Here is a 524037-nt window from a genome sequence, read left to right as displayed (position 1 = left end):
ACTAATCCTCACAGGAAGCCAAGCAACTGTGACGTTGAAGCACACAATCTGTATTCAAAAACAGTCACTGTAGAGGTGGAGTTTATTATGTTCTAAATTCTACAGCAAGGGGAACTAAATTATGTGTATCATCTAAAAAGAACATGAAGATGATTCTTCTCTGGTGTTACAATAATCCGGGACAGACGTTCACACAGGAAGTTACTGTTTTCGTCGCTGGCAGTTGCTGTAATTCAGATATTTTGCCACAACACAGAGATGAGGGGCTCTACTTCTTCACTTATTTCACAGCTCTACAAGCATATCCATGTGCTACTCACAAGATATTTATATTATCTTATGCAATACAAATAGTCATAGTTTTTTTTGTATAATAAACATTTCAAGTAACTAACGAATGGTGAAACGTACTTTCAACCATCGGAAAAACATGATGTAAGATGAGAGGAGGTTCCTTTGAACTAAGCCCCTGATTTTATTTTACACTTTTGGACTCTACAGATCGTATCATCATAAAGACAGATATATAAGGTTAATTCAGTTTAAATGCGTTTGTTCTTTTTCCTTCCTGTTTTCTTCTTTGACCTGATGGGGGTCTGATTGCGGGTGAACCCTTGTCTTTTTTAGTGGTTTGTACAATCTTTGATTTGATGCAGTGTTACTACAGCCAGACCAACTGAATGTCATATAAGCTGTAAATATATTAAATACATGTATATTCTCACACTTTATACCTATTACTTTAGGCCCCTGACACAGAGAGAAGAAGAGGCCTGACAGAGTCTGCATGGCCTCGCAGAAAATGAGGAGAGAAGCTGAGTTACCAAATAAAATTGTATCCTTAAAATTCACTTCAGTCAGATTTACACACTTTGGTGGTGAATATGTGTGTGTTCAAGTATAACTGGATTGCAACGAGGTAGGTTTTTACTGACTTTTGGAATCTGATGGATAGGCACATCTCTCTTCCCACAGGTAGGGCAAGTAAATCCTTTTGGCACATCTGCACACTCATCTTAACCTTTACCATATAAGGCCACTGAGCTGCGTCCCACAGGCAGATGAGTTAAAAATGTGGACAGGTTTGTTCTCCATATAAGGGTGTCATGTGCCGCACCCACCCATGACTGGCTCAAGATCACCTGGGCTTTTAAAACCTCAAAAGGAAGGCGTCTACAATACTGAACTCAAGCAGATGGAAACGCAGACAAATAAAAAAAGAAGCTTGCCCTGTTTAGCAGCGCATATATTTTCTGTGATTTAACACGCCGATGGTGACTGCAATGAGACTAAATGTACAGAGTTTGCTGAGGTTTGCAAGCAGTTGAAACTGTCACACCTGGGAAGAGGCCGGGCAAACTTTTGGAGGTGTGCTCATTTACCACAGCCCCTCCCCCATGAGTCAACCTGCTCTCTCTACTTATGATCCTTCTGCATTGAGGCTGCTGCTGCCATTTTTTGTCTGCTGCCTGCTCCTTCACACATCTGAAGCAAAATGGTGAGTAGCTTCCTCAAAGCATTTCACTGGACTGACTTTCACTGTGTCAGTGAATAACTTTTTTCTCTCTGATGTGTGTGCATCACTGGACACATGTAATGTAGAGGTGACACTCTGAAATGCCATATCTTCATTTTAATGAAATCTGACAATGAAAAGATTAACTCAGACATTATGTCTGAGTATAAGATTTACATTTGATGTTATTTGAGGTGGAAAAAAGCTTTGCAAGTGAACAGAGAGTTTGGAGTTTGACTTGTTCAAGGTGTGGTTTTGCCTCCAAAATGGAGGGAGCTTTGTTTGTGCTTGAAACTTGTTCTGAGAGAATCCTCCGGGGCGGTCTTTCTTGTACTAACTTGTTCCACAATGACTGGAATGTGACAGAGCCGAGGCCTTGAAGATTCACAGGGAAGCTAAGCTCATGGCACGTTACTGAAAGAAAGCTGACACGATAAAGCTGACACAATATTTATAAAGCGTCTAAATGGAGTGAACACTATTCGACAAAGTCTAGTTTTAAAGAACTTCCTGTTTCTTCATTTTTCACTTCTGCTTTCGGTCTCAAAACCAAAGCACAACTGCACATCTGCTCGATTATGAGCCAATCCTCCGCAAGTGTTTAAACTGTTTTCCGTCTGGGAGCTTTAATTCATACACCTAACAGAGAAGTGCGAAGTTACTTAATCCCATATTCAAAATGATGAGGAAATAGAACTTTTTGAATGATATTAATGAGATTGAACCATTTGCACTTTTTAGACAGTTATATATAACAATTATAGCTGCATTTGTCTTATGATCTGCCCTCAAGCTTTAGTATGTCAATCATTATACATTTGGCTTGATTATACACAAATCAAGCCCTGACAACATCGTTGATCGTCTTTTTAAATATTTTGTACCAATGCTGACTTGAAACGTTTTGTGTTTTTCTCAACAGGCGTCAGGGATCAAGGCTTCCGATGAAGTCATGACCATCTACAATGAGATGAGACTGGTGAAAAATGATGCAAATCAACTGGAACGCATCAGAATTGTAGTGTTTGAGATCAAAGACAGCCAGATCCAGCCGACCAAAACTTTCAGGCAAAAGGATCTGACCGACGTGGAGAATGTCTACAAGGTTTTCCTGGAGCAGATGCCCTCGGGAGAATGCTGCTACCTCCTGTACGACTGCCACTTTGAAACCAAGGACTCACCCAAAGAAGAACTCGTACTTGTGATGTGGTAGGTCCTTGTACTGCAATGGAAGCATAAGAAACTATTGTTAAATTATTGTCTCCAACTGCGCCCTAAACCTGTAGTCATAGAGTCAACAAGCAATTGACTCTATGGTCAATTGCTTGTTGACCATAGTGACATGGCGAGTGTCGACTAAGTGAATAAGAGATGACCTAATGTTTTAAATTTTATAAGCAAGATTGTTTTTATTTCACAGTTTCACATAACTGGTTTAGTGAGATTCTTGGTCCGTCTCGGATGCGCTGCTCTCTTTTCGACGGCCTTTAGGTTGCCTTGTTTAGGTGATGATGCAGGAAATGCTTTCTCCTGATACCTCCCCCATGTAGTTTGTATTTGTGTAGGTGTGGCTATGCAGTAGAACAGTGCACCACCACTCCAGTCTGCTAAAACCTCCTGTAGGTCTTCTGTAGTCAAACGCAGGCTCTGATTTTCCTCTAGCAGTTTACTCAGAAACCTTTCTTGTTCTTCCCATCCTCGACTTGGCCTCCTCTGTTCCTATTGCCTGTCATATTCATAGATAATTTCTTTGCTAGTGTAATGGAAAATTATACCATTATACCACACCAGGGCCGGGTCTAGACAGGCATGTATGAGGGGGCAGCCACAAATCTTGAGGGGGCATTGTGCCTAACCCTAACCCTATTTAGTTTGAGGGGGCACAACATTTATTTGAGGGGGCCAGGCCCCCTCTTGCCCCTGCCTAGACCCGGCCCTGTACCACACTATATATTATCTCTGCTTATGCATACTATTTCTGCTTGTGTCACTGCCAAGATGACATCAGAGCCACAAATCTGAGACTGTGCTCGTCTCCCCCCACTACGACCTCGAAGAGGCCTTCAGCCTATGTCTTATCTCGTGGTATTTTACCTTTTACTCAGTTCACATGCACACATATTTCACCTCTTCACTAAATCTGCATGAAAGAGCACACCTGGGAATGTTTCTTTGTCAATCCCTCTGCAGAATGCTCCTCACATGCTGTATCTGACCTTCCTTGCAAGGAATAATGTTTACCTAAAAGACTATTACTCTCAGATAAGTCTCACCAGGTCAAATTTCCATCACACTATTTTCCTAAATTCATCTTCCTACAGCCTTTCCTTGTGTCGTGGGCATCTGTTATTTAAATTTCCATGTTTCACGCTTTGACATTTTCATCACCGTGCTTTTCTTATGATTGTAAACAAGCCATAGCTTTAACAAACCAAGAGGTAATTTTAGCTAAGAATGGTGTAATTTTGGCTTTACACTAAAACATTTAAAATTAAATGTCATCTATCACCAATCGAATAATGTCATCTTAAACTTTATAAGATAAAGATTTGGTCGTCTTCCCGCCACCTGTTAACAGTAACCGAAATTTCAAGCAAACCCTTCCATGCCACTGTGATCCTTGTGACAAGTCACATTTTATACTGAGGTGACACTTTCCTGTTTATGTACGTGAATAATTATGTTAATGGTGATTTCTCTTCCTATCAGGACTCCTGACACATCAAAATGCAAAGATAAAATGGTCTACGCCAGCTCAAAGCAATACATTAGGAATGCCATGCAAGGTAAATGTTTTTCCACTTCTTTCAATAGTTTTTTTTTTAGTTTTTTAACTAATTCTGGTAGAAGCTTAGAGCTCACGTTGCATTGGGGCTTTGTCTGTAACACCCTGTTCGTGTCTTCCACAGGTATCAAGCACGAGATGGAGTTCAATGACGCTTCAGACTACGAGATCGAAACCTTTGCAGAAAAACTTGGGAAAAACATTTCGAAGATTGAGGGCCACTCTTTTGGAGGCAGAAAGTAATAAACAAAGCATAAAAGGTCAAGTAAAGGGGATTTGAGATGAGGACACCAGGGCTTCTAAATTAACCTCCGTTTCAAGGATTGGGTCGTCACAGTTTAAAGGGAGGGGTTAGACATGGGGTTAGATTCCTGTTACACAACAGCTAAGGTCTGTGCTCTACTACACGTTCTAGTCACACCAGCTTGTTGACATAATATAATTAATGATTGGAGGTATTCGTACATTGATACTATTGTCTGTCACTTGACTCTTGGTAACAACTCCAAGTGATGGCTGTTATGTACAAACAGTACATACATGATGTTAGAACCATTTCTATTCCATCAGCCTTGCTTTAGGGATTGGTTAATAACTTCTCTGCATACAGCTATATCTTACACACCCTGTTAGGTTTAAAGGTCAAAATAGCCGGTCTAAAACTCTGATATCTGTTTTTCTAGACTGTTACACTTTAATGAATTCAAAATAGTTCGACTTTTACAAAGAAAAATAATTTCAATGGAAATGCAGGAGTCTTTGCATTGAGTATTGTCAAATAAATTTGATGGAATCAATTAAGTGTGTGTGTGTGTGTGTGTGTGTTCTATACCTGATTACATTACATGTCATTTAGCTGACGCTTTTGTCCAAAGCGACTTACATTTTTAGCACACTCGGCATTTATGAGGGGCTAATTAGGGGTTCAGTATCTTGCCAAGGACACTTCGGCATGCAGATGGGGAAAAGTGGGGTTTGAACCAGCAACCTTCATGTTGGAGAACACCCGCTCTACCCCCTTGGCCACACCTGATGGTTTAATGTTTCAGTCTTCTGCCCTTTGATCAGCCCTCCTGAGATTATTTTTGAAAGTCGTCCTTTAACATTACAACCCGCTGTAATTACGATTGGTGCCTCGTTATTGGGCGAAAATGGAGCCTATAATTAACAGATGGCTGCAGGGGAGAGGGTGTTGGCACAAGGATTCTGCCTCCCTTCACACAACCTTAGGCCTTTTGGTGTTATACTTTCAGGTTCTATATAGAGGGTATCCCAAATGACGGCAGGTTTTAAATTATAACGTGTGTGTGTGTCCGTCTGTCGGTTCCTACCTGTCCCTGTGGGAAGACCGCCATTTTGAGGAAGTCTAATAAAAAAGCAAGCAAAGTATGCTGACCTGGAAGCTAAGTGCAGGAGGAATGGATGGAACGCTTGCAGTGAGCCGGTGGAAGTGGGATGTCTGCTTTGCAGGCCAGGCTCAGCTACATCTGGTCCTGAGGTACCAGAGTATCTGTGGGCTGGACGAGAGTCATTAGAACATTTACAGAAGCTTCATAGAGGTCTTCCTGTTTATTTATTTGTAAGACACAATAACCAGAGCCAGAGGTATCTATATAAGGAAATTTTCATCGGTTGTCCCTAGCCAGTATGCTAAGCTATGCTAACTCAGCTTCAAACCAGTCCAGCCCTTTCCCTGTATTCAAAATTAGTGGCTCCAGTTTCATATCTATTAAAGACGTGAGTGGCGTCAATTTCATTTGACACAACAGGAAATGAAAATAATTCCCGGTTTTCAGCCAATTTTGTTTCTTATATTGTTTAATTTCAAATATTCAAATAGTTGACTGTTGAAGATATTACCTTCAGAGTTTCATCTGCCTGGAATTCATTTGCAAATCTGCATGGACACAGCACCTCCTCCTTTCAGCGTCAGACCTGCACGCTCACACCCTATGTCACCTCTGCTTACAGTTGCTCAACATGCTTAGTTTGGAAGTGACCACAATGATATGTGGTTCAGGGGAAACAGGTTTTAAAGCCTTCGTAAACTAACTGGGTTAAAGCTAGGGGTAGCTAACCGTGGAAAAGTTAGCAAGGGCAGTCATCCCACCATCTCCTATCAAAACACATTGACGACTTTTCTGTGACTCGTTTCTTAACACCTGGCTATTGTCTCTTCCTCAGCCAGGTATGTTTCCACCTTAGGGCTGCGTCACTGATCTGCGTCAGCGGAGCTACAATATGAGATCTCTTGCAAGCCCAACTCTAGACTAAACCCAACACTGAAGATTATTTTTATTGATACAGTTTCAGTTAATTTCAAAAACAAGTTTGCTTTAGCAAGTGGACAAGCTGTGAAGGCCTGGAGACATGGCTTGGTTGTTTTAGTTTTCCAACAGCACCTAAACCCCCCTTGGGACCAGAGTGTGAGTGGGTGTTTTTGTGTGTGAGTGAGTGTGTGTATGTCTGTCTATAGTTATGAGGGCCAATTTTGGTTGAATACCATCATTTTGAGGACATTTTGGCTGGTCCTCAAAATTTCAAAGGCTTGTTCGTGAGTTAAGACTTGGTTTTCTAGGAATTAGGTTAGGCTTTAAGTTGTATTGGTTAAAGTAAGGTGCTGGGGAATACGTTATGTCAATGAGTGTCTTCACAACTATAGAGAGACTTGTAAGTGAGTGATTGAGTGAGCAGTCCGCCTAGCTCCAGGAGAGAAGAGATCCACCCTAAGGACTCACCATTTGCTAAAATGCAAAAAAAAAAAACGCCCAACGTCCAACCAGCAATTCAGGAAATGCTGACTGGCGGATGAAATAAACTTGAAGGGCAAATACAAATGGCACAGAATAAAATACTCAATAAATGTACTCAACTAAATGCCAAGGCACTTTAGTAGCTCTGCATCTTACGGTCCAGAAATAGTAACCAAAACTTTGTTAAAGCTAATGAATAGATTCAGTCAAGTTCTTTTACCTTGAAATGGGCACAGGAAGGGGTTTGTGACAGTCGACAGATCTAAAAATTGAAACTGTGGTGACAGATAATTTTCAGTAAATTTTGCGGTGAACCTCACACGGAGAAACTCCGCGAGACCCTGACTCTCTGGAAGAACACACAGGCAGTGTGGCTTCTCTAATGAGATAACATGGGTGCCAAAATGAAAAGCAACATTTTCCGTGATACACATGCGACACTGATGTACCCAGTGTGGCCTGTGCATTATAGTACTGTGAGTTACTGAGACTTATTTTCCTTTTTTTCCAGACAACTTTATTTGTTGATAAAAATCCCGACTTGAAGAGGATTTTGACAAATACTATAAAACGTGTTTCACAAACAACTCAGCAACCCTTTAACTTTCGAGCAAGTGGCAGATGTTTTGTGCGACAACTTTCAGACGGTTTGATTCATTCCAGATCTCAAAGTGTGTCAAAATAAAAGGGTGCAGGTATTTTTGTCTCGCCTCACTGTTGGCTCATTACAACAACAAAGACACAGGACAGGAATGACAGGTGACACTGTAGTTTATTCATTCATACAAATTTGATGTGTTATTGGCTGCAAGCTACAGAGGACAGCAGGCCCTAAAAGGTACTGCATCACTGAACCATAAAATGTTCCCATCATTCGACCACATAGAAAAGACATACAAAGTAATTGCACAGGTTGATGTACGTTTGACGTACAATCGGTTTCCCTTTTAACACTGAACTATGGGGAATTGTTTGGAATATAAGGCAGGGGGATAAATAACTTCTGACATAGCCAGAATGGTTGATGGAATGTGTGTTTCAGGAAAGACTGCAGCAGGACTCCCTCCTCCAATCTTACTTTGAAAAGTTCATATTATATCAAACATGATTCCTACAGTTGCAAAAAATGCAAGTAACTACAGTAAGAGAAATAAATTGTTTTGGAATGCATAACTATGGTAATCATAAGGCATATTTGGCAGTTTTGTGTAGTGTCTGCAGTATACTTCTGTCAGACGGACGTTCCTTCCTTCAGTTCCACATATTCACCCTTCAAAGTGGAAAGAAAAAGATCAGAGTCAATAAACAAGCTGTCTAAAATCACTTAATCTAGAAACGTGTATTTGAAGTATTGCCAGTTTTAAGCCCTGAGTCCTCTACTGGCCGTTGTAAAATAGGTATAAGTTGTTTCACCTTGCCCTCCAGGTGCTCCTGTAGTGTTTTCACTGTGTCTCTCTCTTTGGTCAGCTGCTCCTGTGTTGCTTTGAGAAGCTGCTGGAGCTTGGTGGCCGCCTGGCCCAGGTCTTTGGACAGCTTCTTCTCCTTGTCTAGGCGCTCCTGTGAGGACAGCAGCAGAAAGTTACTTCAAAGCTAAAATTTACACTGAACATATGGAGACCCAACGTTTTTAATAGTCAAGTTCCTCTCCTGCATTGACCAACTCCATGAAAAAATCTCTTATAGGACTTCAAATCACTTTGTAACTCTCAGACCTCGGGTTCATTTGGTATTTTCAGATCTCTAAATATGTAAATTAGCCAACCCTATCTACCCATACCTGCAGCTGAGGCGAAGCGTGAAGAACATCAAACACATGACCCTCTGCTTATTTCCTGTTTAGGTAGGTAATATAAAATGTTTGAAACATAAGGAAATAATTGGCATGGATCTACTAGCTTTGACTAAGCTACCATAGCTAACTGAGCTTGCAAAATACTGTCAATTTGCTTCTCTTGGCTTCTTCGCTGATGCCCCTTGTAATAGCAGAGTCGGCTGTCACCATGAAATACAATGGTGAGAGATTAAAAACTGCATTCAATCAACCTGCTATTGTAAATTTAAGTGAGGCAATAATGATAGTAAAATGCTGAGTCGATTGTTTTATCCATGCTCAATAAATTATTTATTTTATACCCAATTTAATACTGAACTTGGATCTCCATTAAACCAAGTGAGGTTGTGTGCTTTATTTTTGTTAAATAAAAAAAAATCAACACACCTTGACTTGAGCAACATCCTCTGAGTCAGTTTGTGGTGACTCTGCAGAAACCTTCAGAAGATCCAGCTGAGCTTGAAAGTCTGTTATAGTTTTCTGGGCCTGAAAGTTTGACAGCACACAATGATGTTATCCAATGAGAGTGTATTCAAACTACAACTTTCCGGTGTGACAAGACTAGAAACGAAAAAAAGTGCATCGTCGATGGCTGCTACCTGCTCAAACTCCTCTGAGAGCTGCTGCCCCCGAGCCTCCTCCTCATGCAGGTTCTCAGTTGTCTGACTCAACTCATTCTGCACCTGATGGTAGACAAGCACACAATAAATATATACACTGAAAAACGATTAACGCATCATGTGTGTACGCAAGCATTCTCATTCCAAAGCAGCAACAATGCACTCACGCACACAGAAGCTGTTCTGCCAGTGTGCCAAGTTAGTTTCCTTACACACTATTTCAGGTGCAAAGCTCAAGACTAATGTTACATTTCTGTTGTTGTTAAGAATCCTACTGAAACATTGAAAAAACTAAAAGGAGGAGAGATGTGCATGCCAGAAAAGGTAAGAAAGAGCAGTGTTAGAGTTATATTCACTCAGTCAATGCAAATAATGGTTAGCACAAACAGTTGCTGTGTCTTGGGAGAACTGGACGGACTGGAAAAACAGCTTTATCATCCGTTGCCTAGTATCGGTGTATTGTGACCACATCCTTGATTTAGGACTTTGTGGTGTCTGTATGACACAGATCACCCAAAACCTGTCTAACAAAGTGTGGAATGGTAAGTCAATAAAATGTGCCTCTGATTTTCTATCAAATTGGACCAAGCTGAATTAAGAAACTAAAAACAGAAGTGTCCGAGTCCCTGTCCAGTGCTCTCTGACAGGAAGTTAAGGGTGCCCTGTGACGTTTGCACCCTGACCTGACTGGGTTGAGTCTCGGCTGGGCCATTCTGTTCGCTCTGAGCCCTCATCGTGACCTCGCCCAGTTGCTCTCTGACCTGAAACAGGAAGCCGTCGCTCGTCACTGGTTACATAACCTCCATGGATCCCCTTTGTGTTACATGTCACTGAAACCTTACTGAGCTGGATGTGCATCAAAGCACTGGATTTTACACAAATTCCTTGGCATGTTACATTTCAGGAAAATGTCTCCATCTGACCTCAGTTACACTGGTGTATGAATAAGTAAAAACGTTGTAGATTATAGGAAAGCAACTTAAGTCAGTAAATGTCACCTGTGCAAGCTCCTCCTTCTGTGCCTGGGATTCCTTCTGGGCCAAATCCAGCTGGCTCTGACACTCCGACAGCTGCAGCTGCAGCTGAACATAAGAGCACAGCAGAGGAATGAACAGATGTCAGACAGATACTGTTCTACATGCACCACATGAGGCTGAACCTTAGAAAGAATACCACAAATTACAACATTTAATTTATTAAACACAAAATCTTCGGAATGTTTATGCCCTCATGTATATCAACGATTTACAAATTCCCTATGATCCTGCAAGCCATCTTAGATCATCCGATAGTGGCCTTCTGGTAGTTCAGAATGACAACCTGCTACAATAATGCTGCTCCTATTTCCGCTTTTAAATCCCTTCTTAAAATATTCTTAAAAATGCTTTTAGCTGTGTGAATTTTAATTTATGTTATTTAGTCATATTCCTTTTTATCGTTTTGTGACACTTTGTAACTTTGTTAAGAAAAGTGCTATACAAATAAAGCATATTATTATCATATTATTATTAATGCCTCAAACTACCCACATATCCAACAGTAACAGGTTTATACAGTATTATTAAGTCCAACACACAACTACTCATTGTTTGTAATGCTGAAATATTGTTTCTGATATGAATAAATATGGAAAATAATCTAAATGATTGACTGTTCTTCTAGAACCTACATCTCTGTGTTGCTGAAGAACATATTTCTTTATCTTTAGTTTTTATTTGAGTTAAAAGGTCTTTTTGGAATACAGTTCCAACATTTTTTAAATATACAAGTTGACCTCCTTAACAGGTGAAGTTGCACATAAAAATTCAACAAATTGTAATATCAGCATTGCCCGTTTCAGTGACGCTGCTGTAATCTGTAGATTTAATTTTCTCATGTACCTGCTCCATCTCCTCTGAGGTTCCCTGGTTGTCTGACTGCTTCTCCAGCTGAGCTTCCAGAAGCATCATCTGCTCCTTCAACTGCACAGAAGAAGAAGAAGAAAAAAAAAACATTTAGAGACTGTTACCTCAAGTGGCCATTTAAACTTGTGTGGGTGTGAAAAAAAGTTCCACCTTATCTACACTTTGATCTTCAGCCTCCAGCTCGCTGACTTTCTCCAAAGCCTGGTAGTGCAAAGACGGACATCAGTTTAAAGAAATAATTTAGGTGGACCAACAAGTGGTGAAGAAACATTTTAAAGAAGAAGTGAGTTCAAAGAGATATAACTTACCACCCTCAGCTGTTCCTCTGAGTCAGCCATCTTGGATTTCCATACCAGCTCTTCCTCTTCTACGCTCTTCTGCAGATCTTTCAGCATTCCTTCCTAAAGTAGACAGCACCAGGATTAAATGAGCTGCATAGATCTTCTCCATAAGAGGTGTAAAGCAATCTTTTCATCCTGACATATTTTATTTTCGTTAAGTTCAGTTGTGTTTGAACGTCATCAACATGCCCAATCATTAGCCGTGATCATTTCCTGCTGTATTCTCACATGGGCTCACTCCAACAATTTCCAGACATTCTACAATTGGGCTGCCAGGAAAGGATGCGGAAATATATGGATCATCTGACTCCAGCCCAATTCATGCTTCTGCGTCAAACTACGCTATCAGTACGCATGTAGCCTACGCACGGGCCGAGCATAACTTTTTCTTTAAGAACTGTAATGAAGAAAATAAATTTGTCGTTCCTGCTCCTCCTTCATCTCGAAAATGGCAGCTAGGCTACCGGAAATGGGATGCGACCAATCACAGATGTAAATGTCTGCGTCACCTCGACACGCAGGTAAATTTGTGCAAGTCATGAAAGCATTAATAGGCCTTCAGACATCTGCATTCTCACAATCAGCCCCTAGGGAAAACTTCAGGAAAAATGTCCGCACTTATGTGCATGTCTGAAAGCAGCCTTGTTCTAACACCCAACTGAGAGACAGTTTGTTTTATATCATTAACATCATGATGTCAGTCACGTACTGTTTCAGCCAGAACTGTCCTGTACTGTTCACACTCAGCCTGAAGGGAGCTATGGCTCTCTTCAGCCTCCTTCAGTTTTGCAAGTAATGCCTGAAAAAAGAAAAAGAGAAAAAAAAAACATTCTGAATTTTGCAAGGTAAATTCAAACCAGTCAAGGTAACAGCAACAATTTTTTAAAGACAACTTACTGGCAACTCTGTGCTCGAATCTACCTCCTGGCTCTGCTGGTTCAGAACCTCCTGAGCTTTCTGTGTAAATTCTTGCAACCAGTTTGACTTAAGTAGAAAAACAGATAGAAATATATCATTTGATCTATTTTCAGTAGAATAATGAATAAATTAGAGATTGAAGATTATTCAGAAAAACAATCCTTTTCTTACCTGCTCTAACTCTAAAGGTATTTGTGGGAAGAGTGTCTGGAGACTTTCTTTGGTTTCGCTTTGAAGAGCAGTCAGCTGTGCCGTGATGTCCTGGTTCTGCTAAAATAATGAATGATAAATCAATAATCATTAAGTTAATTTAGCGCAAAGCAGTCTTTGATAGATAAGTCACGAGTGTGTGCAAACTTACTCCATCAGTGGTCATCTGTTCTCTTATTTCTCTCAGTTGCTCTTCTAATGAGGTGACGAGAACGTCCTTCTCACTCAGACTAGTGGCAGAACCAAAACAGAGGCAGAAATTGTTTAACAACAGACCCAACAACAGCGTGTCATGGATCTCTACGCGTGTTCACTGTTGTTTACCTGTCCTGTAGTTGAGTGAGTTCTTCGGCAGAGCCATCTGACTGCTGAAACAGAGACAAGAAGCAAATTAGATATTCATTGTTCTGCAGTGAACCTCAAGGAGGAGAATCCTGTGACATAGCCGGAGGTAAACTTACTGCTGAGTTCTTAACTTGCTCCAGCTCTTCTTTAAGGCTTGAAAGTTCCCCCTGTAGCGACGTGACAACACTGCCATCCTCACTGAAATCACATTCAAATTATATACAGCGATAGAGAGTATAGTGGTAGTGAGATGGAGAGAAATATGGAGATACAGAGATGGGTAGATATAGAGAGAGATGGTGCGGAGTGATAGAGATATAGTGAAAGATAGAGATATGGAAACATAGAGTGATATGGGTCGGCAGAGATGTAGAGACATGAAGATAGATAAAGGTGGAGAGAAAGATCGATACAGAGATAAAGAGATGGAGATTGAGAGATAGATTGAGGTGGATAGAGACAGAGAGAGAGAGAGAGAGAGATATTGATAGAGGGATCGAGATACACGTTTAGAGAAAAAAGATGGAGAAGAACAGAAATAGACAGGGATATAAAGACGATATATAGAAAGGTAGCTACAGCTAGAGAGATAAGAGATAGAGGGGGATAAAACAGTAACCTACCTCTGGTTTCTTTGTTCAAGCTCAGCTATAGTGTTCTCCTATAAGAAGATAAGATTGTTTGTGATTAGCATCGACAATTTTCACATCTTTGTATGAATAAAAAAAATCGGCCAAACTAATAAATAAGTGATTTGATCAAAAGATATTTGTATCACTTACGGCAGCTTCCTGCTTTGTCTGCAATTGCTTCAGTTCCTCGTGAAGCGTGCTCAGCTGGCCGTCTTTTTCCTGGAGGCTGCAGAGGGGGCACAGAATCTAAAGTCAACGGAACAGCTCTGGATCTGAAGTCAACTCTGATAAAATGAGGAGGATCAGACCCTTACCTGAGCTTAAGCAGTTCCAGTTCTGCAGCATTCACCTGCGGCATCATAAATGACAAAAAGCCTTAGATGTGACTATGTCGGGTCAGCCGTCTGGCCATTAAAAAAAAAAGTACAATTGACACAGTATGTTTTACCTGATTGTCCTCGTCCTCCTTTTTGTTCTGACTGGCTTCCAGCAGTGAGTTGATGGAGTCCACCTGCTGTACGAGCTGGCTTTTCTCTGCCTGGGTCTCCTCCAGCTGAGCAGTAAGGGCTTCCACCTGAGCAGAGTGCTCCCTGACGTCAGCCTCCAATCTCGCTGTACGCTCTTGGAAATCTGCAGGGAGAACACACATCACTTAAGATTTATGATGCAGCCACTGATCACAGAAAAATACCCTAAATGTCTATAATGTATTATTTGTTCTACTTATTGCTGTCATTTAACTAAAAAGAAATTAAAACAACGATTTTCTTCCATACAAGTGTTTAAGCTCCAGAACAGTAATAATTCCTGTGAATGACAGACTCTGACCTGAGATTGTGCTGCTTTCCTGCTGAGCCTTGTCCAAAGTGGCCTGCAGGCTGCTGCTTCTACTTTGTGTGGTTCTGAGCTCTTCGCACACTTCCTCCAGCTTCCTCTGTAATGCCTGCTCGCTCTCTGCATGGGCAGCCTGAAATAAAATGAGCAATATAAGTCAAACTGCAGAGGGCAGCAAAGAGTCGCTGAATCAAACTTTATAAATTATCACTTCACAGTATCAGTGCTTGTATTCCTATTTCCACACACTTAAAGATAAAGATAATAGCATATTCACAGATTTTCCAACAAAGGGGCAACCAAAAAAAGTTGAGGCAAAATAAATAACATGACAAAATATATTTTAACAGCATGTTTGGATTTCTTTCAAGGAAGTGGTTTTTATTTATTTAAGGAAGTGTTTTGTATGAAGTGCTTTGAAGATTTTAAGATAATTAGTCTGCATCAATCTCTGCAACCAATTCAAATCCACAAATTGTTGACAATTGATCACAGACTGATGGCCTGAGCGATTGCATAACGCGATTGCATTAACCTGGCAGGTTAAAGACATTTACCTGCCAGAAGGGATGATGGTAAATGACTAAACCAAATGAGGACTGACTGTCAGGAAGTGTTGACTCACTTACGCCACATAACTCGTGACCAACGGCAGTCATTACTCTGAGATTGTGTAAAAACGAGAACAGTGAATGAACAGATACTGTAAGACAGGGATGCACTTCACGTCTTGAAGTCATCTGTAAGACAAGTTGTAAATGGCTTCACACTGTTCTTGTGCTTTTACGGCCCGTTAGAGCGGGCGGGTGAGGAGAGATGCTTGGACATGCACGCATTCCAGCTGGTGCTGTGAAGCATTTTCCCTGCAGGCCCATTATTGTATGGCTGCATTCCAGCCAAGCCCTGAGCTATGTGATTACAAGGCAATTAAATTTACCATAACATTAGAGGGGTGGGGGATAGGTGGGAAAAAACTATGCTTGCATTTTTTGGAGACTACAACTGACTGGCCACTCAATGAGAAAAAGGCATTCGAAAAACTAGATTAAGTTGTGGAAACTTGATCACGTCCAAAGTAATTTATAAAGGAGATGATGTGGTATTCCCACAGCACAGGCCAACCTGCAGCAGGGAGAGTTGCTTTTCAGCAGCGGAGGCCTTGGCCTCCAGCCCTTTCCTGATGTGCTCATCAGCAAGCAGACTTTCCGTCTTCTCTCCGAGATCCTTGGTTAGCTTTGTACATTCCTGACGCAGCTTGGCCAACTCTGCATTTTGTCTGCAACAGACAAAAAAGAGAGATACGGAGTCAGCGAGTCAGAAGACATGACTGACTACCATAGAGGCCAACTACTCCAAACATGACTCAGAATCTGTACATACTGTAATACATTTTCAAGTATTACTGATATCAATAGGAAGAGCTACACGCATGTCATTCAGCACTGTTCATCATTCGTTATTGTGACAGGGAGAGACTCACTTGCTCTCTGCTTGACTGGTGGCTTGGTTGAGGGCATCACGGAGAATGGAGTTCTCCTGCTGAAGACGGGCAAGTTGGGCATTGGGGCCTTTTTCCAGCTGGTCCTGCAGGCTGATGACCTGGAAAAGTTAAAAAAAAAAGTTTTTTAAACAACTGGAAATATGGGACTTGCGTTCCTTAGGCGGCTGCTAGGCATTAAATCTATATCAAGAACAAAAGAGTAAAAACCCTTAATAATAAGTCAGATTATGAAGAAGGCAACAGAAAAAATATAATAGTACTAACCTTTGCATTGAGCATCTGAGTCTGGGCCACATGGTCCTGGTAACTGGCCTGCATGCGAGCTTGGAGTGCGATCATTTCCTGCTCCCTCTTACTCAGCTGGGAACTCAGTCTCGTCTCAACGCCGGCAACCTTGGACTTCTCACCAGACAGCTCCTGATAAACAGACAGCAGATTCAGACTCACCGTAATATATCTGTGGCTACAGAGCCAGTATTTCATGAAGTGACATGTCTCTACAACTATTTGGTTTATAGTAGAGGAATGTATCACTCCTCTGAAGAGAATTTTAAAGTTTGATGAGGACGATGTAGCTTCTGTCGAGACTAATGTTCTCACTTTTCACTATTCAGGACAAGACCACATGATATAATAAAGAATGGGTAAAATCTGATTTTTTTCTTTAATATAAACAGTAATCACCTGTCCTTACATCGAGCACCAACCGTGTTTATGTACAATATCTTAAAATATACACGACAAGATGCTCTTGTGATAAACCGTGACCTCTCCTCTACTGCCACCTATAGGCTGACATATATATTGCATGAGATATGTTACATCTTATCTAATGAGTGGGTTACAGTGAAATTGAGTGAGCTTACGGTGCTCTATGATAATCGTGTTTGTTTTAGTGACTATCAGGACAAAAGATAACAACAAATGTCCATACACTTTCATGCTCAACTCAGACTTAACCCTTTACAATTTTGGAACAAATATGTATTTTTCTCCGCTGCCACCTTTAAGTCAAACTACACTTTGACTTACTGGCAGAAAGGATCAAAGAACAGAAGATATTTGCATCCATCTGACAGTAGGGGAATCTCACAGGGCTGCCAGTATGGCCGTACACCAGATGTGTATATTGGCTGGAATTTGGCACCATGTGTGACACTTTGAATTCTTACCTTGGTGAGTTCTCTAAGACGGTTCTTTGCTGCAGAAGCTTCCTCCTGTTCTGCTGCCAGCTGTTTCTCCCGCTCCTCCAGTTGTTTCTTCAGCAAGGCCACTGGGTCTCCTTTCTGGGTGGCCTGAAAATGGGAATGTACAGAAAGTTAGAGAGAAAAATGAACTCAGTGAGTTATATGTGCTGTGCACCCTAACCAGGTCTTGTGGTTGTATTTTTCCTCATCACAGCAGTTTCTTATACCTTGTGCCAGGTGTCCTGAATGATGCCAACTTTCTCGGACAGGATCTCGATGAGCCTATGTGCCTCCCCCTCACTGAACACCATGCTACTGATAGTGGACACCAGAGCTTTGTAGGGAAGGTACAGCGGAGCATCAGTAGAATCCACAGCTGCCACTAAAGTGACAAAAACAAATATTCAAATTTTAATTAAACTTTGAAACTACTGAGGCAGGTAGTTTTAGAGGCGATAGGCAGTCACAGTTAAATCTAAATTCCCACATGGTGTCAGGAAAAGGACAAGGTTGTGACCTGTCCTATGGGTCTGGGAACCCGTGCAGCTTCGTAGAGCAAAATGATGGGGCACTGTGGCACCAGGCAGAGCCAAGCCTCGGGCAAGTGAGATCTCCAACCCCCCCTTCCCTTCTTACCCATTGTCAGGACACTGAGAGCCTTTGTCAGCAAACAAAACAGGGCAGCGATGTTTGGACAAGCAGGCTTGCTCTATGCCCTCTAGAACTGAGTGCCAGACATTACCCACTACTGCCATTGGCACAACTTTCCATGGGTACGGGCCTAGAAGTTCATCAGTACTGACAGGGTATTACTGCCTTAGATTGAGTGTGTGAGCGTGTGTGTTATGTGTGTGTGTGTAAGAAAGTAACTCAACTGTGCAGACGTGCCCCCATTCTAGCTCTAAACATTCAAGTCTGACTACTATCACTAGTGTTATGGCTAATGTAGTTCCTGCCTTGAGAACCATTTCCATCAATTCAAGGGAGACGGCTAATTTTAACAATGCTGGTTCTAATCTAAGCCTTGTTGTATGGAGAACGGTATCTGTAACTGTAGTTTGCAGTGACTTGCAGAGGGTCCCAGCTGAATGTGACAAGTAATAGCAGTCCTGTGCATCAAAAAGAAACAATGAAATAGAACAGGGGAGGATATCTGGCAGCAGCATTAGCAACAATATTTTTGCTGTGAAATTATTGGTCTTAAAAGCCTCATAAATGAGTAAGAATACTTATACTAAAAATGATAAGGAGAAAGTTATAAAGCACTTAGAAATAGTGTAGAGCTGGGATTTTGACATATTGGTGCTGAAGGAAGTGGCAAGTTATGTAATGACATACTGTTACTGATTTGTCTCTAAAATTGTAGGTGACATCTCTACAACATCAGCTTACCAGGCTCACTCTTTTTCTTAGAGGACTTCTTCTTGGGCTCCTGTGCTTTTGCTTCAACAGCAGGAGCCTGCTGCGATCCCACAGGGGGCACTGCCATCACTGGGACCTCTTTGGTAACAGCCTCCAGCACTGGGGCAGTCTTGGCTGGTTCTGCTGCGGCCTTCGCTTGTGCAGGAGCAGATTTGGCTGGAGCAGATTTGGCTGGGGCAGATGCAGACTTGGCTGGGGCAGATGCAGACTTAGCTGCAGGCGCAGACTTGGCTGGGGCAGACACAGGGGCCTTGGTTGATGGAGGGACTGCAGAGGACTTGACTGCTGCGGGAGCAGACACTGGGGCAGGGGCAGCTACTTGGGTTGAGGCAGGCTCAACCTTGGCGACCTTCTTCTTCTTTTTCTCTTTGGGAGAGGGTGCAGGTGAAGGCTCAGCAGCAGGAATTGGTTCAGCGGCAGGTATTGGCTCAGGTTCTACTGGTGCTGGGGCAGCAGCTGGCTTAACCTCGACAGCAGGGACAGGCTCTGGGACAGGTTCAGGAGCAGCAGCTACAACTGGGGCAACAACGGGCTCAATGACTTCTTCAGCATCAGTAGTGTCTTCTGTTTTTTCTTGCTCTGGGATCTTTCCATTGGGCTTGTCTTCTTTCTTCTTTCCACGGCTTTTCTTCTCAGACACTTTGTCCTTCTTCTTTTTGTCTGAGCGACCAGACTGTATCTTACCTAACTCTCTACGTTGTTTAGCGAGGGCCTCCTCATAAGAGGTCTCTTTCATGGAAAAGGTGGAGACGAGGGCAATCCCGACAGCCGAGATCACCATGAATCCACCAAACACCATTATCCCAAGGGTTTGGGGGTCGTAGATATCCATTGTTCAATTTCAGTAAACCTAAAAATAGAGTGGTAGACTTGTTAACATATTTGCAAAGGTTAAAAAAAAAAAAATGTGAACAACTTGAGGAAGAAGTTCATATAAGTTATTCAACATTCCTCTGTGCCTAGACAAAATGAAAACTGACAGCTGCTGTATTAAGAGCAGCTGGTGAGAGAGATTTGTGATGAATTCTGCACATCTAGACTTTACCCTCAACCGCCTCAAGGTGTCTCTCTTACCCCATTAACTTTTGCCTTGAGGCAGGCTACATAATGCAGAACAGCTTATCTTATCAGAAAACAGTGCAAAGCCCCTTGTCGTATGGCCTCTTATCAATGGTAAAACATGTGCTAATACAGCTGGAAAAAAAAATAAAAATCACTCAATGTTCCATCTCTTACACAGCTTCATTTTAAAGTCCAACACTGAGCCCTCTGGCGCAGCACAAGCACTGAAAACCAACTGAGCCAAAGTAAACACTCATATATAACAGCCCCAGGCGGAAAAAAAAACATTCCCGAAACGCATAATGTTGACGATCATTTAGGAAACGTGTCATAAAAATGGTCTACAACTTCAAACATGTAATTCTCAGTATTTGTTTATCAGTGTTTTGCTTAACAGAATGATTGAAGTTATTTGCACTTTCGTATTGGGGTTAGGGTTGTAGGGTTATGGTTTATTATTATTTTATCATCGTGCAAAATAAAATAGAATACAGTGGTTTGGTATGAAAAATTTATTTTACAAATCAAGGCCCCATTTTTTCATAGAGCCTCTGTGGGCAAATTGCCAAAGCAAACATTGCTGAAAAATTACTTTAAATCATGGAATCACATTTAATAAAAAGGAAAAAAGTATCAGAGCTATAATAGTTTGGTGCATGAGTGAAACGCTGAAATGAACTTACGGCAGAGAAAGAAACCCAAACCATGGAGGCAAAAAATATTTAAAGACCAAAAGTACATAAAGTTACCAACCACTTGGGGGTTAATGCTAATTTCCTGCCCTGCAAAAAAAAAAAAAAACGTAGCTTAAAGGGTCTTTCAACTATCACGTTAAAACTCTTAAAGGCTCCAGTCACAAAACATAACACTATTAGTTATATCTTTGTTTTTATTTCAAATGAGGGACAAGTGCAAAAAAAGGGGAAATGGGGGGCTTAGCAAAAAGGCAGCATTGTGACGTGGTATAGTAGAGAACTACTGAGCTGCTTAAAGTGTGATCGAAACATGAGTCCAGAGTCCCTGTTCACAGCAGGGTCTAAAAGCCACGTACAGAGAGTACTACCTCCTAATCTGTGATGGCACACGTCACTGTATCTCCACTCAGACTGAACTTGCCAAGATGATTTCAAGAAAAACTGAATTATAGGGTGACTCTCTGCATATGATAATGGATCTCAAGGCTCATAAGAGGCAGGACTATACAATGGAACTTACTATAGAGCCACTTTTAAACTATAGATCCGTCAAAACTACAATATCTGGCTTTCATTAGTGTGCAGTGACCAGCTACACGCGAGGCATTGGACATAAAGTTCTAATAAAATAAAATGAAAATATCAACTTTACTCACGGAGTTAAAACTCAGAGGAATGCCTGCGGTATTTGATTTTCCTTTTTCGGGTGATACACATGTTTCATTATGCGTTGTGTTAGACGGTAAGAGTAAGAAATGTTCGTACAAAACCACACACTTTTTATTCCAAACTTTAATACAACAGCAATGACTTCCAACAACTTGCATGACAGTTTGTTCAAAATGAAGCTAACATAAAATGAATAAAACCGAGACCACAGCTAGAAAAGGCCTCGACTCTTACTGAGACACGGAGGACACCTCACATCTTAATCCTTTTTCAGACGTGCATTAACACTCGTGTGTAAATGTGTAAATGTGCCATTACTTGTATGTTAATGCTTTTAGTGGTCTAGCATTTTAAGCTAACACTGTGAATCAATGAACTTGGCTCACGTCCTGCACGTTATGGTTTATAGTGTCGGGTTACGTTACAAAAGATGAACTACAAACGCTCCAATAAAAACGGAGAGCAAACATTTAGCACGGAAATGCTGTGGAATAATTTTCCACAATAACTTTATTCCGCTGCTTTTCCATCCCCTGGTAGTTAGCAGGAGTTAGCTTCCCGGGCTAGCTAAAGGTGGATCAATGAATAAGAAGGAAAAATCCGGGATTCCCACACTTACCTCGCCGGTGATGGAGCTGCGCGAAGGGAAGGAGAGCGGGCAGAGAGCTGCGTGCTGAGGACGAAGGGACTTATGTGCGAAGCTGCCTGCTGTTCCAGCTGTGTGGCTCAGTTGCCTTTTCTTTCTTCCACTGGTCTCCCCCTCGCTCCGCTGGAGAATCCGTGCTCCGCTGTGAAGTCGTGGCACTTCGAGCTGGCTAGACGCGCTGGCCCCGTGGCCCACACAGCGACCAGCGACCGACGGCGCCTGTGATTGGCTGGGGCACGCTGGATCCGGAAGTGAGCACGCCGGGAACTGTAGTCGTCTACGTCGACGAAAAGCAAACTCTCTGAGTCAGAGAGTTTTCAAACAAAGGTGGTTTGTTTGATCTGGGAAGTAACGGAGCAAAGTTACTGGAATAAAGTGCTGCAGTAAATCTGTTTACTGGGCCCACCGACCCCTCTTTATTGTTTTTAACCAGGTACATTTCACAGTTTACACAGTTACAGGAGCAGTTTAGTCGTTTAAATCATATACGACTAAAAACATTCTGTCTCAAATAGGTTTTATTTACCCAAGGACAATTACACATAAATTGTGATCATGGTTCCCACAATGCCAAATAAATGAATTTAAACATATGTCAAAATGTAATAATGATAGTACTTATGAACAAGGTGTGTACATTATAGAGGTAATAGGCTTGTACTCAGTATATATACTTTGAAAATGAATGTAAGTGAATAACTATTCAAAGAAAATAGTAACAAAAATAGTAACAGAATAACATAACAATAGTAAAAACTATTTCTGTCTGTTTTTATATTCAATATTAAGCTCTGTTCCAGCACAGAGAGAAATATAAAATATCATATTAGTACACACTTTCTGACCAATTATATTTAATTTAGCTATAAGGCCAATAACACATTCAAACACATTAAACAAATGCATGGGAGAGGAATAATACATATTTCTTGAAGGCAAGACTTTTATTCACTATTTCCTAGTAGACTGTCATTACGTTTTTTCCCCTACCGGATCAGATAATTAACATCATTGCATCCTCAAATAATGGCTTTACAAGCAAGGCAACAGGCCTTTCAGAGCTTGTCATCACCTGCCACACCTGAAAGGTCCGGCTGCAGGATGTGATTGTTAGCATTAGTGACGTCTGAAGCTCTGACAGTACATCTTGAAAAGCTTGTTAACCACACCCTCCTTTATTTTAACGCCCCAAAAAAGTACCACTGGGGAATAATAATGAAATTCTATAAATGCAATTAAGTAGCACAATGAGCATCTTTGTGATGGATTATTAAAATATGATGCATGGAAGTTTTCAGTGGAATGCGGAGGTCGGACACACTTATAATGGAACACTTTTCTGTCCACACCCTAGGTCATGTGTATATTAATAGATATTCTTTACACAAGCTTTCCTTGAGCACTTGTCGCTATTGTCACAAATGTTCTCGTAAAACTTGTACAAATTGCACCGTAAAAAAACACCTAGGAAAAAAACTTCTAAATAGTCTCTTGTGTTACATCTACTCATTTCCATCAGCTTTCAAATATAACAAGATCATTTTTATTTTTCATCATGTCTTTCCTGTACATACAAATAAGCCTCATTGACAGTATGATTAGCCAAGTGTTCTGCCAAAACGATTGGAGCGTTTTTCATCTTCTGATAGTAAAAAACCAGTGGGTGATTTTGAATTCCTTATGCATTGCTGCTGTACATGGACATGTGACGTGTTCAGCTCCTGTTTGCTCTTTTGCTCATATTTGTACAGTGTGACAATCAGGATGATAATTAGCCTTTTACTTATATGACACAGGATCAAACAACTATATTTGTGTTGGTTGCACCAGAAAAAACAACTGAGCAGGGCAAGTTGCCCTGACCTGGGGAAAGTTTGGCCACATTTCGTTGTTTTAGCGAGGAGAGACGATATTTGGCCATGACGCTGTGTAAATCAATGATATTCCAGAAAAGAATCCGTGAACCCACTAATTTTTATGTTGAGTCTCACATGTGCCAATATGAGTGAGCTTGTTTGCTTATTACGGAAACTGTCAATAGGGGTTTCGATCAGGGAATATAATAGCTTTTATTTGTTTTTAAATTTGAACCTGCATTCTGCAACATTTCACACCAGAGAAAAACAACACTGTAAGAAACTGTCATGATATCTGCCTCTTTGAAGGTGGGCTGTATTAGCCCATGGCCTTGGTGGCTGTGTTATTCAGTATGTTTATGTATATACGTTTTCAGCCTCTCCACTTTAAAAACTAGCATTGGAATCCATTTTTAGCAATGTCAACTTTATTTAAATTTGTCTTCCAATTCTTCGTTTTCAATTGCTGGAGAAAACTTCTCTCAGCAACCACAGTAGTGCAAATAGAAGTACACACTAAGTTTCAACATAATTCAGGGACCTCTAAAACCTGCGAGTTGCTATTTTAAGACCATCCATAACCTCGCTCCTCCATACCTTTCGGCCCTCCTCCATATCAATGCCCCTACCCGGTCGCTCAGGTCTGCTTCCACCATCAGCCTGACCGTCCCCCGAGTCCATCTGTCCACCATGGGATCTAGAGCCTTCAGCCACTCTGCCCCTCACCTCTGGAACTCCCTCCCCCCTGACATCAGGAACATTAACCCAAATTCAATCACTCTTTTTAAATCTTGCATTAAAACCCACCTGTTTAGGCAGGCATATAACTTTTAATGTTCCTGTCCGCTGAAGCTGTTGTTCTGCTGCTGCTCTGCTTTGTGCATTTTAAAATTTTGAATTAACTGTATTGTTGACTGTTGTACGGCGACCTTGAGTATCCTGAAAGGCGCCTTATAAATAAAATGTATTATTATTATTATTATTATTATTTTAACTCAGACGGCAAAAGCAAAAGATTAAAAAGGTATATACATTTGCAGATTGGTGCGCATTTTAACTAATGAGCACCAAGAAGTAGCCTCCTGCTCTGTTTCACTAAGGAAGAGGTGACATTTCAGTTTCACCAAAGTGCAGGTGCGCTTTTCTATAGCGAGTCCCTGCAGAGGACACAGTTCCTGTTTGAGGCAGCCTTCATGCTTTATGGCTCCAGTCATTCGCCTCTAGCACTGACTGCACTTATCATGATGTTTCAGCTGAACAGTGATAGAGCTGTGGGACATTACGCAGGTGTTCAGGGTCAGTCAGCAGAAATAACATGTTGGCTCTTTGCAGTTCGCCTGTCCATGACCAAAGTGGTTTCATACTTAAATAAACACTTATATCATGACATGACACAGCAGAAGAAGAAACTACGAGGACTGATGTGTGTTTGGTGGATGGTTTTGACATTGTATCATAAAGGCCAAAGTTGATGAGCCATCAGTGATAATGCCTTAAAAAGATTCAAATATGAAAAAATCTCCACTTCTGCATTTAAAGCCTGTAAAATCGGAGTGTGCTTAGAGGAGATAAGGATATTCATAAAATCTGCAGTGTCATTCTTTGAAGCCAGCAGATTTCATGCAACAGACAAATTTAACACAGAATATCACTGCCTCAGAAGTTTCTGAGATTAGCGTAAAAACTGACTTCTTTATCAGTGTAAGATCAGCTGCACAAAAGACTGAAGTTGTGAGAGACATTTATGTTTGACACAGATACTGATCAGATTAGTTGTTGGACAGCATGTACTCTATAAGTAAACACTGAAAGAGCGTGTCACTTTCAAACTGACACGTCAGGCTAAACTCTGACCCTTTTACTTTACACTCCTCTTCACAAGTGTTCAGTTGCAGAATTACTGAGGAAGCCTCCTGGATGTGAGGTGAAACATCTTTAGTATCTGCAATTAAGTCCAGTTGCCCTTGATTCAGCTCTGACCTGACAGAAATCCCCTCAGCCCTGAATTAATGAATCAAACAATCTGATCACTGTGTCTGCAGGACTGGTGACGTAAACATTGAAACATGTATCCATTATGGACAATTATATATAATGTGCATGATGGACATAAACAACACTACCTTCCTTCTCCATGTCTAATTCAAGTTCCTTTCTCTATTGTATGTGTGGAATTGTATAACTGTTTTAATATGATCTTTGTATGAATATTAGAGTTAAGAATACAGTGAATAAAATGCTACCACGAGCAGAAAGTGTTTGATTAATAACGCAGAATGACAAAACATTTTTTTCCCCATGGGCTACAATGTTTTGCAACAGATCATTTATTTGGGTCACATTGGTTAGCACTGGTCAGAGTAAGACATGAAATGTGCATTTTGGTTGTGCGGTGCTGATTCCCATGAGCAGTCTGGCATTTCCTCAAAGCTTACCTAATACTCCTCACTGTCCCATCCCAGGACGTACTGTGGTCAATCGATTTAACACAAACATGTGTACAGCTGTGTTTAAATTCATGGGCCCACACACTGAAGCCTGGTGGAAACAGAATATAGTTAGTGGATAGATGGATTCTGCCACCTAGTGGTATGATGGGTGGCTCAAAGACAAACCCGTATGTCACACAAAAAACAGAATGGCAAAAGATCAAACTTGGGAAAAACAGGATTTATTTAATGTAATAATTACAAATTTATAAAATGCTGTTCTGTAGGAAAAGCATCATGTAAAGGTATTCACACAGTTGGAATCCAATAGAAATACATTCAATTTTGTATAAAACTATAATGTATTTTAACTCGCCACTGAGCCTGGCCAGGCTTGTAAAGTCTCTTTTTTTTCTCCATTTTTTGTTAAGTGCATCTTTTTCGGTTTGAAATAAACCAAGTGTTTAGAAGATCTGGTAAAATATATCAGGTCCAATACATGAGAGCCTGTAATTAACAATTTAGGGCAAAATAAAGAAGAACAATAATTACAAACGGGAAAATAGGGAAGCGTGAATAAACCGAGTTGGCCAGGGTGAAAAAGCAGCTGAGGATATAATACACGTGGTACAGGGGTATTGTAGGTGCCCTGTGCAATGTTGTTGCTGATTGTTTCATTTATTCTTCTACCAGTCTCTATGATTCATCCATATGTACGTCGTTGATTTCTGTGGGATCTGACGCCACTTCTTACAAATGTGGATGAATTCCTGAGGTGAAGTGCAGCTATTTTTAAACACTTGATGATCAGTCTTGTCTTCTAACAGCGTGGTTTGAATGCACTCTAGTCTCAGAGGCCAGGAATGCAAAGTATGAGGATATTTTTTCCAGGCACTAGTTTTACATCAGTCTTTAGCAAAGAAAAAAGCCCCGAAAGATTAAGCATATGGCCTGTAAAATGTAGGTATTGGCTTTGCAAAAGATATTCTCTAACCTTTTTGTAAAAGGGTATTTACATGAGGGAGGAGGTTAGAGTTCAAATTCATGGAGGCAGAAACGTAATGAAAAAGGCAAGATTTATACTATGTGCATGATGTAAAAAGGAGAAATTAAGAAATTACCACAAAAAAAAAAACAGAAGTCATCTCTGTTAGCGAAATATGGAAGACCTTAATGGTGACGGCCTCATTCTCGAAAGGCATTACATTGATTTTGACTTCCATAAATAATGGAAAAAGGATGGACCACAGACCAGAGGACAGTAAACATGGACACATTCGTCTTACGAGACACTGGTGTTTCTCGTGCAGGGTTTTAAAGTGGCATCAGACCCCAGGGTGGGAGCAGAAAGAGGTCTTGGATTCGTGTCCATGCAGGGGCCTTGGGGACGCCAGGTTATACTGGTGATGGTATGGACAGGACCACTTGAAAACACGTCAGTTGCTCTTGAGCAGTTCAATGCATCCCTGCAATAGAGTCGCATTGTTCTGTGGAGACAAGAGGAAACAAGTTTTTCAAGAAAGTATCCATTTAATGTGGTTGCAGACCCCGGATCAGGGAGGAGATCCAGAAGTACTTTCTACACGTTCTTTAGCATTGTGAGCATTTCTCACATTTCTTGAATAATTCATGGGACTTGATGAAAACAATCAGGCAATTAGGGTGCTTATATTTATTAGTATGTGCAATTTGGTGCAGACCCAAATACAAGTCTGGATCTAGTGAATTTAAATGTGGCTTCATAAAAGGGCTGTTGAACCTTGGTCAAGGTATGCATTCTACTGAGTGACATCCGAATTACTGTATCTGCTTTTAATCTAGTTTTCTCTCCGTTTAAAAAAAACAAACGAAAAAAAACAAACTAGTGTTTGCTTTACAACATTTATATACACACATGTATCCGTTATTATTAGCTTTTTATGATATTGTGTTTGCATGTGTATACAACATATGTTACGTATGGAAACCTGAAAAAATCATTATCTGGATTTTGTGAAACTTGAATATGTCAGATGGGTCGTTCTGAAAACAAACTGTGATCCTATAGTATGTAAACACCACCACAGTTCTGAAATCCTATGTATACTCACCAATATGTTTACTAGGAACACTTGCTACTGTTACAGGTCAGGACGCTTCAGTGTTAACAACAAACCGTGATCTTAGCGATTGTTGGTGCCAGACAGGCTGCGGAGTATTTGATAGTATTCAACTGTTGTTTTGCTAAGAACAAAAACAACCATTCAGTTAAGCACCAACTCTGCAGAAACTCCGTGTTGCTGAGAGGTAAGAGGAAAATTGACAGACTGGCTTGTTACTCAAATAACTGGTCTTAACTGAGGTGAGGAGTAAAGCATTTTAGAATGTATGACATTAAGATGAGTGGGCTAAAACAGCAGATGATTGTGTCGAGTTCCACTCATGTCAGACAAGAAGTGATTTCTGAGGGGAAAGTAGGCAGAGGCTCACCACGACAGCACAAACAAATGAGAGTATTCTCATTAGTTCAATACTACTAGACAATATTACAAAGTAGACATGTATCTAGGGGGTCTATTATGCTTCTCACCTTGGCATGTTTTATTTCGAGCTCAGCCATCTCTATGAGGTTCTTCCTGAAGGCCACAACACGCCTCCCCTTGAAACCGGTGAGCTCTAGGAGGAAAACATTGAGCAGATTAAGGGCTCACATAGCGTATTCCATCTTATACACAAGTACAAAAATCTGTCTGATTCTATCAGGATTGACAAACCTTTCTTTCCAGAATTTGAAAGCTTGTCAAATTTCTGCAGGCACTGCTGCTGGTGCTCCTCTGCCTGGGGAATGTCCTTGCTTTTCAGTCGAGCTTTATCTAAAGCCTTGTTAGAGTTCTCGTAGTCAGCTAACGCCCGGGCTCGCCTGTATAAAAGGTCCTAACAGACATGATCCACACAGATGAACATAAGAAATGAACTAATTCAAAGTTTTAAAGAAATACTTAAAGAGAACCTTCACTTGAAGCGCATTCAAAATATCAATGGAGCACAGAATCCGATAAGTCAATATTTAATTTTATGTTTTCGAAAGACTGATACAAAAAAATGCGTTATTATTATAATAATAATAATGATACAGAAATATATGTGCTTCTGTTTTATGTATCAAGGTTTTATATGGCTCCTTCAAATCCTTTTTTCCTAAATTACAATAGATAATAATTTGGTCTTGAGCTGAATATAACAAAAGTTTTAATTTCCAATATAACTTACAATGCCTGGCTTGTTGCTCGATCGAATGCAGATTATTTTTTCAATCTTTCAACTTTCCTTGTGGTAAATAGCAGAGCATTACTAACTGCATGTTGGCGTTTTGCCTGCTTGTGATATGCATCACGACCAGACACCATTTTAATCTGTGGACCTTGTATGAAAGCACGCGGTAAACATGTCTCACCTTCGCAGCCTGAATGTCTCTCATGTAGTATCTTAGCAGTTCAGTCAGTTTCAGCTCCTGGTCAGATGCGACTCTTCCCTCCACTTTCTGCATTCAGAGGCAAAGTCACAGAGTAGCATCCACAGTGTACTAATCAGGATGAATGTTTTTTACAAAGTCACAGTTTTGAGACATGAGGTTCAACTTACTCTGAGTTTCTCAAACAGATCTGACAATTTCTCCAGGTGTCTGACAAAATAAGTATAACAGTGAAAACTCTGCAATTACATATTTGATTAACATGTCAATACATTAAGCATGAAATTTAAGTCACAACTCAACATGTTGAAAATGAAATGACACTCACTTCTTATTTGCTGTACTATCATCAGCTGAGAGACTGTTCAATGTGGCAGAGATGTGAATATAATCATCCGCAATATCTGAAATAACAGAAATAATCTATCAAAACAACAAACAAAAAAAATCCCAAATAGAAATAAATGAATTGCAGGAAAGGTCCCCTCAAGTTAATAATGATCTTATACTTTTGTGTGCGCGGGTCATTTTTTCTGCTTTGGCAGTGGAATCTTTTATCTTGCTGTAGTAGTCGAGAAGGAATGTCTTCTCTTGCTCAAAAAAATCATCGACTTCCTGTGTAGGAGACAAACAAACTAAGGTAAGTTGGGAAGTGGTGACAACACTGAATCTGTAAGACTGTCGTACAAACACTGTAGGCAGATCATGCAGACACCCCACCTTCACTCCTGAGATAAGGACCTCATCAGCTGACTTCACCATGTTTTTAAAGAATCCTCCAAACATTTCCTTGGCATTCTTCCTTCTCACAGTCAGCTAAAATGACAGAATTAAGAAAGAAGAATTTTCAAATCTCTAAGAGGAATATGACTTATTTGTTGTGTAATGGAACAAAGTAAGATCTGAAATAACATTTGTGCTTGTACCAATAGTTCATTGTTTTTGTGTCATTATGCATCAGAGTGTGATCCACACGTACATGTAGCCGGTGCTCTTTTATCAAACTGCTACCTAAATATATAAAGCTTGTTCTGCAAACAAACGTTAGAGCGACTGACAAAGACAACACAGATCTGCATAACTGCTGATCACAGCAGGATGTAAGCCATGTGTCACAAGTGTCCAGTACACTCTACTTCCTCTCTTTCCAACAGACAATTTGGAAAAGGAAGTCAGCATTATGAGGAACTCACATCCTGGTCATACTCTAAGAAAATCTGGAAGTTTCTGTCTTTGTTTAAAATGGGGTGAGAGGACACTCGCTGCAGGAAGATTTCGTGCACTTGGACAGTCTTCTTGAACACAGCCAGGTATTCACTGAATAGAAAGAAAAACAAACACCACAGATTATACAAATAAAAGAGTTTTTAAAGGACATGATGCTGCATAAAGGACACATACAATACAATACGTTTATATTTTGACTGAGAGTCACACTCACGCCTCCAGCTCCTGCTTCATTTTAGCGTACTCTTCTTTGGTCATAGTGGCTTCACCTTCCCCCAGTTTGTGCATCTTCTCTCTTGGGCTCTCAAAGTCAGGCTTTGGGGGCGCTGGAGGAATCTATGACGGATAAAGTCATGGCAGGATATCATTTACTTTATTTCATTCATTCATGACTGGATAAATGTTCTTATTTGTAACATACTCATGAAGTTTTGGGGAAATATTTTCTCAAAAGGATTACTACTTGATTTGTTAAAGACTTGAAATACAGCAAAGCAAACATATATCTGAACTTACCCTTTTGTCATTTAGTACATAGAGCTCAAAGAGAAATTATGATATTACATTGTCTGAGTATGTGGATCATGTGTGCAGGTCGACCAACTCACTATCAGGCCAGCGTAGTCCTCGGTCTCCACCAGGGTGTCATGTAGCCAGATGAAGTCTTCATGCTGCCTGGGGACAGAGAACTCTGGCTTCTGGAAAGCGCTAAGGGTGGTCTGGGAACAAAGTTACATTAATATAATATGTTAAAGGAAAACTGTCAACTAATTAGAAAATAGTATTACTGAATATGCTTAAGATTAGGAGTAAGGTTTTTGTTCGTGCACACACTATTTTCTACCTTTGTATGGACAGTAAACTTGACTTTGTCCCGTTCACAGAGTGCGTCAGGAATGTCAATGAGTAGAGAAGCATCGTTGTTCAGATCCACAGAAACAGAGCGCATCTAAGGAGAGAGAATAATTCAGGGTTATCCAAAAATTGTAGCTGACTGATCTTATGTGTGAAGACAAAAATATATTTTGGTTTGCTTTTAAACACTTTTTAATTGTAATTATGGGTCAACGGTATCAGGTAAATCTCAGCCAATGAGGCCACACTACAAATCCTCAGAGACTGGAGTCTTCCCAGGCTTGACCATATGCAAACAGATAAGAGGAATGTGCAAATAACATCTACAACATCCTGAATCCAGTCCAATTCCCATCATGACTGGCTGAAACTTCACGATGGGGTCAAACTGGGGTTAGAATTTAGAAAAACCAAAAGGAAACAATCTCTCAATCTCTGCAGCTCAGAGTCAATCCAAAGAGTTCATCTGTATGACCAAACATGCAAAGAAACTATAGCAATCCAAATCATCCAGGGGTGTAGAGCTGTGAGCCTGTCGGTGCAGCTGGATAGTGAAGGCAGTAAAGTTTGGGATCCAACAGTAAACACAGAATCCAGTCCTTTGGTTTAGGATTCCGCTCCACACCCTTGTTGATCTGTTATACTACGAGATAGAGAACAAACGGACTTGTCTATTTACTGTTGTGCTGGTTAGAGAACAAATCGTACACCCAGCTGCCAGTGTAAAGAGCACACCCGTCAGAAAGAAGGTCTCAGAGACAGAAGCAGCTGCATTAAAAAGTAGGTCAGGGTAAAGATATCGTAGTGTATTTTGACACTTGTCACAATGCTAGTCATTTTAGCTCAGTACACTGAGTTATAACAGGCCAGTGTGCTGCACAGTTAGTGGAGTAAAGACGTAGCTATGAGCAATTAGCGTAAACTGGGCTAGTTTGAATAAGTTGACCAAGTTAGTTAACATGAACGAACGACAGTTTTCTCAGTCTACAGGCAAACTGACTTTACTCGTGAAGGTTTTACAGACTTCCCGAAAGCTTTACCCATGACTCGATAGCTAGCTTTAGCTGGAGGCTAGCGTTGTGTGGGCAGGAAAAGTTAGCGGCAATAACTTGCCACAAAGCAAGATTCAAACTCCCGAGGCTGAGTTTTAATGGGGCTCACATGCCAGGAGCCCTTCGCCTCACCTTTTCCTTGCTGTTTTCGTCTAGGGAGGATGTCATGGTGAGACTGAAATTGACGGAATGGCAAGAACAGGCCAACCAACCGAATAACAAAACTAGAAGCAGGAAGCCCTCCCTCCGCTCACTGACGAGCTGTCAAACCCTTTTCTGCGCCCACTTCCTGGTGATGAGAGATAAACCCCGCCTTACACAGAATTTGATTCGACGGTGTCAAATACACGGAAGGTACGACTGGTGTTTAACCCAATCAGAACGGCGGTCAAGCCAGCCGACACTCGCGTCTCTGTGGTCAAATCAGCCAACACAGAAATACTACTGCGCGCATGTAATGATATTTATGGTAAACGCATCCAAAGCGTACTGAAAACAAAGAAATGGAAAATATCGCTGTTGGACAGTTACAGATTCCAAGAAACATGACTAGTCATAGGAGTGACTAGTCATGTCTAATAAGCTCATTCTGAACTTATTGAGCAAAGTTTTTTTATAGAACTTTGAAATATCCAGAAATGAAGTGAATTGATCCATTCCACAGTGAAAATGTTGGATTTTACTTTGAAAAATCTCTTAATCTATACAGTAAAAAAGGTTTAATATTCAGTATGTAGGTAGTCAGAGAGGTCCTGAACACAGGCATATCAGTTTATCGCTGAACTTATTGAGCAAAGTGCATCTATAGTACTTTGAAATATCCATAGTGAACTGATTTGATTGTACACATGTTGGACTTTACTTTGAAAAATCTCTTAATCTATACAGTAAAAATGTTTGATCTTCAGTATGTAGGTAGTCAGATAGGACCTGGACATAGGCATACCAGTCTCTCTCTGAATTTATTGAGCAAAGTGTTATTACAGTACTTTGAAGTAATTACCTACTTGAAGCTAAAAATGTGTGACTTATTTAGTAAAATCTCATAATTGATACTGTCAAAATTCTATTCATAAAAATGAAACCGGTAAGACGATATATACTTCTTGTGGATTTAATCCAAGAAATATTTGTTCAAGTTTGCATTTTGTATATGCTCCATGTCAATAGTTTATTTTGAAAACCGGACGTATGCCCACATGTGTTCTTCCTCTAACTTCAAGTACTCCGTTGCCGTCCCCTGTCTGGGCGGTTTGGATGGTTTGGATGCGTTTACCATAAGTGTCAGTACATGAGTGCAGTAGAATTTCTGTGTCGGCTGATTTGACCATAGAGATGCGAGTGTCGGCTGGCTTGACTGCAGTCAATCAGACATGTTGCATTTGTGAACGAGTTTTTATCGCATTTGGTTTCTGATGCGGTCTTTTTAAACATTAATGTAAACAGTTGTTTGTCGTTAATGGAAACATGGAGTGGAACAAAAGTAAACGAAACTCTAGTACCTCTGCGGAGCAGATGGCTACACGGATGTATTTCGAGGATGCACCGCGTATTATGGGTAACATAGTTTTGCGCCTTATGGGTAACGTAGTTTTTTATTGTTACAAAAGCATCAATGAAAATGTAATCAGAACTTCAATTCCCATAGGCGGAAATTTGTGCAACTGAAAAGACGCGTCGTGTGGAAACAGTTTTGTTTGTGTGGAGCGGTAACTTTGGAACATGTATGGGCAAGTACGTGACCGTGAAATATACCGGAAAGCCTCGAAAACACCGTGGTTTTGTGTAGTTGGAAGCCTCTAAGTAGACAATAAGTCATTGTTTTCAGGTTGTTTGTGTGGAAGTTGTCAGAATGTTCATTGTTAAACGTGTGGTGTGTGTTGGAGGCATCATGCTCATCCAGTGCACCTCCCGCCCTGTGAGGAACTTCTCAGCCTGTCACTGCCTGAGCTCCCCTAAAAGACGCAGCTCCTACAGTTTAGCGGTCAGTGAGCGCTACTCCTCTCTTGTGAAGTCCGTCATGTCCTCCAGGGTCAGTTCCCAAACCCCAGACACCCTCCAGGCGGAAGACGAGCACATCTATGGACCTGTTGTCAAAGCTCAACCGCCCTCATCTAAACCAGAGAAGAGGGAGCCTAAGACTCTTCATCCCTTCTTAATATCAGAGAAGACTCTAGAGACAGAGGAGACAGAGTCCGGACCGCCAGTTCGGATTCTGTTGAAAAGGGGCCAAGGAGGGTCCTCAGCACCGAGTGTGACCCGCATCCTTCAGCAGACCCTCTCCCCAGAGCAGAGATTCTACCTGGAGAGGTGGAAGAGGAGGATGATCGAAGAGCTTGGGGAAGATGGCTTCAAAGAATACTCTCAGAGTAAGTACGTATAACATACAGTGTTTGTCTGTGTTAAATTCAGATTGTTATTTGTGACATCTGTGGTCAGAAGTGAGATACTCATGTGATCCGAAATTTGTTTTCAATCAGATTTATTCAGGCAAGGCAAGCTTTTCCATTCCACTTTGGATGACATCATGGAGTCGGGTGCAGAACAGGAGAAGAAGGCTCCTGCAGAGTCACCAGAATATCCAGCTGAGGTTCAGGGATACCTGGAGAGCATCTCTCACATCCTGGAAGACGTCAGTGCAGTGAGAGCGATTGAAAGCACTGTACATCACGACAGCCTGGACTATCTGGGAATTGTTGATTGTGTTGCTCGCTACAGGTACATATGGTCAATTTGCAGACACAGGTACGGTGTACTCTTCCCAAAGCAAAGTGGACATTTCACACTCAGCCTTCTTTATTTGCAGAGGTGTTCTATGTCTTATTGACTGGAAGACTTCGGAGAAGCCCAAGCCATTCCTGAGCAACACATACGACAACCCTATTCAAGTGGCAGCCTATGCTGGGGCTTTGAACAATGACGGAAACTACAAATACCAGGTGTTTTATAGACATAAATGCTGTTTCTCTGATTATAATTCAGATTATTTATGATTTCTTACTACCACAGTGTTACACACCTTCAAAACCTCATACACCACTGATCCCTTCTCACTGCAGGTTGATCATGGACTCATTGTAGTGGCTTATAAGGACGGCTCGCCTGCCCACGCCCACCAGCTCAGCTCAGAGCAGATGCTACAGTACTGGAGGACGTGGTTGCTGCGACTTGAAAAGTTCACAGAACAGAGGTGAAGAAGTCAGATTCATTACATTCAAAATTATTTCAGTTTTTAATGCAGGATCGATTTTAGTCAGAAATAAATGTAATTATAAAAATGCCAATGTCATTAAACAGGCATATATACAGATGTTTTTGACATTACGATTCCTTCTTTTCATTCCAGATCCAGTCATACGTCAATGGATTTTTCAGAAAAGAAATGAGGTGTTTGAAGAGAGATATGCGAGTGCATTTCCATGAAGCAGGTTTTTCAGTTTAAGGCAACTTAACTTCTAACAATTGCTGTAGGACAAAACCATCAGCTTTTAAACGACTTGTTTACCTGCCTTTTCTGTGCTCAATGTGCAAATGAATTAGCTGAACTTAATTTGTTTCTCTAAAGTCCATCAGTTATTTAGAATATATAATATTTGTATTTGTTACCATCCACTGAGCTGTTCATTAAATGCCACCCAGGCCTGCCTGTATGTGGGATCTTCAGTAAAGCCCATGGTTTTAAAAAGCCTGTAGGAGACCAGGTTCTCCTCCTCTATGAAGCAGTAGACTGGATATTCCTGAGTGTGGAGCCTCTTTGCCATGGTGCTGATGAGGACTTTGGCGTAGCCCTTGCCCCTGTGCTCTGGCAGAGTGTGCAGCATTCCCATGGCACACGAGGCATAGGTCAGGATCCAGGACACTGGCCTACGTTGTGCATCCAGCACGCAGCAGGAGGGGAAGTTTGTGATCATGTTGCGGATCATCCCCACAGCCTCGTCATCATTTGCAAACTTCCACGTCTGACTCACGCAGCAAACGTGGGATTCATCCAGAGAGCCGAGGGACATTCCTGAGCTGAACACAACAGAAAGCAGAATTATGAATAGCCTATGAGACCTGTGATGAACATGACCCGTCTTCAGAATTAAGATGTAATTGCTTTGATAGGCCCTACCTGTCTACAGAGGGAAGCTTGGATATATCCTCTAATATCATCATGTGACACACTGCCAGTTTTTTGCTGGACACGTGTTTTTCTGATGCCACTGCATTGAATGTCTCCAGGTGCCGATGGCTGATTGCTTGGACAAAAGAAAATAAGTTTATTTATTGTATTATTAAAACAAGATTACGGATTCCAGTGTCAGAAATGATATCCACCTTGATTTGAAACTTATTCTGCAAATGTTGGTATATTTAGAAGACAGACAGATCAATCATTGATTTGATGTTCATTTCTTGTTTGAGCGTTGGTTTTAACGAAGCTACTGATCTTTGACCTCATCAACTTTTGAGGTGTCAGATTATGAAAGAAATGTTATCATATCTTTCTCAGATCATTAAATGATATGCCACCAACAGTGGGAAGACTTTGACGGTAATGAAGGAGAAGCAAAGTTCAAAACACAGCTACAATTAAACCTTAATGGCAGCAATGTAACAGAAATCCGAGTTTTGGAACTTATTTGTTATTGATCTGTCTTCATATGTCATTTAATGGGACCTGCTTTCATTAAAAATGCAAAGATCACTGCATTATAATTTCATGATAGAATTTCAGTCACTACATGGATTGCTAAATAGGTCTGCTAAATTTAATGTGCTAAAAAGTGACAGAATAAATTAGAAAAAAATATATATATATATTTTACCAAGACAAAGAAACCTGGTCCAATCAAGGATAGAGGACTTTCGTAATGTTTCCTCCATAAGAGCTTCATCCATTGCAAAAAACAGTATATCTTTGAAGAGATCACCTTTCTGGAAGAAAAATATTGTTCGCAGAAATATACAAAAACAGTCTTTCTGTGTGTGTGTGTGTGTGTGTGTGTGTTTGTGTGTGTGTGTGTGTGTTTGTGTGTGTTACCTGCACATGCGTTGGTCTGCAGACAATCACAGTGAAGTGTGGCCATGTGTCCACCAACACCTGGACAGGGTCTGAGCTGACTCTGTTTAACAGGACCAAATTACCGTACACCTTGAAAACAACGCAAACAGCTCAATCATAATCCAGATAATTAAATACAGTCAGTTATTGTTACTGAGATGGTGATACGATTACACTATACGAGACCGACACGAATCAACGAGTTACGATCTGACAGTTCAATCTGACGTTACAAACCAGTAGTGACCGTGGTAGATGTCTTCTCAGCTGGGTCTCTGCGTCTTTCAGCTGCTCTCCGGTCAGCTCCATTGTAAATGTTGGTGATAGTCTCTGAACTGCAAAGACATGTAACCTGCTGCAGTAAACGAGTTTATATGTTTATGGTTCTGAGAGATCGGCTGTGCTGTAGATACAGGCTAACGTAGTGATTGATTATCGATTCGCACTTTCGACACGAAGATCGAGAGCGAGTTTGAACAGCGGGAATCCCTAAAATCTGGTTTATCGTAGTTTACCGCGTATCGATCAAGTCTTAGTATTTTTAAATCCTTCTACAGATTTATGGAAGCCATTTTCCTCATTGTCGCCATGCTCAGATTAGACAGTTTGATTTGTGGTCCAATTTGTTTCTTATCCATTTGCTAGTTTGTTCTCTATAGACATTCCACACAAATACTGATGAACACATGTTATCTGCTAATAGGATTCATTTATCTTCCACTCCCCTGCACATGGTGTGATCCACATGATTCATGTTTACCAAGAAATCACGTGTTATGGTCATTATACTATTACTTCTGCATTGCTCTGCACACACCAACTATTCAGTTAGCAGCTTGGAGTTCAACAAAAATTTGTAATAGTAGAGTAATGGGTAACACAAGGCTTCTAGACTGATGCACCAACTTTTTCATGAAATATCTAGTAAGATGAGATGAGATCGAATGGATGGATAGATCACTTTTATTTGACAAATCTGCTGTAAAAAGGAAATAATGTTATTTACAGTATGTCCCTCATTATTATTATTATTAAAATCCACATCTGGATGCATAGCTTTGGAGAAACCGTAAAAGTTTACATAAACTTGAAGATTATAATTATTTCAAGAATCTTTAAAAAGCACAAAATGCAACAGCATTGACAGCAAGTGTTTTTAAACAACTTCCTTATTTTACCATTACAATCCATTCCTGTTTTATCATACAGATACAAGTTCCTGTGACAGTGTATCAGCTAAACATTCATAACTTTTGAAATCAAATGTTGATGTCAAACCATTGCGCCCTGTATGAAGGATCTTCAGTAAAGCCCAGGTTTTTAAAAAGCCTGTAGGAGACCACGCTCTCCTCCTCTATGAAGCAGTAGACTGGATGGCCTTCATCATGGAGTCTCTTGGCCATGGTGCTGACAAGGATTTTTGCATATCCTTTCCCCCTGTGCTCTGGAAGAGTGTACAACATGCCCATCGCGCAGTAATCATACACCAGGATCCAGCACACAGGCCGACCCTGTCTGTCGGTGATGCAGCATGTCGGAAAGTTGCCAATGTAGTATTTAATCGTGTTGTAACCTTGCTCGGTTCCTCCAAATTTCCAGGTTTTATTCACCAAGTCAACGTGGGAAAGGTTTAGAGATGAGATCCTTGATTCAAGCTCACTGTATGGAAAAAATATTATGATAACCTCAGATCTGAGAGGAGAGAAACATAAGATAAAGGGCTTTTAATGATCTGAGCGTGTACCTGCCGACTGTTGGTGTGAGAAGATGGCTGCTGTCTGCCAAATACAGAAGATGCACCAATGTAAAGGGTCTGATGGAAACTTGTCTGATAGAAGACACCTCCATGAGTGTGGACTCATTGGATTTGTTGAGTCCTTAAAGGAGAACAAATATTTAAGTTTTTACAATTGGGCTATTTGTCTTTACAAGTGGCGGGGGTAAGTATTTACATCCCTAACTCAGGAAAAATAAGAAAACCGTGCACGAATAACTAGTAAAATATTATATAAGCAAAGTGTCTTGACAAAACAATGGTCAAAGCAGGAGATCCCTGCAGTAAATTCACAGATGAGAATTATAATGGACTTCTACAAAAGAGAGAATGAAAGAGCAAGTATAGATTTTGACAATGCTTCAGACCTGATTTAGTCTTTTCATGTTAATAAATATGTTGTGTGGAGAAGATCACTTTTCTTTTGTCTCCTTGAGCTTCTTCTTTGTCTGGATACCTCTGATAAGCATTACTTGGAGATCTATATATGAACAGTGTACATTTGGCTATATGTTGTGTTATATAGATTATTATTACTGATGATTCATGTATAATTATTACATTTTCTGTGATAATAATGGATCATATTTCATAAAGTACCAAATTGTCGAATCCAAACTACAATAACTAGCAACGTAAAAAGGCACAATATTTACCTTGGAGCTGTGTAGGAATATAAAGTGGCATGAAACAGAAATCAACAGGCTACAATAACGTGGAACTAGGAATCTGTGCTGTCTTGTACTTGCCTGACTGAACAAGAAAGTACTTGTTGTCTGCAGTGCTCTGACCTCACCTCCAACCGTGAAATCTGTACTCCAGTCAAGTACATTCTCCTCTGTAAACGATTCCTTTAAAACCTGTGCATCCGTGCTGAAGCATGACACCTTTTTCCTGAGCTGCAGTGCAAGCTTGACCTGGAAAACAAATACAAAATCAAACAACCATGTGGCAGCATACCCAACGGATACCCAAGGTCCAAGGAGATGAACTCACCTTGGGATCAGGTCTGCAAATGATGACCTTAAAATCAGGCCATGAATCAACAATCACCTCCAGTGTACTTGGTTTGTTCCTGTTAATACCATAGAGGAAGCCATAGACCTTAAAATGGGGGAGGAAAATGAATCGCCTCAGTTGTTTACAGGTGCACTGCGATTAAAAGGTGACATGTTGAGGATTAAATACCTTGTAACTTTTTGGTAGGTGTTTGAACAGAGCTCCTTCAGCAACTTTTAGTTCATCTTTGTTCAGGACCTTCATGTTTGGCTGGTGGATATGCAGTTCGATCTGCCTGCCAGCTTGAACTCATCTGTTCCAGTAAAAAACGGTTTCAGAGTCCAGTAACTGTTAAATCATTTACAGTCTGTCATCAGCTTCACACACTTTATATCTGGTGCCACCTGTGCTTCTAAGGCCCGAGCCTAAGTCAGTAAGCGGTCTCCTGACTTAATTCACAAGGAATACTTTCAGAGGACTACATGCTGTTCTTTAGACTTTCAAGGTAGCTTCTGTATTCAGCAGAAAATGTCATCAATGGAAGGAAACAAACTGGTTATCCTCTGTAGCTGCTCCTTTAGTATTACTCAATACAGGTTATATTGTTCTAGACTTCAGAATACAAATAACAGAAAGATGGCAAATGTATGAAATAAGATTTTTTTTGTTTTTACAAAAAGCTCTGGTAATTATTATTTTATCAATTCCTGCCTGTATTTAAACCTTCAATCATCCCACATTTACTTTGTATGGTATGCCAGATAACAATAGAAAAGTAAAATTGACATTTGAACAACAAATGATGCAGTAATACCTGATTGGATTTACCAGTGGTAAATCTGCAAAATCAAACTCAATACGAACACAATCATTCGAGTTCAGGTGCAGCTTTAATCATCATTTCTTTATTAGGTATTTAGGAAACAACAAAGTAGTTCAACACACATTATTTGCAGTTTGCTTGATCTAATGATTATGCATAACTAAGTGCACTATAATACTGCATAGTTTGTTCTGTAATTTGACACAATACAACTGTCAGGTGTCAGTCAATCTAACATACAGTGAAAAAGCAAAGGAAAGTGGAAATGTTAATACATTTGCTGGTTGTCTAGTACAAAGTATTGCTTTTGCATCAAGGTTAATTTTGCAAACGTTGCCGACGCTGAAGGTTTCCCTCGCAGTTCTCCGTCTAGCATTTCTCACCCACCAACTGGATGTCATTAAGCCATGGGCGGCTCCACACGCTGAATGTGCACACGTAAGGCTGCAGGGAAACAGGTCAGAACACACACCAGAAGTCACATTTAAATATTTAATTAAAATATGTACTGTACAAAGCATTTCAATTACTAACCAAAGAACTAAAGTTCAATTATTTGATAAAACATCTCATCTAGTTAAAAACAACTATTGTGTGACATCTTTAGGTTTAACAGTGTGAGTGACACATTGTTATGTTCCGCTAAGGTATTATTGATGCAGGTTGAAGCCAATTCCCTTAACACCACTCTACTTTTTCTAGTTCCTACTTCTCTCTATGGCAACAGCAACAAAGCTCAATGGATCAAAAGGGCGAAATATGCAGTTGATTTGCAATCTGATGAAGAACATGATCTATTGTTTAAGTGTTAAAGGTTTAAAGTAAATTGATTAACATCCAACCCGTGTGTCTAAAACCTCTCCGTTTAAATAATGAATGAAAGCTGCAGTTACCCGAGCAGAGGCTGGGTCTTGGTAGATGGCGCACACATCATTTGCAGCATCGTTCTTCCTGCAGGGGGTCTTGGCCATTTGCACGGTGATGATGTACTTGTAGCCAGCGACCACCTGGAGGAAGACATGGGTGAGGAAAACCGCAATTTTTCATTTTAAAACCCTTAATAACAAAACACTGAAGCATTAACACAGAGCACATTTCAGAACTTAAATGAACACAAAACACTCATTATCAGCCTTTGTCAGTCGAAGACCAGGGAATGAGCTGATGCAGCTCCACGCAGTTGCCTCAACACATTATAACTTAAGTTAAGATAAGATACAATAAGATAATGGTAGAATATGATATGATTAGGTAGGGCACAATAAGATATGATAATATTTGATCTTACGGTACAATACAATGAGAAAAGATAAGAAAAAATAAGATATGAGATATCATACAATAAGACATGGTAATGTCCGATACAATAATGTTTATTTGTCCCGCTAAGGGGAAATTTGAAGAATAACATGGCAAGAGGGAAAGTGAAAAAACACTTAAAAGCAATAAAGAAGTAAAAAATAAAATGTATAAGCTAAGGGATATATAAACAGTGTATGCTGTGTAACAGAAATGTATGAAGTGTATGATAAACAAGAAAAAGCGGATTGGACTGGTGAATGTGTTGGGAAAGAGAGAACGGGGTGTGACAGGATTATGGTGTTTACGTCGAGGCCTATGTGATTATCTTTAGGAATAGAGGAACACATGAACAGTCAGTGTGGACCGGAAGGTTTGGGTACAGGCCTACTGGCACTGAGGCCTAAACACACACTGGATTACCGTAATTCCCTCGGGCAGACATCCTGGGAGACAATAATCAGCCACTGACCTGTCTCTGGACCTTGATCACTTTAGCCACCTGGCTCTGGAACAAGTCGTTGGAACCTCTGTTATGTTTGATGACGGCGAAGTCGAGGGCGTCCTGCGCTTCGCTGATATCGATGTCTTGGGGCCCCCCCACCAAACTGCCCAAGCCCACGGCGAACAGAGCCGCGAGGACGGGAAAGACGAGCTGGTTCATGGTGTTTCTGTCGATGGAAACACGGAGCCTGGCAGAAGAGGAACTAAACAACAACACCGGTCTGTAACCTACCTCTTTATGTAAACAGCGACGTCACGGCGGAGGGAGTGACGTCTCTCCACAGCCAATCAAAAAGCTCTGTAAAAAGCTCTGCAGCCCAAACGCGCACTGATATTTTCCGCGGGAGGGCGGAGTTAGACCCTCCAGCGCCGCCCTGCAGGTCGAGTCAGGGCGTCTCATGAAGTATGATGAATGTACTGGTCAAAATGGCATTCAGTCACAAGTGTTAAACTAAAATAACCTAAAAGACTCATTCACCTCTCATGACAAACCTAATACGTTTGATTCTATATGGTCTGTGATTGCTTCACCTTGTAATAGTTCCACTACCGCTAACAATATTACTTACATTCTATTTTATATTTATCTACAGTTATATATTTTACTATAATTAATATTTTATTTTACTATTTTGTTTTTATTTTATATATTTAATTTTGGTTTTGATATTCTATTCTTTTTTGCTTGTGTGGTTTATTCCCTAAATATTTTCGGGCTTCTTTTAAATACCATCTAAAAGACCTCTTTCTTTCTTTCTTTCTTTCTTTCTTTCTCTATATTTACACAGTTTTGTTTTTGTTATTTTTACAGCTTCATCTCTAATGTTGGAAACGTCCTTATGGTAAAATGCCTCGTTCTGGTTTAAAACATTTTGGTGAGTTGACCGGGGCTCCTACATCACCTCGTTGTTTTTGTTTCAGAGGTTAGGGTTAAGTTTTTGCAGAGAACAAAGTGCACCGATGACCAAAGGACTAAAGGATTTAAATGATGACCTTGACTATAAAAAAAAGGGGCCCTCATGATTGGTCCTAATCTACTCTCTTAATTCAATTTCCTTGAGAAGAATATCTGGGACGTCCTGAGGGAATAAGGCTACCACTCAGGCCACTAAACCAGACACTGCAGGTGGGGATATAAACCGAGAGATAATCTCACCAATACTGATGATCATATTGACAGCGTTGATGGATTAAGCACAATCTCTTGTTGTTTTCTCCAGAAAATTCCTGAGAAAATAAACTGAAACAATTCAAATGTCACCAATATTTTGTAAATTCATTATTCTGTTAGTTCAGATTTTATCATAGAGTAGTTTTAATAGTGTTTATTGGATGTGGAGAGAATGATCCTCAATTTGTTTGTGGTCAGAATAGAAATTACATTATGACAGACTGCTTGCTGTCATCATGAATAACTCTGTGCTGGAAACACAGCATGCGACCAAGCTCTCACATGTCAAAACTGTAGTTTTTTAATCAGCTATCTGACCTTTACAAACCTTGAGACCCAAACTTCTCTTACATTTTATTCAGAGCAGGGATATCTGTGGCCACTGGATTGAGCGTGTTCCCTCTGGACATGTTTCGATGTCAAAAATGCGGCTTTTTGTGAAGCCAAAGTATGGAGCCAAATCCAAGCCAATAGTTTTGAACATTTGACAAAAAAATTAAAAGGAAGTTTTGATCTGGAAAAACACAACACTATATTAAAAAGCTTTGGTGGGTTAAATATAATTTTGATTCAATTCTGGAATAGTTTTGAATAAAATATTTTTATCAGTTTCAGATCTTTTTTCACTTTCAGATCGTATTTTTTCAGTATTAGATTTCAAATGATTAAACCTATGGCCTGGATTTGGCTCCATTCAGCAGTTGCTGGTTCCTATAACCAGTTTTGTTTTCTGGACCACTTAATGACCTCTCAGACCAGTGTTATGTTTTATGTCTTTTTAATGATGGAACACAAACAAATCTCTGTGTCTATGATCCCTCCCACACAACACATCCAATTCTTAACGTGTCCACAAAATTGCAACACTGCTGAAATCATATGAAGGTTTAGATAAATGTAAACATGTACACATATGATACTGGCAATCCAATGTGTCTACAGATTGTATTAAATAAAGCAATATAATGTGTTAAACCTCTCATGTTAAGTACGTTAGAATGATATTGCATCAGCATTATGCTTGTTGGTTTGTGTTTAAAGGGATAGTTCACTGGACAATTTAAATTCACTCATTATCTACTCACCACTAAGCCGATGGAGGGGTGGATTAAGTGTTTGAGTCCACAAAACACTTCTCGAGTTTCAGAGCTAATTTTTTTTTTACGTCAATGGTGACCTGGACTTCAGATATAATAAAACTGAAAAAACATAACATGCCATATTGCTCGTGTTGTGTCATTCAAGTGCCTGCATACCCCGACATTCATTTTCAACTGAAAACAGCGTCACTTGCACCATGTTTTAAGCCTGAATGTCCGCTGATATCTATACATTGTTTAGCTACGTCTACTAGCATTGCACCTTACGGGAGTTGACTTTTAGGCTTGTTTTATTACATCTGAAGTCTAGTGCACCATTGACGTAATCTGTATTGGACCCTGCTGCAACAAAATTGATTTCTGAGACACCAGAAGTGTTACAGCCACCCTTCCATCGACTTAGTGGTGAGTAGATAATGAGTGAATTTTCATATTTCAGCCAACTATCCCTTTAATGTCTTTACAAATTAGTGATACAAAACATGTAAAACATTCTTAATAAATATATAAAAATAAAATATTCCCCAACTGATTAGATCAAATGCAAACAAAGCATCTTGAGAACAAATTTTCTAAATATTTCAGAAGACAGTTAGAGAAAAGTTTGTGTCAATACACCCACTGTAGTTTGGGTTAACATACTTTTAATCACCAGTAGAGAAGACTTATCTCATAATTCAATAAAACATGTACAGCTCAATTCAAAATTAGCTTTAACCACCATTAAAATGTAATATAAGGTATAAGAAAGGGAGCTTTAATCTATTTGCTCCCCGTCTTGGTTGAGTTGCTGAAGCCCTTGATCATCATTGGAGCCTGAAACCACACATAATCCTGCCAGTCTGACCCCTCTGCCCCTGTGTCCTTGCTGGGATCAGTGGAAAGAGCAATAATTTGGTTCCTTACACGAGTTGGCACTTTAAATTGTAGTTTAGGGCGGAACCAGCCTACACCGCAATCCCTGTGAGCGAGCACTAAGACTGTGGTGGGCATTAAACGAACAGGTCTGGTGTCAGACAAAAGGTCCGCCACGAAAAGCGTGCGGAAGAGTTGCCTTAAGCACGAGGACACCCGCAGACTGTGATCCCCACCAGCCAACACCAGCCCCTCCAGGTTGATCTCATACAGCTCTTTGGGCAGGATGAGGGAGCCACCCATTAGGAGCAGCACACGGGGCACCCTGCTCAGGGAAAAAAGCACCTCCAGCTGCTGCAGCAACTCCTCCAGATCCTGAAGGGTTTGCTGACACTTGCGCCCGTCCATGTCCGCTGTCTGCACTGGTCTGCGAATCACTGTGTCTTTATCCTGAAAAGCCAAACATTTATTTAAAACCTTTAATTGAATAACCAACCTGCCAAAGTGCTTGCTCGTTCTGAAGACTGTTGGGTTTCTCTAAGGTCTCGACCTCAATATGTTATGATCCGGGGCTTAAAAATGAATGGAATATGCCCCTAATAACGCGAACCATCTGTCGTTTTAATTTGTTTTTATTGCCATGTATTTTGTGAAGCACTTTGTAACCTTGTTTAGATAAGTGCTATACAAATAAAGTTATTATTATTACAACATTTCTTAATCACTTATCCCAAGGAGGTTACCTGTACATTTGTTTGTTGGTTGATTTGTATGCTTGTTTGATTGTCAGCAAGATTACAGAGAACAATTGAACGGATTTCCATGAAATTTGGTGGACGTATGCAGTGTGGGTAGGGGAAAATCTATTGTGTTTCAACATTTTCACCCAAAGAATAATTCCTGGATCTCAAGCTTTAAAAAAATCTGACAAATCAAGGGAACTGATCTATGAGTGTGTGACAGGGGTAAACGCTATACCGAGTGCAATTACGGTATTTTTAATTTTCACTTTCATATTTTTGATGTGCAAGAAGATAATGTTTCCTGCTCACCTGCATTGAGGCTTGTTGCTTCTTCTGGGAATAAACCAGCTGGTCATAAGTCATGGGGAGTTGCTGTCTCTGATAGAGAATGCACTTGAGGATCTCGCTGACAAAGCGGCAGCAGCCATCCTGAGTCACAGTGCCAGGAAAGACGACGCTCACATAGCCTTGCTCCCGCGCTCTTCTCGCCACCTCAGCATCGTTGTGCTCTGTGTGACTGTGTTTACTGGCAGTCACACTGGAATCATTCAAACCTTTCTGACCAGACGTGTTTTCCTCTTCTTCCTGAGCAATATCTGTACAAATAGAGACAATGAATAATGTCATTTGAGTGAGTAATGGACTCATCTAGGTCAATTTCAACTAGTCAAATTAAATGTTAAGGAAATCTAGCAGAGCCAGTTTTCAAATGAAGCCATTGTCCCCATTTCCCTAAAAAGTATGCAAGACTACACAAGTAGTATCAGAGATATGTACTCAATGCATCAAAATAAGATTACTTATGATTCTGAATTGTTCTTTTCACCGTTATATATTGTGCTTCAAGGGGTGAAACGGTTGCTGGTAACATGGTATACCATAGTACAATTCCCAACACTTAGTTGCACAGTATTAATGTTTAATTACCATGATTATCATGGTGATTTGACAATCCCCTGTCACCAATTGCGTTTAACAAACACTATTCATTTGTCCTGACTTTCAAATGTCTCCTCTGCTTGGAGAGAAACTCAATGATGTGAATGATGTAAAATAATGGGTAAAATAAATTGAAATGAAACAAACAATATTGAGCATTATTAGGATATTCTAAAGTGAACCAATATTATTAAACTTTTGGAAAACATTAGCACATTCTATTAACTTATTAGTTGAGTTCATTTCAACCTGCATTATGGGAAGTTTCTTTATTAACTAAAACCTTATTCCAATTTTCTCATTTCATATGGTTTTGATTGTAGTATTATTATTATCATATTACTAATGAAACAATGATAACAATAAACCCAGAAAAGCTGCCTGCAAACCATCAAATTTAAGAAACTGGAATCTGAACTACTGCTGTTAAGTAAATCCAAATTATATGTCACAAAGTTAAAGATATTCTGAGAAGTGGTACAAGTCATTATTTTGAGAACGTTTCTTATTTTCATGATTTGCAGGATGCGGAAATGTGTTTCTACAATGAAGCAACAAACACTGAAATCAATCTTCCTGAAAGGAAACCAGAGATACACTATAAAAGTGAGTGACGGAGCCATGAAGACACACACAAACACACACACACACACTCTACCTGCTGCGACGTTCTCCTTCTCCTCCGTGTTGTTTACACGTGGCTCATTTGAATTTAATCTGTTTTCACTGGAGACGTCTTTCAATTCTCTTTCGTGATCCGAGTGTAAAGGTGTGTGTGGGGCCTCGGCTGAGAGCTGTTCGGCTGTTTCCGCAGACGCTCGGTATGAATGGGAGTCTTCGGGAACACGGTGCAAAGTTGGTACTTCACTCGTCGTGTCGTGCTCCTGAGTTGAGCTCGTATCTTCATCTGGAGAAAACCTCAGACGTGTCTTTATCCCATTGTCCCCGCTGCTAACGATGGACCCGTCCTCTGTGTCCTCACAGCGTAAAGTTGGTTTAGATACATCCGACTCTTCTGCCATAGTTTTGAATGTCTCCGCCGGGTCTGTACCGCGCTGCATCATGGGAGACGTGGACTTCAATGACCCTTCGGAAAATCGACTTCCCTTTGTGAAATCGTGGTTAATCCATCGACTGTAATATAATTGTATTCTATTCAATTGTATTCTAAATTACAATAATAATAGTAATAATAATAATAATAATAATAATAATAATAATACATTTATTTGTATATCACTGATCTAAATAAGGTTAAATAGCGCTTCACATAAAAAAAATGTTTGTTCGAACAAAAAATAACATATTGTTTCTGTACTTCTTTACTAAAAAAAACCCACAGGGGCGGCTCCTGGTACAGGCGACATAGGCGGTTGCCTAGGGCGCAAAATGCCGAGAGGGCGGCACAAGAGACTGATTTATCATGATGTGACACATGCATGTAAAACAATACAGTAACGTCACACCATCATCCTCTAACCCCGGGACGCACCGGAGGAAGAGGCGCGGTTAAAAGCTGTCCGCCTCCTTTCCTCGCCAATGTTGAATACTTGGGCTGTTCGCAGCGTAGTGCCGGGAAGAACCGGGAAGCGCCGCAGCCACACACACACACACAAGTACATAATCTCGTACATAATGCGGGGGGGGTGGCGGCTACAGGCTTGCTTGTCAGTCACCTGTGAAGACCAGTATCATTTACCCCTGAACCAGCGCGGAGAAATGATGATGAAAAATTAAATATAAAAAAATTAAATATAAAATTATATTAAAAAAATTTAATTAGATGAAAAAAAAAATGCGCACGCACATCCTGCGCAGAAGCCCATTGCGCACATCCTGCGCAGAAGCCCAATGCGCACATCCTGCGCAGAACCGAACTGCGCACATCCTGCGCAGAAGCCCATTGCGCACATACTGCGCAGAAACCCATTGCAGGAATTGGCAGTTTTTTTTAAATTAATTTATTTACATTTATTTAAATTTTTACCTGTTTTTATTTTTAGTTAATTCCAATTTATATAGTGTAAGATATTCTTAAATTAATACAGTGTGTTTTTAAGAGTTAAGTATATTGCCGGCACGAAGATGGCAATCGAACCTAGGACCTTCTTGTTGGAGTTGACTTTACTGACTAGGCCTGCTGATTCCCATGGGTAACTAAGCACAATAAGAAGATGGACAAATTATCGTGTGTGTGATATACACTTCAGAGAAAATATTTTCTACTTTTCTACATATATTTGATAGCCTTACTTAAAAGTTACTTTTATATATTTGGATTTTAGATACTGGATGATTTAACATGCTTTAAAAGCCTATTGTTATAGAATAAACCAGTAGTTCACAACCTTATCTTGACGCCTTTCAAGAATCACAGTCTGCTGCTGCTTTTGGTTTCCATGTGATGTCTTGAGGCTGCCCCCTGCTGGCTGCTGGGTTGCTCTGCACTCCAGCTGTTGTCTTGAATGAGCTTTGCTAATGGAAGAATACTGCATAGTCACAGGCAGTATGCGTTGAGAGCACAGCATCCTGGTTTAAATGTTACTATCAACACATCTCCTTTGTTACTCTGTGTGCAACAAGCATACTGTGTCAGGGTGAAAATTTAAATTAATTTCACTGCATACAGTACAAACGACACAAAAGATTTGTACTGACAGGAGAAAACTTCCTTCAAAGTTGTACACAACTCAATATGGATGATGGGTACACAGTTGTAGCTATGGTAGATAGTTGTGTATTCAAAACAAATGAGCTGTTAAAAGACCTACCTCGTACATAACTTACCGTCAAGTAAACTACAGGTCTATTAGAAGAATGTACATAAACCATTAATAATAGAAGAAGAGAATTTACTTCTCAAACAGAGAAACTGTCTCTGTTTACACCTTGATCCTAATATAACTTAAAAAGCAAAAGCAAAGAATTAAATCATTTCAACATGCATCAGTAGACATTCATTTATCTGAAATACTTTTAATAAAACATGCACTTGTCAAAGTGTAGGTGTGCTACGTCTTGAAAAACAGCTTCTGGTTCCTATCACTTGTGTTTACACATGTACTAACTTTCTGGAGGCCAAGTATGAATTACGAAATGTGAGAATGGGTTAAAAAAATAACTGTACTTGTGTAACAGTGTATTATATATAGGTGCATCTTTGTCAGCTGTAAAGCCAGTTACAGTTTATAAGTGGGTCGCATCGAAAAGTCATTTCACGTCAAATTGATTTTTTTTTACCGGGGCTCTGATCTGCTGAGAGCTGGAATTGTATGTTTCAACACCTGTGTGTTGGCCTATGGCTAAACAGGCTCAGGAAAATCTTACACCATGATGGGTCACACCCAGGCAATGTCAGCTTTATCTGCACTAGAAGGTTAAAGTGGCAACTTGCCCTGTAGCAATCTTATGAACATTATCAGGTTATTGCCTCTGCCAAGGATGTTTTGTTGTCACCCTTGTCCATTTGTTTCTTGTTGATTTGTTTGTTTGTAAGCAGGATCAAGAAATCTACTCAATTTCCCAGGGGGCAGATTCAGGGATTTTGTATCCACTCTCTGTAACACTGCAAAATAGGAACATTTTCAACACAGTTTCATAGAGAACAATTCATCGGTCTTGACTAAAAAAAAAATTTGGCACAAAAAGGGAACTGATATCATAGCAGTGTCTCAATTCAGGGGATGCATCCTTCGGAGTACGCGGTCTACCCGGCTAACGAAGGTGGTGGTCTTCATGGATCGGCCAAGCCCCTGAAGGGCAATGAATCCTGGGATAGGTTGAGCCAGGATGGATCCACCTGTTGGAGACTTCACTTCTCTGGGATGGAAAGGCACTTTTGTTGGCCTGGAGGGGCCAGTCGCACCGCTGTGAGGCAATCAGTCTTCAAATGCAGCCTCCAAATGATGTGGCCCCTGAAATGAGACACACCTTATGAGTGGGTGAACTGTGGTGCGACTTGATTTAATTTAAGTGGACTGTTGGGCCTTGGTCAAGCTGTAAACGCTCTTTCTGCTGTTCTATTTTCCACCTTGAATCTCAACTGTGGCCTTGAGGTTATAGCCCTTCAAACACCAGGGATCATCATGCAAGGAGTCCGAAATATTCCAAGCATTGAGGTTGCATCATAGCTCTAAAACAACGTGCACAAGCAGCGACTCCTCCACACCACATTAGAAACGGACTAATGACAGCCTCATCAGACCTCCCTCCCCTTCTCTCCATTTATCTCAATGTGTTCTCCCCGCTAATCACAAAATGTGATGAGGGCAGCAACCCATAGCTTTTCTCTCCTCACCTTGCACAGCCATGGAAATTTCACATTACCCAATGAGGTTTCCTGATTGTCTACCAGGAGGCTTGTGCAAGGTCATCAGCGGTGCTGCTGTCAACATCGCAGATAATTATATATGCCTCTTTATGCTCACTATCTGTTACTTTGTAATTAAAACAAGAGGGCGTGCAGATCCGATTGGAATTGCTTTATGCTTCAGTAATTCCATATCAGATGAGTGGTTGTTTGTGTTGTTCAGTAGTCTTTACATGTGCTGAGTAGTGTTCAGAGCCTCGCACACAACACTAAAATTAGGAGAATATAATGGGAGCAAAATTAAATTTTCATGAAAAAGTGAACTATTTGTAACACTATCGTTTTGTGATAAGAGTTCTAATTGTGACATTTTCTGCTTTTTGATGTGTCAGGGAGATGAAGGTTTAATCCCACGGATCTGCGAAGGCTTGTTCCGGCAGATATCTCATAGAAGCCAGAGTGATGCAATGTCGTTCGGTACAGAGGTCAGGTAACCATACACACAGCAAATATTTATTTTTTATCTTTAAATCACGGTGCAGGACTGTTACAGATTTACAGATTTAATTAAGTGTTAAACCTGTCAAACACTCAAAGCTTTTTTTTGGTACAGAGCATATAGAGCTGGTGTGGTCCAGTAACACTGCTGAATCCAAAGCTATTGCTTTACACAGAGTTATTAACTGATCTAAGATTAAATATAAAAATAGCATAGTCTTGCCATACTTGAATTACTAAACCAAATATGAATAATGCTAAAGGATATAGCAGCTAACAGAGATGATGCCTCATCACCATGGTGGAGGTTTGTCTCATGCTATTGTACAACTGCCCGAAAGCAATGTTGCAAATATATGTAAGAAACAAGTAGAAGTCTTATTTTCATTATTATGAAATTACTCAGTGAGGCACAGCACCTTTTCCTAAGTTCAACCAAAGGCTATGTGACTTACCAAATGGAATGCACATGTGGAATAAACCAGCACACACTGCTCTTTCCACTCCCTTCATCTAATGGTGATAACAGAAATAAAAACAATAAGGCAGTTCTCCGTTAGTGCTTTGTTCTGTTTTTCGTTATAACCTAACTGTAACACGGCCCTTTTTAAAGGCAGCAAAACATTAAGGATCGATTTCTATCAAAGTCTACAATGATACAGTCTCATTACAATATCTCTTTCAAGTCTCAGCTCCGCTCTTATATGATTATTGTTCGCAGATAAAAATTGAGGATTTGAATCTTGTCAGACTACTGTGAAAACATTATTGAGCCATTTGGTTTCATCTGTGCTGCTGGCACATTATTTGGGTTTAATTCAACTCCGGAATTGGGTTTTTATCTGCCAGGCCCTGCCAGGCCCCGCTTCAGAAGATTTTGAATAGCTCGAAAATGAGTGAGGGATGGCAAGTTTGACAAGTAACACAGTTGAATTGTAATTTTTTAGGATTCAGTGTGGCTCATACATCAGTCTCCGAATAGATTGTCTACGTGTTGTCATCAGGTAAATTAATGTTAGTGTTATCAGCATCAGGTAGACAGGTTATACTAATTATTAAAAACTATTTAACAATCCCGTTGCACCCAACATAGATTATGGTTTCATAGAGTGCAGTTTCCTTCATTACTTAATTTCTCATTTCTCTGTCATGGCTCCACTCCTCACTGGAAAGACATTTAGTAATTTAGTTTTGCTTTCTTCTGAAACCTTTTAGTGTGTTTTGTCTTTGTGCCATTTAATTCCATCGCTGTTAAACCCCATCATGCATTTTTTATTCTGTAATAAAGAATATAATAGAAGAATCATAAGTTTAACGAATGTAATAATGGCAGCTATGCCTCTAGTCATTTAGAAACCATCTAATATCACAAGAGGTCTGAGTTGTCATCAATGCCAGAAAACGACCTGTGTGGCTACATCCAGAGGATATGGTTCCTGCCATTTCATTATTGTCACACATTCCTAAAGCCTTATTATTTCATGCTTTGCATTATTTTCAAATCAGCGACTCAGATTGGTCCTTTGGTGAGTGCAAGCACCCGCCACAGTATTGATTGAGGTGCTCTGTTGTTTGTTTATTCTAAGCCATGCAAGCAGAATGCAGGCACATTTTTGGCCGTAAACTCACGGCTTCTATTTTCCTGTTAAGTAGTAAATAGCAACTTGTTTTGTTCTCACCTGGTGCTGTGCCATTCACATATCTGCATTCAGACACTTTATTCATTTGTTCTTTTGTGGCCTTGGTGCAATCTTGGATGAGATTTTTGCATCTGTGTTTCTGTCTCGGCACCAGCTCTTTAGAGATCTATAATGAACGTGTGCAGCACCTCCTCAAGCAGAGAGCTACACCTACAGATGGTGGAGGTCAGACTGAGTGAGCACCCAAGAGATGCCCCCTATGTTCAGAGTAAGTATTCGGTTATACTCCACGACCACTGCAGCTGAGCTTAAATAAATCGATATGATCTCATACAGGAAACTACATCTTGTGTGTAGATCTGTCCAAGCACTTGTTGCATAACCGCAGTGACGTGGAGGACCTGATATCTCTCGGCGACGCCAGGCGCACCACAGCCAGCGTGGGCATGAATGACCTCAGTAGCCACTCCCGCGCCATCTTAACCATTAGCTTCACACATCAGCTTCAGTCTGCCATGTCTCATGTTCTCAGTTTGATTTGGGGTGGTCCACTGTTAGTAAAGGCCATTCCTCCTGAGCTCTAATTAGCATCAAGTATCCATTTTGTGAAGTGATCACTTTCAACTTGTCTTCATCTTCAAAGTATTTCTCTTTTTTTCGTCCTTAAAAGTCACTTTTTGTGGTGATGCTGCTTCCTCTGTGAAGTTGCCTTCCTCTGAACTAAACAGTGATTGCTGAAAAATGTTTTTTTCCTGTCACGGGCGTGGTTAGATTTGGAGTTGCTGCATGAGACGTTAAGTAATATCAGCAGTGAGAGAGCCGACGCCACATGCGCCACAGGCTGAGCCCGGCTGCAGTAAGGTGCCAACATCAAGGAATCCCTGGTCACCCTGGGGAGCGTCATCACAGCTTTGGGTAAATGGCTGTTTACAGTTACTGACACAACTCACACCATGTCTTAATCTAGTACTGAAATCGGTGAAGCTGCTCTCAGATCTGCACTGAATTCCGAACTGTCTCCTGAAATTACGCAGAGGAGCTGTCAGCTAGAACACAAATGTTCAAGTCAACTGGTCTGAACTTCTTTTTCCTTCCAGCCCCCTAGAACAAACTCCAGAGAATTGCTCAGCAGAATTTACTGTGAGGGGTGTGAAAAAACTGAAACAAAACAAAAACAATACAAATATCTCAGAAAAAAAGAGGTGCCACCATACAAGTAGAGAGCTGTTGGTTATAAGGGCCAATACCAATGTGTTGTAAACAAATGTGATTTCTACAGTGAGATTTATCATCATGTTCTGCCTCCTGCATGCTCTATCCAGATGCCATTCCTCACCTTCTCTAGTGAACACGTTTATTCAAGACTATCTTATGCTGCGTTCTTCACATGTGCAAAGCAAAGTCCAGAGAATGTCCAGACTCTATTGCACGGACATTGTCCAGATCTATATCACGACACAGCTACATAGATTGGAATATGATTGTATTCAATGTGGGTACCATGATGTTTGCTGTGTAGTCACTCCAACTATTTAAAATGTTTCCCTGCACTTTGCTGCACTTGATTTTGCGATAGGTCTCGCAATCAGATATTTGTTTCAAATCCAAATTGGTTTTTCATCATTTGAAGGAAAAAAAAGTCTGATCTGATTGGAAAACACATGACTGTAACGAAACTCTGTATTGAATTTAATTCAGGATCTTAACAAGCTCAAAGTCTTAGTGCAAACCAATAACATATTTTGAGGATGAATATTTCTTGGTGACACTTTTGCTCTAACCGTGGATTTACAGAGCTGGATGTAACATTTATTACAGGGAATATTTCTGAGTCAGTGTTTTCGTTCTGTGTGACTCCCCAGCTGACCTCAGCGTGGGTGGACTGTTGACAAAGAAGAAGAAGAAGCAGACCTTCATTCCGTACAGAGACTCGTTGCTGACACGGCTACTTAAAGAGAGCCTGGGTGGAAACTCTGTGACTACCAAAATGTATGTATGTACTTTATAGATGTGCTGTTCATAATTTTTTTTTACCCTTATCTGTTCTTAGGAAAAAAGTGTATGTGTTTGTTAACCACATAATCCTTTTTTTTTGTTTTCGTAATACGTCCTCCCACCTCTTGTAATCAATATGTGCATATTTCTCCCTGGTGACCTGTAATGGCAGCCATTTCTCCTGCTGATGTGAACCACGATGAAACCCTGAGCACTTTGTGCTATGCCAGTCAAGCTAGAAACATAGTGAACTCTCCCACAGAGAATGAAACAGCAGTGTGAAGGTTATCAGAGAGCTGCAGGCAGAGGTAGCCAGGCTCCAAAGGCTGCTGGAAGACGCCAATCAGGTCCTGCATATGTTCAAGCTCACCTAAAAGGCCAACAAGTACACAAAACTATATATGTTGACGGTCTTTTATTCAAAGGTTATATTGTCTGTTGGACTGTCTTTCACTACTCCAGGTCTCCCGTGGGGAGCTGTCTTCCTCTGTGCTAGTAGAAGAGGAGCTGCATCAGAATGAGGCAAAGGTGACTCATACTCTGTGTGAATGGAGCACAGGGGTGTTTTGGTGTCTTACTCTGTAAATAATGCACCTGTTGCTCCACCAGGTTCTTGTACTGACCAAGGAATGGACCAGCAAGTGGAATGAGACTCAGAGTATCCTGCAGGTACAACAATTATTATTTCATGTATTTAATTAACAGGACAAATGCACAGTGGCTGCACAATCTGTGACATCAGTCATGCTTTCCTTATCCCTAACGGGAATAAGTGAGCACAGCAAGTGCCTGTGGCCTCATCCAGACCAGCAATAGGAGCTGGTTTACCAGTTATTCTGACAAAGGCCACATGAGCTTTTGTGTAAATATTCTGGAGTCAGTTTAAAATGGGTTAGATTGAAGAGGCTGTATCTTTAACATTTTGGACATGATGTAGAATATAAAGAAGCACTGGTTCAATTTTTCAAAACTGCTGCTTGTAGTAAGGACATCCTACCAGATGGTGTCACTGCAGGTCTTGTGAACAGCTGCAGCCACTTCAAGGACTGGAAATGGTAATATGAGTAGAGTCAACCTGGCATTTAATTGAATTTTCCGTCCATTTAGATTTAAAATAGATTCAAAAGCCCTGTTTGCGTAATGATGGGGAAGTTAGTGTTTGACAGTGTTTGGGGAAAGTGACAAGAAAGAAAACAGGGGCGCTTTCCCCTACTACCCAATGGTTTCTCTGAGGCCAGGACAGGATGGCGGCATTCACGCAAGAGCTCCAGCTGCAACCACACAGTTTACACTGAACACTTTTCCTCTGTTGAATTTGTGCCCAACCTCCCAAATAACACCAAATGTCATCTGTTTGGGGCTCATCGTGTTCAGCCAAGTGGCCTGTTGCATTATGCATCGAGCCGTGAAGCGTGCCAGTCATGACGAGCACGGAGTTACTTCTTGTCTCTATCATACGTGCCAGCAGTGCATTCTGTCTCTCCGAGTATTTGCATGGGTTTAAAGTATTGTGTTGATGTGGCCTTTGAGAGATGACGATGAATAGATTTGTGTATTCCTGGCTTGTAGCACTCAGTAGTGATCCTGTAGGTCAGGAGATGAGTAATAGAAGGCAGATTGCTTTTATGAAACCATACGTTTAAGAGGACGACGTGTACGAATTTTAAATGCTCTATACATGAATGTTGGTTATATATGTGCATGGTGGGCAATTAACATTCTACTCTGTATGGTGGTTAGGTGACATTTAGTGGCTCGACAGCCCTTTATTCATTACAGTGTATTGAAACTCATTAGCAGCTGTCACTGCTCCTAATTAAGAGGTCTTGATTATTGACATATGGCACTTTTGTTTCTGACTGTCTGGCATATTAATTAAAGACTCTGTATTGTAAATCTGTTTGCATGGTCAAGCGGCGATGACTTTACGCTCTGAGGCATCGTCCATCTCTGCTGGCAGAGCTGAAAAATAGGCCTTATTTAGATCTGCACCCATCCATAAATGCCCCTGATACGAGGCATGATATGTCGTGACACCCAGGAAAAAAGGTCACTGTACTGGTGACCGGCAGACACACTGATATTTCCAAACCTGAAGTGTTTGATGAATGAATTTATGGATTTGACATTTGTCTTCATGTGCATTTGCATTCTGGCCAGGTGAAAAATGATAAGTGGGATTCCTGCATGGAAATCTGCAGAGACAATAGAGGTCATGTTTTTACCTGGTTCAGTACAGAATTGGCCATTTTTTTAAAAATGGCATTCAATGTTTTTTATCAAAAGGAATGATCCTTACAGTGTTATCCATATTGCATGTTCTCCATCTCCAGCACATGCTTTCTAAATTGAAAGCAGTCTTCTCCAACTCTTCGTATCTCTATATATTTTGTGTTTAATTCATTTGATTCTTTTGCTGAGAGCGAGATGAAATGTTCTGCTTGGGCTGTAAAGAGACAAGTACGAAGACGAGCTGACCAAGAGCGGTGTAAACAGAATTCTGAATTCTGTATTCAAAGCAGATTTAGAATGCAAAGTTATTCATCGTCAGCTTCCCAGATTGGTTACAGGGCATGTGGGGAAGAGAAAGTAATTAATATGAGATGGATTCCAGAGCAGCCTCTTACCAGTCAGAGGCGGAAACAGATTGAGGAAAACAAAATAAGGCAAGAAGAGGGTAAAGTGAAATGTTGTACTGCAGGGTTATTTATATAAATATATATATAAACAGACACAAAGATGTGTGCATTCACGTGTGGAGTTGCTTTCTCCCTCCAACAAACCATGCGGGGAGAAACCTCCATTTCACTAAGATAAAATGAACTACAGTGGTTCTTTGATCCTGGTCGTCTTTGTATTTCCCAAACCCGGTACAAATCGGCACAAAGGCACAACTTAAGTTCTGAATGCTCTGAGGCTTGTTCTGTTTAATGTCAGTGTCAGCAGTTGCATAAATCATAATCAGTGTGTGTACGATGTCAGGACTTCTACATGTTCTTATCTTCAGGTTGCCTTTGATTATTCCCATAACAGGAAATCTTGGCTCCAAAACATATGAACTTGATTTTCTTCATTAAATTCTCGAAAATTAGTGATTGCTCAGCGTTGTTTGAAACACACATGGGGAACACATGTTGAAGATGTCGTGTTAATGCAAGGACTGAAATCGACTTGCTCCAGCCTTAAAATCGAATGGTAGACACAAGTTATAGAAATATTTGGAAGTTCAGGATATATTGTCCGAGCGTGCAAAATGACAACTATCATGGGACGTGTAGCAGATAAGCTCAAGTTGCATTTAAATGCTTATGGCTGAAGCATCAAGCTGATTACACAGCACATTCATATTAGAATACCAGAATACAACAACCTTATCTTGGCTGTTTTCACGTGCAGCATGTGCAAATGACAAAGTTCAGCAAATTAAAGTAATGAATATATAGAATATAACCAATCATTGCAAACAAAAGCCTGAAAACTGGGCATGTAATTCCCTTTCACCTTTTTATGCATTATTCACTCAACCTTCCCCTTTTTCTAAACAGTACCAGTGTGGGATATAAGTGCAGCTCTTTCAAGGATATTAACCTTTAAATTTGGAACAGAGGAATTCACACGCTGAAGTTTTTTATCTTGTTCTAAATTCTACCTGTTCATCTTTCCTGTTGGTAAGTTACTCCACTTGGCAAGGCTGGTGGGCTGTCGAGGAGAGAATCAATGGCTGGCCTTGTATGTCAGTGTTTTGAAATGCATATTAACCAAGTCGGGAACCTGTGCTGTCAAAGTGTGCTGAAAAACCCATTAAAAAATTCTGCCCAACCACAGATGATGGCTTTTAATGGAAGCCCAAATGGTATGAGCTTGGCTGCCGGTCTAGGCCGCAGTTAATTACAGTATGTCCACCAGCTGCCTCAATCTGCACGCAGATTTTTTTTTGTTCTCATCTCACAGACACACACACACACACGCACACACACACACACGCACACACAGACTGAATGACTAACTGTGTGGGTGTGGTGAGGATCAACTTTCTTTGGTATGTGTGTGAGTGAATATGAGGAGAAAATAAGAGGATCCCATCTTTTCCTGGTGTCTGAGGAAAGTGACACAGTGCATTATCTGCCCGGCTGCTCCTCACCTCTAATGAAGTCTGTGAAGAATCCCTTTTAATTAAGTACAGGGGCTGGGGTCGATGCCTCTCCTCCTTTATGAGAAAAAAAAAAAAAAAGAATGTCTCCCATCTCGCAGTGAGCAAGGTGCTGCTGCTGGTGGACACATCTCTCACTCCAGTCCAATATGAAACCGAGCAGGAGGCGGTTGAAATAGTTCATGCAGAGTGTTGGTTGTGAAGCCCCGTACAGTATATGACATTTTCTACTCTGCCTCATGGGGCGGTACTTAAGATAATCCGTGGCAATGTGAAGCATTAGTCCACCAGCTTAGCAGAAGAATACTTCTGATGGGGCCTCTCATACTCGAGGAGACTCTCGGTTATTGAACCTCAGACGGTGCCCGAGGAGGGAAAGGTTACCAGCCTTTACCACTTGCCTCGGGAGTTGGGCTTCTCTTCATGGCGTGTTTCAGTGTGTCTTTTTGAACTTTGCAGGTCATCCCAGGCAAAGTGTTTCATTTGTTGCTGAATAATTTGAGTTTATACTGCAAAAAAAACAAAATCATTTCGTCTGTAGCCTTTCTGGCCTTTTCCTAAGCTTCACTCATATTTCTAGTCTGGAAGGAAATAATACTAAAATGACATTTCACACAAAGTTGAATCAATATCACCTCCAGACGGACACACGACTGGGTGGTGTGACTCATGCTTAATATTTCCTCAGCAACAATTGTTGGAGGCAGTGAAGCATTTTATGGAGCAGATCAGAGGTTTAAGTGGAACTGTCCTGTGCTTTAGAAATGGCTTTCAAAGATTAAATCAATTTCTCCACTTCTTATCGCATTTCTGCGGCGGTGCTGTGAAACCGTTGAATACATATTTAGTAGGGATACCTGGACAAGCGGAATTTAAACATTAATTTCTGACAGACCTTTGAGCTGTGATTCAGCTGTAGTGTTTCTCAAGGTGTTTTCAGACAGTAACTCTGGAGAATGATACTCTGCTCGGACGCGTTCACAGCAACACAAGTCTCCAGAGCGTTTGGGTGAGGGGTGGTGTCGAAGAAGGACATAACATATTAATTTCGCCTCAGAAATAACACATTAGTTTGCGACACATCAACACTGTTGTCGGCTCTCATCACTAAAAGCTCTCTGGACATCTTCGTTTGTGTCACCTACGTGTACGGCACCACTTTTTCATCCTGAGATATTTCTTTTTTCTTTTTCCTCATTTTCTTTTTGCATCTGTCTGCAGATTTTTTACTAGAGGACTAGCCGGAGGGACTTTGGAGAATGTCCGGAGCATCTCCCTTCGAAATTTGCTTTCTCACATACAGCCCCTCCGGATAATGTCAGGAGATTACACGGAGTTCAGTGCATGTCTGAAAGCAACTTTAATGTTACACTTAAGTACAGTATGAATCAATAGCTGAAGTTTTTTTTTTTGTATGTTTGAAACAGACTTATGATGATTCATTTTTCAAGTTATTAACTTTCCTCATCTAATAGCAGCGTTATTTCTGGGGGAAAAGCATCTGTACATCTGTGTTTAAGCTGTGGCATTTCCACATTTAAGGCACCGGATCTCACTTTAGTTTGACCTCATACTCTCTCACACGCAGACACTCAGCCACTCAGTCACATTGTGAATGACATGGAACTCGCTGAAGTTTGTTCATATTCTTTGAAGCTGACACACTTCACAAACTGGGGAGTGTTTTTATTGCAACACACAACGTTGATAGCTATGTATCAATAAAGGCAATGGCGCATGGTTTATAACCCACCTGTGAGTGTGTGTGTGGGTGGTGGCACTGCGTCTGTTTCACTCGCTGAACACAATGTACAGTTTGACTCTCATCACGATGATCTGAATGATTTATGGTGCCTCTCTAGCCGTTAGCCACTCTGCTGCTTCATGGCGACACATGGTTGGAACGCCACTATTCTATGTGGCCTTCAGGGAAGGAAGAGCAGTCATAAAGAATTCAGTTTTCTGCTGGTTGCCATTAAATGTCTGTCAGCATTTTTGTTTTTTATTGTGTGCAATTTCAACTACATTCTTTTTTGTTTTTTTACCCACTAACTGTATATTCTCATGTGTCCTTTAGGCGGAGGCTCTGAGGAAACAGGGGAGTGGAGTGGTCCTGGAAATTTGCACTTAATATAATTCACATATTTACCTCCACCAAGGAGGTTTTGTTTTCATCTGCATTTGTTTGCTAGTAGGATAACGCAGAACCGACTAAGCCAAGATTTTGTGGAGGGGTGATACAAGGAGGAACCGGTTAATATTTGCTGTGACTCTGGATCAAGGGGGGGATCCAGGATAATTTTTTCATTGTCTTTATCATTGCGAGATTCTGCTTTTTAGAATAATGGATCTTTGTAAAATGTTTAGGGGAGTGATATTTATGAGTGTGTGCATTTTGCAAATCCAAATAAAAAATCTGGATCTAGTAATTTTAAATGGCGTTTCATAAGGAGACTGTGGGCGTTTGTGGAGGTATACAGTCTGATTGTTGTTCAAGATATCAATGCTTTTCTCACATAATTTTCAACTTTGTCAACTGGGTTAGGGTTAGGGTTGTGACCTCTGAACCTTCAATGGAGGAAGGGATAAACCCGGTCGGGAGTGACACAGCATCATGCAGTCAGGATATTGATGAGTCAAGGTTACTATGACATATCCCCAGCTGCTGTGTTTTCCACTGGGCTGAAAATAAGCAGCATTTCCTTGTATGCTTTCATATTTAATTGCATTGCAGTGCTTCAAGGGCTTGGGCTCCTCAGTGAACACTGTGTGCTTGATAACTGTGCTGGGTCTGTGACTCTGATCCCTCAGGATGGTACACTGTGTTCAGTCAATGGCTCTGTGGTCACCGGTCCCTGCCAGCTCACTCAGGGTAAGCATTTCTGCAAAGATTATATGCTTTTGATATTCTTATAATGAACGTAGGGGGGAGTCATATCTGCAATAATGAAGATTTCTCTCCCTCTTATTCACAATTATTTCGTCAGTGGGAGGCAATAACACTTCCATCCATTTGGAATGCAGTTATATGAGATCACTGCATCGCATCTGCAAATGAAATCCACTTTATGTCCCTGGCTCCCCCACGGCAGCGCTCTCAGGACATGAGTGGATTGTGAACACAGCCCTCCACAGGGCAGATGCCATTTCTCTTACTAAACATTTTGAAGGGCGAGAGGCCCCAGACAAAGCTCCAGACAAAGCCCCAGGCCCTCCATTTAATTGGCAGATGGAGTTGATAGGGCCGACAGGTTTGAAGTGGGCCAGATCATTAACCTTTCAAAGGACAGAGCCAAGCCGAGCTGAAACTCCTGCACCCCTGAGCCGACCCTGCTTACCGGGGCTGGGAGCTTTTACTTCTTTCTGCTTCCTCATCCACGCTGCTTTGCTTTCCAAAGATAAAAACTGCACTCAGAGCCAGGCAGCGCAGGGCCCGGGCACGCTAGTCTCTTTATAATCATTTCAATTTATCCAATATCCCCTTCAGAAATGGCTGCATCTGAAGCCATTTTCCTGAACAAACGATAGTAATTTTCGGTCCAAAAGCAGCTGGAATCCATCACAGACTGTCTTCTCAGGTGCTTTGTCACTCGTCAGAAGTCATTAGTAGCAGGAAGATTAGTATTTGCTGTGGTGAGAGAGGGGGTGGAGAATGAAGACGAGACCTCGGGAAAATCGGTGGATATGGCGATATGAAAGGGAGTCTGATATATAAAACCTAATATCACTTCAGTTCTATAGCCTTACAAGACTTCTAAAGTTTCCTTGGACCATTTTCTCCGGGTAAATCATCCCTCTGGTCCGGATCCCAAACAATCTCACTGGAGATTGTCTTCCTCACGGTAATTCATTCACTTTATCTCAGCAGTGGAGGATATTGTAGAACTTTAGAGCCATTTCTTAAGTTTTCACAAGTTTGCTGCAATCCCACAATGACGGAGACATTCCTGTGGCCATAGCATTTTGCTCCACACTTCTGTATGCACTATAAACACTGGGCCACGCCGACAATGGTAAACTCTGTCCCTTTACTATCACTTTCATCCATCTAGAAAAATACATTTTACCTTTACCTTTGTTTGCGGGTTATGTTTTTAAACTTTATACAAAACATTGCCAACTTCCACCTCCCCACTCCATATCTCCAGTTCGCTGCCTTCTAAATTATTAAAGGAGAATTGATTGAATCTGTGAAGTAGGCTCACAGCTATATAATTCCAGTGCCGTCTGTTTATCTCATACACAGGCTCAAGTTGTAGCTTTTCTCATAGCACCACTAGCTGCTGTTACCAGAACAAATAATAATATCTTTAAAAGCAAATCCCTTTAACCTACATCATCACAAACCAAGGGCTAATGCAGATCCTTTATTAGGTGACTTTTGCTCCTCTCAAGATTTAAAGGACCATTTTTGTCGAGGACTAGAACGCACTGTGAAACCAGCCCCTTAGATTAAATTTACGCCTCTCATTTACCCTGTTTGAGAGAATGAGAGAATAAACGTGATAATGAAAGCACAGCACAGGGAGGCTGGATGAAAAGAGAGATCATTACACGGAGCGATGCGTCCTGGAATTTAAAAATAATTATAACCACAGTCTGACTTACTGGAACTGAAACCAACACAAAGTAGTCTGTACAGCAAAGGCACAAGTCTGCTCCCCTTAATTGAATAATGGGGATGCAGTTGCTCCACTTGCTTCATTGCTCAGGTGCCTCTACTCGCTGTGTGATGCATAATTCAGTAGTTGTTGCAGTTTTATACTAAATAGAACCTTTTTTTCATGCTTTAGTCTCTTTGGTTTGCTCCAGGTAGCATCATACAACTCAGAACTTGTACCAGGTTTAACTACCTGACCGAAGCTGCCCACCTCCGAGAGAGAGAGACGCCAGGTACAGACAGAACTTCACACTGAGGTAATGTCTTTCAGCCACTGCCGCATTGTCTGATTTTAATTTTGCACAAGCAAGTCAGCATCACACACTTTGTTTCCATAACTACCGACTGTACTACCAGCCTCCTTTGGCAAACACTGCTCGGGTTGAGCTCTGGTTCACACTCCACAAAACACAACCAGGGCAGATTTATCATCATGAAAATAAGTCTCATCGTCGCTCTCTGCTGCTATGGCTTGTTTTTGCCTGTTGAGCATGAAACTCTGATTAACTGGCTCACGAAAAAGCATCAGACCAGCACATCATGAATGGTGTCTACACATCGTTGTACAGTGTTCGACCTCAGAGAGAAGGCCAGGTGCAGCGGCTTTCAAAACCAGAAGCTTTTCATCCATCTTGCAGCAGCTCCCTACTGGCCCTCATTCACTTTTATGTGTTTTTAAAGATCCATTGTGTGAATGCACACTTGCTCCTGAAGATATCACAAATGTTTCTCTCCAATAGGTCGTCTGGAAATTTGTGCTGCCAAGCCTGAGTGGATCTGAGAAAAATGTTTTTCTGCTGGCAAAAATGAATTAAATCATTTAAAATTGGCAATTAATGCTTAAAATGTCCATCCCTGGAAAACATGGTAACTTGAAAATGACAAGTTTAGTGCAGTTTTACATACAATTCCTTTTCCTGTCTTGTCATACAGCGATATGGAGAAATTAATTTAAAATGCATCTCAATAATGAAAGTCTAGAGTGCCTATAAAAAGTATAAACTTATTTTATACCATCAAATCACAGATGTAATTAGGATTGTTTTGACATGGATCAACAGAAAAATTCCAACTTTTACAATAGAAGCTGAAGGTTAACATTTTGGATAACTTTATCAAAAGTTGATGTTTTAAAACCTCTGTTGATGAGGTGACTATGATATGCTGATATACATGACTTCAACTACCATACTACTCTTTGTATTTTCAAATGAAGTTCTGGTCTCATACATTTTCAGTGAGCTAAATATAAATAATTTCAGCATGTGAAAGAAAAGGACTTGGTTAGAGAATAGACAAACTATAGAATGGACATTTCTTCCTGTGCTTCATAAGATTTTATGCTGTAAAATGGATTCACACACCATTGTATAGTTCATAGCTCTACTTCTGCAGCTTCCTGCTCTCCATTATTAAAAATGGCTGTTACAGCGGAGTGAAGTACATATGGCCCTGCTATGTCTGAGGAGAGTCTCTGCTGTTAATTTTTAACATCTATTACAAATGAGACACTTCCACATTGGCTCAGTTTGAATATGTGCTAGCACACCCAGACTAGAGTGATGTCTGAAAAGTGGCTATTAAAAGTCAATTTCAGTAGTATCCAATTCTATGACATTCCCCTCTTGTATTGTAGAGATACTATTTTACAAAGACTTTAAAAACTCCGCCAGAATGGACCAGACTGTGTTACTGCTGCTCTCCTGCCAGCCAGCATGAATGACCCTTTCATTTTAGGGACATATAATAGTTTCATGCTGCTGATCCTCATTTTCTGAAAAGGCTTTGACCGTTCCAGATATGAGATTTTGATAATTCTCCAAATGTGGTTTAAGTCCTTCAGTGTCCCCTTTTATGGTCTGCGAAAAACTGTCATGAATGCTGATGACATACAGACTATACTATAATTAAACCATTGTAATTGCAAATCTACCATAGGCAGCTGTCACTCATTACTGTAACATCCATCAGACTTTCATTTCACAGTGCTGTCTCATTCTGTCGTCTGCAGAGTGGGCCGCTGTGTGTCTTGAGCCTGCCCCTGACTGACATGTCCAAGTCCACAGAGAATCTGTCTAAACTCGATGCTGCAGAAGCCAGGGTGAGACTTACACAGACATGTGTGTCCGTCCACCCCCATCTCCATAATACGCCTGCTTGTTGAGCATCGTTTATCGGCTGCGTGGACCAAATCAAAGCCATAAATCACGGCAGCATTTCTGTGTGGAGAGGTGCGAACATGCAAAAAGCCATTCTGAACTGTTTAATGCTGAGCCAGTGGAAATCACAGCAGGCATTTCTCCTTTAATGTCCCCAAATGGCCTCTAGTTGAGTAGGTAGTAAACTGCCCAATGTCCCATCTCCAAAATCACTGCAGTGCACCTGAAGTTCAGCTTCATGGAAAATTTCCAGCATTCTTTAAAAAAAATAAGCACTGATTGGAAGAGAGGGAATTTATTGTGTGATGTTAAATTTCACATCATGAGGTTTACAACTGTGCCTGTTGATCACAAGTCATAACATGGTTGAAAGCTCTGGAAAAAATCGAGTTATATGAATTTTGAGTTGAGTTTATTGGTCACCCAACAGCAGTTATCCACAAATATGGAGACATGTAGCCTACTGTGTACGTAGAAAGGCCTTTCACAACCGGCAGACATTGCGTCTCCAGATAAAATTAGAAAGGAGTGGAGAATGCATACCTCTGACCAGTCCGATCTGAAAAGTGTTTACTCCAAAATGAACTGGACCAGTTACTCCTCCAGGGGTCATTCCCCACCCTGACACAAAAAATTATTGAAATCAGCCCAATAAGTTTTGTGTAATCCTGCTAAAAGACAATGAAAGCAATTATTTGGATAAATGATGTTGTTTAGATCAGTTGTACAATACTGGTAATGAATGGACTGATAGAGAAAAACAGACCTCACCAGTTTGCACCTGGTTTGTCTGGTTCCTCTCTAAAAATGTACCAGCAGGATAAATTAAAAGACACTGTGCACTATGGCCAAACTGTGGGAGCCATATGCTAATGTGACATCTTTATTCTCTGCCACTGCCTTGGAACTGTGTGACAGGTCATTGATTTGTTAGTGTCCCAGTCTTCATTGAATCAGTGCCCAAATTCCAATTGACTCCCTGGTGATTCACTATCCACTGAAGAAGTGGTGAGCAATTTGAGACACGCCTAATATCTCTAATGAAAGGAAACGCCTGATGTTTTACGTCATGTGGAGCTGTCTGACCTGTAATTTCCCCTCACAGTACTGTATCCCTCAGAAAAGCAGTGCTTCCAGTCAGGTAGTTCACACTGCTTCCCTAACATTGTTTTAAAGATTAAACTGTGAATCGAGGTGTGTGTACAGGATTAATACAAGACTGTTATAAGAAGCTCTACGTGGAATGGGTGAAAGATGGAGAAGGGATGTCCGAGAGAGTCAGTGTCGGAGAAAGAGTTTGACTCGAGCCTATAGACATTAATGGCAGATCAGTAGCAGCACTGTCAGTCTACAAAAAGTACATTGAAATATACAGAGGTGAATATGCACAGCACACTGCTAAATTAGCTCTATTGCATTTTTTCCTGAAAAATGTTAAATGAAACTCTAGTAGCAGTCAGGTGAGTGCATACTCCTGCTAAGGCCCCATAATCCCCTTAAATTCAATCGATCTGCACCAATTTTGACACATTCATCAGTTCCATTAATGTTTCAGATTTATTACATTTTTCATCCAGATCTATGAATGATTCCCTGGGAAGTCAGTCAATATATCACAATGTTAAAAATTCCTGGATCCACCCCCTGATCCAGGTCTGTACCAAAAGCAGGTTTTCATAGACCACACCCTTCCAACAATCTTGCGGTAATCCATCCATTAGTTTTAGCATCATCATATTCAAAAACAAACAAACAGAGAACATAACCTTCTTGGCCGAGGTCATTTATTGTGCCATTCAACTGATATGTACAGTTTTTTTAGCCTCCAACTTTGCACCATCATCTCTTCAGTAACTCGTGTTAGACACGGGGGGTAGATATGTATTTTACCAGTGTTCTTCATGTCCCTTGCTGCATAATTGATTTTATGGTTTGCCTATCATCTTGGAAATAGCGCTCAGTAGTAAACAGGAGCAAATTGAATTAAAACGGAAGCTGTGAATATCCGTTCAGCTGTGGGAGTGACACAATATCAGGGACCTGACCTCCAGCAAATTGAGGGGCTGCTCCATAGCAACAGAAGGAACCTACCCATTATCGGCTACATCAGCTAGACCACAACGTTTATGACTAGAGAGTTTTGACAGAGAGAGACTAACTGCATTGACTAAAAGTCTGACCTGAACTTAGGGCATGAGACATCTTGAATGCAGAATATTCACCTGGCCTTGCAACAAGTCCCCATTCTGTTGCAATAGTTCAAATTCCAAGTACATTCACATTGTTAAATGGAGGATTTTGCTCCTCGGTTAAGATGTGTTTAATCTAGAAATACAAACTTGAGTGGTTGCGTGTTAGAGAAAGGTAATATAGCTTGGTCACTGAGTGTGGCATTTATAAATATGCTGGTTTGCAGATAATGTCAATGGACAATTCCCCTTTGACTTTATAGAATGGTTTAAGGTGAAAACCATTTTGGGGAAACATTAAATTATTCTCATATTCTGAGCTTTTAGTTTGGCAACTTTTATGCTGAAAACTCCCGGCAGGGGCAAGAATTGACCTTTTGTCTATAATGGCAGGGTCCTCTGCTCGTGTATTGTGTATTCATGACTGTCTATAAGACCCGCTGGACCCAAGGCAAGTCGGGACACTAAGAGCTTCCAGAGCTAGAGTGGACCAGCTGGTATTTGTTCCATGCTGCTTTTAATGGTCTCCTTGGCTCCGAGAGCCCCTAATCTGAAATCCCTCACAGTATCTTCCATCTCTGGCCAGAAAGCCAGTGAAAACTCCACAATTTGCCTTCTCTGACCGCCAACAGGCTGCTGTTTGGTACTTACATCTCTTAAAACTGCTTTTTTTTTAACACTGCTTAACGTTCATCACTCGAGGAACTCATGCGACAGCTGCCACCTCCTGCCACAAGTCATAGTGCAGTCAGACAGCTTAAAGTGACAAAGAAAAAAAAATCGAACATACTTCAGAGTTCGATATCTTTGTAAGTTATATATGTCTCTTTTTCTCAGTCGTCATTCTCTCAAACATTTTAGCTAGACTTTCGGAAATGTTGGAAAGTATAGTACTCATGTGTTATAACAGGTATGAAACACTGTATGACTTCTTTGTGTGTACATGGTACGATGACTCGGGCGAAGATGGAAGAGGAGCTCAGCCAACAGGAGGTAGCGCAGCAGCAGGTCCAAGAAAGTCTAAACAGACGTAACCAGGACATGAAAAGACTTCCAGAGGAAAGCAGTAGGGTTCCACATCAACAGAGAGCAGAAAAGAGGAAAAAAGGAGCAAGGATGGAAGAATCTGGTAATGGGTAGATTGAGGGAGACAAACTGTGCTCCCTGTGGTGACGTTAATGAACATCAGTTATTCCACAACAAGAACACTGTAAACCTCTATGTGATTGATGTATGCAACGGAAAAACGGTATAAAGAAAATCTGGTCAGCATCTTACAGTAGGAATACTTGCTGTTAACTTAATGCACAAGATGGCTGCTTTGCATATATCCTTTGTCTGTTTGGTGTGTGGGTTGTGCACGTCCTCAGAAATTACCCTGACACGTACACAAGATTCCACATAAAGGTTGGGGCAGTAGCGAGTCCTTGACAGGGTCAGTGTGCACGTCATCAGGGACATGTCATCATTGACAATAATGACGGAGAGTTTTGATTGTTACTTGTTAATCTCCTCGAGTGTCACCAATCCTGAAGTGCCAGGAAGATCGTTTTGATTCAAAGATTATAGAGCAGAGGGTTTATAAACTACAGTCTAAGTTCTGTGGCGTGACGTCTACTGGAATCCTCCAGTAATATGCATAGTAAGCAAGTATGAGAACAATACATTTCACGATGCAGGCGGTTGCCTATGGATACGTGTGGTTATCATCGGCCTTTTGCTGACAAGTGTAGGAAATCCTTTCAATTGATCCTCAGGATCTGCAAAAATCCCTTAAAGCATCACTAGGACCTGAACTGTGTCCCTCTTGTAGTTGTCAGTTTACTGTCAGAAATGATTTTGAAGAGTATATTTGATTTTTGCTCCCCTTCCAGAGTGCAGCGTGTTGTATGTAAATCCCCCAATCAACATGCACAGATTATATTTAATTTCACAGCTAGTAGAGTGGCTCTGATCCCAAGCAGCCAGTTGGACTGTTTGCTTTTCAAATCTAATGGATGGCTTCTGTGAAGGAGGGGGTTGGGGGCTGTTGCAGTCTAGTATTTTGCTGGCAAACTGTTTGAAGTCTCCAGTGTCACTTCACAGTAAATAATTAAATCTGCTTCTGAAAACAAAGAGTCTGGCAGCATGTGCAGGCAAATAACCACGACTGTATTGTGCACATGCCTCCTCTTATTAAGATGCAGTTTTTATTTCCTGAATATGAAATGTATTATTTCCTTCTTGTCTCTTCACTGTGTGTTTCAGTCTGATGGATAAGCTGGATGCAGGCACGGCAGAGCCCAAAGTGCCAAGAACCTTTCTTACATCCACCTCAACAGAGAATCTCCCAACTACAGTATGATTTCACATTTTTTGTAGCATTAATAATAGCCCTTTAATAAACTCCTACAATAAAATATAGCTTTTGATGTGTTTCTAGAAATAAAGGATGTTGCAACACAGTTTGCATATAGTGACACTTTATTCTACAGTTTTTCTTCAAGACCCTATATAAGTTGTGGTGTTAAAAAACAGAATAATTGTCAATACCTAGAACAGCCCCCCCCCCCCCCCCCGCCCCTCCAGCCAGGCTCAATACACGTTTTTATGAGGCATGAAATACTTTTTTCCCTTTGATTGTTTGTTTTGTTTATTATGCACACATTTAAACCTATTATACTTTCCTGTAGGGGTTTCGAAGAAATGACACTTATTTTTTGAAAGCATATTACAATGAGAGCACTTTTGAAATGCCTCTGTTTTCACATGTACCTTTTTGTTCCTCTCTACATTTCATGCATGCACGTGAAAATAACAAATTAATACATAAACAAACTCGTGTTTTTAAAGGGAGCTGGTTGAAGAAGTTATTTTAGCGACTTGGCAGTGACCTAAATTAGTATATAGTATACTTCCATTCCAACAGGATTTTTAAATTATGCTTTCTACTCATTGTGTCTCCTTTGCTCATCCTACTACACAATGTAAACTAGGCCATACCTGGATAATATCCTGTCCATCACACTTGTTTTGAGTTGGATGGAGACACACTTCAGAGTGGGGTAAGCACCAGGGATGGCCATGACCAGGAGAGGGAGGTTTGTCATAAATCAAGGCCAGAGCTGATGTCTGAGAGGCCGTGGAGAGAAGCTCAGACTGGGGCTGGAGCTTCAACTTGTAAGGGAGAGGAGTTTTGGCCAGGGGATGCCAGCCTCCAGCAGACAAGTGTCCTGGGCCCGGGTGATGGATGTGCCACGAAGCCAGAGGGGAATGCTAATGAGATCCAAGGTGTTGTGGCTGACTGCTACAAGGGGAGACCCGGTTCTAGTGGGAGCTCATTAGGCAGCACGTCCCACCTGCAGAGCAGCACAGGAAGCAGCTCCATGTCTGTCCTACCCCAGACCAGCACTCAATCTCCAATCGACAAAAAGCCTCTTAGCAGTCAGGCGCCCTGCCATCCACCCGAGCAAACAGTCTTCGAGGGCCAGTTTCGCTGTGGAGAGATGGATGAATCTGGACATTGGGCGGGGATCTCGGGAGTGTGTGCAACTGAGACTGCAGCAGCCATAGCACTAAGCTCAGGACTGGGCTTCGTGGATGGTCCAAGATGCAGGGCGGCTCCTTTGGAGCTCTCATGCAGTATTGCAGCAGGTCAGGGAAGAGGGCCTTGCGCACTTCAGCCTGCCATGTTGTCTCTCTGGCCAGGGACAGTAATGTTGTGTCTGTGGTGAAGGACAGCCAGGTCTTTTCAATGGTGAAAGGGAGCTTTGTCTTCTCTTTGTTCAAGCATAGTCTCATTCCTTCCACAGTTGGATGGCTACCACGTATACCACACATTCAGATGGAGATAACACAACAATTTGAGACTGATGAGGCAGCTGAGATTATTAACCCTGACACCACACACAACTACCAGTCCTGACACCAGCACAAACCATTAGCAAAACAGAAGAATTTCCAGATGATGCATCGCTAATCCTAGACGATATCCGGACAAAGAATGAGAGCATTGGGAATCTGCCTAAAGATATGGCTGATACAAACCTTGGAGATAAACGGAACACAGAGCTGCTGCGAGTGAAACATATCAGTCAGCTTGAGGTTACCTCTGCATCTGAATACGAAGAGAACTTCAGGTCTGTGCCGAACAAAACGGATTTCCAAATTTTCAGTCAAAGGTTGACTGAATTTCGTGATACCCTTTCGAATCTGCGAACCCTTCCTCTGCTAGAAATGATGCATGTTTTACATTCTTTAATTTCCACACCAGTGATCACCTGCCAGAAGATTGTAGCACTCTCTTGACTCAGTGTGGCTAAACGAGCCAACCTGAGCCCTGTCCTGATCCTGGCAGAAACTGGCCTCTACACACTGACTATAGATTCTGGGCCCCTGGTTTTGTTCCATCACTTCCCCTTAAGATTAAGATTAAGATGCATTTATTTGTCCCAAACACATGCACAGGCACACTCATGCAGGTAGGGAAATTTAACCTCTGCTTTTGACCCATCTGGTGCAGGTGACACAGAGCAGTGAGCGACCATGTACGGCGCCCGGGGAGCATATGTTGTGGGAGTAAGTTGCTTTGCTCAGGGGCACTAGACAGGGTAAGGAGAATCCTCTTGGATTTTTGGATAGATCAATCCAGGTTCGTCTTTTTGTTGTTTCTCCGTGGAGTCGAACCAGAGACGAACCAGAGACCTTTTCTGCCCATAGTCCAAGTTTCTGCCACTAGTCCACCGCCTCTGTTTCAGCTGAAGCAGGTACACATAGGTTTAGCAGGCCAGAGTCTGCGTTTAATGGGCTCTACAGAAGAGAGCATCTTGGGGGTCTAAACTCGCAGCCAGAAGCTGACCAGGGACCTATGCTGGGCCACACTTTGTGCCATCTGCCCTGTTGGGACAGCAGGGTCTCTCAGCACTTCTCCACAGAGACTTGATGAGGATGTATCTGGAATGGCAGTCTTATGTACCTGACCTGCGGATGGAGGCTCGAGTTTGCTGCTCTTGTTTACCTTCTTCATTTCAACATGGGTCAAGATATGGTCCCTCTAGGAGAAATACAGTGTACGGGTGTGCATTCGCCCCAGTCCCTGCACTGAGCCCCTTGCCCAGCTTTTACTGACTGATACCCACCTTGGTCTGGTACAAGAAGATGCTGTCTTTCACCCGACTCCAAGCTCTGTCACCGTGCAGCCCTGCCGTCCCCTATTCCACCACCTAACTCTTCGTCAGCGCTCTGATGTGCGCTGCGTGCTGGTGCATGATGAAGACAAGCGTGGAGCTGTCTGGCTGGATGTAATCCTAGCAAATGTGAGGGGCAAGGGTCACCCTGAAAGCGTGACTGAGGCAAAACCCCGCCTGCACAAGCTTCAAATTCATCTCTGCATGCAGAAGTGTGGAAATTAACTTTCAGTTGCTCCACTGAGGCTGCCTGCCTGATTAATCACTTGTCAAATGTCTGATCAAGGACTGAACAGCCTGTAATGAACAGCCCAGCTTGAAAACTCACTCAGAGGGAGCAATGGCAAAAGTACATCCCTACAGACAGTTGAAAGAACAACTTCACTGTTAGAAAAAAAGTGGAAACTATGACCCACTTTGAAGTTTCTGCATGATTTGTTTCTCTATAAGTTTTGGTAATTTTAACATCAGCATACATGGCTTAAGTACTTAAATATATTGTCTTTTAAACACTTGAATTTATTTGTTCGTGCATGGGGTTTGTTCTTCACTCACTCCCTCCCCATTACTTTGTCAAAGAGGTTCAATATCTAATATTTTAAATAACAGGGGCTGAATACTTTTAAAGGATTTTAGACCAAACAATCTCACTGTCATTATTACGTTAAAGGTATGTCAAGTTGTTGCACATTTTAAATATTTTATACCAAGAACTTGAAATGGATATGTTTAAATGTGTTAAATAAATAAAAGGAAGGTAAATCCACTGCGGCTCTGGAGTTTTGTTTACCACTGAGGATGAAGATAAGCTCTGATAGGTGAGCTTTTAACTTGGGAAAACAAAGGATTCAGAGTCTGATGCATTTCACTGCTTTCTCTAATGTCTAATATTTTGTTTTCCTATCATCTCTGTCAGGCTTTCTCTATCTCCCCCCTCCTCTCTGATGTTAGCTTTGAATAGACTCCTTTTTCCTCTCAGCCTCTTCCTCACTGTCTAGGATGCTACGTTGAATGTATACATATTGTACTCATTATTACTGAGCTGCCTAAAGATGTATTATTGTCTGAGGTTAAGCTAAACCTCCACTACACAGTTACTGTCTGTGTAATGGCTTAATAGATTTACTCCTGCCAGTCAGCATTGTCCTCTCTAACAGGAGCGGCTCTAAATTGTGGAGAGGTTCATCTGAGCTGCATCTGAGAACGAACCTGAGGTTGATTCACAACTCGAGAGTTGAAGCTAAAGAGTGTTTGCTCCGTGTCTTGACTGAGTGACCCCATCCAGCATGGCAAATTACAGGGGCAATGTAATGCAATCAGACCTCTTGTCTGCTCCAGCATGAAGGATGGAGATTTGGCCTTGAATGGAGAGACACATCACACTTTGGAGCTGTGAGGTTTGAGACGGGGGTGAAAGCTCAGGGATGTGAAAGAGTTGTTTTTCTCCCTTTCTGCTTTAGACAGTTAATTACCATTCAAGCCTTCCACTGTGTATCATGCCTTCCTGTGGATAAAACACAAAAGGCAGACAAGCCGCAGCCCGATACTGTATATTAAAAGGAAGATGGCAGTCTGGTGTGCAGGAAAAAAGATTAGAGCTGTGCATTTAAAATTCCATGAGTTGATTTACACAGTTTCTAGATTACATCAATGCCAATGGATCACAAATTTATTAGAGGTTATAAAGGATGAAATGTTAACGACAAAATGAGAGCCTGCAAGTGTCCTGCAGATAAGTCCATACATTTTGTCAGCATTTGGAAACAGTTAGTGTGGTTTCATCCGCTTATCCTTGGAGGGTAAGCAAGAGGGACATACCACAGGACCAACATATAGAGACCATTCAAAACTCACCCCTACAGGCAATGTAGAGTCTACAAATGACCTTAGGTACCTGTCTTTGGACTTTGGCTGGAGAAGCCGGAGTACCCAGAGAAAAGACACGAGAAGAATGTAAACTCCACGCAGAAATACTGGACAAGGATTTGAACCTTTTTGCTCGGATGTGACAGTGCTACCCACTGCACCACCGTGCTGCTCCAGTTTGGTTGCAGTTAGCTTTTAACTATCCTTTCAGAAAGTCTGTGGCAACTGTCAGACTAATACAACCCCAGAAAAGATGTTACAATTAAAGACAGACACTACTAACACTGCTCAAGGATTATGAACAAGTGCCACTGACACACGCCTCATATATGATTTTCTGGTCTAAAACATCTCTGAGGAGTGGAGGTCCACCTCCGTCTGTGCCTTACACTTTCCCCACCATTCACGACTCGAAGCACTGTCATCAGAATCAGAAGCAGGATGTATTTATTGCCAAGTACGTTAACACCTACATGGAATTTGCTCTGGTTGTTGGTACAACCAATGAACATAAAAACATAAAAACACAATAAAAACTACACACTTAAGAAAAAAAACTATTTAAAATAAAAATATATAAAAAATGAAAGATATAAAAAGTAAAGTAAAAAGTAGAGCAATGGCAATTTGCAATATACAATGTAACGTGATGTAATATAATATTTGTAAATGTAAAACTTCCTTAAGGATCCTTTATTGTGTTGTTCACCCACAATCTTGCTAGACAGAGTAACTATCATACTAAGTTTGTACTTATTCACTGCACAAAGTGAAAGAGTCTGTCCACTCCAACTATTGAAGCGTACACAAGAAAAATATAACCCTTTCCTGTAAATGACTTGGTTTGAGTCCCATTTATCCTATTCCTATATATTGATATTCCTTTATACCTTCAGTACAATCACAGTAGCTATCAAAGCTACTTGTTGGTGTGTTGTCCGGCTTGCTCTCAATAACTGACAGTGATCATTTCTAGCTATACGAGCCCATGACTTATTGTTGACTAACATCTAAATAATATTATTCTTATTATAAATCCCTTCACTTTGTTGTTTTTCTATCAGGTCATCTATTGGCAATGCAAATTATGGGGTAGTAAGAAATCGTTGACACCAGTGATTACATCTCAACCAATGAAAAAGTTAATTTATGGAAGTAAATCTGACTTATTGCAACTTGTGTTTCTGTTGAAAAACTGCTGATTCTCATATTGAGTGCACTGACACAAGCTCCTGTCGGACACAGCCTGGTAAAAGGGAAGAGCTTACTCTCAGAGTGCAGATATAAATGCCCCCTGGCAGGCTCTGAATCTATAATCATTATTCTGTGTGATTTCCCACTGGGTTCTTCAGGCCTTATACGCAAAGACATTGACAGGATATAACAGGATAATTTGTTTACCATCTCCTTTGGAAGCATGTGAACGTGGCCTGGCCATGTCTCTAAATGCTTAGCTGCTTTTTTTCCTTTTGTATGTCAATCTTTATCATTCTGGTAGCCCACAGTGTCACAAAGATTCTCTGATTCACTTGTGTTTTCTTTTCAAGGCAAATCCACAATGCAATGCATAAGATCGAATCCGTCCTGATTATGTTTATTTAATGTTTCGTAAACTCATATTACAAGGTCTTTGGAAAAGAGGGCAGAAGATCAGCACATGATTTATTTATCGTCATAAAATGATAAAATCTACATCTTTCTGTAAATACATGCTTCATAATCCATAATTATCATGCATCACCATGCTTTAAGACATTTTAGCAAATAAATTGAGACCATTGTACAATTAAAATTATTTTTCAAGGGAAAATACCCAATATCTTCTCGTTAATTAATCAGGTATGATTATTGAGCCTCCTGGGGAAGCATCTGCATCTGTTTGTTAAAGTAATTTATTCAAACTTTTCCGTCTCTGTCACCTTTCTGGGTGTAGTCAAAATTTGTCCTCATTGTTATGTTAGTCCACTGTATTCTCATGACATGTGCGAGCTATCCGTCATGCACACACACTACATCTTGGTTTGGTGTATTCCTGTGCTTCAGTTCTCTGCACAGCCTGCAAATAATATTCAAACCTCCTGTTAGAATGAGCAGGTTTCAACAGCAGTCTTGTTGGACAGCTGTGTAGAGGAGGTTTGTTTGTTACCCGCACTGCAGCTGCTCCAGATGATGCTGTTCCTCAAATCACCTGCTGACTGGACTTCCACTGGCCACTACAGGAAATCACAAGTGGGATTGATGACATCACTGGTAGCTCAGATCAATTAGGAGCGAGTTATGCTACTGAGTCTGTAGCTAAATGGAAATAAGTTTGATAGTGATATTATTGATACATAGTTAATAATGAATTATTGAAGACAGTTTTTCTTGCTTAAACATGTCAGATATGTTTTTTTCAAATATACAGCAGATGAAGAGGAATTACTAACATCAAACACTGTACTCAAGTAAAAGTAACCTCTCTACTTTAGTAAAAAATAGGTAAGTTCTTTCTTTTAAATATACTCAAAGTATTAAAAGTTAAAGTACTTACTGAGTACTATTCTTCAATGCAAAGGTCTACTTCTTCATCACAGCCTCGGTGGTGGCTTCCCTCAGGTGGTTCTTCTTCACCAGTGATGCTGCAGGAGGTCTGACGTTACCTGCTCACTTTGATTGGATCAGAGGATTAGTTCCTCTCTCGTTAATGATTATTTAAAAAATGTAACACAATGCATTTTAAAAATGCAGTGGAGTGGTAGGTATGGATAATTGCTGATATAGGAGGAGGAGTATAAGTGAAAAGTACCTGAAAATGAATATACTTAAGTAATGTTCTGCATTACAGCTGACCATTGACAATCTTTGCCACTTGGGGGCACTTGCTGTAAACTCCTGCGCATTGACAAATAATATAATTTAAAAGCTCACTAACAATGTGTGATTGCTGCTGAGTGTGTTATTGCTGCCTGCACATTAGCTTATGGACAGTATTATGGTGTGTGCTGATGGCCAGTTTGTATTTAGCTAGCTATGTGCAATATTGGTAATGATATTAATTGTGAATTACTGTAGCAGCAGAGCTCATTTCTCCTGGTTGTTGGGCATGTAAATTACGATGCTCTTTTGCTCTCGAATTGAAATGTGTGCACTCATGAACGAGTATAATGGTCTTTTGAACTGGTTTGGTGACTCATTGTTTTCCGTCTGAAGGTTGCTGCTGATTTGAGGGTTTTCAAAGCTGGGATCTAAACACTGTCGTCTTGCTGACACGCCATTGACATAATTATGTCCCTGTACTCATAGGATGAAGGCGAGAAGTCATCAAGGCTTTAGTCACACACCATTATATTCACATTTTCTCCACGTTCCTCTGTTAAATCTAAACTGCTGCCCTCCTGTTCTATGATCCATGCTGCTGCTACACTCAGCTGCACCAATTACCAGTTTAAGCTCATATACCCATGTACTGATGGTTATCTGTATATCACGCAACATGAAGTTTCACAAGAGGAGATAATTTATCCCGGTCTATTAATTTCATATTTTGGTATGTGTAAGTAAATACTGGATGTACCTGCTTCTGTGCCTCTGCATATCAGGGAGAGTGTTTGGTTTAGGTTGATCCATCGTAACCTCAGTGATTGGAGGAGAGGACTAAAAGCAGATTACTCACAATATTTGTTATTGTCTCTTGCTAAGAGTCTCTCGCTCTCCTGTGCCAAGGAAGGTGTTTCTGGATGGAGTATGAACAATGCAGATGGAGAATCTGCTGTGTTCACGGCTCCTATCACCAGAAACTCTCCTGACATCTTCGTCTGTGTCTTCTACGTGTACGGCAACACTTTTTCATCCTGACATATTTGTTTTCTTTTTCTATTTTTTTCAGTTTTTGGTCCATCAACCACGTCACTCAATGGGTTTGTCACAGAGTGTCATTTTTAAATTGGACTCCATCTCTCTCCATTCACCCCTGCTCAGTTTTGGACCTCACATGAGCTTCATTAGCATTTGCAGGAACTGAGAGACATTTACCACCATGGATAGTGACAGATTTCACGAGCTCAATTTTACTGTTGCCCTGGGCGGGGAGGGGGGGGGGGGGGGGGCAGTGCTCACCATCTGCTGATTGTGACTGTACCCGGCACTTTCATAAGGGGGCCGCCTTCCTGCCATTGCTGACAGTCCCATGCCAATCCTGGTATCTGTACAAGAGATGCATATTTTATCTGATATATGTCCTTCCTAGAATTGGAAGTAAAAAGGTTACTGTATTTTTGTTTTAATCTAATTATGTGTTTTGTGGATATGAAGGACGGTACAAAGTTATTTAGATGTCAGGCCTCTTTGTTTTTTTTCAGATTCAAGCTTTAATCTCCAGATTAGCTCCAGTCCTCAATGCATTGTTTAAACTTTGTTGGTAAAGCTTCTCTTTCAAGTTGCACTCCAGAACTTTCTTTATGTTAAGTTCAGAAAATTGGCAGCTGAGTGAAGACATTTAATTTCAAATGGATTTCAGTGAAGTAGCCGTTAAAGTTGTTTATCGATGTGTATGGAGGGAAGATTGAGACTGATTACTGGGTTAAACGTATTTAATCTGTTCACCACATAAATGCCCAAGGCTTGGTCGTCACTGCTCTGATTGTCATTGGGCGTTGGTTAAGATTGAGATGATAAATGATTGGCTGCTGAGGGTAGCAGGAGTGACAATTTGCAGCTTATTTGATTTGACGATATGAAGATGTTGTCCCCTTGAATCCTGATGAGCTAACAGAGAGATAATAAAATGTATAGAAGTGTCTAACGAAAGAGCTCAGGAGCAAAGATACAAGAGTCGCTTTAACTCAGTTTAGTTAAGATATTCAACTGTCTTGTTTGTTTCATTTTTGCTCAGGGATCTGGGTCCTTTACCTTTGTTTGTTTGTTTCGGAGACATTTTCTGCTAATTAGTTTTCAACTAAATGACTCACCTGGCTGCCTTTGTGTTATTCTTTTATTCATGAACTGAGTGTGCAGCGCTCAATCTAACACCTTCAAACAGCAGCCCAGTTCACACTTTGGCTGCTGTCAGGCTGCTACAGTCCTGTGATCCCTCCAGTATTGCTGATTGCACTCTACAAAAAACGGATAGAGACGCTGTGCAGCAGGTCGCTCACACGAGAGGCTGCTGCTCGAGACTCCCATAAAAGTTGGAGAAATGGATGCAACTTCAAATATTCATGAGCTGCGCTGATGGGGAAGAGCTTTCGCAATGTTCTGCAAAATAAACTTGTAAAGGAACTAAAGGCTGCACATTCCACTAACAAGAACCATGCAGGGTTTTGTTGAATTATATTAGTTTACAACAATCAGGAAATGCTTTTGAAGTGTTAATGTGTTTGACTTGTTTTTTTTAAATAGCCTTTTTTGGGGTTGGAATATAATGTGAGCATTTTGTATCTGTGCCCTGCCTTTGTTAAACCTCTGTCTCCTGACTGTTGTTTATGAGCCTCTAGTCCAAAAGTCTGCTCATTATAAATAGGTCTGGGGAAAAGTGAATGATAATTATGGCCGAAAGTCAAATGTTGTTGCTGCTTGATGCTAAATGCAGCCCATGTGGGCGCGGTTCATCGAGAACACACTTGTCTGGCACCCTTTTATTTTAGGAGCAGCTGGGTTTAAACGTCTGCAATGATTAATACTCAATCTGGCCTCAGGTCAGTGGAGCGCTGTTAAGTTGGATCAGTAAATTGTCCATAAGAATAGTCAGAGTTTGTCTCTTTTCAATACCAATTAGAGGCCTCCTCACATACTGAACTGTACTTTACTACGTTACATCTGAGGGTGGAAGCATGAAGATGTTTGTGGGACCTGATGAATATTAAGTGGGATCGCAATGCAACATGTACAAGATTCACATCAGCAGATGAGCACATATTTACAAAGTAGAATTATTGTCCTGTAATTTCATGCCCTCATTATTATTTCAAGATGAATATGAAGTTACAACGATCTTTGTCCGGTTAAATACAATCCTTTGAAGCAAGGGTTGGTGATCCTGGAAAAGCAATAAGAGCAGGCTACATTTTGAAGATATGCAATCGATGCCTCCCGCCCCCTCCCGTCGGCCCTCATGTCAAAGCTACGCCCCTGAAACACATGAACGAGCGCTGCCTGACAACTGCTAGAAGACTTTTCCATGACTCGCTCACTAACTCCTGACCATCGTCTCTGCTTCAGCGCTGTATGTCTCCCTGGTTGAGGACTCCAGTCATGCACAGATAGAGCATGGGCAGGGTGCGAGCAGTTAGGCAGGTCGGTTAGAGACGGACAGGTACGCCAGCCAATCACAGTCCTTCAAGGACCAAGGCACTGACAACTTCATTTATCGATGGGATGTGAAGAGGATTTCAACAAATGAGATAAAGACGTGTCTCAGAAACCCCTCACCAACCTTACCTCTTTGAATCCAATTGACAACTGGCCACAATTCGAAGGAATTCTTGAAAGGCACACTGGGGAAATCATGTTCAAAACGATAAAAACAAGTTTTGAGAGGCCACCAAGATCTTGATCTTTGACCTCTGACAACCGGAATCTTATGAGTTCATCTTTGAGTCCAAGTGAATGGTGTTCTTGAGATCTCCTGTTCACAGGAATGGGACGGACGTACAATCTAAAAACATAATGCCTCTGGACACTGGCCGGGGAATAGAAATTAAAAGTAATTAATGCTTAAAAATCACACGCCAGAACATTGAAACAGCACAGGTAAAGGTCTGCAACAAATTACAAAAGCTTTTACTTCAAACAAAGCCATGTATTCACAATAGATATGAGTCAGGTACTTTGAGGAATAGCAATAGAATATATATTGTAATACTGCTACTTTGTCATTAAGTTTGAATATACACTGTGATGCTGAGTGTAGCAAGGTCCTCCATCACTGAGCAGGTGAATAAGTGTGATTTTTCGTTGACAGAAAGGAGCAAGGAGTGACTTATGAAAGCCTGAAATCCCAGAGCCCAATGTAATCATTCATAATTGCTATTGATCAACAAACTTATCAGAGCATTGTTGATGCAGCATGGTAATAAAAAAAAAAAAAGACAGAAAAAAACTGTCACAGAGGCTGCAAGTAAACAATTATCACCTTGCGACACAACAAATTAGCACTATATCTGAAACACTCCTGTGCACTAAGTGTGACTGGCACCAGCAGAGTAAATGCTGTGGTGGTGATGAGGGCTATCACCAAAGCTCCCTCCTCTGGGGCCTGAGGAGCCCGATATTTAAGCCCCCTGACAAACAGGACCAGGCTGTTTCCAAACCTGCTGCATTTTACTTTTACGGCACGCAGGTGAGAGCGGTGACAGGCGGAGCAGGTCCGGACTGCTGATGCTGCCGATGTGAGCTCCTTCTCCACACCTCCTATTTCTAGGCTTCCAGCGGGCTGTCATTAATCAAGCTCCAGAAGTTAAGTGTTACTGGAGGCATTGCTGTGTTATAAATTGCATGGGAAATGCATAATTAGTCTGCAACAAATCTATTTTACAGTCATGCAGTATTCAGCTGGGGATGCATTTTGTTCCAATTGCCTGTCTGCAGGGACAATAATCGCTGCTTTGGATCAGGAGTGGTGCTGGCTCACCTGATGCGAGTGGGAAAGTTCAGGACGCCTTGCGGGAGACACCGAAAGTGGAGAAATGGAAGAACACGTTGTTGACTGTCCAGCGTCCCTTTGCCCTCTCAGGTATCCTCTGTGTGCAAGTGACTGCATCATGTAGAACAGGAGGGAGGTTTGCAGTCTGTGAACCCGTCTCGGCAGGATGCTGTAGGAATGTCTGCTGCTTCTCTCCTCTTCAGTGTCACAAGGCCACACTCAACTGACTCCGAGCCAACAAAAGCAATTTTCCTCAGGTCTCTCTTTTTCCCACACGCACACACTTGATAACCTGACTCCCTTTATAACTTTTCAAGCTATGTCCAGTGTCCCAAAGTTTTCTTTTCCAGTTCATGAAGTTCTGTGCTCCATTTTTTCATCTGAGCCCTTTAAATGCCTGTTCTGCTTCAAGGAAAAAAGACGGAAATGAACAGTTTTCGCTCATTATTCCCGCACGTCTTTTGCCCATCCTCGGGACCTTAACCCAGACAGGGACTATTTCCATGTAATTGGTGCTCATGTCGCTCCTATTTCCATTTAGTATTTTTGATATGGCCGTGCTTTCCGAACAAAGGGAGCAGGGTGCAAAATGTCCCTCACTACAGGCGGCAAATTACTCCTCAGAACTCCACTAACACCCCTGTGCGGCACAGAGCTGCCGTAAAGGCAAAACAATTTGTCCGACATGAATAGGCTCCCTGGAGACTGTCTTAAGAGTTAAATGACCTGGGTGAACCCAATACTAATCCACGGCTGGTGTTATTCAGGCTTGGATTGCCAGCACTTCTACCCTCAGCACAGCCATTTGAAGACTGTTTATGCAAATTCAAGGTGATCTGCTTTTCTCATGGCTTAGTTTACTGTCTCTCTCAGCCCCCTGGAGACTCCCGCATTCACTCCAATCTTTCTAACTCCCCGCTATGCAGATACGTCGCTGCGAGTGGGCATAAATATTCTGCAGTACAGGTGTTTTACATACAATTAACAGTAATGGTGTGAAACAAATCTGCAGGGATTTATTGACATTTAAAAACTCAATAAAAATGTCAACCAGGTTGCTGCAGGATGTAGACTGAACAAACACAAGTAAGTACTGCTGTTACTGTGCATATTCTCTGGATGAGTAAGTATGGCACTCACACACAAAAACCTAGACACTTCAATCAAATCAAACTTGAGACCTGAGGTTGTAAGAAAAGATTAAGAATCAAACTTTTTTTGTCCCTGACCGCATTAAAGCATCTTTGAGGATAAACTAGTGTCGTGCATCCTGTGTAGTGTGCTTCCATGAATACAACAGGGGGCAGCAGTGAGCCGTGGGTCGAGCATCAGGTCTGACTTGCTACCTTTCTCCTACCCCCTCGCTCTTCTCTCATAAACAGGATTGTGGTGTGCCCTCCAGACATCTGTTCGGTTGTAAATGGAATGAATAAATAAAAACAAAGGCCCTATGAATGACACTCCGAGAATTTATGTCCCATGCAAACATATATTCTGTTCCAATATTATAATCCTTATTGGTACATTTATTGTTTGTGTCAGCGTTTATGTTGAAGTGCATCAGTGTTGTGTTATGGGTAAACTGAGGAGAGGACGCACGAGGAGAGGACTCAGGAGGGCGAGGACGGAGGGAAGTTGGGGAAAGAAAGTATGGTGTGACAGCCAGTCACTGTACAATAGAGAGAACAGATCATTAATTAATGCTGCCGCGAGTGTGAAGTGAATCGATTTGGCCCCTGAGCACGACACGCACTAACACCCTCGTCTAACTGGCATGGCGGGGGCTACGGCTGGAGTGGTGGCTTCTGAATCCACACCCCCCTTGTCAGTCCACCTCCGCTTTAATCACTTCTAATTGTTTCCATTGGCGCGCAGCAAATATCCAATGGGAGTATCCAGTGAGTGCGAGACCCTCACACCCCCTCGATCATCTCATCAGGGCCCTTTCTGTCTCTCACGCGTTTTGTTTTTTGTTCCATTCAGTTCGCTCGCTCACCGAGTGCCGGATGGCTTGATTAAAGTAGATGTTTCATGAGTGTCTCTTTTGTTGTGCCTCTGTTTTGGTGTGTTGACTGAGTCAGGAATGTGTGTGTGTGTGTGTGTGTGCTGTTGTCAGGGGTTGACAGCTGGCTCTCTCTGCCCCCTGTCACAATGAAGCTGTGACTGCTGGAGTGTGACCAGCCTCTCGCCCGCATGCCCGTCCCCCCCAACCAACTCCTCCACCCCTGCAGCCTGGCCTGCCCTGCAACTTTTGCTTGTGGCCCCCTCTCTCTCTCTCTCTCTCTCTCTCTCTCTCTCTCTTTAGATCCACGCTGCATATGGGTCTGGTCAGCCATGGAAACCTGCTCAGCCCAATTAGAAGCAGCCGCCAGCTGGGCTTCCCTTCCATTCTTCCATCCCTCCTCTCCGGCCCTGCCACGTCCCCCTCTATTCCTCTCCGGTGGCTTCACGCTCCAGCATCTCACAATCAGAGGCTCTCTCCCGCCCATAATCATGCCAAGCCGATGGGCACGCTGTCCCCGGCGTGTGGGATGGAAGCAGCGATTTGTGACACGTCCTCTCTCTGCGGACACCAGACGTGCACATCCACGCCATTGCATCCACACGTACCAAAAGAGACGAACACAAGCACGATGCGGTGAGGAGACCCACATTCTCCCCTGCCAGATGCTGTGTTTTGCCTCTCCAGCTGGTTTGGACCAATAGGCTGGAGAAAATAAAGCAGCCTGTTATTGAATTCACATCTCAGCGGCTCGACTGTAGTGTGGACGACTCTGCGTCAGTCTCACCCCCTCAAAGCACATTCTGGCTTCAGAGACAAGGTGGCAGGGAGGGATTCAACATGATTCAAACTGTCTGGAGCAATTAGAGCTCATGCTGTAACAGAGGAATTAGGCTATTCTCTCTTTCAATATGGATTTATTCTTCTATTATTGACATAGTTTAGCATTCTCGCTTCAAATTCACTCACTTAGAGTTTAACATCACTCACGGGAGTTCGATACTAAAAAGTATTTTAGTAAACAGTGACAGCCGAAGGTCATTTCATGAGTTTGAGGGATAATTTTCAATAAGAAAGATTGGTGATTTGAAGTAACCTCCTCTCTCTCTCTCTCTAATGGCTTCATAAAGCTTCAAAGGGCTCGCACGGCCTCAGCTGCCTCACCTACAACTCAGGGACTTTCGGAGACATGAGGATTTAAGAAACACGGAGCTGACAAGTAAGTCACTCGTGAGACTTTCTGTGTTGTGTGAAAAAGCACCTTCCTACTGACAAAATAAAGCATCAAACTTTTCTTGAGAAGTCTGACTATATGTCATTACCACTGAAATGCATAAGAATGATGTGCTATCAAAAAGAGTAACGGCTTCAGTGTTGACAGATAATCATTGTCACTGCACGTGCACTGTAGCTTGAATCATTAAGCATGATTAGTCATGTGAGGAAGGCTCATTCACGCAGAATACATCGAAGCAGACTGATTTCTCTCTTTCTAGTGTTTTATTCTTCCTTATACCTCTAACACACTACTTTATTATCTCAGTCACTTGTTTCAATCACAGAAAGTTTCGATCGGCCATCGTGCCATTATGGATCCTGAAGTGTATGAGCTTTGTAAAGGTTACTACTCAAAATGGCTTCACTTTTCTGCCATAGCCATTTCTCTGCTGTCTTCCCTCATATTTCACTTTGTGGTCATCAATCACTGATGTGGGACAGATTGCACATGAAGTTGCTGGAACCCATTTTGAGGTGTGACAGGGGCCTATTTTGTGCTGGTGGCAGTGACGGCTGCGTGTCAGAGCTCGTGACAGGACGCTCCCCGCCCTGTCTCCAGAGGTTTGGGAGTTTTGAGGGACCACCGGCCCCTTTTGTCCTCCCTTTTGAGGCCAGTCTTTGACACGGGTTGTTTTAGGCAGAGGCAAAAGCAGTAATTGATTTCTCTCTGTGGCTCTCAGGCACTGGCTGCATCTCACCTCCAGAAAAAGAAAAGCAGATGAATAAAAGGACAGCATGTGAAGTTTATAGCCAACAGTCCCAGCACTGACAGATGGTCAAACCTCACATTATCAGGCCCTGATAGAAGTCCGGAATGTGGTGGTTAGCTTCTGAATTGGCTTCTGAAAGGATTGGTCATATATATTAGAGCAGAGAGTATTGAGCCGTGAAGAGCTGGAGAGAAGGGAGATATTGAGGTGCTGAGACGCTGAAGGTGAGAAGGACCTAAGCTCAGATCTGACAGGCTACATTAACAGATCGCTGAGCTGATAGATGCACAGCGGAATGGTGCGATGAATAAAGTGACTCGGCCTCCGAAATTGAATTTTTTTAAATTCCTGTTGCAACAGCCGGAGGAAAAAGTTGCTGCGATGTTCGAGCATCGCGACCGAGGTTCATCCAAGTGAATCTCACAGGAATGAATTTCAAAATCCACTCCGAGCAGTCAGTATTATCCCATGCTGACTGACCAGTCTAATTATTACGAGCTCAACAAAAGTAAATTACAGTCTTTCTCCTAAGCCTCCGTGATATCAAAAGAATCAAAAGAGCATTCATCATAATTGTGACCTTGTGTCTTCCTGTCAGCAAGACGGACTTAATCAATTGCAGGGGCTGACGGCTGTGGCAAGAGGTGTTTAGCCTGGAGACGAGGGAGACGTGGACTATCTGCAGACGCTCCAGCCTCTCTCCATTAATGTCAGAGTCTGTTCCAATCCACAAAACTCGCCTCAGACATCCTCCAAAACTTTGTTAGTTAAGTTTAAGCTCAACAAAGCTCCTTTTTCCCCTCTCACACTCGCACGCAGGAATAAATGAGCCAATTAAAAGTGAATGCGAAAGTGTCCCTGAATCCTGTGTTTTGTGACTTGCATCTTGCTGAGACGCTGTGGCATTCTGTGACAGGAAGGACCCAAAAGTGTTTCTGGTGTCATTTTAATCATCTCTATCTGCTCGTTTTGAATTGTTAACACCTCTCTAGGAGGCTCAGGCAATTTGGTAATGATGCTAAATGAATCATGTCTTCTAATGGAGTTCATGCAGCCATGTATCAGCGACGTAATTCAACATAGATATTAGGAATTCTCAACTGTTTTCCAATTACTGTCATAGTAAACACAAGTGGAAATTCTCAGTTTTAATGGCTTGTGAGGAATATATTGAATTATTCATCTTAATGAGAGTGAAGGGGATGACGAGGATGAAGCAGGGGACAGTCGAAGAAATCCCCACACATGTTGTCCTCTACCCTCCGCTTGTCCTGCGGTGGCTTGCAGAGACAAGCGTGTCTGTCTGCACCCATCCACACTTCATCGCTGAATGATTGGTTGTGAAATGGCACATTTAAATTCCATGCTGTGTTGAAGTGATTTTCCTGCCTACCTTGATGCCTATTTTGTTATGGAAATTCATGACACATTAACATAACCAGCGGGAGGTCGGCACAGAAAATAATGAATCCCGGTGAGAAGGAGCGGCGCTCCGTAGCCTTATCTGGGAATCAATAAATACACATACAGCCGGCCCCTGGGGGTCACACCATGTTCACCCCAGTATATACTTGATTGCCGGTTGCTCATTGTTAACGGATGGCTTTCCTGACACACAAAGGAATGTTTTGGCCCATGTGTAATTGATGGCCGTGGTCTTTCGGGAGAGGATTCTGAAAGGAGCGTGTCACCTCAACCATCCGATGGTCTCATGTCCCTGCTCTGCCTTGTAAAGTAGTATAGGTATAAATACCACCAGCCAGCAGCTGTCATTACCGGGATCAGGAGCAGAGACTCAACAGCACCACAGCTCACCTGGGAAATCTGATTTGTTATTGTTGTTCACGTAACTAACCATAACTTGACCTCAGATGTTTTCCTGGCAAACGCTCAACTAAATTGGAAAACGGTGAAGTGGACACTAGTCAGGAGAATCCATTCCCTCCACTCTGCTCAATGGATAAATTCCTTTCACCTGATTGTGAATGCAAACAGGGCTTCACTTAGTACAGCCTGTTGCTACGGCAACGGTTCTCCAAAGCACTGGAGGACCCCGAAGGCTCCGACAGGCAAGATGCTGAAATGCAAAAGCAATCAGGCTCTCTCTCTCCTCTCGTGAAGATCTCAAATAAAAGAATCAGGTATATGTAATTCTTCACACTGTCGATTCACAAACATCAACATCAGAAATCTGCAGATTGTTATGACTCGATATCTGCGTTGAATTCAGCGCGTCTGCTGCTTCGGGTTCGCGGGAACTTTGTTTGGCAGCGGCTTCCTCCAGTCTCTGTTCATCACACTCGTAGAAGTTGGTGCCAGGATTCATTTGAATACTTCTTCAGACTTTCTTGATTAGTGCTGTGAGTTTGTTTCCCCAGTCACAAAACTCATAATAACACTTTAACCACACAGACAGTCAGACGAGTGATGCTGCTTCACTCTTTTGGACAAGGTAGTTCAACATAACCACGTCATCAGGGGCTCTACCTCATGCAGTCCATATGTAAAACACAATGATTCCTTTGGCAAACATTAATTTGATTAAAATACTCACAGAGCTGATGATATGAGCACTTCCCTGAAGGTTCCTGGAGCTTTGGCAAATATATGATCAACTCACTTGTAACAGTTGAAAAACACTAAGTGGAATATATGTTGCCAAATTGGAGGCATTAAAATCCCCGATGCTTTGGGCACTTATTGACTATTTTTTGACTTGCCAAAAAGCAAACCTGAAATTAAGCGCACAAAAATAATAGCGTATGTGCTGCAACTCTCAGATGACCATGGATGACAATCAAAGACTCGACTATATCGCAGGATAAATCTTGAAGTTTGACAATGATACAGACGGGGACGGACTCCTGGAGTTTCTCACAAAGACCAGCCATACTACCCCCCCCCCCCTCCTTTCAGCTCCCCCCTTCCCCTTTTTGTTGGAATATTTGTCCACTTTCCTCAGTCAATGTAACCTAGAGAGATAAACTTTCACAACTTCTACTCCAAGCGCATCAGTGGAACCCTAATCCATATCCATTCGTATGACATCAGCCCAGAATGAGAAGAGCTGTGTCCTCCCATGTATCGGTGTGGGCTGCTGCACAATCCAAATGATGCTCCAGAGGCCCACAGAGCGAGCGGCCCTCCTGATGGCCAGTCCAACTATGGATTCAGGTCTGGAGCCCTCTAGCTGCCTCATTCTAGAGCCTTAAAGCCAGCACAGATTTGCTAAAGGCCCCTACATAACAAAGTGGAACTGTTACAGTGATTTTTAGCTTCAATACATTATTTTTATACATTTGGATAAAAGTCTTGCAGTATATCTATGTTTATCCCTGAGAAAGGAAGGTCAAACTCTCCCTAAAGAGAAGGTGTAAAGATCGGAAAGCACAGTAAACAGAGATATTTCTCAACGAGGCCTTAAAGGGTAAATAAGCTGATAGTTACATATTCTGTCACTACTACGAGTAGCTGAAGGCAAAGAGTGGTGTTACTGCTGCCATTTGACAGACATGACATGACATGACATGACATCTCACAGGAGGCAGAGATGAGTGATGTCGAAAGCTCCGCTCACACTCAGGTATTAATGTGGTTAGCTTGTGCCTTGTGTTTTGATCAGTTTGATTTATCATAGCTGTCACTTAAACTAAACTGAACTGTTCACTGCGACTCATGAGAGATGTGCAAAATAAAGCATTAAACATGAGTTCCTCTCTTGGATAAGTCATTAATAAGATTGTTAAATTACATCTTACTTCAACTGGGAACTGCAAACACCAGTAGGTCAGATTCAGGGATTAATAATGATATAGTTGAGCACTTGCATGTTGATGTATGTTTAGAAAGGTTCAGGAGTTGCACCGTTAAACTCAAGTTAAAGTTGAATGCTTTTTTCCAAAAACATATTCTGGTCTTTATCTTTAAACCTGTCATTCATTTAAAAAGAGTCTCCTACTGATTTTTTAAAAACCTGTGGAGGGAAAAACTTCTTTTTTAAACAATTGACTCCAGCTTCCCCACGGCTCCGCCAGTGTTCAGTGTTAGTAGTAAAGTGCATTCACTTCAGATGGATGCAGTGAAAAGCAGCAGGGCTTCAGGAGAAACCTTGCACTCCCCACAGCTCCTCTTGTAAGTCCTTGATCTCTAAATGCATCGCTGATTCATCCCCAGACAAACCTGGGAACCAAAGGCCCAGGTGACATTTCATTTTGCTCTAATGATTTAGAGAACATCAGCCAAAATAACCATAACGCTCCCAAAGTCACAGCTAAATAAGACTAATGCATTTATTAACGTCCAATTTGATTACCGAGCGTTTTCGACACGTTGCTCTTCACTTTCTTTCATTAGGCTTTCCGGGTAATTTCTCCTGTTGGAGGAAAATAAAAAACATGGAGAAACTTTAATGACTTCTAAAGTAAATGTATTAAAAAGGGGAAAAGCATCTTTCCATTCCTTCCCCATTCCTTCCCCAACCGCACTCAGTTTATTAGTGTTACATAAAGAGATGTTATCATTTAAATCTCCTGTTCCGTTTTATCTCTCCCCAAAAAAGGCACATTGCACGCACGCACACGCACACACACACACACACACACACACACTGCATGCATTTATTTATTTAGACGAAATCCAAATGGAAGCCTGTTCGCTCACATAAAAGCTTTGACCTGTAATAATAAATAACAAGGACAGTCGCAGCTAATGATGCCAATTTCTCTGAGGTTTATCAACAGATAACGTTGATGGGTCTCTAATTAAAATAAATACAGGAGTGTATATTGGTCCCAGCAGCTCCTGGTTTTTCTTGGTGCTGGGGAAGTTTAACCCAATAAAATACAGCCGCTGCAACCACATCAGTTTCAAAATCCAGCAAAATGTCTTATTTTATAGGAAGCTGTTTCTGTTTTGTTTTGAAGCCAGCAGTGAAATCAGGTGTGGATGTCACTCATGTGAATTATTGCCAAGTTGTTATTCTGAGAAAATGGATGGAAAAAGCCATTAGCGAACTGCTCTCCTCAGCCCTCATTCACTGCCAGGTGATTAACAGCAGAAAATGTACAAAACTTTGATAACTGTAAACTGTATGTCTGAGACTTAACAGCCTCCATCCGGCCTTATCTGTACCATAGCTGCCATAATGGAGAGAATTTGCCGTATCACCTTAATAAGCACATTATCAAGTTGATAATTAGAGCAACAACAGAGAGCGATAGAGTGAGTTTATTAATCCTCTTTCTCCTCAGTTCTCTTGTCATGAGGGGCCGTCAGCACGAGACAAACATGCTTTTCCAGTCAGACAACAAATGTAATCTTCATAACCGTCTTGTGCCGGCGGAGTTTAATCGACGCGGTCTCACTTCTTCAAAGCAAACCGGCAACGCTGCAAGTCAATTTCCTTTCAACATTTCAGTGGCTCTCGCTGCTTTGAAGACAGGCATCCATAATGAATGGCGTCAATTTTCATCCCAATTAGAGTGTTTATCTCGGCTTAGTTCACCTATAGTGTTGCCTTCGCCTCTTGTGGGGGAGATGAACTTTTATGAAGGGCAAACACTGTACCTCAGATAAAAACAGCTTATCTAGCGCTGGGATTTAAGGCTTTAGAGCTGGAATTATTTTTCTCCAATTTGTTTGTGCTGTGTTAACAGCTTGTGTGGCGCCGGGTCTCACTAGCATGGCGGGGGATGGGGGGGGGGGGCAGTGGGAGGAGTTAGGAGTAGGCGAGTGGTGGGAAAGGAAGGAGCGAGGGAGCATGGTGACGCATGTTTATATAGGAAGACGTCCACAGGGCTTTCATCTGGAAAATGGAATAAACGGAGCAGAGCGCATCATATCAGCCCACAGCTGCTTGATAAGGCCTGTCAGATAGGAAGTGACGATCACACAGGTCAATCATCACCACTGTCACATACATAAATACTCTGTCATGTGTTTCTCTGCAATTTGCACATGCAGATGGAGTGTCTGTGTGATGTTGTGCAGTGCTGCCGAGGATGTGAGTGAACAGTTTCAGCCTGAGAACTCTGATCTAAGCCAGAAACTCCAGCATCGTTAGGCGTACACGAGGATGGCGGGTTGTTTTCTGTGGAGTAGGCGGTTTGTTATTTTTGCACTGAAGTGGCTTTGTATGCCGAGCAGCATAGCAGCGAGTTGTTTACCCTGACACTACCTACCGCTCAAGTTCAGGGAACCCATCGCTCTGACACGCAACATTCAAATGAAGTCATTAAAAACGTAACCGTCTCCGTTCCAGGGACAATCACTGCTGACATCTGCTTGGCATGCGACACGTTAATGGAATGTAAACTCTGCTGCTAAAGTGACGGGGACCTTGTTCTCCATTGGCTTTTCACATCGACACATGGGAAACCTGTTGATGTGGGGATTTTTGCCATTATGAAAAATGGCTTCATGACCAACTATCAACGACTCTGTTGAAATGACAAAATTTAAAACAGCATGTTCTCTATTTGTCGTTTCACTGGTGAAGAGATCCTTTTAGATAACGAGCAGACACATGTTTAGAATAATATCTCTTGTCTAGTGATATGAATGATAAAATCTGACATACTGCCCAATGTTCAGCCCATTGTATTAGAATATAGGACGACATGTTGAATGTCCCTTGTACGTTTTTAAGGTCTTCTGCACAATTTAAGTTACCAACTACCAGTGGATGTTGGCAGGTGTTAGTGGCCACCAGCAGATGTGAGGGACATAACTTCCCTTATCACCATAGCGTCATCAGGTTTGTTGGCCTTGTAATCAGTGATCCAGTTCGAACTTTAGGGTACGCTGAGGCTGAAGGTAAATCTGATTGGCTAATGGTTTGTATGGCATTATTATGAAATGTGGCCGGCTCAGTAGATCAGACTCACTGTTCACGAGACACTAAAGATTCTTAGGAGTAGTGAGACTTAATTAGATCTTTCGTTGATGGTGCAAAAAGTTCTCATATAGAATATAAACACTGATGGAAAAGTTTTTGTTTGTTGAGCGATGAGACAGACTTGGTGTAGGCTGTTGTTTGTGCCACCAGGGGCTCCGAAGTTACGCTTGTCAAATTCTACACAGAGGCTTTAATTGTTTTAATCAAAGTTGGAAGGTGTGTGGGGGTATGTGGCGGGGCCGGGAACCCATTAACTTTTAGAGTGGGTTTGACTAACGGGGCTGATCAACATTTTGTTTAAACTTTCTTTAAAATTGAGTTATTTTTGATTTAACTCAAGAAACAATACAGAGATCTCGATGTAGGTCAGGAAGAGGACTGACATCGAGGAATTTGGGGCAGCTTGATTGGATTTGAGGGGCCTGTTGGGTCCTATACTCTCCTACTGAGCATCATTCTAGTTACTTTATACATTAGTCGATGATTTGAATCCCAGTAAATGCTCTTATATTTAAAGTATAACTTCAGTTACCACCACAACAGACTTCAAACAACACTCAACGCAAAATACAAAATATGCATAAGCCCATGGAGTTTCCAACCTGACCTCTTCAGTGTATTACATGGTGGTAGGATTATTAAGCAAAGAAATACATTAACATTACTGTTTAAGACATTAGAATGAACATAATATATATATATATAAACTTTGCATAGAGCCTGAACTTTGCTAAGGATGCGAGAAGGGATATGGAGATTATGATTTTCTTCAGTGCTGCTCTGGTGCATCTCCCCACTCTGTCAGTATTTCACCCAGTGGATAACGATATGAATCCAGTCTGCTTTTTATGCGTTGGTGGGCTTTCACTTTCAATTTCGTCAAACTGCTCGTTGAATCTCTGGCACATTTTATAACTTGTTCACAGAGCGCACTCTTTACATCTTCATTAACTCTTTTTGATTATTTCCATGCAGAGATGTTGGAAGACGTGGAGTTGTATAAAGTTGGCAAAGTAAAGCCCCTTTACTACGGACAAAAAGCCCACTAACACCCACCTACCCCCGGGGGTACAATCTGCAGCTCTCATAGGCAGTAATGGAAGTAAGACAGCTCTGAATTAAGTTTGAAAAACACACTCTCACTGACTGACGTGTCTCATATGGAGGATTAGACTCTGATACAAGCGCCAACCTGTGGATGAGAGGCAGCCGATCGATTTCACTAGTCTACATGGCAGATAGAGCAGCTCAATCTCAGTCCCTGTTGTAATGCAGCAAAACTTTCATTTACAACTTTTCAGAAAGTAATTTAAATTTTTTTTTGTTGTCCACTCTAACCTGTCGGACAATCGAATCCCATCAGAAATAATTGGAAAGTTCAACTTCTTTTGCAAACTCATGTATTGGAAATAAGTCATTTGCCTTTTTAATTAAGTTTATACTGGGGAACTTTTAGGTAATGAATCAATGCTCACTGTGTAAACCACGTGGGAGGATGTACCAGTCTTACATTTCTTACATAAATGACGTATTACAGTAGGAATTGAGGATATGGAATGTTCTCGTATGTATCAGCCTCTTTGGTTTACACCTGAAATCAAACTTTTCTCTGTATCCTGTTATTATATTTCTTGGGCAAGGGGAATCAGTTTGGGAGTGGATTCCAGGGAATGTGGTTTGTGATTAAACAAAGTTCTACTCGTGTTAGTTGTGAGTAATGAACAGAAGTAAACATTTACCTACTAAGATTTAAAACATTGCAGAGCTAACCTTTTCCTCAGTGATAAGGGAGGTGGCAGAGAGAGGTTCTGCTCTGCAGCCTTGCTGAGGCTCTGATAACAAACTCCTTGTGAGGTCTCGCGAGGCCATTAGTGGGTTTGTCAGAGGGAGCGGTGCCTCCGAGGGGAAGAGGGTCTGCCAGACATCTCCTCTCTGCTCATACAGGATGGAGCCTGAGGGCCAGAGAGGCAGCATGCCACTGATCACAGCACACACTTAATTGTTTCTGTCGACCCAGACACACGTGACTGATCGCTCTGCTACAGTTGTTCCATTTCACACGTATGAAGTGAGGGGACATGAAGTGTGCCGGCTGCTGCTGAAATGAAATCAAACATTGACTGCTGCGACGACGCGAGTAAAAAACAAGACACACGACGAGACACATTTAAAGCTGAGACATGGATTCCAACTTAAACTTTATTAGTTGTTTCTGTTATAGCTTAGCAAAGCAAACATCAAAGTATGAAGGCATCATTCCATAGAAGTTTAAATCCATCTCATCTGTTGTATGGCACCACTGAAAATAATTCATGAATTATACCGACATTGAAAAGAACCCAAAAACTATTTTCTTTTTAAATCAACTGAAGGAATAAACGATAAAAGCAACAACAAGTATTAGCCATTACATGACGAACTTAAAATTACAAATCATCAGCAAGCAATGCACAACCAAGAATTCCTACTCTGACCACCTCTTTAGGTCTGTGATTGTGATTTTGTCGCTCGATATGAGATAAGGCAAATTCCTTCGATACAATTATAGACAATCTGGTAAGGAGACAAGCGAAAGCGAAGAGGACAGTAAATCCTGTTTATGTTGGGGAAGTTCAAAGCAATTTTCTGGCATGCACCGCAAATGGCTCAGAGAGAGAGAGGGGGAGGGCGGGGGGGGGGGGGCGTAATCGATTTGTTAAAAGACACTCACATCCTCTTAAGTGTGCGTGGGCGCGCTGATGAAGAGTTTCCTGGTAAAAACGAGTTAAGCCACAGTTACAGCAGCGGTGGAGATAAGACGTTGTCGGAGATGTTGGAAGATGAAAGGCCCGGGAAGCGGCACGTCGCCTCATGGAACAAAGGAATCGGCCGATTTGACTAAACAATGGTGCTGGACGTGCAGGAGCGCGTGGGGAGACACGGCAGGTGTCAGTGTGTCGCACTATGAAGGGACTCGCGAGAGGCAGGTGTCACCTTTGGGTGTCATAGGGACAGTGTAAGAACAAAAAGGGGGGGGGGGGATGTTAAGCATCACCCAGCCTGGAGTGTGGACAGGTAGGAGCTGTGTCTGTTGTCCTCTGACAGCTTCGCCATGCTCTCACAGTGGGTTTACATTTAAAGAAATGGAAAATGAAGAGAAGTTAACCCAGTTTGTCTCACCACACCCAGCCTTGGAAATAAAGTATGACTATTACACACAGTGAGGTATGGCTCATCTCTCTGGTTGATATGTTCTAGTTGTTATAGTAAGGTTTTTTTCATACATACATACATATACATACAGTACAGACATACTTCAGGGGTGAGTAGTTTCTTAAAGAAGGGGGGGGGGAAGCTAAATCAAGTTGGGAATTTGAGCATCTTGTGAGTGACTGGTTGCCCTGGGGCCAGTGTCAGAGCCGCCCCTGACATGGGCCGGTCTGACACCAGAGTGGTTGGCCTCCGCACAGTTTGCTGGCTGTCAGATGAGGTTGATTGTCCGTCCTCAGCTGGTCATTCCTTCTTCTCAACAGTGTCTGGGTGGGAAACAAAATCCAGGGTGTAGAATTTAAATTCGGAAGAATAATCATATCACGCAGAGAACACAAAAACACATCTGCTATATCACTGCGTGTCATTTCTCTGAGTTCTGCGGAGGAAATGAGTGTGAAATGAAGATTGTGCACTTTCATTTGGATCAACCGCTGCTCGGCTGAGATGATCATTGCGCCCACGAAATGAAGAGGCTGGAGATTTGCCGCTTTTCCCGGTCATGTGTGATCGTAAACTGAATATCTGAATGGTTTGGACTGATTGGGAGACATGAAGTGCAGTGGGATGACACCGCCTTCGGCTTTATGACATTTTAATAAAACATATTTTGAACTATTTTCTGATATGTTATGGACCAAAGGACTATTCAAGGCAACAACATTTAGCTGCAGTCCAACATGTATATTCTCAGTAACAGGGAAATGGAGAGGTTCTCCGAATGTTGGCTTCAGAGAATGACGGTGGTCATTAATCAAAATGGACTTTTTCTCTGTTGGTTTCATAAATCTGGTCAGGACTTTTCAGAGTAATCACCCATTGAATATGAAATGTGTATAAAATGCACTGTTGCCATTTTGGCCTGAAGATGGCGCAGATAAATAAATATCTGTGATGATGGCAGTATAGAAAAGCTCAGCTCTGAGGATCATTAACATTATCAATATCTACAACAAATGTCATTGATTTTGTTTTTCCATTTCATCAAGGGCAGTGAAATGAATTATGAGGAATTTTACTTGGCACGAGGAGTAAAAGGATCTGAGCACTGAGGCTGAAGAAGGAGATAAAGGTAAATAGATAAAATAACCCACCATCTTTGTTCAGGTCTGTTGTGATAACCCTACATCGTGAGTTCTTATATAGGAATTAATTTATAAAGGCACACTATGTGCTACCCGGCTTTCCACGAACAGATCCCAACTACAGATGTGATGAGAATCACTATTTCCTGACTTCGGAGAACGTGATGTTTTTTCTACAGCACTGTATGGGCTGAAGGGAAGAAGAAGAAGATGATGATGATGAAGAAGGAAGGCACGTTAGTAAGGGTTGTGTTCGGATATATTTAGCGGTTTCAGGAGGATCATTACAGAAAGATTATAGACGACCAAAGGCCATTGTGGAAACAGCACAACTCGCGGGATTGGATGTGACTTCTGAAGGAAAACCAAACTGGAGAAAGACCGATGTTGTGTGTTCTGCTTCACAGTGGAAAAAAAAACAAAAAACTATTGAAGAAATCATGGCTGAGAAAGCGCGTTCATTTTGCAGTACGAGCTGAATGCTGAAGTGCCCTTGAGCAAGATGACGATCCCCAAATTGACCTTGACGGATCTGCCGAGGCTGGAAAGTGATTTAAGTGGTTAAGACGATACAAACCATATATAAATACAGTCCCTTTACCATTAAGAGCAATTTACATCAAAATATAACACCGACTTTTAAATCAGCATCTATGTCACTCAATTGAAACTACTGCTTGACGATGATTATGTGGAGGTGTGTGTATGTGTGTGTGTGTGTGTGTGTGTGTGTGTGTGTGTGGGCAGCAGCCTCTTTTGTTTGCTACATTTTGCTTTGGTATAGAGAATCATGTAATTTGGTATTGTACAAACTACCAGAGTTAGTGGGGCATCTCTAAATTTAACCCTGAGCCACACAGTGTTCATGCTTTATCTGGCTTTATTCCCAAGTTATTTGTTATTTATTCAACCCAGACAGTCTGTCTACTACAGTTGCTTAATTAATTTTTCTACATGAAATCTGTATGATGAAATAATCAGAGTCTCATTCTTTTGTCTAACAGCTCTACAGAGCCACACATGGAACAAATTCAGAAACAGAAAATCACAGCACACTCCGCTGATGTCTACTTTTCAAATTGCGTGCGGCCTTATTACTCCAAGTCTCAATGGAGACCTGTGAAACAACAGTGTGGGGTATCCTTATCAAACATGATTTATTGGCATGATTATTGCCCTCACACAGTCCGTGTTGGCTGCATGTTAGAATAATATGCATTGCACACTTGATTTATGAAAAGTCTGATAGTTCAGTTTGCGGGTAATTCATCACACTCAATCTCCAAAGACGTGCTGACACGTTTAAACCAAAAATATCAGGGTCATAGCTGCAGACCTGAAATGGGGAGAGAGGATTTTACAAATGCATTTGGCCCTGGAGGAGCTGGTGCCTGCGACCTGCCCCTACAGAGACAAGGAGACGGAAAGAGACGGGGGAGAGAGCTGAGACGAAGCGGGTGAGGCTGGGTAACAGTCGGCTGCACAGCGCTGAGGATCCTCCGGTTGGAATGAATTTTAAATCAGCAGCTGTGACTACTAATAAGAATCTGCTTATAAATAGGGATGAGTGCGGGATGAGTGCGCGGCATGAGTGCCTTCTCCATGCCCTTACCTTTGGACTGATTGCTGTCAGTTGGAATTGAATCGGGTTCTTCTGAGCTCTCGACGGGATCTTTCATCCCCTCTAGACAAGTGGAGGGTGGGAAGAGAGAGAAGAATAGAGAAGGAAAAGAGGGGGAACATATGAAGAGGGGCAGCGATAATCAAGCAGTCTGTTCTGTTGTCCTGTGTAGAAAAGCATCAATTTGCCTAAACAATCTCTGTGTCCTGCCAAGCCTGAGAAACTGAATAAAGCCCTTAGAGAGAGAGAGGCTGAGTGGGTTTATAAATATAATGCAGTTAACAAGAACTCTCTGACATCAGGAGTGAACTGGCTGTGAACATCTGAACGTCTAATAATAGTCCTTCTTTAAAAACCCCAGTAAGAATCTGCACTGCCGCTCTGATTACTGGAGCTGAAACCACCGAAGTTTAAATCTATTCAACACATAATTAGAAGTGTTAGCAAGTGCTGTGATATTTCATGAACGTGGGCAGGTGTGTTGATGAAATATCCCCCGGTGAGTAGCAGGAGCATGAAGCAAGAAATGGAGGAAAGGATGAGGGCAGCAGACGGAGGGGGGGGTCTTGCGAGTTCACATGTGCAAGAACGTGCTCTTCACTCACCTCCGTTGCTGGTGCCAGTGTCATTGATCCCAGGGCCATCTGTAATGTGGAGCACATAAAGATATAGACATGTTACTAAGCTCTTATGGTCAAAGAGGTTGATAAAGGCTTACTTATTAGTGAAAGTGATCATTTCTGCAAAATGATTCTGCTTTGTTTGATCTTAAAAAGTATCTTCCCCAAACACGTCCAAGAATTTAAGCAAATTCATTCTCATGGCCTCTCATTTACATTCCGTCTCCCGTGCCTAGAACAATCCAGCGCCTTCCTAAAGAGCTCCGCTTAAAAAAAGAAAGAAGAAGAAACAAAACAAATGCAAGAAGGGAGAGATTCATACAAAATTAATTACCGACTCCTGCCTGTGAGGCAGCCTGACACCCCTCGCCAGCGAGCGCTCCCACAACTCTTTCTTCGTCACTCGCTGAGAGAAGCCCCGTGCTTCACCCTTCACAACAACAATCATCCAAACAAAGCACATCATAAAAATAACCGCTCTCCCCAGGCAGTCCGGCAGTGATGTAAACAAATACAACTGCTTAGGCGAGTGTGGAATATTTACATCCACACGTCTGCGGTCAAAGTCATTCAATCTATTATTGAAAGGCAGGACCCCTGGTACTAATAGCAGGTTTGGATACACATGTCAGGTCGGAGACAGGTCTTGAAGCTAATAGATGGATTGGACGCAGGGGCGTTTCTAGGTTTGAAAGAAAGGGGGGGCTTAGCCCCTAAGGATGCTGAATGTTTGCGCCCGCAAAAATTCAGCATCCTTAGGGGCTAAAAGAAGTAGGAGTTCAATCTCGCCTTCAATTTTTCTTCCACAGATGGCAACATAATTCTGAAGACCCAAGCCTCCCCTGTGTTTACGGGTGACGATGTCACCTTGTGTTATCAGCATCAGAGCGGCAAACACAAACAAACCAGCTTCTTTAAAAACGGAGCATTGATTGACTCTAACAGTTCGTCCGGTTCAGACCGAGTCGTAAAGATGACTCTTAAGAATGTGACACGGGAAGATGAAGGCTTCTACAGGTGTGCGTCAGACAGCTGCAGAGTCCAGAGAGCTGGTTATCAGTGAGACCGGACAGAGGTCAGCTGAACATCATCACTCTGCTGTGTGTTCTATAGAAGTGGATCAGTGTCACATATCAACTGTTGTTTCTTTTAGGAAACTTCACATCAGAGGAGACTCCAGCCTCCACTGTTATTTTTCTTATTCATATACATCTACTTGTTTTGGAGGAAATACTCAATATTAATCAACACATTTTCCATTATTGAGTGAGGCCTTTTGGTTGTCTGGTTCTCCTCCTGCTCTGTCTTTTCATCAAGGTCTAATTTCATCAGGAAGATCCCTCAGGATCTAATGAGATGAAAGAAACTACAATGGGACTCAGTAGAGCGCATATTCAACAAGGCCCAGCAGTCCCCTTAAATACAATCAAGCTGCACCAAATTTCACACACTCATAGATATCAGTCCTCTACATACGGCAGATTTTTTTCATTAAGGTCCAAGAATTATTCCCTGGGAAAACGTTTTAAAAGCACAATGTTAAAGAAAGAGTTAAAAAATGACTGGATCGGCTTAATACCAAAATACAGTGGGCCCTTTCTTGACACTTACTACATCTGTCTGCCAAGTTGATTGGAAATCCAATTGTTGTTGTTATTATAACCATTTTATTTATTTAAACAAGTATTATGTCGTCTTGATCAGGTTCCTGGAAATGGATCATTGCTTCATGTGGGGTTCTACTTCTGATCGTCATTCCTTTGACTGTTTGGCTCGTTTGTCACTACAGGTTATTATTTATAAAATCTTCATCCGTCTTGACTTCCTACTTTCTACTGCATGAACGACAAGCCCAACAGGTGGTGAAGTAAATGATTCACTGCCTGTTGTATTTTCCTGAAGGTACCAGAAGTTCTGCACTTGGAGCTTCTGGCCAGTTTCCAAACAGGAAGTTCCAGCAGATGTGCTTCCTGCCACCAAGTTGGATGTGACGGAGGTGCAGTGGGACCTGTCCTGGATGGAGATGTCCAAACTGTTGGAAAAGGATTCTTATTGTGGCACTTAAAGGGAAACTCTCTTCTGAAGCCCAGAGACTTAACTATTGGGTCAAACCTATGAGAAAGCTCAGTCAGTGCTGCAATTTGTAGTATTTGATGGTCACATGTCAAAATAGTGCTGCCTGATATATTTTTGAATTGAATTAAATGAGATGTTTAGGATTTATAAGGATGACTACGTTTGCTGATGGTGCAGATTTGATAGCTTCCAATACAAATGTTATTGTTTCAGTTGTCACATTTGTCAATGTCAATACTCTTGCACATTTAAACGTCTCTCCTTTGAGTACATTTTGAAACTAAGAATCGTATTTGTTATATCTTATTATCTAATCATTAATATAATTGACTGTTCTAAATCATTTTACATGTATCATTTCTCCTGTGTTTGTTCGAGGTTCCATGTTGTTTGCTCCCTTTGAATCGTTATTTGCTATTTCTTGTCGTCTGAAGTTATAAAAGTCAAATCGTCGTGCTTGTTTTATATCTTTTAAGGCAGAACAAACAACTACCAAGAAACTAGAAATAACTATAAAGATTAACCAAACAAATGAAGTTCATATATTCCAACAGCCTCTATAGCGGTCAAACCAGTTAGGCCTCATTGATAGACCATGTTAGCTACCAATTTGTTGCATTTTGCATTAATAGATCACTACAAACAGTACACGTCTTCTTAAATAGACCTAAAATCAACTTTAGACAGAAAGATGTTAAGAATCTCCAGTACTAAGAATCTAAAACAGTAAAAATTAACTCTGAGATGTTTTTGAAATCCGACCTTCAAAATCATACTCTCATGCTGTGTGTAAGGTAGGGCAGTCGTTGGATGAACAGAATGTGTGTCCATTCATCGTTGAGGAAGATATCAGGAAGTCCTACTGACAAACATTGTTGTGCATTTTAAAGAACAAAGTATTTTCATGTGAGAGAACAAGCATTTCAATGAAAACTAGGGCTGCGCAAAATGATCAAAATGTCATATCCTCTTGTAGAAGTCATTTCATATCCAGTTAGTCATATGTATTGTAATTGGTCATCCGTCTCCGTGATTCTTTAGGTTTTGTTTGAGCTCTGAGTTGTATTACTCTCATCCATAGACACCTATGAAGGTATTTTCTGCTGCAAAACACTTGTGCAATGGAATTTGTGGTTGTAGAAAATCGTCTTATCTTAAATATTCTCCATACAGTGTGACATGAACCTCTTGGTAAAATAAATTTAAACTATTTAAGTCTGAATTTTGTTTGGAAATATCCTGGGTTGTATAATGTTCACATGTTCGTTTGTGATGAAATACTGCGGCTAAGAGTTACACGACGAAATGAACAACAATGTATTTTGTTTCATTTATTACATGCATATGTTAATGTATATAAACATATATGTAAATATATATTGTATATATATAATATATATAATATGTATATATATATATAAATACTAAGACAAGAAGGTGATAAGACAGGAGCCATTAAAAAAATTAAAGATCAGATGCTGCAAGAATGACGCAATTAAAAGTCCACCAAAATGAAACGTCCTGTTTTTATTTACAGAAATAAATTATCTTAAAACTTCCTCATCAGTAGGTGGTTATATCACCATAGCAACAAGATGCTAAGATTTGAAATAGAAGATGTTTTTGATTGACAGGGACACTCTCTCAATACCTCCTTTGATGCTTTGATGAACAGCATCAAAGTTGGTATTTTGATAGGAGACCTCTGATTGGCTGTTGATTGCTTTAAATACTGTTCAATTTTAAGACAGCTGCTATTGCACTCTGACCTTGACTGAGGTAAGTCATGTCTCACCCTCTCTCTGTATTTACCCAGCATGCTAACCAATATAATTCAGGCTCATTATTCAAGTTTGAAATTAAACCACTGTATAATATGAAGCTTCTGCTGTTACATGTTGATAATGTGCGGTTTTCTGTTGCTTTTATGACAAATGTGAAAATATTGTTGCTGGCTTCTTTTGTGTTTTCTGCTGCTTATCTTAATGAGTGATATGTGTTAACGTGATGCTAAGTAGCGTTAGGTCGCCGAGGCCAGGCAGAGCGAGGCATTGTGGACAAAACACCTGTAGCACCAGGAAATTCTCCCATTTCACATCTTATTCTACCAAACAATGTGTTTTGTAACATTGGGAAGATTAACCTTGGTGTTTAACTTTAGTATTTAAGATAAAGTAAAAAAAACAACAGTTTCCATCACTGCCAATCAAATTCAGATTCAAATTCAAATCAAAGGGGCTTGGTGCCATGGTGATTGATGAGGGAAGTTTTATTTCCCCAAAAAATTTACTGGTGATTTTTTGGTTAATGTGTAGTTTGAATGTGTTGAAGAACAAGTTGACGGAAGCTTAAGTTAATGCTAGGAGCACATTACATGAGGTGTGTAGCTCCTTTAAGGAAAAAAACAATCCCTCTCTATTGGGTCTAATGTTATTTCAGAGAAAACTTTTCTGGAAGGAGCATCAACTTGCATAACTTGCTCACACGGTCCCATTTTTTTACTCTCACAAATTTCAAATATATCTGTGTGTCCGGCAAAGTCTTGGAATTCTCCCGATGTCTTTATTTCACAGATAGGACTTATAGTTTCTGAATTATAGTTGTTTGAGTGGTGCACTCAGAGTTTAGATTTCTCTCTTGTCCCAGTGAGGAGAGAGCAGTTGCATTCAGTTGAGTTTCCATGGCAACCATATACACAAGTAGCAGAAGGGGAGTCTCTCTCTCTCTCTCTCTCTCTCTCTCTCTCTCTCTCTCTCTCTCTCTCTCTCTCTCTCTCTCTCTCTCTCTCTCTCTCTCTCTCTCTCTCTCTCTCTCTCTCTCTCTCTCTCTCTCTCTCTCTCTCTCTCTCTCTCTCTCTCTCTCTCTCTCTCTCTCTCTCTCTCAAACCAGCCAGTCTGTCTCTCTCTCTCTCTCTCATTCTCTCTGCGTGTGTCTCTCTATCTGTGTCAATTGTTTTATATTGAATGTTTGATTGATCAAATTCACCTAAATCTTACACACTATTTCATCCTGTCACCTGCAGACATAAAGCCTTTTGACTTCAAGTTCCAGACAAGAGCAGAAACTTCTTCGGAAAATAGTGCATCAACTCATCCAACAGCTTCTTCAAAAGATAGATCTACTCTCTGTGGTGAACCATGGAGAAACCAGATATTCTGAAGATCCTCAATGACGAACTCCTCACAGCCTACAGGAAGATCAATGCTCTTAAGGAGGAGGTGTGGCAGCTGCAAGACCAGCTTCAAGACAGAGATGAGTTCATAAAGATGGCGGTGGAGAAGGAGAAGGAGAAGGAGAAAGAGAAGGAGAAAGAGAAGGAGAAGGAGAAGAGGAAGGAGATTGAGACCGAGACCGAGACCGAGAAGGAGAATGAGATCCAGGCCCTGACGGAGAAGGTGGAGCAGCTGGAAAACCAGCTGAAAGAGAAAGATGTTGTCATAGCGAAGGAGGTGAAGAAACGGCGCGCTCGCCTCAGGGCCTATCTGGACTGCCTTGCTAAGCTAACTGACTGTCAGGCCAAGGTTAAGCTGATGGAAGCAAGGCTGCACCAGGAGCCACCCCAGCCTGATACAGGATGTAGCAGTGAGGTGGAGGTGGAGAAGGAGAAGGAGAAGGAGAAAGAGAAAGAGAAAGAGAAAGAGAAAGAGAAAGAGAAGGAGGAGGAGAAGGAGAAGGAGAAAGAGAAAGAGAAGGAGAAAGAGAAGGAGAAGGAGAAAGAGAAGGAGAAAGAGAAGGAGAAGTACAAGGACAAGGAGAAGGACAAGGAGAAGGAGAAACTTGTGACGATCTACAATGTCGAAATCCTCCGAGCTACAGAAAGGAGGAGGCCGAGATGAGCTGGAGGAGAGAGAAGAGGTGGAGAAGCCCCCGCCCTCACCCTTTTTCTACTCCTCAAAACAAACCCCTCCCCTGTCCCCCTTTGTACATATTTGAAATGATCTAATGATGTGTTGTAAATATGTTAAACTTTTTGAATAAAAATAACTAGTATAGTAACATCTACCTCTGTCTTTCTGAATATACACACAGGATTCATTGATCAATTAACACAGTGTTGGAGTGAAACAAATCAGTGTGATTCATTTAGTTTGCTACTATTCATATGAACACAGCAGAGCATAGACAAACAATGTTTCTTAACTTTTTTAAACAATAGTTTAATTAAAAAAAAAAAAAATCACAATAATTATTTTGGGGGGCTGAAGCATATTTTAGGGGGGCTTCAGCCCCCCTAAAACAGGCCTAACGACGCCCCTGATTGGACGTTACATTTTGACTCCTTCACTGGCCTGTAGGCTGCAGCCACCAATGGAGAACACACTGGATATTTCACTGCTGCTTCAACATGAAACTGATTGAATTTGTTGCAACATTTCGGAAGGAGATTTCCACTTCCTGAGACACCGCTGGGACCCACGAACTGCAGGAAGGATGAAGCAACAGCAATCTCACCCTCATTTCTTGTTATTTTTCACTTTGTATCTGAGGCGTGGAACTGTCCAGGGGTTTAAAATACATTATTTATTCATGCAAAACTATTTAAAGGAACATTCAAAACTCGTATTTGATTTGATAGTTGATTTCTATCAATAATAGTCAACAGTGATAATCAGTCAGCTCACTGCTGAGATCTAGTGAAGAAACATAACTTGGTTCAGTTTTGTATTTTCTTTGTGTGATGAATAATTCTCAACAACTTTGCTGACTTTTGGATTCACCTGAAAACCTTATCAGTTTAAAGGAGTTTTCACAGCTGTAAGTTTAGACCAAGATTCAGGTCTTTTCTACAGTGTTTACATATGATCTGGTTAGTTTAGATTTCACTTTGCAATATAGGAAATACATCTAAGAATTTTGTGTGACTTACAGCTGTGTCTACTGTGTACTTGACATTGATCGATGTGTAGACAGGCGTGAATCTGGTGTCTGCATCTTGTCAATTTGGTGGTTTGTAATCATTCCATTTAAAATGAGTGAACCGGTTAATTTTGCTTCATTCTCATCATTATGGTTTTTACCATCAGTATCACCAACTGCAGGCGCATAATTTGTCACTAGTTCAATTGTGCCAAATTAACGTCACTAATGTTTTCACACTGCAAATGAACCAAACTACGGTTCAGTTTGATCCAGACCAAGTCCACCTTATTTGGTCAGATCGAATTTTGTTCCATTGGTCCAGACTTTGGTCTGCGGAACCTTTCACACCTGTTATTTTGGTCCGGGCTGAGGGTCCACACCAAACAAGGGTAGGTGTGAAAGCCCCCTCAATAATAAGATTTATACCTTCTCATACCTTTATCAGCCTGTTACCATAACCAATTGAAATGGTGAAAACCATGAGAATATTACTAAGTTGTAATAATCTTACATTATCCTTTAATGACTCATGCTTTATTATAAATTAATTACAAGAAACCGATTTACCACCTTATTCAGTTGCAGACTGTAATGGAATAAATTGTCAGGAAACACATAAACACAGATTGCACCACACATGAGCAAGAGGCGGGCGTATGTTTTCAATAGTGATACAATAAATTATTCATAGCCATGAAATGATATGCCATGCATTAACACTTTTCCACATAATTACATTATGGATATTGAGGCTGATGGCAGGACTCGTGAAATGTGCCTGATGTTACGACTCATGTCGAAACTGAGCCTTTATCATGTCTGCCTTTTTATCCGAGCTAGCATAGCAGCAGGAGCTCACTGAAGCACTGGACTCCTTCCAGTTGCTCCTTTCTTCCTCTCTCTCAGGTAATAACAACCCCGTCCTGGAGTAGCATCCTCTTCCTCCACTACATCGCACTGATCAAAACAAAGCCAAAAGCTCAGAATTTCAATTGATCGCTGCCCCGGCCTCCCTGGCCGGTCTGAAGCTCGGAGGGTGCAGCAACATTTGTCTGTCTCGCTCACTAATTTGACTCCTGTGTGCTGACAGCAGAGGGGCTATCATTTAGGGGAGGATGTGAGTGTGCCGTGGCAAACACATAAACAAGACGGGGCAGAGAGAAAAACAGGCTTCTCTCTCAAGGTTCTGGTGAAGGAGAGAAAGAGTCCACAGAGAGCTGATAAGGAAAAGAGGAGAAAAACAGTGGCAGGAACTGACTCCCTCAGCAGGAAACTAGACAGCTTACACCAGTGGTTCTTAGAGCCGGGACCCAAGACCCTGAGGGGTCCTTAACAGTGTCTACCACCCTGTATTTTGGTATGTAATTTACTATTAGGCATGGTAAAAGAATTTGTGTACAACTTGGGTTATAGAGAAAGAGGGAATAAACTGGTTTACACTAAAACATCCACAAAGGTGCTGTTTATGTATGAAACTCTAACTTCTTAGCATTTCTCAACGAACATCAGCAAAGGTGACTGGATGTCAGAGTTTCGGACGGACATTTATATCAAATTTGCATTTGAGGGTTTTAATCTGTTTGGTCAACTTTTAGTGAAGGTTTCGCATCAAATTAATTTACAAATGAAGAGAGGCCACCCAGGAGATCAAAAACATTTCAAACATTTGTCAAACCTTCTCATTCTTTATCTTTTCCCATCTCGTCTGCATTGAAAGCATTGCAGAGAGATAACCTATCACTGGGGAGGATGAGAGATGAGCGCTCACATTTGCACACATAAGAGAGAAGAGAGAGAGGAAGAGAGTTCGGCATAAGTCAACCCTGTATGCAGACAAGCAGAAAATTACATCCCCCCCGACCCTCCATTCATTTATTAGACACGGGGTAGTTAGCGTTTTGTTGGTCAGCAGTAGTGTACTGCAGCACAATATTCAGCCTTAATATAAAAGGTGTTGCAATGACAATTTCAGATTTGAAACATCAAATAGTTTAAAAGACATTTGTTGTAGCACCCCCGCCCCCCCCATTTCTTTAGCCATGACTATTGAACAGTGTTTGTGACAATGGGCAGCAGTTCTGCTTCTGCACCACTTTTAATGTTCCTTTTATTGTTTTAACGTCATTTTATCTCAGTCAGCCCAAGGGGGAGCTGGTCCCTGTGGGTCATCCACATGGCAGCATGGGAACCGGAGCTGCTTAATGTTCCAGACAGGAGCCTTAAGCAGAACAGGAGGTTCCTTTTGTCCCTCAGCCACAGGACATCTCACTGTCTTTTATTCAACTCCTCTTTCTCTTCAGCAAGTGGAAGAATAAAAATCGATGGACGCGTGGAGGTGGGGAAGTATCTGGCCCTACAGTTTCAACTTCCCTGGGAGAATTTCTACAGTTCATTTGATCCCCAAACCGTAGCATGGCGAGCTGCTCCGCTGTGTGTGACCAGGTCCTGGAGCTTTGATCCCACTCCGCTCACACAGGTTTCCAGATGTTCCCTTCAAACAATGGACGTGACCTATCAGAGTTTCTGTCCAGCTGCTGAAAACACTGAAAACCCTGTTTGAATTCCCAACAGGTCCACAGACCCACTAATACTAGTAAGTAGGCCCAGATGAGATCAATCACAACTAAAAAACATTCACTGACTGCATCTGTTTTTTTTGTTTTGCTAGAGTTGATCAAAGATCTGACCGAGGTCTGTTAGTTTCTAGGAAAGGTTTCGATGAAGCAGACAAAGCCAGTACTCGCTCAATAGCATTTCATCTTGGGAAAACAAAAAGTTAGGAAAATGTCAAGGTCAGTATGAGAACACTGACAAGCTCCATTTCCTTTCAGAAGATGGGAGCAGAATTAATTTCAGCAGAGTACTTACTGGGTGGCCTGTGAGGGACTTGAGCCTGGTCCGCGTTGGGCCATGTATATTAAACAAGTATCAAACAGCCCCTCATTGAACTTTGCATGGACTAATAGCTTTGAGCCTGATATGCCTACTGCAAAGATAATTACAGACATCTCCCTGCTCAGGCAAAACAAGAGCGTGTAGACCTCAACAAGTGCCCGACCAAAATAACTAATGAGCTGGTAAATGTGGAAAACAGTCCATTTTCATATGTTAATGTTGGCTTTGTAGAGCAGGCTTGTGGAAATAGTTAAACTGCATGAGCTGCCACTCTAAAAAACATGGGGGGGAAAAAGGAGAAAAAAGAAAAAAGAAAGGGGGTTCAGTCTTTGATAGCCGGAGTTTTCTTTGCAATGAGATGGAACACTGTCTGACAATCTGAGCCAATTACCGAGCACTGAGCTGTGACCCGCGGGTTAGGGAGACGAAAACAAGCCTGCTCAGTAAACACTATGACCGCCCCTTTCTAGTGCTATCCCCCTTAAAAGCCAAGAGTCTTCATTAATATTCCGCCTTTCTTCTTCCTAAAAAAAAGGGCTGAGGGGTTGTGGACACTAAGTAGCATTGTGCTCCCCTGCGGGGTCCGGGTAACCTTGCAGCGTCGGATGTGGAGGGGCGGCTCAGAGTTGGGTCAGGGTCTTCTAAACAGTCTGAAAAGGCCCAAGCTCATTACACAGGCCTGGGCCACGCTTGACGAGACGGAAAAAAAAACACAAAGTACTCCGACTGACTGAAAAGACAACAGGACACCATCTGCTTTGGGGTTAAGCGACAGCTCACAGAAAGTGAAGATGATAAGAAGGCAGGAAGAGATGGCAAGAGAAAAGAGAGGGCACAGCTGACAACATGTTAAAGGAAAATGACCACTTGCAAACCTTTGAAAAGACACAGGGTCTAGGAAAAACAAGTAAAATGCGTCTAAACCACTGACGACGTCTCTCAGTCGCTATCTCTCTTTTTCATCTTTTTTCATTAGCCTACTTTGTCTAGGTAGCGTGGGACAGTCGCAGTGGTCTGTCAGAAGAAAAGAGCACGAACACCGAGATACATGGAGATGAAAGAAGTAAATGAATAACTGATTGAGATAAGAAGTGAGAGAAGGAGCCAACATAAAAATAGACATGGAAGGGAGAAAATGCAAAAGAGGCCTCCCCCTGTGTGACCTACATACCTGCTAAAGCAGCTGTCAGTGATGGCCTGCTCCTCTCTCTCGTCACTCGCTGAATTACTTTACATAATCTTTAGACGCTCCCTCAGTACCTTGCTTCCTCATTACCTATTGTGATTTACTATATCAAGGCCCAGGCACACGGAACGATGGACATGCAGGGGACTGGTGGGTCTGACACAAAGCGATTTGGAAAACCCTAAAATGGGAAAGGCCACCGCCGAGGGAGACGTGGAAGCAGAGGCCTGGATGTTTGCGAGCCCCCGAGGACACGGCTCGGGCCAGCGGACTGATCAACAGTTGAAGTGATGCCTCTTTTAGGCAGCTTAAGGTTTTCCGCAGGAGGTCGTGGATCAGACCAGTCAATACAATCAAAAGAGCTCGTCTAGACTGCAGTGAAAACCAGGAGCCCGGGCCGAGGAGCGGTCTATAATTTAAAGGTCAGCTATGGAGCAGGTTGATTGGTGGAATTCAGTAGCAGCTTTGTGTGTGTGTGTCAGCAGCACAGCTTTAGGACTAATGGAGACATACTGTAACTGCACGGAATAAGCTGTTGTATCAGATACTCCGATCATGACTGATTGCTGATTTTATGCTGTGTTGTCCAATGCAGTGTTTTCTCTGATGACTTGTTCTGTTGTATTACTTTCTAATCACAGCATAGACAAATCCTGACACAATAGTCTGGATTAATTCATATTGTTAGACGTACAGTTTAACTAATCATCCAACCATCCATTATCTATACCGCTTATATTTTGGAGGTCACAGAAGGAGCTGGGAAAATAGCACAACACACAGAGAACAACAAATGTTTACTTTAACCTTCACCTACGATCAATATGAGTCTTCAGTTAACCTGACCCCAGTCTGCATGTCTTGGGACGGCGGGAAGAAGCCGCAGAAAAGGGGAGAACATGAAAACACAAGATTCAAACTTGCGACAGTGCTTACTACTGCGCCACCAAGAACAGTTAATTGAACCAGTCAACAAAACATCAAGCTGGAACTATGAGGCAATTGTCATTTAAAACTGGAATTAGAGTCTCCTGTTTGTACGGCCAACCAGTTGAGTTGAAATTTACTTCCATGATTCACTCAACTAACGTGAAACAGGTAGTGAAAGGACTTCTTCAATTATGAATATGATAATGCATAAATTATTGAGTAAAGGCAAAAAACATGACCTTTGGCTAAGAAAACCAAATCCGTTCATCCTTGAGTTGTAAAAAACATTCCCTCAAGGTGTTTCAGAGATATCTTGTAGAAAGGGAGGTTTCCTACAGGCAAACATAAGTATGTGCGAACGGCCAATCCCAAAACATAAGAAACGGACAAACAGTATCCTTATGAAAACACATTTCATTTCAAAAGATCCTGATTTTCATTAGGATCTGCACCAAATTGCACACACTGATCATTATAAGCCCCTAGAACATGCCATTTTTTTAATCCAGGCCCATGGATTTTGATAAAAAATCCAGAATTATTCTCAAGAAATCCAGGAAATTATTGAAAAACATCCCATCTCGCAATGTTTAACAAAATAAAAAAATATTCCTGATTCCATCCTAAAATTGAATGAGCTCTTCCCTGGGCCATCATCCACTCCTCCACAACACTTCATGGAAATGGGTTGAGTATTTAATCGTGCAAACTAACAAACGCAAACAGAAACTCAAGTGGCCGATCCATTTCTGCTTTATTTTTATTATAGCACCCACAGTACCCTCTGTGGGTTCCGAGTGAATCTGCAGAGATAAGAGAAGGGACTGAACAATACCAGGGAGTTAAGTGCAGAATACATTTGCAGTCAGAAGGGTTAAAGTCGTGAAGTCCCAGTTGCCATGTCATCTTCTCAAAGACTGTTGTTGTCAGTATCTCGTCTTCTGTTTCTGAGTGAAGTGCCGCTACCATCAAGTCGTCCTCGCTGCCTCCAGGAGACAGACAAGCCATGCAGTGATCACTCATCACTACAACAGTGCCTTGTATCTGTGGGTTTTTAAAGAATGTGTGTGAGTGTGTGGATGTGTGCGCATCATGGAGCCTAACATATTTTAGCGAGCTTGTGTGGGAATAAAAGACTTGGAGAAGAGACTTTTTCTCTTAACACTTGACTTGTATCTCAAACATATCTCACTTGCAAGCAAGCAAGTTTAATAAACTTATGCACAATCATTTTCCACATGAACAGTGACTGGACCCCATCACACCTCCCAGTTGTGGTGGTTGCATTTCTCAATAATCTCAACTAACTTAAAACTATCCCAACAAACCACATAAACATTAAAATACAGCACATGAACCAAGTCAGAACATTAACACAAAACAACTTCAGATCAACAGAACTCTTAACAGTCCCATGAGCCTTTGCAACATGCTGTCCAATAAGGCGACAGGCTCACGATCTCTACAATATGTTAGAGACTTTTCAAACACACGGTTGTTCTACGCAACTCCGCTGGCTGATGAACCCTCATTCATTTGGTGTTTTTGTGAAGCAAACAGAGGGGTGGGGACGGCATGAAAGAGCTGATCAAAAGAGGAACTTCAAAGAAGGACAGAAAAATGTGTCCCCTTATAGCCTGTTAGATGAGGCCCCCTCTTTGAAGCCGGCTGCTGGGCCAGAGGTGACCAACATAATGGACATTGTGCACACTGTCTGTCGATTCTCCATCTCCAGCTAAATGAGCCTGGGTTTCTCATTAGAAGGAAGACATCACCAAATGACGGAGGTTGCCCTCGTGCTGAGGAACGTTGGCAAAGAATCAGATTCAGTCAAGAGATCATCGGACTGAAAAAATAATATTATTTAAAAAAAGTGAAACTTTTTCATATTAAAAAGGACTGGAAACAGACTGGACTTGTTATCCAGTGACCTCAAATTAACTAAGCAAGTCAAAACAATGAGTCAAGCTCAGAATAAGAATGAGAAGCAAAGCCAGAAGATATTCCATGATAAAAGCTGCATTAAAGGTCCAGTGTGTACGATTTAAGTGAAAGGGATCTATTGGCAAAAACAGTACACAAAATAATCGTAGTGATGTTTTCACTGGTGTGTAATCAACTAGGCTTGTTTTCATCAGCCTAGAATGGAACCTTTATATTTAAATAATTTATATTGACATCGGGAGCAGATGCTCTCTACAGACGCCACCATGTTTTTTAGTAGTCCAAACTGGACATACTAAACACTGTTTGAGTTTTAATGACAACTGAAGGCTACCACAGGTTCTCTTTCATATTTGAAACTAGAGGTTGAGGTGAGGGGTATTAAGCTGCAATATGCAACTTCACCTCCAGATGTCACTAAATTCCACTAACGGAACCTTGTAATACAAATTACTGCAGGATGTCTCTTCATGGCATTCACCCACAATAGCTCAGCAGGGCTGTGATTAGTGGAGCTGCTGTTCCTGGACTATAGTCTGAAGCTATAAAACACAAGCATGGCAAAATGGCTTCAGCCAGTGGCAGCTTTCTCCCCGAGGAGCCACTCAATGCTACAGTGTACAATGTTATTCCAAAAGTTAATTGTGTTCTGACAACTCACAGCCACAGGAAAGAGCGCATTGCTCTCCGGACTGAGATTTACATCGCCAGTATTCCATAGTTCACAAAAACCAAGACACAAAAGGGCACAAAACAGCCAATTAAACAAAGCTTCAAATCCTCACTATCACAAATGAAAGAATATAAATGCAAAGCGAACTTCAACAACAATTCTGAGAAGAATATACCAATGAATTCTGGGATAAATTATTCAGCTGCTTAAAAGAGGAATACAAAAATCCTTTGATTTGCAATGGATAATACGTGATTTCACTCTGTGCTTGATGCTTTCACAAAGCACTGGTTTTGTGTGGACCTTCACATTGCCAATGGCAATTCTGCTGAATCTCACAGGAGCCATTTGTATCGCTGCTTGTCTGGTGTACACCAGCTGTACCACTGGGACATTAAAATACATAGAAATCTATAAAATCCACTAAATAACACTTGCAAACAAGAGAATAAAAACAACTCTGATGACAGTTGTTAGAGAGGGATTCGTCGTGCCTTCATTTTAATATATTTATTTTAATGGTGATGGATTTTAAAAAGGGAGAAGCCGATACATGATGTTCATGTGGCTTTTTTTCTGCACCATATGGCACTTGTGGATGCAGTTTGGCTTTCTGCTTAGGGCCTCACATACGCTGAGCTGTGAGCGGCTGTGGCAGAGTCACAGTGCTAAATAAAGCAGTTGGAGCCAACAATACTTTTTCCAACACGGTAAATAAAACATTTGGGGATAAAAAGTCGTGAAATTTAAGACAATCCCTTAAACAAGTGAAAACTCATGGATAATGAGGGTGAAGTGGAGTTTACTTGAGTTGCTGTGATGTTGTTTTCACCACAGGTCTAAAGAGAGGAAAGGAAACAGGGGAAACCTGAGCAGTGAGGACGTTGGCTCCGGTAGCCTCTGGGCTGATGTAATGGTGGCTTGTCGCTCTGCTGTGTTGAGACTGAGATTGTTGTGATGGCCTGCTGGGTCTGTCTGTCTGTCTCTCCATCCGCTCGCTCTCCCTCTCCCCTGGAGGGTCCCTCCTGCCTGGCTTAGTATGCTATTGCAGTCCTACTTGTCTGTCGGTCTGCACCCAGCCACACTCAGGTAGAGGCCAACCCTCTAAAGTATCTCTGTAGCGCCCTTTCCCTATAGTCAAGGAGCTGCTTTCCTCCCACAGTCAGCCTCTAGCAGAGGTCAGCTTTATCATATGCTTTATTATGTCAGATGTACTAAATTGAAGGTGCTTCGTACTTTATATTCAGGCTCACAGGAGCAGAATTAGAGAAGCAGGACTGTGTTTAGGACACGTTATAAAAGAAGGCTGCCTGGATAATAGAAACATACTAAACCGAGAGGCAGTGGAATAAGATCTATCACAGAACACCCTGTTCTATCACGGAACACTCGTGCACATCAGAAACCTGACTCAGGTTTGTGTGGGTGCACTGCACGACATGACAAACAGCCCAAACTTGCTCCCAGTTTGATTGGAACGCAGGAAGAGCTGCTGTTTGCTCAATGGCATTGAACGTGTGCAGCCGTTAAATCTTACCTTTGGAACCAAGACAATAGCTATCGACTCCTGTAGGAGAATCACGCTGCATGAAGGAAAAACAATTTCTGTTCACAACTCAGATTTATTTATTCCTAGCTTTAGGCAAAGACAGTCTCATTTTAATTTATGGGTGTTCCGCGAGCTTGCTGAAGCGCGGGCCCTTTCTCACAAGTTACCAGAACAAGGCTGGTGGACTGATATTTCAAATGCATTAACAATAAACTGTCGCCTTCATTTCCATTTTAAAGCATGTTATGAATATTCATAAATGAAGGCTGCTTGGATTCCTATTTCAATTCGAGGAGCCTTTATAACTTCCCATATCAGAGTGGGAATCTCATTGCCTGTGCAGGGAGATATCTAATACATTGATATATATTTGTATGGTGGAGGCGCAGCCTGATTTAAAATACAAAATCTTTCCTCTGCCTATACCTCCACACATATCTCTTCTCCACACTGATACCCCGGAGAGCCAAATAAAATCCCCACAATATTATACAACTGTTCATGTAGCTCTTGATTGCTTTTTATCTTACATTAAATTAGAGTCAGTTGTAAAACAAAGAACAAGAGGAGTAAAAGCTTAAACATAAGCATATTTATATGAGCATACCTGCACTGTAAACAACAGATGGTAAAGCTGGGTAATGTATATACTATACACACAATATAAGGGGAATGTGTGTTGACTGTATAAATTATTACTGTTACAATTTATAATGATGATAGGGAAAATGAATACAACAGAACGCCGCTTTCTTTAGCTTTGTGTTATTCCAAGTGGGAATAAGTGGGATTAAGATGCTCGGCTGTGAAACACACTTCCTTACGTGCAACATGGAGGTATGTGAGAACAGCAGGGTGTCGACAGACTTCGCCGACAACTGGGAGCACACGGATGTCAACGTGCAAATGCGAAGGATGAAGCGTTAAAACACTGCAGAGACACCTCCAGCGGTGTGCGGTGGCTAATACGTACAGTGGGGCTCGTTGATTATGAGGTTAATCAGTGGAGCCTCGCGCTATGACAGTGCTCAGAGGACCAGAGGGGGATCGAGCCGGTAATTTAGAAATCAAATGCATCAGCAACCACAGGTGGTTTGATGTTTATGACAGTTCTGTAAATACTGTTCAGAGGGGACTGAATACACGGCTGATCAATTAATCAAATAACAACTTAGGAATCTAACAGGGTTTACTGTACGATACAAGATCACAGTATCAGCCTCATCTCTCAGTTGGACCTGTGTTAGCTGGTGATTGACTACAATTAGCTCCTTTCTAAAGTGACTATGTTGGAGGTAAGTTGCCTTGACAAAGAGGAAAATGTAATTCACCATTTCAAAAATAATTTAAACTAAATTTGAAAGATTTTAAGAAAACGTTTTATTATTATATATTTTGGGGGGGAATCAGATTCAGCGTCTTTTCTGTATCCATAAAACAACATCAGAGGCTATGAAGAGTAGAAAATCAGAATGAATGCTAAAAAATTTCACCATCTCTCGCTTTAAAATTATGCTGCGACAACGTCAAGAACTAGTAAAACAAACACACACCAACACTCTGACTGTGTGTGTTTGTGTCCTCGGATTGTTTGATTCTTCTCATCATTATGAGCCATTTTATTACTCCTTTCAGTGGAGCAGATTTAACCTCTATGGCACATGGGCAGGCAGCCTGATTACAGTTATTATTTTTAATAAAAGGGTATTGGCTCTGGAATCATTTGGTCTTGTCCTGCGAATGACTGGTTATGCACGTCTAAGCCGGGCTGTGTTGGCGTGCATGAGGTTCAATATCCAAGACAGTCTGGATGCATGCTCTGTCCCAGGCCCTGCTCCTCTAAACAAAATGCAATCTGCCAGCGATCTGGAATGACACCAGTTTACTGGTTGACAGTGGCACCACATAGCACAGAGCCCCTGGTGAACTCAAGACAGTGACAGGCACTGACGGGCACAGGCGAGACACAATCAACAGACTGTTGTGGAGCTTTCTGGTGATGGAAGGGATTTTCCAGTGGCTTTTCACCGGAGGATGGAGGGGATCTATCTTAGATTGATCTATCTGGAACTCTCACTCTCACCCTAAATTAATTGAATGCCAGGCAAAGAGGACACGAAACTGAAGTAAAAGAGAGACTCAGACCTTTGTGTTTTTCTGCCTCGGGAGAGGCTGAGTTTTTCAAATTTAACACCTGACCTCTCCAGAGAATAACCTTAACCAACCACCAGGTGACGCACAGAGGAGAGGGGATGAATAATGTCAGGTTATTCAATGAAAACACAACAACTCAGCAAGGGCAGAGGATGGATTGTAACAAAATGTCCGCTTTCCTTGTCAAGTTCAGCTGGAGAGTGACTTCACAGGCAAAAAAATTGTGTCAATTGTGTCAAATTGTGTCAATTTCATATTCTTTACAAAAAATTGATGATAATCCAATCCACCCACTATATTAAGTTCTTGTGAAATATAGGTGCACTTAGGAGTAACCCCACATTAGGCGACTTTGGCTCAGCAGGAAGAGCGGGTCATCCACTAACCTGAGGGTCGGTGGTTCGATCCCCTTGACAGCTGTGGCGACAGCAAGTGAGTGATGTGTGATAGCAAAAGTGCTGGACATATGCACTGTATGAATGTGTGTGTAAATGGGTGAAGGGCATAACTGTACCGTGGACCGCTGTGAGTGGTCATCAAGACTCTATACAAATACAGACTATATACCAGTAACAGATTTGTATATGAGAGAAATAGCTACATAGGTACACTATAGCCTATTTGGGTTAAAAGGTACAAGCATGACAGGTAAGGAGAACTGGACACAACAAAAAGCTTCCCCTCTTAATCCTATGGGGAACATATGCCACCTCTGTTATGGATTCCAGGATGTGTTCGCCCACATGCACAAGGACTCCCTGTACGCACTGAAGCTGATTCCAGGGAAAAAACAATTTGACAAACGTCAGAACACAAAAACAACTCTGACCACAGTAATTCAATACACAAGGATACAAATACACCAAACAAGACAAGACAATCACAGTGATACAAAGCCAGTCAGTCAGACTCTCAATCAGGTCAAATCAAATCAAATCAGAACTTGCCTTCCATATCCACAGTGGACTTGGCTGTGTCGCCATCTTCCATCTTTGCAGCAGGTTGCTCTTCCTCTGCAAGAAAACAAAGGAAGCAAAGCTGTTATTCTCGTTGCAACTTAACATGACATCAGTGCCTTAGTGTGTTTGTGTGTGTGTGTGTGTGGACAGCGAGACTCTGGCGATAGAACACAATTCCAATCTGTACAACTGCACCCAATCTTCCTCTCTTGGTTCAGCCTATTCTGCGCTAAGAAATAAATTTGCAAAGACTCGGACACTGACAGGAAAAAATAAATAACACTCAACTGCGGAAACCCTTTGTCTGGAATAGGCTGTGCCCTCCCCCTTTCTCCATGTGTTTTCATTTTTCATTTCATTCTCCCTTACCCAACTGGGGTCTGTTCCATCCCTTATGTGTATTTGTGTGTGTGTGCTGGGGCGTGTCTATCCGCTTCCCTTACCAATCCACCTGAACAACTGCTAGTGGTCACCTTATCAGCCCTACAATCAATTGCAGGATATAAGCCCCAACTCTTCCCTCCAATCTTCTCCACATCGTTTCATCTACCACAGTGGTGCAAACAATACAGCTCACTTCCTGGTTCCATCTGTGTGCTCCTTTGTAATCGATTTGCTTCATGCTAACCCTATCGAAGCCGCCTCCGAATTTGTACTTTCATCTGTAAGACTTGCCCAACCTATCCCAGGATTCATTGAAACAAACGTCTAGTGCTTGAGTATCAAGCTTTACACCTGTTAAAAAGGCAAAGGGGCATTAAAACCTTTCTCGGTGTGTCCAAGTTAGAATCTGTCATTAGGAAACAGCAATAAGGGCGGGACGAGCTGGTGAAGCTGATCACGCCTCTGTAGATCTGACCGTCTCATTTCTCTTTGGTCTTCACAGTCTGCGCGGCCCATGAAGGAGGCGGCCTTCCCTGTCTGGGTAGACCACGTCCTCGGAAAGGATGCAGCCCCTGAATTGAGACACAGCTCCAGTCTGCCCGATATTCCAGCTTTGACTCTCCAGCTCTCCATGCATGTCCCTCTTAATCAGACCAGGCGCTCTGTGTTCCAGACGAGCCAACTCCTGCCCTTTCATTCCCTCCTGCACAAGTTTGCATTAAAACCACCCTTAAACCACCACCTGGCGCACTCTGGTCTGAGTTCTGCATTTCACGTCCAAACCTGAACTGAATATAACACCCTTATTGTGCATTTATAGTGTTCCATCTCCCAACCGTGTAATTTAGGAACTCTGGTAAACCACATTTTTATACTCCTATGCTGTCATTAAGTCAACCATGATGGTTTCCTGCATCACACTGACTTCTATCTGTCTCCCTCTGCGCCCACATGCACATTCTGTGAGAAAATACAAGGGAATCACAAACTGAATCTTTTGGGCTTTAATATCTGTGACTGTGTATTTCAAAGTTTTTGATGAAACCTGAAAACACTTGTTCCTCATGTGAATACCTTTGTCTCCTTTTTCTTTCTCGATGCCTTTGTCTTCAGCTTTGTTGCTGTGAATGTCCACAACCTCCTTCTCTTGGGTTTCAATTTTCTCTGCGGTCTTCTCTTGATTTTCCTCCTCGTTTCCTAAATCTTCGTCTGTAGGCACACACATAGGGAAATATGAAAAAGTAAAACCTTGACATGTAATTCGTGATTATTGCTGAGAGATATCTCATATACATGTTAACAACAACAACAATTATTACACTTACAATAGTAAAGTATAATATATTATAATATAGTGTAGTATTAGTGATTAGGGAAAGTACAAAGCAGAATGTGAAGGAGCAGTATACAAAACGACTGTGCACAAAGGTTAGATTTGACAAAATAACCAAGACCACATAATTAAATATTCTACATCTGTGGTCTCTGTGGCGTGCTTGGCTGAATTAGCCTTCAGTTGTTGTTTTTAAACAGTATATCTTTGCTCCTCCTAGGTCCTACAACGCTGTTTGTGTCTCATGAGAAAGCAATTATGTTTCTCAGGTCTTGGATAGCAACCAAGGGCTGCATTTGCTATAACTCTCGCCCAGAATATATCTATAAAATTCATGTTCAGAGACGCTCTATCTGTCAAATATTTTTCAATGGGATGGGATTTGAATAAAACAAAAACAGAAGAGAGGCGAGGCGCTGCTCACTGCCAGTATGCAAATGCTGAATCTTATACACCAGCAGTATGGAGGATATTCACAGAGAGAGAAATTGTTATAGCTCAAAGGTAATGGTTGCCCCTTTACACAACACACACCCGAACACACACAATCTCGCAAAACAAAACACACCATAGTCTTCGTATCTGTTATACAGATGCATTTAGAGCTTTGTATGTGAGTTACTCCTCTGCTGCTAACGAGACTGATCCGGGTACATCAATAAGCTGAAGTGAAAACCAGATCAGTGAGCTGCATGTCACTCAGCTCTGACTTTTTCTTTCTCCTCTAGAGATGAGAGTCAGATTAACGTGCACCCCCGTCCCTCTCAGTGAGTTATGTGTAGAGTATTGTGGCATCCACTCCGCAGAGCGTATTGTACCTGGATTCTGACTCGCCATCTCTACGTCCTCCTTTCCTTCATCATCTAGAAAAACAGAGGAAAAACATTGGAGTTTACATCATTAAATCAAACTCTGAGCTGATGTGAAAACCAGAGCAGTGAGCTACATGTCAGCTGGGACTATTTCTTTCTCCTCTAGAGATGAGAGTCAGATCAATCCGCACCCCCCGTCCCTCTCAGTGAGATACTGTATGTTTAGAGTATTATGGCATCGCACTGTACCTGGATTTTGACTCGCCATCTCTACGTCTTCTTTTCCTGCAGCAGCTAGAAAACAAGAGGAGGAACTCAAACGAGAGGAAAACATTGGAGTTTAGTGCTAGACCCTGGAGTTGAAATGACTTGGCTTCTGATATCACCTCAAACAGCCTTTTCATTCCATCTCTGTGTGTAGCTTTGTCTTTGTACTGCAGTGTGAGCGCAATGGAACCACAAAGACATGCATAAATTAAGTGGCAGAAAAGAAGGGGAAAAGAATGTCACTTCTAAAGCCATACATAATTGAGGGATTTCTTTGTTCCAAGCTTCTGTGATAAGAAAACTTTTTTTTGTTGGAGTAGTGGCACACAGGATGGAAAGACTGAACCAGAGCAAATAGAAAATTCAATTTTTGGAGACGAATGATATCAAGAAGCACTGGTAGAGCTGAGAGGCTCAGAACATGTGTTAATGGTCCGTGGAGCTACATTACCATTGTCCCCCTCTTCTTCATCACCTGGTTCCACAATACCTGAAAAGGGAAGAAAAGGAATCATCAGCCAAATGCAAGCATGCATGGGAATAATGCCAGTCATTCATTCTGAGGAACAAAGCTACCAGTCATACTAATGATCACAACGGCTCATAGGTAAAATATTTGTCTTGTGAGAGCTGGAAACACGTTCTGAAGACAGTGATTTCAAGAACCGGTTTTACTGTAGCTTCCCTTTCAAATGTGTTTTTACAGAGGGTTATTTCATTCATCTGAAAACTCAGACACGATAACAGGTTTCTATCATGACATCCGGACAAATCCTAATAACATCTGGATTAAACCTAGTTTAAAATGTCACTGTTAATTTGTTAGTCATTAACATGTAAGCTTCAGTTGTTTGAGGCTCATAAACTCATTATTGCTGCAATGTTACAATATACCATGTATAGTACATGCTGTAATCATTATAATATATTTATGGGTTTTATATTTAGTATTGGATATAGATTAGCTATAGTGGTACTATTGAAGCTCTGTTATAGGCATAGAGATGCTTTGAGCTAAATGCTAAGAAATCTAACATGCATTCAATTTAAAGGTAGCATCATAGTGTGTAAGATGTCCATCATTGTAGTTTGGAGAGCTAGCAAGTTTAATGTAGCATAAATCAAAGAATTGGAGAAATAGAAATTGTAACATCATGGCATACTATAAGACTGACTTGTGATTGAAGTATAGAAATGTAGTTTATCTGAGAAGTATCACGATTCTAATGTTAAATATGATACTGAAATTTCATATTTTGTCTTTTTAAGAGAAAACGTGGATATTATTATTATACATAATAATACATAATTAAGTAGAAACCATGTACTTTGGTATATTGGTGTCTACAGATACCCATGAAGAATAACCATACTCTACAAACAGACATTATACCTGTTACTAAAACTTACATTTAGAGTCATGTGAGCATTTGCAGCCACAACGATGTACCCACTTGACAACACCACAGAAAATGTGTGATGCACACGCAAAAACACAGATTTTAGCAGTGACAATGAGACATCTGTAATCCCTGCATCATATCAATTACCCCCACCCTCCTCAACCCCGCTCTCGCTCTTACACATTCTTATGCACACACACACACACACAAACCAATGACATTTGGGACAAATTGAGTAAATGAAAGCCATGACACCAATAAGAGAACATGCTCTACAATGGCTATTGTGCAGCTTCCATAATTGCTTTTTTAACAAGCTGCAGAGAGAAACCATTTTTTCATATCTATGCAATTTTGCCCTGCACTCAGAACAATAAAAATGCCAGCCTCTATTAAATGGGAAAAAGGCCAGTTGTACCAGTGCTGCATGTTTGTCTCGAGTGCCCCTGTCCATCACGCAGAATGCTGGTGACACACAGTAGATGGCAATCCTTTCTATTAATCATGACTGGCATTTTGAGATGGAGCCACGGACAGGGGGCTGAAAAGAATACTTCATTGGGAAAACAGGTTAAGATGGATGCCTCGCTGACTATGAGGTCACCCAAAACCTTTCTTCTGCATTTAAAAATTATACGAGGCGGTTGTATCCGTCTAAAGTGATCCCAAACAACAATATATCAGATACGACAAAAGGCTGAATGCAATTTCCCTTCCTATTATTTGATCATTCGTATTTTGCTTATTGAATAGAACAGTATTCAATTTGTGATAAAGGATGCCAGGGGACCGATGGTGGGTAAACACACACATATATGCACAGAGCAGACAACAGAAGATTCTATGTGAGGCAGATGAGATTTATAATGGCTTCAAGTTAAGTTCCATTACAAGAGCGTCTCTCCTCAAAGTAAAGACCCAGCCAGCATCTCTGGTCACTTATGATCCAAACAGCAGGGGGCAGCATTGTCCCAGCTTACCTAACCAAGTATCCTACTCCCTGTACTAAACTGTCTTCACCATGAATCAGGGTCTGACACTCTTCACACAGAGGGGCTCCAGCCAGCGTCCACACCTCGACACTGTTTGTGTCAAATCTCCACCGAGTTCCTCTCTCAGAAATACGGAAGCAAAAAAGGACACTTCTCGTCCTTTTTGTCACAATGTGCACTTGAGCTGCACTTGAGTGGAATGAATGGCAGCGTTGTGGTGTTTTGTTGAATAAAATGTAACACACTTAAATTATTGATGTCAGCATCGGATTCAGGGGTACAGTATCACAAGGTCATAAACAATTTAGAGGCTGATATACAACCTTCCTGGTGTGTCCTACTTGCATGACCGTTGAGTAAACATCAGCTACACATGATATTTTGTAGGACGTAAAAAGCTGAATTTTATATTCAGGGACGAACAGAGATGTGATCAAGTTTACTCACACACACACACTCTAGGTACACTCTAACTCCCTGCCCAGCTTTGTCTTGCCTCCTTCTTCCATTAAAGCAAACTGAAGCAAATGACAAATAAGAAAGGAAAAGTGGGAACATGAAAAATTAATGAAACATGTGTAAAGGAAAAAGGGCTCTGAGATAAGCAACGGCTATCACTCAAAGACCTTTTGCATGTGAAGTGTGTCTATGTAAGTGCATGTGTGTTTGTGAGTGATGCTTGACAGGGTGCCACGTTGTGAACGATGGCCGGCATGGAGAAGCTCTCTGTCTGTCCACACGTAGCGTTATTAATCTAGATATCCATCCATCTCTCACTATCGCACCCTCTCTCTCTAAGGTCTTTCCCAGAAAACGTCCAGCTTGCCAGACACAGACCCAGCCAGGCATTGATTTCTGGCTCAATGTTCACATTTTACTGTGCCCTGTGACATCCACTAATCTCAATAATACCAATCTGATACCAAATAATAGACAGTGTGCGGCTGCTTGCCAACTCAGGTGTGCTCTAAAGAGGCTGCGCTTCGCCCTGGACCTCTGCACCAGCATTCACCTCCGTGTCTCACCCACCCTCTCCCTCTCCCTCTCTCTTTTAATCTTTCTTTTTATGGCTCGCAGCATCTGCATGCTGTGCTTCTGTTTCATGTGGATTACATCACAGCAGAGCTCATCTCAAACACACACAAACACACACACACACGCACACGCACGCACACGCACACGCACACGCACACAGTTAATCTGTGACCCTTTTTTTGCAAACACACTTCAGGGTTATTTGTAGTTGAGCGAGGATTTTGGTTTGCTTCTGTTGAAGAAGAGTTGAAATGATTTTTTTTTTTTTTTTTTATCTGAATAACTCCCTCCTTAACCAGTTGCTTTGGTCTTCAAGTGAATACAAGTCTTTATTTAAAAAAACAACAACTTTGTATAACTTTTTAACATTCCACACAACAACACAAACATGAGTATGACATACGTTTGAGTGTGAGTATAAGGATGAGTATGAGTGGGATTATCAGAATGAGTATGAATATGAGTATGAGAATGAATAAGGGATGGGGATGAGTTTGAGTATGAGTATGAGCATGAGATGAGTATGAGAGGAGAAAGTAGGGAGATTAGTGTGAATATGAGTATGAAAATGAAATTAGTATAAAATGAGTATTAGTATGACATGACAATGAGTTCAGCATGACATGAGAATAAGTATGGGATAAGAATTAGTATGAGATAAGTGTAAAATTAGTATGAGAGGAGGAAATATGAAAATGAGATTAGTAAGAGTATTATTATAAGTGTGAAAGAGAGATGAGCGTGAGATGGGTTTTGATGTTAAGTGATGTCCAAACGACGACAAAAACTGTGTTACATCACAGGTTATGCAATCTCGGGCGTTTGTGCTAATTTGTGCTTTTTGCTATTTCCCTCCTTCAGCCCACAGGGGCTGACGAAGCATTGTGCTCGAGTGGTGACAAAACAACTGTAAATGGTAGCAGTTGTTATGTGAAGGACAGAGGAGCTCTATAATTAGCTTCACTCCACTAAGTGTGTTTATCATGGCACAAAAGAAAGCCTTAATGTTTTCTCTTCATCAGTGTCGTGGCTAAAAGCCCCTCATGCCTGACCCGTGCACTGGGGAGAGTGAATCCCCCGAGGAGTGTGATGGATTGTGATGGATCATACTGAGGCATATTGACAGACACACTCCACCAACTCTGCTGCAGAGTGTAATTTATTTGAAAAGTGCTCCACATATTGATTATCCCAAATAGATGACCTGCTTTGCTGACTCTATAGACACGCTGGTGACATATGGTGTGTTTTTAATGCAGGCAGATCTTACACAGGTAAACAAATGTGGTGTGAGAGTCTCGATCTTCTTCTAGTGTCTGTCTGACGTCGCTGGCAGTCTGTTTTCGCAGCTTGAGTATCCTCCGCTCCATGCTATCTTGACATCAGAGTGTTTTATATGATTAATCCGTTTTATGTGCTACATCGAACCAGACCTAACCTTTACAGTGCAGGCAGTACAAAATAATTTTGTTCTCTTCCTGTGAGAGAGGTTGTCTCAAGGACTGAGTGTTCCCATGCTACAAAGCTGTGCCAAGGCCTTTTGTGAATGGATTAGTTACTATTAAGCTGCCAGGCCTGATAAATTAGGATTTATAAAGATTATTACAAAATACTTATGCCCTCCTAATGCTGGTGATTGAATTTGTGAATCATATTGAATTACTGCTGTGGATTATGGAAAGGTACGTTGAATAGGGTTGGAGAAATGACGTCTGGCGCTTTGTTTAACAACACAGAACGTATTGACGCCCTTGAAGTGACTGCGCTATCTAGTCCAGCCTCATACAATCGGCTAGAGGAACCGTTTCCCTAAAGAAAACAACCATGACTGCTATCTTCAAAGATTCCCTGCAACCTTAAGGCTTGAAGACAAATGGATGGTGTACGATTTTAATTGCCTAGTAACACCCTCCAGTGTAAGAATCTAATTATCTTTGGTCCATCGTATCGGGGAAGCCTATAATTGTTTCAATATTACACATCCAAAGGGGCTGAAACTGCAGAGTAGCCAGATAATGGCTTCTTAAACAAGTTTGCCTCTAAGAAAACATTCTTTTAAAAAAGACCAAGCTTCATCTTCTATTCATTTCCCCAAAGAGAAGGTTGGCAACGGAGAGCAAAAGACTATTGACCGAGAACACACTTTATTCATACACTAAACAACATTCTCTGTACACACATATCAATGTTTCCTCTGCCAGTAATGGTATGTTCTAACAAGCTGTCATTATTAACTAAAAACGACACACACACACACACACAAACAGACAGACACACACACAGGATGCACGGCCATCCTTATTAGGAGTTTGAAGAGGTAATAAAAACCTGTATACACACACAGACATGCACATACACACACCCGCGGCCGCAGACGTACCTCTGTTTCCCTCCTCACTTTCCTCCTTGGTCACAGATTTTGCAGACGGTGGTGTGGCATCTGTGAATAAACATTCAAATAAACGGTGGTTTAGAGATGTAGCAGTGACATCTTTAATCCCCCTAACATCATCAGGATGCAACTGTTACACAACACATGAGAAGTCAAACTCATCGTAACAGTGATACTTCTAACTTTCGCTGACTATGCTACCAGAGTGTTTAGTTGTTGGATTTTAAACCTGACTGAGAGGAAAAAAAAGAAAAAGACTCCTTTGAGAGACAAATATGAGGTTTTGAGACCAACTCCAGAGCACAGTCTGGGACAAAAGCACTATTCCATGTGAGAATAGCAGTCAATTGAACCTTTGAATAGGCTCCAGGCTGCGCTGATTCAAACTCTGGCTGATGGAGCAGAATAAAGGCCAGTCCTTGGCACTGGTGCAGAGTCCCATCAAACAAGGCCAAACTGGACCAGGGCACGGCTGGCAAGATGATGCAACAGAGCTAGGAATTATCAGGGGTTATTTCTGTTGGCTTGATATGGTCTGGTGCTGTGTTATTATACTGTATGCAGTGTGAAATAGCGACAGAAAAACAACATAGTCGCTCAGGCGCTAACAATAGGACAAACTCTCTAATGCACTTCCTCTCAGCCAAGTCTTTATGATGGAGCCATTACGCGCACATTGTTTCACTCTGGAATATCACATTTTACAGTGCACTTATAAAACAGCCCTTTTATGTTCACCTAAAATAGAATCTCATTGAAAACACAGATGCGTGTAATTGGCAAATCATAGGGGTGACTTTGGGAGGGAAAACATTTTGATAGCACCCTGGGTTCTACATCTATGGTAATCTGAACTCTTCCTTCGACTGACAGTAAAACTAACATTTTCCTCTGCTTAGTTGGTTGCATGTGTACTGTAACGTCTGCGAGGGAAGCAGTTAGACCTGGAGAGCCCCTGCTCCGAATCTCCATGCAAACAGAAAGAAAAACTTGCCACCAAGTGTTTGCTAAGATCAACTGAACCTTGGAGGAAACTGCTCGAGGCAAAACATTTCAGAAAAATGAATTTTCCAGTGTCCAGTGAGTCTAAAAAAGTAACTGCTGCTAAACTCCATTGGATGAATTATTCCCGCTAGTCAACCGACACACACACTCCCATGAGCCTTCCTGTTCGCGTCATTGCTTATTCAGGACATCACTGCACAGACAAATGTCAATAGTTTATCCCGATAAGCAGTATCTGGGAGTTTCAGGCTGTGTGCCAAGATGGTGCAATGATAAAAGCATTATACGCTGACAGTTGTGTTTGTGATATCGCCTGGCACACACTGCGGAGGGATGTTTCCCCGCTGTTTCTTTGTCAGTTGCTTTAGGTGGTCCGAAGCCACTGGGGCCGTGAGCTGGGTGAAGAGAATGGGTTGTTGTGGAACGGTGCTGTGGCCATAAGCTCTTGTACAGCAATGTACCTGACATGAGAGTATTTTTTAACTGCAAAGGCCCGGGATTTAACTCGTCACCAAATGAATAAACATTCAATTTCATGTGCCGTGTAGAACGTCGCGAATCACTGTCACGAGCCGAAGCTACGCCACTCACTCAGCCTCTGTGCGCTTTAATGGAAGTGTTAAGGTGAAAAAGCAACCATGAAATAATCTGTCACTCACCTCCCTGCAGCTGCTCCTCTGGAACCTCCATGTCATTGTCTGGCAGAGGGCGAGAAAGACAGCGTGTCAAACTGTGCTGTTTCATAATGTATGATACAACCGGTTATCACCTCTCTGATTATAACGTAAGGGCGCAGGTTGTCTGTTTAAACCAGTCAACAGTGACGCTAGAATCTGAAGGGTTTGCTCAGAGTTGAAATGAAATATGACTTGGTTTTCTTTTGATACGAAAAGAAGAAAAAATCGTATTTACATGACTGCTGGAAGCCTTTCACCTCCTCCCTCCTCATCACACCAGCTGCCGTCCTCCCAAATCAAACCAACAACCCTTCACAGCCTCCCTCCATTACCCCACCCAGACGGCCTTGGATCTAGTGAGTTATTACGCCGATTGACTGTCTATGTGGGTGTACGTTTCATGAGACATTCTTTTTCAATTAAAGCTGTACTGGTATGCTCAGCATAAATGACACCAAACCTCCCAATTCCTCAAATTACAAGGACCGCGGGCTGCCGTGGACAACCGCGCCTTGAAGAGGAAAAAACGCTTTGATTTTCTCCATCGCTCTATTGTGTGAGACAGACTGAGTGAACTGGAGGTGTTTCTGGGTGGATGGGTTGAGTTGCACAGTGGGAGATAAGACGGAAGCTTTGAATGCTGCTTCGGGAGGCACCGCAGAGCGAGAGGCGAGCAGGGGGGAACTGAGGATGCCTGCTCAACGCGCCCATCATACAAACACACACTCAGATCTCCACAGCTCAGCATACCTCGAGATGCTCCGAGTCATGCCAGAATATATACCATGCTATTTAATCTGCGCGGTTCACACGGCATGAGTCGAATGCTCAGTATGAGCGCGGGCACACGTATGATTTACAGAATGTGTGTGTATGGCGGCGTGTGAGACTGAGCAATGATTGCACTGTGGTTAACAAGCAAAGGCAGGCGTTAGCTTGATGAAAGGCTGTTGTCATCTGAGCTGTGGAATTGTAACCATCAGAGCTCCCTGTGGATCCAGCGACAGGCTTTTCTTTTGTATTACACTGAATAAAAGGGTGCAGTGCATTAATCTAACCCTGCTCGGGGAAACAAAGAAAGGCCCACTGATACAGTGTAACAATAGCACAAGAATGGAACACGGAGATTCTCTGCTGCTGCCACATCCTATAACATTATTACCACTCCTCAACACTCCTGTCAACAAAGGGAATTTATGTGACTTAGTCAAGAGTAACAATGTGTGACACCTCTCTTTTATGTCTTCTCTCTGTCAGGGTGAAGACAACCCAATCGCACAGTTGCATTAACGCAAAAGGATGCTTCATAATGTATGATGAGAAATGATCAGCTGTTGGATGACATTTGGGGAAATATGCTCATTTTCTTTCTGAGGTTTAGATGAGAGGATCTCTTCTGCACTCATGTCTGCACGCTAAGTATAGGAGATAGTTAGCATAGTTATGTATACAAACTGGATCCATCTACAGCCCATTATCAACCTCTTAGTCTTCTCTACCAAATGAAGAAAACTCCCATAAACAACTGTCAAATCTTTGTTTGGGGATTTGTATGTATAAAATAAACACTTTGAGTTTATAAAGCTGCTTTCCGACATACACTGAACTCTGGGTAATCTCCTGAAAATATTTCCAGCAAGTTCCCTAATAAAAAACCCAGGTACTGTCCAAGTGAGCTCTCGTGAGATTACAGTAGAATTATGTCTGCAGAGTTCACGGTGCGTGAGTGGGCATGTTGATGACATTTCTAATATATTATGAAAGAGGTGCAGAAGAAGATGTCAACTTGGAGAGAATATGAATGATATTTTGGTGTTAAGAGCGATGACAGTGTGGTGTAAACAAAAACTCTGGGATGTCAGATGCCACCCTTCATCTGAACGCTCCAGAGTGTTTCCTGTTGTTGTGAACGAGGCTGCACCACAGAATCTCTGGCTGTGTTCTTCACACGTGAAGGACAAAGTCCAGAGACAGCCCGGACCAAATCAAGACATTTTCTCGAGTTCGTGTCTAAAAACGGAATAAGTGAACTTTCAAAGTGCTGCTTTTCAGACTTTTAAATTAAATTAAATGAATCTTTTTATATGACTCTTGAGAAGAATGACTGATCTGTTCATCAATTTCTTGACTAAAAAGTGAAAGAACTATTCCTTTTAGAGGCCTTTTTCTCTCACATGTTGTTGCTTCCTATTGTGGGACGGTGTCGTTGAAACAGTGTGATATGAAATTGTGAACTCAAGTGCCAAACAGCCAGGAAATTCTTGCACCTCTAAATTTTCAAAATATAATATGTTTGGCCGATACTGTACATGTGGATAAGCAGGAAGTCAGGGTGTGTTTGCACATTTTCTACACATCTATGATTCACGCACAAACTTGTGAACATTTTCACATTTCTCAAGCTAAAGTTGATCTTAATGTCATCTAAAGCCGACTGAGTCTGAGCCCCGGTGCTTTCAGGCAATCACACCACTAACACACCGTGGTCTCCTCATTTCCCTGCCTGGAGGGATAGCCTCACCAAACCGACAGACTTCATTTTCACCCCTCACAGACTTCCTGTAGCCTCTCATATCCTCAACAAATGGCACGTGTGCGATAGAAGCGGTGGTACCACAGCTCTACTTCTTCCACAGCAGTCGGGGGTTCAGGGGATACTTCTTTTTGGGGGTAGGTGTGTGTGGGGAGTGGGAGTGGGAGTATGGAGTGTATTAAGGGCCATGTAAATAAATGTCAATTGGAAAGTCAGTGAAACAGTTGGAGAGAATGCAGCAGCCGTTGCAGATCTGTGGGCTGTGTTAATATTGTCAGCACTGTGGCTGATTGAGGAGAAGAAGAGATGGAGCCCAGCTTGTGGGCAGCCACCCGGATCATATTAGTGGAGGAGTGTACCCAGAATCAATTTCAACATGCTTTTACTCTCCACAACCGCAGCAGCCTGACTGCTTCCATGCCTCCAAATATTTCGTGCCAAGGCAAGCATGTGGTCAATCATGATCTATGAACCAATGTGAACACTTAATTGAAACATGTCGTATGATTAACTGCATTGATTAGGCTCCATACTTTAATCAATTAATGCATTTACTTACTTTACATTTCTAAAAATAAAACCAGGGGTCCTTTGATTGGAATTTCTCGGTTCCTATGGGAGTGAGTTCACACACAACGCTGCTGGTCTTCTCAAGAGGACAGCAACACTGTCATCACACCTCTGAGATGTTTACAGTATATGAGTTTTTAAATTGATTAATATCGATATTGATTATATACAATATCAATATTAATCACTTTAATATAAACATATGTGTGTAAATAAATACAATATATGAATAGAAACATCTGTAGAGCTCCTTGAGCCGCTAACACATAAAAATACCATCGTCTGTCTTTGAGAATGTCATCATTACTCATCACACAGCTGCTCTTTTCGTTCGTCCTTTTGAACATTGCGGCAGATACCATTTGTCTACTACTGATGTTTCATTGTAGGGTCACACAATGAAACACAAGGCCACATTGGACGCATAAGCGGCACATCAGAACATTTTGCAGTTCATTGCGGTGCCCATGTTATCGGGGCATCTGTCGAATATGTCACAGCATAAATATGTGCAACTCTTCCTCTAGCTGTTTCAAAGTAAAAGCACTGAAAGCTTTCTGATGACGGAAATCATTCATTGGTTTTGCCTTGGTTTTTATTGTTATTAATGCAGAATCAGGATATGCACAGCTTCACACCATTACTATTTTTATTTGAGGATATACACTAGTCATACCAGAAAGATCACATTCTAACTTGCTGTAGGTACGCAGCAGACACGCTCCCTGTGTGAACAACAGACGGTTGCGAGACGCACCTGATCAGTGACGCAGCCGTCGCATGCTGCACACGGACCCAGTTACATGCATGTTTTTGTGTGTGGTGTGCCTGTTGAAAGGTGTGCGTGGGTATACATGTCAGCAAAGACCATTTTTCAGTTCCCTCCTCCTGCAGAGGTGTAACCATACTTGGGGCTGCCTAATAGTGACAGCACGTGTAATAAAGCAATTTCCTGTATGCAAATGTACTGTTTACCCGTTCCTGCTCCAGTCATCGTAACTTGACAGATTGCTTGAATATGAGCAACTATATGATGAAATATGAGAACAATAAGCCTCCAATAAAGAACCTTTTGCGCCTCTTCTCAGCTCTACACGTGTTTGAAACAGATGTCACTGAGTTTTACTTGACCACACACACACACACACACGCAGACACACACACACACACACACACACACACACACACACACACACGCATCTCAGAAAGATCAAGGCAGCTATACACAACAACTGCATAAGAGCCTGCCGAGACAGGAGGTGATGGAGAAGCTCTTACGTGATAGGATGAGGAAGAGTTACAGAGAGTGGAGGGATGAGGTAATTGGCGGCATGGAAACAAGGAGAGGTGTAAGTGAGAATAAGTGGGGAGGAGAGGGGGAGAGAATGGGGAGGGGCGGTGTGACAGAGGGTTTTTGAAAGCGAGAGAATGTTGCAGAAGACAGAATGGGCCTGCGCCTCTGTGTGAGGCTCTCAGTGTTGCCGCAAGATCTACCTGCCTCTTCGTCTCTGGCGGTGAGGATGATGAGATGCTCTGAAAGCGCTGGCGCACACCTGCCGAGCTAATTCACAGCCTCTGATTCACTCCCACGATTCCGGGGAGGCAAAATGCAAGTTTTTGCACAACATGAGGTTTTGCATTCCCCTCATGGTGAAATCATTCCAATCAATGTGTCTTTCTTTAAAGCACATCTATCAACCGCTGTTAAAAACCCTTCTACGTGGCGCAGTGTGGCGATAAAACACATGAATCCACTCCCTGGCTTGGGCGTCTAGTCGACAATCACAGCACCAGTAATTATGTCATCTTTGAAATCCTCCTCGTGGAACAAAATAGAACATTATTTTTATAGAGAGTGTGGTAAATGCTTTGAAAAAACCCCTTGCCTCACTCCAGACAACAACCCCGAGTGGGAATGTCACACTTATTAAACCGCTTCTTCTATAATGGAGCTAATATTCTCAAGCCCACTCATAGTCACAGAACAGTGATAAAAGCGGCCCTGGCTCTAAAGGTCAAATGTGACTTGGCAGACGAGACACCGTGTTGTGGAGAAGCACCTGGGACGACATCATTAAACCAAAAACTGACCTCTGGCTTCCTCACTAGCAACCCATTGTCATGTCGACAATGGGTAAACAGCATTTTTTTTAAAGAGTTGTCTTCTTATAACGCGACTCTGAAAACTTTTCTTCTTCCTATTCCTACAGCGCACAGAGCCTGTTGTTTAGTTTCCTCCCTGCTCCCAGTCATGGAGCGATGTAGGGCATTTATCCACTGACAGCACTTGTAAATGGCGAGAGTGATAACTGGAGAACAACAGCCCTAGATTCTCATCTCAGAGCACTAATATGATGAGACGGGCGCTGGGTGCACGAGGGCAGGCAATATAATTAAGGTCTCTCCCCAGAATGTAATCTTTCAGGGAAGAGCCTGGGCGGGGAGCGGGACAGATGACAGGAGCGCGCGGGGAAACAAAACACTCTCCATCTGGGAGCAGCGAGATGTAGGCCGGAGAGCCCGTATTCCATTGGGGAGGTGGGGAGGAAAAAGTGAGGTAAATGGAGGTAATGCTAGGATGGTGAAGCCAGCCAGCCTCTTTCAGCTTCCCGGCTATTCAACTCAATCCTCGGCGGAGCCCCCATCAGAGCCGGTGACCGCTCCTGGCCCGCGGAGAAAAGATGATGGCATGAAAGGGGGGAGGGAATTGAGAGAGGGACAGAAAAGAGAGTGGGAGCGGAAGATAATGGATGTTTGTTTATTTTGCAAACAGAATCGAGGAGCAGTAACCAAGGATAGATGGTGGTTGCTATGCGTCCATGAATTTTTGGGGCGCTTGCAGAAGTCAGTCACTCCTGAGGGCCGGTATTACAGTCAATCAAAACATGGCATTAAAGTCTCATCAGAATATCAGCAGTTGTGTAAAATATCAGCTCGCTACTTCACTGACAAGAAGGCTGACTATTCCAATCCTATTAAGGCAATCCATAGAGGGCCTGACACTTGTTTTACCAGCTGTCATCATAAATTCTCACTGTTAATCTCCCAAATGGTTTTGCGGGTGCACTGAATTGTCTTTACATTTGGAGGTGTCACGGGGTCCTGACAGGTCGTCATGCTGCTGCTTCCAGAGGCAAGACACATGTATCTCATCCTGCAGATGTTGTCTAGGGATACACAAGTCAAAGCTGCCTCGCTCTATTTACACATGGTCAGTTAAGTGACTGGTGACAATACAAACAATCCTTGAAGTGATGAATCTTGAATCTGACCATAAGCAGAGGATATGCAATGATTAATTTGGTTGTAAGATGATTTTTAGTTTTAAAAACGATGTGGAATCTTTGAACATTTATCAATTAAGCATGTTAAATTAATATTGCTTTATTTTTAAGAATATTTTGAAATCATAAATGATGAGCAAAACAATTATTGGGAACAATGAGAGTAGTTTATTGAAGCTGTCGGCTAAAATGAATGTTTATTAAACCTGAAAAGAAATCAATTATTTTCTTTCTTTACTAATAACCCAACGAAATTACTCGATATATCTGTTTATTCATTTATTTATTTTTTGTTCCCCTTTGTTACTCGATGATGTCGTTAGGCCAATTGATCAGATTGTGATAATAAATGTATTGGTCTGATTCAGTATATGTGATATGTGGCATAAGTCATTTGTGAGTAAACACACTCACCTTGGAACATGACAGACATTTTCTTCTTGTAGATGTTGAAGTCGGTCTCGAGGAAGACACAGAAAATGATCTGTGTAATCTGAAAAGGTAAAAAAAAAAAGAGATGGGAAAGCTATTAGTGGACAGGCTCATTCCACTATAGTGAGGGAGAGGACAGACAAACGAACAGGACACGTTTAGACCTGACGGCGGGACACATAGACATTCAGAAATCTAAAAAAATCGAATGAGTTACCCTCTATGTTGAAGACCACCCCAACGATTCCCTCTGAGACAAGCTTTTAGAAGAATATTGCAGCACGTTACATCAGTGTAGAGGCATTACTGAACGGGCTCTTTGGTTAGAACAGAGAAAAAAGCCCTGAGAATCAGGAAAGAAACGCAACGACATGAAAGTGCGACATTAAAGATGAGCAATACAAATTCAAATTGAAAATTACAAGAGAAAAATGGAAAACAAGTGATTTCAACGCAACGCTAAGTGTAATAAAAGCCAGAGTTAGATCCTGGAAAGAATGGAAAAAAAGCCCCAATAGAGTTTGTGAATAAGAAATTAGCAGAAACTACCATTAGCGGCATTTCATTGATGACCTTATATTACATCTACCTTTCATTTCTGTTTAGCAGAATTACAATACGTTATGTCAGTGACAGTCAGTGAATTGTATTGGGATAATGCAAATGCTTTGAAGATTGGATGGCTGCCATGGTAATCTCAGCGGTAGTTTCCTGCGTCACAGCCCTCACCTCAACAGAGAACAGTGACTCGCTGCCACGTGACAGGCTTGCGAGTTTCGACAGCGCTAACAAGATGTCAAAGAAAGTGACGCGTCTGGAATTACCCTCCAAATGCTGAGTGCCAGACAGGCCACAGGAAACTGGCACATCACACAGGCCCTCGCATACTAAACTGAACACTGCAACGATTTTGACCCAAGAGGATGATGAAGCTGGACAGCATCGTGGTCTCGAGTGACAGTCCCCCAGACACAGCCAAATAATCAAACTTATAAATGATGTTTTAAAATGTTACCATTCGTGAAGGTGAACTTTCCATACTGAAATCAGGTGTCTGAAAGGAGTCACCCACCGAGCTGGTGAAAGATTCAAGAGAAAGAGGTCACCTCCTTCACTTTCACTCTTCTCCAGTGGCGTCTTAGATGTGCAGACATCAGTCACAGTCACAGAGTTGCATTACACACCACGGCAGCACATAATCGCTTGACTGAATAATGGCAATTTTACACAAAAGCCTTAATGCTGGCTATCTGCCCAGTGTCCTCCTCCGTTCAGGAGGATGTTATGGGGGAATAAAGGGAGCTCGCCAGGTTTAGCCTCGTTCCTGACCCTGCCCAGCACAAAGATCTGATTCAAAGAGGCACCCCTCTGGTGCTCATAGACATATATCTATTAATAGTTTATGATCTATGCTTTGGAGTAAATGTTAGGAGCTGCAACCAGGACGGTAACATTTTTAATTCACTCGATGTCTTGGGGGGGGGGGGGGGTTCATAAAATGTAGACTCACTCTCTCAACCCCTCAACCCCCGACAGAAAATGAAAGCAAGCTATAAGTCTCCTTTGAGGTCGTGGGCTTGCTGACAACAGATTGTGTGAAAAGTGATAATACTCCAAGATAGTGTGTACCACTGGGTGCTGGAAGGCCACAGGACAGCCGCTTCCCAGGAATTTCCATTACTCTTTTATGGAGCTCCACTCTGAAACTGACTGCCCACTGTGAATCAGGATGAATCATGAATTCATTAATAGTGCTGAAAAACACAGAGAGTGCACATGTGCATGCACACACACGGACACCACTCATGTTGATGGCTTTCCCTAGCGTGGCATTGGCTAGTTCAACCAAGCCAATGCATTTCCCGGCAAAGCTGAAGGATTTCTCTGAGTTAACTGACAACTGGTGCAAAACAAAACCGAATAGAATTCTTAGTATCCACGTCATGTCGACTCGTCTCTCTGGCTCCCTTTCTCTCTCTGTCAATCTCTTCGTCCAGATTCTGTTGCAGCATCCCTGGATTCTGCAGACGACTCGGGCAACTGCTTTTCTTCTACAGATAAGAAACCCGTGGTATGATCTTTGGCAGATATCATCCCGACCAGGATGCCAAATGAAACCAGATACCAGCAGAGAACATCGACGTTCTGTCTGTATCCCAACAAACACTGTTGGCCGAGGCTTCACAAACGCTGGGAAGTAAATCAAAGACAACAGAGAAGGTGATCTGCCACTTTTCCTTGTAAAAGTAAATTCCACTGGTCTTCACTTAAAACAGCTTGTTCTTTCAGTGTCAACCAGAGACAGCTTATCTCCTGAATGCACACAAACACCCATGTTGTTACAGAAGGATCCACAAGAGTTTGTTTCCTTGAATCGTCTGAACCCAGATCGCATGCACCAGTCATTTCTAATAATAAACACTTTCACATAAACCTAGTTAACATATGATGACGTATAAAAAACACACATTTCACACCTGCTTTACACTGATGTCTACTTGCAAGATTACACAAACAAAACAAAAGGAAAGATGCTACACAGAATGGCATTACAATGTATGTGTGTAATCATACTTAAAGGTGCAAGATATTAATTAAGACACAGGGAGAGATATATAAACGGAACGAAACGCACCTGTCTTGCCCAATAAGTGGACCAAACTCAGCACGGCAGAGTCGAAAATGTTACTAAATACTTAATTCTGGATTTTTATGATTTTGGACACGAGGCCAAATAAATTGGTCTGAGGCTGTGAGGTACGTGTGTGTGTGTGTGTGTGCGCACGTGTGCTCTGAGCGTGCACCCTGCAGTCGCCAAGGTTGAACAAGTTAATGGAAGACTAATTAGAAAGCTGGGATCACTGCATGCTAGCCTGCCTAGTCATTACTCATCCCTGATTGGAGGCCCTCTGCCAAAGGGGTGAGGACAATATGATTGGGTCCCCTGGTTGCACTTAGGGAACCTGGTCGTTTTTGACAGAGACGTGTTCTGCACAATAAGATGTGAGACTGTGTAGCTGTCGTGACCTGTCACACTTTGATCTGTATTTGGTGGGATTCCAACTCGAGGGGGGGGAAGCTTAGAGCTCAGTTGACTCAAAGGTTTTTGACAGGAACAGTGTGTTTCCGTGAAAAAAGGAATATTAAAATGCATTAGACATTGTGTTGGAGCTTTGATTTTATATGCATTCATCAAAGAGAAATTTCAAAAATGTGCCCATGAATTCATTTCATTCTTGATGAGTGCTGATCCACTCGCTCCATTTGAGTTTCAGTATTGTGACGAGGGAAAACTTTATTTTCCATTAAACTGTAAAGGCTTTCTTTAACCGCACCACTATTTGTCAACACTGATGCTTTACTATGAAATATGGAATGATGCAGGTTAAAGATCTGATTTCAATTATTTCTTTTAAACCCTCCGCACAACACTTTGCACATCGTCTAATCATTCAAAACCAATGCCTCTTAGTTGTAATTGAGTTCTGAATATATGATGAGATCAGACTAATTAAAATGATAATGCCAGGGGTTCAGCCCACGCCTTTGTAACTCATTTGCAGGAGACTCAAAGTGCAGGAGAACAGGATTTGGCAGTGGCTAGCTCTGTCAGTTTGCGGTGGAAGCACGTGCCAGTGTTAATGAGCAGCATTAAAAGATATGAAAGTGCCCTTTGCTCACATCCCTTGTTCCAGTGAAATACTGTATGTGATTTTTAATTTGTGTGTATCTGTGGCTCATCATTCTAGTGCAAGGCTCACCAGGTGCCCCAGACTTCCGCTGGCTGACTAACAGATGAGCTGTCATGGCTGGCCACCCATGCCCATAATTACATTGGGGGCACTGCCAGCAGAATCTGACGTGCAAGCACAACACACACACACACTTTTTTATACTTGCATTTCCTTCTTGATTCTGTCACAAACAATAATAGGGACAGGTTGCCCTAACATGTCTGCTCCAGCTGGAGCCTGAACCCATGGGAGACGTGTGCCTATGTGTCCTGCGCTGCCTCGTTACCGAGCCACCGGCTGATGCAGAATCCTGAGCGAATGAATCCAGATGGACGACAGCGACAGAAACAATATTAACACTGTATGAAATGATTCATTCATTTGCTCATGTTCAGTGTCGTCGTGAGACAACACCAGTGGTGGACGAAGGGTTCCTGAACAAGTCACCAACCCATCACAGTGGCTGAGCATAATGAACTGTATAAATCATACACACAGACACACACGCACACACACACTGGACAATAAGGTAAATTGTTTGTTTTGTTTCGGATCCTTTCATCCCAGACACGACATGTTGTATTTGACATATGAGTGCTGTGTCTGCAGCATACACGGGTAGCACATGTCATTGTCCGAGACGGATTGAATAATTCCAGCGAATTATTCCCGAGCCAGAAATATCCCCCCCCCCATAAAACACAGCCTCCGAGCTGAATCATCAAAGCCATAATCAGCGAGTGCCCATCTCCTTTGTTGTCAGCGGTGCAGGATTGGATGGAGGGTTCACTTTGAGGCAGGTGGACCATAGCCAGGCCTTATTACTGATGTAATTACACACACCTGCGTCTCCCTCACCACTACACGGAGCCCGAAACTCGGGGTGGGAGCGGTGAAAACCTCAGCTCGGCTCTGACAGGTATAGGGAGAGCTGCGTAAACCCTCACACACACACACACACACACACTATAGTCCATCCTTCATGGCCACGACAGCACAACTACTCAGCCCACGATCTGCTGCTTAAAACGTGCTCGTCACCGTGACATCCCTGGTGACCACGCTCTCTACCAGAGGCAGAGATTATGTTGGCGGCGGAGCTGACAGCGGCGGCCAGGCTCCTGGCAGCGACTGAAGCCCGTGGAAGCAGCGAGCAGCTCCTCCATTTGACTTTGATTGACCCTGTCTGCCTGAGAGAGCTGCAGCTCCACCTGCAGCAGGCTGCTGAATTATCATTTCAAAGAAGGGCCCAGAAAAGGTTATTCCTTTGAACGAAACGCCTCCATCCATACATCAAAAGAGAAGCCTGACATTGTGCTCTGAAGAGGCTGGTTCCAACCAAAGCCTGCGAGAAAATGCTGAGCTCAAATTCTTACTTTCCAAGGCTGTAGATCATGATAAGAGCGATATAATAATAGCAAGTGGAGTCAGCTTAATATTGGCAGTTTTAGCAAATGGTCATGAACATGATTATGTATGAGTGCTCGGCACAGTGGGACTGGATAGAAGAGAAACCAGTAAACTACCTGTTTATTTCATTAGTGTAAAACATCCCCTTGCTGCTTGTGAGGCACATCCAGTGCAGAATATGAAACATTTTGTCAGGAAAACGCTGACTTTGTAAAAATCAAAAAGATAATATATCAGCAATTTGTATGTTAATTCAACAATTGATTCACGTGACTCACATTTTTTTACACATTAGAACTGAATAAATACAGTTTAACTACAGCCTCAAAGGTGCATACCAAAAACTGCGGTGCGTCATACTTGGGGCATCGAGCATTTTAGCACACATTTACAAAAAATCTAAAACTCAGTATTTGACTGTCACAGGCTTTGAGTCGTCTGTGCCAGCTTCCCCTTGCCAGCAGCTGAACAACTGCGCCATCTCATTTCTTTCATAAACACAGACACAATTTCAGCATGAAAAAGCCACAATTCATCCCTTGTCTTTTGTATTGTTTTGATATTTATTCTTTATAAAGAGAGGGGCTTTATGGACTCGAAAATATCCAGTAAATTCGGGCAATATGAACACAAAACACAGCAGCATTATTTTACCACAGTAATTTCTCCAAGAGCGTCAGCAAGAGACAGCAGCTGAAAATATTCAGAGGTGTTTTAGCACAGTAAATTCTAAAAACACTATGTGACATCACCTTACAGCAGCTAAATGTTTTGTAGCACATTAACAGTTAGAAAAGTGGAAATCTTTCCTCACCAACCAGAGTGTCAGCCTCTTAGAGGAGCTCTAGTGGAGATGTCAGTGCCACCGGTGTCACTGGAGGTTTGAGGCTCACATTGCAACACCATCTTTTTAGTGTTGGATCAATGACGCAACAGACTCCACTGACAAATGTATCAATTATTATGGACAGTCAAATAATTATACTGATTGAATACTTGTGTGGAGTCTATTGGGAATATGTGTGAAAGAGAAAGATCGGGTCATTTTCCTATCATAAAGATGAGAGGTAGTACAGCTGCGGACGAGGTCAGAGGGGAATGACTAAGGAAAGACTAATATGAGGGCTGTATCTATGATCCATGGCCACACTGGAAATTATCTGACCTCTTGACAGCCCCCTGGTCTATAACAACCTCTGCTGATGAGGCAAAAGTATGTGTGAATGGATGTCTGCGTGTGCATATAGATGTGTGTGTGTGTGTGCGCGTGAAGGGTTAAAACTTGTTCAATTATACATATAAGAAATGTGAGTTCCAACCCTGAGTGAGTCGGGCTGTTAAATACAGAGCTATATTAAAGGTGGTGTTGATAAATTGTTTCTTAGAGACTTTTATATGTTCTTCGTTGAAATCTTCTTCATTTTCCCAACAGCCATCAATAAAAAAGATAAAAGGTGGTGATGTGTTTGGGGGGCGTAGCTTTAACCCAACCCAACAGGTCAGTTCACCTCCTCTCCAATATTTGCAGAGAAACGTAATAGTGTGTGCCTCTTACCTTTACTAGATCAAATATCACTCAGCTGAGCTATGATATTCAGGCTTATGTTTACTTTCATACTGCATGCAGAGCCGTGGAAATGTCAACACTGAGCTTGTCTGCCTTTACTTAAAATAATCCTGTGGAGATTCCGGGAGCTTTTTGTTTACATTTGACATTTCTCACTGAAATTAACCGTTTATCTCTTTATGGGCATAAATGACTGCATTTTCAGCTTTAAACCTTTTTTTCGATGATCTGAAAGCGATCAATCCTTTTCTTCCTTTTTTATTGGTTTACTGGTAGCTTTTATGGCCAGTACCAACAATTAATATGCATTGTGTCCCTCTGCATTGGCAGAGATGTTAGCCCCATAGACTGAATGAAAAACATGTCACTCTGTGCTCAGGGTGCGTGTGTGTGTGTGTGTGTGTGTCCCCTCTTGCCTGCTCCTGACGACACAAGCAATTTGGGGGCCCCCGTATCAAAAGCAGTTCTCAGGAATCAAATTTATATCTACATTACTTCCCATATATTTGGAGAGACATTTTCTTTTTTATTAAAAAAAAACTCCATTGCCAAATCTTTCCTTTTAGAAAATATCTGGGTCCAGATGAGAACGATAAAAAAACTACTAATACTCATACGAGTATGCTTTGCCAGTAGGTGGCGATACAGTCTACATCAACGATCCCTTAAAGGGGACATATTATGCCCATTTCACCACAGTTGATATGGTTCCTTAGGGTCTTAATGAAATATCTGTAACATATTTTGGTCAAAATACCACAAGGATCATTTGAAACAGCACCCTTTTTACCCTGTCTAAAACAGCCTTCCTCAGATTTGCCTGTTTTGAGTGCCCCGCCCCCCTCACCCCCGGTGAGCCTGGCTGCGAGAGCCCCAGCTCCCCAGCGCAGCCCCGCAGTGGGAACTTGAGCTGGCGCAGCAGCATCACCCTTCCACACTGTTGAGTCAACGTTTAGAGGTGTCCCGGGGGGTCCCTTGTTTATGCGGTTTATGCGTCTGACGGGTAGCAGCAGCAAGTTAACGCTAGCCAGGGAGCCGGGCTCGCGAGACTCCCTACGTGGGCATGGTGTGACTATGACGTTTATTTCGGTCGTAATCCCATTTTGTTTTTTTCCAGAGTTGTTTTTTTCCAGAGTTTTTGGGACGGTAGACATGCCAGATACCCAAATTAATGTGTAGAAGAACTACAAAAGTGGAATTTTCATAATATGTCCCCTTTAAATACCGGAGAAGAACGATGTGGTCCAAGTAATATTGAGCGATCCTGATGTTTAAGACTGTGCAGCCATGCTAAATTTTGCTGCAAACTTGTAATTAAACCAAGCAGTGCTAACCAAATGTAAAGAAACCAGTATAGAGTCACCATTGTGGTTGTTTCTGGCACATGCTCATTACAGAAAATAAGTTGGTAGGCTGTGATGTCCTCAATTTCCAAATCCTCACCTTTACAAACAAACAGAAACTGGATAGAAGTGTCTGTGTTATTGACATAAAAAGCCATTTGAATGTGGAAAACAGCGTCAAAAAACGGAGCAAAAGTTTGTTTTGCAATATATCTGCATTGGTGTGGACAGGGTGTAAGTCTACTTTAACTCACTGTGTATCATTAAATAAACAAACCAGATATGTTGCTGCCTCACAATGTTTCCTGATGCACGGTATTGTGTATTCTGAGCATCCGATATGTCGATGAAGGTGAAGTTGATGCTGAAGGAAGAATTCTCTGCTTTTCAGGCGTCAAACGCACAATATATATAGAGGTTGCCTACGCCCATGACAACGTCCCACATCCCATGATTGAGAGGTGCATGACTGCATGTGTCTGAGCGTATAACATTTAAATGAAATGATGAATTCATAAGGACATGCCTCGTGCTTAATAGACAAAAACCCATGTTCTATACTCATCCATTAACAGGTCAGAGATCATTCCTTAGGGGATAGAACTAAAGAGAAATGAATGGAAGAATTACTGAGAATCTGAAGATGGGGGCCACATGCTTAAACATGTGATTCTGGTTCATACCCAGGTTAAAGGAATCGATTAACAGAATATACTACACAGGATCCCACAGTCTACATAAGCATGAGTTCATCCCCTCCTGTTGAGTCCCTTTAATGCAGTCACTGACCTCTGACATGTTGGCTGCACTCCCAATTCCCTTATTGACCGCCAATATGCAGTATTACATGTCAAACTGACGGATCGGTGCTTCGTGCTGAAGTGTCAGGCTCTGTGTCTGCTCATCTGCTCCCTAGGATCATGCCGGGGTTATCCTGCTTGGTTGTCAAATCCACTAATATTGTCCTCTTTCTGTTTAGTCAATACCTGCCCAGACTCTGGGTGCAGGCCAACCCAGCCCTCTCTGAGGAGGGCCAGTGGTGTGCAGCCAGTTATAGACATCCTTTAAACTGAACCTGTTAAGGCCAGCACATGTTGATGAAGTCATTACACAACGTGTGCTGTCAGATAGGAACAGTGTTCACTCTACAGCTGCAAGTTTGCCCTGTCTGGGGCTGAGTTGGTTCTTGGGGAAGGTTTACTGGAAGGAAATATGTGATGTGATCCAGCCAGATCCTCTCCAGTTTGAGTATTACACTGAAGATGCCAGGCGGATGGAAAATCCAATCCCAGCTTCTCATGGTGAAGTTACCTAAAGTGCATACAAAGCCTGGATGAAGCTGCCATGTAATAAAAGAGCACATGGAGAGACAGAGAGGAGACCTGCGATTCAACATACCCACTAACCTGCCCACATTTCTTCAGAACGGATGTGCTACAGTCGCTGTGATTTCTTATTATCCATGATCTCCAGCCTCGCAACCCAGTCACCACTTGAGCAAGATAATGCAGATGAGATAGGAAGTGTGTGGGCGGTGCTATCCCTTACAGAAATGGTAATAGCTTTGTCAGTTCTCTATGTTTTTAGGTACTTCTGGTGAGTGTTTTTATCCTGTGAAGCTTAATGCCATAAGGTCAAGAGGAACACTCATTAGAAAGTACTCGGCTTTACATCCACTTTTCTCCAACTAACGCTATTACCCCTTTGTTACTTTTATAACAGGGTCCATACAAGATCGCAACGCAATGTTCAGGCAGAAATGCTATTTTTTTTCTTTTCTTACTGCTCATGCACCGTCTGCTTTAGAGCTGGAGCCAAATCCTTGAGGAAAAGGTTCATTAAAGCCCTGTTTTGCTTTGAAATCCAAACAGTGACACAATCAACTGAGCAGTACTCATTATTTCATCTCAAGTTTAAAGGAGACTTCTTTTTTTTCTGCCATGCAGAGACACACTCTCATTATATTCATAAAACCACCCTGTGATGCCGTGAGTAGATTCTAGGTGCATAAAGGCATCTTACAGGGTAATACACATAAGAGGATAAAGAAACAGCCCTTTAACTAAGATAACTATCAATGAACATGTGTTACAGGCAAAAAGGTGAGCCTCTTCACATTAAACTGTCACAATAGCCACTGCGAGGGTTATGGCAGATTTACACACTGATGAATATAGCACAGGGTGAGTGTAATGGCAGGAAATAAAAAACAGAAAATCTGATCCTGAGAGCGATACCATATGGCTTTGTGGGCGACATCAAACAGGGAGGCAGGCCTCAAAGCAGAGGTGCTGTTTGACATAACTTACAGAGTGGAATGAAGATCTGGTCTGGACTCTCTCAGATGTACCGAGCTAATTCACGGTCTCTCGTCCCACGTGAATTGCAGAGTGTGTCGGGCTATTTATTTACCCTGACAGGACAGCAGAAGGCAAAATGCTCTTCGAGGGGCCAGTGGATTAGGATTACCACAAAAACAGAGAATATAGTAAAACATAACATCCTACATAAGTCATTACTACAGAGAGACAATATAAGTGAATGTTTGCTGGAAACCAAAACATGTTTAATGGCAGCTTCACTACGCAGTTGAAAAGTAAATGCTGCAAAAAAACAAAACCGAAAAGCACAGACGTTGATGTGGTACCTGGATTGAAAATAAAACTCTAAAAGTGTCTGGTTTTAGTTTCCTCTTTAATGGACTAACTAGCAGCAGCCGACTAATAGGAGGTGCCTGAGGTGTGTTTGCTCAGGAGATGGGAAGCTGATTGTGCACGTGAGGGGCTCACATGGTTTATAGCAAGTTAATCAACTAAAGGAGGGTTAAACAATGGAGATTTGTGTAAATGAGTGTCACCCACACAAGTATTTTTTCTGTTCTGTTGATAACAAGCATCTGTGGAATAGTAGAGCGAGTCAAACACACAGTTATGGCCTGTTATATTATCATGACCCAGTTGTTACATTAACAGCTGGGCTCACACACATCACATCGGAACGTCTGGAGTCCATTTATTGTAAATCTGATGCAACATTTATATACAAGCACACACTCTGAAATCTGATTCTTAGTATGTGTTGTTTGTATGCGGTTATAATAAAAAAAATCCTCTTTCCATTTGTGTGTTTGTTTGTAAGATTACACACAAATAACACAACGGATTTCCATGAAACTTGGGGGAAAGACATAGTGTGCGTCAGGAAAGAACCCATTACATTTTGGTGCCGATCCCGATGAGGGAGCAGTTTGTGTTTCCACTTTATTTAACATTGCAAAATTGGCTGTTTTTGTTTCTCACTATTTCCCCATGGGAATCTGATATCTATGAGTGTATACAATTTGGTGCGGCTTTATTTTGTTTAAAATGACCGTTGGGCATTGGCATAGGTATTCTAGTTTCTTATGTCGTTTTTGCTGTCTCCCTTTCAGCATGTACCGTATCTCTATGAGCCTTCAATAGTAACATTACGGCCCACGCTACCTGCCCCCTGCTAGAATTTACATGTGAAAGCTTAATGTTCACATAGATGCTAATATGATGAATATATTGTCATTTGGAGGCTCCTGTGAATGCAACCAAATGTGTCTCTGGCAGCCTCCAGATCAACCTTCATCTCGTTCACAGATTAGCTGCATCTTTGCTCTACCCAAATATAATCTGATTAACCGTTTTGGTTTCGAGGTGCAACAAGGATCAAAAACACATGTATGGGAGAGATCATCTAAATAAGGATTAGCGTTTGTGTAGAAAGACTTCTAATTAGCTAAGTGCTGTCAAGCTCAGGTTCTAACTAACAAACAAAACATGCCACTGTACTACAAAGGCTTAGAGTTGGCCGGCTTTAAGAGAAAATTCAATATTTAGAAAGACTGTTGGAAATAATCAATCACTAAATGTATGAAAGTGAAATGAAGGAAAGATTTTGTCATCATCTCCAGCCTATAGCATCATCGCCTAGAGAGAGGTAATTCTCCCCGGGTCGCCCTGATTGATGATGATGCTGAAAGAGACTGTCATATATCATTATTAGTATCAGTGTTTGCTGTGCGGCACCTGGGGCTCGAGCTAGATGCTGCTAAGGCCCAGTGAAAGCCAATCGAGGGTCTTTCAGGTTATTCATGTTAGGTACACAATGTAGTCAAGGCCGATCAGAGTGCTCATAAGTGTGGTGTGTTTCTAAAACAGGCAGCGCTGCGCTTTTCAAACCGCAATCGACAAGAACAAAAAAAAAGAAAAACATTCAAAAGAGCCCCTCGAGTAACAATAAAACCGTTAAAGCGGGTCTAATTAGCATGGTTAGTGGAAGAAAGCTCTGTGCTCGACTCTTGAATATGAATCAAACTGTTCCACTTGTTGGCAGATCAAATACAAACATCAAAAATGTAAAAATATCAATGACTTGTTGACTTTAGTGGGAGAACTGTGGGCTAATATGTAATAGACAGGAGAGAATAGAGGACGTGAGCTGCTGTAGATATGTGCAGAGAGTAAATTATTCAGTATTACTGGACATGATGTGATTATTGTTATGTTGGGAGACGCAGCAGGTCATGCTTGAGAGACACAATGACCTTATGAAAAAAAATAAAAATAATCATCTACATGAATTATAGCAAAGTGGTTTTGCTGGAGGGTAAAGAGCCATTAAACAGAAGACGGTTTATTTCTGTGCAGCAACCACGAGGTGCTGAGGTCGTCTGTGACCTGCATTACAGACAGTCATTTACCACACAGCTCCACAGGCGACAGCGTTTCTCCAAATTATTCAACTCTCGTCAAGGACTGCATCCCAACAAAGACTCCAAACAATACAGTATCTGTTTGAGTCTAGCCGTCGTTTAAAAATCATTGTCCTCCCCATTTCTATCACTGTTTTTTACTCGGTACGCTTTCTTGAACCTGCAGTGGTACCCTCCCAATCCAACATTGTTAGTTGACCCACACAGTTAAATTGATTCATTGCATGTGCCCTGAGCTATAGAAAACCAAGCAGTGAATGTAACTGTTTTTTTGTGCCACACCGAGCAAATTGTCCTCAGTGACTATCTACTAAAAGATTGTTAATGTGACATTTGTGTAACATGGGCCGCAGAGTGCTGAGGTAATTAATAATGCTAATCCAACATCACTTTATATGTGCTGTTAGAAAAAGACAAACAAGGATAAACAGGAGAAGACAACACTGCAGAAAGGATGTGATGAATGAGCAGGCCCACTAAGAGACCGGGGATAAGAGGGAGTATTTCCCCCCTGCTGTTAATACGTTAATAAACAAGGACATCTACTATTTTCAAAGTAATATATCCAGTCTAGGTACTAATTAATGTTACTGATAAATACGGGCCGTTAAAGACGTGTCAAGGGACTAATTAGATCAGTGGAAGAAGAGTCGCTAAGCATGCAGTGGTATCACACGGGACTGTCGAGTAAAGAGGCAGAGCACCCACTCTGTCATGCGTTGGAGACCCAGCTGGCTCCGTCTAAAGGAAATCCTCCCTGCTCCATCAAGAGGAAACCAAGGGCTAATATAATACCTTGAGATCCATAAGTAACAACCAGTGGGAAAAAAGAAAAAAAAGAGATGCGAAATAATGAACTGTGATACGTCTTTACGTGGCAAACGGCCACTTAAAACAGCGTCTGAGCCGTGAAGAGGAGCAGGGACAGGGCCTTGGAGGGAGTGAAGCAAAACATCGGGCTGGTGTGTTGGGACACGCCAGCCCCCAGTAAGCCTGTCTTCACCGCACCTCTAACCAGGTCCAGGTGGACACTCTCATTCTCTCTTCAGTGCCAGATCCTAAGAAGTGGGTCAGCAAACGGGAGAGAGGGGGGGGAAAGAGTTCTCAAGGAGACACACAGGATAATGCAGTTGAGAAAGATCCTGTTAGGTTCGTTAGGGTTTAACTCAGTGTTGGCCAACGCTGCTAAAAATCTATCTTACATACTCCATGAAGCCATCTCTGCAGAAGGAGACGAACCGGGAGGAATGAAACCCACTTTGACCCTGCGACCCCGAGAAGCGCACTCCTATATTATCATTCCACGTGCCTGTGCGTTGACCTTTTCAAAGCCCTCTTTAAAGGTTGCCCGTTGCAGAGTCTGTGGGCTGCGCAGGCTCCGCAGGAACAGCCGGCCGAGGGAGCGAGCGCACCTCGCCTCTTCACGGACTGACCTACAAAGCTTTTGTATTAAAAGAACTGTATTTATCATTGCTCTCCACACCACTCTGTTCTACTCGCTGCGCGAACCCTTCCTCAAGCTGAAGCGCTCCACCGCTCAGGACTTTGAAAAGCTTTCTATGCTTGGTAGGAGGGAATCTCTAAGAAGGAAACCTGTCGCTCTGTGAGAGGTGAAAAAGTTATTCAGCAGCACATGAAGGTTTAATCAGTATGTGACATGCGGTATGTGCGGGGGCCATCTGAAACACAGGGCTGAGGAGAATAGGCCACAATTAGATCACTGATTACAATAGAGATGTGTGCTTTTGTCTTCGTTCGTTAATTACATTTGCATTTGTAATAATCTCTGACCAATATAAATGTAGATTCTTTCAAACTGATAATTATTTATGAGGGAAAATCTCGATGGGAAAAGCTTGATCTGGTAAATCTGAAACCTCCTGACGCTTGAAGTACACATCTTAACACCTGGCTTAAAGAAATACTGCTGCTCAAGCCAGAAGTAAGGCCTGAGGATAAAGGGCTAACCCGAGGGTCTAAACATAGAGCAGCCGGAAGGTTTCTTCTTTTTTCTTTGTAGATTATGAATAAAGCTGTCAGGATGTCAGGTAGTGAGGGCATTTTGAATAACAGGGTTTCAAGCAGAGGCAACAAAGAATATTGAACCTTTCAGACCAGAAATATACAGTGTAATCATCTGTGTTGTAGCACCTTCACTGCCAATATCCTTGTGCTCTGTACAAATATGACAGCTAATTGTGGTTCACATTCTATGTAACTTCCATCGAAAATTGGGGTTTTTATATCTAAGAAAATAAAACGGCTGAAATTGAAAATATCTTTCCGAGCTACAGCTGACCACAGAGGAGCCCATATCATATCAGACAGCTCTGATTTGGTAACATAACAAAACAATTAACTGGAAACACTCTGTAACCCAGAGTAAATAGCCCAAGGCAGACGGAGCCACAAGTTTCCCACAATTCCTCCAATAATCTAATTAAGACACTAACTGGAACCATGGCGAGCTAATGAGAGGACTACGACACATTTGTAGTCGAGACACAGTCTCGTTTTATCTCCCCGCGCTGGGAAAATGGAATTATTTCCACAAATGCATCTCGAGTCTGATATCTGCTCTCTCCTGGAATGGTTTTGTTTTGCTTGCCGTATCTCATCTACTTATCTCCACTCCGATCTCATTGTTAATTCTTCCAAGACGGGAACACAATGCAATTCCGCTTTAACGGTTAAAAATAGGTATCTAGAAAACTTAAGTAGGTTAAACAAACAGCGGAACTCTGATGGGCATGAAATGACTGCAGCACGTCTCTTAATCAGATATTTATAGCTCTGAGTAGCGGTGGCGTGTTGTGATGCTTCTCTCTCCACGGGGATGTGGCTGTGGCTCTGTTCTGACACACGCTGTATCAGTGTCCCACTGTCTTCGCGACCTAAACATACAGAGGCGCATGTTAACAATGGTGCGCACACAGCAGAAACACGGTGTCCGGTGTGCATCCTGTCCTGTGTGCTGCGACTAAATCTTTAATTCATGTGCTGCGTCTGTGCCGGGGCCTCGCCTTGTTTGGGCCAACGGCTGCCTGTCTGACGCAACAGGGGGGGGGGGGGGAGGGGGTTGATATGGAGGCATGGGATGGTTTGGTGGGGTTATAGTCGCATTTAAAAAATCAAAGCAGATGTGAGACTTTCGAGAGGGCCTCACTTCCTTCTTCGCGCAGACTGCAGGTCGGCGGGGTCAACGGACAGCTTTGAGATTACAGCCACAGGAAGAGAGCGGGTGACTCTTTTATCACCAAGACATATTGAGAGAGCAGCTGAGGAAAGATCACAGCGGCACAAGGGGAATACAGACCCGGAGGTATATCGCCCCTGCTTTCACCCACTCCCAGATAAGGCACTGAGCCTGACAGCGCTTTCATTTCTGCCACTTGCTTATTTCATTTGATTGAGCTTTAATCGGATTTTGTGGAAAACGTCCTTTTTGTTTTTTCCACTGTACCTTTTTCTAATTAAGATTCAGAATGACATGTTGATGCTCTCGTGCTTTTGTGGCTGCAGTCTCCTGCAAAAATGGAGCTTTCGTGAACAGGGGAGCAACCATCAAGAAGGGATTTAGTTTCCCGCTAATCTCTGAAACTAGAAACACCGTGTCTGACTCCTGCCTCCGTGCTGCTCGACAGGGATTCAAAAACCCTTGTTTCCCCCGGAATATTCACTTTGAAGAAGTAAAACACCTATAAGCCATAGAAAACTGAAAAAAAATGGCTGTGGTGGGATCTGTAGAAACAAAAAAGGGAATAGACTTCTGCTCTGTGACATGCAGTTGGCCCTGTCGGGGGCCGCGTTTGTGATTTGGACATTGAGGGAGAGCAAAACTTGTCTACTGTAAGTCATGAATATGTAAAGGCAGTGGCGCTGAAGCAGTAGAAATCGTCACTAGCCAGAATGATAACACAAATCTACATTTATTTTAAACTTATTGAAATTCATCTTCCCTCAATGGTATGCTTTAATTGGCACAGTTTAGTAATCTATGGCGACTGCAGGAATATGAATATGAATGCTCAAAGCCACCATAGGATAAACTATATTTCAAATCAGCAGGCACATCTATCGTTCAGCTCTTCGCAATTAAATTTGACATTCTGCACGAGGCAGCTTTAAGCAGTCAGTGGCGTGTGTTTATGAATATGGATTTCTTTTACCGTGTCAATTAAGCATTGGATAAACGTCCATGATATGCTTTTCAAGAGCTTAAGTGTAGTCAAACTAATTCTGATTAGATGGTTTATACGAGAGGCCCAGATTATGTGCAAGGAGCTGTGGATGTCCCACCGGCACAAGCCTACCAGCCCATATGTGGGACCGTGTGCGTTTTGTAGGAATAATAAATTGTCTCCCGTGTTTTACACTTCAGAGTCGTTCAGCAGCAGCGCTTCGTGGATTCCCTTGCCAACATTCCTGAAAAAAAAAAAAAATTCAGACATCTGTAAGGCATTTCCTAAGTTGATGGTTGATGTGCTTCGGACAGTGTCATTATAGAATCCCTGGTTACGGCCTGTTAAAATAATACCCAGCTCTCCAGGTGTCAGGAGACATTCACTGGCCTCCCAGGGGCTTTGTGACGGAAAAGAGGATTTGGAAATTTCATGAATAGACAAGGAAATGTGTAGGAAAACCTCTCTACCCCCAAAACTGCCGGAAAGCTTCCAGAATGAGGATTACGGTTCACCTTCCATCTGTGTGATGGACAGACGAGTACTTAGCAGACAATTATAATCCGCTGAAAGCTAATAAAAGCACCAACATGCTGCTTCATCGCGAGGTGAGCCAGGCGAAGACTAACGCCGGCTGTCTCCCTCTGATTGGCTTTCTGCTGATGAGAGGCAGACATCCTATCTCCAGCCCCCAGTCCCCACAGCGACCTCAGACTTAGGGGGTCAGAAATCAGGCCAGGGATCACATCACTCACATGTCTGCTCTGTGAAAGCTACATGGATTAATTTAGCACTTAATTCTTCCAGGATGGGCTTCTGCCTCATATCAGTTGATGTGCCTCATGGATGTAACACCAGTCTTTACTGCTCTGTTGAGGAGAGAGCGACTCCCGCGTGGCTGCTTCAGCAACCCGCCGCAGTAGGCACGAGATCAAAATGGTGCGGCTTTTTGAAGTTTCTCTTCAAAATGAGAGAGAAAAATACTAATAAGCTGCACATCCAGACATGCTGCACAAAAATAACACTCACACTTTCATTGGCCATCCGAGTTCGGGTGTTCGATGCTACCGCAGCACAACCTGAGGTGTCGCCACTTTCATGTGTTTGGACACATGCACGTCGGGGAACTCATTAGGACGCCAGGCTTTCAAGCCAAACGCATCCTTGTTTTCCAGTCAAGGAAACATCTGTGTGATTCCCTCCCATCCCTCCCGCCCCGCCCTACAACCTAGGTTACAAGGCTAATTGGTTTCCATGACAGTCTAATCATACGGCGGTGACGTCTAACGATATGAATTGATTCACTGAAGTGATGCGGCAAGTGGCCCGTTTTGTAATATCCTGCTCGTTCTGTAATTCAACGGAGCAGTGATGATCTCAGAAGAGAGCAGAAAAATACAGTATCTAACCGAAAAGGTTTGATTCTCAGATAAAAGCATGTGGCTCTCAAGCTGGTCGGCACAGACTTATTGAGGATGCACTGGGAGAAAAACGACAAAAAACCTCCATAACCATGAATAATGCTGAGAGGTAAATGGAAATGAGTCATCATATCACTCTCTTCCTCTAAGGAGAGGTGGTAAAAGGCTATAGTGAGTCAAAGGTTCGGGGTTGCATTCAGAATGTGCCACGCAAGTTTGTTTATTATCAGTTTCCATCTGATTCCCTTTTTAAACCTATCACAAAGGTTAGGCCTTTATCTTTGTTTGGATATTCATGTGAGCCCGGAGGATGGGAATATTTACTCTTGTGCTAACACTGGATAATCGTCTGTAACCTTGAACCAATGGGCTCGCAGGGGAAGGGGTACAAAGACACACATTTGGAGATGAATCAATGCTGATGATAGCTGGAGCTGGATGCAGTGAATCAGCTCAGACCAGGGTTTTGTGACCTGTCACGTTCAGACATAAAGCAGCGGCCCCAGTGATTAAGGGGAGATTCTGGCTCGGTCTCTGTTCTTGGCCTGCTCCTGAAATGTTTAAGTCGAGCTTTAGATCCCCCCTGTACGCCACGAATCACAAGCCCCGTTCCCTGAGAGATGCCCGTGAGCACAGTCCTTAGAAGTGGATTGCGGGGGGAAACCTGATGTAAATATGTGCAGCTGCCAGTTCATGTGGTTTTGTTCATTCTGTGCAGCCTTGCACGGTACAGTATGGATTCCTATGAAAATAAAACCTTCCCCTTACTGTTTTTCTACAGCTGAGTTTTGCGAGCTAACCTCTGGAGAAGTGCATTTGCCATCTGAAAAACATTTACCCAAGTGCTCTCTGTATGAACTCTCATAAGTGCTCTTCGACAAAATGAAGTGACTGAAATGGTGCCGGGTGTCACCGCACAAAACCCTGAATAATTACAACCTATGTGTGGTTTTCTCAATGTAGCAGTTAATCCCATGCGACAGGTCACACTGTATCTGACAATCTAAACCACTCGAAGACTGATTGACATTCCTGACACCGCGCACACATTTACAAATACTCCACGGTGTAAAATGTGGCTGCTGCAGTTGAAAAGAATAGACACCTTTTTTCTTTTTTTTCCTGCTTCTTCTTTTTCATGGAAACTGAATCTATGGTCTCTCCAGGTTAAAGCAACCGTGCCAATTTAAAAATAACAAATACAGACACGAAGCCTTCGGGGACCCAAATCTTTTACTGTAAGCTGTAGCAGCCCTAGCAGGGATGTCACGCCGCCGATAGATACTTCTAAATAAGATATGAGACATGGGATCTCTTGTGTGTTACCTTTTAACCTTTCAATTATATATCCTCATAACATTTCAACTTTTATTGTCAGACATGATGTTGATAAATGTCACATAAACTGCAAAGAACATAATGGCTACATTCTCTGCAGGCTCCGCTGAAACAACAGAAACTCCCAGAGGGTGCCACAGGACAAACCGGAGCATATTGCTCCATGCATTTTTGCAATACCACAGTTTAGATACAAATATACAGTGCCTTGCATAAGTATTCACCCCCTTTCGACTTTTCTACATTTTGTCATGGTATAACCACAGATTAAAATTTATTTCATCGTGAGTTTATGTAATGGACCAACACAAAATAGTGCATCATTTGGAATTGGGGGGAAATATTACATGGATTTCACAATTATTTACAAATAAAAATCTGAAAAGTGTTGAGTGCATATGTATTCACCCCCTTTACTGTGAAACCCCTAACAAAGATCTGGTGCGACCAATTGCATTCACAAGTCACATTTGCAAGTCACATATTTAGTAAATAGGGTCCACCTGTCTGCAATTTAATCTCAGTATAAATACACCTGTTCTGTGACGGACTCAGAGTTTGTTGGAGATCATTACTGAACAAACAGCATCATGAAGACCAAGGAGCTCACCAAACAGGTCAGGGATAAAGTTGTGGAGAAATATGAAGCAGGGTTAGGTTATAAAAAAATATCCAGAGCTTTGAACATCTCTCTGAGCACCATAAAATCCATCATAAGAAAATGGAAAGAATATGGCACAACCGCAAACCTACCAAGAGGAGGCCGTCCACCCAAACTGAAGAGTCGGACAAGGAGAAAATTAATCAGAGAAGCAACCAGGAGGCCCATGGTTACTCTGGAGGAGTTGCAGAGATCCACAGCTGAGGTAGGAGAATCTGTCCACAGGACAACTATTAGTCGTCTACTCCACAAATCTGGCCTTTATGGAAGAGTGGCAAGAAGAAAGCCATTGTTGAAAGGGATCCATAAAAAATCCCGTTTGGAGTTTGCCAGAAGCCATGTGGGAGACACAGCAAACATGTGGAAGAAGGTGCTCTGGTCAGATGAGACCAAAATTGAACTTTTTGGCCTCAATGCAAAACGCTATGTGTGGCGAAAACCCAACACTGCCCATCACCCTGAGCACACCATCCCAACAGTGAAACATGGTGGTGGTAGCATCATGCTGTGGGGATGCTTCTTTTCAGCAGGTACAGGGAAACTGGTCAGAATAGAGGGAAAGATGGATGGAGCCAAATACAGGGAAATCCTTGAAGAAAATCTGATGCAGTCTGCAAAAGACTTGAGACTGGGGCGGAGGTTCATCTTCCAGCAGGACAATGACCCTAAACATACAGCCAGAGCTACAAAGGAATGGTTTGGATTAAAGAATGTTAATGTCTTAAAATGGCCCAGTCAAAGCCCAAACCTCAATCCAATAGAGAATCTATGGCAAGACTTGAAGATTGCGGTTCACAGACGGTCTCCATCCAATCTGACTGAGCTTCATCTTTTTTGCCAAGAAGAATGGACAAACCTTTCCATCTCTAGATGTTGGTAGAGACATACCCCAAAAGACTTGCAGCTGTAATTGCAGCGAAAGGGGGTTCTACCAAGTATTGACACAGGGGGGTGAATACTTATGCACCCAACAGATGTCAACTTTTTTGTTCTCATTATTGTTTGTGTCACAATAAAATTTATTTTGCACCTCCAAAGTACTATGCATGTTTTGTTGATCAAACGGGAAAAAGTTTATTTAAGTCTATTTGAATTCCAGTTAGTAACAGTAGATAATGGGAAAAAGTCCAAGGGGGGTGAATACTTATGCAAGGCACTGTATATATATATATATATTTGAATAATTATATGCTTTTTTCTTTATAAATTATACATGGAGCAAATGCTATGGAGTTCACACTAGTTTGAGTCATTGATGCTCCTTTTCCATCAGATTCCAGTGTGGGATAGTCAGTTCCGGAGATGAACTCTAATGAGTAAGACACTTACATCAAGGCCATTCCGTACACTTTGCACTCTTGAAACTACATTAACCTTTTTAGACAAGATGTTCAAAGGATTCTGAAAGTATTGCATCCCTAATTGACTGCTTAGTGGAGGAAATGTACTGGAAAATGACAAGATTATTAGATAGAAAGGGAGAGTGTAATGGCCAGAGAAAGGGGCCTTGGAAATGAAACCTTAAAAATGCAGACAAATAACAGGAACACTGTAGTGGAAAGCTACTTCTGTGTGAGAGGGAAAAACACACTTCACTAACACCTAATGTTGTGTGTTCAGACAAGTGCACAACTCAACAAGGTGAGTCCCATTTTCCATGAAAACGTGAATGAAGACGACCATCTCAGGGGCGCCGCTAAATCCACACTCACACAAGCTCCTACCTTAAACATGTAAAATTCAATAAAAGCCTGATGCCATTTTAATAAGAGGAAAGGCTCACAGCTTAAATAGCTCTGCTTTTCTTCCACAGAGTCCCTCATATCACATTTCTCAATTTCAGGCTTTTTCTAATATCCCCCCATCCCCTGAAGGAGAACTCGCGTGTTTCAGTCAGTGTTCAGCAAACTGCACGGGTTCACCCCTATAACTCGTACCACATGTGCACAGACTGCAGCGGCACCGCGCTCCACATAAACCCCTCTGAACAACACAGCCGTGCTTATCTCCGCCCATTCAAGTCTCCCAATTATCACTAAATAAAGGATCAATCCAAACAGCATTACTGACATGCTGTACGGCAGGCTTAACACAACACACTCTCACAGCTCTGAAGCGAATTCTAAATCGATTTAGATGAAGTAATGATAAGCGCTGGTTTGGGGGGGAAGAGGTGACTGATACACAGAGGGCATAGGGAAGTGTCACAGTGGATGATGAAGGAGGAAAGTTTCTCATCTTCTGACACAAAGGAAGATATGAGAATCAGGATGGCCGCAGTCAGACAGAAAGATCTAAATGTTCATTAAGAAAGAAATTCATTATTTGTATCTAGGGGATCTGGTTCATGTGAGATTTCCACACATCTATTCAACGCTTTCCCATTTTTATTCACAAAAAATGCTTCATTTGAATAAAAATTACTTGGTCACGTCCTAACCTGAAGATGTTTGTGGTAATTCAATTTTCATTAACTTCATATATTAAATATAACAAAAGTCGCCCCAAATGTTACACAGTAAAACAACAAGGAATCAGTGTAATTACAACTGCTCACAGCTCCGGCACTATTGTTTTACATGGAACACAACACAAAGGGCGAATGCTTCAAACGCAGGACAAACACTGCTGCAGGTGTAGATCCGCTTGAATATTTAAAGATGCACTAATTCTGAAATGGGCCATGAAATACACAGGAATAGATTATTGCTGGTCACAGAGAGGAGCTAATCAGCTCGCCAAATGAATGATGAGGAGAGCTGAGGATCGGACTCCCCCCCCCCCCCCCCCCCCCCTCCCCTCCTCTCTCCCCATTATCTGGCGGCGTGCAGAGAGGCGGCCTGGTGTGAGCACACAGACTTCATGCCGGTGCAGTGGGCAGTGGCTCACGCTGGGCGTCCCGCATGCATCAGATAATTGGTAGCGCACCAACACATGAAGTGGCGTGCCAAGGGAACGGCGTGCAGAGAAAAACACACAACTTCAGCAGATGGTTCGTCTGATGAGCAAACAGCATGGGGACGTGGAGAGGAAGAGAGAAGCGAGAGCATCCTCGTAATATACAGAAAACGGCAGCGTCAGAGAGAGGAGGCACAAACGTGTGTTTCTGTGTGCGTCTTTGTCTGCACACATCCAGACTGACAGGCAATACAGCACGAGCAGAGAGATCTAACGCTAACTGACAGCGGATTCGTTCATTATCACACGACACCGGCTCCTATCAGTATTTCCTAACAATCCCAGGTGTCAGAAAATCAAAAGGCAGTTGAGCATCCACGCAGGGAGGAGAGAATCAAATATGTCACCGTGAAACCAAAACAGCAGATATTGGGCTTCTGACACTATAAACAAGCACGCTTCGCAAAACAGACTTCAGAGACTGCAAAAACAGTGAAAACAGGATATTACTGCAGCCCCTCGGTCGCTTTATTCCACAGCATGGGTCAGGAGAGACGAGCTAACAGCTGAATCAATGTGACAGGGTTAATGACTGTTTCTGTCTTCTCAACTCCAGCTGTGGAGCAGCTGGGCCGCGGGGACACCAGGTGACATTTAGACTTTCTGTCATATCCACCCGGTCACACTCCATTTCTTCACCTCGCTTCACCACCGTGATGCCATGACGCCTCCCCCCCCCCCGATATCCGCACTCAACCACGGCACCTAAGCTTCTCACCTGCAGGCCTCAAAGCACCTCGGCATACTTCAGTCAAAACTGTTCTTTAATATTTACACCCGTGTCACGGTGAGAGACAACCAGGCCTGGTTGAAACAGCAGGCATGATGCATCTCTGTGATTCAGACTTCATCAATAAACATTCTAGATTTAATGAACATACCTATTTTACTGCTTGTATATATCTTTTAATTGATGTTCTTTCCTTTATATTCATTTATTTTTTCAAATTCTTAGTATTCTCTTATTCTAATGAATATAATAATACATTGTCATTCAAGCACTAGCGGTTACCCACCATTAATATTCTTATTGATTTGAATATAGTAAATAACCTAACCTAAAGATTTAATTTAAATCTTAAAAATGAATGTCTACCTGCCAACTATTAATATAGAATATTTTTGACATTAGGTGCATGTTTTTATAAATTTTGTATTTGTCCCACTACATTTCAAACGTCAATAGTTCTGGTCTCATATGTGAATTTCCTTTCATCTTTTCAAAATGAAAGATTTCATTCTTGGCACAATCTTGACGATGAGAACTAGAAAGTCAAAGGCTTGTGGAAGGTTGTGCGTCCACAGGGACATGCATGTGTTTATTTGGGGTTCTCTTGATATGTATATGGCTGAGCTTGGCGTTTGGAGAATAAAGTGAAAGTAGGTTATAGGGTGTGAATTAACTCCATGTGTGATCATATGTCATAAAAAATGCTGATTTAGAGCAAAAGGCCATCTGTGCCATTTCCCCTGACCTTGAAGGGGATATGACTCTGACAGGAAACTATTCCATCTCTATAGGACGGCTGTTTTTTTAATAAACACTACCAGTCAAAGTTTTAGATTAACCCCATTTATCCTGTTCAGACCAGAGAATAAACTATAGCGGGACAAAGGTAAACAGGAAACAAACCCCATGAAAAATCATGTACAATACATAGAAAACTTTTTTCTTATCTATTCTTGTGCAGGAATAAAGTGTGCAGCTGAACCCTCTGATGCAATATCAAGACAATACTGCAGGAAGGACAACTGTTTATTAGACAGTTTTTCTTTGTTTTAAACAATGACAGTAAAGAGCTATTCTTCCCTGTATATTTGTAACGATGAGAGAAAGACACAAAGCAAAGAAGGATGGACCGGTTTGTCCTCAGCTCCTTCTGCAGCAAAACAATGACCCAAAACCTCAGAGCAAAATAGACTGTGGCTTCTCATGATGGAAGAGCCGGACTAAAACCTCAAGGAGCCTGTTTGAGATGAACTGAACAGAAGGTGAAAGCAAAGATTTGTGGGAACTTCTGCAGCCGTGTTGGAACCAAGCTTCTGAATGGGGTTTCATTTCAAACATAGAAAGAATGTCACGTGTGCTAGAGTAAAACAAACCTCATCATTTATTTGTTTAATTTCAGACTATACACTAAGCCATAGGAGTATATGTGCCTTAGTACTTGTACCTATTTGAGTCTATGTGATAGACATATAGGATCAATATGACTCAACACATTGTTTCATTGAGGATTGTTTGATTTTCTATTCCTCTCCGGTCTCTGATCTTTAATCCACTTTCTACTCAAATCCAGCCAAACATAAATTCAATATATAGAAGAAATTTATCTTACAATTGTGTGAATCAAACCCCCTCCCCCCAAACAAATCTGGCTCCTCAGAGTGTGTTCCACCCACTAGGCAATGGTCTAGTGTCCCCTCACAGTGAGGGTGACCTCCTGATTTACTCCCTCTTGCCCTGGTCACAGCACTTTGTCAATAAAGCTTTAACCATGTCAGGAACAGCTTCCACCACATCAACACCGGAGCACAGTCCAACGGCCTGGCTGGTCAGCCTGAACAAAATCCAAACAAATAACCTTCCCCGCTGTCACAGATTTACAACCCTCCGACAGGACTGCTCACCAGAGGACGACACCATCCCAGCACGACGGGGATGAATCACCCCCACCTTTTTCTCCCCGCCTCTGAATTGGTGGAGTGGCTCACAGGGCATGAGCCAGAGGAGGTCAGTATAATTTCACAGAGCTGTATTGAATAACTGCCATTGTATACCTTCAGTTCGTCTTATTGTCCAGCACGGAGACGCTGAGGTTCCCTCTGCAGGGGAGGATAAAAATGAGTAGGGAGTGTGGCTCTTGAAGATGTGACCAAATTGCCCCAGTTTCTACCACATGCTCCACAGGGCTCGTCCTGCCTGCGGAGCCCCTGTCCCTCTCCGCCTCTCTCTTCCCTCTCTGAGGGTGAGGGCAGTGCCAGCCACTCGAGGGGATGGTCCAGGGGATGGTGGGCAGCCTCCCAGCTGAGCTGCTGCCGCTGAAGGGGCTGTCATCACTGCCACGTTGCCCCGGGCATCGCAGCAGGACCAAGTTGCTGGTCCCTTGATCACGTTGACTGCGCTGGAGCCAAAGAGGCTCCTCATTCCTAACTGTTAATATGGAGGCGAGCCAGGGAAGACTGAGTTTAACTCTGATACCAGCCGGTAGAAAATCATTTTTTAAACATCGGATCATTAATAAGCCTTTTATAATGAAGCATATTAGTTCAGGCAGATGTCTGCAGTGTTGTGGTGTGGCCTGCTCGGTTGTGACAGCGAGTGGCATTATGAATAACTGCATAATTTATATTTGTATGCAAATAAATCCCTCTTCGTAGAGCATCCCAAACAAAACCACAAACATTTAGAGAAACCGACAACACCGAGCAACATGTTCACATCTCAACTTTGTGTGATTGCTACAATATTAGATTTGAACTGGAGCCACTGTTTGCTTGTAAATGTCTTGTAGCTGTGGGGGGCTGGAGAGTCACTGCTCTGTATTAGCTGCAAAGAGACGAAATACAGCTGGAGGTACATGACGGTTCTCAGTTACACAGCTATTAGGATTAATATCGCATCTGACATTTCTATAGTTTCTGTAAGTAGAGCAAACACTAAACAGAGTTTATGTTATTGTTTATTTTTGTAGCCAGTTGAAGTAGCTCTGTTTTATACTCCATTCGGGTTTAGCAGTCAAAGTTGTCAAGCAACATTTGCAAAAGAGTTTTTCCAAATATCCCTTCCCCTTTTTTTCTCCATGAGCACAACTCCACATAACAACTGTTTCTGGAAAAGTCCCCAAATTCAAATAAATAACATTAACTTATTTAGATGTTTTATTGAATGATTTATTGTATGTTTATTAAAGGTTATTTCAGCATCGTTGTGCATTGGGTGTGCCGAGGATACAGCTGGTGAAAAACTCTGCTCCTCTGAAATGTCAATAAGAACAACATTTTTTTTTTGTGACTGATTTTTAGCACCTTTAGTCTGCGTTTCAAGGGTGGAAAGGGGAAATAACTGTATCCCATTCAAAACAGCAGATGTTGTTATTTCAGATGTTCTACAGCTCCAAAGGGGGTAAAGACTAAGAAGTCGTTTGTAATTCTGCCTCAGATTTTTGCTGTGATTTAACAGCAGCTCTTGTGGCTCTGATACAGTTTGCAGCAGAGATGCTGGAAGCTCAGGAACCAATGCGCTGGCTGATTGAGTGGCTCGGCTCCCAAGGCAGTTGAACTAACACACTCTGTGCCAGGGCACGGAGAGTGGCAGCGGGGAAAACAACAACACGGCAAAATTAATCTCTTCGGTCAAATCACACGGCGCAAAAGGCAAACTTTGGAAATGCAATGACATTCACACGAAAAGAGCTTTTACTATGACGATGGCAGGAGGTGTCACCTCAGCTCAGTGACGGATGTATGTATGTACTGTATCACCATTTTTGGATGATTGAAAGAAGGAGTTTTGACCAAATGCGCTAGCAAATCCAATTCGTCATCAACTCTTTCTAATAAGTGTTGAACAAATATTGGTATACGGAATTAAAACTGTGAAAAGACAAAGAACATTTTCTCATGGTCCTTGTTGAATACACAGTTAATCGCATCATAAAGTGCATTCATCTTTTTCTCTTTTATTTTAGATCTAGACAAAGAATCCATATGTAGAAAATAATCTAGAATTAGTAAAGTTATCTTAAAAAAGTAAGTGGTTAATGTTAGAAACTAGAACGGCACTGGTAGGGCCAATACCTCCACCTAGGCTGATTAGCCACTTTATCACCATATTACATATAGAGATCAGATACAAAAACCATAGAGAGAAAAAGTTTCTGCAAACAGTAAATGCCGGCAAAACATCAATTCTCCGACTAGTGTTGAAAGGGATATTTTTCACCGCACATTCACAAGTTCCAGATCATTATCCAGATCTGCAAAAAAGTTTGTTGATATATTAGCACTCTTTAGATGTCAGATTTTTCTCTCTGCATTATTTCTTGAGAAATTCACAAAAATCTTTAAAAAAGGCTGCAGTGTTAAGAAAAGCGGGGGGTAAAAAAATCCTCGATTTGCCCACTGACTGTAATCTGTCCACAAGTTTTAACGTGATGGCTCTGATGTATACCTCTGCCAAGGCCAAACAGTCCCCTTATGAAACCATATAAAAATCCAATAGATCCACCATCTGCACCAAATTGCAGACACTCATATGTATCTATATGTCTCATAATTTCAAGAACCATGATTTATTCTTAGAAAATAAAACCTACAATGCAATCTTACAGACAATGGAAGAAAAATTCCTGGATGTGCCCCCTTCTCCAGATTCGCACCACAATGTACAGGTAGTTTCTTGGGTCACCACCCACCCTTCCATAAAATATCATATAAATCAACTGTGTGGTTTTTTACGTTATCCAGAAGACTGACTAAACAAATACAGACAGAAACATAAACTCCTTGAAGGCACAAAAGCAAAAAGGCCAGATGAGGTGAGGAGGATTTACAACGTTTTTAAATGCAAGAAGTGGAAGCAGCAGGTATGGGGAGGGAGGTGTAGTTCGGGCTTGTTGTATTCTGCAGCTAACAGTTTTCAGGAAGCATTATCCTGTACTCTCTGTGGGAGACAGTATGAGTAACAGTAAAAGACAAGAGCAGGCCTGCAGGTCCTGCTGTCGCGGCAGCCATTCTCTCTTTATCTCCGTCTCACCTGTGTCCTGGGCAGTTTAATCCATCCAGCTCCTTGTGGCTTTCCACACTGACATTCGATTAGTGGTCCAATTAGAAACAGCATCGCTTTAAGGCCTCGATTTAGCTTTTGTGTCAGGGTGAGAGACCAAGATGTAGATGGAGGAAGTTCTTGTGAAAGCCAGGGAAAAGGCAACAACAAACTACAATGCCAGGCTCCTGATGGGGCCGCAGGTTGGGTTCCCTCCTCTTTCAAAATTAATCCTGTCCGGTTGAATAAAGGCTAAATTGTGGATTATGGTGGAAAGTGATTGTGGTGGGCGGATTCTGAAAATTGACTTTTATTTACGATAATTATTCACTTGTATTAAAAATGCCTACTCACATATTCTACCAATACAGACAATAACTCCTACATTCATTTGTCATTGGCTCCATTCATCTTGATCAGGCATTTTTTTATTTCTTATGTACAAATACTTTAAACATTTTCCCCCTGATAATAGTTTATTTTGCAGTTTCTCCTTACTCTTCTTGAGGGTTAAGAGAAGAGGATGTCGCATCTTGTTAAGCCTTATTATACAAAGTAGGATTTGTGAATAGGGGCTATACAAATTAAATTACTTTGATTGATTGATCGATTGAATGAATGCCAAGAATATATATCAAAAATAAAGAATCAACGATGCCAAAGCCAGGTTGATGTATTGAAGTAACTGTAGAAATATGAGGACGACCTTGGGTAGCTCCTAATGTTTGTCTAGATACACACCAGTAGACGTCGTGGGATATGTTTTACACTGAGCATGAGTTCAGAAGAATCCGTGATAAATGAATCATTAGCAGCTGCTTCGAGTCCTTGGAGAATCTATACACAGATGCTTCTGCTAAAACACCAAGGAGGGGGGGGGGGAGGGGGGGAGGGGGGGGAGAGCTGATGCCAGACTATTGATGAAAGACATGTTTGTCTGAACCTATTTCCTCTGATAGTTTTATAGATTTTCTTCAAAGAGGGGTTAATGCTTATGGTGGCTGGATCCTTGCCTTTGAACAATGCAATTAGCAAGGCAAAGGTAACAAATCACTGCCATTTACCCTAATTGATTTCTAGTTGTTGTAATTATGACTATCAATTGTGATTCACATCAAGGAGGCCAGCGCACCTCGGTTACAGTTTTAATTCAGTCACGCTGAGTAGGTGAGCGTCATGTGGAAAGGGGACCAGACCAAGATCTCTCTCTCTCTCTCTCCAAGACACACACATGCAAACACACACACGCCTCCTGATTGGTTCCGTTTCTCACCGAATTTGCAGGGATGTAATTTGGCATATGTTTCCGCCACAGCCAAGTGTGTGTGAACAGGTGGAGCAGAAGATGGTGTCAGTGGCTCGACTCGCAGTGAGGTAGAGGCAGCACCTTCTGTCACAATCTCGGGATTAACTCGGGTCTGATCAGCCCCAGGGCCACTCCTGACATCTGGGTCATGTTGATAAGAGGCTGCATTGGTTAATCACACAAGTTTCTCCGACAGCGTGAGCTCTGCCGGTTGTTCTTCTGTCACCGCTTTGTCTTTTGAGGTGAAACTCTAGGAACGGAAAGGCTGCTAATATCATGCTAATGCAGCGATTCAACTGGAAAAGACAGACTGGTTCATGCCAGCACGGTGCCTTTTCATGATCTTTTTTTCTTTGAGAAGACATCCTCAATTGTGATGTGATAAAACAATTGCCCTTTGCAGCTAGCTTCATTTCGTGTGTTAACGGGCCCTGTGAGCAAGTGGCAATCACTTCATATTATGAGGGAAAATAGAATTTAAAGCAGCACTGAGGATTCGTCCAAGCCTACTCTCCTCCATCCGGCCTTTCAGTGACATGGAGAAGCACCTGTAAGAAGCAGGGGAATTGATCTTTCCCTTCCACAAGCAACAGTAGTCATCTCTAATTGTCTACCAGAGCAGAGCTGGCCTTGGTGGAGGCTCTGCATACGGAGCCCACAGTGCACCATGGGAGTGCACCTGAGGTCCTCATGGAGTGACAGGAGCTAACACACACTTATGCGGCAAGCTCTGAATAATGCAAATCGTGTCAGCTCTCACACAACTCCACCTAACAAGACTCTGGTGGTTTCACACAGCATCATCTGTAACGGTGATAAATCCCAGCGTGATGGAAATTAAAACAGTGTATGAGATTATTTGCTCTGTAGTGTACTTCCTCCGTGAGTTACGAACCAATTAATTGAGCTTAATACAAATGGCTCAGAGCTACTGTACTGATACAGTTGAAGCTCCGTCAGACGCCAGGGAATAGGACTGTTGGGCTAATAGCAAACACTACCGGACATTCTCTGATGTACCATCACACGGTAGACATCCTGATTTTCGAATTTACAAATGCAGATATACACTCACACAGATATGTGTGTCATACATCTATAGCCTGGTCCCAGAATCCCTGCAGCAGGTCCAGAGTGGCGGCCTGGTCTTGGTCACTACTGAGGCCTGGGCCCTCAGGCCTCATCCATCACAGCTGCTTCTGTCTGGAGCTCTGGATCAGAGCAGGCCTTTTTTTCTTCTGCGGACTCTGCATTTTCAGTTGCCCACAGGGAGGGGACGCGATGATGGACACACCAGATAGGGCATCTGCAGCAAACACTACCAGCGATCCAGTCAGAGTTTGTCTCTGTGACAGAACCACTTTGACACACAAACTCTGATGAACACATAGTACCCATCTGGCTGTAGTCAGTGCCAGAGGGGCCAGACACACTTCTGTCCCGAGACTGATATATGTGCACCTCTGGTATTGTTCCTGCGGGAGACACAGATTGGCTTGGCCAAAGACTGTCAAATAAATATCTGAGTGTAATTCCATCTTGTACAGAAAAAAGAACTCCTTGCCATAAATTCCTGGGCCGTGACAGATATGTCCAAGACTCCCCCATTACACTCCTGACTGTGAGGCTTGCTCCAATCCTAAACCATATGGGCTAGTTGAGGGCGATAGGTAAACATAACAAGACGATGTATTGTGTTGGACAGTAATTCGAGTTCCTCTCTGTTTCCCCTGGGGCAAATGGGAAGTCTCTGCCTCGCCGCTGTGTCTCACTCAGGGCCATTTTTACACCTCGACACCTTGGCCTGATGAGACAGTCCATGCATGATAATTACGTGTGACTCAACAAGCTGCAGGGACACTGCTAAATAAGCATGGCGCTTCCGCATGCATGTTGATATATCCGTGTTGATGCGTCTGTCATTACTCAATTCACATTAAGCTGGCTGGTGCCATCTCTGACCCCTGAAATAGGCATAGCAATGACAAACTGGGTGGCAACGGTATTAATAAAGTATGAAAAAGGCGGCATTTGAATCTAATTATTAGTCTAATGCATTAGATGAGATCACACACGCTCTCCAGTGATGGGGAAATAATCTCCTGAAAGTCTCCACACTGATAATTACAATAACATTAACCTTTGCCTTGTTAATTCAGACACTATTCAGACACGCTATCCATCTGAGCTCGGAGACCTCTTGGAACATTTCCTGCCGGTGCTGCAGTCGGTCTTAACACAGATGGGATGTGGAAAGAAATCGAGCTGTAACAAGCTCAGAGGAAACAAAAGGAAGAGCACCGTATGTGTTGCCTGCAGGAGCACATTTACTGGTTAACCTGTCAGTAGTTTTGAATGAGGACGGGGTTTTAAACTGTCACAATAATGCAAATACCTGTGGCAATGAAAAATGACTCATTAATCCGTTAATTCAGGTCTCGCACTTAATTATAGACTTTTCTGATTTTGTGTTGTGCTATTTCCAAGCTTCTAGTAATTTGTGTGTTGTGAGCATACAGAACTTGATATGACAACTAGACAGACACACACACACCAGCACACACACAGACACAAACACACCAGCACACACACACACACACACACACAAACAGGCTCCTGCACCTTGTCTCCTGCCACACACGTTCAAATGAGCTGCAATATCGGCTTCCAAAAATTAATATGGATAAGGCTGACAGTAAACACTTGATAAGGCAGACAAACAAATAGAAATATAAAAATGCACACACACACACACCGAAACACACACACACATAAATACAAACACACTGAAACACACACATACACACACACACACACATACACACACCATAGAAGAAATAGATCACACAATAAACTTTTCAGGTAGCACAGCGCCTATATTGGACTGTGAACACTGTAGAGGTTTCATAGGTTCCACGTTTCTACTCCCCCGATGCATTATTAGATCATGGGCAGGGCGAATCAATTACTTCTCTTTATTAGAAGATTCGCTTTCATGCAAAATGGAGAAAGAATCAAATTAAAGTTTTAAACCAGCTGACGCAAGCTTCCGGAGATTGACCGCCAAAACGGCCATGTTCCATATCGCTGTAAGCAGTCTCCCATCGACATGTGTATGGTCAGCAGTTTCCAGGTTTTCCTCTGATGTGGAAGCTATAAGCGCAGCTGTCGCTTCGCAGCTTTGCATGTTATGCTGTACGGAAATTGAAAAGGCATATGTTCTCATGTAAGGAAAACACATAGAAATTAAGCTGGTGTTTGAGAGCTGGTACGTACAGTACAGTTTAGCATGACGAGTGTCTTATCATCCGTTTGGCAGGCGGAATATTCTCTGGGTGAAAGAGTAAAAAAAAAAAAAAAAAGATTCACTTGTCAAACTAATCATTCCCGTTTGGGTTTGACATGACTGCGTGTTTTGGCGTGTTTGGTTATTACACTTCAGTCACACTTGGCTGCTCGGTAGATCGTGCTCATTCTTCAGCCCACTGCACAATGTGGGATCTAGAAAAAAACGATGATGTGAGCTTTTCACGAAGCAAAACCATCCACATGTCATCATGTGTACATTACATCTTCCTACACACACCTGTTTTACAGTATGTGAGCCCTCAGTGTCGCACCAGTATCAACAAGATGGCTGAAGCTGATACTGCTCTACCATTGAATGTTACCAAATGATTTCACGAGTATACAGAAAATATGTAGGTAATATAAATGAAAGTGTGAACTACCATTACCTTCTCTTGACAGAAATATCATGGTATTTTTGTTAGAGTAACATGCGCAGGTGCTGCATCGCTGTATTTGTTTATTGTTTAAAGATGTACACTTTGTTGGCTCCTTGCTCAAGCTAAAGCCGTCTAATAAAACAGCTCTACTGTAAATCCTCAGTCATAATGTTCTGTTTTGCTGATTCAACTTTATGGCTGTTTTGGAAGATGAAGTTTGCAGGGCTGCTGAATTGTGATGCTTTAAACAGGTGTGTTTACCATTTACTCCACACTACTTAGGGTATATAGTGCCTTGCATAAGTATTCACCCCCTTTGGACTTTTCTACATTTTGTCATGGTATAACCACAGATTAAAATTTATTTCATCGTGAGTTTATGTAATGGACCAACACAAAATAGTGCATCATTTGGAAGTGGGGGGAAATATTACATGGATTTCACAATTATTTACAAATAAAAATCTGAAAAGTGTTGAGTGCATATGTATTCACCCCCTTTACTGTGAAACCCCTAACAAAGATCTGGTGCGACCAATTGCATTCACAAGTCACATTTGCAAGTCACATAATTAGTAAATAGGGTCCACCTGTCTGCAATTTAATCTCAGTATAAATACACCTGTTCTGTGACGGACTCAGAGTTTGTTGGAGATCATTACTGAACAAACAGCATCATGAAGACCAAGGAGCTCACCAAACAGGTCAGGGATAAAGTTGTGGAGAAATATGAAGCAGGGTTAGATTATAAAAAAATATCCAGAGCTTTGAACATCTCTCTGAGCACCATAAAATCCATCATAAGAAAATGGAAAGAATATGGCACAACCGCAAACCTACCAAGAGGAGGCCGTCCACCCAAACTGAAGAGTCGGACAAGGAGAAAATTAATCAGAGAAGCAACCAGGAGGCCCATGGTTACTCTGGAGGAGTTGCAGAGATCCACAGCTGAGGTGGGAGAATCTGTCCACAGGACAACTATTAGTCGTCTACTCCACAAATCTGGCCTTTATGGAAGAGTGGCAAGAAGAAAGCCATTGTTGAAAGGGATCCATAAAAAATCCCGTTTGGAGTTTGCCAGAAGCCATGTGGGAGACACAGCAAACATGTGGAAGAAGGTGCTCTGGTCAGATGAGACCAAAATTGAACTTTTTGGCCTCAATGCAAAACGCTATGTGTGGCGAAAACCCAACACTGCCCATCACCCTGAGCACACCATCCCAACAGTGAAACATGGTGGTGGTAGCATCATGCTGTGGGGATGCTTCTCTTCAGCAGGTACAGGGAAACTGGTCAGAATAGAGGGAAAGATGGATGGAGCCAAATACAGGGAAATCCTTGAAGAAAATCTGATGCAGTCTGCAAAAGACTTGAGACTGGGGCGGAGGTTCATCTTCCAGCAGGACAATGACCCTAAACATACAGCCAGAGCTACAAAGGAATGGTTTGGATTAAAGAATGTTAATGTCTTAAAATGGCCCAGTCAAAGCCCAGACCTCAATCCAATAGAGAATCTATGGCAAGACTTGAAGATTGCGGTTCACAGACGGTCTCCATCCAATCTGACTGAGCTTCATCTTTTTTGCCAAGAAGAATGGACAAACCTTTCCATCTCTAGATGTGCAAAGCTGGTAGAGACATACCCCAAAAGACTTGCAGCTGTAATTGCAGCGAAAGGGGGTTCTACCAAGTATTGACACAGGGGGGTGAATACTTATGCACCCAACAGATGTCAACTTTTTTGTTCTCATTATTGTTTGTGTCACAATAAAATTTATTTTGCACCTCCAAAGTACTATGCATGTTTTGTTGATCAAACGGGGAAAAGTTTATTTAAGTCTATTTGAATTCCAGTTAGTAACAGTACATAATGGGAAAAAGTCCAAGGGGGGTGAATACTTATGCAAGGCACTGTACACTGGGTGGGGTGGGGGTAGGGTCAACAAACAGATATATATATATATATATATATATATCTGTATATATATATATATATCTGTTTATTTCTAGACAGTTAAATGGCACTACAAACTACAGCCTCCAAAAAGATCATTAAGTTGAATCAACACATCTGAAACCGTTCTATCAAAGATGGAATATTACAGATATCCAGAAGGGAACATTTATTGTTAAGCTGTTGTATTAGATGACCTCATTTGTAACTATAAACGGCCCACTTGCTGTTTGTACTCTGTACAGAGATGTGTTTTGACATTGACCAACTTAATCCGCAACTTTTTCCCATACAGGCCACATGATTTGTCGCCATTAGCAGAACCAGATGAGGAACAAAATCACAGTTGACTGTAATAATATAAACAGTAATGGGTCTGTGGGTGGGAAACCCCTTGAAACCTAGAAAATGACTGAGAGAATTTTTTAATGAAGGCTGCTTAACATGGAAATGGGCGAGAAAAAATAGAGCATTAACATAAAAAAGTAATCACATTAACATTGGCAATTTACATTAAATCCCAATCAGCGTTATCATTGTGTAATCTCTTGACATTAAGTTAAATGGGATACGAGTGCATCTGTGTGCATGAGGCCATGTGCATGTTGTATTTGTGTGCGTTTGCAGCAGAAATTAAAAAATGATGCATCCTTGGATGGTAAGATTTGATATGCATATAGCACAGTTTGCCCTCTGACTTCCCATGATTTGCATCTAGATAGCTTTAATTATGAATAAAAGTCAAGTCACCCGATTGGATGGGATAGTGGAGAATCGATTGGGAAGCGTGAATAATGACAGACGGCGCAGCACCACTTCTTATCACAGCTTGGAAAGCATATCAATCTCAATATGTGCCACAGTAAATAAGCACTCGGGTTGCACCACATGCTTCCACACTGAACATGTGATTACTTTTTAAACATTTGTAGCAATTTAATGGTCTCGTCAAATGCAGACGATCATAGATAATTTCTCAAGCTATAAATAAATCTACCCATGTAATGTGGTCCGAAGTCATTTTCCTCATCAGGACAAAGAGTTGGAGCAGTAACTATGAATTGATAAAGTCAGAGGGTGAAATATGTGTGACTGAAAGACCTACTACTATTCTGCTCCTCTCTGGAACATTTGAAAAGATTTGTGAACTTTCGAGCTGTTTCGAGAACTTCTGGTTTCTTTTTATGGATCTTTTTGTTTGACTCGTTGTTGTTATTGTGGACTTTGGCCTTGTTGTTGTCCTCGGGTTTTGGTTCTTGGATTTGTGTCTCAGTTGTTTGCACTTTGAGTTTATTATCTCCTGTTTTATTTTGTTCTCAGCTCTATCTCTCGTTTCAGAGCCCTTCTGTTTTTAGATACATCTGGCTGATATATCCACCTGTTTGTTTTACCAGTGAGTTAGATATAGGACTGTGTCTGCATGTGGCTCAAACTCTGTGGTCCTGACACCTACGCTCTGTTACCTTTGAAATGTTTCACACACATTTTTGCACTCAAGGAGTTGACATATGTTGGGTAACAACTCCTCAAAAACGATAAGTCTATTTTAATATCCAAATCTTAATTTTTTTATTTAGTATAAAAAAATGTTTCTTGAAAGTCTCTAAACAAAGATAATATTCAACAGTTGCAGTTGTTGCTTCGGGTCACCAGAAAACTAAATTCAAGCAAAATTCACAGTGTAAAGATGCAGATTTAGCCTACAACTAAATTTAAATTGTGTAATAATCAATAATGTACAATATTATTATTATTTCTGAAAAAAATCTGTTCATATTCTACTAATGCGATACATGAACACATTTGTTTTTCTACATGGGAGCTTGCAATAGAAAAGCAGATTTGTGTAAGTGAGCAATTAGGAGGTCTTAGCACAATGAACACATTTATTGTTATAAAGAAAGAGGAATCCATGTGGTTATAATTCTTGTTTTCTGCCTCTTTCTACAGAAATAATCTAAAAAGCTGTGTAAAAGTTAAGAAAGTCAAAGAGGCTCTCCAGAGCAGAAAATATTTAACCATCACCACAAAGTGTTGAAGTCCAGAGATCTAAACATAGTTGGCAGGTCAGAGAAAATTAAATGGAATTAAATTAAATGTTTCTCTCCTATAGCCTGGACTGGAAGTTCTTCATTTATAGATCAGTCTACTTCTTTCAGCTCTAGTTTAGTTCATGGTCAAACCAAAAGCAGGCATATAAACAATTAACTCCGGCAGGGTTATGTATTACACACATGCATTTACACACTCAGTCAGTAAAGTAGCAGCTGGAGGTTCATGAGGTGAGAACACTTCTTTTGAGTCATCACTGCCTTCTTTGTTTTGTCTTGTATGACCTTAATAAAATAAAGCATTTGTTGTTATTAAACACCTCCGTAATTGTTTCAGCCCTGACACTGAAGAGGAGCAGATGCGAGTCCCCGCTCACGCCTCCAAAAAACGCCTCATCAAAAGCCTTCTGAAGTTCGCCGCACTTATCTATTAAAATCAGAGCAGGGATTCAAACATATTGAATGCAAATCCAAAAGCACGACGCAACAAAGACAATTCTCTCACAGGCAATCTGCTGACACAAGGGATGAATGAATAAAACAGAAGATGTGTTTAGCTTTTGATAGTGCAGGTGGTCAGCTGTGTGCCGGCCCACACAGCAGCACAGAGCTCCAGGAAGGAGGGAGGGGGGGAGACAAAAGAGATCAGACCATGCACTGAGGTGGGGATGTTGAAAAGGACCGTACACCTACAAATGCTGGAGTCGGGGATGTCTCCACTAAAATTAATGTGAATTTTATTTTTTGTTATGAAATGAACTAAATGCTACATTTAAAATTTCATGGAGTGTTAAAAAGATTATGCCCTCACATTCAAGTGGAAACAGCAGCCAATGATCTCCCTTTCTGTCCTTCAGCTGTATCTCTGCTCTGTTCATGACACACTAAACTATTTTTATACAGTTGGGAAATATTTGCACTGGCGGCAACGTTTAGCCGGACTTTCTCTTTGTGCTTCTAAACCAATGTCTTGTAGTCGTGTCTCTTCTACTCACTGAGATGATTCAACACGGCCTCTCTAACTCTGACAATCTTCCAGTAACGACATCGTAATGATGCAAACAACTTGACATCGATGCCTCTGAGACCGCGCCTCCTCTCACAGGCAGAGGAACTCCATGGAGTTTTCTTAGCAGGCTATTTATTTATCTTGCCCCGGCTGCGGTCTGTCCGGCCTCCCTGAAGCAACACAGGGCATTTCTTGTGTCATTTTTATCCCCATCTCTAACTGGGCCGTGGTGACATCGCGGCGGCCTGATTGTACTCTGATTGTTTCCAGCCCACTTCATACGCGCACTGCCGCTGCTGGTGGACTGAATCAGGACATATAATGGGTTCATTAAAAATCAAGACTGCTGGCATTGGGAGGAATGATTAGTGAGATAAGCAGGGGATATGAGCTTAATGGAACAAGAGGTGGCTCACCAAGATTAAAAGCCTTTTCCACATCACTGCCATTTTCTCTCCAATTCAGCAAATTACCTAATTGAAATTCTTTCAATTTTCTTTTTTAATTTTCTCCTCAAAACCTCTCCCGGAATTGCAATCCCGAGATGAATGGTAGACTGAGGTATGACTATGAGACAGTTTATTAGTCTTAAGCCATTTGCTGGGCCATCATAGAGCCCTATTTATAACACCATTATTAATGGAATATTAAACATTTCAACAAATCCAATGTTTTGTGTGAAATATTGAACTTTAATTGGCATATTGAGCAATTTATAGTGGATTAACACACATAAAATTATACAGTATGACTCTGGTGCAGCAAAAGACTGCAATAATATAACTTTTTCTGAGCTGTAAAGTTAACGCTAAAAGATAAATTAGAGAGAAATATCCCCTGCTGATTTAAAGAGTTATTAAGAAGTTCACAAGCACAGAGTGAAGCATTAGTCCCCACTATTTCCAGACTCATCATAAAACCATAACATCTCTACATCAAACGTGTCAAGAACCTGCTAAGACCCAGATTTCATGGCGGCAGTAACATGGAAATTGGAGGTTGGCTGCTGCCAGTCAAAAACGAGTGCGGGGGCTTTGTAGTCTTACACCCTGTCAAGAGCCGTGCAGTCTCGGTGGTTTGTAGCACAGACCTTCAGAGAGGCTGCGAAGAGGATGAGAGACATAAATAAGTCTGCTCTGTCAGAAGAAACCACAAAGCTGTCGGATGACGCAGCTCTCTCAGGCCGGGGAACACAAGGCCCGGCGTGCACCCGGAGAGAAACGGTTTGTTTGGAGTAACTCAAACCGACTCCGCGCTAGCTTGAAACAATTTAGGATCGACTCCAACTGCAGATGGGGATCGATAAGTGCCATATAATGTGATACAGCAGTATCCTGATGTGCTGTACATAAACAGGCACACACACACACATACACACTGTACATGCATCTACAATCTATACTTATCCCCAGCCTTGGAAGATGTCTTTGTGTTCTCCATTAAGGAATCTTCTCTCTGCTGGAGCCGGACCACTGAGCACTCCGTCAGTGGCTTGTCCAGACAGAAGCACATATGAAGTCCCCGCCATGATGTGACAGGCTGAATCTGGTTATTGTCCAACCCCCGGTCGGCTGATCAAGGGAGCGAGGATGAATGGGGTCTTGTCAGGTCGTGTTGAGAGAACTCAAATGGCGACAAAGCTTGTAGCCTTCCAGAGATCTCCCTCAATCTGTCAGTCGGACGAGGATGAAAGTCACAATGCTGATGCTACCCGGTGGTCATACTTTAATGCCGTGTGCATTGACAGTGGCACACACAAAGCGGGTGTTCATTTTGCATTGTAGTTTTTGTTGTTTTTGTTTTTTTGAAGGCGTATATGAATTGTTCCTCTAAAGTCTGGAGCCAGTATAACATAAACCGCAGGCTCTGAAAAACCCTCTGGGGATAGTGGATTTACCAGACACGGAGAGAAAAACTCTCGGTATTTGGAGAGTGAGTCGAGCTCAAGTGGACTCTGAAGGTCACCGCTCAGACAGTCTGTCCATCTTCATTATATCCCATCTTGTTTTATGATATACAGGACAACATCTCCGACCAAGAGCTCGGCTGTGAGTGTGAGAGGCCGGCTGACAGTATATTTAATAATTGTTACGCTTTGAACTTTAGCACAGGCTGCGTTCAGCCTCCCTGCCAGAAGCCAGAATAAGCTAAACCTGTTACAATATTTCATCACTTTGCACTAACAGGCCAGGAGAGCAGGAGTCTCACAAACAGCAGCACAGCATGCAGTCACAGGGACCTTCACTATACCTCAATAACAGTATATGACACTGACTTGTGAGTGATTACACTTCTCTCCATTGACGTCAGCCCCATTATAATGCTGCGCTAATGCAGTAACTACTGGCATTACTCCACCTGATGACCACAGCCTTGCTAATGAATTGATATTTCAATTCTCAGTATGATCATCAGTATATCTAGGATAACTCATTGGGGCTCAGCAGAGTACATTTACTTCAACTACTTCATCATTGATATACTTCAATATAATACATACGATATTGCTGCAGTACACTGCAAGTACTCTGAACTTTTAGTCCAAGGACCTTTCTATTCGGGGAACTAAAAGGTTTCAGCAGACCAGCGTTCCTGTGTGTTTCCACTGCAGCTCAAAGACCAGGACAGATAAGACAACTTATCCTTCTGACACATGAACAACTGACATTTACAAAGAGAAGTTATACTCCAGTCCACCAGGCAGCAGTGATGTAGAAGACTATACCATAACATTGCTATGTAAACAGAGCAACACTGCGACAACAGTGAACATGTAGGAGATTCAGATTGTGCTGCTGTTGTTTGTGATTTGCCAAATGGTTTTGTTGCCAAAACGCTGGATATGAGACAAGCACTGGTACCATATCGAATTCAAAATGCCCGAAATGCTCATTTAAAAAAAATAAAAATTCATCGTAAGACGCTGAAATATCTTGCAAACGAAAACTGCTGAGAAAAGATAATGTAGACTGCATCAACTTATTTTGGCAGTTGTTGTGAGTCGTGTTTTACCTCCCATCTGGGCACACAATAGAGCAGCGGCGTGGTTCCAACTATCACCCACTGCAACAAATGTAATTTTTAGTGGTTATCTTTAATAACAATAAGACATCAAAGCAGAATATGCAAGGAGTCTCTTTAGGAAAACTGATGGGACATATTAAATATTCAAAGATCATTAAAAGCCTTTACAATGCATTTAATAGAATAGGTGTTCCTTGAAGACAGCTATTTTCATGAAGGTTGTGATTTTAAATGGTTCTTTCAAATGGAGCTGAGCATTGAAAAACTTGTTTATATTAGTTTTTTGTGATACTTCCAGAAATGTATGAGACAAGTTGAAAAAATACATATTAAGAGGAAAAGGTAATAAAGGTACAACTAACATGAACTTCAGGGTTTCATAAGTTAGGACAAAAACATGACAGAAATCTCTTGTATGAAAGTGAAGAAAAATCCCATTGTGAGACAGACATGTGAGATAATCAATAGCGTTCCCACTGGAGGCTGAGTCTCTGCAGTGCAACCTCGCTCTTTGTCTGTTCAGTTTGAGGTTTGCCCTCCTCAGATGAAAAAGCTGAATTACTCTGCATCAAAGACAGGAAATCATACCAGATTTGCCAGAATATTTTGGCTCTGTATCCTTCAGATTTGATTTGATGTCCATCAAAGCTTTTAGGGAAAATCTCTATCTGTGATGTTCGCATGACAGAGTGCTTTTCATCACATGGCTGCAAACAAATCTATTCCGATGACTCCCTGAAGGGGTAGGTTTTAATTTTAGAATTCAGCAGAGAATAGATGTTTTTTCAGTTGAAAGAAAGTTATGTGTGTACTAAGATATTTTGGTTTTTAATCATGCATTTCCACCAAGCTGAAGCTTCTGATAATATTTTGATAAGGATGCTGTCTCCCAGTTGACTGTACTTCACTATACTCTAGTCCACGTTTTGCTCAGCCAAGAGAAAGTCAGAGGACGAGAATACAAATAAAAGTTCATAGCAGCCCTGCTTCAGTTATGCTGGGCGAGCAGGGACAGGCTCTGGTGTACTGTCAAAGTTCAGCACATAAATAGTGATTCAGTGCTCCAGGCTAGGAGAACACAGGAGTGTACTGGGGACCACTCTGCAGGACAACAGCTTCTTAGCGGCCCCACTGAAAAAAAAATTGAAAAAAACCCCAGCAGAGAATACAAAGTGATAGGAAAAGGCTGCACGCTTTAATATGTCTGGGATAAGGAGGAAGAAACCTTTGTCAGCCTATTCAATGAGAAAGAGGAATTTAGGCAGATACAGTTCGAAGAACCTTCAGCCATGCACTGCAGTTTGCCTATAATGTACAGGAATTTATGCAGGCCCATTTATCGATTTAAAAATAGTAATACAGTTTATTACCCCATTAAAGTATTTCACGTTGAAATACAGGGAATAATGAATGAAAAAAAATGTGGCATTTATGTCGCTTTTAGTTTAAAAGAAATTCTGGGGAGGAAGTCCTCACTCTCAAATAACTGATATCGTAATGGTCAAGTTCGCGTAGATTCCCCTCTGATTGGAGCCCAGACAGGGAAACCCAGCAAACTGGAATGCACCAGTGCAAACAGACTGAAATAAACAGCATTACTGAGGAGCAGGGAGGCAATATCAGAGATTGCCCAGAGAGAGTGTAATGGAAAAGGACTTGTTCTGTCACAGCCTCTCATGGTGATAGAATGCCACATGGTCCCCTCTGACAGTGTGATATTGGCCTGGCACGAGCTTGATGAATGTATCAGCCATAAGTCAGACAAACCCCTGCCCTTCCTGGAACAGCACCTCCTAAGATGTTTATGCCGGGGTATGGAGACAGACATTGTGTAATAGGAATGGGACCATTGTCTGAAATAGGTTTATGGAAAGCGGGCAGGCCCAATTCCAAATCTAGCTATTATTCCAAATGGAAAGTTATTACTCTTTGAGTTTAGATGCATTGCTGCTTGGGAAATAAGAGGGGCGTTTGGCCGGGGTGACTTTGCTGCATCCCTTCAGAGAATGGACAGCAACTTCCTGGTATTTTGGTTGTGGCAGAAGGTGGGAGTTGGTTGAAGGAGGCTGGGCCATCAGAGGTTGAGGGGCAAACTTTCCCCAGGCAAGTGAAGACCCATCCCAGACCACCTGGCGTCCTGCCAGGGTCAAGCAATTAATGCTGCCCTCCTTTGATTACTTCAGACAGCCTGGGGGAAACGGCACACGGCCTCTGATCTGGGAACAGCGCACAAGGCGAAGGGGAGACAGCTCGGATGACGGTTCATGCTTGGGTCACGCTGTTTACACAAACAGCTACTACAAACATCCGAAAAAGTAGAGCCGCTTTGCTTAATTATTTTCTGCATTTGCATAGTAATGCGGCGTAAACACACTTGGTTGTCTATAAGCCTTGTCACCCCTGCCTTTAGCAATACCAGTTTTCCAAATTGTATCCCTACAGCTTTCACACTGCAGCAGGCGCCTCCTGTTATATCAATCTGTTCTAGCTTGTAGCTGACCCAGGGTCCTGTAGAGTTACAACCTGTACCGCTCCTACTGGACGAGCCTCGCTTGACACTCTCGTCAGTCAGCACCGTGAAGATGATTAGTAAAGAAAAAGATTAACAATGACCTAATTTTAGGGCTTGTTAGACGCAGGGGAGGTAAGGTTAGAGCTGCGAGAGAGCGTCATGCTGTGTGTTTATAATCACACATGGTAATGACACGCACTGACCCACAGCTTTAAACATCTCTACTCCTGCAGCTCGATAGAAAGCTCTCTCAGGTTAAGCAAACTGCGAGGGGGATTGGCTCTTCAGAACTCAGCTTGACTCCAGCTGACCCACAGCTCTAACCTTTCATCACAACTTTGAAGAGCATTCACACCCTTTTATGGTTCACTGACTCAACTGGGCATCACTAGAAATATGGTTCCTTTTGTCCCATTTTAAACAACTCTCTGTACATTTCTCTGACTATGACCCGACTTTACCCGAGTTTAATAGCTCACATGGTTTAATGTAGATGTAAAATGGATTCTCATGGAAAAGGCAAGTAACTACAGGGTCATTTATGTGCAACATTAGATATGGATGAAGCCTGCTGTCTGTACTCCATATTTGTGCACATCTTGTGCTTACGGACACGTTTGAACAGACAAAACAGAGCAGTACCACCAGATATCATGGGGTGGCAGTGCAGGCAATATTTTCAGTGAGATGACCATAAGACATGAGGAAGACATTTTTAACAAAGACTTAACTATTTGAAGAAAACTTGGTAAGTTAGACCCCCTTTGTTTACAATGCTGCCATCTTTTACTCTTTATAAAGCAGCATATTTTCACAACCTCATCCACCGTCACCATGTTCGTTGTTCGGAATATATTGGAAACTCTTGCCTCTGCACTGCCCTCTATTGGATGTTTTGCTTACAACCGTACCAACTTAAAAGACACAAGGGCAAAGACATTTTCATTATCTTAAATGCACATATTTCCTCACGTATGTAAATGCAGAATAAATGAGCCTAGAGAACACAGGCAAACTATTTGTGACAGAATTTTTTTAATATTCGATGGAAACCTGATACCCTAATGCAGTGATTTTCAACCATTGTGCCGCGGCACACTAGTGTGCCGTGAGAGATCGTCAGGTGTGCCGTGGGAAATTATCTAATATCTAGTGTTGCACCGAAGTATCGTCCGAACATCGGTAGCGGCAGATATTTGCCTCGTTTACCGACATCTGCACATCGGTAATAAACTTGACTTTCACCGATATCATTGGTATTTGTGGTTAAACCGCTGGGCAGGTGCCGCGGCTAGGGGAGCAGTCGCCCTCCTCTCCACGCCGCCGGAGACTCGGCGTGCGGTACGCCTCGAAGTTTTTTTGGTGGGGGAGGTCCTATTCCGCTGAGCTTCACGGCGTCAGTGGTGCGGGGTGCTTTCTTTCTAATGGACCGTGGGGCGGTGTCCGTCGCCGGTGCGGAAGGCGGGCCGTTGGAGGGGACCGGGTACGGCGGTCGGCGGCAGCGACTCTGGACGCATGTCGGGCCCTTCTCGCGGATCACCTCAGCTACGGCGCCCGCTGGGGGAACCCTCCGTTGGCGCGGGGGGCCCCTTCCGGCGATGCGCCTCGGCTGGCGCCTAGCAGCCAGAGCTGGTGCGGACCAGGGGAATCCGACTGTTTGATTAAAACAAAGCATCGCGAAGGCCCACGGTGGGTGTTGACGCGATGTGATTTCTGCCCAGTGCTCTGAATGTCAAAGTGAAGAAATTCAATGAAGCGCGGGTAAACGGCGGGAGTAACTATTGGCACTCAAAACAGGTCAATCTGTTTTAGACAGGGTTAAAAGGTCCTGTTTTAAATGATCCTTGTGGTATTTTGACCAAAATATGTTACAGACATTTCAATAAGACCCCAAGGAACCATATCAAATGTGATAAAATGGGTATAATATGTCTCTGTTAAATAAAGTTTAGTTAAATCAAAGATTGTTTCATAAATCTGATTCAATTTGTGCTCATTAAAAGGTAAGAGTAATAAAGGGCTGAAATAATTTAAAATAGTCCTCCTTTAATACATTTAGAAGTTATATTACTAACTATATGTATTATATGTACTGTGTTAGTCCATAGAGTGTCATTTTGGTTGGTGGTGTGCCCTAGGATTTTGTAAATGTAAAAAATGTGCCGCGGCTCAAAAAAGGTTGAAATTCACTGCCCTAATGAACCAAATGGGGACATGGGCAACATGTCATATGCAAACATGAGACGTTCTACCCTCTAACTGTGACAGCCCTTACTTCTGAATACAACCTTGGGCGAAAATGTGCCCTGATCAAGTAATTTATGCTTAGAAATAAAAGATTGACTTTCAAATGCATCACCGCCTGAAGCCAGGCTTTGAGGCTGATTTGATCCCACTTTGAGATGGTGAGAGATACGTCCCATTCCCCCTAATCACATGCCAGAGACTGTGCAATCACACAGCAACAGCTAAAGTAATCACTTTGGTGGTCTCCACCCCTCCTCCCAGGACCAGGCCACAATCCTGCAACATGGGTAGCACTGGGAGATCCTGCATATGTGCTCCCCATACAAAAACAGGCACATTGTAGCCTGTAGCACTGAGCCCTATATTCACAGTGTAAGCAAGTGTGTTGATGAGAAGGGCACCACTAACCAACTGAATGGGGGAAAGGGAAGCTGCAACTATATGACAGTGACTTGAGGCAGGTACAAATATTTGAACATGAAGGTTAAACATTTATTGGCTTTTATTATGTAACAGTCTATTGCCCGTATGTCGCTCTAACGGTGGATGTAGCCAACTTTACTTTTGAAATATTTGTGTTTTTGACTTTCCAGATAAAATGTTTCAAATGAAAAAAAGAAAGCTGGGACTGTTCACCCCTCATTTATTTTGCAGGTCTAGAAAACATGAACTGGTAATAAAACAAGAAATTGTAGGAGCTACGGTAAAAACTGTTTCACATTCAAGCTCACCAACTACCCATAACCCATCGTTTTCTGGTCAAAAAGCTGTACGTTTAAATTTACTTCTGATTATTGGGTAATCATGCTGCTTATTGAGTGAATGCAACATAAAAAGCCAAGGCTTAACATGTTTTACCTATTAATATTCTCCAAAACGTTTCTCCTGTTAATGTAGTTGAATTATTTCTCTGTGGGCAATACAACAACTCAGCACTAAATGAACCTTGAATGGCAAACTCCCGCCAAAGCTCAACAGTCACCTTAAATTCAATCAAGCTGCAAGGACTGGCACCCACTCACAGATGTCAGTCCTCTGACTGATTTCATCAAGATCTGTGCATTATTTCTTGAAAAACACACAAAAATGTGTGTTTTTCAAAATTTTAAAGAAGGCCTAAAAAATCTGTTAATAAGATTAAAAAAAATCTAAACATGTGTCAATAAGGTATTCAAATAGAGCTGGTGATTATGATTAAATACTGGTTACGGATGTTATAAAATATCAATGCGAGCCAATTCAATCCTTTTATAGGAAATAAAATGAACTGTACATATTAATTTCATAAATGACTGCTTTTCTTTGTGCCTAGTCATCAATAAGCAGCTCATTACAGTCTAAATAGTAACCAAGGTTATTTGAGTGTCCCAGACTTTATGGCTTAATGTCAGCACAAGTGAGTGAGAGGACAGTGGAGTAGTCATAATGTTTTTCATCACTATCTGTTTCTGCAGGCCATAGATAGACTCCATAATTAATGGCTGTGATGAATGTTCTCGTGTCAACACAGCAGAGGATTTTGTGTATGTGTGTGATGTCTATGTGTGTCTGTGGGTATATGTGTGTGTGTTTGTCTGTGGGCGTTTGTGTGTGTGTGTGTGTGTGTCTGTGTTGTCTGAACTTGTGGCAGTCTTAAAATGAGCTTACTGGGTCATGTACTGTACTTACAAGAGCATATACCAAACAGTCTGAACACACAAACACTATAAACAGACAAAACACCTTCACGGTAAAGGTCTCCATGCTCCAGCCCGGGGTGTGACACTGTAAAATTGAGCTAAAGTAGAGGCGAATAGAACAAGGTGGTAGTTTGATGAGTCTCCTGTCCTCTTCAGAAACACTATAGCTAAAGCCACTCTTGCTTTATCACGTTGTGCCAGCCCGGCGCTATCTGTGCTACACTAAATCAATTAGCATGTCATTAAGATAGCTTGTTCCAGCACTGTAAGCATGGAGGTGGGACAATAGTGTGTGTGCCAACAGAGAGACCTCAACTCAGAGGGCATCATATCTCACTGTCCAGGTGTTAGAGTGCAGCACAGTGGCTGCACTGAGTGCATGGGCACAAGCGCACCTGGAAAGGCAGCAAGATCAGATTCTAAACATCAGGGTATTCTCACCATGAAGAAAGTCCTATATTGTCTCAAGAAAGCACCAGAATTATGTATTATAAAGACAAAATATGCATTTTTTTATAGTGTTTGGTGCGTGTCTGGTAACTCTGGAATAACAGCCACAATGATAACATTCAAAGCTTTATATTTTAGTACTCTACCACAACAGAGCATTCAATGTTCAGAACTGAGGACTTCAAAGTCACCTTACATCAGAGAATAAGGTGATCATTCCACAATTGCCAGGAGTAAAGCAGCACCAGTTGTTGGAGAAGATAAGGAGATGATAGACTTAATCCCTATTCATGCAGAGGATTCCACTGAAGAGGTCGGACAAAATTATCAAGTTAAACATTGAAAATACTGTAGCATCTGCTGCTCATTATAAAAAACATCTTTATTGTTGACAGTCAATCAAAACTGCTTTTCCTTCTGCAGATAACATTAATCGCTAATAGCAGAATATTTAATATTCAAGAAATACCTTCCGCTAGTCAGTCTTAAGATAATAGATCCCAATCATCTTAAATCTTAAACACTGAGACTAGTAGTATTTAACTCCACCCACCTGGGATTAAAGGAATCAAAGAGCACGCATCGCATTACCCAGAGTGAGCCAGATAATAAAATCCTCAGATCATAAAAGTCATAAAATCCCCATTTTGCTGCCTTGGGCCAAATGGCTGCAACTAATGTATTAGACTACATGGCATGCATTGGTGCCAGATAAGTAATTCTCTGACAGAGAAAAACTAATAAAGCATTTAAACCCGCTTTTCTATGGCCACATCAGCAGGTGTCTGACAGAGTCTGAAGAGAAAACACAGATCTCTAGGGTCGAACTGTGTCTCTCCATTGACACCAGACAATACAGTTTGTGCATTGTAGAGCCAAGTATTTAGTCATGCTCTCAGCTCCTGATCCGGCCATATCTCCCTGATGCCCTCAGTCACAGCAAACGATTCAAAGGGGCTAGACACTGACTTCAAAAGACGAGTGGTGGCTTTGAACACCGAGCCAGTTGCACAAACCATCAGCGGCACATCAGCATCCTTGAGGCATGCGCGGAGCAAATTTGCGCCTCTCCCGGCTGCAGATGCAACACTTGGCAAAGTCTTTGCATTGGATACTAGACAACAAAAACACCATGAAGAGGCAACGCAGCAACAGCAAGCTGAAGTGCCGCCCCACTTAGTGTTAACTTCTGTTCCAATAGCTCTCGGTTTGCCAATAGAGGACTTCTTTCATCACTTTAAGCTGAATTTACTAAGGTTTCAGTTCACACTCTAATCTAATTGTGTATTTGGACATGTGTGATGTGCGTGTACTATTATCTAGACCATATGCTATGACCATATGCCTCCCTTTTCTCTTGAACATATTTGAGTGGTTGCTACACCTTGATTGTCTTGAGTCCACCTGCATTAAAGGTTTCCAAACCACTGTGGCCTCCATGGTGCTAGAATGGAGAATGCACTCTGTGGCACGGTCACGTTCACTGCAGTGAAAAGAAGTACTGAAGATATTATAGAAGATATTATTAAAAACTATTAATGACTCGGCTCTGTAACTCCACTGTTAAATAGAATATGAACGTAATTTGCTGTTAGTTGTTTTATATATTTTTTAATTAAAAGGCTCGGGTAGAGCAGATATGTCGAGCGAGCAAAACTAAGATGTTGGTTTTAATGTAAATGATGAAGTGGATCAATAATCTGCTTCAATTCAACACCTCGTGTCTGCATCACCACTTTCCCGTCTCCAAAACGCTCGTACCCATGGGTCAGAGTTTGCTTAGAAATACGAAAATTTTCCCGTCAAGTTCGTTTTTATAAATCCCAACGTTGGCGTGAGCAGTGGCATACGCACGTTTCAGGGCCTGTTTTGTGCGTACACAACGGTTATAAATCCGACCCCTGGATGGTGAGAAACAAGTTTTCTCTCATCTAAATAAATCAAGATGGCTATGTTTTGTCTTAGGTATCAGCATTGTGTGTCTGGTTTCCCCACAGATATGATACTTCAACATCCTTCAGCGCTAAAGCAGAATCCTCAAGTGGAATAGTATTTGTTCATGTTTGCAGTAAGTGTAATCAAGAAATCTGTATTCTGAATGTAATCAAGGGACTGAACAGACATTTTCTGGTGCAAGGCAATAGAACAAGTGCTTTAAACATGCACATCAAACATTTATTCAATAACAACTTCCACGGGCTGCTGCTAAAAGCCCACGAGAGAAGTACTTAACCAGTAACCAAATGGTCACTTGGTTGTAATTAGGACATGTGCATTATTACAATATTTTTGGGGGTTTCAGACTTTTCAGAGGACCAGTAAAATAAACATCCCACTGAAAAACACAGCATCTGGACGAGGCGACTGGAACGGACACTAGCTTGAAAAAGCGGGGGGGACTTTGAATCTGTTTTCTCTTTGTGGTCCCTGAGGTAATTCATCATCATTTTAACCACCATGTATAGTACTGTAGGTGATAAACAAGCTCAGGGAGCACATGCGTAGTTCACTGTTTGCTTGTCATGCTTGTGAGATAGAGCTGGTCACAATAGATGCAATCCACGTTTTCTTTAGGTGAGCTGCACAATATAGCCTTGATAGCGGCGCACATCCATCTTATTCAGCTGAATGACGATGAATGCCTCAATGTTGTCACGATGCAGCTGCCAAAACCCGGCCTCGTAAACAGATTTCCATCCACATAGAAAAACAAGCATAAAAAAACACACACACACCATACTGTATTCATTCCTAATAGTCACTTGACATTTGTCACATATCACTGTTAAGTCTCCAGACTTGGCTTGAGATAGAATTTATTATCCGGCGTCTTAAATGACAAATGCCACGAAGGTAAACAGATCATTCACAGAACAGCGAAAGGGATGTAAACACCTGTTTTGGGAGTTTCATCGGCACGCCGCAGTGCTTAATAGTAAAGCCCAGACCAGAGAGATGTTGAAAGGTGAAATCTCGACACATCAATTTTGTCCGAGGGGCGCAGTGCAGCAGAGCTTATTACAGACTCCCAATCTGTCTCAAGTGTTCAGTCTGTGTCAGTAATGCTGGGCTCCCTGGCCCTCGAAGCGCTTCATTAAAAAGCCTGGCCATCCAGAGCACATCCGTGGCAGCCAAATAAAGTGTCACACCACATTTTTCATCTGCAGATTAAACCTATGTAAGTCAGAATTAAACAAATTAGATCGGAAAATGAGAAATAAACCAAAGCCAGATGAGTGGAGGGGCGAGTATCCTGTGACCAGGAGGCGACTGCTGCAACACCATATGGTGGGCTGGTTGTATGTGGGGCTGTCACAGGCTCTGTGTCTGCAAGCCCTTATACATTTTTAGAAAAACATTAGAGCCTCCTGGTCTGTTGTTTACACCTGCCCACATATTCTTTTCCTTTTGTTCGTGCAGAGGATAAAGGGAAGCAGAGGTTGACCCCCCTTATTCTTTCATCTGTTGTGATCTGACGGATGAATCCTGTGCTCGAGTCTCTCTAGATTAAAGGATCCGTTCTCCCTGACCGAGGCCAGGCTGATTTTTTTCTTCCACAATGGAAGTCTAGGTGCTTTTAGGGGTAAATTTCACGTGGGCACTGGGGCCCTTTATGCGCTGGTGAGTGCATCAGGGCCACAATGTGCTGGCCTGGGAGATAAATTCACTGCCAATCAATCACAGTGTCCTCTTCCCTTTTCTCTCCCTTCCTCTCTCCCTCCATCTTTCTCACACTCACACAAACACACCGTGCCAGTGTCCGAAGACCTCGGACCCTCCTGTGAACACATTTCAATCAGCGGACAACTACAGTCCAATCGCTTTGTGTGCTACCACAACCTGCCAGATGCACATGTATCTCAACTGGGTGCCACACGTGCACGGACATTAACAGATGGACATGCGCGGACAATGCTATCATGTCAGTGAGTGTGTGTCTCCGGGGTGGGCGGGGTTGTGGTGGCCTGTTCTCTGCCACCCCAGTGTGCGTTAGATCAACAGCCAGCCCATTGTGCTGAAATTCAGCCACAATAGCACAGTATCTTCCCCAAAGCAGAGCCCTTATCATGGCCCTGAAATGACTCGCCTCTGTGGACGCCCACAACACTGGCTCCTCGGGGCCAAGAGCAAAGAGCTGGAGGTGAGCGAGCGGAGCAATCTAGTCCTATTGTTGCTTGCATGATAAACTGGGCCTCAAACCTCTCATTCTGCCTCTATCTTTGGAAAGCTGTGTGCAAAATGGGATATGAGCTGCTGCAGCCACACTGAAATTTTGCAAGCCATGGTTTAAAACAACAGCTTGCACGTCACCGTACGGGCAAGCCGGCCTTTCTGGATTTTTTTTATTGACTCTAAGCTCCTGGTGAGACCAGAACACGCAGTAAACAATTGTCGGCTGATAAATTTGACACCGAGTTGACGCAGCCTGAAACAGAAACGTGTCGGTTATTAATCATGTCGACACGGGATGTGTCAATTGAGTTAACGCTGAAGTGATAAATTGGATTTCTGAACATATCAAACAAAGCAGCGGGCATTCATCTTAACATTTAGCATGCAGCAAAACGCTAACGTAACTGACAGAGAAGGCATCACTCTGCTCCTTCAGGCATTATGGAATGATACCAGACGTTCATCTAAATCCTCCTTAAATTCCATATTTCGTTCTGATAAGAACTGAACTGACATATTTTTTAAGCATCGTGAATCATTATTTTTTTTTTATAAATCTGTTTCGGAATTCACCAGAGGTAAATAAGCACTAAGCAACGGTAAATTAACTGAAAATTAGAGCGAGGACCTTCTGCTTCAGTTTGCTGTTCTGTTGTTTGATTGGAAGGTTTTTGCCAATGTACAGGAAATATCGCTGTGCCTCTGGGCCGAATGTACCACTTTATTCTCTTTGATCATGTTAAGAGCTTTCTCACTCCTGGTCAAGTTAGAGCTGAGGATGAACTGCTTGTGCTGCCACAGCTTTGCCAAACAGTGCTCAGGGAAGCCTCCACAGACGTCTACCCTACACCATGAATTGTAATGCGTTCCACTTGATCTACCCCCACCAGGGTTAGCTATCACTCAGCGCATCGCAAAATTGTCTCTAATGTGCGACAGTGCAGCCTCTCTATGGTAAGTAGCAATCTTGGATGTGAAACAACACAACCACAAAAGTCAGCTTTACACATTAGCTCGTTATTTACAGTCAGCAATAAGCTATATAAATCCTTCTTCACGCCAGAGTGTTGATGGATTCCCCAAGTGCATGTTACAGCAATAAGCAGGCGGAGAGCGAGTGTGGCAAGAACACAGCGCATCCACTGCAAAGTCATCCGGCAGCTCGGAATCATTTGGCTGGCTGTTCACAGCGTCCATAACACCAGCTGAGGGATGTTGCAGCACTTCAAGCTGTGAGCTTTAGAAACCCTCAATCCAGGGTGACGGATATAAACAGTGGCACAGTAAACAGAGGTGACCCCTGAAGGTAACCATCAAGAAAAAGGACTCGCAAACAGCAAGCCTTAAACAGCCTCCTGACGACTGGGCAAACCTCTTTCATTATAAACGGTAAATGAAAACATATAAAGGTGATAAATACCCATTTTAAAGCATATTACAGATCTGTATAGGGTTTTAATGTTGTGTAGGATAATCATGCTGCGGTAAAAGCTTTGTGTACTTCATAACTGATTCAAATTAGCCCTAGCTCTAATTTGGTCATGATAACAGTTTAATGATGGGTTTAACCTGTTTAGTTATTGTTCAGACATGATAAGAATGTATATACCTCCATCAAAGCCCAGTGGTCCCTGTTAAATTCAATCAAGCTGCACTAAATCATTACACACACTCATAGATATCAGTTACATAAACATGCTGGAATTGTTTTTTTTTATGTAGAACCATGAAAATAATCCCTGGGGAAATGGTATCGCAATGTTAAAGAAAGTGATTGTGGAATCTTTCCTGGTTTTGCCCCCTGATCTGGATCTGCACCAAAATGGTATGGTTCATTTCCTTGACCTATACCACATATTTCCACTAGGTTGGTTTTTAAATCGCGCACCACTGTTGTATATTTTCTGGATAAAAAGACATTGATGTTGCCTTCTTTGTGGTAAAGGCTCTTCCAGCATCATGCAGCCTAATCTTCTGAAAAAAAGCGGCTTTGAAATTAGTATGTTCACGTCTCACATCTCACTTTCCCCACACAGGAGATGGAAGAATCTCGTCTCTTTGTGACGGTTATTTCAAATAGTGACTCCGTGGCAAATCACCTGATAACTAACATTTACGATGATTGTCTATTTGTCAGATTCCATGAACTCTCCTGCTGTTCACTTGATTGTGTTTATGCATGCTTCTCGCAAAGTAAATTGTGTGGGCACAACGCATCACCAAGCATGATGACTGGATATTACTAGGCTATTTGAGCTTTTTAGCCTTCAGAGGGCACGATTACAATTTTTCGTATACAAAAAACAATTTCAGACTTTTCAACTGATTTGTATATGTTCTTCTGGGTTTAATAGCTCACCTCAGCATTGGCCAATTAAATAGTCAACAGACCATTTAAGGCCTGATTAGTCTCAGACTGGCTTTTAATTTGATATGCATGCAGACCACAAACTAAATGGTTGATCAAGCGAGGCAGGTCTGATACGGAGATGCATGGGGAATTAGTGTTCTGTGTTTCTGCTGTGGTCCAATAATCCCCCATTTACTTCAAATCAACAAAAGTATTAGCTGCACGGAGGCTGCACAAATGCATAGTTTCCGACAGTTGTTTGTTTTGAACACGCATGATCCTGGTATGTCTTACCTTATCAGGATTCTCTTCAATCCAGCTTTTTACTGTGTTCAGAGCGATTTCAGCTGCCGGCTCGTTGGGAAATCCTATACAAAGAAAGAAAGAAAGAAAGAAAAAAACTGTCAATACCAGTTGTATACAGCAGGCAGCTGCAAGAGGGAGACAAACACGAACAGGCAAACAAACAGACAAACCGATTTCTCCACAGGTAACAGTATTTTTCCTAAATCAATGAAAAGCAACACAAGCTGCTTGTGTCTTGCAAATGAGACCAGCTGTCTGATAAACCGCTGTCGACGTGAGCTACCAGAGGCACAGTGTGTGCACCCTTCATATATAAATATACACATGTAATTACACCTTGTTCATCAGAATTGTATATTTGTTACCTTAACAAGGAAATTTACACTGGATGTTTGATCTTTCACACTGTCCAATTGAATCAAGTTAGCCAAAGCTAAAATGTAGTGAAGCTAGTGTGGCTACGAAGCGGTGTGGCTAATGACCGTATTAATCACAACAGCTGCGGCAGTCCGGGAACCCGAACACTGCTCCAACACGAGGTATCGATCGCAAACACACAGATTGTGACGTGATACATTTTTAATAAGGCCAACTAAGGAGAGATGGCTGGATGCTGATGTCGAGATCATTTGCAGCCATAGTGGTGAACTTCCAAAGCCCCAACACTTAGAGTGAGCTATTGACTATAAAAGCCCTGAGGCTAGCCTTGCTACAGTCGGGAGTAATATGCCATTACCAAAAGCGCTGACAATCTGCTACTCTGTCACAAAGTAGTGTTTCACTTGTTTCATTTCAAAGTAATTATGGTTGCGTCTGGTCCTCTGTGCCTCTCACAAAACTTGATGACAGCAGTTTAGTCTAAAGCCTCTGAATAAATCCGGGGGCAAGTTTGAAGCTGCCTTACCAGTACATCCATAAGACTGCATGTCCTATGCAAACACGCCAGCACACAAACACGGCCCGTTTTTTTTCCAGTCATGACTGAACTAGTTCAGGATCTTAAAGTATACGCGCTTCCATTTTATAACCTTTGATCTCCACGAGCAACCGCCGGTTACAGCAAAAACAGTCCTCCTCTAACGAACGGAGGTCGAGACCTCAATTTCAACCCACATCAACTGATCCAAGGGCCATGCCTCAGTTGTAACCTGTTGGTTATTGCATTCTCAAATATTTTTCTTTTTCTGGGTCATTGCCACAACTGTAACATTCTATGACCTATGAAACAGGCTTACAAGTACTGCAACGACCTCTCCCCTTTGAGTCGGATGTAAAGAAAAATAAGAGCCACAGGATCGAGCCTTACATTTCCAGATTTTCTGCCAAAGCCTCCCAATAACTATTGCCTGGGTAGTCAAGATAAACAGTATCTACCCTCTTCCCTTCCTGTGTTGATGTCTCTCTCTTTCTTTTTTTCTTCTCCTCCCCCTTGTGGCTAAGTTACACTAAGAAGAGGAGAGCGGCTGAGCTGAGCTCCTGTTCAAGCTCTGGTTGAAGCGAGATGTGAGCCGCGTACCAGCCGCTGGTGACAGCCAGTCTGCTCCTACGGCTCTGTTAGGCAGTACCTGCAGACAGTGCGCGGTCAGTTCACGGCCCCTGCCCTTCAAAAGCTGCCCTGAGAGCTGCGTGCTCAGAACCTAATCCCGCATGCCAAATCAGTTTGCAGGTCACCTGACTCCTCTTGTCTCCCAAACACACTTAGCCTTTGCAGTGATATCACTTTCTGTCTGGTGATGTTTCCTTTTAAAATCTGTTTGCACACATATGCAGCTGTAGCGACACTTCAGCTCACACATCAGGTAACGTAGACAAACAGATGTGTGGAAGATGAAGAGGAGGCGAAAACTAGATCCGTGGAGACTAGGGCCAGCTGCTAAGGAAGAGAATGTATAATGTGAGAGGTGTCAGTGAAGTAAGCACATTGACAAATAGAATAAATTAGTAAATTGTTAAAGAAGCAAGGACCGGAATTTGTTCTCTTAGAAGCCTCATTCATTTTCGAAGATAAGGACAGACCTTATTCATAATAATATGGTACCAGCAGTGCTTAGACCTCATTGAATGCGTTTAATCTATTCAGTGTGGAGTTTCTACAAATGCTCTATTGATTTGAGAACTATGCCTATTAATCATAGCTGGTCTGAAAAGGAAAGAGGTGAAAAGAGGTGAGCTAGAGAGGCAGTGAAAAAGATAACAGGCAAGTAGAATGATAGATACAAACAAAAGAAAGGGAGTCGGATGGAAAGCTGGGAAAAGGGGGTCAGTGCGGCTGGGGGCTGCCTGCCAGAAGAACTCTGCTCAGCAGCATCATCATTGGCCCAAGGTCAACAGCAGCAGCTCAAGTGCATCGGCAGTTCTCTCTCATCGTTTGTCTCCTTGACGGTTTCCTCTACCTTTACCTCCCCTAACGTCTCCTCTTAGCGCCGCTCTGTCCCTGTCAACTCCACCAAGTAGCTTTAGATCCTGAGAAACAGAAACAGATACTGCCACCTCTTCCATTGGCCACGGTTGTTACAGCACCATTAGCACCGATAACGCAATCCACTTACATGTGTTCACAAAATAATCTTTAGTGAAGAGCCGAGTGAGCTGACTGTTTTATATGTTAAATTACGCATGCAGTGAAAATGTTCAGTGTTTTACTTTGACTATCTTCTGCCCCCAACGCCGCCTCTTCTTTCTGTTTTGCTCCGTTCTCTGTGTGGAGGGCTCAGTGAAAGCTAATCTTTCAGGAGGTGGAGACCCTCCAGGGTCCCCGCACTGCTGGGCTTGACTCTGTTATGCTGGGAATATGGATGGCTGAGGGAGATTTGTCTTAGTGAGGCGCACTGATGGGATGTGTGCAGCGCAGTGCCACTGATGAGGACTCAGGTGGTGCAGTGTTATTTCTGCTGATGGCTCCTCTACTTCATCACCAGGCAGAACACAGCAGCCATTGGGGAGGGGAGAGCTTTTGGCATGTATTTTTTGAACAAAGGGTTAAGATGGCACAATGTGTTTAACTACCATTTGCATACTGTCAAGATGATAGAATAGCAGTTATAGATTCATCTCAACAAATTTGTTTCTTGCGAGAATCTATTGAAGAAGATAATCACTAAATCTGACCCGGGAAGACATCATCATTTCATCCCTTTAACACATTTTAAGTCAAAATCAAAAATAACAATTTAATTACACAAGAATAATTGACATATTCAAAAATTATGTAATTTCCTTTTAAATGAAAGCTACTTTTTCATCTAAGTTTCCTCGTCAGCATAGTGAGTTAAGACAAAGGGAAGCTCCATCTTAAAACAGAATTCACATATTCTATTCCTATGATCTCGGGCATGTAGGACCTTTGTTAATAGGAAGAAAAAGAGAGCCCTCTCTAATCTCTGACGCAACCTGGAGACAGAGTCTCTGGCCCGTCTCTCAGACGTTAGCTAAACACCTTTATCGACCCTTGTACATGAAACCTGGCGTCTTTTATAAATATGATTTTATGGGTTTGATATGGAACTAGAAACCAGAGCTGCTTTGGATGTTCTGGATGTGAAAGCCTCAAATATACATAGTTTACTCCGTTCATAATGAATCAGCTCCAAGTCTACATCACAGACAACTCTGTCGTGACTCCCTGCAAGTTGGAGAGAGAAGACTGTGTTCAAAAATATCCACTGAACTGGAGCGCAGGAAAAATAATATAAATGTGCTCTCTGCCTTAGGGGGATTTTTTGCTTTGAGAACAAGCAAGCCCATTGCTCTGCCTTTTGCCAACATGGCAACTATTTCCTATCCTAACTTTCACAACAAACTTGTGTAGCTAAGGTGTTTTTGCTCTGCTTGGAAGGAGTGAGAAGTAGCTGCACCTGATAAAGCAAGTAGAAGTGTGTCAACAAGTTGAAAACATGTCTTTGCGCTATGATACATTCCCGTTGTTTGTCTGCAAATGTATGGGTAAGCAGATACTGCACACCACACCACTTTAGTTTCTCCTGAGTGGGCTTATAGTGTGAGGAGGATACCACTGCTGCTATTTAGGGCTTTTTCACTCCCCCAGTTTTCTTTCTTGAACAAATAAATATTTTTTTATGTGGCCCAGGTCTGACAAACATGTGCTGACTGAATACTTGAAAAAAAAAAAAAGTACAGCTTTTTATTCCCCTGAGGCTGGAATCATATTAATGGTCCTACTCCTCTTCCCCTCAGTCGGTCAAGTTCGCGTCGCAACACTCGTCACTCATTTTGATGAGCTGTCTACCTCCAAGTAGTGAATAGCCCGGGGCTGCGCTATCTGACACTTGTAAATTCCCCACAGGTGTTGAAATAGCACGATAAACATTGGAAATCTGCCGTAGGAAAAAAAACTAAGCGAAACACAACATAAAAATGAAACTGCGGCAGATTTTTTGTGTACAGAATGTCTTTAAGTAATTTTTGTAAGTAAATGTATAATATATAGTATTTTATTTTTGTGTTGCCCTCCACACAAATATCAAAACAGACCGGCAGTGTGGAATCATTTAAATACATTATATCACAAAGTAGATAATTGTGGTTTAGGCAGCAGGGGGAAGTCATTAAGTGCAGAACAGTTGAGCTGCTCTATTTGAGGGCAGCCCTGCGAGGTGTTCATCTGCAAAGGGAGGCGAGGGAGGGGGAAGAAGGTTGTCACCCTATTAGGGCCCAGAGGAGAGGTGAGGTGACCCGGGGTGGAGGACACAGTTGTGCCCCAGGACTCTTGATGCCAAAGCGTGGGTGTCAAATTGCCTGGAGCTCCTCTCTACACTAACACTGGGACATGGCAGGGCTGTGACCATGACCGACTTTGCAGCCCACAGAAGGAGACAGAGACAAAGAGGGATGGGAGGGTGCTGGGTGAGGAAGACAAGCAGAAAAAGAGGTAGGAAGAAAGAGAGCAGCCTCCGTGGCACCACAGATGATGACCTTCCTTGGAAGCATTCCATGTAGGTGACGCCACGATTTGTCCTACATGCTAAAATTAACACCTGACATTTCACTTTTTAAAAGCATTTGCGAAGAGTGTGTGGTATACAACAGTTTAATGCTCAACCAATTTTCTCAAAGGCCTAAATCTATCGTCCTGTGGGTGGGAAGTATTTTTACATTTGGTTTTTCATCCATGAAAATGGTAGAGCAAGGGTAGTGTTGAGTACAATGCACAGTGTGTGACTTAGTTAAATGGGCTACGAAGCTCCTGGTCCCTCTGAGCACACACTCTGCTGCCCACTGATACAGCATGCTGCCACTATGTACCTTGAAATACCCGACCCAGCTGGGCTAAGCTCCCAGTGGTAAACCCTAGCTTTTAAGAGACGGGGAGTGGGGCTTGCCTACAGGCCATCTCTGGCAAGCTCGCAGGAAGCCATCACCGTCGTGAGATAAGGCACCATGAATGTTTCCAACCTTCCTAATCCCAGACAGGGATGAGGAGAGGCCGAGCATGATGCTGGCTGAAGAGAAATATCCGAGCTCTTTGACACCCTTGATCTGGACAATACAGTAGAATGGCAGTGTGGACAAACCAGTAGAGCTTGGGTGGATTACATCCGTATATCTCCCATAGCCACCAGTCAGTGGCAAAACTCCTCTGTCAACAATCCTCAGATCCGTCACAGAGACAGATGAGTCAAAGGTGCATCGTGAGAAGGAAACAGAGAGATATTTGTCCTGAGCAGCAGCATTGCTGTGTGAGAGCCTCGGATTGTTTCGATAGGGTTAAAATGCACGCCATATAAATGGCATCAGTCAGGTAAATGTTAGCGCGTGTCCTTGCTTGTGCTTCGTGCCAGTGAGCCCTCTGCTCCCTGTTAAAGATTGATCTCTGCGGACGCCTCCTAAACTGTACAGTTCATTACAATGCTGCAGCAAAGTGCTCTTTCAGCGCTGGCTAAGATGTGATCTCCACAGGGCTAAACTTTCCACAATGCATCATGAAATGGGATTATCTTTTACCTATGTGGCTCTGCACAAGTATCTCTGCCTTTGTGTCAGCATGCATGTTTGTGTCGCAGTGTGAGAAAGACGTACGATGGAGAAAAAAGGACTAAAAGAGACGAGAGAAAGTCTGGGAGGAAAGACAGGAGAGAGAGAGGGATACAAAGAGAATGTGACCTCTCTAAGTTGAGGTAGTTGGACTCTTGGCACTGATCTTGTGAGACATTGAGAGGTGTCTCCTTCTCGGAAGGAATAATCCATTTATACCTGGGTTGCATAGCTGTGATTGATGTGCAAACAGGGGCAGCACTTAATAACCTCTATCATGCTAGGTGACCCCACGGCCCTCGGTGGGCACCAGTTTGTTTATGGGTGGTACCTCCGACACACGCTCCGTGCAGAAATTCTGTTGTGGCTAATGGGCCGGACTGAGGGATTGGACTGTCAGCGCAGCGTGAGCCCTCATTTTTCTTTCCACGCGTCTCAGGTACCCCCTGCGCACCCCTGCTACACTCAACCTCCCCGCTCTCCCATCATCTGTCAATAGTGACTGAGTCTCCTGGAATATGAAGGCGTGAGAGAGAGTGTCAATTAGCATTAGCTGTGCTGACAAATCTGTTTTTTCCCGGACAAAGGTCTCGGATAACTTGTTCCTGATTCTCCTCTGTCAGAATGTTTGGGGCGCTGGAGTTTTTTTCCCCCAACTGCACTATGAGAGTGTAAATGGGTCAAACACACATGTGTGAGTCTAGCACCTGGGTGAATGACTATGTCCACATACATGAAGCTATGGGTGTATTCTACAGAGACGCACAGAACGAGAGATAGAGAGCCGGCCAGATCGGGAAGATGTGCCTTTCACAATAAAAAGCTTTTGTTTACATAGCTGAAATGAAAGCTGACCTTAAAGGTTATCTGGAATGTACAGAAAATGTCAAAACACCTGCCAGGAGAGCCGGGCCCCTTTCAGAACATGGCTGTACTCAGGGGGCACGAGGGAGAACTCGTCGAGAATAACATCACAGCGCTGCACTTTACCGTAGCTCCTTTGAAAGTCCCTCCTCTATTTGCCCTCTGCTGTGCGAAGATCTTCAGTCTTAATCATCCGTATTGTTCTGTGGAGATGCAGTTATGGGGAGCGCTAAGCTGTTTATTTATTGAACAGGCTGTTAAATTCCCCCCCTTCTGCTGCACGCTTGGTTCCGTACAGCCTCACGCTTTGAAGTGAGGGGCTGCCGGGTGGAGCGCTGTGTCGGGCTCCCACTGGCAACGTGGCCCACGGCACCACAGTGAACAGCAACAAGCAGTGCCCTCATCAGCATCTTACAAGCAGAGACCCCCAACCCCCATTCACTCACTTGGGCTAGCTTTGTGTCGCTACAGTAGAGCTGCTTCACTCCGAAACACCACACATCAGTTTTGAAATAGATCTATTCATATTATTTCTTTTACTCAACCATTTAAAAACAAGAAAAGTGTACTTTTTACATGAATTTTCGTCTTTTTTTTAAAAACATTTTTCAAACTGTCCGTCATAGTTAGTGGAGTTCCTGAGGATTTACAACAGTTTTTAAGTCACTAATGAGGCAGGGACTAACACAAATAGTGAGGATCTGCAGCCGTTTCCAGGCACTAATGAGTAACTAACGAGTTTTCATAATTACCGCCGGGCTGCACCAAAGTTTTCTGTTGGCAAAATAACACAAAAATGGTAAGGCCACATAATACACGTTCTAATTCCAGCACAATGTGCTGAAGGAATTTTCCTACTCAGGAGAGGGAAATATGAGACGAGGCAATTCATTTTACAGAATGATTTTGCAGGCAAATAACCAGTAAGGTGGAAGGAGAGATTGAGAGGGGGAAAAAAGATAGGAAAGTAGAACAATTCCAGCCCTTCTTGTCATTGACACTTTGAGACCCCATTTCGTAGAAGGCTGGTATAGACAGACAACACTTCAGAGAGGCGGTGAGAGGTAATGGTGAGCTGCTGTGCGGTAAACTGTGCGAATCACAAAGAAATGATGGCTGGAAAATGTTCAATATCCCAGGAGGGAAGTGTTCTATCCAGCACAGAGTGTACAATTATAAACACTGAGTGATTTATAAGCATAAAGGCTCGTTTTACTGCACGCACTGGGCCTCACTACAAAGTAGATGATATGTTGTATATTAGGATTCTTGGCCGCTTGGACTATATTGTATCCATTTGCGTGCAAGGAAGTTTAACTCGGCTGAGGGAAGAATTTGCATGAAGACCTGCAGCTGTGTGGTTTTCACATTCTGTTGAATAAACAGACAGCTTGTTGAACTTCTAACTATCTGAAGCGTCTCTGTCATAGGTCGGGGTCGAAGGCACAAAAAAAGGCTTGTGGGAGGCAATTGAAAACATTTCACCTCTTATCGGAAAAGCCTTTGAGGTGAGAGGTGAAATGTTTGCATGAATCTGGAGTGATTTTCCTTGGTATAGTACCTTCTACTCCTAACTATAGGGCACCATAATTGGATATTAATTTAATATTAATAATAGGTATTAATATTTAATTCAGTGAGATTGTCAGAGGAAAATCTTCTCTCGATCAGAGATCATATCAGCACCCTGGATTTTAATGAGGCGGTGTATACTTTTTGTCCAGAATGTGGTGAGTGAATAAAAAACTATAGTGGGAAGGCAATCACTGCTGGTGCTTGTTTAAAGCTCTTCTAATGAGCACAGCAACAGTTTGCCAGGCTCTATAATCAGTGCATTCTAATCAGTAACATTATGTTTAATATTTCAGCATGCAACTTGCTGACAGCTGCCAGTTAGTCATAATAAAGGCTGCAGAAAGGAGGCAGAGTGATGTCTTAGGATGGAAATTACCTCACTTTGTTGGTACTTTTCAGAGGGCAGATGGAAGCTTGCTAATAACTCACATGTGTGCTGCATTTTTTTTTTTTTTATGTTTCCATGTGGCTGATAAATTGCGGCTTTTTTTAAAAAATATTCTGCTTACCCGGTTAACAAATCAATAAAAATCAACCCTATATACATAACACAATGAACTTTTACAGCAGACATATAGTACATGGTGTATTATGTACGTTCCATTTGTTCCATCTGCACATTCCCAGTCTGAAACCCACGTTGAACTTCCTTCTTGTTGGATGAGGAGAGCGTTATTCCATTTCCAGAATATGCTTATTAGTTTTCCCAATCAATGTCTTATGTTAAGCTGTAGCGCACGTGCAGTAAGACACTGTGTGCACATTCAGGTGAAATGCACAACTACCACTGAGTTTTACCTTTATCTTTTAACAAAAACAAGCTGATGTTTTTTGTTTGACTAAGGGGATGTGACTGGCTCCATCCCCGATATAAGGTATGGTACTATTTTCCTGCCAGAAGGACTAATACAATTCTAGGCTCCCATGCATTGTGATTGTGAAGTCAAACGAAGACTCCATCATGGTCGATGTTTCACATGCAATTTGCAATTCAGCAGGAGAGCCTGGCGTCAGGTCTTAATTAGCAGCGGTGCATTTAAATAACTCAGCTGTGGCTGCATTAATTTACACCATCGTCGCACGGAGGTACCAAGTTAAATTGAAGGCCTGTTGGAGTCCACTAATGATAGGAGGGATTTGAATTGTCTAGCATGTGTACAGAAGTAGGGTTCCATTATCACATGTTTTTTAAAGAGCTAATTTTCATTATCTTCCCCGAAGGAAATTCGGCAGCTCTTTCAGTGTTGCTGGAAACTAGGTGAAGATTTAATGTTAATTGCTAGTCACTGTGCACAGGGACACTCATTATTGTTATAATCAGAAGCTGTCAGCCATTATTGACTGAGGAGAGAACTTCTACACATATTCACTGGCTGATAGCTGCTAGCCTCCCTGCTGCTTATTGCTCAATTTCAAGGGATGATGTATTTCTGCCCAAGTAGTTGTCAACATTTCAACATGAGTTCAATGTGGTCACATTGTGTCCCTGACCACCTCGGGGGCTGGTTTGGCCTGAGGATCACAATCTGTCCTCAACACGTCTAAAGCACCTTTATATCTGTGATTTATTTCCTATTGCAATTCAATCACCCAGAATGCATTTTAACTGTTTGCACCATAAGCACCTTGTCTTGTAAAATGGTATTCATTTAATTGGCTGTTAAAAGCAATCAGAGCAGCTAATGACTCCGATGAGATGAGTTTGTTTTCAATGTGACTTTGTTTAACTCTAATAAGTGTATCGCCTCTTGTTTTGTTGTCTTGTTGAATTTCAGGCCTGGTCCCATAAGAGAGCACGAGCATTGTTCAGGGTCTAGGTTTTGTTCACCTTGCACAAGGTTGTGTCTTTATGCAACATGGTTCAAGGTGAACTGGTTGGCATGTTTCTTCACACTGCTCTTCTTCAAAGTCAAAGCCTTGCAAATATAGAAGCTAAATTAGTGTTGTGTAGCCCCTGCTCTTGATGGCAAGATTTTCAACATATAGCCACTAGTTGTAACACACAAGCATTATCCAGTGATAATGTGTACAGATCATAAAACATGTGAACGGTGAGAGGAGAAAAAAGTAGAAAAGAGATTAATCTTACCATAGATGCCTGTGGATATACACGGGAAGGCCTGTACAAAAAAAGACAAAGATAACAGTCAAAGCATGATCACATATAAAAATGTGACAAATCAAATCCTGTTTTAACCTTTTCACAATAAGACAAACATATATATATATGTATATATATATATATATTTATACTTAGAGCACCCAGTAGATAGAGGGTCAACAACAAAGACCAGGGATTCACAGAACTCCTGAGACAAGTTCGAAAATGCCAGTCAACAACAATATTGGCTTAATGAGAGAGTGCACCTTCCACCAAGAAGGTCAAGGGTATGAAAGTAGAAGGAGAACTACTTTCTTTCTTGACCAATATCTTATTTCTGAGTCTTGGAGACGAGCTAAATAAACCACAAACACAATCTTTTCAACCATGTTGTTGAAATTGAATCATTGTATTTCTCTTCATTTACAAACACTCGACTTATGATTCAAGTCCACAGCAGAGAAGTGAAAAAGTCAATGACTCTCTGTAAATATTTCATTACTTCCTATAGTGGATCTGCATTCACCAATAGCCACTGTATGACACATACTTGTTACATATGTACTTGTTGTTTACCTCGACTGCTTCACTTGTTCCCTCCCTAGAGGAGCAATTTACTGAAATCCCTGCAATGCTAATAATGCACAGCTGTACTGTTACTCTCACGCACAATTCAGAAGCACAAACACACACTTACACTGTGTACTTAACTGCTGCCTTCCCGCAACAAATTAAATGCATCCTAGACTCGAACACTCCTTCTTACACACATTAGATGGATCATCAAGATCACGCTTGCTGTGTTAAAGAGGCTGCTGGACAATTTTCTATCTCATAGTTGCCCAAATGAACAAGATGGCATATTAGTACTTAATACTCATACTTGATGCCCATAACACTCATAGTTTGCATATGTTGCCTGAGGGCACAGTGGATTCGATTCATGTGAATTCATAGGTGCATGTAGAGCTCGCTGCTTAATAGCCTTCTACACATGAATATCCAAATGAGGTTGATTGATCCTGTCTGTAGCCTACAGCCCAATCTCACACACAGACCTCCTCTGCCACAGACGAGTATGGATCCTACCCAAAGGCTGAGGCTGTCCCACTGATCGAATTTTTGCTCCAGCCTTCTGATGCTCGTCTTTAATTTAATGAGTGTTTTCAGAGATAAACAGATTCAACTCTGTATAAAGTTGATGCAAACTGCCGACAGTGTGTCTCAATAACAATGAGAGCATCGCAGCGGGGGGGCTTTTCAGTACATCTGATTCCAATGATGAGAAAACCAAACACAAAATCAAAGCCATTGCTCCCGCATTTCGATCAATACCAGGAATCAATGATTTCCCACCAATCACCAACAAGTGCAAGGCCACACATACCAGAACAGAGAGAGAATCTGAATAAATATCATAAATGCTTTTTATGGAGTAAAGAGCAAAAAAAAGCGTACATGTATTTATGGCTGTCTTTTCCCAAAACATTATAAAAAGTAACCACCTTGTAATAGTTCTTGCTTTGTAGCACTTTGAAGCAGATATATTATACAAGCATGACTTTATAGCTGAAAATAGTTTCATTATTCTTTACTCCTGTGAGCAAATATATTATGATACATCGACCGGGCTGTAAGCGTCCCTATTTCACATTCATCTTTTTAAGCATATTAATAAACAGTAAAGAGAAAGGATTTGTTCAAAGGTCCCATTTGTCCTGGAAAGCAGCTGAATACGTGCTTTAGTTCCTACATTCATCAACAGGCGTGGCCCCAACATTAATATCATAAGACGGATTTATTTTCTTTTAAAGAAGGAAAACATTTTCAGTAGCGCCTCACATCTGGGTGAATATAGAACAACAAAAGCACCACAAAGATTCATCAAAGAATAACACCCATATGTCAGTTTCTCCCAGAGCCGCAACTGAGCCCAACTGTTTGTGTTGCCATATTGACCCTGTCAAGTTGCATTTAGAAACATGCTGTTACTAGCAGCTGTGCCAAGATCACTTCATTTTAGAACTGAAAACACAATTAATAGATCTGAATGAAAGAAAATATGTCACCTCATATAAACATACAAATAAGTAGTCAGGGTTCTAATCCTCTGTGGCTCTGTCTATCTTCAACTGACAAAATAGATAATAGAAAAAGGTGCACGTAGATGAAAGTAAATGATTAATGTATCGAAATATATATATAAAATACTTTTTCTTCTCTAATGCATCACAACCTATGACACCCGCTTTGAAATCCAATGGTCAGTTTGTCCTTGGTTTAAAGAAAGAGGAACGACTCTCTGTTTGTTTTCTTATTTACCAGTTTTTCAGGTTCCACCTGTCAAGCGGAATATTTCTTCTGAGGGGTGATTTAAATCTTTTACCGGAGCTCTGACCTTTCCAGATGACTGTCTGCGTCTGACACAAACCGCAGATGATGAAGCGTGGAGAAGCACGGCCATTTTTAGTCCGGTGACAAGCTCAGTCCATGGCACACACGGAGGTATGAAATGACAAAATGGTCGGATATCAAAGATCGATAAGATTAATAAGATAAATGATAACCTCAAGACTTTCAGGTAAAAAATAAAAGAGTCGGAAATTATGCGGAACTCGGATTCCATGGATTTGGCTCATTTTCTGTGAAGAACACAGGATAGAACAGACGTGATTTTCAAAGAGAGAGAAGCTTTGGAAGACGATAAAGAGGAAGAGTGTTTCAGAATATGAGGATCACCTCTCTCTCAATTCAGACGCTGACAGTGAGCTTGAAGAAGAGGAAGAGATTGATCAGCCAGCTCCAAAAAACAGCAGCCAGCCACAGGCACAGCCCCACAGCAGCCAGTAAGTGGAGAAATATGGATGTAAAAGCTTGTGAAATTGAATGCTCTTTTTGCCTCAGGAATGAGCCGGCCCGCATGGCTGCCAATGTGATAAGGATGCAACCAGGGCCGTCACGGATGGAGGTCACTCATGTGCAAGACATCAACTCTTCTTTTGAACTTTTCATCCAGAATGCCTTCCAGAAAATCCTTCTGGATTGCACTAATTCGGAGGGGCCAGTGTGTTTTTGGAGAGAGGTGGAAGGAAATGGACCAAACCAGCAACAAAATGAAAGGCTGCGATGTGTGTGGACCCAAGATGGACAGGAAGACACAGGGTACATGCATCAAGTGCAAAAAATACATATGTAAAAATATAGACAAAGTAAAACTGGTTTGTATAGGCTGGCATGAATTGTCTGTGTTCAAAGGGGCTGATGTGTTGTGCAAACAGAAATGAGGGTGTTCAATTTGTAATTAAGTTCAAGGTAATAAAATTAAATAATGATGTCAATTTTTTTATTTCATATTTGGTTTCTTTATTTCATATCTTGATTGTAATTGATTATTTTTATTGCATTTGATCACAAAAACACATTCATAAATGTGATCTAACAAAAACTTGAACACCACACAAGGGTTAAAGAAGTGCAATACAATAATGCAGTGCTTCATACACTGTATGTGCACCTATACTCAATTGACTCATCTGGAGCTGCTCGACTTTTAGATGAGTAAAATCTCAAAACTTTCAGAGTCTCTCTCAATCAGTTTACACTTGTTAACAGTCAATATAAATAGGAATAAAAACCTCCTCATCAAGAGGAATATATTCAAAGCTGTGTAATAATAATAATAATAATAAGGCAAATTAATTGGAACAGCCACATTATTTTCTGGTCCTGAGCGAGAAGCCTTGTTATCCTCTCTCCGCTCAGAGGCCACGATGTCAGCTGTCTTCAAGTTGAACTTCTGCAATTAAACCTCAAGACATCAGAGGCCATCAGCATCAGCATAATCAATTAGAATTTTTTTTTATTTGTTCCCAGGCTGATCCATTAGGGGGTATCGACCTCTTCGGGTGGGGAAAACGCATCAGGTAATCACTTAACGGGACGCTGTAAAGATCTGACACCTCTGTGGCACATGCAAATGTTTAAAGGACAGTTATTGCCAAAAGGAAAGAGAGGAAAACATCCAATAAAACAGTGAAGCCTGAAGAGTTTCTTGGCTTACACGTCTCCTCTTTGCTCATAAATCAGCTACAAATCAAGCAATAAATTACTTGAAGGTGTGAACAAAGTTAAACCTTACGTCTAATCGATGTCTGTGAATATCAACAAGCTCAATATTAGTCACAAGCTTCGAGTTGACTGAAAGCTTTAGATGTATAATATGCAACGTTGTCTGATGTAAAGGTGAACACAGGTAGAATTACCAGTTTACTCTAGCAGTAGATAAGCAGTGATGGTCGGTCACTGTTCATTTAAGACACAAAAAACACATGATGTCCAGTATCCTATACTGTGTTAGGAGGAAATCTCAAAGTTAATACAGTAAACCAGCAACATTTCATAAGTAGCTGCAGCACAGACCAGTGTAAGCCCAGTAAACCTGTAGTTCTTGTTCTCCCCCCAACACTGAGCCATCAAAGAAGCTATTTTGATAGTTGTTAGTATAAATACCTGTGCATCGACTTACATCGTATAAGGTCTAGTGTTAATTAGGACAGTCAGTCGGTATATTTGCAGTCATGACCTATGATTTTGGGTTTAGGTTATTATTTCTATCTCTGGCTGCTCATTAGAAGTGATTCCACATGTCCAGCCGGCGCCCTGCGTCTGACATGTTGGCTTGTTGCTGATTTTCTTTGCTTAGGGAGTGTTCAGAAATTGGTCACCAGGGAAATTATTCTGTTGCTGGTGCTCCTCCCTAATCTATCACACAGCTTTAAAGTGGAGCACCTTTCCTCTCGGCATCGCTGCAGACTTATTCAGCCCAGAGTGTATTAAACACAGCACAGAGGCCACGGTGTTTATCGTTTGAATTATTTTTATACTTTTGCTACATTCACGCTGCTTTTTAATGAACGTGACGTTTATTGTAATTCACTGGAACATGTATTCTTTTTTTTTTTTTAAAGACGGCTTATTAATGGAATGATTTATTGACTTCAAAGTGTGACTAGAGTTTTGCAAAGACAGTAGCTCATAAAACTAATTCCCTGTTATTCCACTGAGAGCACGATGGCCCGCAGCTTTCAGTCATTTGTTAAGCAGCAGGAAATGACACAGTCAAGATGGCTCAACCTGTGGCAAAACGAGCCCGTCCTGCTGTAGCTGTCACCCTCCCATGTTGCAGCCAATGCAGGGCAGCCTGGAGAAGTCAGGTACAGGCAAGAAAAGCACGCACGGGCACGGTGACAGCGGGATCCTGCTGGGGGAGCGCCTCGTCTCGGCTGGCTGAGTAAATAGCACTGAACCTGGGGTGCTACCCCCGTAGCTTGAAGCCTCCTAGCCTGTTTGCAGATGGAAGCTATGCTTATAAATCAGAGCAGCGAGGGGAGACCTTGTGCTAATGCGACCAGACGTACGCTCCTATTCGCCACTGTCGCCACAGTGTGGGCTTAGGAACCTGAATCCAAGACAATCCCCTTTGTTGACTGCTGTAATTCTTTAAGCACGTAGGTCATGCCTGTCGGAAGCGGCTACCTGCTGCCGCTGGAAGAGCATGTCGTGGTTACACATCAGCGTATTCAAATATGACACGTTTACACCCTTTTATTCTGCATAATGCCACACTCCATATTCTAATGTGAGCGCTGATTGTTTGAGTGTCGTTATGCTAAATGGAGGATGGAGAAATGCAGAGGGCGAGAAACCTGAAACCTAATTGCCCGAATCCCACCAGCTGCTTTTATATCTGCCGCCATGATGACATGAAACCATTATCACAATAATATCTGAGTGTCCATTAAGGAGTCGGCATCACTGGCTGTGTTTACATGCGGAGTCACTTACACAACACTGTGGAAAACAGCTTATTTATGTTAAGCTGTTTGCTTACACCTTTGCTACCCAATGCTGGAGAATCCTTGTTGTTATGAATAAACCCCGAACAGAACATTCCTGTTCTCCTCTGGGCTCTTTTCCGTAATAAAGTATGAAAATACGCTGCAACAAGTAAATCCTTCCCTAAGCAACACAAAGTCACGTCTACTGGAAGAGAGATAAATCACAATCCAGACTTAAAAATTGTAAATAGTGCTTACTACGATGTTTTTGTTGACATCAACAAATATCTATTGTGCTGAGTGAGCGTGTAGCAGTAATGAAAACAAACTGAGGAGGGGGTATGATGTTCCTATCTCTGTAAAATATTAGATATCGAAGAATGCAAGTCATCTTAACCTTGGCTTTTATAATTACAGTGTTAGGTTTACCTACTTATTGTAATCCATGTACAACATAATGTCAAAATGTGACATTTCAAAGAGAGTTCTCTGTGCATGTAGACAAACTTGGCAAGATAATTGCAATGTGCAAAACATGAAGTAATATGAAACTTTTTTAGATTAAATATTTTAATGGATGTGCTAAGACGTGGTGATGTAAAGTGTTTGTTAGTTCAACTGTTTCTGTCATCCTGTTATTAATGTTAGCAATACCTTCACTAATAGGTTATGTTTTCATCAGTGACACAAACAAAAGGACGGAGTACAACAAAACTGGTCAGGCAGGAATCAGGTGGATCCAGGAATTATTTCCACTTTCTTCAAAATTGCAAGATGTTACAACATTTTTGTTGATTTCTCAGTGAATACTTCATAGATCTTATTCATCAATGTGTTCAATTTGGTGCAGATACAAATAAACTTCAATTCAGTGAATATATTTATTGCTTCGTAATGGGACTGTTGGGAACTGTTGTTCTCTCCAAACAGGGCCCATAAGCACATGGCCACTTCTACAGAGGGACAAGCCCGGGACCTTACTGACTTAGTTAGAAAGGCAAACTTTGTAAGTCCATAAGATCAAAGCGAATTAGCTCTCTTTGTGTACACTGAAGCTCGGGATGCTCTGTGGTTTCCTTCGCTCCCAGCCAGATCCACAGCACTCATTCCTTCTGTGCATGCTGTGGATGCACAGAAGGAATGAGTGCAGCATGACATGGGGTGAGATGAATGGGCAGGAAAAAAAAAGGTGTAAATGCCGCAGCCTGTGGGTAGGGCAGAGCAGTGGAGCAAATACAAGCAGATACTGGACTGATGGCTGCTTGATTCACTGGTCCATGACCAGCCGTATGGTTGATCAAGCTGAGGCCCACAGCTGCAGTGCCCAGGTAAAACATAGACGCTTCTTTTGAATAAAATATGGTGAATTTTTATTGGGAACTTGAATTGAACTTTTAAAACTTTAAAGCTCTAACATAGTAATGTGTGATGCTTGCAAGAACATCCATTTCTGGGTTCAAATTGTTCTCTTTTATTATTCCAACAGAGGTCCGCTGGTGACACCGGCTCCCTCAGTGTTAAAGACGGAGCATTTAGACCGGCACGAAAATGACAATACTCTGAACCGAGGGCACATGCAACCAGACGTCTGCTCATATTTATGTATGAGGGGCTCCTGCCCTGGGATCAGTTGAAATTATATCACTGACCACTGTGCAAGAGTGAGGCAAAGACGAAAGAAAGAAATTCACAGTGGTGAGACAAACTGTCTGACCTCCACACAACCTGCACATGATTGACAGAATTCAAATGAGAGGGCGAGGAACATGCCAGGTAAACTCAATAACAAAATAGATTCCTGCAACTCAACCACTTCTCTACGGCCGCGAAAAGACTTGGAGTCAGATATTTTCTGTTTAAAAAAAAAAAAAACAAGACTTATTGATTAGATTAGCAAGCCAGTGGCAGATGAAATCAAGACTGCTCTGTGGGGCTGAGGTGAGGCTGTGGAGCTGAGACAGCCTCAGACTGACAGTGAGGATAACAGACCTGTGGGTACGTTTTCTGATCAGGAATCATTGTGAAATGTAATATAGAGACTGGGGCTTTTATTTACCTCAACTGAACACACAACCAGGGCTTTATTTGAGAGGTGGTTATTAGACATGAACTCTATACCCGTTTGATGTTGGTATTTGATGTGAATGAAAAGACTTATTAAGCGCCAAAACATTTTCAGTTAAAATGAACCACTTAAACAACAGCATGGGATGACTTTGTTGTTGTTCTGCTGAAAAACGATGGGCTCTACGATCAAGAGCTCACAACATAATTTCAGGAATTCCCCCCCCCATTAATTGACGACAAAATTTAATTTGTTCCACAGGCCACCAGCCTTAACTATTTATGGAATACAAGCATTTTATGTGACAATTTATGGCATCCAACATCCGCTTCCTTTAAGGCCTTGAACTTTACTTTGATTAAGATCCTCAGCCTGACATGATTATAAAAGGTCTTGTGAACATTTTATTGTATTTATCACAAGAGCCGTGACATTATAAACTGTGGGAGGCATTTTGATTGAAATCCCAAAATGGAAGCAAGAAAGATGCAAATGAAAGGTATCTGTGGTAATTCCGAGCAAACTGTTTAATTTGAAATTTCGTAACCTCAGCGCTCAGCGGTGTAGAAGACATCATTCAATTTGCCCCAGGGCCTCTAAAGCCTGTGATTATTCCAAAGAATGCTTAAGAAGGAGCATGTGTGCATAGCGTGCAGCATTAGAAACCATTTGCATTTTGGAGGCCTAAATTACAGGCCGGCATTAAGAAAATGATCAAAGCAGCGAATATGAGGATTCTGTCTGAATCTATCAAACTTAAGTCTCATAAGGTAACTCAAAGTGAGAACGCCTCTGAAATGCAGGAGACAAAATGGAGAAAAAGAGACAAGCCAAATATCCTTCTGTGGAAGGTAAAACCAGGGCAAATATGGATTTTTTAAGATCCATAGCCCATGTCAAACTGTCTCTGAAGAGATTTACCAGCATACGCAATGGGGAGGTTAGAATTATCAGTAATCCTAAAATATAGCCCATGTTTCGTACCATAAGAGCAGCAGATACCCGCATGTTCGAAACGAGAGTAAAATAATAATTACAAAGCTTTTTTTTCAAGACATTTACTTAAATTTCCATTCATAAATCAATTTCAACAGCACATTTAATCAGATAACGGAAGATAAGGGGTTTCGGGTCATGCAATGTGAAAGCCTATGGTATCCTTCCAGTCCAGCATTACTAATTAAACTTTCTTTTGGTTGCTTTCAAGGCGTCCTTCAACACTTCAAAAGCACTGTATCAAAGGGGCTTCAAAGTCAAAAGCTCAGTCTGAATTTTGACGTGACAGTGCAGCTAAACGACAAGTGACTTGCTGGATGGCTACTATCTTCGGCCTTCTTCATACCCGGCACCAATATGAATGATCTGATAAGAAGTGGACAGTTGTAGGTACCAGCTAATACGTGGCATTATAACGTATCAGCCCTGCACACAAGAGTATGGAGGCCAACTTATTTTTTTCTTACACTACATGCCTGTAATCTAGGAAAACAAGGGGATCTGGTCGGGCCTGGCAAATTTTCTCTCGGCCGCCATTGGGTTTGGACAGAGAATTGCAGCCCGAGCTGCTCTCGACCCCACATGTGTTCTGAAGGGCCAAAGAGATTGGATCTCACTTCCTTGATCAAAATGTAAATAAACACGTGCAATGTTTATGTTCCCTAAGAGCAAATGTTACCATGACGGACAGATCTGTTTCTCTGTGTTTGTGTGTGTGAGAGAGAGAGAGAGAGAGAGAGAGAGAGAGAGAGAGAGAGAGAGAGAGAGAGAGAGAGTAAATAGAAGGCACTGCGAGAAATAACATTGACTAAGAATTGTTAACGAATATTTCGAGCTGGTCAGAAGAATAGGTGGCCCTTCAGTGTTGCCCAGGACACAAATGCATATTCAACAACTAAAATAATGTCTTCATATGCATCTCAGGGCCCCTCTAAATGTTGCTTTGCTCAGCAGATCTCAAATGCCTTCTCATCTTTGGTGTACTTGTACTGTGTACTAAGAGCTTTGGTGTACTTTTCTGTGTACTTAGAGATGTCCCCTAGTGATCCGATCACCGGCCCTCATGGCAGGTCGGATGTGAGACAACACTCATGCTGCATAGTAACACCTGCCACTGATAAACAAATTAAAATAAAGAAAAGGCCTGGCCATACTAAGGCTGCTACTAAGGAACCACAGATGCTATTAAAAGAGAGTGTGGGTAATAAATGATTTAAATCACCATAGTTTGTTGCCCAGTGTTAGTTAGAGCAGTAAAGGTTTATGGATAAGTGTGGCTAGGGGGTTTTGCTAATATTTCGATTGGAGCTGTAGTGGGCTGAGGGCCGTTGAGCCGTTGTTACTGTGGAATCAGTGAACAGAGAAAAGACATGTCTTCAGCAGGGCAGCAGGAATTAATGTGGTTGATGTGAAAGTGGAAATTATTCTTAGCTGGAGTCCTGTCGTCACCCAGAACAGAGGAGGGTCTTCACTGAGGGGTACTCCTCACCGGCACCAAGACTTTGAATATGAAGATACATATTTAGACTCTTACAGCTGTATACAGCCTTTATCTGATGACTGATTGTGTGGGAATCTTTTGATATATAACCTTGATTCATTATGCAGACACCTCCATCCAAAGCGACTCTCACCTGAGTGACAACACTAAAGCTTTAGTTCATTAAGAGACTTTGAAGTAAGTGCTACAAACAGTGAATGAAACAGTAATAAGATAAGATTGTATAAATAAAAATGATTCTCTGTAATGATACAAAGTTGCACACTTAACACTAGAGCCGATAAGTTACGGGACTCCATAACTTATTTTTTGGGTACTTCTTAATTCCTGTCTAATTGTACAAAACGGAAAAAATAAAAGTGAAATATGACCCACATGAATGTGGATAACAGATCTCCAAAGAATCATAAGAAAAGGATAAACTAGGACATAACCACATTTCCCAAAGCACCACATACAAAATAAAAACTAATGTTGGTTGAGAGTCCCGAGCTCATTAACTGCAAATCGAATCGAGCGCTCTGTACGGGTGCAACGGTGACCCCATGGAAGCGTGGTAAGTACATCATTATTATTGAATCATTGGGATACATTTTCCAATTAGAAGGGTGAATGTTTGTGTTTTTCCTGCATACTGTACAACACAACATGCAACGTGGCATCGGTTGAATCTATTTCTTCCGATTTTTTCATCAGCGTCATGTTTTAGGAATAAGTATTCTGAGACTCGAAGCCCGGGAATGTTTTGGTCAAGTGGGAATTTAACGCAGTTAATGAACTCTCTTTGTTAACGGAAGCTCAGGGTGCTCTGTGATTGCTTTCATCGCACCCGGTTCCACAACGCTGGTGATAGCTCGTCCCATTTGCACAACTCCTGTGAAACGTAGCCTGCCTGAGCTCCTGTGATTCAGTGCTACAGGGGAATAGGAGGCGGACCGCCACTCGTCTGTGAGATGAGTGGCCGCCAGAAGAAAGTGCGGAGCTATGTAGACAAATAACTACAACCGGGAAGGGATTTTCTTTTAAACCCGTGTTGGAGGCTGGATATTTCCCTATGCTGCCTAAGTTTGTGTAGGGTTGGCTGGTCACATAACTGATCTATCTCCGTAGAGAGATCTATCTCCGTGCATGGAAAAAACTAATGCTCAGTAAAGTAATCACAAAATATCAGAATATCTCTACAAAGGGTGAATAAATTACCACATATATGAACTTAAATATATAGGGAACTAATAATATAAAATACTACCATACCTAAAGAAAAATCTTGTTTCCTTGTTTGAGAACTACACCGTAGATATATTTCTGTGTCACACAGCACAAACATCTGCAGTTAAAAAATAAATGTGTACACTTTGGTTTGATTATGAAAGGCTGTTTATCCGTGTAGCTCTGTGGGCAGAGCAGGCCCCAGCAGAACACTTTCACTTTAAACCCCCACACAGCATAAAGCCATAAATCTGAGCTTGCCCAGAGGTAAGAGCAACCAACACTAATTAACAGGAGCAGGATGAGAGGTCAAGGCCTTTGTCGTATTAGCTTGAGAAAACACTATTTTTCAATTTACTCTATATACAGTACACTGGCCGGGTGCATCTTAAGTGATGCAAATTCAAGCTTGCAGTAAACCATGGGCCTGAGTACAGAATGCATTTACTGTACACACAATGTTTCCAATTTCAGTTCATTTCAGCTGCATGCATGAACATAAGGGGCTTTTCAAATGAGATGACTAAATTGGCACTATGGATGCGGTGGAGGCTTCAGGGAATGTACACAAAGCAACATCTCTGATCATCTCTGATGAAAGTAAAGCTGAATTTAGGCATACTGCACAGAATCGGGGTTTCAATGAATATGTCTACCTCTTAAAAAGGACTTTGGTCCAAGGACATAGTAAGCTCTGAGGAGGTCAGCCCCCCCACTGTGTGAACCTGTGGGCCACTCTCTCCCACTTTGATCTGAGCTGTGATGATGCTGTGGCAGGCACAGACTCGGGAGTGGAGGGATTAGGGACATAAGGGACAGAAGGGACACAGGGAGTGACAGCTTCCTTTGTATTCACTCTATCCTCATTTCGGGCCGAACGGCAGACGCCATGCAAACCAGTCGCTCCTCTAAGGTGTTTCTTTTTTTTGCTGTAAAAAAACCTCAACTCTCCAAAAGAGAGATCAGCAGGGGCAGCGGTCTCATTGATAACTGTATAATGTCTCATTTTAAGAGAACAGGCGTTTTGCTGAGATGTGTGCGTGGTTCAAACTGCAGGCTATTAGTCATGCTGTCGGCTTATTTCCATATGTGTTTTATTGTCTCTTGGGCAAAGGCTACTGCACCTACTCACATTAATTGCACTCACGGCAGATCTAATGATATTCACACCTACGGCAAAAAACAAAGGGCCTTGTTCCTTCCTGTCTTCATATGGAAAGACTCTTGAAAGGTGACAGTGTCAACGCACATTCCACGTTTGTGCGTCTCTCTTTGATGGGTGTTTTGTCTCGCTGGTCTAGGAATGTACAAATCTACATGAGAGCACAACTGTCTCAAAAATCATCATCATTGCAGACAGAATGTGAATTCGGTAAGGGAGGCATGTTTGATGTGAGTTGACGAGGTATGTCACCAGAATAAACACTCTAATGTAAAACAGCATGATTGTGTGGGTGCATTTTCAGAGAATCAGCAGCAGCGACGCACGCTGCACCTCAGCTACTTTGAAGTTGATTATTAAGCTAATCATCAGAGTTCAACGCAATTTGTTTGACATGCCTGGTTAGCTGCTGTTGTATAAATTGAATGTACATGTGGAGGCAGCTACCTTGCCACTAGGCCTGTGGGCTGTGCCTTTAATTAATCACTGTTAGCTTTAGTTGTTAGCCATGATGGTGACGTAAATGTGAAAAATATAATATTAGTCCTAGCCCCATATTGTATAAGCCATGTTCCAAAATTTGCTGTTGTGTGTAAGACAAACATGTCAAATAATAATAGGTTACCATGGAGGGTTTTATTACGTTTTCCGTGAAAGCCCACAGCACAGGTTACTGAGTATTTGTTAAGGCCGTGGTGTGTCTCTGAGTGCTTACAGTTTAATTGTACCATTGAAATGTGTATCTGTCCCCCACCTGCTCTTAATCCAGCCTGTTTGAGAATCAGGAGCACACAGACTCCCGGTGGTCACTGGACGTAAACACTGTATGGAGGTAATTACGATGGGATAAACACACAGAACCCTGTGACAGCTATCTGAACCTCATGGTGTCCTCTTGCCAAGCTCGAGGGGAGAGCACAGAATACAGCTTCCTAGTCACATCGCAGACTACCTGCATTCATAGCAGGTACAGGCCTTTGTGGGATCAACAGATGTGAAGGTGTTTGTAGGCGTGCTCCCCCAGGGCTTGTCGCCATCTTCAAGCAGTCCTGTCACTTTTATACTACAGATATGGATATAAAGTACAAGGCTGTAACAGTAGTGTTTTGAAACATTGGGGCGTCAGTGGATTTACTGAGTGTAATAGCCCTCTGAAGGGATTGCCTGGTCAAAGTACCCACCTTTAAATCCAACAGCAGATTTATTTCACTACCAGTCCAGATCTAATCAAATTCTCTCCTTAGACACAAGTCAGATTCCTTTGTTGGAGGATGGTGGCACAGAGAAAACATTCTGATCCACTCGGATACAGTCACCACTGAAAATATCCACAGGGATATGGAGAAGTGTGGGTCTGCCGTGTGAGTACATGAAGCTGTGGTCATCATTAAAGTGCTTAATAGACCGTGTCGCCTCTAGGACCTGACAGGAAAACTGGGCAGAGTGCTGGATCCAGAGAGAGGGTCACCTTCATGTAGCGACAGCACTGTCACACCGGGTCCTTGAAGGGAACCACTCTGCTACTGTGGCCCGGCCCAGACCATACATGTCTAGAGTCAGTCGAGCAGAACAACGAATCCCCCCCCCCCCACCCTGCTCTAGCCGTAAACAAAACACAAACAATTGAACGGACTCAGAGAGTGTTTACAGACATTAGGTGATATTTCCAAGCAGCGCAGGGATGTGGTTCATCTAGCTTCAAAATAACAATTATCTTTTTTCTTTCTACAAATAAATCTTATATATATATATAAAAAAAAAAAATAACAATTATCATTAGAAATAATGATAAAATAATGCAAGGCTTATTCTTCTTAAACGCAATGACGTTGTTTATATTTGAAAAATCTAGAGCAAAAACGTCAGGCAGTTAATGAAAACAGAGACGCTGGGGAAATCGCAAAGATGTGCAGGTGCTGTCTTTTTAATCTTTTTCTTAAACACTGTTAATATGCAGCACAAGGCAGAGGTAACATAAAGAGGAGCGTTCAGCCTGCCTGCTTCTAGCTGTGTATGCACGGCTTTTGTCCAGCGTAGTCAAATCCCTGAGCTGTATTTTGAAAGTGTTGTTATCTTGGTCCGAGCACAGGTGCGACTCTAAATGAGGAGGGAGGCAGGACGGACCCAAAGCCCACCAGCATCTCGATTGGAAAGAGAGGGGACATGTCACTCAAGGTCACGGTGACTTGCGGCAGCAGTGGCACTGCAGATTGATTGGGTGGACAGGAAGCAGCTGGCAGAGAGGAAACAGGAAGGTGACTGAGGGAATCGCCAGGTGGCTCCTGTGAATTATGACACTGTCTCTCCGGCTCTTTCTATCTCGCCTCAAGACTAAAGCCTGGTTTATACTTCTGTGAAGGAACGGTGTCATTACCGATGTCATCTACACTTGTGTGCTGTGTCGGCCGCAGACTGTTCATAAAGATGGACAACAGGACAGCTCTCCAGAAGTGAAGCCAAAGCGACTCCATCATCCCCTGATGGTTGCTGCAGTACGGGGTCATAAAAAATGTCTCCTCCATTTTAGCAGATGGGATCTGGAGCAAACCAAAAACTCAAAGTACACATCGATTACATTTTTCTCAACAATGATTTCTGTCATTGCTGTTATTATCACACTGATGTATATTCAAGTGTTCATTTGTTGTCATGATTGACAGCTGAGACATGACTCCAGATTGTGCCAAATGACGTTTGCCAATAACATCTTTAGAGAAAGATGGTTTGTACCTGGGACATTTGGGCTTCATATCTGGACGAGCCATCCATCTTTATAATACAGTCTGAGGTGCTGCAGTGCAATCACATGGCCAAAACACTAGTTGCTGCTCTTACCATGCTGCTGTTTGTACTTCAAACAATGGTGACTGAAACTGCCACGTCCGTGATGGCGATGGAGGTTATTCATGTTGAACAACTGTTACTTTAACTGAAACTGGGGAATAGTGTATGACCACTGAATTAAAGCAGAGGACATTTTGACACATAGACCAGATGACCAATCACAGTTGTCGTGGTCTGCGTCATGTAGTTACTAAGAAGGTGCGTGTCAGGCGCTGGATTTAACTGGTCCTGTCATGCTGCCTAATTCTGAATTAATATCTGATTTCCATGCTCCTTACAGCCGAGGACAGTGATTGGTCCGAATCTGAAGTTGTTGCTGTGGTTTGATTTGAACTATATGGGTAACTTTTCACAAATGGCCAGAGGATAATATAGCTAATTACAGCTTTCTAAATGTGGAGTTCATCATGAATATTGATAAAGCATTAATTAGTTACTAAAACTGGAAAACCATTTTCTCTGCACCAAATACATCACGTGTTTTTGGAGCAAAAATGTACTGCATCACTTCACAGCATAAAGGATTCTGCCACTCAGGAAATTACTGTTCTTAGGAAAAAACTAATATGAAAATGAAACACTGGAGCCAAATGTGGTATAATTTCCAGTAACATGTCTCTATCAATAATTTAATACAAGCAATACACAGCTGATAAATGTTTAGTGTGGCTCATGTTGACGGTAAGAGACCAGAGATGTAGGTCATTATCAATATGCCTAACAGAGCTCTATGCCTATGCCAAAGATACATACGCGCACGCACGCACACGCACACACACACACACACACACACACACACACACACACACACGCACACTTCCTTTGAATGGAGACGTTGTTTAGTTAAACTCTATGTGGCACGGGGGTGCACCTTGTGATGGGGGGTGCACCTTGTGATGTACATGTAGTTTTTTATTTTCTTCTCCTCTTTCTGAAAAAAGTTAAAGGTTTCTTGCAAGACCCTGGATTTGCTGAAGTAGGAGCAGGTTGGGTTCTTGTGTTAGGTTTCTAAAGCCCTGATGGCCTTGATTAAGCCAAAGCGATCAGATCACTTATCTCAATTCACTTTGCTCCAATTTCATAAGAGACTCTTCACTGCTTCGCAGAATGGGAAATTCTGTAGTGTGCTTATTCTTTAATTGCTCAGTGCTGAGTCCAGATAAAAAAAAGAAAACTTCCTGTAAGGGGAAATTATGAGATAAAGTGCTTTCTCAATATCCAAATTGATTGGCGTCCTCTGGCTTAACTCCAGAAAGTTCGGAACTCCCTCTATGTCCAGCTCTCTGCTACACATACTGTACACACATATGGAAAGAAAAAAAAAAAAATACATGCATAACCTTCACGAACATTATTAGATTATGGGAATTTCAGATGCGGTTCTTTCACACGTGATGGATTAAATCTCTTCAACATTTGTTATTGGCATTCTACTAGATATATCTCAATGTGAGTGTATGCACATGTTCTCCATCTCACACTCTTTGCTTTCCTGTGAGGAGGCAAGGACCCACAGAGCCCCAGACTTCATTCCATGCATATTGTCATTACCAGGGGTTTATGGATGTGACATTAGATAATACACCGGGTGAGATTTGGAGGTTATCTGGTATTCCAAGCCGCGTGTGAAAAGTCAAACCATGAAACAGGATTCATGGCTGTGTTCCCTCTGGCAGGTACTTCATTCAGCACAAGGCATGGTGACTAAATCTTTGGGCTTTTCAGAGTCATCTGTATGTTAAATGAAAAAGGTAGATACAGTAACGGCTGATTTAAATTTAAATCCAATCTTTGGTCCCAGTCACAGTCGTGACATCATTCATAAAAGGCGCGAGTGACATTTATGATATTAAGGTCACTGGTTGACAATGAAAGAAATGTTTAATCTGCAAAATTACCCCATGAAATGATTACTTCATTACTTCATTATGATGTACTGCTAGCATGTTGTATAATTTTTAATTAACTCAGAACAGGAGAAAATCTGGGTTAGGGGGTGTAACTCAAGGACTAGCTGCGCATTCAAAATCAGGTGTCAGACATTCAGCTGCTAGTGGTTCCTCTATTGCAAAATATATCACAATTTTTTTTTTTTTTTATAATAATAACCCTAGAATAATACAGTCCCACAGATATACTGCCTGTTACTTGCACACATTATTCAGGTAAGTGTCAGGCATAGGGCCAACAGTGACGCCACAATACCAATAACCAGTAAAGTTATCTTGTGAATGAATTTTAATTCTCAATCTCAACAAAACAGTCACTGCCACTACATGGGATTTAAGATTTGCTGGGCCAGAAAGAAGCATCTAACACCTCAGTGGCACTCCCGGGCATCAAAGCAAGACAGCCCAGCTGTGTGAGGGCTCATAAACCGGCACAAGGCGCAGCACCGCCTCCTGAATTGCTGAGTAGGCTTAGATTGAGCCAGTTTAAAAGTGTGAGTCAATCAGCTCGGGCCAGGCACAGTACGTCAGCCCTCGTTAGCTGTGACCTTGGGAGATAATAATAGCACTAAACTGGGTGTATGTGTGGGGTAATAGCACCATGATTAAAGAATTATGGGGGAGCGCACACATACACTGGCATGACTGCCAATGCACACAGTTCTTCCCCTGAGCCTGTGGGAAGAAAGCTGCTGTTTTGATAACAAAATGATGAGGGTGCAAGGAGCGGAGTGTACATTTGCAAAAGTTTGCATTTACACATTAAGTCTTCATGTTTTAAGTCTCACAACTGCCCTGATATGTACATATATAGTCAACACTGCTTTCACTGTTCCCAGTTGGCTGTCATCAGACCTCACAATGACGATCACAAATGACACGAAGCAGATGGGGATGGTGGTAAATATTAATCTCTGAATTTATACATATCCTGGATTTAGACAGGCAATGGAGCACTTCTGAACCACCACACAGATCCTAACAAATGTTCCCAAGGCTCCGAATACCTGTCAGCGCTCTTCCTTATGCATTCTCTTTGGTAAAACACACAGGAACCCATGCATTAACAAAACACAGGGAAGCCTTGTGCTCTGTGTTTGTGTAGGAAAAGGCTTGCTATGAAAAATCTGAGGAAAACATGCAGTGGTAAACTGTAAATAATCTCAGAGCAGGGACAAGAAGCTAGTGTACGTGTCAGGAGGCATAATAAGAAAGTAAAGCTAGAGTAAAAATGAGGAAGAACAAAATACAGTTATAGGAGATTGAATCATATTTAGGGTAATATGAGTCAATTAAATTACTTCATAATTTGAAGAATTACGCCTGCCACTGGTATTTGCATATGAGATGTATTTTCAGCAGGGACAAGAAACCAACAGGGTCCTTTAGGTTGGCAGGACTTGTTGCAAAATATAATTTCTATAAATGTGTAAACACATAAATTACTTATTACTGGAAAGATATAGCATTTAACATTAATAATGGACTATACTTAAGTAATAAGGCCCGAAGAGGCTATGATATACACTCATTTTATAAGAGTTAACATTTTCCAAAATCATAGTTACTATGAAACTGGCAAGGTATCATTATATAAACTCCAGGCAGCAAAAACGGCAAAAAATTTAGGAATAACAAATAATAAATCCTTTTCTAAGCACCGTAGTTTTCGACAACACTTAATATTTATCTGGATATCCCCATTACTTGTGCAAATGTCAGAATATTAGTATTCAATTATGTTAGCACGTCAACCCCTGCAGGAGTGCTTGACTCTGGACAGGTGCCTTTTAATTGCGTGGCGCCAGCAGCAAGGATAACATCATCTGTTCCGATAGGCCAGCATCACACGGTTTGCACAGGGCGGATTTTGGAGCAGTGTAGATTGTCTCAGTGCTGGATGCTTTGCAAATATGTTGCCGGCACTATCAAACTATCAGATCAAAATAAAAGCTTACTTTCAGAGGTGCCCTGGTAGCTTATCATTTAAATCGGACAAACCCCAGTCAAGGTGAAACTGCGGTGACCAAATTAAGCCTAGGACCTTTATTTCACTGTCATCCCCTTTCTCTCCCTCCTGCTGAACCTGTCACTCTGTTGTCTCGGTCAAAATAAATTTTGAAAAAATATGTGACAGTTTGAAACGATATGATCGGTTCAGTAATTACGATGTAATGAGGTCACAGGAGTGTTAACAGAGTATTTGACCATGGCTCAGCCAATCAAAATCTATGACAGGAATGATCGGTCTTATTCAAATAATTGATAGAGCAGCTTTTATCAAATAAAACATGAGGAGACAAGATCAACATTTTTAAAGAGAGAGCAAACCTTTTCACAGCGTGACAGATTTTCTAATTTATATTTCTGGAGGTGCTAATGTCATCCACTCTGTTTACATGAACATAATTGCTGTTTATTCAGACCAGAAGATACAAATAACCCGATAAATAACTCTTGGGGTGACATTCATCTTAATCTGAGCCGGCATCTGATTTCTTCCTCTGAAAGGATTTCATGTGTACAGCCAGAGAGACAATGTCTCCTGTGTATCAAAGTGTGATGGAGAGACCTTGTACTCCGACCGAACACATCTGTAAGACCGGGGAACTATGATTGAAGGATAATTGGGTGCAAGCTTGTTGAAATGGAAACCTGCGATGGACCGGAAAAATCCAGTCTCATGGACACAGGCCTGTCAAGGTCAACACTGGGTTCAAACACCTGGGTTCATAAAAGCGACAACTAAAAAAAGAGGAAGGAGCTGTGAAGCCAAAGAACCAGATTCAACACTGGTGCAAAGCTAGGATTCACACCTGTGGTGGAGCTGCTAATGCAAATACCAGAGAAGTGCAGATACTGTACATCCCATATTCATAATAACTGCATGTTGCTCCCGTGATGCTAAATTATTATCATGTTAAATGCCATGCCTTGCAACTTTAATTGCATTAACCGGAATGTGCAGAGTTGTCATCACTATTCATTCTGTAATAATTAAAATATCCATCTGCGGGAGGTAGATTGAAAGTGTTGCCAGGCGAATCACAATCGCAGCAAAATGTGTCACTGAGATTTGTGGACCTGTCGGACATAGAAGACGAGTGGATGATTTGTACATGACTGGAACACGAGGGTTTCCTTCGTTTGGATATAGTCCCACACACAGGCAGAGACTCTGAGGAATCACGAGACCGACCAAACACACCGGAGCAGCACGACTTGTTACACTGCGGACAGTGCTGCAATGGTAATGAGATGACTGAGAGTGTGACAGCTCTGTCTGGCTTCATTGATACACATACACACACGTACACACACACACACACAGAGTCACACACACAAGCACACACACACACACACACACGCACACATACACACACACACACAGAGTCACACACACGCACACACACACAAGCACTGTCGGCTGGACTGAATCTGCATGGTAATTAAACATAATGATGTAAACAAGAACTCATTCCGTGAAGGGCCGCTGCCGATAAGCAGCAATCTGTTACAGTATCTGGGAGATTGCTGAGATTTAGTCGGCTGGAGAGCAACCGTCGAGCTATGAGAGAGGCCCGCTTCGAATCTAATGTATTTCACGTCCTCCGCTCGTGCTCGGCTCCTTCGATCAAAGCCGAAGCGTTTTTTTTTTTTTCAGGTGGTGCCGGAAACGTTTGATGACACTGGTGTTTCAGACTCGAACACCGCGAGATGGGAGAGTACGCTACAGGAAAAACAAGCTTTCAGGTACACGGCGAGGACAAGGTTATGTTTGTTGACGTTTTGTATGTACAGGTTTAACTGAGGAGGCTTCAAAGCAAACAAGACCCCACTGTCCATGCGCTGTCTCTCGCTTGAGTTCCTCTCCCGTTTGAAGCGGCGTTGTTCAGAAGTAGCTTCCCTCAGGCAAGAGGACCTCCTTCAAAAATCGGCATTATTGCAAATGACTCATTCCGACGATGCAGTTTATCTCAAGGAGATGTTGGTAATCAGACGTGATTGTCACAACAATTATTTTCCTTTTGTGTGGATCCCCCGAGCCTATCTCCTGTCCACCGCACCCTCCCTTAGTCAAACCGTGTGGGGGGGGGGGGATGAGTCACTTTCCTGGTTCCTGAAGCAGAGACGATGCCAGACAGGAATTCCTTCTGATTTGCCCACAATCTTCAGGTATGTCTAAATAATGCATGGTTGTTGCGGCGCACTTGTCTCATGGCGAATGGCAGGAAAGACATCTGTTTAATCAACAACTTCCTCTGACAGTCCCTCAGTTGGGTGTGACTGTCGCTTCTATTCTCAGATGGTACCGCAGAGGGATATGAGCCTCGTAGAAATTCGGGAGGCTGTCTCCAGGACTGCCAGGTAGAGCAGCAGAAAGAAAAAAAACAAAAACAGGGGCCTACGTGTCGAGCCCGGGTCTTGTACTGCTTGGCTGTTCTTTGGTGCTTAAATTATTTGAAGAGCCCTTTTTATTGTCAGAGCACATTAATCTAGAACGAAACCGCTGCCATCTCCCTCACAGAACATCTAGGTGCAGTAGCCTTTTGTGGAACACGCGGTTTAGCCTCTGGTTATTGCTACGGGCTACCTGTGCTTGTAATCAAAGAGCTAGCATGCTCACATCAGCCCACTCCACCCAGACACTCTGGAGATTACCTCTTCAATCCCCATCAAATGTGATTACCCCTCTCGAGGTGTGTGGAAATGTCACATTTTACATATCCTAATATTTCACCTCACATAAAGCTCTGCATTCTTCTCGGCAGCGGGGGGGGGGGGGGGGGGGGGGGATGTCAGGGGAAGGTGACGCGGCAGGAAGGTCCAGTTTAACCCACAATCTCCGGCCCCTCCTGCTGTGGATGCTTCCCCCTGAATCAGGGCGCTGGGGTAATTGGGGCTCCACTGGTCATTAACTTGGACTGGGTGGCAGACCACCACAACCACTATCAGTGTAATTGGGTCTAATTGGCCCAGCGTTGCCAATGATTCGGATCAGACAAATAGCAATGAGTAATTTAAATGGCTGCATGACCTTTCAAAAGCTTCAGTCTAATTAACCTTTGTCGATGCGTGCAGGTACTGTATGAGGAAGTGGGCCATGAGCAACAACCGGCCACAGGGAGGGCTGGGTTATAATCACATATTGCAGGTAATCACTGGTTCTGGACTGACCCCAGGTCAAATCCTCTGCGGAACATGGTGTACTAGATTTTTTCCAGCTAAGTGTGCGGTTCTACCTCAGAGCTTCCCACTAACTTTTTGTTATTTCCCTTCCACAGTTTGTGCTTTTCTCTCTCTATCTCTATCTCTCTCTCTCTCTCTCTCTCTTGTAATTATTATTATTAGTAGTACTTTTAGTATTAGTATCATTCATCTATAATTATCACTGTTCCCTGATTAGTATCTCTCTTTCTCTCCTCTCCCTCTCCTTTTTCAACCAACCTCTCACTCTTTCTCTTTTTCTGTGCTCCCACCCAACCGGTCAAGGCAGGTGCTTGACCACAATGACTTTGAGGTGTCTTCCTGTTAAAAAGGGATTTTTTTTTTGTCTCTGTAATTTCTGAGTTTTGGTCTTGATGGGAACGGTTGTGTTTCTCAACAATTTTGCATGTAAATAATAGATGTCTTGAAATATAGAAATTCAAATCAAAGCTTAAATTATCATTCTTTTGGATTAGATCACTCGAATGCCCTATATCTTACTAAATGGAACAAACCTCAGAAGAAAGGCATTATGTTGCACAGGTAAAAATCATATCTATAAATAAACTAGATCTTTAGAATGCGTTAGAATGCATTGCAAATATCCCCACTCTTAGATGCGAGGCAAAAGAGAAACATATTCACCTGACATCAGAAGCAAAAGCGTTTTGAGTTTTCTGTCACAGCATTTAGCCATTGTACTCCTCTGTGACATATGGTGCTTTATCTTTATAAAGCACAGCTGCATGCAGCTTAGCGCCGCAGTCAAAGGTATAAGGTAGAAGAGTACAGGCTGGTGAAAAATGGCATTAAAATCTGGATGCACTGCGGGGAGCATCAGTCAAATCCCATTTTCCCTTCACTTTACCCCACAATTGGAAAGGTCTTTGAATGTAAGTTCACCAAATTATGTAATAAAGAAAAACTGTCTCGGATTCTGTTTCTATTACAAAGGATTTCAAAGTATGAACTAAATTTAATGCTGTGGGATACAAAAAAAAAAATAATGTTGCGTGAACCTCTCATCCCTCTACCCCAATTAATGGCACAGTTTACTTTTCTGTGATCAGAAGCCAAGTACACACACAATTAAGCCTCTATACTTCTTTAAGCCATTATAGAATTAAATATGGAGTCGCTCGCAACCGCGGACAATAATTTACGAGAAAAGGGGCAGAGAAGCGGATAGAGGCAAAGTTTGAACACGATCTATTTGGTGCATAAATGAAAATTAATTTATCACCCGAGGAGTCGGCACGCCAAAGTGGAAGAGGGTGGGGTACAAAGTCATTAAGTTTGATACGGTAGTATTTGGCAATATAAATAATGAGAGAGATCCTCCAGTGCACTTAGATACAGCAGTAAAAAACACATTTTCAAATATCACCAGCGACCTACATTAATAAAGGTGGAATCGTAAAAGTTATTTACAGCTTAGTTTATATTATTCCTGAGAACAGAGGAGATGCTTTTAAACCTGGTCGGCCAAAACACAATGAAAGATGAGGTTAAAGTCAACTTGGCGGCCCGCACCATCAGTGTGTAGTCTGTCTCAAAGACACCTCGGGGGCACGGGCACTTATCTCTATCCTACAGTGATTGTTTGTTCTTCACTTGCTGTCCCTGTCAAGTCAAGCAGCCGATCGTGTAGGGACTATCAGCTGTCAACTTCAAGCGACGCTCGCATGCTGATGTTTCACCGTAAGATATTGCTTTTGTGGGAATGCTTTTTGGGAACAGGCTCGGGCAGAGGGAAGGTAATTCTCCTAGCAGCCTTGGAATGGGCCCACAGAGAAGGGTGGCTAATCCTATCATTCTACACCATTCATCTCCAATCCACTTGGCTTTCAGCGTTTTTCTCAACGGGCAATTTGTGGCTTCCCTGTTGGATCTCCTCGAAGCCAGCATGTTATGACTACAAAACACTTCCAGGGCTGCCTGGGAGTCAGAGAGGAGGCCACTAAACGCAGTCTGCCACCCCGTCACTGTCCACAATGACAGCTGCCAACCCACTGCACACTGCCAGGAAAAGCTTAATGACAGATACTCTTGGAAAACATCAAATTGTGGCCTGTCAGCGTCAAATTAGGAGCAAAAATGAGGCTCGGTTGCACACAAGATCATTAGTCAACAACTCAAACGCTCATTGTGTGTGGATGTCACTTCCCCTCGAGACAAAAGGCCGGCGCATGCTTCTGCAACTGCGTCTGCGGCGTTTCACGCAGCTGTGTCGCAGGACTCTTTGTCATTCATGCTTCCCCAACCTTCCCCAAGCGCTGCGCGTCTTATACAGCAATTCCCCGCCAGAACACTAGGCGGAGTAATGTTTTTTGTCGAAGACGACCTTAGAGACGCCTTCTTTCTTCTTCGTCGATTGTTTATTTACATAGCCACTGCGGCTCCTCGTCAGTGACGGGTTATACAAGCGATCATACTACCGGATCTCTTCTGCCAAGTGCTCTTCTATTTGGTCCATATTCGTTCTTCTAAATCTTCCGTGATTTCCGCGTATTGTGGGACATGAAACCGAAAACTAGACTCCGGACGGGATGTAGTAGGCAGACCAATCACAAGCCTTGCGGGCTGCGTGAGGCTCGCGTCGCTTTGTCGTATAGTTAGAAAAATTGGGCGACGCACGTAAGCACGTAAGAAGAGATACATAAGCACGTAAGGGGCCCGGAAGGGCTCTTGTGCTTGCGGGCCCGTGAAAACGCAAAAGCATGCGCCGGCCTTAAGATCCTTGTTATTTTGTCTCAACAGATTCCTCCCCAAAGACTCGAAAGACAGGCTAAATTAAATTAAACAATAATGATGTTTTGGGTAAACATGGGTTTTCTATTATTCCAAAGGTCACAGTCTAAGGGTTGTTTAATATGGTCTCTAAAATGAAACAGGGTCTAAGGCTGAATGGATTCCAGATGGTGGCGTCCCCCTCCACACATGGAGTCTGTGGGGTTCTGCCTGACAGATGCTGTACTGGCTTCCAGGGAAGAATCTGAGCAGCCTTCCATGCCTAACCAAGACAGGGGACCTGCATTAACAGTCTCCTCAGTCCCATGTACTGTATAGTTTTCAGCTCTTTGGAGAGGAGGTCCCCCGGGGTCTGCCTGTACACAAATACAGTGTACAAACACACCAATGAGTGCATTGGTAAAACACACATACACACAGGGGGATACTTTGTATTTCACTACTTGATAAAAAAAAAAAAAATATATATATATATATATATATATATATATATATATATATGTATTTATTTATTCTTTCAGTGACCAGATAATGTGATATGCAGGTCTAAGTCAGTGGTTAATTTGCACCGTACAAACCCTAACACACAAATAAACTATCAACAATCTTCTGTTGTGTGTTGTCTTGTGAAAACTCTGTCCGTGTAATCTTGTGCGGATGCTGAACAGCAGTTTCCCCCAACAAGCTCTGCTGTTTCCAGATAGAATGTAATAACATGGCACGCTCCATATATCACGGCAAACATAATGAGACCTATTTAACATGTCCCGGCTCCAGCAAATAGCCTGCTGAAGCATCTTCACTCGTATCGACCCGCAAGGCAATGTTATTATCACATTCCTCTCGACAATCGATCCATCAAAAATCCATATTTCTGCCTCTATTTACTTTTTTCTTTGGGCCCCTCACCTGAGCCTCCCCTCGGAAGCAGACAACATAGTGTAGTGTAACAAGCAGTGAGCAGAGGATGGGGCTGTTTGACAGTGTGCTGCTCATCAGGCCAGAGCTGCAGCTCCACTCACAGGCTGCACAGCTCCCACGGCTCCCCTGTGTGATGTTGCAAGGCCCAGCCGGCGATGCTGGCATTCTGGTTGTGGGCTGTGGTCAGTCAGAGCCCAGGGAGCTGTGACAGCCTGCCGCTCTTTCAACCGCAGCAAAAAAGCAAAAAAAAAAATAAAGCACTGAAGCATAAGAGACCTCTAGGCGGAGAAGAAATGAGCAAAGAACATTGCACCAACACGGGCACAATCACATATTTCCAAGGAAGATACACAGAGAAAGACAGAGTATGTATGCACGTGGGCACAAATGCACACTATCACTTTCCAGTACGCACTGACTGCAGCCAAATGATTTGGAAAACACCGCTCAATAGGCCATCCGGCCATCTGATATCTATCCAGCGACGGAGACAGAGTGAGGCTGTTACAGCCTGGGCTGTTCCAGATTGCTCTCAACTTCAGTGTGGGGGTTAAACGGCAGGTTTCTTGGCTCAGGTTGATCGTCATTTTTCATCTGAAGGCCATCCCTCAGTCAGGCTCAGAACTGCATCGTATACTTGCAGTTTGCCCTGCGGGGCCAGGGGGTTGTCATATAAACAATTTGAGCACATCTACCTTGACATTTCAGCCGATAGGGGCTTGGCAAAGTATCCAGCATGAGTTTAACAACTTCAGACTGAAAAAAATATATACGTCAACAATTTAGTGTTGATATTTTTTTTTTAATGCAGCCTTTAATGCCATCAGAAGTAGGCTATTATCTCTAAAAAAAATACATCAATAAAAAAAAAATGTTGTCTGGGATTGTTTATATAACTTTTGCAAATAAACTCAATTATTTCTGAAGACTGAAGCAAAGAAACAAGAGTCTAATCCTGTGCCCTCATGATCTGCTGTCTCAGCTGCCTCACGAGGAAGATTTTATGACTTTATAGACTTATGACTATTTATTCAAGTTGTTATTTCCAAATGACTTATTTTATGGTAATGGTTAGGACGAAACTCAGTAGCCTTCCCTTAACTGAGCCAGGAATGGCCTCAGGTTGTCTAAAAGTAACATTTTCCATCTTCCCAAGTTCTGTCCCAGTAGAGCTGTAAATCAGCATACCATCACTTAGGGACAGGAAAAACTCTTCTATCGAATGTCTGACTTCTGGGGATAACAGCAAATGTTCAGTCCTGCATGCTGAGCTGCCCTAAAGTTAAGGAAAAGCATTTCAGAGCTGTAAACTGGCTCTCTTGACATGCTGCAGTCAGAAGAAGATTGGGACTGTGGCCGCTGCACTGTTTCCTGGCCTAAAGGACGGCTTTGAGCTCTCAAAACCAGGGATTAACTATCCGGCTGAAGTTCTTTTTAATCTCTCATGCTCAAGTTTATTTTGTATTAGGCTTTGTTTTGACTCCTACTCCTTTATAATGCCCTGGAATCCCCATTAGGGAGCTGGCTGTCTCGGATTCCTTAATGTAGCCCCCCCGCCATTTGCCCACTTTGTAGACCCACTTGGCGGGATGCCCGTCTTCTGTGGGATCTCTTGTTTCTCCAACACAGCGAAGCTCAGAGTGGAGTCAGATGAGTCAAAATGAGTTTGGTGAAAACTCCGAAATGTTGACTCTATGTGCTCTGCGCCAAGGGACTGCGAGTCTGTCCTTAAAAAAAAAGAATTAGGACCAGATAACCCTCAGAGCTTCTCGACAACCCACTCAAATATCAAGGCAAAGTAAAATAAATAAAGGCCACATCCGTGCTAGGAGAAAGAAACTGCTGCTTCCCGTTTGCTTTCGCTTCCGTTGTCCTCGCAGCAGGAAGAGACAGAACTGTGTCTATCACATCATGTAATGACTGCGCTCATCCGCCAAGGCCAGTCAATCACAGAACACCACTGTTTTCACTGAAGGCCTCCTCAACACAGAGCAGCTGTATAAGTACATTAGACAGGATCCGGCCTGCTCCCAGTGAAAACAGAAACTCTGTTTCTCATAAATATATGGACTATTGGATCAATAAATCACATGATAGGCCTAAACTAAATAAATCCTTGTAATGTGCCAGACACAAAGGAAGGATCAGGGCGCTTGTGGAAGAGCAGGCGAGCTGGTGGTGTGCGCCTTCACCAAGGCCGGAGGGGCGCGGTGCTCTCTGGTGTTCCCTCAGCCCATGAAGCCTCAAACCCACCAGCTTGTTATTCTGTTGTGCAAATGACATTTAAATGTAATCATCATATCTTAATAGATGCAACTGTTATTAGGGAAGTTTAAAGATCGGCAGGCATGCTGCTGATTTTCATATGACTTCAAAACACTTACAAGAACTACTTAAGTCATTTGGCTTCAGAATCCATTTAATTGCTACCCAGAGGAGTGTGTTGCCCTCACAAAAAGTCATCATCGGCGCAGGAATGTGTCATCTTTAATGAAGTTGGTGCTTATCTACGTTTCCTCTCGCTGTTGGAAAGTGCTTGCATTGATTGGCTTCTGATGAGGCCGCAGGACAGTATAGGTTGTTGCAGAAAATGTGATTTGTGGCTATTTGGTGTGATACTGATTTGTTTACCCTCTGCTGGCAGGGCCGATCCATATATCATGTGAAGCAGACTGAAGCATAAGGTCCAGAGCAGTCTTGAGGCTGGGACAGAGTGTGAATGATCGGCTGCTGCCAGCTGTGGACCCTGTGGTTATTGTCTCATCTCATTCTCTTACGTTTCAGCCCTGTTCACTAAACCTTGAGCTCTTCCAGTGTTTTTAAGATGAAAGTAAGGCACACATGCTTTTCGATGTTGGACATTTAACTTAAAAAAAACAAACAAGTAACAACACAGATCACAGCAATTTTTTTTTACCTAAAAATGTTTTGCCCAGCAACAGAAGAAAAACTGCTGTCAGCGAGCCAAGATGTGGAGTCGGATACAAAGACACCCCTTACATTTAATAATACAAAACAGAGTAGTCTACATGAAGAAGCCAAACATGGAACGTTACCATTCTGTTGTGTTCTCTGTTGTTATTGTTGTTTAAACAAAGAAAATTAAGGCTTTTCAAAACTGTATCTAAAATGAAAGATGCTAAATCCGTTTGTTCTTGTACTTTTTCCCAATTCCCTACAAATGTTCAAACGTAGCTCCTCACTGAAGGCTTACTCACTGTCGCACTAAAACACAATAACACATATAATTTGTTTCTTTCAAGCGGCACATGAGAGAGAAACATTTCTCCGGAGATGAGTGCGAGTGTGGTGGCGTTTACTGTACTCACCACAGTTCTCAGGCCATGCTCTTTCATCAGCCTCAGGGAGTTCTGGTAGCAGGAGGTGAGGTCATTGGTCTCGGATGGGCCCACATGACCTCTGGCCACCGGGCCCACAGTGTGGATCACATCTGTCAGACAGGGACAAATACACAGAGCTCCGTTCAGCACAGCATACTTCCAGCAAGGTTAAATAAGTTGGCACTATTTTTAATAGTGTCAGAATTTATAAGTACAAAGCTGGAGAACATTTTAGCCGCTTTGGCTGCCATGCCGCGGAGCACTGGAGCCAAAGTTTCTACAATCTGCAAAATCATCATCAAACACAAAATATGATAAAGTTGCTCGTCACAATGAGACAATGGGGACAGCAATAACAGCCCAGTAGCCGAAATGAATGGATTTATTCAGTAAATGAAACAGCAGCTTAGATAGAAAATCAATTACAAGATTCTTTTATGCCCTCTATTCAAATATTCATATCTCTCCCTGTACTCTCTTCCCCTTCGCATAGTAATGTCTTCACCTGTCAATCACTGGCCTCCTTGTCTGGCCTGGCTGGACTGAGGAATGCAGCATCTTAATTAAATCATAGGAGTGATGACAGGGAAATAAGGGAATGTAAGCAGTGACTTGACAGAAACAGAAATCTTCTGCTTTTCAGCCCGACTGCCCTTGGCCTTCTCAATGTTGGACAGGACGGGTCAAAGTCAATATGCAACCGGGTCTGCATCACCCACAGAGCATTAGAGAGCGGCTCATCACGTGTGTTGCATGAGGCAAACTAACCACAAGGATCTCAGTGACTAGGTTAAAAGTAACTTTAGTAAAACACAACTTCTCTCGTATGTGTGTGATTTTATTATCATGTATGCCTGTTCATTCATCAAACAGGTTATTAAGGCTTGGGTGTAATATCCTGATATGGTGAACAATAATTCATGAAGCAGTGATTGATGAATGTTTTTCTGAAGCAGACTGTGTCAGAGGCCGGAATAACCCTCTCTAACTTGATTCAGCAGTGGTTGCTGGTAAATCTCAATTCATGGCCCATTAAATATAGATCAACTATGACTAACACATTTGTAATTTAACGCTTCAAGTCTGCATTTCTGCCCAGTGAAATATTAAAGCTCGTTGACGTATGAGAGCCGAGGATTCCGACCTGGTTCAGGTGAGGGCAACCGGGGACAACACAACAGCCTGTGATTTAAAATGCAGTAACCCTCGTGTGTTTTCTTACATCTTACCTCACTTCTACTTTTAATATAAAACACTTAGCCTCACATTCACACGGTAATAATAAATGTAAGCTATATCACAACGCTGCTTTAACATCAATAATTTATGGATTAAATTTAGTTCTGAGTTGTGTGTCTGGGTGCATAATGGTCAGGATGATCGAAGGCACGCAGACCTGCAGTAATCAAGTGGTGTTCAGCGGTATTGCTTAAGGGCTGTGGTTTTGTGTTTCAGGAAAAGTAAGAAACAAGGGGCGTGAGTGATCCTTAGCTATAGGCTGAGGTTGGGCTGTAATGAGAATGGAGCTGTCCCAAGTCTTTTTCCAGAATAGCGGGCCGAAAATTGCATAGCACAATGTGGTTATAATGGGACACGTGGTGAGTTGTTTTCTGTGCATAATTCATGAAGTTTTTCACTACAAGAACTGCAACATGCCAATTAGAGTGTGGGTAAGTGCCAAAAACCCAGACTACTGGTGAATTCATGAAATGTTAAACAGCGCCTCTCTCACCAGCATCAGTACAGGTCTCCGCTCGCTTCCTCAACACATCCACATCAAATAAATATTCATACAGCTGTGGTTCTGTAAGGTGAAAGACACATCCACTTTGTAACCATGGAGGGATATTACAGAGAGGACAGTTGGTTGCTGGAGTGCTACGAAACACTTCAACAGCTGCCTCAGCATCCTCCACAAACCTAAACAAAAACGACCCCCCCCCCCCGCCCTTGGACGTGGAGGAACTGAGGTTACTTATTTTGTTCAGGGAGAAAAGGCTCAGCCATTTTCTAAATCCAACAAAATCCAATCCATTTTTAAAGTCTAGTGAGCATGTCCTGAAACAAATCCAGTCCAGCTGAGATACTCAAATCTAAATAATTAGATCCGCAATGATTACAAATACTAAATAATTGTCAGCATAGTGCTTCAGTTAATGACACTTTGACCTTGAATACACTCTTTCCTTAAGGTTAAGACTCCCTCTTACTTTATTCCTCAATGTGTTTAAAGACTTTTTATTTATTTATGATTATTTATGGTTGCTCTGTTTTTCAATACATAAATTATACAAAGATGCTCTTTGCAATAAGAGTTTGAAAACCTCTGGCAGATAATCCATCCAATGTGCGTCTTTATCACCCCTGTTCTTTTTCTCCAGGTGGAGCCAAGCGCCTCAGCTTTTATCATTATTTGCATCCATTACCTGACAAACACATTTCAGTGTATCAGTATTTTTTATTTATTTATTTTTCCTCACAGAGAGGCATATACCGGCACATATATATCATTATCTGAATGCAGCCCTCATACCAGAGGCACATAAATCTCAATCTTAGATTGGCTGAGATGATTACTAGCGGTCCTCGAGCAATGCGGGGTTGGGCTTAATTGCAGGGATGATAAAAAATGCAGAAAATGTCCTGATGAAATAGAGTCCATTAAATGGAAGCTCTTGTTTAGTATGTTGAGAGGAGATTAATCAGTCAATACCACAAAAGTGGGGAAGAAGGAGGAATTCATTTGTTGAAAATAAAGACGGAATTTCTGAATTACCTTGTAAAGTTAGAACAGCGCAGGACTACAGAGGCTAAATTATAAGACACACCACAGCCTATGGTTTGCTTTCGGAATATGAAATAAGTCATTAAGGGTTTTAACGAAACTCACACTCTATCACACATAACACAATACCCCGGCTGCATCCACTTCCTCCAAGTCCCTCACCTTGCTAATTCCACCAGTATTTAATTAGCTCTATTCCCAGCCATGTTTTTCAGCACTTTTCAACCACTATATCTGCACCAAATTTGTTTATTGTGGTCTCTTGCTTGGGGCTGCAAGGTCAGTTACACAATTGAACCTGAGAAGAATGATGGTTTCCATTCAAGGCAGGCTTTTCTTTCCCTGTGAGTCCATATAGGCTCTGCAATGGAACAAAAAAAAGTGGTGCGAGGAGCCCATTAAATGCCATAAGCAGACTGATATTGACTGACATCGTCTATTGTGGTGTGACGATGCTATTTTTTTTAACAATGTAAGTGCATTTTGCAGCATAACGACAGAGGAAGAAGGTCCATCTGCCGGGCGCCTGGTTCAACAGGGCTTTGCTTAGTCTCTTAGTTTATCATGGGTGTATTTGGGGTAAAACATGCAGTAAACCAATCAATGTTCAATCTCCCGTTCCCTTTAAAAGCCAAGTTAACATGCACCTTGGCTACAATGGCGGATTATCCAGTTAGTTGGAGGGAACACTTTCCTGCAGAAGAAACAGATCTACATGTTTACGAAGGGAAAGTGTGCGAGCAGACCCTTAGTGTGTGTAACAAGCAGAGTGTGCAGGAAGCAAACAACCTCACCTTTTCTTATTCTTATTCTACGACTACTCAGCAGGAGCTGATCTCTGCAACCTTCGACTCTTAACACGCGCACAGTAAAGTCTTGCAGTTGTTTGGTGAATATTTGTTTCAAGGCCATGGACGAGCTGTGCCATTGCATTCTTCAGCCTGTTTCAGTTTTCTAATGTGCCGTGATTAGCTGTCAGTGCTTGAAGACCGATACAATATGGTGAAGCATGTATCAGGCTGCACAATTAAAAGTCATGTTTTGGTTTGATCCTTTTTTCAAATGGTGTATACCAAGAAATTATGTGTTTGCATTTGCCCCATCCCATAACAGAAAAAAACTGCTTTATGCAGCGTGTATATTGACCCTTCTTGTGTTTCTGCTATTGTTTGAGCTCAATCATCCTTGAAAGAAATCACAGGATAAACACATTCCTGGTTAAAGGAAAGTGCTCACAGCCTTTGTCTGAACACCCTCATCCCCAGTGTGGGACTTGTCTTTTCCCTCAGTTGGTATGGGAGAGCGTGAGGCTTCTGGACCCTAGAGAGTAATGAGGCAAACACTGTATGAAGGCGAAGATGCTCCTTAATATTTACCCATCAGGTACAGGGGCGCTTTAATCACAACAGAAGTGCAAAAACAGAACTCCCACAACCCCTCCTCCAGTCACACTGATGATAAGCTTTATGTATACCAGAAATAAATTGAATTCTGGGTGTGAGAGTGTTGTTCTACAAATTCTAGCATTGTGAACTACTTGACTACTGTTGTAAAAAACACAACTGGTGGCAGCATCATTTGTAGCACATCGACACATTACATCGCACAATTTTAACACAAGGCATTGTGACAAGAGGTTTTGTTCAGTGAGCCATACATCAATACATTATTCCACAGTTGTATCACCAGTATCTGCAGTGGAACTGATCCATTTCACATGATGGTAACATGCCAGTGTACAGTATTTGTATTAGCGCTGATAAAAGAATATTCAAACACATTTAAATTATTCATATATTATATAAATTTTAGGGATTTTCCATTATTATCCATGACCAAAAAACATGTGCACTACTGCCTGATCAGAGATTGCGGGTTTGGTTTCGTCTCAGCCAGCGTTTGACCTCCTAATTGAATGTTTTCAGATCAGTTTGTGTTCTCTGGAGTTGGAGAATTTCAAAAATGTGCTCCTATTATTGAAAAACACGACTGACCTAAAGTTGTTTTGCGCTTGGCCACCCTGCAATTACCAATCACCACTCTCCTGCTTGAGACTCTACTGACGTTTGTCTGATGAAGGGAGGATGTCCATTTGTTCAAACTAGTTCCAGATTGAAACAAATCTTATCCACAAAAATATATATAAAAACCATCATCCAAACTCGACAGGACACCATTCACTGTAACGCTGCATTACATAAGGACATATAAATAACGGATAAGTACTCAATAGCAAAAAATAAAGATAAAAGCATAAACAATTGAATTAATTCTAGATGCAAGTGATTATTGATACGTCTGGGCTGCTCTGGATGGACTTGCCACACTGTGACCCCTTAATATACCGAGTGTAGAGCAAGCGTGTGAACATCTTAGATTAGCCTACTAAAATATTACTCATCTTGGGGAGAGCTGCCGGGGAATAACTATCAAGGGGGACATGCTCACTTCAAAGCCGCCACTTTCTCAGCAACCAAAAAAAAAATCTTTTGAAATATGTCGACTTCATTCAGGAGCACTTCACAGTCTAATCAATGTTTCATCCTGACTTGCCTCCGCTGACTTTGAGGCTCTTTTAACAGTCCACGTAATAACAATCCCAATAAGACCTGTACACATTTACTACGGTGCGGCTGCTCCTGAATGCTCCCATTCTCACCAACAACCCTGGAAGTGCATGTATCAACACAATGAGTACCAAAGACATGGGTGTAGTTATAGGAGCCTCATCCAGGTCCATTATTATTCACAAGAGCCAGCATACAATGATCTAACCAGTTTTGTGCCGCCCATGGCAATTATCTTCAGAATCAACAAAGCACTTAATGATTTACAGACCATTAGGAAATTCAACCAGAATTGAATTTAAATACAGTCACTGTTTTGTTTTTTTTGTCAAGCCTGCTCTTGTATGGAGAGTGGACTGCAGGTTTATGAGTGTGTGAGAGCAGTGCTCATGAAGCAATAAAGTTGTTATGACTGATGCTGGAAACCAGTGACTGCATTTGATGCACAGCACTCTGGGTTTCACTGTGGAGGCTCAGTCACCATCTAAGTCTAATTGTTAGGACTCGATTAGTACAAGGGAAAGGCTGGAGTCATTTAAATATATTGTTATATATATAGTCCCCTGATTATGAGGGAAAAGTTCCTTGAATAGCAATATCTGTGAAAGCGACATGGAGAGTGAATCACAGCTGGGTGTAGCATTAAACCCTGGGATTTGCTTTTTTAATCAATTATAAGATGTTTGCTTTTTCTTTATAACTTTACTTATGAATCAGAGAAAATTATAACCAAAACAATAAACAGAGAGAAATCTGTTGTTACACTGCTGTGCATGGGTTAAAACGTTTTCAATACCATTTGAATTCCAGCTTCATCTGTCAACAGCAGCAGTGTTCTTTTAGTTCACATACAAAATACACACTCCTACACTGCATGTTATGATAATAATAATAATTATCATCTTCTACACTGTTTATCCTTTCAGTGCCGCGGGGGTGCCGCAGTCAATCCCAGCTGACATTGATTGAGAGATGGGGTCCACTCTGGACAGGTCGCCAGCGTATTACAGGAACAGCATCCAGAGACAAACAACCATTCACACTGACATTTACGCCTTCTGTCAATTTAGAGTCGTCCATTAACATAACACCCAATCTGCATGTCTTTGGGCCGTGGGAGGAAGCTGGAGAACATGGAGAAAAACCCACAAAGACATGTGGAGAACATGCAAACTCCAAACAGAGAGAGCCCCAGTCCAACCGAGATTCAAAACTAGAACCTTCTTAAAAAAAAACACTGTGCCAGAGAATTGTCGTCGTTATTATTACTAATGACTGCTTCCACACATGACAGAAAATAAGTGTCAGTCATTGTGAACAGAAGGGGCATGTGTGCCTTTTGTAAATCATGAATCTGACTCTTCAAAGTGTTCAATGGACCATGAAAGAAAATAAGAGAAAGAGACAGAAAAGGGAGACAAAAAGAATGAGAAAGAATGAGAGAGAGAGAGAGAGAGAGAGAGAGAGAGAGAGAGAGAGAGAGAGAGAGAGAGAGAGATGGCATCTTCCTTCAAAGGGTTCTCCTGCATTTCCCGTCCCTTCATCTCTACATGTAAATCACTGTCAGATGTCAGAGAGGTACAGGGCATGTTACTGAGTTTGACAGGTGAGGTTCCGCCTGTGTAAACACATACATAGCAGTTTAGATTTCCAGAGCAACCGTGCACCCGGTTTTTCTTCCGCTACAGTGCAATGTAAAAATACAGTATAGTGTATCAGAGCTGTGTCATGCATGTGCTCCAACATTAACTAAAGATGTATGAATGTGTGTACACATACTGACTGTGAGTGGGGGAGATGGCTGCGTCCAGGCTTGTCACGGTAGTCTATGCTACACGGTGTGCAGGCACACGATGATTGCATAACTTGCCAACTGGCCCCAATGTCTTTTTTCATTATATTAATAGACATGAAACCTGTTTGGTTCATTTTCATGTGTCAGAGCTAGTGCCCACGTTTCTCAAATAAAAAAAATAAAATAAAAAAAATCTGACACTGCAATTATAAACTGGAAGTGGCTCCTGCTCACGGTAGCAGAGCTGCGTGGCCTCACAGAGTAGTGGAGTCTTATCACATGATGAGAGGAGAACAATGGGACATTGGTGGAGGGTTTGATGTCAAAGTGAAAAAGCAATGCCAAAAGGACACCTGATAACACTGAAGCCTAATTCATGCTTCTGCGTTGAAGCTACGCCGTAGCCTGCGCACAGGGGCCAAGCATTCATAGGTGTGTGTGTGATTTGCGCTGCAGTTACAACGCCAAAACACTAGTTGAGTCTTACGGTTTCAGGTCCGCCTATTCAAAAATTCTCTGGCGTCTCTGTTTACTTCAGAACAATAGCGAGGGTTACTAAGTGGATCCTGTCGGAGATGGAGCTGATGGATTTTTAAGGGAAAATTACTTTTTCTCAATGAGCAACTTAGCAACAAAGAAAAGCAAGCTGTCGTCTGCGTATGGTCCTTCAACTCAATTAAAAAATGGTGGCGAGTCTGAGAGAAATGCGATCCTACCAAGCGGACCAATCACAGCTCGTCTCATCTCGATGGGTCTAGCTAAATTTTTTGGGGAGATGGACGTCAGGGTGCGGTGTAGGGCTCTTTGTATGGTACACGTCTACTCGTAGGCTATGGCATCGCTTCCACACACAAGCATGAATTGGGCAGTATGAGGCAATCTGCAAACTTTGATGAAGGTGACCGCACTTTTAGTCCACACACACAGAAACACACACACACACACACACTCCTTCAAGGACATTGGTAGGAGAATTTGTCTCATTCAAAAAACTAGGGAGGGCTGAAAAGTTAAGGATCAAAGTAAGAGCTCTACAGGTGTTGAGGTGAGATGCGTTGCTTTTTTTCTAAAACATCTGATGTAACCAGTAACATCAGTGCTGTCATGTGACTATGAGCCGATGGGAAAGTGACCACAGTGTAGCCTCCCTAACTGAGTTTCAGCATGAATAATGTGTATATATTTATGTGTTTCAGGCACCGAGGGCCGGTTGACAAGGCTCTGTTGTGGCTGTTTGATTGCTTAATCAGGTGAGTGTGTCCATACAATTAGGAATCAATAGAACTCCATAGAAAAAGCTCTTATAAAATGGTATGTGCTGTATAGTATAGTAAAACCTATGCCACTCAAATTCTAATTCCAGTAATTAAGTGTATTTCAGTGTGATTGCTGGACCGGACTCCCTCAGCATGCACACAGCTGTTCCCTTGTCGGTCGCCGAGGATTACTAAATGAAGTGTGCACACCCACTCGGACACGGAACTGGTGTTGTCATGGTGACAGAGAGTGCAGAGTGATCCCCCACTGCTCGGTGAAGCTCCAGTCGGAGAGAGAGGGGCTCTTTGCAGACCTGGAATCATCTGCCTCATGCCGAGCAGATACAGTTGTTAGTGCATTAATATTCCCTTCTTTAAAAATGGATTACGGGCGTCTTACTGATTATTCATAGGCCTGGCTTTCAAAGAGCTTTTCCATTGTGAGTGTCACCGAGATACTGTCACACTTAAACAGGCTAAGGGGTAAAGAGCAGGAGAGGCGCGGGCACAGAGGATGACGACAGAGCGGCGTGCACATGTGCAATATCACAGGAATGTGGTTGTTGATTGTGAGTGATAATTGTTTCAATACAGGAGTTCGCACAGAAGCAGAAAAAGCTCATGTTACATAAATCAATCCCTATTGACGGGCAGGCTGCTGAGCCCCCTTCAGAACCACTTTGCCACCGTTAGAGTGGGTGATCCTTGGAGTGACTCAGAAGCATGACATTTTCATAAAACCCCCGATCACTGTTTCCCCGAGCTGTCAATCACTACAGCCAGCAGTACACACACACACACACACACACACACACACACACACACACACACACACACACACACACACACACACACACACACACACACACACACACACACACACACACACACACACACACACACACACACACACACACACACACACAGGCAAGTACAATACAAGCCACGCTGCCTTAAAATGTCAACAAGCTCTTTCAGTGAATGAAAGGATTGAAAGCCATCTCTCAGCCTTCTGGCAGACATTTCCACTGCTTTACTGTGCTGAGCAGAGGGTGTGTGCCTGCATGTGTGTGTGTGTGTGTGTGTGTGTGTGTGTGTGCCACCGTATGCATTTGTCCCACTCCGAACTGAAGGACAGGCACAGTGGGGGGGCGATGATAGTTTTGTTGTACACATGCTGCAAGAATGGCCCCTGCTAGTGTCTACAGGGACGACAGGCCCAGAGTAAAGACAGAGGGAGAAAGTCATTGAGCAGCACCGCCAGCTGTTTCCACTGCTCTGGGCTTTCTATAACATTCCTCTAAGCTTGAATGAGCTGCCAGGTGACACTGCTCTCAAAAGAGCTCGCTACTCCTGGCGCTCTGCTCTTTTCCTTCTGTTTTTTTCCCCCCCACAGGTTCTCAGAGTATTCTCTCAATTCTTTTTAATAAAGTGTGAATATGAGAGTGGCTTTGCCATGCCTGTGCCCGAGGTGAAGCTGCGGATGCACAAAACAAGTCCCCCACCCACCATTTGTAGACTCAAAGAGAACACCGAGGCAACACGGTGCATAACACAGCAACGCACACAGGTGTCAAGGGAATATAGAGCATACTGTTTTATATTGTACCAGTCAGTGGGGTCAGAAGTATGAATGTGAAAGGAAACACAAACATGCATTATGTGCTTTACAGAAAACAAATCTACCCACAGACACAGAGAGAACATGACCTATACAGTAGAACAACATTGTTATAGAGCAGGACTTCTATTCCAGCAACAGAAACATCCTCAGAGCTCAGGCCGAGGGAACTGGGAGTGAACAGCGAACAAGCGAACCGGAGGCCATTTCAGCTCAACTGTCACATGAACTGCATCCACAGCATCTCACACACTCCGCGTCCACTGGTCTGTATTTGGCTGCAGTGTCTCTGCAGGTGTGTCGCGGCCACATACCTGATGTTGCCCAGAACCAGCGTGTGGTGACATTGTTGTGTGTCAGTGGAAGCAGGCTCGCTGGGCGCCATCACCTCGGTTCACGTTGTGAAGAAAATACCCGTTTATTGTACAACATGGACCCCCCCCCCCCCCCCCCCCCCCTCATGGAAACATCTGATGAGGAATCTGATGGGGCTTGTGAATGACAAACAGGTTGCCCACATTTGAATTCCACAGGCAGGTGTGTAATCTACACAGTACTATATATATATATATATATACAGGAAAAGTATACAGGAAAAGTACAGGAAAGTATTTATATATAAATACTTTCCTGTTCAGCTGCAGCAAGGTGCCCTGTTACGGCAGAGCTTTAAAAACAGCTGTTTGTTTTGTAGTATATGTAAAAACAATCAAACCACATACAGCTTCAATATGGCCTCCTGTGTCTGCAGGTGAACATGAGACTGCAATGTTGTTACCTGACTTCAACTGCATCTCATCATTTCTCTGATTAGGGCACCAAACAGCCAGGGCAGTACATCATAATTCTACAGGGGTTTGTGCAGGCAGGTCCTTGAACTGGGGAGTTGAGCCTCATGAATCTTTCAAATGTCACACACACACCCACAGACACACACACACACACACACATCTGAACACATTCATACACCAAGTTGTGGAGGCGCAGCTGCCGGGAAGACGGAAAAGCGATGTGGCCTTCACAGATGCTATTACCCGTCATTTCAATTCGCCCGACGTGGATGTGATGGAGAAAGACACTGCGGGTGGAGAGATTAGGCACGCTCTCATTCCAGCAACTTGTGCCACACGCTTCCCAAATTATCCTAATGGCGGTAATTACAAAGGCACATTCACGTCTGTGTTTGGGTAAGTAAGGGTTAGGAAATGGGAATAAATAGTATTGTGTGGCAATTATGTATGTTACACTCACAAATAGACAATCAGGCTGCGAGTCGTGCTTATTCGTTAAGAAGATTTGCTCTAATCCTGGATTCTCCTATACATAAAGGAGGTATTTTAAAACCAAAGTCAGTGTATAGTTACACACACACACACACACACACACACACACACATACACACATAATTCAAAAGTTATGAACAGCCTTTTTACTTGATTTTTCAATATTGTGCTGATTAATACACTGAGGATCATTGCTGCTCGAAAAAAAAGTATTGATAAGATGTTATGCGATGTGGCAAAAACAAATATTGAATACATACAACTAAAACAGGTGATGGAATAATAATGACGACAGCCAGGTAATAAAAGCCCATGCTGTGAAATCATAATCCAACATCTCATTTACAGGGAATTAAAGCTGGTTCTTTCTGTCTCTTTCAGCAGAAACATCACAAATCTGCTCAGGACAAGAAAACATATTTTATATGACTGCTAATAAGCAATGAATAAAGTTAACCCATGGACCTACTGTATATTATTCAATGTTTGACACTTAAATGAAAGACAACTAGGCAAGTTTTAGCGTGTGTGTGTGCGTGTGTGTCTACTGATAATGACCCTGTGTAGTTTTCTACAACTTTGTTGGTTTATAAATATAAAACAGATGGAAACTGTCAAAAATAATCCACTGGATTGTCTTGTTTTCATTGTGCTTTCTGTGTTGTTGACTTCCCTGCTTGCACTTGCTTCTAAAAAGTGATAAGCTTTATATAATAGCCTGGAGCAAATAACTATTTTGGTTAATCAGTTAACCACTTTTGACCTTGTCCCTGTTCAAATGGATGAGGACGTCTACAATCTCGGCAAGCGTTGACCCAAGTGTGGCCCTGGAGCACTGAAAAGGGGGACGTGTTTTTCTGCCTCTTATATTTGGAAATAAAAGTAATATGATAATGCTGAGAGGCCTTTGAAAATCTTGTAGCTACATATGAAAAGGAAAAGAAAACCTGTCAGACAGCTGCTAACATGCTGACATTCACAAGGCTGCAATAAAGGAAAGAACTGTGGGACGCTGCATCATCTCATGCTGAAGGAGCTGCTCTCTCCCTGGGGCTGGACTGAGGCCTGTCTTCATGAGAATTTGAAATGGTTATTTAATCTGGCCGTGTTCGGAAAGTACACGAGCGTCCTCTCTGTATAAATAATAACGCTGGTTAGACTTGTGAGGATTGTGTGACTCAGCAGGGAAAGGAGAGGGACACATTTCAAATATGTTTGCTCAGTTTTAGAAGGTGCACTATTAATTCACTGCTACATTATTGTTATGGAAACATAAAACTCTAGTGGACCAGTCGTTTTTTCACCCTTGCCACGCAGAGGGTTCTTTGTTCGATTCCCGCTCCGGCCAGGGGTGATTGTTTGTGGAGTTTTTTATGTCCTGACCGTGTCTGTGTGGGTTTTCTTCAGCTACACCGGCTTCATCCCACAGTCCAATGACATGCAGATTTGGTTAAAATGGAGACTCTTAATTGTGTGGATGGTTTGTTTGCCTCTGTATGCTGGGCCTGTGAGACGCTGGCAAACTGTAGCACGGTGTGCATCACCACTAGCCCAATGTCAGCTGGGATTGGCTCCAGCTCCCACTGCGACCCTAAAACGACAATTGGTGAATAAGGGACTGAAAATCGACGCATTCGGTAAAGTGTGTCAATTACACAATAATAATACACAGTAACATGTGTATGACAAAGGAAGTAGTGGGCAGTGACCTTCAGGAACAACTTTTCTTTCCCAAAAAAAGATGGTCAACCTTTTCCCCCTGCACTCTGTCTGCCAGGAGCGGGTGACACTTCTCGCCACCAAACAGACAGCCCACTTATCACCTCCTTTCACATCCAGTGTGCCACTCATTACTCATGTATTCATAGCCACTGCAGTTTAATTACGAGACTAATCACAACAAACTATCTCCTTCATGACGGAACCAGCTGTGGCCCTGAGGGATTGGATGCAGCTAATCAATTTCCATGTTTGTTGTTTTCTTCTGGGTTGCCGCTATACAGATGCGTGGGCTTCGAATCTATGCATTATCTAATATTGACAAACAATGTCACGAGGCAGTAGAGGAGCAAAAAGCACTCCAGCTAATTTATATGTGCAGCAGGCAGAAATAAAACCTTCCTGCTGTAATAATCAACTGTCCTTTTTGCAGCATGGGTCAGTTTACAGGAAAACAACAAGAGCTACATGACACCAATGCAAACAGTGACATTTAAAAACTCACTATTTTTACGACTAGGGGTCCTGGGATCTCGAAGCAATGCAGCTCACCTCAAAACTAGCATTCGTAAAGTTCTTCTATCTCTTTCTGCATCACCTGTGGGCACTTTGCTAGTTCCGAGGACGACCTCCCTGAGATGACTACGGCGAGGCATTTCGCTGAGAGACTTCAGTCAGTGAAACTGGGCTATGGCCCCATTACGGCTCCATCTGTGAGGGCCACCGGAGCACGGCTCTTATCTGCTCCTGTTTCAGGTGCGTCCACTGAAGAAGCTGTGACAAGGGCCGATCCAGCCGCTGCTGCCTCCCAGGACAAAAGGTACATCCCTCCACAAGCTCACACACACACACACACACACACACACACACACACACAAAGACGGATTATCTCCAACGGATCCACAACTTGCCTGACAACTTTTGTTAGAGGGCCCCATCGAAATAAATAGAGGTCATTTTCGCACTCCTCGTTCGCCTCTCGGCCCTCCTCGCCCCCCCCCCCCCCCCTCCCTCCAAACACCCACGGAGACAGTTTCAGGGCCCCATGTGGATGAAGAAGAACCGCGGCCAAGCTCCTCGGGGAGAAAAAAAAAAAAAAAGACTGCACCAACTAGCAGCGGTACACCTGCCACATAATACTTCAAAGGGCAGGGAACACACAAACACCGCGCGCTGAACGCTTGTGCAACACAACCGCGAGGTATAAGAAACATGCTCTCATGGGAATACACCTCTCACAGTATAACACATGGCCACATGGCACGGTGCAGATCAAACATGCGGGGAAGCAGTTGAAGTTACCGCACGGTGAGTGCAAATGCACCGGGTGCTGATGCTTTGGATTGATGGTATAGTAGAATCTCATTAGGTGTTGGATCCCGGCCCAGCACTCTCTCTCTCTCTCCTCTTCAATCCTCCCTCCTTTTCCACTTTTTGTCTTTGCCTCTGCCAATCTCTCTCTCTCTCTCTCTCCCACTGATTCCTCCTCTATATCTCGGCCTGTCTGTCTCTCAGCAGTGTCGTAAATGAAATCTGTTGACCTGCTGAATTTAGCAAAGGTTTATTTCAAGAAAACGCAAGGTCACGCGTAGCATCGGGCCGGCTCCCCACCTGCTTCACTGCAATTCGTTTCCCGCGTGTATTTATCACACATGCAGCCATTTGTGCAGCGAGGGCCGTGCCACGCTGTGCATATGCTCACTTTGTTACCCCCGACAGAAATGCCTCACCAGGGAGAAGCCTTTAGTAGAGCACATATAAACCCTTTCCTTTTAGTGGCATGGGAAACGCTGGAATATACACATTCATGGGGTCTGTTTCTGAGCACCACGCTAAGCTCAGGGTTTGACCTCGCCTCTGTTTTACTCACGCTCATCCAAAATGCTGAAGTGACAATTTCTAACAATGGATAATTCATTTTCTTTTCTCTTTCCTGTGAGGGGCTTAGATATCTGCTCATGTCATCAGACAGGCTACATTGTGGAATATTGTATAATAGATAGAAAAACTCTTATATAATATAATTTTTTTTTAGTTCAGGTGTAAAGTGTATATGTAAAATAGAAACATTTGCTGGAGCTGTCTGATCTTCGTTTAAGAGGGGGGGGCAGCAGCAACTCACCTGCCTTTCAGCTGCACCATCAGATAAGGGAGGCAAACAGGAGATAACAGAGTGCTGCTACATCTCTCAGCAGGCCTGCATTAATGGTGCTAATGGCAGAGTGCACTTCAGGGTGAGCTTTTGATGACACAGGCAGCTGGGTGATGTTTCCATATGTTCAACAAACACGGGAGGCCCCCGCGTATCTGGTTCAGACACGAGTGCTGTGAGCACCGAGTGCAGCAGCGTGATGGACGGGAGGCTGTCCCCGCTGCGCACCCCCCAGCCCCCACATAATTCAAAGCAGTCCGGGCCTTTTGCACAACGGTGTCTTGTTCTCCGGAGAAGTTTGGCAATCAGAGCCACATGCTGCAGGGACATTTATCTTACTTACGCAAAAATGTGGGATCAGTGAGGTAATTTGGGGGTACGCTGCAAGATTGACGTGGCCGAAGAGCTTTAATGTGTGGTCTCTACAACAAGAGTGCAGGTCAGCTGTATGGGAACCTGTTAGTCGGGCACACTACGTGGCGAAGGCTGGCTCTTTTAGCTGATGCACACTCCGGCGAGCAAGATATATGATCATGGGAGCTTAGTGGTGGATGGAAGACACACCAGTGCATTAGGCAGAATGTATTTTTTTTTTTTTTTTACCTCCAGGTTGCACAAGGTGAGCTGAGCGATCAGCCATCGGTTTCAGTGCAGCTACGAGAAATCATTTAGCCCACAGCCTGAAAGCAGAGAAGAAGGTCTCCCATTTCCGCCAGATCCAGCAGATGCTTACTACTACCATGGTGACCTTTAAAATATGCCTCACCATCTGATTTCAGTTTTAAGCCCGAACATAAAGAGACACCAAATAAAGTACAGGGAAATGGAAGGAGAGAGATAAAAAATGATAGATACAAGAAAAAAAAAGAGAAGGAAATCTGGTTATTGAGTTCTACATAACCGTCGCTGCTTTTACTATCCAGGGATAATCAACTGAGATGCATGTTATCAAAAGCTTTTCCTTCCAAACAGTAGCAGCTTATTAACACAGTTATTCGTCAGGTATCAGGATGAGCTGCTGTTCTTACACGCAGGTACGACCATAAGGAACAGAAGGCTTGCAAAAACCTAGAAGATTGTCTGTTAGCAGAGAAGCAACAAAAATAAAATCCTAAATCCACCCCAAAGCAGCCGAAAAACACACACACACACACATCAGCCAGATAGCACTTCTTCATAGCCAACCCGCTCTGGATATGAAATGAAATGATGAAGAGCAGGTGAAAAACATTGCACACATCAGTGGTGCCGCTCAGACAGAGCTGAAAATAGTTCTCCACACCTGACTGGAGAGACAGAGAGACTCTAAAGGTTGGACTGCAAATGTCGGCCTGCCTGTACACTTCAGGATAAATGATGGATACAGACGGCTTTTACACTCCAGAGCCCTGCAGCTCGCAATTATATGACTCGGCACAGGTGAGGTAAAGATGATGCAAGCAATAAGGCACGGATACGTTTACAACTTCATTAAACTGGGAGAGATACAGGCGATATAAATTGTGTGAATCCGGAGCTCGGCCTGTCAGAGCGCCCGTCTACCTGCAGCATGAGCAACGGCTGGCGTTTTCTCGACCACGTGTTTCACTCACTATCTTCACTTTATCGTGTTTTATTGCTTGGTACGAAAAAACCAACCCATAAATTAAATGTTTTTGCTTTGTTGTCATGAGGGATGAGGACTCACTGCGACTAGAATTCAGGGGAAGCACAATATTTGCCTTTGCATCTCCGAAGGGACGCGCAGACGCTGAACCACATGCTCCACTGGAATACAGGGAAGATTCGTCCAGGACACGTTGATGGTTAAACTCAATACGAGTGCATTGCCTTTTAAAAAAGAGAAATAAATAAAGAAATGCAGCATAAACAATGAAGATAAATCCACAGGCTGGAGGCAGCCGTCAAGCCGTCAGCACGGAGGAGCAGGGAGAAGCTGTTTTCTCTTTATTACATCCATCACGGCAATTACAATTAATAAGGCAGCTGTGTACATGTACACATCAAAATAAATGTAACGTGTCAACATATACCTGTTTAGCATTGCATCGCACAATCCATCCCGCACTGATTACCATGTTGTCATAGAAACAGCGGCCATAGAAATCACTGTCTGCCGACACACAACCAAGAAATAGGATTCACACCTCATGTGGGCTGCTGCACAACACACAGTGGATTGTTTCGATCTGCATGAAGCAACTGCACATATGTCGTCATGTGTGTCTAGCGCATGAGCACAAATTGTACTGTACGTTCAGCACTCGCAGGCTGAGCCGCGACAATAATCATTTGTATTGTTATGCAGTGGCTGATAAAGTATACAATAATAAATGAGGTATTAGGGCCCTGTGCGGATCTTATCTTATTGGCTGTTTACAAAGTGCCGTTCCTCTGAGACACTTGATCAAAGCCGACTGCCTCTGCACTGACAGTGACATCATGTGTAAACAGGGAGCGCTGCAGCGTGTGTGTGTGTGTGTGTGTGTGTGTGTGTGTGAGTCTCTGGAAAAGAAAAGACTGGAGGCAGGGGCCTTCTCCCATGTTGAGACTTGGATGAAATTTTTGTGCTAATACAGCAAAAAGCCCATGACAGCATGCTTAATTATTTTTGGCTGTATAGCAGGCCCTGCCACTGCCTGGTGGCGCCCAGCGGTGCCTTCCTCTCAGGGGGGCAGAGACATGCCGCCATCTGGGGGCGTGTCTACCCCGGCCTTGTTAGCATAAACCTAACTACAGTTTCGTGGAATTACCTCAGAGACATCTTCAAAATACACACAGATCTGTGGCTATTGTAAATACATCGGCCTCGCTGCAGATCTTATAAATAAACAGACAACACACCGGGTTCACTTTGCGGCATCGGCAGTGGGAAAGCAAACGGAGAGGTAACCTCTGTGGACGTGAGAATGAAATATGAGAGTGTGAAATGGGGGTAAATGCGCTTGCTGGTGTTTTCTTTAAGCATCTGCTAAGGTGGGGTGTGACATTGCTGAGGCAGGCTAGTGGAAGGGCACGACGTCTCCCCGGTGACTCGAGGGGGAAGTTTCTCTCACACGTCGCTCTCCACACGAGTGGAAAACAGCGGGAAACGATACATTTCCTACAACTTTCAGCACCTCTCGAGATGTGTCTCAAGACAAAAGTTGTTTTCCAAACTCTGCTCTGAACCGTGAAGCACAAACCCACAGGAAGAACAAAAAGGGAGAACAGAGCTGCTAAGTTTTCTTGCCGTGCACTAAGCCCGACCCCCTTTTCTTCTCCCTCTCCTCTGCCGGCCTCCACCTGTGCCCGAGGAAGAAGCAGGTTGCCTGATGATGACAGGCACCCACCAGTGACCCGGGAAATAAATCCTTTAACAGGTGGCCAGCATGGAGGGGAAGGGCTAAATCAGCAGCACACCTTCCTGCTGCCGGTGGGGCTGGCTGTTTTATGTGCCTTAATTACACGGCCCTCCAAAACCTTCACCCCCCCCATCCCCTCTTCCCCTGCACCCTCTGCCCTTCATTCACCCTCCGACTCGGAGAAGCAACACACACACACACACAAACACATAATTGGGCACGTGCTAGGGTTTTACACCATGTAATCACCTCAATTCAAACGTCAGGTGTTGCCTTGTGTAACACGGGGATGTGAGAGATAAGTGGCTTTCCGACTACAGTGAATATCCGACGTGGGATTTCACAGAGCGTCGCACATTGTGACATCTCTTCCTGTGCGCCTCCATTCATCGATCCACTTTCTGAATGATACCTCCGATTTTTGGCCCTCGACTCCATAGGGACATCCGCCATGTGTAGTTGTGTTAGTGTCTGTAGCTAAGCAACTGAACATTACAGTGGAAGAGAGCAGCGCTTGCAGCGGTTGCTAGGGAACTGCTCGAGAGTGTTACCACTTGTGAGCGGCGCTTCGATATATCAGCCTCTAATGGTTCGGGTCTGATGGAGCTTCGCCTAGAAGGAGATGAGGGATTGGCAAGCAGGCAGCATGCTCCATCTCACCAGCCATACCATATGTCACAGTCGACAAGTCTCCGGAGTCCCACGCATCAGCACACATAACAACCAGATGAAAATGATTGCGGGTTTTTTCCTCAATAGGAAACCATTTGCATAGAAGTGGAGACTGAATAATTGAGAGGTGTGGGAGAGAGCAGGGTGGCTGAATTGGGATGAAGGGATGTATGCCTGCCAGCCAAATCCATTAGCCAGGCCTAGCTCGGCCGAGACAGGCAGCTGATGGGAAGGCTCTGTTATCGGACACTAAAGGACACTGGGGCTGGCCATCACCACGCCTGCCCTCTCTATTCTTTGCTGTGTGGGGGGGGGGGGAGAGAGAGAGAGAGAGAGAGAGAGAGGGAGACAGAGGGGAGCGAAAGGGGAACAGGGACAAAAAGAGAAACTGAGGGAGGGACAAGAGAGAGTCAATAACAGAAAGACTGAAGAGGTGTTGCCCCGTTACAGCTTTATAATTGGTCTGCAAGGGCGGTCAAATGGGAAGCTACTTATCGCACATAACAGTTCCACAAGAATACTTGTCCATCCCTTTAGCTGGAGTCTATTTAAAAGATCATTAGGACAAATGAAGCGTTGAAAAAGAGGACTTCATCTCTCTATTTAAGTCAGGATAAAAATACAGTGTTGAACAATTGTATGCTATGCAAAAACTGTCTTTTGGGTTCTGGTGGGGCTTCATTGCCCCGGGGAGTATAGTGGACAAGTCGAGAGTCGTTTTCATAGAGGACGTCTCTGTGAAACTAAACCTGTTCACTCTGCACAATCAGGGTTTTAAAGATTTATACAGACTATTAAGTATTTCAGATAGATAGATAGATAGATAGATAGATTACTTTATTCATCCCCGAAGGGAAATTAAGTCGTCATAGCAGCCGGTATATTTGAATACAATTAGATACAATACAATAAAGTAAAATAAAAAATATTGAGGTAGAAAGAATAAAAATAGAAACACAAGATAAATAGGTAGATAAGGTGCAGTGGCAAGATGATGGTAATAGTACTGATTATATGATGGTAATGTTATTGTTAGACAGTATATAAAAATAGTACAGTATATATATAGTATATAATATAACATAATATATATTTATATATATTGGTAATTTGTGATAAGAGAGGAAGAGAGATACAAAATCTGAAATTAAAAATCAATGAGCTGTCATCTATATTGATACAGATCTGTAAAAAATATATATTCCCATACAAAAAACATTAAATATTGAGATTCCAGTTTTGAATACTAGATTAGACATCATTTGACATGACAGTAAAAAGGCTGAACACCATTTGTCATGATAGTAATAACAGCTCAATAAAAGCTTTGTTGTGTTTTTCACTTTCTAGTGGTCAGAGTCACTTAATACAACTCTTGAAAGAACTCACTACCAGCCACAGCATGGCAGAATTAATGCTTATAGTTTGAGCTGAGCTGCCTGAGTGTCTGCCTCGTCTCACGCTGAGGAAAAAGGCTCACCGAAAAGTTAAGATCCAATATTTGACTACAGTGAGCGGATCAACCCCCTTTCAAAAGAATCCCCACCAATTCCATCATCCCACTTCATCTCACATTTGCCATTTCCAATGTGTCTCTCTTTAGCAGTTTGCACTTAGTATCTCTGCATGAGAGAAAAACACATTGCGGCAGCGATGCTTTGCCAATCAGATTTATGCTGCACAGTCTGGTGATCCTGCAGGGAGACATCCGAACCGAGATAACCAGAGAAAGAGAGGAACGCTTCCCTAAGACTGAAGCTGCTTGTACAGAATCCAGTGCAGCATGACAAAGTCCTGGCTTTGAATAAACACAAAGAAACACAGCTCGGAATAATGAGCATGACAATAACCATCGACGGGACATTTTAATACAAGACATTGATTTGTTCGTGTCTAGTCTTTGCTCCTGCAGCACAATGGACTCAAGGAGAAACAAAACGTACTTCAGAATAAAAGAAAGCCAAAACATAGACTAATCATATTCAGCCTCCACCACAATGGTGGTATATAAAATATGTTTCCCCCTCAGCCAAAAACGGGAAGAGGGGCTGGAGCAGAGAGAGGGTGAGGCACAGAGAAAACTGTGGAGCACAACTAATAATTGCTGTTCGAGCCCTGAGTTTCATTGCCCCTTATCATGACAGAAATACATGATAGCTTACACACATAAAAGAAGAGGGGACAGCCACAGGGCCTACGCTTTAAGAGGATGTATGTGTTTACCAAAGCTTCGGTCTCCAAAAGCTGTCTCTCTCTCTCTCTCTCTCTCTCTTGCTCTCCCACTCTTTCTCTCCAACACACTTTGAGAATCAAGCATGAACAGATATGCACAATTAAATTAGCTCCGAGCTCTGTTCAACCATCTGCCAAATGAAAAGCACAAAGAGAAAACAACCTGTACATCTTCAACTTAACATCCATCCTGTGCCCAAAAGATCACTGAATAGAAGATAATATTCAATGACTTGTTATTTAAATGTGAGTAATGGCATTATATGAGTTACATGAAGATATATTTGTTATATAACTGTGTGGAAGCCTACAATGGGCCTATACTGACATTAAGGCTGCTGTCAGACATGCACTGAACTCCGGTTAATCTCCAGACAGTCTCCAGAGAGGAATGTGAGAACGCACATTTCCTAGAGACTCCAGACGGCCAGTGCCCTAGAGAAACCTCAAGAGAATTTCTTGGCTGAATTCACTGCGAGCAAGTTGATGATGTTTTCTGACACGAGACAAATGCAAAACTGAAGTATACAAAAACAACACGTACATCTCAAAATGATAAAAAGAGGTGCCATTTGGCTTCCTGTAAACAACAACATGTGATCTCTGCAGTAGTATATATACGTTACGTCCTGCCTGCTGTTCCAACCTGATCTGAACGCTCCAGAAGAATAGTTAAATCCTGAGACAGTCCGGACCCAATTGTGCGGACATCCTCCCGAGATCATGTTTGAAAACGGCTCAACAAACATGCAATCTGCTGCTTTATTACACTGAGAGTGAATCAACACATGCGCGCAGGAATCGAATTGCTGACCAATTGTGTACTACTTTTATGTTAGAGTATAAGTTAAATACATGCTGGCCCCTTACCGCAGTAAACACAAAATCAAAACCTGCTTCTTTGAGCTCAAATAAAATCCCATGTACGTTTTCAAAGTGTTATCTCAGTTTAAACCTTTACCTTTTTGAGGCCCCACAGCGTGTTAGTGGCCTTGAAATCTCAGTCCATCTTGAAATGGGTATTTTACAAGAATAAATACAATCCATCACATCCTAGTGGCGCTGCATCCCAATGAGCTTGTTATTGCAGTGCTACAGGTTGCACACCCCTGCGAAGTGTTGAAGCCTCATTTGCATGTTTTCATATTTAATTCCGGACGGCAGAGACAGGTCTTGATGTGGCCTAATGTGATGCCTGACATTGCCTAAGCCCTGTAATTATTTCCCTGACCGGCCCAACAATCATCTTTCCTCTAGTTAATTGCTAACATAAACAAATCCTCAGGTGGTCCGAGTTCTTAGGGAGTGCTTTGCATGCACATCGGCTGCCTCGTAGTGAAAAGACTGAACGGCCGTCAGGACCCATCGCGACTCGTTTCATTCCTGCTTCATGAAGTGCTAAATTACAGCTTCTCTCCAACAGCGTGACTGAAAGACGGAACGATAATGATAATTGTTGGGGAATACGATGCGATGGCAAATGCATGATCCTTCTCAAGTAGAAACAGAAAGTACTTTAAAAGAAAGAAATTACCAATAAGTTCATAATTAATATTTAATATATTTCTGAATTGTATTATCAAGCTTAGTGAGCTATGGAAGCCATTGTTTCTGGCTTTTCAATATTTCACAAAGTCGTGGGAATGAGGTGAAAGTCTCTTTCCTTATCTATGACTTTATGTTCAGTTCACTTTATTGTGGTTCTTCCGTGCCTTGTCGGTGTGCGCTTAATGTTCGGTGTGTTGTCGCTGCGAGTGAATATTTAATGAAGCCGTGGCGAGCTCTCCACTGCTGTTCATCTGGGCATCGAGTCAGCGGAAAAACTCTCTGGTTCTGCCATCTGTTGGAATCAATAAGGGGGGCTTGAAGCCCCCAGCCGCCGTTCAGGGCTCCAGCATGTTGACGATTAAAGCTAACCCCTCTCTCTGTTCCTGCAAGTCCTGCTCACCACCAGCAAGGTTAAATGGCAGGTGCTGAAAGAAGTATATTATGCCCTGCACAGTAATGCTAATCCCTCAATTAAATTATAGCTCCTAAGCAGACAGGCCTTTCCTGGGGCTGCAGCTCGGGAAAGCAAAGCCCTGCGACATGTTTGCACACGACAGTCTGCACTTCATGCTGGGGCTTGGGATGGATTTATGGAGGGACTGATACTCCACAGAAAGACAACAGTACACAGTGTGTTTGCCCAGCGTAACTAGACATTAAAAGCTTTGGAGACGTGTTTGTTTAGCATGACAGAAGTACTACACAACCCGAAACACTCAAAAACCCTCTCTGTCCTGTTTGCCCTGTGTGATGTGTACAGTATGTGGCTGTCATGAGTGTCTGTCTGCAGCAGATGGGGAAAAAAAGACTGGAGCAGTATCCCTCTACATCAGCCCAGAGGGGGGCTCCTCATCTAATGGGGAAAAATAAGGTTGTTTAATTGTAGTTTATTTCAGAGGCTGATTGCTTTTATTGAGCTCCATTATTCTTGTTAATGAGCCTGTAATGTGAATGCTGATAATGTGAGAGAGAATGTGAAAGTGTTTTCCTCACAATGTGAGATCCATGCAGTGTTTTCCGGCCACTAAATCCCGGGCTACTTTTTTCTTTTTCAGCCAAACATCTGTTTGCTGCTCCCTGCGTTGCTGTTATTGACCCGGCAATCAGTCAGGAGTGAAACTTTATGTCCCACAGTTAACATTTCTTACCTGGGAACTGCCCCAGATGTGGGCGCCAAACTGATTCACATCAAAGAATACATGCACATAAATTATAGTGTGTAACACAAATTCACATGTGTACAGATTTTTTACTCCAACTTTTTTATTGTTTTTCTCCCATCTACAGCATAAGGAGTGCACGGGCACCAACACACACACACACACAGACACAAACACACATGCACATAGACACAAACACACATGGACACACACACACACACACACACATTAATGTTACGAATAGCAATCTCTTTTGCTAGAAAGCAACATTTGGACTGGTATTAAATCGGGTTATGCGGTGACAAGTGTGCTAAAATGTTGTTGGCATTGGGAACAGGGCGAGGGCATTAGCATTACACAAAGAGTGCATTATGAGTGAATAATGCACCGTGCTACCAGTTTGGACATGCTGCAAAGTGAATGTCAAAACTCATTGCAACACACATTCTTCAGCCCACGCAGCTGAATATCACACTTAAGCAAGGCTACAAGGAGTCCCATCTTCTGCTCGTTCCTTCATTAGGGTAACGGGAAAAGCTGCAGCAGCGGAGGGAGATGCTGTCGGCAGAGATGCAGATTTGGATGATAGCAGTCAGTGCAGCTGCAGCTCGATCATCGTGGATCATGGGAGGACTGGAGCTCACCTCAGCAGGAGTTATGTAAAAAAAAAAAGGCATGAACACACGCTGTCCATCATGTCGGTGCACAGACGACCTCACACTCAACTCTGGAGACAACGTGGTGTTCACTTCCTCTGACCCTCAAGGCTTTAGACGCCTCATCAAAAGGATCAAAGCCAGATTCCCCAAAAATAAAAATCCACCACTTTCTTGCTGCAGTCGCCAAAATATACAACAATCCTGATACACACTAAACTAGAATGGTACTCACAGAGCAACAGTCCCCTTATGAAACCACATTTAAATTCACGAGATCAAGATTTTTTTTATGAAGTGCATGATTGTTTTTACTATCAACTACAATTTTTAAACGCAATGTTAAACAAAGTACACCAATGTAATGGGCTCTTCTTTGCAACATGCCCCACTCTTCCACACAATTTCCTGGAAATCGGTCAGGTGGTGCTTGTGTAATCCTTCTAACTAACACTGAATCAATCAAACAAACATTACCATATTGGCAGGGTTAACACATTTCTTTTGTTTGCACAAGAAGCTTCTACTCCCAGTTAACAGACGCATTGACTTATTAAGTTCCTGCAGAAGGAAAATTGCTTTAAGGATCACTAACATCATCAGTAAAGACACTGCTGGCAGCATGTGATCCTTATGCTCCGGTCCGACGAGGACAGCACTTATCCATGCAGTTCGGTGAGGTAATGGCTCCCACACTGTGTCCCAGAATGCACAGCACTGCTGGGTGGAACACTGTGTGGCAGAGTAGTGGATCATCTCACTGGACAGTTGATTGTCTAGGAAACCTGCCAGCTGATAATGACTCAGTAATGTAATTACAGTCCTAGTAGGGCACTTATTTCACAGACTTATGAGAACACATTTTTGCTTTGAAAAGAGCAGGTCTGAATCTGAATGAGCCATTAAACAGGTCCTGGACTGTCAGAGCCGCCGAGCTTACTTCCTTGAAATGATGATGATTAACGTGTCCTTGCAACTATCAGGAAAAAAACATTTATTTTGCAATGCTACATTTAGAGGAAACAACAGATTGACTATTATTAAAAAGCGAAAGAATTAAGATGCACTTTTTTAAAACTTATATTTAAGCCCAATCTTTTCATGTTGCTTCTCCATCACCTGTTGTGGAGACCCAGACGGCCCAATAGCACCCCGACAGACACACTCAGTGCCTGCAGAAGAGAGACACTCTCCTTTGTGCGAAGGGCCTCTACGACATCTGAGAAAATGTAATAGCTGATATTATCTCCCATTGCCTCTGTAGTGCGAAATAATGGGGTCCGCTCCATTAAAAAGACCACATCCAAATGCAACAGCATGTCTTCTTAATGTATGTTTTACAAACACATGAGAGGGGGGGGGGGGGGGGGGGGGGGGGGGCAATCAGCGGCGCCGCACGAGAGCGCTCTGAAGCCGAGCCTTTTCTCCTCTGATCCTGCCACCCCCACATTATCAGTTTCCCCAACCAACTAAACTGTGTTCCCTTTCACAGTGGAGTTTATCAGTGGTGACATGCTGTGTACTCATGTTGACAGAAAAAGAGGGCTGTTGCTCTGCATGAGGCCAGAGCGGGTACTTCTGAGCCCAGGAGAGAACATTTCTCTTTCCCTTTTCTAACCCCTGTCCTCACTCCGTCTCTCAACCGTACATGTTTAATGAGCTGGCATCTTTTCTTTCAGTGTTTATATAACTCTCCCAGTCTTTCTTCTCCTCCTCCACCTCCCGCCTTCACTCCATATACTTTCCCTACTTGCCCGAGCTCGCATTTTGTTGCTTCTCTTTTTCTTCCTCATCCAATGTTCTTCTGGCATTCACAATGCTCCAGAAGGGACTGAGGAACACTTCCATCCCGAACTATCAAGACATGTTTTGCGTTCTTGGTGCTCACGTTCGCTGTCCCACATTTGCTGCCAAGGTTATGAGGTATGCAAGAAAAAAAAGAAAAATACGTCATTTTAATGGGAGTAACAATGGAGTGAATAGAAGCTTAAGAACTTTGCAGAAGTTGCGATTCAGATATGTAAAAAAATATAATCATTTAAAATGGCATATCCTGCATTTTTATTCAAGAGCAAGAATGGTTCTAATCAGGGACCATCACCGTTTTAATGCTGAAAAAAACCCTCAAATGAATTCTTTGTGTTGGAGGATTGTAAGGCAGCCGCAGAAAGAGACATTAATAAAATAATAAAAAGCCCATCTCTCCTGCACGATTGGGTTTTTCCATTTTGCTTCTTCCTGTCAAAATCATCACTTCATAAAAAAGGGACAAATGAGATTCCATGAATAGATGAATGGTTTCTTCATACATGTTCAATCTAAATCCATCATTAATGAGTTAATTTGTCGGGGGGATAGGATGAAGCTTCATCACACAGACCACAAGGACTCCATTTCTGTGACAGCGAGCGCAGACTTCGGGGGACGGCTGACTGACTGCCTCTTCGTGAGTGTAAGAGGGTCCTGCAGCTTCAGTGTCTGAGAACCGCATGTGTAGCACTTCAGGAGACAAACTGACACGGGGACTGTGAACCTCCTGCAGTAATTAACTGCACACTGCTTTCTTTGCTGAGGCCGAAACGGAGATTTTAAAGACACTTCTTAGTCTCATTTCTGGCCTCATAGAGATCACACAAAAACCCCTGCAGATTATCTCCACATTTGTTTAAGCAAAGCATGTGCAAATGTTTGAATTAAAGAATGAGAGCTTGCTTAAAAGTCCCGGCCATTTAATCCGCCTCTTGCAGCAGAGCCGCTTGCAGGACAAACAAGGAGTGCAAAGCAAAACATATAACAAAACAAAGATAATACGATAACAAATCCTTTTAAGTACAGAAGAGTTTAATCATGTTCTGTAGGAAAATAAAATATTTCACAGTCAGAGGGAGGAGAGGAGATAAATAGCGGCGGTGGAAAATGAATGAAAGTTGTTGGAGAGAAGGAGCTGATTTATCTCCAATGGTTCATATATGAACAGCGGAGGAGGCCAAAATATTCCGACAGGCTGGGGCTGTCTGTGGAGGCCTTGGACAGTGATTTATGGCTCAGTGTTGGATGTGTTAATGGACTGGGCCTATGGAGCATATCCATTCCAGGTATGGCGGCCCATACCTGGTACGGAAAAGCTCCATGGCCGTCTGTCAGAGCGGCACAGCACATCATCGCACAGACTGACGGCGTTTGGGATGTATATAAACACAGAGCCCGGTGTCAGACTCTGTCAAAGGATGAATAGGCCACTGGTGACACACAAACAGCACAGTGGGGGAACGGGCGGATGAGGAAAGGTTAAGAACAGCATGTGCATTTTCACTGTTTTATTCCAAAAACAGACATAGCAACTCTGACACATTGATTAATAGTGCAGCATTCAAACTCTCCCTTACAATAGCTAGCAGGGGGACAAGGCTTGATAAATATTAATCTTATTTAGATTTTTTTCCAAATAAAGAGGGTTGGATTGACTTCTTCATATAGCCTACTGCCTCCCTAACCACCTCACGGCTCGAATAAATCAGGAGAGTTGCCATGAATAGCCTAAAAAGTTAGGTCAGTGAGAATTGATCAGTCCTGGACTTTCAGTGGAGGTTAAACTGCCTGAGAGCAGGGGTCATCAAGGTAGAACCGACACTGACTGGAGCAGTGTGAGCAGCTCGGACTCAAAGGAAGTGACATTAGATTGAACAAAGCCTGGAGGCATGAAGACGATCGGATTTTAGAGCAGGATTGTTCTGCCTAAGGATATAAGGACCTCAGAAGATATTTAAATTGGAGAGAGTTTTTTTTTTTTACATTTTATTTGTCAGTCACAGTGCCCTTCACTTTCACAGCAGTGTGTTCCTGGTTTTCTTCCACATAACTATGTAACTGACGATGCTGTTATTTTTCTGTTTGTCTCACATCGGTTTGACTTTGGTGACTCACATTTGCTCAGTTGTGAGACAGTATTAGAAAATGCACAGCCAATAAGTGATTAGTGATGTAGAGTGTCAAATTAACACTTTAGACTGCATTAATATTTAATACAAAAATAATCAATGATCGTGGAAAATCTATTTTTTTCCCTCACTCTGCACCTGAAACCTGGAATAAGATTCAGAGCAATCTAAAGCCTAACTCGTGTTTTATCCTCAGGGCATTTTAAATGTTTGATTTCATCTTATTTCACATCCAGCTGTTCTTGTTGTAGCTGTTACATTTGCTTTACATTTTATATTACTTCATGTATTCCTTGGGTTTTACTTATTCATTTAAATTGCCATTTTTTACTTTTAACCTCCATTCTTTTGTCTCATGGTCCCTTGAATTTTCTTTTAAACAGACATGATACAATTAAATAAATAGCACTTACTCACAATATTCCTCTGTGTATGCTAACTGTTTCTTTTTAATAACTGAGTTAACACAGTAAGACAAGTATATTCATATTTTTCACAAATGTAAAGAAATAAAATCCCTCTTCAAAATTAGGTACTTAAGATGTTAACTACTTTTTAAATAAAGTTGAAATAGATTACAATAGATGAAGGTGATGGCCTTCCTTGATTTTTTATTTTTATTTTACCTTCTATAACATATTACACAACACAAATAAGCAGAGAAAAAGGTATTATACCAAATAATTACTACCTTCTAAATACAACAGATCACAAAATGTAGAAATCTGAGGGGAGACTGAACCCAATGTTACAAGGACATAACACTCCTCCGTGGACAATAAATGAGAACGAATGGTACAGGAAGATATTTTCATTCATGGCACTCCCATCCACGCCGTGCTGCAGCTTCCCCTTCTTGCTCTTCTCTGGCAAACTCTGCTCAATATGCGAATAATTGCTACATTACTATATTTTATCAAGGCATAAACCAGCTTTGAAGAAACCTGCTCAGCAGCACCGGCACCTCTGACAGAGAGCCTGCATTAATCCAAACCTTGTAAACACCATTAAGACATCAGGGCCTATAAAACACTTTTATGAAGTAAAGAGGGAAAGTTCAGGGGATTTGGACGATGACGTGTCTATTGCAGCAACCTCCGTTGGAACCAGGGACGGAGAACAGCACAGTTTCACAGAAATATGTTCATAGTGGAGAATGTTAGATACCTTAACATTCATTAATGATCACATGTTGTAAGTGTGCATGCATGTGGTAATGATGATTTATGTGTATCGATGTCCACAAACAAAAAGCTCTTCCCTGGATCAGGGCACACTGCTTGTAGTTACCGTTCCCTGAGAGTCATCCCGGTTTAACAGTGTCTCTGCACTCAATATTTTTCTGTGATAACTGTGGAGGAGTTTTTGCCTGGTGGCGCAGAGGGTCACTGTTTACACTTCAGTCATGCTGTAACAGGCTCTCCAACAGTAGCACATTTGTAAAAGACCGATCACATGAGGCGAGCGTCCTCCCCCCCACCCCTCTTCTCCTGTCCCTCCTTTACGGTAGCCTGCTAATCAGATTGGGCCAAAATGGCCCCAATTTCAGATGGTGTATAAATAAAAAAAGGAGGTAAATCACTTACACTGTATTTTGGAGCCAACATTCATCATTGTCAGCGGGCATATACAGTTCATATGCCCCTAACACGTCCCATTTCCCAACCAGCAGCCATCATGGTGTTTGATAGGACAGCGCACTCGCTCATTTATAGCAGAGCCTGTCAGTTTTGTGCTATTTACTCATGTAAATGTCCCCTGGATTAAGTCATCGTCGGGCAAACAGTGCGTCTGACAGAAAAACAAGCCAGCGGGTCCACTTAAAGTCATATTTGTGTCCATGCTGCATAGATTTGAATACTTGCTCTGAGAAAGCATGTGAAGGTCATGGCGACCTCCACACGATGTATGTTTAAAATGCTTCGTTTACCACATGAGAGAAGCTGCTTTACAAAGTGGGGGTGGAGCGGCAGCACGACGGGCTTAATGGTGGAGAAGTCCAGGAGCACTGAGGCCTTTTTACAGACTACTGTACGAAACCGGTAAAGTCAAAGTGAAGTCTAACATTTCAATCCAGACTAATGTAATAAGCCGAGTTAGGGGGAATGTGCTTGTGTTTCCTTCCAAGTTTTAAACTCTGCAGACTGAAAATTGTGCCGTATACATAAGCTATAACAACATTTGCTTAGCAACAACAGTGTAATGGTTTACATATACAAACAGAGGAGCGATCCAGCAGCATATGGAGCGCAGAAGAAGAACTGACTGGTGATCCAAGCTGCTGAGGTTACCGCCCGAATCCCCACAGAGGGACGACTTTACTTTTGTTTACAATGATTTTCTCTAAAAGACGTCCTATCCGCTGCCTATCTATTGAGTTACAGGACAAATGAATTACCAGGCGTTTAGTATGGCAGACAGCGGCGGCTCGAAAAGCCGGGTGGATTGCAGGACTGAGCCGGAGAGGAATGCCACTGCTGAGATCCATTTGCTGCGACGTAGGAGGGGAACTAAACAGTCCTCTTCCCCTCTCCTGCTCTTTCAATTTATTCTCTGTTTGAATGCTCGCTGTGGTCGGCCCACTTGTTTGTGGAGCTGATAATCGGCTCAGGAAAATTAGCTTATCTACATTTAGCATTCAGGAAGACAGAGGAGTCTCATGAACTGAAATAAATACTGCACTGAACAATGCCAGTCTCTCTCTCTCTCTCTTGCTCTGTGTGTGTGTGTGTGTGTGTGTGTTTGTGTTTGTGTTTGTGTGCATGCATATTCGACAGCAAACAGGAAACAGGGCAGCCATATATATTTGTTTTATACTGGGGATCTTTAAATTGCATGATTGACATGCGTTCCTCTTTATGGGGGAGCAGCCTGGTCCCAGGACAGGGAAGCTCGCTGTGGTTTCCAGTGTTCAGTGAACTGCCCCCGGTTTATTCTGTCTGTACTTCAACATCCTCTTGTCTGCCTGTCAGTCAAAGGTCTGACGTCATGGAGAGGACCTGGCTGCCTGCTGAGCCTGTGCAGGTGAATTGCAGGGTGGCTGTAGCACTACCAGGGCATGCACCCGCTAATAAAAGCCTGCTATAGTGACCCATGCAGTTAAAGCCAGAGGCTCTGTTTAGGAACGTGTTTCCTTTAGTTTGATTGGCAGGGTGTTGGAAGAGGCCAGATGCAGTAAAACCTATTCCAGTGTAACAGCCTTCAACAACATCTTACTACGGAGCATTAAGGCCATTCAAATGGAAACATATCTGAGATTTATAGAATAAAGACACTATTACAAGAATTAAGTTGTTATTTCAGGCTGCGTGTTATTTTAGAGGGGGGGTATCAGAAGATCAGCCTGTTGCTTTGTTACAATGGGGAATGTGGAGCACATTATTCAGTAATACTTAAGTTCAGGTCTTGCAAATAAGGAAACACTTAATATTTTGTCATAACACCACTTTGAAAACATTATGCAATAAACTGTGTCTCTACTGAAGAAAGAACCACATGGAAATTGCCTCTTTTGTGGTGGAAGTGGTTGACTCAAGTTATTGTTGGTTACATCTGTATGCTATTCAACGGGATTTTATAGTTTCTCAAGAAACAATGATATTTGTAATCCAGACTTTGGAACCAATTTTTGTTTTCTTTGTTCTCATGATATGATGTTTCTCTTTTCTTTAAAAAAAAAAAAAATCCTTCATTCGACTAACATTCTGACTTGAGTCTTGTAATATTACAAAGTTGTTCCCCAAATCTCTGAATGTATTCTCTTCTCACCTGCCTTCATATTAGGTCCCCGAACTAGAAAGTGAGGGTCACATCGCGTTCAGGACAGAGGAGCATCTGACAAAAGAAGCCGCTGGTGCTACAATAAAGAGAAGCACGAGCAGTCAGCAGACCCTGCAACCCCCCAAGGCCAAATCACCATTGTGTACAGAGACAGACCCGAGCTGTCACAACTAATACGATGCTTTCATGACAACAAACAGTATCGGCCCAACCCTGTCTGCGGAAAGGCGACAGGACTGCTCAGACACAGGGAATAAACAAGAGAGATAGGGGGGGCATGGACGAGTGAGGGATTTCCATGTTGAGTGTTATCTCAACTCTTGCAGGCGGCTGTCTTATAAGACAGAATAACCCCTTTGGTTAAAACTGTGTTGACCATCCCCATCAAATACCAACTGCTTAATTCCCTCGTGATTGGTAATGAACAAAATCCATTTAAGCAATTTCCACAGCAGGTAGATGAATTCCACTGACATCATGACAGGCGATAATCTCCGATGAGCTCTTAAACAAACACAGTTTAATGTTGCCAGGCGAAACACCACCTGATTGCTGAGCTAAGTCAACGCACCAAGTGCATGACTGAAATTTATTCTGCCTTGCCAGGTACAGCACGCAACACTGATGCTCTTAACTTCTACTTTGTACCTCACACCTTCCATGTCCACCTAACACTCCAGGGGTTGGTTTATGAAACTTGTCGAGAGGTGCTATTAAAACCACGGGCTTGACAGCAGGAAGGAAGGTTTAAGAGGGGGGCCTTGAGGGGCTATTACCGCAACTATGGGTGATATCTCAATAAGAAGCATGTCCTCCACAAAAGACAGGGGTACATTGGTGTCTTGACCTATAACAGCTTCTTGACATGGACTAAGACCTGTGCAGTGAATCAACACAGCAACTCCAGATCATTTCCATCCTTAAAAAAATGTATCAAGGAGAGGTCACCCTGTACCATGTCAGGCAGTGGGGGTGCAAACACAAAGAGCGATTCTTCTAGATGTGTGAAACAAGCCGTATTCACTTTTCAGTGAATGTCTTCAATTATAACAATTCAGTGACATGGCAAATTCTGTTTATGATTAAATTAGTAATAGAACAATCACGTGATATCAGGTTTGATAGCCAAAGCTTTTTGCATACGCACCATACCCACGGCAGCTCCGGCTGGAGTGAGGACTGAAGGCACTGAAGTGTGATATAGTGGCTAATGCCGTTATCTACAGCAGGTGAGAGATCCTGATGGAATAGAAGATTGAAATGAGATCGCCTCAGTTTACCAAGCTGACAAAATTGTAAATTGAATTGAATTTCCAACACTCACACTGTGCCATCGGATACTTCTCGATTAAACAGATACACAATTACACCCTCTGAATACAACTTGAGGAGAATATTTGTGTTAATCTCCACTGTGGTGGCTGCAATTTCACAGTGTTTATAATAAGTGAGTATGTCAAAAGGATTCTTTAACATTAATATATTACATTAGAACAGTGACTTAACATTTTGCAAGTGCAAGTTTAAATAGAAACACAATGCTCACATTATTCCTGATTGATGATGTTTCCACAATGTATCAAAATGTCTCACTCAACTTTGTCTGTGAACAAAAACGATGGCAAAGCTTAAATAATATTATCTATCCAGACTACAGCCTCATACTTCTGCACTATTACACTTCATCAGTGGCCACCACCTTCATAGTAGGGTCTCCTGGATTACAGTGCATTCAGATCATTAAACAAATTAGGGATTGCATGACATGTTATTGCTTTCCCGACTGAGAACCAATAGATTGCAATGGCTAGACGTCTTTGGTGCAGAAGGAGAAGCAGGTAGAGACAGAATGGGAAGGGGGAGATGTCATGAGTGGGTTAAGGTGAGGTTGATCTGTGTTAAGACAGCTGTGACACGCACAAGCTTCACATTTGACAGCTCTGATCCTTCACCCTGGACCGAAGCTCGAGAGGAGTGAGGAGCACTCTGGTGAGGAGCTGTCTGCCTCCGAGTTCACCGTCTCAGCAGCTCTTCACTCCAGGACACAAGGGTGCCCAAGCGCCTGCATCTCTTCTGACTAAGACTGAGGAGTGATGCAACGAGAGCGGCTCAGCTCATTTAGCCGATGGTAGCTTTGTAAAAGGGTTTGTGTGGTCCATAATACTGTGGATCAAGCAATTCAGAAGTTGCGTGTTTGTGTGTGTGTTCATTTTTTCTTGCATGTTTGAAAATCGGGGGCCTCTAAAGAGATTTGCACCCGGCCTACAAATGAGCAGATACTTTACAAAACAAACTTTTCCCTCTGTGTTTGGGCCTCTTCTCCACATGCAAACAGCTTTGTGTTCTCGTCTGAATGGGAATATTTTGTTAAATGAACTGTGGACAGCGATTAACGAAATAATGAAGGGGGAAATGGCCATTTTAATATATCCAAAGTGGTGGAGACAAGGCATAAGACATTTTTAGCTACTGAGCACTCACACACACTCTTTAACCTTCAGTTTGATAATAGACATGTTATATATATATATATAATAACTTTCCTGCCTTATTTGGATAAAAAAACTTAAATTCTGTTCAGCAAGTATCTTGGAAATAACTTTAGGAAGCCGATATGTCTTCCACTGAATAGTTTTTTGTGGAACTTGTCCAACTCTCCTCACAGCGTAGTGGGAAAAGGCAGTAAAAATGAAAGCATAAGTCGGTTTGAATAAACAGGCAGAGACAGAGAGAGAGAGAGCAATTTATGCTTCTTTGGTGCTTTTGTTGCACAGGCCAATTATAAGGAGATGTGTGTTACAGTCACAGAGTGAAAACTCTTTAGAGGTATCAAAATACATTGCAGTTCAAACTGGACCCATTTTAATCTGGTAAAATGTTGTTTTCCTTGTTTGAAACACTTTGCTAGCAAGCATCTGACAATCAGCCATTACCTCGGTAGTTTCCAAGCAGACAATACAAATAACCCCATGAGGTATATGATTGCTACGTGTTTCAAAGACGTAAGGGTGTCTTAGAGCCTTTTTTTTCCTTTCACATATAAAGGAATAAAAAATTTAAAAAAGTCAGACCCTGTAATAAGGGAGAGTAAGGCTTCAAACATATGAAGGACATATGATATAGATATGGTTCAATATATGCAGCAAAAACAGCTGGGGCACATTTTGGCCAGAAAAAACACATCAAAGTCCTCCTCCAGTGTGTATGTGGTACAGGAATAACAGCGGGAACCAGTTGAGTCCCAAAAGGGAGAGAAATCCTGTCCCTGGCTGGATTCTTAACGTCCCAGAAACCGTCTCTAATTAGTGACAAGGCTGCTCCCAGGGAGCTGATGAGAAATATTTGTATTTGATTATTTTGGCATGGAAATTAATGGCAGGAGAAAGAAAAAAAGAAGAAGAAGAAAGATTAAATGTGACTTGAAAACCAAGACGGACGTATCCACGCGGGCAAGCAAGGAAGGGATAGGGAGAGTTTTTGTAGAGACCACTGAGCATTCCTCCCACTCTTTCTGTCATCTTTATATTGCTTTTGGAATGAATTCTGGTTTCTCAGGCCAAACTAGAAGAACACCTACCAGTGAAGGGAATTAACAGATGCTGATCCTGACTAAGCAGTTCCTCACACCCTTGTATTTAAATTATAAAGTTATGAAAAAAAAAAAAAAGGATCCTATTCTCCCTTTAAAACCATTCTGTTGTTGGATTGCATATCATTAAACCTTTTATTTCTTTTCATTTCTCTTTTCTTCTGTTGACAGCTAGTTGTCATAAACTGCCACCAAACCCCCACAAGGCCCCCTGGTGCAGTCAGACGGCGTGCAACGCAATCATATCTGCTGATTAAAGCTCTATTGCACTCTGCTGCACAGGGATGGGCCCTGCATCATTAATGAAGAGCAGATATTATATCCTGTTTACAGCGGGAAGGGAGACAGCTCGTATTAGCATTAGCGTTCCCCTTACAATACTTCAACTCGCATGGCTAAGCACTGACCTGCAGACTCTGGTCACAGTGGGCTGTGTGTGTGTGTGTGTGTGTGTGTGGGCGGGGGGGGGGGGGGGGAGTCTGCACCTTGTTTAACTCAAAATGTCTGCGTCTGACTGTGCATTCGTCTGCATAGTTTTGCAGGTATGAACTTTTGGAGAGGTTAGCCGCAAAGTTATCCTCCTTCACTGAGGTCAGGGTCTGCTTTCATCTGCTTCTGTATTATTTGCTCTCTCTCTCTCTCCCTTCTCGGACTATCTTGGCCTCAGCCCAGTGGATGTAGGGCCAAGTGGTCAGTCTCTGAGGAGGGACACCCGCTCGGCGTGGTGTTCGGGACAAACACAGCCGCAGCGTTTCCTCTGCTCTACCCATCTGTTGGTTTTGGCCCACTCCTCTGGACCACAGCGCCGATCTGGCCGGGCTTTAGCAAACACGCCTGTACAGCAGCCAGACCACTTTACACAAGACTTTTCTGTGAGTACTGTCGGCAGCAATTAAATGTGGGAACGGGACTGGAATTCTGGACGGCGGGTCGGTTAGAACACTGAGAAAAGGTCATTCCCACGATATTTACAACCCATAAACCCTATTTCTGAACTTCCCCTGGAGCATTGTGCGTCTGATGCTCCTCTGTCAAAATGAAATGAGCATGGATGTACAAGTAAGGATATTTATTGAGGATACACGATGGAATAAAAGTTGACGCTCTTCCACAATCCTTTCAAGTGACAGAAATGTTTTGAGTCCCACTGGCAATCAATTTGAGAATTGGAGTGCCATTGTGACAGCAAGTGATTAATATACAGTCAGTTAATCATTATTGGATAGTCTAATTGGATTATCTTCTAAGAACATAAAAAGGAGTAATTATTCATCAAAGAGCACTCTTGTGTAAACACTGTTTATTTTTCTCTGATTTGCAACTTCCCCTAAGCCTTTCTTACCTCCTGAGCCACAACACTGTCACGTCAACACCGTCAAAGTCAAGTAAACACTGATAACGGAATCATGAGACACATCATTTGAGTCATCTGCATTTAAACCTGTCGCAAACCCACGAGCATGATGACAATCTAATTACACAACCTCAGTGGAGCAGAAAACAGGAGAGGAGAGGAAGAAGAGGAGAGGAGAAAGAGAGGAGAGGAAGAAGAGGAGATGTCAGGAGAGGACAAAGAGAGGAGAGGAAAGGAGAGGAGAGGAGATTAGAGAAGAGGAGAGGAGGAAGATAGGAGAGGAGAAAGAGAGGAGATGAGAGAAGAGGAGACGAGACGAGGAAGAGAGGAGAGGAGATGAGAGAAGATGAGATGAGACGAGAGGAGGAAGAGAGGAGGAGAGGAGAGGAGTCTCTGTTTCCCCTGCAATTACATTCCTTTGAAATGATGCAACTTTTTCTTTTTTCTGCCTCCTCTATCACAGGTAGCTGTTTCACGTCCGCTCCATCGACATGGCAACCAAAGTGATTCCATCAACCTAATAAATGTGGCTCGTAAATATGAGCTGTTCCCCCAGATAATTATCATGTGAAATGAAAAAAAACCACCAGTAACAAACATCAACACTGCAGCTAGTGCACAACTTGAAAGGTTTGATGCCAAATAAGAGTCGACTGGGCCGACTGGATGAAGGGAAAAGAGAAGGACGATTGAGGACAGGGTTTTTCTCCGGATGTGGCCCTTCGTCGTCTCTGTGGTAACGACTGTATAAAGCCAGGAAATGTGGGCTCTGAGTGGTTACAAGGAGAATATGTGAATCATTAAAAACTTTAGAGCAGCGATATAAATAAGCTCCAGAGGAATTTATTTCAGTATTTGCAGTACAGGTTAATTTCCTAGGACATGAATGAGCAGGGTGCTGAATGATCGTCCACATTCCAGCCCCAATTTGGTCCAAACCCTTCTGGAAATTGGCACCAGATGCCTGAGGGTAAGAAAAACAAATCCCTAAATGGCTCTTTCTGATTGAGTACCATCTACCCCACAGTGTCTGGCCTGAACAGACACTGAGATCAACGTCCACCCTGATAAGCGAGAAACTCAACACAGATGGAGGAATCATCAAAATACTTGTCCTCAATTTCCAAGCTTCCTGTTACTTGATACCGGGCTAGTTTGAAGGGACTTATTCTAAATGCACACTTATTTCTCTGTGTAATCATTTGAAACACAAATAACCATGATCAATATGTGCAGTCAATGATAAATAAACAGTACAGAAAGTAGAACAAACTGTGGAAATGGTTTATGGTGATGACGTTTAAAGTGACCAACTCCTTGGTTAAAAAAGCTTTTAAAAAAATAGTCCTTTGCGATCGCTTAAATATATTGCTAAGTAGTTCTCTTCGTTTTTTTTTACAGGCTATGTGAGCACATATGGAAAATCCAGTGGCTTTAGTTTTGGCTGAACTGTGCATGTGTATGCAAATTCAACTAAAATATCAACTTTCCCCCCCATATAGACGTAACGTTGACATGGTCGTAGCTCATCTGAAATCCAACCGCACCACAGTGTCTCTCCTGCCGGGGTTGATGACAGCCTTGTCAGCTGGTGTTAACTCAGAAGAAGTAGATTTGGCTTTAGCTGCGTGTGTCCCTGAAACGGCCAAGCAGGCAGAACTCTGCAAACACCTGATATAATAAAAGGCCTTCCTAAAATAATCTACCATGTTTTCGGTGGTTCTCACAGGGACAAGAGAGATGAATTCATTCTGCGGGCGGACTCCAGACTCGAACAGGAATGGCGTGTCTTTTGTTTATTTAGCTCTCCCTCCTGGAAACACACAAGAACAGAGACCGTACCAAGAAGACAGGTGTGAGCTACCCCTCAGCCCTGGCCAAGGGCAAGTTTTGTTCTCCTAGGATGTAGTGGTTATGCTTTGGAATGGATTAGGACAACGTGATCCAAGACTACAGTGGAGCTCGGAGGCATCTTTTCTCAAGAGTGTGGTCTCACAGCCTGAGGAGAGGTAGATACTGTTGCCTGTGATGAAGTATGGTTGATGCACATATTGTAACTGGATTAGGCCCTCTGGCCACACAGTATTCTCCAGTGATCAGCATGCAGGGAACTCATTGTCACAGAAATATGAGTCAGAGCTGTGAAATGCTGGCATCATACTGCCAAGGCTGGTGTACACCTTCAAAGAAAACTTCTGAGGGGTGGCGATTAGAAAGTTGTGTAGTAATTATTTTAATTCATATCCTCCGGTTCCTGGTTAAACAGATGAGGCTTAGAAACACATGCAAATGCTTGAATCACCGATTAACACAGACACTCAATTATTAAAGTCTTGACTTTGTCAAACAATATGGTCACTATTAACAGCTACTAATAATTAACATCCAGGTAGCAACGCATGCTAATATAGATGCTAACTGGGTCCTATTAGTATTTAAAAGGTCCAGTTTGTAAGATTTAGGTGAAAGGGATCTATTGGCAGGAATTGAATATAAAATAAACCTAGTGATGTTTTCATTCTGTTTCATCTAAATTGTATACATTTTTATTTTATTTATCTTTTAATATTTAAATACTTTATATTTAAAAATAAAAGGAGGCACTCCCCTCATATATTTGTTACAGTAGCCCAGACGAGACAAACCAAACAAGTTTTATGTTTTTATGACAACTGAATGTTACCACAGGTTATCTCTTTCATGATTTGAACGGGACGGTAAGTTGAGGGGTATTCAGCTGCAACTTGCAACTCCACCACTAGATGTCAATAAATTCTACATACTGAGCCTTTAAATTACAGCTATTGCATTGAAGAATGTTTTCTGTATGTGTTCTTTGCGGTCTTATCCATATCAGAAGTTTTGGGGTATAGTAGCTTTGTTGACCAGGTTATATGGACGAAATGTGCAGTGGTGAATAGTTCCATGTGGTTAATCCGGAGAGAGAAGTAGCATTAGAGCCTCCACCACAGCAGAGTAACTGAACAGCAGGACTTAACCTAGGTCTGCTGGACAATACGTAAGTCTCCTGCTGCTGGTTCCACAGTGGAAAGGCTGATTACATGACACTATCCACCTGCTTCCATACAAATACAATCTTGATTGGATATCGAGCTCCCCGTGGATCATCCTGGATTTTTTCTCCGTCCGAAAGACCACACACAACTCATCAATTTTCCATTAAAGGGATTTAAAAAATATCTGAAATGTGGAAGAAACCTCACGTTCAAACCAGGAATAACAATTATTATAGACGTTGTTTTCCTTTTTCAAACTGGAAACACGTAGGACTGACACTAGTCCTGAGATCCTGCAGGCGAAAAACAGCACACGTGCTCCTAGTTGGTTGGGATGAATCTATTCTTTCTAATGACCATGCAGGCAGTAGCTCAGGAGATGCAAGCCCTGTCCATTCCTGGGAGAGATACTGAAACGCCAGAGGTAATTAACAGCAGCGGAGGTGCTGAAGGGCTGCATGACATCCAGCACCAGATAGTATGTTCCTCTCCTCTGTCTTTTGTTAATTAGGAGCATTAAACTAATCCCAGCCCCACGCTTTCTTCTCCACCATCAAAGTCCACCAGGGCCAAGGCACAGCGAACCGGAGCAGGCTAAAATGAGGAACTGTTACAATACCAATTTGCCACAGCTCCGAACACTGCAGCATTTCCTAAATACATGAACTTGCATTTGTTTAAGCCTGAGTGCTGCAGGGTAGAGGTTTGGAGTGAAATAAAAAAGAGATCACAGACAGCGGCAGTTTGCTACACAGGTGTGTGTCTGGATCAGCACTGGTGTTTTTGTAGCCCCGTGTGAGGGACGCCGCAGACTGCTTTGTGGTTTATTAGCCTGCACAGAGAGCATGGGAATACCAGATGCCACTAATGCAGAATATAGTTGTCTAATAATAGCCTTTCAAGAGGCTTTCTGCAACACTCAAACAAACCAACAGTGTGTTTATTAAATCTACACATCAGAAGTAATTAGTCACATAATGGAGATGTTTTGCGTCACAGGACATCGTTGCGTTTCCACAGCGCCTCTCGCGTCGTGACACTTCTGTGGCACGTCGCTTCGCTTGAAGAAACTGTGAAGATATGAAAGCTTCTCCCTGACAGACATGCCAACTCGCCCAATCAATTCAAAAGTCCAGAGATTCCACGGGGACTGCGTGTGGGAAAAACAAAAACACAAAGTCTGTGGGTCGGTGAAATAATTCTCAGCCCTGGTGTCTCTCAGACGCGAGCAGCAGTAAGAAGCCTGCCCGCAGCTCCAACCGTGTCTTCCGATGTATGCGGGAGCCGTGACCCTTTCCTCCCCGACCAGTTAAATTATTTACAGGTGCTCTCCTCCTGACAAACCTCTTACTATCCTCACCTCCTGACACAGAGGCACTCAAACACTCTGCTGAATATAAAGCACCAGCATGCGAGAGCTACATGGACAGACAGGATTCAGGCCGGACGACGTGTTAAAGCAAGAGTGTGGCACTTACATTTATATCATTTGATTGAGAGCAAAGGGAAGTCGTCTGTGCTGCTCCAGTTAAATAAGTACATCATTATTTGTATTAATATTGTTATGTTTACTGTATTATAGAATATCCTAGATTAGAAAAAAACATTCTGTGCCACTACTTTCATATATTTCCTTTTTCCCCCACACTCTGGCAGATGAGAGAAAAACCAGAGGCTTTGTGATGAAAAGTGAACTTGCTCTGACCAGAGAGAGAGTGCACTTGCACTCGCTCACAAAGAGAAAGGATGGTTGAAAAAAAAAAAAAGAACACGGGGAAAAATCGCTACCTTATCTATTCCCAACCTCTGTGTTTTATGCTTTGAATCCCACTTCAAAGCTTTGTGGGTCTGAAAGTCACCCTGTTGTGTGGGCGGGAAGCCTTTTACTTTCTTTGTTGGTAGCACTGCAGTATGCTGCACACCTGTTAGAGCAAGACAAACATGCTAATCAGACGGAGCATGGTGGCTCTTGTTGTGTAATTTAACAAAGCGTCAGGGGCACAAACATCTGTAAATACAGATAAACACTGAAGGCGTAAATGATACGGGTGACGTGAGGTTCCTTGTTGACAGCGGCATGGAGTGTGTGTAAAGCAAAATGTAATTGTCAAGGCGTCACTGATGTTTTTTCTGAATTACTTTGATTGTATCTGAAACCTAATCAATCCCTGTTTGACATGTATGTCACAGTTGATCTGTGACTGACCCGACCGCTGCAATGGGCCACAAAACAAGGCGTGTTCCTCCAAAAGGCAAATGTAAATCAGCTATTTTATCAGGCAGAGCTTTTCTGATAAATGGCACATTTGCAGACGTGCATGAGTTTGGGGTGTTTCATGTCACTGTCAAACCACAATGTTTGCTTTATTGATCTTCCTGTCTGATCTCATTGCAGCTTCAGATAAAGGGAAGCAGGGCGGACACATCACAAAGAAAACATCAGAAAAAGTTATGCAATATTGGAATTGTTGAGGTTCAACAGAAGCTGTTCAGTCGGTGTCTAGAGTGGGATGATTGCTTTATAAAGCTCTCTTTCCTTGTCAGTTCTGCCAGTATGTTAATGAAGGTGCTGCAGCAGTAGGAGGAAGCGTCGGCTGGCATCTGCCTGAAAAGCAGCCTCCCTTTGGGACTCACATCTCCCTCCACCAGGACATGTGGTGGGAGACTGGGAGAGGGGGGGGGCTGCTTGTGAGCTCCAGTGGGTGCCAGAAAGATCACAGTGACCTGCTCCAGGGGCGAGCGTCCCACTGACAGAGCTCCTGGAGCCGAACTCGACTCTTCAATCAGCCTCTGTAGTGGACTGCGGGCGATGTCATTACTATCACCAGTCTTGTAGCTTCCTCAAAAGAAAACCACATCAAAAGTGCATCTTGTATGTGCCTCGCAGGAAGCACAGGAGTCCTCTGATGAATCGTACCTCCATTACACTGACTCTGACTGCACACTGCCACAGATACTGACCTTCAGAACATATGAAGGCTACTCTGCATGATCTCTGATGATGAAAGAAAAGTCAAAAAACAAGAAGAGTGCTAAACAGGCAACCATAGAGCGGAATGAGCAGAATGGTAATAGAGCCAGATTACAAATCTAAATTCATATTGGAAAAAACTAAAACAAAGTGCTCCTCTGTTCCCTCTGTGTACTCCATGATAAAAAGTTATCGTGCAAGGTTCTCATAAAGTAGCTTTGTAAAGGATTGTGATATTTATTCAGTATCATTACTCTTTTTAACCACTACCCTATGTACTCTCTGTACTATATATTATCGGAACACAGCATTAACACAAAGTTTCAGTCTTAACTAGGAGCGTATATTATCGCAGTTATTAACAAATGCAACAAAATATTTGGCAAGCCGCTTAGTATTCTGCTTTGGAGCAACATTTTCATTGAAATATAAATTTCTAATGATTTTAATTTCCCATCAATGCTTGGTGACTTAATTCCACAAGCTCTTAAGTTTTGCAATTAAACCCCCCAAACAAATGAGCATGAAAGAATGAGGCCCATTGCTGAACTTATTACCAAGAATATGACATTTAATGCTGCAGAATTCTCAGAAAGGCAAAATCATTGTTCCACCACAACAGCAGAATTATTCAAGTCGAAAAAAAAACATTCTTGGAAGTTAAAAGACGTGTAACTGTAAATGACTCCATCCCCTGGTATTCAGCTCTGCTCCGATGTTAACAGTTACTCAATTTGAGCGAAAGCTTTTAAAGCTTACTTTATAAAATGCATTTCTCTTCTCGTAGTCTTTTCAAAGCACAACTCTAATGTGAGGGAACTATATGAGGAGCCTCAGTACACTTTGGTGATTTGAATATTAAAAATTAAACTTTGGATCAGAGCTGCAGGGCTCAATTAGTCCACAAAGGTTTTTTGACAAGATTTACAATAATTGGAAGCTTTTGATCCTAGAGCGCAAACTGCCATGGACAGGAGTGAATAACTAATGCATGACAGTGTGTATGCAACAATGTTAGCAACACGGAAATAGTCTCAATAAAACACTGTAGAGGAAGAAAGCAAAACTTTTTCTTCTCCACCGTATCTTCCTTCCTGCACAGCAGTTCCTTTTTCATGTGGACGGGAGCCTCTTTTTCACCTTAATGCAGCTCCATCAGCAAATATGATTAATATGTGAGCCAGAACCTGGCACAGGCAGATAATTGAGTTCTAATGTTCACACTGTGGTGATATCATTAACTAACTCCCCCCCACAGCTCCATAAAGAGGCAGAAACCAATTGACAGTTTGGTGGGCATAGGTGCAAAAGCCACATTAAAATGAGACCTGGGAAAGGCAGTTTTTATTGCTATTGCCTAAATCGATACAGGCTATTAGGTCCAAGTCCCAGAGGCTCATCTGACAGAATTTAGGCCAGGGTAAGACTAAAGAGGCCGAAAAAAAGTGTCCAGGTAATTCATCCAGAGTCAACAATGGATAAATATCCTTTTCTTATTGCTACCATCGAGCTACCTTCTCCATAGTAACAGTCAGTCACAGTGCGGGTTTGTCTTTATCCTAAAATAGTGATCGACTGATGGCAGCTTAACATGCAAAGGTATATTGGGATGAAATTGTAATATTATTTTAGAACAAAGACAAGCAAAACTTGTCGATAGGCCTTAAAAGCTCTACTTTTTTCATATCCATCACATCGTTCTGGACGCACGAGGCTGTGATGTGGCGAGCACCGCTAAACATCTATCACGCTATTTATAAATCCTGTCAAATCACGTATTCTGATCACAGGTATCCCTATAATCAGCTGTCTCATCTGCACCTCACTCCTCAGCTGTCTCACCATCACACAGTGATTTGTTTCACAGTGGTTCAAGATTGACAACTTCCTAATGTTGACAGCAAATCCCAACAGCATTGGCCGGCTGCAAAACAAGGCCGCTTCAATCCCTGAGCCTATTTTATGCCTTTTCTACTCTACTTTATTCACATCGCTGGGACAAACACGTCCACATATACATGATTAAGTGATAGTAATCAATGAATACAGTACCAAGGCTAATTTTAGACACATAGCAAGTCCATGAAATACATTCAAATATAAGTCATATCGCAGAAAGATCCAAATGTAATCTGCAATCTTAGTCAGTCCTCAGGCAACTCTCTGTGCTTTTGGCTACTATAGGAATACACACACACACACACACACACACACACACACACACACACACACACACACACACACACACACACACACACACACACACACACACCAGAGAACGTATATGAAAAGATTACGAAACACATTATAAAATACCTCGTTGGTTCAAGCAAATCGAGTTGACACATGGCGCTCATAAACATTTATCTGTTACGTTTGCTCTAAGCGGAGCCAGGTGTTCGCCTGTGCAACTTGTCAAACTACCTTTTAAACAGAACAGGAACTTCAATTAAGCGTCCAACTACACTTAATGAAGTGCTGATTGTGGGAACAGAACAGTGTCCAGAAACGTAATGAAGTCATCAATGCTAATTTATACAAAGTCTAACATTTGAGCCCTTTGTTTATTTGTGAGGAGCCAGAATACATCCTATGGGTTCATTATGCTCTTGGGAACCACCGGTTGTTGTGTGTTGGACACGGGGGTCAGGACGGGCACGCAATCAGCCGAGTGCCTCATCTCGCGTATGCAGAGCCATTCCTGGTCTATGCTAATGTCATCTCGGTGGGCAGAAATGAGAAAGTAGTGATGCAAGATAATTACCGGGGCACACCAGAGACAGGTGGTGCCCTAACTGTGGTGATTTAGCATTTTGAATCCCTCATTCTCATTAGGCCTGTGCTATTCCTCCGTCAGGAAGTAAACTTTGTTGCACCAGACACTAAATCTCCACACGGAGCCTCCGAGGGCTGACAGGCCACTCCCGAATGTCTTCAGAACATGCTAATGGTTGTGGCTATTACAAGAAGTCTCAAACAACCCTGCTGTTTACCTGCAGTCAAGGTCAGCTTGCAGGTTATCAGTGGTTCTGGTTGTCAGACTCATTTCTCAGCTGCTATCCCTGCTCACACTTTCAAAAGGTCAGTCATTAACCATGCCATAAGAGCAGAGCGCGCCTTAAGTGCCCCTTCGTCACTGTTGGGTAAAGACCTATTTATGTCAGTTCCAGTCGTGAAGCTCCTACAAAGCCACGGTACACGGTGGAAGCACTGCTCTTAAACTGGCTTCTTCAGGGGTTCATTTTCTACTGCCCAGGTTGAAGCAGGTCGACATGATGCGACTCCGTGATTCATGACCCCCGCTGATGTTTAGTCGAACCACTAATTGTCTGCTTATCACCTGAACAACATGGGAACAATGGGTGGCTATTGCATCAAGGCACACACACTCACTTTGGGTTTAGGTTGAAGTTCCTCTAATGACCTACTATTAGCCGCCTGACTTACACCGTTGAATTATACCTATTAAGCTCAATGGGAACTGTCTGGAACTGCAGACAAAATTGTCTGTCATGGGGCAGGGAGCACTTTGGTTCCTGCCTGGAAACAAATGGATTTCACACTCCACCTGCAGGGATGCTGGGGAAAGGTGTGAATGGGTACTGAAGAACAGCCACAGGACAGGACTCGACAAACTATGGAGCCAGCCAATTAGACGTGAATCTGCGGGGAAGCTCACACTCTCTCCTCCGCATCGGAAAAGCAATATTGACACCACATGGCGTTCCAATTTGTGGGTAATATTCAAAACACTATTCCTGTACCATCAGTGAATCTAACACCTACGGAGCCTGGGAAAGAAAATGGCTTCTGAGCTTCTAATGATGGACGGAAAAAAGTGACAGCGGCTGAGCCAAGCTGAGGTGAAAAGAGGCAGCAGATGAATATATTTCCTCACTATTACACATTGCCAGCCGTGGCCATTTGTTTCTAGTGCCAAATGAGTCATTCTGTGTGAAAAGGAAATATAGACGTCTTGTACAAAAATAAATGGATTCAAGCAACAACAAAACACATGGATTCAACACAGGATGCTGCAGTACAATGCAGTACAATGTTCCAGGTACTTTCTGTTTCTGTTAATGTAACCTTGCTGCGAAAGGTCCTGTCCTTGCTCAGGCTCAATTTCCAGAGATGCTCCTATGGGTTGTGTGAGAGTGTATAGGAATGAACAGCACATACTGCGGTTGAGGTTGAAGGACTTGCTGGAACTCAACACTAACAGCCAGAGCTTGTATTAACACTGTAGCCCAAAGATAAGCAAGGCAGCTTCTGTAAAGACTTTAAACACAATGATGCCTCCACGCCTACCATCCTCCAAATCCTGCCTCGGATTTCTATGGCGACAGTAGATACTCTTCCCGGTTTGCATTTGGAATGAGAAGAAATGACAGTAAAAGCTGGAAGACATTTTCTGACATGCCTCATTTTACCCATCAAATGCCATTAACTACAATTGAATGTAAAATACGGAGAGGCGTAACCAAGAGAGGAGAAGAAAGGGGAAGGGAAGTGATGGGCGAAGGGGGAAGGCGGGAGAAAATTCCTGTTGTCACACTGACACAGGATGGATGAATTTAAACTGTCAAGAAATGGAGGTATTGTCAGTGAAGATGGTTAGAAGCCAGGGACTCTTGAAATCCCGACACTAAGATGCTGTCAAACTGCCTGGAGGAATAAGATTGACAACGATACAAAACAAAGAGTTCTTGGCTATTCTATCCCCTTAACTAGTTTAATCACAATGCAGAAAGACAGGTAGTGCCGAGTTTAATCAAGGGAATATTAAGATCATTGGTGACCATGCTTTCACTTGACGATTTGCACAACACAGATAATTCTATTTTCATGGCATTACATGGCTAAGTAAAAAAAAACAGACACAAAACATCCAGCCCACATTTGTCACATAGGTAATAGCTTAATCCTAAGAGGGCTGCTGAAATGCCCTATAACATTTTATTATACACAGTGTGAATGCTCTTCCTCTCTGCAACACAGGATTAACATATGGTTTACTCCAGACGCTATGCCTGTTTTATTACTATAGAATTCCATCTCGAGTCAAAGCTTCAGCAATCACCTGACTAAATAAATCATCAGTCTATAGACATGATGAGTTTTTGTTTTGTTTTGCTACACTAAATCTCTGGTAAACACAGACAAAGGCAACAAAAGCCCATTCATCTTCTCTCGAAATAAAAAAGAAAATTGTGTTTTGTTTCAGTTTCAGTTGTTTTCAGCCGTCGGCTAAGACATGTTTGGTGGAAGACATTTAGCAAGAAAATGATTTGAGATTACAATTCAATGAATATCCCTATTTTGAGTTATACTGTCCCCTCAAATGTGCAAATATTTTCAAGAAAATTGAAATATACTCGATGTGGAAATCTGTTAGAAATATGTATTTTTTTATTTAATTCAAAACTTGGCACCAAATACTGGCCATGCAAAGGTGGCCTCCTTCATGAATATTTCTCTGAATAAAGATACTGCATACATGGATGGAACAGATAGCGGAACATTCATTTTTCAGTCAGTACTATGTCAGTGCTTCAATTACCGATTATTTTCTTCTAAATGTATATGGTGTTATAATAAGTTTTGATTATGTTTACATGTCATGTCACAATCGGTTTTGCTCAATGCATGCGTCATGGGTGAGGCTGCAGCCGCCATGTTGACCTGTATACAGTATCCGTGGCTCTGTAGACAGACTTCCGAGACAACTGGGTTGACACTCCAGGGCCTTTTGTCTGTCACCGTGCTGCTACACGGAGATGTGTGCATGTGTATGTTATGGGGGGGAGGTGGGGTAGGGTTGATACAGTTGGCCGCAAATCCCCTCCTCTCATCATTAGGCCTCGCTGCCTGCTTCCCCTCCGGGCCCCAGGTTCCTGACTGGACTCCTTTGTGGCAAAATCAAATCTAAGGGACAGCCTGGGTATCGCCCCGGGCTGCAGAAAACAGGGTCACTGCAAAAGGCAAGCGACAACATAGCTGTAAACCTGCTGCATAGCCGGCTGAGCAGTGAGAGCTGCACACACTTCCCTCAAACAAAAAGAGTGATTAAGCCAAATAAAGCAGAAATCAGTCAACATGGTCAAATTTAGATGGTAAAATAACATGTGCAGAATACAGCTGCTGCAGAGTGACAAGCACATGATTTAACCACAAGGAAATTAAGAAAGACGCGTGCTGTTCTTTGCAGATGAGTCCTGTCAACTCTCTCCTCTGGTAAGTGCACAGCATGAGACCTCTCCCCCTCTTCAGGATTACTGCTGAATACACACTCAATCCCCTCTCCAGCCACGTATATTGCTAAGTCCGGAAGCAAATAGAATTACCTGGGCCTATACTGTACTTTACGTCTCGTCTACTCTCAACATGCCAGGACCATATGCCCCCCCCACACACCCCCCGGCCCACTGGAGCACACTTATCTTGAATCATGCGGATGTTGAGAGAAGTCCCACATATGGAATATGATAACTGCACTTTGAAACATGTACAGTGGCTTCACTATAATCTGTCGTGTAACCACTTGCATTACCTTTTACATGATTTCCTACAGAGGCCCTTCAAGAGAGATGGCAGAGATACTGCAGAGCCACTCAAACACACTCACTTTCCTCATATTTAAAATTGGTGCTTTCACAGTCAGGATCCAGGTCCCAACAGAAATCCAACCACAGCATGATGGTAAAGACCAGAGCAGGGAAATCACAAGGGGGACACGTTCAAATTATTCCTGTGCAAACCCAACTGTATATGGCCGGTGTATGACATTGCTGTTGATTTGTTTTAGCCCAGCCACGTCCAAATATGCTCTATGGCTGTGAGTGTGGAAGGACCTCTAGCTATATATTCAAGGTCCACCGTGTTTTCATTAACATGTGACTCAGGGCTCACAGTGTGATTTTCCTTATGGAATTCAATGGTCAATAAAACAAAATGAATGACTTTAAGGCAGCACCCTTCCACTCATTACAGAGGCCACCAAGATGGATTTGACATTTCCAATACACTGAGTGATTCCAGAAAAAGAGCTCATTGATTGAGGCCAGGACACCACAACTGAGGCAAAGTTTTAATTCTTCTAATAGCATTGTGTGTTGAGCAGAGGCAGGCTCAAATAACAACCCCAGAAACTTATATCACAAATTTCTGGAAACATTTATTGCTCCATTTAAACTTTAATTTATCTATTATATTTATGTCCGTGTGGAAAATGTAAGTTTCTTAGTAAGATGTTGGCCACTGACTAACATGTAAGTCCCAAATCTCCAATAGGTGTTGTTGTGAAGATCTGGGGGGGGGGGGGGGGGCGGGGTGGGGGGGGCCCAAAGCAATTGAATCGGGAAACAATTGTTCTGTTTCTCAACTCATTTTTCAGATTCTTCTTTTAATTTGTTAACCGTTTGTAATCAATACGGACAAACAGTGAATATTAACACCTTATCCGCTATCACTGGAGACAGGCCCTAATAATACATTTCATCAGACGTCAGCGACCACAAATTATTTCCAGAGTGACAGCGCTCTAGTGATGCGGTCCGAACGCCGCGCTCGCTCTGCCCCGGCACTCCGAGAGTCAATAACTACTCAAGATGAACACGATTCGTGAGAGACTTCATAAATCTTAAACAGACACCTGCGCCTCACTCAAAGGTTAGGCTCCATAGTGCATTTCCTCAGAGTCCATCCCTTTGCGACACATAAATATGCCACTGGTAAATAAAAGCAATCACCGTTAAAAACTATATGTGCCGTAGCCCAGAGTGTGAGATTAAAAAAAAGTCAAGCTTTTACATTAAAAAAGGCAGATCCATAAATTGACGGAGCATTAGATCATAGTGTCAAGTCATCCTCCTCTCTCCACCTTCCCCTTCCATTCATCCCTTTCACCGAGGAGCCTTTGCAGCTTGCACCAGAGGACCTCTGCTACTGTGACCTGAAAACAATGTTGCTTCACTGTTGTCCGAGTCGGGGCTTCTTTTCAGCAAAGGCAGTTGGCCTCCATCAGTCACACATATGTTGTTTGCAAGGACGTCTTTGTAATGCCAGTTAACACTGAGTGCTGTGGTCAGCAGCGTCCCACAGGGTGAGCAATGGGAGGTCGATCATTTCCTGTTCCTGCTAAACCGAGCCAGAGGTAAGTGGGGATGTACAAATTAGCGCATGAATAGAAAACACAACCACAGCAGAGGTGATCACACAATGGCTTATCCCTCATCTTCATTGTGTAGCAGGATACAAGTGAAACTAGCATTAACTGTGAACTGGTTGACTTCCACCTGCTGTTTCTTTATCACCACGTTGCCACTGCGTCATTTGTCCTGTTCGGCATGAAGCCACAGACTTCAACTCCTCGTGTCGTGGAGGGATGTAGGAAGACCACATGCAGTATCTCCTATACTATAGTGTCATAGAGTTGGACACACTGTTGTAGGTGTGTAGGCGTGACCGAATGGCCTGACTCGTAGGTGATTGATACAAGGAAGGAGCGAATGATAAGCCCCCGAGAGGGAGCAGCTGAGGAAGAAGTCCTCGGTCATCAGTTACACTAGATTAGGAGATTCCACGGCTGTGTTGCAACAAAGAGCAATCTGTGGATCTCCACCCCACCAGTCGGCTGTACTCCGAAGGCCCATCTGTTCCAGCAGATTCACTGGTACCATACATCACCACCTTCAAGGCCCATCACACCAGGATCCAGTAGAAGGGTTAAATAGGAAGCAAGAGCAGAACATTCGCTGCTCAACAAAACAGAGTCCAGTTGCATTTTGAGCCCATCGCTGGATACACAAAGTAAACTAAAATTCACAGAGCGACAACACAGAATATGAACTTATACCTCTGAGAAATAAGGGATTGCAGCCTTTAGACGGGTGTTTACATCTAAGAGTCTACAAACTAAAAAGTTTCGATATAAGTTTATATTAGATACAAGTCAGTCATAGACAATTTCCAGTGAATGTGGGTGTTCTGCAAATATTAAGCACTTTGTTATATCTGCAGTATAAATAGATAACTATTTATCATATGTACACATGATTATAAGCAAAAGTAGTCTAATACTTTGACAAAGGAAATTAAATGCAATAAGGTTCTGTAATGCAGCTTTGTCGACAATTAACAGTTCAGAAGAAAGTCCAATAAAGCACTGTTTTTTTATATTGCTCTCTGCATGTAAAAAAATAACACAATAACTGTTTGTTTTGATTCTCTAAGATCAGTCACATATCACAAGAAAGGAAATGACAAAAATGCTTTAAGCTCCATCATATTTTAAACATTATTTTCTCGGTGATTTAAGTTGGCAGGCTGGCAGTGGGAACATACAGCCAAATATGGAAAGAGACCGATGACATATGCCGAAGGTTCACGGCCCCATCCGCACTCTCCACCTCACTGTTAAATGGAATGCACCTCAGACCAGGGAGCAGGGAGAATGTCCCAGATTCATACCATTTGACAGATGGAGTAAACCATCCTCTCTGAAAAATACACATATTGCAACTGGCATCCCTCCATAATGAGGGTATTTCCAACCATGTATGCCATACTGTGCATACTTGTGCAGCTTGTGGGGGTTGAAGCAGCAAACAGCACTGCACCAGCACGGCTCCATAGAACTGTTCATTTTCAAACAAATTACACATCAAATCCACATATAAAAATATATTGGTTGTTGTTTTCTTACCTAGCGTGACTCTGTAACAATAAAACAAACTTACAATACCTATCCAATTATCCTGTGGGCTACCATAAACACATTATAAAAAACCCAGCTTATTAGTGCACTAAAGGGTAGTGATTTGTCTCGAATACGACAATTAAGCAGATTTACAATGTAGCTCTAGATACTTGACTGCACATTTTGGTTTGCATCACAAACAGGTTATACGTGGTTTGAGTGTTTAATCCAACACGGCACATGTACAGGAACAGACAGAGGCTTGTTCTAAAAGCTGGTCATACCTCGAAGTGGGAGACATAATGTATTCTATATGGATGTTTATACCACCAGTGCAATGTGAAGAGACCGACTGTGCGAGGTGAAAACAAGTGCATCTTGAGGCTGATGTAATGAGGTTGTAATGCTGCTCGCTTTGATGACAGAACCATATTCCTCCTGGCGAAGTTGGCGAGCTGCAGGTGAGTCAGCGTGAACAGAATAGTTTTATCATTTGACAAACAAAAAGGGGCCCAAGCTTTTGTCAACTGTGGACTCTCAGAAGGTTTTTTCCTGTCAAGCCTGAGCTGAGTTTTGTGAGACGGAGTTGGCAAAGTATCGATTGGTTCACCTTGATAACATTTCAAATTAGATTTTGGAGGGAAAAAAATAGAAAGAGAGGGAAAATAAAGGAAAGAGGAAAAAACAGGATGTGGGTATTTTGGTTTAACGCTCTGTGGGCCTGTGCTGTGTTTATAACATAAGTAGAAAACCCTGTTAAGCCTGTCATGACTGTGAATTAGCAGTCTACTATAGTTCTGTGTTTTTATGTGAAAGCAGCAGAGGCTGAATTATGTTTAGGGTCTTATAACAAACCAGTCAAAAAATAAGAGATGTCTGTTTTATTTATAACACATTCAGAAACATTATTCATAGGTACTAACACTTTTAAAATGCAACATTATTACTATATTCATGCTTTTTGAGAACAAACTTGAAATTGCATTTGGGGAAATTCTAAAAGCTATTTTAGCTTGTACCTGCACTATCATTTATATTTCATGAGCCACTAATTGACTCTGTATTATTTGTGTCTTCCGGCATTTGGACTCTTCGACACAGAGTCATCGGGGGTCGTTGTGTATGAATCACCACAGTATGCTATTGATCGGAACCTCTCATTGAAAAACAACTAAAGAACAGTCGCCAGGGCTACACACAATGCATCAGAGTGTTCCAGCAGGTAAGTGTTCTCATGGATTGACTGGAGGAAAAATAGGAGGCTCGTGGACACCAGAGTCCAATCGGGGGAAGAATCTATAGATTTATTGATCCCATCTCTAGATAAGAGATGCAAGACTAATGATGCCCTGAACACCCTGCCCTGGAGCTGGTATGGTTCCGAATCCCGGAACACTGGGCACTGCGAGAAGGGGCAGAGTGCAGGACTGGTCAAGAAATTGAAAAAAAAACAATTTGTGGACTCATCGCCTGATGCCAAGACGTCATTAATATTGAGCACTGTTGACAACAGCCTCTCGAGAAGGGGTCTCTGCATCTTGACCACAGATATGTAAAGGCAAAGCTCATCTCACAGTGTGTTCATTAAAAAGTAAAAGGGGGGAATTTAAATTGATGACCTTTGCAACCACACAAATGTAATCTCCCAGAGGAATATCTAAAAATAATAAAACAAATTATAAAATAAGCATCTTTACCGAACTGCTCCACAGCACTTGGCTTTCCCAAGCTCGAGCCCTGAAGGCCAGGAGAGTTATCCTGTGTTCCCTCTAAAGTACACTTTGTCCCAGTTTCCCCAGCAGATGGGCACACTTTTTAACAACTGAGGCTTCTTTGCCACGATTATCATGGGCACAGCAGAAATGAGTGCAAAGGAAGTTAGCTGCATCCCTGCTCCCTTTCTCCCTCTCTCTTTATCAGTAAACCTCAAACGGCAGCAAATGAGATTATCTAACATGGAGGAGTACCACCACTAATTGATGACAGTAGTTACACTATCAAGGTGAAAGATGGTGGCTGCAACTAAGCACACAATGTTTACTTGTTGGTACCTTCAAAGGGACCTTGACATGACTGTAATGAGAGCTCCTCAGATCCCACATATCTCGCTGTCGGCACAAGGCTATATTAATCACGATAAGACAACTGACTTGTCAAACCATTGGAATTGATCCCCTGATTCCGTAATCCTCGGGAAGGTCAAATTCACCACTGGTCAGTAATCTTCAAGCAAAAAAAAAATATGGACACCAGAACTATAACTGCATGATTCCGGGATGCTGCAATAATCCATGCAGTGCTGCGCACATTTGCGAAGAATCTATATCTCATTTGCTGTGACGTGCCCTTTGTCTTTGTGTGAGCCTGAGTCGTTCAAAGGTCACGTGGTGCAGAGCAAAGGGGGGGGACACAGAGAAATCATCAACACAGATCAATACAGTATAACCCTGATGAGCAACTGGGTGAACTGGTTGTCATATTGAAATAGCAGGTGACCGGAGACAGAAAACAAATGAAACAGCCGGGTAGTTAACTCCTGACGCTGTGAGCTCCTCTTGTTCTACTCAATGGTTGTGTGTGTGTCCGCTAAGAAGAATTAGTACTGGTAGATCAAATGAATTTAACTCAAAAGCATTCATTTATATTTGTATTTCAATTTGTCAGTTATTTATTTGTAAACAATTATGGATAACAGTTTATAAATATATTTGAATCAATATCCTTGAGTGTAAACAGGGCTTGTGTGTGGCTGCTCTCAAAGTTCACTGCCTGGCGTCCATGCTGGTAAGGCCTCAACACTTTTCAATTACCAAGGGGTATTACTTTGCATTGAATCATTTTATTCTCATGATGCGCCTGTCTGTGTTTAAAGCTTCCTCTCTAAAAGAGAACAAGCTAGTCAACAGCATTTGGAGACATGCTTGAAAGAAGCACACAGAGCTGCTCCGTGTGGAAACACGCAGAGGTGCGATATCTAAGCTCAACAGTAAACGCCGGCATCTCTCCGCTAAACCGTCAGCATCTTCTCCGGTAGGGCAGATCAAAGACGCGTGCACTCACAAACTCTTATCGACGCACAAAAGCAGTAGTGCTGCACGGTGGAGAACTCGGCTGTAAAGGGGATTGCTGCTTTTCAGAAGCAAGTGTTTTCAGAGAGGGAGAGCAAAAAAAAAAAAAAAAAAATCCAAATAATTTTCAATACAAACATGTGGCCGTTAGAGATATCAGAAGACGAGCAGAGGCTTGCTTTCTGTTCGCCTTCCCTCTCCTCAGAAATCCACAAGGGTGAAAGGATACTCTGCTTCCTCCACCAAACTCCACTGCTGAGCACTTTAACTGTGTGAATGTTGGTTAGCGTATAAACAACCTGCCGCAGACATGGAGCCGTGTCTTTTCTATAAAAAATGCAAAAATAAAATATCCTGGAAACCAGACAATTATTCGCTATAACAGAGTCTGATGAAATAACAAAGTACACAATCAATATCAGCCCTGATCTGTATCTAAATCCAAACGTCCTCTTGAGCACCGGGTACAACAATAGAACGCAGAAACTAACCGTTGTTTACCGAACAATTATAAAGAATGAATACCACATATTCCTGTTGCTGCAGAAGAATGAAGCTTTTTCTCGTTTAAGAGCTTCAGACAGAGTCCAAGTATCCGTTTTGTTGTTGACCCTCGAGACTGCCGCTCTTGTTACGTAGAGCCTTTATCTGGATGCTGTTGCTCCGATAATCCCACTCCGATTTGAATTGACTGTCACTCATAGCATGCGGTCAACAGTAACACTAGGATTTTGCAGATTCCTTTATAATATTCTTGACAACAAATCAATAAACAAGAGTCTGAGCACTGGGAGAGATTTCCTGTTATTAACTGGGGCTGTCAATCTGTCTTTTCCTAAACTAAGCCCTGTTCATGATTCCCCCCCCCCCCCCCCGGCAGCGACGACAAGACACATTTTGTGTTAAAATCTTAACTCTGCTAACCTGCTGCTCAAAATTCCCAACGAGCGATAAATGATTATGACATCTGCAGCTGCTGAAATTAATCACATCGCACAATTACAAGGCAATCACATTTTATTTCCCAAATATATTTTAACTCTGTCGAAACAGATTTTTATTAAAATAGCCCTCACAAGGCCGAAAAGGTTAGATCTTTTTTTTTATTGTTCCAGAGAGACAGAGCAAGACCTCCAGACTAATTCTGGGTAATCCAGTGCTGATGAATATTAATTTGTATTGATAAAAATAAATTTGCACTGAAAATAAACAAGCGCCTCCGGGACACAAATAACGATTAAAGAGTCAAAAATAATTTTGGACCACAGGACGGATGGTAAAGACATGTGTCTGTGAGTAATCTATTTTCATCACTTTATCTTTACTGTAACATGTGTCAAACTAGTGTAAATGATATAAAACCAGTACAATCGCTGTCTAGTATTGCATCAGGTTCGATGCCAAAAGTGAATCACACATTCACACACCATCCCAGAGTCAGCATATTGTCTTAATATCTGGATTGTTCCACGATGTGATGGACAAGAACCACTCCGATGATCAAATAAGTAGCTCTGGGCTATTTTTCCTCTAATGACAAGCTGTTACCGATGTTAACTACGGTTCCTTCTCGTCTGTGCCGGGCTGCTGTGTGCGAAGCAGCAGCAGCATAAAGAATATGTCCACAGGCACCCTTTGTCAGCCGGCTGACCTACTTTATTCTCTGTAAGGTCTCGTAGCTCCCTCAAGAACCCCTTCAGAACAAAGACACCATTTTGTCTTCATTAGATCCAGAAAATGTCATCGCACGCATTTTGCCTCCGAATGATATTAGCTTTGTCTACAATGTGTTTGCCGCCTTGATTCCAAATCAGCCACACAGATAAACAAACCAGGAGCAGCAAAACCCTCTCCGGCTAACGACTTGTTCCGTCTCTGAGACACAAGTTATGCCACGTGCAGGTAATTGGAAGTCTGCCGGTAACAGGGAGGGTTGAGCCCTATGAGATGTTTCCACTGACACTTTGCATCCCTCCGTTGGTCCCCGTCCCCATTAACATTCACACCATGCAGCCGCGGCTTTTAATCATTAATACATTTCAAATTAAATACAATTACAAATCATGATCAATTATGGAGTTTTAATTACTGCTAATAACTGACCATCTGCCTGGTGGCCAAGGGCTAAGCAAGAGGCAGCGAGACACACCCTGAACGCCGCGGTGCAAAGCGCGGGGGCCATGAAACGCCGGCGTTAATTAAAAAGTCACATTAAAATGGCCCACCCACGCCGCGGGGGGGTTAGTATAGTACATGTGACCCGTAGACAGTTGCAGATCTCAGTCTGCCCCCGGATGAGGTGTTGGGGATCAGATGCATCTGCCTCAGCTTTCCTATGTGGGACAATAAGCTTCATTACAACAGCTAGGGGCGACTGTGAAGTGGCATCTATAAGGTATAAAACGCAAGAGAGCCGTGTTTTAAGTGTCAAATGATGTACACTTCATCTGTTTATTTTTCATGGCTGCTTTGTGGTTAAGGAATCCATCAGTGGGTAATAACTTGTGACAGAGACACCGAAGCCCTTCTTGCTCCGAGGGCGTTGCTCCCCTCTGCCTCTGCCCTCTAACCTCTCCGAAGGCTGCTGTCGTAATTTCTGCAATGTTCGCGCTTTCTCAAGCCCCATTTCTGTCAGAAGAATTGAAAAGCATGCATTTCTCAGTGGCTGAAAGGTATCTGGACACCCCCCCCCCTCGCTGTGTGTTTACCAGTCGCTGACATGTTTCCTGCGTGTACTCGAGCTTAACATTTGTTTTGATGTTAAATGATAGAAACATACTCGTAGAAAGTGGAGGAGCAGAGAGAGGAACTCGTGTTGCAGCACACAGTGACGGCCGGGCACTGAAACGGGATAATTCGAACCATCACGCTGCTCAGGCATTAAACGCGAGTGCATCTGCAAACAGTGATGTCTTTCTTCACCCAGGCAGCGCACCAGGTGGGAGTCTTCTAAAGTAAGTTTGTCGCTGAGCGCCATAATTAGCTTGTCTAAACACTGTAAGAAACAACCATAACAGCCATCCGCCCAAACACTGGTTCACAAGGCCAGAGTCGAGGGAACGATAATGATGTTGCTACTTTCAAGTCGTTCTGTCGCTCACTCTTAATCATTTTATCTCTCTTTTCCTTTTTTTAAAATTTTTTTTATATCATTTTTGCATCCACAGTCTCTTTGCATTTTCCTCCGTATGTTTCAAACAGTCAAGTGGAAAACGGCGGCTGCGACTCCATCACGATAGCGGGGGGGCCGAAGCAGCGGGGGACGTGCCAGAGGGTACGTTGCTGAAACATGTCTTGACGACCAAGGCCAGATTGGGCTCGGGGGGGAGAGAGGAGATGGTTGCTCTTTGAAAGTGTCTGGAGATGTGGTCCACATGGCTGCGGATCTTGTTATCCATGGAAAAAAAGAAGCAGGACTCAGAGGGGGGGCTACATGCTACATCTCTATAGAACCAACGCACACTTCTGCTCGAGCGCGCTCTGCTCATCCTCCCATGTCACTTACATTAGAAATATGGAGAACAATTTACTTTCAAAAGTCCGCCTGCCATTCAGGAGTTCATCTTCGTTCAGATTTGATTTCTCATTCAAAATGTCTGTATCGTCCAAACAGCCTCTCAGGACGCAAGTTTTGTTCTGGAAAGATTTCCACTTAGAATTAAAAGAGCTTTTTTTTTATTTCAAACAAATAATTTAAACGATTGGTCACACAGGCAGAAGGCATTAACATGCAAGAAAATACAATTTTAATTTCCTTCTCCTCCTCTGTTGATACATGATATTAGAGCCATTTATTTGAAAGCCATCCAGCTCAAACAGCTTTAACTCCTGAGGGGTTCGGATTAGACGCTTCCTATGCTAATGAATTACAGATGACACTGGGAAACATCGTGAATTTTGGTCAACTTGTGCGACTTCCCCTGCCAAGTTATTAGTTGTTACAACACGAGTGCACTCAGATGTGCCAGGAAAATGGCTTTGTGATGATGGCGCTGATGAGGATAATAAATTCTTGTGTAAATATGCAGCGCCTGACATTCAGCTGTGGAGCAGACTTTCTCCAAATTTATCTTGCGCCCACAAATTTGGGACACTATTTTTCACTCTCATTATTCTCTTCAAAGACCGATGGCGTATTACTGTGGTGATCTTGTGATAATGCTGACATGGCACAAATGATAGCGTCGACCGGCGTCAGCAACTTTGACAATTCTTCGGCGGATAATTGTCTTTCTGTTCATCAAACAAATTACTGCAGCGGAGGGGGGGGGGGGGGAATCTAGGACACTTCCTGAGGAAACCTACAGCACATATCCTCTCTTTATCCCTCCGCCACGTTCACATTGAAATATGGCTTCAGAGACAATGTACATACCTGGAGGTCCCACTGATATGACAAAAAAAAACACCCGTTGCTGAGGTGGTATTTTTAGACCCGTGCTCCTTTGCCAGGCCAAACACGGAGGGATTTCTGAGTGATCACCCATCTAAATAATGCAAAGTGTGTTCTGCTCGGCACCCGCGAGGCCCCAGATGCAAAATGACTCGGATGACAGGGAACATCTGACAAAATGTTTTGCCACAAAAGTCTTTCCATGTTTCGGTTTCAATGTGTCTAAGTGGTGAGGTGTTTAGGAGCTCTGTGCTGTCCATAGAAATAAATTTAGAAAAAGAAAAAAAACACTATACGTAAATGTTTGGTTGATAGCTCTATATTTCAGAAAACATAACAATAAATTAAATAAAATGTAATTATTTACTGACACACAAATGAAAAATACAAAATCTAATCACAAAAAAATAAGGATTTGGATCTAAACGTTGTCCTTGTCATGTGAATTTGTATTAATTGCCGGATACAAAATAGCAGTTTCTCACTTGAAACACAGAACTATTCAAAACAGTCATTCAATTATGCATGCGAGGAACAAAAGCAAAAGAAGAAACAAGTAAAAGCTTTGGAAAAAAAAGGCTAAAAAAATGTTATCTACACAGAAGGTAAACAGGATGGAGGCTGGTAACACTGCCAGGGAAGGAACAACAGCTCTTTAAATCCAAATCCTCATTTGTCTGAATAATGAGAAGATCTCGACTGTAGCTGTTTCACAATTATACAGTGAAAAAATTAAAAAAAGCACTCATGATTACAGGCAGAGCTTAGGCATGCTGCAAATTTATGAATAACTTTTGAAGGACATGAGGTTGTGTGGATGCAAACAACACAAACATTTTTGTTTCGCTGTTTGTGAACGCAGCTCTTAGTGGAGACGTCCTATTTATCAGAATGCAGAGGTATTTCTCTAGTGCATTTGGTCTGTAGATTTAAATCACATGCTTGAATAATAACAAAAAAAACTGAATAATCAGTGATTTAATTTTTTGGTGTGAATTATTGAATTTCACACCATCTGTATGCACAGTGTAAATTGAATTGATGTAGAGAATACGGTTTGGTTGATTAGCATTTCATCATGTGTCTGATTAGGGTAAGGTAGATCCCTGTATGCTGCTGCTGCACAGAATATATGTCGGGTACAGATACAAAGGAAGAATCGAGAGTGTGAATTTGCTGCAGGATGAAGCTGTACAGAGACACATCAGAATGCCACTCTAAAATAAGCTGCGAGTTGACAGTGGTTAATTCATCTTTAATGTTTCTGCTTTGTCAGGGAAGGAGAAAAATGGCTTCACATATTCTCCTGATGGTTTTTTGTTTGCAGGAAGCTGTGCCAAAATCATGCGAGAGGCTGCCATCTTGTTGTCTTCAGCTTCAGCCCTCAGCTACCAAGCCTCAATTCTTGCAGGACACTGTAAGCACTAGGGATGGGCATAATTAATCGACGATCGATTAATTGATCATTGAGAATTTCCTCGATGAAATAATTTTTTCATCGAGAAATTCGCTAATTACACATTTGACCACGGGGGGCAGTGTTTGAAAAAAACGCCACAGTCCTACTCAGTTACCTGCGACTGGCTGCGAGTTACCGTGTGGTTCCATTTCCAAAGTAAACATGAAGAGGTCACGGCGAAGTGTAGCATGGGACCATTTTGAGTTAAAAAATGACTTGGTTCACTGCCAACACGGCGAAGCTATCCCAGAGGCTGAGGGAGACAAGGAGCCAAGTTAGCACGGAGCTACCTGTGTATCACGGCGACGTCAGTCCCCTCAGAGCGGGTTTTTCTGCGGCTGGACTGACGGTCACCAGGTTGCGTTCGCATCTGACCCCAGAGCAGTTTAACATGCTCATCTTTCTCAACACAAATCCGTAGGCTGGTGCTGAAGTTGTTTGTGAGTTACTGGTTATTTTTATGAAGCTTTCTCGACTCGGTACCTTATTTGATAGTTTTGAGTTACATTTGGCAAAACCTGTCAGACCTAAGTAATATATATTTGTAGTAGTTGGTTAACATTATGTTTTTTTTTATATTATTATTATTTTATTTTGGAGGAAAAAAAAACGAGGGTCAGTTGTGTTTAGTAGCACCGGCTTCTAGCTGTCGGCTCCGATGCTTAAGATTACGGCAGCGCATATTTTGTTAATCTTGTAATAAAGATCTCAATGAGGAAACACGCTTTTTTTTTCCACTGCATTTTAATGTAGCTTATAAATAGTGCATTTTTTAACTTGAAAATATTAATGATTAATCGAAAATTCGTCATTAACTCTCCCGACGATCGACGAAGACAATTTAATCGAACGCCCATCCCTAGTAAGCACACAACCGATGTCTGACTTTTGGGCCGTTATTCAGACATCGACTCCAGAGAATGGCAGCGCAATAGGGTCCGGAGTTTGCCTTTCACATATGGAGATCGCAGGAGGAGTTTCTCTGCTCAGAAGCTCTCACAGCAAGAAGGAAATCTCCAGAGTGCTCAAATGGGGGGGCAAAGCAGGCAGATGTCCCTTATCACCAAAAACTCTGTTGACATCTTCCTGGTTGGGCCTCCTTTATTACAAGGCACCATTTTTTCATCCTGATATATTTGTATTCTGCTTGTTTGCCTGTCGCTTGTTAGAAATGTCATCAACGTGCCCAGTCGATCGCGGTAAAGGATTTCCTGCTGTGTTCTCACTTGGGCTCACTCGGACATTTCACTCGGACATTTTCTGGAGAAGGGGGGCTGGCAGGATGAATCTCCAGAGACCGTCCGCTGACTCCCAGTCGGACATTTGCGTTCTCATATGCAGCTTTCTAGAGTTCAGTGCATGTCTGGAAGCAGCTTTTGATGAACTACTCTCTGCTGCTGTTGAAGTCCAAGTTAATTGTGACCCGATGACAAGGTTGAGTAGAAGATCTTTTTTTGTTGCAATGTTGCCGGATAGAATTGCAGTTTAAAAAATGCAAAGTTATTTTGTCCATGGAAATACTTCTGTTAGCATTTACATAATTTCACAGGTCACATGCAACGTCAACAAGGAGGCAATCGCAAATAGAGAAACAAAATCAACATCAGATTCCCTGGTCATTAGGAAAGACATGCAGCTCAATGGAAAAGCTCTACGCTCTCCTGATAGTTTTCCCTTGAGAGGCAGCCTGAGACTGCAGGAGGAACATTTCACCAGGGACTGAGGGGGGGGGGGGGAGCAGAGCGAGCTGCCACAAACAATGTACTCTGACACGACAGACCTGTGACCATGCCACCGTGATCTGATGGCCCGTTACGTCCACCCAGGGGGGTTGTCTGGGAATTTAGTTTCTAAAAACAAACCGTCACGACTGACTGACATGCTTATCACATTTCTAAACTGTGCATATGATTAGAGAAATGATAAACACCGCATTCCCCCCCCCTATATTAGACACACGCCAGGAGCTTGTGCTCAAAGGAAAAAGGTCACTCATTTCAACTCATAATCACTTAATCCTGACTTCCTATATATATTTTCAGTAGGGCAGCGCATTAGACTCTCTCCCGGGAGATGCTATTTTTGTTAGAGTGAAAGCACACTCCATCTTCTGTGTACACCTTTGATTTTTAAACACATTCACGCTGAGGATTATAGATGTGGACGGGGAGAAAGAAACACAAACGCGGTCCTTCCTACACCGTCATTAGAGACTTTGTGCCGGTTCCTCAAATGTGGCTAACCCCACCAAAAAGCCCCCCCCCCCACCCACACACACACACACCCGTAGACAAGTTTGTTTTTCTGTTGTTTTTTAAATTAGTTCAATATAACCCAGCAGAATGGTTAACACACAGTAGAACACAGTCATTTGACCTGGTAATTAAAGTGGATTGTGGAGGTTAGTGCAAAAGTTTTTGTAAATTGATGCCAACAATTACATATGTATACAGAAATGGACCGAGCCATCTATATGAAATTAGTTCCTACGCATTTTCTGAAATATGAGGAAACAGACCAAACTGAGCATCACCACAGGAAGTAATGGCGGGCAGTATAGGCAACAGTTCGAGAACAGGGACAAACAGCTTTTGCAACTTTCTTAAAACGTTAAAGTAACACAACCTCCTCCACCATCAACACTGTTTTTACATCCAGTGTGAAATGGGCTATTGATGATGCTCCGAACCCAGATTAAAGTTGAACCACCTTTAATTTAAACTAAACAAATGATGTGAGACAACAGAGGAAAATCTTTGGGGACAATAAAGCGTTTTCTCATAGGAATACTCTACAGAGATGCGTAGCTGGAATTGATCTGCTTCCTCAAGCGTTGGTTCAATTATGTTTGTTTTCCCTCATTAGTAAAATACAAAGGCTGATCACATCAGCACACAGGCACCCAACAAAAGTCATAAACCGGCTTGTTGCGATTAGAGTTCGCTGCAATTATTGACAACACAGAGCTGGATTCAACAAACTGTAAACTGCATATCAACAATTAAGTGGGGCAATCAAAATAAACCTACAAAGTAAGTCTCCTTTTCATTTCTTGTGTTTAAATGTAAAGTGTTTACATTTTTGCACTTCAGGTTATCTTTCTTTCTTTCTTTGTAATGATAGTATTGTGATAGGCCACTGGGTAATATTGGCTTTATTATATGTTTTTATTTTACTTAGAGTTCCCCTGTAGGAGGATAATACAATCAATGTATTGCCACAGTCGAAAACACGATTCACTATCCTGCTTCAGTGAGTTGTTGTCAAGCTGTGTTGACAAGGTCAAAAATAATCTGAAACCAGACAAACATCCTGAGAAAAACATCGGCATCATTGCTGCGCTTGAGGTCGGTTAAGGAAAAAAGCAATCATTCAGAAACCACGTGTCTGAATTATACATGTGTTTGATCGGGTGGGGTTTCTTATTGCTTAACACTGTGGTTGAATCTAATTGAATCGCTCATTAAAATTCATAAATCAGCGATAAACCCAATAATCATCACATGTAATCAAGGGATTGTGAGACAGGAGCAAACAAATTGCAAGGGTTATGGTGTTTAACAAATCAGAAAGGAATTTGCCTTTACAGAAAAATAACTTTGACAGTGAGAGTGGATATGTCCTTTCTAAGACCTCTACACTGTTAGGAAGTATTTTCTTTATGTATTTATATCAGTTGTTTCTTTGCTGAATCAAAGAATACAGAATCAACACTGTGATACTGTTCCGTGTATTGCTCCGATTCCAATACAATTCATAGTAATATAACAATAGATAGTAGAATAGATAATAACTCAAATTGTGGCTGTTGGCCAGTTAAATGTGGTGTAAGCAGGGTATTCCAGGTATGTTTAAAGGATAAATAATGCACTAAAAAATGTGATACTATACAACATATTTGAAGAACCACACACTACTTCACAATGTGTTTTTACTGTCTCTTTGCATTGTGCCTTCGAAGCTAGCCCTTGTAGTGGATTGTTCCTTTTTCACAGCCGTAGTACAATAGTTGGAAGTCAGACACTGACCATTAATAAATAAAAATAAAAATACATGTACAAATCAGACATCCTGCTCCAAACAGTGCATGCAGTTTATTTGCTGTGGCATCGTCTGTACTTGCACGCCAGCCGGAGAGCGAGGAAATGAGTAAAAAAGCTAAAATTGTCAAAGAGCAGGCTGTGCGTGTCTGCAGCGCTCCATGCATCGTCCTGTTATAGCCAGGTGAAAACAGCATGCCCCGAGGAAAACACATAAAAAAAAAGGATGCGTGTGATGAAGAATGGAAAAGTCAATATCTGGGAGCCACATTGTAAAACAGCACAACTGCAAGTCGCGATGACACGCCAACGACGGAGAGACATGAAAGATGAAGCAGGAGGTAATTAAAATTCGGCGGACATATAAATATCAGAAGCAGAGCTGTCAGGCTGACTGCAAAGGAGAAAAAAAACAAGGGCCATGTTGGCAATAGTTGACAACGCTGGTAAAGCTTCACATTTGGACGTGTGGAAAAGAAGGTGTTGTAGAGTGTGTGTGTGTGTGTGTGTGTGTGTGTGTGTGTGTGTTTGTGTGTGGAGTGGTGCTTTGTGCTGTCAAAGCCGATGAAGCCTCGGATGAAACAAAAAAAAAAAGAGCATATAACCACTGCCAGCAGATAATGTCACTCAGTCTTTGTATTAAGGAATGGGTGTCTCAGTGCTGGCTACAATATACGAATATGATGCATAAAAGTGCGGCAACGTGGAGTGAAGAAACATTGTCCTCCAGTTGTCCATTATGTGTCCTTTCCAAAAGAGGCAGGAAGAATAAAGCCAGTGTTCTGTGCAGCTGTACGACACCGTGCCTTAAAAGCCATGTCTGAACCAGACAGAGCTTTTTCAATCTATAATCATTCTTTTGATCGAAATCAAAGAGCCACATGAAGGACAGTAGAGCATCACTCCTCGACCACCATTCCTTTATTAAACAGACGCGAGGCGTACCACTGTGATGACAGCATTAGGAGAAGTAATGGTCAGAGCTGAGTCTGATCTCACGGAGCAAAGTCCACTGAGAATTCACCGTGTGAGATGCAATTTCAGAGCGAAACCCGGGGCCAAGCCTTGTTTGTGAGCTTTGATTCAGCCTCTGCGTTATTTGACACAGAGGGTAATATGATGCCAGAAAATATGTCAAAGTTTAAATATGAAGAAGAACAAATATGGAAATTCATTTATTGTTATTATAGTTTATTTCCTGACAACTAAATATCCCTGACACAAGCTGTGATGTCTTGAATGTCACACCAATCTGTTACTGAGACCAAGGGGTAAAGGCCACAAGAATTAGACACAGTCATTATCATCCTAAAAGATAATATGATGCAGGAAGCACAAGAAACAAAGCAGTTCTGTTGTGTTTCAAAACCATTGATCATAAAGATGATGATACAAATAAGAAATGTTATCTGTCTCCTTTTCATCTGAAACTGAGATCAGGAACAGATCTTACGATGACGGACACAGCAGTGAGTCGTCCTGCTCCTAATCTGTGGTTGTGGTCACTGTGGATAACGCAGAGCAAACAGGAAGGGAAACACTTATTGGTTTAAAGCCTCTGCTGCGATTTCACTTCCTCCATTAAGAGCCAAATTAAAAAATGTACGACAACTCAGAGCCAAAGCTTTTAGACGAGCAGACTCTAATACCAAGTTATCCAGCAAGTCCAGATAAAAAAAATAAACAAACAGGCAGCATAGACTTTATAAAATCCAGACAAAAGGGGGTAATAGATGAGAGACAAGTCATTAGTCGTGCAAAAGATGTCCTTTTGAAAGGACAGATCCTTGTTATGCTAGTTTATATGAACAGTTTAATTTAAATGTTTATTCTAATTAATGCAATTGCTATTGTAAACAATCAATTGAGCATCTGAACTAATGTTTAACTTAATGAGAAATGCCTTTTGCATCAGAAAAAAATGTGTGATTTGCTTAATAGATGATAAATAACTCAAAGAACTTAACTGACAGGCATTGAACAAGCAATACACGACTTAAGCTCTAAATTAAATATCTTATTGACTACTTAGTCAAAAAATACATGTTCCCGAGAATGTGCTTACTGTTATAATGCATTTGCTTTCCTCTATCATCTCCTCTGTGAACCAGAGGAGATACATGTGCAGACGTGTGATGGCCCATATGAATGCAGCATCCTGCAGAGCATTCTGTGCCAAGTTCCTTCCATATATTATAGATTGTTCTTTATGTATTTGGGCGGCCGGCTCCGTGTCATGTGACCCACATGGGTACCAAATGAAGAGAAGCAACGGCACACTCGCTCCCATAAATACAGCTTTCTATGCATTAACCACAAAACAGTCGCTCACAGAGAGGATTCCCATCACCGAAATAAAACCGAAAACGAGTGTTGAGAATGTAATTGAGCTGCCATGTACGCTCATCATCACTGTCAAAACACAACCTGGTTCCCCAAGTACCTAAGAGAAGGCCATTTCTTCCCTTCTTTATGAAAATTAATCGTTTCACAGCCATAGTAAATGACATGCCACATTTGTTTATGGGCTGCGAGTGAATTGATAGTGAGGAAAACAGGTACGAGGAGAAGCGAGTGTGGCTGCTGACCCGTGCTAGACTCGCACTGCATTTGCATTCATTAGCTCAATCAGGGAGCCTTCCTAACTCTCTCCATCATAAATGATAGATGACTGAGGAGGCTGAATAGCCACTGAGATCACTGGGACCCACGGAATAGATATATTTTACTGATATAAATTATTCATGCCACTTCCATGCGGAAAAACAACGCCTGACTGGTTCTTAAGGAGTAGCCGGGATAAAGACTATGCAAATGTTGATCACCCATAATTGAGCATAATTGCATTGCATATGTTTGCGAAGCTCTTAACAGCCATCCCCCCCCCCCCCTCAAAATGTTGTCGAGCACACAAGAGGGGTTACTCACTCACAGGCACCTGTTTGAGGGACAAGAGAGGAGATCAGCACTGAGGCAGTGCATGACGTCCTTTGTCCAGGCGTCTCCTGGCAGCAGCAGTCACATTTAACTTGAGGAAGTAGCAACAGAAAAAACACATTAGACAGGATGTGAGATGTTTGTGTGGACTTTTCCTGCTTTCTCAGAAAACAATGGGGATCATAAATGTTTCAGAAGGAGCCTAATTGGCTCCTTCTGATGTGCCGCCGCGGTTTCTCTGGTCTTTCCTGTCAGCTGTCACACCCCTGCCCGAGGCTCCGTGACAGAGCAGGCTCCAGTCAGGCCATGAAGTTCAGGATAGGCAGTGCGACAGCAACTCAATTACCATGACACCAGTCATAATCAACGGAGCTGCAGGGAATATGGGCATCTGCTCGGCACAGGCGGACCGGGGGCTAATATTCCACACACAAACATTCCACTAAATTGTTGGGCCCAGTCGTGGTGCTGGGGGAGACCATAAACGACCGTGTGACATTTTTGTACTTGCATACAAAAAGTGTCACTGAAAGGTCACACTTAAAAAAAAAAATAAGAAAAGGGGAAGGCTGTTATTTGCTAACCTAACAAAACTTGTACAATTACATCTGCCCCCTAAAAATAGAAGCAAATAAAATAATAATGCCACCAGCCTGTCACTTGTTCCAGCGTCACTCGCTCGGTTACAGTGCAATCAATAGTCTTAATATAGAACTAAATAATGATACTAAGCTCGGTCCCTCAGCACAAAGGGAGAGACACGGCCTGAGGTGCCAAAACACTGAGTAACACACAGCACCACTCAATCTCTGTGCTTCCAAATCAGACATGGCTGATTATCTGTACGGCGCTAATGCTTGTGTATGAGCAAAAGTACGAGATAAGAGGTAATGGGATAACAAGGTCATACAATACACATTCAACAAAGTCACAGACTGCGTGTCTGTGCCAGATCCACGAGCAAAATGAAATCACATAACAAAAGGAAATGAATCATCGAATTTTCCACACAATGGAACATTTCTCCCATTGAAAATGCTAATAAGCCATTCTTTGAAGTGTCCTTATTTGCATTACAAACATTGTTCCCAAACTCTCAGGAAGAAAAAAAGGATGATGAAGCAAGAGAGACATCAAAACCTTCTGTTCTCCATCCATCTGAGATGTTCAGCCGCCAGACGCCGTGTTTTGCCGAGAGGTGTAACTCAAGATATCTGCTACGAAGATGTTGCACGACATTCAGACTTCACCTTTGTTTCCTTCAGTGTCACATTCAGATGCCGGTTGAAGATCATGAAAAGCCGGTTCCCACGAGATGTCTGTTTCTGTGGCTGTGCAGAAGATAAGCGAACAAACTCAACAGAACAACCATAAATATTCAAAAAAACTCCTTGTTCTAGTGGCTTTGTTGAGAAGTGAGTTATACCCGGTGGATCGCTCAACCTCTCCGATTCACCAGGAGTTCACAAAAATAATCAGTGTTTTACAATATGTTTAACTCGCTGAGAACAAGGAAGTCGTCTGTACCGAGGTAAGGTTGAAGAGGGACTGGGTTCCCAAGACAAAATGAATTCAAACAGCTGCCTAACTAGGCTATCTACAAGCCCCGGGAAGATTTATGATTTTATCGTAAGTGTATGCTGGATATATTTGATTTACATAGTCTGTCTGCTGTGATTTTGATGAAGCTGTGCCTGCATTAAGATATCAAAATGCAGGCTTCATGCCACAGTGGTGCAAAGCGTCTTGTGAAGCAAGATACAGGTTTATTTTTTTTAACTCCTTTGAGACACGCCTGATCCGCAGAGGAAGGCACTCTTTCAAACATCCTTGTGAGATTCATCCAGGTGTGTTTCAGACACAAACTCACAAAAACTGTGTCTGGACATTCTCCGGAGTTTGCCTTTCACATATGAAGAATGGAGCAGGAGATTATCTGGGTCAGGAAAATGTCCAGAACGCTCAGGCGAGGGGTGGCGTGTGGGTGGAGCGTGCAGGAGACAGGACATGATGCATCAATTCCTCTGTGGAAATCTATGGAAATGTATTTGTCACTACTGGCATCACAGCTTGACGCAAAGGCTCTTACATCTTGTTGTCTTTCCAAGCGGACATATTCACTGGGGTCTCCTACATGTATGTCACCTCTTTTTCATCTGGAGATGTGTTTTCTTCCCAGTTAACCTCTCCATCAACACGCCCACTGGCTTGGTGTGATTTCATTTTCCTGCTGTATTCTCACATGGGCTCGCTCAGACAGTTTCAGGGGGTTCGGTGGAAACGTTGCAAAAAATGTATAATCCCACATTCTGTATAGCCTTCCCGAAAAGAGCATGTCTGAAATCAGCATTGCTTTTCTATCTCATAGTCAGATCACCTGAAATAAATAAATGGGAAATATAATTTTTTTTAAATAAATGTATTCATGCAAACAGCGATGAGATGTTGAATCAGAAAAAAAATTATAATGGTAGCATGCCATTACCAGTCCATTGTGTACTCCAATAAATTATGCATGGAGAATTAGAGTAATGACGTGATTTTTTTTTCCAACAGTGTGTTATTCAAAGACAATTTCTCCTCTTTGCCAACATTTTGTCGCCAAAATGATTATGAAAGCTTTCGGAGGCGAGCATCAATTCTTTGTACCACAGACAACCTGTTAAGCTTTTACAATGGTGCAGCTGCTTTTGTTGAATGGAAAAGAAAAAAGGGAGAGATTTAGTGTTATCATGTCCATATGAAAGAGAATTACTCACTTTGTGGAATGTCAAGACATAAAGCTGAAAAATGATCCGCCTGGAAAGGCTCACATTCTCCTTCAATAAGAGATGAAGACATAACATTTCGGAGGTATAGAGCAGAGGGGTCAACCCTGACCACCTGTCACAGCCGGGCAGGGCGCTCACGAAGGTTCAAGCCGATCCGACTGTCTGCAGAAGCCCTGACATCCTAATCTATATGTGTGTTTTACGTAACCGAGCTCTGCTGTAAAAACAAGAGCATTCATAGAATAACAAAGCAAAAATAAAATAAAGAGGTATTTCTGAAAAAGCGACGCTGGAATAATATGCGTGTGCTGGAGGCTTTACGCTGACAGGAGCTGTCAGATCACTGTGACACTGAAGCATCCTCAAAGCTCGGAGATGTACACTCTCATTCTTGGAGACGTATTCAGCGGAGTCACACTTGTTTATATATTGAATGCTTTTTTTTTAAAGGTTTTCTCTAAAGTGCTAGTACTAAGGACTTTCTCATGCAATGATAATCCAATGGCCCTTCAATGATTCAGCATGCAGTGTGGGGAGAGGCGGCCAAGAGCTCAAGCTCTTTTAAAAATGTCAGTAAAGCAGGATTTGGAGCATCAGGGTCTCGGTAGCCACAGTCTTCACCTCTTCAACCCCATCTCTGAAACACTCTGCTGCATACAAAGTCATTGAAATTACTGATAAGGGAGCAAGACATTGACGTCTGGGTGGAATCTGTGAGAGTTTACCAACTGCTGAGTATATGTAGTAGATTGCGGATGCCTCACCTGTGCCTACCCCCGCTGGGTCCTGCCACGCTAGGCCAGGTTTGGAAAAACAAGATAATAATGTGGTTTGGGTCGGGTACTGTGACATTGGCTTGGCTAGTATATTAGATTTATTTGAATTGCAAATGTGTGTAATCGGGGTAAACAAGGAATAACCATGTGTGTCAGGGACAGGGAAACAGGAGTTTGGATGAGAAATATGAGAAATACGGCATGAGACACAATCTTAGCCGTTTTCAGACATGACCTCCAGGTAAAATCCTGAGAATTGGATACAGAGTAAACCCAGAGTTTGCCTTTCACAGATGCACAACACAGCGGGAGGTTTTCTGCACAGACGCGTTCACAACAGCATCAAATCCTCCAAATTATTCAGGTGAGAGATGGAGCAGCCGCATGCAGCAGGCAGAGGCAGGAAGTGACATATTAACTCAGCTGCGTGGATCACAATATTCTGTTTACAGCACCCTGACACAGTCGTCGGCTCTTATCAGCACAAGCTCACTTAACATCTCCGTCGGTGTCTTCTAGGTGTGGGTCACCGCGTTTTCACCGGGAGATATTTGTTGTCTTTTTGTATCTGTCGCGTGTTAGAAGCGTCATCAACCCCCCCACTAGCTCGCAGTGAATCCAGGGTGGGATCCCCTGCTGTGTTCTCCCTTCTACTGGATTTCTACGGACTTTATATTAGGAGGTCAGATGGATAAAGTCTGTAGAAACTGCAGAGTGTCTCACACACGCACCTCATTCAGGTAAAATACAGAAGAACTGCAGAGTCCAGTCCATGTCTGAAAGCAGCTTATGTGTGTATGTGTTTGTGTGTCTGTGTGCATGCATGCTTTGATCCGAATATCAGAGTAAATCAAATTGGAAGTTATACATCTCCTTACATCTGCTCTCAGAAAGGCAATTTATCTCATGAAGGATCTGATGTTGCCTGTTTGCTTTATTTAGTCATTTACCGCCCACAGCTGGCTTGCTGCTACTGAACATTTCAAACATTTTGGTGGGTGTGACCGTGTAGCGATAGAAAAGCCCGAGGCTTGTCAAGATGGAGGGATCTAAGGTTAAAGTCTCCAGCTAGCTACAGACAAGTGTGCTTGCAAATATCCATTGACTCAGCTTTCACTGGGATCAGTACATACATGCATTATTAGACACATGTGCAGATGTGTGTGGAAATTGTGTTTGCATATTGAAAAATAACCACAACCGTTTTTTTTTGTTTTTTTTCTAAGCTTTAGGGAAGCAGCAGTGGCAGGTAAATAAGGAAGTGACTGGTTTATCAGCCCTGCGTAATATCTGCAATGGGTTTGTGTGGACTGAGTTTAATAAGCACAATGTTACACAAGCGGTGCGGCTCCTTTAAGGGATAGCTCTGTGTAGTATGCATAGCAAGCGGGTGAAAGTCAGTGGGTGTGTGAGGAGGAGAGTGGCGACTAGACCAGAGAGAGTTAAAGTTTTGTGAACTAGCAGTGAAATGAGACGTTCGGGCTATTTGTCAGCTAATTGATGATTCAACTCCTGAAAACCCTAAACAGGTTGCTGTACTCACACTGCTGTCAGATGCCCTGGTCCGGTCTTTCACTGGAGTTTTCCATACACATATGAAGAACGCAGTAGGAGATTTTCCGGTTAGACACATTTGTGTGACACAACATGCAGGGGGGAGGATGTAATGTATACATTATATCACGTGTTTTTATTTACAATACATCGACACCAACAACGGCCTTCATCACCAAAAGTTGTCTGTATTATGTCACCTGGTTTTCATTCTGAGGTATTTGTTTTCTATTTGTATTTGTTTGTTTTTCAGTTTTGCATCCATGTCATGCTAGAAATGTCATCTGTGTTTTCACGCGGGTCCACACACACAGTATCCGTAGTTTTGACACTCTGCAGATTGTTTGCAGATACTGATAATTTCAGGAGATTATCCGGAGTTCAGTGCGCGTCTAAAAGCAGCTACAAAGGTCTGGCCTTTGTAACCCTGCTCTCAGACCCCCTGGACCTCTCTTTCCACTGCCCTGGTCACCGCACGATGATATGTGTTATATTATGGTATGTTCACTGCTTGTAGCTTCTGTATACATATACAGTATGGCCAGCTATGTAAGGACTGCTAGGAAAAGCCAGGGCTTTGTTTTGGGCTGAGAAAGTTGGTCACATAACATTTTTTGGAGACGATGAAAAACAAACGATTATTTAGTGAATCACGACCCAGAGTTTTCTGACAAACAAACGTTGCCAGGGTGGCTCGTCTTTTCATCACTCGTCCAACTTTTTCAAAGTTGCTGTGCTTGACTGATGTAATAAATAATTGCGGTGGACATTTCACTGTTCAAATATTTCTTCATTGCTTAATTTAGTAACAAGTGCTGCCTTTGAAAAAAAAGGGGCTTGGATTGATTAGAGGACTCTTGAAAAAACAACTACAATCAGTTGGCTGTTTTTTTTTAGATTGCCTGTTTTTTCTAAGTGGGCTAAGTTTCATACAGTTTAAAAAACCAAGGATGCCATTGTGATTTCATTGAATGGAAATGGTTTGAGTGTATTTCCCTTTCCTATGACGGAGACTACTAGGAGACAGTAGGCTTCTTCACAGGGAAGCCACCCGCATTCCCAGGGAAGTAAGGCAGATACAGTTTACAAGAAAAAATGAATATGGATCAGGAATGGTCCAATGCAGGACATTCTGTATTCCACTGCTAAAATAATCGAAGTGGAGGGCCAATTAATCAGGCAGTTGTTTACCATTCTCAAGGCTCTCTGTGTTCATTAGTCTGCCGAAGCTGCGCTCTATGGGGCTGGAGACAACCACAGGAGAGGAGATCCATCTACACGCCGCGGGTGACATCCACAGATTTACGAGCCGGCGCGTGCCACACACCACATTTCCCGTCCCCATAAGACAATAAATGCTTCATTATCATTTTAAATTGCTCCTTTTGTCTTTGGTAACGAACAGCAGCAGCAGCAGCAGCAGCATAACTGAAAAGTAAACTGTTCCACAATACCCTCAACACCGCTGTCCAATCACCAACTCTGGGATTTCCGAATATAACGGACGGAATAAGTATTCATGTAGAATTTCCCATGAGGAGCTCGAGGGGAAAAGCCTCAGAATGCAGGATTTATATGCCACAGTTACTTAACAATTACTATTCATAGAAACCAATGCACTTTACAGGTATCTACATAAGACATGAGAGACTGCAGTTATTAAAGCATAGAGAGTGAAATAAAAAAAATCATGAGGTGACCAAAAAATGCTGACAAAAAAAACAAAGGATTTCTATATTTCTAAACAAGTGAGGAGCGGAGCAGGTATTCAATAAAGAGTCCAATGAATCATGCAGCGCTTGAATGGGTGTTCCGTTTCTTAAGAGCAGAAGAGAAAATGTTCCTTTCTTGTCAGCGGGCCAGTTGCATTGATGATCATTTTCCACAGCCCATTTCCCCACTTAGTCATCTGAGCAGCACAAAGGAGACGCAGAAGGTGTGAATTATCATGAGGAGTAAAGAAGTGCAGCGAGACAGGGACAGAGCAGCCAAAACAGCCACCTCACTTAAGTAAGTCTTCCTGTTTGTCTTGCAGTGCAGGACGTTTTTCTCCAACTAAATAGAGTTCAGTGTGGGCTTAAGCCTGTGAGTGTCCCTGTGTGTGTGTGTGTGTGTGTGTGTTTGTGTGTTTGAATGATGAATAATTCAGGTTGGAGGTGAGTGGGATCAGTTCCTAGTATGCAGGGAGAGATTAGCCACTGGTGGCCCCCGACAGATGGAGGCCTTGCAGACCGATGCAACACAGACCCAGGAGAATATCAGATGTCACCTCATTACACACTTCATAGACTTTTTCAACATCCAATGTTACCTTCTCTGATTGGGAGAACTAGGGCAACTTCAAATCAACCGAAACACGCGGGCGTCTTAGAAAAACAATTTCATCGGAGAGTAATTTGACTTCTATCAACATTCTTTAATAAGAGCACAATGTTATTATTCTTTTTGTGGTTTGTTTTTCCTCTGAAAGAAACAGTCAGCCAACAGGAAAACAAAGCCTATCTAACAAAGTATTATTTCATCTTTTTTGGATATCATCACCAGAGCACAGTTTGAACAGCACTGCAGTTAATGAAGATTTTTAATTGTAAGGCTTTGTTTTAAGGTCTGCTCTTAAATGGGTCTTATCCACAAAGAAGCATGTTATTTTCATTGAATATGGACTGGTTAAAATTATTATTAAAAAAGAAAAAACAAATGAATTTAAAAAAACTCTCTCCCACTCTGTCTCTTTTTGCCATGATCCGTTTTCCTCAGTTCCCCTCACCCCGTGTCTCCAGCCACTTCTCATGCTGTCTCCCTCGACCTGCCATTCTCCTTCTGTCCACCAGATGTCCCTGGATAGCTCGCCTTTCCCCGAGTCTTTGCCTGAGATAGTTGTCATGGGCGACGTTGAGCATTTTCCTGGTTCCTCTAATCCCACCTCCTGACCCCCTGCACCCATCCTGCTTGACTTTATCCATTCTTGTTTAGGGATGTGTGGAGTCTGTCTTTTGTTGTTGCTGGTGTTGAGGAAACCGCCCCAGCACCTTCCCAAACCTCTTAGACCATGTCGTCGACCCCCAAAACCTCCTTCCGCTGACCAGATTAACTTTCTGATCTCATTTCCATCTGCTCAGATGTTTATAATGTCCTTCCACTTGTTCTTTCCCACCCATTCAAAGACCTACATTTATCTAAACCTGCCATTATCACCAGTTCAGATCATATGCTTCTGTGCCTGCTCATATCCCTTTGTGTTTCCCCCTGTGTTCTGGCTACCAGTGTATATGGCCCTGTTTCCTCTGCCTGTCAGCTTGTTTTCCCAGCCACCTCACCGTGAGCCTGTTTCCTTATATTAAAAGCAACTTTATTGCAAACGTCCTGTCTTTGGTTGTGCAATTTACCTCCTCTGTGCCTGTGCTGTTTCAGCCAGTTGTCAGAGTCTCTTCTTTTCATTAGCTCTCTACATCCAGAGCTTCAGGCTAGATCGGCTATGGCCTGGTAACCTAGAAACAAAAACTCTGAATGTAAAGGATTTATAGATTATCAGTTTAGTTTGACTCTATAGTGACTGAAACACTACATATGATAGATTGTTTTATTATTTTAAGAAAACATTTTTGATCCACTCATTTTGTGGGGCACTCAAACCTGTCAATCTGAGGAGGGCTGTTTTAGACAGGGTAAAAAGGGTGCTGTTTTAAATGATCCTTGTGGTATTTTGACCAAAATATGTTACAGACATTTCATTAAGACCCCAAGGAACCATATCTACTGTGGTAAAATGGGCATACGATGGTTTCTTTAAGTGAATGTGAGAACAATAGCAGCTGCAGCCGGACTACAAAGGTAGAAAACTGAAGAGAAATCAAAATGCACTGAAAGCTATTAGCGTAGAACAAAATGAACAATCTGAAGCTGAGAGCACCGAGATGTATTCTTTAAAGATTTAACTACAACACGAAGAGCCTCATTTTGTCAAACTGACAGACACTTTTACTTATTGTTATAATGTTTATTGATCATTGTGCAAATCTTAAAACCAACAAATAGTTCTGTGCATGTTCTACTTGTAAATCTACTACGACTGGGATTGTGTTTCCCACAATGACCCCTTAGCCGTTACACTGTCAAAGTCAGGATTTGACAAAGAGAGCAAGAGAGAATCAATCGCTCTTGATTCTTTCCAATTAATTGATGCTGACTACCATAAATTGGTAGCATAATTTTTAAGTGTCACTTTAACTTCCTCATTAATCTATTGAGTATAATTAATTAAAATTATAAATTCAGGGGACACAAGTTCTTTTGTGTTCGACCATCACTGTGACTGGCTGCTTGTACTGAACCGAGAGAGTGGAATACCATCTCCTGGGGAGACACTCTGGGGGGGGGGGGGGGGGGGGGGGAGAATTAGGATTCATTAAAGGTCTTCAGTGGGAGAACAGTGACTGATGCCTCCACCGTTCAAAGATATGAATGTATCTTCAACAGCCAAGAGCTCTAAAATTAAGTCTTTGGCCTTGATAACGACCCCACGGAGGTTAAATACATGGATCTCCTGCTGAGAACGGAAAAAGATTGGAAACATCTTCAAGTATCAACAAGCAACTATGGCTCAGTTGACCTTAACAACTTTTTTTGTATAACCATGACAAAATCCTTACAGATGTTTTACTGAGAGACGACTATAAAAAGCTTTTGCATCAGAATTCCTCTCTGCAACAGCCTCTGAGGCAGAAAAATGCCAACATTATGATCTCAGTTGAAACGAACATGGTGATGAGTTCTGGTCTTTTTCAATTTCAGTGGAAAACAACTTCTTCAACAAAGTCATCCGGCTACTTATCAGCACTTAACTGCTTTAGACATGTTTCATTGAGGGCCCCTCTTGGAGTTTTGCCTCTTCCTGCATTGTTGATGAAGACTGAACAACATTAATCAGTTTACCGTCTTGCATATTTTTAACTTTAGGAGACTAAACAAAAACATCCTGAGTGTTTGAAGTGTTTCTGGGAGGGTTAGTGTTACAGAAATAAAGATTCACCAAAAAAAAAAACCGCTTGGTTCTGATAGGACTGATGATAGGACTAAGCTGAGTTTAAGGGCATGACATGGGCAGAAGCCCTTAGATGCACTATAAAATTAATTAAGCCTCCTGCTATCTAAACACGGCATTAATCAGAGCCATATTATAAAACTAATAGAACTCCTTTTAAGAGTCTTATCTTTAGAAAGTTAATGAAAGATATGCATGAGAAAAGTGATGGAAAGCTGTATCCATCAGCAGGCATCTGTAACACCCCCCCCCCCCGAACCTGCTGCTAAACTGTAAATGACCTCGGAAGGATGACAGAGGCACAATATAGCTGCTGTGTTTTCCTGTTTGTCTTTTTTCTGCTGTGTCAAACCGCTGAGCTGCCACTGGAGGCCTGACTGACAAAGGCTCTGCAGGGTTTGGGTGGAGATGAAGGGGAGGGGGGGGGCTCAGCTGAGCGATGGATGCCCTATCCATCACAGCGGCCCTTGCTGGTGGGCCGAGGAGCCGACACGTGGCGGTGAGGGAGAGGTGGTCAGTAAGGAGTCAGCACTCTTTGACAACTCCAGATCCATCATCCGGACAAGAGCAGCACAGAATCTGTCTGCGCGGTGACAGCCAGTAGAATGGCTTCTTCCACTCTGGGCAAAGAGCAATGTGCTGACCAGAAGAAAAAGGTTGTAAAAAAAAAAAAGAAAAAGAAAAGAGGAGCCAGTGGAGATGATATAATTTGGGAGGATTGGGGGAATCAACACTATCAAAGGGGGGGTTTGGAGCAGGACTCTGCAGGGCCAGATAGACAGAAAGAGCCAGCTTAGGAGATATGGGTTTTTTATGTGGACGTTAAAGACGCATTTACGAGATTCAAGATCCAATAATGTACTGCCATATGAAACGGTTTATTGGAATTCTGTTGAGGTGCCCTCAGCAAAGCATATTATCACAACATGCTACACACAGCCACTATACACACACAGGAAGTGACCATGGAAGGTCACAAAGGGCGAGCGGCCAACTGGAAGATCATTTCTTCTTTTACTTTCATTAAATTATTACGAGGCTCTGATCATAGTATTAATTAACTAAAAGCAATTATATCAAGCCATGCATATACAAGCGAGAAACTGATGACTTCCCGTTTCCACTGGTCAAAAACCCACTAACACACTAACATCTGGCTTTTGTCAGCATGGGACGGGATACAATCTGCATTGACTCCCCTTGCACATTATTCTGCAGTAGACACAAGTTTTGTCTTTTTTCGTCTCCGGCTCCGATCGACATAGATGGAATCATGACAACTGGGTGAGAGAGCAGCAAACTTCTCCACTGGCAGTGGGAGGGGAGTCAATCTCCTTCTTTACTTGGTTAAATACCCTCATTTACATCAACTTTGTATCCCTGCAAATTTAGCTGGAAACGAGGAATTACAGGGTGCAGTAGGATCCTCCATTTAACCGATAACATATTAAAACACACCTACAGACACGGTGTGATGGAGCAAGAGGAAAATGGAGCCACGAGCAGGTGAAGAGAAAAAAGATCAATGGAGGGAGATGGATGGAGAGAGGAAAGACAGGGGGAGAAGGAGGCCGAGGATACATGGGAGATAAAGTTCACATGCATGAGAGAGTTCACAGCGGGCGCCAACCTCCTGTAGACGTAAAGAATTAGAGTCATAGGGAAAAGTCAGCGGGCGCACAAACGCTGGTCGTATTGTGCAATACATCACCACTTGGTGAGTGTGACAACTCGAGTCATATCGTTGCTGCGCTGCACATCAGAAATACAACAATGCTAATAGTCAAAGCTGGTGTTTCACAAAGCCACTGCGGGGTTGAACTCTGAAGACACTTAAAAAGCGCTTGTCTTTCACACTTTATATCATTACTTGTCAGGAGCAGTGTCTTGTCATCCGCTGTTTACAGAGTAATCTTCAAGCATCTAATCTCCACACGCTGGTGTAGCTGTGACCCTGCAGCGCTTTCACAGCGCACTCTGTCTTCTTTAACAGCACCGCCTTTTTGGCTTTGGAGGAGGACATGTTCCCAACATTCAGGGAATGCTAAACAACCCGACCTCTGAAGCTAAGTCACAGAGAAGACCTATTAGGCCATGAGCTAGTTAAACTCTGACTCGCTGCCCCTCAGCCCTGACCCTCACTGGCAGGATGTTTCTGATAAGGCTAGTTTAGGGGCAGTCGCACATTGCTAAGGCAGAAGGCAGAGAGCGGGGAAACAGGCAATACTGAGACTTCAGTGGATTTTGTTCTGCAGGAGCGGCCGATTCAAGCAAACCGTATTTGTGGTCTTGTTATCATCTCTAATCCATCCAACTCAAACCAAGCATTCACATACTGTTTAGCTCTATATTTCTAATAAAACAGATGCAAATGATCTGTCACTGAGATGTCAGCTTTGCTAAGAATGTCACCTCTCCGCTCACAGCGCCGTGCACAGACAGGTATTCTTATAAGCAGTCCTCTTCTGCAAAAGAACAGAGACCATGGAGAATACAAACCTAATTGCATCACTGAGACACGACAAGAGGCAGATATAGGAGCCTGCAGTCATAGAACTCATCAGAGGGACAGGAAAAAGAAATGGGGACTGGAATCATTTATATGCACATGACGCAAGGGGATCTAGCATCCATGATCGGGATTACCTTATTGCTCTGTCACTGTGGATTGATAGCAGGAGAGACAGGCTTCTTATGGATGGGAGGACCACTGGGGGGCTACTTGTCTTTGGAAAACAGATGCAGGTCACACACTGCACCCTTTGACACTGCCCCGCAACAGATCCAACACAGACAAACATGGCTGGATGCCAGGTTCTCAAAGCTAGTATCAATAATGCATACTCGCTCAGTTTCACACACACACACACACACTTGATATCTAACCACTTGACTTAAACAAGCTCGAACAACACTTCTTATCAGGACTTTACATTGAGGACAGCCAGAGCAAAACCTTACCAACGACCAATTCATGCCTAACCTCAACCATCACAACTAAATGCCTAACAGTAAACTAAATCGAACCCCAAAGCAACTCTGAACTTTAACTTTCAAAATGTCCTCACTTTCCCAAAAAGTCCTCCCTTACACACACACACACACACACACACACACACACACACACACACACACACACACACACACACACACACACACACACACACACACACACACACACACACACACACACACACACACACACACACACACACACACACACACACACACACACACACACAAAGGGCACTGAGCCTGAGTGCATCTGACACAAAGAAGAGGAAGACTTGATGAAACAGGGTGAGAGCAAGCGGAGGGAATGTGAAGTTAACATCAGTCAGTCAGTAAGTATGTGTGTGTGTGTGTGTGTGTGATCTGAACCATAGTAGTAGAATAATCTAAATCAACAGATCCAATCAAGCTGCAGGTATAATCTAGCACTGATGGAATTGTGTCTTTCTGATGTCAAATCTTCTGTTGATTGGGGCCAAGTTGATCAAATAAGCCTCAGACTGAGACAAATATTAACTGAGTAACATTACAGGAGACTGGGTCTATCATTCATCGCTCACAGGATGATTGGGAATGATAATCTTTGTATCCATGTTAGGACATCAGACTCTGTGACAGGCATCTGTGGTTGTAATCACATCCCTGTTTATACCATGTTGATATAACCTGTCATAAGAGAAAGTAGTATAATGTAGAATTTGAGCAGCCAAAAAAGAAAGAGAAGTAAATGCTAAAACGCCAACATACCTACTTAGATTGCCAGACTTTTGATTGAAGTGTTAACGAACACTGTCCTACAAAGTAACACATTTTAAAATATGAAAAATTCAGCCAATTGGCATTAACATCAGCAAAATCTGTTTTAGGACAGACAATTATATTGTAAATAAGTTTGAACCAAAGTTTTTTCCGTTTGATGTTGAAAGGAGACATAATGTTGGTATTCAGGCTCCTAATTGTAAACTGTGTTGTTACTTGAAAAGGTTTACATGTTTTCACTTTCCTCATTCTGTCCAATGCTGCTGCTGCTGCTCCTTGTTTCAGCCTCTGTCTGAAACAATGGGTTTACGCTGCTCCCTGCTGTAGTATCAGCCGGATTAGTAACAAGGTGTTTCAGAGCTATATTTTCTGTGGGGAAGATAGCTCCCTTTACTTGGGGCTTATAAACATACATGCAAAAAAAAATAACAATAGAGGAAAGAAGAAAATGGAAATGTACTCCTTCAAGCTTGACTGCATATTATTGCATTTGTGGGTTAGTTAATTTATTGGATTTAGGGGTCACAATGTAGATCTGCACAAAGCAAAATGATGCTGTATGCATCTATAGCATGGAGCTGGCACATACTCATTGTCTGCTTATACTCGAGTTTAGGCTGTTTATTCCCCGATGTTAATAATTGACGAAGAAGAGAACCTGAGGCTAAACCTGAGAATAAATGAGTTGGCTCCTGCTAATTGAGCAATGATCGTGATGTGTCGTTTGTTTCTGCTGAAGAAACATCACTTGCCGATAAACATTTTTCTAATCACAGCTGCTGCAGGCACTGCTTCCCTGTTTAGTGCCAAGGTGACCCGAACAAAACACAAAATAATGTGACATGAAATAGGGACGCTGCCAGGAGCAAACTGAGCCTGCCACGCTTCCTCCATACAGGGGAATGATGAGGGCTATTCTTGCAAATAAATCTGGAACCACTACTATTAAAAATGTGGGAAATAATCAATAGCTTTCCAACAATGCATTTGTGTCATTGCTAACTAGCGACTGGTCTCCTAATAGATGAGCGAGCAGATGCAAACAGTTTCCCGTGGAGGTGATTATGAGGTGAGCACATCTCATAAAACTTGTCTTGACAACCTAATTGATCACAGCAAGGGGCATAATAAATGCTTTACACAAACTGGGAGGTATATCAAGGGACCTTTGCATTATAGCTTAATTTAATTACAAAGCCTAATCAAATTAGATCTGAAAAGCAACCCATCTTATTATAGTCTGTCCACTCTTACTTTTATGCATGGTCATGCAACTTTACGGAGGAAGTTGCACTTCTCAAAGTGTCCCTGTGGGTCAAACTAACTCACCCGGCTCTTCAGAAAACAAGCTGAGTTTAGTTATTAAGTGAAAAATGGAGTTCTAACACAGCAAAGGTAGCAACATGTAAACAACAGCTTTCCTGCTCCTAGTATCCCAGCTTCACAGTATGCTTTATGGCAATCTGCTGTTTAGACTCTCAGCAAATCCGCACAACCAGCAAACAAATCCAGTACCAACCCATCCACCTGTTTGGTGTACACTTTCTTATGACTGGTTTTATTCAGTGTGAGTGAAGGGGAGATAATTGGCCAGATTTCTGTCTATATAAGAGAGGAAAAGCTCGTCAGAACTCAGTCATCAGACGTCTCATTTACGGAAGTGATCTGGGCCTCTAGATCCCCAGGCTCCGAGCAGCCGTGGCTTTGGTAGAAAACCAAATGAGAAATGTCATTAAGTGGGTCTCATCATTAAGTGATGACATGCTCTCCCTCTCTCTCTCTCTCTCTCTTCCTCACTCGCTCACACTCACAAGCGTGGTACATACACACTCTGCATCCAGAGGCTTTACTACCCCTAACAGGATGCACTTCGACAGACAGTAATGAAAGTGTCTCATTCCCGATTCCAATCAAAAGCTCATCAATCACAACTTGCATCCAAAAAAGACTCACGCGCCGCCCGGCCCTCTGCGAGAAGAGGAGAAAGGTGAAAAGAGAGAGACTCGGTGCAAATCTGAGCCAAATTTAATCATGTGCTATGAAAAACCAACAAGCTGCCAGGGTAAAGACAGCACTTGTCATCACAGCAGCGAAGGCTGGGCGATCAGATGGTATCACAGACCGTGATATATCTTGCAAACAACCAAAGTCTACATGTCAAGTGAATCATAGAGATTGTGACATGTTGCCACTCACAACTGTAATCCATCTATGCTAATGACATGTATTCGTGCTACGTTCACGAACCAACAGAGCGGCTGCCAACAAGATGGCTGAGCTGATTGGCCACATTTTATATAGCTTGTGTCTCTATCGTGAGTAAATAACAATAAAAGGACAAAGTAACAGGTCAGTGGTGTCACAGCGGTTCATTTCTGCATAATCAGATGTTTCAGAGGTAATTTGATAAATCTATATAACCAGCTAAAATGGAATCGTCTGAAGGGACACGGTGGGTTTGTTCAACCCCACTCATCTGGACGAGAAAGCATTCGACAAATAGAATTAGAGCATTGAATTATGGAAAGTGGAGACTGAGGCGGTTCCATTGTAAGGATTTGCTGCTGTTTACAGCTGTGGACAACGTGGGTTACACGACACGGAGGCAAATGAACACTTGGATTGCGATATTGCGTTTTATAAGGTGCAAATGGGTTAATGAATTGACAGCTCACACTTTCAACTGATCACGCAACAGGCACATATGTTACCACATGGGGTATAACTTGGTGCATAGAGACGGCAGCTTTGTGATGTTTATTTCTTCACACTTCACACCAGCGGGGGGGGTTTACAAAGAAGGCGCTGACGTCTGCAAACTATAGCAGTGATAGCACAACGGATGAGGAACAGAATTAGCTGAGGGCAATTTAGGATGTAAAAAAAAGCGTTGGAGAAGTTGAAGTGCCAGAACATCATACAAAGACATGAGGTATTCTGAGTCTAAGTGAAATAGCTGGTGTGTGTAAGCTGCATATGTTAATTCAGTGCAGTTTTTATTTTAGTATTTAGGTCATAAGCCTTCTACAATAGTTACATTACATGATGCACACTGTAAAAATACTGTTGCATTAGGCCCAACTTTACAGCATAATACAATCGAGTACCACAGGTCTGCCATAGAAAGTCTGAAAGTACAACAATGTATAATTTAATATAATATAATATATATATATATATATATATATATATAATGTCTGTATTACTTAGTTTTTGCTGAAACTGTCAGAAGTTTTGATTAAATTGTAAATCAGGTAAAAAACTAATTTTACAGAGGGATTCCCGGTGATCTTCTGCATGTATGATTTCTGATTTCCATTTATCTTGGGGCAGGCAGCGCAGATGATGAGAGAGTAGTTCTCTATGTTCAGGGCTACTGCTGCTCAGAGTGGCTATTATAACAATTACCATCTCTAAAGCTTCAATTTGAAAGAAATTAGAGGCAAACCGAGGCAAAGGTCTCCAATAATGTTTCAGACAAGAGAACTGAATGACTCTTTTCGGCCCCTCTTACTCCCAACATGTGAAAACACACTGTGGGCAGCGCATTTTGACTTTTGTTCTCTTACAATGAAAGACTCCAGAAAAAAAGGAATTGAAAAGTTCACTCACCCACTCACGTTGGGCGATAGAGAAAAGGATAATGTGTTTTGTTTGAAACCTCAAGAGCCAGAAACAATCATCGTCCATGAGTAACCTAGTGAGTTCTCGCTTTTTACCAGGTTTCTAAATACCATCGATAAATCCCTCGCAACCTGGAGAGGGTTGTTAAGGGCCAAAGTTTACCTCATGCATCATGGGTAACGCTGACACATCAAGCCCTGCTATTAACCAACAAATAAACATAAAAAGAAGGTTTTTCTCTAACGCTTCCAGTGAGCAATTGCTCTTCGTTTGAGGCGGCTTCATCTTCATTATTATTATAAATACCTTGAAATTATTCAAATACACTATTTTCCAGTAAAAACATTGTCTATATATCTTGTTAAAGGTTAGTTTTTTTATGTTAAGTACTTTCAGCAGGTCATTTATTAATTCTAGATCTTCAGTTTATAATAATATACATCTACATCCTGTTAGTAATTAGAAACGTTTTCACAATGTTCTATCCATGAGGCATCATACATCTGACATTTTGTTTCCCACACCTTGTCTGCCAGTGACTCCATAATGCAGCCATATTAATGCTAAAAGGTTAAAAGGCATGGGAGTCTTACAGTAAAACCTTTTAACTCACTTCCTCCAGTACAGGAATAAAGAAATTGCATAAGGCGGAGGAGGCCAATGGCAGCTGGTACTGCACTGGTGAGGGATAAGGTCAGTGGCAGAAATACCCACACTGAGTCTCCAGGGACGACCGCAGAAACATTCAAATCCTCAAAATCTCAAATAAACACCTCTCTCGGGCAGTGTTGTTTTTTTTCCCCCCATCGCGTTGCATTCAGTAGGCCTCCACCCATGGTTATTATTCACTGCTCATTATCATTGCTCTGATTAATAAGAGCAATTTCAGGGTCCCCCGGTATTAGAGGGGGAAAAAAGGAGTGGTGTGTTTTCTGTTATAAACACAGTGTGTGTGCTACTTAGAATAGAAAGAAGGAGGGAAAGCAGCAGGTGATATTTGCCTAAGCTCCTTATCCAAGTGCCTGCAGCTTAAAGGCTTAAGAAATTATTTCACAATAATTTCTCAATAAATAAAACATATCTCTGTGGTGAAGAACCGGTCCAAACCCACCGATACTTGACAATAAATGCACCCAGGTATGTGATCTTCCGCACAGAGTGGTGATAATTCTTCACGCGGCCCCGGAGTGTAACAAATCGATTCACATCTTCCAGACTTCTATTCTTTTAAAAAGACGGTGCAACTAAATTTTATAAAGACACCATATATTTCCCACAATACTTTCTCAAGAGCAAGTGTGTGAGAGGAAGAGTGAGACTGCGGAGCTTCAGTATGGAAACAATTAAGTCTTAACAACATAGCAGCAGCCTGTTATAGTGTGTGGACAGACCTCTACCTGCAACCAGCAGTGTTCAGTCAATACTCGCTGTCACTCTCTCCCTCTCACAGTCCTGTGGTGACGATAAAATTAACTGCTGACTCTCTCTCTCTCTCACACACACACACATAGAAAAATAAACAACTCCCCCATGCCAAAGCTATATCCCCAAAAACATTATGAGCGTGCCAGTCCAGGTCAGCAGCAGATGATGCCATGCAAAAGGAAAAGACCAAATGATATTCTTCCCAATAGAAACGGCCTGCACAGAGTTAACGTAGCAGCTGGGTATGTACTGTTTTAGCAGTGGTCAATCAGCCATTTCTGGAAATACGGTGTTCTTTCAGCCAAACTTTGCGCGCACACACACACACACACACACACACACACACACGAACACACACACACAAACACACACACACACACACACAGTCTCTAACACAATGATCGGTCATATAAAGCAGACAATATGCAGGAACATGTGCAGAAGGCTGATGACACAGCATCAGAAGCAGAGGCAGGAATAACAGTACAGTATAGACTGCAGGAGAGAGCCTCTCTCTCTAGATGTTTAATATCTTTGTACTTGTTGCCAAGTCAACAAAGATGAGATGAGACTAACACAGACTAATGTTGTCCCTGCATGTAACCTAGTGAACGGAGGCCTTGACGAGTTTGACGCGATGTCTAATTATAGTCCAAAATAAAAAAGGACAAAAATCCCATCGTGCATGTATACTTGTATTCCTGGATTTGAGTGTCTGGAGCTTTTCCTGCATCGTGTAGTGGAATGAACATTAGTTAAAGACAACATGATGTTCAGGTGTTCAAGTGCCCATGGATACCGACAGACAGAGATCAAGTGTAATAGCGATGAAAGCCTCACAAAGATGCCGAGACTCCTCTACATGGCCCTCGCAGACCCCAGTGTTTCAAAGACATAAATGCAATTCGCTTTCTCCACAGCCTCATTCTCGTAGCTTGACGCAGCGACAAAAGCAGCATTGCTCACGGCGCCCTTCCTTAAGAGAGCATTTGATTTTTTTTTTTTTTTTCTCTTTCTTATAAGCATTTGCAAGGTGTAAAAAGAAAACTTACTGTGAAGTCACCTTCAAAGAAATGCCCCGGTGCCAAGGAATTACAAAGCTAAAATAGTTTCTCGGGGAGGAGGCAGCGATTCTATTATTCTTTAAAATGCAACGCAATGGCTTTTATGAGAGTGTGGAAAAGCCATTTGAGAAGCAGGTCAGGGGAGTGAGCAGCTTGGCCCTGAGCACATTGTGTCTTATCCCTCTCCATTTCCACCACCTTGTCCCTGAATAATGGGCAGACCTCGTCGCTGGCCCCAGAGGCTAATGGCTTCTCATGGAGGAGAAATCAACACAGAAATACCTCCACGGGTAATCCGCCTCTTTAACCAGCAACTTGCCACGCGGCCAATCCTGCTGTGTTCAAAATAGCATCAGAGAAATAAGCGATTCCATCTATCCGAGATATCGCCCTAATATGCCACATGAGAGCTGCTGATGGAAAATATATAATCTTCACAGCAATCTACCGGAAACAGAGCAACAGCTTTCCTTTTTGGCGGAGACCTCGTCCAAGAGCAGTTATGTCATCTTAAACGGGATTTCTCATGAGTGGAAATGTTCCATGAATTATCGATAGCAGGTGTAGTCAGCTAATTTAAAACACACGATCTTGACAGAGTCGGCAAGTTGGATTGTGTCATCTTTGTTTGCACGGTAATGAAAGGCAATAAAAGAAATGGCCCTAAATATCGCAAAAGAAGCATGTTAACTCCGAGTAGGCAGCAAACTGAACTGGGTGACAAATGTGCAATATATTGAACTGAACGGATTACACATCTGAAACACTGCGCATAAATAAGTTAACACATAAATCATACGCAACAAAATGGAAACGCAACCTGTTTTTATTAATCACAGGGCCCCTACATTTTTATTGTGTAGATAATATATGTGCACACAAGCACACATGTAGGCAGGCAGATACATACAAATAAATGTAAAGTGAACATGAATACTATAAATGAGAATGTAACCCTGCTTCGGGCACAGTCCACATGATGAATTATTAAATAATTCACACGAGCTGTTGGTGAAACTCATCCTGGTCCAACAAATTAGTGCATGTGTACATGTGGGCGCCATCGAATTGAAAACACACAACCAATCAGCAAGAGGAGCTTGATTTTGAATGAATACATCCACATTAGAACGACAGTGATCTGGTTAAAGGCGTCACCTACATCTTGAGGTAAAATGTTCAATTTGAGGGATTAATGAAAGGTCAACATCATCTGATTAGAAGCTGATGAATATCACATGCAATCAACACGGATGACACAGAAACACGCCGCCCGTGCTCCACTGGGACTGAACACAATGACATTACCGCACAAAACTCACATTCATGCATGTGTGCCAACGCTGATTTCTTAGTATCTGACACTTTGATTTAAAAGACAGTACCGTGATTTAAAAGATGGAGATAAAGTGATGCAGATCAACAACAAATGGGCTATTAAAAAACAACAGGATTGATCGTTCTCACCGGCTTTAAAGGCCACGACACTGGAGACATTGATCGCAGCTTAGAAAACTCCAGGATGTCACGGTTTTGCTTGAAATCTACTGAGAAGGTGTTTCGAACCATCATCAATCTGTTCCTTCTAAAAATAAGCATGAAAACAGTTTCAAGTTCTACCTAGAACAAAATGATACGGAGGCAGACAAAGCAAGGGTGTGTTACAATATATGCCATGTTGCTTCATGTGCATAGGATTGGCTAGGCTTATGAATAATAATATGCTTATGAGCATGCAGTGCCACGGGGGTGACTGGGCGAATGAATTAGTATCCGCACTTCAAACATTCTCTCCTGCTCTTTCTGATGGAATTTGTTGAAGCTTACAATTTTCTCATCAATGGAGCCGATTGAAAAACATTGTGATATGAGCCTGAGAAAGAGGAGAGGGAGAGGAAAAGTACAATCCTAAAATATATACGCAACAAATAAACCCTTCCATGCAACGATAGAGGTCCCACACTAATGACAAGGTGGAGGTGGAGTGGTTACGTTGAGTCACAGAACGAAACTAAACCACTCATTCTGTTGTCGACTAAATACCCACAGTGAAGTTGGCCGATTTGTGGGTGGCCACTCAGTCTCTGTGGGGGCAAATAATCCACACTGAGCTCCCTGCGGCTGAGGTCAATTTCACACTCAAGCCTGCTCTAATGTCGACTAATAGTCAAATACACGCAGATGCATGTGTGCGCAGGGAAGAGAGCGCGCAGCCACACAACATGCACGCTGACTTGAGGCGGAACAGGTGGTTTTAATGCCACAAGCTCAGCTTTCACAAAGACGGCATGAGGAACTCAGGGAGAGAGAGAGAGACAAAGAGAGATATTGCTTCCACATGATTCCATCAATAACTAAATGAAACTGAGGGAAAATTAAATACAAGTTGGAGGGAAGCGCTTTGATCTCAATTCACCTGCTTCACTAAAGGAGGTTATTGTTGCCTCCGTTTTATACTTGACGAGCGTGATACTGTGAAATTTAAACACCATTATAACTGACTATTAGGTTTTTCTTTGCACATTTGGGGGTTTATAAATATGTTATATCCGTTTCACTGCGATCTTTTGTGATTTCTGTTACTTTTTCTGTAAAACCATGTCCTTCAAAAATAATGACTGAGTCACAATTGAAGTAAAAAGAACGCTTTAGGACCTCATTGGTTGAATTAAATCCATCCTCAGACGCCTGTAAATGAACAATCTGGACTGTGAAATGCACTAATACGATAAGACGCTATACGTGGGGTGTGCACACCTCTTCTCTGCCTGAGTAGCTTCTCCTCTCAGTCAAAGAGAAGGTGCGATCCCTGTGAACGAGGTAGTTAAGGAGCCCTGCTGCATTTCACATCAGTAGATTCATTGAAATGACGTCGCTAGTCAGAGAGACTAGACATCATCTGACATCAAAGTGTCTGGTTGCTAAGGGACCATCTGTTTCACAATGTACTCCGCTGAATTGAAATTCAGATTCATATGCAGCAGAAATATGAAGCTGCCCAAATCTGGCCATGCTCAGCCTTACATATTGTGTGTTAATCAAAAATAATGTACTGGGGCTTTGTTGAATGCAAAAATGAAACAAAAATAAGCAAACAGATTGTGAATGCTATAAAGCTTCTTCCAACTAGGATGATGATTTTGTCCTCCTAACACATGTACCGTGAATGGCTCCTTCTTCTTTCCTAAAGCAGATGGTCCACAGTGACTGGTTCACAGAGAGGAGCCGGTGTGTTACTTCCTTTAAAATATAGCTGAACAAGCTCACACACTGTTGTTCCTCCATCTGATATCCATATCTCCGTCTGAATGTTGCATTTGTTCCTCCACACACTGTAAAGAAGTGCTATTTTGTTTCAGGGAAATCTAACATCTTAGAAACTCCGGCATCGCCTTCAGACTGAGTGGTATGAAAAGTGTCCTACATGTTCGAGTGGTTCAAGTATGGCTGAATACTGTACATTATATGAGCAGCATGCATGGCAGGAAGAGAGACATCAACAATTTGTTCATGTGTTCAAGAGCTAAGCGGTTCTTATTAAAGATCCACTCTTGATCAACAAAAACATAAAACGTGGGCCATGCTGAGTTTCTGTCAATTTCCCCAAATATGCATTGGCCGAGATGTCTCACACAAGTGCATTAGCAGACAACAGGAAAGATCCACAATCACAACGAAAGTGAGTGACAACGGATCTTGACAATGAAACTAACAGAGGTACTTTCTAAAAAGCAGTCAAGCTAATCAACCCCTAAAATGTGATGCTTGTCTTTTTCAGATTTTACAGTACAGGTACGTTTTCTCAGGTTATCCTAGCATATTTACCGTAACACCTCAAATAGGCAAGCATCAAATTGTGTCCATGTTTTCACAAACAACAGCTCACTGCATTCACATATCGATGAGTTGACCACAGCAGCCGGTCGTTGCATTGTAAACATCCGTAGTCGTGTCTTCTGTTGTGGTTATGTTTCTCCGTTGTGTAGCTTTTGCATTTGTGTTGCAGCTTTTGCAGTTGTAACTTGTGTATTTGTGTTCCATCTTGGCCATCCTACACACCATTCCGAGTAGCCATGCACAATGCGACAGCTCTGTACCAGAAAAAAATCCTTATAAATAGCTGCAGGTACATCTGCAAGGACACGTGTCTCACAATAAACTCAGACCTTTTTCATTAAATCTCCTCCTCGACCCACACACTACAATCAGTACTGTGAGCAACTCATCTCACCAGCAGTGGCTTCAGTCCTCTTCAGTATGAATCTAGCTACTGGGCAGATGATTTTACAGTCCATTCATATTCAACGTCTTCTGAGTGTATCTTTAATTCCATTACCTGCCGTGATTCTGTGCTTTCAGATTTCTTATGATGGGCACCTGATGACGATAAATATTATCTTTTTGAAAAGGCTATGAATACTAAATTTAGGATGCTGTTTTTCTTCCTTTAGCCAAAACTGTTTGAGAATAAGACAGCATTTGCTTTGGAAAGATGACTGGCACTGATCCTAATCAAGGGCCACATGGAAATATGTCTATAATACATCTTCCTGGTTTACATGAGGATACAACAATTTTGAAAGAGAAAGTTAAATTGGATATAAAAACAATATATTCAATATATAGACATCTGTGGTGTATGATTTTGATTGGGATGTATAGTCAATACTATGCTAATATTTGAACTTGAGTTGAAAGTGATGCTGTGTGTTGTGGCTTGTTTGTGAGTCACGACGTGATTAGCTATTTAAGTAAAGCTAATTACATCCTCAGTAACAATGTGTGCAGAGAGATATGCATGCATTACTTTAAGTCATTTGTCATTCTGTGTTGTGGATATTAATCATGCATGCTCAGTGATAGTTAACCTGATATGAAACTTGACAGTTTATTCAGGGAAACTTTGTCAACACTGTTTTAATCTGACAGTCACCGACGCTGCACATGTGTGTTTTGACCATTTCAAAATCCCTGCAGGCGGTTCTGTCGGCTAAATATTGACTCTGTGTCCTTGTGCTGTATCTAATTGTCATGCTTTCGGTCACACGCCCGTGTCTGAATTAAACTCCTGAATTAAACAGGTGGTTAGAGAAGCTTTATGAACGTCTTTGCAATTGGGTTTTAATTGCAGCTTTTGAAAAGAGGCCTAGTCATTATTGGCTTGTAGTCATTCCCTATATAATTCTCCCAGCCTTGTTTCCGGGGCTGATTTTCAACCGTGATCTTAGAATTATTTCACATCAATTTCCTAACTTTCAAGACAGGATTAAATCATTATTTCTCTCATGTTAAATCAATGTTGGAAATATATCAACCCACACATCATCATATCAAAAGCGTGGTGTCTACTTTTTTATAGGAGGCATCAAGAGTTAGAACTTGCACTTGCTACAGGTTCCTAGTGTTTTCTGGAATATGAACAGATCCCACTCAAAGGGCTCAAATGTAAGTCAGGAAATGTGGAATGAAGTAACCCTGACCTGGCTCAATTACGCTATTTATTTGGCCTTCCAAATCCTCAGACATTGAGATGGCTCTGGTGTATCTAATGAAAACATTTCACACATTTCTATTTTTTCATCACAATTTAAAAATAAATAACCGGGGATGTCATCATACGATTGGCAGCAGTGGTAACTGGAGATGAAAAGGTGGCATGAAACCCCTCAGCATGACACCCAGCTATGATCAATGTGTTATTAGATCAAAATGAATATTAAAGCAGTAAAAGTGATGCCAAATCAGTGAAATCCCTGCTGCTTGGATTTAACCCATAGGTATTTAACACTGTTTACTATAAACATTCCTCTCCCCCCACTGCTTCTCCACCAAGAAGTCCAACATGGAGACTATCCAATGACAGACACCGTCAGGACTTAAGATACAAGACATACATGAGAGAAATATACAGATTTGAAACAAACAGTCCAGTCTGGCCTGTAGTGTATCGTAGATCACTGTCCTTCCCACACTGTTCATTAATCCTACCTTTTACAAAGATGAAGCAATTAAAAGGTTCCAACTTTTTACATAAATGCACAAAATCCTTGAGCCAAATCTTGAGTTGAAGACAGCATTTGAAAAGCTGTGGAACAATCAAAAATCCTGTCCAAGGTGGAATGTGTGAAAAGACAAGGAAAGTGTGTTTTCTTCATTTGACCATAGGGAGAAGATAAAGATAACAAGGCAGGGAGACAGTAGCACTACAGTGGCAGTGTCTTTGGATCTGAGCCTGGAGAACCATTATCCATTCTGTCCATCCTCTCAGGCTCCGAGGGCAGACCAGACACACTGGGGTGACAGAATCAGGAGGAAAATGAGAAAAATAATTGGAAGGTCAGATTTGATAATGGCCACTCCAGTGAAAAACAATCTCTTAATTGGTGTATGGGCCGTTTGGTGAGTTTTCAAGGTAAAATGTGAAAGCACTCATTATCCTCTTTCCTTCTCACAGAAGCTGCTGCTGCCTTGCAGGTCACGGCGCAGATATACCCGGCCTTGGTTCAGTGTTGAGCCGTGACACGAGGCTTCTCGGCTTTTTGTTGGACCCGGGCTCCACTCTAATGAGCCATTGAAAAATAATAACAGCATGTCATGTGGAGATATTTTAGGTGAGGAGTAAAGCTGTGTTTGAGAATAACATGTGTCAATGTAATTGCATCCCCTTTTCTCCCATTATTTTTTATTTTTGCCCCACTTTCAAATAGCAAGTTGAAATGTCACCTTCCTGAGTGAACTTTACTCTTCCTCAGATTCTCTTTGTTAAACTCATCAGGTTGCAGCATTGACGCAAGGCTATACACTGGGACAGAGAACACGTAGCTCCCCCCTCCTCTCTTTACTGTGAATCCCACTAAAGCCCTGGTATCACCTGTGAGAGCTGGGAACTCGGCTCCGGGAGCCACAGTGAGTGTTGCGCGGCAGAATGAGTGTCACCCTGCAGGACAAGTCCTTTCATCAAGCCTCCCTCTTAACCTAACCCTGCCATCTGGGAAAACAGATGATACTAATGTGGGATGGCTCCCTGTCTCCTGGCAACACACACACACACACACACACACACACACACACACACACACACACACACACACACACACACACACACACACACACACACACACACACACACACACACACACACACACACACACACACACACACACACACACACACAGCTCCCATTTTGCTCCACTGTCCCTGCCACCCCCGGGAGTCACAGGCACCTCTCATTACGCAAACATAACCACAGTGATGGACAAAGACAGGTACGCAGTGACACGGGACCGTTTAACAGCATGATAGGAATTTTAAGGATTTGATGCTTGGCCAAGAATCTAAAGGCCCCCAAAAGTGTATCATCAAGTTGCGACGCAGCAGACGGTGGCGGGCACACTTTTCTGTCGCTGTACCATATTATAAAAAAAAAAGGGCATGACAGTGACAGTGAATGGGTGGTGGGTGGGTGGGAGGTGGAGGGTTACTTAGCTTTTGATTGCTTCTGTAGGAACCGGAGAGGAGCGACCTCTCGGAGACGCGAGGGTCAGACGGGGCTAATTAGTCTGCAGCGGCCCCTCAAATTTCTGCCCTGGGATATTAATGAAGTGATCCATAGGAAAACAGCTGCTCGCCACAATACACCCCCCTACCCCCCTACCCACCTCAACAAGTCACTGCAGCTTCCAATCCCCTCGCCCCCCCGCTGCTCTGCGACTCTACCTAGGAAGGGCAGTGCTGTGCCAGGGAAGAAGCCCCATACGACTTCCTCCCCCGAGCATGACAGCTCCCGATCGATCGGCCCCGGAGCAGGCGGCGGATGGGCAGAGGGGTTGGGGGGGGATGTGCAGGTGTGTGTGTGTTGCCATTCCAGGAGAGGGTGACAACAGCCCGGGTTTGTGTCCTACATCAACAGAAAAAAAAAGGGTTGCCACAGGAGTGAGCACACAGGTTTGAGAAATTGTTGTCCTGGCTCCATATTTTATCTATTTCTGCCTTCCTGTTGAGAGTCAGCGCCTCACTGTCATGAGTAACTACTGAGGTAAAACTTATTACAGTCTTCACTGGCAGATCTGCTCGGAAGATGCCGTCACAGGCAGGATGTTTTCCTCTCATTCTTTTTTTTTTTTTACATCCACACAGCCCATATTGTAAATGTCACACCGACTAAAGTCTGTCTTTCACATACTGTATCTGCGAAAAAGCCTGGCTGGAGACATTCTTAACATCACAGGGAGATTTTTCAGACAGGGAAAGATACAAAAATATGCCTCGCTAGTTACAATGCAAAAAGGACGCTGCCTTTAATTTAACCAAGACAACCTTTTGAGATGGAAAATAAACAGAGTGGCAGTAGCCACGAAGGCGGAACTGACAAAATGGGCGGATCCGCGTGACAAGCAGCAAATCAACCGACAAGGTTAAACTGGATCTGCTGTAACAGAAATTGTATTAAATGGTTTTAATTCATATAGAATTAAATGCAATAACGTTAATTTCCCATTTCCTTTATCACGGACAGCGATGTCTGTCGATGTCAGCACACTTGAAAATGAATTTTTCACTTAAACAAATGCCCTTGAATGAGGTGCGGGGGGTTAATATTCCCAGTGTGGAGTTTCCCCCTGAAGGCTGGGCTGTCATTTAGCTCGTGCAGGCTGAGGGTCTTGAGGGATGCATTTAGCAGAGTGAAATCTCTGCCTTGTTACGGCTGTGACAGCTTATTCTGAACGCATCCAGTGTGACTGCAGGGGGACCGGAGACACAGCTGAAGGCCAGCAGGCCGGTGTGAAAGAGGGCACCTCAGCAGCTGAAGGTGAGTTGTTGTGAGAGGTCACTGTGTGAATACTGAATGAGTCACGCGGGTCCACAAGCACTGAATCAATGACACTTTCATGACCATGACGATGGAAATGAAAAAAAAAAAATATATATATACATATATACACGCGTTAAACTCGATCCACCACTGTCAGAAGCCAGTGGTGGATCCGCCGACCACTGTGAACATTATGAGCTTCTTCTGTTGATCTGCTGAGCTGCAATCTGTGGGTAAACAACTGCCAGTGGTTTCCAGTAATGACACTTTTTGTTTACAAATGCCGCGTGCCACCTTCCCAAAAGCACATCCATTACAGCGGGGTGTCGAGAATGTGACCCCCATCTCTCTCTCATCTTCACACCTCTTAATGAACAGTCACTCCCATCACCTCCTGGAACTCTTTCCTCTTGATTGACTTCTTCATTTTCTCAGCCTCCGTACAGTAGCATGATGGCAGCCGCGGTTTGGGTCCCCCGGAGTCAAACCCCCTCGATGAGAGAGTTAACCCCTGGTTGGCTCTGATTTCCTGGTAAACACTGCTGTGTCTGTGGTTCATGCGTAATTGAACAGTATTGATTCTAAGGTCTGGGGGTGACAATAATGAGGTCACATATCAGGCGACAGCAAACACAGGCTGTGAGGACAGCTTACTTGCGACACCCACACCCACACACACACACACCCACACACACCCACACATTCCTTTCACCTACACACTCCATGATAGCATCACTATCCACTGTCTTTGGCAGCACTTGCTGCTGCTCTCCTTATCTGCCTCGCTGTCGATACAGACAACCCTCGGCTCGACCGGGGGCACGAGGCAGTATTGACATTCAGCTCAAACCCACAGCTCTGAGTGGAGTCCAGGGTGTCGCACATGAATTATTCATGCCTTGACGCCAGGGCGCTGAGCAACACCAGTGCCATCATAATTGAAACAATTGAAAAGACAATACCAGATGGGTCAATAATTAGACAGCAGGAGGGGGAAACTCGATCCGGACGCTCCCCTGCTTGCCCTGCCAACCCAACCACCGCACACAAGGTGGGGACCTTTAGTGGCATGTCCTGGTTCCCTGCAGCGCACAGCCTTGTGCCGCACAACATGATACATTGTGTGTGAATATGTGCATGTGTGTATGTTTGCCTGTGTATGTGCAGTTATCAGGAGGGGAGATTGCACACTTCCACGAGGACATCACCTCTCACACGGCGCCGCAGCAGCAGTGGCTTGTTCTCAGCAGTTCCGGAACCAAAAAGTGCTGGATAAGCAAACTTTTCGGATCAGTAACAACTGCCAGAAACAGTTCCTGTGTATTGTTTGTCAAAACACTGTTGTCCGGGATTAGCTTTCTGATGTTATTCATTGCTGTCTCTTGGTCTGTGGAAAACAGAGGCTGGTGACTGATCCTCCCCTCCAGCCGTGCACTTTCATAAATCCATTCCGAGGGCTCCCAGCAGATCCATTACACTCACTGGTCTCCTGGCCAGAGCAACGACTCAAGGTGATCACCATAAAACTCCACGCCGCTGAGCCATTCGTCACCTTGCAATGCCTCTAAAACAACCTGGGAAACAGAGGCAGCATGATGGCAGGAACAGCAGCACCTCGGGCCAACATTTGTTTGTATGACATATGATGGCCCAAGCAAACATGTGTGGGTTTAAAGTCGATTTGAAGTCCTTGCTAAATAAATCTTTGCTTTGATTATATATAAAATCCGTTACAGGTTTAATTGCTGTGGGCGAAGAGGCAATGTCGGAAATTGAACTATTTTCTCCATTTTCCCTTGTTTGTTGTTTGAAGTGGGTTGTTTGAGGTTGTTGTGCATAATGAGTTTTTATTACCTGCAGTCGATTTGGGTGAGCATGCTGCTGAGCTGTGTAGTGCTTAGGACTTGGGCAGGGAAGAAAAATATAATTGTATAACCACCTAGGAAAACTAATAGTAGTTTAATGTGCGCTAATTTTGATAGTTTCCCAACTTTTTCTGGACGTCAGGCAGCCCTTTTGTTTGGCAATACAAATTCTCAACTTTTGAACTGGTGAATGCATTTTCTGCATACACACCATGTTACACCGAAGCCACAGATCAGCGGTCTGGGTCAAAGTCCCGGGGGTTTGTGGACAATGGGTGAAAGAAAATAAAAATGAGTGATTATGACAGCGACTATGAAATGCTGTTCAGTGTGGAAACAAGGGGATGCCTGTATGAACCAGAGAATATATCCTGCTATTGCAGATTTGAGAAATATAAGACATTCATAAAGTATCTTAATATTGCTGGATATTAACTATTTTTTTACATAAATGGAAATTATTATATTTCCCAATCAGCTATAAAACCTCCGTTTCATGCCTGATGATTTCCCCCCCCCCCCCCACGCTGCGTTAGGCTGTTATAGGAATTGCTGATTTACAACAGAGAATAACTTAATTACTCTGAAAACTAAACAACTTCAAGACATAAAGCTGTACAGATGTAAAACGTGGCTTTGTGGTGAGAGCGATAACAGGATCAGGGAAATAAAGAAATTAATTACCATTTTCAGGTTAGAAAATTTGACCATAAAAATCTACACACATCCATGCAAACTTTAATTTCTTGGGAGCACATTGACTGAGGCGGCACTTAAGCCGGGGCGGTGTCAACTGCGGGAAACTCCCCGAACACCATAATGTTATCAAAGAGAAGTTATATTTGCCTTTTTTATGGAGTCTCATTTCCGTATTTCTCAAAAGTGGTGCCCCTGAAAGCACATATAAGCTCCTGTGTATTGGTCCCAGTACCCATTAGGCTTTATAGAGAGCCGTATGCACTTTTACGGGAAGGTTAATGGATTTTAAGGGCCGCAGCGCAGGTCTAAATCCACAGCATTAAACCCAAGAATGGCAAACGGGGATACACACAGGTCACATGATTATATTTAGGAATAAAGGAGCGTATACTTTACTAAAAGGCAACCCCGTGTCGCCATCCCCCCGTACCTTCAGGAGAGGAGAATCTCAGACATGAAGTTAAAAACAGGAGACAAAACCCGTCAACGTTTACAATCCTAAAAGCCTAATGAGCGGAAGTAACCATGGCAATTTAGGAAAAAGAACATCAAAGACCGCGGTGCAACTATTTAGGCAGGCTGTATTCATGCATAATTAGCTGTGAAAATGGCACAACAGGAGCCTGTTACTCCCTGTTCTTAATTAGTTTTTACCCTTTTTCTTGGAGGAGAGGTAAACAAAGGCGTCAGATTGAAACTCCTCTCACGACAACAACACTGTCAACAATGGAGACGTGTTAGTATCAACCATAAACTGTGCTCTGTCGTCCTTAGGGAATCGGTGGCAGTGTTCTGTATTGGCCTTATAGTCTGTGACATCCGCCTGCTAAACACTGCAATGCTGCAAAGCTAAACAGACGCATTTTAAAGTCTAGCATTTGATTAAATTTGAATTAAGACGGCGAGTTAATGAGAACAAAATTTTCACGCACACAAAGAAAACCCTCAGCTCAAAAGACAAAGACAGTCATTTATTTTTTAGCATCCAACAATACAAACACAATCTGTGAATAAACCCTGCAAACGCATGGGTTTGAAAATCTACTTCTGGAATAACATCACATTTTACTTCCTGACTCAGCAGGTGTTTGTGAAGACTTCACTATCCATCGATTTCAGATCAAACTGCTCAGGAAAGCCTACGAGGCCATCAACAAAATGTCAAATAAATGTGAGATTTATTTTAAGGTCAAAGTGCAGGCTACCTTCTTTCGTCTAACCTGGCAGAGTAAAAACAATGTAACAAGGCAACGACTCCATATTCAATACCAAACATGCCGAGTAAATTTGTTTGGTGAATTTAGAATTTTGTGATGCATGGCTATTTAGATATTTGGTGTTTCAAATCCATTTCAAATTGTTAATCGTTGAAATCATATTACAGCATCTGCACCAGCCATTGAGGGATTTTAATCACAGAACAATTGAAAATCCGGCATTAAATTGGTGACGTAGTCATTTAATGTGACGAGGTATCATTATGGATACACATTGGTAAAATAGTTGGATTTTCTGTTTTATTGCATCCATCAACATCATGGCTTTAAACGATAAGTCCTGATACTTTATGTCATGAACAATAATAATTCAACAATAAATCACGTTAAAAATTAAATAAAAATCCAACAGGCTTTAGCAGCCACAGCACTGCGGCAGTGACGTCCGTCTCTCTCTCTCTCTCTCTCTCTCTCTCTCTCTCTCTCTCTCTCTCTCTCTCTCTCTCTCTCTCTCTCTCTCTCTCTCTCTCTCTCTCTCTCTCTCTCTCTCTCTCTCTCTCTCTCTCTCTCTCTCTCTCTCTCTCTCTCTCTCTCTCTCTCTCTCTCTCTCTCTCTCTCTCTCTCTCTCTCTCTCTCTCTCAATGTGCCACCACTGGGTGATGAGTCCTTTATAACGACAGCCTTCATTAGGCCTGGCTTACTCATGGACAGATGGGAGCTGTTTGTGATGGGGAGGCAGGACTGCATCGGAGCTGCTGCCACATTCCACTTCAAACCTGACCTTCCAGTGGTCCCACTTCATCTGCCACCCACAAGCCCCCCTCCTGATGCATCACTGTCATTTTAAGACCCTGCTGCCCCCCCTCCCCATCTCAACCAAACAACCGGCCTGCCACACAGGCTGGAGCTGCTCCTGCACCCCATTACTCCTAAAGCCCTTCACCTCCTATTTTCTGCCATTTTCCGGTGTAAGACCACCACCCTTTCTTTCTTTTCTGTGAGTGTTTTACCCGATCACTCACAATGCCTCGCCCCTTCTAGTTTCCTGGTGATGAATGACCGTTGGCCGTCTCACTGACAGCCCGGCAGCTGATGCCACATAATTACAGTATCACCGTTTAGGCAAAATTACCAAATTACTCCAGTCCTCATGAGGCCTGGGTGACTGACAGACCAGCCAACAAAGGAAACACAAATATCTGAAAAGAGCGGAGCACAGAGGACTACTACAGACGAGCAGCGAAACTAGGTTTGCTCTGTTCACTGAGAGTGCATCTATTATAGTCCCTGAGAAGCCAGACACTGAGAGCTGATGAGTCTAGAGAAGAGAAGCAGATGCAGCTTATTTTCCCTCGTAAATAATGGGGAAAAAAATAAACATTGAGCCTCTCCCTGATATTCAATCTTCTTCAATCATTAATTCATCTTGAAATTGTTGTGAGTATAACTCCAAACATCTTTCATCCCAAAAGTGAGGCCTGACCACAATCCTTCATGCATCAAAGTTTTATTACTTGTCTAACACAAAACTTTATGAAAGAAATGTTTCTCACCTTTCCTTAATTTCTTTCTTTGATATTTATCAAAAAACAAAACAGGAACAACAGAAACTGTTACAACACAAAGAGCAGGTTTATCATTGGAAACTTAACAGCTTAATAAGAACTGATAGGCTGTGAAAGGGCCACCAGACGAAAACACTAAAACAATCCAAACTGCCTGAGAACGTCTGAGGTGGAGGCTCGCTGGTGGACGGAGTGTGCGTGAGATGATGAGGTGACGTTTATGATGTGAGTGCTAACAGTGAGCAGTCAAAGCAATGTTGATTTAGCACTGTGTGTGTGTGTGTGTGTGTGTGTGTGCGTGTTGGTGTGTGTGGCTGGGACTGCGATGGCCACCAGGGTCGAATTCAGCCCCGCTAATTTATCTGCTACAACAAAGGATTTCATTCAGTCCGGCCTTGAATCCCAAACGAGGGGAGGTGGTGGGAAACACCTTGTAACAATCACACTGTCTCCATTTGATCCATTATGTTGAGATAAAGGTACAGTCTGCTCAGCCGCCTGCCGCGTCGGCCGTTTCATTTGTGAGGAGCGAGGATAACAATGCGAACAATGCAGCGCTGTTGCACAGAAGTGGAAACTGCATGGTGGTCAATCATAAAAAAAAGTTCCTAAAATAGTGATGAAAACCACAGGAATAACCCAGAAGAGGAAGTTTAGACCTGCACTATTTTTAAATGTCAAAGCCTAGTGCGTTTCAATTGCTAATGCTGCAGGACACATTTAAATGCATTAACGCTGGAAGCAGAACAGTAAAAACCTCTCCTCAGTCTGACTAAACCCTCCCCTGTACACTACGAGTTGTATACTAATTACAAATGATGGCCGCCTGAAAGTGTCGGCCCCGGCTGCACGTGATTGGGGCGGAGACAAAGTTAATAAACAAGCTTGGCAGAATGATAATGTTCTGGGGGTAATTTAATCAGAATGAGCTATATGTCATTTACTAATAGTGGGTACTTTGCTGTGATTTATCGGTGTTTGCCGAGTGGAGGGAGACGGAGCAGACGGCCAGCTCTCCACAGTAAATAGGGCATGGGAAAGACTCCTCACGCTATCAGGGAGAAGAATTGACCACGGGCCGATGATTAGTATTATTAGCACAGGTGCAGCTACAGTTAATGCCCGAGACTCTCGTTTTGTACCGAGAGGGAGCAGTAGATACAGAAGGAGGTGAGCCGAGTGAGGGTGCGTCTCCCAAAGGTGCCTTGTCTCTGGTCCCATAAGATCCACTGCTTGCAACTAAAAATACTGAACATCCGATTGCTTCTGAGCGCACATTCGGAACCAGCCATCGGAAAGTTTGCTGCAACATCTGCTCTGGATCTCTCGCTGTTGGGGGGCATGTGTACAGCTGCCATGCTTATCAAACGAGTTCTACTCTGTAATTGAGCTGCTCAGCTTTGTCATTAGCTGCAAGTGCAGAGCCCATTCTGAACCTGCCTGTTTGGAACGGGCTGTTTGTTTGGCCTGTGGTGATGCTGGTTGCACTTTCCTCCCTGGAACTGTTAAAGTGACCTGCACTAATTCAGCCGCACCGAGTAAAGAGCGGCAGCAGGACTCCGTGGGCAGGACTCCGTGGGCAGGACTCAGTCTGCAGGACTCACTCTGCAGGACTCACTCTGCAGGAGCCTGAAGCTGCCATTCAAAGTTAATGAACCTTGACTTGAAACTTGACATGGATAAACAGTTGCTGTTGTTGCCATTGGTGTGAACGCGCAACTGTTGTGAATCTACTAAGTCTGATGTCACAAGGTCACATGATAAGCATTCCGTTATACATTATTTAGTAGGAATGCCTTAGTGTGATTATCACTTACAATCTTTGATTGTGTTTAATAGGATTGAGCAGGGGACTGTTTTAGCAAATAAATAAATAATATATTGCTATACAATGTGTACTCTCACTAACAATACACACAATACTATAGTTAGTATATGTTTTAGTCTTTTCTAAGAGGGTAAATACAAAATATCTTACAATATCTTACAAATAACGTATTGATATATCTTTTAGTCAGTCTATCTGAGAGATCAATGGAATATTGCTGTAATGCTGCCCATTCACAATGTCTTGTGCACATGTTAAGCAGATATTTAAAAGAGAAAACACACCTGGTTGTAGGAGTTAAGTGTGAATCCACTGAATACAGGGGGCCGGCAGGCTTGTGCAGCAGCAAGCACAAAATAAACAAGTGGCTGAGCTGCGAGTTGTTCCTGTGAAGCTTGAGTGCAAATTGTAGAAGTGCGGTGAAGTGCCTGGTCATTGTAGAGGGGAGGGCCGGCTGAGTGTTCTTGAAACAGTTAGCATCTAGTTTTAGATTAGAGAGTAATCTAAGGTTATGTCTGCACACTATCAAAGTGGGCTGGGTGGAAGCAATACTCCAAAGGCTGAAATCTATAACCCCACATCTGATAACTTGGAGAGAAATGCGGTGCCATACGAATCCCAATGAGCACCAGTTCTCTGGAGGGACCAGTAAAAGTATTTTCTCTGCTCGGTGATTACACACAAGTGATACAGTATCCACACAGCACATGTGAATGCAGCGGACCCATACATGTTAAAAGTTAGAGCCAATTCTTTGCTTTTGTCACTGTTGGTTAAGGCACAATAATAAGAAGCACAGAGATTAAAATGGAAAGAGGACACTGCTGACAGCAACACGATAAAACAAAATGTTGGCCCCTCTTGTTTGTATCCAAATATGATTCATTATTTAAAGCATATACTTAGAGCTCAAGCAATAATGGGGTGGGGGGAGAGAGGCAACACAAACAATAAACAGTTCAGACGTTTTTGAACTGTCAATCTAAAGTAACCCCGGGGAGGAAAAACAAAACTGGGTAAAAGATTTCAGATGAAACTGGAGAGGGGAAATAAACAGTGTCTATCCGAGAAGTTCCTCTGGCACATTAACTTTCTGGAGCAGACCTCTAGTCTGAACTCTCAATACCTTCTCCGTCCACAGCGAGGGCTGAAATGTGCAAGTAAAGATTAACTTGCAACGTCTTTGCTTAAGGTTATTAGTGTGGACCTGTGGGGCGGCGGAATTAACGATAAGATTCTCCGCAGATCATCCTCGGTAGATAAGGAGATTGTTGTTTTGAAATATATTGTTTATCATTAAATTAAAACAGAAAAACATGTTGAAGTTCCCCCTCGGCCTAAAAGCTTAAAACACCTATTTGTTTATTTTGCAGTTATTTATTGGTTCATCTTGATTAAAAAGGTAAAAACGTATTGTGTGTCCTGTTCGTATCATTGAATAAACAGCAGCGTTTTCTAGTATATTAAAATCTAGGTTGATATTCAGGATGATTTTTTGAAAAATTCTCTAGAGAGCTCTTTTGATTCTGCTTCCCTTTCTTTCCAGAAAAAAACGTCAAACACCGTCCCTATTTGATAAATGTCCGCTAATGTCTGAGGCCTGAGAAAAACACACAAAATGGAAATAATGCCACAGATAAGAACATCATGCAAAAAGTAGTTTTTTGTGCGTTTAGATAAAGTGACTGAGCAGGCACAGCCTCCGCATTCAACATGTCTAGCATCTCTTCAAGTGAGGGTTACAAAGATGCTTTTTGAACGATTGGAACTCTTTTCATCAGATGCATCACTAGCCAAAAACTTTACAAAAAAAAAAAGGTCTGACATGAAATCTCAAGAGTACAGAGACACAGTGTAATAAACACCGTTGCAAAGATTTCAGCAGTTTAAGTGCCGAAAAAGCCCAATGCAGTTGGTAAAGACACAAAGTGTATGTGTGATAGAAAGCCTGAACTTTGGAGAAAATACTTTACTTTAACAGTCACTCATGCAGGTTTGGAGGGGGCCGTTTGCTTGGCCTCTGGCTTCACTGGTTGCAGCTTTCTCACACAACAGAAGTGACCTGCAGTAATTAAGCTACGGCAAGTAAGGACCAGCTGTGGGGCCATGCTCAGTTCACAGAGCCCTGAACTATCTATTGTCATCACTGCTGCTGTGAAAGCGCCATTGTCATTATCCATGCATTTACATTGAGTCCCAATCCTCACTGTTGCAGAACACTGATCGCCTGTTAATTCAGAATGTATTGAGCGTCTTGTGTGTCCAAATTCACAGCTACACCTCCATGGCCCCCTAGAAACACATCTACAAAGTTTGAAGTAGGTAGGATGGTAACACACAGTACATGCATACCGACAGTGATTCCTCATATTATAGAGACATTATAGTAAGATTGTTAAATGTACAGAACACAACTTTGTCCACTTTCCAAACAATAACAACGTACCTCGTCTCATGATTTTGTGAAGCAGCATGAGATGCATAAGAAAACCTACCTTCTGCATCTCGGCCTTCAGTTGATGTGACTCGGGCTCGACACATGTTCACGGATGAGGAAATGCATTCAAGTTTTATTCATGTTACGCAGCAAAGGGCGATGAATAATCCTGATCCATTACCAGTGACCAATACAAACAGTGGAAGGAAAAAACAGCCGACTGTGTGTGACTAATGTCGTTTTCCCAGAAAGTTAGAGCAGAAACGGACTCCACAGGTAAAGAGGAAGTTACACATTTAAAAGGCGAGCATATTGAAAATATCCCCTTACCTTGAAAATAACCGGGGATTTCTCTGGGTTTGAACGATGTTGGAAACATTTTTGAATAATGTAAGAACACACCATGTTGCAGGGTTTGTATATTTCCTTACAATCCCTTGTAACTTCCATTCTTGGTGCATATTTTGGGGGAAAGTGTTTTCCAGTTGTCACATATGATCATAACTTCATATATACAGTTCATAAACACACTTAAGTGGCGATAATTAAACAGTCATGGCCAATGTTACAACACATCTTTCCACTTATATAGTCCAAAATGTGCGACTTAGCTCCTCGCGCCCGACAACGTATTTTCATTTGATCGTTAATCTACGAACAGATGAGTAACTTGTCCAACATGAGGGCAAACAGACAATTTCCTTGTCAGATTGATGTAACAGACAGGTTTTTTTAGGCTTTCCGCTATGGTAGGTGGGTAATTACTGTCATTGATTAATAATCCTGGGCCGGCCCCATAATAATCAGTCCCACATGTGCTCGGCCCTCTTCAAGGAAAAGCTCATTTGCCACTGGGATTCACAGCCTAAACTGCTTAGTGGGATGTAATGGAGAGCAATTTTCTTGTCTTGAGGGGGGAAAAAAAGGGCTGAGATGGGGTGGGTTCATTTTCCATTGCCTCAGCACATCAAATCTCCAAACAAGGACAACTCTGATTTCAGATCAACTGCTCTTTTCCCTGTGGGCAGTAAGTGGTTTTCCAGGACGCGAGGAAGCGTTTTATTGCTTACCGCTTATTTTGAGTATTAGCTATAAATTGCAATTTTGTCCAGTTCTTGAAAAAGTAACAACAATTACCAGAACAATTCCTCGTCAAATGACAAACAATGCATTGTGGGTGATAACACTTGAGACTGCAAATAATCCTGTCTGAGTTCATGCGATGGATGGTTTATTTCCACGCATTGTTGGCAAAGTCAGAAGATGTCAGCTGGATGTGCAGCATGAAGACATTTACAGTTTGTTCTCCATTACTCTGAGTTAAGACTTACTTACTTTCAATTGTATGCAATGGATTTGATTCCAGCGAAGGGGGGTCCCCAAAGAAGAGCTGCATCCTCTGAGAGATTTATGTGTTTATAGAAGATTTGTGAAAAGCAGCACAATGTTCAGGCGAAAATGGGAAAAGGATGCCCACGTTGGAAACGGTGCGCTGTGCCAAGATGTGAACAGTAAACGGTCCATCTGTCTGCGTGCCCCTCGCTCTTGGAAGAGCAGTCGAGCCACCATCTGCAGATATGAGTCAGCAGAAGCGATTCCGCATGCGATGAGAATGTGCATATCTCGGGCCTGCAGATACGGATGCATTCAACTGTGTGAATGCATGTCTCCAAATATCAATGCTGTTGGAGATTTAAAACTGTTAAAATGAAGATAAGAGTCGTTCTTTTTTAAACCTTTCCTCGCACACGACCAAGCTGGTCCAGTGTGCATTTGCATTTGGCAACTGACGTAAGGCTAAGGTTAATTATTTAATATACAAATACCAACACTCATTATATGTCCATTTTAGTGATTTTAGGGTTTTTATTTAATCCACAATAGCTATTTGCATCACGCTAACTTTCAATTAATCTAATATACACTTCAATTCCACTGAAAACGTCTAACCTGTATTGCTACGCCTACATGTAACATCACTGAGTTTAGGGAAATTATTAAAAAAAATTGGGAAATTGTCTGTTGTCATGTTTGTTTACTTTGTTCGGCGGTGAGGGGGTGGACAGACTATTATTTGAGATTTCATAAACAAAACTGATTGTTGTTTGCAGTCATGGCAGCTTTATAATGTGTGTGTAGGTGGAACAAATCAGACAGAGATGGAAATTAATAGAAAAAGAACAAAAGTCCAAACAGTGGGTAGATTTCGGGAGCGAGTGAGATCTCTTGTCAGATCGTTCAAACTCGGGAGAGATGTCAAGCGGCTGACAGTTTGCCACGAGCAGACGAGAGAGAGAGAGACAATGCTGATGATGACAGTGATCAGAGCTGGAAGATAAGGGGCTGATACCGGCTGTGAGTAAAGATAGCTCTCATATGAAATAACATCACGTAAAATAATAAAAAAACTAAAAAATGACTGTTCCCAGTAAAGAACTACACAATCTATAACGAGTTATCAGCACAGAGAAGGTGTTGTGCCCGGAGATAATTACAACACCGGTACCCAGTGGCAGCGTGATTGCTCCCAGATGACGCTGCAGGTTATTAAATTGTCATGGTGCACCCTGTTTTGGCGGCGCAGCCACTTGAACCGGCTGCCCACAAGACTGACTCACAGTTTATCTGCTCCATTTGTTTGACATCTTTACGACATGCCATATTAACACAACCTAATTTCATCTGGGCCTCAATGTCTTCTCCTGGCTGTCTCAGTGAAATCCTTCAGGGTTAGGTTAGGACTGCTGGGACGTGCGTCTCGACCGAATTACACCAAGTGACATTTCTTCTATACCATCGTGCTTCTCTCGTCCCCAGTCTGAGACGAGAGAAGCTCGTAGCAAACTTTTTTTAAAGTGACGCAAGTGTTACCGACAATTACCAAAATAAAATTAGCTCGGAAATGATTACAAAAGCCAATCGGGAGGGGAGGTGACACACATACACACACAGCACAAACTTTCTGAGATGTGCTAAAAAAAGACGAGATCAATGACAGGAGATAGAAAACAAAGGGAAGCAGTGCAGTCCCTCCTCTGATCAGCCACGGCCTGACAGTAGGAGTTGTGTGAACCGTTAACAGAATAAATCAGGGATGAAAAATCAATCAAATTAAGCAACTAATAGCTCCCTTAATGTCTTTGTTTGTGTGCGGGTGACACTCCCATCATCCAGCCATACAACAAACACTAATCATAGTAATTATCCTCCAAACAACAACTCCCCATATTATTACAAATGAGTTTTTCACAACTAATAAATTATGATTAAAATGTTTTTTTATTTTTGACATTAAGGCACCCCACTCTGTTTGGGGATCGGACGCAAATGACCCCAGTCATTCAGTGCAGGAGCTCAAGTGTGTTTATGTTTCATTTGTAATTTTGTTCATGTTTGTTCAAACTTTATAGGAACTATGACCTCAATTTATTATCAAGAGCATGCAAGCAAAAAAACACAGATTTTTTTTCATGAACATTGATTTCCTTGGTGGTTCAGGATCCTTGGGTTTCAATAAATCAGGCCATTTCATAAAACCAAAAAAAAAGGAATGTAGATTAATGCTGCTCCAATTTTTTCCACCTAAATATTGATGTTCCCAGTGTGCTCAGGTGATGGAACCCAGTATGGCAGCAGGGACTCCCTGCAGAGCCACTGGAGGACACATTGCAGAACCAGCAGTAAAACAAATGAATCACTGGTACTCACATTTTGCCGGCAGATCATATCCACAGGTGATCTTGGCCTTGCCGGTGTCACAGCCATTTAGTGAGTGGCACTCATCATACAGACAGGACCCCGCCGCCTTGTGTATGCAGCCGTCGACTGAAACACAAACAGATGCACAAAGACAGGTAAGAACGACCTGAGGAGAAAACATGCATATAATCAGACACAGGACATATCGCAAAAGCAGCTGGGATAATTATCAGTTTGTCTGCTTTATCGTGTCAAGACAAACAGCTGTTTAATGGAAGGGGAACAAGCTGTAAAATGATGTCCGTGGGTTGGATTCCTCCTTACTGAATCTCCACATTCTGAAATGATATCCCTCGCTCGGCGGCGCCTGCCTGTAGGGAGATTGGGTCTGCCATAGCACGCTGCGCCTGTTGCTGGTAAATATTGACGAGCTTTGGAATGAAATTAGCCGGGCGAGGATCTAATACCGCCTCCACGCGCGGGGGAAATGAGACTGTTCTTCCTGTAATCCCTCTCCACTGTCAACAGAGATATACAGTCCGATCATTAACTGTATTTGCTACCCGGTGGTGGTAATCGTATATCTGCGCAGCTCTCTGCGGTGAGCCTGTTATGATGTGGATTCTGCGTTACGATTCTGCCGCACTCCCTATTGATGCGTGTGATTCGACAAAGACCCCCCCCCCCGCCCCCCTAAGGTTTTAATTTTACCGGGTTAAGGCCACGATACACTTGATTGATGGCACGTCTTACACAAGAAGGCAGGGAGATAGAAATCCACATTATCCGTCTCTGAAAGCCTGACATCCCTCCAAGAGCATGTTATCAATCACACTGAGACATCATAAAATCCTCCTCAAGTTGTCCTGTAGAAATCCTCACAAGCCATTAGAGGATAACAGAGGCAGGAGGAGGAGGAGCAGAAGCAGTTGGACCAACAGACGTGTCTTTTCTTTGGCGTCTCTTTGTAAAAACTCGGCCGACGGGGAGAAAAAAGCCTCAGACTGGCTTCATCCATCAAAGCTCAAACGGTGGAGAGTTAAGATGATCACCAGGATAACCGAGGTTTATTCTCAACTGATGAAAGAACAGAACAGAGGAACAGATAAAGTCGAATCTGAATATATTCTTCCTGATAAAAAGACAAAATGTGACTCATTATTTTCTCCACCTGTAATCTAATAATTATGCACATACACAGCTCGGAGAGTACAACTATGAAAACAGGATGGAGATTAGTTATCCGCCATCTTCAAAAGTGGAGCTCACTTCACATCATCCGCGCAGACAAAAGGTCTTTTGATGAGGGATGGTCCTTTTTCCTCAGCTCCTTTCAATTTCTCAGGGATGAGTCAACGACAACAGCTGGGCGGAAGATGTTCCAGCTCTATCAATCATCTTTAATGGACTGAGGGACAGGCGCTTGACAGAGACGAATCCTGATGGCTTTTCGAAAAAGTAACATGAGTGTGACAGTGATGTGGATATGAGGAGGGGGATCGCTCCGGTGACAATGGGAGCTGTTTAACACAACACAGAGAGGAGGTGGCGCTAGCTGTAAGCTTGGCATTTTTATAATACGCACTGTGCAAACAAGATCATCAGCCGCCATCATAATTGCTACTTAACATCTCGCAAACACGAATCGCGAGACAGAGACTGAGCTGAAAGCTGGGGGAGCTTACACGCATGAGCACAATCCTCCAGCCAAACAAAAACCTTTTTCCACTTTATTCTGTTACTGCACTGACTCAATGAGATTCAAGGACCTACATGTGTTCACCTGATAATGCACCTGCATCACAGCGGTGACAGGAGAGCCAATATTTTCTAATATCTGGATTCCTTCAGAGGCCTTTTAGTCAGTGTGAGGTACATCCCCCCCCGGGCTTCAGCGCTACTTCAGTTTGACTTCTCATGTGAAGTTATACTATGAAAATGTAATTATTAATTCATAAATACTTATCTTTATTATCTTTACTAATCATTATGTCTGATTTCAGCATACGTTTTGTATATGTATATCATCACTTGCATATTTGTTTTAATATACTCTATGTATCGAGTTCAGATTTTTGTGCTTCTGAATAAATTATTTAAATGCAGTTCTCACTTTACAGCGTGATGTAGAATATGAAAAGTACAAGATTCACATAAGGGCTATTATTAATATTGTAGGTTTTAGCAGCCTGTAACATTTGGAAAAGCTATTTAACAGATGCTTCTGTGAGTATATTCAACACGTTGCATTCGCTGGCTCCATCACATTTGGCCACTAAACTGAAGCAGACCAGAAAGCAATATGAAAAAGGAGAGGCACTAAGAGTTGCACAGTACATGACGGCTACATCTCGGATGAAAACTTGGCGATTTTTAAGTGCTAATTGCTTAGAGATCCTCAGTAATTATATTGGTTAATCTAGCTGGCTCATTCGCTATTTCAACATGCCAACTGGATTCAGTCTTTCGACAAAGCTAGCATTCTTCCATTAAGCTCCGCTAATGTGAAAATATGTATATATAGAAAGAGCTGTAGCGGGCTATGGTTTTATTTGAAGATGCCCATCAGCAAATTGGCATAAAGGATCACGCTGCTATTGACCCGATTAAAAAGTGTGCACAGGACACAATGAGGGATGCATTCAGGATGTATTGTTTCTAAGGTCTTTGTATCACTGAAATCGGATTTAATCGCCTACAGGCTAATTATTTGTATTCAAATATTTTGTTGTTAGAAATGTTGCTGGTGCCAAATCGTTTTACATTTATAATAGATTATAAATTCCTTCTCTGTAAACGTGGGCGAGCCTTGGAGAGATTGTCACGGGGGAGTAGCAGCTACACGCTCCTCTTAATTGCCACATGTGAAATGATTGGTGACACTTTAAGATGTTTGACAAGATGCATGCAATTTAAAAAATGGACCACTATAAAGTGCAGGTAGTAGCAAATTGCACTATTTGTCATTGTTAATCCTGATCATTCATAAATGGCAAACTGTTAGATATGTGTAACTGATTTGAGGGCCAGACCAAAGCTTGGTTTTGTTTTATATTTGTACTCATGATCCGTTTGAGAAAATAGGTGAAATAAAAATGGCCCTTTTGTTTCCTTGATTTATGATTAGCCTCAAACGAACCAAGGACATAAAATCAGACTATCTATGGTAGAGTTAAATAGCATTATATTTGTTTCCGTCGCATCCTATTACATTTAATAATGCTTTTTTAAAATTTAACTAAAAATGATGTGGACGGTTTTTTATTGCATTAGATGTAGTTGTGCATCGAGATGTGTACGGAATTGGATGAGGATGCACATCTCCCAGCTGCACTGCAAAGGTCAAAGCGGAGAAGGTATTTTAAGTAAAAGAGGAATATATATGATGCAATCTTTGTAGACTGTGTTCAATACAGAAACTGTTTCAGTTTGCATGTATTTGTAAATCTTCCGACTTAAAATAAAGCCTGAGGGACAGTTCCGGAGCAGGAGGATACCCTCAGTGCTTTCCGGGAACAGGTGCAAGCTATGATCTTTTCCTGGTCATATAGGGCCAGCCAGGTTAGGGAAATTTAATAATGCCCTCCTCCAGTTTGCAGTGTTCCCGCAGGAGTCCACCCTCCCCAGACACTTTCTCTCATCACTACCAGGCACGGCTGATGTCTTACCTACGAGCACCTTAGGAGCCCGACGAGCAGGGGCATCCAGGGTTCTGTGTTTCATCTCAGTAACTGAAGAATGAGATTGTAGATAATAGTCTCTGCTTCCATTTCGCTACTCCTCCTGTTCGTGCTTGCATAAGCTGCTGTGACAGTGAAGCTCTTTTTTCTGCCTTCTTATGATGCAACTGAGTGTGTCACAGTGCATCTCATGTCAGCACGGCCCTACAAGCCTGGAAATGTGTACACAGTGCCCGTAAGTAGAGGAGGCTGCTGAACTGATCTGGCCGACAGCCAGAATCTTGGTTGGAGATTTAATTTACCTGCTTTACTTAGACTGCTTCACGGAATGGGTGGTGTAGACCAGACGCATCGTAATACGGGGTGTGTGTGTATAAAAAAACAGAGAGGCAGGGAAGCAAAGAAACATAGAGGTCACAAAATGTACTTTGTAATTTAAATTAAAAAAAAAGAAGAGTGGAACGAGAGGTGATCAGACCTGATTGTGACTACGTTTTGTCCTTGTCCATTATTTAGGCAACTAAAAGCAGATCTTTGTTCCATAAGTGGAGATATGACCCACATGCAATTTGGCCACCAATTTATTTTCTCGTTTAAGTGGGATTTCAGCTTTATTCCCTGCAGATTTCTACATTATGGATGCCTGCAACATCACAAAGGCAGCCTCAGATTCTCATTAACGAAGAAGGAGGACAAGTCGGCTCCATCTCCAGTTGTTCCCACCGAGAAACCGAGACTTTAGACAACATGCACCTCTCTGTAGATTGTATACTTCGTTGGCTGCTTTCATACACGCACTGACATTTTACAAAGGTGTTGTATGTGAGAATGCAAATGTCCGAGTCGGTTTGCTTTGGACATTTTTTTTGACATGTTCCTGCCTGCTCCTGAATAGAATGGCCTGGAAAATGTCCAAATAACCACATGTGAGATTACAGCAGGGAAAAGTCCGGAAAAATAAAAACAAGCGAGCAGCTGTGTGTTGATGACCTTTCTGACATGGGACAACTGGAAGAATACAAACATCTCAGGATGAAAAAGAGTAGCCGTGCACGTAGAAGACCGGATGAACATGTCAACTTGAAAAGACAACGATATGCGAGAACCTTTGCGGATGAGGGCAGACGCCAGTGTCAATGTGGTGCAAACAAAAACACAGAGATTTCCTCAGGTGAATATGTGCCGAGACGCCATCCCTCCTCTGAATGTTCCAGACATTTCCCTGCTGTTGTGAACACGTCTGACACGGGCAGTCTCCTGCTGCGCTCTACATATGTGAAAGCCGAACTCATTTTGCACCCGTAGCCATGTGTCTGCCGTTTCAAAAGGACTCATGAACACCATTGTGTCTGTGTCCCTCCTTTATACTTGGAGGCAATAACTGTATTCACATGGAAAAAAAAGAAAAAAAAGAGAGAGACTACATCACAGATCTGAAAGGCGATCAAAGCCACTCGCTCTCATCTCGCAGCTTTCACCCCGAGTCCCGTGTCAAGCGAAAGCCCAGAGATGAACATGTGCTCGGCTTTGTGATTCTCAATCAGAGGTACCCGGTGATATATTTCAACTCCAGGTAAGACTTCTTCATGGGGGACATTTCATTTAACAGGCTTAATATTCAGACAGCAGCATCTGCTTCTGTCCACCCCGCTACTGGGCTTCCTCCGCCGCTGTTGAGAAATATAACAGTTAATACCTCATCTATCTCTCCCCGCAGCCAGCCACTGCTCTGGGCTGGGACTATGTGGGACAAAACATTTATTCATTTTCTCTGAGTGCCTTGCTCGGAGAAAGCTTCCCCGCGCAGCCACTCCAGCAGGTCCGCACTGCTAATGAAGATAACTTTGAGCGGTGGCTGGACGCTATCCCTCTGTACTCATAAAGGGAACAAGGAGAGAGCAAGAGACAGAGGGGGGGACATACTGAACGAGACAAAGACGACAAGTGTGTGTGTGTGTGTGTGTGTGTGTGTGTGTGCGTGTGTGTGTGTAGGGATGTGTGTGTCCGTCCAGAGCAGTTTGAATTAGTTACTCAGCTGTAACCTTGGCTCCTGCCATTGTTGAAGACACCTCTGCCTCGTCCTCTCAAGGCTCCGTTCCCACATGCATTAAGGGACTCGGCAAAGCTCTGCTTGCTCTCCCCGGGCTTCTCCCAGGCAGCCCGGAAAAACCAAGGGCTTTCAATCGCTCCCTCAGACACAATGACTACCTGCTCTGCTCTCATTACAATACCCTGCTTTTCAGAAATAGTGTCAGCTGCAATTTTCTCGCCTAATTATTTTCCGCTCCTCCGAGGTTTGGGTTCAGGACTGGAGCCAGAGGAGGCAGCACGGGCTGGGCAGGAGGGAGGAGGCGCCGAGCTGGATTCTCCATGGGGCACCGTGGACAGGTCCGACTATCAGCCCATAATCTGACAAAGGGGGAACAGGTAGTCATCTGTGTCGAGGCGGGCCCTAACTTCAACCAACGTGCCTAGGTGTGCACTACCTGCTGATCCACTGGGATCTCATACAGCCACTGCTCTTGTGGGCGGGTCGGGCAGCAGGAGAACTTTCATCAATACTCGGAGGGTTCGAGGTTTCCGCACAAATCAAAACATATCCCTGAAACTATTAAGCCTTATATCCCCTTCCACCTATTTTTTTTTTTTTTTTTTTGCAGTATCCATGGCAACAGCATACTCCCTCTCTCCTCACAGTGCTTTCAGAGCCGTGCACTGATCAAAGCCCCGCCGCAATTCCACCTCTGTGATTTACGACGGCATTTTTCTACTCAACTAATTTCACTGGAGGAGATAATGACTCGGATTAGCTGCTAATCATGTGCCAATCAGAGATCTGGCTCAACTAAATGTCAGGTGGAATACCGTCAAACTATTGTGCTTACTCCCTCGTGAAACTGGATTATGTGTCCTAATCGCCCGCAATTTGGGAATGCAACAGGAGCCAGATCTCGCTCTGCACTGTAACCAGGCTCCCAGGAAACGGATAATAATCTCCATTTTACCTATAATACCTCGGTAAACAGGGGATTTGGACTAATGAAATGCGAGGCAGATAGGCACAGATGTTACTCTCCAAAGTGACATAAAATACCTCAGGCTTACATGACTCACAGCTCCCCAGACACTGCTGTGTAAGCAGGAAGCAGAATAAATGACACAGGAATCACAGGTTCCACAACAACGCGGTGGAAACCATGTTGTTATTATTGCGACAGTTGGCCCGAGTTGACAAATATGTCAGCAAAGATGTGTTTTTTTCTCAGGAAATGGCATAAAGCCCAGTGGGTTAGAGTTTTAGGGTTAACTAATGTAACATTCAGCAGAACATTTCAATAACAGAGATAGGGCCTAATTACCTCTGTTGTGCTTTCATTGCAGTTTGTCTGTCTGTCAGCAGGTTTACTAAAGACTCAAATATATATTTTTTAAACTTGGTGGAAGGATGGGACATGGGCCAAAGAAGGATAGATTCAATTTTGGCGTAGATCAGGACAAAGGGGGAGCGGCTCCAGGAACCTCCTCACTGCGATGTAGGGCACTTTTTGACATTTGAACTAATTTCCCAGAGTGTATTATGGATTTTGATGAAGGGAATCTGTCATATTTAGGGAACTGATATCTATGAGGGGGTGTAATTTGGTGCAGCTTGACTGATTTTAATGGGACAGTTGGGCCATGGCGGAGGTTTACGCTCTAATGGGGGCCATTCTAGTTTAGAAATCTGAACATGTGGCTTAAGACTAATATATTTGAATATAGAGACAAATAAATTTTGAGTAGACATTAAAGAGAACTCTCTGCCAAATAACCCTTAAGCAAGACTTCAGTATAGCCCATGATTGTACAGCAGACCTGCCTTTAAACATCACAAAGTCATTATGGTCACTGCTGGATTTTAGCTTAAATGAAAAATGATAAATAAGAGAAAGACCTCATGACCAAAAACTGCAACAGCATCAATCTGCATTCTAAAATATACAAAAGAGGCTCACTGGACAGGAACCAATAGTCAGTTCTAATGCTAATTTAAAACATGCAAATGTAGTATGTGTTGCTACGATGAAGCAACACATCTGCCATATTGGACTGGGAAAGACTGGCCTGTAAACACATACAAGTCAATGAGGGATCTACGTTTACAGCCAATTTTAACATGTACATACAATAGTTATAATATTTAAGGGTGTATGATCTATCTCAATAGTTTAATATACTTTCATTGCTGCCAGATGCAGTGTCAATCAATGATCGGCTATACGAGCAGAATTATTCACCCGCTGAAAAATAATCCTGTCGGCATAAGGAGTTTTAAATATGTCAAATATGGATTTGTCTTAGTCTCCATATGCCTGTGGTTGGGGTCCTTTTGTGTGATTTAGAACAGAACCAGATCCGCCTCCTGCGATGAGTCACGCCCCTACATGTTCTGCCTCTGTCTTGCAGTCCGCAAATAGATCTCAGGAGTCAATTTTATTTAGGTTGTAGGTTAGGTTTTCCAACAGACAAAGTTTCAAAAGACAATTTTCACAGTTCTTCATCTGCCATTTCCCAGTGTTACTAGTAATGTCTCCTTTATCTCATCACACATAGAAGACTAAAACTGCAAGGATCATTGCAGTTATTTAAAAAACTGCCTCTGGCAGATTTCCCAGCACCTTCCCAACTCCCACTGACACTACTTCCTGGGCTGTGTGTTAGTCTAACTAACTTTCAGTGTACTATAACACATTTGCTTTTGAAACAAAAAAAAAACTTTATAAAGAGTTTTGTGCTAATGTTACCCTGGTACCCAGTTCACTTAATGTTATATGCAGATCATGCTGAGATCAAACCTTCAGGATCCAGCTCACTATAGACCGATTTAGCTGAGAAAATTAAATAGTTTGAGCACTCATTAGGACAAATAACTATTGTCATGACTTGATTCCTGCTACCTACAGTAACTGGACTTAAAACTGCAGTTGGATTTGAGGAGCAGGGGTTGAAGTTTGACGTATTAGGAACACACACTCTTCATGCCGTAAAGGAATGCCAGGTTTGGTTACCCAAGCTCATGTGACACGGTCGTTTGAAACCTGGCGGCCGACAGCTGCAGACGACTCGGTGCCAAACCCCGGCCGGGCTGAACTCCCCGAGACAGTTGTGACGACCCTGGACATCACATTTAAAGATGTTGTTTCAACGGCTCGGTCTTGTTGTTGCAGGACTCGCTGTCTGAAGCAGCGGAGTCGCTCTGTCCGACAGAAAGACCAGAAGTACACCGTCTGCATTCTTTACATGACGAGCACTGTTTAGTCTTCACAGCCCAACTCCAGGCGGTTAGCAATGCTTTATTTGGACAGGCCACTGCTGACTTTCCTGTACTGAATCATCCAAGTTTTTCCAAACCTATTCCCCTTTTAAATTCTTAATCAAACCCCTAAAATGAGCCCAGACTACAGACACAATTTGAATTTAATTTCCATGTTTTAGTGAACATTTTATTTAGCTGATAGGGTAGGAGTATGAAGAAAGTTTTTTGTCAATATTAGGTGCCTTGCTTTCCAAGTTTATTTTGTCTTTTTTTGTAGTTTGCATTTCTTAGCTATAATGATTTGTTTTTCCTCAAAGAACGGGGAATCTGTACAGACCAAAGAGAACATGAATACACTGTGTTCTTTGCCTGAGACTTAGATGTACTGAAATGGTTGAATATCTCTGGAAATACAGTGGCCTGCACATTGCCAAACTACCATAGTGTGCAACATCTTCTGAGAAAAGAGTCCTGTCATTTACAAGCACCGTCTGCATCGCCCCAATATCACAGACTGCCATCACAGAATCGGTCGCCTTCCTGATGGAAGTCCACAATTCCTGTCTTCTACTCCATCGAGGTCTGAAAACGTCCTTTCATTTCTGTGGGTGAGGTGCCTTAATAATCACAGATAGCCACAAACCTCCTCTTACAGCTTCCTCTCCCTCCTTCAATATCACCTTTGACTCCTCATCCAGTCTCTCGTTACAAACAAGCACTCCGTCAATGTGGCTATTATCGCCTCGTCTCCTAGGTTAGATTACCTTTGGCACCCCAGCTCTACTATTACTGCCTCAGGAAAGACAGGGAGTGGAGGAGAGTGTCAGTAAACAGTACGGTGCGAGAGACTCAGATCTTCTTTTTCTTTCCTCAGCAAAAACCAATCTGAAGTGCGATGTGTGTTTACGTGTTGTTGTGGGCGAGGACGAGTGTCTATGCACCGGCGTGTTTCTCACTCGCAGCGTAACCTCAGGCTCTTGTGAAAGACCACAGAGATCGTCACTTGTCATCAGTGTGTTTCACGTCTTGGTCATTCAAGGGTTAAATTGTCTATGAAATCAAAATGCATCTCCATTGGTTCTCCGGGTTCATGGGGGGGGAATCAAAGCATTTCTGAACAACTTGAAATATTCTTAGCAAGAACAACATGACATGTGGTTAATTCCTGGCTGGTAGAGACTCTGACATCAAAGCGCTCTCATAGCAGGGATTTTAGCGAGCAGCATATTTCTGGTACAAAGGTGGTCAACACGTAACCCACCACCATCAGGAAGCATCTCATTATAATAAGCTTGCCACCTAGCTCAGTGGGAGAGGGGCCAATCTGCTGCCTGACAACAAACAAATAACTAAATAGAATTGGATAATCCCACCGCTGACCACTAAGGGCTCCCCTCAGACTAGATCAAGAGTCAGAACCGGATGTGAATTATTTATTGTGAACATCATGTTTTAATTAACATTAATGAAGATCTAACACTTTCATCACAACTGGCGCCTTTCATGTCTTTTTTTTGTTGTATTATATTGATGATCAGACGTTATATCAGCCAGATGAATCTGTTTTGTTCCTGAACAACATACAGCCGGTTCGCCTCATGTGAGGGACTATTAGGAATCAATAAAACCCACACAAATTTCCATCCAGACATAATTAAATGTCGCCCCCTGAAGAAATTGCCCTCTCTGAGAAATTAGGCTAATAAGGGACACACTAATGTTGAGAAAACACAGCTAGAAAACACAGCCCCCAAAGCGGATCCCGCCCGGTTTCATCATAAATTACTTCCCGGCGCAGAGTTCATACTCGAGTCACCCAAGAGAGCCCGCTGCATGATGGTAAAGGATGGCTTCTCTAAGAACAACCTGGCTAGAGGTGAGAGTTGGAACAGGAGCACTTTGTTCAAAGCACACACCGCTCTAAGAAGCAACAACTGCAGACAGGGGTAGACAAATGCATGTAATTACTAGGCAATTTGAATAGCATGCTTTAAGGCCAGGTGAGGACAGAAAGCAAGCAGGGCTGCCGCTCCCCACTCTCCGATCTTCAGGCCAAACTCTCTGGTGAGCCCGTAATTGCAGAAATGAAGAAAGATGGAAACGTTCAATGAAAGGCCACCGCTTTGGATTCAAATGCATGAACAGCTGTTGCTATTATGCATGGTTCTTTGGGTTTGCTGGTGCAAGGCACTTCTTCAGCAAAGCCTAGAGCCTCGTACAATGCACTAACATTTGCAAAGCAGCACGCAGAGCATGTCACAACCACACAGGACTATGGAGTTAAAAAGGTCGCCATCGTTCTGGATGTTTTTTAAATTGTGTGTCATTAAGCTTAATAACCTGTATAGAAATAGAGAATGTGAAGTTTTAAAATTCTTGCTCAGGTTCTGAAAATAGAGGATTATTATAATATGAGTGGAAAACCGACTTAAAATATCACTGTTTAGATTAGGAACTGAGATTTCAGGCATTGCAATGAAATTTCTATGGCTGTTTAACCAGGAGCGATAAACATTTGTGCAACCGTTAAACCAAATGGCATTTTTATAACACTGCTATTTGCTCTTGACTGTTGGCACTAAAACCAGGATTAATATCTAAGCATATACTCTTTTTCCACCAGTCACTCCTCTCCGTTGTTCCCGATCATAAAAACGTATGTAACATGAAATGTCCGATAATGTTTAATGCATTAGAGGAAGTGCAGGGCAGGACGAGCTGGAGCTAACATGGTGATACAGGGAAGGCCAAATATTTAAAAATGTCAGATTTTATCAAAACAGATTATCTATTTTCATAATTTTCAGAACAAGCAATGTAAGACAAGCTTCTGATACATACTGCTTAGGAGGAAAGCAATGAGTAAATTGTGTTGTGCCATTAATCCATATTTATCATATTTATTTTGACATTTATTTTTCTTCCATCGCTTCTTTCCGCTGAATTTTACAATTATGTACAATGGGTCAGTTGGATGCCTTTAATCATGTTCTAAATTGGTGAGATATTGGAAGCTGCATATTTAACAACAGACAGAAAATACTCTCTTCTATGAGCCCAGGCAGTATGTGTCTGTGATATCAGTAACATCAGTTTTTAAATATGAATATTATAGTCATCATTTCATTAGATTACGTCAATATTTGTTTAGCTTGTTAAGACATATGTATTATGATTTAATACATCATATTTAACGAGGAGAAAATAAGCAGATTTAATCCCAATATAGACAATCAACCTGTTAATGTAATGCCAGTGTAAATGTTGACTATTTTTCTTATTTTATCTTTGTTTTCTAATCTCTTTAAGTATCTTATCTTTATCATTTTATCTCTGTACTTGCCTTTGGGGTTTCGTCATTTCAAATTTATGAGATTCACCACAGCGTTTCCTCAGTAACTGTTAATGGTGTGTAGCTCTGTGTGCGGAAGGGGGATATTGATTTTATTATATAAGGCCCTTTGTTGTATTGCTTGTTATGAAACATGCTTCATAAATAAAGTTTGATGATTGATTGATTAAAGAAAGGTAATTCTAGAGGGCACAAACTAAGATATTCAATTCCACCGCAATCTAACAATAGAGTGCCTCATGATCATATTTATTTAGGGGAGTTCCAAGTTGCTCTGGTTTTAAATACATTTTACCTGCATAGCCAGTAGGGAAACCACCTGGGTTTACAAATGAGCAAAAGTTCAATCAATGTGGTTCTTTCATTATAAAAATCACAGCGATGTCTGCCTGATAGAATTAAGCCTGAAAATCAATACAATCATAGGTAAGTGTTTTTCTCGTCTTTCAAATGGAGATTACCTGAATTCTCCAGATGATTATCCATTTTCCCATTACAGTGAAATTGTGAACAACTTGATCTAAGAGTGAAAATTGAATATAATAAGTGGAAACTGCTCGTGGGTAAAACGTGATTATTTGTCGTATGAACCCAAAGAAGTGGTATTTTCGTTGTGAAAGGATTTTATGATCCCTGCAGATTTAGATGTTGATTTCAGAGCTATTAAAATCAAAAATGACTATATTTAAGTTTGAACTCAAAATGTATTAGGATGTCAAGTGCTACTCATCAAATTATGGATTTATTTGGCATCCAAAACCAAACCATCAGTATGGATATTTCTTTAATTGTAGCCTATAATTCGATGTAATCAAAGCATTTGTAAAAAGCCCCAGTGTGCCTCACTGCTATAAAATCATTACTCCCCCTGCAACTCAAAGTAAGCAAACAAAGAGAAGCAGGCCACAGGGGCCAGAGCCCATGATAGCCAGGCTGAAATCCTCTCTAGTGATTTATCTGACGGGGCCCTGACAACTTTCTTGCAGACTCCCAAAGTGTGCTATCTATTAATTGAGCCCGTGTCAGCACAGGGGAGATTAAGCGACCGCAGCTGCCCACCGAAACGTCTTCTCGGGCCCAGCTGTGATGCACAAATCAAAGGGCCCGGCACTGAGATGAACCGGCACAACACAGAGCCCACCTCCATGACTGACACAAAGCTCGGCACTAATGCACCGCCATGATTAACTGTTCGGTAAATAAGCACGATTGCGACTGTTAACCGAATCTGATAGATTCTGACACCTTACTAATGGTCAATTCTAATGAGGGAGAGAATATTTCCAAAACATCCACAACTGCAGTGGAGCAGCTCTGTCCCTGTATGAGGCAAATCCACACTCGGCATGCACACTATTCATAGTCTTGACTTTTAAGCCTGGCTGTGATTTGCCTCTTGACTCCCTGTCCCTCTTAAATGATCTTCCTGTGCTTTTCTCCTGGGGCTCCGCTGCAGTAAAGAAGCTTCTAGTGGACCTCTAGGCTCGCTCTCAGCTCCCTGTGTCCTCGGTTAAAGGCCTGTCGTCCTCCCACTGCCTCTACTTGAAAAAGATCTGTGTGGTCTCGGTGCTTAACTAGTGGCCGTGGCCTGGCTCCACCATGCGAGGCTTCGTGCTGCAGAGCCAAGGATTAACCGAAATGGGGCTTTTATAATTATACCGTCATGATTCCCGGCCTTTCCTGCTGGTCCTTTTAATTAAGTAGATAATTTGTCTCTGGGGAAGACCAGCTTTAACATACTTACCGGCTATTTCAAAGCCAGACTTTTTCTCAGAACTGTGGCAAAGATCTTCTCCACAAAGACTTTCAATTGTGATGAATTAATCAAAAATTGGTGGGTATGCCAGAACTGCATGTGATCACAACTAGCATTAATCAGTGAGGGTATGTTAATGCAGCCGCTGGAGCGTTTTCTTTGTTTCCCCATTCTCGGCGACGGGTGTAAAAGCTGCTCTATCTCCGAAGGATGGACGTGACTCTCGTAGGGTAACAGGGTCTTCTGTCACTCACGCCTTTGTGAGTGACAGTGACGAGTCTCATAACGAGGGAGATGCCTGGTCACCCTCCCGTTCAGCCCATTCACTGCAGGGACCTATCTCAGCGATCCGGTGGGCAGTCACGCAGCCATGCAGCACCCATCCTGCCCAGGGGAGTATTATAATTCAAATGGAACGCTATAATGGCCAATACACTGACAGCATTCAGATAGCTGCTTGTTCACGGCTCGGCTTGGTGCCCATCAATTTTAAGCCACGCACCAGCACAACCCCTCAACCCAAACCGCTTTGTTATATACACCAGGAACAACAGTAGATAAGGTCATTTAGAGGCAACAATACTCTCCAAGTCAAACGTTTTTGTAAGAACAATACATATATGACGTTATATTGTAATTTATTATTTTCCTGACCCGCAATACGTAGTCTCATTCAATCCATTGTTTGTGGATTGCAGGCGTATTACAGCGACGTTTATAGATATAAACCGCACTGTTGACTGAAAACGTAGCATCACACGCGACCCTCTGGGAGAAAGCAGGATATCAGTTACCGAGGCTATGATGGAAGCCGTTGACCTTCACGAGATGATATGTAGACTTACAATCCTGTGCACTGTCACCTCTGAGAATACTAGTTATCAATTCTGACTCTAAATCTTCCAGGTCAGCATATATGTCATCCGAGCGGCAGAGCAGCGCTGATGGATGTCATGTGAATTGCGGGCTACATTCATTGTTTTGGTGCTAATCTGATAATTTCCTCACAGCCTCTTAAGCAGGTTATGATCCATTTTTCATTTCTTATAGGAAGACAAGATATACTAAATCCATTTATGGCACAATTGCTGATGCTATTAAGGAAGAGCTTAAGATATTATTAAAATCAGATTATTTCACATATTAAGGCTGTACCTCAGAAATAAGACACGCATGGGAAGGGGGGAAAAAAAGGGAAAGACTGATGAGCCAATTTACCTCCGTGAGGATACAGACGTGCTGCATTGCAGACATTTTGCAAGTCTTTAAAGCTGTTTTCTGACATGTACTGGCCTTGTTTGCCTTTTACACATGAGGAACGCAGCAGGAAATTTGCTGGGCACAACAACAGAAAGGTCTCTGGAGCGTTCAGATGAGGGGTGGGACTGGAGGCGCAGGAAGCAGGAAATAACGTATAAATGATACTGCAGAGATCACATTTTTGTTTTTTCAGCACTATACATATCGGCATCTGCCCTTATCACCCAAAATTATTGAATCTCGTTGGTGTTGTCTATGTGTGTGGCACCTATATTGGTAATATCCTTTTTTAGTTTTGCGTCTGTCCCATATTACATACGTCATCAACCTGCCCACTCGCTCACAATGAATCATGCGTATAATCTGCTGCTGTGTTCTAACATGGGCTTGTGTTTTTTTGCTCAGGTCAATGTAGTGTGATCCAACCATAATTAATGTCTGCCAGTGTGCTTACTCAATGTTGGATGCTGTGTAGATCTGGCAGTGAAGTACGACCTCTGTCCAAATGTACTTCTTGGACAACAATCAACTTGTGATCACCTCTGTGCATTACCATCTGATATTCTGCATCTGCTGCTGTGGCAATGTGATCCGATGCCCAAATTGGGCTTGGACACGCTTTCCTAAAACTCGGTGGAGCAGGTGGTGAGGAGGAACAGACAGACACTGACAGATAAGGTGACAGGAGGGACACTAGCCGAGACTTTGCCTCTTGTTTCCAACCTTACAATACGTGTAGTACTCCATAGGAGAGTAGCTTTGCTTCTTATAGCAAAAGTAACAAGCCTTTTCAGTGTATGTTTGTGGCATTTAGCATTACAACTGGGGAATTGGTCAATAGAGACAGGGGCGAGCACAGAGACTTGGCCCAGCCTTGGAAACACCAATCAGACTGCAACTGCCAGTGCAGCTCACTGACAGAGACCCTAGGTTTGGCTTATTTTCCTTCCCTCTCACTGGGGATGTTAAGCAGAGGGTGCAGCTACATTTCTTCACAATTTGTTATTAAATTTGATTCAGAATGAAGCTGAGGGGAGTATTAAATCAGCCAGCGTTGAGGTGAGAGCCCGGCTATGGAAGGGATGACAGGATATAATTTGATTGGGCATAATTGATGCTATGCAGGCACTACAACACCACCTGGTATTTTATTCCTCCTCATTCAACCTGAGTGGCAAAAAAACATGAACGATAAATCTAAATCTGTTGGTAACAACCAAATAAGCTTGTGGTATGAGATTCTGTAACCACCTGTGTGAGGCTTCCTGCTGAAAGATATGTATTTCTTTGACAAAAACTATGACTAAATATATTAATCATTGGCATTTTTCCATGACAGCATCAATGTTGTTAAACCCTACCTGTGACTACGTCGAGACAAAATACTTTTAATGAAAATAGACTTAACTAGAACAGAGTTAAAAGACTATCAATCTATAGTTTTCATTGGTGGAAAAATAAACAAGTGGCATGACCTTCTTTGAAAGGCTGCGCTGCATGATTCTCTACCTGTGAGCTCAAAAATCATCTTCCCAGTGACTCTGCACACCAGCAGCGCAACCATGAACTCACTGGAAATGGTGGTGGAATGGATCTAGCCATGCACTCTAACTCTATGGCTGTGGGAGATCCGATGACATACAGTGAAGGGGGGAAAAACGTGTGCAACAAAATATTTTGGTGGACTCGAAATAAAACACAGCGTAAAAGAGAAAGTGTGTATTGCTGTTTGGGAGAGAAGCCCTGCAGCCACAAACCCACCAGGAAGAAAAACCACAAACCTGAAAAGACACCTTGGGCCCCACCACAGAGAGCGTGTGGTAACCTGATGTTATGGTATTAAATAGCTTTTCCTTTAAAGCCATGTCAAGCTTACTGCTAAATGCTATGGTGAGACATCATCTATTAGCATCTCACAACACCGCAGATGTGTATTGAGTCCCACCGAAAGTCCAGTCACAGCTACGTTGGCAGTTTGTGTTGGTGAATTAAACATTCAATCAATAATAAAGCACAAGAAACTTTATTGCCACACATATTCCAGGTCTTGTTGATTCTGCAAGATTCTGCGATAGCTACATGCCGTCCATTTGTCTATTCGCGAGATCTATTGGTTGTTATTATAGGAGCAGCTGCTGCACCGGAGGTAGAGCGGGTCGTCAACTCATCAGAAGGTCGCCGGTCTGAACTCCGGCTCCTCTCGTCTCCACATTGAAACGGCCTTGCCCTGATCTGCCCCAGACGGCTGCTGTCATTGTGTGAATGGAATGCATGAATGATAGAGAAGCGCTACATACATGGAGAGCCGTTGGATGAATGTGTATCTGAATGGGTGAGAGCAACTCACAGTGTAAAGTGCTTTGAGTGGTTGGGACTTGAAAAGGCGTTACATAAATGCTTTCCTTTTACCATTAAAACGCAGCATGTAATGTAGAAGAAAAGGTTTTCACACGTAAACAAAGTGCCAAAAAAGGTGTGCTGAAAGTTTTTCACCGTGTTCAGCCGTCACTTAGGGTCATGCTAACTTCTCTATCTCTACCTGAGGGCCGGGCCAAGCTCCCAACGCTCAACACGCCCACGTGCAGGCGTTGTTTAACCCAACAAGAACGCGCTTGTTAAGCTAATAGCAAAGTGTCACGCACCAGCTACAGTGAAAGACGTGTGTATATAGCAGTTTATTTTAGTTTAACATTCATCTTATGATGTGGCAAACTAAAGCAACTGAGTGACAGTTAAGAGGTATGTGCAGGGACTCCTGAATGTCCCTTGGTCAAGACCTAAGGAGGGTGTATAGCTTATGATTCTGTTAACCTCCTAAACTTACAATAAAGTGTTCTCCTTCCATAAACATGTTGAGGCTAAATTGACGATCCACATTTTCTCGGGTTTTTGATCTCAAGGTTATTTTCCTCACATTGCCCCTCTCTTTATTAAGGTTTCAAGTACATGTTTATAAACACATTTGTTTATTATTATATCTGTTAAATAAATATGTAAATTGAATTTCAAGGGTATAGGTAGAGAATATGTGGGGAAAATGTCATATGTCCACATCGTAAGCTAATTTGGCCGGTAACTTCCATATTGTACAACACACATTAAAAACCTTGCATGCATGTGTTCCCTGGATTCTGCTGAGTCTCAATCCCATCAATTGTACCTATATTTCTTGTCCATAAAATTCCTGAGCTAAATTATCAAACCTTGCATATATAATCTGAGAAGGGAAATTATGATTTTGCAACAAGTAATTCCTGGATGGACACAGATCCAGTTACACTGTGATCTCCTGCAAAGACACTAAAGATGTAAGTGCTTGCACTATTCCACACATCGTTGGCTGTCTCACTCTCACACCATCCAACATGGCACAGACTCCAGACATGTTAACTGTAAAGTTAATTGGTCAGTGAGAACAAGAGCCCAACAACGGCACTTTGCAGGAGCCCCTTCGGCCATCTTCAGGCCATCAAATTAGACAGAAAACCAACCTCAATTTCAGTTATAGCTCCAAATGGGTACAGTTGGCGTTACTGGGACAAAGTTCTAAACTTTATGACGTTGCAAAGAGCGGTTGCAGACCAGGTTATCGATATGGCACAATACTTAACAACATTGGTAACAATGTGATCAAAAAATGCTTAATAGTAACACATCCTGCCAGCTTCACTATGCAAAGATTAGAGCATGTTTTACTAAATTGCAAATGCACGAAAAAAAAAATATATGTCATTTATTATGTATTTCAACCACTGTGCCTTTTTTTCCTTTCCCCCCAAACCATGCTAATAGGCCACGGCTTTACATCTATTATTATTGATGTCAGTTGCTGACATTTCTCTTTTCAGTTTACATCAAATAAGCAGAAACGTCTATATTATCCTTGCATTTTAAAGCAGGCTTTTTATTAAGTGGGTCTGTCAGAAGTGGCATACACACTGGGAGAGTACCCTGATTCAAGATAAATGTCAAGAGCAACATTGACAGAAAACTATCCATTTTAATTATCAAGTGCTCTACATCTAACTGCAATCTCACTGCTCTGCAGCACTGCCTAATGAACACAAATTGCTCCCTCTGACTCTTAAAGCGTATAGCCTCTCAGCAGCATAGACACAACATACACACGGTGAAACTGTAATAAACAGTATAAAGTACACCCAAACATCAATATTGTATGGAAACCTACACCGAATTACATATTTCCTATTGTTATTCTTTAAGGCTACACACGAGTGTGGATACTGTAGATCTAATCATGAATTCACCAGGTATACTTTGCTTCGTGCCCTCTGCACTCCACCTCAGCCGGTCTCCCTCGTTGCTCTGACCTCTCAACTTTCAATGAGCGCATCAACTTTCAGCTTTGTAAACCCCAGGTGAGGAGGGGCCACGCCACACAAACCACACCTAAACAAAGCTGCCTAAAATACATATATTCATCGCAAACGGCATATGGTTTTTTGTTTGTTTGTTTATTCTCTAATTTACTTGGTAATCTGATACTGCGGCGTGTTTTCTTCTTCTGTTTATTTTACAAAGGCTCAGATGTCAGGTTGTTGAGACAATTTTCACATATTGTTACTTCTAAGATGTTCATAAAACAATAATCAAATGGGATATATATATATATATATATATATATATATATATATATAAACACCATAACTGTTAACATATTTTGCCTCTATGTAACTAGTAGTAAAAGTAGGCTGGGAGCAGGAGTAGCTGAAAGGATGAACAATATACTGGGGCCTCTAACCCGGGATTATGCTGAGTTTAAATCAGCGACAGACACGAGAGCTAGCCAGGTCCTCTCCAAATCTATGTAATCTGCAATGCAAATCAGTCATCCGCGTGTGGCCGCTGCAGCAGCACTGCAAAACAGCCTGAGTCGGATGAGTCCGTGTTGAAATCACTTTTTTAGTCATCCTTCTCTGTCAGGTGCCGTGGCCATCTCATCGCCATCACTCTACCTCGATGGGGGTCCTTGTTTGAAAGGACCATGATGGAAGACAGGAACACAACTATGCCATCATCTCGATCGGCGGGACACAACAACAAAAAAATGCTGCTATGTTTACACAACGAAAGATGGTAGAACAATGCGAAATATGCTAAAGACTGACGATCCAATTTCAGAGAAGGTTGTTCCTTTACTACACTTTTATTCAGAAAACAGTTTCCCCCTTAAAGATAAAAACATTCATTATATTCAGGTAAGACTAGAATAAACTGGAGAACTTTCTACTGTAGATTTTGGAACCCCATAATGGTTGCAGTGGCATATACTTAATTGCGCCCTAGTGGTAGTGTCAAGTAAAGTGGATCGCAGGTTTAGCAGTACTTGTGTATAACTGACTACTTATAATGTACATAATTATGAATTATGTAATAATTAAGTGCACAGGGCTCAGAGTGAAACAGTTTTACATAAACTGACGCTGTGGTTCAGCAGAGGAATCAGGATTCTACCCCAAAAGGGCTCAAGTTTAGCTTTTGGCTCTGAAAGACAACTTCTGCCACTCAGAAAGAAATAGGAATAAACAAATGAAGGCATAGGCTCTTTTGACATGACACTTTATGTGCTAGCCTCTTCTGATCACCTCTTCATGGGATTATGTGGGTCTGCCACTTGCAACATACTTAGAACACCTGCCCTGATCCCCACCGCAGGGTTTTTATCTTAAGAAATGATGTGCATGCGCTTCTCCATCCCATCAAAGCAAAAGATGAGCCCGGCTTCCTGGATACATGCTAAACGTAACCATTCCCATTTCCATTCACATTGCATTTACTAAAGCCAGGTATGAGGGAAGTGATTCATTTCTCTTTTTCTTCTATCTGTCTCTCAGATCATTTCCGCTGAAGCCTGACAGAGGGGGAAACCGAATAGAGCAAAGCAGAGGCTCAAGGGTAATTCTTGTGTCGTTTCACTAAATAGTAGATTTATCCTGGTACTGTTGCTATGGTTGCAGTGCAGCAGAAAAACGGGAGGTAAAGTGTATATCCCATCATTGATCACTTGGTTATATTTTCATCATATCTGGTGGTTGAGGTGAAATGTGTTATTGGATTGTGGCCCCACAACAAGCTAGATTAAAAGGTTCAATAAAACTGGTGACATCAAGGGTGAGAGTCTCCAGCTCCTATGTGCTTATGAGGCCAGAAATATTGTGCATGCCCAAGAGAAGACAACACAAAGGGGGGGGAAAAGGAAACACATTTAGTAACCTATTTATTAAATAAATGCAATATTGGAGTATATTTGTGACAGGACTGGAGGGCAGGCATAATGAATGGCTTCTCTGAAGTCATTTAGAACAGATAAAAACTAGTTTAGTTTAATTAGATTTTCAAACGGGTGGGGGTGTTGTCCCAGTTCTGAAACTGAACTGTCTTTGTGAAGTTGCATTACAAAGCTCGGGTGCATAGGCTACTGTAAAAAAACATGATAATTGTGCAATTTAATAAGCTTCAGAAGCTTATTAATTGAGACAAAGGAACCCATCTGCATGAACCCTTAATACACCAGCCATATCATTTTTAATGTTATTCTGCAACCACTACACATGCATATAATCTTATCAATAGTATAAATCAAGATTATAAAATCAAATAGTTTTAACAGTTAAGTTGCTGTGTAGTTACAAACACAAATTAGTAGTTCTGATGACTAAATTCCCTTTAGGCATTGGCAGATGGGCAAATGTTTTCAAACTCAACTCAGTTTGAAACATTTAGATTTTCATTTGATTTTCGCAACACAAATGATTGCAAGAAAAATAAAATTTACTTTTTGGACATGCATTTCATTCTTCGGGAAAATTCAACTCTCGATATGATTCCACGTTCAGTTTTCACAATTAAGAATTACATTTCTTGAAAATCAATTTGAGACACACATGCATGTCCCTGAGGAAGCGCAATTGATTGCAGATTAACAGGATTTGTTAATCTTATAATTGTTGCCTTCTCATTGTATTCTCCCTCCCGGAGTAGAAGCAGATCCGCCCCTTCCCTGCCTGTGATTGGCTGATATCTTCCAAGTATTTGTTTACTGCCAAGCTTTGATGCTCACTGCTGCTACAAACTTGACGGCAGGGAGGAACTGAGACCCGGTTATCCCCAGCTGTTGTTGAATGTCTGTTCAACCTGTTCCCTGTTTTTACAGCCCTGCCTCGACTGGATAATAAACTGTATGATTATGTTTCACTGTTCTTGCCATGTTGTCTGCAGCACGTTATTCATGTTAAGAGGAAATAGATTTTTCATATCTATTATAAAGTATAATAGATAATAGAAGATAAGCATGTTTCACTATGCAGATGGAAGACTGGTTCCAGGACTGAATGTTGTTTGACATTTTAATAAATGTGTATTTTAATAGTATTTTGAACTGCTACTTTAACTTATACAAATATCTTCATATCATATTAAATCTGAATGTCAGTGGAATGAATAATTACTATGTATAGACTGCAGAACTTATTAAGTATCAGTGTTTACCTCGTGCCTCAGGGTAACAGAATGTACTGCATTTATGCATCAAGAAAAACTCGACTCAACATTGATCCGTGCCGCATTGATTCCATTTTACATACGAACATTCTCAACATGTTAGAAATAATAGATGCAGTTATCTGAGTTAAATAATACAAATATGATTTGAATTGAGATGTAAGTTGTTTCTAGTCAAGCATTTCTGCCAATATACATTCTTCATGACAACCCTCTAAGATCTGAAAATACAATTCGCGAATAGGCAGGGACATACTCAGGTTGGAACTCAATGGCAAATATCATAATAAATGCAATGCTATCAACCAGTTGTTTTGTTTTTCAAAAATGGAGGAGCAATTGAATAACCCAATTTTTTTTAATGCTTAAAAGCGTTGCTTCTTATCTAAGAAAAGTCTACATATGTGCTAAATTGAGGTGGCCCGTAAAGCGAGTGGAGGATTGGAAATCCCTCCAAAGTGATGCCAGACAAGCCCTCACCTGCACTGAAGAAATGGGCTCTAATAGTCGGCTAAACGGAGACTGAAAGCTGAGTGAGTCCTCATGTTTTGCAGTGAGTAACAACCACCTGATTTAGAGCATATTTTTCCAAGTAGTCATTTTCCATTCCTTTACATCCGAGCCGATTGGCCCAGATGAGAAAACAACCTTGTCATTGTGTGATGCTCAGAGGACACTTAGTTGAACTACATTCCAATCAATGAGCACAATTAATGTACCAATGAGCACCAGGAACTGATTCAGCTTCTGATACTTTACTGGATTGAAGTAAAGAGGGACCGGGGATGACCCTTCCACTGACCCTTATCAATGGAGCCGTGCCTGGAGCACAACCTTATGAATGACCCCGGTGTCAGAGGTTGATCAGGACAACCCTGCTTAACCCTTGGACACATCAGCCCATGAGGTAATTTAGCATCATTTGAAATCATGTGTCAAAGGAGTGGAAGCATCTGGGAAGCATTTCTTTTCAAGGAGATAAGAATTAGGGGGGAAAATAGCCGTGACAAGTAGATTGGAGGCTCCAGAGCACTCAGGGACATTCAGGACGGAAAGATAACACATTCTCGTGCATGCAAACAGCAGTCATTTAGTGAATCGTATAACTGCTTAATGAAAATAATGCATGCAAAGATGTTGAAATGTTGCATCACAGTGCTTTAAAGAGGCCTTAGGGAATAAAGTTCTTCAGTAATGTTTTGTACGAGTTTGTACGATAATAGACTACATATTTTATGTTGTTGTAGAGCTCAGTATGTCAATTCATCCATTAACATGATCATGTATGGGTATTCTAACGTTATAACATTGTGAAAATAATTTTTACTATATGTCTAATGGTTTTCTAACACATTTCTCTTGTTTTCCTCTGTCACATAACATGTGAAAAATATGCTTTATGAAATGATTCCAAATAAGGGACATGAATGAGGGGGTGCCCGCTATATTGTCATTCTTTGAAGGTCTATGCAATACCTAACACTTACAAATCTGTATCCTTGACAGATTATGGTGTATAAATGCATAATATTGCAGCATTGTGACTAGCAAAAAAGACAGATCTGATTTATTTCATCCATTTTTCATTTGACAGACTGGCTGAGATGACAGGCTTAAATACCTTTAGCGTGCAGAGAGACAAATATTCCACATCAACTGCAAAAGAGCTCCTGAAATATGTAAGTGAACAAGTTGACATCACATCGTCCGTTTGCTGCTGAACATCTCACAGTGTTTGTATTTAAACAAATAGAAGCTGTAAAAGCAATTGATTGCCAGTTGAAATGAATCAAGGTTTCAATCGATTTTTGGGGGAAATGGAGCGACTTGGAAAATAAAATGTTTAAAAAGTGCCGGCCTGAGTGGCCTCAAATGTATCATTTGAATGACTTTGCTAATGAATGAGACAGAAAGTTGAGTCAGTGATCTTCAACGACCTCGCCACTTGCCTTCACGGGGAACAAGAGGAACGTGGGTTTAAACGGCAACACAGAGTAATTACATGCACAAAGTCAGACCGGCCTCAGAAAGTTTCAGGTTGACTTAGCAGCTGCTAATGGGATGTTTGAGAGCTTAGGCTTCGGGGGGGTGGAAGCAGCCATCTCAAACAGTCGCGATGACGAGAGCGCGAAAAAGATACCAAGCCGGTCACTGACGCTGTGACTGACACGAGCTGACAATCAGCTCAGAAGTAAAAAAAAAAAATGGGATCTAACAAATAAACCATGTAGAGACAAGGTTTGTCTGGCATCTATCGTCCTTGTCTGACAGACAGAGGGAAAGCTGCAGTTCTTTGGTGCTATAGTTGTAATTTCAGAGTTGTTAATTACTATCCAGAGAACTGAAATCGATGCCAACATGCCGGTACTATCTGATGATTTCTCTCAGTAGAGGACATGTCGACGCCAGAAGTAATTTTGTGAGTGTGATAGTCGGATGGGGGGAAAAAAATGCTGTGGTTTACACTCTGCATATTCCTATCATAGGAAATTAATAATTTCTGACGTCCGGGACCTCTACCCTCTTTCTGGTGGGCCTGTGTTGATTTGTCCAGATATGGTATTCCTCTTCCTGTTGATTATTCAAGCAGCCACGAGATGCTGTGACTCATGGTGTCTTTCTGTGAAAACACATTTTTCAGTTGGCCTGTGCTCTATCCTCATCAAGAGTGTTGTTTCAAAGCAGGTCAAGGAACAATAAAAAAAACATTATTTCTAGACTGCCGTAAAAATGGATACGACATTCATTTCTAATGACAAAAGTGTTTGTATAAACAGGGGGGAAGCAGGTTCTGGAGCTACACTTACACGATATTGCAGTGGTCATTATGCATGAAGTATGCCATGTGTTCCTCCAGCAGAAGAAACCTGAGTGCCTAGATGAGCTAACAAATAGCCTGTATCAATATGCATCGAGCACAGCGAAAGGGAGAATGGAGGATTGTTAATTATTTACAAAGGAAAATGTTGCCCTGTTGCTTTCACTGACAGGTCAGACCTCAAACGCTGAGACACTTAACGTATGGCGCTGAAAAAAGCATTAGTGCCTCATCCCAGCTGTGCAATTAAAACTAAGTATAACAACATCCTTAACAGGAAAGCAAGAATTACTGCCTAGCGGCTGTATGCCTCCGCAAAGCAGTCAGGTTACAGTTTACATCATGAAGATCTTTACGAGGTGAAGTTGACCATGGTATTCACTTTGTTTTATTCCAATGGAGATGTTTGCAAAATTTGATCATAATTAACTCATGAACTCTGGTGTTAAGGTCAAAACCGTTCACAGACCAACACTTAGTGAAACAAGTGGAGCTAGATGCAGTTAAATTTCCACAAAACATGCTGGCATCAAAAATAATGTTCGTAGAGGCATAAAAACACAAAAGAGCACCTTTGAAAGTAAAAAACTAAAAGAGTGAAATAATGAAACTGAAACTCACTACAAAGTATTGGTTGACCAATATGGGTTTTTAAAATGGCAGATGCCAATACCAATATTGAAGGAGCAACCTCGATGTATTACTTGACTTGACACAGAACCATTTTTCAAAATAAGACGCACTGCCTGTTTGCTTTAGTCGATCTGAATCTAGCAGTACATAGAGACCTAATCTTCATCTGTAATAAACGCGTCATCGGTTCAGGAAAACTGCCAAGAGACGGATACGGTTCAATGTTTTGTTTCACTAAAATAAAACATATTTGTTCATGGTTACACTTGTCTAATATGGTGAAAAGTAACTAAGCCGACATGCGTGGAGCTTGAAATTGGAACCTGCAGAGTCCCAGGCAGTGCCTCTAGCATCAAACCACCACCGCCAACCACCCTCCAGTTTGTGCTACCTTGAGCAACTGTTGTTGAGACTTTAGTGAAGGATTTAAACAGACATGTTGTAATGACTTTTGTGTTGTTTCCTGCAAATTGCCATGTGGTCAGAGTGAATCACATGGTTCTTGTCCATTTTGTTTTCACTTTGGTGCAGCCCAGTCCTTGTGTGTCCAAACTTGTTCCAATAAATAACCTCCTCCACCCTGCAGGAGTGGAGGAATCATTTATTTTTATAGATTTCCTGCTTTACCATCAAGGATTACCCTCTCAACCTTAGCCTCTTGCTTCCTTATTGGCTTAGCTATTGATTGCCCTCCATCCACTCTTCTGCCTTCAAGGTGACCCATAACTAATAAACACTCCCGGAAAAGTATGCCATGCAACGACCTCAGAATATGGCCCCGTTTGCTCATGTCTAGGTCAATAGCTACTTTTGTTTACGCTCAGTTATCGGATATTCATTGAGCTGTGGGAATGCATCTGATTTAGTGTGCTGAATGAAGGTTGATTGATTAAAGTGCATGTTAAGATACTCTCTCTGAAAACGTCAAACAACTACATCAGATTAAAGTTTTCACACGTAAATCCATTGTTTTAGTGCAAAAGGACCGAGAACTGCAGAGCGGGTTATAGTGATCCTGTGCTCTGTCTCTTTTCCCTTTGCTCCCTAAGAGGGTCGCGCTGAGGAGTGCGATGAAGAGGGAACATCTGTCTCTAAAGTGTTCCTCCATTATCCACCCTTTGTGAAGGAGCGGCACCTGAGCAAACAAAGAGCTTCCATTATGCCACATTCACCAAAATCTCGACAGCACCTTTACACGCTGAGAGGGCGACACTGAGAGGAGGGAAGGGGCCGAGAGAAGAAAGTGAAATATTGTATGGGAGCGCTGGCTGTTTCAATCTAGTGTGCTTTTTAAACGTAACAATGAATAATATTTACAAGAAATGTTTGCTTGCCGTCGCTCTAGCTAAAGGGTCTCATCCAAAATGGCTCTCTGCGCTGAGAGTAAGACGACACGGCTGTTTGTGTTGTTTTGTGCAACTCCACAGATTCTCCCTTTTAAAATAAGCACTTGACCTGCTTCCACACATTGGAGTGTCCTTTCCAGGGTAATGGTATTTTGCATAATACCATTACTAAGCTGAAAGCATGAAATCGCTCTGCTTCAGTTCAGTTGTATAATTGCAGATAGTGTGGGTGCTTGTGTGTGTGTGTGTGTGTGTGTGTACAGAGTATTTTGTGGGAAAAATAAATTGTTTAACTTCTTTATTTGAAAGCCAACAGAGTAAAGCTGGTCAAAATAAGATGTCATGAGTTATCATGAGCCAACATTTACAGTAAATAGAGGAAGTCTACCTGTTTGAGGACTGACAAACCTCAGCTGTCAGTGAAAAGAAGGCTTCCAGAGTTTCCTATTTTTCCCTAAACACACCGGAGGGAGCCGAGGAGGAGGCCCCGACCTCACTCCCCTCTGGCCCTCCGCGTCCCGAGTTGTCAAGCCAGCTGCAACATTGATCTTCTGGGCTGAAATTTGAAGAGCTGAAAAACAATCTCCCTGTTGGCAAATGGATGGCACAGCACCCCGACTCTGAGGTCATCAGTTCAGAGAGAGCCTGAAGGACGTGTGGACGCGTAATGGAAGGAATGCTGGACAGACAGGGGGGGATAGAGATGTGTCCGGCAGGTTTCCCCTTAACAGATCAGATGGCGCTGTCTCTGACAAGGTGAAGAGGTCATCTTCACTCTCACGCCCTCTAACACTCCCTCACTTTGTACACGCTATATACAGTAACTTAGGACAAGTGGGATTAGGTTAGTAGCAGCTATTCCACACCAAGGTACACAGCAACATGTTCCGACAAATGTATCAGCAGCGGCTGAGACAATAAAAGCCTAAAACAGATGTTAAACACGATTTAATTAGATAATAACAGTTTACTCGTACAATGCGCCTGTGAGCATTCAATATAAGTTGTTTTTCAAATTGTATTTGTTTAATTTCTGTCTAAATGCGTAATACTCTGAGTTGTGGGGCACCGGCAAAATGGAAGTGAATGGGGGTTCCAAAAGTTGCAGCAACCACGGGACCTGAGGCTGCTCTTTAATTGGTTGTTGCAGATTTTCTATGGGAGGCAGCTCTCTGCACCCCGGACAATCCCTCTTTTATTTACAGCCACTAGGTATTGATTTACTTTTTTTAATCTAACGTGTTTGTTTGACCCCTGAGTTACTTCCGCTGAGAGCTGACCGGCAAAGCTGTGGAGACTTCGAGTGGAACTGGGGCAAATCCAGTATTTCCTTACAAAAACAGCCCAACAAGAAAAAAAAAGTGGATAAAGGAGATTGGTCGGACCAGATTTACAGATTCAGCAGCAAGTGATGAAGTTTACACCCGGGGCGTCTCCCGCTGTTAATATGAGAAACAGAGATGACTAACTGGATGTAGTGTAAGTAATGCCCTTTATTGCTTCCCCTGTTTGCAGTCTCAAAGTATCGGCACGGAGCTACTGTGGACAACGACGTGGGTGCGAGACCTAAAACATCTCTACGAAAAATGGCATGAAAGTTGCCACAGTCCCTTAGACCCAACGAGGCTACACTTTGTGTGTTGTGTTGTTTTCATTGAGAGTAGCTTCACGTTACACAGTGACCAGACAGATGGAGAGGGCAGCACATAAAGCACGTAGAGGATGAACATCACTTTTCACATCAAGGCACACTAGTCACTGAAATTTTCTTACATTTTAGTTCAAGGGTTACATCCTAACAACACTGAACATTTAATAATTCCTTTGGTATAAATTTTTCATTTTGAAATTTCTTCAAGGCTAATAAAAGTCACAGGTTTTAAGATTCAGGGAGAAATTAAAATGATCCTTCCTCTGTAGAGCAGATTTCTTTCATTTACTCGATAATCGCTCTTCTTTTATCCCTCCGTCATTAACTGAGAATTCTGAATTTGGTTGCATAACATCTGTGTCGCCAACTTTTCAGCGACCGGTACAAAGTTTTTTTGTAACCGCTGTCCTTACCCCAAAAAACATTTCACCTAGTTTCATGTTATGTAAGCGCTTTCCAGCATTTCCGGAGCCTCGAGGTCCATCTATAAATAGTCCCACTATGATATTCATGGGATCAGATTCAAAACCTCTCAAGTAGTAACCTCAGTGAGAGGTGAACTTAGTGAATGGGAGTGTGCTGGATAATGGCTGCTCCTGGGATTCCCAGGTACCTCCTGTATATGGTGGTGCAATAAATGAGGAAATGATTGTTTACTGTGTATTTTTGTCATTTGTTATTTTCTAATCGAGAGGCATATTTACAGTTTGAAAATAATCTGCTATCTCCCAGTTAAAATCAAATAAATGTAATGGTTATTTGACAGTGATTTACAGCACCAATACATAAGAAGGTGTTTATGCCATTGTAATTGTGGTATTAAAGCGGTGCTTAGTGAGATGCTACAAAATACATTTCACCCAACAGCCTATTACATTATCCAACTACCTTGGGAGAGGATATTTTAATGGCACAAAACAACCATTGAGGCAGATAGCTGCCCACCCTGAGTCCGGTTTCAAACTTCAAAAGGACGTGTCTCTGTAAATAGTATAAAAGTTATAAAAAAGTAAGGTCTTGATCTGTTCTCCATGTAAGTGCAATGACTTCTGCTATGATTTTGTTTTCAATAAGGAGCTATATTGATACATTTATTAAGCTTTAAAAAATCAAAGATGCACTACAAATAAATGCATTAAGATTTAATAAAAATATAAAACTAAGGCACTCAGTAGAGCGCATGCCTTCGCCAAGCCCGAACAGTCCCCTTCAATTTGATCACTCTAAACCAAACTTCACACACTCGCAGATATCAGTCCCCTTAATGTTCTTAATCGTTTTCATCTTCTAGATCCATGAATTATTCTCTGGGAGATCAGAGACAATGCTGATATATCTTGCAATATAAAAAGAAGTCAAGAGAAATTCATGGATCCACACTTTTGTCTGCATTAAAATCGTATAGGTCCCTCCCTGATCCATACTGCATCCCTCCACAAAGTGCTGTGGTAAGGCGCCCACTAGTTTTTTGTGAAATCGTGCTACATAACAAATGAGCCAACAAACAGACAGGGGTGAAAAGATAACCTCCTTGCCAGAGATGATAAGAATAAATATATTAAGATTCCAGAACAGACAGTTTCATACAATCTGCAAATGAACTTGTCAAGCACACATGAGTGGCAGCTCACATTTTCCTTGAACCATCTGCGAGAGAACCAAACATTTCCTTGCCAGGCCTCACTATCGGGTTTATAAGGGCGGAGCTGCAGCGTGTGCTAATAAACCAGTTCACTTTAAAATAAACAACTTTCAAGATACAGAGAGGTTTGAGAGGAGAACCAGGGATCGGTGCGGTTAACACTCTGAGTTCGTTGCCTCTGGCTTGACTGGGAGTTCCACAGCTGGCAGTGGGTGGGAAGCCAGCGAGGGCACTTGGCACCGCGCTGCATCTATCGCTGCTCGGGCAGGGCGGCTGTGCGGAGGCCAGTGGGATCGTGCAGGCAGCGTCCGCCTCTACGTGCATGAAGACCTCACTCCATGAAGCTAAAACTGTGTGTTGTGGCTTTAAATGAGGATTATTAATTTATGAGCAGTCCCTGTATGCTGCGCCAGGTCCAGGACTTAGTTTATGTTAATGCACAGATAACTAACAGGTCGTACCTCATACAGACTAATCTAAAAAAATTCAATCATTTAATTCTTCTGCGTGTTTGTTCCCTATGCATGACTATGGATTATGGTGGGCTTTACACCAATCTCAGGGCCAGTCGGCCAAGGTTTCACAACGAATGTAGCTTCAGACGTAGAAGCCTGATATCTGGGCCCAGACTCAGTCTCCTGTTTACAGTCAGACTAGTTTCTTTATCACACGAGATGAACATTTCTCAAGACTGATATCATTTTAGTAGGTGTTTTAGATCCAGACACCATTTTAGCTGATCTTTATCAACAGCTATCTGAGGTAAATTAGAAACCCAATAATAAATGCATTTTGCTCATGTGTTCCACCCCTTTGTTCTCCACACAAACTCTTTACCTGCTATTGGCTAACAATGTGCAGTGTTATTGGGTTTTACTTTTAAATACAGAAGTCAGAGTACATGCAATTGGAAAAACTACTACTGCAATTCCCATTGTTTGATTCAGCAGTAGGCTAGACATAGTACTTGAGAGACTGAAGAGCACTAAATTCTCATCCGTCTGTCAATATAACTGAAGTGCACAGGACTGAAGCTCCTCCAGCTGCAGCTGTGCTGAGCTGCGGGGGAACCTCGGGTTAACGCATATGTATACAGACCTTTGTGTATTTGGGGCAGGATGCACAATGCAAAAGAAAAATCCATTACTCAACAATGAGGAATGTTTTCTCACTTATCTTGTGTGGTTTTGTGATTTTGGAAGCCACTCACTGACCACAGCGGAGAGCAAAGAGAAAAACCCAGCAGCAGTCAGCACTACAGTCACAATGTGCGAAAATACAGCTAAAAGGATGTTCATTATTTAGCCCTGCTCAGTTTTAAGTGCTCTGATTTTAGATAATCTTTCTCCATTGCTAACCATCTCTCAGTCCTTACTTCTTTCTCTACCTAACGCTTTCTCCCACTGTCCTCTTTCATTCCGTTTCTCTTTGCTCCTCCTGGAAAAGACAGATCAATGGAGCCAGCGAGTTCTTGTCTGAGGCTGTCTTATCGCCCGTCTCAACCCTGCAGAGAGAAATGCCTTGCCATTTGTTGAATACAAGTGTGATGGTGTGCGTTAGTGGCTCATCTGCGGCTGCACTGCCTCACATGGCACTCGCGATTAGATTTCATATCCCCGCCTGCAGCAGATAAACTCTATCTCCATCGGCCAGGCCCCTCAACATCAATCTGCCTTGCTGATGGCCTGTTTTGTTGAGGCAGTCTCATAACACATTCTTACCACCCCGCTCATGCATAATAATAAAAACATTGATGTTCTGTGCTGCATGTAATTTTAGATAAAAAAACAAACATTTGATTAGAATATGATTTGTGCCTAGTTCCCAAGGGGAACAATCATCAAGGGTGAGCACCCTGCTGTGCTAGCCAAGCGCTAGCACTTAGGGGTTCAGTGCCGGAATCCAGCTGTAAGCCAGTCCTGTTGATATGCTGAACGTCACATGGAGCAAATCCACCATGTGGTAGGACGGAGGAGAAGAAGGAAATGGGGGAAGGAGTAGAGCAAGAGAGAGCAGGTCTGTTTATTTATTGTTCTCCTCTGCTTTAACAGCTCGTGACCGGCTAGCTTTATTAAACTGGGCTTTGAACACACACATAGCAGCACTAAAACTTCCTGATGGCTGAGCGGGGATCGATTCAAGCTGCCGCCTGCAGGAATTACTGCAAACTAATGGTACTATCACAAAGGTAGGCCTCGCCTGTGTTAGGGGTTAAATGGACCATTTAAATTCTTTAATCAACTTCTGTATTAGCTGCATGAGGGGAGTGCAGCGCTGAACAGATATATGTGGCCACAAACGATTTCCATGAATATCAAATCAGTAGTTAACACAAAGCTCTCACCAAAATGGTCCCAAGAAAAAACACTAAACAGACGTTTTCGACACTAAACTTCTGAGAGCAGATGAAGAGTATCTGTTAGCACAACAATCTGCATTTTAATGACGCTTATTTGTAAATATTAGATTTATTAAACTGATATTTAGAAGGAAAAAAAAAAAAAAGTAATTTCTCTAACACTATTTAGTGACATTATTTGCTTTATTTCTTCGTCATTCAATTAGTTATTTGACTGACACCGGTATCAGCATTTCCCGAAGAAGTAATCACAGACGGTAGCAGAGGTTCTCGTCATTCTTCCCTGCAACAGATTCCAAGTGACAGGTACAGAGACAAGAGAGTGAAAAAGAAGAGCTCACGTGAGCCCAAGAATTGCTTTGCAACTCTTTTATATATTCAACTGCAGCCGAAACTATGAGGTCTGTGTGTCTGCATGGATGGTACCAGCTTTATGGACAATAACTAGCGCACGCAAGCCAGCACGCGACAAATAGCAGCGCACAAGGTTACACAATGCAGCAACATAGCAAGACATCCAGTTAGAGATATCTTGTGTTATATGAGAAGTGTATAAAAGAGGTTTATTATGAAACTGAAGAATATAATGGGCCGCCAGTCTAGATAATGTATGGGAAACACTGCTGTATGACTTAATCTATATACACAATATGAAAGACCTTTCAAAGTTTCTGAATTTGTGAAACTCGTATAATCCCACTGTATAGGGTTATATTTTACTATACAATATCCAATATATACTGTGTAAATTCAGGTCTTTCTAAAATCCACCCTTTATTTACATAAGTGGAGAAAGTGCATATTAAAAATGTCAACAAATATAATGCTATGAATACAGCATACATATGTTTAGAGACAACCGGACTCACAAAACTAACAAAAATGTAAAATTAGTAATAATTGCATGGTTTGGTATTTAACTGTACGTGTTAAAGTAGAGTTTTTCCTCTGTAACAATCATGTTTAGTCCCCACACATCAGAAACCACTAGCAAACATTTTGAAGATATTTGCTCCATGATTACTGATAAACAAGATAAACAATTAAAAGGGATTTACAAACGAAATGAAGTTCATGCAGAAGATGTGGTAAAAAAAAAAGAAAAAAAAAGTGTTAAAAGTTTATATACGTTTTGAGTTTTTGGCCAATTAAACACATCTCTCCAAAAATAATATATGTTATATATAGCTTACTTAATACCCTAACCTGCCAAACTGAAATTAAATATACATCGACAATAAAGCAGATAACGCTCGAAAGCAAGAATCATCACAAACAGTCCATGTAAATGCTCTGGAGGTACACCGTGAGAACCCCTCCCCCGTTTGCTTGTTGACATCACGGTACCCTCGACCCCCTGCCGCCTCCGTAAATTGTGTTTCACGGCTTGAAGGTTACAGAGAAAGGCTTGTGTTTGCCGAGGAGGCCAGATTAGTGCTCATCAGTCGTGGTGTTTGAGATCTCCGCACCGACCCCAAGGGCAAAAAGCCAAGCTGCTTTCACGCTGCAGCACACGGGGACCAAAATTGAGGCTTCGGCGGTCCTATTGTCACCTCTCACCCGAAAGAAAAGACAGCAAATTGCCATGTCAGGAACTTTGGCCCCCATGCCAATATAATACACAGCCTTTGTCCCTCATCTTGCCTGTTAATATGAAAGGAGTTGCAAAGGGTACATGGCGCCCCTCGATTCTCACTCACAGAAAATAACAACAATATCCTCTGATGTGGGCGAGTTTGTGTCGGTGTTTGCTTCAGAACGGTTCATTAGCAACAGTTTGAAATGCGATAAAAAATTATATTGTATGCAAATTAATGCATATTCAATCTGGGGGGGGGGGGGGGGACACAAAAAGAGTGAGGCACACATGCATGGACGAGCAAGAATATAAACAGATGGTAACACACAACCAATGCTAAATATTGCAAATACCGTTTGAAAAGGAAACCCGGAAATTCTGCTTGGCTGTGACACTGAGGAGTAGATGAAAACAAATTGTTGAATAAATGCCGAGATCAACAGCCACGTTGTGGGAACCCAGTGAAAATATCAAGTTTGATCACACAAGCAGTCAAATCTCAATAAACCACAAACGCACTGGATCAGTTTGTAGATCAGGACACAAATTGTATCACCAGTTGCTCATTATCTATCCACTAATTCCACAAATCTCTGTCTGTGTGTGGCTCGCATATCTCTGGATCCGTTCAGCTTATCGGATTCACACGTGGTGTGTGTATTGGTAAGGGCCCAGGGAAGTGCCATTGGGAATTTGATTTGAATTGGGCACAATATATGTTCAGTATTAATATAATTTGAGTTAACAAGAGACCAACGCTCTGTAGCAGCAGCAGCTGGGACACATCAACGTAAGTGTCGTTGTCGATCACGACCACAACGCGTTCACAACAACGGCAATGACAACTTATTGTCAAGTTTATGGTTTTAGCTTCACCAAAGTGAATAAACAGGTGGAGAACTCGTTGTGCAGTCGCGGTGGTGTGGCTTCAGGCTTCTGCAGAGTCCTGCAGCCGATCTGTACACGACTCAGTTACTGCACGACGCTTTGACAGTTTCAGAAAGAAGCTTTACCACAGGCCGAGAAAACTGTCCATTTTAAACAAGCGTGTGCAGAACAGGCACAGCACTGGTTTCCTTGAATTGTCTGAGTTGCACCGTGAAGCTTTCCACTCCTCTGCCCAAAAGACATTTGATCAGTTGTTTCTTTCCATACTGAGGTAGCCGGTGGAGGTCAGAGATTTAAATGCCTACGAGATGGCATGCATTTCCACCTCTGCACGCCGACCAATCACGTAGGGGTAATTAGGCAATTCTGCCTCCATGATGCTGACTGACACGAAGATTAACAAGCTTTAGGAGCACAGTTGACTGGAGGTAAGAAACCTGACGTTATTCATGGAACTGGGTTCGGTAAGGTCTGATGGCATTGAAACTGTGGCCTTCCTCAGAGCACACCACTCTTCATACTTTAATTGAGAACTTTGAATAGAATTTAAACACATTTAAAGAAAAAAAAATTGGAAACTCATACTTAAGTACTGAGAACACCTCCAGTAATCAATAAAAGCTCTAATCCTGTCTAACACCTATACGCCACAGTGGACTTCGAGAGTAAGAGAAAACCTTGTAATGGGGGGGGGGGGGGGGGGGGGTGTTCAGTTAGAATTAATGAAATGTTAGTATATACATTTCTTTTCCTATCGGGTCTAACTGGCGTACTCACAAAAAGGCTCTGCGTGTTCCTCATCAGCATGGTAGCCATCCTGAGTGGCAGCAATAAAAGCGCACGCAGATCTTGCAGGAATTTAAAAAGCTCCATTAAAATAAAACGCATGATTTAATGAGCATCTGTCGGGTGCCGGTGCAGACCTTGCTGCAACACGCCTTGTGAATGATCAAAGGCGGCGTCCGCGTCGAGAGCGATTCACCTCAGGAGGCACGCTGGAGAATTAACAAGCCACCCAGCACAGATCCATTCTCCATGCAGTTTGGCCCGTTTGATTCCTTAACTGGTCGTTCTCCGTCTCACATGGAGCAAGTGAGCGAGTGAAACAATGCTACATACACGACGGCCCAGCACTACAAGCTGCGCAGCTCCAAGCTACACAGCAGCCCAAGTCAAAGTTTGACAATCCTATTTGTAGAATAACCCAGCGGAACGATTCAAAAGAGTTGTTTATTATTAGGATTTGTTTTGGGGGGGGTTGTTTATTTGTTTCCTCCAGCCCTGCCATCGGATGTGTCTGTTTATGGTCTTCCTGAGTTGCTCTAAAAGTCAATTTAGGTGTTGGGGGACTGAAGCCAAATGACCAATCAGCACTTAAAGGAGGAGGCCTGCGCACACACACACACACACACACACACACACACACACACACACACACACACACACACACACACACACACACACACACACACACACACACACACACACACACACACACACACACACACACACACACACACACACACACACACACACACACACACACACACACACACACAGAGAGAGCCATGCTGATGTCCTCAGACAGTCATTCCCAAACACTCGGCTCTTATCTCATCAAGGCTCGGTAAATAAAACATTTAACAGCTGCGCCAGACTAAGAACTGCAGAGACGGCGCGGGCATCCTGCCTGCTCCGGGAAGAACAGCGCACGGATACAAAGACAAGTCGGAGACAAATTCAAATTAATACTCATAAGTTAATGTGAAGTTTTAAACAGGCCAGAAAAAGAACGCTTCCCAGGAGGATGACAAAACAAAACAGCCATTCCACTGCTGTTTCTCATGCCTCAATAATTTACCATAAAGCATGACAAATCTCAGGTGGGACCTAGAAAAGCTTTCCCACACAAAAGCTCTCAAACTGCTGAGGTGCTGGGATGATTAACATACACATCCCGGGGTGGGTTGTCATTTGTGCTTTCTTTAGCTCTCTTTACCTTTTGTCTTTCTGTCTCGTCTTTTATCGCACCGTAATTATTCTTCCTTTTTGCACGGGCTGCCCGGCTGTCAGTAATGCTGTGTGCAGTATTTAACATGCTGGGGGGACACATGTCCACCCCGTACACCACAGAACAAATGCTCTACTTTGTTTGCGTTCACAGCTCATTTGGCCCAATCCATGTTTTGGCATTCTGTTATTGTCACGCTTGGTGAGGTTTTCTCCGCTGCCCACCAAGGGGGAGAAACACGTTCCAGGGCCATCAGCTGAGACTCGTATTCACACTCTATCCTGCAGTGTTTCTTTCAGGCTTACTGTTTTATGTGGTACACGGAACATGGTGTCTCTAAAACAGCTACTTCAGGAATAACAAGTGGGCCTAATCTTTGCGGCGCTAGCAGTGAAATCTGAAGAAGTCTGTGTAGGATTTCAATCAATTGGCACGGGAGGAAGTGAACTTGGGAGGTGAAGTTGTTGGGAAAGTTGCATCCAGGTTGACCACTTCCTCTGCTTCACCCCTATCCCACCCACATCTTGACCTTTCGGGGGGGGGATCAGCGCTACAGCTGTGTGTGCTTGTCGTACCTCTACCACCAACGTAGTCACATGTCCCCATGTAACATACCAGCCCTCAGCCTTATACAAACCACCTATCCACCCCCCCACCACGTGATTGAAGTACCTTGGGAAAGTGTCAGCGTGGTGTTGATCACTCTGACGGCCATGGAGGTTGGCGGGAAGGGACACGGTGCCGTTTGCAATTTCACAGGTGGAACTGGCTGGTGGTGGGAATTTCCCAGCTGGTCTCAAAGGTCTAATCTCCCCTTGCTCGCAGCAGTCTATCCACCCACCCACTGCAAACACAATGGCTCCCCATGGTACTGAGCTGATTGCTGTTTCATCAGGGCCAGGACTAGAGTCAGCGGAGAGGAGTTCTGTCTCTCACTGTTTGATGAACTTGTTTATTTTCCCTGCACATGGGAGGCCCAGAGCAAACTGATTGGCAAGCACGGTGTTTATCCGGAGCCTAGGAAGCATTCCTGATGATACCGGACCGTCAGTTCTACACCGAAGCCACCGCAAAAAAGCTTAATTAGAGCTTTCTGAAAATAATGTCTTGATACCACCCCCTATAATGGCCATTATTACTGCTAAGTATGCTCCTCCATCAATTATGGCATGTGCTAATGCGAGTCTCACAGTGGAGAGCCAACATGTTCCAGTGGGCTCAAATAGCACTGCTGCACTCTCGCACTCAGAAATTAATCTTCTTCTCAGCAGACATCTCTGCACATGCCCAAAACACAAAGGAACATGTAAAGCAGCATTAATTTGTGAATTCCGAGAACTCCTCACATATACAGATATTATTAAACAAATGACGTGTTTCCCATCATGCGTATTATTTCACTGAGTGAGAAAGGCAGGTCATGTAATTTTTTAGATTAGAACTGATGTTCAATGAAGAAAGGATCTGCTCTATCCATATCCCTTCTGGGTTTGAACCTGCTACTTGACTGTGTTGTGAAAACTCATGAATATGCAAAAGTGGGCGGGACTGTATGCAATACTTTCCTCCGCTGCCACCCGCTATGCTGACATCTGTTCTCCACCTCCAGCGTACTTTTTTTACCCTGCGTATATCACCCCATACAATGTTCCCCCTCCCTCCATTTCCCACACCTTTTCCACCTCTTCAGCAAAACTTCTTCCTCTCTATCTCGCCTTGACGTGAGGCTTAGGTGGCTCTCCTCAGAGATCTTCCTGCAGACACACGCGTGCTCCAGCTGCAGAGTGTGAGTGATAATGAAGTGTCTGGGAAAAGAGGATTAGGTGGAGGGGTGGGCATCATCCCTGTGGTATGAACGCTCATCTCTCCCTCAGGAAGGACACATAGCGCGCCTTTCCCCTCAGTCCAATTGGCTATCTTCGTGTAACTCTCAGCTAGCATACTGGGATGGCTGCTGTGGCCCTCTGGAGGCAACAGCGAGGGGGGGGTTAGCATAACTACGGGCCCAGCTCCTAGGGGATGCACAGCGTTTCATCCTCTGACACCCGCCTGTTTATTCTACACCGCCTGGCTGAGAGGAGCATAACAGACACTGGGAAAGTGAAGATCTGCACCATGGGAACAGGGTGACATGGACTGAAAGATAGATCGAGGGTGAGAGGGAGAGATGGAAGAAGAGAGGGAGAGAGAAAAAACTCCTCCTCTTCCCTGTGGTCTGACAAAAAAAGATGACAGCTTCCCTCTGGAGCTCGCGCTGCCCTCCCTGGGCTGAAACCTCACTTGTAGGCAAGTGGCCTGTCACACACAGCTAACTAGGCTGCCCCATGAGAGATGCAGGGAGCTTGACAGTTTGTTACTAGTTGGCAAAAGGCCACCACAGCAGGTCAGCCTGTGCACGGAGAGTGTCAGAGAAGTGCCACTAATCAGCCACCAACCGGCGCTTTGGAGATGCTCACGCGAATATTCTCCTGCCTCTGCGCTCACTGCAGGTTTAAACACCCGTTTGTATCAGTGCACCTGCCACATGCTCAGGTCTAGGATCCATACAACCCCCCCAATGCTACTGTAAACACCAGGCACTTGAGAGCAATTAGTGCTTTTCTGATGCGTAGTGGTTACAGTGGCATTATGGCACGCACTGTTTAGACAGCGCAAAACCCCTAGAGCCTGGCAGTGTACGTGTGGGCCTCAGCTGTGGAGCAAGCAGCACAATAGAACTCCACCAGCCAACTATAGTTAACATACCATAATTATACATGGTACATTTACGATAAAATTGAGCAATTTAGGAGCTGTTACAACCACACCCAGCTCCCGGCACATATTCCGTGTGTGGGCACATACCACATGTTCAAATTAACACCAAACAACAACAATGCAGCGGAATTGTAAATCACCCGGACCCAGACCGAGGACAAGTACGTGCGTGTGTCCGTGCATGTGTGGGCTGTTTACAGTGTCCATAAAAACTGTAAAATAATGAGTTTGTCCAAACTAAATGGCTGCCAGAATAAGGTTATTCGGCCTGGTCTGGTGGCTCCTTATTGATTTACTGGCTCTCCTTAATGGCAATGTCCTACTAATTTCTTCCATTGATCTTCACTGGTTCCTCAATTACCTTCAGCGCTCCAAGATCAAGATAGTGGACGGCAAGGAGGGAGCCCCTGATCTAAGGAAATAAATCGTATTGAAAGCGAAGCAAACTAAATCAGTAGTTTTGATGTTTGATGTTTTGTCCCCATTTTTTGCACAGACATGTTAGTGCAGGTTTGTGTAAATGTGGCTAAAAGAAGAAAATGTACTCCTTTGTCATTGCCAGTAAAAGTGTACCTTTGTTGTTTCCCCTAGCGAGTCTTGTTCGACACCACAAATGCACCAGAAACCTAGTCAGATGTGCAAAAAAACAATCACCAAACAAGCTGATGCACGTTGTTCCCAAGATGAATCCCAGTTCCTATTTCCACACAAAGGCCTGATGTTGTCAGACTGTCACTACTCAGTTCAGAGTGTCCAATGGAAATCCAGATTTGGATAAACAATGGGTGGTGTATGTTTTGATTTCTGTTTACCTCGTGCCCAACATGTCTGATACGAGATGCCTGTCATTCTAGCAGTATATATTTTGCAAGAGTTTCTCAACAGTGCAATTTGAGAAAACACTTTGAAAATAATAGGGTTTGGTATGATTGGTATATTGGCATGTCGGCCTGCTCTGAATCATTGGCGAGCATGTGGCCAAGGCTCTCAGATCCTCTTGTGATGCTCTTCTAGCAGCCTTGCCATTGGTGGAGACTGTGGGACAGGGTAGTGCCCTGCTAAGAGCTGTCCCCGTCTGTCAGATCCCATCACTCGGTTCTGTATTGCTGGGGGCGGTGGGACCAAAACTGACCACTGAGTCAACTGACAAGACGGCTCAGCGTCCAGTTATCCCAGAATAAGAATCACACACGCACACAAACACAAACACTTTTAGATTGAGACGGACACACTGACATGTCGTAATGTGAGCAAAGGCATGCACGGACACGTTCACACAAGCACACACACACATATACAAACGTATATATATACTAGACACACCAAATGCAAAAGAAAATGGACAGGCCAAATGCACAATCTACCCCCAAACTGCCACGATAAAGCCTGTGTTGGACACAAATCTGCTCTGACACCGGGGTTGGTAATGCTTTGAATTGTCTAAAATCTCAACAACTGACCCAGAAATGCTGTTCCAGGCATGTGAGAGGGGGGGTTGCGGGTGAGGCATTGTGGAAGAGAACTAAATTGACACTTTCTTGCCCACTTCTCGAGCCCAGCGGTGGGTGTTCTCACTTTGTCTACAATGGGGGGAACTGAACAAGGTGGAGAGTCCTTAAAATGGGGAGCTGGTCCTTTGTTGTAGAAAAGCAAGTGAATTAGTAAGTGGTTGATATATACGCAAGGGCACTGTTGGATCGCAGAATATCGCTCGTCCCGTCCTCTGATTGAAGTCAAAGGTCACGTTCTTTTCCTTTCAGAGAAAGGAGAAGAGAGAGGACAGAGTGGAGAGAGGGGGCTGCAGAGGTCAAACACAAAGGAAAACAACCAGCTGCAATATGTTTACAACAGCCAGCCAGAGGGAAGGAGAGGACCTGATTGCAATATCACCTATATTTATTTTCATCTAATGGATCCAGAGAAGTCCAGATGTCCTATTGTATAGTTGCATTGTTAGCTGGCAGGCAAAAATATGTGCATTTGATTAAGAATTAATGAAAAAAGGGGACATACTCGAACTTTAAGAACAATTACAATCACAAATACAAGAGTTTTATGATCATTTAAAATACACTGTTCTTTGTACCAAGACTGAATGACAAAATGTTAAGGCGCAGCAAAAAGGTTTCAGACTCTAGAGCCTCAGCTGCCTCGAGGCTCAACTACCGCCCGGAGGTTTGGAGCTGCAGCTGGCAGAGGTATAGCATTTCAAACTGATAAGGCCCACCCGACAATCTCAGTCCTCCGGTTCAATATGTGATGGGAGAGATTCTGGAGGGGTGGAATACTTCAAATGACCCCTCAGTGGCGAAAGGCTGTGTGACTCTGTGTCAGTCTGAAAATTATACTGAAAGTCTGTGGGTAGGTTACTGGCAATTTCTGGTGTAATTATCCAGCATACATATCACTACCAGCTAAGACAAGGCTGGAAACTGCATGGTTTTGCACACTGTCTGATCCAAGAAAAAAGAATATCAATAAAGTCAACTCATGTTTTTAAAAATCCAAAGCACTTGCAATTCACATTATCTCTAATTTATTCAAACTGTGTAGCTACAAAGTTTTTAAAACAGTTTTACACATGCAAAAAAATCCAGCTGTCAAGTACAATCAACAACAATTTAAGATACAGTTTGCATAATACAGATACTTTGGGTAAAGTTCTGCATGGCACACACACACACACACACTCACTCACTCTGGAGTGGTTTCCAGGAAACGTTCCATTTGGTAGCAAAGTGCCACAGTGAGTGTCAGAGGAGAAACGTCTCTTTGAGTAAGTGCGTCCTGGTTGGTCCCACTAAGGCTACACCACACAAAGCTCTGCGCAGTCACATATGCTGATTCCTTTCTGGGCTCCTTATTAAAGTTAGGCCCTTTCTCCTCGCCCACATTGCAGTGCCAGAGATCAAGTGAGGCCGTCAACTAGCTAATGACATGACTGCCGCGGGCGACGGCCGGCAGCTTGATTTATACATGGGGACAGAGATGAATCATTCATAGACTAAGAGAGAGAGATACCAGCACATGTGGCAGCTATATGCCCCTAACGCCCGCTCATGTCCGCAGACACACACCTCTCCATAAATCCCCCGGAGCGCTCTCTCATGTCTCGTAAGCTCAGCGTTACACAACTGACCAGTCCTGTTACCGCCGCTCATCATCTCTTCTCTCTGCCTCCTTTTGTCTCTACATTTTTCATAACCCTTCCTCGCAATGTCCCTCTCTCCCTCTTGGCATCCGTCGGCTCCCTCGCCATGTATTCTTCCCTTCCCATTATGATGCAACGCTAATCCGGAATATGGAACCCACTGTTTTGGGCGAAAATGAATGGCCCACTCATTCTGCATCAATTAGTCCATCCATCACTTCTGATTGGTGGGGAGGGGGCGGGGCCGCTCGTGGTGGCAGGAGGCAGAGAGAGAGAGACGGCATTAGAGAGCCCTTTCACACTGAAATGCAAATTCCATCACTATTTGGGTACGGCGAACTGCAGTCCACCCGGCGACCTTGTCCTGCTAATTTCAGTGAAATGCCCTCTAAATTGCGTCATCTGTGTAATTATTGGGTGAGATGATCTGACAGCATGGGGGTGCTTCCCAGATAATCATTTTCCGATATGATGACTGATGTTTCCCTTTAGCTGTCCGCTGAGATGTCACTGTGCTCGACATAATTGCATATAAAGTCACTTTGCGCCCACGACTCTTCGAAATGAAAGCAATGTTATAGCTCAAACAACAGAGAATGACATGTTGAGACGAATGATAAAGAGATTTCTTCCTCCCAATGCAGCCTGCATACTGGGGCACACATGTAATAAAGGGGAGGCAACACTTGAGTAGAAGCTTACAGGGCACTGTTAATGCATACACTCACTTAGAAGTGCATTACACTTGGGATGTGTGGCATTAAGTTATTTTATAATTTTACTAAGTAAGTGCAATTTAGAAAATTACTTCTCTGCTTATGCAAGAACGAAGCCAATTCAAATACCTTTTTTTCTTATTTTAATTATTTAAATGAATATCACTGGCTCAAGCCAATTCGAGAAGGCACTCCCATATTTGGACGGCACTATAAAAAGCAACCGTGAAAGAGTACAATTGGAAAAACCTTGTCCTGAACACAACCCACTGAAAAAAGAGAGGTAAATATACAGTGTTAACTTTGAATCATATAGACGAAGACAGAGAAAGCAAATACGATATGCTCTGGGAAAGTAAATAGTTTATAACTGCAGGGTTACACATTTGTATCAGTGCTGTCTCAAGCACACTTTTTAACAGAACACAAACCATTACAGCACAAGTTGGACCTAGATCAGAGTCCCACTAACTGCTTGTTAAATACGTGGAGATAAATAAATCCAAAGCACACGGCGCTGGCTGAGGAATCTTTACATTCGATTCATCATTTTACATTATTTAGGTTTCTCCGTGGGGAAATACGCTATCTCTGTCATAACTTATGCTAATGGTGGTTACTACCATCTGTGAACTGAGGACCATCAGTCAAGCATAGTGTGCAATCTGAGTTATGAGAATAATATGTCATCTTTGAGTGATTAATCATCAGGGGAAGTTCCGGTGCTGCCACAGAGCGCAGAGGGATGCAACAGGGACATAAGGCCACCATGCCGAAACTGTCACATAACACTGTCCTACATCAAGACCCCCCCTCCCCCTCGCACAGACACCAGGCTGCAGCCCCCTCCTATCTACTCAATAAACAAGCCTGAGGCAGGAGCCAGACAGAGGATAATGGTTCACCTGGAGGTGACAGGAAAAGAAAACAGAGCTCTTTGCATAACGAATGGCGATAGAGATAAGCACAGTGAAGGACTTAGGAATCTTGACAAAGGATTACCCCAGATGTCCAAAACTGGAAACATTTTCTTTTGTTAGGCGTGGTGGAGCTCTCTGTTGTAGTACGAGCCAGCGCCACACTAACTGCGCCGCTCGGCTGAAACAGCAGTGCTGATGTTGTGGTTCTGCGGTCAAATAAATTGACTGTAAGCACGGCTTCTTGCACTTCACCAAAAGGTCACAGATCGCACGTTGTATTCCCTCTGTTAATTAGATGTGTAACTTACAAGCATTTGTGTGCACATGATTTTCTCCGTGAAGCAACTAACCCACGTTGCCTTGTTATGTCATTTCGACTCTACGTCCCACGATATCTTTAGTCGCAGAGAAGGGCAAGCGACCATATGACCGCCGCCACAGCCAGGCATAATCACAGCAAGCATAATTAATCCCATATATTACAGTGTGTTGGTACTTGCTATGACTCATACCACTATTAAGGAAACGTATGAGGCCCGGCGAGCCGCAGGCACCCAGCGCCACAGCCTAGGTTATGTAAGCAATGACAAAAAGCTTGTGAGCTCAGTGAGCGTCAGCGGCCCGTGGCTAAATTAGCCCGAGTCAGGATGTTCAAAACAGGCATGCAAGTGCCCCGCTGCTCGACTGGAGCAGAGAAAGTAGTCCCACCACGAGAGGAGCTATTTGTTTGGGTGGTCTAGTTAGAGCCGAGTGCTAAATGGGCAATGGTTCTGGTTGGAATGCTAATGAGACAATTCCCCTCCTGGATGGAGACATCAAAGCAAAGTGGAGCTGCCTCTCTCTGCCTACACAGGACTTCATGGTATCATTACATGGCTCAGTGTACGCTCGCAGTGCCTGTGTTTCTGTGCGTGCATGTGTGTCAGCGGGTGTGTGTGAGAGAGAGAGACAAATGTGGGGGTGGGAGTTGGGTGGGGGGGGGGGGACAGAGACAACATGATGTTTACATTAGGTCTATTCTTCTGGGACTGTGCCAGCATCCAGCCATGCTGTGACACACATCACACGAGCAGCCCCGTACCTTCCATTCATAATTACCCTCTATTCACAGAGGCCTCATTTGGCGTTCTATTATCAGAGATCATGGTTATTTCCCTCCATGTGTGTATGAAATCCCAGTGAGACCAACATGTCTACGGCAGATAACAGTGCTATTTTAGTTAACCCCAGTGTGTATATAAAACTGAAGATACAACCCAGAGAGAATTCCTATCCGTGATTTTGGAGGATTTAATAGACCATCAGGGCATAACAATGATTTATTTATTTGTTTTATTGGGGGAGAGGGGGGGTTGTCTCACCCTCCCCGTGCTGCTGTGCCTCACAACCAACAAAACACTCCGACCACGTATCCCACTTAAATTAATGATAACAAATGCAGAGGGGAGAAACTTTTCTCTCCAAAGATACCTGCGCGCGTAGCAAAATAACAAACAATCCTTCAAGCCATGTAAAGTCACAGAGCTCACAAAAGTGCGTAGGTGGTAAACTAACTTTCCGTCCATAAACCTAAGACCTTGTCCATTTTTCACACGCGCTGGCGGGAGACCCACCTCCACAGCCGTGAGAGCTAAACCCGGCTCAGGTGCGTGAGGCCAGCATGATGGATCATCCTGTTTGTGAAGCTGCCCCTCCGCAAAGCCCAGAGAAGACAGCTGGGGAGATAAGGAAGGGCCCTATATGAAAACGCATCTCCACTTCACATCGATCGTCGCGGCCGCCCAGGCAGGAGGTCCTCACATGCCAAGCCGCTGATAGAGGCTGGAGGGAGGGCCGCGGCGAGAGCACAGAGAACACTTTTGCAGGTTTAGCAGCCTCCTCCGAGTGATAAAGACACTGGAAGATAAAACCCCATCTTGGCCCCCGTGTAAGAGACAAGCAGTGTGGAGTTCTGTTTTTGAGGAAGGAATAACATCTTCAGCTCTCTGCTTGATAATCCCTCTCCTGGTAATAATTATCTCCTCCTTCTTCAGCGTTGTCAAAATAACAAAAGAAACAAGCTGCAGAAGAACGCGCCCACGCGAGAAATGATAAAATAACACTAATGTGTTGTGTTCATGATAAACACGACATGATAAGTGTCTTAACGTTTTAGAGTTAACTGACCTCGCATCTCGTGCCAGGATCTTGGCAGGAATAGCATCGCTGGAAGTCAATTAAGAATGAAAGGAGGCTTTGCTCCCAAAAAATGGCACCAGTGACAATTAGAATTCCTCTGGAGTTAATAAGCACAGCTGCAGGTCACATCAACTCAAATGTTTGCCTGCTAAATCTGACATCAACTGAGGCGTGAGATCTCGTGTTGCAGCGAATGTGTATTTCCGTCCGCTGCCGTGATGAAACCCGAGCAATCTGACCTCACGCCTGTTATAAGTTGAAGAAGAACCTGGATCAATCATCACAGCTCCAGCGTCTATTCAGAGGACTGTAAGAAAGGGGATTTGGGGGAAAAAATAACAATAATGAAAACATAATAGCGGTGAAAATTGCTTCTTGCGTCTCTCTGTACGTGGTGAATCAATACGGAGAGTTGACAGACAATCAGAGGGACAGTACACCCAGCTTTACAGGGCCCGGCTTGTTTATGAAGACGCCTGCTCCTGACCTCTGATCTCAATCACAGGAGTTCTGCGGTGGCGCGCCGAGGGCCTCTTCATGTCACTGATTCGGATTGGGATCCCGCAACGCCATGCAACAACGGCTGGAGAATTTGCAGTCTCAACCGTGTGTGAGACAAGATGAGGGCCACTCCAGGCTCCATGATTAGATGTGAATAAGACTTCATCAGCTCTGTGGGCACTCTCATGGACGACGTCGTTAACTAGGCTGTGGCTTGGATGTTGCTCTGCGTCCATCGCTTGATGACTCACTTTTCATGCAAGGCTCGCATCATAAAGAATAAATCAACAAAGGACAAAGAAGAAACTGACATCCAGTAAAGAGCAGTCTTGTAAAATATATATTGCTACTGTAGAGAGAGACTTTGTTATTTGGAAAAAAAATGATTTACTGCATAAAATTCAAGCTTTATGATCACAAAAAAGAACTACTGGCTGAAAGAATATAGGATTTATACATAGACGCATTCATATTTGCCACAATGCAAATGTTGGTGAAGTTTGTGTTTATTTGTACTGTAAGGAAACCATCAAACTCCTAAAATAATCATTTCAACAGCAAAGAAAACCAAAAATGCTGAATTAGTTGATTTATTTGATCCACGTCCCAATGTCTAATATTGTTGTTGGGAGCGACCTATACAGCCTGAAGCTCCCAGGAGACAGTGACGCATTCAAAGTGACAGTCAACACAGATGGATAAGCAGATTCAGATGAAGCAGTGAACTTGTTTCATTGTCTTACCGTTCCCACATACCGTCAAAAAAAATAAAAGAATACATTAGACTGGGAAATTAACATTCCACATTTATAAGTGGGTGCATTTTTACCCCAACTCATCTCAGTTTGCTGAGGAACGATTATTTCAATCATGTCACTGTAAAAGTCAAATTTCAGTGGGATTGGGCAGTCGATTTCTATTCCGGGAGTTCCCTACCCATTATTCCTACACCACGGTCGGCTGCCTCAGATTTCCTCCGTTGCTTTGATGATAATGTTCTTCGGCAGGCCGCTAAAGTAATGACCATCTCTCAGTGTGGCACATTGCAAGGTTGCTCAGCACTCTAATGTTTGGGTCTTACGTTCAGCCACATTTAACACAGACACTTGAAACTAAGCAGACACTAATGTCCGCCACAAACCCGGAGAAGGAAACGCATGTGCCATTCGCCAGATCTGATGAGCGCAACTTTAATTGCTCTAATGCCACAGGAATAAAAACGATGAAATGATAAGATGAAAATCAAAAGGCGTTCACTCACCTCCCCCTCCTCCCAGAAGACTGGAGTTTGCTGAAAAGAGGAGAAAAAAACATGAATCAGTCAACGTCAAAGAGAAGAGAAATGTTCAGTCAGCAGGATCTGGCTATTGTAGTTACAATTCTTAAAATGTACAAGTCGGATTTTTCCATGAATACACATATTTGAATATCTGAACCTATACAAGGTTCTGTCGTTTCAGTACATTTTCAAAGCACTGAAAAGAAAACTGGGGAAGTTTCTTTTATCGCTTTGTTTTATTTCCCCGATCAAGGTGGTAGCTGCGAGGGAGATTATGTGGAGAAGAGGGTGTGTGTGTGAGTGGGGGGGGGGGGGGGGGGGGGGGGGGTAGTGTGGCTATGAAGCACTTAGAAGAACCTGAAATTGGCTTGAATGAATATATGTGGTCTCGTTACAGATTCAACACTTTCTCAGATAAACGTGTTATCGCACATTTGGATATCTGAGTCAGGCAATACGAGAATCAGCATTTCAGTTGCTCCCAGCAACACCACCTCAGTCATCCAGCTGTACCAGGTAACAAGAAACCAGTTCCAATTGTTTGTTCATCACATCTCACATAGACACAGAACAGCACTGTGTATAGCACAATTGTGTGTGTTTGCATGTGGGGGGGGGGGGGGGGGGGGGGGGTTCTTTCTCCTTTTTTTCATATTAGTAAATTTGCAAGTTGGCCACAAGCGTGTGATCCAGTCAGCAGCTAATCTCAATATACGCTCCTTGGCAGATTTCCTTCTTGGCAACATGACAAAGGGTATGGCTCAATAAAACATGTGGTCCATTAAAGACAATTAACAGTGGCCTGTGGACTGAGACAGTTGGATACCTCTGTACGACACAGAGATCCAGATTTCCCCATCGCTTCGCTGGGTCCGCTTGTTTCTTTACGGAAACGGCACACATGACGATGGAAAGGAACTCTTCTCTACCGATCTAATGCTGCATTCTGATTTACACTCTGAAAAGTGTCTTGGGAAAAGGGTCCGGACATTTTCTGAAGTTTGCCTTTTACATATGAAGTATGCAGCAGATTGGTCGGGTCGGACGTGTTCACAACACGACGAGGGAGGGGGTGGGGGGGACATGATGCATTAATTGCGCCGTAGAAAGCACTGCTGTTTATTTACCGCACATCAACCCCTCTCCAACAAAAGCTCTTGAATTCCATTGTCTCTCCAAGTTGACATGTACGCCGGCATCTTCTGCATGTTTGGCTTTTTCATGCATACATTTTACTATGGGGGGGAGACTGACTGCTGCAACTGACTCAAACATTTGCATTCTCACACGCAGCTCCTCTGGGAAAGGTCTGGACATCAGTGCACGTCTGAAAGCAGCTTTACAGAGACAAGCTTCCCTCTCCAATAAGCCCTTTTTCACACAGGCTGTATTAAAAAGATACAAACATAGAGACGGGCGACTGTTGTTCCAGTAATAAGCCAACAGCAGAGGTGGTCACAGAGACGTATCGATGTTTGTGTCAAAGGGGGGGGGGGGCATGGCAGGGCGGACGCTGACACTGTTGAGTTGCACGTCACGCCTCTAATTCAGGAGCTCCAGCATGCTACGTTGAGAAAAACCACCCACAGTGGGGTGTCCAGGCACTGGCTTTGTTCGGCTCAGCGCAAACAAGCAAAGCTGGAATAATGATCGCGATAGCAATGTAGAAAAAAATAACGTGTATCTGTTTGAACGAGGCCACAGGAACGTCACTGTCAGCCTGTTGTCGGCTTAAAGACAGTTTAGATCACAAACACTAAGTATTCACCAGTGTGTCATTTCCCCACGCTAACCACAGTGTACCAGTTCAACAGAAGGTAACATCCAAGGGGAGAGCGCGTCATTAAAAATGAAACTATTTCCATTTTGCCCGATCTGTCAGTTGGAGATATCCGTTGCACATAAGAGGAGAGAGATTAGAGGGGATTTAAAGTACATCTGTTAATTTGGGTGTTGCTGAAAGTAGGTAGTGGATATGTTTGAAGTCTAGTTCACGCAGAGGCCACTGGAAGAATCACTCATTCCCTGCAACACGCCTTTAATGATCGCCAGCTCCAGCTACAGGATTGGCTATCGTTGCCACTGAACACTGCCCCTTTTTTTAAACGCCTATTATTTCTCAAACGTTTTCGTGCACACGCAACAGATAGTGAACGTGTGGATCCGGGGGGGGGGGGGGGGGCTCCCATCGCACCGCAGACCCGTGGCTATTATTATTTGTGTCCCCCTGATTACGTGTGGACCTACTGGAGTTCACTCAGTTTCCACACCTTTGTATTGCACCATCATTGCGTGGCATTGTTCTCGTTTGAGCAGCACACGTATGAGTGGGCACCGAGACAAAGAAAACTTTCCCACTGCAGAATTTTGTTTCATCAAAGGGCTTTTGTTTTGCGTGTGTGTGTGCGCATGCATACAGTATGAGCATAATATACACACACACACACACCAACAAAACAGCAACTCAAACAGGGGTGTACTGACAATCCACTGTCATGTTTACAATAGCACCTCTCCAGGTTTTTCTGCGAGGAAAAAGACACCCGCGCTCACCACAGCTTTTGTTGAGCTCTGGAATCTGACAGCCATCAACAGCACGCACACAAACACACAACTCAAATGTGCATCGTTTCCACAACGGCCTCGTATTAACAGGCTTTTCTGTTCAAATGATAAAACCATTGCTTGATCGGTTTTTAAGGGTTTTGTAACCACAGGTATCTTCTATTTGAAAGAAAATGCTTACAAATGAGCTCAGCAGTGGTTTTGTTATGATGTGTTAAAGCGTGTTATTTACCTATCTGTCAGTACAATAAAAGTTATAGTTCCAGTACCAGTTCAAAGCAAAGCTAATAATATGCTACTCTCCAGAAAAGTCTATCATCATTGTCAAGTCTCCTGGGGAGCCTTTCTATTCCTGAGCTATTAAAACACTGGGGTTTAATTACCTGACATTATGGAAATGTATACCTGAGGGGGGCGCTTCATTCACTCCACACCTAATCAGAGATTGGAGATGTGGCTGCTAATCAGTCTGACAACTCTCCGGCGCTCGCGTGTATCATGCGTAACGTGGGCTAGTGGTGGTAGTGGATGGGGTTGTCGGCAGGTTGAGATATTAGATGCTTTCTAACCACATCTGACTCGGTGTGTTCACGGGATTCGCCCACTGGGAGATGAAGAGCGTTCGACAGCCATCTCGTCTACGCAGTGGGTTTGACAAATCTGGAGGTACAGGGAGGGGTGGGAAAACGCTGCTTTATGCCTTTTCATTTCCCCCTCTCCCTGCATCCTCTCCTTTAATGATCGGAATGTCGCGGCACATGTTTTGGCAGTTTATCTTTAGGCGCACCGTGCAGCACGCGCGTGCACAGTATCTCTAACCTAAGGAGTCAGTGAGCTCAGCCCGCAGCCATACATATCAAGGGAGACATTAAAATCTAAAAGTGGTCGGGCACTCACTTTAACAATCCGTCTTCAAACGCAAGACAAATAGCAAACAGCTGCTGGAGGAGCAGACCTCCAGCAGCAGCGCTACGCTCTTCCCACCAAAGGTTGTGAGCTTATTCAGTACGACTTGCCTGAAAAGTGCTTCAATTATCCTGAGTGATGCATATTTTATAGTGTGTATTAATTATAAACTAGCGCTCCTCGCTGTTTGTGCCTGCCCTGGGCTCAGTTTGGCTATCTTGTGGTGGATCAACACATTGCTGCCAATAGGGGAACAGTGGGAGAGCCAACAATTAGTATTATCAGGAGACCATTATCTGTTTCTTCTGCAGCGGCTGAGCGCCTACACGTGGACTTGTCTCTTCGAATGTCTGTTTAATGGGTTTTTCACTTTACCGTCCTCTTTTTCTAGGGCCTGCCGGTGTGTGTGTGTGTGTGTGACCCCGGGAGAATTTCCGGAATCAATTCTTCGCTTCAAGGACAGAACAGACCACATCTCCACCTCACTGCATAGATGCTATCGCTGCAGTGATCTTTGAGCTTTGATGTTTCACTGAGAGCGGCATATGTCTTGCAGTGGTAAAGATGAGCCTTAAAGGTTCGTAATGATCCGGTTAATGAGGAGGAAAAGGGAAGCCGAGGAGGAGGAGGCCGTAACTCGGAGTTTGTCAGGAGGGCTGCTGGGAGCCTTCCCAGTAGTAACCACAACATGGGCCATAAATCTCAGTGGAAGGGCACCCAGACGGCCCGGAGATGGCAGGTCATTAGGAACTGCTGGTCCACGGCATTAGGCCGGCCCATCAAACACATGCCTGCACTGTCACTATGGGAACCCCCACTTCCTGCCTGCCCTTTGAACCCCTTAACCCCCCTCTCCTCACTGCAACCTCATATATCCCTCAGCCAATGACAGTGCACTGTGGCCTCTGCTGTGTATTCTCACAGCGAGAAAATATTGATAAGAGAAGCCGAGCCAGGGAGCGTGACAGCTCCAGTGTATGAATTGTGGCACTGCGTCAAGAAGCCAGCACAGACACAAACACGGTGGAGAAAAAAAAAGAAAAGGAACGTGAAGCCGGCCCCTTGTCTCAGCGTGACCATATATTTGCAGAGCATTCATAAAAGTGTCCGTGCACTTGGGCGTGCGAGCCCTGTGTGTGCAGAAGGCAGCGAGGCGTGGATCTGGGTTGCGTGTTTGGTGTCGTCAGCACAGCCCTAGATCATGCAGTTAAATGGAGAGTGCTAGTGCATAACCGTGAAACCTCAAGGCGGTAAACAGATCCTCTCTCTACCTTCTGGTCCCCGCCACCTTAGCTGAACCCTTTGCATATGGCTCCTTGGAATACACACTCAGCCGATCCTCAGCAGCCTCCCACATGCCTCTCCACGAGCTCAGGGGTTAACAGTGCACTGTGACTCTGGCATTAAAGTCTGGTATGGAAACTAATAAAAAAAAAAAGTTTTATGGTTCAGGTTGCTTGCTCTGTTGCAAATAGACTTTAGGTTGCTGTGTCAAAGATAAAGAATTGGGTTGCAATGTTTCAAATCAACCACGGCTGACACTGCAATATAATGTTATCTGTGTCTGTGGATGTAACAGGTATTTAATCAAGAATTAAAAAAAATATATATATATGTCAGTTTAAGGCCACATCCATCCTAATGTGTTCTCATTTGAAAGCAGCAGTTTCAAACGAAAAGGATTTCTGTCCAGGCGAGCGTTTTGGCTCATCAGTGTTACCCGCCCACACTGACACACCGGGAACCATATATCATGTGACCGTTCAGGTCATAAACAGGAAGGCATGTGCATCCAACTGGATTCGGGAATCGTGCAGTTCGCTCAAATGATACTTCTCCTAAGCGTGTGAGAGGCTGTATCGTTGTAAAGCGCAGAATTTAACTGCACAACAGCTGTCAGCAAAAACGACAGGGTCAGCAACGCTTTGTAATTGATTCTGCGTTTTGTCGTTCTCCACTGTTAGCCGAGACCATCGCTGGTTATTTTCTTCCAGAGGAGTTCATGGGACAGGAGCTTGATAAGCAAAGGTTACGTTGTGACTGTAAAAGACCCAATCAGCAAGCTGCTGTGAGCGTCCATGTTATAGGTTCCAAATATCTCTGTTTCTGCCCATCCAGACTAAAACAGGGCCAGCAGCCTTTCCAAGCTCCTCAGTTTTTAGTGTCTCTAAAACTCCGGAGTTGTGCGGACAGCAGGCGTATTTGTGTTAAAATGAAAATATAGACAAATAGATGTAGCATAATAGAGTGATAAACATTGATGCTGTGTTGTGACTGAATGGTGCTTTATGAATTAAAAATACAGATTTAAGCAAGTGGGAATTTACACACACACACAAACTGCCAAACAAAAGCACAAACTAGGTCAATAAAGAGTCTCTGTGTTCTAAAGTCACATCTTTGTCTCCCTCTATTATTCTGCTTTAATTACAACTCACGTTCACGGCTTATTTGACAGGCACAAATTAGCATCTTCCACACGAGTGACACGCAAGGCCTGAAATGCTGAAGGAAAAACTGCTGAGAGGAAACACGGAGACGATCATGTGACGGAGCTGGTTGACACTCAGATGGTCATTAGATGTTCCTCCTCGTAGCGTCCTGTTGTCAAACACGTCGGCTCTGAATGTCAACGTTCAAAGAGCCAGTGGAGGGAGAGACTTCGGCAAATTCTTTTTGAGTGGAATAATGTGCTGCTCCACACACACACACACACACACACACACACACACACACACACACACACACACACACACACACACACACACACACACACACACACACACACACACACACACACACACACACACACACACACACACACACACACACACACACACACACACACGTTTCCACTCCACCAGTCCCCCTAACAAGTATGCCACTGCAGCCTGCACACACACACAAATCACTAGTGTAAGTACACAACGCTACACAAATGGAGATTCTCAGGCTCGGATTTGAAATCTAGATCTCATGACTTTGGAACTCCGTGTTAAATCGGAGCAATTCTAACCTTTAATGACGGGGACCCTTTTTCTTTTTAAGTAGCTGCCGAAACTCACACAAATAGAAATAAAACCTAAACGAGCCATTAGTTGTGCGATGAGACAAGCAAGGAAACAGTGGTATTTCTTATATGTGGCACATTAAAAATGCATGCTACACCACACATGCTGCCTCGCCTGATAATACTGGTTGGCATTTTTGTTCTTTATAGCTTCTAGTGGTCCCCAAGGAGCCAGTCTGAGCCAGACAAACTTGTGGAAGAGGTGGCACGATCCCAGCAGCACGTCCACACACACACACAAACAAACACAAACACACACACACACACACACACACCAAGAAAAATAAAGCCTAAAGCCTGGCTCATGTTTCATGTGGACTGAAATGCAGGGGTGTCAGCATGATGCAACTGTGGCTGAACCAGGTGAGAGAGGCTGCGCTCCACACAAGATATCGCAATAGCAACAAATTATTTTCACAATAACCATCAGAGCATTATCTCAACATTGATGTGTCAAAGTATTATCCACATTTCACTGAGTTGACTGAAGCAGCTTGTCTCCGTTTCTACAGAGAAAAGAAAACTCTTGTATCGGTAAAAAAATATTTATCCCTTCCCAATACCAATTCTAGTACCTGTAGCAGTGCATTAAAAAAAAAAAACTTATATAACATATTTAAGTAGTTGTATGCTACTTAACCTGCATGGAAGTGATGGCTGCTGTTATTGTTGTATGGCCCGCCTCAGGTTTAACACTTTAAAGCCATGAAACTTAATTTATCATCTAGTTTGACAGTCATAACTGGAAATTAACACAAATCATTAAATCTAGGAAAGCACAACACCCCTTGAAGCTGAAGTCTTACATATGGTTACATGTCACTGTTTTACTTGAGGGGCTTTAATGTACCAAATATTGCCAATTTGCCTAAATACTTTGGAAATCACTTATTTGCGGCTCTACAGCTCCAGCCAGTGGAAGTGCAATTGCCATTTCCATGAAAAAAAATAAAAATAATGCAGTTTTACCTGGGTAAAACTAGTATACCTTAAAGATGTGATGTTGCATTGGTACACAATTACCAAAGCCCAACCCATAATATTCAGCTGTATCTGAGGCTTTTCGATGCTGGGATTTCAATATTTTACCTATAGTCTGTGTCTAACTCAACTCTAAATGAATAAAGATAGAAGCAGTTTGAGCCAGATAAGGCCTTCACGCAAATGATTAATAATAACCTTTTACTTCCAAATGTTTAATCTTGAAAATTAGAATGTGTCTGAATCACAATTCTGTTTCGTTGTTTTGGTTAAATTGTTTTAAATGTCTGTACAAACAGAACTTTGTTTTGATATAGCAAGAACACAATAATCTTTTCTCCAATTGTCAACACCGTTGGACTACATGACATCAGCTGTGTCAAGGCTGGTCAAGAGATGAACATTTTGAGACTTGTCACTTTCTTATTCCAAAGCCAACAAGGAGGGGCTACGCCTGAGGAGGAAGAACCAAGATCTACTGTTATAAAATAGACAGGCGCCGGCTTTTTGATGCGTTCTGATGGGTCTCGTGTTCTGATGCGACTTGTTGGATGCCCATTGCTTTGCTGATTGTTGTTCATTTCATTGCATCTCAATAAATACTTAAATTGGACCAGTCCGACTCTTCTCATATTTAGGATAAACCAACACGCCTGACAGGATCCGTATCGGAACATCTTTAGAATGGAGTTGCACTGTTTTGACATCAGAACACACATATTAAACTTCAGTCAGAGTACAATGTGAGCTGTACATACCCCGTCTTTCATATCAGCTAATAATGATTTGTTTCTGTGTTTTTCTGCTTTGACAACTTTTTAGGAGGACCTTGTCGCAAACCTTTTTTCCCCCCCATTTATTGGGTTGTTATGTTAAATTGATTTGGTGCTGGCACCAGAAAGCAGGCCTCATTACTCATGTGTATTGATACCCTGTCGGCTTCCAGCACAAACTAAATTTCCATTAAGTTACATGATGGGTTGAACTTTCGGCTGCTCTTTGGTATTTTCAGCTCAAGCACTTAAGGGCTTGTCTGGCTCAGAGATGTGGTTGATGTCTGCGAGATTCCTTCACCGCTGAATACAATGCTTTGTGTATTGCCATACCAGCCTCAGCCACGTGGATCTGTCAGCGTGTGAAGCAGCTTTTGACCCGTGACTGTGTCCGCAGTTATGTAAAAGACCTGTTTGTGTGCAAATAAGCGCAATGAGAATAACGCAGTATTTTGGTTTGACTGAACTTTGAAATACTCATTACAATACGAGGGGACTGTGAGTGGCTTCTTAGACCTATTCATGTTTTAATAGGACTTGTCACATACTGTTGATGGCTGAAATGATGTTGTTTTTGCAGCTTCCTCCAAGTACTACACCAGGTACTGTTGTGATGTCTGAATGTATCCTTGTGACAACAGGCTGGTGTCACTGTGATTAATCCCTTTCCTCCGCAGGCTTGTCACCTCCATAACAAAGCAACAATACCAGATGCCAAAGCCAGCCCACACGTCTATTGTTATAATTACCTGACCTTCAAATCCACATTAATGAGCCCAGGATGATCCCATTCTCTTTCATCATTTGGCTTCCGAGCCCTCCTTTTATCTAACAAGGTCACCTTTCACAGCACTGCTTCTCCCTGAAATACACATCCCCCTCATAAATATACATCTACCTGCATCTGCTCAACCCCCCCCCCCCCCCCCCCCCCCAAATCCTGAGAAGGGAGCTTGGAGAAATTACAAGAAAATAAAGCTGTAGGTGGGCTCGGCAAAGCGCACGTTTGTGTTTCTTCTGAAGTTGACACCGAGGGAAAAGTCAATGCCACCGAAGTTAGACACAGACAGAAAACAACTTTCTAGGCGCTCAAGTGTTACTTCATAATTATTTTCGACACTTAAAACACAGCCTTTGACCACGAAGGAGAGAGGCTCACCGCAAGTGCTCTGAAGGCTCCATGAAGAGAGAGCGGGGCAAATTAATAAAGATGTTTCAATCCGTTCCCATTATTTTAATCACAAATGCACCGTGGTTGTCACAACACCAACAAAAATATCTGTGGTTTGTGAGTAACCCCAAGCCAAGTAACAGAGAAACAACACATTCAATTATTCATTTGTTGTATTATATTTCAGCCACAGTAGGAGAGAGGGGCTGTGGTTGAATTTAGAAATAAGAAACTGAATGCCCCTTTTTTTTTTTTTTTTTAAATGAGTCCTGCAGGTAAATCTGTAACAGCCTCAATTGAAATATGAACTCATGTCGTCTGGAGAGTGCAAAGTGTCAAAAATATCCACACAAATACACCGAATAAATTAACCTAAATAAACCGGCTAAAAACACGTATAGAAGTTTACAGTTTAATATTCTTGCATATCCCCATCTTAGAGCATCTTTTTGCTCAAAGGCCTTAGGCGCTCCTCCAGAAAGCAAAAAATACATTAGACGTTTACAGAATGTACAATATAACTGTTGATGAAGAATACTTGATGAAAAAAATGCGTGAAGAAATCAAGCCGGGCGTAATTCACTGGGGAAAAATATAAAGTTTTAATATACACAATCTTAAATAACACAGCAAAATATCTCAACTGATATTATGTGCTTGCGTGCCGACTCTGGAGAGGCCCAGTCATTTTCTGGTTGAGATGAAATAGGTTATCTGCAGACTTCACTGGGCGCACGTCACTGCGGAGCACCGGGGGGATTTGGACCAGCAGCTGCATATTACGGATTTAACCAGTCTCATTTCTGGATTTATCGGCCTGCGTTAACGTAGCCCCCTCCTTTACTGGTGATCGGGCTTGTTGGTATGGTAAAGACCTGCATGGCTCCTCAGGGCCCTTCACAGTCCACTACCCCCAGCTAGGTACCCGCCAGGCAGCCAGACAGTTCACCTCACTGTATCCAAAATAACACGGCTGGGACGGAGGAGCCAGGACAGCATTAAATTGGAGAGCCACAGTAACTGAAGTGTGATTTTTGAATCGACTCCTTTTTACATATCACTGCTTTCTCTTTGCTGAAAATAGAAGTCTGGGAATGAGGGTCTCGCCCTTGATAGCCAGGCCAAAGGATGCACACTTTGAATTAGAAGTCCATATAGCTAAAGAACTCTTGCATTATGGAGGGGAGCATTGTCTTTCTAACACTAAATGTATTTGAACTTCTCTTACTTCCTTAGCAAAATGCACTTAACCGGCACTTAAGACAATCCATTCTCACCAGCGTCTATTTGATCATAGCGGTGTGCAACTGTTGAGGTGATGTGTGAACCGAGCCCTGGCTTCAGATGTACACGTTTACATCCCAGAAGCCCCTTCATACAGAGATCCAGCTGCATTGCCATTAAGACAGAACCCCTCATCCTGCCACCATTACCTGTTTACACTGAAACAGATAAACCAGCATATTAACAATCCTATGTATGATTTTGGTTACATTTCCAATATTCTGGAATCAGGTCGGAATTTGCTTTAAAGCAATGTACAATTCTACAGTACGTAAAGCAAAATATCCAACATTGTTTGACTCTATACACACAGCACAGGAAGTTGTGTCTAAGTCACTTCTAACAGAGTCTTAATGAACACATTTAAATTGTGTCTACTCAAGATGAAAGCTTGTATGAAGATCGGACAATCTCTCTCTTGGATAAGAGATGATCTCATGAATAATCATACCTGCATTCATATTTATAGTGACAGCTGTAGTTTGATCACAATGGGAGGCGTTTACTTGAAGACAGTTATTTATTTTGGGTACTTTGTAATGCAAATAAATACGTTTTGCACCTCAAAGAAATTCACTAACGTGCCATCTCTAACTCAAGCCCTGTTCACACCTAGTAAGAACTATTACGAGTAATTTTGATCAGTTGAGGAAGCATTCAATGTCTGAACACTGAGACCAGATTTGAAAGTGGTCTGGCTGCATCCTATGTGAATGTGAGCTGGGTCACACTGACACGTTTTGGGTTCTGCCATTACAGAATATCGCGAGTGGATTAAACATGGATATTTGGTTTGTCTAGAACATGCCAAGGATCAGACCCTTCTTTCCCTCCTTCCCCTCCTTCCCAGCACTAAGTACTGCCGCCTATCCTCAGTTATAAAACTAGAATGCATACGCTCCTTGCAAACAGCAACCATGTTTATTTGAGCACAGCAGGGGGAAGAGACATCCTGATCGCGAGTGGTATCTTGAGATGCATAAGGAGACACATTATAATGCCAGGTATGAAGTGAAGTGATTGGATCACTCAAGATGCGTGTTCTAACCAGACATGAGCAGGTTCACTGGTCCCATATCACAGGCCACATTTTCAGACGAGACATTCTTCAGAAAAGTCTATATATCAACATCTATAAATGAAATGGAAGCAAGAGCTGTAAGTGGTATTGCTTTTCTGCCCTGTAGTCATTTAGATCTAAAGAGCAAGACACAAATTAAATATTGCGTATTGATAGCATAGATATCATACAGAGACACAAAATGCCATATGCCTCAGAATTGGATCAATTCTGTGGAGCTACAGGTGATGAATGGAAAACTGTATCTCTAACGGCAAAATACTGTTTTCACTTATACAATTACAGTCGCTGCCTTTTGAGCAACAGTGGTATTATCTTAGGTTCAGAGATGTCATGGTCTCCAACAATAACAGTGTACCGGTGTTCTGGAGTCTTTCTTTTGTATCGCGTATGGATCACACGCTGTTCACATCTCCGCATCAAACAGGTCTTTTCCCACAAACACACAGAATCCCAGTGGATAAATTCTTGCTCTGCAGCCTTTTGTTGCAACAAAACAAAACAACCTGGTTCAATTGCTTATTCAAGGAGATTTGAAAAAAAAAGAAAAGAACGTACACAGCCTGTGAAATAGTAAAGCGCAGTGCTGACAACATGAGAATTACACAATCAGACAGGCAAGAAAGAGTGTTTTCCGTTTGGCAGCCTCTCCAAATAATCCTGAGCTTGAATAAATCATCGAATTGGCGAGACGAAGAGCATTAAAGAGTTAAATATTCCATCTTTCAGGATTTTTTCCCCCACCGTGGTTCTTGATGTTCTGCTTAAGGACTCATTCAGTTCATGTCAACTGAATTGATTCGTTGCATCTGTCTTCTCACATCAGGTTTACAGTGCTTCTCACTTGTCTGTAAACATCCAGCATCCTGTCATCCTCTGACTACCTTTTAATGACATTTAAACAGGGGACACGGTTCAGCTTAATAGAACCTCTTTAACCCGCCGGAGGATATTAGCCTGAGACTAACGCGAAGTCTCCTCTCATCCACAATTGCCTGAACTGAAATCATCAAACGTTTGAAAAAAAAAACTAGGAGTGATCAGGAATCGGCTTCCACATAAACCATGTGAGCACAACCACAGCCTTTTTACACAGCCTGCATTTCACTCTAGCACATAAATCTCATAACTATTTTTTGCATCTGAAGGTGTTCCGCTTACATACACACAGGAGAATGGGACACATAATCAACCACATCAAACTAAATAATTGACAGATGTGTAGCTGGCGGGGAGAGTAAAACGGTCATCTTGGGGATACTTAACTAGGAGAATAGACTGGCAATGGTTATATCTCTCTAAATGATATTGCCGTCCTCCTGCTGAACTTCGCCGTGCTGCTTAATTGCAGCCGTTGGCCGGCCTCCAAGCTCTTTACTTCTTCCCTATACGCCCCAACACACAACCGAGGTAGCAATCTTATATGTTGGGCTGTGTAGTAAAGCCAAGATTTGCACATGATTTTCTCCCACTGATGTAATGATGAAAAGCATATGCATTAGTAGTGCGTGGAAAGTAAACAAGCTCGTGTTAGTGGTGCTTTAAGATTTCCTTTTGGCTTTTGCAAACGCCTGTGAGAGTCAAAGGCCTCTGTTCAGCGCCAGGAAAGTTTAAGTGAGGATGCCAGCACAAACAGACGACAGGACAGACGCCTCTGTGTCTTTCTCAAACAGTTCAACATCTATTATTAGAGACGAGCAGCTAAAGAATACGGGTAAGGACGGGAAGGGACCCTGCGGCACCTCCAGCCAAACCTCGGCGGGTTTTACATGAGACTGTCAGTTTTAATGTTCCTGTGTTAGAGCCTGTACAATAGGGGGTGGGGCAGTGAACACAGACTGCTTCACTTTGACAGCTCCAGAAACACCAATCAAACACTAAACCGCGCCACAACACTAGCTACATTGTGAGGAGCCTGTCGTTACAGATCCAATTCATGAGGCTTTTACACATGCTGAAGAAAAAAAAGTCTGTTTGACGCACACATACAAAGACAAAGTGTGAGGCTGACTGGAGAGCCGAATGTTAAAGTTGAGGGGAACACGTGGGGAGGCACCCTGAGAAGATTAATTTAACTCACTTCACTTAATAATTCCTTATCCCTGCACTTAGCCTAATAGATGGAAACGTGCCACAGTGTGGAACACGAAATCAGCATTACTAATCCAACAATATAGCTCAATTTGAATGGCCATCAGAGGACATTTCCTTGAGACAGAGAACCCAGAGTAAAATAATACAAGACCATCATTGCCTTCACACCGTGCTAACAAAAAGTCCTGGCAGGTGGGAAACTGGAAATGAGAAAAACCTGGATCAGGCCTAAAAAAGCAACCTGTGGGAAAGGATGAAATGACAAAACCTGATAGAAATAATGTTTATAGCTTCACTGTCAGTCAATTTCGAGGCCCTGTCATAGTGCCTGTCATTCAGTGTCCGTATGAGACCACTTTCCATGGTGTGTGCGGAGACTGTCCTCACTGGCCAATCACTAAATGTAATCAGCCCTCACCGATCCAACCCGAGTCAGTCAGGGTTGTTATTTGTTTGACACAACAAAGAGCAGTGGGGCTTGTATATTATTTATTAGGTCAGTTGTTTGTTCAGTTGTTAATTTATCACAAAACTTGGAAATTGGAAATATTTGCGATGGAGCATGTCATATTATGTGTTATTTCATGAGGAAGTTTCACACAACTTGTATTTGTAACCCATAAGATACAAAACTAGTATAACATATTATTTTGTAAAACTCCATGTGATATCACACACTTTTATCATCAAAAAGATATCAAAAAAGTACAACTTTAAAGCTGCTAGAGGGAAATGGAAAAAAGGGATGAAACAGATAGGGATATTATGATGGGGGACATACAGGTAATATGTCCACAAGGATAATACCCGAGATCAATCATGCCAGTAACTAGTGCACTTCTCTATCATGTCCCAGTATTTTAATATGGTCAAAGAAGCCAAAATCAACCAGCTGTCCCTCAGATCGCTGCTCTGAAAGCTGTTACCGGGAACATGAAAGCTATTGCGCTGGAAGTCTTAATAAGGCAAATGGCTGCACAGAAAATGAGCTTGGTAAAAATTCATGCCAACAATAATGTCAGAGGGCAGACAGACCTTCTGTGTAACCACACAGTCTGCACAAGTCAACAAGACCTTTTCGTCGTCAGGCTCATTCAATAATACCTATAGTTACCCAGGCTGTTCCTGGGAGGAGAAGCACTCAGCAGTAACCTTGCATCCCAAGGACACATCATTTGAAATGCATTGGGTGCCTGCTGTGATCTATCCTTTTTTTCCAGAATTAACCTCGGCTAGTCTTTCCTGTCACCAACCAATCAGGGAGTATGAGCAGGGACAGGTCCCAAGTCCCGACACACAGATATACAGCACTTCTCTGTCGGCCTGCTGTGTGTTTACCAGCTCACCGGACGAGAGGCGAACGTGACAAATTGCTTGAGAGATCGCGCAGGTCAGTTCACCGCACGTTTGACAAATACAATCTAATTGAGAAATGTTTGCATGAAAAAGTCCTATTTGGAATTGCCAGGCACGGAAATGTCTCTGCGACCTCTATTAAAAAGGCAGAGATCCATCTGTATTCCAAGGTAACCTCAACCAGGAGCCGGTCCAGTCAGCGAGCAAAAGGGGCTCCTGTCCATGTGTCTCCAAATAGTCAATGTGAGTGCATTGTGGAGGGAAGAGAGAAAAGTGAAGCCACAGATGGCTAAAAGCGTACATGATTAAAATGCAATTCAGTTAGATGGATGAATGACCTAAGTGGAATCGGCAGCTGCACAGGTCGACTAAGTTTGACTCACATCCGCGGGTTTGGATTTCTCCCATAGTATCCCAGTTGACACCAATAAAAAAAAAAATCTGACAAGGGTTAAGGAGACGATTCAAGCAAAGATGCAGCCGCTGTATGGATTTCCCATTGTACATGAGGTATTTGGGTACAATCACACACCACAAAATATTAACAGAAGCTGACTCGATTTTCGAAAGTAAATCTTACAATCTTTTTAATTAAATGCCAAGACGGAGGCGTCCCTTCACAGCCTAATAACCACTGCACCGCTAAATTCAGATTTGGCATCAGATTAGCGTCTTTGAGCTTTCTCCCCCAAAATACATCCAAAGAATGCGACACGGCCTGGATTAAGACACCACTTCAAACAAGAGAGACTGTTGGATCGTTAATGGAAGTTCTAATTACTGAGGAGCCACCAGTAAAGGCTGGTGCCAGTTCCAGCTACATTTATCATTTATGAAGCCGGGTTACACTTCCACGTCCTCAAAGTGTTTAAAGGGTTTATCTCTTCTTCTGCACACAGGAACACAAAAGAAACACGGTTCCTTCAGAGGGAACACCGTCTGACAAGTCCGCGCCACACAGAGAAGTCATACACTTATCAGCAGGACATGATAGTTAGCATTATAGGAGTCACTGGGTAAAGCAGATGGCAGATTCAGACCAGTATGATTTAAAGATGTATTCAAATGTATCCTTCATACAATCCAAACCAAAGCCGTACATTCCACCGTGAATCATTCCGTGTGTCTCAGCAAAATCCACTCTACTCCTGGGCGGCTACAGTACAGTCCTAATAATGGCGTCTGGAGCATATGACAGCTTGTCAGATGAAATAAACCCTTCACCAGTGTCACAAATAAGTATTTTTTTGTGCCACTGCAGGAGCCGCCTGTTCAGTCTTATTTATGAGTAATACAAGGGAAGCGGAAGCCTCCTGCCCACTGCTGCAGTGTGCAAAAGAGGATGTCTTTTAATCTTCACTTCAATCTTTAATGAGAGCTGATGCAGGATGAGGCAGGATCCTGTGGTAGTTGCTAGAACACAAGGCAGGCCCATACCAAAGTGCACATGGTAATGCTGTGTGATGAAGTGATATGCACAAGCCATTAGGGGAGGCCACTCATTGTATATATTTGTTTTGTGGTCAGCTGTGTCCGTCAGCCGTAGATTTGAGAAAGAGAAAGCGAAAGATGATATAAGTGGAAGCAGGAAACAGGGGAGGTGGAAACTCGAGAGCGATGCCAGTGGTACAGGATTAACCTCTCCCAAGCACACCGTGCCAAATTCACTGTGGTCTGGTCAGTGTTCCCTATTGTGTTAGCATGTCCGCTTTGTGTGGCATGCATGTGTGTGTGTGTGCACTGGGAAAGAAACACTCGTGATTGAAGGGATAAGATATAATGAAATGTTTTCTTTTAACAAAACAGGGTGCAAACAACAACCTCGGTGGATATACTGTACGTTCGAGTCCGACCTCTTTCCCTGAAGCTTTTGAGGTATATATACAAAAAAAAGCATTATCTTCTGGCACTGTGGGCGGCTCAGTGGGCACTGATACCTTGTCAATACCTCTCTTTACCTCTCCTCTCCCTCACTGCTCAAAGAAAGGGAGCATTCATTCTCCAATGTGACCTAATCAAGTTTGAATCGAGTTAACAGCCGTGTGTCGTTCTTTTCTGGCACTCTGGTTGCAGATATGTAATCTCCAGTGGTGTCTCTTGGGCATTTTTAACTCATACATAAATACAGCGATTGTCTCCTGCAAATATATAATGTGTCACTGCTGGCCAGACGGCAGGTATTGGTTACAGCCCCCCAGTCTAGACAGGCGGCGTACTGGCTTTGAGAAAAATGATATGTATTTATGTGTGTTCTCTTATTTTTAAACAGAAACATAAAGGAACTGAATTAATGATTCTAGTAATACATTCTAAAAACAAATCTCGTTTTTGCCAACACACACATACATCAGGAGCCATTAGACTGTTCTCATGCGGTCGGCTCTTGCACGCTAACAGTTCTGTGGGTCTGGGAGGGCCTATGCTCCATATGGGGGGGTTGATTAAGCAGGAGGCTACGTTCAAGCTAGCAGCCCAAAGGACAAGAAAAAAAGGGAGGGGTCCCGTTGAGGGAGCCCACTGGCCCGCAGTGTCTTCTGCTCGGCTAATGTAATCTATGATCTCTCCCTTCCCAATTAAAAGACAAAATGGCCTCAGAACAGCTGTAAAGGGAGGCCTCGCAGGAGTGCACTAACCGCTGTTAATGTCAGAAGTCCCGTTTAAAGAGCAGCATCTGTTTACGCTGCGCGCGGGCCTCATGCCTCCGAGCCCACTAACAGCAGATACAACCCTGCCCATCTGGAGCCGTGCAGCAAACACTCTGTCCCCGACTCACACAATGGACTGACAACTCGTTTTGTTTCGTTTCAAAAATCCCACCGCTGGCTCTGAATGTTTCGTGAACTCGTTTTGAGGTCAACAAGTCTATTAATCAGGTTAAATTCAGTGCATCCACCATTTAATTACCCACAGAGAAATGTGTGTGCTATATTAAGTGTCAAATAAATACAGGAGAGGCTTAACTGGAAAACCACAGGAGGTGAACAGGACTCTGTAAACATCAATATATGGATAAAAAACAGCTACTGCTAATGAAAGTTGTATTATTGAGCAGCAGCAGCAATAATAAACATGTCTGGCTCGCTACCAAATCACAGCTAGAATGTGGTTGGTTGTTTATAACATATAGTATGGTGAACATATTTAATTAATCTCTGCACGTAGATAATACGTGATGGAAGTTTTAAAGTCGTCCGTGTTGCAAACTGGAACCAACCAAGGCATGACGGAGAGCCCAGGTTAATTCTGTATTAGTGTGCGATTCCCAGCGCTATTCAAATGAGCTCAGCTGTGATTTTCTTTAACTTGTGTTCCTCCAGGCCGGGAGCCTGCAGCTCGCTGTCAGAGCTCTCTGCAGTCGGTCCAACAGAAACACACCACTGCTCAGTCTGATTCAAGGAACAGGAAACAGCAGTGCATGCAGCCAGGAAATGGGCTGCCAAGTGAGAGAAGAGGAGGCCCAGGAAGAGAAAAAAAAACTGAAAATTACATTAGTTTAGGAAGAGAGTGGAAGGATGTTCACTTCGGCAAATCTGATCACATAATTCCATTGTTCAGTGGCTTTCAACAGGAAGTCTGCCCATACATGTTCATCACTCTCAAAACATGCTGTGAATATCCATTGTGTCATGTCTCAATGAGGTCACTTTATAGTCAAGCATCCAGCGATGCTTGGATGTTAACTTATTAGAAACACTCACATTGAAATAGACTTCTGGATGACTTTGGGTCTTCTGTGCATGAGGGCAATTCAAAATATTTTTCTGAGGCACTTTATATCTGATCGTAAATTGAGGGTGTTGATAGAGTCGCTGATCAATACCAATGAGAAATCATTATTTTACCAGATACAGACACGATTGGCTTTTTAAAACTCACTTTCCAGACCACACTCTGTTAAATGTTAAGCTGCCAAAAACTCCCTCCTGTTTGGACTTACAATGACTCTTCAATGGAGTGAGGTGCATGATTTGCACTTAGTAAACGGGCTGATGGACAATGGCTGACAGCCGTCATGATGTTGACCTAGTATACTTATAATCTCCACACGACTGAGGACAGCTAAATGCTTTCAAGCCGACAAAACAAATATAAAAAAAAAACTATATTGTTATTAGGATTTGTGATCTATCTTAATACTTATCGCTGAATTACTAGTTTCTAAACTTGCGACTCTTTGTGCTGATTCAAGTTTATCTTCAAGCCACCGTATATAAAATTGCTAATTAATAAACTCTTTTTTGCAAGACGTTTGGTTTGTTTCTAAACAAAGAACCCCTAAAATGTCTGCAACGTCATTTGTCATCTCATTTTGTGAGTCATCGTCCGCCATTGGTCGACAGTTCCATGTGATTGGTTGCACTTTTGTGCTACATGTGGGCAGATTCTTCCTATGTTCTGTTTTCATATTCTACCTTGAACTATGAGTAGATGAAACAGCTGTGACACCGAGATGAAGCAATTTCAGGTGACTTGAAAAGAATTCCATTCTCTATCGGACACGTGTACGATCTGCAGAATCCATTTTCCCCCCGATGCAGCTTTAGTGTAGCACAAGAACATTTTCACAATACATATGGTAATGTCATATTTCCATACATGCTACATTTTGTTGCGCCTTCTGCCTCCAAGTAAATGCGTAGACCATTATCAAATATATAGGCCTGATTCATCACAGCTGTACACAGGCACCGACTCATCAGAAACAACAGCAGAAGGCATCTGGTCAGTCTGCGTTCTCAGCAGCTTTCAGGGTAGCCCATATTAGGGAACAAGTATTGGTAATCCAGTTTATCACAAAACTGCTATTTCCATATGTCTGTCGGGGAAATAACTTGGCTTCTGGAGACGGGTGCAGCCGACACCGAGGCAATGATGACAGTATGCAGAAACACAGGAATCCTGCTGTCAGCACATCATTATTTCTCTGCTAAACATTTCCTTGGTTAGGTGAATCGGTGCTCATTAGCAGGTGCAATAATTGAACTGTTTGGCTGTAAACGAGAACCCTGTGGAGTTGGGATTTGTCATTGTTTACATTGTGATTCCAAAACATGCGACGGACAAACAGGGTTCAGATCTAAGTGGTGAACGCAGTAAAACCCCATCTGCACCAGATTTTGTGTTTTCCGACAGTCTCTCTCCTGCACTCAGCAGGGCACAGGTTTCCCAGTGTGTGCATTAGTGTCCAAACCGATGCATGGGAAACAGCCCTGAACCAACCATGTGATGCAGTGTTATATTTTATCCTAGGCATTTTAGCACAAGATAAAGCGCGTCCCAACTAATGTTAAAGAGTAATAAAAGATTATATCATCGTTTCTGATTTAGTGGACTATGTGTACAGTCACTTTATTTGTCCCAATCTTCAATCCAGTCATCCGTTACTTGGTTCCCAGTGCTCCCAAAATAAAATACACTACTACTACTACTACTACTACTATGGCGTTGCATAACTGGGTCAATGAACCATCAAAAGATTCATAGCATTATTTCGGCATGAACGCTGATTGAGTGGGCAATAGTCAAAACCAGCTTTTATTTGCATTCAACCGCAAATTGTTGTTTGCCATCGAGCTCCTAACTGCAACTGCTCGTTCAGAGCAGAACGTTAATGGATCTCATGAGGCTTAAAGGTTTAAATACCACTGGATTCATCCGCTTATAAATAAGAAATCATTTTCAATATAGTTTAAAGAGGCCAGACTGAAGTTTATCAATTGCAATATTTGAAGTTGCTTGTATTTAAACCTTTTGTCAAATATTTAAAATAATTAAAGATTACGTCTGCAGTTCTCTGGCGGGGGGGGGGGGGGGGGCAAGCTGGTTTTAATCAATAAAGGTTGAATAACAGAGGCAGCCTGATTATATTGAGTAGTTTATGATGTAAACACAGACCTTTAAAAACAGTCGGCTGCAATATCCTGGACACGCTGCAAAGGACGTCCCAAATGGAGGCATTGGAGGAAGCATTTCAAATGGGTGAGGGTGAGATGTTTGGCCTTACATTTACAACCAAGTGATAAAATATTCAAGGAAGTTATTGCAGTCACAGTTGGAGGAGGCTGACAGGTTTGGAGCGCTAGTGGAGACGATATAGTTTGCGGTATCAAACAGGATTTTAGGATTTCTCTTTGTGGGAGGATGTTAGATTAGGGAAGAAAGAAGATCTGTCCGCTTTGAACATGTGGTTAAGGGCAGCCATACGTTCCCTGAGATGCAGTTTAGATTTGGAGGGGATCTTTACACGTTAAAAAGGAGCCACTTTATCCACCAACAAGAAGCATTGAGTGTTAAATGACTGGTATGAGTGTCCACGTGTCCTTTAAAACAATGTTGCTGTCAAATACTGGAGACATTGACAGCTGCAGCCCCATTCATGAAATGGCTACATATCAGATGGCAAGACAACTGAGACTGCAAAGTAAAACAAACGTCAAATAAAATTTATTTGTATTCACTGAGACATAAATCCTTTGGGACACCAAGTTCGATATTTATACCATGTGTGAAAACAAGGACCAGAGCCTGACCCTCCTGTGTGTGCAGAGCCGGCTGCTGAAAACACTCCTAAGGTTGAAATAAAAGAAATTGCATTCGGCCGACCTTTCTGGATATTTGTAAATCTTAAGAACAGTGTGGCTCAGTGATTTTTATCTGACACATACATTTGTTTCAATAATACCAGGCCACCGTCACCGCCGCTGCCCGTCAGCTGGGGCGTGCTAACAAAATAAGTTTTTAAAAAGACAAAGCTCAATAAAATGGCAATAATTCAAACAACTTGAGGATAATTAGCTGCAGATTTCAAACATAAACAAGTGGGATGGGGACTTGAAAGCGGCAAAAAATAGCGGGAGCGCACAAACACTAATTAAATGAGCAGAACTGATCGGGCGGGGGCTTGAACATCGGATATCAAAGACCTGGAGAGAGCGAGGGGCTTCAATGGAAGAGGGGGGGGGGGGGGGGCATAAGAGCTTTATATGTGGTGATACGGTCCAATGGTTTCCCCATGGCCACCAACTGTAGTATGTAGCTATGTAAATAGCAGGAAATGATTTACATATGTTAAAGCTGAAACAGGATGCTACGTTGCTCCGTTGTCACTTGTTAAAAAAAAGTCATGTCATTTTGTTTGATGTGCCATAATATCTCGAGTCTAATTTCGGATTTTTAAATAAATCAGAGCGAGCGTGTTGCCTACATAATGACTATACGAGCCATCAGCTTCCCTGTTTACCCTACGCTGAGGAGTCCTATCTCCACCAAGCTGTCATCTTTCACGTCCTGCTCAAGTCTTTTTTGGCAGAACAAGCTCAATTATTTCCTCTGAGATTAATTGCCTCCTAAAATCCTGACAGAACTTCCACAAAATGGGGCAGCATCCTCCTTATTGCCCTTGTTTGACTGCGTCGGGGTTTAAACTTTTTGAAAGCACTCACTTGCTCAAGGTCTGTTTGGAGACGGAGCGGGGTTTGTGCTTGAAAGCGTCAGGGTGAAAAGTGCCACATAAATTGTTTTCCATCACAAAGCACAGAAGCAAGATGGACAGGAGAGGCGTTTGCTTCTATTCTACTGGGTGAAGAAAAAACCTATCTACAGAACCATATTACGGGCCCTGTGTGGAATTCTGTCCCATAGATTTTAGGAGTTGGGTTTTAACAGAATCAGAATGCAAAGCAGGAAGAAAATTGAGAGCCGCGTGGCTGTTTATTTAATACCATGTCTTTATTACAGAGAGGCAGGAAAGATGGTTACTCTGGAAATAAGAAACCAGTTAGGGAAATACAGTGCAAAGCAGCTTTCGGCCTGCAAAAGCCCATAGTTGTTATTGCAAATTCTGGAATTTATCGAATTTGTCCAACCAGCAATAGTGTTGTTGTAAGTGGTAAATCCATGTGCAGATAGTGATAACATGGAGCCACAATTTCCCATTCAGTAGTAAACAACATATCTTTGATAACATCTCCTCAGTCATCCAGGTGATGGTATCTCCAGAAATTTGACACGTGTACATAGGCAACACAAAACTCAAGCAAGTGCCAGTTGCCTATGTTCACTCTCTCTCTCTTGGATTAATTGATTGCGTTGCATATTGTCTTCTTTTCAGATGAGAGGGGCTTAGATGGGTATAGAGTGTGATATGGCAAAACGTATGATTTTATATGATAAAAGTTTCTTTTCCAAAATGAGTGAATCAAAACTATGAGTTCTTTACTCTGGAGAGAAAGGGAACCATACTGGCCTAAATGCAAGACAATGTTCTACCTTATATCTACATATCTCAGGGCTTAATGAGTACATGAGTTCATTCATAACAATAGATATTACTTCTGAGTGCAGATTCACAATACAACAACAGTATCTTCGAGTGTTGCATTATGGGCCATTTGCAGCCGTGATGGTGCAAGGTGTGTTCTGAGGCTGTTTATAGTGAGTCTTTCAGAGTTTATCATGCTTATAAGTGTTTCATTAAACTGCTGGAGTGTCTGTGAGCAGCTGCAACAGAAGAACTCGAGTCATCTCGGGTGAAAACAAGTTCTTTGTGTCTCAGATCTGTCAAACGGGGAAAGAATCAAGTCACAGATGATGAGCTCAAAAAGACTGAAGGGTGAAAAATGTTCAGAGCGGGAGAAAAATAATTATGTGAGAGGAATGAGAGTTAGAGGAGGGGAATCAGCCTGCAACAGTATTTCAGTCTAATGGCCACTGGGACAGTGAGCTGCTGTCTGCAGACGGCCAACCAAACAAACACTTTGAGGAAGTCTGGTGACTAAGGCAGGATGAAAAAGTTCATTCCATTCACTACAAGTCTTTCTTTGACCGGTGTTGTTTTGTGCGGCGCACAGTGCATCACTCACTGGCTTGATCAGAGAGCTAACTGATTCACATTTATTCATGCTAATGTCTGAGTGTCATGTGAAAACAGCTAAATGAGTACATTATCCTTTTAGATTTCTAAAATGTTCTACGTCATCTGAATATACTTCTCTCCATCCATCTGCTAATAATTGACTGGCAACATTTCAAACATTTCCCCAAATATGCCATGGATTTTTCAAAATTATTAAAATCATAAATGACTGCATAACTCCTGCCGTGTCGTTTGAATGATTTGTGTGGCTAACAGCTTTGCAGTGTCCCGCATGCCCCGCGTCCTTGTTTCCCAAATGATTGCATTGCATAAATAATGCTTTAGGCCAGAGTCTGAATTGGTACAACAGGACATTTGTTCCACCTCCAATACGAGTGAGCTATTTACAGCTCGGCTCCCAGCGAACGCATGACCTTCACTGTGTGCGTTCTCCACAGATGTGACTTCTCGCCACCTCATGAAGAAAACTGGTGCTCCTGACCAAGGTGTCGAAATCGGAGCTCTTAGCACCAGTTAAAACTCATCTACTGCAAATAAACGAGATTCCCTGAACAGTCCAGAAGAATCAGGACCAAATCTGGACAAACTACGGAATAATAATAGTAACCACGAACATATGAATGGCTACTTTGTTACCGGTGTCTTGTGACCCCTCTCAGCTGAACTTTGGAGAGTATCACTTTGCAAAGTGCCAAAATCTGATAACTGAATTCAGGACCAGCAGCTCCACACTTAAAAGAACCATTGTGTGTTCTGTATTGCACTTTTCATTCCCACCCTCATTTGGACAGGAACATGCTCCTGCCTCTTATCAAAGAAAGAAGAGGAGGTATTCCAAAAACTCTTCAGTGGAGGAAGAAATTGTGTATGTGCAGGGTCTGAGTGGCTTAATCCCACACTTAATAGTGAGGTGTAGCAGGACACCATGCCTGGCTGCTGCCCTAATTGTCCAGAAAGAACATCTTTGTGTTGCTGTTAAATTCAATTTCTCTTTAGCATTAATGCCCTCCACGAAATGCTGACTCTTTGCTGTAAGGAGCATTGAATCCACATGGAGAAATCCACAAAAGACCAAGAACATGTGAAATATATCTAAAGTTTTTTTCTATCCAAACATGTCATATCCAATTTTCCATCAGTTTAAATTCAATACTATCTACTAGTATCATGCAACCTGATACACAGCAGATTGTTCCCAAAGGGTACACACTCCCTTTTTTTCTGTAGCAATAAGAAACAGATGATTTCCTGCTGCATTTTGTTAAAAGAAAAAACTATTTAACGGTCATGTTAATTTCTTGTGTATTAATTCCAAAAAGAGCTGACTTGGTTTTTTTACAATATGCAAGTTAAAGAAACGGGCTGGTAGGTTGTCAATCCTTAATGGTGCTAACTATAGTAGAGGATGTGGTTGGTTGTGAGAGACACATACACAGGCCTGTCCCATCACCATTTTATGGGTCTTTGTTCAAGAGGATTAAAAACTCCTTAAGATGCTGGTATTAGAGTTTTACAGTCCAACAGCCAAAGACTTAATGCTACTGGAAACACTGGCCGGTTCTAAAAAGAGCAACAGGGACAACATAGGGGGTTAAAGACGGGGAAGGGCTGAGCCTCAGCTAATGATGCTCTGCGAGCGCAAGAGTACACAGGAAAAAAGAAGGCCTGACGGCCGACTGAATGACAGCTAGACTGGCAAAAGGGGGATTAGACCCTGGGATCAGGGAAATTCAACTTTGCGGGTTTGGGTAAAAGGAGTTAGAATAGTCACCCATGCCTGCTCCAACCCCAGCTTTGTCCTTAGAGACAATAGGCTTAGCTCCTCTGATCCACAGCGCTCTGGTTATGATCACAACCCCATTGCTAATGCATTACTGCACTTAAGACGGCAATTTACTGATTGCCATCAATTTCAGATGTTGAAACAGCACCTTGAGTTGTCCATTTTGCGGAGCTCTGCTACGGTGTGATTGGTGTGGGAGTCTCCGGGGGTGAAATGCGCCGGCTGCTCCTGATCCACACGGATAAAAAAAACGCATACAGTGAGATGAAGTGAGGGGGGGAAATAAATGAAGGTGGCTGAGGCCATTCCGTGTGAGGAATGAAGAGCTTTCCCGCTCGCATTCCAACCTCCTCGGCTGCTGCTGCTTCAAATGAAACGCTTGGCTTAAAACGTGCTTTCTGGCGTGGAACTTCATGCAAATCTCCCAGCTGCCCTTTGACCTGCACACAATTGCGGGGCAGTACTTAGAGAGCGCTCCCAGAGATTCTCCCCTGGATTCCAATTAGAATGGCTTTAAATTGCCATACACAAGAGGCTAAATACAGGCCAAGGCATCTTAAGCTGCTCTGCATGTGCTGCATAGCCTGCTGCGTCCGTGGCAAAGACAGTGAGAAAGGTGATTAAATATTTCAAAACAAGCCTCGGGAAAGTAGTGTTGTTTCAAAAAGATTCAGTATTACCACAGCCAGGGAGAGCGCAGATAAAAGGAAAGTAATGGTCGAAGATGACAGGAAGAGCATCGTTTATTAGGCACGTGGCTGTTTGAGTACACACGTCCCACAGCACATTACGCTCAAGGATGAAAGCCAGCGTGCCAATAAGTAAACATATTTCTTATTTTTTTCGGAATTATCTTAACTGACCACTGTTCTGCAGGGGGCATAAAATGTGGCAGGCGCTCTGCATTCTAATAAAAACGGGATGCAGCAGTTACGATAAAACGCAGCCTGTTCCAACACATAATCCTGAGGCACAGGGCCAAACATACTGTACAGTGTATGCACGAGCAGTAAAGCTGTACCACTGCAAGATAAAGGGCTGCGTTTACCCCTCACAGCAAACACAAGTCAGGGCACCTACAAATTAAGCTTGTTGGGTTTGGAGGAATAATGTGTGAACTGTGGCTACAAAAACGCGTTTGCAGATGCTACACGAGGACGGCTCCTGTAAAGCTTTTTCGATTTATTTTCTAGCTGCATAATATAAAGAGCACGTGGCGTATACGAAGGCCGGTTCATGGTTTCTTCTTGCTCTCAGCCGGGGACGTGGACACAGATGCACTTCTATTCATGCTGCAACCGGGGGAATGAGGACGCAGGGACATTTAATACAGCTGCACTGGAAAATATGATGGCAACCTCCTGATAGCAAGAAGAGGCACTTCTTTGTTTGCGTTGTTTGCCGCACAACATGAGAAAGTAAAAGGGAAAAAAAGGCAACAGTGTGTGAGGCTGCTTGACAAGGGCAGGAAATAAACAAGGTGTACAAAACAAGCATCCTGGTTTGTAGCTGGTCACATGCAGTGCTCCGTTAATCGTCCATACAGTAAACTCTCATTTGGCGCCGACACAACCACTTGTAATCAAACTGTATTTTACTTCTTCCCACTGGAGCCAGTGTGGTCGCTGCTGATGAAGTACCAGAAGAAGAGGAGTTGCTTGTTTCATTTCTCTTCATACCATCTCGTGAAGTCGACAGTTGTGAAGCAGTCACTTAAATAAACAGAGCACTTCATCTGAAAGGTCACAGGTGCTTATCCGACTGTGAGGGCCGCTCGTTCGGAATCCGAGGAAAACGCTCCGAGCGGCACCGCGAACGAGACAAACCGTAAAAAAGATGGGCAGTGACAGCGTGGATACATACAGCCAGACATGCATAAAGATTTCACTTAAAGCCTGGCAAAGCACTTATCACCTGTCACTTTGACCGAGCATCTGCTAGCCAATCCATTTGAGTGCTCAGGTAGGTTGTCTCCCCCGCCCCATCTCATCAGAGATGCATTGAAATCCAATCTCTTGCATGGAATCAATGGGTTTGAGGGGAATTACCTGAGCAGATTAGGGCTGGAGGCAGCTGGAGGGAGACAGCGTCTGATCATTCCAGCTTCTCCTGCTCCGTTTGTTTCCCCCGCACTTTAGCTAAATTAGTAATTACGGTCACAGAGCCAATCTCCCCACGACCACCGTGAAGCCAAAGAGACACCTGCAGGAGCGCCAAAAACAAACAGCTAGCTTAGCGCTGCACTAACTCCCGATTCGTTAATGAGAAAAACTGTCTCTTCTGCATTACCAATGGAATCCCCGGTGAAATTAAAGCGGACGGCCAACACAACCAAAAGTGTAAAATCAGAACAAATGTTTCTCGCTATTAGTCCATAAAAACTCTCATCTCACAACAAGTCATGGGAAATTGTTTCTTACAGCGAAAACCATCTCGTTTGTTCACAATTTTAATACAATTATTAGACTTGGGATTCAGCATCTTATCAAAACTGAGTCCAATATTAAATCTAATTACTTTCAAATCTTTTAGTGAATATACTCAACATTGTCTTTCAATGATTAATATTGTTAGTTCAAAATATAACTAGTCTTTTTATTGGCAGAGAAAGAAGAAACATGATTTTTTGAATTATTAAATAAACCTGAGCAAAAGATTGAGTTATACATTTCTGCAATGTTGACCGACTATCATATATGTGACATAGTTACTAGTTTAGTGACAATTGTATTACACTGAAAAGCAAATAACGGTACCTGGATCCTTTAGTAATGTGCAGTGTGAACAGACTGACATTTTGTTTTACATGAAGCTTGATCCACTTTTCTATAGATAAGTGAATCAATGTAACTACCATTTAGAGTCACTATATTAGGATTTTACTGGAGACTGTAAATTGTCTGTATAATGGGACTCTATAAATTGGCTGGTTATTTGCTGGCGACCTGTCTAGGGTCTACCCCTCCAGGAATCCAGATGAAGACTAACTGTAAACCAAAAAAAGGATGTTTCAGATGTGGAATCTGGAAGATGGCTAGAAGTGAAGAGTACAGAGGTACTTGCATGATATTTAGTATCTGGCATGTGAGAGCGCTGAGGGCCTTTCTCGATCCAACTCTGGTGGCAGCACGGAAGGAGAACAGCGGTGATTTGGAAACAACAGTGATTTCAAAGAAGCAGAGTGTTCCCCGGTTTTCTCACACACCGCCAATCAGGGATGGATTTTAAAATGTACTCCAAAGTCCAACAGTTTATACCTCCATGAACAACAGTCAATGTCAGGCCTGTAGGCGCCGCACACCTCCTCACACTCTCATCACCCATGTGGATCCCACCGATCATTCTCTCATCAAATTCATGATTTAGCAATTGTGACAATGATTATTTTCCTACTTTACAAAGTCAACTAGGGCTCAAGCTTTATTTATTGCTCTGGGTGAATTTCTAGATTTGCTCACATACTGTACAGGTGGCTGGCATACAGAAAACTTTTAGATTTAGGAGGACTTGCCCTCATGATTAATGTGAGAGCGCCCTGCAAAACAGAGAGAAAGAAAACCCAGATCAAACCACATTTTTAAAAATAGGTTTCGCCGACGCGAGAAGAATTTGTCCACAGCTTTAACTTGGCTCATTTGCATATAAACCATTTCCACGGTTTATTAAACAGATTTTATTTCCAAACGATAACAAATGAGATTTTTATCGCAGTGTTGTGGCAAGACGGGAAAAATAGCCCTGTAAAAAACTCTCTTTCATATGTGCATTTAACCTTGTGCTCGCTGTAGCCTCTCTGTCAATGCTGCGGCGTTCGATAGAGGCTTGAGCCGCGTTGAAGAGGAAAGGTCTTTACGAGTCAGGCAACTTGCATTACTCACAAGAGCAGCCCCAAGGTCTTTTTCAAACATGACGCAGACATGTTTTATGAAATCGGCGGTGCATTTAAGGACCATGTCTCAAAGAGGCATAAAGATCAGATCACTTCCGATGTCTGCATATTCTTGAGGGTGTGCGTGACATGGATTTGGATATCTGTCCATGTTTGTAAGGTCCAATTGACGGCCGTACAGTTCCTGCATGCTAAGTTAAAGTGCGTATGTGTGCGCGTCTGTGTAGACGTGACATATTAACTGCTGCTTAGATAACGTGACAGCCCCCCCGACACCGTCATTGGCTCTTATCACCACAACCTCTCCTGACATCTCCGTCGGTGTCTCCCAAGAGTACGATGACGCTTTCTCACCGCAAGACATTTGTTCTCCTTTCTTTTTTTTTCTTTTTCGTCTGTTTCGTGTTAGAAGCGTGATCAGCCCCTTCACTCGGCAGCGGGGGATCCCCCTGCTGTGTTCACACTTCGACTTCTCCTGGATTTCTACTGACATTATATTAGGAGGTCAGGCGGATAAAGTCTGTAGAAACTGCGGACTGCTTCACTCTGACATTTGTGTTCAATCATGCACCTCCTCCAGAGAAGATACGGAGGAACTGCTGAGTCCAGTGCATGTTTTAAAAGCAGCATTAGCTTCATTGTCTGGAAATAGCCCAGACAGCTGTGATGAAGACTGAAAGGCTGAAGTTATAGTGCGTTATCAAATGAGGCGACGCTCGCATGACTAGAGGAATCCTGGCTCAGAAAGAAGCAGCCCCATTTGGAAGGAAATGGCTTGGCAATTGTTCACTTAGCGAGCCATAAACACACAACTGGCTTTAGTTGTTCTTTTTTTCCAGAAACAGCGCTAACCTTCATGTCGGTCTTCAGAGGACAATCAAAAGCACAAGGACGTCACTGAGAATGTTCAGTGCTGTTGGACTCCACTGCATTTCTTTGATGGGTTCCATGCTGTGCACATCATGGGCGTAGCGAGAATATTGTGAAATATGGACTCTTCTGCTCGGCCCCCTGAGCCTCACCGTCGTGTTTGGGTTGCCTCAGCCTGGTCACCATAGTAACATGGCTGAATGAGCAGAGTTTGTTAAACATGGCGGGGGGGGGGGGGGCAAGGTCAGGCGGCCATGTGATGTGGGTGGTAGTGGCAACAATCAGTGGTAAAAAAAAAAAGGTGAAGGGAAGAACTGGTTTTATGAAACTAATAATGGAACCTCTCTGACTCGTTAACCTTATGTAGCGGTTACTGAGTTTGAGCCGGGGAGCAACTGCAGGAGAGTTTTTTTCTTTTGTTGCCATTACCTGACGTCCCGAGCGGAGCACCTCCCACACCTTATGTGGTGTAAACCGGTGCTTGACACTTGTATCCCCACAGTGAGGTCCCACAATGACGTAAACAGATTGCAAAGAACTGCTCAGGTAAACCGACTGCTGGGTATGTGGGAAGCTTCAAATGCCTATCAAGGCTGTGAGAGAAATCCCACACTGAGACTCTGTGGAGTATTCCGCAGCGCTGCATTCAGAAGCACCACGCAGGGGTTCAACAGCCTTAGCTCCAATTATAACCCAGCAGAGGACTGCACAGCATCCAGAGCACTGTTACACTACAATTAGGGGGGGACAAACGAATACTCTTCTTTTACTTCTGCAGCACTCGGCCTCAGATGTGACAAATGATGTGACTGATCCCCGCCAACCCGCTGACAGCTCTGACGACAGGAAATAACCATTTCTCTCTTCACTTGCACTTGTGTGAGAATACCCATCTCCTGCTGGCACAGCAAACAGCGAGAGGAGATTCAACTGTAACTCACTTTAGTCAGGTATTAATTAGTAACCTAACATATTCCGAGATTGTGTTTCAACAAGAAATATGGGATTAACGGTACTAAACTATTATATTTTCAATCCCTTAGCTCTGCCGTGGATACGCCTGGTGTCCACACTTATCCAGAGTTTTAGAGCTGCTAAAACAGAGAAGTTTGGAAACTTTGCTCCATTTTAGTCTGGACGGGCAGAAACTGAGATGTTTGGAAAGGATGATGTGACACTCAACTGCTAGCTGGTTGGGTCTATTTGGTCACAACTTAGCATTCACTGATTTGTCAGGCTCCTGTCACATGACCCCTTACTGGAAGAAAATGACCAGCTAGCCTCACCTACCAGTCTAGAACGCAGCATGGATAATCTCTTACAAACGTATAGCTAGCCCCATTGTCTTTGTTAACAGCTGTTGGACAGTTCCATTCTGTATTTATATATACAGACAACTTCTTACATGTGTAGGAGATGAGCTATTATTCGACCGGTTGCTGTGTAAAGTTGGACGGACGCGCTTGACTTCCTGTTTACACACACACCCAGCATAGTCCCGTGATACGCATTTTCATTTTGACTGAGATCGTGAAAATAAATACTTAGTACGGATGCAGCCTCAGAGGAAACATGCAGACGTATTCACAGAGAATATATCAGAACATTAAATCAGGAGATCAGCGATGGGACTGTGTGGCTAACTGAGAAGTGAGAATGCTCTTGTGGTTAAACAGAGAGGAGGAAAAAGGGAGGCCTCCTCTAGGGTATACTAGATAATTCCCAATTGAGCCCATCGCCTCCCACCCACTCTCACAAACACAGGAGAGACAAGAGCAAGAATATTTATTAGGAGGATACTGAACTCTAATTAAGCGAGGTGGGAAGAATGCAGGCAGGTGTGGATTGCACCTGGTTTCTGAAACTCCTGCTTCTCCACATCGCAGCCACGCTGGGATGATAACACTCTCCCTTTCTGCGTCTGCCACGTCACTCTCGGCCCACACCCATAGTGCTGCTGCCGACCCAGCACCGTGCAACTCCCCCCCCACACACACACACACTCCTCCCACCGCACCTCTGAGGCTCCACTGCAGGCGTGAAATTTGGCAGATCGGGAAGCCATCGACACAAGAGAACAGACGGCGAATCCACACCAGGAGAAGACACTCTTCCTGCTTGACTGGCAGATGAATCCCTGTCGCCTGGCTCCAACCCTTCAAATGCTAGACAGGAAAAATGTGCAAGGCAGAGTAAGAGGGCCAAATGTGAAAACACAGCTGTTTTCCACCTCCTCGAGACTGAAAGACACAACCAGCCCTCTGATATGGTACTCCAGTACTCTCCAGGATCGAATTATTAAGCAGGAACATCTACCGTCTCCCGGCGGCAGGAGGAACTGCTGGGGACAGATATCATTCCACGTTATGAACAGCTGTTAACGCACGCCAACTTACAAGTCCAATGTCATTTTTACAAGTGTCCCCGAGCCGCACAATGCAGCTGCTGCAGATATGGCTTCATTTCGGGGCATCACCTGTTGCTACGAAGTCAATTTGAAGTCTGAAGTGTGTAGCGTGCATGCTGTGTGAGTGCGTGTGTGTGTGCCCGCTTCGATGTGAATTAGTGGGAGCATGTGTTTTATCAGTTGCTGGCACTTGTTTGAATGGAGCCGTGATGAAAGCTTAGACAAACACGAGGGAATGTCAGCCGAGGACTAGAGTCAACAGACCGAGCCTGGACTCTGCCAGGGACCCCGGTGAGAGAGGCCACGCCCTCCGACATCACACTGAACCGTCTCTTCGCACACACTCTTCCTCTCTAGCAACCTTCACCAGCAGGACAGGAGGATACACAGCACCGGCCCATCTAGGCTCTCTGATACAGGTGGAAGGCAAGTGAGGAGAATGTGAATTACAAGACAGCGAGAGAGGGAGGCAGGGAGGCAGAGAGAGGAGACAAAATACATGCTCATAAAGAACCACTGCCAGGCTTCCTTTTTTATCCCCCCGCCCCCCCTCCTTTTTTTTCCTAGCGCAGGAGAGTCTGCTCGGCTCACAGGATTATAGAAGGCCGGGGGAAGACACTGTCCAAACACACCACTGAACAAGTACAACTAGAGTATGTCCATTTCCATACGCCGCTGCTGTTTAAAAAAAAAAAAAAGAAACGAGAGAACACAATTAGAACTCTTCCGTCCGTTTTAAGTGGAATAACTGGTGCAGACAAAATATTCAAAGAAAGCTCCAGGTACTAGCTTTGAATATATTGTTGAGATTACAGCCTCATATTTTTGGTGCGGTAATGTACTGTGAAGGCAGCAGAAGGCCAAGCGGTAAAGCAGGCTGAGCAAACATCTCGCCCTTATTCAATTCAGAGCTGGAGCTTCACTTCTTTTTTTTTCTTTGTCCGTTTTTGTGTGGGAAGCCAGCAGAGCGGGCCTGAATCCCTATTGACTCAATGTGCTGAGACGTTTTCCCTTTTACCAATGCTAAAGTAGGCATGAGCACTAATCCTTAGGGGTTAAATGGAGCCTCCTCTGGGGTTTCCCTATGCTGAGAGAGCTGGGGGCGGCTGCTGCAGCTACACTCCACTTTCATGTATTAGGCTGAAATTTGGCTCAACTTTTACAAACTACGCAAAAAAAGGCATTCCATCTGAAAACTCTGCAAAGCTGAAACACTGAAGTCACGTACGGTTTCTGCCTGCTCACATGCAAAGCTTTCTATGGAAGATGCACAGGTGAAAGGCATGAATATGAGAAATGCTGATGAGGAAGATGATGATTAAACTTTAATGATCAAAGTGGGGAAATTGGGTCACTGGAGCAGCAGCGAGATTGTTATAGAACAATTTGCAATAAGAAGACTTAAAGAAGAACAGAGCACTGCAGCAGGCAACAATAAAAGATAGAGCAGCAGTGTGGCAGAGTGAAGGACGTAACACGGTCAAAGGACGTAGCAAATACCTGTTTGCAGCTATTAGATATGCTGTATGAAAGAATAGAGAACATGGTGTGCAGCTGCGATGAAAAGCATTATCGGGTCACATGATCGTGCAAATGTGGATTGTAAACTGCTTAAGTGGATCCACAAAGAATAGCTTTTGCAAAAAATACAGTCAGAGTGATGGATGCCTCCAAACGGGAAATGCTGGCATTTCCTGCATTAACTGTGACCTTTGCAAAGACAGGAATGCATTTTCGAGAGGCTGTGGCAACGTTATGCTGAAACTTGATGCAAGCAGATACAATTCAATCAGCACAGAGACTGTTCACCAATCACTCTCTCCGGAGAAAGAGACCATTTCAAATTGCAGCCATTTTCACACCAAGACTGAGAAAACATCAGCGGCCTGCAACGTCTGGCGGCTCCTGCACCCAGTGATTTTGTCCTTATCGCCATGTATAAATTCAGATCTTTGCTATTGCCTGTGTGATTTATGTTGGTTATAATGGCAATCCTTCTATTTACCCAACACATCTACCCAGCTCCTCTGTCGGTGATTTGCTGGTTGACTTCCTCTACCTTTTACTGGTGGTCTTTGATGGGTCAGCTTAAAGGAGTTCTTACTGCCCTGTGAAATACCACAGCTTTGTCTTTATTGTTGGTTTGTGAGATTGGAGCAAAGAGAGGTATATTCCAAGGGCGTGATCTGCAAGAAGAAAAGCTCGGCTCCTGGAGAAAGACCTTAAAAAAACAAAAACGTTGTAGTTGTTTTCTACTTCGGTCTCTGTTAGCAGAGATATACCTCAAAGACTGAAGAATTTCCACAACTAAAAAACACGTTCTATATTCATAAGCAATACAAATTCAAAATGCTGATTATTTCTAAATGATACAAGCAAGCAGCAAAATGTAATTTGCATGTCTATACAGGCACACTTTTCTTCATGTTTAATTTATATCAATGATCTGCTTTTTATCATGCTGTGCCACTGGCACCTATCAGCACTGAAGTGTGGTAAACCCTCCTGTGATGCTCTTCCAACACCCCCCTTAATTTTTTCTGTGAAAAGAGTTTGGGTGTATTTTCTTTGAAGAGTTTTTTTTATTATTATTTTGTCTTTGAGTGACTTTTAAACACTGACATTTTATATGAAACTCAAATTCCTTATCAATTGAATGACCCAAATTACAAGGCAGTAAGTGGAAGAAAACAAGTGTCTCGCTATCACATAATGATAAAAACTGTCCAAAGGTTCAGTAACTTTATGCACATATGGAAGAGCAATGTCCTTCATAAATATTACAACTCCCAATCCACCACAGTGAAATCCTCCCACACCTCGTTCCCATCTCCACCGCTGTAATACACACCTCCACGTACACACACCTCTCGTTGCTGGTGGTTAACCTCAGAAACACCCCAGCAGCAGAGTGGGGTAACGAGGGTCTGCTCTGGTTACATCCAGTTTGACCTAAAACATGTCATTCACAACTCCACCACAAGCACTTTACGCCCTCGCGCTAATAGATGGGTGGGCAGTCTAGGATCAATTCTTTCAGGAAAGTCATAAACGTCTCAACCACCCCTTTATTCCCCAATCATCACTCTCTCAAGGTTTCCTTTGAATGGGGCTCCCAGGAGGAATAAGGTATCCAATAACCAAGGCTCTCAGGATCAAGAGCTGGTGTCAGACGCTGAGGTGTGGACACCTTCCTGTTTGCTGGGACGGTTGGAGGCGTTACTTAAAAACACTTTCTGGTGGGGTTGAATGCCAATTAGGTGGCTCTGGCTCCTTCGGCTTTCACAACAGCTTTAAGTGAAGACTCCCGCAGTGACAAAATGTCAACATAACTCTACCCAGCATCGACAGATAAGAGATTAGCTGCTTTCAGACATGCACCGGACTCCGCAGATCCTCCGTGTTTTCCCCAGAGGACGTGCCTGTGTGAACGCACATGTCAGAGTGAGCCGCTCTGCAGTTTCTATGGACTTTAACTGCCTGACCTCATGGTATAAAATCAAGGGGATGTTAGTGACAATGCCACGACGAGTGTGGGGTTTGATGACGCTTCGACAGATGCAAAAATGAACAAAACAAAAAAGAAATAAAATATATCCAGGTGAAAAAAGCGGCTTCACACACGTAGAAGATTTAAAGAGAGTTTGTGGCGATGCTGTCAACATGATCATGTGATCTACAGAGCAGAGTTCAAACGTCACTTCCTGTCTCTGTGTGGATTTGTTGCTGTTCGTGATCGCGTCTGTGCAGAAAAATTCCTGCTATGTTGTGCATGTGTGAAAGGCAAACTCTGGGTAAACTCCGGAAAGAGAGAGTTCATGTCTGAAACAGCTATGATGCTAAATGGATTATAATAGTTTAGACAACCATACGTGTGGAGCTGAATAATGAAAAAGTATTTTAAGTTAATGATTGAAGCAACAGCCCTGAGTTCAGAGCGGTGATGGCGTCAGGTTGGCTTTAAAGAACATGAACGTATATCTCTGTTGCCTTTGTACTATTTGAGAAGTTAGTTATTTGTTGTTGAGAAGTCATTAAAAAGGAAGTAATTTTTAGATATGACTCGGGAGAGTAAACAAAGTCACTGAGATCACAGAGAAAACCACGTCAGAGTTACAGTTTGGCACAGATAAGCGAACGCTTTGATCAGGACGATGGCAGGTCTGTGTGATGAGAAATCTCTTCTCTAGTGCTCCCCCCTCTTCTCCTCAACCGAAATACTATGTGCTCCAATCAACAGGGCCATTACAGACCTTGAGGTATTGTTTAATCTATCTTATCTTATTTGGACTTGGTTTGTTTTACGAGATAACCCTAACCCAAACTTCCTCTCGTCACAGATCTAAACCCCTGACCGACCCTTTTGTATGACTCTCCAGCTCCTAAAGAACTAAATCCGTCCATACACTGAAGGAATGTGCTGCTGAGTCAAGGAATAAAAAGGTGCATGTTGTCTTAAAGGTTCTGTCGTAACCTAAACAAGCATGAGTGGCCCATTGTAAAGATAAACGCGGTCATTTAACGAAGGCCGGAGAGAAGATGCTAAATTGGCTATTTACAGATTTAATGCAGGAATAGTAAACCAGTTACAAAGCAAGAGAGACAGGCTTCAATTAGCTTCATGAGACATTGCATGCTGGACTGTGAAACACTGAATGGTAATTCTATCTTTTATCTCCTTTATTGTGCTGATTAGTGCAGTGGGGGGAGAGTGCTCTATCTAATCTGATCACACAGCATTGTGTTTGGGGTCATTAACCTATGGGAGGTCCTGAGGTTGACGAGTCAGCTCGCAACCCCCCTCTGTACCTTTTTATGGAGCTCAGTCATCCCTGGGTTCCTCCGTCTCCACAGACATCACAACAGTGACCACAAAAAAAACAACCAAAGAAAACAAAAGACGCAGGAGAAAACAGCCGACGGAGCCATTTGCATTGCTTGTCATTCTTTCACAAACACGCGGCGGCCCAAATGACTGCTGACCGAGGCCCCTGGGCTCGGCTAAGCAGCAGGATGTCGGCCCCTTTAGTCTTTGTTGTTGTTGGCTTCTTTCTCTCTTTCTGTCTCTGGGCTGCATCCTAGTCCCAAGAGATGAAGGGGTTAACCCATCCCTCAACATCTGGGATCTGCATCAGAAAAGACGAGTACCTTATACTGCATGGCGTAATAGCAGTCCAGCCCACAGCTAGGGCCTGCTTCAAGTTACTGACATCTGCATTCACATGCATAAAGATCCATCAGTGAACGCTTTCCATTTTGGGGCACTACCATGATGCCGACATTTACATTTATACAAACCCAGCCTAATGAAATCCATCATCCGTCAACATATTTATCCATTCACCCATTCATATATATTTTTCCCATAAGCCCTCTTTCTATCCCTGTCACACACATTTCCACCCCTGCAAATCAAAAATGTGAATAGTCTCGGCATGGCAACAGCACCTCTCATCTACAAATCCTAGTTAAACTGTTGTGATAGTGAAAAGCTGCCTGTCAGGATGGCAGAGCGGAGATGAAAGGCCCGCAGCAAAGATCGCTGCTGATTGCCTGTGGAGGATGAATATGCAAATAAAGCAGAAGGTAAATGAAAAACAAAGCAGGGTTTAGACGGCAGCCGTTTACATGTTCCCCTTAATTTGGCAATAGTTAAGAACACGGAGAGTCTATCAATAATGAATTCCAGTCAGAGCCAGGAAGGAGGCATGAGAGGAAATCAGGCTCCATTTTCCCCCTGCGAGCCCCAGAGCAGTTTTGGGGCCTATTGTATTTCACAGCTTTTCGGCGAATACACGCTAAGCTTAAGTGACAGATAAACGGAAAATTGGAGGAGATAAAATAATGTCCGTAACACCTAGATTACAAAGAACCAATCGGACTGGGTCGGTGTGCGTTTTGGCTAACAATCCCGGAAAGTAGGGCACTTGCAGCCTGCCAACTGCGAGTATCTATTGACAACAGCAAGAGCAATGTGGTAAATCGATTATCTGGTCGAATGTCTGTCAAAACGGAGGCAGGACGGCCTGATGCCGAACAAGAACAAGTGCACACTTAACAATTGTTTCGTTGCCACCAGAGCCAAAAGGCACTTTAGCCAGCACTTAACTAAATCAAGTGGCTTAATATATTTAGCTATGCTGTCCCACTTCACAAATACACACAACAGAGAAAGACACAACCGGTCTGTTGTCACAGTGAAATTGGCCAGACAGACTGGAGTGCATCCTTGGGAAAGGAGAGCATCTATCCCATTGAACAAAAGATGAACAAGGCAACAGATTTCCCCCGGTCTTGAGATAACAGTAACCCAACACCGTTGTCCTCCAGTGGGGCTCTTTGTACGTCTGAGAGAGGGTCAATCAGCCGCCGCTGACAGATGTGTCTGCAGTTGATTTAGGAGAGGAAGCCACAGTGAGGTCAGGCCCAGGTTCCTCTGGAGGGAAGACAAGGATCAAGTCAGGATGTCCGAGCCCGACCTTTACACACCTCGCTGTCTTTGGCTTACAACACCTGGACTTAAATGATAAGGTGGTTGAGCTTATTAACCCACTTGCAAAACATTAAGCCTCTGTGAAAACTGCAGCAGTTCTATTGCCCACTGATCTGCATCCAAATGAACAGCACACAGGCAGGCGATTTAATTGTTGTCGAGGAATCCCATTGGATTGCGAACAAAACGGAGAGGTGCTCCAGCTGGAAAACAAACAAATCCGAAAAACTCCATTGGAGGTCGAAGTAGCTTTGGCAGATGCCGCAGGCTTAAGAGCCCGTTCAATTAGGCTCTCCAGTTTAGATGACAGTCGTGGTTTGACCATGTGTTGAAGTTGGACCACGCTCTGTCCTGGAAAAAAAAAAGAACTGGGCAAAAGAGATGTCAGCTGTGTCGCACACTCAGACAGTCACTCTTGTGGAGTGCGCACCAGTCTTAATGAGGCCACAACAAGTGCTCTCAGTAAAAGTCCACATCAGCTAACAAGCAGGCATCAGGAGAACAGCCTCCGGACACAGATAAGGAGTGGAAGTGGGGATATGCAATGGCTCGAGCTGCTGTTCGTATGTCAGGAGGTTACATGCATGAGTAACATTTGCATTAAGCATGCTAAATTTATAATATCATGTTAATTGACACATATGTATATTGCAAAGTGTGACGTGTTCATTCAACTCACTTGTCAGACTACACTATTATTAGGTCTCTAAAGCTAGTTTATTGGCTTTTTAAACTGTCATTACTTATTACAGGGCAGCTGCTCTCTTTTGACAAACATCAGCTATAACTTTTCCCACAACCAGTGAATAAAGACTCGCCAGGCATTCACTACTGAATAGCATAATATGCTAGATGTATTTAATAAAAAGTAGTTTCAAGAACAATGAATTTCACGTCCCAACTGCTTGTGTCACTTATATGTGAATCATTGGCAAACTGGCATGAGCACGAAGCTGATGTCCAACGACAGCTGAGCAGAGCCGCTCCGCTGCAGCTCAGTGCTCCGGGTGGTGGTGGTGGTGGTGGTGGTGTCAGCCCCGTCAGGTAGCTGCACAGGGAGACACTGGAGATGACGCAGAGCAGGAGGGTGTGTTGGCCGGGTCAGCTCCGCCAGACAACTCTTTGACTAACCGGCTGACTCACTGCTGCTTTGGGCCGAGAAGGGAGCAGACCCACAGGCTTCTTTTAAACATAAAGAGAAACGGGCCAAAGAGGGTCAAACAGAAAGTATGGGGGGATTCAGGTATGTCACAGTGACTCTCATTTGTGTCCTGTATCAACACCAGCTGCATTATGACCACAGGAACTTTTCTCCTGAACGAGGAACTTTTGCAATTTATCTCTATGTGCATGTGCCACAAGAAAGTGTGTTTTTATTAGAATTGTATAGATTAAATTGATTTGCTTTAAAACTGAAACTTTTAGAAAAGAAAGAAAACACATTTACTCTGTTTAGATTTGTTTTTAAATCTTGCAACAGAGATATTTGCCGAACTATCTGTAATGATGCCCCTGATAAACAAAACACAAAATTTGAAATTATCTCGACACGTCGCACACAAAGGCACGAATCCTAATTTTACTAGAGCTCACAAAATCACAAACTGTCAATAACAAACCATTACAAGTACAAATATTGTGTGCATCTTCCTCGCCAACAAGCATGCACACACACACACACCTCCAGGTTTCCCACTCTCTCCTTTCCTTGCTGCTAGTGAGCATTGCTTTCCAATCAGTGACTCCTCACTCCTCTTCTAAGTGCTCACATCTGAGAAGGGTGAGAGAGGCCTTTCCCCTTTCTTCCACTCCCCCTAGTGGATCCACTCAGCACTGCATTTTCCCTGCGCATCTCCCAAACACACAGAGAGAGAGAGAGGGAGGGACAGACAGCGAGAGAGAGAGGGAGAGAGAGAGAGGGAGAGAGACCCCTCCTCCAGATGACATCAGTGCTCTATTGAAGCAAAGCTAGAGGCAAACACAATTCCACATTTGTATTGAGATCTAGCCGTGCACCTATGTCCTGGCACAGTCCACAGATCGTCTATGTGTGTGTGTGAGCGAGCGAGAGAGAGAGAGGCAGCAGCAAACACAGCAGTGCTGCTACAGATAAACTCCAAATAGCTCCGGAGAGGAGGGAGCTCTTTGGGATCTGACTTTTAAAAACCTCAGAGCCTGGACTGGATTATTATTTTATTTTTTTCCTCGGTGAAGTCCACTTTAAGAGGATACCTGTTACGTTGCTTTTTTGAAGGGTTTATTATAAAGGTAAGTGTTTTTTTTGTGTGTGCTGGGAATGCATCCTTTCCATCTTTTCTCTTTTCCCTTTTTTGGATATTCTCTCTGGCAGAAGGATTTGAAAAGTCTCGAGGATTACTCAGGAGTTCAGATCCGACTAGTTACCACATTCTCTTCCCTTTTTCTTTATTTAACTTGTATTTATAATAGTTGGCCTAACCGAAAAAAAATGATGGGTCCCCCCCCCGAGGCAGTTGCCCCTCCGAGGGTTAGTAAACCAAACCCCACACGTCAGTGCTCTTTTCTTTCACCAAACGCAGATCTTCTGCTCAGATGGCATCATCTGTCTCTGCGTCCCTCTCTTCAACTTGCTGCTTTTCGTCCCTGTTGTTTTTTCTTTCTTTATTTATTCGAGCATTGATCCCAAACAACCAGATCCGTTCTCTGCGCACATGAAGCTCTGGCTGCGACGCGCACTGAGATCCCCTCCTCGGTCCCATTTCCTCACTCCGCACTCCGCACATGGAAAGTATAGAGAGCAACAGGGACGCGTCAAATCTCCTCGGTGCTTAATTCGGCTCTTTGAGATGCCGTGAAGCGGGGGGGACAATAAACAGGGGGTGAATACGCAGACCTGATGGGATTATAAGGGTGTGGGGAGGGGGGGGGACTGTGTGCGTTAAATCTGGGGCGCCGCAGCCCGAGGAGACACCCCGGCGTGCAGCTGGAATTGCAGCGCAGATCCCGCGGAGTTTGGGCACGAAGGGGCAGCTGGGGGAGCACCAGCCCTTTGCGCGACTCTCACCGGCTTCCATTCATGTCCCAGTACACTGAAAACTACTGTGCGCGACTGTAAACTCGTCTCATCCGGACAGCCACCCTTTAAAAACACACAGCAGCACAGAGCCAGAGCTTCACGCCGCAGGGGCGCACGGAACAGAGTCGAATGCATTTAAGTTTCATATCCGCAGCTCGTTTTTTACGCACAGTGCAGCGCACTGGACGCGTGGTTAGCACCGTCTCGAAGCTGGGATCTGACATTGCGTTGTAGTGGGAGCTATAAGCATCCAGGCTTTATACAGTAAGATAAAACCTTCTGCTCCCACGTCCACCCTGAGGATGATGATGCTAATGAACCAAACTCCTCCGTCCCGTCTCTCTCCACACAAACCGAATAACTATCACGTTAAATGCAATATAAAGTGGCCTCTTCCATGCACTCGATTTAAGCTGCATGTGTTAGTGGCAACACCAGGGCAGGGACTGGTTAATCCAATTCAACACCATCCCCATGAAACGATAAGGGCATCCAGACTTCCTACAGAGGCTGGTGTACGTGTAGGCTGCAGTCTGATTCCATTAAATCACTAATACTGGATGTGACTTCCCCTGGCAATGGTTTGTTATTGGGACAAAGGATAAATAGCCTGTTAAAACATGGTAGACATGAGGACAGACCCAGTTGTCTTCACTGATGACTGCCTGAGGCAAAAAGTCTCCAGTCGATTGGTTTCACAGGGAATTCACATTGCAGATTAACAACTAACCAGGTCACCACAGACACAATTTCCTATCAGCAAAAAAAACGTTAAAGCATAAATTAGAAATGACACGTTCGTAAAAAAGAAATAAGACATCCACAAATAGACATTCATAACCACCATGACACTTTTCAGGCCCTTTGACGAGGCCTAATTCAGTTCTGTTCATTATTTATTTAACCACTTATCGGTGTCCTTTTTAATCAAATAATTTCAGAATTGCTACTGGAATTTAAAGGTGTAAAACATGGCTGCAAAGCTTAAATACTGCAGGAAAAAACCTTTGCAAACAATATGACTCATGAAAAACGGTAGTGCCTACCACCCCCATGTGGGGAAAAATCCACTGCAGCTGCTACAGATCCATCCTTTCAGGCCGTTACAAAAGAGACCCCCGTCTGTCCCGGGCCTCTCCGTGCTCCTAATGGGTCAGCCCAAGTATCCTCTGCTCAGCCCATGTAAAGGACAGCACCAGGAGGCCGCAAATCTCCCAAACTATCGGTGATATTTGCCAATTTGTTTTATTTGAGGCTGTGTCCTGTGAAGTCAGATGTGACCATGAATGTTCCATTATATAGCTCGGCTCGACAGCAGGCCGCTGCCCCGACACACAACTCACCTACATGTAAACACACGGCAGACACAAGGTTTCATTGCACCCAACAACGTAGAAAAACCTCAGCTCGGGTTAACAGCAGAAAATCACCAATCAAAAAAAAAGGGTCAGAATACAAAAGATTACAGACATTTTGTTTTGTTTTCACATCAGGTTAAACTAACTTATTTGCATCATCGTACAAATTCATGTTTTCCAGTCTTATTTGAGTGTGTGCTTGAAACCTACCAGGCCTGACGAGTGACACACGAGACTAAATACATCTTTTCAGACCAAAATCTGAAAACACATAATCCACAGTAACCATGTTGTTTGCGTTCATAAATCAAAACTATAATATGTATTTTGAGAAATAATCAACAGCAGATACAAACAGCATTGATTTCCCAATGGAGAGCTCCACTGTGGTTCAAAATTAATTTCAGGGCTCATGAATAATTTAACAGTCAGCCATACTACTTTACAGCTCTTGCCCCCCTAAAACGCGGCCCAAGTAATATTATTCTGCATTTTTACTGAGCTAAAAAGTAATTATAATCTGCAATAGTTTTGACAGGCTTGAAATTGTTTCAGTTTGACTTATTTTTTTTTTTTTTTTTTCAAAAGCCTTTCTTCTGCAGTGTATGACTAGGGGGCACAAAGTCTTAGGCTCTGTTATTGCAGACTAATGTGCATTTATGCGTGTTGAGCTCACAATGGCTATCAGTGTCCAGCTTTGTGTAAGCCTCCCACGCTCGCCACTGAAAGGTAACTAGCTGTACACACACACACACACACACACACACACACACACACACACACACACAGTTTGACCAGGATGCTCAATTTAACTTTGTCAGTTCAGATTAAATGAAGCAGAAGCCACGATGACTGCTGAAGAAATCTTCTGTCTGACCAGCGGAGCTTATTAGAGCGATGGAGAAAGACATCCATCACTAAAAATCTTTAACTACTCTCTAGTTGAGTACGTGCTTGTGAACATTGTGTGTGTGTGTGTGTGTGTGAGAGAACATTTGCAGGGTATACATCCAGTCAATTCAACTTAAAAGGCTTGCCGAACAAGACGTGTTAAGAATAGGCATTTTTAATTTGCCTGAATTAAATGCTTTAATACCTAAACCCCCTCTGTTGGTTCACAAGGTCCACAAGCTCGCCTTGCAGCAGACAATACAGAGGGGCCACTCTCCTGAAATCCGATGAGAGTGGAAAAAGGAAAAGGGGGAGAAAAACAGCAAAGCATCTCAGACTGACTTCCCCGCTCGTAAAGCAAGCATGACGTTCTTTGTTCAACGCAGACTTCAGATAAATCACCTTCACTATAACATAACACACAGAGGCCATTACCCCATGTGCTACATTATGTTTTAGTTCCATCAGACTATATTTACATCAGCGTTCATACATGAGTAACCCCCCCTTTAGTCTGTTCGTTCAGCAGGTAACGGTTGTGGTGGCCTGAAGAAAAAAAGACGATGTGAACTGGGAATGTTGCACCATATGCAGCTGATCATGCAGAGGCTCACATAGCACGAAAAGACAGTCTGAGTGCAGATATGTCTCGTCTGGGTTCTCTTGACGAGAAATGCAGAGACAATTGCACTCTTTTATGCCATGTTAAGAATACAAGCATTTAAATCAAGGCTACACACTTAACATCTTTCAGAGGAAGGAGAACCATGCAAAATGAGGTGAAAAGGGCCATTTAAAATTGAAATAGCTTGACTAAGTGCTGCATGAAAAGTTCATTCCAGCAGACAGACAGCACATATCCCTCCATCACCCTGCCATTTTGTGAAACTCCATTACTGAATTTCATCTCTTTTTTTTTTCTTTTTCTCAGACTCCTTTATTCCCGAAGTTTGTAGAGGTCACATCTGGTGCTTTTCCCCCAGACTCTAATCTACTACTAATGTAATACTGGACTGAGAGCTCGTGTTTAGATGGAACAGAAGGAAGGGGGGGGCGTTATTATTAGACAGCATCTCAGGAGTTGTAATCGAGTTACAAACCTCTCAATTCCCTGATCCTCTCCTTGTCATGAACTACAACTGTTAAATGGCTGGGCCCTTTGTTTCCCATTTACCTTTCCATGTTTTACAGCACATAGCAGCTGCCAGCAGGGCTCATGGCTTGTTACATATAAGGGTAAAAAAGCTATTGTGTTAGAGGAAACATAACATTTGCTTTGGCAAAGGAAATTCTATTTTTACAAACAGTAATAGAATTCACAGAGTTGGAGAAAGGATGGGGGTTAGGGGTCAGAGGGGAGTTCACTTTGCCCATCCTCTCCTCCATATGAAATTATAATGGGCCTCATCTGTCACAAAGTGCTTTTAAACGATGTGGGTGATTCAGTAATCACTGCCTGGATCTACTTTCCCTCTCGAATGTGGAAATCCGGACTGTTCTTGTTTTTAAACTTGCATACTATACATTTCTTAATCGCAGGACTTGTTTTCATGTAAAACACCAAAAGATCAGCCAAGCAGTGAGCTGGACGGAGAAAGGCATATGGGCTCCACCCCTCAGCCATTGTGTTGGGGCCTAGATCACTGTTGTCTTTCGTATGCATAGACATTCTTTGTTGTGTCACCATAGAAAAGAAGCGTGGTGTGTTCGAGTAACGGGCTACAAAAGGTCAACAGGCAAAACCGTGGCCAAGAAGAAAGGGCATTTCTAAATAAGTATTCACAGTGTAAACTAGGCCAGAGTTCAGGATCAAAAGTACACCTCATTTATATATTTTAAAATCTATGACTGAAATGAGTACATACAATATACTGGGATGCAGAGAATACATTCTAAATCATGCCCTGAATTTAAACAAAATAATACAGAAAACAATTAACGTTTTATTGCACTTTGTAATGTCATTGCACCATTTTGTAATATGTGAATGTTGGCCCTAAATGTGTTTGTCTCTGCTCCTTTTCCAGAACACAAACCCAGGTGTGTGGAGGACACAGTATGAGTCAAGCTGCAGATGCATAAAGGAGGCTGGGTCCACCAGGATAAGCGCCTTGCCCCGTTTTGCCCCTTAGAGGAGAAGACAACATTGGTTATCTGCTCCAGGAAAAGGGACCAAAGGCCTGGATTAATGTGTATACAGGCTCGACAAGGGAGCAGAGGATTCTGGGTTACCTGTAGACCTGGAGTACACAAGTGAACAAGCTTGGATTGAGCCTGTGGCACAGGGGATTGGCATGGCTCAGACCAGCTTTGTGTCAACTCATCATGCCTGTCGGGCCTGATTGCAGAAAGGAGCCTTTGCTGAAGCGCGGCCCGTCCTGCACACGGATCACTATACAGCATCCAAAAACTCTAATCTGCAGTTATGGCTTTTGAGCTTGACAATTTCCACACCAATAAGGATTTTTAATATTACCTGTGTGGCCATGCTTTGTCAGTGAGTGGGGATGCTTTTTCTACAGGCTTATCTGCCATGGTAAAGGCATTGAAAGCATGAGCCTCTGACAACACAGAGGAGGTCATCGTCCAAACAAGGATCAGCTCAGCAAACACTGACCAGGTCAGGATATCACAAGGAAACCCCTTGGACAAACTTTTCCTTTCAGGAAGGATAAGAGCAAATTCAAGAGGAAATCTTGATTGGATTTTCGGAGGCTGGAGAGGATTTACTACATCGTATACATCAGGTACGACAAACACGGACAGCTTTGCTTCTTTCCACTTCGCTGACCCGACCACAATTTCTAATGAGACGTGCAGGAAGAGAGGTCATGTCAGGAATGCATAAGTAAAGCAATACATTAGTATTAGCCTAATTAAAAGGGAACTACACACTGACAGAGACAGACAACCAGTAGGCTCCCTCTGCTCTGTTAATTTGACGATTATCCACTGTAACTGTGTAGATTTAAAAAAAAAAAAAATCTTGTTTTTTAAAACATTTAATGCACATCTTCCGTGCAAGGATAAATGAAAATCACATATTGCACATACAGCATACAAATGACTAAAAAACACATCCTTTGATTTTAATGTACTGAAAACCTTCATTTCGTCTCTGTTCAGAGATATTTCTTCCCTAACATGTATAATATACTTAAACCCCCACAATTTGAATGGTGAAAGGCATGGGGAATGGTGTAACAGGACTTAGGAGTATGTCGCTTTCACAACAGTTCATCAACAAAGCCTGACTTTGTTCACCCTCGTGGTCTTGTAGCGATGAAAGGCAGCCTTGAGATACAGAAACGTGTAAAACAACGAGGGAATGCTATTACATTTCACAAGTCAGAGCCAAAAAGCACAGAGATTCAATTCACACAGCGCCGTACTAGGAACATGTCTTATCAAAGAGAAGAGGAAAATAAAGCAGTTATTTTTCTAATGCAGGTTATTTTAAAAACTTTTAATCCTAGAAAATCTTTAATCCGGTAGGTGACGAACAGCTATCTCCGAAGCGAACACCCTATCTTTAAAAAAGTTACATAGTATTTTCACCGTCTAAAAATTACAAGTGATAGGTTCATATCAGTTTAATAGAAATTCTTTGACTGTTACTTAATCCAGAAAGTGTTACAGGCAGCATTTCTAATACCCAGCAATTATGAGAACAGGAATGTGTCTCTCCTTGAAAAATCTTGTCTTAAATGTACCCTTGTGTCTTCTCCCCAGGGGCTCTTGAGCGATTAGACTGCCAGTCGACACAGCTTCAAGATGGTGCGTCAAAGCAAGGCCTTTATACTCTTCCTCATCAGGGTTGGGCTGCTGCTGGGTCTTGCTAACCCCCTGGTGACCTCTGCCTCGTGTCCCTCGGCCTGCCGCTGTGATGGGACCTTTATCTACTGTAATGACCGTGGCCTGACTTCCATCCCCACTGGTATGCCCCTGGATGCTACAGTGCTCTTTCTGCAAAACAATCGCATTAAGAGCGCAGGCATACCTACAGAGCTACGCACTCTCGTAAACGTGGAGAAGATCTACCTGTACTGCAACAATCTGGATGAGTTCCCCCGTAACCTTCCTCTCGGGCTGAAAGAGCTCCACCTTCAGGAGAACAATGTTCGGATGATTACCCATGAGACTTTAGCTCAAATTCCCTACATCGAGGAGCTGCACCTGGATGATAACTCTGTATCAGCAGTCAGCATAGAGGAGGGGGCCTTCAGGGACAGTTCTCACCTCAGATTACTTTTCCTCTCCAGAAACCACCTCAGCACCATCCCTTCAGGCCTGCCCATGAGCATTGAGGAGCTGCGCTTTGATGACAACCGCATTTCCTCCATCTCAGAGCAGTCGCTGCAAGATCTCATCAACCTGAAGCGGCTAATCCTGGATGGTAACCTGCTTAACAACCATGGGATTGGGGAGATGGCTTTCATCAACCTGATCAACCTGACTGAGCTCTCGCTAATGAGGAACTCCCTGACATCGCCGCCAGCCAACCTGCCCGGCACCAGTATGGAGAAGCTGCAGCTACAAGATAATCATATTAATCGGGTCCCGCCCGGGGCTTTTGCCTTCCTTAGGCAGTTGTATCGCCTGGACCTGTCCGGTAACAACCTGAGCAGCCTCCCACAGGGTGTATTTGAAGATCTGGACAATCTCACACAGCTGCTGCTACGCAACAACCCCTGGCAGTGCACTTGCAGGATGAAATGGGTGCGCGACTGGTTGCGGTCATTACCAACTAAGGTGAATGTACGTGGCTTCATGTGCCAGGGTCCGGATAAAGTCAAAGGCATGGCGATTAAAGATCTCACCACAGACATGTTTGAATGCACAGATACAGAGCTCAACCCGATGTATGAGACAAGCACGGTCTCCAACACTGTGCGCCCCTCACAGCCCCAGTGGCCGTCGCTTGTGACCAGAAGGCCGGTGATAAAAGGGCCCGACATCAATAAGAATCACCGCATCTCTACCACCTCTACAGGCAGGAAGATTATCACCATCAGTGTGAAGTCAAGTAATGCAGATACAATTCACATATCATGGAGGGTGTCACAGCCCATGACTGCCCTACGGCTGAGTTGGTTAAAGCTGGGACACAGCCCTGCCTTTGGGTCCATCACTGAGACCATTGTGCAGGGGGAGAAGACGGAGTACCTGCTCACTGCGCTGGAGCCAGAGTCTTCCTACAGGATATGCATGGTTCCCATGGAGACCAGCAACATTTACCTGTCAGATGAGACCCCTGTGTGCATCGAGACAGAGACTGGCTCTCACAAATCATACAACCCAACCACAACTTTAAACAGAGAGCAGGAGAAAGAGCCTTACAAAAATTCCAGTCTGCCTTTGGCTGCTATCATTGGAGGGGCAGTGGCTCTTTTGGCAATAATCATGTTGGCACTAGTGTGCTGGTACGTCCACAGGAACGGGTCACTTTTTTCCAGGAACTGCACCTACAACAAAGGCCGTCGGAGAAAGGACGACTATGCTGAGGCTGGCACAAAGAAGGACAACTCCATCCTTGAAATACGGGAGACTTCTTTTCAAATGATTCCAATAAATCACCTGCCTGTGTCCAAGGAGGAGTTTATGATACACACCATTTTTCCACCTAATGGCCTGAGTTTATACAAAAGCCCACATAGCGAGAACAGTATTAACAACAGGAGCTACAGAGACAGTGGAATACCAGATTCAGACCATTCCCATTCATGATATTGCGCATGGACACTCATGATGCGTGCGTTACTTCAACAGAGTGGTGAGACTTTCACAAAACACTGGATCTATAAGACTAAGAAAGCAATGGACTGTACATTTGCCATATAATTTATATTTAAGGACATTTTATGAAGACGGAGAACGTTCCAGTTGCAGGCCATCACTGAACCATCAGTGGGTATGGAAACTAACTGCAATTCTATATTTTAGGGATTTGTAGTAATTTGTACTGTATTTCCTTTGCTTAAGGTTATCAACCTACTAAAAGAAACTCTGTGTTCTACTGAGATATGATGACTTGTCAACTGTGAAAGTGGGTTTTCATTGCCGTGTTGAACAATCAGACTTTAGAAAACCTTGTAGTATAAGCACAGCTCATTCTTTTAACTTTGTGGCTGTCTGAAAAACAAAAAGGCAAAAAAATGACATGATGTAAAACTCAAGGCACAGCCGATCATCTAATTTGCAAAGTAGGCATGATGCCCTCTAAAAGAACGAGCGGTCAGTAGCTGTTTTATGGACCAAGCGTCTTGAACTAGTATTCACCTGGTATTGAGTACAAATAACTAAAGATGAGGTGCCATGCTTTATTTCTCTGCTTTGTTCAGTGTGTTTTTTTCTGTTCGCAAGAAGAAGAAACACAGCAAAGCAACCCGAGCAAGGCTCCAGTGTTTCTGATGGGACTGTAGGCCACAGCACAGGGCAGATAAAGCACACCGACCTTAAGGAGGGTTCTGCTCCTCAAACAAGTAGACTGGACAGGCTGACACAGAGGACCCCCCGCTCTCTCTATTTGTACAAGCCAACAATGCCCGGACAACAATGGCGGCGTTCTTTAGTACCATGTACCATACGTCATTCTAGTCACCAAGCCAAAAAGACAGATTTGGCGTGTAGAACTACCACAGTGTCAGAAAGTCCTTGTTATGAGTGTTATTTTGTATTATTTTTCTCAGATGAACACACTTTTACGTTGCCACAATTTGAAGTTAACTGTTCTTTACAATTGAAAACCAAAGTGCATTGTATGCCCTTTGGCCAGTCTTGTATGTGCCTTGATCCAATGCTTATTGTATTTAGCTTTTTAAGAAACCAGTGACTTTTTTTCATACACACTTGAATATGAAAAATATTGGTCATATTACAAAATAAAAGTGGACAAAAATAATGTTGCTCTTTCTTACCCCGAGTTCAGCAAAACCCACAAAAGTACTACTTCTATTGTTCTCACTATAATGTCATCATGCTTTGATATAATTGCTAAATTTATTTTTGCTACTATTGAGAGTTCTATCTTTGCACAAATGTGAAAGCCCCTGGAGTAAAAGAGGGGGCAATAGCCAACCTGTTTTATTCATTCATTTCTCAATTTACGATCTATACACACTATCTAAAATTGCTTAGAGGTGCAAACATAACCCGCTGAATTTGTTTCCTTCACGATGATCTGAACTCTGAAGCTCATAGCCTTAAAACCAAACCTCCCCTTCCAAGACACAGTAAACTATTTAACAGTAACGCAGATACTGGTCTTGAAAACCCAGTTTTCCACTCCATGGTCAGTGAGCACAGCAACATCTGCCTGAGGCTGCTGTTGTTCTTTCGTGCGGTGAAGCCATGTGTTACTTATCCGATTGGCCAGAGAGAGAAATATCACAGCAGAGTAGAACTAGGGCTGTGGAGAAATTAGACTCTGGGGTTTGATGAACCTCTGAGGCACCAGAAAACTAATGACAAGCCACCATATGGAGGGTGGGACAAGCAGACCCTGCTGGGGATGCCCGTCCCTGCAGAGGACAGAGTATATATACACTGCTCCGGGCTCTAGGCCGCTCACTTAATGACATGGTTGCAGCTCAGCCGAGCAAGGGCCCACAAAAGGTACACATGCTAAAGTAGTAAAATATCCTTTTTCTTTCACACGTGCATGCAATAGAATATCTTGTGAAGGTTAAAATAAAGTCAATGCTTTTCAGATTGTACTCTCTTGACCAAACTCTTACACAGAGGCACACATGTATTCAGTGTGTTTCACCCCAAAAAAAATACTGCAGACCCACTTTCACACACCCACAAGCTCTTAACACAGTGAAAGCTTTAATTACAGAAAGGGGAGCCGCTACAAGCTGCACAAGTGATCCAAACCTTAAGTATACACTAACCCTGACCTACACACTAAATATAAATCACATTAACTTGGAATTAAAGTAAACAGAGGGTTTACTTTTAGAATACCGAATAGTAATAGTTTCCATATGAACGCTTTCGACAGAGTTGGTTCTTTGACTGTAAAGCGCTAGTCCCGTCTTATTTCAGCAAACTACATGAGGAAACCTAGGAATGTTAGTCATTTTTCTTTCACCAAGCTGAAGTGCACGGAGCATGCTTGACCGAGGAAACATGTATCACCTGTTTATTAGGGCCTTCAGCAGAAACAAAGAAAACAATGGGATGTCCTATGATCTGTTTCGAGGTAAATTAAAACAAACAAAAACAAGCTGTAAGGTTTTCATATTGATATTATGGAAGATGACTAGGCAGAGATCTCAGCTGGGTTCACAGGATCAGCTTCTCGCGGATGAATGAGGTGGCTTTTCAAATGTAGATAGGTCTTTATTGCAGAGTTTCCATATTGTCACTAATGGCAAGAACATCTTAAATTAAAAGTGTTATTTTTGATGCAGTAACAGTAAAATGTTTATATTGATGAGTTCACTGCGATCCTATAGCTAGCACAGTCATCTTTCATGTCATTTCATAATCTGTGTTTTTTTTTTTAGATAAAGTTAATCACTGACAGGGCTTTGTAGTGGTTGAAGTATGACCACTAGAACTGACAGCTTTAAAGCTCATGGAAAGAGCAAGCTGCCGTTACATATTCTCTCACCTGTGTGATAAATTATAGTTTAGCAAAATGCTGAAAGGAGCGTGCCATTGTTGTGACATTCACTGAAAACAATACATTAAACTCAGCAGCTTTGTGCATTTGGTTCGGCCCACGTTTCAGGGCAAAATTGATGAACCCGACTGCTCACGACCCCGAGTGACCTCACTTATCACTCACGACCCTTGACCCGTCAGTCCCTTTAAACAATTCCCTAATCGCTCTCATGTTCTCACTGGGGTCATACAACTCTTTAAACAACCCAAGATGCCACATGCATTTGTCTCCCAAGTGACACACACAGACCCTAATTATGTTTGTCTTTTATCTAACTCTCATATGAGAACTAATGGGGGCAGCTGCACTGTCTGCCCCGGGGCTCTGTTATTCCTATTGTAGTGTACTGGTCAGGCAGCCGGTCACATTTGCATTCCTATAGATGCTGGTATCAAAGAACCCCTGGATGACCCCATCGTGGTCAGTGGCGGCGCCCGGTTCTTCTCCATCAGCACCATTAGCAGGATCCACACAAAAAAAAAACACAGGCCATGTGATCCAATGACTGATTAGAGGTCAGGAATGTCAGGTCACACTTGGTTCAAGGATCTCAAGAGATGACAAATAGATGCATATCAGTGCCCACAAAATAAAGCCAGTCATCGGGGACTCATCAGGGAGAGGCAACCTGTCCACCATAAGGATGCGCTGCTCCGGAGAAACCCCCCTGGTATTCATTTCATGAAAGCCAGATATTATAGGGAAAAACACTTTGGAACAAAAGGTCAGATGTTTAGCTAATGGCTTAATTTGCCTTCAGAGCCACACAAGCGACTCACAGCATAAGGTTAAGCCAATGAGTGGATGCAGAGAGGACCAATAGGGAGTCTTTTCTCCCAGCGATTTCTAAGTGAGATGGTTTGTCGAATAACTTGAGCGGGCATGCAGGGAATTAAGGAATTCAACGACTCTCCAAATCCACAGTTGTTTGATTCAACCTTGATTTTTGAGCCACGGTTCATATAAATGTTTTGTGTTCCCCACCCCCCACCCCCACAAGCTGCTGACTTAAATGTGCCTGGGAGGGATCTGCAATATCAGGGTTATTATCCATCTTGAGCTTATTAAAGAAGTCTAACTTTTACTGCAGGCCTGATCGCTCAATCATGGACAAATTAAATTACCTGACACCTGCTGCTGGAAAACAAAAACAGTCTAACGTGTAACATTAACAAAATAAACAGCCTGCCCTTACTTTGAATAGAGGAATCATTTTGAGATTTATTTGTATTATAGCATTGATTTCAAACATATACATCAGTTGTTACATCAGTTAAGTAATAGCTCACCATAATGACCAGATGGTGCAGTAAAGGGGATAATTTACTCAATCTAAGTTTATTCAACATTTTGTTGTTGGAAAAATTAATAAAGAATATAAGCCCATTGTTTTAATGGTTTCAAATCTTGCAAAACGTCTCCTTTATCAACACATACGACTATACCCCAAAACAACCACACATTCAAAAAACCAACCACACATTCAAAAAAAATAAAAAAGGGCCTTTTGCTGTTCCCTCTCTCTCACATCCTGTTGCACACAGCTCGCACATCAACAGACCCATGATATAATGGCCTCTAAACACTGAGTAGCCGTGTGCTGTGGTCACGGCAAACCGAGTATCAGGGCCTCCCACAAAGTCTGCACTTTTGCCTGTGTGCGTGTGTGCGTGTACGTGTGTGTGTGTGCGTTATAAAAACAGAGCACAAACTATTGATGCCCTGATGTGAAGTACTTACTCCTTGCATTTATCTTTTGGCAAAGCGTCCACGGCTCACTCACATGCATCTTAATCTCTTTGGCTCTTTATATTCATTCATTCAAATATGCTGTTATTAATGCAAACATGTTTGTGAATTTCTCGTCGTAGTCTCTGAGATGCATGCAAATGAGTGTCTATGCTGGGAATTACAGACTGGGGACACTTCTTCAAAGTCGAGTCAACAAACGAGGCTTTTGCCTGCCATTTGCCATTTATTCCTGTACGTTTTGCGCTGAAGAAGAGGAGGGGAATACTGACAATCTGAGCCTTTAACAAAAGGGACAGGATGTTTTTGATTTCCAAGCCGTGTTCATCACCCGTTCATGATTCAACTTGACGGCAGGCTCGTGCCAACCCACGCACGTCTGCATATGCGAGTCTACATATACTGTGCGGGACTGCAGGTTATTGCAAACGCTATAGTGGCCGTGATTACATGTGCATATAAAGCAGTGCACATTATCTGATGCACAAAAAACAGATCATATCCATCGTACTTATTTATATGCATGCAGGCACAGTGACCTGAAGCCGTCGCCTTCCTTTCTTCCGACAGTTGGTCCCAAGTCTGTGGCTTTGTCGCTCTCAGTCACAAGCACAGATTGATACTTTGAGCTATAAAGGCGCGTAGGGGTGAAAACACTGTGTCCAGTGAGAGATGTGTCACTGTGAGTGATGCGCTTCTGTGTGCGTGGGCGGGAGCGGGGGTGTTGTCTTCCACCCTCTGTCTCTGATGAGCCCCCCCTCTCCACCAGGCCAGGACCCTCTCCATCTCTTCACATTACTCAGTGACCTGAAACCACAGGGCCAAAAAAGCCTAACCAGCTCCTCCGTCTTCTTAATGAATCCAATTTTTTGCCTGAGAGCACAAGGCGTGCACATACATCGGCGGCAATTCTAAATTAACTGACATTAATACAAATTAACAACAGCCACGGCCATCAAGACTGCACCGCCCCACAATGGCGTGACAATGACGATGTATCTATATCGCTGTAAGAGGACAGCAAATTATTATATAGCCCAAAATGCAGTCAATAATCTCATTTACAACAGGCTATAACCAAAACAAAAGGAGAGGAGCTGATTGGCGCTGGTGAAATTACACTATGAACTATACACAATATGTTATGAAAATATCCATATAATTGACTCTGCTGTATGGCAGCCATTAATTCCTGTCCTCCATTAAGTGGTTTAAATGATCTTGTAAGAGGCCATACATCTCATGATGCCCTTTATGAGATCAACGCCACATCCCCCTCAGAACTTAATCGACCCTCAGCCCCATTTGTCCGTGAAGTCTGATGCAGAGGAATAATTATTTCATTCCTTTACGGTTCCGAGGGGTCCAACTTGTCCATTACCCACAGCAGATCGCCAGCACTGCAGGGGGAGGCCCACGCTCCTCTTCGATCCGTTCTCTTCTCCCATTTATGTTAAGCCAGCTTTAAATGTCAGTACAGTATTTGCATGCCAGTGTGGCTCTTGTCTGCAGCTCATTATTTTCAGATGTTGACAGCCTAATCGCATGCGAGTTTAGCCCACTTTGCTAACCTAATGGTTGCTACCGCCGAGTCATACTGAGCAGCAAGTCAAGGTTTTCCTTTCTGCAGCGCTCGCCTGTAGCTGCCTTACTCACTTGGACAATCAGGGAGGGAACGCAGAAAAGGCAGCAACCTGGTATAATCAGCTCATCTGTAATGACGTCAAGGAGGACCTTCTTCTACATATCAACGATGCACCAAGACGGCCAACATCATTTACATTGTGGCTTTGATTCTTCTCCGCATACCCCTGACTCTGTTCTCCCGAGGATGAAGACTGAGCAGGGCAGGTAATATACCTCCGCAGGTCTGATATAACCCTTCTGACAGTTTGACCTTCGGGTAAAAGCTCAGTCCATCTTTCCAGAGAAGTCCATCCTGCCCCTCATTCACTCAGACATCCTGCACGTCTCAGCTGCAGCTCACACGTAGACATTAGCTTAAGGGTGGCAATGTTTTGGTACTTCTCCAAGAGGTGCAGATTTCAGCAGCGTCAGCACCTTTTAGGATTGTAAATACAAGCTGTCGCCATTCATCAGGGCACCAGAAGGAGAACGCAGACACTTCAAGGCCTCATTATTTCACTGTCGTCAAGCGACTCGACATAAGCTCACTGCAGTGCAGCAACGGGGTGGCATCCCTTATCCCGGTTAGGCCGACAAAAGGTTATTAAGATCCCATGAAGACCTGGTGCACTCACATAGTTCAGTCACAGTTACCCAACTCTTGCAGACAGAGTCGGTGGAGCTGACGTCAGAGGGTTTAAACACGTGAATGCAGTTAGCGGGCTATCTCCCGCTTTCAGACGTGCAGGAAAGTGACAGCGGTGTCATCCTGGAACTATACAAGTTATGCACACAGCCCTGCAGTGGGTTGAAAGACTGCAGTAAAAGAACCACCACCGCTGCCACCCCGCCTCACCGCCCGCATCCAAACGGGCACATAACAGAAAGTAAAGAGGGAAAAGTTTGGTGGAGAAGCCACCAGTGGGCCAGGCGGGGTGGAGGGATGTGGGATTAATTAAAAGCTGCTGTCACTGTGGTGTGCTGGTGACACGCAGCCACACGATTACTGAGATCTCTGTGTGAGAAGAATTTGCTCCCACAACTCATTTCCTCCCCACTGAGGGGGGGGGGGGGAGGGGGTAAAATGGGACCTTCTGTTGTACAAAATACGAAGAAAGAGAGAATCATTTTTCATTTAGAGGAATTTGAGAATCCAAACGGAAGGAAAAGGGGTCGGGGTGGGAGAACAAGGATGAGGAGAATTTCTTTTGTTTTTTGAATAAAAATCTCCTCAATCTATTTCAATCGAGTGGTACACTGGGCTTGTGGGGGGGGAGGTCAGAGGATCTAAGCCACTGTAATCCTAAGCTTGCAGCTGCTTAAAACCTGCTCAAGTTAACACAGGGGGATATGTGTGTGTGTATAGACACTATCACACTCATGCAGCTTAAACTAACATCTGGCAATGTTACCATATCTAACTTTCCACTTATTTCTTGGGATGTTTAATCTCTTCGTTGGAACCAAGACACCGAAACAATTATTGAATGACAAAACATGCATGCATGCCAAAATAAGACTTTACGCTTGATCTAGCGCAGGAATGATTATGAGTAAACTATATTGAAAATGCAATAACAATTTTAGTCATAGAAATACAATACTCTGTGGTTCCAAGCTCTTCTACCTTTTCTAACATCAAAATGTTTGACATCTTTTGCTTATGGAACAGTGCTCAAACAAAAAAACTAAAAATGTAAATTGTCACTAGGAGATTTTCAATTAATTACTCAAAAATGTTTTACACAATATGCAAAGTATTACAATTTTAGAATATCTGAATATTTAAAAGAATCGAGTTGAAGCATGCACATTATAAAGTAGTATATTATGTTATATAAGTCATTACATTTCCTATAAAGACTTGAATGACATTTAATTATAATGTTGATGTTCAACGATATTAAAACAACTATGGTTCCTTGTTTTCCAACAGTTAGTTTGAAGATAAAAAAGAAATAAAGTTCTAATCTTTGGATTGATTGTTAGGACTGATCCTGATATTTAAAAACCTCAATGTGTTAGCTGCTGCCATAGAGTGTATATTAAGATGGACGACTTGTCTATGCAATATAATGAGAGCTGCATAAAATGACATTACACGTTCAAAATTATTGGACGTGTACTTTGACATTTTAGTTTGGTCCTTGTCCCATCAGCGAACACGGAGGAGGCAGGGTTCACCTATACTGCAGTCAGCCACTAGGGGGCGATAAAAACACTTTGGATTCACTTTTGGGGAGCTGTCATGTTGTGTATATTTTAAAACCGTCTAAGACAGCTTCACAAAATGGCTCATGAAGTTATGGCATTACACCAAAATTGGAATTTTTTTGTTAAGATGTTAAAATGGTGAAATAATGGGTAATTTTCACAAATTGTAAAACAGACAGGCGGATCGTGTGGGTTGTTAGATTCCAGCACTTCTGTGAATACATTCATGACACTGATGAAGAGTCAAATTAAAATGTCTTGGGGAAGTTTGAAAGATATTCCCACCTGCTCTAAGTGTTGTCAGAGTGAGACATAAAGCTACCGGGCTGCAGTGCTAAAGGTTACACCCCAGCCACAGACGTAATTAACAACAATTCTTATTAGAGGTGATAGCTGTGGTAAAAACAGGATATTGTAGATGTGGGAGACGGCGATGGGGCTTATTAATTCACACTTAACTCTTCCTGTAAGGCAGATAGATGTAAAAAACACACACACACACACACACACACACACACACACACACACACACACACACACACACACACACACACACACACACACACACACACACACACACACACACACACACACACACACACACACACACACAGAGAGGAAGTTTGGAAACTGTACATATGCGTGACCCTGGTTAGGCAGCAGTTTCATCAGGGAAAAATAATCACACTCACTGAATGATATCCAATTACCCCCCACCCCCACCCCCCGATGCTTGTGAGACTGTTCCCCCTACTTCCTTAATAAACCAGAGATTGTGAGCACCTCACAAATTAAAGCTCTTCAGGAGTCAGATGACAATTTAATCCAACCAGAAGCTTTAAGGCTACTAATTATTCATCTCCTTTAATATGCCGACAGTTCATTTAAACAAAAACTTGTTTTCAGAAGAGGAAAGTTTCCAGTTTCAGAAAACACTGCTGGGAATGCTGGCAGGCCCATTCTTCATTCTCTAATTACGCTGGATTATTATTAGCTGGAGACACAACTGACGAGGAAGACGCACATTGATGGAACTCATCGCACTAATGAAATCAGGAGATACCAGGAAATTCATGCTGCGGAGATGATGCAATTATGAAGGGTTTCTACCGTTTGTGGCGCAGAGGCTAACGGTGAGTTGAGAATATACATAAAAAGAACTGAAATAAAGGAAAAAGGAACCACGTTATTTATATTTTTACGACGACAATGCTTTGCTTGAGGCAGACGCGCTCTCTATGCATACATCTGTCTCCTGCATATTTCCTGTGTTTCAGGCCCGAAGCATAAGGCCCAAATGTTCCCAGACTGGTGCTAATGTGACAAGGGTGATGGCTTTTGTGCAGAGTCACCAGAAGTTGTCAATGGCACCACGGGCTCAGCCATTAATCACACAGTCGCCCGGTTGTGTGCATGCATGACACGGGGGCAGGGTCATAATGGAAGGGGGTTGAGCCCTGGAACATGGACCCTTGCCCCGGGAGCCCCAGCGGACTTGAATGAAGAGGCTCCACACATTCATAGTTACCAGGTCACTAATCAAATTATGTTGATAGCCAGGGACGGCACACAGGACAACTGAATTCATTTAGTATCCCTTACCTCCATTGTCTCTGTGTGGGGGCATCACTGGGGCCTGGGTTAGATAAGTAACCCCCCGTTTCTTCTCAATCCCTCCCAATGAATAGGCTGTCATGTGAGAGAAATGAATTAAACACCACAATTACCAGCATAGGTGATCTGGAAAAACCCTGATGACATCGCTGTCACGGCGAGAAAAACTATGCAAATGCAAATCATTAACATGAGCCAGATGGTCATGGATTTGGGCAAATTCACTTAGTGAGGCATTGGTCATGTCTCATATTATCAATACGGCCAGTGCACAATTGGGCAACCCATGTAAAAGAAAAAAAGAGGGGGAAGCAGAGGTGAGATCTGTCCATCCATCACTCGAGGTGATCATTTGGTTATGTGTGTCCCCTGAGGTGACTAAACACAACAACACGGGCACCAGGTCAGTGTGTGTGTGTGTGTGTGTGTGTGTGTGTGTGTGTGTGTGTGTGTGTGTGTGTGTGTGTGTGTGTGTGTGTGTGTGTGATTCAAGCATACCCCAAAAGTCCCAAAGTGATCATGTGCCTTTGCCATGTAGCATTTTAATTAACCCTACTAAACAGAGTGGATCTGGCAGGTTCTGTATGTCTAAGGGCTTGGGTGAGAGGCTGGCGAGAAGAGAGGAACATGACAGCGGGGTTAATGCCCAATGCACCCAAAGGCACAATACAGCGAGCAGCAGGTCCGCTCTTGGACAGGTGCTCCTCCTGGGGTCAGCCGACGACTCCCCAAGCGCACAAAGCCACCGTCTGCCACCGCAAGTCGGACGCCGCAAGGTCACAAACGGAGAAACACATGGCCTGAGCTGACCCTGGTAAGTGTGTTGAATTTTTAATGATTCCAATAAAACCAAATATTTACTTATGTTGGAGCCCTTTTCTATTACAGGTTAGAAACGTACCAGTTGGGGGTTTACTTAGATTGCTTGCTCATTTCCCTGACTCCTGCTCTTGTCCTGAGGTGCAGTTAATTTGAGCAGCTTAAATGTGAATTTGACAGGGCATAGAAGATGTATTATCACCGGCGGTTTCTTTGCTTAGGGAAATTTGTCATTTCAATGACCATTTAAGCTCACATTTCACACAAAGTGTGATTTGAATATAAAGTTGATCTTACATTTAAACCATCTTAAGACGCCCTTGAAAAATGCAAATCTGAGAATGATTAATAGAAACCTTTAATGTGCGGTGGCCATTGTTTCATGGCCTGGAGTGGGACCAGGGTGGGCGGCTGCACACGGTGGCGGCACCACTGCCGGTCAGCTTGTCGATGCTTAATCATTTCCGGCCACAATACTAAATACTGTGAAGGTGAACAGTGTGACTATGACCAAATGAGAAAAATTATAATTCACTGTCAAAAGGAGAACCGCTTTAAATTATACCTGCAAGAAATGCCAAAAAAATGTGTCTTGGTGACAAATGTCTCTTTGTGGAGAAATGAGAAACTGAACGCTCAGCAGTATATGTACAGACACTGTATAAGGTCAACAGGAACTCATCCGCTGCGCTAAAAGGCAGAGCAATACCAACCCAAGCAGATTATTATTAACCCCACTATTAAGTTTTTTTGAACTTTTCTTACGCCTCATCTGAAATAATTGCAATTGAGTGCATGAATGCCGAAGCTTTTCTCCCCCTAAGCACACTCCCTACTCGGATGTATTACATCTGCCCCTCCAGCTCTCAATGCCGGTTCGCCTGTCTTTCAGTCTGAGATTGAAATATGCATAGGTCATGTGCAATGAGGCCAGTGATTATAACAGAAGAACGCATCAATATTACAGGGTGCATGACACCACTGCTCCACACTGCCAATAAGCAGAACAAATGGCTGAAGTATTGACTGACTGGATGCCTGACCAAGACAATGGGCTTCATTGGATCCCCTGTCATTTAAGAGACAGCAATTAGCTGGTTTTATTGCAAATCACAGAGGCTGCTGAAAAGGAGCAAAGTTCCACACTCGGTTGTTGTGAGATGAGAGATGCAGAGGAATGACGGTGGTAAAGGATTTGTTGTTTTTCTCCACAGGCTCAAGAGCTTGAATTGAAAGAAACTAAAATGAAAGTGTCTGAGTGGTTCTCTATGAGCACGCGATCATGGCAGGATTATAAACGATGGAGGAGAAAAAAAAAGGAAGACCTAACTAAGTACAGCATGGGCAGGGGAAATTAGGAAAGAAAAGAAATAAGGAAATTGGATAGAGAGGCAGACCATCAAACAAAGACTGTAAATTTTAAATCTAATTTGGGCAATAAAAAATATGGGCTGCAGGCCTTTGAGGAAGACATCTGAAATATACTTGTTCTATGCAGGGATTAAAAAGGAAATGTCCTGCAAATTTTTCGAATAAATGTAACTTCTGTCGTGTTTCATGGAATTAATCAAGATCTGACCTGAAAATAATGTGGACATGTTACAAATGAGTGTCCACCTATGGTAGCCATGACAACCTGCTGTTAAGGCAAAGTTAATACGCCAAACAAGCTGCTAATTACTCATGTGATTGTTTTGCATTCAGTCATTAAGACTGACCTCTTTGTTAATTAAACAAAACATTACTAAGACACAGCCCACGGTTCGTCTTTTCGAATCAAATTAAAATATAAAGTGGTGTTTCTGTCTTGATGAAACCGGGTGAACACACTGCATATTAAGAAAGAAAGGACAAAACAGTGAGAACAGATGTGAGTGTTAAAATAAAGAGAGATTAGTTTGATAACTATAAACAGGCTTCCTGACTCTGCCTGTCACACAGAAGTGAGCGCACACTCAGCGAGAGTGAGAGGATGAAAAAAAGACGCAAACGGATGAGAACAGTCACAGCAGTTGCCGCATATAGAAAGGGAGGGAGTAATATGGATATTGTAACAAACATACAGGGGAGAGAAGACAGGCAGCGACACATCATTAATATAAAGCTGTGAAGGAACACACGGTGATGTTCCCAAGAAGCAAAGAGTGATACGTTGAATTAAAGAATAATGGAAACAAGACCACATGTCCCTAGAGACGGTTATTCTGCCTTCACCCCCCCCCCCAGGCATGCACACTTCGAAATGTTAAGATGGCAATGCATTAAACTCCAGGGGTTCGGCTTCACCACTAGGAGCTCTGCTAAATGGCAGTTTCCCCTGTTATCCCTCCATTATTCCTCCATGTTGTGACCTATTCACGAAGCTGCTGAGATCAACTTTTACTCAGAGTCCGAGCTAAGTGAAACAGTTGACCTTGTCTCGGCAGAGGACATTGTGCTTCATGAATGGACTTTCTCATTATGCCCTCCGTGGCTGATTCATAATTCATCATAATAATGGAGGTATAATGAAACACGTAATTACTGCGGCCTGGTTCACAAATAAGATGTCATGTTACCGGGACATGTGCGATATCTTAACCACCAGCTGCGTCGAACGGTGCAGCCATGAAACTACAGGGACACACAATACTTTCAAAGCAGTGTGTTATCAAAAGTGCAATATTACTGAATCTTTGAGGACTTTATAATACAGACTGGCACGAAGGAAAATAGTGCAGACATTAGAAATTCAAAACAAACAGACTGAAATCTAAATCAATACAAACTACACTTTTAAAACACTTCAAGCGAGTTGCACTGTTTGCAGGGATTTTTATTGTAATGCAGAACCCAGAGAGAATTGCTGGTGAGGAGCTAATGAACTGGGCCGAGGCTGGATCACCACGTCCTTCCTGTTCCATGTCGGCGCATTCAGACTCTCCCTGGAGTGTGCTGAGCTTGTATTTCTTTATATGTGAAGTGTGCAGGATCATGCATTGTGTTATTTTGATTTAGCGGTTTGATTTTATATTTCCACAGTAAATATTAACATCGTAAGGCTGTGTGCTGTCTACGGCAGCTTCAATTAAACTAAGATGCAAATTATCAAGTGAGATCCTCACATAAATTGGTGTCAGACCACAGAGTGAGTTATTCAATTATTCAATACAAGCAGCAGATTGAATTCTCAACATGACCTCTTTGTCAAGCACTTGCACCTATAGAGCACAGTATGTTCACCATTAGCAGCTATTCTAATTATATGCTTTGTAGAATTAGATATATGCATTATAATCCTTACAATATTACTAATGAATTCAAGAAGTGTTGTATTAATAGTGTAATATTTTGAAGGCAATTATTATTATTATACATCGGTATTAAATTTGATCGTTGATATGCAAAACCAAAAAATGAATATCATGAAAAAATGCATTATAATAAATTACATGTAATGTATTTTATGCAGATAAGCCAAGAAGAGTAATAACTGTAACAATAGTGATTTAAATAAGCTTCAGTCTAAACCTCACGCAATCAGTACACACTAAAATTCTCGATGTTTAATGCAGATTCTTTATATTCTCATTATTAATTTGCGCCCTGTGATTTTAGGGAGTAAAAAAGAGACGAAAGTGAGACTGCGTCCAAATGAAGGTGCTAATGCTCCGATAGTGTTAAGATAATGCACCTGATGAGGCCATTTCATAGCCGGGCTTCATGTTGGCCGGCAAGCTTCACTAGTCTCAGCCTCCAAAATGGCCCTCAAACTGAATGGCCAAATGGTTATCAAGTGCTAAGAGCCATACCGGGGACCTGTGCCATGCACCATAAACCTCGGATATTAATTAACATCAGTTGTTCGCAGAGTTTATTGGCTGATGCCTTTTTAATTGACACTTGCTACGACCGGTGAATTCATAAGGTACACTCCGCTGTAGGAGGGCGAAAGAGACAAATTAAAGTCAATTAGTTTGAGGCAGATTGAAGGAGGAGATGACCGAGCAGATGAGAGCGGAGCAGCCGGGCCACAAGAGCTCGGGTTCAGACGGAAATCCAGACTCATGGGGAGACCAAGTGTCTGCCAACGTGCGATAAGGACAGCACAGAGACTGTAGCGCACTGCCCTGCACTGTTGCTTCAGAAAAATGGGGGGGTTATGACCAGGGTCAGGCCTGCGGCAGGATCGGTTTTAAGAAAGCTCTATTCCCAGAGAGGTCCACTGATATGTGGAGAACAGGCCACTTTTGTTCTTTATTTACATTCTTCCTGGATTGGCTGGGATGAATTATGGAGTCTATTTTGGTTTGCAATGGGGTTGATGAGGAAGCGGCCAAGATACAAGTGAAACCTCAGAAGCTTTGAACCCCACAAGCCATAGTTTAAGAGCGTGTCCTCCGAAAGGCAGTGAGTCGTCCCTGACAGCATGGAAAACATGAGAGAGCGAGAGGGTGTTTGGCCCACGCAAGACTATCAAAGCCAACTGGAGAGAGGACGATCAAAAAGATCCATAGCAGAGGTTTACAGGTGTTCCCGCCGACACTATGACGTTTCATGCATAGCGTGTGTGTGGAAATAGCATCCATTCACTTAATACTCTGCTGGAAAAGCTAATAAATACAGCGAGGACACTGAGCCAATCTCAAGACGAAATCTCTGGCATAAAAAATTGTCCATAAAAAGGTCTATTTGACGGGTTAAGAAACTCGAAAAACGTGTTTTCAACTCCAGAGTGCATCACTCTTCTGAAAGTATTATGATCGCATCGGGGGAAGGATACAGTCCTTAGTGGTAAATCAACAGTGACCGGCTATGCAAATCAATCTCATACAGACTAGAAACTGAGCTCGGGGGCTACAAGTTGCCAAAATGGATATTTCAAAAATTCTTTACACATGGATAAAATCCAAAAGAGGCTTTGGCTGCAAGTTGTGTAACCGGACAAAAAATGGCTAAAATACCAGTAAAGGGCTGATCAGTCATCAGGGGATTATGATAATGGGCAAGGCCGTGTTGTACTGACATCAGTGAAATTTAAATATCTGTTGGCAATTGTACAACAGTCAGAGGAACATACAAAAAGTGAAAACTTACAACAACTACTGCACAAATACGTACAAATCTTAGTAAAGCTGAAGTAAAGTCCTCACCTATGTCTGTGGCACGTGACCTTACTCAGTCCACCAACCTGATGAAAACTATACCGTTTGAAATTAAGGATGAAAATTCTGTACTTTGTCTGCGTTCCGCTTCAACTCCAAATCAGGGACAATTGAAATCAATCGCTGTGACCTCCGAGAGTGGGTTGGTTTCAAATGATCAAAGTTTTGACGGTAAAGATTTGACCTAAATTAGCCTCTCTATGGCGAGAGGAAACTAGGATTAACATCTTGCAGTTGAAAATCTTCATTAACATTGCATTTTACAGCCAGACTGTATGTAGTGATGATTCTGACTAAAGTAAAACCTTTTTTTGAAGTATGTAAGGATATAAATAAAAAAGATTCCACTTGAACTCTGCTTGACTTTGTGGTTCTTGTTCTGCCGGATTCCCTCTGTGTTAGCGTCTGAATTCATTGAGAGAAACAAAAACTCCAGCGCTGGATGCTAGTGCAGAGAAAAAACTAAATCTAAAAAGCGTGGATGCTTCACACACGTCCTCGATCGGACGGCACAGAAAATCTATACAAACAGCACAGATTCAAGGTCAGTGTCACCTATTCAGTATAATCTCATGTGAAATACGATCACAATTGCCCCGTCTGTTCCCGAGCTCTGGCGTTGAATAATGACCAGGAAGGTGTTTCTCCAGAGCATTATGATGTCACACGAGGCTGACCTTCAACTTTTCAAACTGAAATGCCATCACTTCATCCCATTAGTGGGACACTTTAGTGTGAGAAAGTTTGTTTTAAGTGGCGCAAAAATGCTTGTGTTGCCCAAAAAAATGCTTGTTGAGGCCACAGTGACCTTGATACTTGACAATTGAACAAAATCGACTCAGTTCATCCCTGAGTCCAAGTTAACGTTTCTGCCTAATTGGAAAAAAGAAAAAAAAAAATCCCTCAAGGTATTTCTGAGAGATCATGTTCATGAAGAGCATGAAAACATCTTTCACTCCGCCAAAATTCATAAGCAGCCCCAAATGTATAAAAAGGTATTGCCGTTACTCATAATGATTTGATTTCCTTTTTACAATCTCATATTGGCAGCCCAAGTATTACATTTGATGAAGGCTTGCCACATCCGTGAGAGTCCGCCACCAGCCGGTTTTCCACCTGTTCACGCACATCAGACATTTCCTGAGACTCGTGAGGAGCTGCGGGTGCCGGCAGTGACACAAATACAGAAATCCGAACCGCCACGGTAACGGATTTTTAAAAAAAAACTCCTAACGCTCTCTTGCCACGATTCAGTGTCAGCTCATGCACCATCCCTGTGGAAAGCAGGACTGTGCCTTTAATGTGGGGAGAAGCAGTGTTAGCCTCACACGGTGTTTTGTTGTAACAGACGTGGCGTTTTCATGTCTGCGAGGACCGTTAAGGTAATTCATTTATGACGCTGGTGTTATTCACAAGCTTCGGCGATATTTACAACTTTCAGACTTTTGGAAAATCCACATTTACATAATAATCATTTGTAACGCGCCCAAATGGGCATAATGAAGTCGAGGGAGTGTGAGAGCCATGAATCGTCTTTGTGTCATGGGCTGAATGGGAGCGTGTGAGTGATGTGGTGGCGTGTATGGGAGCGTGTCAGAAGCGGGCAGTAGCTGTTTGGATTCATGCAGTTTCAGACCGTCACAGATAAAGGGGAGCGTCACGTTACATTTGATTTCTCAAACAGAAGTTCAAACACTACACATGTATATCCCCGCTTGTACCTCAGTGGGGCTACAGTGGTGGGAGCAGCATGCTGAAACCATGATGCTGATGGTAAGTGCAATGTTTACCATGTTCACCGATCTCAGTTGGAGCCATACTAATACTTTTTAGTCAGCATTAAACACAAAGTGGAGCTGAGCCTGATGAAACTGTTTTGTTTGTCTGGTATTTCAATTAAAACACCAAAGTACTGGACGCATTTAAATTCTGACCTGAAGATCGGCCGAGATGGAAAGAGGATGAATGTTCGAGTCATTACAATTCCTCCTTGAGTGTCTGAATCTAATTTCACAGCATCTCACCCAACGGAGACTTTTCACTAAAAACAAAAAGATATCAATGTGAATACGGTGGTGCTGTGACTCATCAGTGAATCGTTAAAGACGGTATGCCACATCATCTGGGGACCAAGAATGTTTCAACAAAATGTCAGGGCACAGAACTGATCAATGGTAGAGAATGAGATATTTCAGGCTGGATTGGGGGGGAGCTGATCAACAAACATTGCCATCTGCAGAGTCACATTTCTAACAACACACCATATGTGGTGTTATGTCCTAAGGGTAGCTGTCTCAGCACATCCAAACCCAAATGTGAAAAACTTGTTGTGCCAGCATATCCGGATATCACTGACTAATATATGCACCTTTCATAACTGCATAAAAGGCATACAGCTCAACAAACCTATTTTAGAAATAAAGCCACTTTATTCATATTAAGATGGGTATAATTAGACATGGTGGGAGGTTTTGAAAAACTGGTGTTTTGTGCAGAACAAAGGTCCAGGAGGAACGGAGGCCCTGAGGATAAGGACCCAGCGCACGGCGAGAAGAAAACACGCCTGGTCTCCTCCATGCAGTCATTAACCTTTCTCCAGCAGGGAAGGCCGTGTGCGTCTCTGCTTTCATTCTCTTCACACACTTCATTAACAAGCTCCCTTTCATAGACTAATTCCAGTTTCACATTTGCTCTTTGTTAATTAGAAGCAGGTTTAACCTCAGAAAAAGCTTCTTTTCTATTTACTTTTTAATAATATAGCCCCGTGTCGCGGAATTGGCAAAAAAAAAACACTGTCCAAGGTAGGCACTGTGAAAAAAATGAATTGGCAAGTAATTGCGTGTTGATGGAAATGCATTTGTGCTTTTTAAGTCTTAAATAAAAGCTTGTGGCCTGTGTTGGATTTTCTTCAGTTGTTTTTCCTAATTAAGTCCTGTTTTCAGGAGGGATTTAAAATAGGCCAATGAAGCCACCTGATAAAAGGGAGGGTTATAACGGCCTTCTCATCCAGTAAATTAACCTTGGCTGCCTTCTGCACCCAAAATGTAACAGGTTTCTGATCAATTCTGGCTCCGGAAAAGTATTCACAAGCTTAGAGAACAAAGATGTTCAACTTGAGTTGATTACAAAGCAGCTGAACACGTCTCTCCAAACCACTAAACACTCACTTTCCTCCGGAACTGTCAGGACACAAATCCCTTAGTTCTGCCCAGAGAGTCGAACGATCGAATTGTCAAAATAAAGCTGGCATGCAGCCAGTAGCAGAGAAAACGGACACAGACCTAACAATGAGAACAGAAACGATTTATGGTGTGTCCCATCTTAAAAGATGCCCGATGAAAAGCTGTTTTCAGACATGGAATCCATGAAATGTCAGGAAAGTTGGGTCCCGGCGTTTCCCAGAGTTTCCCTATTACATCTGAAGAACGCAGAAGGACATTGAACTGGTCAGACGCATTCTACAACATCAAATAACAACAAAACGTATAATTTCATTGTGGAAAAGACAAGTGTTCGTTGATGACCCATCCGCACCAGTTTGGTCCTGGCAGAAAAAGTGCGTGCCAATGTCTGAAGCATCTGACTCGGACATTTGAGTTCACACATACAGCCCCTCCTTAAAATGTCAGGGAAATGTCCGGAGAGCACAAGTGAATCCCATTCAGCAAAAAGCCCATTTAACTCCATGATGCATTGATCATCATCGAGGGGACTCAACTGCAAACCCTTCTCCTCTACGTCCCTCTTCTCCCTCTGCATCGGCCATTTGCCTGAGCACACGTAATGAACACACAGTCGTGCAAAAAAAAAGAAAGTCACATGCTACGTGTCACTCTGGCCTCGGAGGTGATGACTGCAGCCTTGTCTCTGTCTAAGTGCAGATTCCAGAGGACGACATCCATCAGAGAGCCTTTGGCTTTGAGGGGGGGGCACATTACGCAGGATCAGCGCCTGAGATTTCACCCTCCTCTAATCACCAAGGTGTAATTAAACAAGACAATTAATCTCCAAAGCAGAGAACCTCCAGTCTCCTCTAATAATAAAAGGGTCAAAGAAGCATGTAACAGCCGAGGCCGTGAAAACCAGTATTTTAAATTTCATTATTCTTCACAGGGTTTCTGGAATGGATACGCTCACACAGAGCACATGTCTGTAACATTAAAGGGAAGTTCTTCATATAGCTGCTCCACCCCCACATAGGAGCGTGAAATGACACTCGACTGAGATCACATCAAAACACTGGAGATTTGTGCGATACGCTGTCAAACACAGCAGTAGGAATTATCATATTAAACACTGGGCTTCTGTTGGAAGGTCCAAATGAGCGCGTCTCGGGAAGGGAACAGGAGCCATTTCCACCACTGCTTAATTGGCCATGTTTGACTGGCACCGCTGACACCGGGGGGAGAACAGTCAGTGCCGAGTGGGACTGTCACAGAGAGCGGCTGAGTCGGTCCCGGTCATGAGTCACTCTTCTTTTTTCAGTCTAAAATGAACTAAGAGCGGCTGGGAAACAGGTAGCTTCACAAACTAAAAGGAGTTCAGACTTATTATGGTAATGTTGAAATGATTAAGTGCAGGGAGAATTGTCTTGAGGTTGCAGTGTTGATGTGTGTTGATATTCGTGTCCAAAGTTATTATTCTGATCAGTTTTCGCAATATGCTATTTTTTATTCAGAGTTCCCCCAGAGTTTAAAATATCTTATATCGCCGAGATAAAGTGCAGCAGGAGAATTTGGATTAAAACTGTGGCCACGTTCACAAACTGTGTATTTTCCACTAAAGCAAGAACACAACCTTCCCCAGTTCCAGTTCCAATTCCTCCACAACATGAACTGCAAAGACTATACCATTTGTATAATGTGTTGTTGTTTGATCTTTGGGGCTGAGGACTCAACACTGAACCCCTGCACGGATAACCCTTTACTACCAGAGGGCGACAGCAGTGACAAAGATCACACTGCTGCAGAAGTGAAGAAATTGTAGAAAAAATATATAATATTATTTGTGTTTTGTAACAATGGTAGACCACGAAAAGAAAACTCCATCAGCCCCAGTTGGTATCAATATAGAAGAGGGCTGAAAAAACTACTAGCGCCCATGAAATATGTTTTATTATTACTGCACATGTATTACAGCGCGATTTAAAATATGTATGAAAAACCACACTTGGTTTATAAAACATCTTGATATTGGTAGTGAATCCATTCTAATGGCATCGTAATTAATGTGACCACTGAGCGTGAAAACCAAAACCATCAACGGAACTAAAGATTAAAAAAAGGAGCGTTTTGTTTCTGAACTTTTTTTTTAAGTGGCATTTTAGTTTTAATAAGGAACGAATTGTGTGTGTGTGTGTGTGTGTGTGTGTGTGTGCGCGCGCGTTTAAAAGCAACAGTGAGTGAGATTGAAGCGAGATAGGTTTAAAGGGTGCGTACAGTAAGTTGAGACGTGCGCAGCCAGACAAACATTTCCCAATTACCTTCCATGCAGGGTTTTCATTAAGTACTTCCACATAAGAGTCTGACTGGCTGCTCGGGCTCCACAGCCGTCTGGAGCTAATCAAATTCACAGGCCGTCTCCGAAGGCTTCTCAGCCTCCCATTATCATTAATCTGGATGGCCATCTCATCGGCACCGTGGTTAACGATCAATGTTAGGGCCAGAAATTCAATTTTCTACAGTTGCCGATTGAATTGGTGATCAATTGTAGCATCTCAGAGATGAAGGATTGTCAAAGCAAGGTCCTCCATTCTTCCATTATCGGACCGCTCAGATGAGCTCCTAAATCCCATTAATAAAGCAGCAGTACAGCTGCGCCCGCTGTGCATCATGGACCAGCCGAGCGCTGAGGCTGACCCTCGCCGTTGTTTCCGCCGTGGGAGAAAGGATGGGAATGACAATCCCAAACTACATCGACAAAATGAAAAGCAGCATATGTGCAGCGTACGGTACAGTGTGCACTCAGCGAGGGAGGACGCCCACACCACAAACATAGACTGGAAATACATTATGTGGCGACTAAGTGATATAGAAATATAAAGTCTCATGCTGAGGGATTGAAGGAGAAGAAGGAAGAATCAACTGTTTAATGTGGGGAGGAGAGTTATCCGAGTAAGGAGGGTAACATGACACGAGAAGAATTTGTGTAATTGCATTACTCTTTGTGAAGTGGAGTAATGACAGACATTACTGTACAGTAACCCAATCACATTAGTTGCAAACAAACTTACATCAAGGCCCCATCATGTTCTACAGATACCGAACTTTGTCATTTCTCATGTCATTGCCGTCAACATGATATTGAAAAACAAATACTTTCAGGTGGATTGTATTCATCTTATCTGCTTCCATCTCATTCCTGTTTACATGTGCACAAATAGCATAGGATGCTTGCATGAGAGTCAATGAGATGAAAAGGACATGAAAACACAGAGACAGGAGTGATAACAATGGAAGGGTGTGGGTATTATTTTTCAATCTGCAAAATGCAGGAAAAATAATATGGATTCTAGGCTGGAACAAAAAGTTAAGAAGCAAATGCTGTTCCCAAGGAGCAATGGTTAATATAATTCAATTTGTCATGTTAAAGTAAAAAAAAAACGTAATACACCTAATATTTCATTTTAATGCCCTTGGCAGTGTTGTTTATCATGAAATTACACAAAACTATGAAAAAGTGCCGCATTTAAAAACTTGCAAAGCTCTGAGTTGTGAGTGTGACAACATCCAGTAAGTGGGTTTGGTCCTGTGAGCAGAGGGAATAGGAAAGATGTTGTGTGTTGGGGGAGCACCAGCCCTTTTCTCAATGCTGCATAAGTTACACTGTCTGACTGCAGTGGGGTCTATTGAGACAGAGTGCCTGCCAGGAGAGCATAAGACTAATAGCCTGCTGCCATTTTTGCTTATACTGTTACACCTGCCCCAAAGGACGGCCACACTGCCTCGAAATTACACCGCAAGATGTGCTGTTATGACATTTCAGCACAGTATGCAGCACAAACTGACAACGGCAACAAGTCGTGCACCCGTGTGATGTACTGAGAAATTAGAAAATAGAATAGCCCCACTTTTGACTGTGTTAGGATGTATTTTAAGTTTAGTTTAGATTCATTCAGTCTTATTACACGCAGGTAAAGATATGTTTAGCCGCTAAATGTCACAGTTAATTTATTCATTCTCTGCCACTAACTAGCTACCCCCCCCCCCCCCCCACACACACACACACCTACTCACCTCTCCCTACTGCTTTGAATGAGCTCCAAGAATATATACAGACCAATTTCCGTGATTTTCTTGCTAGATTGACTGGGATTTCCAGCCTTTCTTAACGGTTAAGCATGTTTTTGACAACCTGCCCAATTTCCGGGATTTTGCCTTTTGCTATAGTTTATCTGACTTCCTGTTACAGACAACTGCCCAGTGGGTGAATGTGATTTGGGAAGTAAATCACTATGAGTGGTTTGGTAAAATAGGAAATAAATGTAATATAAATACATTCTCTGTACCATTTACACAAACATGCATGATTCGTGTTAAGGATGGGCAATATGACGCTATTTGGAAATAGAAAAAAGCTCAACTGTTTATTTTGTTTTGCTAAAAATCACGCAATCCTTTTGTGTGTTCTTCCACATGCAGGCGGGAATTTGCTTGAAGGTGACACAACCCAGCAAGGAGAATGAATATACGCAGAATTAGGTAATTTATGAACAGGAGAAGGACTCGGCCCAACCAAGACAAAACACGGAGCTTGTACTAAACAGAAAGGCTACCTATGTTGGGATGGACATGGTTTGAAAAGTCGGACATGGACCAGAAAACGATATTTTACAAATCATGCCAAAGCCTGATTCCCACAACAGACTTTCAATTTAGTTTGAAAATGAACAATATTATATTTCATACTTAATTAAAATTTGCAACGGTTCTAAATAAAAATTAAATACAATGGGGTGCTCCCACAAAACTTCAAAGAGCAGATGAAGAGTGCCTTTTAAATTAACTTTTCCATGTGGTTATGTTATAGAAGGTACAGATTGAATTTACAGAAAATCTTCAATATCAAGATATGTATTATTATCTGGATACAAAATAACCTTTATAATAACTGATTTTGATCACATCACACAGCCCAAGTTTGGGTTTGGAATTAAAATCAAATACAAAACCAAACTACAGTTTTAATTTAAACATCCCTGTTGCCATGTGAATGAGGGCCAAAAGAACAACCACAAAACACCACAAGTTTTCACCGGAGCCTCGACACATTTAAGTGTGGCGCTGTTACCTCCTCGAGCTGTGAAAGTTGATGATTAGCACTGAATAATGGCGGCAGATGAACACTGACAGAGATGTACAACAGACAGACGAGACTTAACGGACAACTTCCATCATTATAGAGACGCAACCACAGAGAGAGGATGACACAGACCCATGAAATCCCACAACAATATGTTCTAAACACTAGTTTCCCTATACTACCCCGTGAACCCCCCCACACACGGCCCGAACCCTGCTTTCCATTCAACCCCTCAACTGTCCCGAACAGGAGGGGGAGGGTAGATATGAAAGCCCTTATTTGTTGGCCTTTGTGCAGTGAACTGGTCTGTCGGAGCGCGTGCTGGTGTTGCTCACCAGCTTACCCACATACTGGCGGTTGTTCGCGCCCGTATCTTAGTAACAGCACCAGGCGAGCAACATTAGTGACGAATCGTACTGTAGAAAATAATTGAGCACAACAGATGCAGAGAACCGAGTCGGCTCTCCATCAAATTGTTGATAAATACCTAAAAGGGGCCTGTGAAAATATAACGTCCGGCCGACTTGAATCGCTGTGTGTGTGTGTGTGTGTGTGTGTGTGTGTGTGTGTGTGTGTGTGTGTGTGTGTGTGTGTGTGTGTGTGTGTGTGTGTGTGTGTGTGTGTGTGTGTGTGTAAAATTCAGGTTAGAACAAAAAAACAATGGCACTATACAAAAAGGTGTATTTTCCTGCTTTATTTCTAAATGTGTATGCTACATGAATGAAGAATGGTTGCACCACCTGGGTATCCGTTTGCGTCAGCGTTCCTTTTACTTTACATGCCGGCTGACTGTCCTTTTCAGTTCCACCCATTTCCCAGGCCTTTGTTCGGGTAGAGTTTTTCACAGAAGATATAAAAAGGTATGGATAAATATGAAAAACAGATGTGGGCTTCCAACAAAATGGCATCCTTTTACCCATGGCTACTTGTTTTTAGGTCCACACAACTACAAAGGCTACATGTGTAAACATAATCAGAGGAGTGGACAGGATGTCTGTTTGTCCCAAAGTCATAACACGAATGTTTCATTCTTTTTTCCACACGAAAGGAAAAAACCTGTTGTTATTTAAGAAAAGCAAGTAAAAAATATACAAAATGATCATCTTTAACATATCTTCCCCTTCCTGCGTAATTTTCCCTCCCTGGAGGACTGGAGTAATATTGATTATGGAGCCAAAACAGATTAGATTTCATGCAGAATCTAAACAAGTATAGTTGAGGAGTTGAACCCAGTGAAGTGGAAAAAAGGGAAGCAGAGGACATTAAGTTTTGAGGGGGATGTGGGAAGAACCAGAAACAGGACAGTGGCGTCCCTTCTCCTACTCCAATGGTCATAGACTAAGACCCCCTTTGGGGACAGTGGGAACTGATCCTGATTAACCCAGTGGGCCTAATCCTCAGAGGCCGGCACTGCCTGGCCGTCTCCCCCCAAAAAAGACTCACTTCAGTGGACAGAGAATCCGAGACACTGTGCCCCTAAACTGTGAAAACTCCCTGAACAATGGGGACTGAGGAGAGAAAGAGACCCCCAAATCCACCTTCCTCCCTCGTCCCCCCCGCTGCACTCCCCAGCGTCACACTTGGGAAAGCAAAGGAGCGAAGCCTCATCCTAGGAATCCTGCTCAATATCCTGGGATTAGCTGTGGCCCCTCTCAGCAGCCCTTCTCTCCCTCCTGCTAAGGCTAATTCAGGCTGAATCGTCGGAGCAGATCCATTGTAAAAACCGTGCCACACAAGAGAAACAATCAAATATACTAAACTTTAATCTCTTATGAGCTCATATCTCAGTCGCCCCTGTCTGCACCCAAATCCCATTGAGGGAGAGAGCCTGGGAGTTTGTTAAGTACAACAGACCACATCCAGGTACACAGCCCCACTCGGATCTGAGGAAGCACACGGAGCCCGATGCAGCAAGAGAATCAATGAACAGGTCTGAGATCAACTGTGTCCTTGCTAAGCAATTCGAAATGTAACTACATAAAATGGCCTAGAGCCACTTGCTTAAGCATTAGTTTCTTGGGACTCGTGTGCACTTCAAGTCAGTCCATGTACATATGCATTTGTGTATTTTAATGATCCGAAGTCAGTAATCGACAGTGACAATGAGTCACTTTCAGTTTGTAGGACAGCTCGGTCCGAAAAATGTCCCTTTAGTGAATCATGCAATTGTGTCCTCAACAGAGGCTTTGAAGCATCTGTGGACGCCATGGGATGTGGGTCCAGCTGTAAAAATATGAGTGCATCTGGGACTGCCACCCATGCAGCGAGCATTGTGTGCGTTTGTGTGTGTGTGTTAGTCAAAGCCTCATCCCGTTGCTACCTTCTCCGTATCCCATCCCCACCCCCTCCTCCTCACACCATCAGACATACATTCACTCTGTGAGGTCCGACACCAAAGACCCCAAACATCACACATGGGCCCATCTGGATGCTGGACGCTTCCCATGCTCATGCTGTGCTGGCGCAAATACAAAGTACACACTTTTTGTTTTTAGATCTGTGCTTGACAACACGGGAAATTATCGATTGATCATATGTTTACAACAAGACTGCTTGACACACAATACTAATATACCATTACTGAAAATAACTGCTTGATTCATTTGGCATCGTTGCTCCTTTCATCTCTATCAGACATTTGTACAAATACATTAAACAATGATACACTTTTGCATTATGTTACAAACTGATTCTTCTAATCAATGTTGTAAATTAACCATTATTTTGTTGATGTTCTCAGTTAGATGCGGCATCAACTGCACTATTCTGTCCGTCCTGGGATGGGAACCCTCACGTGTGGCTCTCTGAGGTGTCTGTGTTTTTTTTCCTGACTCGTTTTGAGAGTTAAAGGACAGAGGATGTTGCACCTTGTTAATCCCTATGAGACCAAGTGTGACTTGTGAATATGGGCTACACAAATAAAACGTGATTGAATTGGACTGCAAACACTCTGCACGTTAACAGCGTTTTATGGACCAGGTGTCAAGGACGTGGATAAATTAATCAAAAGTTTAAAAAAAAAGGACGTTTAATTAAACTTTTTTCAAGTTACACCGTGAGCTGAACTTTGTTTGCTTTTAAAGATATATCTGCTTCAGCCATTTCAATGTTCACAAAGCTACATACTCCAAAGAGATGAACACAATTGATAGCCCCTAAGCTGAAATTGCATTACCCTTTATGCTCTATCAAATTTTATTTGATCTCAATGGATCCCTCTTTGCCTCGTGAAAAGGCATTGTCCTTTTTTAAATTATATTTGGCACATGCAGCAGAGGATCAAAACAAAGGTTAAGTACAAATGACTTCACAGGGTATCGGCATCAGGAAAAACTGCCGCCGACAGTCAACGATCATCTACTGACAGTCTGTGATTTAATGATCCATCGATACTAAGTTGAGTTCTTTGGGTTTGACTGGCAGATCAGCTCCACAACATGTGCAGCTCGGTCTTACAAGGATGTTATTTAAAGGGAATCAGTGCAGGTCTTTGATGCTGCCTTCTGTAGTAACCAGGCCTTCTTTTGTTCCATTAAAGGCCTGTCGACTTGAACCACTCTGAGGCACACACAAAGAATAGCTGTTAATTGGGTCTTTCCCAGGCATGTGGCCAGCAGACATTCTCAGTCTACCGGCACCTGCAAAGACTGTATACTCACACTGGCTTACGTCCTGTTTTGCCATTTGCCTGCCAGTCTCCTTCCTGTTGTGGTAGACATTGTGATGCAGTCATATATTGCATCAGATACAAAGTCTTACGAATGTTAAATTCATGCACAATCTGCTATCCATTCTTAAGCCCAAGGAGCTAAAGGAAAAAAGACAGCTTAGTGGGATGAAAGCAGCAGAGGCACAGGCCACTGAAACAACTCTCAGAGAGAGTGGATTTTTGTACAGGGGCACGTATGCAAATCTTCCCATTGGGAATATACTCTGGCTCTACTGCGCCCTATTCTGATGATGCGGTTTGAGGCAGTGGAGGAGGAAATTGAGTTTAGTCAGATAGAGAGGCTGAGTTAACATGTGGCCTGGAGGAAAAGAAGGAGTCACCTCGGTCCCGTGGGTGGAGAGGCAAAGTCCTGAAGAACTCCAGTTAAGGCATATAGCCCCTTGGAGACTGAGATGTGCCGCTGAGGGGATCAGACCATAATGGGATTCAAATGTATAGCTCACTGGGTTGGAGATTGTAGAAGAAATATGGGATTTTTTAGTTTTCTATATTTAAACTCTGGGGGTCACAGCATTTAAAGAGAACAATTCTTTCCTTTTTTGTGATGGCCAACATCACCTTTCTAATGAGAGCCAAAACCGGACTCTTCCCCCTGTAATGGACCCGGATAGATGGCCATCCAAGGAGTCCTTTATCTGCTGCCCCTTACTTTAATAGCTGCTAAAGGAAGACTGTCAGCTCGCTCTGACCTGAATCTGGGGACTTTGTGAGAGCAAGCAACCAGAGAGGAGCACTGGTGGAGTGGTTGAAAAATTCAGAAGGCAGAGAGCCAAGGAGGGAGGGGGGGCAGTGGGAGCTTGAGAAGAGAGACCGAGAACCTCACTTCTCTGAAATCTCAAATCTCCCCTTGGGCATGGAGCTTTAGCAGAGGAGCAACACATAGTAATGTGCATTATTCAACTCTATACTCTTTGTGTTTCTTCTGCATGATTCACTTCTGATGGTAATAATGGGATTTAAAGAAAATAATCCAAGTTGTTAAAGAATTCAGGTGAAAATTATGATGGTTTATCTACTAAACATGAATAAAACCTTAAGGAAAAGAATGTTACACATTAGATTGAGTCTGGAATAATATCATAGTCAAAGATTAATGATTTTATTGACTATTGGATCTATTAAGAATCACAAAATGGAACATGAGATTTACCTAAAATCTGAATAAAGTCACAGTGAGCGAAGGAAGAGTCTAATAACTGTTTCCTATACCGAGACATCTTTTAATTTTCCATTGGGTATTTGATGTAAATATTGTGATTATTACACATTCAGTGTAGAGACTCTTTAATATAGAAGGAGTTGGTGCTATTCAACGAGATACAATGCAATACATTGCTTACCTTCCAATAGAATCCCAAGTATTCTTTTACTTTATGACACAGGAAATTAAAAACCAGCATGTGATGTCATTGAGTTTATTATTTCTACATGTACCGATAGAGAAAAGGATATAAACAATCATTTTTTAAGATCACGAATCCCAGGTGAAGACTGTGTGGCACACACATGCCCAGGTTCTTACTATAGTGGTAATAATGGTGTTCGCTGCAAAGACCCCCCCTTTCCTGCACAGATTTCATCACACTGAGTGATTAGGGTTGGAAATGCTACCACTGAACTATCTCTGTTCAACAAAGGTTACATATGACTGAACGCTTGTGCACCAACTAATAAAGCTCAAATATCTTCCCGAAGCTTTGATTTTAGATTGACAATTGACTTTAATCAAGTTGGCCTTGTTGCTTTTATTTTGAAATTAATGACAACGCTACGTTAACAATATCATGATGACACTAGTCTCACATAGTTTGAAGACTCTGTTGGTAGAGGCAGCCACACTGCAGCTTCCCTCAACGGATTCACAAGAGTAAAAATGGGTTCAGAGTAAAGTATCTGTACTGATTTTGGTGAAAAACAAAACAACTGGTCTTCCCAGTCTATTCGTCGATCAGTATTTTCCAGTTTCTCCGCATCCAGCAGAGAGAGGAACATAAATCCAACACTGATATTTGACCATTACAGCAGCTGCAACCGAGAAGGAACAAATAATTAAGAAACTGTTTCTGAATTTGTTAACTTCTCCCATCTTTCTACCAAAGTCTGTTGACATGATGTCAGCCTTTGTGATATATACCACTTCCTTTTTTCCCCTAAGTGAGCCCACACACCACTAATGGGCACATTTCAGCACAGGTGGCCATGACTCACCACAAATGAACAAGCCACTGACCTATTTTACTATCGGCAGACAGAAAAGAATGATTCCTTTAAACCAGCTCTCTGACTTACCATGCCAGAGTTTCACTTCTTTAGTTAACACACTGTACAAGTGGAAAAGTAGAAAACGACACAGATCTCTTTGATCCAAACTCTGAGCATTTTAAACATATTTAATGGTATAAACATGTTATTTGTGGCGTGCCTTCAAATTGATTCAGAGGTTGTAGTGCCTGAGTGGAAACAGGTTGTTGAAAAGAAAACATCAGCCTCTCAGAAAGCTTTCAAATTGTGATACGGTGGCTGACGTCTCCCAACACCGCAGCCACCCCGGCCCTGCCACACAGATTAAGAGAAGATCAGCTCATCTTTTGTGTCGTGTTACTTCGAGGCTACATTGGCGCTGCCTGCCTGCCTCAGCTCAACCAAGACACTCGCACCAAGACCTCGGTTCCGCTTTATGGTTAGTGCGAAGGCGGGCGACCAAAACAACTCTGCCCCTTCTCGCGACGGGAAAAAAAGGCCAGCGAATGTGGAAAAAGCTAAATATCTGTTCGCTGGAGAGCGTGTGATTTATTCATGGCCTTTAGCTTCACCCTTTCAGATGCTAGATCATGTGAAGCAGAGCATTAACATCACATGTGCAGGTGCTTTTATGGGCCCTCATCCATTACTCCTGATTTACATTCCTCGGCTAACGCGGTGCTGTAACCAGAGCTGTGTGGCGATTCTTCAAAAGCAGCCGCTGCCGTGTGCGGGACGGGGGCTAATCAACACACAGCAGACAGGACCTACATGTTTGTGCCAGGTCACTTCCCACCGCTGTCAAGACTTCCCTGCACTCTTTGTCCTGAATGTGTAAAAAAAAAGCTTTGATAATCCAATTTAAGTCATTTTGCAGCTGGGCACTGAAATGGATAAAATGGAAACACTGCCACTGAATAAAATATGATTAACAGAAGAGGAAATAGGAATTTATATTTTAGCACCCAGTCGGTGTTGAATTCTCCCATTTGAAGCTTGTTTTCCACTTCCTTCAATTTCCACTGCATGGGAAAGCTGATATTTTAAAATGGTAGGAGGTCCATTTATGCATGTTTACTTATAAGAAACACTAGGGAGTAGGTGTTGTGCGAGCTGAGTGTGGGCGGGGGAAGCATCAAAAAGGCCAAATGAAGCACTTCCAATACCACTGAGAGATTAAATGGTAGAGTCTGGCTTCAAGATATCACTATTGATTTCCCTTTCTTTCTCCCATTTCTCACTCTGTGGAAAAATAACTTCATTACTGTTCTAACTGACTCATCGCTGCACAGAGAGAAAGAAGCCGTACATTTCCGAGACAACCCATCTGACAAATGGCTTTTCGCATGACATGCAGCACACCGTCGAGCAAATAATCACAAGCCGGCTATTTGTTTCTGACTAGGCCTATGCGTGTGTATTAATGGTCCACGGGATGCAGTTTATTTAAAAAATATGCTTGAGAAGAAATGGGAACTATTGCAATGCAGCTCATTACACTGCTAGTATTATGATCTTTGAGCATATCTAATATAATGATTAAAAAAAACGGACCTTTCCCACGTCTCATCGTTCTATTTAAAATTGCCTCCGGGAGGAAGTGAGTTTTACTTTTTAACTCCATTCATTCTTCAAGCTAACCTTGGACTTGAACTTCTTATCAGGCCAAGTCAAATTTAATTAGAGCTCACTCTTTCCAACCTGAAATTCATGGCTGATTACTTGGCCTCCCTCCTGGTCCATTTGTCTTGAACCATCTCGGACGTCTATGCCTCGTAAGCACCAGATAACAAAGGAGAGGGCTCGGGAGAGCCAGGCAGCTCAACACACACAGCTCCGTCCAGATTTAATATTTTACAGGAGGGAGTTCAAGATTAATGGAGGGATTTTGAAAGAGTGATGAGGAGGGGCATTTAAATTGTTCCCTATCCCACAACAGAGTTCTACCTTCTCAGACAAGGCTCTTCCATCCCTTTATTATGTAAGCTTTACATAACGCCAGAGAAAGTGTTTTGAGTTTTTTTTCTTTTTCTGGAGTCTGACAAATCAAATGTGACAGCTGGAAGAGAAAATGAGGGAAACTGTCATCTAACTCCGTTATTCAGTCCTGAGTAACATTTCTAACTTTCTAACTTTTACCAATCGGAAGAGGATAGAGGCAGTGATTCAGAAAATAAGTTCACCAAAGGTAACATATATTATATATTAACAGCTAAAGAGAAAAAATCAGTTTGCAGAAAATTTGAAATAATTTGCCCGTTGAACCCACAGCAAGATATGTTTTTATCTATCACACTTTTTTTACTGATGCAGAAATAAAGATCGGTACCATAATAATGTAATATTTTTAAGGGTACCAATCTAATTACGTTGATACAACCGAGGACCGATTGATATTGATTTCAGATTTTGCTACCTGAGAGTGTATCTGGGTGAGAGATTAACACCACAGAGAGAGAGAAAGAGAGAAAGACTGACGTGAGCCCACACTCCAGATCAGTGGGTGGCAGTAATGCAGCGGAACACTGTGAGTCAGGCCGAAGGCAAAAGGAAAAGCGTTGTTGAATTAAATGCACACAACGCAATAATTATGATGTGAAATGTAAAGCTAGTCCGAGCAACATGTGTAACCAGAGGAAACACAGCAGCCGCAGGCAAAAATCAACCAGGGAAGTTGAACCCTCCATGGACATAGTGAGGCATCGCAATCTTTTTTTTAATTAATTGGCTAGTTATAGATAAATGGGCTTTTTCACCGTCTTGCTACACATCAGTTTAGCATTCTAACAGTGTGGTAGAATTGTTTAGTATGTGTAAAGCTCATAGGCATATAATTTACAGAGAAATATGACAGTAAGGACTATGCATCACTGCAGTCGTGACAATGACAATAGCAGAGTGGGTACGAAGTTTCAAGTAAGAAGAAGTTTGGGTCGGGGAAATATAATTGCTATCTAACAACTGACATGCAAAAGGAGGAGCAATCGTGCCTGATGGAGTAAAACTTCTATACCTGCGGGTTTTGTAAATTGTGATATAACTTTGGCTCTATTTGTTCCTAATTCTTCTACCTCTGCTCATTGTATCAGGCCTTACAGACAAAAAGGAGGCAGAGTGAGGGGAGAATGTGCTGCTGCTCTACCTGCTGATTGAAGCCGATGCTAACATGGAGGCAGGTAATAGGATCACACTGCCCAGGAGTCAGAGAGTGCTTGCAATTTTCCTCCAGGGAGTGTCAACAAAAGGCCTCCTACAATTACGGTGCCGAGAGGCAGAGGAGACAAGACACATTTCTGTCTCATTAACACCTGCTGTCCCTCACCCTTGTTACCAGATGTGGCTTAAAACACCGTCCTACCAGGCCTTTTCTGAGAAAACCTCAGTTGCTGCAAATTTGTCAAGGCGTCCTGAAGGTTGCAACCCAAAACTTCACAAGAGCTACTGTAATCCATGCAAAAGAATACAATTATATATCTATATTCTAAAAATTGACTCAACAGAGTCAATATTCAGAGTTTTGTTTCAGGTAGAGCATTGAGATCATATTGTAGATGTGTCTAATTAATATCAAATATCTCTGTTCTGAAATTTAACTTGTATAGAACGCAAATTGGGAATAATTCATGAAACATTAATATGCTCATGCCTTGTCTGCAGTTTCATCTGAGGTTCGCTACGGCTATGTCACACATTACGGTCAGCCTGTGTGTAATGCACCAGCTGAGAAAAGTAATGTCAGGAATAGTTCAATTGAAATCCCAATTGCTCAAAGCCGATCCACCTGACAAACTCTACAGCAGACATTATTGAACTAGTCCTCGACATCTTTCACACAAACACACACGTACACAATAGCACTCTGCGTGCACCCACAATTAGAAAAGAAACAAGCGGAGAGAGAGAGAGAGAGAGAGAGAGAGAGAGATAGAGAAAATGGTATGACATGCAGCAAAGGTCAGAATCAAAATGTGAATGCTGCAGGTTATGTCCCAGGGGTTATATCCGCTTGTCCACCAAAGCGCTCTAATGACTTCATTATGAAAAGGAAATAAAACGTAAATGTTGTCATTGTCCAATGATTGAATGGCTAAACAAATTACACAACAAATCCTGGGAATTTGGGATCAAAGTTGTTTCTTTTACAAATATCATGGTTGTGTCTCTGCACCTTTGCAGAACATTATGGTATAATTAAGTTGACCTTTTGAATGTGAAATGTCATCACTTAACAACTTTATGGTATTAGACGTTTGTGTTATATTTAGTCATAATAAGACTATGAATCTTTTGAGTAATGGCCCAAAGCCCATGTTTTGTGAGGTCACAGTGACCTTGACGTTTGACTACCAAAGTCGTATCAGTTCAACATTGTCGTGGACATTGGTCAATAAACGGGGTTCTGAGACAAGTCGTCTTTGTAGGTTTACACAGGCAAGGTGGAGGTTACAAGTGAGATGAAAAGGGAAGTGGCTGTGTTCATATTTAAGTGTCTCTGTGTGGGTTACCTCCTGACCCCAAAACACGCAGAGGGGGGGTTGTGAATGTATTGTTCCTCTGTCTGGAACATATCGTCTGCAAAGGTGTGACTTATCCTAAACGCTGTTAGAGAGGAAATAGTATCATGTATGGTTAGGCTGTTGTGTCAGTCAGCTGAGTTCGGAGAACAGAGGAGAAGCACGGTTAAACCAGAGCAGAGCAAAAGGCCACTATAGAGTCTGGTGATCTTAAGATCAACTTATAGAAGACATGAATAGACAAAGGGCTAACACGCTAGTCAGTGGATGCACCATAAAGTTTATGTTGAGCTTTAACCTAGATTAAAATGTCTGCTGTAACTTAGAAGTCATTAGGTACATTTCCATTACAACATCGAGTCCAAATGAATATGTTTGCCAAATTTGAAGAAATTCCCTTGAGGCGTTCCTGTGCTAATTCATTGGAAAATGGGAACGGACATTAGGCCGCAGTAAGTTCATCTTTGAGACCAAATAAATGTTTGTGCCAAATTTGAAGACATTCTCTCAAGGCATTCTTAAAATATTATGTAAGAAAAGTGGGATGAACTCAATCCTTGACTTCAAATTAACATTTGTGCAAAGCTTGAAGGGATAGCACGATGTACAGATACACATGACCAGTAACAAAACAGATGGATGGTAAATCTGCTCACTATTTTGACCAGGACTGGGCATTGAAGTCCACTGACATTTTCCTAAATCAATCAATTTGACAGCGGAACATTTGAAAAACAGCATGCGAGTATTTGCTTGGGACGCCCGCGACACCATTAACCAAATCATGCTGTAATGTATCCCGTCTCTCTGAGCCATGGCTTTATTGAAACTCATTGAGTTATTCCAAGTTTGCCTTTCCAGTCATCCAATAGAGAATGTGATGAAACACAAACTGACTCAATCTAATAATGTGTAATGTACGACCAAATGGATGTGGTCAAAAGACCAACTCAATGGTTAACTACTTCCTGTGCTACTATAATACCAACACTTGTCGGATGCTATTAGAGCCTTTTCAGTCTGAGATCATCAGCAGACAGGAGTTAAATGTTCTGTCAACACTCGGCTATCAAATTAACCTATGCTTCAATAAAGTAATGTTATTTCACCTCAAATAGTTATTACGAAAATGTCTCAGAAATAGAGATAGAGTCCCTCCTCATATAAAAGACCTTTGAGGAAGCTGGGAGGCTTGTAATGAAACCCTTGTGGAGCTGCATCAGTCAGGCAGGTCAATAAGGCCTGTCTCAAGCCATTACCCAATAAGAGTAAGATGTGTCAGGGTTTAATGTGGCTTAGGCTCATCCTCCGTCCTTCGGATAAGGTGACTTTAAATCCAGTGCGAAAAAAACTAACATATGAGCTTGTAAGGCAATTTGAGTTAAACATTAATTTGACTAAGACTTATTATTACACTTTACAAAGAGAAAAATGTTAATTTAAAGATGAATTACAAAGGCAAAGCCATTAGTTTTGAGTACTCCATCTGATGATGGTAGCAACACCGTAATTTGATTATATTACAATGGCAACGAAAAAAGGGTTCATTTATTTTCTCTGTTAAACGGAAAGACTTCTACCCACCAAACTGACAACAGGCAGATGTCAGATGCTTGACTGTCTACAAACCAATCTACACCAAACGTAGGTAGAACAGGCCTTCTTAGGTGATGGTGACAAGACATACGCACACAACATTCTCTGTTTATTCTGCTCCTAAAACTATAATGTCACACCACAACTAACCTGAGCAAATGTTAACAACCGCTCCCATTGGTTTGGCAGCTTTCAAGTGTGAAAACGCCCCATTAATACAGTTCACCTTTATCACGTTAAACTGGTTTCTCTTATTCAGTTTGCATTCACCATCTTGCAGCGAGCACTGCCAAATGAAACTTTGTTTTCTCTGGGTGTGTCTTAAGTCAATATGTAACTTTATTATTATTATCATTTCCCCACTTTTGTTTAATCAGGATAGGTGTGTTGAGCACAAATGCTATTTTGTAGCAACACCACTCTACTCTCTCAGACAATTCCAAACCAAGAGGCAGCAAAGTAAATCCACGGTGTTTGTTGACGGCGAGCAGGTTGGAGGTTAACTGAACAATAGAGGTAACCCTTGGCCAGATTTATCCTTCCAGTCGGAGATCAAACCAGTTACGTTTTGGCCAGGAGCCTGTTTCTTCAACCACCGAGTGTCACCTTCGGGAGACGTGTGCCGGCTGTTTATAGCTGCAAAGCTGCTTTTACGGTTTAAGGTGATATCCCAGGATCAAATTGGTAATCATAAATGTCCAGGTGATTTGTGCTTGTATGTGTGCATGCGTCCCTGTGTTTATTCCTCTCTGCAGTTGTGTACGTGTTATTAAAGTGCAACAATTTGTCCATCATGCATATCAAGTGTTTGGAGGGAATTTTGCATGATGCAGGTGACACTAATGCTTATCCCTATGATCAAAGCAGACCCGAGAGAGAGCAATGTGGATGATGCAGCAAAGTAGTCTGTCATGGAACATACATCCTGTCCAATGTGGTCCTGACAAATGTCAGACTGGAGCTTGAGAGGGAGAAGTAAAAGGTTTTCAGGGAGGGTCCCTACCCGCTGAATTAAATAAATGTTTCATGAATTTTAAACAGCCTGTTGTTTGTCCGCCTGCAGTTTTAAAAGACCAAAGGTTCAGGAAAAAAAGAGAACACAGGCTGATAAAAAGGAATCTGCATATATTTGCATGCATTTTGAAACACGTTAATTTGCCTCCTTCTCTTAGAAGTGCATTTTAAGTATATACTGTATGCGTCTCCTGTGCTTCTTTCTTCACCCTTCCTCTGTGTTGGAACAAAACAGTCTCTCTCTCCCTCTTTACTTTGACTTTTATTTGGCTTTTCTTAAATGTAGCTTTATCTTTTAGTCAAGTAAAAATCTGGGTTTGATCACGGTCGATGTGTGAGGGTGGAATGCTAATTAATTTATTGCACCTTTATTATTAGACTATGTTCTATTAGGTCAGATTCAGCTCTCATAAGACAGACTAATTGGTTTCAATTGATAATCACAAATACTTGTCATTTGCTTACAATAAGAATTGTCAGAGACGGGATGCACTGTGTTGTGGATTACAGGTACTACCACAGGGACTCACGAGAGAAAAGAAACAAATGCTGCTGAACTTTACGCTTTGTGCTTATACCCATATCCTCCTCCATCTTGCTTGTCTGGGCTTTTTTTTTTTTTTTGCTTTTAAGGAAACTGTGCATCTCACCTTTGAGAAATTGGAGCTCTGTGACCCAATTTTGTTTGAAACATTGGCTGCCAGTGAAATGCTACTTCCACCTCGATCCCAATGCTCTATTCTGGGACACTTAGTTAACGCGTTCATTTACTTTCTTAATGGTGTGAGCTAATTAGATATTTCTTTCATGTTATTTGTAAAAGGACCAAATTAATTAGGAACTGGTGGGTAGTGAGTATAGGGAAACCTGGGTTCATATCAGAGTCTGTATTGCCTAAGGAGCCTGTAGATTTACAACATCCCTACATTGTGCAGAGATGCTGTTTAAGTTTACCTTTCTCTCTTTCACTTTGAACAGGACAGTCAGAACAGGAAGAAAAACTAATAGCAAAACTGAATCAATATCCTGTATCATTATATATTTAAAGACACAGCAGCGTTTTGTGATTTGACGTGGTGTTTCTGTTCTACTGTAGTGTTGTGTGATTTGTTTTGCACTTCAGTGCCACTGTAGGATTTAGCACAGTGCACATTTTTCAAGTCAGCTGAATTATTGGAACTTGTTACCGACAGGTGTTTCTTGTTGCATAGGTTTTTCCCTCTTCGATGAATTGTTTTAACATTAAATAGCTCTGAATGTTAACTCTTGGTTTCAGCCTTGAGTTTCACCATGGGAGACACCAACATGAAGAGCAGTGAGCTGCTTATGGGAAACCAGAAAGCCATTAGAGCTGAAAATTGTCTGATATCCATCTTAAGATCTTAAACTCAAATGTCCACGGTGCACAAAGACAAAGGACATGACCTTGCGGTTCCAGTAGTTTCTGAGGGGACTGTAGTTTGGTGCAAACTACTCGAGGCATCCTTTTTCTTTCTGTGTTCAGTACAGGTGGATGGGCATGTTGACAGCAGGAGGGGGGGGGGGGCTGTGCAGATTGAACACGGATTGCTCCTTGATTATATCTGCAGCAGGTGCCGATGCTCATTTTCTGCTTACTTGAGTCTCCCCTGAAATAGTTTTAATCCTCAATAGCTCTTTTTACATGCACAGATAAATCTAACCGTTATTCAGATGGTTTTTGTCTACGCACAAAAACTTCTAAATGTTGTGACTCCATTTAGGGAACTATTTGCCTGCTACACAACAAACTGCACCTCATATACTGTTACAAAACACAACAAAAGAATTTATATTTTTGCAGGATCGGCGGCAAATAGAATAATAAAACATCACCTCATTGGGCCAGTAATATATTCATATATTCTTGCCCTGGAAGCTATGCCAGCTACACTTGTACTGCATGAAAACACAGCAAACACTCGGTTAGAACTGTAACTGGTTTGTTGTCTTTTGCATCATTTGTTTCTTTTGTGTAATCTTTGAAGAAGTTCCTCTGTTCTGTGAGGAGCATGAGTTCATTCCTAAATAGTGAGCTTGTGTTGGATTGGAGATGTTTATTAGGACATGATATCTGAATAAGATGGTAAAAGGAATGCTGCTGCTACGACGCGACAGAAAACATTTTGGACATTCCACCCTACAACTAATAATCCATAAGGTTGAAATCCCATATTGGTATATTGTAAATGCCGTGTTGGAATGGGCTTTTTGCTTGGCCTGTGGTAATGCTAGTTGCAGCTCTCTTTCTGAGGAATATGTAAATGCTTCCCGCTATTTTTCTGTGCGAACAAAGGTTGGCCCGGTCACAGCACCATCAAGCCCAGGACTGACAGAAGCTATGCAATTCTTTTATAGTAATCAACAGTTTATAGTGATGACTCGGCCCGGGATAAACATGATCACTATAAACGGTTAACACGGTATTAGAAATTTGATGGGGCCGGCTGCCTGGCAAGTCCCTGCAGGAAAACCCCTGATTTGACTAGTTACAATACATAACTGTGAAAGTCAGAAAGTTAGTTTTGTTTTTTAAATGTGCCTGGTTGTGTTTTTTCGTTGTGATGCCGCTCATGACCCTGTACCTTCACACTGCTCGAGGGTCCAGCCCATTGACACACTAAAGGTTCAATTTGGCTTAATGGCCACTCCTGACAAATCCTCTGACTCTTCTACTCATCTTCCCTTTCTTCCCACTACCGCAGCATGACTCTGACTCAGCCCGTCCCTTTCACAGCCCATCTCATTCCCGGCTACTGGCTGAGTCGAAGCCCAGCTGTCCATCGACTTGCTCTGCTGTGTGAATGACAAGGAGATGCAGTGAGAGGCAGTGAACCGCTCAATGTGGAGGAGCTTCTTTGAAATCCTCCAGGTTCTTTTCTTTAAGCCCGGGCTATGTAACAGTCCATCCACGCCCTCTGGTACTTCCCTCCTCCGTCGTGCTCTAACCCCCTTAACTAGTTCCCACCCGGGCTCGCTGGGCTGCTCACCCTACCATGCTGCCCTCTTCTCCTTTCTTACAATTCCCTGAAGATATGTAGTTGCAGGAGACTATGGGCAGTATTTATTCAGGGCACAAGTCATCCTCACACTTTTGTATGGGGCTTTAGCTCAGACGCCTCTCCCTCGCCATATGGCTGCAGCAACACAGAGGAGTGGAGGTAAATACCGAGATTAAGATTATTTACAAACACCCAATTTATCAATTGTTTGACCCTGATGTCACTAGCTTTCTGTAAAACACAAATGCCACTTAGGGTACCTGTTGAAATAAAGAGGGTATTTAACCCGAGAGTTGAGCAGATTTCAGCCATCTGTCTTTGAAGAGCTTAACCTCGGAGAGTCTTCCACTGTCTGGATGTGTTTGGTGACAGGAAGGAAAACCAAACAACCTCAACAATGAGGGATGTGCAGCCCATGCTTCAATCTTTGCTCGGTGTATTTACTACAGAGGAGCCATATGTCTCAAAGTTCCTGTTTCACTTTGTGCTGAATAGAGGCGAACAGGCCATCTGGGGTGGTGGGAGTTTCCCTTGTGAACGAATCAACCTGTCGGATGAATCTAGTGAATGTAACTAAACTAGATATGTTTTTTATTGTTGCCTTTTTTAAGCCAACATCAGACAAACTAAGCTGGCTGCATTCATAAGTGTGTGTATGGCAGGATTATTAATTCATTGAATCTCATAATTGAACCTTTGGTACCTGTAGTAGTACACTGAGCTGAGAATGGCAGACTGGTTGAAAATACAATGATGTCTCGTCACAACCATGTTGCAACGTAATATAAAAGAATAAAAAAAAGATAAATAAAAAAAGGCTATTTCAAAGATGATGTCATCCCAGTGATACCAAGTCTCAATATATGGAGGATTTGTTACTCCGAGTTGAGTGTAAATGTGCCTGGAGGAATATTGGACTGTATGTTAATGCCTAACTTTATATACAGGAAGTTATTAAATTATTTAGATTTTTATTCATATGCTTTTATTTATTCATTTAATATGTATTTATCTACTAAGCCTTGTAGTTCTAAATATGTTTGCAATGTTTTATTGAATGCCACTTATGCAATAGTTACCTTATGGGAAATAAATATGAAAAATATTAAATCTGATTACTTTTTTCTGTATTTTCTATTCTCTCATATACCACTGGTATCCACACAACTAAAAACCATGTCCATTTTAATATCTGCAGTCTGTACAATGGTGCCGTGTTTTGGGGACCGCTGACAGGTGTCACAGGGATTGTGTGCCATGAATAGCAAATGTCATGGTGAAGTGAGGGATTACACTGTATTACTTTCTGAATAATTCTTCAGAGCCAATGGCATTCTAGTGAAGGAGTGGTAATCTGCTGTGGCCAGACCCCATCTGGACGGACAGCAGCTTAGTTCCACAGAGTCCAGGCTCCGCATGGCCCAAAAGAAAAACTTGGCCTTCCAAGTCATGGTGCTTCAAAGACCTAAAATTTGACTATTCACCCCGGCTAATGAAACCGGCTCCGTGTCCCTGCCACACCACCTCTGGCCCAAGACCAAAGCAGAGAGCCATGATCATTATGAGGAAGTGGAAGCATCCTAATGTCAAGACCTGACATGTGAAGAAGACAGCTGAGGCGAGCTTTCAGAGACGGGGTGCCAGCTATTATTCCTCAATTTCAGAGCTGTCTACAGCCTCAGGGACATAATAGCCATATGTTTGATGTCCTGTGCCACTTTCCTCTCCACCACTACAGATAAATGACAAGGAATAACATCCCTTTTCTGCCTGGCTCTTCTTTACTCAGCGTTCCATTCGACATGAATACTGCAACACAGATTCGTGACTGATCTATATTTTGAAGGCTGCGACTTTGATCATTTCTTTCTCATAATGCCGCACTGCTCATCATGGCCGTAAACAAGGCATTTGTGCTCCTGCTCTTTGTTTTCCTGAATAATTGCGACAGCTCACAGCGCAAAATGTAGATGATATTCAATCTCCCCACATGGTCTATTACACTGATCCTCGGAGGTAAATGCTAGCCAAATAGAATAGCCCGTCAGTTTTTACACAATGTCCATTATTCCAAACTCTCCAGAGAACAACATGGTCAAATAATGACAGCGATCTGTTGGGCAGACAGGGCTGGATTAAAGCGAACGGATCATGTAATGAGGCTGGATAGTATGATAGGATGTTCTATTGACCTAAGTGTCGGATCAGGCTGATAAATGGAAGCCTAAATTGGCAGCTTTGGGAGGTGGGATACAGACTCTGGTCAAATGGCTCATTGATTATTTGATTATAGCACTCGGTTGTGATTAGTTGATAAGCAGAGTGGATATTGGCTGTGCAATCTGTGTGAGCCCGGCTGATTGACTTGAAGACAGTGGATTCATCAGATTAGATGAGTGGTTGTGAACAGAAGCTCGTTCTGATCCTGCGGTGAGCCACTCGTTGTCAATCGGAGAGATGTATAATCAAATCATTTGTACATTTTGGAAAGATCATGTAAAACACATAAGGGCCTCATACAGCGACTGAGAATGACTGCAATAAAGACAATATCTCTGAAAGGAGCTCTCAGCAGTATGTGATGAGGTTGCCTGGGTCTAAGACATCTCCTCTGTCCAGCCTTTGAATGCATGTTGACAGCCACAATACGAGTTGTAATAGCCGAGCATTCAAGGATCAAATTAATTCACCCCTCATGAAAACTTTATGAATACACTCTGAGGGACTGAATATAAATGTGCATATTCTGTGGAGGTAGTGAACAGTGGAGGCAGACGCATGAATCCGAGTACAAATATTTGCATATTATCCCGCTATTAAAATTATTACATCATCCAAATGACTAAAACTTCAGTGTTAATAAGTGCAAGAAGAAAACAGAGACAGAGAAATGTGCCTTTTTGCAGGCAACCCGCACAACTTATCTTTATAAGAAGAAAATGGCGAATTGAATTTCGCTGCCCAGGAACAACAAAGAGAGTTTAGTACAAAGGAGCCTTGGCCCCAATGAAATAAACCTTTTCTTCAAATCCAATAAAAAAGCAGTCAAATGCATCACTATCAACCTTCACACGCTTTTCTATGTCCACATACATTTTTTTCTTGGTCATGTAAAACTGAAATAATTTCATTTTAGCTGCACCACAGGGGAAAAACCTTCGTGAAAATGCATTTTAATGGAAGTCTGGTGGATACATCTACATGCACTGCAGAATTTCCATAATATCCAAGAGGCTCACGTATGCCAACCATCATGTCCTGTTTATCATAACCCAGTTAAGATCATATCCCTGTTGCTTGAAGCCTGAATATAAAAAGTGGGTTATTATCTGGTATTCTGAGGTGCGTAAACGCTTATACAGCCTCAATTACTGTTGTGTTTCTGATCAGCATAATCTGATTTCATAACTTTGTTAGTTCGTGTACAGGAATCGTTATATCCCGAATACTGCGAGCAAGAAAACCAATGAAAAACTTGTTCTGCAGGTTTTTTGTGTGTAAATATATAGGATTTCAACTAATGTATCCTGGGAAACTCCATTTGAAACATGCTCATATCCATTTTCTACTTTGAAAAGAGTGGCTGAGCTAAGCATTATACTAAAATGCAAAGCAGTTTCAAAGAGAAACATAATGGATTGAGTAGCTTGCAATTTCTCCCTGCTGTTGAATTACTGGGGGGAGAAAAGAGGGAAATGAGTTATGGAGCATTAACCTCTTCATTCACAATTATCCTCCTGCCTCTCCCTCCCTCTCACTCTCTGTCTATTTCTCAGTCTTGTATTACACACCACTTAATGGCACCGAACTGCCCCACGCTCCCTAGAGGCGGCCTCCGTCAGCCAAGTGCCTCGTGGCCTTTTTTCACAACACCCCTCTCAATCCTAAGAGAGGGGTAAAGAAGCACCTTGATGATATCACTGATATTAAGTTTCAGAGAAGTCATCGCTCAGCGCGTCGGGGGTAAAAGATGGAGGCGGGTGAGGAGAAGGCAACCGGGCTGATAAGAATCTCTTTGTCCCATCGAGATGACCTGCGCTGCTCGGTCAACATCCTGGGGAGCTAACTGGCGCGAGGCATTTCTCAACCCTGCAAAGGTGTTGAGACGTTGAAGGGTGGTGCGGAAAGAGCTATTGAGTTACTGTGATGGGGCACATGTTTGCTGTATGGCCCGAGGCCTTCGTCAGGCAATAAGAGGGCAGGCAGCTCCACTCGTTCTCCCAAAGGAGCCTGGTCAGTATCACAGGCGTGTGACATCTGGCGCCTCTCACCTGAGTCTGAGAAGGCGCTTAAAGATGAATGTTGATCGGAATCTTCTGCCTTCACACGCATTGGACACGACTGGCTTTTATTACAGCCTTATCCCATAATAGAGCATTTATTAATGCCCACCTTCTGGGCCATCTTCTCTTGGATATAGTAGTAAAACCTCTTTGCCTAAATTGTTTCTGTCATTGTCTCCTTGCATCCGACTAATTGTGAAACCTGATGAACCACGCTAGCTTCCAAGAAAGCCCTTTTGTTCTGCCTGCTTGCTATTTCCCGCTGAGTCTCCATCTTTGGCCACCCAGGACTAATTCAGCATTTCTTAGGCATATGAGCTCCTGATGACCTCCGAGTGGTAAAAAGAAAAATGCAGGGACCTGTGACCATGTAACCTGTAACTTCTGGATACACATTGTTTCTGAAACACAAAGGGTCCTAAACTGCCATGGAGGTATCTCGAAAAGATGCTTCACTACCCAAACACTTATAAATGTTTTATTTAAAAAATGTAGATGTGAATATTTGTGAAAAACAACCCTTCTTTGAAAAAAAAAATAACCATGAAATTATTTCATGGTTTTGAATGAACATAGCTTTTTAATGCATTTTCAGTTTTTTTTTTCACCAACAAAAATCTCAGGGACAACATTTACATACTGGATATGCAAAGAGTCATATTAAAAGATTTCAATTACTGACAATTCTCTCTGAATTTACCCTAAAAACACTCTTATTGGCGTCAGCCCTTAACTAATGCTGCTTGCACGCTCAAATTGTGGCTCATCTCAAGTAAATGAAAAGTCAAGTGAGGAGAGACGGGGCTGATAAACACAACATAAACAGGAAACCACCAAGGCTCCTAATCAAGAACACGTAAACAGCACATGAAACAAGCATAACATTAAAAGTCCTGTGGGGAATGGAGCAGTTAGTAGACACCAGTAGATACTTACGTGATCTTTTTACAGTTGTGCTCTCACTTTAATTGCCATCTGAATAATAAAGCACTGGAACATTCCTCGTGCTCTCTGATCAATCTGACATATCGACTAATAAAATAAAAGCTTCAACGTCCTCTCAAGCTTTTGTTGCCATCTCGTTTGGGACCGTAAAAGAAAGTTGGTGAAATGTGCAATGATAAACACCCATAAAGCCCTGTCTCGTTTTAGTGAGAGGCCATTATGGTCCCATCCTGAGAGGTGCTTTCCTTCTCTGACAGTTAGTGAGATTCTTCTCATCTATAAAACATGCAGGTTACGCTGAGAGGTAGCTGTAAACTGCCAGTTTGCTCATTTAGTAATGTCTGGGGAGTGTAACTATCATGTATTCATCTTCCGCCTCCTGGCCTCTTGCTGTGGCCCTGACTGGGAGGACACTGCCTCACAGTCATAAATGTACAAATGAATGGGAGAAACCTCCTGTCGCTCCACCACTACTCCGGCAAATTGTTTTATTAGCAGTGCCACCGGTGAAATTGCTTGTTATTGAATGTCTTTTTTTCTTCCTGTCCTCTGGAAAATGAAATAATCATGTCAAATTTGTCAAAAACCGTCGGATTTACCACTTCGCCTCAGTCTCCTGAAAGACAAGCCTATATATGTTCAATTATACAGACCTGAAGGCTGCTTATACGGGGAGCAGGTGAATTTGGTACTGAAAAGACAAGGAGAACACACAAAATCCTCCATTTGTAGGATCCAATATCCATTTGTAACAGCCAATGTGTTTTTAGTTCAGCTAATTGTTAATGAATTCAAACCTAACTTTGCTCTATTCAGGTTGCCCGCCTTGTGTACTGTGCCCACGGGACACATCGCCATGGACCCAGAAAACTTTGCTAATTGAAAAAGTACCCAGCGTCAAATACATAGCCGTCTATTTTGCCTCTGTGCAATAACAATGCAATCAAAGGGTAAGTGCACGGAAGAATATGCTTACCGCTAATTGCGATAGAGTGCATTTCCCTAATGAAGCCCAGACCTGACCCTAATGTTTGCCTGCGCCAAAAAAATATTGTATGGGTTTACGCGAACGTCTTGGCCTTTGTAACTGCTGGTGTGAGATGCCAACATAATCCTTTGTTTTGATTATTAACATTCTTTTTAACCCACAAAGAATTTTTTAACAAATGCTTTTCTGTGGGGAAGGAGAAGAAGTGAAAGGAACACGCAGTCTAAGAAAGCAGGCGGGAGCGGTGAATTGTCCCATGCACCATTTGGCAGTGTGAGGCACAGGCCTGTTGTCTTTTATGATGATTAATCTCCAGGCACACAGGTTTTCAAGGCCTCTCCATCAACTGTCTGGTTGCAGGAACTCAGGAGTGAGTCTGAAAAACAACGTCTACACATGTATCTTCACTCTCCTCATAAGTAACACCCTACGGGAAAGGGAACATGACTCACACGAGGAGGACGAGGCTCTGAGGTGGATTCTTCAAAGGCGACGGGAGCAAATACAGGTTGGAGAGACGAGGTGAAAACAAATCACATACGGAACACAGCCTTTAAATGCTTGAGAAGTTTTTGATGAGATACTAACTCAGGTGATCGTATCATGAGAAACACTATGGCCAAAGTTAGTAACCATAAAAATTCCATTTCCCCCCCGTCATCGCGGGAGTCTTCAAGAAAAGCAGGATATGAGATGGAGGTGCAATTTCATTCCAACAACAGCATTACTGAACTCAGCGGGGTCAACATCAGAAAAGTCGTGAATAAGTAAATAGAGATATCAATTGAAATTGGATGGAGCCACCGATTTTTTCCTCAGTGACACACAAGATAATTGCCTTCACCACCGGGAGTAATTGGGCCAATTCAGGCATTTGAAATATTGTCAGTGATGCTGACTGGAGGTTTAAGTAACTGACTGATTGTTTGAAAAATTAAAAATAAATTAAATAAGGGTAAACCAGATTAATTAGACATAGCAGGGATTAATTCTCTTGAAAGAACCTCATGTAAAAAAAAAATAGATACTGTTAACATGGAAGTATGTTGACATACCACAGCAGACGGTTGTGATTGAGACACCAGCTGGTGTTTAGAGTGAAAGCCTAAACCTAGTTTACAATAATGAAGCTCTCAGAGGGAGGCGCTGCACTCAGTGTATCACGCTGCTTTACTTGGCTTGTTAACACTTCCCAACCTGAAACATACACACATGGATTTTTTGGGAGAAACTCAAGCTCTCCCCTGGTCGCTGCAACAAAGTGGCACTGCTTGTGTTTGCACAGCTTGAGAAAAGTGCACAGGGAGAAAAAAAAAAGGAGATTGACGATTTGATGCCAACTTGCATGAGTGGAAACAAAAGAACAAAACAATCTGCAATCCGCGGTGCCAAACTGTCTGAGGATGGGTAAACATAATTTTGCCCTCGCTCTGTTGGAAGTTGTTTGTGTGTTTGTTGATGGCTTGCTTCCTCAGAAGAGAGAGTCGGCTCCAAACAGTTAAAATTAAAAAAACGTAATTAAAATCTTCTTATTGTGGTTAATGGCAGCCATTAAAGTATCTGTTCTAAAATGATGATCTCCTGCTCCTCTCTGCTCTCAATGACTGTGTCCCAGACTCACACCTCACTGGGCTGTGCCAACTTGCCACAAAGAGACAGTGGAATTTGTTTTTTTGCATCACATCACTGTTCTCCCTGCTGACGACCTTCACTTGCTTTCAAGTGTTGCGTTTCACCACTTCAGGTCTATTTCATTTCCGACCTCATCACAGCACTAAAAGCCAAGGCTCTCATTTGGTGGAGGACGCCTGCCAGTCGTTCAAACCTAGCCTCTTAAGGAAAGATATTATTAAGAATTTACAAGATCAGCAAAATGCCTAAAAGTTGTTGTTGAGTCCCAGGACACAAACTCCAGATCTCTGGTTTTTTCATAGCACTAAATCCCAGATCAGTAACTCACTGAAGAGTCAGTGGGATACTGTCTTTGAGCTGTGAGCTGCCTCAGGCAAACTACGGGATTCTGTTTCTTCACACACCTACAATATGAGCAAAGCTAAAAAAGTAAAAATTTCAGCACTGTAAAAGAAGTGGTGTTTGTTTTCAAGTTATATATTGTTCTCATTATTCTTTCCCTGTGCCGTCTGTCTCCTCTGTGTTGGAAGTTTAATATATTCTGCCTTTTTTCTTACAAAGCAGCACATTCATAGCCCTGAAACAAAATCATGTGATCTACGCAGCAGAGTTAAAACGTCACTTCCTGCCTCTGCCTGCTGCTCCACCTCTCGCCTGAATAATGCAGAGAATCTGTTGCTGTTGTGAACATGTCTGTGCAGAAAACATCCTGCTGTGTTGTGCATGTGTGAAAGGCAAACTCTGCAGCTGATTCTCTGAGTTTTACCGGTTTTGAAGCCATTGTTTTAAGGTAAATTAGTTGCTTTAACTACTTTTATTACTGTGCTGCATTTCGACGTCATTTGCTTCCTTTTTTCTTTTTTTTTTTTTACAATCTCTTCTCCAGTAAAAGTAATCAAAATGTCGTACTCGTGTTGGTGGGAGAATCGCACCAGACAAGATCGTCAATGAAAACGCTGTTTGACCTTTTGCTTCTTTCCGTCCTGTTGGTCTGCGCTGACATGCCTCTTCATTAATTCCAGGAGCACGGGCAGCCTTAATTGGCCGACAGTTAATTGACTTGTCTTCTAAATGGAAATCACTGTGTAGCCGTTTTCAGGACTGTGCTCCATTAACATGCAAGCGGTCCCGTGTAATAGAAAACCCTTCGAAACACAATTATCGCAGGTCACTATATTCACATTACCCTTTCAATTCTGCAATGGCGGGTGACTCATCTGTTCACCTGTTTTGGCAGACGTAACCCTGAAGGCCACAAAGTTAAGAAATGCAGTGGTATGTACACAGAGTTACTTTATTAGGGTACTTCTGAACAGTGCATTGCTCTCCACTAAAAGAAGGGAGTAATAAAACCTTTGTGAAACTTTTAATGGTCAGTTGTTGTTGACAATGTGTCAGAGAGGTGCCGATTCAACTCAATGGCTCTTTTCCCAACCATAGAGTTAATGGTGCTGTTTGCATTGCAGCATAAAGAGAAGTGTTTGCTTTCCCTAACACATTTACACGCATTAGTGGACACGATATTAGAAATGCATTTCAGTACGAAATCAATCAAACACAGCAGTGGAACGGGTGTAGCAGTGATATTCTACAGGAGACATTTGGATAAATGGGTTTGGCCACTTCACCTACAGTAAGAAGCTAAACAGCCCTTGAGATGAGACGACTCTTCTTTCAGTATGATGTGCTCAGTAGTGCACACACCGGTATCATCCTCTGAGTTGCAGAGAATGACAGAATGATGTGTAGTTCTTTTGGTGAATTAAGTGAGCGCCTCCAGAAGGATGAAGGAAGAGAGGGAGGGGAGATGTCAATGTGAGACACTTTTAACAGTCAAGCTCAAAGGCCACTCAACTTTCATATACCCTCTTATGTGTTTACCTGCTCTGTAACTATGTGCCATGCCTTGCATCCGATGGTACGGTCTGAAAAGTTATTTTTCCATATGCAACAGTAGAATTGTTTTGGTGTTTTTGTTTATTTCAACAGTTTCACTACAGTTTGCAATTCATGATTAAATTAGAGGGAACAGTGAGTCAGTCAGTCAGTGGTCAAATATATTGTGAAGACATTGCTCTTTTCTATATCTCATATTGATAAGTTGTTTTATTGGTCTAAGTGGAATTTATGAGTGAGTTCACAACAATAATCAAATGTTCCAAAAAAATTAATGTCCTAATAGCATACATACATAGCAACTAATGTGGAAAGAGTTGAGTGCAAGTAATAACATTATCCAACATTATTAAAATTGAAATTATTCATGCACACAAAACATTTTTTCCATTAAAAAATGAATCTGTTGTTGTTGAAAAATACACTGAATGAAATGTATAATAATTCATTCCACAATTTAATGCAGGAGTCCATATGTGACCCTCCAACCGTGTTACTCCGATAAGCTACAGTTATCTATAAAACAAAACAAGGTCACATTTACTGAGAGACCAATAAAGATGCTCAATGCTGCCTTGTCCCTTTCTGTTTAGGCTTTTTATCCATCAGTCTTTACATTGTTGCTCAATGAAAGAAAACTGTTACAGTAATTGCAAGACAAGGACAAACTCCTAAAATACCAGTGGTCGGCTTTTATTGTGGGTTAGTTGTAAAAGCAGCTGATGAAAATATAACAATCACTGCTCCAATCAAAAATCTTCTATTGGTATGTATATAAATCTATCTGTAGATGTTTAATCAGTGTTTTGGGTTACGAGTACACGCTTTTGTTCCTTGTGTCCTTATATTGTGAACGCATACCCTATGATTAAAGGGGTAATTATGTCTAATGGGAAAAAGATTCCAAGCCTTTGGATATATAGTGAGGAGCTAACTTTTTCTGTTCCATCTTTTTTCCAGCACTCGTCAAGACAGCCAGCCATGATGAACACACCTATATCAGCCGTAATGTGATGTGTTTCATCAACAACACGGCACCGCCTCTGGGGAGCCACGGTGGCTGGAGCATGGCCATGTGGTGCCTGATTATCTTGGGAACATGGGAAATTAAATCAGCAGAGAGTACACGGCATTCTTCTCTGTGCCTCATGCATGTTATAACTTCCTCCCGTCTCTCGTCCTTCCTATTCTTTCCCCCCCAAACATGGCAGCTCTTCAAAGTATACCTATAAATATACAATCCTCTTTGCACCTTGTCTTCATGTTTGTCTGTATGGCACAACCCATGACAAAAAAAACTCAAGATGACAAACACAAGACTTTCTCCTTTATGCTACTTTACTTTTTCATCTTCCACATTCATCCGCAGCAAATTACGTTCGTACAAATCAATCAACACCTGCTCGTGGCGGGAGAAGTAAGAAAGCGAGGATGGCAGATCGCTTCCTTAGTGCTCATATCAAAAAGGCCAGGACTGTGTGGAAGGTGCTTACGAGCTGACGACTTACAACAGAGTTTCAGCCACTCAAGATAAAATTAGACAAATAACACAATAATGCAGTAACCTAGATAAAGCTTATAATACACCGCGATTTCACTGCACTGCAGACACACTAATTTAATGGGTATGAATCTATTTTGAGTATTACGGATTTCTTTTCAATCTGTCACGCCAGCTATCTTTTGTCTAAGCAACAAATAATTTTTATCTCTCAATAGTTTACTGTAATATGTGAGGTGCTCTTGTGGCGGGGTCACCCTTGTAAAACAGATACAAGATCATAACCCTGTTACGGCAAATCTGGAGGATTGGTTTAGTCTTGAGGGCGTCTCTCACCGGTGTCGACAAAAACCCCAATACCACCCACAGCATTGGGCATTCTGTTTCCATCACACAGACTGCATTGGCTACTCTTTATTGGGAACCATAATCTGCTTTGTTTGTGCACAGGGGGGTGGGAGCGGTGGGCGAAGATTCTATTAAAGAGATTAAATTGTTTCCATAGCCAACTGAAGCATCAAAGGCCGACCAAATTGCGGCCCCTTACTTGAGTGGGTTTCGCTAAAGTCACTTATTTGTCCATTTCATCATGCTAATGGCAGAGGCCATCATCCCATTACGGCTCCACAGCTGAGCGAGGTTGAACAAATGCAGTTTGTTTTGAGGTCACACAACCTCCGAGGCAGGTCCCCTTGGTCTCCCCCTGTACATCACAACAAATCATCAACTTGTCTTTAGCTACTCTATATAGGCAACCCTCTGAACCCTGCTGCATTAACAGCCACTTCACTCCCAACCAAGGCATGTGTTCAGGGCCTTCTTGTACTTTCTCTAGTCTTCCCATGTTGTTGTATTGAAATGAAACCGATCTAAAGTCTTGATCAACCTATAAATCTCTGTTCTCTTACTATTATCATTCTTCTTAGTATAATTACTAGCAGCCACAGACTGTATAGAAAGATGGACGATGCATCTCCACTTCAACGCACTATCCTGAAACTAAGCTAAAATTTTCCAGATACAGACACTTCGAGGGAGCGCTGTAGTAGTGAGGTCTCGTCGATACACCCGTCTGTCTCATCCTTCAACCATGACTCTACTTCATTATTATTGCATTAAATAGCTAATTAAAACCAAATTTACAAGAAAACACACCTCAGTGTGATAAGAACTGCCTGAAATGACAGGGACCAAACTTTTCGATTTGTCCACATCCACTCTATTATCATGGAGGAGGCAGGACTCCTGACCTCTTTCCTGACCACCCCTTTCCTGACCATCTTGTGACTGGCTACATCTTGTGACTGGCTACAGTCACAAGATGGCTTTGGTTTCACTTTTGGGGAGCTGTCACGTTGTCTATGCTATTAACCAGTGCTGCTATCATTAATAACAGCATTACATCTTTAAGTATCACTTATTATTTCCATGATTTACAACCAGTCTGACAGAGCAACTTCCTGGTCTTGCTTTCTTCACTCTTCACCTGTTGCTCTGCTCTTCTCCCCCCCCCCACTTTTCCACCCACCTCTCCTCTCTCCCAAATGTCTCTCCTCTCAGCCCAACACTTCAAGTCGGATGGCCGCCCACGCCGAGTCTGGTTCTGGAGTTTTTTTTCTCGTCACAGCTCTGTGCCTTGAGATAATGTATGTTGTGATTTGGCGCTATACAGTGTGACAAGTCAAACTTCTCAGTGTGAGAGGCCTGGCTGCTCTAGGAACTGTCTTAAAGGGACCTACTGAATTAATAAAAACCCTGCAGCGTACAGTACCTGCTGTAAGGCAAAGACTGTTGAGATCGTATTGTCACAAATGAGCCCAAATGGGTTTTGTTCCTTAGTACTCACTGTTTGCAGGGGAGTTGGAATCAAACAGTGACTTGTGACTCCATCAGACGTAATAGAATCATATCTCAGACATTTCAGATTGCAGCTTTCCATTGATCATGACCAACAGGACCCAGCCTCCTTTCTATAACCATTCCGCTGAACCCAGGTCTTAGTAATGAGACCACATTCCGCAAGCCCTACAGTAACCACACAATCACTTGTGTTAACAGAAGGGAAATCCATTTCATCAGGATGTCGAGTCAGTGTTTCATTACCATGCGCGAGGGCAACAACTGTGCAGCCTCGGTGAGAACATTTGTCAGTCAGTGCGATTGCTGAGAGTATTTTCATTATGACTACGACAATAGATCGAGCATGCTCAATTAAAGCATCATCACAGGTCAGTTCATCACAATGACACACTGCATCACAGCACTGGCAGGGTGTTTCAGAGTGGAGGTGCTGGAGAGGTGCGCTTCTCTCGCTCATGTCTTACAAAGATCCACATTAATTGGCAGAAATTAAGATAAAGAAATAAACGTATACGTATAATATGCAGTGTTTTTAGGTCAGGGCCATTACAGTTAAGATGAAGAAGTTTGTCACTGTCAACTAGACTGATTGTTTCCCCAAAAGGCAAAACAGAAAATGTTCTCTTCACATTTATTATATTATTACAATATTGCAAAAGTTGTTTTGTTTTTTTAAATTCTCTATCTTAATGGGAAATGCTGCTTTTGCTGTGAACCAGGATCATTATAGGAGATGGAGAAGATCTCTGTGATGTGGCCTAAGGGGGATTTTCTTGGATAATGTGCATGTTTTCTGGTTCGGTACTGCTGCTATAAAACAAATTTGGATAGAAAACAGTGTAAAAATATTCAGAGGCTACAAATTTCTCTAGTACGATGGACATTTTAACAGATCACTGATGGCTGTCTGACATTATATCATGTCAAGCAGCCGACACCTAAATTATGTCCAGCTTAATATTTATTTTAAAGGTCCTATAATTGATAGCCACTCGGTATTTCATATTTTCTTCAAAGATGCAGCTTGTCTGTATGATTTTGAACTGTGCTTCGGTGACAAATACAAAAAAGGTTAGAGTTACAAATATTCCTCTTATAATATCTATGAACCTAGTATTTATTATCAGCTAACTTAGCAGTAAATCGATCAATATAAACTATTTTCAACTATAATTTGATGGATATTTTTGGGGAAATTGTTGAACCTGATTCTCACTACATTTCTGAATTGAAAGACCCTGTAAGATGGGGACGGTAAGAAAAAAATTCCTAAAACACAAATAATAATAAAAAATACCCATCAAAAGAAGACTATGTACGTGATAAGACACATTCCAGTTTAAAAAAAAGCATCTTTAACACAAAAGACAATTCTTTGATTAACACAGAGCTGTATACATGTATAGATTCTTCTAAACAGATGAGTCTTGGATTAGAGGAAATAAGAACAAACACTGACTTATCCTTTTAAATTCACCATATTGACTTAAGGCTTCTGAGCATCATGGTTGTTATTACATTATTACACTGCCAAGATGTTCCATATATGCTTGCAAACTTCCAGCAAAATGTCTTCAAAAGTGTTTTGAAAGAAATATTTTGTATATTAGAGGTAAAATAGCTTCTCCTCTGCGGGTTTCTTCCCTAATTGCTTAGTTAGAAGCAAACTTTCGCCTGAGAAGCTCTTATGAATAAGCTTCTGGAAATGTAACCGCGTCGCGTCCCTTCGAGAATTCCTCTGAAATAAAACTTTGAAAACTGGGGGAGAAACATCAGTTATTTCAAAACGCATTCAAATGGCCAGCTGAGAGCTGCTTTTATGAACACAGCCCCTGGTTGCTCAGCTTTGAGACAAACTTGAATGCTCGCAAATTTTGAATGAACTGCCCTGGGTTATAGGAATTGTATTCTCATTTAAAGCTACTCAGCAAACACCACGCTCTTTCATTTCACTTGGTTAGAGGCCTTCTTCTCCGGAGTGACTTTCCTGTTTAGTACACAGGAAAAATAGGGTGGGGGGAGGGGCGGGGGGGGCACTATAAAGCAATGTCCTAGGTGAAAATGTGACAGAGACTTAGTCACAGTAACGCTGCACTGGATTATTTTAATTCTGCGACAACAAGACCACATTTTCCAGAATTATGGATTTATTTGAACCGCTGAAACCCCAAAGCATAAAATTATCAAATCGAGTGTCTGGTGAAAGAAAGTGACATCCCTCAAGGAAAATGCCCAGGCCAAAATGTGTGCTTTGTATTCCTCTACTTACTTGTAACATTATGTTGTTCATTACTTGCGCCATTACCATTACCTAGCCATTATACATAGGAGGCCATTATAGAAAACCTTGCCACTGCAGGCCTGTAACCGAGCAGCTCATCAGTATTTCTGCTAAGGTGCACACTTTTCCTGGGCTCTCTGTGTACACGACTTGCATTTGTTTGTTCCTGCTAAGGTTTACAGTATTCAGAGGATGAGAGATTAACTGAGACGGACTGAAACTGAAATGACAGAGCTGAAGTAAAAAACGTTATGGGGGCAGGAACGGGGGGGGGGAATGAACTGGTGTTCAAAGTGGGGCATTGTGAAGACCAGTGAATCGCCTGCTGACGATCATGCAGAGCACACTGCCCCGGCATTGTGCGGAGACACAGTCAGCAGTCAGGGGTTGATTTCGAAAACCCTCTCCTTTCACCCGCACTCCAGTCTGTCAGTGGAGGGCTCGTCTCACCCAGCATCTCCAGCAGATAAAAGAACTCACCCCCTCTTTTATGCATGCAACTGCACACTTGCCATATCTGCACATCTCCAACTCAAAAAGAAGCAGCACACAGCCAGTCTCACTTCCTCTATGCTAATAATACTGTAACATCCAGAACCTTGAATTGAGCTCCAGAAGAAGAACGTTTTTTTACATATTTTTTGGGGGGGGGGAATTGCCAGTTGTCGGTGCAAACAGCTCTGCAGAAACATCTGTAAAGAGGGAGTAGGAAAACAGGATTTATCCATCTGAAATGCAGAACCAGCTCAGTCATCCTGCTTCTTGAACTGAGCCGTGTCAGTGATACTAGGGTGGAGCCACAGTGCCCCCTATAGGTCAATCAACCCAATAGCTTTATGCATTGGATTCAGCTGAAGGTCTGCCTGCTATATAAACTGTTAAATTAAAACTTTATACTGATAAAAAAAAAAAATTCTGCTTGAGAGCAGTGAACCATTTCCACACACAAACACGCACGCACAAAGGCAGACCAGCTTATATAGGGGGTAAGACATGATTCATTTTGCAACCACCACCACTAAGTACCCACTTAGAAACCATTATCTTGCTTTGTTTTTCTGAAAGATTTTTTTACAAAGGCCATTTTGAAACCACTCACATAATTATTAGGACAACATTTTTATCCTTTTTATTTTTTTTTAAACCACCTCATGATCGCATAATCTACCAACTGGTCAAGATGCAGCTCACATCTATTTCTCTCTCCTGAATCCTAATATATAGTTGAAGACTAATTAAATATATCAAGTGTTATTATTTTGTTACATGTGATCCAGCAATTTTGTTCTATATATAGTCCTGCAGTTCACTGAGATGCAAAAGCAAGGTAAATTCCTACATGTTGATATGATTGGCCAGTAAATCTAATTCTGATAGAGCAAAACGTTTGGTAGACAATGCTTTAACTGTGGATGTTGCAGAAGAGAAACGCTAACATCTAAAGTGGAGATTATTCATGTACAGAAGCTCTATAAAATCTCCACAGTTTCAAGTTGGGCACCAAAGTTGAGGGTCACCAATTCAGTATCCGATCTAATTACAGTGTTGAATAATTCCCAGAAAAGAGTTTATACAGATCCTTATGATGTCACAGTAAATATGACCTTCCACCTTTTGGGGATAAAATGCTATAATGTCATAATTGTATCCTATTAGGAAGGAAATTTCCTCCAATAGATTCTGAGATAATGCATCTGAAAGAATTGGCCAGATGTGAGGTCATGGTGACCTTGACCTTTGACTTCCAAAATCCATCAGTTCATCCTAGAGGGCCAAAAGAATTTCTCTTAAGGTCTGCCGACCAACAACCCATCCTGTCGCTGCCACAGATTGTACTTTGTTTCAACTACTTACTTTCCTTTCCAAGTTGTATAAACGACCTCTGCAGCTTATTTCCTCAACTTGTGTGGGAAAGAAGAAAAGAGAAGGTGGTGAGAGACTCTTTCCACTTTTCCATCTGAATACCCTCTCAATTACTCACGGGAGTGATTGATGGGATCTGGCGTGTGCAGCGTAGGGCAGGGTGTTTAGAAATTATTGTTTCAGGTGGAGGGGGGGGGGGGGTTGCTAGAACAGTGGTAGGAGGAAGGGGGCAGGAAGAAAAACACGGATGCAAACAGACTTTGTGACCTTGACAACAATGGAGGGCCGTGTCGCCCGGGCAGACGAGCGAGGACCGGACCTGAATGACGGGCCTCCTCATGAGCAATGGCAATTGTCTCTGAAGACACAAAGTCGGTTTCACGACCTACATGGCGCTTTGTGTGGCTGTGTTTGTGTTTGAGGTGTGCACATTGGAGAGTGAGGGGGGTCAGCTGCGTTCTAAATGTGTGACTGAGAAGGAAGGGGGGGGGGGGGGGGGGGGGACTAATTATCTTCAAACACTCAGTATGGTCATAGACTATAAGTAGCCCAAGCAATGGGAGACATTTTTTCTAAGTGCCAGCTGGATACACACCGACAATAATAATCCCGTGATTACTTTCCATTAGTCACACATCGTGAAAAATTATTTGCTTTTGGTCATGTTGGCGTTAGATTGGCCAAAGAGACGAGGCAAACAGCAGTGGCATTGGCCAAACAGAAACAGGCTGCGGGCTGCACACTATCTGGACACTGGGACGAGGCTCTCCACCTGGTTTGTCACCTCAGTTCCCACTCGCACACTGATGACGGGGAGAACCTCTGTCCTGGTGCAGTAACACTCTCAGCCCTGATATGATTAACTGGACCTTTTAGTGCAGGACCCAGTGCAGCCCACTCACCGGAGTCATTTCACTGTTCAACAGAGCAGCAAGTTCTCTCAGCCAGGAGCATTGATTTTCATTCTTGCTGTGACAGTGCAACAATCACAAGTTTGCCCAAGAAGTTACAGTCTTCATGTCATGGTTTCTAATGTACTGTGTGTGTTTGGGGACACATTTTTGTTCGAAACAGACATTGTGAGGACATTCTAAGACTTGGTTAAAGGGCCACGGCTGGATTTAGGTTTCAGTTAGGATAGGGGTTGTGGTTAGGCGTTAAGTCGTGATGGTTTCGGTTATGGTAAGGTGTGTGCATCAGTCTCAGTGTGTACTTTGCACACCTGGCAGCCGGGTGAAAGAGAGAACAGAGTGAGAGGTCCCTGGATCGCAGTCATATTGCTGCGAGCGTGGCTGCATCACTCACGGAAGTTATAGCACAGGGTGTGAATCTGCAGAGAGACAAATAGACCCTTCGAGGCCAGACTCTCCAGGGACTGAGTGCTTGTGCGGCACATCCATGGCCTGACAGAAAATCTAATGAAGAGTCTACGCCGACAAGATCCCCAAACATGAGGGAGAAAAAAAACACAAGTTATTATCAAACACTACAGGAAATGAACAAGTTGGAGGTACATTTAAATTTCCACAGTATAGTGAGTGTTGGCTTTCACGTTGTAAAAAGGAGAAAAAGTTGTCATATATTAGTAAGTAGAGCTTTTAAAGCACCCCAATGCTAATATTTTGAAAAAGTATCACTTCCCTCATTCTGTCCATTGCTGCAGCTCCTCTTTTCAGCCTCTGTCTGATACGCTTGGTTTTAGCTCCTGTCTCTATAGGTCCCACTTCCAATAAAGTCAAGTCTTCTGTAATTGGCTAGCTGTTATGATGTTCATCTATTTCCAGCGCATGTCAGGAAATGTCGGCCTCGGCTCTCACCGGCTTTGTTAGGTTTGTGCTCGACTACCCACTAGACGTGCATTATGCAGATGACACCTGAAATCACGATGATATAGGAAAGAAAGTGTAAAAGTATAAAATATCTCCATTACACATAAGAAAGGGTTCAGTCCAATAGTTGGCTAACAAATTGGTCAGGATTTAACATTGAGTTTTATGATGATTGACATCACTTACAAGCCCTTACAACAAAACAAGAGTTGCGCCACATGTCACCTTGCTCCGACCGCAGAATAATGTTTTATTCTAATCAGTATTGACTAGACCGGAGCTTGTTGACGTCTGACCTGAACAATATTCATGACTGATCATAAAGGTAAACAATTCCGCCTTCGTGCCAATCAACCCCGAAGGCAAACATTGTCTGAATCGACTGCATATCAAAAAGAAAAATGTATAAAAGTCAAAGCTAATCTCCATTGGATCAGTTTGTTCTGCCCTCCGAGGGTCACCACTCTCGTCAAACCCGTGATGACTGCGGCAGAAGTGACTCCATTCGGCTGAATACCAATTGCCTTTCTCACACTCAGCCCCCTCAGCTTCTTTATAGTGTTCGTAACCAGATTCCCTGTGGACTCTAAATTGGCTCCTGTAAAAAATGATCTAATAACCAAAGATGGGAAAGGTTTACAGTGGGTAATGGATTAGGAGGCGACCGATCTGCATAATTACCATAGTGATCACGATAAGAGAAGACCTCTCCACTTCTCACCGTATCTTTACAACCTCATCCTGATCCGAGAGGGATGGTGACACTCGCATGAACTCGGCGCACAGGGTGAAAAATGGAGGACATTACCCAGTGTTTGCCATGTTATAGTAACAGTAAAAGGCATACATCAAATTTAAAACCCACTTGGAATCCCCTTTCAACTTTTATTGAACTCTACAATTTTCTTCTATGACGAAACAGACTGTTAATCAGCTCTTTCCATCTTCCCTTGTACAAAACCTATCAAAGATACTGGTCAAATTGAAACTGCTGGGCATTTGTCAATATCCCAGAACCACAGACCTTATATAAAGATGTACAACGGGACTGCTCCCCTGGTGGCTAACTGAAGTATAGCTCATAAACCTCATCTCAATGTTACATAAAAACAGGGTGAAACGTCATGATTGACAGCTGAGACTGACTCTCAATCCGACCGTCAAGTGCATGAATCTTCAGGACCTTGTTATCGAGGCTCCATCTGCAAATCACTACTGCCCGGACTCTGGCTCCAAATAATGTCATGGGCTCAGGGTGGCAGCGTCTCCGGATAGTGGAGGAGGTGGAGACGTGTGGTCCATCTTTATATACAGTCGACGCACAGTACAATACAAAATTGTCATCTGCATATTCAACATACTACAGCTATTATTAAAAATATAGAAATACATCCTGTATAAGAATCTGGGAAAAAAGTCTTTTATACGTAAAGACAAAAAAAGTTTCCATTTTCCTGTTGCTTTCATCCTTAAAGACAGAAGGAAGAGTAGGAACATACACACAGTGGGTCTAGCATGTCATGCAGGGTAATGGCAGACCTGTACAGACAGTGAGTTAGACCATCTGCTGGGGGTGGATGCTGCAGCCCACACCACCCTCCCATGATATGGCCATCCTGCCCTCCAACCCTGCAGAACACTGATTGTCACCACGGCCTCTCCTGTTCCGCTCTCTCAGGGCTCTCACCCAGGTGACAGTTTGAGCACCTCCTGCCCAACCTCCAGCCAAACAGAATTAAGGAAGAATTAAAAACTCAATGAGCCCAATAATTAAACTTTAATGGGTGACATAAAGCAACTTGACACCCTCTAAAAGCTATAGGCAGGCCCCATTACAGCAGAACCAAGCTGGCCCATTTCCCCCTAAACATCACAGACATTTCTCCTTTGCAACCTGCATACGACAACTGTGACAGAACCATGTGCCAGAATTTTCTTATTGAATATTTTCAAAATACCATTTGATAATTAAAATAAGCAGAAACACAAATTTTCTTATTTCTGTAAAATGAGCTAAGCTTAATTCATTTGAAAAGCAGTGATCTTCACACATTCTTTAAGATAAGAAAACAATTAATAATGACCAAATTCCAATATTATGTCTCTTTTAATACAATAACACCGGTTAAATTACTGAATTATCAAACCCTGCCAGGGAGGATTAAGGCCCTAACCTCCCCCTGTGTTTATCATATCCACTGAACATACAAAAGGAACAATAACCTAAAATGGTGGAAGAGACTCCTTCAAAGTCTCCATATATTTTTCACACCTACCTTAACATTTACCTACAATTAGCATAATTAGTATCCCTGCACTCCAGGCTTCACTTGTGAGAGTAAGACGTTCTGACAGTTTATTAAAAGGTAAAACTAATAATTTCACAGTGTTTAAAAAGTCCCACACTTCGTACGCAGCAGTCTCCAGGTGGCCTCCACCAAACCTAAATGGAAAACAGCATGAGAAAAAATGGAAGTACTGCAGGCTGGAGATTGCAAGCAGTGAATAGATGAAAGGAAAGAAGTTGAATGCGCCATCCAGAGATCTTATCCGAGTGCGTTGGCCAACATCCTCGATGTTAGTTCACATGCAGCTCGGACTTGTTAGTCACTAAAAGTTTGGACAAGAGCCACCTCAGCCGGAGCATGTCCAGCCTATTCAAGAAACAGTTTGCAACATAATTAATGTAACATGCTGGCGTACTGCAAAGTCTTTTGTTACCAGTGACCCAGAAAACACACCCCAGATCATTTAATTCCCATTAAAATGTACATTCAAACACAACAGAGGGAAACAAAGTCCGACACTATATTTTTAGTTTTTTTTTCAAACAGATTTTCCAGCTAGCGCTGCAGTTTGAAGACATGAGCTGTGCCCACTGCTGAAACCTTCTAAAACCTTCTTAAAATTCCCACCTCTCAGTCCCTCTGACAGCCGGCTGAAGAGAACGAATTGCCTCCCGGCTAATACGTGGCTCAATCCGAGTCTGGACGTCTGGCTGCATTAACTGCTGAAGTAAAGGACCTGCCTCTGCTGCAATAGTATTCAAAGGTTTAAACAAAAAAAACTGCAATGCTCCTTCATGAACCTAATTTGCATTCTCATACGCCCCATTCTCCAGTAACTTGATATAAAACACTGCTTGCCTTTTACCAGTGGCTTAACCTTGATTTAAAACATTGACTTTAAAAAAAGAAGCACTAAAACTGTTTGTCTGCAATAATATAGGGAGAAAGTGTCGGTCATACCTGCCACATACTATTACTCCCGCCATGAAAAATACAAACCTAGAATTAATCTCTGACTATAGTGCATGCATACTTAAATAGCATACAACAATACAGTTAAGACACGTCGCAGTGATCACAAAACTCAGTACAAACAAACTTAATGAAATTCATAATAACCGCTACAAGTGCTTCATTTGCAAAAAGGTCAAAGTGATAAAGTCAGATGATTGCCGTGACATTTCAGTGTCTGTCAGGTGTCCTACATCACACGTCTTTGTCTTTTTTAAATAACACTTAAAAAGAATCAGAATGTCATGCAACTCATTCCTCAGCATGTTGCGATTTTACATAATGGAATAAATTAAAATAGCCTGATCTGACGGCGCAGTCTGGTTTTCACATCTATTAATTTTGCATAAATTAGAGAGCCTCAATTTCGCTTAAGATGCACACGTCTTAGTCGACTTATGAGGGAGCCTTCTTTTTCAGAACCCTGCAGCAGGAAGGACAAATTCTCAAAGAAAACAGAAGAAAGCAGAAGTACACAGTGTTAATATACTGCTGCTGCTGCTGCTTCGGTGTAGGATTGTCAACCCTAAACTGTAGCTGCAAAATGGTCCAGAGCATCAGCTGCAGAAGCAACAGGTAAAGAAATCTTTTACCACCTCTGACTATGTGTGTAGGTTGTGAGCCGACTGCAGAAGATTACATAACTGCAGCACAAATCTCTGGAAAAAGGCAGCTCTGTTAACCCTCTCCCTAACATCCTTCCCCGGGTTTCGCTGAGAGCATCAGTGGATATGAGACCAGCAATCTTTTACAGAATACATATTCCACGTTAATCACAAACAAGATGAACAGAACTGCAAAAAAAATGTAAAATTAATTCAGACATTAACCTTGTGCTCCTCTGGCTCGATGTATGACAAAGTTGTGGGGTTGCAACAAGTTTAAGAATTAATAAGAAAACTATTTTATCTATACATCCAATAGATTTTGGTCGATGGGAGGTCAGAGCAACAAGAACACACGGCCGGTTTAACACACTGGTTCATTGCCTCGTGAACCGTCACTTTCTGAATCCTAACAGTAGAGGGCAGCAAAGGACAATTTAGCAGCTCAACTGCCTTGAAGCTGGTTAAAGAGCAAAGTAAAGTCCTTACCAGCATTGACGATGGCATCCAACTCCAGGCCAGTGATGTCTCCTTTATAGAGAGACACTTTATCACTCAGCCCTCCTCCACCCGTCGGCTCCTTTCCTTCATCCTTGTCATCGGCTGAAGAACAAAAAGTTAACTTGACTGTAGCATTAATTTAAGAGAGAATACAAACATGCGGAGGTGTCACACAAAGCATGCACACACTATATGTTTCTTTGAATTGACAGAGGGTTCATGAAATGTTCGGACATGTGCTCAGAGAGATAAAGTCTTCAGTTAAATGTGATGAAGATGCTGATGATGGAGATCAGGAATAATCTGTTAGTCTAATGTTGTACACATTTCATTATATAGAAATTCTAATAATAAAAAAAGGTAGACAGAGTTGCAACCAATTCCAATACAATTTAAGTAAATGGTGACGGTTCTTTAAACGTCAAATAAAACCTTCCTCCATACAGCATCATTTAGACCAGGTTTAAACCTTAAAGTCCACTCCTGGAAGTGTCGTTGCTAGTGGATGTAGCGATGCCAGCGATGGTAATGTATGTTTTAAATATTTGATATCTGTATGCATGTTTTAAATGTGGACCCCACTAAAAGTAGCTCTGTCTTAGGGTAGAGCTAATGGGGATCCTTCTAAATAAACAAATAAACAACACAAACCCGTGCGTGTCTTTGGGCCAGAGCTTGTGTGCAGTGTGTGTAGGTTCCAGAGGAGGATATCAGAGGACATTCAGGCTAAATGTAAATGACTCTATTTCGAGTTGAATTTGAATGTCAGTGATTCCGAACATTAGTATTTTTCTGTTGTTTTATTACATCTGAAGAAGGAGTCACCAGTTACTTTAATTCTATTGGATTTGGCTGCAACACAGTTTACCCCTGAAACCCTTCACCCAATCCTTCCTCTGCATAGTGGTGAGCAGATAATGGGTGACCTTTCATATCCCTTTCAGTCCTCATTCATATATGCGTCTTCCCTCCTTCTTAAAAGTGAAAGTAAAAACTGTGGATAACCAGCCAGGCTAGTTTTGATCATGTTTCGTTTCCTCGAAAAGCTGAGTCAAAATGAGAGTCAGCTGCGAGCCTCTCAAGCTGCCACATAAACTGGTAATAGCCTGTTTAATGTAATAGAGCAAAACTCAACAGCAGGTGTCAACACCAACATCATTCAAAACAATTTTCAGTTTTACCTCATTCCACTGAACAGCAACCAGCTTGGGCGGGTTTTATGTGAGTCACACAAATTGCGACAACCACAAACTGCCGTATGTTTTGAAAGCGTCCGATCCTTTATACACTTCATCTCCCTGCAGCATTAGGTGCACAGTTCTAATACAGTGTTATGTGTGGGCTTGTGCCCGAGAAGGGTATAGAGGTAAGGCTGTGAAAAAGTACATCAGCTGCTGAGGTGTGTGTGGGGACAGTCGGGGAGAGGAATTCTGATCGAATAAATCCAAGGCTCTCAGATTGTTAAACTGAGACATGTTTTAAAGTAGTTTTTTTTTTTTATAGAAACCAAAAACATGCTGCCACCTGAAGAAAATCCAATCCAGCATTTTAAGTGTATATGAGGTTTGCTGATTGTTTTAAGACGTGAAGCTCTCTTACTGCACAGGCTGGAAGGTTACTGGACAGTCCTACTTAAACAACTTACTTAAAGTTGAAGTAACCTTGTAGCATCACGGTTTATGTTTTACAAATAGAAACTTGACAAAGTGAAAATACCATGGCCAAAATACTGTAACCTAAAAGAGTGTTCAACACCCTGCTCATGGCTTTCATAACACTTCATCTGACTCATTTCTGTCACAGGCTCCCTTTATAAAAACACTTAGCTTTAATTGAGGTTAGAATATGCAGGGTTGAGGGTATTTCCTCCATTCATTTAATCCAGTTGGTTCGCAATACATCCTTTAACTAAACGTATTCTACTTTTTACAAACATCAACAACTCATCTTTTCCCATCATCCAAATCATATTTCTTAAAACCTTGCTCATCCCATTTCACAATGTTTCTAAGTCTCCTTTGCTCGGTATCTATTGCCTCATTTCCTGTGCAACTAGGAGAATCGCCCCATATCCATGTGACCCTGATCTCACATTAATATGAGCCTCGTTCAGCCGTTCTGATACAGAAACACTTCTACCTCCCTCCATTACATCTCTTCCATAGATCAGAGCAGGGAGGATTTTGGTTTGCCAGGCACAAGAATGAACAAAATACTTAAGATGAGACATTAACACTTATCTAGACACAACTAACCGAAAAGAGAAGCCATCTCTCTTACCTGTGTTCTCCTCTCTCCAGGATGGAATCTTGTCCAGGGATATAAAATCTTGACGACGATACTCCTTGCGTCTCTCCTCCTGATCCAGACGGAGCAGTCTCTCTGTGGAGGAGAGTAACCATACATTTTAGCAAGAATAACGCCGGCATATTCAAGTGAAGTATAGAAGAGAAAATAAAGGTGGGAATAAAGTTGGTGCCGGGGTAGATGGGAAATAGCACGTGTAACTTTCATTTTCCAGTGAAGGTCACAAACGTTTCACTTGAATCATTTCCTGAATGAATGACTGTTCCATTTCTTCTCTTAATGTCACATCAAACTGTCTCTCAGTGCTCCTCCTTTACTTTAACTGATCCACACTGTATAACTCAAAGGTCCTGTCCCCACAATCCTGCTCCACTGAACAGGGACTGCCACCACCATCATCACTATCATGTGCCATGGCCTGCTCCTCGCTTCTTCATAGCTCGTTAAAAAGCTCTCTAAATTTACTTTATGAAAAATTACATCCTTAATAATGTGATCTTTGATAATGTGACTACTGCGGCCCTTAAATGCAAATCACAGCCGCAAAGAAAAAAACACAACAACCCACAAAGTACAAAGTACAATGGCAGATAAGAATAAACAAAACAAGTCAATAAAAACAACAGCAAATAAGATAAGATAAAACTTTATTGACCCACACACTGGAGAAATCCAGTTGTTACAGCAGCAGGAAGGTCAGAATGAGGTATACAAGAGAATAAGAATAAGTATGTAGATTATTATACACCTTTCACTGTAGTGGTTTGTATAGAAATGTTATAAATTATAGTGCAGTGGCCCAGGATGATTGCAATAGCCAGTAGAAAAACTGTTTATGGATAAATATTTTGACGTGCAGATGACACAAATGTGCAAAAACTTGTTTTCTGTTAGAAATAGTGCAAATAGAAGTAGATTGACATGAGAAAAAAAGAACCACAACATCAAATTAGAAAAAGCAACAGTAAATAATAAAACGCAACAAATTACAAAACGCGTGGACAGCACATCAATCGTTGATGGGATTCTGAGATCTACTCAGTCACACACCAGTAAGGTAACTGCTTTCCATCGAAACCATTCGAACACCAGTGCGTCTACCTGGCTCCATGTACACATCAGTGTTCTCAGCTACGCACACTAAAAACAATGCAGGTTTTCCTTCCAATCAGACACCCCCTGCTGGTGTCACTCATTAGCCGCCCCTCTGAGGCTGTTAATTAGTGGAAGAGGCTGTTTGGATTGGCTGGAGTGAAACTGTATCTGTACGACTCTCAGCTGAGGAGCACTGTGTCTCTGTGTCTGAGCTTCAGCGCACTCTGAACCGTTTGTTGTTCCTAGTTACAACTGCTCTGCCCCAGCACCAGGTGTTCTACGGGACTTTATTATAAATAGTTTGCTAAAGAACGTTAATGGGCTGCTGTTGAACTCCTTGTGCAGTGACTCACTTCCCCCATTGTCGAGTACTGAACAATGAGAAACTTACTTTGTCATAATGAAGTATATTTACGCTCCTGGTTACCTGAGCTGAACTGTGCTGTTTAAGTTGTTTTTGATTTTAATTTGCATTACATTACATTAGCAGATCACACAACTGATGGCTGGGGCTTTGCTATACAACAACAACAGTAATTATTGCAATGTTACTTTCATCGATAGCAATATGACAAAGGTTCAATTTATATATCGATATAAATGCATAGTGTGAAGACAGGTAGAAGGTGTAACACACATGTGGATCTGATTTACCTCAGATTCCCAATTTTTTTTTTGCTGCTGCTGGTCATTCTCTGCTCAAAAAACAAATCAAAACTTTCACTCACGAGCAGAAATCCTTTCTTAAACTTCAAGGAAACAAAAATGTTTCATTGGTCGTGATTATTATCAACATTGATTGATATCTATTTTTTTAATCTTGGTATAATTTTTGTCCATATTCTCCAGCCCTGTGCTTCACCTCTGCACTGGACGACCTCCTCCCAGCTTGTGTTCAGCTCCACTGACTGAAAAACAAACAGAAAGGACCTCTGCTTTCTACTGCTTCTCCAGACAGCACTGGGCTGTTCTGCAAAACAAGCTTCATCCTAATTATGGGCTCTCTTTGCCACATGATACCCCGGTGCACACAGCAGCGCAGAGTGTAGGTGAATCAAAACATCTCCTCTGTGGAACCGTTAGAGTAAACTGGAAGTGATAGGACGACGCACAGGGGCAAAAATACAGCAGCTACAATAACAGTTAACAAGACCAGGTCAAACTGGGGTCTTCTTACTACACGGTGAGATCGAGGCTCTGATGCTTCACTTAGAACAAAAAACCTACAACACAGGAACTCTGTGCTGTGTTGACAAGCTATGGGAATTGGCTCGAACACAACCTTTTTTTTCTAATATTCAGGCAGCAGCAACGACAATGTTTTGGTAAAAAACTAAATATACAGACATCAGTTTGGCAACTTCCCACTGTAGGTCAGACTTACATCAAAAGATATTTCTGCAGAGAGGGGGGGGGGGGGGGGGGGTATCCGTTCTATCCCTGGTGTTTCCTCTCTCCCTCTTGCCCACTCCTGCCATTCCCAAGGCTGCTTTTATTCTACATGGATGAATCGAAGTTCTGAGGTTGACCACAGCAAAGCTCCCTGGACTTACACTAAAACGCCTCGTTACTCTGCTGAACCTTTAGTCGCTGAAGAATCGCCAGGCTAAGCCTAATTGCCATGAGAACAGGACGGACTCCGAATGAGTGTGTATGTGCACGGCTGTGTTGCACTCGAGCCACCACATCACTGATGCTAAGTCCCATATGATCCGTCTCCACTTGAAGGGAGAGAAGGCCAGGCCGCTCTGCTGTGGATTTCCCTGGACCAAGTTCTACTCATAACAAGCAGAAAGGAGATGCGACTGCTTGTCACACGAAATCTCATTTTGTTGAGTCCTTTTTGACAAGATTTTCTTCAGAGGTTGTTCAAGTATAAACAGGCGACTGGACTTGCTTGTGTTTGGATGAGAGGTGAAACGTCTTCAAGAAACACGAGCAAGTCCAGTTCTCTATGTACACTAGTACAACTTCTGGATACTACGACCTAGATGACTGAGAAACTTCATAGATATCCACCATCTTGTTTTATAATTCCTTGTCTACTGCATTTTTGTACAGGAAACGAATGTGGCCCGGTGGGGCAGTGGTTAGCACCGTCCCCTCACAGCAAGAAAGTTCCTGGTTAGAGTAGGGTTTGTCTGTGTGGAGTTTTCAAGTCTCTCTGGGAACTCTGGCTTCCTCCAACAGACCAGACATGCAGATTGGGGCTAGGGTTATTTGACAATGCTAACTTGACCGTGGATGTGAATTTGAGTGTGAATGGTTGTTTGTCTCTGTATCACGGTGCTGCGAGGCGCTGGCGACCTGTCCAGGATGTACCCTGCCTCCCGCCCAGTATCAGCTGGGACTGGCTCCAGCTCCTCCTTAAAGTATAAGCGGTATAGATAATGGAGGGATGGATTTTTTAAGAAAGCTCCTCAACTTCAGCCAAACTGCACTACCAAGTCAAATTCTGGGAGTTATTCGCCAACACGATTCCCAATAAAGATTCTTTGGTGGTGCAACATATAACGATTTCAGCCGACAGGTCTTTTTTCACGTTTTAACTTGCCTCGATCTCCTCTTAGAGCAATCTGAGCTTGAGGGGTGTATGCTCGGAATAAGAAATGTGATTTAGTGGTGTTCGTTCTATTGCTGGCACCTGGCTAAAACTGGGAATGACAGGCTAAGATTAATTATTACCTCTGCTCAGAGAATTTTAATAACCATTATTAAAAAAAAAGGTTCCCCACACTATCAAGAAAAATAAGTGGTGAGTCAGCGAGCTTCGTGACTTAACTGTGGCATTTCACACACACACAAAAAATGACCAACCCTGAAATTCTGATTATCAACTTGCCAAGGAGGTCACCAGTGATTACAAACCATCTTTGTTTCAGTCATTAACTGAGGAAAGGTCCCTGCTGAAGGGTCTCCCCTGCAGCCAATGAGAAGGGCAATTACAGGCAGCCATGTTTGTTTGACTCACCCCAAAATGAAATAAACTTTGGCATGTCAAAAAGCACAGGCGTGTCGAACGTCATCACACATTGCAGCGTTGCATTTAGGTTTACAAGTTCAAAGGCCCTTGTGTACCGTGTACTGGCTCTGTGACATAAATGGATGAGGTGGAATGAATGGAACGTATCTATGGATAACATATGAATAATAATAATACCTTCTTTTTTTTTAATAGAGCACTTGTCAAAATCTAAGTGCTTTACAAAACAAAACAGACAGGTCATGAAATCCTGAGCACTGCAAACATTAAGGAATCACAAATATTTAAAGACGGTATTACTTTATAAGAGCTCTGGAGGACAGACAATTATTTTAAATGACTGTCTTTAAATCAAATTAAATGAATTAAATGTCAGGTACAAGCAGGAGATGCTGTCTGATAAAACAAAGGATTCAAAAGAGATCCCTGCTTTACCCCTCTTTCCCTCTGTCAATCAAACAGAGGTGGGACAATGTGGCTACAGGAATCCTGTAGTTGTTTGCAACTCTGCTGCTGCTGCTGCTGCTGTTGTTGTATCACACAGGTGGACTGTGTGTGTGTGTGTGTGTGTGTGTGTGTGTGTGTGTGTGTGTGTGTGTTGCAGCCACAGGTAAATGACAGCAGGAAGTAGAAGCCCCTCACACAGGAATCCAAGCTAACGAGCAGGGAGCAGTGTGGACTGTTGTCCCTGTGTGTTGTTGCGGATGTGGAGCCTGACAGCACAGCAGGAAGCAGTGGTAGCATGATGTTAACATGTGCACAGTCACAGTGTGCAGAGTGATGGGGCGTCAGTGAGGCTGTCAGTCTCCCGGCATGTTTAGAATAACATGCATGTTGTCTGCCATGGGGATGCTGATAGCCTCACTCCCCCCCCCCCCCCCCCCCCCCCCCCCCCCTCATCTGAAGCAAGCCTTACCTCTCTCAGTCTTCCAGTCCTTTTTCTTTTTGCTCATGCTGCCGGAGTGATTAGACTTCGAGAGGTTGTTTTTTGACTGTGGTAACCCCAGGCTCACAGAGAGAAGTGCTCCAGGAGACAAAAAAAAAAGAATCGCGGGAAGCCGGAGATGTGAAAGTGAAACAGCCTCCGGACGCTGGTCTCACCTGTGAAGCTGTCAAATAATCGGCTGTGGAACCTAGGCAGGCTCAACCTACCATGATTGCGCCGTACATTATGTGTACAAGTCCCGCCCCGGTGATTGGCTGGCAACGACGGGGGAGGGCGAGGGTTATTGGTCCGAAGAGGGTGTCAGTCACACAGCAGCCGCAGAAAGCGGAGGCGTGATTGGTTGTTTGCTGCCGGTTCGTCCTCATGCCGTGTGCGGTGATTGGCTGCTGGAGCCGGGGGTTTACTTTCTGTTTGTGCAAGTGGACATAGACCAGGAGTCAGACAGGGAACAGTTCTCTGCGTTTCTATAGAAATCACACAGTGTGTAAATATACCACAGAGGAGTTCATCATGCAGAGGAAGTACAAGACATGATAATAAGAGATAAGATAATCCTTCATTATATAATAAATATAATAAATATAGCACCTTTCATTTATACAATGCATCTCAAAGTGCTTTACAATAAATTCAAAGACATGAAATAAGATATCAATTAGAACAAGTTAGCAATAAAATAAAGACTAGGGCTAAAAATCAAACACAAAACCAGCATAAGGTATACAAAATAAGTACCAATAATAACATTAATACTTTGTCATTATTGTTGTTGTTATTATTATTATTATTATTATTATTATTATTATTATTGTTATTGTTATTATTATTATATCTGAAATAGGATTAAAGAAATATGGTGGTCAAAATGTTTGGACAACTAAATTGTCAGTGTTCTAACAGGATCTCACTTGGTGAGATTTGACATTCAATTTTCATGACTGTGTAATTGTCATGCTTGCAACTTACTGTGACCCCTGCTCATGATTGCGGTGTGATTATTTAAGTTTTAACCACATATGGAATATTTTAATTACTTTTTCTATTTTTATTTTTACAATTTTTAACAAACACAAATGGACACAGTGGTAACCCGTCCTGTCAATGGCAGAAGACAGTATCTGGCTGGATAGACCAGATCAGACCAGTAAGTCAGGCTGTCGTATGTGAGGGTCTGGTTCCAGAGACCACCGTCTGTCATCTGTTGTGTTCGCTCTGCTCCGGTTCAGACCCATCTGCTCCTGAAACCGCTGACATTATCTCAGAGTGGAAAATGTCTTTCATCCAAGCTGTACACTGATCCACATCCAGTTTTAAAAATGGAGATTAATGATACTGACACAGATCAGCCACTACAACTGAGTGAAAATGTTTGTATAAATACATTTATAGCTTAAACAATTCAATTCAATTCAAAACAACTTTATTTGTCCCCAGAGGGCAATTCTAAGGCAAATCGAGCATGTCAAACCACTAGTAAAAAAGATGACATCAGTGCAATGTCCACGGAGAGTTAAACAACAAACTGCCAGTACAAGCTGAAGCTATGATGTTTTCCATTTGGGCTCAATGGGTTTATTATATCTCAAACTCATATTTGAATGCGCAGAGTTTACATTTTCAACCACTGTGGTGAAATTCTCCTACAGTGTTCACCAGTCATCCTATTTTATCGTCAAATTAAAGATCTCTTATCTCATTGAGCGGCTGACAGTTTTAAGGAAATTAAAAACTAGCAATCAGCTCTTATCTTGTACAGAAATTCATAATTTGCCCTTTTATTATATTTAATTAAATTAATTAATTAACATTTTAATTTAATGGAATTATATTTTAATTAGCTTTCAATTGAACAACCTCATTAAGATTAAAAAAATATAAGAATAATGTTCATGGTTTTGCTTTTATTAAAAGTACAATAGAATTGTTCATAAGACTGTGAAGTACCTTCTCTGGTCCTGTAAACAAGGGTCTGATTCGAATGTGACAGCTGCAGTATTACATCTGTACTATTCAAACCAAACCACTAGATGTCAATCTTGCAACATTATCAGCAGCACTTCACAGTGTGCGTGATTTTGTTTAGACACTGAGGGAAGTCATGACAAACAACGTCTTAGAAGAGGCTCGTGAATAATAACTAATCTTATAAAGAATAACCTTTCAAAATTTAATCAATTAAATTATTTGTATAGCTCATTTTATACAGTTTACCTCAGCTTTATGTTTATTTTAACTGATGAGCGAACTTACGAGAAAGAAAATAATAATCCTGACAATGAAATAGTGTAAAATAATTGTAAAAGCTGCAATAGCAATAAAAAAAAGTGTTTTATATTAATGTGGGATATATTAACTGGAAAATTTGAAACCAATCAAATCAGAGAACCTAGGTTCAAAATCCTTTATAGGAGTTCAAATATATTTATTCATGCGATTACTGTATCAAAAGTCATAGTCGTCTCACAGTGATGTTTCAACACCTGTTGCCCGATCACACCTTTTCTCGGGACTGTGCACTATATTCTTCATTGATCTGCTTCCCTCTCCTGTTAGCATTGTTGCGGTGGGATGTCATGACCCTTCTAGCATCTTCATTGGTTCATAGATTTCTTTGGGATCGCATAGAGGTGTAACCGTCCAGAGTGAGTGCAGACACTGTGTGGCTGTGACCGGTCTAATCCTGTTGGGTCACTCCAGGTCAAATCTAGATTTGGTGTGAAAAAAGGTGCAAACAAAAGGCCTAAAGAAGAATTATGTGTATTATAAACCAACATTTCAAACACATTTGTATGTTCCTTGGTGAGCAAAGAGTAATAATTGTCAAAATATTAATGCAAACATGTGGCTTACCGGATAAGGTGCTTTTGTAGCTATAAAAACAAAACGTTGAAGAGTTGAATATACGAGAAAAAATAGGATTTAAATAGAAATATTTCAACAGGCCTTGATTTTGATGGTCTAAACCAAATCTGCGATGGAGCTCTACCAACCTTGTCAGATTTTGGCACAGTCATTAAATGTCATTGAATGTTATATTGTGGATTCCTGGGTTCAGTTAACAATGATTGCAATGATGGTACGTGTCATCTGGCCTGTGTTTCAATTGGGACATGATTTGAACTAAATACATACAGCGTCATTTGCGAGATATTGTTCTTTATTATTTAATCATTGTGGCTTAGTCATTGTTCTGATGTCTGATGAGCAGCACAAAAAATTAAACTTGGCCTCCTATTTCCAGTGAGTGGTTGTTTCTGCGGGGCGAACTGTAAACTGCAAACAGAGGAGGATCTATTTGTGTAAGCCTGCGTAGGCAACTGTTATTGTCATGGTTACAGAAGAAGGAGATTAAGCCAATGGCTGTGTACCTAAAAGTCACTTGCAACAACACGGCATTGTCGGATCTGCTGTTGGCTTGGGACGTATGTTTTTCATATTCCACCTATGATCACAGCAACATAATTACGGCAAGCGGGACAATTATCTCCAGAAAAAAACACACAAAGCGATCCCTCACTTTAAGTGTCTCCAGAGGCTATGGAGGTTATAATAATGGTAATTGTTTATATGTGTTCTTGTGTCAATATCCTTGAGCCCTGTGATGGGTCTGAGTAATGATGGTTTTATAAATGTCTGTTTTTAGTCAGTGCCTGTTGCAGCCGGTCTTCGAGGCCCTGAAATATTCGCTGCTTACGTCATTTTAATAACTTGCCAATGACAATAAAAGTGTTACAGGAAACAGCCTTAGATAAAGTTTGACAGTGTGCCTCTATAAAACACATGTTAAAGCCTGTTCAGGATTTCTAAAGGTGATTTCTGGGAGCCGTAACAATTCCTCTGTCAAGCTGCATTCACACGTGTGTCGACATATCACTTTATTTCCACCCCCACATAAATCTATGAACATACTAAATTAGAAAGTACACTTAATTATTCTAATAGCGAATAAAATAGTGGCAAAAAAACTATTTTCACAGAACAATGTCATGGCTTTAATTTTCCATAATTCCTTTTTGCCACTGATTCCTGTGTGTGTCTGCATCTGCTCTGTGCTCTGGTCTGATCGGTGTGTTTCAGTATGTTTTTCGGAGTTAACTGTCCCTTCCTTCCATTGCTGCCCATGTTTAGCATGACTCTATGGCACAGGAGATATTGTGTCTCAATGCAGCCTACAAAGGAAAAAGTAAATGAACCTAAAATAATAGAGGAGGAAATTGTTTGGTGGCACTCCCATCAGTTAAATATGTGCTGTGATCACTTTGACTTCTTTGACGCCCTTGCCTCCCCTCAACGTGAACACATCATACAGTGTGGTGGTTTGTGCGGGCTCTTTTCAACCTTCTCAATCAAACATTTGTCTGCCCAGATTACTCACTGTGTCCGGCCATATACTGCGCTCTCACATGTTCCACAGATGTGAGCGGTGACTGTCATCGAGTCACTCAATAGAGGGAGACCAGCGAACGTGTGCACGGTCTAAATCTGATGCACACCTGTCTGCAGGCCTGTTAGTATTCCATTATCTACTTTGCAGTTTCCCAGAAAAATACAAATAATACTCTCAAATGAATAGATGAAAGGAATTTAACTTTTTATTAATGACCTTTGTGGAAGTATCATTGTCTTCCTGCAGTTTTGCAAGATTCAAATTTACAAAGGTAAAACTAAGGCTCAGCGTGTTTTAAGGTATATGCACATATGCTGTGTCTCATTTAGAAAGGGAGTAATGAATACAATTTCATGTCATCAATTTTAGACGAAACAAAAGCTCCAGAAGTTCACAAAACTAATAGTTGATAAAGATACATTGTTTTATCATATTATGGTCTGTTTTCCAGTTGCTTCTGTTGTTTTGGCTGCTGTCCTGTATCTAATAATTAAAGACTAAAAATATATGCAATTCCTCATCATCCCTTATTTCTGACTTTGGCTTTTTGTTCATGATTATTAGCTATTTTTATTAATCACAGTCGCCACTAGTCTGTTATTCAACCTAATGAGCAGGTTGTCCTGAGATGCATTGTGATGTATCGATGTGAAAATAGTGGTTTACTGAGTGGTGCTCTGTTTAATCTGGGTCCTCAGAATGAGCTCTGGGGTTGGATTAAAAAAAGCATCAAGCTGTGAGTAGTCTTTCCCTGCAGGATTCCTGTGGGTTGTAGCTTTGGCAAAATGTGTTACAACGGCTCCCTCTGTTTATTTTACTCTATTTAATAAAGCAGCCATCCAGCATGTCTCTTCACACCAGAGCACGCCTGCTCGCTGCCTGCTCGCAGCAGCAGGAATTCCTTCCTGAGCGCTGGCTGAACTCAAGTTGAATGGATTCGGTGCAGATAGACGTTCAGATATTCAAAGTGTATCCACAATCTGTGATCAAAAGGTCCTGGTTACTATGTATCATCAATTTTCTTTGATTGATGATTCTGATTATGTAGGATCTGTTGAACTACATTTTCCATTTTCAGCACAATCATTTTTTTATGTTTGCTTCTACTGTGTGTAACAGAATAACAGAAAGGTGGAAAACTCTTAAATCCACTGGCGTGTGCTGAAACACATCAAAAAATCAAGTGTTCCCTTCCGACTTTACAATTACTGCCAGACAGAGTTACTCATCCAAATGAGCAACTGCCATGTCTGCTAGATGCCAGAGCAGAACATTTGAGACCAGATGAAATTCCACCGGAAAAAAAGCAATCACAGAAACTACATTGCTCGCCCTACAACACAATGTTTTTGCTTCGGGAATCTGACCCTCATAGATGAAATTATTCTTCAAACAAAAGTCAGGTCTCACTTTTACTTTGTGGGAGGATTATTTTCTCAGATCTTAAAATATCAGCATCGTTTAACAGAAATGTTAACTTGCTTGATTTTCGAGGTTATGATGGGGTCATTTTATTGCTATAGGTTCCAGATGATGAAGAAAAAAAGGGTCTGAATCATTTGTGCACTCTGTGTGGTCATAGTAGATAACACGTCTGTTAAAACTGAACTTTCCTCTTGCACACCATTAACAACGGCAAGAAGTTGTTACCACAGAGATTTGATGGTATGCGATACTAAAGCCACCCCCTGAAGGCTTGCTGGCCCCTCAGGGTGCACTCTGCACCCCGGCCCCAGCTCTCTCTCTCTCTCTCTCTCTCTCTCTCTCTCTCTCTCTCTCGCTCTCTCTCTCTCTCTCTCTCATTTAATTGCTCAACAGCACTCTTTCATCTCCTTTGACTTGATCCAAAGCAAATAACATTACGCTGCATATTATGATTAAAGAATGTGCTTGTTCGGGTCCACCCATACAACTCCTGCTTGGAGCACGAATTCACAAAGCCTCTGTTTCAGATCAAATTTATAGTTTTGAATTAAGATGACCTAGAGTCATGAGCTGAATACATACACTTATATAACTTTTTTGCATTTGGTATATACATTTTTCAATGCGAAGCAGCATAGACCTAAAGTAAACCAAGTTTTGAAGTGTCTTAGATTGAAGATATAATGGTAGGTATAGTACAGGTCACCTAAATATCTTAAATTTGTACTTTTTTGTCCTTGAAGAATCTCATGAAAGGAGCAACAATATCTACATAGAGAAATGCTATGTATCCTACTCTATTTTCTCAGGCCACGATGGTGAAACATGTTTTCCTTAAAGAGGCAAACGGCTGGAGATTTATAACTGCATAGCAATTACTTTTAACACACAATGCCTGCGTATTTCTCAGGGTCTAAAACAGTACTGAGTCATTCATGGCAATCAGCGGCCTAATAGGAGGCAGAAAACTTAGACCCAGATATATCAAAACCTGGGCAAATGAAAAAAGGGAAGATAATAAGATAAGATAAACCTTTTTTAGTTTCACAATGGGGAACTTTGCAATATTACAACGGCAAGAGTCAAAATAGGCATCAGTAAGTAATAAGTAACATGCAATACTTACAGGTTCAGTGCATAAGATTTAGTTGAAAGGGATCTTTTGGCAGAAATTGAATATAAAATAATCCCACTAGTGTCTTATCGTCTACATTGTACGAATTGTTGTTTTCTTTACCCTAGAATGGTCTCTTTATATTTAAATACTTTATATTGACATCAGGAGAGGGTCCTCTTTACAGAGGCCACCATTTATGACAACTGAAGGTTTCCAAAGGTTGTCTATCATCTTTGGAAGGGGAGGGTGAGGTGAGGGCTATTCAGCTGCACCCTGCAACTTCACCACTAGATGTCACTAAATTCTACACACTGAACCTTTAAGTGCTAGGATAATCTTGCTTAAGTGTAAGGAATATAAATAATATATAAAAATATCAAT

General features: G+C 42.4%; 10 protein-coding genes and 3 long non-coding RNA genes across 22 annotated transcripts; 6 read left to right on the top strand and 7 right to left on the bottom strand.

Annotated features, from left to right (window-relative positions):
* The first annotated feature begins 1337 nt into the window (after positions 1-1337).
* Positions 1338-5102, top strand: cfl1l (cofilin 1 (non-muscle), like). The gene is made up of 4 exons (XM_053436650.1): positions 1338-1498; positions 2439-2725; positions 4226-4302; positions 4426-5102. Exons 1-4 carry the CDS (start codon positions 1496-1498, stop codon positions 4542-4544), a joined length of 486 nt encoding a protein of 161 aa, XP_053292625.1. The 5' UTR covers positions 1338-1495; the 3' UTR covers positions 4545-5102.
* Positions 5103-7807: 2705 nt separating this feature from the next.
* On the bottom strand, positions 7808-22056 carry rrbp1a (ribosome binding protein 1a). 3 transcript variants are annotated; one of them, XM_053436199.1, is made up of 27 exons: positions 21845-22056; positions 18770-19649; positions 17605-17759; positions 17363-17485; positions 16455-16607; positions 16170-16288; positions 15812-15965; positions 14684-14822; positions 14304-14485; positions 14170-14204; positions 14006-14081; positions 13847-13884; positions 13340-13421; positions 13203-13246; positions 13030-13108; positions 12840-12938; positions 12648-12734; positions 12460-12549; positions 11718-11810; positions 11560-11610; positions 11386-11466; positions 10504-10587; positions 10189-10266; positions 9485-9568; positions 9273-9371; positions 8468-8611; positions 7808-8324 (listed from the first exon to the last, which is right to left on the bottom strand). In XM_053436199.1, the coding sequence occupies exons 2-27, from the start codon at positions 19629-19631 to the stop codon at positions 8286-8288; spliced, it is 3270 nt and encodes a 1089-aa protein (XP_053292174.1). In that variant the 5' UTR covers positions 19632-19649; positions 21845-22056; the 3' UTR covers positions 7808-8285. The 3 variants fall into 3 exon arrangements, with proteins under 3 accessions (XP_053292174.1, XP_053292175.1, XP_053292176.1); XM_053436200.1 differs by having other exon boundaries at positions 12840-12935; XM_053436201.1 differs by lacking the exon at positions 10189-10266.
* Positions 22057-26382: 4326 nt separating this feature from the next.
* snx5 (sorting nexin 5) lies at positions 26383-33035 on the bottom strand. Its single transcript, XM_053436534.1, has 13 exons — positions 32874-33035; positions 31679-31783; positions 31443-31553; positions 31049-31170; positions 30801-30924; positions 30328-30423; positions 30117-30222; positions 29936-30011; positions 29778-29817; positions 29590-29676; positions 28910-29069; positions 28726-28811; positions 26383-27643 (listed from the first exon to the last, which is right to left on the bottom strand). Exons 1-13 carry the CDS (start codon positions 32907-32909, stop codon positions 27593-27595), a joined length of 1200 nt encoding a protein of 399 aa, XP_053292509.1. The 5' UTR covers positions 32910-33035; the 3' UTR covers positions 26383-27592.
* Positions 33036-33990: 955 nt separating this feature from the next.
* mgme1 (mitochondrial genome maintenance exonuclease 1) lies at positions 33991-37037 on the top strand. Its single transcript, XM_053436012.1, has 5 exons — positions 33991-35110; positions 35222-35459; positions 35548-35680; positions 35801-35931; positions 36088-37037. Exons 1-5 carry the CDS (start codon positions 34594-34596, stop codon positions 36125-36127), a joined length of 1059 nt encoding a protein of 352 aa, XP_053291987.1. The 5' UTR covers positions 33991-34593; the 3' UTR covers positions 36128-37037.
* On the bottom strand, positions 35961-38636 carry si:dkey-76k16.6 (uncharacterized protein LOC566817 homolog). Of its 2 annotated transcripts, XM_053436014.1 has the most exons (5): positions 38026-38636; positions 37768-37878; positions 37553-37661; positions 36856-36982; positions 35961-36755 (listed from the first exon to the last, which is right to left on the bottom strand). In XM_053436014.1, exons 1-5 carry the CDS (start codon positions 38095-38097, stop codon positions 36344-36346), a joined length of 831 nt encoding a protein of 276 aa, XP_053291989.1. In that variant the 5' UTR covers positions 38098-38636; the 3' UTR covers positions 35961-36343. The 2 variants fall into 2 exon arrangements, with proteins under 2 accessions (XP_053291989.1, XP_053291990.1); XM_053436015.1 differs by lacking the exon at positions 37553-37661 and having other exon boundaries at positions 37768-37849.
* A 97-nt stretch (positions 38637-38733) lies between these two features.
* Positions 38734-43531, bottom strand: LOC128453245 (glycine N-acyltransferase-like protein 3). Its single transcript, XM_053436013.1, has 6 exons — positions 43420-43531; positions 40751-40874; positions 40559-40666; positions 40359-40479; positions 39533-39665; positions 38734-39447 (listed from the first exon to the last, which is right to left on the bottom strand). The coding sequence occupies exons 2-6, from the start codon at positions 40823-40825 to the stop codon at positions 39048-39050; spliced, it is 837 nt and encodes a 278-aa protein (XP_053291988.1). The 5' UTR covers positions 40826-40874; positions 43420-43531; the 3' UTR covers positions 38734-39047.
* Positions 41447-43457, bottom strand: LOC128453248 (cystatin-C). Its single transcript, XM_053436016.1, has 3 exons — positions 43156-43457; positions 42278-42391; positions 41447-41828 (listed from the first exon to the last, which is right to left on the bottom strand). The coding sequence occupies exons 1-3, from the start codon at positions 43345-43347 to the stop codon at positions 41754-41756; spliced, it is 381 nt and encodes a 126-aa protein (XP_053291991.1). The 5' UTR covers positions 43348-43457; the 3' UTR covers positions 41447-41753.
* Positions 43532-44004: 473 nt separating the features above from the next.
* On the top strand, positions 44005-54907 carry LOC128453243 (uncharacterized). The gene is made up of 5 exons (XR_008341483.1): positions 44005-44062; positions 48520-48601; positions 52697-52794; positions 54597-54710; positions 54800-54907. It is a non-coding gene; the product is annotated as an uncharacterized LOC128453243 (long non-coding RNA).
* Positions 45120-49084, bottom strand: mad2l1bp (MAD2L1 binding protein). The gene is made up of 3 exons (XM_053436011.1): positions 48654-49084; positions 47366-47652; positions 45120-46763 (listed from the first exon to the last, which is right to left on the bottom strand). The coding sequence occupies exons 1-3, from the start codon at positions 49057-49059 to the stop codon at positions 46221-46223; spliced, it is 1236 nt and encodes a 411-aa protein (XP_053291986.1). The 5' UTR covers positions 49060-49084; the 3' UTR covers positions 45120-46220.
* A 344-nt stretch (positions 54908-55251) lies between the features above and the next one.
* Positions 55252-71998, top strand: LOC128453241 (uncharacterized). 3 transcript variants are annotated; one of them, XR_008341480.1, is made up of 9 exons: positions 55252-55357; positions 56305-56431; positions 56610-56784; positions 56900-56965; positions 57047-57106; positions 63399-63459; positions 65400-65504; positions 67259-67348; positions 71843-71998. It is a non-coding gene; the product is annotated as an uncharacterized LOC128453241 (long non-coding RNA). The 3 variants fall into 3 exon arrangements; XR_008341482.1 differs by lacking the exon at positions 67259-67348; XR_008341481.1 differs by lacking the exons at positions 63399-63459; positions 67259-67348.
* A 25809-nt stretch (positions 71999-97807) lies between these two features.
* macrod2 (mono-ADP ribosylhydrolase 2) lies at positions 97808-516957 on the bottom strand. 5 transcript variants are annotated; one of them, XM_053435646.1, is made up of 19 exons: positions 516698-516957; positions 511677-511778; positions 509385-509498; positions 394738-394767; positions 345471-345587; positions 234266-234387; positions 204482-204512; positions 193951-194024; positions 138035-138113; positions 131216-131254; positions 129522-129599; positions 124181-124219; positions 123712-123756; positions 123469-123513; positions 122392-122526; positions 120922-120987; positions 101693-101731; positions 101079-101150; positions 97809-98647 (listed from the first exon to the last, which is right to left on the bottom strand). In XM_053435646.1, the coding sequence occupies exons 1-19, from the start codon at positions 516732-516734 to the stop codon at positions 98625-98627; spliced, it is 1287 nt and encodes a 428-aa protein (XP_053291621.1). In that variant the 5' UTR covers positions 516735-516957; the 3' UTR covers positions 97809-98624. The 5 variants fall into 5 exon arrangements, with proteins under 5 accessions (XP_053291626.1, XP_053291624.1, XP_053291621.1 ...); XM_053435647.1 differs by having other exon boundaries at positions 97810-98647; positions 129540-129599; positions 516698-516956; XM_053435651.1 differs by lacking the exon at positions 101079-101150 and having other exon boundaries at positions 97808-98647.
* LOC128453037 (uncharacterized) lies at positions 102530-103670 on the top strand. The gene is made up of 3 exons (XR_008341465.1): positions 102530-102782; positions 103412-103496; positions 103610-103670. It is a non-coding gene; the product is annotated as an uncharacterized LOC128453037 (long non-coding RNA).
* On the top strand, positions 436311-446558 carry flrt3 (fibronectin leucine rich transmembrane 3). Its single transcript, XM_053435645.1, has 3 exons — positions 436311-436621; positions 441685-442404; positions 443390-446558. The coding sequence occupies exon 3, from the start codon at positions 443432-443434 to the stop codon at positions 445382-445384; it is 1953 nt and encodes a 650-aa protein (XP_053291620.1). The 5' UTR covers positions 436311-436621; positions 441685-442404; positions 443390-443431; the 3' UTR covers positions 445385-446558.
* Positions 516958-524037: the final 7080 nt, after the last annotated feature.

The sequence above is a fragment of the Pleuronectes platessa genome, chromosome 12 (genome assembly GCF_947347685.1).
Source record: "Pleuronectes platessa chromosome 12, fPlePla1.1, whole genome shotgun sequence".
NCBI classification, from domain to species: domain Eukaryota; kingdom Metazoa; phylum Chordata; class Actinopteri; order Pleuronectiformes; family Pleuronectidae; genus Pleuronectes; species Pleuronectes platessa.
Note: the sequence above shows the minus strand (reverse complement) of the source record. Positions and strands in the feature narration are given on the sequence as shown.

Excerpts from the sequence above, each read along its gene's own strand:
- cfl1l (XM_053436650.1), top strand. Across the intron at positions 2,726-4,225 it reads GAACTCGTACTTGTGATGTG|GACTCCTGACACATCAAAAT; the intron begins GTAGGTCCTTGT and ends TCTTCCTATCAG. Across the intron at positions 4,303-4,425 it reads CATTAGGAATGCCATGCAAG|GTATCAAGCACGAGATGGAG; the intron begins GTAAATGTTTTT and ends TGTCTTCCACAG.
- rrbp1a (XM_053436199.1), bottom strand. The coding sequence starts at position 19,631 with ATGGATATCTACGACCCCCAAACCCTTGGGATAATGGTGTTTGGTGGA. Across the intron at positions 15,966-16,169 it reads ACCAGTCAAGCAGAGAGCAA|ACAAAATGCAGAGTTGGCCA; the intron begins GTGAGTCTCTCC and ends TGTCTGTTGCAG. Across the intron at positions 13,109-13,202 it reads CTCACTCAACTACAGGACAG|TCTGAGTGAGAAGGACGTTC; the intron begins GTAAACAACAGT and ends TTCTGCCACTAG.
- snx5 (XM_053436534.1), bottom strand. The coding sequence starts at position 32,909 with ATGACATCCTCCCTAGACGAAAACAGCAAGGAAAAG. Across the intron at positions 31,554-31,678 it reads AGTTTACTGTCCATACAAAG|ACCACCCTTAGCGCTTTCCA; the intron begins GTAGAAAATAGT and ends CTTTGTTCCCAG. Across the intron at positions 29,070-29,589 it reads GAGACATTCAGGCTGCGAAG|GACCTTTTATACAGGCGAGC; the intron begins GTGAGACATGTT and ends CATGTCTGTTAG.
- mgme1 (XM_053436012.1), top strand. The coding sequence starts at position 34,594 with ATGTTCATTGTTAAACGTGTGGTGTGTGTTGGAGGCATCATGCTCATC. Across the intron at positions 35,681-35,800 it reads ACGGAAACTACAAATACCAG|GTTGATCATGGACTCATTGT; the intron begins GTGTTTTATAGA and ends TTCTCACTGCAG. Across the intron at positions 35,932-36,087 it reads GAAAAGTTCACAGAACAGAG|ATCCAGTCATACGTCAATGG; the intron begins GTGAAGAAGTCA and ends TTTTCATTCCAG.
- si:dkey-76k16.6 (XM_053436014.1), bottom strand. The coding sequence starts at position 38,097 with ATGGAGCTGACCGGAGAGCAGCTGAAAGACGCAGAGACCCAGCTGAGA. Across the intron at positions 37,879-38,025 it reads ATCTACCACGGTCACTACTG|GTGTACGGTAATTTGGTCCT; the intron begins GTTTGTAACGTC and ends GTTGTTTTCAAG. Across the intron at positions 37,662-37,767 it reads GCAGACCAACGCATGTGCAG|AAAGGTGATCTCTTCAAAGA; the intron begins GTAACACACACA and ends TTTTTCTTCCAG.
- LOC128453245 (XM_053436013.1), bottom strand. The coding sequence starts at position 40,825 with ATGAAGGTCCTGAACAAAGATGAACTAAAAGTTGCTGAAGGAGCTCTG. Across the intron at positions 40,667-40,750 it reads ACCTACCAAAAAGTTACAAG|GTCTATGGCTTCCTCTATGG; the intron begins GTATTTAATCCT and ends CCCCATTTTAAG. Across the intron at positions 39,448-39,532 it reads CTCACACCAACAGTCGGCAG|TGAGCTTGAATCAAGGATCT; the intron begins GTACACGCTCAG and ends TTTTCCATACAG.
- LOC128453248 (XM_053436016.1), bottom strand. The coding sequence starts at position 43,347 with ATGAACCAGCTCGTCTTTCCCGTCCTCGCGGCTCTGTTCGCCGTGGGC. Across the intron at positions 42,392-43,155 it reads TGATCAAGGTCCAGAGACAG|GTGGTCGCTGGCTACAAGTA; the intron begins GTCAGTGGCTGA and ends GTCTTCCTCCAG. Across the intron at positions 41,829-42,277 it reads AAGACCCAGCCTCTGCTCGG|CCTTACGTGTGCACATTCAG; the intron begins GTAACTGCAGCT and ends GTTTCCCTGCAG.
- mad2l1bp (XM_053436011.1), bottom strand. The coding sequence starts at position 49,059 with ATGATGCAGCGCGGTACAGACCCGGCGGAGACATTCAAAACTATGGCA. Across the intron at positions 47,653-48,653 it reads GAAGGAGAACGTCGCAGCAG|ATATTGCTCAGGAAGAAGAG; the intron begins GTAGAGTGTGTG and ends CTATTTGTACAG. Across the intron at positions 46,764-47,365 it reads AGCAACAAGCCTCAATGCAG|GATAAAGACACAGTGATTCG; the intron begins GTGAGCAGGAAA and ends TTGGCTTTTCAG.
- flrt3 (XM_053435645.1), top strand. The coding sequence starts at position 443,432 with ATGGTGCGTCAAAGCAAGGCCTTTATACTCTTCCTCATCAGGGTTGGG.
- macrod2 (XM_053435646.1), bottom strand. The coding sequence starts at position 516,734 with ATGAGCAAAAAGAAAAAGGACTGGAAGACTGAGAGAG. Across the intron at positions 123,757-124,180 it reads TGAAGAAGAGGGGGACAATG|CTGCTGCAGGAAAAGAAGAC; the intron begins GTAATGTAGCTC and ends CTTGTTTTCTAG. Across the intron at positions 120,988-122,391 it reads GAAAGAAAAAGGAGACAAAG|AGGAAGAGCAACCTGCTGCA; the intron begins GTATTCACATGA and ends GTTTTCTTGCAG.